At 44.5% G+C, this 429,487-nt stretch overlaps 1 protein-coding gene across 1 annotated transcript; it reads right to left on the bottom strand.

The window, feature by feature from the left end:
* Positions 1–19,510: 19,510 nt before the first annotated feature.
* On the bottom strand, positions 19,511–291,667 carry FAM3B (FAM3 metabolism regulating signaling molecule B). The gene is made up of 8 exons (XM_069202590.1): positions 291,385–291,667; positions 187,013–187,156; positions 131,524–131,647; positions 98,790–98,848; positions 76,187–76,237; positions 68,924–69,011; positions 48,310–48,442; positions 19,511–19,879 (listed from the first exon to the last, which is right to left on the bottom strand). Exons 1-8 carry the CDS (start codon positions 291,410–291,412, stop codon positions 19,790–19,792), a joined length of 717 nt encoding a protein of 238 aa, XP_069058691.1. The 5' UTR covers positions 291,413–291,667; the 3' UTR covers positions 19,511–19,789.
* Between the last annotated feature and the right edge of the window lie 137,820 nt (positions 291,668–429,487).

Raw genomic sequence — 429,487 nt, 5'->3', positions numbered from 1 at the left:
ACTGTTGTAGGTTTACTCCTAGCTGTACGTTTTATATTTTTTGGAGTAAACCTGTCCAGCTTTGATAGTTGTAGGCCTCCAGGAGTACGTCTGGAAAACGTTTGCAGTGTACATTTACAAAAGCAAACGTATATTGCATTACACTTGCATGCTTAAATTTTCTTTCTTTCACTACGACATATTGCAATATATAGAGAAACAGATTATCTTATATCACCACCAACTTCCCTAACCTCCTCTATGTAGAAACAAATTTACTCCAGCCTGACAGCAATAAAAATATCAGAATGTTTTGAGAGAAGGAGGAAGTCCGTTGAAAAGTTAGTGAATTCACACAGTGAAGTGCGTTCTTTTCCTGGGTATTCTTATGCTAGAAAGGGCTCTAGTCTTAATAAAAGAAGTGGGGATACTAAGCAAGCTAAGCAAAATGCAAGCTACGTCACAGGGCAAGCCATTTCGCCACGTGACATCGCACATGGCGTCACAGGAAGTGGCATCATGACCCACATAAAGAGGAAATGAGGAAAATCAAGATTTTGGCACAAACCAATGTTTCAAGTCTTTGTAAATATGTGTTTGGTTCAAAATGCACGGGTGGTTGCACGGGAATGCCCATGCACCACCAATGTAATGCCTACCTGACGCAGGGTAAGGCAAGAAAGTTCTCTTTGCTGCACTGAACCACACAAATCGGGAATTGCATGGCTTTGTAAATCCCAATATAGATTTTGCATTAGTACTGCAACATAAAAATGACCCAACCCAATGCAAAATCTTAGTAAATCTGGGTCTCAGAGTATACTTTTTTTAACTGCTACTAAGAAATGTGGCAGTAAATCTGTACTTAATTGGTTGCAAAGGTTGCATTTTAAAATATCTTATGGGGTTAAGACACCTGTTTCAGAGATCTCTGGCTGCCTAGTACATCTCAGGGACTAACAATAATGGTAAGATAACGGTGGTTACGGCATTTGCTGGAGAGATCTGTATATTGTTTAGTCACAGTTTTGCACACAGGGTTAGTTGTGTAGCATGCACATGCCAGATTTTGATTTTATGTAGATCGGAAAGTGGGTTACTGCTTTTAACACATCGATCTTTTTGTCACATGCACTTCATAAACTGCAATCCTTCTAATATAGCGGAGTGAGCTATGAAGGACTATATGTGACCTCCGCACCTTGTAACTCTCATTGTCTTATGTAACAACCCTGTACACTGATTTACAGGTCTATGATTTATTGTTAATGTATATTTGTGTGCAAGTGATGTAAAGTGGTCTGATACTCTTCAACGGGATGAGAAGCGCTATAAAAGAAATAAAAAAAATAGTGGCATTTAAATTGTTATTTGTGTAAATACTCATACAGACCATAACATCAGACATTCTTACAGTGCATTCATATCTCTTATATACAGGGATTGAGCAAAGTGAAAAACCTGCCTCCAAATTGTACTTTCTTTTAAGTACTTGTAAACAAGCTGTATGCCTTTGTTTCCCTCTGTTGTATTGGAATCTAGGTGTGAGTCCTCAGATAGTTCCCAGACAGGATTGTACTGGAATTAAAGGAGGTTTGATGGCCCTTTAAACTAGGCTTTGTCTTTGGTCCAGCATGCCTATATGCCTGCCTGTTGCTGTCCGAACAGAGAGCAGTTAATGTGCAGGCGCTGCTGAATGTGTTCTGGTGGAAAATTACACTGGGACAAGTTCATCATTTTTCGCTGGAGCGCAAACGTCTTGGCAGGGAGGATGGCATCCACCCTGTGAAAGTGGTGGATAGAGGCCGTCTACCTGAGTGTACCCCTGAACTGTGCCCTGGCTAGAACACCTACATCCTAACCTGGGAAAAAGATTTACTCACATCGAAAAGTACAAAATAATAAGGACCAGATATCTGAAGCTGTTGAATAACGATTTCAAAAATTGTTATTATCAGAATCTCAATCAAAAAAAAACTATTCTTAATGTATCATAGTCACCGTTTTTCAATTTGCAAAACAACAGAATTCATATTCACTTTTTTGTGATTCCTTCCTTGTGATTCAGTAAGTAGAGAATCTCTGTCTGTAAATTTCAAATTGTGAAAGTTGCATTTGGGACCAGCTTGATGACCTCACAATGAGGAAGTGGTTTCACACATGCCCTATAAAGGACAGAGATTCACAGAAGAAGGCAGGATGTGTGAGGCGATTACATTTCTGAGTGTTTGGAGTCATTTGTTTATTTTTGTGGTGAACAGCGGATAATGAGAAGGATTCAGGAGGCTTTAAAAGAAAACTCAAGTTCCATGAGAAAGGGCTTGAGTGTCTCACTGAAGAAGGCGTGGCACATCACAATGAACTAATTGGTAAAAGCTGTGTTCTGGTACTCGATAGCCAGAAAAGAAAAGCCTAGAAGGACATCCAGAACATAATTGGTGCCATAGGAGTGACACAGCATACCATGGGAGAAACAAGAAAGTGCTGGTATGATCTGCAGTCACGATTGAAAGAGAAGGCGACAACCAGACCTGCATAGGCCTGTGGAACAGTTGGGGTCCCTCAAGCCAGCCACTTCCAACAATTATGTAAGAACCCATTCAAAGTCCCTTCAGCCAGGGACTATTGTTGGGCTTTATAAAATTGATTCCTCTGCCCCACCCACAACATTGAAAAGTAAGCCTTTTTCAAAAATAAATTCCTATTGTCTACAATGGTATTTTCACCCCTTTAAATTTCTCCAACAAATAAGCGTCTTCTGAAAAATGCATATTACTACCTAACTAGTGCGTTATGGAAGTTGTAGTCCATAAACGTTACATGAGGCTTAACATTAATTTTTATCATTTTATCAGTTTTCCTTACTAAACATCTATTAATTACAGTGCCAAGATATGTAGAGAGAAATAACCATTTTAATATTTCAAAACCAGTAAAAAATATTAATCTGATACTCAGTAAACTAAAAAAATGTTTTAAATATCTCTCATATGTCCCATTCAAAGAGATGAGCAATCAGAGCATCACAAAACTGGGATATGGAGGAATATAATCTACTAAAGTATGGAGGAATATAATACTACAACACCCACAACACCTGCGCCACCTAAATGCAGAGCAGAAGCCTCTCCACTGCCTGATTTTCCTGAGGATTCAGAGAAATAAACAGGCGTGCCTAGAAGTCATGTGGGGATGATGTAGCAGAAGATATGGCTGCTAACATTTGTCATAATATAGCTTTAAACTTGACCATATATTCATTTAAGTGTCTTAGTGCCTAGTAGTTTAAATGTAAAGCGGTGCACTGAAAATTCATATTGATGTGCTTGCAATGTAGGTTGGAGAGTTTAAGTCTGGTGGTATTGACATAAAACTTTAAGCTAGCAATTCGTTTTGATATTTTCTGTTTCCTTACAATGTTAACCGTTTGTCTAATAATTATATTAAATTTTAGTGTTTAACTTTTGAATGCCACCTCTGAATATGCAGATATTGTGAGAAGCTGCCCTTTCACTTGCTAACGCAACATTTATTTCAGGCTCTGTTCAAGTAACGTGTTAGTTTATGTTTCATAAATTCCATTCATACCACATATTTGTTTGGGAATCAAGGGCCAGGTGTATGACATTTTCTTTTTGTGACTCACAGTTTGCGATCTGTTTGGGAATCGCAAATTGCGAGTCGCAAAAGAAAATGTACAACAGTTTCAAGCACTCTACGATTCCCAATGGGATAACAAATGACCTACATCATTAATATTTATGAGATAGGTCGCAATTTGCGACCCCATTGGGAATTGCTGCACTCACAACCAACTTCAATCTCCTATTCATGTTTCTGCCTTTGTTTTCATTCCTCTCATTCTTTCTTCCACTTGTCCTATAAACTCCTTTTCTACTGGGGAAAGAATACAGGTCAGATTTTTTCTATATTCATACACTGCACCAAATGTCAGTATAGGCTCGAAAAATCCTCCTACTGTGTCAATGTTTTCAGATTTTGCATTGCTGCTCAAATGCTTCATGATGGGGACAACTGAAAAGTCAATCATAATCAGAATAATAATACTGGAAGAATTCTTGATGATACATGAAGGTCAGCAACAGACTACAGTAACTGCCATATGTAAGGGGGCAAACTATGATACGTTATTCCCTCTGTAACTGATGATAGAATATGTCTGCACATAACAGTTCTTAACCTGCATTGTTAACTACATACTCACACAAGAGCTTTTAATGCACATTTGTTGACAGGTCTCCTCTGGCCCATCTGATTGTAACGCCTTTTGATCCATAGATGACTCTGTCTATGGCGGGTGTTGAGTGAACTGGGGCACTTGTTAATCTAATGTTTTTGGAGCCCAGCAGATGGTCATTGCACAGCTCCTGCTGTGGCTGCACTGTAGCTTCTGCAACCTGATGGGCCACAGAACAAACCATGTCAGCCAGTCCTTTGCAATAATCCAGTACCAGGTCATGTGTAATGCTCACAAGCACATTTGCTGGTACAGCTGATAATATCACTGTGGGTCCCATGATTATCTCATGAGGCAAGAAGCCACTCATTCTGTCTGGAGTACAGTACAAACTCATCAAAACAATGCATCAGGCCATTTCAGTGTGGTGGAAGCACAGACTTTCACCAATCTGGATTTCAATTTCCCATTGATCCGTTCCACCAATTCAGAAGCTTCAGCCTTTTAATTGCCATGTAGTCTTTGTTCAACTTGTAAAGCCGCACACAGTAATCGCAGGACTTCACTATAAAAGTGTGTCCCTCGGCTTGATTCCAGAGAAGTCAGGAATCCAAAATGTGGTGTTAACTCCCCAAGTAATAATTTTGCTACTGTAAGACTGTAATTTTTCCTAGATGGGTAAACATCTACCCACAGAGAGAAACTACACGCAGTAATCAAAATGTACCTCAATCCATTGCACACACCAACTCTATAAAATCATGCTGCATTCTGTTGAACCGTCTTCCTGATCTCCCTATGTGACTTAGTGTAACTGCAGTTCTTTTGCCTACATTCATCTGCTGACAAGTGACACATCTATGACAAAGGGCTTCAGCCATCTTCACAAGATCACACTTCATCCCAGTTATGAGCCAAAGCAATGCAAACGCAATCCCTATTAATGCTCACACATCTGCTGCAAGCAACAACACTGGAACTCCTTCAATCCAAACAAACCATGGGAACAGAATTTTGGGGTTGGATAAAAACATTTCTGCATTGAACTGAAAAGGACTCCTTAACACTGTCCCTAGCTATCTCTCCCCCTGGCATGGGAGTGAACCGTCCTCAGCTACCAGATTTGCTAGAGCATTATTTCCCATACTCGGGTAAATGCTCTGACGAGGTAATAACCTTTTCACCCATCCGGATGTTAAAGATAGGATTCACAGGACTACAAACCAGATCTCAATTTACAGTATGACCAATGTGGACACACACGCACAGCAGCCCTCTGAACATGAGAAGTTGTCCTTCACTAAAGAACATGGAGGAACTATGGACAAATAAAATACAGATGTTGCAAATTCAATACAATAGGAGAAGATGGACCCCTCTCCCATGACAGTGATGTGAAAACTTAAGGATGTTGCAGATGTCCAACATGTGATGTCCCCAGAATGGATGATGGAATCGTTCAGTCCTAAATTGTGAACTGTCCAGCAAATCAAAACATTTTGTGTATTTTAATTTACTGCACCCTGATGAACTTGCAGCACTCTTCGCTTGACCCTGCTTGAGAGCAGTCCTTTTTCCCCTGCTTGAGTTCTTCAAGCATTGTCCCTTGGACACTTTGCCATCCCCCGTCCCTTTGCTGATTCCTTTGCCCTTGGTCACTATTGCTGGTGATTATTGCATGGACTTTTCTTAGGGACTCCTATAGGTATACGACATGCTTGTGTTTTTCTTCCAACCATCTTCTGTGCTGAAGAACGGGTTTAGGATTTTTCCTGACCCTTGGGAAGACTCTTGACATAGTTTTTAAAAACTGTCTTTCTATTTACTTACTTCTTACCAGCCTTAGGTGCATATTTATGGTTTTTGCTGCAAAACTGCGCTAACACAGTTTTGCGGCAAAGTCCATAGTGCCGGCTAGTGCCATTCCTTAGCGGCAGCCAATGCACCATATCTATGGAATAGCGCATGCCGGAATTAAGGATAGACTAGCGTCTAAGAAAAAGATGCTAGCCGGATGGGGATGGCGGTAGGGTAAAAGGCGGTAGTGGGCCAGAAATTACACTTGGCTGGTTAGCAGCAATAAATATGCCGCTAACCAGTCGAGCGTCATTTTCTGACGCACTAGCACCCAAAAATGACTCCTATCTTAGTAAAGACAAGAGTCATGCCAACCACCCCAATGGCCAGCTCAGGGGACCAGTGTCCCCTGGGCAAGGCCATAAGACCCCAATGGCACATTAATAAAAAAATAAAAAGAAAATACTTACCTATACTTACCGAGGATGGGGTCCCCCATCCTATGGTGTCCCTCTGGTGTGGGTGGGGGTTTTACTGGGGCTTTCATCTGTGGGGTGGGCATCTGTGGGCCCATTCCATGGTGCTAGGCCATGGAAATGGGTCCACAGGTACCCTAATGCCTGGTCTGACCCAGGTGTTAAATAATGGCGTTAAGCAGGCGCAGCGCCATTATTTGGGTCCGCCTACTCAGTGCACGTCATTTCTGCGCCGGAGTATAAATAAGGCGGTAGGAGGTTAGCTTCATGTTGTGGATGGGAACGCCTACCTTGCATCTAATTAGCGCAAGGTAGTTTGCCGCATTCAAAACATGACACTAACTGAATAGAGTTGCTCCACGTGTATTCAGTGATCACCAAGTATTGTTGTTACGCTTTTGTGTCACTTGCATTGAGTGTTTAGTGGCTAAAGGCTTGTTCCGCTTAAAGATTAGGTCACCTTATGGTGTATCTTGTATCTCTACAGTTGGTTCTTAAGGATTATGTACATTAACTTGTATATCAGTTTGTAAAAAAAAAAAGCATCCTTGAACATTTATTTCGGACTTGGTTTTCGTTTGTAGCCACATTAGTCATACTTAAATTGAAATGTGGTGTGTAGTTCTGTGAATTTTAACTATCTCTTACCTCCAGATGGGTGAAAAGGCTGTCTCAGAGCATTTACCGGAGTATGAGACGAAATGCTCTAGCACGTACAAGAGCCAGACAAATGCATCCGACCCGTCTTCATCACTGATGCAATGCAAAAAGAAGGCAAGGTTTAGGCATTTCTAAGCCACCAGATGAAGGTGACACTAAAGCTTTTCCTGGTGTCTTGGAAGCACCTATGTTGTCTGCAGTGGAGAAACAGTTAGTGCCCATACATAAAAGCATTGGACATGTTGTTCCAGAAATGCCAAAACATTAACTAGGCTGTTACCAACAAATGCACAGTAATGTAGCAGGATAATATCAATCATAGAAGCGGTCTCCATCAGTTTATGTGCCAATTAGATGGATTAACTAGGTCTGTTCATCGTCTCACATACGCAATAGCATCATTATCAAGGTGCACGACGAACATGCACATGGTGATGCATCACTGCAGTGGGGATGTAGCACCTGGCCTAGTTGAAGTCACCAGTGCTTTAGAAAACATTCAAAATTCCAACATCTCTGCAACTGGGGAATCAGGTGATGAGGCTGCAATCCTCTGTCGCAGTCACAGGCGAAGTGCAGCTACAGGTGTCTCCCAGACTGATAATGTTGAGCACAGAGAAAGGGAAAGTGCAGTGAAAGGCAGAAAGAAGCAGTAACAACTTGTGGCAGCAATTACTGATCATATTAATTACATTTAAAACACTTTGTAATGTCGAGAATGATGTACTTGATTTTGTGCTTGATGTGCATTTGATTTTGTTTGAATTAAAAAAAATAAACCCCTGAAACAAAGGTGATAAAATAGTATTAAGTATTGCTGTCGTTTCTGCAAACTTTAATGAAATACGTACATTAAAAATAATTTCTTAGGATATTAGTGCACTGTTTTCTGCCTCCTCCTGCCCTTGAGCCATCCTGACAGTGACGCTGTTTTATTGGCGGGTCATTTTCATCAGTCTGGGTTGGACAAGATGTTGGGTGTTCTACTTAATGTGGCGATGTTGTGCAATATAACACATTGGTACTATTTTTCAGCTTGTGTCTGGTCTATATTGGAGTGCCCTACAGCTTTGAGTTGTGTACTTCCTGTGAATCTGCCCACTGTAACTGTAATTATTTTCGTGGAACTGCAACTTGAATATTTAATCAATGAGCATTTAAAAAAAAATTCTAACAATTAACTTACTCCTAGATGGAGGCCCTATTTAAATGTGTGGCCCATCAATGCAGCAAATGGCATGAGGATTTTGAGCTATCTGAGAAGAAAATTAAGGCCCTGATTTATACTTTTTGACGCAAACCTGCATTAGCCCAGGTTTACGTCAAAAATTTACCGCTGGCTAGCACCATTCCTGGACGCCAGCCAGGCATATTTAAGGAGTGACGCTAGCTGGCAGTAAGGCCAGTTAGCGTCAAAATAATGATGCTAACCGGGTGGGAGAGGCGTAGGGGAAACAGGAGGTTGTGCATCGAAGAATGGAGCTAGTCATGTTAGAGTCAGAAAAATTACTCTAACCTGACTAGCGTCATTTTTTGACGCACAACCCTCATGGACATGACTACTGTCTTAGTAAAGATAGAAGTCATGTCCCCCTGTCTAATGGCCATGCTCAGAGGACTTATGCCCCCTGGGCATGGCCATTTGGCACAGTGCCATGTAGGGCCCCCCATGGTCCCAAGTTAGGCCCCCCATGACACTTTAAAAAAAAAAAAAAAAACTTACCTGGGATGGGTTCTCCCCATCCTTAGGTGTCCTCCAGGTGCGGGTAGGGGCGAGTGGGGGTGTCCCAGGGGGCAGGGAAGGGCACCTGTGGGCTGCTTCTATGGTCTCTGACCATGGAAAGGACCCCCCGGTCTCCTAACCTCTGCCCTGACCCAGGCGTTAAATAATGGTGTTAAGCGAGTTAGCGTCATTATTAAAGGCCCTCCTCCTCCCTTGATTTTTGCACGGGAGGATAAATAAGGCGCTAAGGCCTTTTTTGCCCGGGAACGCCAACCTTGCATCTCAGTGATTCAAGGTAGGTTTGCACTGTAAAAAAATGACGTTAACTCCAATATTTTGACGCTAGTCGGGTCTAGCGTCAAAACATAAATATGGAGTTAAGTTTGCGCTGGATTTGCGTTAAAAAAAATACGCGAATCTGGGGCAAACAGAGTATAAATATGCCACCAATTTTGTTAACTGCAATTCATGTGCTGTTGTAGGAAATTTAATATATTAATTGCTTTTTGATGGTGTTGCATCCAGAAATTCTCTAAAAAAGTGTGAGTGCACTTTGCGAAACCTCACCGGCTGCAGCTGTCTCACACACTGGTAGCTCCCAGACATTAACAAGTTCAGCGCTTTGCTCTAGCTGAAGCTTAATTTCGGCTATTAAATCTAATATAGTTGCAGTGCACTACTTAGTATGTATTTGTCAAAGATTTCGTCTTCTGTCTGGTCAAAAAGAGTTACTCTAACTCTTAATCTGTGCTCCTGTCTCCTCCTCCATCTCTGCAAACCGGCCAGTATCCTCACCATCACATACAGAGCAGCCATTGTGGAAAACTCATATATATTTTGGGACTGGGTACAGAGATTGTACCCGTTTCAAGTTTGTGGTACAACGCACATGCAAAATGAGCATTCTATGACTAGTCTTAGTTTGTGAATGCTTAGTACAGTCAAGTAGCGATTCAATAAAGGGAAATCGCAAAACGCGTTACCAAATTTGAATTCACAATTTCACTGATTCAGTAAATATTTGATTGTGTAAGTGAATGCCTTTAGTACATAGCAAAAGGCCCTTTCGGCATTCGCAAATGATGCGATTTACCAAATCAGACTGTTTGCAAATGCTTTCATATATCTGGACCTAGATCTTTATAAAAGTCTAAAACTACTTTTTGTGAAACACAAATGTGATTTTAGAGTGGTAAAAGAGACATTTTGAACATGTAAGTTAAATATCCTCATACAAGTAGATGTGTGAATCATGCCCAAAGTGTCTGTGAGCTCCAGGTAGACAATATTGATCAGAAAAGCCTCCTTCAGTGGAAATAAACGGTGGGGGTCAAATAAAACCTGCTGTAGCAGTGTGTTGAGTGTTTTGCATTCTCACAGTGTGGCAGAATTGAAAAAGCAAGACATAAAAGATACCAAATGTGCAAATGCAATACTAAATGAAGCTGCACAAATTGAAGCTGAGAAAGCAGTTGACTAGGCCTGTATAATTTTATTACTTTTTCAATTTTTTGTTTTGTTTTTTTGAGCCACAGGTAATCGTGCTTTACGCAAAGACAGACCTTGGCCCGGCACTCATGCAGCCTCAGCCCACATTCATGCTTTATTCACAAAAAGTTTCATACTTTATTGGATACCATGATCCATTCTATGTCAGTTGTGTAAACTCATGCAAGATTGGTAAACTCTTAAGGGCAAATTTACAAAAAATTCATACAACACATTGCAGTGAGCAAAGTTGCTGTGCTGGGTTGTGTGAAAGGGAGATTACTGAATAGTGCTATGTCTACTAGGATATGGTGCTGTTTCTCTCTCTGTTCTGCTGCATTTTAGGTGGTCTTGTGCCAAAGCACAAACCCACTGCAGCATGGTGCAAGGATGTGTGGGTGATGTCAAGCATAGGTTTTGAGCTTTAAGGGGACTCTGCCAAACACAATTATATGTTTAGAATGGTTAAAAAGTTTGCTAACTTTATATGTGTGCTGTACAATACAGCACACATGCAAACTTAGAAAAGTTCTGAGAAGAAACTTTTCTCACACATTGCTTGAGGAGGCACAATTTTTTGATGGATATTCTGGTCGCTTTTTTAAGTAGCCAGAGATGGTTGCATGGGAATAGCCATGTGGAACCACCTTGATGCAAAGTATTCCAAAGTAGTGCAAAGAACTACTTGGGGATTCTTTGGGACTACCGTATTGCACTCAAAAGTAAATCCCAAAATCAACACTTTACATTGGATTTGTGTCACAAAAGTGAATTTGGCCTATAATTCATCCCTAACACATATGGTGCATGCATATTGATTTTTAGTCCACAAACAGCCTTTAATATAGCCGCTTCTGGTAAATGTTTTCTAAATAATAGAAAACAAGCCATCCCTTCAATTCATCTCATATTAATCCGAAACTCTTACTTGCACCTCTTCTGGGCACACACGTTTTCTATATTGTTTCGCTTTATTATTTTGCTGAACCATTCTGAACACTGACGGATGCACTTTGATTTCCAATGAAATGTAATTACAGATATTGCCATTGCCAAGGAACAAAGACTAATAGCCCTTTGAAGCTCAGGGAGTTTTGGGGCCATATGGATGAACACATTTTCCCATAGACACAAAATGGGTAAAACCCTTTGATAAATCTGACCCTTTGTCCATAATATATGAAAGGCCGAAAAGTGCTAACATTGGATCACACACAATAGAAACCTGGAATTTTAAATCTATATATGCAAAGATTTCTTCTTTTTAAGAAAAGTGCAGCGCTACTTTAGTTGCACCCGTTAGCTCCTCCCTGCCACCACCATGTGTGCTCTGTATTTAAAATACGGCGCACCATGACGCAGGGTAGGGGCAATAGCATCAAAATTGATGTACTGTTCAGGGACACTAACCCTGAACAGTAGTACATAGGGGCCCATTGTAACCAATGGTGTGCCCCCTTTCAATGCCTGCTCTGAGCCGGTGTTAAAAGTAGCTGCTAAAAATGGCGCAAAGAAACTTTTTAGATTTCTTGGCACCTTTTTTTTTTAGCTCCCCCTAACGGGGGAACACCCCCTTCGCATACATTATGCCTGGCGCATGCATAATGTGGTGCAAAGGGTTTCAAAGTGGCGCAATGCATGCATTGAAATTTGACCTTGCAATTTTTGAACCCTGATGCCAAATTAGCATAATTTTTATTTTATTTTTTAAACGAGGCTAATGTGGTGCTAGAGCTTCTTATATCTGGGTCTTATTTCTTATACTTGTTTGTACCATTTTCACCAGCTCAACTCTTGAGCATTTTCTAAACAGCATCAATGTAGCTCGCTTGCCGCATGGATGGACTTATGATCAATATGTTGGACATGGGATATTATTTTAGTAAGCAAAGCCCTGTCTCTGTTTTGGGAGTGTCTCCTCCATTGCAGGCCAATGTTTCCATTTTGTTTCAGTGACCAAATCACTTTTTTTAAACAACGCCATGGTTCTGAAAATGTGTTAGATCTCCATGGGAAAATAGCCTCTGACCTGTTAAAGAAACCACATCCTGACATCTAGGTTCAGCACTAAGAAATGGGACAGAGAAATGTTTAAAGAATTGCCCTTTTAAAGAAACACATCAGTGTCTACATCCACCTTTTTTTTTGGACATTTAGCCATTTGCAACATATTTTCCCCTGGCACATCTGATAACATAAGCAACGGCAACTTTTAAAAATAATAGGTTAAAAAAATAATTGTATCATACTTTAAATCAAAAATGTATAATTCAAAACAAAAACAACTATACTTTAATATAATTGCAAGAAAAATAAACATTTTAAAACATCAACATTAATTTTTTTAATCAAAATATGGAAAAATATTAACAGCAGTTATAATTATAAACATTACAAATTAAACTGTACACAATTCCAATAACAATATAAAAATAATTTACTAATAATAAAATGATTATAAAAATTAAATATTTTTTTTTACAATAAACTAACCTTTAAACCTAAATCAAAAATATATACTTAAACAGTTTTCAAAGAAATCAGATTTAAAATATGAAACTTTGAGTGGTCAAACTCACAACTCCTACTCCAACCTGCCCAGCAATAGGGAAAGTGTTAGTCTTTGGAGTGGTTCTATTTACTATTCTCACTACAACATAAACAACAGTTTGGAAAATGATGGACTTAGGAGCGGTTGAATTTATCATTCCCATATCAACGTAAGCAAAAGTAGGGAACATGTTGGACTTTGGAGAGGATAGACTTACTATTTCCCAATGCAATGTAAGCAGCAATAGAGAAATTGCTGAACAGTGGAGCAGTTAGGTTTAATATTCCCACTTCAACATATGTAACAATTGGTAAGTGTTGGGCTTTGGAAAGCTCAGATTTACTTTTGCCAGTCTTAAATTAATATAAAATGAAATACTTATACATAAAATTAAAACACGGGGTCAGATTTACTTTTCCACTCCAACATAAGCAACAATAGTGAAAATGCTGGACTTTGCTGGGGTTAGATTCACTGTTCACTCTGTAAAGAAAGTGCTGGACTTCAGAAGGGTCAGCTTTACTATTCCCACTCCAAACTGAGCAACAGTAGGGAATGTGATGGATTTTGGAGAGGACAGATTGTCTATTCTGTGGGAATATGGTAAACTTTTAAAATCTCAAATTTACTTTTCCCAATCCTAAATTAATCCAAAATGAGATACATATACATAAAATTAAGAAACAAAGTATAAGACCACAAACATATACAAAATAATGTTTTTAAGATTACATAAACGAAATAATTTAGGGGCTTATTTACAAGCCCAGGGTGCTGCTGGTGCATCACTTTTTGTGATGCACCGATGGCGCACATTGCATACCCAAATCTACAAGGCCACGCAAAGCCACTTTGATTGTCCTTTCCTGGCCTTGTAGATATGGTGTAGGACAATGCTGTGCAAGTCTCTACATTGCCTTACATTGCATCCGGGAGGCGTACCATTGGCACTGTGGTGGGTGTTCCCACGCAACACCCATGGGTATTGACACACTCCCAGATTAACAAGAATCTGTAAACCTGGGAGAGGGCCAAAACCGCCAAAGGGTGAAGCAGCGAGGAGAAATATATTTATTTCTCCCCCATTGTTTCCTCTTTCCAAATGTGCTGCATTCTGCAGTACACATAGAAAGAGGAAAACGCCTCTCTGTATTGATTTTGTGCAGGAAGGTCTTCCTAAAACAATCCTGCTGACCACGCACGTACCCTTGCACCATGGTGCAAGGTTGCCTGCGTTGGAGCTAGGCGGCAATCTGTGCACCAGCACAGGGGGAAAGGACAGATATGCACTGTGTCTTGTAAATACGGTGCATTTCTGCTGTTTCCCTGTGGCACAGGGCTGGCCAACAAGGTCACTTGCTGAGCTGCCCTGCACAAAGAGGCTTTTCAATATGCCCCGAAACACCCAAATGTAATGGAAAAGTAAACATAAAATTATAATTAAATATTATATGAATTAAAAATTAAAAACATAAAATTGAACAAACTCCCCACTGTATAACCCTAAGTTTTCAACTAATTAATTTAATAATAGAAACGAAAATCACAATGCACACTATTTAAGAAAAAAACACTAAAATGATTTGATTAAATAATTACCAAAATCAATTATCTAATCAACCAGTTAAAATAAAAAGAGGTCATATTTTAAAATAATGTATTAGGTAATTAAAACACATGATACATAATTTTCAAACTAGCAAATTCAACTTATAAAAAAATATAAGCAATTTAGACATAAATATAAAAAAAAACTCCCCACCATCTTCCTCCACAAACCGAAGAGTCCACTAAAAAAGTTGAGGGAATTTTTTTTTTAAAAACGTAACATATGGCACTGCTCCGTCCCCTCTCGCTTTTGGGGTGGAGTCCTGGGGAGGTTAGAAGAAGTAATGGGCTGGAGTGTCCCAGGGGACCCTAAATTAGTGCTCTTACATATCGCAAATGATATTGGAGGCACACAATATGAAAGGGCAGTCGTGTGGCTGGGTCTTGTAATTGCTAAGGTAGATATTGCAAAGGCATGGAAGGAGGTGGCTGTCCCCTCGGTAGAAGGTTGGGCAAAAGGCATGGATTTCTGTATGGGGCTGGAACAACGCATTTACAAGGCACAGGAGTGTCCAAAAAGTATTACAAAATATCGAATGGTTTGGCTGAGGAATGAGGAATACATCTAAAGCCATGACCAGACAGGCCATGGGTGACAGAAAATCTAATGGGGATCCATGGGGGCATTAGATAATAATAGAGGCACTAGATGCCAGGGAGGTGGGGTAGAAGGGAACTGGGACTTGGACAAGATGACTATCATATTTCATGTTTCCGGGATATGCAATGCTGTAACACTGACTAGTACTGCTGCTATGCCTACTGTCATATGTTCTGAATGCAAGGGCCCATGCTGACCCAATGTTCTTAAAGAAAATTCAATAAAGAGTTAATATTGTAAAAAAACGTAATATATTACCAAACCACTAAAACTAATTAAAAATAATTAACACATGCTGAACATTAAAATAGTACATACGTATAACACAAAAGCTAATTAAAATCAACAGAGATTTGAAAAAGTATTTACAACTATTTAAAAAAAAGAATAACCGACTTAAAAATTATAGTTGTGTGATCAGTATTCTGTCTGAAGATATTTTTTGACATCAAAATATTTTTGACACAATGTTTGGCTTTTTCTGTGGGTGAAGCTTTTAATGAAGATACTTGCAAACTACTTTACTTTCAAAATGTTAATTATGATTTTGGATAAAGTTGTAAGCAGTATTACTGCCTCCACAATCTTATTAAAACGAGTGTCTATAAAATCTAGATGTATTAAGAGTTAAACGTACCTACACAGGGGTAGCATACAATAAATATTATTGCCGGAAGCAAATTATACTATACTGTATCAGAATTCAGCAGGCTTGGAAATGGAGACAAGAAGCCATAACACAGCCAGAAGCTCAGCATCTCATTCTCATTTGGATAGTGTCACCCTCCTTGGACTCATTCTTGTCTTCTAGATAAGTGAGATGCTTTCCATGGACCTCAATGGGATTGTCCACTCTTAAAACCTCCCTCGCCCTTCAACATTTTATCTTACTCCTTTGGATTACCTTTCACAGCTACTCAATAGCATGCTCCAATGATTCTAAAGTAATAAAAGGTGTGATATGTTCTGTAAGCAGTCTTTGTTTTCTCCTTTCTGGAATGTGCTTACAAAGATGTGCCTTACCACTACATAGAAACTGTACAACCTGCACCTTTAAGGCACCACTGCAGATTATCTTGCACTTGTGAAATGAAATGGTATGGCAGGTATATTAATATAGTGGTTTTAATCCCAAAACAGGTGTTGAAGCACTTTGTAAATAAGTAACATGCTTCGCTATGTGGCCTCACAACATCAGCAACTTTGTGGTCCTTGTGGTTATAACATTATTTCATGCAGATTTAGGCGGATTTGGATGTTGCAATTTATCTTGCATTGCAAATTATATGGTGTGCATCACACCAAGAGTGATTTCATTAAGCATAAGGAAAACCAGAGTTGTCACTCTGTTTGTCAAACAAATTATCAGGCCATGTGTCGTCCAATCTTAGCTATAGACATGGCAGATTTTCATTTGGTTGTTACAAGCTGTAGTGTAGACTTAGATATCCTTAACAGGCCAACATTACTGAAGAGGGTAGAAGTGCAATCGTTTGAGGTTATTGAGTTTGCAGTTGTTACTTGGAGTACTGCCTTGTTTTAATAGCATGTTATCTCTGATGAAGTCTCAGAGCCCATTAGCAGTCAGGAAGTATGCTAATTCTGGGGAGAGTGCTTGTTTGGAAGATTGCTAAGTTACAGTATGGAATATGTGGGAAGTGTTTTGGTGTCATGAGTGAGTGACCAGAGTGGTGCTATTGTCTTGGGATGCTGCGTCCAGGCATGTAGTAGCAGTACAAGTACTGAAAAACAATGCATGTACTTTACCTAATTTTTTATGGTCTCTATTTGAGGGGTCCCTGTGGGACCCACCCGGGTGTGATAAAAGAGCAGCCCTCGGCATGTTCCTGGATAAGGCAGGCAATTGCCCAGGTTCTCCAATTGCCATAAGAGAACCCGTCGGCATAATGTATACACCAGCCTTGGTAGGTGATCTTAGTATACAAAGCTGAAGCGGTGATGCGTATCTGGCAGGGCTGCACAGGAGAGACGCAGCCAGAAGTAATGATTTGTAATCACTACACAGGAGACAGAGAAATGACCCAAAGGAGTGCACCAGTTACTGGGAGTCAGAAGAAATACTCTAGAGAGTTCACCTAGGGAGCAGCGAAGGGTAACGCGTGGCTGCGCAATGGCAGCAAGAAGTCCTGATAAGTCTGGTTTAGGAGTGCCAAAGTTTACCAGCGGGCACAGACTAATGAAATGCTGCTATGGTAGACCTTTAGACTCCACTCGGAAGTGATTGGGGGGAAATCCACAGGCGAATAATAGTCATGTATTATATATTAGCAACAGTTGGAGTTACCCTATGCAGTCAATTTACGTAGTTCTGGTAAAATGGGTTAGTTAATGTTCTAGGGACAAACCTGGATGGCCTGGAGGGGATCACCCCTTACTTACACTGGGTGTAGCATATACCTATAAATAATGCAGGAATTAATGGATGTCCGTAGGCAACAGACTGTAGTTATTGGGACCCAAGCTGCCAAACCTCAGACTCCACCCATTTCAGCTATAAATCCACACTGTGAATGCGGTTGTGGTAAAACGCTCAATTGAACAGGATGATATCCTCTTTTCGATTCACTCATCAATTTTTGCAACATGTCTGTAATTTTAGCCAAAGGCCTGCCAACTCTCCGAGAAAAAACAAGGATCCCTTCTCTTCCCTAGCTTACATTTGAAGCGTGTGGGTCTTATTGTACTTATCACACAAGGACACTGTCATTTGAAAGTCTATGTGGAATGGTCGACTTTTGCAAATGTGTGTGATGTACCTGTTTGCTTGGACAACACATGACTGACGCTTAAGGTCCTCGCCAGAAATCATCTACCAACACAGGACCCAGAGGAACACAGGAGGCAGATCATTGAGGTACCATAAATGCTAGGTAACCCATATCATGTTCAGAAAAGGATAGACTAATGACCTCGAATAAGCATTTCATCAATGATGTAACCTTTTAAAGGACTTTCTAGATAATCTGATATGTCTCACTACTACGTGCAATAAAGTGGCACTTAAAGTGTCATTCATAAAGCATTGAAATATCACGCACAAGTACCCTGAAAACGTGGCAGCTATGTAGGTGAGCTGGCCAGGTGCGTACTGAAGCCCAAACCAGTTTCTTCACTGCCAGGGGTCAGTGCTCTCCGATAAATCATTCAGTGTGTGTGTTTATACATTTACCGTTGGCAAAGGAACTAGACATGGTGTTAGCACTGTCACAGTCTGTGTAGCCAGTGATGCATTATTGTGTCTGTGCCAGGGGATCCTGAGCAATGGAGCTGATGATGCCTCTGTTTCTTCCTGGGGCTTGAAAGATACTCTACCATCTGTGTCTGTGCAAAGGGATAATTAGCAATGGGTTTGATACCAGGACAGTCAAAGCTAGAGGTATGCAGAGGTACTTTACTGTGTATGTACCACTGGATTTTGTGCACTGGTCTGGTGCATCCACAGTTGCAGCATCCATATGAAAAAGTACTTCTCACTGTCTGTTCTAGGGGCTCCTCAGTACTGGACTGTAAAAGCCGGAGGTATGCAGCAGTACTTTACTGCGACTCTGGGCAATGATCTGGTGCGCCCAATGACACAGACTGCATATGGAAGAAGTAGCTTACTGTGCTTGTTCAAGGGACACAAGTATTTCTGAGCACAGGGTCTGATGCACCCTCTATCACAGACTATGTATGAAGAAGTACTGTGCTATGCCTCTGCCATTTGTTCCAGTGTGCTAGACCTGGTGCAAGTACTTTCCCAGCAATGCTTCACTGGCTATTCATCAAATAAAGGGCTGAATTTAAAGTTTTTTGACTCGTACACAAACTTTGTAGAGCATCGCTTGGAACTGTCTTTCCAGCTTACTCATCCAACGCTCTCCAACCAGACACCTAAGGGTGGTCTTCCAGAACTAGCTTACACAGCTCCCATTAAGGTTACATTGGCCTTCTCCATCGTCAAGACTCTTCCCTTTGAAACTCCCTGCATCTGTACAATGTTGCCAACATCAGATACTTCTGAAATCAATGAAGACTCGCCTTTTCCTCCAGGAGTTGGCTCCCGATTCACCTCTACCCTTTCCTAGAAGCGCCTGCTCCTGAATGGTTTTTCCAGCTATCAACTCCAACCCACAAAGCTTTGTAATGATCTTTAGTTGTATGAGTTTTTATAAAAAGCTTCAGATACATTTAACTTGCACACCCTTGCCATCCTTCTTCAGCCCATGTACCTTCCACTCCACAGCCATGGCACTTAGTACCTGGTCCTTTGGTCACTGTGCCATACCTTTTCCAACTCTCTTTCTGTGTCACCTTTTCTGTGTTGTGTTGTGACAAGGAAACTTTACACCACTGCGGGCACTTTGTGCCACTTTTTTGTGTTAATAAACCGTGAAATAACCTTTTTACTATACGAACGCCAAAACGATTACCTTTACCAAAACATGTTTTATTTTCTAAGCAGTTAATTTACAAGCAACCAAAGCAGGCATCAGTCCAGACCCGGGGTTTGTTCCCTTCTTTGCATAATGGCCCCAAATAATAAAATTGCAGTAAATAGTACCAAACGTGATTAAAATATTTACATATTTCTTGAATAAGTAATCATTAGTATTATATTACATCTTGGTGAACATTTTAACCGTGCCAGGGGATTCATGATAAAACAAACAAATACATCTTCGAGAAGCTTTCACTTTGAACAATTTTATTTTAAATCTTTCGGTAAGCAGCCTTCTATTTGGATCTCTGCTGGCCATCCGTCGTAGCGATTCTTGTTGTTATCCGAGTGATTGATCTGCAAACAAGAGCAACACAACAGTCGTGAAACAAAAACACACACACCTTCCCATGCAACAGCGCATGCGTAACTCACCCAAGGCATTAGGCTTGAGAGAGCGTATTTTGATATTACATATTATAGACGTGAAATGCTTATGTCTAACAATGCTGTATTAATAAACATTCATTAAAAGCGTATTCATAAATATGGAAAATCGTTCATGTATAAACTAATGTCAACTATAAGAAATAATCGTTTATAGTTTGCCTAACTGAGCACATTAAAACGTATAAAACTGCATTCATTATTACTCGTATGTCTTAAGTTAGCATGAGCCAAGCAAAAGCTGTGTAGCTCTCATATTAAAGGCGTATTTTTCCTGTCTCTTCAGTGTGCGGACTTGCAAACGACCATGACTTAGCTATTGTTCTTTCTGTATTAGTTTGAAACATGGGGACATTTTCCCATCCGCATGCTACCATCTTTTAGTATAAAATGATTGTGCTTCGAAACAGTTGTAGATACTTCCAAGGACAATGAGACGAGGGAAAGAGAACTTTTAACCCGAGACGTGTGCCAAGATGATGAAGTAACCCCGGATATGCCACCTACGGAAAGCCGATTATGAAGACCAATCAGAAGACAGGACAATATCGAGAGATGACAAATGCATTACTTAATGTATAATTTGATAGGTTAACAATGATGGGGTGTATTGACTAACCAATAGAATTTTGGGGGAATGAAACACGAGAAAGGGATAAAAAAAAACATGACACAGGAAATAATCGTCCATTAGGTAGGGAATTATATCAATTACATCCCAAAACTCTGTCACACTATTCTGTGATTTGAGACTTAGACAAACCATCCTTGCCCATATTACTGCCCCTTACACTCCTCTCCTTATGAGGAGAGTGTCACTTGCCTCTAACTTAGATAGACTGACGGCGATCTAACTGATGTCCTGAAGACAAAGACTGATCCTGAATGCTGACTTAATCAGAGGAGGGTAATTATATAATTGCTAATGAAAATTCATTTTGCCTTTCTTTCTAGGTACCAACTGCTGTATGTTTTATTAGAGACCTTAGCTAGAAGTTTTCCAAATTGGTGTTCAAAATTGTTTTGCATGACGCCCAACATGCTAATGCTAATTAGAGGTTAGACGAGGTATTCATTCTGACTGACAAACTGACGTGACTGACATGGTGCTATGCTGAACTAGTATCTTAGAAAGTTCGATGTGTTATAATCTGCCTATACCTATCTGATTGTCAATGCTATTGATCTTTGCATTATCGAAAGCTTATTGTGGTTGTCATCTTGTAATCGTGCTTATATGCTTTTTGACTTTGAGATTAATGCCTTTGCTACTAGATTGTAATCAATAGGGAATAAAACTCATAAAACTTCATTAAGGTGTGGTTATTCATGACTGAAAGGTCATGGTTGCGCCGAATGTTTATTAATGTCTATAGTAAGAGATATTTTGGTGTTAAACGTTGATAATGTTATTGACATATTGATTGATGTTTTGATCAGTTATCTCGTCCTACGGTGTCTCACCACTGGGCCCAAAGATTCATTGGCCTAAAACGAGTCCTAATGTGTATAAATTGACATAGACGGACGCGTTAACAGTTCTGGTAGCAGAGTACGGTTTGGCCCTTGGGGGCCCTAGGACGGAGTTTTCACTGTTCAATTGTTTTCTTGTGATAATGCAAATTGGAAAGATGATGAGTTGCTAGATCTGCCATGGGCTTTCCCGGGATCTCGGAGCCTGCCTAAATGAGTTGGGAATGTTCTCGGCGCCATAGTATGTGTGGTTAGGGTCCTTTGCGCTTATTAAATCTTATGCACTTTTGCAGGTGATTGTGAATATTTGAGTGTGATTAGGCCAAATTAAGTGTTGTTTAGAAGGAGTGGGCATACTCCACAGCATGAGAGTAGGGAAGTCGGCGTACTTCATGTGAATGCAGCGCTTGTTGCTCAAAATTATCCATGTGGTTGGTTGTTGTATACGGGCCTATTGAGGTCTAAGACTCCGGAGTATGATGTTAAAATGGTTTATGTTGTAATCTGTGCGGTTTAATAGGTCAATCGGGCGTGGTTGACAGGTCGAGTTTCGAGTTATGATGCATGTGTGTAACCTTCGATGGAGATTTGACAAGTTCTAAAGTGCACTAGAAGGAGTCATTGACAAGTCGAGAGTAGGATTTGCAGGTCGAATTCTACTTGCGTATGAGGGAACTGAGAAGGAGAGAGTAGCGGCCGAGGCTTCAAGTGAAATCTCTGTAAAGTTCTGAAGCGAATGTGTTACCCTTCCTGTAGTGAACCGACAGATTTATGTTGTCATTTAAGTGCTAGCAATATTTTGCATTAGTTTTGTATGAGTTGTAAGGAGTTAGTGAGTTGTGGACAAGCCGCAACACTTTGTCAGCTGCAGAGTGTGTGAGTGTGACGTCAGTGGTGCTGCGCTGGGATAGGTCAGATGTCGAGAGGGGTCGCGCACGGATTGGCTGCCGTCCGTGAGAGGCAATAGATTGAGCAAAGGGTAGGTGAAGAGTGTCCTGGGAACTAAACCGTTTTCTGAGTAAATATAAAATAAAATGAATTTTGTTAAGGCATTCAAAAGCGCATTGAAAGGAGATGCGTATATCGTTGCAACTGATGGGGAACCTACACCACCTGAGGGTACACCAGCTTACACGGTTATGGAGGAAAAGGGTGTTGCACCGTGTTTATGGATAAAACAATGGCGCAAACTAACAGAGAAAGAAGGGTGTCTAGCGTTTCCTGAACATGGAACGTTTAATCAAAAGGTGTTAGAAAATCTGAGGTGGATGTTAAGTACACAGCAACCACCTCCTCGTCCAGCATAATATGAGGCTTTGGCAATTTGGGAACTGATGGCTCTTAAACATAGACAAGAAAGATTTCACAGGAGATTGACAAGAGCAGAAAAATCCTATGCAGAGGCTAGATGGGATATTGAGAACAAAATGTGGAGACGAGGAATAGTGGATGGGTTGAAGCTGTTTCCGGCAATAACCCAGAGAGAGGAAACACAGGGAAAGAAAGCTTCTAGCAAAACTGACAAAGAACCAGACAAACACAAAGAAAATAAAAGATCTTGGGAAGAAGAGGACGACTCAGATGATGAGGCGTTTATGGATAGACTGTTACATGATCGTCCGCCACCTTACGCGGTGAACAACAGTGCTCCAAGTACTAGCTTGGATCCTGGGAACCAGACGAAAGAGAAGGGTGTTACTGATACAGTACAGACTAGCGATACAGCTTTGATACAGAATGGTGTCAGTGTACCCACTGCTCCAGACCCGCCGATACAGTTACAGCCTCCACCACAGATAAAAAGAATTTATCCCGATGTTCCAGTGCTTGAGACTACTACGAACTTGGTGGTGCAGCCAGACCCGATATATACAAAGCCAAGGTTAATGCAGATTGAGTCAACTCCGCAGTTGGTTTCACAACCGCCAAAACTGATACCTGGGTATAACCCAGTAGCGGGTCCTTTAAAAGAACCTGCACCAGGATTATTAGATCAGACCTATGGTGTTGAAGCTCCAAGAAGCTTGGGAGCAGGCCAGACATCTGCCGCTATATCACTACCCATTACAGTTGGTCCCCCGGTGCCGTTATATGCACAGGAGAAAACAAGGGTGTGTGAACAGGGAATCCTAACACATGAAACGATAAGAGGAGGGCCTATTATAACTCCACAAATAATGACACAGAGAGGACAGGCTTGTGAACAATCAAGACCCTTAATGGACCTTAGTCCAATAGGGGCACCTCTTGAGGCAATGCGACAAGCAGGGTTGGGAGTCCTGACTCCCCAAACTATGAGTACAAATACCTCATATACTCCAATGATACATGCAGGGAACATTTCACTGCAGGGTTTTACAGTACAACAGTTAAATGAGTGGTTAGAGAAAACTTGCACATCACAAAGGGCTGCAACAGCTGCAATCGATCCTGAGAAAGAGAAACACGATGAATACCTAAATCTAGTACGACTAGGAGCAGAAGCTGCTGAATTGGTGGATGGAACAATAGAATAAATAGGTTGGAGTCTTACACTGAGGCAGAGTTAAGGTACTTATGCCCTAAAATCACCAAAGAGGTAGGCAAAGTACACCAGAAATTAACGAATTTGGCAGACAAATACAATATTGACATTGGAAACACAAAACATTTGAAACGGAGTTACAGATTAGATTTTGACTCAAAAGATTTTGAGCACATGAGATCTGCAGGCATGAAGACACATTTGAAAGAGCTGCTGCAAAGCGCACACATTTGGGGAGCACTAGAGAAATGGGAAGGCCGATGGATGAAGAAAAGAGATAAGGGGAAAAGAGATAGTCCAGTATCTAATGAAACAACAGTCACACCAAATTTAGAGACAGTGAAAATCCTACCTATGAGAGAAACAGCTGGTGGTGTTTTGGTGCATGTGCCTTGGTCCAGGGGAGACATTTTGTCCTTTACGAATGATTATCCCAGGTTAAGAGAAAAACCGATCGAGTGGTATCAACAGACAGATAGATTCGTGAAGCTTGCGAAGTGTCTCTGGGAAGACTTAAATACCTTGTTTGAGATTATTGTTCCGCCAGACTTGTGGCTTGAATGCAAGAGAGGGGTAGATTGGCCCACAAGGGAACCGGCAAGGGATAAAGTGACTGGAGCGCCTTCTGAAGAGGTGATGAAATATTATCATAAAGTAATTGAGTTTTTGAAACAAAAGGTGTCGCCGAAGGTGACTGATTGGCAGAAAATTGACCGGACCTCTCAAGAGGTTAAAGAGTCAATACATGCATATTATGAAAGATTGTTGAAGGCATTCAAACATTACAGTGGTACTGAAACAATTGAGCCGAAGGACATGAATCATCTTGTGTTCAGATTTGTCGAAGGGCTGAGACCGGAGGTCAGCCAAATGATTAAAAATCATTTGATTTGTTGGCAAGCTAAACCGATTGACGAAGTATTACAGTACGCAAAATACTGTAGTGACGAAATTGAGTTAAAGCAGAAAAAGTTGAAGGAGAAGGTGATGGTGATGCAGATAAGAGCTGCACAGGCTGGAATACAGGGAAATGGTGTTCAGCAAATGATACAGCAACAACCGCAATTGAATGGTGTGTTTCAGGCACAGCCGAGAGGTAGAGGTCGAGGGTTTGTGAACCGTGGTACGGACATGAATAATGTTGTTGTTCAAGGTGATGGTCAAGGAGTGAAAAAGATGTCACCATGCCATGCGTGCGGGGGCGTGGGACATTGGAAACGGGATTGTCCAAATATAATGCAGGATGGTACAGTTCAGCAGAGTATAAATGCCGGTACATTGCAAAATTCACGAGGTTCAAGAATGAGACACCCGAATCAGAACTGTCAAATAATTTGGTGCAAATGTCAGGGGTGCAACCTATGCAGCAAATGCAAATGCCGCGTTTCCAAACAGTGTCAGTACAACCGATGCAACAGCAGATCCCTATGGTGCCTAGACAGCAAATGCAGTTACCCCTAGCTCCGATGGGACAGCAACAGGTGATGCTTCCTCAACAGGTCACAGGTCAAGTAACAAATCAAAACAACACTGTACAACAATTCCCATTAAGAGGTGAAAATGAGATGAATGGGGACTGGTCAGATGATAGCTCAGACAGTGAAGAGTGCAGACTCGCCGCATCCTTAGAGGTAGACCAGAGAGGCCCATATGTGGAGGGAAAAGTAATGGGCTACAAAGTCTCATTTTTAGTTGATACAGGAGCTACACGCTCTACTGTTCGCAGTGCAGAGGTACCAAGATTACCTCTCTCAGGGCGCACCATACGAGTGGTTGGTGTGGCTAATCAGTACCTGACTAATCCAATCACTGACCCAGTGCAGGTTGAAATCGGAAATTTCCAGGGCCTGCATAGATTTGTTGTATGCGATTCAAGTCCAGTATCCTTGTTAGGAAGAGACTTATTGTGCAAAACCAAATGTTCAATTACCTGTTCCGATGGTGGAATAGAGGTTCAGACAAACAGTGATGACGAGGCAGATGAGAGTCAGCTTATGGAAGAAGGAGGAGAGATGAATGAAGATTACCCTCTGATTACCCTTTTCCCAGTGTTCACCTTGATCGATCTACCTGCTGATCTGCAAGGATCGGTGATAGAGAAAGTGTGGGATTTGACTGGAAAGGAGGTTGGATTAATAAAGGGAGTAAAACCAATCAAGGTGCAGATAAAGCCGAATGCAGTGTTCCCGCAAGTGTCACAATATCACATGACTCAGGATGTCCTTATTAAAGTGACACAGATAATTGCAGATTTTCTCAGACAGGGAGTTTTGAAAGAAGTCCTGAGTAGTCCGTGTAACTCTCCAATTATGGGTTTGAGAAAGCCCTGTGGGAAAGTTCGAATTGTGTAGGATTTGAGAAAAATAAACGAAATCGTGGTAAAATGCTGCCCTGTGGTTCCCAACCCAGCAGTAATAATGTACCAGGTTCCTTGTGATGCTGAGTGGTTTACCGTAGTAGACCTATCACAAGCGTTTTTCTCGATTCCACTTCACGAAGACAGCCAGTTTTTGTTCAGTTTCAAATTCCTGGATAAGGTATACAGTTGGTGCAGAATTCCCCAGGGGTTTTCTGAGTCACCATCCATCTTCAACCAGATATTGAAGAAGGATTTGGAACCTCTTGTGCTACCTTACAATTCGACTCTTGTGCAGTACATTGATGATTTGTTGATTGCATCCAAAACCAAAGACAGCTGCAAATATGATACCATTGCTTTATTGAATCATTTAGGGAAAAACGGACATAAGGTATCACCTAAAAAGCTGCAGTACTGCCAAAAAGAAGTAAAATATTTGGGGCATCTGATTGAAAAAGGGTCTCGAAGAATATCAAAAGAGAGAATAACAGTTGTTTTACAAATGAATCCCCCAACAACAAAGAGAGATGTCATAATGTTCTTGGGAATGGTGGGCTACTGTCGCCAGTGGATACCCAACTTCTCGATCATTTCAAAACCATTAACAAAACTGACAGGAAAGGAAGTTAAGGATGAACCATACAAAATCACATTGACAAAAGAAGAGCTTGAGTCATTTCTGGAGCTGAAAGAGTGCATGTGCAGAGCTCCAGCATTAGGAATGCCTGATTATGAGAAACCATTCTTGTTGTTCTGTCATGAACGTGATGCTTGTTCTTTGTCTGTTTTAACACAGGTCCATGGAGATGCAAATCGCCCAGTAGCATATTTTTCAGCTACTTTGGACCCTGTCGCAGCAGCCTTACCGGGTTGTTTGCGAGCAGTCGCAGCAGTTGGTCAAAGCCTTTCACAATGCGAGGGCATAGTGATGGGATACCCCCTAACAGTATTGGTTCCACATTCTGTTGAAATTCTGCTGACACGAACTAAGACACAACACATGACAAATGCCCGACTTACCAAATATGAGACAATTATTCTGGGGTCACCAAATGTCACATTGAAAAGATGCACTGTACTGAACCCGGCAACTCTACTTCCCATTGAGAATACAGAAATAAAAGATGGGGAAGAGTTTGATCATGATTGTCTGGAGGTAACTCAGCTCAGTACCAAACCTCGCTCAGATATAAAAGATACCCAGTTAAAGGAAAACGATTACATTATGTTCGTTGATGGGTCCTGTCTAAGAGATTCATCAGGAACCTTGAGAGCTGGTTATGCAGTATGTACCATATCCGGTATAGTCGAAGCCTCCTGGCTCGAGAAAGTGTTTTCTGCACAAGTGGCAGAATTGATAGCTCTCACAAAAGCCTGCCATGCTGCTGTAAATCTAAAGGTCACAATCTATACAGACAGCAGATACGGACTTGGAATTGTACATGATTTTGGTCAACTCTGGTCACAAAGAGGGTTCATAACATCCTCTGGTTCACCAGTGAAAAATGGAGAACAGATAAGAGATTTGTTACATGCGATTCAGTTACCTTTTGAAATTGCTGTGGTGAAATGCAGTGCTCACACCAGATCACAAGATTTTGTGTCAATGGGGAATGGTTATGCAGACCAAGTTGCCAGATTTTGTGCATTGAACTGTATATCTTTTAAAGAGCAATGGGAACTGTTACCACAACCTGAGAATGACACAGCCTTAAGTCTAGCATTACAAGTGGTTGATACTTTAGACGAATTAAAGACACTACAAAGCCACGTTGGTAAGGAAGAAAAACGTTCATGGCAGAAAATGCAGTGTGTACAGAGAGCAGACGATATTTGGGTATCAGGAGAGGGAAAACTAGTGTTGCCAAACAGTCTTCTGTCACAATTTGCCCGATTGTATCATGGGCAGGCACATTTGGGAAGAGATGCCATGATCAGATCATTTAAGATTGATTGGTTCAATCCAAAATTCAGACATGCCGCAGAAATTACTTGCCACAGGTGCGTCATTTGTCAACAGATGAACGCTGGAAAAGGAACTGTGGTAACTTTGAGCCACATTGGGAGAGCTGGTGGTCCATTTAATAAGATACAAATGTATTTCATTGAAATGCCTGTTTGCGGAGGTCTGAGATACGTGTTGGTGATTGTGTGTGTTTTCAGCCATTGGATTGAGGCATATCCCACACGTAGGAATGACAGTCTTACAGTTGCAAAACTATTACTCAGAGAATTAATACCCAGGTTAGGGTTTCCGGTTTCTATAGAATCAGATAGGGGAAGACATTTCGACAATGAGGTGATTAAACTTCTGTGTGCCGCACTCAACATTGAACAAAAGCTGCATTGTAGCTATCGCCCTGAAGCTTCAGGACTAGTCGAGCAGATGAATGGTACTTTGAAATCAAGAATAGCAAAAATGTGTGCAGCAACAAACATGAAATGGCCAGATGCATTACCTCTAGTGCTGATGTCTATGAGAAACACGCCAGATAAGAAAACAGGATTGTCCCCACATGAAATCCTCATGGGCAGAGCAATGAGGTTACCGGCAGTACCTGCAAATGCACTAGTGAATATTACAGATGATATGGTGTTGGATTACTGCAAAAGTTTGGCTGACGTGATTCGCTCTTTCTCTCACCAGGTGGAAGCTAACATGTTACCACCAATTGGCGAACCAGGACACTCTCTGCAAGCTGGAGATTGGGTGGTTGTCAAGAAGCACGTAAGAAAATCGTGTCTTGAGCCGCGTTGGAAAGGGCCATATCAAGTGATATTGACGACCACCACTGCTGTGAAGTGTGCCGGGGTTCCCAACTGGATACATGCCAGTCATACAAAAAGGGTAGCGTGTCCTGTTGAAGAGGAACTTGAAAATTCCGGTGCAGCAACTTCAAGAGGAGAAGTCTCAGAGTCAGAGATCAGTCAAGAAGGATCTGAGACTACAGGAGAGCCCGCTGAGAACAGCCGTGTCCCTCAAACTATCAGTGAGATCGAGAGAGGTGACGAAGTGCCAATCTCCGTGAAGGCAGCAGGAGAACAAAGTCAAGGAGAGGTTCTCCCAGAAGCAGACGAATACAATTCAGAATCTGAATACAGTATCGAACAAGGAGAGAGAGACGAAGAAGTGGCAAATTCAAATCAGAACGAATCAAGATCTGCCGAAAGAGTTCCAAGCCTATTAGGAGAAAACACCATATTATCAGAGGAGGGTGCTGTCCAAGGTACTGAAGGAAAGTGCCAAAGTAAGACGAACAAAGGTGACAATTGGCCAGACAAATCACACTTTACAATAAGAGAAATAGCAAATGAAACAATAATAGAGGAATGCAATACCTCAAGAGCAGACGATCTGAGTGAAGGAGAACAGCAAGGTGAACGAAGAACAAAAAGAAAAAGAATAGCAAACAGAAGATATACCGGTCCTGAATGGGCATACGCTACAACATCTGAATGGCAATAAGAATTCTTAGCATTCTGTTTTGATCGAGAAGTACCAGGACAGTACTACGGTACCTGAAGAAAATATAACAAGAAAACTGAAGATAAAAACATCGAAAATTGTGAAAGCTGAAAAATAATAAACAAGAATCTTAGAGAAGAGATAAAACTACCGGAAAGTGACATTAAAACTGGATTTGACTTATAGAAACCTGATTACGACAAGCTGCTAACCTGAATTGACAAAAAAAAGGGTCCTGGAGTGAGTGAAGACGCTGTAAATTACGCGGAAAGAGTTTGCTACTCAGAGTTGATTGTAAATCTGCTATTTGATTCTATACAAACATGGCTTATAGTAACAAAGGGAGTAAAGTGTGTGGTTGGTTAGGACTTATGATAGGTGCTGTATGTGCAATAATGATTGTGGGAGTGATTGTAGGAATGCCATGGAAAGAGAGTGAAACTACTAATGCAACTTCAAAACCTGAGACTACTACTACAACTAATAAACTATCACCATGGGAGAAATTTGAGCAAGACACAAAACACCTGCATGAGGGAACTAATCCAAAAGGGGAGCTTTCTACTAATGTTTTCTATCGCCTACTAAATGAGTATGTGGAAACTATGAATGCGAAAGACTGTTATGTGTGCACTAAAATTCCTTCATCTGTGCAGGAGGGAGTTACTTATCATAGCCTCCCTCTTACATATGGGATCAGTTGTAGCTTGCTACTAACAAGATTTTATGATCAAGAGCATGTGCAATATTTTTATTCAAATTTAGACGTTGTGTTTTCTTTTGTGCCTGTTATTGAATTCTTAAATAAGTTAGCTAAAGAGCATGATATAAAATTAGTTAGAGGATTCTTTGAGCCAACACTAACATTTGGAACTGCTTATGCACATCGCAATAATTTAACATGCTTACTGTCTCCTGTAGAGAAAAGCTTTTTAAATCACACAGATGATAGACGCAAAGCATTAAAGGAAAGATTAGAAAAAGGTTTAGAAAAACGCACTTATGCAAATGATTATGCTTATACTGAAATTAAAACACAAGGCAAGTTAGCTTTAGATGCATTACACGTAGGTAGACTCTGTATATATAGACCAAAATCTGATCAAGATAATTTGTTTGTGGGAACGAGTGAATGTAGGCATGTGTTTTTGTTTCAGAGTAAATGGACCTTTATGTTAAATGGACAAGACCCAGCGATTCCTGGAATCTATTACATCTGTGGGTTAAATGCATATTACCGTCTCCCTAAGGGATGGTATGGGACATGTTATTTGGGAATAATATTCCCAAAGATTTACCAGATTGATGACTTAAAACAACTACCTAAAACGTCTGAATTACAACATACCAGACAAAAACGAGAATCAGTGGCGGCTGTCATTGGTGACATATTTGGAGCTATAATCCCTTCAGTGGGGGTTATTCTAAATTCTATGAAAATTCAAAAGTTGTCTACTATTGTGGACAACATGCTGACAAATTTTACAGGAGCTATACTTCTGATGGATACTGAACTTGCTGCAGAAAGAGCTATGACTCTTCAAAACCGGCTTGCTTTAGACATTCTTTTAGCAAAGAGTGGAGGTGTGTGCAAAATGCTTAATGAGCGACATTGTTGCTCGTATATACCTGATAATAGTAAGAAAATTAGAAGCATGCTTACTAACCTGACTAGAGATAGTACAGATTTGAAGGATCTAAAAGAACTTGGTGTTTGGGAGAAATTTGGAAAGGGAATTGCCCGAGTGGGAAGCTGGTTTACCAACATTTGGAATGGGGTACTTGCAAAAATTATGATGGGATTATTAATTGTTCTGATCTGTTTACTGGGATTTTGGGGAGCATGCAAAATTAATGATAAAGTGAAGAGAAATTTGGCTAATAGAACAAAAAGAAACGAAGAAAGTGAAAGAGAGAAAATGTTTAATGAAATATGGGAAAGCTCACATAAAGGAAAAGATGTTGAAATGCGCATTATGCGTAAAGTGAAAAATTAAGACCTGGAAGATTTGTGATGACGAGCGTCATCAGAGGAGGGACTGAGAGAGCGTATTTTGATATTACATATTATAGACGTGAAATGCTTATGTCTAACAATGCTGTATTAATAAACATTCATTAAAAGCGTATTCATAAATATGGAAAATCGTTCATGTATAAACTAATGTCAACTATAAGAAATAATCGTTTATAGTTTGCCTAACTGAGCACATTAAAACGTATAAAACTGCATTCATTAGAACTCGTATGTCTTAAGTTAGCATGAGACAAGCAAAAGCTGTGTAGCTCTCATATTAAAGGCGTATTTTTCCTGTCTCTTCAGTGTGCGGACTTGCAAACGACCATGACTTAGCTATTGTTCTTTCTGTATTAGTTTGAAACATGGGGACATTTTCCCATCCGCATGCTAGCATCTTTTAGTATAAAATGATTGTGCTTCGAAACAGTTGTAGATACTTCCAAGGACAATGAGACGAGGGAAAGAGAACTTTTAACCCGAGACGTGTGCCAAGATGATGAAGTAACCCCGGATATGCCACCTACGGAAAGCCAATTATGAAGACCAATCAGAAGACAGGACAATATCGAGAGATGACAAATGCAATACTTAATGTATAATTTGATAGGTTAACAATGATGGGGTGTATTGACTAACCAATAGAATTTTGGGGGAATGAAACACGAGAAAGGGATAAAAAAAAAACATGACACAGGAAATAATCGTCCATTAGGTAGGGAATGATATCAATTACATCCCGAAACTCTGTCACACTATTCTGTGATTTGAGACTTAGACAAACCATCCTTGCCCATATTGCTGCCCCTTACACTCCTCTCCTTATGAGGAGAGTGTCTCTTGCCTCTAACTTAGATAGACTGACGGCGATCTAACTGATGTCCTGAAGACGAAGACTGATCCTGAATGCTGACTTAATCAGAGGAGGGTAATTATATAATTGCTAATGAAAATTCATTTTGCCTTTCTTTCTAGGTACCAACTGCTGTATGTTTTATTAGAGACCTTAGCTAGAAGTTTTCCAAATTGGTGTTCAAAATTGTTTTGCATGACGCCCAACATGCTAATGCTAATTAGAGGTTAGACGAGGTATTCATTCTGACTGACAAACTGACGTGACTGACATGGTGCTATGCTGAACTAGTATCTTAGAAAGTTCGATGTGTTATAATCCGCCTATACCTATCTGATTGTCAATGCTATTGATCTTTGCATTATCGAAAGCTTATTGTGGTTGTCATCTTGTAATCGTGCTTATATGCTTTTTGACTTTGAGATTAATGCCTTTGCTACTAGATTGTAATCAATAGGGAATAAAACTCATAAAACTTCATTAAGGTGTGGTTATTCATGACTGAAAGGTCATGGTTGCGCCGAATGTTTATTAATGTCTATAGTAAGAGATATTTTGGTGTTAAACGTTGATAATGTTATTGACATATTGATTGATGTTTTGATCAGTTATCTCGTCCTACGGTGTCTCACCACTGGGCCCAAAGATTCATTGGCCTAAAACGAGTCCTAATATGTATAAATTGACATAGACGGACGCGTTAACAGGCTGAAGTCTGCGCCAGGCAGGAAGAACCAAAGCTACTATCGAGGGTTGGCAATCGTGTTCGGTTCGGAAAACTACTATGAACTAAAATATGTTTGCCTGCCCGTGCGCATTTTATAATACAATTACATTAATTTGAAAGAGTTTACAACTGCTAAACTTAAATCTCAGGACAATATTACGTCAGCTTTAAGACGCATAGCGACTCTGGCTATTTGTTGTCTTGTTTTTCAGATGTATGCGCGCCTTTCTCCTGACAGGTGGCTGTGTGTTTCCTGTCGTCAGGACACTAGGACTCTGCAGTGGAGTCCACCCAGGTCGTCCCCGGACAGGACACTGAACACCACTTCCGGCCCCAGGCTCTGGACAGGAAGTATGAGGAAGAAACGGGGCATTCAAAAGAAGCATAAATCGGGGACAGCACAGGTGGAGATGAGCTTCGAAAGAAATATGACAAGAATAGTTTCATTTAAGTTATCTTATGCCTGTGACCTGTTTATCCTGTGCCCACAGACACAACTGGCGCCAAACATAGGCAGCCTGCCGGCAGAGAAGTGGGCATAGCCTGCGACAGGAGAGCCTGGCAGCATCGCTGTGGGGGTTGCTCGGACCACGCAATGAAGGGTGAGGTGGAGAGAGCCAAAAGTCAATATGATCCAAGCCGAAAGCCAACCTGAGTGGGCAGCGAACAATCCTTAGGAGGGCTCCCGAGAGCGTTGGCTGCTGGAGAACAGGGACTGCACACCAGCCAACAAAGAGCCTTGAGGTCTTTTCGGTGCAGGGTAGCGGGATGAGACGCAATCTAAGAAAGGCTGCTGAAGTGAAGTTGTGGGCGAGACAGGTGCAGGCTGCAGGTACTAGCATCAACTGGAGAAAGTCTGCTGCTGCAATGGCAAGGTCAAGGAAAGTATGCAGGCTCCAAGGAAACCTCACACAGCATTATTTGGCATTGTGGCCATCTTAACAAGCACTCGCAAAGCTAACAGGCCTGGCCTACATGATACCTATGGGCTTTGCCAATATCTTTAGTTAATGGTGTGGGGTACAGGAGAGTGGAATTGAAAAGAGTAGCATGAAGTGACAGAGAGTAGAGTGCAACAGAGTGGCGTTGAACAGAGTGGAGTGGCATAGAGCAGAGTGGCATAGAGTGACATGCAAAATGGTGCTGTGCAGTACAGTGGCAGTGTGGAGTGGCATAGCGTGGCATTGTATGTAGGCAAGTGGCGTGCTGTAGAGCAGTGTAGAATAGAGTGTCACAGCATGGTGTGGAGTGCAGTGGAGTATCGTAGAATGAAGTGGCATAGAGTGGTACTGTATGGAGTGGCGAAGATTAGAGTGAGTAGAGCAGAGTGGCGTAAAATGGATGGCAAAATAGAGTTGACTTGTGTAGAGTGGTATAGAGTGGCACAGAGTTGAGTGGCATAGAGTAGAGTGGCAGAGTAGAGTAGGGTGGAGTAGCATGGAGTGGTGTACAGTGGCAAAAATTGGAGTGGCATAGAATGGGGCAGCACAGAGAGGGGTGGAGTGATGTAGAGTGACGCAGAGTAGCGTAGCAAAGACTACAGTGAAATAAAGTGGCATAGAGTGCTGTAGAGTGGAATTGTGTGGAGTGAAGTGGTGTCGAGTAGCGAGGAGTGATGGGGCATAGAATGGAGTGGAGTTGCATAGAGTGTCGTATAGTAGATTGCGATGGAATAGAGAGGAGTGGCGTAGAGTGGGGCAGAGTAGAGTAGCATTAGAGTGGCACTGAATGGAGTGGTGTAGAGTGGCACACAGCAAACTGGCACAGACTGGTGTAGAGTTGCATAGATTGTCGTGGAGTGACGCATAGTGGAGTGGTACTGTGTAGAGTGGAGTGAAAGAGCACAGCGGCATAGCACACAATGACGTAGACTAGTGTAGCATGAGTGGTGTATAGTGGAGTGGCGTATAGGAGACTAGCAGAGTAGAATGGTTGGTGTAAGTCAGTAAAGACAGCAGCTAGAGTGAAAGCAACATAAATAAGAACCTGTGTGCCGGTCTTAAAAGTAGGAAAGCATATTGCACATCCAGGAACAATACCAAAATGCTTATAAAATAAAATAAATAGTGAGTTGAAAACAGAAGAGGAGGAGCACATGTACTTAGTCCATCCTCCAGAATGGAGCTAACCCAAGAAAGGAAAGGAAGCCTATGGGAGCTAAGCAATCGAAAGATTGTAAATGAGAGTGACAACGAAAAAAACTGATGTAATACTGAGGGCAAGTTGTAAGCCCAATGAATTGTAAACAATACATCTCACAGCACATGTGCTATGTAGGAGAAACCTAAAAACCAGACACCAGACCAGTGTGGCTGCACGTCCAAACACCTAACACAAAAGGGTGAGGGCCTGGGGCTAAAAAGCCTAAGTAAGGACATCTAACAACAAATATTGTGGATAAAGGTCAGGCTTAGTAGATGTCAATAAATCTATCAGGATGCTATACTGAAATCGGCGCTCTTCTGAACAAAGTATTAAAAAAAAGGGGCTTCTGTTTCTATATTTTTTCCAGTTGAGGAAGAACGCAACTGATTAGTATAGGATCTGGGGTTTTTTCACCGGTTATTAACCCCTTCTGTGCTCACCTCTGTACAAGACCACCTAATCCCCCAGCTGTTTACAGTAGAGGGATTTCCCTTGATTAAAAAAAAAGCCTCAGGAGCAGGGAAAGAGCTTTTCCAGCATCCCAGGCTGTTTTTATTTTTCACTGAAATGAAGATCAGCACGCATGGTGCGCCAACGTAATTTCAGTGAAAATGAAAGAGAAATTACCCAGAATGAGCCGATCAGCTCATTTCACTTTAACTACCTCATCACTCAGGAGGCTATGTCAGCGCCCACGCCCCCACCCCGAGCACTGAGGAAAATGGGAGGGGTATCATTGGAAAGGGGAGAATCTCCCCTCTCCAATGGTACCCCTCCCTAGTGGATCCCTGCTTGGGGATCATTGCAGGCAGGTGATCCCCAAGCAGGGATCCACCCACTAGACATCAGGGAGGGGGGATGGCCCCTTGGGAAAAGCCCACTACTCACCAGGGATTTTCTTTATTTATCTAGGGGTGGGGGCTGCCCAGAATGGGCACTGCAATGCCCCCACCCCTCCCAAACAAAAAACAAACCTAAAAAATGCCAGCACCGTCTTTCAGGCCCCTTCCCCAGGAGGACAGAAATCCCACTAGGCACCAGGGATTATTTTTTTTTGGTAGTGTAGGGGTTGCATAGAATGGGCATGGCAATGTCCCCAGTCCTTATCCAAAATAGACAGTCTTTCTGCCCCCCCCCCCAACCTGGGGCAGATGGGGATTATTGCCCCCCCCCCAATCTGCCCGAAAGGGCAAGCAGAAAGGCTACTAGACACCAGGGAAGCAATTTTTTTTGTTTTTTTTGTTAAATAGAGGGGTGAGGGCTGCCTGCCACCATGGGCATGGTTATGCCCTCCACCCCAACTGAAGGGGACAACAGTCTTTCTGACCCCCTCCGGACTAAAGCATAGCATGCAAATGGCAAGCAAGAGGACATATGACTCTTTTGGGTTTTGATTTTACATATTGGCCAAGAAAACTTTGCTAACTCCCAATATTGTTCCACTTGTAATGGTGAGCGGGCACACTTTTTGGACTTGGGAAAGCTGCCACCAGGAAAAAACAACCAGACCCAGACACTTCTGAAAACTAAACATCTGGGGGAGTCCAGGGTGGTATACTTCACATGCACCCCACACAATTTTCTTACCCACAATGCCCTACACACTTACAACTTTGCCTGAAATAAATCCTGCATTTTGCCTACATTTCTGTGATTGAAACTTCAGGAATCTACAAAATTCCTAGCACCCAGCACTGCCCCATCAGTACTGATAAACACTGCCCCATTTGTGTGGGTGCCCAAAGCAGAGTCAGCTTAAAAAAAGTATGACAAAAAACTGCTCTTTTGCACCCGCTTTGGCCCCCCCTCGATTTCTACACGTTTTTTGTGCTTTCCCTGTCTGAGCCACTTGGCCCACTTACACAAGTGGGGAAGCGCGTCAAGAGGTGTGTCCAGGGGCAGGAGCCCTTTAAATTTCAACAGCGCTCCCGCCGTCGCGGGAAGCGCGTCAAGAGGTGTGTCCAGGGGCAGGAGCCCTTTAAATTTCAACAGCGCTCCCGCCGTCGCGGGAAGCGCGTCAAGAGGTGTGTCCAGGGGCAGGAGCCCTTTAAATTTCAACAGCGCTCCCGCCGTCGCGGGAAGCGCGTCAAGAGGTGTGTCCAGGGGCAGGAGCCCGGGCCAAGGGCGGGCCCGTCCTTGCCCGTCATTGCCAGGAAGAGGCAGGGCAGGGCCACCCCCCTAACTTTCACATCAAGTCACTCGGCTTAGGTAGCTCATAAGTAGCTGGCCGCCTGAAGGTACTGTGCCAAAAAGGTCCTTCTTATAGAGGGTCTTAGGACGGTAGCCACCCTCTCCCAGCAAAGTGCTTTTCTTATTATTACCTGCTAGATTTGAAGTGGGTCCGGGCCGGGTCGCTGTCTCTCTACTGTATTACAAGAAATTTACTTGTAATTCTGAGTGTTAAACCTTTACTTAAATACCTGTCATATTCATTGTCAGTATTTATCATTTAGGCTTACCCCACTATACCTACTTCTACTCTTGTCCATAAATACATATTTGTCCTCGGGTTTCATTAGAGCCGAAGTATCATATAGGTGGCTCAAAGCATGGGAAAACGTAAGGCATCAGAACCCCCAAGGGGAAAAGAGAAATCTACAAAAAAACTCAGGAATGCGGGCGAGAATTGCACCTTAGACGAAATTGATGATCTTATTGAGGAGGTAGAGTCATTATTATGTAGTAGGGCCACTGTCCGGGAGGGACCTGATAAAAAGATTACCTCTTACTACACAAAGAAAGTTGAACTAAAGGAAGATTTAGTGATAGACACTATTAGTCACCTAGAGGGGGAGGAATCACCCGATATTAGGTCTGGTAGCCCTAAGGATGCTACAACTCGATCCAGACATCCATGCTCCATAGATAGTACTAGGAAGAAGGGCCACATACAGGAGTGTGAAGTTGTTTGTTCTAATAAATATGCAGTCTTGGCAGAACTTGATAGTAATAAAGAACAGAATACACAAGAGGGAGAATTGCTGAACGAGTTATACCCAACTATTCCAATTGTACAGGTACTTAGAGAGAGGATCTCTCCATGCAACTTAGAACCAGTGAACCCCCCCAAAACATAAAACAAGAACTATAGCAGACCTCTATGACCTACTCTCTGGATTAATACAGGAAGTTAAGGACCTGAAATTTGAAGTAAAAACCCTATCAGATATTGTGGAAAAGGGGGGGGGTAGGGGTACCCACAAACCTCAGTGCGAAAAGGAGACCCCTCCTATATCACTTCAGCCACAAGGTAGACCCACAAGTTCCCATAATTTGACTACTAACCCCAACCCTACCCCAGCTATAGCCAAGATCTTTCAGCAACCGCAGGGATATACGAGAGGGGCAAACAGGGGAAATACTGGCCCACGCAATTACCCTAGAAGTAATGCTAGTGATCTATGCCAAAAAATAGGGAATCCACGTAGAGAATCCTGTTTGGTAAAAGGGCCCCAAAAGGGGAATGTGGAGCTTACCCAGATCACCCATCCCCAAGCATCTCATGATCGCAACTATTATACTACATGGAATCGGTATTCTGTGGGGGATAGGTTTCCCATTAGGACCAATGTTGTATATCTATTAAATGTCCCAAAATTGGCCATAGATAGTAGTGAAGACGAAGATTCCTTAAAGAATAAGCTTACACATTGGATTAGGACCAAAAGACACTGTCTATCCATTATTCATTCAGATATTAAGAGGGCAGAAAGAATCTCAGGGGGGATGGGGCAACATGATGTTATTGCATTAACACTTAAGGATGGAAGCTTATCCAGAGGCCTGATCGACATGGAACAGAGAACCGCTGCCCCCACGATCAATGCCATGAGGTTCAGTTCGGAACCTTACATTACCAAATCCCTAATCCCGAGGCCTAAGTATAATGGCATGGAGGGACTGCAAAATATAAACTCCGATTCCAATCTTGGAAGAGTAGATTGACTACTCCAGATTGATCAGGCACAAGTGGGACTAATTGGGGACCCAATAGTAGGTGAGCCCCTCATAGGGTTTGATCCTCATGCAACAGGGGCAGGGAATATAGTGGAGTCTCTGCCCCGTAGGAAAGATTCGACAGCATATTTGAACCCTACTTCTAATGCTATCACCTCAATCGGGAGAGGTCCTATCACTATGATCTCCTGGAATGTAGCAGGCTTAAAAAATAAGCTTACAGACCCGGAAAGGCAGGACTATATTCATCAATATCATGTTTGTCTCTTTCAAGAAACTTGGCTTAAAGACCCACCGTATAAGCTAGGATATAAAACCTACTTTATTAGTGCAATTTCAACTGCCAGAGGGAGACCGTCGGGGGGACTGGTTGTCTGGGTGAAAATCTCACTAAATGTTGAGATACGTATGCAAGACTCAGAGTCAGATGACATTTTATGGTTGGTAATGGGGGGAAAAAATAAGATAATATCCCACATATTCAATGTATATATAAGACCTAGAAGGACAAACTTGGAGTCGCCTGAAATAACTTTATTAGACGATCTGCTTAAAATGATCCCAGGAGGAGAGACAATTATGATAGGGGGTGACCTTAACTGTAATTATGAACCCATAACTGGATTTGAACATCTAGCAGAAGAAGAGGATAGAGCCAGAGCAATTCCTTATTTAACAATAGAAAAAACTGTCCCAGGCACAGTGGCTGCATTGCAACTTATGGGCCTTACATTAAAACATGGACTAAGGGCATGTAATGGTAGAGTGGGTGAAGGAGGCCTTAATTTGGATACCTTCCAGAGAGGCAACTCTACCTCGAAAATAGATTATATTTTACATAGTATAAGTACATGGGGAAGATTAGTGACTTTTAAAATAGATAAAAGAAGGGAAAGTGACCACTTTCCGTTAATAATTGAACTTAGCGCCCACCTCCTAGATTTGGATTTGGAATATGCAGAACATAATAAGGTGGAGTTACAACCCTCCCTCAGTAACAACAGACGGGATATAAAATGGCCTGCAATAATAGGCAATCTGGAGACTATGACAAATATTTACCATACATATTCTAATCTCCTAGAGCCTTATGTTGAAAATGAACTTGCTGATATCCCCATCACGGCCATCCACCAATCAATGAGCATTGCATTAAGACCCTTCCTGACCAAACAGCCACGGTACAAGCCCAAAAAGGAGAAGGTGCAGATCACCCCAAGCAGCCCATGGTACACTATTAAATGTAGGGAGAGGAAAAAAGAGCTGATAGAGGCTCTAAAGCAAAAGAACCAATTGGCCATACAACAGGCAAGGGCCAGCTACAAGAAAACACTGGCAACTGCCCAAAGCAACTGGGAGGATCAAAAATGGCAAGATCTCCTGGAAGCAGCAAAAACCAGTGACGCTAGGAACTTCTGGAAAATAGTTACCCATGGTAGTAAAGAGGGGATAATTTCTACTGATCATCATATAGATCCCAATACATGGGTTAACCATTTTACACACCTTTATTCTGACCCCCCCAGCCTTGATCTCTATCCCTCAAGACATATAACACTAGCTACTCAGGGCATCTTACCCGAGTTACAATTTAGCCTCGAGGAGACGGTGAACGCCATTGAAGCAATCAAGCTGGGGAAAGCCCCCGGTTTGGACAAAATCCCGGGGGACTTGTTCAAACATAGTTTAGAAATTTGGGCACCCTATCTAAATCTTTTAAGTAACGCTATAGCAAGGGGAGGTCTTGTCCCCGAGACATGGAAAGGGGCAGAAATAATCCCAGTCTTCAAAAAAGGTTCCAGGGATGAACCAGGGAATTATAGACCAATTAGCCTCTTAGATGTCACGCAAAAAGTATACGCTAGACAGCTGCTGAATAGGATTAACAGCTGGATAGATGGAAACAGCATACTGACCATATACCAAGCCGGCTTTAGACACCAGACGAGCACAGTCGATCAGGCCTTTAGGCTATCGACGATAATGTGGAAATATACTAGACTAACGAAAGGCCATCTCTATATCGCATTTGGGGATCTACGCGCAGCCTTTGATCTAGTGCCAAGGGACTCCTTATGGGCTGCGTTAGGGAAACAGGGTATGCCAGGGAACCTCTTGAGCCAGCTAGAGAGACTACACGAGAATACATTTGCAAAGGTTCGGTGGGGGCCAAAGGGAGAGTTGACAGACCCAATACCTATTAAGAGGGGGGTGAGACAGGGTTGTGTGCTTGCCCCAACCCTCTTCTCATTATACATTAATGATCTGGTTCACTTTCTGAAACAAAGCAACCATGACTCACCAAGATTGAACGGTGATCCTGTCCCCGCCCTCCTCTTTGCAGATGATACTATCCTATTATCTCAAACTCCCATGGGCTTGCAAACTCTATTAGATAAATTTAGCGATTACTGCAGCCTGAAGGGATTAGAAATTAACACAAGCAAGACCAAATACCTGACTGTTAACCCTCATAAAGCACTCAAGAGAAACATTCGGATTAGAGGGCAGGCATTGGAACGAGTAACAAATTTAAATTATCTAGGGATACTCCTTGATGCCAAATTGTCATGGACACCGCATGTTAATAAAGCTGCTATTTCCTTAGCGCATAGTTCCATGGCAATTAGCAAAAATTACAAATGCTCAAGGTCTAGTATTGTTTCACCAGTATTTGAGATTTATAGGTGCAAAGCACAGGTTGCTGCTCTATATGGTGCTGAACTCTGGGGATTCATAAATCTAACCCCATTGGTTACCCTGGAAAATAATTTTATGAGGGGGGTACTCGGTCTCCCTCCATCTACTCCACTGATTCCTTTAACCTATGATATTAACATGAAACAAATAGGTAAATTGGCAGCCTTGAGGCCCTTGCTTTACTGGTGTAGACTTTGGTCTACCCCTGAATTAATCCATTATAGGCAAGCGCTAATTGAGATTATAGACTTGGACAAGGCAATTTCCCTCCCGTGGCTCCATTATATAAAACAATGCTTTTACACTCTTGGCCTAAAATTTTACTGGGAAGAACCATACACATTAACAAAACAATCTAAGATTCAACTAAAACAAGTATTTTGGGACTTTACCCTAAACAGCCCTCTCTACAGCAAGGATCTAGGTAGACTCACTTTAAGTTTCCTGGATATGAAACCATTACCGTATGCTGAGGAATGGATAGATACTATCCAACCTAGACAAGCAAAAGTTTTATTTATGAAGCTTCGATATGGGACTCTCCAGGTTAAGGCTTTTACTTCTAAATGGGGCCCCTTCAATGGGAGAACACAAGAGGTGATCTGTGGGCTGTGCAATATGGAGACTCCTGAAACGACGGACCATGTCCTTTTAAACTGCAATGCCTATGATAAACCAAGGAGGAAATGGCTTCGACCTATCTGCAGGATCGTTGGAATCAGGAACTATAATGAAGCAGCAAGATTCTTGAGATCTAGTACGATACCATATGTTGTTTTTGGTTTAAGCCGGTTCTTACTAGCAATTTCATTTATTAGAGACAAGGCGGGCCTAAGGCTCTAGGTTTCAGTTATTCAGTTATTTATTCACTTTATTTAAATAGTCCTCCCCTACCAAAGCAAAATAAGTGCCTGATGGCACTGGAGGCAAATTCTAAGGGTTTTATAAAAATGTAATATTGTAATTGATTCTTATTTATAGCTTTTAAGATTAATATTCCCTTTTATCCAGACAGTTGGTTTTTAGTAGCTAAATGATTGTTAATTGCTGATGGAATAATGTGTCTTTTGTAATACTTGATTGTTTGCCCTTTATGGCTTTCAGCCGAATATAGGCATGTATGGGAAAAGAAATCGTTGAGCATTAGGGATTCCCACTCAGCTCTTAAAAACTAGTAAAACAAGACCACATGCGATGGTGGAAAGCACATTGCCAAGATTCTTAGAGGCACTTTGGTATGCTAAGGACAAATGTCCTACAAAAGAAGCACGAAATTCTATTCTTACAATGGTCATTATTTGTGCTTACTTATAGTCCTAGAGTCCAAGTGAACTTTCTTGCCAGTACACAGCCATAGCTATTAACAGCCAGATATCAATCCCATTTGCTCTGTGCACACAGATTCTATTTATGACCACTCTATAATATTCTTGGTGATTTGTAAAGTGATGTGTACTGTGCATTGTTATAATGTTTTAATCGATCAATTACTTATTCTTTTTCTTTTATCTAACTGTACTGTGTGACCCAGGGGGAGTCCTGGATTTTATTTTTTCTTATATTCTTATGATGGGTCTGGTTTTACTGTTTTTACCAAACTGCTTTTGTTTTCTTTTAGAAATGTATGAATTGTGTTGGCATGCTTTTATGGTATTGTTTTACCGAAATAAAGCTGAATTGAAAGAAAGGTATCATTTTTATCAGGAGACTGCGGGGAACGCTGGGTAGAAGGAAATGTGTGTCTCCCCTCAGATTCCAGAACTTTCCATCACAGAAATGTGAGGTAAATGTGTTTTTAAGACAAAAGTTTAGGTTTGTACGGGATCCTGGGTAAGACAACCTGGTGATAGCCACACTAGTCACCCCATGCTGGATTCCCCTGGGTGTCTAGTTTTAAATTTTTTTAGAAGTTTCCTAGGTTTCCCTAGGTGTCAACTGAAGTAGGGCGCAAGAATCACAGCTACACACTTTGCAAAAGACAGGTCAGTTTGTGTGGAAAAATTTGAGGTATCCAGGTTGCATTTTGGGCCATTTCCTGTCGCAGGCACTAGGCCTACACATAGAAGTAAGGTACCATTTTCATCAGAAGACTAAGGAGAATGCTCGGTGGAAGGAAGTTTGTGACTCTGTGCAGATTCCAGAACTTTCCATCACAGAAATGTGAGGAGAATGTATTTTTTGTCAAAGTTTGAGGTTTGCAAGGGACTCTGGGTAAAAAACCTAGTGAGAGCCACACAGGTCACCCCACCCTGGATTCCCCTAGGTGACGAGTTTTCCCAAATGTATAGGGTTGCTATGTTTCCCTTTGTGCCAGCTGAGGTAGGGCCCAAAAACCACAGCAATCCCACCTTGGAAAAAACGGGTCAGTTTTGCATGGAAAATTAGATGTATCCATGTTGTGTTTTGGGCAGTATCCTGAGCCGGGCACTAGGCCTACCCACACAAGTGAGGAACCAATTTTTTCTGGAGACCTAAGGGAGCACAGAGTAGTAGAACAAGTTTTATTACCAATAGTCTTTCTCTGCTTTTGCGCATTCTAAATATAAGACAGTGTGTAATAAAGATGTCATTTTGAGAAATGCCCTCTAATTAATATGGGTAACCCCAAATTCAGCGATGTGCAAATAACTACTGCTAAACTCCGTATCTTTTGCCTGTTTGGAAACACATAGGTTAGCTGTGAAGATGGTGATTTTAGCACTGTAAACCCTTCATGCAAGCCATTGGCAGGGCACAAACTAGATGCTTTCACCTGCAGCTCTTTTTTCAATTGTTCCCAAAAAACCCAAAGTTTACCTGTATTTTAACTAATTTCTTGGTCCCCTCCATGGGAATCCAAAAACCCAGGGTAACTTTAGAATCCCTGGATGTTGGAAAAAAGGACGCAAATTTGGTGTGGATACCTTATGTGGGCAAACAATTATGGGAGCTTAAGTGCAAACTACCCCAAATATAAAAAAAAAGTCTCAGCACAAAATGCCTAGCAGCGAAGGCGTTAAAAGTCGCTGTGGTGGCGTACAAATCACATGATATATAAAATGAGCCAAAGGGGCAGATTTATACTTTTTGACGCAAACCTGCGTCAGCGCAAGTTTGTGTCAACAAGTATAGCGCAGGCTAGTGCTATTCCATGATGCCTAATGTGCGCCATATTAATGTGATGGCGCTAGCCGGCACTAAGGCCCCGTTAGCATCCTTGTAAAGGATGCTAACGGGGCCAGGGAGGTGTAGGGGGAACTGGGGCTTGTGCGCCAAATTATGGCGCTACACTGTTTAGAGGCAAAAGAAATTGCCTCTAAGCAGTGTAGCGCCATTTTCTGGTGCACAACCCCCATGGACTATGGCTCCTGTCTTTGTAAAGACAGGAGCCATGCCCACTGCCCCAATGGCCATGCCCAGGGGATGAATGTCCTCTGGGCATGACCACTGGGGCCAGCATAGTGCAGGGGGCCCCACGTCAGGCCCCCCAAGCAGTGTTGGAAGAAAAAAATAGAAATACTCACCAAGACTTACCTGGGATGGGTCCCCCATCCTTAGGTGACCTCCTGGTAAAAGTGGGGGTGTCCCTGGGGACAGGGAAGGGCACCTGTGGGCAATTTCCATGGTCTCTGACCATGGAAATCTGCCTACAGGTCCCCCTACGTCTGCCCAGACCCAGGCGTTAAATATTGGTGCAAAGCAAGCATAGCGCCATTATTTAAGGCCCTCATCCCCCTGTGCTGGATTTTAGCATGGGGGGATAAACATGGCGCAAAGGCCTTATCGTCCTTAGCTGAACGGGAACACCTACCTTGCCTCTCATTGATGCAAGGTAGGTTTTCCCCTCCAGAAAACTATGTGAACTCCATTACTTTGGCGCTAGACGTGTCTAGCGCCAAACTATAAATACAGAATTAGGTTTGCGCTGAATTAGCGTGAAAAGAAAGGACGCTAATTTAGCGCAAACCAAGTATAAATATGGGGCAAAGTATCAATATAAGAGAGGGGTCATTGGTTTGTAGACACTGACAGATGCGTATGGCAAATGTTTCTTTGCACTTAACATTTCACACTAAATCACATGTCCAACATTGAGTGTGGATCACAGTATTCAGAATACAGTGCAGAAGTATTTAAGGAGGAAAGGGAGGATGTTAGGACTGCTTTGCACCTTTGAAAGTAAAATGTGCATGGAAAGTCTGCCTCTGGAGATAGGGAAATATGCTGTATAAAGGCCCGAAGATAGAAGCATGTTTGAGAAGGTAAATAGTTATCTCTTTGGACTTTCTCAGGTCCAAACATGACATGCTGCTCAAGTCCAGTGCTTTTCTTTGAATTCTGGGACTTCAAGTCTTGATTAGAACATTGTAAAACAGGACTACCAGTCCCAGAACTCAAAGGAAAATAACCAGGACTGGAGAAGCACATTACACTTCGACCTGGAAACGTAGCAGCTATGAATGTTCTCGATGTCGGGTGGAATGTTGCAATAATGCAGAACTCTTGATGCCAAGCAAAGTTTTTGTGGCAGGATTAGTGGTTAATGTAGTTTCTCTAACTGGTTTGAACTTGAAGATCTCAACCATGGGAAAGTGGTCCCTGTGGTTTGGCCATAATTGGTAGGGAGTCTACGAACTGGTTATAAATAAAACATTGACAACGTTGGATTTAGATCTGCTTTCATATCAGGATCTGAATGTCTAAGGGGCTTGGATATGGGCCAAACAAAGGATAAAAGTAAGTGTATATGAGCCTATGCTTTTAGGACTGTGTAACAAAGAGCTCTAGTGTTCACTAAGTGGTGTCCTGATTGATAGGTCTGTTCCCTATGCATGAGACATTTACATGTATAGCTATCCCACATGAGAGATCGTCCAATGAACGTGCATAGTGTACATCTTTGTACCCGCACTCCTGCAAAGGTAGTAATATATATGAAAACTCTATGGGTAGGAGTGAGGCATCTGAATGTCTATACTTTGTATCCCTAGTTTATTTTTGTTTTAGGTGGTGCAGTATTTATAGTTATTTACACACACACACACACACAAGTGGTGAGGTGGCTCAGGCGAGTTCTCATGAGACTAAGCATCTGTTTCTGGAACAGGAATAACAAGCTGTGATTGGCCCACATGAGCTCTCATGAAAGGGAAGCAGCCATTTGTAAGTCAGATGTGCGCTGCTTAGTTTGATAAAGTGAACTGCTCAGGAAGATGAATCAGCAGCTCCTTTCTGCAAAAGGACCCAACAATTTCTAAAAGAGCCCTGTCTCCTCTTTCCCTACTTCAATGTCTAAATCTCTCATTCCCATTTCAGGAATGTCAACAATACACTTCCACTGTCTGGGAAAACAAACCACACTGACATCTTGTGGACAGGAACAGGCCAGGGGTCTCCAAAATATTACCCACACTGCCTCCGTTTTATCGTTCTCTCATACACAATGCATACAGGGCACACACACACTTGGCATGTTAGAACTGTGATCTGGGCTTGAGTACAGTAGCAGAGTTCCACAAGTGGGCCAGTAGACCTCCAATTCAGTGACCCAGATAAGGAGGTTTGATTCACAAAATATGGTAGGCTGCCACCACAGCTGTACATGCTAAACCTATGACAGAGATTGGAATCTACTGTCAGACAAATGCAGACACACTTGGTGTGCCCATCCTGGGGTCACAGGACAGGCCTATGCATTTGCACACACACTAGATTAGAAAGAGGCTGGAGACAAAATCAAAATCTAGGGATTAAGATACTTGCACATTAGCACGAGAATACAATTGTATACCATGCAGGGGACATTCCTGTCACAGCAGCTTGGGTGGAATGCAGCTGTGTCTTTGGGTTCCCATGCATGACTGCAGGCTCAAGAAAAAATACACCATGCATTCCTCTCAATTGGGAAGTGACTGGCTTTGAATCAAGAAGCTGCCCTCCTGCTCCAGCCCCTGCTTCCCGCGGGGATTTCAGGGTACTTAAACCAACATTCTCTTGGAAACTTGGGGGAGGAGGCAATAATTATCACTTACGCCCAAGTAAGAAGACAGAATCAAGTATTACGAAGCACAGAAGAACCAGTGTGCATGCATTAAAGTCCCATATGTATCACCAAAGTGAGTGGATCCAGTGTCTCTTACCTTTTCTTTCTGAAGGTCATTTGGAAATGTCACGCCTTTGATACTGATGCACACCCAACTTGACCTGAAGCGTATGTTGCGTATCTCTTTACAACCAAGCCCCTCTATTGTCTTTTTTGCATCCTCAGTCAATCTAGGTACAAAGACACAAGAATTTCATGGGTTTTCATTGTGCTGTATAGATTCACCCAGGCATCTGAAAACTGTTACATTATCGTGCAATGACTATGCGCCATGGACCAATATTACACCAACTCACAGATATCAATAAGTGTTCTGTCATTTGCAAGATCTGTAGCATCTTCTTGTTTTAGTCTAAGTCACTCAGGCTTATAATTATTTTAGAATTTTAAAACCATGACCACGTAACTAAAATAGTATTTATTAACAAAATGCAGTTCTCAGTGCTTCCAAAATAATATCAGATCTGTAAAACAATCTTATTCTGTTAAAAGGCGACCAGCAAGGTTTTGTATTTTTTCAACATCCGAGATATGGAGAATGGAGGTGAAGAATTTTTTTGTATTTCAGAAAGTCTCTGACATTGTTGCTACAGTACACTTCCACCTCCCAAATGTTAAGGTGATTTGAAAAGCCATTGGACGTGGCATTATTCAGAAGATCGAATAGAAAATCATGATGGTGGGAATTGCCTCAACTGCAGATTCTTCTCAAGAGCTTGGCGACACTTGCTGAGGGTGGAGGGTGGCGTCTTAATTAGAAAAGCGACTGATGATAAAATTGAGACAAAGCGTGAGGTCATTACTTACAAAAAAAAGTGCAGTGTATTAATTGAACTGACGATAAAAAATGAATACACGTAGGGGAGGGAACATGGTGGAACATAAACTGCAAGATGTGCAAAAGATGTGAAGAAGTGCAAAAGATACCTTCACCAGAAAGACAAGCCAGCTTTCGGTGGGGGTCATAGCTTCATATAAAAGCTATTTCTTTTATTGTACAAAAAGAATGCTAAAGATGCAGACAAGGCTTGTTTGTGAGAATCCAAATGAAAAAAAAATGTTTTCAATGTCTAAATTGTTTTATTTTACGAACCAAGAGGGAGGTTTTTTTGCAGACAGTTAGAGCCTCATTTACGACGCCCTCACAGCACACTGCGTCTCTGGAGCATCATTTGGCCAGGCTGCCAATTGCGTGCTGGCACTGAGGAAAGTACAGTGATGTGTCGTAGTGCTGTAAATACAATGCATCCCTGCACTTTCCTAAAGGCACAGCTCGGTACTGCGAGATGGCTTGCGGTGCCAGCCTGCAGCATTATTTTGTAAATATGCCCCTCAGTTTCTCCAGACTCCAGATCTAAGGGCCTCATTTACAAAGCCCGTGGTACAGGGCGGCACAGTGAGTGCCTTACTGTGCTGCCCTGTGCCACTGGGAAACATTTGCAGCTAATACCCATGGAACGCCCCTTTCATGCAGAGTAATGCGTGAAAGGGGGACATATTTACAAGACCATGAAAAGCCACGCAAGGTGGCTTTGTGTGGCCTTGTAAACATGGACCGGCACACTGCGCCACGGAGTGTCAAAAAGAGTGAGGCTCCGGTGGAACTAGGGGTTCGTAGATATGCCCCTGAATTTTAAAGAGACACTTATAGAGTCTGCTTAATTTACATTTGAAGGAAGCGAGGCCAACACAGATCCAGAACTGGTCTCAATTCCGGTTAGTTCCAGCACAGCTCCTTTCACTTGTGCGTTGGTTAACGATAGACTGATGCAACAGAAGAAATTAACAGTTGGGGGTTCCCACTTCGGGGATCAGTGGAACCACCCTGGCCGACTTTAGAATTGCAGCCATGTGTGGAACAAGATGGCAGCGGTCTGACACTGACCTCCTCCCACCCCAATAACGCAAATCAGAAGAAAGGGAGGGGGCACACAAATCTTTCAAATGAACCGGCACCTGAAGGAAGTCCAGGCTTGGACTAAAGTGTTAGTGTGGTGGAGGAGGGACTCCACAAACTAGAGCCTGACTGCTTCTCTTGCTGTGTGACGTTGCTTGCACCTTGGAGGTGAGTACAGGAAAATACCTGCTTACATGGATAAGGAAACCTAGCCCTGACACAGTCATTTCCATTTACTTATATCCTCAAAAAACTGACACTGTAATCCAAAAGAGACAAGAGCAACTTCTCACACCTAAAACGCAGCTCACCAAGAAAGTTCACAAGAAAGAATTGAAGCAAGCGCTGCCACTAGGCAACATGGCAGCATAATTCTTCAACAGGTCGATCTCGAGCTATCAGTAGCTTGCAGGCTACCACTGAGTAGCTCGCAGATGATAATTACCTGTCTGCAGGCTTGAGACCATGCAGCTGCCTACTTGATAAAGTAGTGTGAAACACTGGGCTGGTTTCAGTGAGGGTCAAAAGCGGATTGTGCAAGATGATTAAGCTTGGTCTCTTCTGAAAAATTAATTATTTACTCCCTTCTCTCCTTTCTTTCTTGCCTCTCCTTCCTTATCTTTCCCATTTCATTGCTCTTAGGTCCTTTTCTTTTTTCACAATTTGTTTTTATAACATCTATCGCTCTCTTTCTTCATACCTTTTCACACTTCTTTCCCTCCTTTGTTGTCCACTCTTTCGTAATCTTTCTTTCATTCTATTTTCTTGTCTTTATTTTACTCTTGCTATTTTTTCAACTTTTTTCTGTTTATTTCTACCTCTACTTCTTCACTTTTCTTCCAGTTTCCTCTTTGTTGTTTGTCGCTTACCTATTTCATGTTTCTCCTATTTCATTCTCTTTATTTCTGCACCTTTTCCTATGTTTTTCTTTTTCTATATTTTTTAACCTTTCTTTCTCTCTTTTCTCTCAATCATTCTTTCCTTTGCCTTTTTCATTCTTTCATTTTCCTCCTTTATCCATTTACTTTTCCTTCTTCTCTTCTTTTCCCATTTCTCTGTCTACTTCCTTTCTTTTGTCCTCTGCCTTTCTTTCTCTGCTTTTTTTCTCCTCTTTCATTCATTCCTTTCTGTTCCTGCCATTCTCTCCCTTCTTTATTTTTCTAATACTTCTTTTGTTGATCTGTCTTTGTGTTCCTCTCCTTTCATTCATTTCTTGCACTGTTTCTTTTTTCTTCCTTTCTTTTTCTTCTTAAGTTGTTTCATTCTTCCTTTTATTTCTTTTGCTCATTTCTCTGTTTATTTTTCCCTCATTCCTCTCTTTTCTTTTGTTCTTTCTTTCTCTGTTGATCTCTACTCCTGTCCTTATCTTGCATTTTTTCTCTTGTGCCGGTATTTATTTTCTTTCTCTGTCTCTCTCTCTCTCTCTCTCTCTCGGACATTCTTTCATCCTCTTGTTTTTCTATTTTCTTCTCTTAATTCTCTGTCTCTCTTTCTCCATGTCTCTTTCTCCTGTTTGGTGTCTCAGGAACCCCATTTGTTAACTTTTGCAATAAGGCTCCTGTGCCATTAGTGTTTTACGCTCTCTTTAAATTATTTGACCTCTGCGTACATTTATTATATCCCTAGATTAGGCAGTAGCTCACAGCGGGTTTCAATGATCAGAAGTCCCCCTCACTATAGGAAAGGTTGGAGACTCCTGTTCTAATCATTGAATGTGGACCACCAAGCATAGTTATGGAGGAGCAAAGGGAAAGACAGAGAGAGGAATAAACTAAATGAAACATTTTGAGTAATGTCTAATTGCGTCCCTTTTTAAACTGGAGGCTGAAACAGAAATTGTGAAAAATGAACAAAAGCCCCTCTCTGTGTGAAAAGGAATTGAAATCACAGGTAAAACCTGGTTGTGAAATTATGTGGCAGCACCGATGCGGACTTCCACACTGAAGTAAACAAATTCAGATGTAAACACTTCGGGTGGACTTGTTGAATGGAAGGCAGATAGCAATAATCCTAATAACAGAGGCAAGGAATTCAGATAATACCTGGAGGGGAATGAGAGTACACATTTCCAGGTAAGAATTAAGCTATGCACATCAGGAGACAACACCTGCAGAAAATAAAGACCTGATGTAGAAGGGACTCGCGGCTTCCCAGTGAGCCTGACAAAGAAACAAAAGGGAGACGTCATTGTCTTTTCCCAACCACAAGTAGTGCTGAATTCCTACAATTCTTACAATGTGGGCTTAGATGTGGGCGTGTTTAATGTGCGAGGTGAAAGGGCAAGAGACTGAAGTCTAGAGCCTGAGCAGGGCATACAAGTTAAACATGCACTCTACACGCTTTCTGCTTTCAGATTCCTGCTTCAGTATTTAGGGCCGGGTATTGGGAGGCTAGCTGTACCTGCCCCAACATCTGTCCAGTACCAGCAGATGAGGAGCTAAAGCATAACTGAGCAAGAGTCAGAAAGACAGACTGAGGGAGAATGAGTGAGAGAGGGAATGTAAGTGAATAAGTATGTGTGTGAGTGAAAGTGAGATATGCTGAGTGATTGAGAATAAGATAGTGACTGAGAGTGAATGTAATAGTGAATGAGAAAAACGGAGACTGAGAGTGACAATCAGTGAGGGTAAAAATAAGTGAAAGTGACCAAGCATGAATGAGTGAAATGAGGGTGATGAAGATGAAGTATGTGGAGAGAGAGAAGAAGAGAGAGAGATAGAGAGAGAGAGAATGTGTGTGTGTTTTTTTGTGCTTGCAAGTTTGCTGATGTCCTGGCTTATGAAAGCATCCATGACAAATTAAAAATATTTATTAGAGATTTTTTTTTTTTTTTTTACATAGGAGGCACCCATGGTACCATACTGGCACTAGCACATTATAGATAATCATGGGCATATGGGATACCTGTGGCAAATTTCTGCTGCTGGCATACTAGATGTAATTCTTAGCAAGATGCTGCCATTGACACCCCAAGGGTAATTATTGGCATAAATTGCATCTATGGCAAAAAGCTGATACTAGTACACTAGATGCAATTTTTGTCACATGAACACCTGTGGCAAAATGTTCCTGCTGGTACACTGCCGGTCTTGCTTGGCAATAAGAAGGACCACAAAGTCACATGTGGGAAGGTTAGGTAATCATGACAAAATGCTGATCCTCACATACTAGAGGTAATGTTTTATATATGGGCCACTCATGAATGTAACAATGTCAACATTTTGCACTTGAATGCAATTCTTGACATAAAGGGGCACTCAAGCAAATGGGAGACATCCATGACGGAAATGTTTGCCCTGACACAATGGAGGTAATTATTTACATAAGGTCCACCGCACTGCACACTTTGAAAAAAGTGGGGTCAGCGCCAGGGGAGCATCAGGTGCCATTGGCTTTGCACTTCACTAAAGTACTTGAATATATTTAACAGGTGACCCCTTGACTGTTTATGGCTTTGGGAACATTTGTGTTAACATTTACTAAGCACTATCTGACCCAATTTTCTTCCACATTATTCTTGTGGGGAAGAAGGGATCCCTCCTGAATATTTCTAGAAGTCAGGCTTCCTCACTGGAATTCCATGCAAGTATTAACCCCCCCACCACCACTTTTGAAGACCACCGGTACCACTGCAACCACCAGAAAGAATGGCTAGTCGTGTGTAAGGGTAAAAAACAGGGTGCACAACAACCATTTCACTAAACTTACAAAAAACTTAGTTATTTCCCACTGATATGTGGCAGCATTATGTAAAGGAACACAGCCTGAAGGAGTGATGTGTAACACCTGAAGTATAGATTTTTGGCACAGAGACAAAGCTCTGGTTATGTCAAAGAGTAAGGCTTTAGATATATATATATATATATATATATATATATACACAGGAATGTGTTCTGTCGGTAGAGTGGTTGAGCATCTCTTTTTCACTCTTTTAACCTTGACCAAGACCCTTCATTGATCAATAAATTGTAGGTTTTTTGGAGGATTCTTGAGCCAATGTTATCCTTTTTTTTTCTCTCTCCTGCTCCTTCCTTGCATGTAGGTTTAAACTCATCCCTACATTATTTAAACCACGGCATGGATTATCAGTAAAGATGACCGGCAAAGACCCCTTGTACTGGGCCCGTAAGACACTGCAGCATCAGTCTGACGAGGAGCAAGCCTATGTTGAAGCATGACATCCATTGGATGTGTGAGGGTATTTGCTTCTAGACATAGAAGTGCCTGGTGGATTCCATTATCTTTTGTGGAACGGTGAATTCTTATGTATTGGATCATTATTAGGGAGGCTGTACATGGGACCATTAATCTCCCTGTCCCTCTTTAAGATTGTTTAGATAAACATAATCATTTCAGAAAGACATTTTCTAGCAATACAAGCAGGTGTGAAGTAAAATAATTTTGTGGAGGCATTTGGACCACCCACTTCATTTAATATTAAAGAAAGAACAGCAAAAGCTAAGGAAGCAGGGCAGAATTTCATGATGGAATATTTGTCTTTAATGCTCAATGTGAACCTATCACAGTGGTTCCCAACCTTTTGACTTCTGTGGACCCCCCACTTTATCATTACTGGAACCTGGGGACTCCCACTGAATCATTACTGGTATCCGGGGACCCCCCACTGAGTCATTAAGTGAAAGCTGGAGACCTAATCTGTTAATATTATTTAATGTTCGAAGCAGTCGCGGATCCCCTGAGGAGGCTTCGCAGACACCCAGTGGTCTGCGGACAACAGACTGGGAACCACTGGCCTATCACTTAGCTCTATTAGTCAATTATCCAAGGGCTGGGTGTTAATTGGACCTAGTGAGTGAATTTCAGTGGCACAGTTTCCCCAAATCGTGTAAATACCAAAATTAATAGAAAGTGGTACAACCAGACTTTTCAGAACAATGGCAACTAGCGCCACAATTGGGACATCGAACCATAAAGAAGAGCTGGTTGTAACTACAAGAGTTGTGACAGATGCTGTGATGAAGCTAGGTCATAACCCACCCTTCACATGGTCCTCACATTCTGCCATGAAATTAGAATGACAGCACTACAAACCAGAGCGCAGAGTTTAGGTCAAGTGATGGGAGGATCAGCACCCTGAAATTTGAGTTGTGATTCCTGTCCTTGAGCATTGAGAGGATTATCTACCTGGATAACCACCCTCAAGTGCAGAAGAATAGAATGTGTTAACGGTAGGAATCTATCCATCATTTGGAAACCTATCAAAGTTTTTTACTTGGACCACTCCCTGCCTCTTTTTTTACCTCCACTGAGGAGATTGGTTTAGACCAGACACTAATATCTGGGACATGGAAAATATTTTACATGTAAAAAAAAAAAGTAAAAATAACAATGGTTTGTTCCCCCTTGAGCCTGGTCTGTCCATGGGTTTCTAAAATTGTTGTTGCAATGATCTCTGAGGTGCATGTGACTCCCAAAACCAAGATGTTATTGACACAGAATTCCATGATTAAGGAGGCTCCAGTGGCCAGAGAACAGTCCTCAAAAATAATTTCGGTAACATTCCACCAGGAAAACTGGGGACATATTTATAATGTAACTGTGTCATTCTTACACCACGCAAAGGGGTACAAGGGTGACACAACTAATAAGTTAGATTTATGAAGCCATCCACCTTGCTGGCTCTGAGTGGCCTCATAAATCTAGAGTAATGCAAAACAGCACAAATTGCTGCATTGCGTTACCCTGCCCCAGGGAGGCGTTCCATGGGTGGTATCATTGGGAATGAGACAAGGCACAACACATGGATTTTGGCACATTCCCAGATTTATTTGTGGTAGACCTGGGAATGCTTCAAAATGCCACGCCTCCCCATTTGTGGCTTAACAAGGAGAAATATCTTTATTTCTCCTTGTTTTACCCCTTCAATATGTGTTGCATTTTGCAGCACACATAGAAAGAGGAAAATCCCTCAGAAGATTCTTTTTGTACAGGAGGGTGTCCTTTTCTGCACAAAAACAATCCTGCATACAACTCCGGCACCCTTGCAACATGATAGAAGAGTGCCTGCGGTGGCGATAGGCAGGCAAAAGTGCACCAGCGCTAGGAAAGGACAGGAATGTGCCGTATAATAGTAACTACGGCACATTCCTGCTCTTTCCCTTTCACATAGCACAGCAAGTTGACTTGCTGCACTGCGCGAAAGAATGATAAATCTGTCTGTATTTTTGTACAGAGCAGGATAGCAGAATGGATTTCAGGGAGCGCAGTCGCTTAAACATGCAGGTTACACTTGAAATTTGGGAGACTGATAACAGCACAAAATTAATCAGGCCCTTAACTTGGCTGGACAATTCAGACTCTGTGCTTTGCTCTTCTCCTCCTTGCTGTGATATATTTTTTGAATTGATGTTTCCCAGTAGTGAATTGACACCAACTCTTTTCAAAACAAACTATAGCCTTTTTTCAGCAGATCCAGGGGTGGCAGACCTTTTTTACTGTAGTGTGGCGCCAGTAAAATCTGATAACATGCATCTGACAGGTGCAAACTCTATGTTTCTTACATGTTTAGGAAAAGTCCCAAAGTGTGTGAGAACTTCCAACAATGGGAAGTTGCAAATTCTGAGCAATGTCAGAAACCATGCAGTTTTCTCATGCAACCAATGCTAGAGAACTATTACCGCTACAAAACAAGTTTATCCTTTCTGTACTGTAGAGCATCCTACAGATGGATGAGTGATTTAACAAAGCGAGCCATTTATGCCACAGAAGTATTTTTCCTTATTTAAACTGCTGTTACTTATTTAAAGTACATGCCCTTCTCTTTCCTCAGCTTTTACTGAAGAGAGTGTTTCTGGGCTCTTGCCCTTATGACCCAAAATGTCCCCATCCCGCCTCTTCACCCGGTTTTATCATCATGTTCCAGTGCACAATGTAGCGGCCAACTTGAAAATGTGAATACTTTGTTTTCAGTATTTTATGAGCCTCCATGATGTGTCATCACACTTCATTACTTAATAAAGTGGCCACTTTAAAAAGTATGAAAAGGAAAAAGTGATTTATCTTTGATAATGATCTTTCTGGCGGATGCTTTACCTAACTGCAAATTCCTCACATCACAAATCTTTCCCAGACACCAGACTTGATCCAGAAAACTTTGCAGTTGTTCTCTTGTGATGGTGGTTGGTGCAATGGCTCCCAGACACCACGCCAGATGTGATTTTACAGAACCATCGATGGGCCACCTAGCGCTCTTAACATCAGTTTTCAGGTTTTTATTTTCACCCCCACCCTTGGAGGTGGAGACAAGCATGATGAAGTTAAAGCAATGCAGTGCACAACTCTCTACTGCTATCATCTCAAGGGCACCGCTCAAAATGAATCAACAGCTAGAGTACCCACCAGAAAGATCGAAGCCAAAAATAACTTTTGCTTCTGATCCAGACTTCTACCTGAGGAAGTCTCACCTCATGAAATAAACAGAGTGGAAGTCCATTAGCATAGCAAGTGTGCAAAACCATTCATGCCAGGGTCCTGGGGGGCAAGGATAACATCTTGAATGGCACAACAACACATCTGAGAAACAGGCAGTAACACAATAATAGCAAACAAGCATGGCAGAACCAAACTTGAGGGATATACAGTGTAAATCTCTGGGGACTAACTGATAACCGTAACACAGGAGTCATCACAGGCATGAAGAACACGCTGAGGCATAAGCACCCAATAACTCAAAATCAACCATTCTGACAAACAACCATATTTGAGATAGCACAAGCCAACCAAGGAAAACAGGCACACAGACAACAAAGCTAGGAGGTGGTAGGGGCAAGAAAAAAAAACACTAAACAATAACACCAGTTCCAGATATGAAGAACACGGGAAGAGTGCCTTGCCGTACCAAAAGAGACAGCAATCCCCTGTTATAGTGTGCTAGCCAGTCAAATACAGAAGGAAATCCTCATCCTAACCAAGTGAGGGAAATATTAGGCAAAAAGTAACAGATGAAACCTACGTAATTGTCAGGAAAAACATGCAAAGGACTGGAGCAAACAACACTGCCGAGGCTGGTAGAACAAGTGACATTACTACACTCTATAAAGATAGAGTCTACATGAACTGCACTACCAACCACCCTTCAGCAGCTATAACAAAACAAACCCCATCTAAGATACACATCCAAGGTATTTGATTTTTAATATTCTTATATTTATGTCTGCAGACGTGGTGAAAGGAAAATACATTAAACCCGAAATAGCTGCAACCCTCAAAATAGTAGAAAATGAATAGAACTGCAAAGAGGGCCAAGAAAAGCCAAGCCAATAGGAGGAGATAGGATGTGAGGAAAGCTAGTGCACCAAAGGTAATCATGGATGACCAAAAGGGCATCCGAACCCATACCATCCATCTGCCCACTATACTGTATAGCCCAAACACTCTACATCATCCAGATCTAGCACCCCAGTATGGAACAGTATAAGAAGCATCCACAAATTTCAAAGTTAGGCCTCAGATATAGACCAATTGGAAGGAACCAGCTTATGTACAGAATCTTGTGCCAGCCCAAACTGGAAGGACTCATGGCATGGATTCTCCTCAAACCTGGTCACTGTATCCAAAACATTAGGAACAGAGTCAACGAAAAATACCACAGAAAACACCAGAACAGAACCACTTCTAAACAATATGAATGGCCACATAAGCACTAGACTGGTTAAAGCTGTGAAATGGGAGGGGAGCCCCAATAGTGAGGTCCACAAGCCGCGCGGAAAACAACAGGCCCCACCAGCACCAATGACCACAGAAGGGAAGTGCTGAAGACAACACATAGTGGGGTCCATACTATACTCTTAAGGTGGCCACCAGATTGCTTTACCAAAATGAATCACAATGTTTTCTCTATTTTTATGATGGTCAGTCACCAGTATTAGCTTTACTATGGCAGCCACATTTTGAAGGAATCTGGTATGAGCAAAGCCAACAGCAGCAACTGTAAAGCACTTGCAAAACTGGCTTTGCCAATGACTTTTGTCATTGGTGGTATCTCTGTTATTTGGACTTGAATATAGACCAGCAAGATGTATTAGCCCTTGTCTGATCTCTACATTTGAAGTGCCCAGAGTACAAGCTAATGGGAAATACATGTATATCCATTGGACTCCTTGGTTCCAACTACTGGGAGTTAAAGAAACGTTTATGGACCCGTAATTCACAACTACTTCCTAAGTCTTCAATTCTTGCGATTACTATATCCATGCCACTCATGCTAACACAAAGGACAAGCAATTATGGGAAACCAAGCAGGTGAGATTTTATGGCATGAACGGGTTAATATAGTCCTATCAATGAACAGACCACTGACTGCCGCGATCCCGTACTGCAGGGGGGTCCCCCTTGGCTGGCGGACCTGTGGCAGAAGAACTCCGAGGTCGGTGCCTTGCGCGTCTCTAGCACTGGTCAAGAGGTGGGAGTGGCTCGCAGGGCCCAGATGGGGGCGAGGGCACCAAGAATGCCCCAACAAACGGCAGGGCATGAAGGAGGCGAGCAAGGACCGCAGGTGAGCACGGCATACCAGCCTACTGGCAGCACCAGGCGACGTGCACAGCACCAGCGCAGCGAAGAGGGCAAGAAAATGAAGTAGGATACCCACCACAGCGCTATGGCGATGCGAGCCGGTACAGCAGATGACAACGCCTCAAGGGAGGGGGCAGGAGATCTGGCGCAGATGAGGAATAGACAGCGCACAACTACAGGGCAGCAGGGAGGAGCCCCCCACAACAGTACAGGAGTAGGAGTGGAGGCACCTCGGTGCAACACTGGACACCACAGTGCTACACCTGAGCAAGAGCCATGGCCAAGAGACCTACCCAGATGAATCTGAATGAAGGTGTGATACCATCGGGGAACTGAAGAAAAATAGCGCCGTGAGGTGAGAGGACGGCCGAGGCGATGGGGTGAGGTGTGGAAAGCCGGAACCCCTATCAACTCTCGGCAAACTGAGCCGCCCCGAGGGTCCTACAGCGACCCTGGAGAAAAGGGACACAGGTGAGCACAGCGATTTTGTAGCTTTTTAGCAGCGAACCCTACAGAACGAGGTTAGGACACGTTAAAGCGGCTGCCACCTTAACACACCCAACCCAGTAGACACAGGGGACGCCTGCCCTACAGATCGGACAGCCCACAGTAGTAAGAAACCACACAGGGACCTCCTGGGAGGGCACAGGTCTGCAACATAACGAAAAGAAATGCGCCTGGTCACAGGGAGTACCCGGGGAGGAACCTACTCCCCAACTTATCACCAAAACGGTAAAGCCCTCAAAAAGAGAGACTGCGAAATGGGGGGGGGGGGGGGCCTTGCGGCCCAGGCCAACCAAGGGAGTGGCGGACCCACTCCCCACAGTGGAGTTGAAACCTACCACGCCAACACTACAGGACATACTCCAGGCCATTGCAGCCTCACGAACAGCACTGAAGGTTAAAATAGATACGCTGAGTATAGATCTAGGCCTCCTTCATGACGACCACAAAAGATTAGCAGAGAGAGTCACCATAACGGAAAAGGACTTAGCAGAAGCGGTTCCTGCCTTGGCCCTTACAGATGGCTGTTTGAATGCCATGGAAACCCGCCTAAAAGCACTGGAAAATAGAGCGGAAGGTGCTGAGAACAGAGCAAGGCGTAATAACATTATGATAATATGACTTCCCAAAAAAACTGAAGGATCTGATTTGGTGGGGTACCTGGAAGAATGGCTTAAAACAGTGGTAGCCCAGAAGGCCTCTCTTCCTTCTTCGCACTAGAAAGAGCTCACAGAGCACCTACTAAAACACTCCCTTGGGGGGCTCCCCCAAGACGGGTGATGGCATGACTTCTTCATTTCAGAGACCACATATTACATCAGGCACGACTATCTGAAGTTTGCAAACAGTAAAATATCAATATTCCCTGATTTCTCCCGCGATGTCCAATGGCTTCATTCACTTCTGTGATACACAGGCTCAGAGAACCCTTACTCTATGTTGTTTCCGGCTAGGCTCCGAGTGGTCACCCAGAAAGGGGCAGAATTCTTCAACACACCGCCAGAAGTGCGGGCCTCGCTAGAGTCGCGACCGGACCCTGGCCAGAGTGCCACTTCGCAACACTGAAAGAGAAAACGCCAACCCAGATCTCGTAGGAGACAACCATCATACCAGATTGACCCACCCATGCCAGAAGAAGTGCAAGAGGAACAACAGAGGGTGGTGGTGGCAGTTGCATTGATGGGCAGACATCAGGGAACACAATGCCCCTGAGCCAACAGAGGGGGGAAGAACAGACAGACTCTGAAAGCGAGACCACGACCTCAACCCAATTGAGTGTGGTTCTGCCAGTGGTCACCCGAGGGACAGCAGATGGGCTCATATAGAAGGGAGACAGAACATTGCAATAAAGCTCAATTGGAAACTCCAACTGCCAATCCGTTGGTGGGCCATGGATGGACAGTGAGAAAAGTGATGCATCCTTCCCTACTACTATCAACACCAATGCCTCTACCACGTGATTTTGGAAACCTTTCACATAGCAGACAAAGAGATGAGGGGTGAGAAGCGGGCTGAGGGAATCCCGGAGCGCCCTGATACTGGACCACAAAACCACCACCCCAGTACACACCGTGGCCTGAATGTAAGAGGCTATGAACATTATTTAAGTTTGGTTATTTGACTGTTTGGGCCAAAGCACTATAGTTATTGCCCTGGGGAAGGGAAGTTGGGGAGAATGTTAGTTGATTACAGATCAATCCACTTTGCGTTGCCTAGATATAGAATATAATCGGGTAGATGTGAGTAGGGCACCCGTAGGATGGGGTGAGGGGCCTAGACGCCAGTCACTGGGTTCTCCGATACATTGTTAATGGATATCACACTAAATATCAAATTCCTCACATGGAATGTTAGGGGGATACGATCCATAACTAAGCATCATAAGGTATTTTAATTCCTTAATTGACACATCTAGATGCCGTTGAGGGCCATGCCCTCTAAAAGCGATGGAGGGGCCAGGTATATTATACCACCTCCTCTACCTTCGCCATAGGGACCTTGATATGGGTCAAACATGGGGTACAATACCAGCACAGGGCGACTATCAGAGACCCACTGGGCCGATATTCCATAATTATTGGAAAGCTAGATGGGAGGGTGGTAGTACTGGGCAGCCTCTACGGCCCCAATACGGACCGGGGGGATTTCTAGCATCTGTTTCTGAACGGCTGGCTGCACACTTAACAGGCCCAGTATTGCTGGGGGGAGACTTCAATTGTATAGCAGACACGACATTAGATAGGTCACAGCCCCCTTTGCCCTCGTCACCGATCACTAGGACGGCCCAAGCGTACCGCGCCTGGCAACAGAATTGGGGCCTGGTAGACTCCTGGCGCATCCAACACACAGATCAAAGAGACTATTCCTTTCTCACACCATTGTATGATCTGCATGTGAGACTAGATACTTTCCTATGTACAACAGAGATACATGAGCTGACACACCTGAGTGAATACCTAACCCAGACAATCTCAGACCATAATCCATTGCTCCTTAAGCTTGGATGGTCTCGGACACGGGCACCGATCCCCACAGAATCCCAATGGCAGCTCCAGCCAACTTTACTAGAGGACGAGGCCTTTAAGCATACTATTGGTACGGCAATAGATGCTTACTTTGAGACTAATGAGGGCTCAACAGCTTCAAAACTGATACAATGGGACACGTTCAAGGTACTCATTAGAGGGAACTGTCTCTCAGCAGCTGCTGGTGAGCGGCGGGCGCTGCTTCTGGATATAGCGAAAGCTGAGCAGGAACTGGGAGCGCTCGAGCAGGGACGCCCCAACGCCCCAGAAATACACGCAGCACTCCTAACTGCGCCTTGCGGCAACAGCGGTTGCAATAGATAGGTTGCGCTGTTTTGTCTATAAGGCCTATCTAGCACATACTCACGTGTACGGGGATCCCGCAAGTTCTCTACTGGCATGGTTAGCGAATCCACGAATAGAGGGTCTGTTATAGTTGAACTAACACATCCTATGGGGCACAGCATATACTCCCAGGCTACAATTAATTGTGAATTTCATAAATACTATGCTGACCTCTACACGAGCAAGGTCCACCCAACTGAGAGTGAGATCCGCACCTTCTTATCACACCTCACACTCCCTACTATATCGGAGCAGGAGGCAGCAGAACTGGGGGCATAGATCACCATCGCAGAGGTGAAGGCTGCCATACCCAGTATGGCGCGTAATAAAACATTGGGTCCAGATGGACTCTTGATAGTTTTTTATGTGGCATACATCTCAAAGCTGGGCCCACAACTGGTCACCATCTACGAAGAGGCTAGGGTATGTCGAACTCTTCCTGCATCTGCCCGAAAAGGCCTGATCATTCCTTTGCTGAAACCGAGGAAACCCCCCACGGACGTAGCTTCCTACTGTCCCCTATCAATGATATCAGTTGATTATAAGATATTGAGTAAAATTCTAGCGATGCCCCTCATTCGACACATGCTGTACCTGATACATATGGACCAGACTGGGTTTCTACCAGGGCGTCAGACAGTGATGAACACAAAGCGCCTCTTTTCTGTGCTTCATAGTGATGCTTATGATACGCCAAGGGCGATATTTGCAATTGATTTTGAAAAGGCTTTCGATAGCCTAGAATAGCAATACCTATATGAGGGGCTTCGCAAATTCAGGCTGGGGGACCAGTTCATCGCATGGACGAGAACTTTATACTGACCCGACGGCCAGGGTTCGCACAGGCAGCACTATCTCAGTTAGCTACCGGGTGGCGAGGGGGACTAGGGAAAGGCTGCCCTCTCTCCCCCCTGCTTTTTGCATTGGCAATAGAACCGCTAGCTTGCATGGCCAGGATGGGAAATGCCTACGAGGGTATAGCAGTAGCCGGGCAGACTCACTACATTGCTCCATACGTTGACGACCTCCTTCTCTTCTTGAAAGATGCAGGAGATGCGTTACAGAGAGCTTGTAACTTATTAGAACGATTTGAAGATATATCTGGGCTTAGAGTGAATTGGCAAAAATACAGTTTATTTCCTACAACGGAAGGAAGGACTGCTCCCCAGGCCTTAGGGACCTACAATGGGAGTTGAGATGTCTGCCATACCTAGGAGTTCAAATCTCCCACAGCGACCGGGACTTGCTTGAAGGCAATGTGGCATGCGCTCTGCGAGGACTTCGCGGGACTATGGCCTTCTGGGCCACCCTGCCACTATCAGTGGTAGGTCCGGTGGCACTTCTGAAGATGCTACCCCGTCTCTTGTACAATTTTCACGACTCTCCCGGAATGGATCCAGAGAACCATCATCAAAGAAATGAACTCCATGGTCACCGGACTTCTGTGGAGGGCAGGCAGGCAGCGCTTGGGGCTCACGGTACTACAGCGACCACTTGAAGAGGGAGGAATGGCGACCCCTGATTTCAGAGCTTATTATTTAGCAGGCCAATTACAGTGGCTGACCAGATAGACAGCAAGTCGTACAATGCCAGATCGTGAGATTACCCCATTCACACCAGACCTGCACTCGCTGACTAGGGTTGTCCTTCATCTCCCCACCTGCCTCTAGGTCCAATGAGTTAAAAGTAATACACAAATGTTGGCAGCGGCATCTCCACAGAGCACGACCTGCCGCACCCTATGCACCTGAAATACCACTGAGGTGCCTGCTGACACTGCCGCATGGAGGGGACGGGAAGAGACTCTGGAGATGGGAGGCAGTAGGAGCAAGCACCATGGGCACCCTATACGAAGCAGACTCCCTGCTACCCTTCAAGGACTTCCGCATTAGGTATCGGATCCCTGCGGGGCACTTCCTGCTCTACAGGGCAATCACTGAGGCGATTGTCAGACACTGGCAGGTAGGAAGGACAGATCCACCCACATCAGTGGTGACTTAATAATTGGCGAGTGCCACGGGGACTCATAAGGCCGTGACCTGCCTTTATAGAAAAATTAGGTCCACACTATGCCAGCCACTGACAACCCTTAAGCAGAAGTGGGAAGCAGATTTAGGATCCCCTATTACAGACGCCGACTGGGAGGACATCTTAGCTCGGACTCCGCAAGCCTCTAGGAAAGCCCGATTCAAACTGATCAATATATATGTTTTGCACAGAGCATACCTGACCCCAGGCAGGATCAGGAGACACTAGACACTAGAGGCTAGATGTCCGAGATGAGGAGAGGAAGAGGCTGAATTCATCCACATGTTCTGGTACTGCCCAAAAATACGAGTGTACTGGTGATTGATCACACAACATTTAACAGACACGATTGAGCGGGAACTACCTAATGATCCAAGACGTTGCCTGCTAGAGGGCTATCATCGGCAAACCAAATACAAAATCACCAACTAGTTCCAAGATCTGGCCCTGGTTTTAGCTAAACAAGAAATTACATTGACATGGAAGGCGACACTGGGCCCCCGAGAAAGTACACGAAGGAGAGAGGTCCTGAAGTGGGCCAAGGCAGAAGAAGTAATGAGACACCAGAAAGCACAGAGAGGCCAGGGGCCAATAGAGAGGGCACAGACGTGGAGCACCCTGGTTTGTGACTGTTAACACCTGGGGAAGAGACCACCAGCAGACATAGCACCCCACCTGAGCGCCCTGAGTTGACACTCACAGCGGGGGTCCAGTGATGACTCCCAAAGCAGACTAATAGAAGAACAGCCATCCCCGGGGAGATTGGAGCAGATAGACGGTAGGCAAAGATTTCCACCACACAGAACAACACTAGGGACCTGAAAACAACGACACATCGAATCAGCTAGGCACACAAGGGGACGAGGAGTTTGATCCCTTAAAGGGGAGCTCCACCATAATGAGATGCCGACTGATTCTTCTGCTACACTACATAAGGCTTTGCCAGTAGGTTTCAACAGTAGATACTTATGCATGTGATTCTACCCAATCATGCTGAATGTTGAATGTATTGCACCAATGGTCACCGATTAATGGGAACGGGGTATCAAAAGCATCTAGCATGATATGTCATTGCCGAATTGAGGAGCCCCTACATAAGGTTTGCACTGTTTGTTTTGTATTGTAAAACCAATAAAATAAGTTTAAAAAAAACTAACAATATGCCAAATTCTAGGCCTCATGGAACTTTGTCCAGACATCTGCCTGTAGTTCTGACACCTCCATTGCACACTGTCCACAGTGGGATCCTTTATGTGTCAAATTTTAGTGTGGGTGGATACTCTGGAGAGTGGTAGTTATCCATATGGGCTGTTACATAAAGGGTGGGTGGGTGGGTCTTGTGACATTCCCACTTACCAGGTGTGAACATGAAGGCATCTATTCAGAAAGGTAATTTGACATTTGAGGAAATCTACGTGTGCAGGTTTACTCTTATACTTTACAGTAAATGTATTACTTTAGGCTGTTCACCATTTCTAGTGTAAATTACCTAGAGTGTAGGTTTACATGTCTCGACCCACCTGAAGCAATGGGTGGAGCCTAATTTATGAGTGTAAAGATACTACCTGTAACTTTCCCACACAAACATAGGCAGAGATATCCGGAATTGTGGTGGAGAGCTCCTTACGCTAATGTATGGGAAAAAGTTTAAAAGTTTACCAAAGTTTTTTAAAGAATTGTAAAAATAGTTTTACATAAATACGTTAATGTCAAATATTTATTTTAAATGTAAAACAAAATCAACAAAACGATGCAGCATTATTAACTTAAAATCTGAATTAAATGTTTAACTATTTTGAATATATTAAGCTAAATATTTTTTTTCAAAACATTTAAATTAAAACAAAATTTCACATAAAGTATATAACTTATTGTATATATAATTTAATAAACATTATTAAACTATATTACATTAAATTATTAAATCATCTTAAATATATTATTACATTGTGAATTTAAATTCATTTTGTTTTTATTAGCATATTTATTAGAAACTACTAATACTATTTTTTAACATTAAATTAAATGTATTTATATCTTTAAAAAGGTAAATTAAGTTTATTCAATTTGACATTAATTCTTAGAAGCCTTTATATTAAGTCTCTGCCTCCATTATGGGAGAGTGTTGCAGAATCAGTGGTTGGCAATGTGTGATGCTTGATTTACTCCATCTCTGAGATGAAGTACATTTACTACTGTTTTAGTCCTTTTTGCCTGTAGTAACAAAAGACGTGCAGTTTATGAAAAGCAATGGTATAACTGTTTTGTGGGTGTGTGCATGTCCCTCCCTAAGTCAATCTTAAAGCTTTTCTAAACCCCTCCTTACTCCGTAAACCCTCATATTTAGTAGTAAGTATTCTCAATTTTCCAGCTACTCCATTCACCCCTCCCACATTTACTACTAAATCAGATACCTATGTGTGAGGTGATCTCTGCACATAAAAGATACGAGAGGCATAGACCTCCGTATGTACGCTACTGAATAGCATTTTGTAGTACATTAGCAGTAGTATTGTAGTACTGCTAATGACCCACAGAATTCCATTCGTGAAGAGGCCACTGGATACAATATGCTGCTGAAGGGGTACTGTTCTTGAGTCTCTCTCCCTAACCCCTGGTGAATATCACTGCCTGAAGCTGGATGAAGACCAATCTTTTGTAGGTAGTAGGTGGTGCTGTGCATATATGATGACTGTAAAATGATACTGGATTATACGGTTAAGGTTCTATTAGATTTTCTGGACCAAGATATGGATTTCCTGATGTTGAGATTCTGATATTGTCTGTCGTTGTTTGTCCTGAAGTGATGATGCTTACGTGAGACCTTGCCTGGAGCTTTATTGAGAGCATTATTGTCTGCAAAGATCCACTTTTTCTTTGTCCTCCTGTTCCTTTTGACTTGCCATGTACTTTGCTTCTTTTCCATGGCACTCCATGAGTCCATTTCGAGAAGGAAATTATGTCCTCTGGATATCAAGCTAAAGTACTTCATTTTAAGGCTTACATAATGCAAACAGCCAAGATTTTACAAGTTTAAAGTGTAGAATAGTTGTTCAACTCTATGCTGTGCAAATCGTAATCTGCAGAAAGAGTTCTGTAGTTGAGCAGCATACTTACCGTTGACAGCAGAGAAGGACATTGCATCATCATCAATGGTTTGAGATATTGTACTCTGGATTGAAGCAGGATAGCTTACATTGACAGCTGAGGAAGTGGGTGAAACATAGCCCGCAACCCATCCAGGAATTCATTAGAGCATACATGCATATCACTTGCAGAAATGGTGAGAAGTACCAAGGCCAGAGTCCCTTTGGAGACATAAACTGACATCACCTCTAACCTGCAAATAATAGTCAGGAGGGCAAAGAGTATCTGTAGTGTGAATGTATGGAGACATGTACAGGAACAGCAAGGGAACATGGATAAGTTTAACATAGATAAAAGTCTTGAACATGCAGAAATGTATTGTGATGGAAGACAGCGAGACTGAACCAGGCTATGGACCACAGGTGAAGCACCCCGCAAGTGGTATACACTACAAGGAGGCTCTCAAACACAGCACCAAGAGGCAGTAGAAGAGGTGAAAAATACTCTTCTAAATAAAAAATCATAAAACAAAGCAAAACGTACTCTTAATAACGCAGACCCTTCTTGGTCTTCATCCTCATCATTCCTTATTCAGGACTATTGGTTCAAACTGCTTGTTTTAGTTTATTTAATGTTTTCAGCCTACACTAGTTACTTCATAAAGTAGTATCTTCATGTCACCCCCTTCAAATTAACAACAATGCTACTGTTTTCCGTAACTATCAAATTCTTACCTGCTTGCCCCATCATCATAGGTGGATATTAGCAGAATGGATCCTTGGGGAGCATTGTTAATGAATGTCACCATTGGTCCTGCAAAGTCTGTCAATACAAATCAGAGAGACACTTTACTCACCTACATTCTCTCACAACACTTGTCTTCACAGGCCTCTCACTCATACAGTACAAGCAAATGTGACCATGTTTAATGGGTTGGCCTGGGAGTTTGTGAATGTATTTTAATTACCTCAAATTGTCTATTTTCTAAGTTAAGATGAATAAAATCATTAATATGTCTATCAGAATGACTCCCTTAGATCCGAGTCAGTTTCCAAAATCTATGTAAAACTTACAGGTTTGCAGTCATTTTATTTTACACTGAATCAGGATAATATATTAAGCTTTTCTTTGGTGTCTCACTGTGTACCACCAGCCCACTGATTTGGTCACAGTTTTGACAAAAACATATAAACAAATTATACATGTCTCTTACAAGAGGACACAATCCTCTTCTGCACAGTCAAAACTAAGAAGAGCTTAGCAAACATATGTCTTTAACCTTCCCACATTGTCTGCAGATGTGTTATGTTTATCTTCCTTGATATTTCCTACTCTGGATCATGGCAGGCATCACAGAGAATGTTCTAATCGTATTTTAGGCTCTGTAACAACAGCAGGCCTCATACAGCATTTTAATTTTTATGATTTCTGTGGTAGTGGGAAGGCTCTCCTTACACAGTGTTTGTTACTCAATTTTACGCTCTGCAAGGAGTACCCAAGCTTATTAAGCATGTCGCTTGAGCCCCCACTTGAGTTCTTTATTTTTGTTCTTTTTAAAACTCTTTGGGGAGGACCAGCGCTTGCGCAGTTGAAGGAAGGTGACAGCTGTTACCCGTTGGCATTGGTCTCCTCCATCCAATAGTTGTGAAGGTGGAAGGAGCAGAACAAATGAGTGACAGCTAGCCCACATCCTGATTTAATTGGGAGATTCCCAGGCATAAGGTTCCAAGCATCCCAGTAACTGCAAGAGGTCAGGATGTTGTCTTTTTGGCCTCGCCGAGCCACCAGAATGCCCACCCATCAGGAGATAACAGCCCACTGAATACTTAATGAGCGTTTTTATCAAGTGTACAATGACCCATCAGGCATTTTGGGCAGCAATATGGGAGAGGAGGAGTGTTGAGGCTTTGGGAGTGAGTTGGGGTGTGAGGACTGAAAGGAATTAAGTGCACCCTCTCAGTCACTGGACAAGGATGGGGTGATTGGAAGGCACTTGCCCAAGTAGTAGGGAGACTCACATTGTGGGCCTACAACATGGGAATGTCTATTAAAAGTTCAAAGACCTCTTAACTGCTATTGGCTCGCTCATAAATGGTGACTTTTGATCCTGCACCAATGACCAGATTTAAGAACCAGATTAGTCGATTGTCAAAGCATGTTCTAAAAAATACTGAAGGCCATGTAACTCTAAGGTAAACATGCATCAAATGGAGGATAAGACACATAAGATGGTGAGAAATTCCCCTATTTGTCAGAAAAAGTATATAAACCAGGGCAAAGTGAGGCAAGAAGGGACAGGGACAATTGAGCTAAGAAGACAAGCTACTGTAAAGAACACAAGTAGAATAGCACTTTGGAGTGATGAGAGACAGACTGAGGTAGAATAAGTAAGGCTGCAATCTGAAGTAAAGTCCTAAATAAGGGCGCGATTCACACAACTATCTTCGAGAAGTAGATGTGACTTCCTCCTAAAACTCAACAGAAAACCATAAATAAAGGCATGCCATTTCAGAAACATACATTTGTATATTGGAACAGACAGCACTGGGAAGGAAACCCAAACACTAAGCCAGAACAAGGGAGGTAATGAGGTGGCTGCAATTACATGTGGAAAGTAGTAGTTGGTATTGTTCTTTAATTATATATTACAGACTTAAGGACTCCTGTGAATTACAGACTAAAAGAATCATTCCTTCACGAGGAGTCTTTTGAAATATATATGAAGGCCTCATAAATCTCCAGGAATATAAAAAGGAAAGGGCAGTGAACCTGTCCACATCTGCTGTGTGTGATTAGCTTCCAACATGGATGTGATCACAGCCAGGTATTCACAAACACCCAGAGAAAAATCCTGGCTCAAATCCCCTTTTTAACAGACCTGATACTGATAATCACTTATCATAAAAACGGTATAAGTTATCAATAAAACAGACCTAAAATTATCTTGTTCCCACCTATTATAGTTATCACATTTTTCTCCTCTAGGTAGTCCCCTTTTAAAGTTACACATGTTAATGGTTAAGCAGAAATAGATTGCCTACTTGTTTAATGTCACTCTTCCTTGCATGCAATAATCAAGTAGGCTTCAATATATTCACAGTATTTATTTGAGCTTCGTTCTCTGTTCCAAAATAATTATTGGTGAGTTGTGAACAAGGTTTCATGACAACTACATTTCTTGTTTATTACTTTTGGCAAAGAACATAATTTCACAGACTGAAAATAAGTGAAAGCGCACCAGGCCACTTTCTGCTAATTGCTTATTCTAAAAGATTCAGCAAACCTGATAATGTTATATAAGTTAACAACACAGTGTTGAGAACTAGAAAGGAACTTTGAGCCAGGGGACAGGACACACCATGCACAACCACTTCACCTACTTTTGCTGAAGGCTAACAAGAGGCACATTCAAGCCTTTATTCGCTGAGGGACTATTAGTCTTCTCTCAAGCAGATACGAGGATTGTAGACTACACAATTTTATTGAACAATAACTTCACTATTTGAAACATTATTTTAAACTGGTATGAGATTGTGAACCAACTCTGAAATTTAAATTAGGCTTTTTCTGATGCAGAGTTTAGCTTGGTAAGTCATATTTATGAGGGTGGGATTGATGTACAGCTAAAACAGCCACAATGCTAGTATATTGCTTTGTGACTCCTTAGTTACAAGTCCCCTGCTGCTGAGAGAAAGACAGAGAGAGAGAGAGAGAGAGAGAGAGAGAGAGAGAGAGAGAGAGAGAGAGAGAAAGTTGATGAGTGCCTGGTTGGTGTGAATGGTCGTTTGGTTTGAGTGGGCTGAGCAGCAAAGATGCTGTGCCTGATGGGGCGTTACCTGTAACTAAGCTGAATAAACCTACATCATATAACCTACAGAGGATCCATCTTTAATTACAACACTTGTGATGACTGGAGAAAGAATCTACGCTTGGAAGGAAACTGAACAGAAACTGAACCTGCAGGAGAAACTAAAAGGAAGATTAAGAGAAAAGGAAATTTAAGCCTTAAGTGAAGAAAAACGCACTGGAAGCTCCACCAGTGTCTTTCTCATCAGACAGCCTGCAGTTAACAGATGTCTTGGGCATTTGATTGGCTTAATTTTAAAAGTGAATGCTGATTTATTGTGACTTTGGTGTCAACATGGTTAGAGTTGGCATATACCGCATTTCATCGCTTTGGCAAGACATGCCAGTGGGGTGTGAACTGCCAGCGCAGATTAACAAAGAATGCAGCATTTCTGATGTGAAGTTAACTGGCATCAGTCACTTGAGGAACTAAAGTGCAGCTTTATTGGCATTCATTGTGAGTATGAACCAGCACTGAACCAGCATTTTATAAACCATCACAGTGACGGTGTGCTTTGGGAGGGTTTAACCCCATTACGGTGAGAGTGCAGGCTGTTGTGTGAGGGTTATTTTTCAAGAAATGCACTTAACCGACATGTGTAATTAAGCTGCCCGCTATGGAAATGAGTAGGACTTACCTACATTGAGGCTCGAGCTGCATGTAACGACCGCTGTGCGTGAGGGCCAGCTTCTACTTAAGGTATACTCGCACTACAGACCGCACAACAGAGGTCATGCAGCATCTGGGAGCAATTGCCTATCGAAACCTGTGCGTGCAAGACACGCTCAATTTACCTTGGAAAATGGCGTGACACATCTGCGGCCATCTTCCTCAATTGGGATGTTTTCAATGTGCTACTATGGCCTATAAGGTGTACTATCACAAAGCACCGATCATCCGTTCATCAAGGTCAGAGGCAGCGGCTACTGTCTAGTCACTTTTCCATGAGAAAGGAGTACTGGGTGATGGGCACACCTTGGGACTTTGTGTCTATTATCATTTATTAGCAGCAAACTTAACAGTGAGGAATTTCTTACTAAAAACAAAATTGACATTTGTTTTCAACGAACTAGCAAATATACAGCTGACTGTCCAGTGTAAGCTACTCGATCAAAGAGTACAAACTTGTGTGCGAACTGTCCACCGAAAGGTGATGCATACATTGAAAATTTCTAAGTGTTCCTTAGACGCTAAAAGTGTCCAAGTGTTAAAGAGTGGAGAGAGCTTTCGGGTGAGAGGTCACTCACCGGAGACATCTTGGGGGTTATTACAACTTTGGAGGAGGTGTTAATCCGTCCCAAAAGTGACGGATATACCACCAGCCGTATTACGAGTCCATTATATCCTATGGAACTCGTAATACAGCTGGTGGTATATCTGTAACTTTACAGTCACTTTTGGGACGGATTAACACCTCCTCCAAAGTTGTAATAACCCCCTAAGTGTTAATGCTGGACATAATTCTGTGCCATCTATAGTGTGTTTATAATGTCATGGCAGTTTATTTCTGTGTGCTGTTCTTAATTTGCTGCTGTGTTTTAATTTTCTCCGTAAGTGTATTTTGTTTAATTCAAGCCTGGATTAACTGCATGTGTATATTTTTAGAATCCTCAGTATGTTAGTGTAAGGTTGGCCATACTGATTTTACTGTCTGAGAGTATGTTTATCTATGCTATGCTTAATTTGCTGCCTAAGTGGATTTGATGCAGTGTAAATTGTTAGATGCACAATATTTGTCGGAATGTTTTAATTTGAATTAACGTTGCGTTCCAGAGTCAAGTACCCTAGTTGTGCGTTGCAGGGTCATGTACCCTAATGTTGCGTTGCAGGGTAGTGTACCCTAATTTTGCATTGCAGGGCCGTGTACCCTAGTGTTGCAGGGTTGTGTACCCTAGTGTTGGGTTACAGGGTTGAGTACCCAAATGTTGCACTGCAGGTTTGAGTTTCCTAGTATTGCGTTGCAGGGTTGTGTACCCTAGTGTTGCATTGCAGGTTGAGTACCCTAATGTTGCATTGCAGGGCCGTGTACCCTAGTGTTGCAGGGTTGTGTACCCTAGTGTTGGGTTGCAGGGTTGAGTACCCAAATGTTGCACTGCAGGTTTGAGTATCCTAATATTGCGTTGCAGGGTTATGTACCTTAGTGTTGCATTGCAGGTTGAGTGCCCTAATGTTGCGTTGCATGGTTGTGTACCCTAATCTTGTGTTTCAGGGTTTAGTACAGTAGTGTTGCAGGGTTGTGTACCCTAGTGTTGCACTGCAGGGCTGTGTACCCTAATGTTGCGTTGCAGGGTTGAGTACCCTAGTGTGTGTTGCAGGGTCGTGTACCCTACTGTTGCTTTGCAGGGTCGCATTTATAGTATCTTGCAGAAGAGGATGAGTGTGGTGTTGTGTTGATAAATATGTTGCACCTCCTTGTTGCATTGTAAGTCCGCGTACCCTAGTGTTGTGTTGCAGGATTGAGTACCCGAATGTTGCATTGCAGGGCTGTGTACCCTAGTGTTGCAGGGCTGAGTACCCTCATGTGGCGTTGCAGGGTTTTACACCCTAGAGTTGCATTGCAGGGTTCAGTACTCTAGTGTGCGTTGCAGGGTCATGTACCCTAGTGTTGCGTTGCAGGGTTGAGTACCCATATGTTGAATTTATAGTGTGTGCAAAAGGAGGTGAGCGTAATTGAATTGCATTATGTGATTATTACTTTATCTGATATTTTAGGACTGTTTATCATTTATTTCCATGTTAAGTCCATTTATTTACTGATTTGTTCAGTTTGAATCTCTACTATCATCTATTGGTCCTTATGTTAAAGGACGATGTTACTTCCATTATTTGTTTTCTCTAAGGAGAGATGTGTTGTGATTTGAATTGTTGCCCTGCATTCTCTCCTTAATTACCAGTTCCCTGCTGTTCAGCCACTGTCTGTGTGAGATCACAAATGTTGATGAGTGCCTGGTTGGTGTGACTGGCCAGATGGTGATAGTGGGCTGAGCAGCAAGGATGCTGCACCTGGTGGCACATTGCCTGTAACTAAACTGAATAAACCTACATCATATAACCTACAGAAGATCCATCTTTAATTACAACACATTGTTTGTTGTTCACATTGCGGTTTGTTTGTATCTTAGTTGCAATTCATAGCGCATACAGTAGGACAGGATTTTAATTTTATAATAAATCTTTAAAATGTATCTCTTGTTTAGTCTTGTTCTTGAGTGTGCCTTTCTATCATGAAAGACTTTGGATTCAACCAATCATCCCTGTGATACTGCACAGAATTTATCATCCCTGAAACGCGTCTCACTCAAGTACTGCTCAGTGGGTTGCAATTTGGTGTAGTCCCATTGGATTTCTGATTTGAGTTTGGCACATTGAAAGATGTCCTTAGTGCAAAGGGGTCAAGAAAACTTAAGTTCCTGGCCTGAATTCTAGAAAACACATCACACTGAATTAAGCCATTTACAGTAAAGAACACCCATAAAAATTATATTTTAAATTGGGCAAATGTAGTTCATCTGAAGATGTAATTTATGTAGATGACAAACCCACTTCACAAACTATGTGTGGTGTGTGCTTTTTATTTTCTGCCTAGACACATATATTTAGTGCACAGTATCAGAAAGGTTAACTGTTGTGGGCAAGTTATTGTTTCTATTTTCACATTGCTTATTTCTTTATTACTTCATGCAAAGTATTACATGATATATACTGTGGATGTGCTGAAGTCAATTTCGGTTTCAAGTGCCATTAACTGACACTTACAAGATATGGGAAAATATTATCTCAATATAAAGGTTTAACTGATGTGCATGCTTATTTAGTGAAAGTAAGTTTTAAGTACAATGTGTATCAGTGTAGAACCTTAACATTATTTGTGTTAGTTTGTGAGTATTGATTTCAGTGAAACCAATCATTTAGAAATGAAGAATTGTATTTTATGTGCCATAACAATTTTGTAGTGTTGTTGATATTGGATCTCGTTTGCACAACAATGTAATTAAATATGAATAATCAAAAGGATACAAGTAAAAATGGAAGCTATCCAGGTGACTTGAATCATGCTCTTGTACACTGACAAACTGCTAAAGAACAAACAAATGAGTATTGTAAATACTTTTGAACACAGGATGTGATATTTATTATGCAAGAAATTTACCTCCATCATACATGTCAAAAACCTTAGTATCTACTGCCTTTCCTGTAGCATCTGAAAGAAAGAAAATCAAATGTGATTGTCAAAACTCTTTATATCAAGCAGCTGCACATAAAGTGAAATTAAATGTTTACAAACATGCATTCGTTGCTTACAGTTGGCCTGATGGGTTAAAGACGTGAAGTAAAAAGAGAATTACAACAGAATTGAAACAACAAATAGAAATAGAAAACAATGATGCAAAAGATGGTGTAAAAAGGACCTCGAGAAGGTCAGCATGGAAGGCGGTTTATGGGTGCAGTCTAATAAAATGGCGAAAACAACATGATATAAGGGGACAATAGTTAGGCTGAGGGTAAATTAGTTAGTGATAGGTTAGGAGATAATGTAATGGATTAATGTACAAGTTTCAAATGTAGTAGTAATATTTGGCTTTTTAACCTCTACATTTTTGTATTTTCCCCAGATATACATATTAGTTTCTACTTTTTTGAAAATGACTAGCTGTCATTCTATTTTGGTAAAGGCAATCAACTCAAAGTATGGCTAAAACAGCAAGATCTCTGTAGCTGTAGCTTCTTGCAGAGTCAAAGTTATGTCTGGGATTGTTAACAGGCCAATTATACCCTATTTTGTCTGTTTGCATCTATTTGTTATTAATTCTCTTTTTTTTCTCCCACATTTAAAGCGATGTATCTTTTCTCATTTGTATGCTAATGGCATATAACACAAAAACTCGTTCACCCCAACTTGTAAATCATATTTACTATGCAAGTATATCACCATCTCTATTTTTAAATCGCATTTTTAACAGAGGCTTCCAGATACCAACTTTCATCAGATAATAAATCCACAGTTTAAAGTTTCCAACTGTTTCAAAACAACACCTTGATCATAAAGATATAATATCACTTCATAGAAATATGTACACTAACTTGTCATGGAAAAACACTATGGGCCAGATTTACAAGAAACTGGAGCAGTGAGGTGCTGCGCCAAAATCAGCAGCGCCACGCTGCGCCAGTTTTGAAATGCAGGGCTACGCCGTATTTACAAGAATACGGCGCAGCCCTGCGTTTCCCCCTGAGCCGGCGCCAAATAAGCTGCCTACGCCAATGCAGGCATCCTTGCACCAAAGTGCAAGGGTGTCTGCGTTGAGGGAAGTGATTGTTTATGTGTAGGAAGGTACTGCTTCCTGCACATAAAATCATTCACAGAATTTTGCTTCTTCTATGTATGTTGCAGAATGCTGCACACATGGAAAAAGCTAAAAACATAGAGCAATACAAATACTCCTCCTCGATTTGCCATGCTAACGTCACCCTTGGGTGGCGTTAGTTTTTGGTACTGCCACAGATTTACAATTTCTCTGGGGCAGCGGCAAAAGCAATGGAACACCCACTGCACGCACCTCTAATGCAGGAAACTGCAGAGGGGCCCATATTTACAAGGAGGCGTAAAGCCACAGTGGCGTTACACCTCCTTTTAAATATGGAGAAGTGTTTAGCGCCACCGCAGCCTCGCAAAAAGTGACGCTACTGCGGCAATAGGGCCTTGTAAATCTGTCCTTATTTCTTTATACAAATGAGGCTGGTCCAATAGCTCAGTGAGTTAGAAACTTGGTGATGGCATCTTTGCTCAGCCCATCGATTACAAGTTCCATTCTCAACAGGGCCAGCCTACCCTTTCAACATTTTCAGATTGATGAACATAAACATAACATGCTTATTTGTAAAGGTGTGGGACATCTGGAGCTGAATAACAGATGTTTATTTTCACCCAATTATGTGGCACTCAGTTAGCGGCTTTGGAAGAATGAACGGCTGAGTGCACAGCTTGGAATTTGACCCTGTGACGAGGAAATCAAACACAGATTCTTGGAATAGAAGCAGGCCTGCAATACTAGTAACAGTTACATAACCACAGTAATGTGCAGGTTGAATCATTAGTTTACATATTAGAAAGAGTACTCTCTGTACGAAGTACAAGGAATTTTGCAAGTTGCTGTTGAGTTCTGTAATAATATATAGGAAAAAGGCGGAAGGCTGAGTTACTCTATAAGGTAACAGAAATCTGAGGAGACTTGCATTATACTTTTAACTTATGTCATATGCTATTTTATTCATTATAACAAGTGGTAACACCATTACTCTTCCATCAAAAAGCCAAACCCTTAGCTGCTAAGGCTCTTCCTGCCTCAGTGCTGAGCCCTGATATTTTGGGCACTTTGTGCTTAAGCCTTCATTATTTTTTCCACAAAAGGTATCCAGACCATATTTGTGTCTTTGTCCCCCATCCCCATTTTGGTAAATATACAGGAGTAGCAAACAGCAAAAACATAGCAAAATTGTGTTGTTTGTTGGCACAAAGGGAAATAGTGCTGTGGAAATAAGCATGTTTTTTTCCTAGAAATAGCCTTTCAGAGGGCTAGAGGGCAAGCAGGGGCTACTGGGCCCTACCATAAGAGTAGAGGCCTTTTATTCCTGATGTCCCAGGAACCGACCTTCTATGGGTCCTGTGCAACTGGGCCAAGTACCCCTTCAGCACTTGACTCGAAGGCATTCTGGAGCAAGCAGTCCAAGGCTCCCCTTAGGGTGAACACTGGCTCACAACTCAAAATACATAGCAACAATCACATTCTGTCTAGCTAAATACTCACTTTTATAAAAAAATAAATAAAAAAAAAAGAGAACTATTTTATTTTACCGCTAACAACACAATTGAAAATATGACATTTGACAAAGAACTACACAGTTCACCTGAGGTCAGGGCTCTAGTGTTTTGTAGGCAGTCCCCAGTGTCTCACTTCCTCCGCATTCCAGTGATCATGGTTACTCCCATTACAGTTTAGGCAACATGCAGCGTAAGCCCCACTATTAGTCCAAATCTCAAAAGTCCACTCCAACTCTGTATCAAAGTCAAAAGTATTCCAACCCCCACCAAGCATGCAAGTTCCGACAGACAGGCCCGAACTCAATCTCACCCACACCTGCAGCAACTGAACGTCTGGAGTTCCTGAGCGCTCTTCCCCTGTGGACACCGGAGCATCAACAGCTGGGTCAGGTGTGTTCACTGGGCAAAGCCCAGGCAGGCTGCACTCAACGATCCCAGAGTGCCTCACTTGCTGTTTTACTCCTGCAGCGACTGGAGGTTTTTTGTAATTCCTCCTAAGAAGGGTAAGTTTTCAGTCTGTCCCACAGTGGGGGGTGGGAGTTCCTCAGGCTGATCCCTCGTCCTGAGATAGGTGCACATGGGTTCCCATGTCTGCCTCACTGCTCCAGCAACGTGCCTGTTTAGGTCAGACTCCTTGCGCATCCTGGTGACCCCTCCTGGCATACGGTGTCACCGTATCTTCACTATACACTGGTACTGACTCGATCAGCACAATCAATCAATCAATCAAAGGATTTATAAAGCGCACTACTCACCTATTAGGGTCTCAACGCATTGGGGGGGGAGCTACTGGTTGAAAAGCCATGTCTTGAGGCGGTTCCTGAATGTCAGGTAGTTCTGGGTCTGGCGAAGGAGGAGCGGTAGGGAGTTCTAGGTCTTGGCGGCTAAGTGAGAAAAGGATCTTCCTCCGGCGGTGTTGCAGTGGATGGGGGGTACGGAGGCGAGGGCGAGGCTGGCAAAGCGAAGATAGCGGGTGGGGGTGTGGAAGGTGAGTCTGTTGTTGAGATAGGCTGGGCCTGTGTTGTGGAGGGCTTTGTGTGCGTGGGTGAGGAGTTTGAAGGTGATCCTCTGTGATACTGGTAGCCAGTGCAGGTCTCTGAGGTGGGGGGAGATGTGATTGCGGTGTGGGACGTCAAGAATGAGGTGGGCAGATGTGTTCTTGATTCTTTGCAGCTTCGTTTGGAGTTTGGCCGTAGTTCCTGCATATAGAGCATTTCCGTAGTCCAGTCGGCTGCTGACCAGGACGTGGGTGACAGTTTTCCTGGTTTTGACGGGAATCCACATGAAGATCTTGCGGAGCATGCAGAGAGTGTTGTAGCAGGAAGAGGAGATGGCGTTGACCTGCTGAGTCATGCTGAGTGTGGAGTCTAGGATGAATCCCAGGTTGCATGTGTGGGTGCGGTTCCTAGGGAGGTGGGCCACCAGGAGTCGTTCCATGCTGAGGGGTTGGTGCCAAAGATGAGGATCTCTGTCTTGTCTGTGTTTAGCTTGAGGCGGCTTGATTCCATCCAGCTGGCGATGGCGTGGAGTCCGTTGTGGAGGTTGTTCTTTGCAGTTGTAGGGTCATTCGTGAGGGAGAGGATCAGCTGGGTGTCGTCTGCATAGGATACTATGTTGATGTGGTGGGTTTGTGCGATGTTGGCGAGCGGGGCCATGTAGACGTTGAAGAGCGTAGGGCTGAGAGACGATCCCTGGGGGACGCCACAGATGATCTTGGAGGCTTCTGACAGGAACGGTGGAAGGCGGACTCTCTAGGTTCTGCTGGCGAGAAATGACGAGATCCAGTCAAGAGCCTTGTCACGGATTCCGGCGTTGTGGAGGCGTGTGCAGAGAGTGTAATGACATACAGTGTCGAAGACTGCAGAGAGGTCCAGGAGATTGAGTGCTTCTGTTTCCCCTTCGTCGAGCATGGTCCTAATGTCGTCTGTGGCAGAAATGAGTGCGGTCTAAGTGCTGTGATTTTTGCGGAATCCGGACTGGGAGGTGTCGAGTGCCTTGCTGTCTTCCAGGAACCGGGATAATTGCCCGTTCACGATTTTTTCAATTACCTTAGCTGGGAAGGGGAGGAGGGAGATCGGCTAGTAGTTCTTGGGGTCGTCTGGGTCTGCCTTGGGCTTCTTCAGCAGGGCGGTGACTTCTGCGTGTTTCCAGCTTTCTGGGAAGGTGGCTGACTCGAAGGAGCTATTGATGGTGTTGCAGAGGTGGGGAACGATGATGTTGCTTGCTTTATTGAAGATATGGTGTGGGCAGGGGTCCGATGGTGAACTGGAGTGGATGGAGGCCATGGTGTTGGCAGTGTCCTCTTTGTTGACGAGGGTCCAGGTGTGGAGGTAGGTGTTGCTCGGGGCATTGGGTTCGTGGGTGTCTGTAATCAGCTGGTGGGTCTGGGGTTTGAAGCTGTTGTGGATTTCTTCTATCTTTCAACGGAAATGGGTTGCAAGGGAGTTGGAGAACTCCTGTGATGGCGGGGGTTCGCTGGAGCAGGTCCTGGGGGCGGAGAGCTCTTTGATGATGCCGAAGAGCTCTTTACTGTTGTGAGTGTTTGTGTCAATGCGGTTTTTCAAGTGGGTCCTTTTGGTGGTGCGGATCAGCTGGTAATGTTTGCATATGGCATCCTTGAGTGTGATGTGGTTGGAGTTGGTAGGTTTGAGGCGCCATGTTTTCTCCATTCTGCGACATAACCGTTTGGAATCCAGTAGGTCTGGGGCGAACCAGCTGGCCTGACCTGGTTATGTGGAGGGTGTTAGGGTTTTTTTTTTTTGTGGTGCGAGGGTGTCAGCGCAGTCTTCTATCCAGCGATGGAGGTTGGTGGCGGCTGTGTTGGGGTCCGGGGTCCAGGGTCCCAGGGGGTGGGGCCTGGGCGAGGCTGGAGATCAGTTGTTCCATTGAAATTTTGCTCCAGTTGCATTGGGGGGTTGTGTGCGGTGGTGGTGAGTGACTGGTTTCTGGTAGGAGAAGTGGATGCAGCGGTGGTCTGTCCAGCTGATTTCAGTGGTGTGGTTGAAGGAGACGTGGCTGCTGGCTGAGAAGATGGGGTCGAGTGTGTGGCCTGCAGAGTGGGTGGCCGAGGTGACGAGTTGTTTGAGGCCGAGGTTTGTGAGGTTGTCCAGCAGGTTGGTGGTGTTGGTGTCGGTGTTGTTTTCTAGGTGGATCGCCGAGGAGGATATAGCCCGCAGAGTCGAGGGCGTTGGCACTGACAATGTCGGCGATGCCGTCACAGAATTGGGATCGGGGGCCCTGGGGTCTGTAGATCAGAGTTCCTTTGAGGGTGGTGTTGGCGTTGATGTGGATGTTGAAGTGGAAGTGCTCGGCGAGGTTAAGAGTGTCGTGGGTGCTGCTTGAGACTTTGATGGTGCTTTTGTGGACTATGGCGATTCCTCCTCCTGGTTTGTTGGTGCGGTGTCTTCTGGTGATTTTGTAGCCTTCAGGGATGGTTATGGCTATGTCGGGTTCTGAGGCCGAGTTTGTCCAGGTTTCTGTGAGGAAGGCGATGTCTGGTGAGGTTGAGGTCAGTAGGTCCCAGAGTTCAATTGCGAGTTTGTGGATGGATCGGGTGTTGAGTAGGATGCAGCTGAGGTGGTTGTCAGTGGTTCTGTCGTGGTGCTTTACGGTACAGGCGAAGCGGGCGGCTTGGCAGGAGAAGGGTCCCTTGGTGTTCTTTGGGGAGGACTGAAAGCAGGTGGAGAGGCGTCCTGTATTGAGGGCGTGGAGGTCACTGGCAGTATAACGGCATACGGAGGTGCGGGAGCCTTGCGGGCCAGGGGGAGTGGGGCTGGGTGCGGTCCAGGCACGGACGGGCGCAGACAGGCTTGCCCCTGGCACACCTCTGGCACGCCCGCTATTAGGAAGGGGAGGTGGGAGGGAGGAGCAGCTGGGAGGCGGGAGGGACGAGCGAATGGGGGCATGAGGGGGGCGGGGCCGCAGGAACGCAGCAGCGGGAAGGGAGAGAGGCTGAAACGGCTCGGGGGAGCCAAGAAACGGATCGCAAGGGCAGGGAGCGCACAAGGGGCAAAATGGCCCAGAAAACAAGGCAAACAGTGGAAAATAGGCACAATAAAAGAATTAAGGCACAATGAAAGCAATAAGGCACAATAAAAGAAACAAGGCACAATGAAAAATGGACAGAGAAAGGAAGCACAGGTCTTGGAGCGCTTACCAGAGCAGCCCACTAGACACCAGGGATGAGGCACAGATGGGTGCCTGCGGGTTGTGGAGGGCCTCAAACACGCGACAGCAACGTGGGCGGGGTCGGAGACACAGGCACAACCTGGTGGAGCTGCGCGCGTGGGGAGTGAGCTCTAGACCCTAAAAGCGGGTGACCTCTGCCACCCTGTTGAGACCTCAGCTGGTGTACCAGCAGCCTTGCCTTTTCTCCTTCTGCACCCCTATTTTAAGACATGCCTGTGGCCTGCAGCTTGCTACCCTCCTTTTCAAACTATGGCTAGTGTGCTGTCCCCTCCATCCTATTCAAATTGTCTGTTGTATGCCAGTCCAGCTGCCCAATGCCACCATTTCGTCTGTACGTGGTCCCACGGCAGCGCCTGGTAGTGGACGTGCCTGACTGCCGGCAATGCCTGCCCCCGGGGATCTCTGCAGGGACTGTGAAGTGACTGACTGCCGGTCAGCACGTGTGAGTGTCCACATTGTGGGCCAGCTCCTCTGTTACTGGTAAATTATTGATAGGCGCTGCACAGAGGCCTCGCTGCGCTGAGGCAGTGTGCTGAAGGTGAGGCCACGGGCGGTGTAAGGTTACACTTCCTGTGTAACCCGTTCGCCTCATTTGTTGAGATGTCTCAAAGGGGTGGAGCAGAGACCCCTCTGCCTGCAGCCGGGAGCTCACTTCAGTGACGTGCAAGTGGCTGCAGGCGAGCCCAGCGCTCTCGCGAACTCACCCCTGATCCTTGACACAGCAGATGCCTGCACGGCAACCCTTCTTGGCACACACATTTCCCTGTAAAATAGCATCCCAATTATGTGGTAGGCTTACTGCCTTCACACAACAAGGCCTTAAACATGACTTGGAGAGATCAAATTTCTGGCATGAAAATCAATCCTTTTTTACGACGTGTGGTGTGGAAGTTGGGCCAAGCCTGCCCATCATACAGAGAAACTTACCAATTTGAACCATTTCCGAAAACTAGACACTGAGGGAAGTCCATGGTGCTGTGACACGCACCGACTCTATGTTTTCGTATGCTCAATACCCTTCATACCCCAAACTTCGGGTAAAATCACACATGTTCCTCATTTCTGTAGGGAACGATTTGGAATTTGTCGGAAGCCACAAAACTCCTACCATTCAGCATTCCATCTCACACTTATCCCAATAAAAATGACCCCACCCCTGTGTGACAGCATCTGCCACCTGCAACACGAAAGGCTTATAAAATCATATTCTGGCAAGAAAAACAAGCTTTTTTGGTGAAGAGTGTAGCTGCTGAATTTGGAAGTGGGCTAGGCTACCACCCAGGGAAACTCACCAAACCAAGACATTTCTGAAAACTGAACACTAAGGGAAGACTGTGGTGGTGGGACTTTTGTGGATCCTACAATATTTTCTAAAGCACGATGCCCTCCAAACCTCAAAGATCAGCTGAAACCATGCACTTCACTCACAGTACTGTAAAGGAAAGTTCCAGAATCTTTGAGAATCCACAAAGTTCTTACCACTCAGCATTTCTACTATTTCTCCTTATAAAAGCTGTAATCCATTTGTATGTCTGGACCAAGCACCAGCAACACAAAATAACCAATAGTGTATGTGGAAAGATCAAATTTGTCACAAAGAAAAATAACCCTTTTTGGTGATGTGGGTAGCTGTAGGCTATTTGTACCTAGACTCAGGTGCCACCCTGGGAAACCTACAAAACACAGTTCTCAAAGGGAGCCACCCAAGGGAGCCCAGGGATGATGTGACATTCATGCAAGACTCGCATGGTCCCTAATTTCATCCGTTTCTACTGTGTGGCTAGGCTGTGACACACAAGTGGGATACTATTTTTATGAGAATGCTGGGTGGTAGGACTTGTGTGGATATCTGCAGATTCCAGACATTTCCCCTACAGAAATGTAAGGACAGGTTCATGGGGCTGTATTATGCCTCCTGGCACAGATGAACAGTGAAAGCAGAGTCCACTGTTGCCACATTTTACTGTCACTTTTGATAGGTTTTGATTTGCTGGGACATCAGTGCCCACAGCATGCTGCACATCACAGAAAACCAAAACAAATTACTCTCAGGATATGATGGAAGCACTTCCCTTGCAAACTCTCCTCTGCCTTCTTGGATTGGGAAGTCATCATTCTGCAGAATAGAAGCAGGTACTGTGACTGAAAGATGAAAACCCATTTCCTAGCACATCTACTATTGTCTGGACCACATTATGGGCGTCATCATTCTCCTTGTTCACACTGCTGGTTTCTTTTAACTGAGATCCCCTTAAAACCTTGACATTGTGCATAAATGCAACAACTATTTCTTTTCCTTGATGCCTGTGTGAATGTTGCCTTGAACCATTCCCATTTTATAGTGCCACACACCTGCCTGTTTTAAAATAATGTTAGCAGGGTGTCCACAATTATTTCTTATCGGGGTAAATTCTCTTTTTCTTCTCCAATTTCAAATGTTATCTGAATATATAGGAGGTTGCCTCTCTCATCCTGTTTGACTTGCCATAAGATGTCAATACAGTATCTTACACAGTCCTCATTTCTGGTATGTGTGAAACAAGTACCTGGAAGAAAGCTTTAGGCTGGATCTTTTCATTCTAGAAGTATGATCGCTAGCAGTTTCAATCTTCTTTTAAATGTCTAGTATGCGGAATGCATCAGGGCATCAGCCTTAAACCCTATACTAGTTAATCTATATGTAATACCATTAGTTATGCTACTTAGGTCTTTTGGGTTAGCATTTATGACATGTTGATGACACTCAAATATGTATAGGAATGTGAGATCACCCTCAAACAAAACTGTTTAACATTTACAATTTCGGTGGTGGCGAGTGGTATGGTCTGAAGCTAAATTTGGACATAACTAAGATTCTCGCCATTAGTGGATCTCTGTCCTTTCAAACCATCAGCTTGTGGTCCTCTGGCATCATCCCATGTTCTCAGCCTGGTTCTAATTTTCGTAATCTGTGTTTACCTTTCCAGACATGAGTGGAACTGTGTTCCACAAATTCCACAACTTGGTATTTAGTGTCCAGGCCACTGGCCATAATAGCTAAAGCCAGGCTTTGTTTTTGCAAGCTCTTGCTATATATCTGGAGCAGCTTTTTTTTTTTTGGGAGATTACATACTGAAATGTCTAAATTTACATGGACATTTATGGCTCTGAGATTAGCAAGGTAAAAAGCTGAGAAGACCTCAAATTCATAGGAGATGGGCTTAGTGTGATTTGAGACAGTATTATTTGCAGTCTAGCTGACAATAATGAGACTCCTTCTTAGCAAACAGGTCTGTTTTGTTTTTATATTGATTTTTAGATATTAAAATTTTCAAAAGGTATGTTTTAAAATAAGATTAGACTGGATTAAATACTAGAAAGAAATGTGTAAATATTTTCGGATTCTTAAACACTTGTACTTTACATCCTTGCTGAATTCAGACATACACACTATGCAGAATTAACATCATGGAAGATCTGACTTCATTTGGAGAGGACTTAAGTTTTTGCAAGACCTGTGTTAGCACAATAAACTCATTTCAATAATGGAACCGAGAACTAGAGGTATAAATGGACTATCCTGGCTGAGATGGTTGCAGTGGCAAAAGATAAGACATGGTTAGTGTTGACCGGGAAGGGTTCCTTTCTGAAGCTGGAAATTCAGCGGTGCAGGAACACTGAGAAGTATTAGTTAGATTTCTCTTAGAACACAAGTACATAGTTCAAAACCTATACATTTTCTATGTAAAGCAATTAAACATGCTGAATTAAAAAACAAATCCCTACTTTGTTTTTGGTTGTATTTCCCTCCTGATAGGAACTCAAAAATGACTGGTTATCCAAGGAGGTGCTATAGATATTCTAACTCTAGCCTTGTTTGGGCACATGATCGTTACCTTTATTATCTCACTAGTGTAAGGCAATTAAGACCTAAAGGGCCTGATTACGACCTTGCAGGTGGAATACTCCGTCAAAAATGTTTTTTTACAAGTTCCATAGGATATACTGTGACAAAGTATCCCATCCGCCAAGGTCGTAATCAGGTCCTAAGTCACATGATTGACAGGAATTGAGAGGGTAAGCACTCCTTTAATTTATTTGGTTTACAGAATGATTAGTGTTCCTTCCAGCACGTTCTACTATAGCCTAATAGCCAGCATGAAAATTAGGAGAAAGTGAACTTCAGATGAACTTCCATTCTTCTCTCTATAGAAACAAGAGGTGTTTAATATGATGCAACTAGATCCTCAGATCCCGGAAAAGTCTCGGAATCATCTCATTACTGAAAATTGGAGGAGGTTTTGGGGACCAATTAAAAGGAAATTTCAGGAAATAAACTGGTTGTGGCAAAACATAACAACCACTCCCAATTAATTAATAATCAAGTATGGTAATTATTGTTTTTTAAGAACTTAAATATAAAGGATACTATTTATTTACCCTCAGTATACATCTGGCGATAAGTGTGTGTGACGCAAAGATTATTGGGTGGCTGAAAAATGACTGCAATATGTCCTCTGTTAAAAAAGCTCCCTTATTAGTAGAAACCTTCTGTATTGGGATCATCTGGAAGAAACACTGACTTGAGTTGTATTTTTTTAAATAGGACTTCTGCTTTCCTCAAATTGCCAAGATTACTGCCATCAGTTCTTTTACTTTAAAATTCTTAAGATGATGTTCCCTCATCTTCCTAAAGAGAATCAATTTATGGTTATGCTATCAAAGATACCTACCTTGATTGTGGCAACATCATATTCACTATCTTACCTACTGCTAAACCTCCAATTATTTCATAATGTTGGTAGACATTTGCTGCTAAGCCTTCATCGATGTTCTTCTCTAACATACCATTTGTACAATTGTACAGCTGGTAGATGGAAAGTTCTTCTGTTTTTAGGACCATATGTATACGCCACAAATATTTATATTGTAGCAGGCATGAATTAATCCGGAACTCCAGCGCCCTGTTTCATCCCATCTGCACTTTTCACTCTTCCACTACTATGGTCTTTTAAAGTTCCTAATGTTCATAAAGCCCATACAGGCATTTCATTATTTGATTACGAAAGCTTGCCATTCTTTCCACCTAACTATCGAGGCTATGGCTTATCGTATTTTCTATTGAAAATTGTTGGAGAACTAGTTGTTTAGTAAAGTTGTTATTTTTTTATGTTACACCAGTTTCACCTAAGCTTTACAACAGGTATCTGCAGGCACTATAAAGCTCCAAAATAGAATAAGTAAAAATAAATTATTTAAGGCCTGTCAGCCTTAGGGTTGTCTTCCCTCAAACCTTCTGGCCTTATCCCTCCATAAATTTCTGATCTCGTTTTGTTGGCCTTAGGATTCCATGCTCACTCCTTAAAGCATGGTAACAGTGGCTTATCCTGAATTGGCATTTTTGTTTGTGCATAACTCCCTAATAAAGTGGTACTGCATGTACCTATGGCCTGTAAATGAAATGCTACTAGTGGGCAGGTGGCACTAGTTGTGCCACATACTTAAGTAGCCTTGCAATGTGTCTTAGATCGCCTATTGCAGCCTGTATGTGCAGTTTCAAGCTGCTGTTTCAACCTGGCAAAATAAACCTTTTGCTAGGCCTAAACATTCTTCTTTAATATGTCTAAATCACCCTGGGGCAGGCCGTAAACAGTCTACAGAGCAGATTTCAATGTGTTTAAAAAGCAGGACAGGTACTTTTAAGTTTTACATGTCCTGGTAGTGAAAAACTGTCTAATTCATTTTTCACTACTGCAAGGCCTGCCTTTCCCAAAGATAACATTGAAGTTACTGTATTACATGTAATAAGGTTATCTTCCAAATGGGAATAGGTAGCAGTCGATGTTTGGTTTCTTTGGAAGTGTAATGAAAAATCCTCTTTCACTCTAAAATTGGAAGGTGAATTACAATTTAAAAAAATGCCACTTTTAGAACGTTGGTGCGTTCCCACCTTAGCCCCCCGTGCCTGCAGCCTGTTTCTTGGTCACACAATTGGATTTAGTTGGTCTTTGTGTATTCCTCCCGGAAAGTCACACACAATAAAGAGCTTAAATGTGCCTGGATGAGCCATCACTGAAAGGATGTAGGGGTGGAGCTGGGCATAGCCATGTTTAGACCTGAATAGGCTGTGTTCTGTCTCCACACAAAGGATTGCATACCCACTGTAGTTAGACTGAAGCCATGGAAGGGGGGGCAGGAGACGTGAGCACTCCAAAGATACATCTCTAGAAGCTTTTCCCACTTCAAAGGAGCCATTAAGTATAAATATTGGATTTCAGACACCAACTCTTCAGTACACTTCTGGACCTGTGAAAGACTCTGCCAGGATGACTGACTTCTATACTGCTGAAAGGACTGCTACTCCCTTGGACTGCTGCTTTGAAGGACTGCTGCCCTGCTGTGCTGACCTGTTGTACTTTTGCCTAGGTGAGAAGAACTGGAACCAGCAACCTATATCCAGGACCACCAGAGTGACTCTAAAGGCTAGTCTACTGTAACCAGCACTTGGTCTCTGCAACTGTGAGTCCTAACCGTGCCAAGTGGTGCCACCACAGTCCTGGACATTTGGAGGTTGGCCTGAAGGTGCTCTGCCAACCCATCAATGAACCCAGAAGAACCAAAGCATCTCCTATGCAGCGTGGGGCAACCCGAGCAGAACTGATGCATCCCCTCTGCTACGTGTACTATCCTGGTGCAAGGACTTCATATCACCCTCGCAGCTTCATTACAACTGGCACTGCACGATGCATCTTTGACACTGTCCCTCGCATCGCAAGCCCCTCTTCCACCACAGCTTCCATGATAATGCAAGATTCCCCGCATTTCAAGCCCGCAGCTTCTTTGAAACCAGCTGGTGCGCGGTGCGCCCTCAACGCAGGTCTTTGCATAAAAAATCCCCTTGTCAACTGCCTCCTCAATGATGCAGGACCTCACATTGCAGCCTTGCAGCTCCCTGAAACCAACGATGCATGATGCATCTCTGACATGGACTTTGCACTGCCTCGTCTAAGTGAGGCATCCTCGATGTGGGGCCTCATAATTGTTTGCAACCAGCATTTAAGGTACTGTTGTTCAGCGGGCCTGACTAGGTCCATGTAGCTGACCCACGCTCCCTTGGGGTCTGCCTAAACTTTCAATTTTGGCCCAGTATGACTCGGCTAGATAACCATAGTTGGTGTTTTGTACTTTTTCACACCATTTTCACTGAAATATTTAAAATGTCATTTCTTTGGTTCTACTAGCTGGTTGCTTGTCTTTTTTTGAATTGTTTCATTTATTAAAGCTTACTCTATTGCTCTAACTTTGTCTGGGAAGTCTCTTATGTCATGGTTTCACTTTGTTGCTGTTTGAAGTTATGGATAACTACTTTGCACATTGCCTCTAAGTTAAACCTGGCAGCTCTCTGCCAACCTACCATAAGGTTGGGCAAAGGTTAATTTGGGGTTGCTTGTGACTTCACCCTGACAAGGAATACGTTTGCTGCTTGAGTAGGGCTTCACCCCCTCAACCAGTAGTCTAATGCCTTACAAATTGCTTCTGTTTTGTCTACACGGTTTGTATCACATTTTGGATTAAACTGTGCAACCCTGGGAGTCCTGGCAAGAATGACAAATTCTCTCCTTATTTACATGCTTTCAAACTGGGCTCAAACAAGTCTGCATCAGTAATAAGGCCACGTTTCATTAAAATCAGAGTTTGTAGCATGCTTTCCCTCAAACCAAAAATAGCTACCAGGGTATTAAGACCAACACTTCTCATTCCACAGAATACAAAATAGCCGTAACATAGTATGAATTTTGGGAAAGAGCACTTTTAAAACAGTAATTCTAATGACGTCCTTAGAACTTAAACATTTTTGTTTTTGATTTTCATTTTGGGGTTTTCATGAAAGTCATACCATGTGATTTGTTTGATACCAATCTCCATAGACGGACCAGTGGAAGTTCTTACTGACATTCTTTACCAACTCTCATTATCTACATCTTTGAGAAATGTACTTCAAAATAACTTTATTTTAAGATTATCAGCATGTGTTAGTATATTGACTTGGTTGTGCCTCATTCTACCCAATGAGTGAAATAATTAACAAAACACCACTTTCCTCTGCTTCACTTCATGAAATGTATGTATTCTACAAATTACAACTGAAATAGGCAGTGTATATGCACCAGACGATAAAGGTTACAAATAAAGAGATATTTTTCATGTTTTACCAAAGTAGGGTGGATTTCCCTTCTAGTAAAATTCTAGATCCATCTCCAGTTCCACTTGTCGCCTTAAACAAAGTACATTACTTCCATTTGCTCTACCACCCTGAGCCATAAGACCTACCCCAAACCCCCACCAGCCCTAAAAACAACCAACCCCCACCCCCAAAAATAAAACAACCCCGCCCCTAAAAACAAAATGACCCCCAAGCCCAAAAACCAAACTACCCCAATGCCCCACCCCCAAAAACCAAACTACCCCAATCCTCCCAAGCACCATCCAAAAACACTAACTATACGACCCCCCAAACCCCAAAAACTCTTACTACCCCGATCCCAACCCCCAAAACCTAAACTATCCCGATCTCCCACCCCCAAAACCTAAATTACCCCGATCCCCCACGCCCAGAAACCAAAGTACCCCAATTCCCCCCACCCCCAGAAACCATACTACTCCAACCCCCAACCCCAAAAAACCAAACCACCCCGACCCACACCTAAAAAAAACCCAAATTATTCTGATCCCCCACCCCCAAAAACAAAAGTACCCCGACTCCCCTACCCCCAAAACAAAACTATCCCGACCATCCTGCCCCGCCCCTAAAAAGAGAACTGCCCCGATCCCCACACCCTGCCCCTAAAAAAAGACAAACTACCCCGACCCCCCCCCACCCCAAGCCCTTAATCCACCCCACCCCTAAAAACTACCCCCCAACCCTGCCCCAGCCCCACTTGCCTAACACAAGCTTGGTTCCACTCGCATTAACGACGACGTTGGTTGTTCCAAAGTCGTCGTTCCGGATGTTCCCCTGTATAATTGTCTGACACTTAGGGCCTGATTTAGACTTTTTGTGCTGCATTTGCGTCATTTTTTAACGCAAAAGAGGCACAAACTTACAAAATTAAATTATATTTTGTACGTTTGCGCCGCTTTTGCATAAAAAAATTACGCAAATGCGGCGCTAAAAACGTATAAATCAGGCCCTTAATTTTATGTAAATGGCATGCTTCTAAAGATGGTCAAATGTTTTGATTGCTCATCCAAAACCATGTAATAGTACGCATTTTCGAATTCTGAAGTTATAAATACTGATGGTTGTCCAAGGAGGTCACCGCCTAATGTTGAAGGGAGTAACGTTTACAAAATATTAGCATTCAAGCTTCTGAAACAAATGAAAAAAATCAGTTTAACACTGGTCTAGTGCATAACAGTGGAGACCCGAACGCCTCCATATAGTCCCGCTTGTAAAAGTTACCTGGGTGCCCCATCATCCTTCTAACTTTGTTCTGCTAACTCAAAGCCACACTCATTACTTTATGGTGAATCAAACAGCATCAGCTTTGCATGCCATATTATGTTCAAATCCATTCCAAATCTCTAAACAAAATGTTATTCCCCCGTTGATTTACTCCTTCAAAGTCTCTCTTCAAAGTCTCTTCTGAATCACGCTTCAAACAATTAAATGGAGTGATCCTCATGGAGGAAACTTAATTTGAAATAACGTCTGATGCATCTATCTTACTATAGGTAAAACCCTTTGTGCTACCTATGCTTTTCAACCACTCTTTCTTCTCATAACTTTTAACTTGTTCCATATGAAGAACTCATGACTCATGTCAATAGTAAGGCTATATGATACGTAGGGCCAGATGTACGAAAGCATTTTACCCATTCTGTGTCTATGGCAAAAAGCTTTAGTACATATGGCCCTTAGTGTGCATCTCTGGTACCTGCAACACAGCTCTGGACCACAACTTGTCACAAAAATCATTGGAAACAATGGTATGCCTTGCCCTGAGTCAATCATATCAGCTAAGCCGCATGCCTGAAAAATAAGGGGGTACTGCGGAGTGTGTGGGCAGCGACAGTGCGATGTCCATCGGACGTGCTTGATTCTGACCTGGGCCTACAAGTGCTTCGACGAGCGGACCAAGTATTTTCCATTCGGCCACCACATCTCCAGCCATCGCACGAGTCCTGCCCACATGCTCGGCAGTCATCCCTTCACTTTCAGGCATGCAACCACCATTCCCACTGCCACCTCCTTTTTCAGCCTGGAATCCCTTGTATTCTTTTTCAATACTTTATTTACTGGTTTCTGGGCCCATTTCCTGTCACCATCTGCTCTGGGCCTTTGAGTCCCCCTCCAAGGTGAGCCTACTTACCCGGCATTCTTCTTCCTCACTTGACTCCACCTTGTATACAATCTTATTCACTTTGCCTTTCTGTTTTCTAGTTAGTGTGATTTGCACACGCCTTCGAGGGAGTACGAGGTTGCAAACCATTAGCTGATATTTAAATGTGCCTCGTTTTTTCTCTTTAGCCACTTTAAATACTTCTGTTTAAATGTCATGTCTTCATTTTTATTGTTTCAGGTTTTCCTCGGGTTCCCCTATCCTCTCAAGTCCCGATGATGATCCCGAGACTCTCACAGGGAGCGAAAAGTCATTGACTTTAAACACTGCCCTTACGTACTCTGTGTTCTTGTTCTATTGAGACACACTGATCACGATTCATCACTTGTGTGTATTAATTATAAAAAGCACAGAGCACGTTTCAACACTGAGCACCGTCGGTGTTCTGATTGCTTCTTTAATTTTTTGTTCTTTGGGTAAAATATAATTTGGATATAATATTATGTATTGATTTTTTTAATTACCGACAACGGCCATCTAGGAAAAAATGCACGGCCCAGGTTTATAGTGATGTCTGGGTTCCTCTTGTACATTTCGAACTACTTCAGCTTGCCAAATGTTTTAATGTTAATAAGCCTTTTGCCTCTAACCTTTATGTGCAGCATAAAGTTAAGAGATGACTCAGTTGCCTCAAAGTTCTCATCCAATGGCCCAATTTAGCTGAACAATTACACTCTAAAATTACTGCTACGACACAATGAATGGACATTTTACATTTCTCCCATCAGGAACTTGCCAGAAGGCTCCTCAATGGTACAGTGGGGCGCCTCAATGCACTTACTACTTTTCCCCTGCTAAACCCAACTGTGGATACTCAGTGTGGCAGCTACGTGTGTGAAATGCAACTTTTCAGCTCTGCAGAAGAAAGACTCATTCAAGCGATCAATCTGAGTTGTTATAACGGTGCTAATCACCCGGCAGGGTATCGAGGTGCTAGTAGGTCCCGGGGGAGCTCAGTATTAACAGCCAGGTCTTGTGTGCGCTTCAGATGATCCAGAGCTCTGTGGGGAGGCTTCCAGGTTTTTGCTGCGAGGTAAAAGAAGGAGCATCCCCCGCTCCTGCTACAGTGAATGTGAGGAATGTGGGCAACTGCCGAGCGCAATCTTCTTGATGGTTGGTGGAAGCTCTGGCAGTGGTTAATGTAGGTGGGCCCTTGGTTGTGTAGAGCCTTGAGAGTGTGGGTCAGCATCCTGAATTGGCATCTCTTCTGTACAAGGAGCCAGTGGAGTTGTCAGAGGTGGGGTGTGATGTGGGTTCGTCGGGGAAGGTCGAGGACAAGTCTTGCTGCAGCTTTTTGTATGGTTTGAATTTTAATTCCTATTACTCTCTACAGCACTCATACAACTCCAGATGCTCTTTGCTTCAAAAAAGAATGCGCACCAGTATGTTGTAATATAACTGGCCAGTTGCAAAACTGAAGAAATGGCTGCTTCATTAATGAAATGCATAATTCTTGCATTCCATATTCCATTCAGCTCCACCCTCAGTGGGTGCCACATTAATGGCACATGCAGACATTATGTTCCACCAGAAAGCTGCTGCAGCTTATTACAGCCAATCTTGCCAACATGGAAGATAGGTAGACTCATGAGGAAGTGGTGCTCTATGTACAGTTTCAATGTGGAGTTCGGCATCTTAAGTCATATTGTTACCCTTGTTGCATTGGTGAATGACAACACACTGACACCTGAGAGCCAGAATCTATGGTACCTCCTCTGACCAGATCTTCAAAGAGCCTACAAGTGATAACAAGCATCTGCAATGCAACATATCTTGCGTTTGCTCGCGTTACAGCTATTAAAGTTGTAAGCTCCTAACCGGACTTTTCTTGCCACATAAACTAATAATGAAAAGTAAAATTATTTCACATGTGCGAGCCGATGGTCGCCATGAGCGTAAAGGAGACACAGAAAAGGAAACAGAAGTTCGCTCGCACTGAAACATATTGGCAAAAGTACAATTATCCATGTTACTGGAAAAAGTGCAATTATCCATGTAACCAGCAAAAGTGCAATTATCCATGTAACAGGGTCGATGTCATGCAAAGCGCGGAACTTCTGCCTAGCGAGATCACGCTGCACAGGAAATGAAAAGATAAAGTAGTCCAGAAACCAGCTGAAAACACAGAGCCTCGTATGTTTTCAGTAGTTTACCGGTGCGCTCGAGGGGGGCCTAACACCAGAAAAGGCATGACGTATGCATGCCTTTCACAAATGGAATCAATCTTTTTTTAAAAGCCAAGCCCACGAACTAATGAAAGTGACGGGCGTGACATGGGCATCGTTAGAAGCCCACAGAGATATTACACCATGGTCCAGCGCGCTTGCGCGTGCTTGACCCTAAAAAGAAAAAAAAGAAAGGAGATCACAGGGATTGAATTCCTTAGACTCTGAAACATTCAAAGACTCAGTCATAATTGAGCCTAGCAATGATTGCTTCAGGAGGCTCTTGAAACCTGAGCTGTTCAGACTTGCTATCGGACGAATACCACAGACATCATGGAAAGCAATTTAGTGATGTCACACAGATGGATCCCAACTCACATCCATCGGGATTCTCCTTTCCCAGGACCGTTTTACCTCACTATTCTTAACTGAGCACTGTGAAATAGAACTGTATACAAACAGAACTAAATAGACAAACAAAAAGAAGGGTTTCTGTAGAGTAGAGCTGGATAAGTGAGCACAGACAGTTGTATATTACCAGTGAATCAGCAAACAGACACTCCATATTTAAACAAAAGGTAAAAACATGTATTTATAGATTTGCACTCAGGATGGATTGGTGGTCTCCTTTTAGACATGGATACATTTGGATCAAACCTGGAAAAAGGAAATATCCATACAGAGAAGATGATGTGCTTTACATTTTTTTGTGATTCTCCTGTTAGTGAGGAATACTTACTGAACACATTTTTCTGATGAAATCAGTTATTTCTGGTCATTGGGATGCAGGGTGTGACAGTTGGTTTTCTCCCTCCTTCTCACTTACATCAGGGCTAGTTTGTTTGCAATGGCATATATTAGTTAGTCAAGCACCATGGCTTTTGATTGACAGTGAAAGGAAGAGCCTTCTGGCATAGTTTTGCATAGATTGGTCTGATGCATTTTCTGAAGAACTCAAGGGGTGGTACGTTTTGCCTGTGTGTTTCCATTTGGTTGTGAAAGGAAGAGCTCTAATAAACGATACCTGGAAGTTCTCTCTCTGGTAACAAAAGAAGTTCTGAGGGTTGAAGACATCATCAAAAGCAGAAATGAAGGAGCTTACCTCTAGTCTACTTTGAAATCTGTGGTTATGATTGACTTGGCAGAGTCACACTACAAATCCTCCCAGAAAAATGGGAATGCAAAGAAAGGTCACATGGTTTTTATAATATGACCAGATAAGACTTTGTTGGTTTGTTTTGGAAAATTTCCAATAAAAAAAAAACTTCAAAGGAGAGAAGCTGATCTATAATAACTTGTGATGTGATGATTTTCCAGTTCTAATTGCATTTATAATATATACACTTTAGTTATATTAGGCCTGCCTCCAACCAGTCCATGTAGCTCAAAGACACCTTCAAAATAGCTCCTGCCTTGAGTTTATTTTGAAATAAGCCAAGGGTCAGATTTTTCTTTTAAAGTTCAGGGAAGGCTGTGTTTATTTTACAATATTATTTTCAGGCTGCAGATGGCAGGGCCTGATAATGAGCAGTGCTAGAGTCAGATTTATGACTGGGGGCACAGAGTTAAAGAACTGAAGCTCTGAGGTATTTATATCTTAAATAAAAGTTCTTGTCTACTAGTGTGAGAACAAAATGATGTTTCTGAACCTTTTAAATTGAAGAAAATTTAAATGAAGTGTTAAATGAATGATTAAGTTAGCTCTTCATTTTAACTTGTTCCCATTTCAAAGTGTCACCTTTACAAATAGCAGGCATCTTGCTCCAAGTGGCCAGTAGACATTGTGCCATATTTATAGCTGAAAAATACAGTCATATTTTTAAATGGGAGAAATGTAAAGTAAAGAAAAATATGTATATGAAACATTGAGTGAATTATGTCTTAATATTTTGTGAAGCATGTTTCTTCACTCTAAATTCCTCCCATTTAAATAAATGGCCATAATTTGTTGCTATAAATATGGCACCACATCTATGAAAATCTGGGAGCAAGATGCCTGCTGTTTGTAAATGTGACACTTTGAAATGGGAGAAAATGAAAATGACTTTTATGGAATCCATATAAACATAAAGTTACCTCTTCAGTTTAAATTTCTCCCATTTCAAAGTATTGCATTTACACACAGCAGGCAACTTGCTCCCAGTGGCTGGTAGGCATAGCGTCATATTCATAACTGAAAAATACAAACATTTTTTTTAAGTGGGAGCAATTTAAAGTGCTGAAAAATGTTTCTTTTTATAAAATGTTTGCAGAACATTATTAGGCACTTTAGATTTATCCCATTAAAAAAAAAAATGTTGTATGTTTGTGTTATACATGTAATGGTTTTACATATGGGGAAAGATCTGTCCTGTGCCATAAGTACATATAAAGCAGGAACTCTTTCCCCATACACATATACCCCATTCATACACACACAAGACCACACACTCACTGGCACACATGGCAGCCTTGTCATAGTGCCCATAGTCAAAAAGTATTTTGTTCAAACCATAGTTTCTGGCAGTAAGGACATTAGACTTAAAGTCAGTGAAGCTGTGCGTGGTGTTGGCTGGTGAAACTCCGTGAGTGCCTTGTACTTCCGCAGCTCACAATAATTTTCATTTATCAGAAGTAGCTCTCACTACAGAAAAGGTTGGAAACTCTGTAGCAGCACTGATGCCTAAAAGTATGTACCTAAATTCTGCTTGTAGCAGCCTAAATATTACAAGCATAAAATAACAGCATAAAATAAATAATGGATAAACTCAGCAGGTAATGTTTTTTGCTGTAATAAAATTACATTACATTAGAGGGTAAATCATTGCATGTCCATTAAAAAGACAAAAAATGCATCATGTTATTAGTAAATAAATTGGCTAATTTATTAGATTGAGCAGCTGTTTCTTTTCCTCTCCACATATGGGTCACTCATCCTACTGCTCTTTTGTTTTACATCTTGCCTGTGCCTCCTATCAAGCTGGTCATGGTCTTTCAATAGTTAGGTGGCAAAAGCACATCCTTCAATTCCTGGAGGAAAGGCTAAATGTGAATTTCAGTCCAGTATGGACACCTCTTTCTCCAAAGCCCTAATGCGGAAATTCAACCAGCGGATTTTTCTCTGGATTTAGCATATCATCCAGAAACTGGAGTAAACTCTTAATCAGACTCCAATTTTTCTCAAAAAAGCCCTCTAACAAAGTGTAACTCTTAACTTACAGTTAACAATGGCGATGTTCATTCCTCTTCCAACGTTGCTCTTCTTTTCCCCCACTAATCTGAAATGGAAATAAAAGGACACATGTTCAGAAAATTACAAATCATTGTTTGCTATCACTTATTGAGTAACAGTGATCATTTTTGTGTTGTATCTAACAATATGTTTTGATTTTTGAAATATGGCACCAATCCTGTGTAGTGGAGTTCGATGGCACACAGCATCCACTGCAAGACACTGTTAAAGATGGAGCGGCTGGTCAATTATTTGCCTTAGATGCAATTACAAATACCTTATGCCAAAAGCAAACTGCTTTGGCATTATGTGATTTGTACCAGATGCAGCTTCACTCTTTTAATTGTAGTTTCTCCTACCTACAGTGCCTCACTATTGTGGAAAAGAGTGGGATCCATCTGGTTTGTAATGGGCCTGTATCACCACGAAAGGTGGGTGAAATCGTGCACTTGCTTTCAGCAAAATTCAATAAAAACACACAAAATGAAGGTAAAATTATGCTTTTATGGCGAAAAGTGGTTTGCCAGTATCTTGCATGGCTTTTTTTTTTTTTGCGAGCACGCACTTCCGTAAGAAAATAAAAAGTATTGCAATATAGTGGGAGAACACTGGTTTGAGCAGAAAATGTATTTTGGAAAGATTCATTTAGTTCGTTTGACGCAAAACTTGCGAACTACACACATTTCACTAACAATTTTACTTTTTTTAAGGCCCAAACGCCACAGAGGACGAGTGCACCACATGTATTCTCATACATGGTCTAATGTGCTTCAAAAGTCAGAGTTGCTGAACCATTTTACAAGACAAATGCGTCAGGTGTGAGAGAGAGGGGCTCACTTCCATGGGACTTTGCACAAGTGAACCACGAGCTCTGACAAAAAATTCACCGAAACGATATTGTTAAATCAAAAGAACTTTTTCAGTCCGCAGTATGTGGATTTTCTTTTTTTACCAGGGATCAGACTATGCTTGCGATCATGTCGAAAAGAAATGGGTAGAACTGGTGGTATCTCAAAGCAGCTTAGGCAACTACAAGAATACCATCCCTTATGCGAATGGCAGGCAGCTCATCCCACAGATACTGTGATTGGTATCCAGCAGCTAATCAGAATGGTCCAAATACAGGTCCCTATTCTCATTCATCACCCTTTCGTCGAATCAGAACTGATCTTTGTTTTAGTGCCATTCTGGGGGCGTACTAGCAGACAATTAGAATAGTAGGTAGCATGCACCTCCCGGAGCGCATTTTGCAGTCTAGGGATGCAAATCCTAATTTTGTGTACCTCTAAGTCTTGGATTGGGTTTTGGTAGTTTTTCACAATGAATACCATCACAAAGGCAGGCAAAAAATAGAAGGATTTTGCCAATTTCACATTTCCACAAAATATTTTTGCTCACTAAAAGGAGTTAGTACCTCCTTTGTAACAGCAAGGGCCATATTATAGAACACTCTAAGAGACAACGCATTTCTGTATTGCAATTTGCACCAAGTGACTTAAAAAAATGAATCTCATACCGAATATCCAGTACAAACTGCAATTTTTGGACCGCCCGTTCCATGCAATAGCAATTTTTCACAGGAGACTGCTACTAGCACAAATGTTTTTTTCTAATCATGGAAATGATGGTGCAAGTAAGCGACCTAGCTCCTAAACTGCACTAGGTAAATTAAGAGCACAATAATGTCACAAAATATGTTCAGTTTATGTACTAGCACCCTAAACAGGAATATAATGAAAGAGTGCAAAAACTAAAGATTTCAAGAGAGTAAACAAGTAAACGTTAGTACTAAAGGGAAACGGAGAGCAAAATCTTATAAAAATGCACACACAGTGTTATATGCAACAGAGCATCTGGGATAACATATCCGGCCGAAAATTCAACTAAGTCCACGGTTGTCTCAAGTATGTTGGAACTGCAGACAAGATGTATTATTTTTAACCCCGCCATCCCACTCCACCCACCCGACCCCAAACCTTGTTTTCCACGCCATGAAGCCACACTGATCCCATCCTTCCCTCTCAGTGGCGCCATTTACCCCCCAGTTTTGCAGCTTCAGGGGGTTGTTACTGACAAGCCCCGCCGTAAAAATTATTTAAAGACTTGTTCTCCCTGCACGTCTGCAGACAACAGCTCAAATAACTTGGAACAATTATTGAACTAAGGAAAGTGAAAGAGAAATGATGAAAATAGGAAAAAATACAGAAACACAGAGCGAGGTAGGCAAGTATAATGGACGAACATGAGTAAAAAGGTGATAAAGAAAAACTAAGGAGGAGACAAAAGAAAAAGCAGTAGAGAGAAAGTGGTGAAAAAGGGTAAAAGTAAGAAATTGGGAGGGAATGAATGAATTAAAGGCGGAAATGAGAACTATAAAAGGCCAGAGGTAAGGCTGAAAGGATGGGTGAAATGATGGTGATGGGTGGATGTATTTGTCACGTAGGTTCTCATTATCGTAATGAGATTACTGGATTCGGGCGGCAGAATCACTTGTACTGCAGGGGACTGAGTCTGATCCCACACCATGTAACACCTGTCGGCCTGATCCGGCTTTGTTCCGGCTAACTAGCAGTGCCTCATCTCCACCCAAGAGCAGAGATGATTGGGGCAACAGGGCGCATGACATACATGACTCCTCAGGGGAATCATGGTCACTCAGATCTCATACGTTTCTTCAAGGACAATCGGAGGCAGAGTAAAATTCAATAAGGTTTTATTGAAGTAACTGCATCTTAGATAATAAAGCATGTATTGCAATAACTAGGACGATGAAGCACAATAAGATTAAAATTGTGACAAGGAGAGTAAAACACAAGAATAACACTACCATACTGTCACTAAGGTTTGTAGGGATAGTTCCTACCTAAGATATGTTAGAGCACAGCATGTTAAGCTCTAATTCTGCCTTTCAGGTCCCCCCTGGAAAGACAGCATCCGTTACACCAGAGCAAGAGGCCTGTAGTCTACATAAGCCGCTGTAGCGAAGCAATCAGCAATCGGCATACAGTCGTGGTCATCTGGCTGGAATCTCCCTCTAATATACATGGGTCAAATTAGTGTTTTTATAATAAAACATCTGATGTTCAAAGAAAGGATCCCCACGTAACAGTGTGTATGTTTCTGTGAACACTGGAGACAAATCGTACCACTTTACCCGGCAACCTATCTTACTGTAGCCTTGAGAAAAGCAGAGAGTGAAAGAAATGTCTTGTTTAAGAATGCAGTGCTGACCTAGGCGAACAACAGCTAGATAGATAAAATAAAACAAGACTGCAAATGTGACTAATGTTAAAATGATATAACAAAGCTAAAATAAAACATATCTAGGTCAAAGTGCACAGTGGCAGGCCTAGCTTGCTAAAATAACATGTATAAAACTATAGCTAAAAATGGCTACACAACAGATTCATTGCTTGCTTGATAGAAATATGGATAGATGGAAGTAAGGCTCTGTAAAAGGAACTCTTTGGATGGACTCAGCTTTTAAGTTTTGCTCCCTTTGAATCTATGGTTCAAAGTTGGGTATATTTTAGTTTTCTGGCTACACACGTTTCCTCACCTCCCTGCCACTTCCTGCCTGGCTTGCCAAGCCACACACAGACACACATACACATACACATTATGAACCCCTCCTTCCTACCTTCAGAAATAATTCCTTTAACTAGAGAGACGAGGATCAACAGAAAATGTAAAAAAAAAAAAGGGGGGAAACCTCACTCTAGTCAACCTCACACTAGATGGTGTCAGTTACTCATGGACCAAATAATAACAGTCTCTACAATGTAGGAACAGACATAGGGAACTCAAACCCTCTAGCACACATACACAGCCACATGACCATCATGTGGGCTCAGAGGAAAATTGTGAGGCACCCATTCTCCCTTTGGAGCACCCATGTGCCGCGCAAGGCTCTGGAGAGCATGTACTATGGCCATTGCTCTTTTCCCCAGTATGCTGCAATAGGTTCTAATTTTTTCCTTCCCTGAACTCATCAATCATTCATGCGGACTGTGGGGCCTAAAGACAGACATCTCAGAGAATTTATCTGAGGGCAAAGGGGCCTCGAAATCACATCCACCTCTGAGACTGTGTCTACTGCTCTCAGTATCTGAGCTTTGTGGGAAAATGTGGTGGTGGTGGTGGCTGTGTAGAGTTAGGCCTTTATGCAAGTCTGCTTCAGAGGGAGATGTCTACTCACCTTCCCCTTTTAAAGGTTTCTGCCATTCTCCATTAGCCAGGTTCTTTAACCCTCATCTGTCTGAGCTGTGAGCGAAAATGTGCACTGTGTGAGTGACCCAGGATAGTGTGGCACCTCTGCGCATGTTTGCTTAGGTGCATCAGGGAATACATTTTGGCTGCCCTATTTGTGTATGGCAATGAAATGTAGGTGGGCTTAGTGCTAGGTTGTCCAAGGTAGTGTGCTCCTTTACGTGTCCCCCCTCCAGTCGCTTACTGCAGAGGGTTACAGCATCCTGTGGGTCAGACTTCTGCTCTGTAGTCTATCTGGGGATTGCTCACATTACTTTCAGCTCTACGGCTTCCTCCTGTCTGATCTGCCTCAAAATATTTAGCCTACTATCGGGGCCCCAACACTTAACTTCACCTGACACTCCCATGGGCTGATCATCTAGTGGCCATGCATACTTTCACTGGAGGAGCCCCCTAAAATTCAAACATAGCACAGCAGCTGACTAGTTAGCTCTGTGGATAACAGATACAAACTGGCCTCTGTACCAGTTCACTATTCCAGGATCTCTCACTGACCAAAAAAAGAGGTGCACACAAGTACAGCTGGCAGTTACTGTGTTCCAAGGCCAGAGACTGCTGACTGCTTTCCTCCCACCTGGCTGGAGCCTGGAACAAGATTCCTACTGGAAGCGTGGCCGGGCTGCCTGGAACAGAAGTTCTCTCCTGGTAGGAGAAATGCTGGGTGCACCACACCATAGAGAGTAGACCATGCCTGGAAGGAGTTCACCATCCCAGCTAACTAAGGACCTTTGAGAGCTGAGGAAGTGAATGCACCAACTATCATATGCACTGTTTAGCACTTACAGTGTCTTTTGTGAGCGCCCTTTTGCCCTGACTCCACCCCACCTGAGACTTACAGAAACTCCTTGTTATTTTTTGACATACTGATTGTCCTTAAGGTAGCCAGGTGAGGCTTTGCTAATCTCATCTCCACAAAACATATGTAAATATTTTGCACAATTGAGGTGACATCAATGGTTGAAGGTGAAACTTGTAGAGATGTAAATGTTATTCTCACTGGCACCTCCAGGGGTGCAGGGATCCTGGTGTATAGACACAGGGACCACAAAGAGTTCCCTAATGTGCTCTCTGAGGTACCCAACACCACACACTACTTCCCTTTATAACTCAACCTTTTTGTCTTTGAATCAACAATTCCAAATCTGGTTGACCTCATCTGGCCATTTTCACAAGGTGGGCCTTGTTTGGGATTAAGAGGCTCCAATGTTGTGTAGATGAGCCCGGTAAACTATCATAAGACTTCAAGTGGTGCACGGTCTCCACATTTAGCAAAACCTACTGGTACAGTTCCACTGAAGTAACTGTGACCCTCCAGCGTGGCCACTAAGTGTATCTGAGAAGAACTGAGTGTGTATAGGCGTATTTGATTGTCAAGGTCTGCAGATCCAAGTTTAGGGTGGTGGATCTGGTACAACTGAGCACCAGAGAAATATCTTTGCCATCAACAAAACTTGAACAGAACTACAGTATTTAGCGCCAAGGTACTACACAGCCACCGGGAATCAGATCATTGGCTAGAATGGGGCTACAAAAATCTGAATTTTTGTTCTCTTCATTTATTTGAAGCATGTTGTTTCCTGTCTAATAAAGTACTTTCCTTTTTATCAACAGTTAGGCGCATTTATGTATTAGGGGTATTTCAGTGTTTTACTGTATTTTCACTTACTCCACCTCTTTGAAAAGCTTCGGACTGCTCTGTTCTGCCACCCAGAGAGAGTGCAGTGCTAGAGAGAATTACCTGTTTATTTAGTCCAAAATTAGGGTGGTCTGGGAAATTACTCAATGTATTTAAACTGGGGTCTAGTAACCACTGATTTCCACCTTCACCCTGAACCGGGTCTCACAGAATCAGAAATGCAGAAACTCACATACAGACTAGTGACAGGACTCTTACTAACTCACAACTACTCCAAATCATACACACAACCCAATTTAGCAGAAGATTGCAAGGCCAACACCCCCATTTGTGTCACATTAGTTTAGTACTATCCTCAACAAATAAAGGAAACTAACACCCCCAACACAGGACAGGGAGAAGTCCACAAGCCAAAAAAAGCCTAGGGACCTTGCTCTACCACACACACCACCAGCTGTGGACAATAACCAACATCATAAAAGCAGCAGATGCTGGTGTACACAAAACCACACAACTAAGTGCTCACGACTGTTCAATGGGTTTGTGTGATAATTGCAATACAATACACTCATCAGCAAACTACTATTGTTATCTGTGCACTGAAAGGCTTATAGAAAGAGTGCAAGATGCCACAGTCTATGGGCAAATATAACAGAATGGGATCCGCTGGGGTACACTTGTACATCAATTGTTTGAAAAACTTGCATCAACCAGTGATAAACATATGCATTATTAAAATGCCCTGGAAATACCAGTCCCAGCTAGCTAGCGGCCTTGCATGAAGGCAGGGTGATCCATTACACAAAATGCAACCGAAGAGTGCTCGGGTAACTTTTGTAAGTATGCATGTGAAAATGTACCCCGGTCTGTTCAAAGATGCCACAAGTCACCGAGGAGTTCAAGCCGACAGAAAGGCACAAGCTCGAAGACCGTGCCTTAATGGGAGCAATGGATCTCTCTGGTACCGGAGTGCGGCTAGGGGGCTCAGCCTCAGTGGGGTCTTCTGCTACCTCAGAAGCTGAAATTATGGTGTGTTTGTGTATGTGTGGCCATCCGATAATGTGGAGAGGCTGCTGAGAGTGTGGGGCCGCTCTGTGGTCTTGCATTGTGGTGAGGGGGCTGGGTGACAGCACACAGCTCTCCTTGGTCCAAGACTGCTGCACAGCACCTGAGATGGTATTTACAGCTTCATCATGGTCAGAAGCTGTGGTGATCCCCTTCCCCTGCGGTCATTAAAGGGACAGCATAAGGAAAGCACTGTGCGGCCACATCACTTCCCGCTTGCAATTAAGGTATGCCATTTGCATAATGACGCCATTTTTTTGTTAAATTAAAGGTGGGTTCTGATGTCAGAACACACCCGTAATAAAAATGTAATCTACCAGACCTAGCAGGGAGACATTACAAGGAGTTTAAATTTAATTACAGTCAATGGGACAGCCACAGACAGAACCAAACTTTAGAATACACCTTCACATAGGGCTCATGGACCAATGGTAAAAAACATCATCTTCAAGTAACTTAAGCACCAATTTTTTAAATGCACATACAGTGCTTCATATTTTTGGTATATATTATGAAATTTTAACAAATCAATGTTTATGCAGTTATTCAGAGTTGAGGTACTTTTCGCTCTTTAAGAAGTCTCTACATGTACGTTTTGATGCCTTTTTGTGATAGTTTGAACATTGCAGCTTGCAGAATATTTTGTTTTTTAGCCACACCTTTGACCTCACCCCTACGCTCACTCAGCCCGCCTCCACTGGTTGCAGCATGACACGTCCCAAACTGTTTTAATGCACTTCGACCCCTGGATGCGAGCCAAATGATGGCTCTGCTTCGCGAAGTATGCGTCATGTTGACCGGTTAAGCCTCACCCAGTGCTTTAAATGGAAAAATAGAAGTGCAGGTACTCTGTGCCAGAGAGTACCGGCCCATTTAAAGCACTGGCCTCACCAGTCAGTCCTATTTAGGTTCCACTTTTACTCTTGGCATTACCAGACATGCATGCTATCTAGGACAAACTGTACCCATTTGCAGGTCTCCTCAAGAGTAGGTCATAATGGTAAACTGATAATCTTGTTAATTTGCCGTTTTGCATGATTTTAGCATTAAAGGAAAGCACCTTTGATGAAGCAGAAAATGAAGGTTTTGATTTATTAACGCATAAACGTAGTGTGTAATAATCATGTGTGACATTAACCGAACTAATAAAGATTGTACGGGGACAAAATGTGCCCCCAGAGTAGTTTGCCAGCATTTATACGCGTGCTTTATATAACGTGGTGTATTAGAATTGCACTAATCCGACATAATCATAAACGTGTGCTACGATTTGCTTGTTTGAAATGCTTTAGCTTAGCATTACTTTAGCGGAGGCTTTGGCCTAGTGGCCTGGTCTCACGGTTTAGATACTCGTATTTTTCCAATGTGCTATTAAACGTGTATTTCTGCTTGAAGCTGTACTTTTCCACAGAAACTGTTCACATGCTTATCTTAAAGTTTCGTGCCAGCATGGCATATTTTCTCCTTACTTCAAGGTCGACTTGCAGGTGCGGACAATGGAGGCTCTGAAAGTGAGCTAATTGATAGACAATGTTGCAACTTGCGTACCCATCTCCAAGGATAATGTATGCTTAAGTAAAAGCTTGAGAACTGTCGTTTTTGATTGGACAATTTGAAGCTAACCTATGAACCCTCCAATGGAGACCCTACTGGATTCGAACTGTTGTCTATAAAACCCAGGTGCACGAGAAGAAAGTAGCCATTACCAGCTCGATACCCGCCATTTTGCAGACTTCGTAGCTATTATGGCCCACTTTGCTGCGACGCCATTTTTGAGAGACTTTTGATGCTTTCTCTAAGAAAGAGAGAGAGACTTTAATGATTCTTGCCCTAGAGACTTTAACTTTGAAATGCCCTTTGCATGAAGTAGTAGTCTTACTTTGCCGCCGTGAGGCAATTGCCCCGTCCACCCTTGCCCTTTTGTCCCGTTCCATGCTGAACGAAACGGTACCAATGCTGATCGAGAAACGGTACCTGTGAGACGAAGACTTCCTTGTATGCTGATCGTAATTGGTAAATATGAAAGGAAATTGTACAAATGCATTGTGTTTCTTTTAGGTAACCAACTGCTGATTTTGATAAGATCCCTAGTTAGGAGTTTTCTAAATTTATGTTGCTAAATTGTTTTTGCATGAAGTCCCACATGCCGATGCTAATTTGAGGTTAGATGAGGATTCCATATGTCGCACGATGCAATTTGAGATCTTGTTATGCTGACTAAATGTATGCAATTAGCTCATTACAGATTATAGTATTAGTGCTTTGCATTGCCATTATCGAATGTCTTGTGATTCAAATGCTACATAGATTACACTTGTTTCGACGTTATGGACAGCTATTAATGTTCATTTATGTTTATCATTTGGTGTTGAGACACATCTATATCGTGCTAGCTTTGTTAATATAGGGAAATAAATTCACTAACTTTGCAATAAACTGGTGTGGTTATTCCTGACTGAAAGGTCCGGGTTCGCCGAAATGTATTCTGGACTAATTGTTAAGTGTTATGTTGATCAAGGTATTGCTTATGTACGTTATTGATTATTGATTTGATGCGACTGATCGATTAAGAGTACAGAGAGCTCCCACTTAGTCAAAAGATCCATCGGCCTAAAGAGCGTCCGAACACAGGTAAATTACTACTACGGTTCGCTCTATCAGTAGATGGTAGCAGAGGACGGTTACGTCTTTTGGGACCCTGTACTATTAGAGTACATGGTGTCGAATTAACGGTTACGCATTTTGAGGCCTCACTCGAGAAGCTGAATTAGATTTTTTTGGATAAAACTGTTGACAGAATGATGATGGGCTAGGTCCACCGCGACTTTCCCGGGATCTCGGAGCTTGCGAATGGAGAGAACGGAGGTGTGGAAACAGCGTTGGCGGTACTAGTGATGGTATGAGTGAAGTTAGGGTTTTGCGCTTGCACAGCTTATTGCAGCAGGGTGTGTGAAAAGGTTGCGAGGATTTTTTTTCTTTAAAGGATAGCGGAGGTGCGACTCCGGGTGTAGAAGTAGAGAAGTCGTCGAACTTCATAGAGATAGCGGAGGTGCGGCTCCGAGTGTGAGAGTAGGGAAGTCGTCGAACTTCATGTGCGTGTGGCGCTTTGTGCATAAAAAGGTCCACGTGGTTGTTGTTGTTGAGACGGGCCCTGCGAGGTCAAGAGACTCCGGAGTATGTTGATCCATGTTGTGGTCTGGGCGGTTTAGTAGGTTGATCGGGCGTGGTCAACGAGTTGGTACGTGTGTTAGGGAGTGAAAGAAACTTCGACTTCGGGCTTTGACAAGATTCTAAGTGCACTAGAACAGATCATTGACAAGTTGAGAGTAGGTCTGCAGGTCAGATTTGCTTTCGAACGTGGGGACTGAGAAAGACGGAATAGCGGCCGAGGCTAGTGAAAGGTCCCTAAGGTCCTGAAGCGACTGTGTTACCCTTCCTGTAGTAAACCGACAGATCTGTTTTATTTTTTGGTAGCTCGCAATATATGCAAGAAATTGTTACGAAAAGAGGTGAGTGAAGGAAGACTAGCCGCGAGGCTTTGTCAGCCGCAGGGTGTGTGAGTGTGACGTCACTAGGAGCCGCGCTGGGATAGGTTGTTGGATAGAAGGGTCGCGCACGGATTGGACGCAGTCCGTGGGGCTCATTTGGAAGGGGAAAGGCAAGCGAAGAGTATTCCGGGAATTAAAGTCACCTATTGATTACAAACTTTGTGGAATAAAAGTGACCTATTGATTATAAACTTTGTGAAATAAAAGACGAGAAAATGAAATTCCTTAAAGCATTTAGGAGTGCGATGAAGGGGGAGTCTTACATTAAAGCGAGCGTAGGAGAGGAGACGCCGCCTGAAGGTACACCAGCTTACATTGTAATGGAGGAAAAAGGGGTAGCTCCGTGTCTTTGGCTAAAGCAATGGCACAAACTGACAGAGAAACATGGGAGCGTAGCGTTCCCGATACATGGGACATTCAACATAAGGATCCTAGAGAATTTGAGATTCACGATGTATGACATGAAGGTGCCTCCGAGGCCAGCCCAGTTTGAGGCTCTAGCAATTTGGGAATTAATGGCTAGACAGCAACAGAAAAATAAGTTTGAAACAAGGATGAGGAAGGTAGAAAAGACACTAGCGGATGCTAGGTGGGATAATGCGCAGAAGGTGTGGAGGTCAGATGTATTGCAGGGGATAAAATTGTTTCCCGCAATTACTAAGGAAGAAGAGGAGACAGGTAAGAAAGCTACCTGCAAGACAGACAGGAAGTGTTCCAAGGATAGAGAGGACGAGGAAAAATTGAGAAGAGAAGAGGAGTTAGAGGATGAGGAGTTAATATTGCAATTGCTGAACGACCGTCCACCACCTTATGCGGAGAATGGACAAGGTCCAAGTACCAGTTCTGCCCCTCCGGCATCGGTACAGAACAGTGAAACCCAGAGTTCAGGAGCGTCATCGGGATCTAAAGACCCGAGTTTACTGTTTACCCCGCAGATACCGCAGGTTAGGAGAATATATCCAGATGTGCCCATGCTGAAACCAGCAGAAAATTATCAACCGCAGATGCCAGGGTACTACAACAGTGACAATAGTGGAGGAATGGTTCTAGAACAAACCGTAAGGGGAGTACAGAATGGTCACAATCCAACAATGACACAGGCTGAATCAACTCAGTTTATGATGCCTCAAAAGCAGATGCAGGGAGGAAACGCACATGCTCAAATGACGGGGAGTCAGATGGGCATGCCGGCAATGATGACCCATAGTATGGGGATGAACATGCCCCAGAACATGGGAAATGGACAGAACCCAGACGCGATATCACTACCCGTTACTGTAGGTCCACCGGTACCTTTGTACAGTCAGCCTAACTTAGGTATGAGCAGTCAGGGATCAATGCTGCAGAATGGGACAGAGAGGAGGTGCATAGAAAACACTCCAGGGATAACTCCTATAGCGGCTCAGCCAAATGGATCTGGATCCTTGATGGAGTTTAGTCCCATATGTGCTCAGTCTACACTGGTGAGGTCGAGTCCCCCACTGATAATACCTTTAACATCGAATACTGAAAAGTTGCTGCAACCATCAATGGCAGTTGATGTGAATGCTACACTGATGGGGGTAAATGCGCAACAGCTGACACAGTGGTTCAACAGTTTGAATTCCACCCAAAGTTCAGACAGTGGGAAAGGAGAAGATTACTTGAATAGGATGAGGCTGAACATGGAAGCACAAGAATTGGTGGAAGGGAATATGGGTGTGAATAGGTTAGAGTCCTACACGGAAGAGGAGCGGAGATACCTATGTCCAAAGATCACGAAAGAAGTGAACAAGGTACATAAAAGTTTGCAGGAAGTAGCGGACAGAAACGGGATTGACATAGGCAAGACGAAACACTTGAGCAGGAGCTATAGGTTGGATTTTGGGACCACAGATTTTGAACACATGAGGTCAGCAGGTATGAAGGCACACCTTAGGGAATTGTTGCAGAGTGCCCAAGTGTGGAGGTGCTTAGACAAGTGGGAAAGCAGGTGGGTAAAGAGGAAGGATAAGAGGAGGGACAGTGCTACAGAGCATAATGAGAAAAGACCACAAAGCAGCGAGACAGTAACCATGTTACCAATGAGGGAGACAGCAGGGGGAAAATTAATACATGTACCATGGCACAGAAGCGACATTCAGTCATTCACGGATGATTTTCCCAAACTGAGAGAGAAGCCGATTGAGTGGTACCAACAGACTGATAGGTTTGTGAAGCTTGCAAAATGCCTCTGGGAAGACCTGAATACTCTCTTTGAGATTGTGGTTCCGGCAGATTTGTGGGAGGATTGTAAAAGAGCTGTAGGTTGGCCGACAAGTGAACCAGAAAGAGACAGGGAGACGGGTGCACCATCACCTATGGTGATGAGCTTGTACTATAAGGTGATTGAGCATTTGAAGACGAAGGTTGCCGCGAAAAATGTGGATTGGCAGAAGATTGATCGAACTGCCCAAGAGGCCAAAGAATCGATTCATAGTCACTATGAGAGGTTGTTGAAGGTGTTTAAGAACTACAGTGGCACGGAAACAATTGAGGCGAAGGAAATGCTTCATTTTGGGTTTAGATTTGTGGAAGGGTTGAGACCAGAGATAAGTCAAATGATAAAGTCACATTTGATTTGTTGGCAGTCTAAACCGATTGACGAGGTCTTGACTTATGCGAAATACTGTAGCGACGAAATTGAGGTGAAACAGAAGAAGCTGAAAGAGAAGGTGATGATGATGCAACTTAAAGCAGCTCAGACAGGTCTGCAAGGTTTGCAAGGGATGCAAGGGTTCCAACAGCAGGTACCGCAACAGCAGCCGCAGTTGCAGGGAAACATGTCGTTTCAGCCACAGGCGAGAGGCAGAGGCAGAGGAGGTTTTGTGAATAATGGTCCGGATTTAAACACTGTTGTGACGGGTGTGCAGGCAATGAAGAAGGTGATGCCGTGTCACGTGTGCGGAATTGTAGGTCATTGGAAACGCGAGTGTCCGATGGTGGTGCAGGAAGGTGCAGGTGCAGGTGTAGGTGTTGGTCAGCAAAACAATGATGTCAATGCACTTCAGACAATGAGGGGACCGAAAATGAGAGGTCCAAACCCAAATTTTCAGACCATAAATCAGTTGCAGGGATTGCAACCTATGCAGCCGCAGCAGATGCAGATGCCCCGTATGCAGATGATGCAAATGCAGCCGATGCAACAGCAGTTACCCATGGTACCTAATCAGCAAATGCAAATACCTTTGGCACCAATGAGTCAGCAGCAAGTGATGGTTCCTCCACAGGTCTCGGGTCAGGTAATGAGTACAAATGGCACCGTACAACAGTTCCCATTACACAGTGAGAGTGGAATAAACAATGTATGGGAGAGTGAAAGCTCAGAAGAAGAAGAAGATTGTGTGCTTGCAGCATCCTTAGAAGTTGATCAAAAGGGTCCGTACGTAGAGGGAAGAGTAATGGGTCATCGTGTTTCATTCTTGGTGGACACAGGAGCCACACGTTCAACTGTTAAGAGTAGTGAAGTACCGAATTTGCCACTCTCAGGGAGGACAGTTCAAGTGGTGGGAGTAGCAAACAGACACCTGACGAACCCAATAACAGATCCGGTACCAGTCAGCATCGGTAACTATCAAGGGGTGCATCAGTTTGTGATATGTGACTCAAGCCCAATAGCACTGTTAGGGAGAGACCTATTGTGCAAATTGGGATGTTCGATCATGTGTTCAAACGAAGGAATAACGATACAGACGAGCAGTGATGGGGAAGAAGAGGATAGTGTAGAGGGGGATGAAATGGAAACGGTCGATGAAGAGTATCCTCTGATTTGCCTTTTCCCGATGATAACTGAAGAAGATATTCCAGCCGAATTACGGGAAACAGTCGGAAAAGAGGTGTGGGACATGACAGGGAAAGAGGTGGGATTGATGAAAGGAGTGGAACCAGTGAAAGTGACTGTAAAGCCCAATGCAATCTTTCCCCAGACCCCACAATACCACATGCCACAAGATACCCTCATGAAAGTTGCCCAACTCATTGACGAATTTGTGAAACAGGGGGTACTGAAAGAAGTGTTAAGCAGTCCATGTAATTCACCAATAATGGGACTAATAAAACCAAGTGGAAAGGTCCGACTTGTGCAAGACTTGAGGAAAATAAATGACATCATAGTCAAATGCTGCCCAGTAGTGCCGAACCCAGCTGTGATAATGTTTCAAATTCCTTGCGATGCCGAATGGTTCTCGGTCATCGATTTGTCACAAGCATTCTTTTCTGTGCCTCTTCATGAGGACAGCCAATTTCTCTTTTGTTTCAAATTCCCAGACAGAGTGTACAGTTGGTGTCGAATTCCTCAAGGGTTTTCTGAGTCACCGTCAATATTCAATCAGATTCTAAAGAAAGACTTGGAAGAATTAGAATTGCCATTCGAGTCAACCCTGGTACAGTACATTGACGATTTACTGGTTGCATCAAAGACAGAAAGTGGCTGTACAGCCGATACCATTGCTCTGTTAAACCATTTGGGAAGGAATGGACACAAGGTGTCTCCTGCCAAATTGCAGTTCTGTCAGGAGAAAGTGAAATACTTGGGTCACCAGATAGAGAAGGGGTCACGGAGAATAATGAAGGAAAGAATAACGAGTGTACTTCAAATGAGTCCGCCCAAGACGAGGAAGGAGGTGAGGAAGTTCTTGGGAATGGTGGGCTACTGTCGACAGTGGATTCCCAACTTCTCGACTCTAGCGAAGCCTTTACTGAAACTGACCCAGAAGGATGCTTTGGATCAAATTGAGCTGAAAGGAGATGAGATGGATGCTTTTGTTGAACTGAAAGAATGCATGTGCAGGGCTCCAGCTTTAGGTATGCCTGATTACACAAAGCCTTTCACATTGTTTTGCCATGAACGAGATGCATGTTCTTTGTCTGTCTTGACTCAAGCCCATGGTGGCGTAAACAGACCAGTAGCATATTTTTCAGCTACTTTGGATCCGGTCGCAGCAGCACTCCCAGGGTGTTTGCGCGCCGTAGCAGCAGTTGGTATCGGCCTCACTCAGAGTGAAGGAATAGTGATGGGACACCCAGTAACAGTCATGGTCCCTCACTCAGTTGAGATACTTTTGACCCGAACCCGAACGCAGCACATTACTGGAGCTAGACTCACAAGGTATGAAACGATAATTCTGGGCTCACCGAATGTGCAGCTGAAAAGGTGCACTACGTTGAATCCAGCTACCTTGCTTCCTGGAGAAAATGTCGAAATCGAGAACGCTGAAGACGTCGAGCATGACTGCCTTCAGGTGACTGAATTTTGCACAAAACCCCGACCGGACATCAAGGATACTAAGCTTGATGAAAATGACCAAATTCTTTTTGTTGATGGTTCATGTCTAAGAGACGGGATGGGGATTTTGAAAGCAGGATACGCTGTATGCACTATAACAGGGGTCTTGGAAGCGGGATGGCTCCAAGGAGTCTATTCTGCACAAGTAGCAGAACTTGTAGCCCTCACCAGAGCATGTCAACTGTCTGCATTGATGAAAGTCACCATTTACACTGATAGCCAATATGGGTTTGGGATTGTGCACGACTTTGGACACCTATGGTCACAGAGAGGTTTCCTGACTTCTTCAGGATCCCCAGTGAAAAACGGGGAAAGAATAAGGGAATTGTTACATGCCATTCAAGTGCCAGCTGAAGTTGCAGTGGTAAAGTGTAGTGCTCATACGAAAGGACAGGACTATGTTTCTCTGGGAAATGCATATGCGGATCAAGTCGCAAGATTTTGTGCCCTGAACTGCATATTACTCAGAGATGAATGGAATTCAATAAGTGAGCCAGAACTCGAACCAGCTGAAGCATTTGCCTTGAAGGTCGTAGATACAATAGAGGAACTAAAAGCACTACAGAATAATGTCAGAGAAGATGAAAGAGATTCCTGGATTAAATCACAATGTATAAAGAGACAAGACGAGTTATGGGTTTCACATGAGGGAAAATTTGTTTTGCCAAATAGTCTCTTATCACAGCTTGCGCGGTTCTATCATGGGCAAGCTCACCTAGGGAGAGATGCCATGATAAGATTGTTCAAAACTGATTGGTTTAACCCCAGATTTCGTCAAGCTGCAGAAGCAGTTTGCCATCGATGTGTCACTTGCCAGCAGATGAACCCAGGAAAGGGAACAGTTGTGAACGCGAGTCACATTGGTAGGGCAAGCGGTCCCTTTAGTCGTATGCAGATGGACTTCATTGAGATGCCTGTGCATGGAGGTCTGAAATATGTGTTGGTGATTGTGTGCATTTTTAGTCACTGGATTGAGGCATACCCCACACGTAGAAATGACAGCCTTACAGTTGCCAAGCTATTGTTGAGAGAGTTAATACCACGTTTCGGATTCCCGATCTCTTTAGAATCAGATAGGGGAAGTCACTTCAACAACGAGGTGATAAAGTTACTCTGCGAAGCGCTGAACATTGAGCAAAAGCTGCATTGTAGCTATCGCCCTGAAGCATCAGGACTGGTGGAGCAGATGAATGGTACACTGAAATCAAGAATGGCGAAAATATGTGCATCGACGAATTTGAAATGGCCTGACGCATTGCCCTTAGTGCTAATGTCAATGAGAAACACTCCTGATAGAAAAACTGGATTGTCTCCGCACGAAATTCTCATGGGCAGGGCTATGAGACTTCCTGCAGTTCCCGCAAATGCGCTTTTGAATATTACAGATGATATGGTGTTAGACTACTGCAAAGGTCTAGCTGACGTGGTTCGCTCTTTCTCTCACCAGGTGGAAGCGACCACCTTGCCACCGATCCAAGGTCCAGGACACGCACTGAAAGCAGGTGACTGGGTCGTGGTAAAGAAGCACGTGAGAAAGTCGTGTCTGGAACCCCGTTGGAAAGGCCCTTTCCAAGTGATCCTGACGACAACTACCGCTGTGAAGTGTGCGGGGGTTCCCAACTTGATTCACGCCAGTCACACAAAGAAGGTGTTGTGTCCCACAGATGAGGAAGTTGAAGCGCTGAAATTGCCAGTGCCTGATAAAACAGTGCCGAGTGCTGAGACAGAACAAAAGCGAACTGAAAACGGACAGGCAGAAGCAGGAGAGAGAGAGATATTATTGGAGAACGAAGAGTCCGACTCACTTGGGGAAGACCAAGGAGAAAGTTCAGACAGCGATGAAGAAGCTGAAGGTCACAGAGAACCTGAAGCAGCTGAGGGTAGCAAAAAGCCTGAAGCAGCTGAGGGTAGCAAAAAGCCTGAAGCAGCTGAGGGTAGCAAAAAGCCTGAAGCAGCCGAAAGCGATACAGAGCCTGACGAAAGTAACGGTGACGAAGGGCTCGAAAAGGGTGAAAAAGCAGGAGAACCTGATCAGAAGGGGGCTTTCCCAGAAACAGACGATACAGAAAAAGAAAAAGAGAACGTGATCGGTTCCCCTGAAGGAAGGGACAAGGCAGAGCAGAACGAAAAAGTTCAAACCTCTACAGAAAAGGTCGCAGGTCCATCAAATGGACATGGTGCAAAGAGGAGACTAAGTATATCACCAGTAAAACAAAGGTCCGGAGAAGGTTTGAACGACGGAGAAAGGCCAAAAGTAAAAGTGAAAAGAAAAGAAGTGTCTGTCGTGGTACCAACCTCGAGTGAAGAAAAAGACTTGACAAAAGAGGAAAGTACCAGCGAAGCAGAATCGAAAAGAGAAGCAAAATTGAAAAGGAAAAGGATACCGAACAGAAGGTATTCCGGTCCAGAATGGGCATATGCAGTCAATGACGATTTGACTGACGAGTTTGTATCTCTAAGCATCGAGAACGAAGAAGAGGAAGAGATACCGATAGGAAAGAAAAGTTTTATGGACAGTGTTGATTGAAGGGGTGATAAATGACATTGCTTGCTACAATCTAACGTGAAATAAACAACCAGCTGGGACATTGCTAAACCGGATGAGACATTTGCAGAACTGATAAAGACTGAGTTATTGCCGAATTGAGACAAATGCTGCTAACCGATAAGTGACTTGGCCTTTTGAAGAAGACGGTGTGAACATTGCGCTCGCTCAGCTTTGTAGCTGAATTGCTAAATAGTTTCATTTATAAGTGCTTCTAGCTCTCTGATTCTATACAGATCATGACGCAAAGCAATAGAAAGAAATATTGTAAATATGTGTGTATAGGCTTGGTAGTTACGTGTGTACTAATAATAATGGCAATTGTGCTTGGAATGCATGGAAAGGGTGAGAGTGAGAATATTGAGGCTTCTACCTTTGTTCCTGTTACTGTCACTGAACTAACCCCATTGAAAAGACTGGCATTGGATGAGAGACTCTTGCATGATAGGAAAGAGCTTTCATATAACGTTTTCTATCGCTTGCTAACAGAATATGTTGAGACAATGGATGCGAAAGATTGCTATGTGTGTACCCAGATACCGACATCAGTGAAGGAAGGGGTGACATATCACCACATGCCTCTTACATACGGGATTACATGTAGTATAGTAATGTCTAGGTTTTATGGTCAAACTAACATACAGTATTTTTACTCAAATTATGATGTTACTTTTGCTTATGTTCCTATAATAGCGCAGCTAAGCCAGACGGCTAAAGATTGGGATGCTAAAATTATGAGGGAATTTTTCGAGCCAATGCTACCTTTTGAAACGGCTCACGCTCATAGGGAAAATCTTACTTGCTCACTCTCTGCAGTAGAAATTAGCTTTTTAGATCGCACAGATGATAGAAGAGCTCAAATGAAGGCGAAATTAGAAAAGGAGTTACATAAGAGGACTTCAGTAGATAATTATGATTTTGCTGCAATAAAGACACAAGGGAAAATTGCTTTAGATGCTTGGCATGTAGGGAAATTTTGTATATATCGAGGTGAATCGTATTATGACAACATTTTTGTAGGAGCAAGTGAGTGTAAACATACGTTTATCTTTAAGGCCAAATGGACATTCATGATGGACGGACTTGACCCTGTCATTCCAGGGGTATATTACATTTGTGGGTATAATGCCTATTATCGTCTTCCAAAGGGATGGTGGGGAAGATGTTATTTGGGTATAGTGTTCCCAAAGGTTTATCAACTGGATGACCTATCGATGATTCAAAAGACATCTGGATCCCATTGTATCCAGAAAAGAGAGACCGCAGCTGCTGTGGTAGGTGATATATTTGGAGCCATGATTCCTTCATTGGGAGTTGTGCTGAATTCCATCAAAATAAGAAAGTTGTCTACTATAGTGGATAACATGTTGACAAAGTTTTCAGGTGCTATAATCCTGATAGATGCTTTACTTGCAGCGGAAAGAGCTATGACTCTTCAAAATAGGCTTGCTTTAGACATTCTTTTAGCAAAGGATGGTGGTGTTTGCAAAATGCTTGGTGCAAGACACTGTTGTACTTATATACCCGACAATAGTGTGAAAATTAAAACTATGCTTGCTAATCTAACAAAAGAAAGTGCAGATTTGAAGGAACTGAAAGAACCAGGAGTGTGGGAGAAGGTTGGAAAAGGACTTGCTTCAGTGGGACATTGGATTGGGGGAATTTGGAATGGAATATTGTTGAAAATAATAGAGGGAATATTAATAGTGATAATTTGTGTATTTGGAATTTGGGGAATAAAAAGGGGAATAACAATGATTATGGAAAGAATTAAAAGAAGAAAGGAGGAGAAAATTATGAAAAGAATGGCAGAAGAATACAAAGCACAAACTAGGGGAACTAAAAGGAAAAGGGAACTGACAGAATTTTAATGGAATAAAATTTGTGGGCTTAATTTGAGTGATGACAAGTAGTCATCAGAGGAGGGATTGATGAAGCAGAAAATGAAGGTTTTGATTTATTAACGCATAAACGTAGTGTGTAATAATCATGTGTGACATTAACCGAACTAATAAAGATTGTACGGGGACAAAATGTGCCCCCAGAGTAGTTTGCCAGCATTTATACGCGTGCTTTATATAACGTGGTGTATTAGAATTGCACTAATCCGACATAATCATAAACGTGTGCTACGATTTGCTTGTTTGAAATGCTTTAGCTTAGCATTACTTTAGCGGAGGCTTTGGCCTAGTCTCACGGTTTAGATACTCGTATTTTTCCAATGTGCTATTAAACGTGTATTTCTGCTTGAAGCTGTACTTTTCCACAGAAACTGTTCACATGCTTATCTTAAAGTTTCGTGCCAGCATGGCATATTTTCTCCTTACTTCAAGGTCGACTTGCAGGTGCGGACAATGGAGGCTCTGAAAGTGAGCTAATTGATAGACAATGTTGCAACTTGCGTACCCATCTCCAAGGATAATGTATGCTTAAGTAAAAGCTTGAGAACTGTCGTTTTTGATTGGACAATTTGAAGCTAACCTATGAACCCTCCAATGGAGACCCTACTGGATTCGAACTGTTGTCTATAAAACCCAGGTGCACGAGAAGAAAGTAGCCATTACCAGCTCGATACCCGCCATTTTGCAGACTTCGTAGCTATTATGGCCCACTTTGCTGCGACGCCATTTTTGAGAGACTTTTGATGCTTTCTCTAAGAGAGAGAGAGAGACTTTAATGATTCTTGCCCTAGAGACTTTAACTTTGAAATGCCCTTTGCATGAAGTAGTAGTCTTACTTTGCCGCCGTGAGGCAATTGCCCCGTCCACCCTTGCCCTTTTGTCCCGTTCCATGCTGAACGAAACGGTACCAATGCTGATCGAGAAACGGTACCTGTGAGACGAAGACTTCCTTGTATGCTGATCGTAATTGTTAAATATGAAAGGAAATTGTACAATTGCATTGTGTTTCTTTTAGGTAACCAACTGCTGATTTTGATAAGATCCCTAGTTAGGAGTTTTCTAAATTTATGTTGCTAAATTGTTTTTGCATGAAGTCCCACATGCCGATGCTAATTTGAGGTTAGATGAGGATTCCTTTTGTTGCACGATGCAATTTGAGATCTTGTTATGCTGACTAAATGTATGCAATTAGCTCATTACAGATTATAGTATTAGTGATTTGCATTGCCATTATCGAATGTGTTGTGATTCAAATGCTACATAGATTACACTTGTTTCGACGTTATGGACAGCTATTAATGTTCATTTATGTTTATCATTTGGTGTTGAGACACATCTATATCGTGCTAGCTTTGTTAATATAGGGAAATAAATTCACTAACTTTGCAATAAACTGGTGTGGTTATTCCTGACTGAAAGGTCAGGGTTCGCCGAAATGTATTCTGGACTAATTGTTAAGTGTTATGTTGATCAAGGTATTGCTTATGTACGTTATTGATTATTGATTTGATGCGACTGATCGATTAAGAGTACAGAGAGCTCCCACTTAGTCAAAAGATCCATCGGCCTAAAGAGCGTCCGAACACAGGTAAATTACTACTACGGTTCGCTCTATCACCTTACAAATGTTTCATATCGCACATCTCTGTTAAGTATTTACCAACAATATATTTCTCTACAACTGATCCATTGCCCTTATCACCACTCATGACATATGTATAACCAGCCTGTGTAAAGGGCCATGTGTGCAATATGCAACAGTGCTCTGCTAGGCACTTAACTTACCATTGCTATGTAAAGTGCCTTGCTAACCTCTAAAGCTAAGTCTGCACTATGCAAATGTCCCCAATAGAATAACTGATAAAAAAAAATGACAATGCACCATGTGTAGTTCACATTGCCCTCCTGGAAAACCAAAAACATGATTTATGAACAAATAATCCAGTTCTGAGAGCACCGGCATAAAATCATCTCCCTGCATTTTAACAAACCCAATGCAGAAAAACGCAAAGTAATCAAATATGCCACTCGGTAGCAGCACTGCGCTACAAATCCTGTATGCCTTGGTTGCATTTACCAAATTGAATTCATTCCGAGGCTGATTACGAGTTGCATTGTATTTGAGGTACAGAAAGTACGGTAACTCTGCCCCAGTACCTTTCACTTGCAAGTGAAACGCGGGAAATGAGCTTGGTTGCTGACAAAGTCTAATGCGATTATCCATCTGAACTAGTTAAAAAACATCAGGCCAGGTTATCCCACGCCTCACAAAATCAGGTGTGGTAGGACACATCCAACTAGAATCTGGCGGAGAGGAATTTCATGAGGGGATTCCTCTCCGCCCGACTCATTATCAGTCCCTTGGTCTGCAGACAACAGTTAAAGAGAAAGAGAAGCCCACAAACCACAAAATAGATGGAATTAATATTCAAAAACTTGACGGCAAAGTTAAAATATCTACTCCGTTTATTAAATGTATTTGAACCTCGGAGATGATAGATGTGCAACAGAAGCCCTGAATTAAGTTATTCTGCCACATATATGGATGCTAAATATATGTCTGTATTGGTGGCATGACCAAAGTACACAGATTTGCCTCAAGATGTCCTCGTGCAACAAGTTATGAGACTCCGTGAACACGAATACCCAGGAAACCGCAGTACGCCTCACTCTTTACTGCTCCAAATCAAAAACAGTTCACGTGTGTGGTTCATATTTTAACATGCATATTATGTGCTCACAAGCATAGCTACCTGAGACACTGACGCAGTGTCTGCTCCAGCTTTAGATTTCTGTGCGAGCTCCAACCTATCAGGATCATATTTTGGCAACCAGCCAGCTTCTGAGAACCAGCGCGGAATCTCTTGTTTGTGTCTTTTTATTACTCACTGTCAAGGGTTGTTTTTTTCTTTGAAACTGCTAGTATGAATTTGTAATATTTTACATTATTGTATTGAATAATGACTACATTTAAACCCGTCTTAGTCTTGAACATTTCAGCACCTGCAAAGCTGCTTTATGGCTTGTGGCGCTATATATAGTAATAAAAACGGTATATCAAAAGGTTAAATGGTCAACGTAGAATAAAGAACACCAGCAAAATATGTGACACACTTTAGAACATTTGAAAAGAGTATTTTTTTTCACCAAAACGTCCTAAAAAATATGATGCCATCCTCTCTTAATGTATCATTTTTTCTGTCCAGCAACTTCGCTTCACTCCTCTCCTTGCGGATTGTAATAAAATTTGCAATTTATTGTAAAGTATATTTTGCACGCACAACCTGCTAAACGGGCAATGAACATACTAGTGTAATTCCAGGCGGGCTAAAGGCGTCCTGTACTGCTACTGGCTTATACTAGATTTCCACCTAGGACTTTCTTGCTTTAAATTGTCGTCTTGTTTGCTCAAAGAATTTCTACTTCTCCTTGTTGAGTTTACGGTAAGTCTTATCCAGGACCATTGGAATTACGTGGTTCAGCTGCACTGTTTTCCGCATAATTATGGATTTGCAGCGCTTCCCAGATAGTGCAATAGCTGCTGCACAAGTTGTAGATTTTGACAAAAAAAATCTTGTTTGCAATTCAAACGGAGAAACAATTTAGTAGAAATACTGGCACGTGTTGCCGAGCAATAGCAAGTCCTTTGCAAATGTTAACTGGTCACCTTGTAGCGGCTGATGGGTGTATCTAGGTGGTAAACTGATACTAATAACTGAAAGCTTTACCCAGACAGTGTTCAGATATCTATACGTGACTACAAATTGAAGTAATATTGCCACAAAATGTGCCGAAGTAGGCCATATACATTGCCTTTTCTTGCTAAATCTTTTGGTAACCCTGCTGCATAATTTGGTTCTCTCCTTGCATACAGTGCTTAATTTAAGCTGGTGGTTTCGGGTGGGGGCACCAGCACTTACCTTTTGAGGGCCCGCACTTATTTTTCTGCCTCAAGCATTTACTGCCACCAAAAGACACATATGGGAAAGATGAAAAAGAAGAAAGAGAAAGACGAAAAAGCGTCACAGAGGGAGAAAGCAGAAAACTGCAAGAGTGAGTTGAAGGGGCCGAGTGCCTGTAAATTGATTAAAGAGGCCAGAGACGGATATAGGATTACGTTGCCTCAGTATCCTGTGCTGGAACATTTAATTGCAGCAGCCGCGTGTTTCAGAGGAGAGCGTTGGGCACTTATACGTTATTATTTAAACATTAAGCACTATCCACACACGAAGTAAAGGGATAGTTTTTTCTTTCCGTTTCAGTGACATCCGTGGTGAGGGCTTCTATGAGTGTTATCATTTTCAACACCTCACTCCCTAAAACACCATTTCACTATTTCCCTTCAACACCTGTCAAAATAACTACTCTGTGGTACGTGGGTAATCATACCATCTACCTATTACAAGTACATTATGACTTAAAGCACTTAAAATAATGCAGAGGGATATCCATCAAGTTTTTGGCGGAGCAAGGTCTTTCTGTACTATCGATCTGTGTAAAATATGCATGCCCCATACCACTGCAACTAAAATACTGCCAACGTGATCTGTGGCAGTACAAAGAACTAGAATATGTCCTCCTAAGTTTTCAATGATCATAAAGAGATAAGCTTTGGCAAAGTCAATGAATCTGGCTTTTAAACACAGTCATCCACAAATGCTGATACATGCCTTGTGTGCACAAATGCTGTTTATTACATTAACTACTGGCCTAATCCTGGAAACAAGTAGCAAAACAGATGACTTTTTGTATTGAGTGTCTGTAGGCGCTACAGCGGTGGTTTCCAACCTTTTGATCTCTGTGGACCCCCACTTTATCATTACTGGAACCCGGGACCCCACAGAATCATTATTGGAATATGAGGATCCCCCCACTGAGTCATTACTGAAAGCTGGGGACCTAATCTGTTATTATTATTTAATATGCTAAGCAGTCGGGGACCCCCTCTGGAGGCTTCATGGACCCCAGGGGTCCCAGGACCACAGGTTGGGAACCACTGCGCTACAGCATTGAAAGTGATCAGCAGTGATGTGTTGTGTGTATCTTTCAGATGTAGAACAGTCACTCTGGGGGGCAGAGCCAAAGCCCACTGTAGGTACATTTTAAACAACTGTTAACAAAAGCTCATGCTCACAGATGCGCAGTTAGACCAGAATTAATCACGTGTAAAATACAACTAATGTGCGTTTCCCTCATAGTTATCTAAGCAGTGGCATGATAAAACAAACGCGGTGGCTGCTACTTATCGGGAATACAAAAAATGGTGTCAAAATAAACACAGTTAGCTTTGCTCGTGGCTCCCTTGCTCGTATTATCAAATATTTTGGTGGGATAGCGAGGCCAGATTACCCCAGGTCCCAAGGACACTAGGTTTCCATTGATAGGTTTCACATTTACGAACCATTCCTCTCATTCCCGTTCACCCAGTTGGTTCAACAGAAGTGAAATACGATTACAGCTGCCAGACTAAACTAGCTTGTTCAATGGAGCCTGGACTGCAAACATGGCGTCCTGCTGACATCACGTGACCTGGCCTCAAGGTGCAAGGTTGGACTGAACAGTCATCGCAGATGTCTGACTATCGGTCTAAAGGTGAGACAAAGGATCTATTGATAGAGATGCTGCCTTCTTCAGGTTACAGGTGCAGCCTTGGCAAACAAGGCATTCCTGTTCACAGGTGTGTTAGCAAACCCTCCACTTCTCTCTCTACTGCATGTGTAAAGAGCCAGTACTAACATCCTGCAATGCAAGCAAGGCCACAGCACGTAGCTGGGGAATGTTTATCAGTGTTCTGTGTAGGCTTCCTAGACCTGCGTGACGCTTACATATTTTACATAAATGAGTAACTAGTATGGATTTTACAGGAGATAGGGCGGTGCAACAGGTTTAAAATCCTGAAGGAGAAAAGTCTAATCTGATATAATAGTGGCTGCAACTCCACATTGGTGTTTTCGGTCTAGCGAGTGAGCACTAGGTGTAGCGTGTGACTAGATGTGCGTGATGGACAATGTTGTATCTGAATCGCGCCCAGACGACTTTCAAAGAAGTGTCTGGCTTGCGTTGGCTTTGGTTTAGTGGGCCCCTGTCCCCATTTGCACAAACAATGCGATGAATTGGTATTTCTGTTGTTTAGTGACTTACACATCACTGTTTTTGTGCTACATGAAAGCAACCGAGGGAGTATGACTTTATGCATTCCTGGGGGAGCAGTCCCTGCCATCCAGCAATGCTTCACGCACTGCCTCTTCTCTGATAGGCTGAATACTGTGTAAGAGGTAGGGGGTTTGGCTGGAGCGAGGAACTAGTGTACAGACCTCGAGGGCGGGATAATCTTAAATATTTGTGTTTGTGTGGGACATTTGCTTGTATTGCTTCTCCATACAGGGGTCACCTGGTCCTTTAAACATTTAAGTGGAGGTCAAATCTCCCTCCCTCAGGCCTCCTGGCTGAACGAGGTGACACAACATGTTAAGAGTCATATAGGCGTTGGTTAACACTACAGATGAAAGAGCACATCTGCAGGCATCAGCCTGCTACAAGTGAGCCCAGACCTTTTGTTAATCTTTCTAGCCAACCCTCAGACCCAATCAGAAGGAAGTACCAGGTATGGGAACTCTTACTCTAAAAATACTAAGCAGTCGGGCCATGAGCATCTTCTAGCTTTCGGCATGTGACCCCAGAGCATTGTTTTGGTGAGAAATCTATGCCTGGTATTAAGAGATGCCTTAGACAAGCGTTCTGAGAAACTGGCATGCGCAAATGTCTACGCCCACATGCCACGCCCAGGACCACACAACTAGGTGAAAGCTGCAGCCCCTTTTTCTTCAAGGCAATGCGGCTGCCCCATCTGAGGGGAGACAGAACCATGTTGCAGATGACTGAGACCCAAAGGACAGAGTAAATTGAACGGCAGGCCCTGGATCCAGAAGCATCTGCAGCCCTGAGGTGCTGGACCCAAACGTGAAGAAGCAGAAGCATTAGAGGACTGAGTATGGACAAAATAAATCAAAAGATTGCACCCAGTGGTGAGCTTGGACATCCTCCGTGACCTGCCTACAGCCAGGCAACGTGTGCATGGAGGTCGTCCCATGTAATGTGGCATAACTTAATCTTGTGGGCCTGGTAAAACTGAACTCTCTGAAGCACAGAAGCAAACACTCAACAACCCAAGCTTCCAGAGTTATCACACTTCCAAATGTTTGTCATTCAAAGCCCATGCAGGATGCCCTGTCATCCACTGTGCATGCCACCTTGTCCAGTGAGTTCTATGGAAGCCTCACACAAAAGAACATCAAAGCCAAACTGGCTCTTTTGGAGATGCAAGCAAGAAAGGGAAGTTTGTAAACATTTGTAAATGGCAACTGTTGGTTCTTATTAATTTCTCGCCACCCTGAACTGACTGGTTAAAGGAGCCACTAGTTACCCGGACTGTGTCCTCAACCCACGTCACCAACACAAGAACCAAGGTACCACAATACAGCAAACATCACAACAATACAGCATACTGAGTTGTTTGGTCAGCACTATTTTTTAACAAACAGCCATGTGTTCAGCGGTTTGGGGTTCTTGTTAATTGCTGGGTCACAGACTTTGGGTTGGATGTGGCTGTTTCAGTTTTGACATGGACCTATCTAATCAGCTTGTCTGGGCCATGGATACTAAGAGAGAAAGCAAGTGGTAAACCGTCCAAGAACCGAAGGGACCTGGAGATCATCAAAGTCTGGGCAGTGCCTCCCACAAGATGATCTGCCCCCTAGACTCTAGTGTAAAAGTGATGACAGCACGTTAGTGAACTAATACTACAAAACTGTTTGATGTTGTATCTAATGAGCACAATACACAGGGACATTTAGTTATCTTTGTTGTTCATCATTTAAATGACCATGCTCTTTCCTAATGTGAATAAAGACATGTTTATTGTATGATGTACAGGACTGTCTAACCACTGCACATTACTGTGCATGATTAAGGTACAATACTGTATCTACATCTGAACCCCACTTCTGCTTCCTGGAGTAAGCCTTGACTGCTTGGCTAAGGTACCAGTGGAGCGTCAAACGGAGGACTTGGTCAATCCAGTTAGAGTAAGTAACACTACCGTGGGTACTTCCGAGTAATCTGTAGCTACCCTGGGGCCAGGAGTAAATGCCTCGCATTTCGAGTGGAGTCATCCAACCAGAGGCACGAGGAACAATAACCGTATGTATAATGCATTAAACGGCATGGATCTTTGCAGTATTACCGACTGTGGCTTCTGATATAGGCAACCTTAGACTCATAGGCCCAAGCTGCTGCGAAATGTTCAGAAGGCTAGGGACAATATTTATCACTTTTCGAAGGGCTGAAAGATTAGTAATGATTGTAGCACATTACCTGGCGCGATCTATCCCCACTCACTCCTTCCACCCTGGTGTTAGAACTCCGGGACAGATGTACGAAAAATCCACTTTGTGATTTCCTAATTGCAAATCTTTGCGATTCGCAATTAGGAAATCGCAAACTGTGATGGACTACAGTGTGTTTAACACTATTTGTGATTCTCAAATGGGTCGCAAAGGACCGGCCTCATTTATATTCATGAGGCAGGTCGCAATTTGTGAATGGCCAGCACTCAAAGTCACACATCTGTGACTGCTTTTTGAATAAAGCAGTTTTTTTGTAATGCATTACAAAAAGAAAACTAAAAAGTTTTCTTTTCATTTTTTAAGAGTAGGCAGTGGTCAGTAGGACCACTGCCTGCTCTCAAAAAATGTTTTAACCCACATTCACAAAGGGGGTCCCTTGGGGAGCTCTTCCCGTTTGCAAATGGGTTTCCGCCTCCTCTAGTGAGTCAGTAAAATACAAATGTTTTGCCACGCATTCTGGTCTCAAAACATTCCTACATACCAGTACTATTCGGTATTAGGAAGCAACACCCTAAACAAGCCTCTTCATATTCGCAAAAAAAAAAAAGCAATTCGGTAACAAGTTACTGAGTCACAGTTTGCCTTTTGTACATGGGCAAATTCATCGTACCGGTCGCAAATGGACCGATGGGCTGTTTGCGACCAGTAAAATACCTTGTAAATCTGGCCCTCCATCTGAGAGGCTGAGCCTGTAGTTACAGACTGCATTCTCTAGAAGTTTACTTGTTTTAATTTGACCCATTTTTCCCGTTTTCAAAGCGGACTTGAGTGGTGTGCATGACTGTAACTGACTTAATTTAGTGTATTCATTTATAGCTGAAATTAATCGTATGAATCAAAAACAATTATTTTTGTTCACACTCCTTTACTGCAGGCAATCCTAAACTATTAAAAAAAAGGCACATCCCATTCTTAAAAGCCCATCACATTGGCCTGTGTCAAGCCTCATTAGTGTTTCAGTGACTCCTACTCTGTGTCTGATGAAATGGATAAATATCCCTTTGACTAGACATTTGGCTGCAATCGTTTTACATATGTTCTAGAGTGATCTACTCGGATCTGTCGAAGTAAATTTCCTGATGGGTGAAGTGGGAACCTACCCTTAGAGATGTGGTATCACCAGGGTCTCACTCAGAAGCAGAACTGAAGTGCCAAGTGCTACTTCATGTGCACTGTAGGTGAAGCACTGCCTAGATCCAGTCCCTTTTATTGACTGGCAGCAGGGAAAGTACACAGCACAAGTGTGATGGGCCTAGTGGTCAATACCAGATAGGCTCTTTAGCCTTGACAAGGAGGCTGGAGCACTTAGAGCTCTACCATCAGTTCACTTCCAATCAAGTTGCTGTCTCAGGCCTTGTAGTCAAACATACCGTGTGACCGACAGTCCGGGATGGAACTGACAGCCATGACATATTCCAGAGCCCACTGTCACCCACACTTTGTATGAATCCAGAGCCTCAGTTCTTGGAGTCTGGGATGCAGTATATTGATCTTACCTGATTTAATGCATGCCATCATTGGCTCGGCGCACAGGGTTGGCTGTAGAGGGGCAGAGGAGATTGTGACAGGGCCAGGCATTGGCTTGGTAAGTATCTTTGCTGACGGAAGGGTTATCGTGTGAGTGTGTACATATATGTTGTGTGTGGGTTTCAAGTGTGCTTCGAATGTGTGTGTGCCTATGCATATGTGTGTCCACAGGTAATACAGGAAGCGTGAAAAACTCACAGAGAGAGAGGAGGAGATTAAATATTACCCTGGTTTCTATACTCAGGAACAGAGCCCTCTGAGAAAAGGCCAAGACCAGGTCATAAAATCATTCTGCCAGCACCTATCAATACAGAGCTGTCTTTATATTGTCGCTGAAACGTGTGATGAATGTAAACTTTTTTTTTTTAAATCTAGAATATTTACCCTAAACAGAATGTGTGTTACCTATATATGAGGTAAAATGAGCAAGATTGTGGGTCTCTATTTTTAGATATTTACACAAAAATGACTTTCTGCATGTGTGTTAAAAGCCGCCACCATCACGTGCTTGAAACAGGAAAATCTTTGAAACTACAGAATTATAGCTGGACTATATACACACCATGATCTTGTTACCATTCTAGCAACCAGAGGTAACTACTAAAGTTGGGCTAGTGTTGTATGTGAAGGTTCCTTTATATTCCACAGCTAATTAATCTGCAAGTTGTGGCCAAGGTGGCACTTAACATGTTTACCCTTATATGGTAGCTGTCTGGACACTTAGACATTTCGGTACTTAGTGGTACAGCCATATATCTTTTGTGTAGAGCCAGAGTTTGGGGACAGGGATCTTGGTAATTTTTTCACCTAGAGGGATGCAGAAATTCAACAGTTGTTGGGAAACCATGTCCTCAAGTGCTACGAAGGATGCATGTATTTTGAACAGAAAAAGGATTTACACATGAAGCTGCCCGGTCTACATGCGGACAGACGGGGAAGCATTACATCGAGGAGATCATTGAGGAGGATGGGAGTTTCACCATGAGTGACAGATTTACAGTACATTTCAATTTTGCTGAAAGCTTTCTCTCCTGCAATGAGTCAGGACGCCTTGAAGTGCAAAGTGGTGGCTGAATGACGAGTTGTGTGCAACTATTGCAATTTTTGGTAAAGTTGGTAACATAGCTCAGATAACTCATGGGTTAATTGTGGAGGTCAAAATATAACTTGAAGGTCACAAGATCAATTCTAAGCATGTCTAATGAAAATGTTATCCTTTTGAGGTTCATACACAAGTAACATTGATTTGAATAGCTGTAATCCCGGTTACTACCGAGATTGAGACTTGGGTGCTCTTTAAGCACCCAATTAGTGTTATGGTTATAAGAAATTATTCTTTGGAAGTGCCTGGAGATGATTATTGTTTTTGATTAAAGGTCAGCTATGGCCAGTCATAACTTTGCACGGTTTAGGTTTGCTTACAATGAATTGATTCAAATTAAGTCTGATGAGACTGGTCCATTTCATGCGGCAAAAATAGTGCATCAATTATGCATGCTCTGCTGTTCCCACGTGGGCACTTAACCTGCTAGAGCCTCTCTTTGATTTTTGCACTCTTTCTCTGTGCATTCAATCGTGCTATGTTATTTTTGCAAAATTGATGCACAGATCAAAATTTGTATTTGCAGTTCACTTCTTCCAATATTATTTTCATCTCTATATTTTGATTTTTTTTTAACCATGACCCTTGGACAATTACTGGCATCTGCCTAGTGCTTGTCTCTTTGGCCTCATTTATGCAATAAATAGTAACCACACACATGGAGCCGATCATGCTTCTCTTTTTACTAAGTTTAATTCAATTTCTGTCCCAGTGGTGGATACTTTTAGACCATCCTACTAACTAATTCCTGGTCATGACTTGGACCAATGTTTCCATCCCATCAGATATCACATTAGCTTCATCCGCAGCCACACCTTTTTCCTTATAACTGCAGGTTCAAATATATTACAATTTTGTACAAATTTGAGTTCAAACTTTGTAAAACATATTAACAAAGGTGAATGCTGTTACAGAGAAAGATCCACACCAAACTATTAAAAGGCCTCCAGATCATCTATAACTCCTAATAGGCGATATCGACCTCTTGAATTTGACAAAAAGGGTAATTTTTGTGAATTCCATTTTAGCACTGTAGTGCCCATCCTTCCATATGTCCTTTGAGATTGGCATGCTTATTTCTGCCTAGTACCATCAGGAGCCGCTCTTTTTAGTTTCCACCTTCTAATAGTTAGCAAGTTAGCTTCAGATGCCTCAGTGGAATGTTGTGCTGTTCAAGAGCAAATGAGGTCAGATACAATTAATCTGAAACACAATGGTCATTGCAAATAGATGGATGTTGGATATCGAAGGGGTCGGAGACAAGACTTTCGGAATTATTGGGATTACACACAGTTTTGGACGTTTTCATTACTAGCATTTTTCAATGAGAGAAGAACTAAAGAAAGAAATCCCTGTCACATGTGTATCACCCTTCTGCATAATATCAGACAAAGTTATTGACATGTATGCCTTGTACTCACAATTCATCTTCAAAACAGATTTTCGGGAAGCTGTCCTTCCCGCCACCACTGAGCAGCCGATATGCATAGGTATTAGGTGGGCACGCTACCCAGTGGTCGCACTTCTGCCTCTTTGGTGGTGGAGCTAGGGTCAAGAGAAGAACAGGACGGTTACCAAACTGTGCATTGTTAATTATACAGAAAAACATCCCACATAGAAGATAGTCGTAAGAAGGCCCCGATGATTCAATGCCGACATTCTTTAGTTATAGTTTTGTTGCACTAATTCTTTATTGGTTCTAATTAGAAACCAGGTTAGGAAAAACAAGAACAATTGCAAACAGAAGGGCAGAATACATGTATGGTCTGGATGCTTGAATAACATTATCCACACATTTCCACCCACCACTAATGTTATACGACATTAACGCAACCACCAGAATGTGCAACATCAAAAAAGGGGTGGGAGCTGGATCATGAGGGGAGCGGGAAATGCTAACCCGATGACATGCGTATTAGTAATTGGTTAATGGAGAGGGCTGTATGCTTAGCGCAAGCCTGACAGTAGGTGATAGGAGCCAGATTATTAGCAGTAATCATGAAGGGCCTTATCGTTGCAGTTAGCGGGTGATTCATCCCTACAGTGCTGAGAAGAGAGGTAATGTATAGCACCTGTCCAGCCATATATGATTACGTCAGTCTAGGAGGAGCACAGTACAATAAGAAGAGCCAGCACATATCAGCCTCCACATGTGGGAACAAATCACCCTAAGCTGGGCCAGTGTATTATTTCTGCAGATAAGACCCTCTTAACTGTTCCTGCTCGTTGGCCAGAGTAAAGGGCCCAATATCAAATTCTGCAATCTTATAAATGCTTCTCCCCTTGTAAGTAATGCTGGCTAACTCTATAAGCCATTCAATGTTTGGTAGACAAGGTTGGGTGCTTTCAATGGCAGAGGATGCACAATTTTGCTGCTGCTAATGATACGGCCATCCATCTAGGGGTGAGGGCATTCAGATTCAGTGGCGTCATGCATCAACGCAGGGTGTATCGATGGGGTAAATGGAATGTTGTCTACCTGTAAACTTTCCCTCCACACAGTCTGCCAGCAGGGTTGTATTTTAGCACAGCTCCATGAGATAGGTGTAATATTGCACTGATGCAAATTGCACCTCGACCAAAAGTCTATGGAGCATTGAAGGAAATGAATTGAAGAAACTTAGACCTTGTCATTTGTCTCTGATATGTCTGCAGCCTCAGCCTCAGTATATTCTTTATGGAGAAGGACCTCCTATCTAATTCTAGTGGATAACTACTGGTTTAGAATGTAGTGAGCTGATGATCAAAACAATCCGTAGACTTTGCCCAGCAATGTGGTTAAATACTGCACAATCAGTGAACTTTGAAGATTGAAAGGAGGAGGCCCTAATTGCCGTCCAATTGTCTACAGTGCCAATGTTGGTGTCTAACAGACCAAATTCCCTCCATATTTCTTGATAATCTTTGCGTTCACCAGTGGGTACCCGTTGATCAGCACTCTCAATTCTTGCTCCTGCCCAATCCCATTTCTCCTCAGGTTTTTTATATTAATAACGATTAGTCCTGCATTCCTCCAAAAACAGACAAAATGTGGATAAAGAGTCAATACATGGAAGTATGTGACATCATGTCCACATATTTACCATGCAGTCTATAACGGTGTAAGTATTCAGCTCAGATCGCAGGGAGCATCTGTAAACCGGTAGTAAGAGTTCAGGCCACATGGGCAAGGAACGAGGGTGGACTGTAAGGAATGAGTAGAAGTCTGTACCAGAGTCGATGGAGGTCCTGATAAAGGGTCCCAAGGAGACAGACAGTGCTGAGAAGGAACCTCCCAGTGGTAAACTGAATGGAGGCACCTGCGTTTCCATGGGTCCTTGACAGCACGCCAGAGGGAACCGGGAGAACAATGAATATTTGCAACATGGTGTCTTTGAAGGTCATGATCTGCTGTGGGGTTGATGATGGTCCAGGGCACACCAGCACAAACTAAGGAATCGGGTCAGTGACCACCGATTATAACGAGTAAGACTTAAATCTTGGTGCCCTTGTGCTCCTTGGAGTCATGGGACGGTGTTGAGTCCTGCTTCACTTTTTCATTCTTGCATCTGTACTTATTTGAAGACTTTGACAAGAAGCGGAATGGGCATGGGAGTGGCCCATTGGCCAGGACGAAGTCCGGTTAGCTGACATCGACCAGGAGAGGGATTTCCACAAAGGCTGCAACTTCTACTCGTGCTCAGCAACATACAACTTCGCCTGCTGGTCTCAAATCGCCTTGGATGCATGAGGGTAGCACTTTTGAAAAGGCTTAGAGTTACGTTCCGAGCACATGCACCGAAGACGCACCTTGTGCGGGTCTGAGCTGTGTTTGAATCCTGTTGTTTTCGGTAGGTACATTCTTCACCAGCAAGCTGTGAAAAGATTGGAAGTCACTGGAAAATCTCACACATTTTGGATGGAAGCTCTGGATCTGTGTCAGAAGGCAGGAAACAAATTGAAATTAGGTCAGCACGTGGGGGTAGTGGCTATACGTGGCTCTGCTACTTTAGTTAAAGTGCGATACAAAGCCAACAGGGAACCACACAAGTAACCTAATGACATTTAAAAGCACTGCTACGAAAACCTCTTGATCCTTCTTGCACTTGGGTATATTCTAAGGTGAGGAATCTTGGGTTGGAAGTACCTATCAGAAGCATGCAAACACTAGCATTCACAATTACTGATTGCATGTGTTAGCACACCAAAACCATACTCACGGACAGAAATGAAAAGTGTTGACATAGCAGTGATGTCAGCATAGAACAGAAAGATGCGCAACTCTGTGCAAAAATGGCGGACATTGGTCGAGCTATCATACATGCAGACATTTTAGAAGAAGAAAGTATTTTCCCAGTCGCCCACTGAATTCTATTGAGGCCTGCATTGAGTCTATTGTCATGTATGGGGCTTGAAAGCGTGCTACTGTAGGATTTGATATCAGAAAAGCAAATACATGTTTTTTTTTTCCCCTTACCTGTCAGGAGCATGGAGAAACCACTATGGCACGCAGTGAGTTTGTGACAAAAATGCTGTGCACTGGCCTGCAGGAGCAGGTTACTGGCAGTGAATTCTACAAGTCTCACTAGACCAGTCACTGTCTGATGAAGCCTATCGGGGAATCGGGTTTTTGAATTGAGGAGCAGGGAGGCGGGAGACTCGCTTTAAAATCGGTAGTCTCCCATCTGAATTGGGAAGGTTGGCATGCATTAGCTATAGACATAAAAATATTTAAAAAACAATAAAAACTATACGTTTTCATACAGAGAACTTAGTAGAAAGATGTACCTTGTCATTTCAATTCTTCCTTGTTTACTGCAAGTGTAATTTTGAAGGATCTTCACTATATACATCAAATAGTATGGTACTACAGTTTGTGGTGTAGATTTGTTAGGTGCCACCAGTGTGACAGGCTAAAGGTCTTAGAGGTAGTATGTTCCAGGTAACCCGAATAAGAAAGATTGCGATAAATGGAAAAGACTTGAGCCTTCAGCCAGGAGCCAAAAACAAATCCAGATTCAAATCGGCCTCGGGTAAAACAGTAGAGTAGTGGTTCCCAACCTGTGGTCCGGGGACCCCTAGGGGTCCGCGAAGCCTCCTCAGGGGGTCCGCGACTGCTTAGAAAATGAAATAATATTAACAGATTAGGTCCCAGCAGTCAGTGTGGGGGGTCCTCGGATTCTAATAATGATTCAATGGGGGTCCCTGGGTCCCAGTAATGATAAAGTGGGGGTCCACAGAAGTCAAAAGGTTGGGAACCACTGCAGTAGAACATTAAAATCAACGAGCTGCTCATTTCATGGCATCTCTGCTATCTCAGCTGAGTCCAATGTATTTAATCAAATTAGTATAGGTAAGTGAAAGGTAACCCATGTGAATACACATTTCTACATGTAAAAATGTGTAATAATTAGACACATGTACCACTAAGAATTGTAAAGACACCCTGTCTTCCTGAGGTTAGGTCGAGATGAGAGGAAAATGAATACAACTGAAGGATAATGGTTATCGGCAAAAGGCACACCATTGTTTTAACTCATGGAGGACCACAAATGTTTCCAAAAGTCATAATTACACCACAACTTTGCATTAAACTCCTCTGCTCAGAAACACCAAAAATAAAAGTTTCAGTTCCTGGAAACTCAAGAGTTGTTTTGGTGGAAAGATCAGATGGTGGGTTTTGTGGTGGGAAATCTCTGTAAGGTTTCTGAACGAGACAAAAGCTTCTTAAGCAAAAGAATAAACAAAATATCAGTAAAATAAGATTTTCTGAGGTTCTTTAGCAATTGCCCTGGAATATAACTGAGGGGACTGCTACTCTACTTGAGGAAGTTAATCTCTTCACCTAGAGGGCTATAAGGGTCCCTCACCTAGTCATGCCACAGACATATAGGTGCAAGCTAAGGGTGTGGCAGATGTTACCTCAGGAGACTTTGGCATTTAGTGGCCCCTGCAATAGAGCACTGGCACCTGCTTTATATCCCCACAGCCAGCTCCTGCAAGAAGGATCATCCTCTGGATCCCTAGCTGTTCAACATTATTGCGATAGGAGCTAGGCTAAGCCGCAGTACCGAGAAGTGCAGAGGAAAGTATTGGCAGACAAGCAATACAGAGACAGCAGGAGCACCACGGGCAGAGGGGAGTGTGGGACATAGGACTAGTATAGAAATGGTAGTGGGGCTTAAGCACCGTAGCTGGAGGTCAGCAGGGCTAGGAGTTGAAGATACGGGAGAGACAAACCTGGGTTAGCACATATGAATAGAAGGAGGGCGGGGTTTATGACCCAGTACTGAGAGGGGAGTGACACTCAGGAGTAGTGCAGAAAAATGCACTTGACAGGAGTTCAGGGGCAGAGGGAGGGAGAAACAAGCATAGATGCAGTGCACAGAGACATGGGGGCAGTACAGTGAATCGCTGGAGAGTGGAGCATGGTTTACACACTTCCACCGTGAGACTTTGAGCTTACTAAGACATACTGTATGATCTGATCTCCAGCATTTTTCATTAACATGATCCTTTCCTGAAGATCACTGCAACAGGTAGGCAATGGGGAGAAGAGATGTTTTTGGGCAGCATTGGTAGGGATAGTGGTTCCTCCAGGTTGCTACCTGGAGATTATATAGATGGTATTTATAGAAAAGACACAGAATAGAATAAAAACTGCTTCCACTTTTAGGCAGAACACTAAAAGAGTAGGTGTCAGCATAGACCTGACATTTAAACCGAGTCAAGACACTAAATATCTAATAATTTCTGTTTACAAAAAAGGAACTGCAAAACCCTGTGCAGTGTCGGAACACGTATTCTGAATATATAATGGCACCTATATATTTTTGCTCTTTCCAAACGCCAATGTGTAACTTTATTAATGTTTCACGTTTATATGTAAACATTTATATCTCTGAAAAGATGTGATGATAATGTTAAATCACTTGGTATAATAGAATTAATAAAACCTCGCAAAATAAAACCCAGATTGAGCCTGATGTGAGTTATTTTGTGAAGAGAGTCAAAAGAATGTTCAAAAGACGGCTCTCACAAACTAGATGTTGTGGACATTTCTGCAGGAGGGACACATAATTGTTACAAATCTTGACTCCACCAAGTGTGAAGTAGGAATCACCAGGGACCAATGCATACTCAAGAGAGAATTGGGAATGCCAACCTGTTTCAACTGGTCTGCAAATATGCCTGTAATGTTTCCAATAACACTGGACAGAGGCCATTATGCAAAGCATGTTAAATTGTGAAGTGGATAATGTCTGTATCCTCATTACCAGTGGCACATTGCAGCCATGACAGTGTAAACATCCACAATTTGCCATAGCTCTGTCTGTATTGTTGACTGCATTTGCCGAGGAAACATACTCATGAAGCTGCCTCGTAGCAAGGTGTTAAAAATCAAAGGATAAAGGCATATCCTATCAGGAGTCGTCACGATGATGGCCACCCTGCTGAAATGTTCAGGAGAGGAGCTTCTCATAGGAATTCATTACCACTAGATTACGCATCCAGAGTGGTTAGAAAAAGGTAACGCTTAAGGTCTTGTAAAAAGTACTTTCTGAAAGGGATACACAAAGCACCACTGAAAATGTAGACATTTTATACCACCATCCAAAAATGGTATAAAGTGGACGGGCCACTGAATAAACAATATCATATAACTCAATTAAATGGTGATTTAAAGTATTTGTTAGAATACTTATACAAATATGAAGTCATAATTCTCGGCAAGCAACAAAGGTGCCATCCGTTGGCTGTTGGCGGGGGGGGTGCAATATTTGGCCCATAGAAACATCCAATGTATTACTTTACCTAGGCCACCAGTCAATATATAATATGAGGGATTTACACTTACACATCAGGTTAGGTTAAACAAATTAAACAATTCATGGGGGTAGCAAGAATGAAAATGGAGAAAATATAGTAAAACAGGCAAAATAAGTCACAGCTTTGGTAGTGCAGTAAGATTATTGATGGTGTTTGATCATCCTGTTAAAATCTATAAGCAAATATTGCTTTTCCAGCAACAATTAAGAAAGCTATTTGCTAAAAGCACTGCCAGCGCAGTATTGTATCTTCCACTGAGTAGGAGCAGCATGTTCAGATACCTGCTAAGGCATCCAGGTGTGGCACCTACAACAGTGAGGTCAGATTGCTTTCTACTGTTTTTGCTAACTAACCATGAAGGGACAGCTTTAATAGCACCCTTAACTGTGCCTCCTTATGCGGAAAGAAACTATACTGTGCACCTATTTGTGTATTAGAGAACCCATCCGAAGCCTACACTACACAGACCAATATTAGTAAAATAGCATCAAAGCTCTCAGAAGTTACATACATCTTGTGTAGAGAAAGAAACATATAGATATTCCATGCATTTTTTTATTTTATTCATTTTCTTGTGATTTTCACATGATCAACAAGTGTTCCAACAGCACAGTATTGGAGAGAACATGGTGGCCGGCTAGGAGCAGGCTGCAGAGAGCTGCAGAGTTGTACGCCTCAGGGGGAATGTGCTGTGTCGGGGGAACATTGAGATGATGGTGTGGAAACCCGGGGAAGTATGTGGTGATGAAGACGGACTGTCTCAACACCTGCTTGTCTCAACATCTTTCTCTCTTTTAAGCTTACCTCCCAGTACTTACTCCGGGCTGTGGCTTCTTTTACAAAAAGGAGACAAGCAGGGGAAACAGTACGAATCAGAGCGCTGGTCAAGAACCGTGCTGGGCCTTAGACATGGAAGGAATGTGGTGGCAAGGATCTCCTTCTGGGGCGGGGGGCAACAGCACAGACAGCGGTGGCTGGGAGGAGCGTGGAAGATGAGGCGCACCATGAAAGGCGGTCTGGGAAGCCAGGACATTCAGTCTTGGTGGATATACCTACAGAACTGCGTAGGGAGAAGGAGAGAGACATAGCTACAGGGGAGGGGTAAGGAGATGTAGGGGCAGAAGCTGGTGGGAGCTGTCAGTAGGAGGAAGGAGGGGAGGCTGTGGGGTCGATTAAGCAGAAAAGGAGCTCAGATTATGGGTTGAGAAGCAAGACCAAAGAGGAACATAAGGGTCATAAAAAGGCTCCATCCAAGCAGTCTTTCTCCGGCCCTGGGAACAGCAGTTGCAAGTTGGTAGTAAACCCTGGGGAGGAGGACGTGGGTCAAGACCATCCAGCTGTAGGTGTATACAGTGGCTATAAGGTGGGGAAGGTGAGCAGCTGAATGAGTTAAATAGAAGACTGAGGATTATCCCAACATTACGGACATATTTTAAGGTCCTACCTTAATCATTGACTAAGTGAGGAAGACCTCTACGGATAGACCACAGGAGGCACAAAGGTCTGCATAGGTCAGGATAGATCTAGGAGTGCAGCAGGCAGTGATCAGCCCCAATAGATATCAGGTGTTGGAGGCACTGGGTGATGGAGTGGATGGTGGGGTTGGCAGGAGTGGTAGAGGCGAGTCTATGCAGCAGGGCCTAGCAGGTAGATTTTTGACTGAAGGGCTGAATGAGTCCCACCATGACAAATCCAAGACTTCCCCTCGTGAGAGAGCGGAGGTGGTAGATTCAGTGAGAACAAGGCTAGCGGCAACACCCAAAGAGGAGAGAAAGGGGCAGGCGCAAGGCCTGAAAGGGGATCTTTCGCAAAGGTCTACTGAGGACATGTTGTGATCCCTGCCTACGAAAGTTAAGAGTGGCTTCGAGATTTTCAACATAAATCAAAAAAGTTAAGAGGTTTGTGTGAAAACCTAGGGAAGATTTTGGATGATCTAGCAAATAGGACAGCCATTCTGGAGGAAACAGTGGAGAATCTAAAAAAGACAGTGAAAGCAAACAAGGAGGAGATCTGCCAGTTGAAGGTGTGTGAAGAGGGGAGCTTGGCAAAATTAGAAACTCTGGAAATCCAGCACAGGAGAAACAACTTGAGAACTCGAAAGTTCCCTGAAGCGATAGAGGGTGAAGACTTGAAGGCTTTGGTGGTACGACTGATTATGGTAGGGGCTCAAGTTGAGGAACCAGAGGAGGTTTTGTGAGTGATATCCAAAGAGTTCATCATGACCCCTTGAGGACAACCCCTAACAGAAACAAACAAAGGAATTTCTTGGTTAACTTCCAGATATATTCTATTGAAGAGTGCATTATTACAGTATTTAAGGGATACCCAAGTAAACGTACTCATCCCACAGGAAATGCCTATAACTAAGTTAGAATGTATGAATGTGTTTAAGTCTCTAAGATGGGTACAACAAGTTGTGTGCAAGAGTCAAGATGTGGGAACAAAAGGAGTGGCTATTGTACTCAAGAAGCATCAAAATCTCTCACCTGAGCAGTGGGTGGTAGATAAGGCCGGGAGGTGGGTAATTTTGAAACTGGAGGCATACGATTCTGCGAATAACCTAGCAGTATACTATTGGCCCCATATTGTTGAGACGGGGCCACGGACAGATATGTTTCAACATCTGTTGCAGCTCTCCTCCTATAATTTTGCATGGGGGCTTTTTATGTGGTCCTGAATTATGGGCTGGATAGATCATCTGGTAGTAAGGCAAGACTAAACTAGAAAATGAGATCGCAGGTAAAATCCATGATGAAGCAGTTAGGACTATATGATGTGTAGAGAGAAAAGATGAGGTTGTGTTTTTTTAGTAATAAAAGAATACATGTATCAGTCTAGGATTAATTACTTTCTGGTTGATCAGGGGTTAAAGGACTCTGTTCATGATGTGGTGCATGTGGGAGCCCACTTGTCAGATCATTGTGCAGTGAGTTTGGTGAGTACATTAGTGGGGAAATGGGAGCAGCGTAGGTGGATGTTGGATCGGACACTGTTAGTAGACAAGAAGGTGATAACAGAATTTTGAACAGAAGCGTTTTTTCGTATTAACCTAAATTCGGCCTCTCAGGGATGGTGTGGGACTCTTTTAAAGCATTCCTAAGGGGCAGATTTATCAGGCTGGCTGCTTTCAAAAGAAGTATTTATAAGGAGGAGATTAATAGTTTGGAATCACAGGTACAGGAGGTTGAGGAGAAGATATTGAGGTTTGGTCCTGTTTTTAAGGAGCTAGATCATCTGAGGGCTCTTCAGGTGGCAAAGGACAAGCTTGCAGGTGTGATTGAGGGAAGGGTTACAAAGAGATGCGAGGTAAACGAAGTAGCTCATTTTGAGTACAAGGAAAATTGTGGGAAGCTGCTTGCATGGAAAACAAAGTTAGACTTAGCTAGAAATACAATAGGTGAGCTCTGTTGCAAGGGAACTGGGGCTATCAGAAGGACTAGTAGAGTGATTGAAGATACCATCATTAGTTTCTTTTAGGAATTATACTCGGATGATTTGGAGGTGACGGGAGGGATGGTGAAGAGTTGGATCAAGGATCTAGAGTTAGGCGCATTCAGGGATGAGGAGAATGTAGCACTGAATGGATATCTTGAGAGGTCTGAAGTGGAACATGCTATCAATTCTAACAAAGTGGGCAAAGCACCAGGGCCTGATGGACTGAGGTTGGAAGTATATTAAGTCTTGGGTGATAGAATAATACCAGTCATGACTAAGCTTTTGGAGCTATATTGGAGTCAGGTGCTATGTTACCCCCATCCTGGAATGAGGCCATCATTTTCTTACTATTAAAGCCAAGGAAGAGCCCAAAGAGCTGTGATTCCTATAGAACAATATTGCTTCTAAACTGTGATTATAGGATTTTTACAAAAATACTGTCTGATAGACTGAGCGGGGTGGTCAGAGGACTCCTGCATGACAATCAAGAAGGGTAGCCTAAGGGCAGGCACACGCATGAGTTGACGCAGGGGTTGATTGACTCTATTGATTTAGCCACAACATGTGAGGCTCTACTGGCAGCGGTTATGTTGGACACCACTAAGGCATTTGATAGAGTCAACTGGACATATCTACATACGGTGTTTGAAGTTTTCAACTTTGGGGAGAAATTTTGTCAGGTGCTACAAAAGATATGTCAGAATCCTTGTGCTAGTGATTTGGTGAATGGTTCTCTAACCCCTCCCTTTAAGATAGAAAGGGGTGCCCACTATTGCCACGGTTGTTTGATTTGTATATACAGCACCTTGCATGTAGGATCAGAATGGAGCAGAGCACAGCACCTTTGGGTGTAATGGTTGGCAAAGGAAAGTTGCCCTCTATGCTGATGACCTGATGGTATATACGTCTGACCTAAGTAGCGCACTGCCGGCACTGAAAAAGTTAACAGCAGAATTTGGAAGGGGGGCAGGATAGTCAGTTAATAGCGAGAAGACCAAAGTTATGGTCTAGAATATGCCAAGGGAGGGTGGGAAAATTAAACGCGAAATGAAGTACTTGAGTGTTACTACTACCCAGGATATGAATAAGACCGCGGAAACCAGTTTTGTAAAGGTTATGAGGGACCCCTGTAAACTAATGAGAAGTTGGGAACACTTGCCACTCACTGTTTTAGGAAGGGTCAACCTGGTTAAGATGTGTATCTTGCCTAAATTCACTTTTATCTTTAATTCAGTGCCACTGATATTTAGGAAAGAATGGCTGAGTGAATTACAGGATAAGATAAATAGCTTTATCTGGGCTGCAAAGGGGGCAAGTATTGCCAGGAAGAAGTTGAGATGGAAAAAGGAGAATGGTGGGCTGGCACTGCAGATCTTCATTCTATGCTTGGACTTTCGTTTTAAAAAATGGCAAATGTTTGTTGAGCTGCCGGGAGGAGTCAGGGTGGGGCTTTATACAGAGCTACGATAAAAAAAATATCCAGGAAGGGGATTATGGTTTCCTATTCAAATTTGGCTACCCTAAAAATTTTTTAAAGGTGATGTTTAAGATGCTGCAAAACCTGCCAGAGTTATGGTATCAAGTTAGGAAGACTACTGATCTCACATATTATTGCAGGTATGCACCAGTGTGGGATTCTCCTGGTTCCCCGGAGGGATGATTTTTCAATCCCCCTTAGGGATCCGGGTTTTAAGGAGTGAGGTCAATGGTGCTACAAAGGGGAATTATTGTCGTGGGAGGATTTTAATGTGGAGGCAGGTGGTGTAGTGTCTAAGTTTAAATATCTCCAAATTGTTTTGTGCAGAGTCTGAATGAGAAGGTTGGGGGCTCAAATGAGTTAAAAGGGATATTATATCAGAACGTTCCAACGAAGAAGGAAGTCACAAGATGTTACTGGTTCATGGTAGATCTTTTGGATGAAGACTTCCTGTTACCAGATGAACTGTGGGGAGAATGCTTTCCGGGGATGCAGATAAGAGACCTGTGGCAAGTACCTACTACTTTGTTGCAAACTACAGTTAAACCGGCCCTTTTTAAGGAGAAACCACTTGTTTTCCATTCACAGGGCTGACTCTAGAAAGTTTACTGAAAATGAACCCAGCAGTTTTGTCAGTTGGAAGAAATGTGAGTTGGGTGATGCGAATGATTTGCACATGTTTGTGGAATGTCCAGCTATCAGCACATTTTTGGGAGGAAGTACATACTGCAATTGGTGAGATATTCTCTATAAAATTTCAGGTAAGCCCCTCTCTTGTTATTTTTGGACAAGTAGAAGTGCAGAAGTGTGGCACAATGGTTAGAGCAGAAGACCCTGATGCAGAGATCTGGCCCGGGACCAGGGCTCAATTCCCACCTCAGCGGCTCTTGGGCTCAATTCCCTTGGACCAGATAATTCTCACCTCGGTGCCTAATCTAATTAATGGGTCCCACTCTCTAACTCTGAGCAATAGCTTGATTAATCTCCACAACGGCCCTCACAGCACTTGGACGCCTGGCTTCACCCTGGGGCTGGAGGGGTTCCACAGAGGTATGTGTACAGCGCCTTGAGACCTTACCGGGTGAGTAGTGTGCTATACAAGTGAGAAGTTTACAGTTTTCACAAGATCAAGTCAAGTTAAACAATGATCAGGCTAAACTACTCTTCTATATGATTTTACTACCCCGGGGGGAGCTATGCCGACGATGGCTTAGGAATCTCCTGCCTGTGTACCTGGCCTAGAAAATATACAATTTGAATCTGGATGCAAGGATGTAGAAAACAGAAGGTATAAGTCCTGGCTTCCTCTAACAAAGTGGCTGGAAAAATAGTTTTGGGAGTGGATGAGGAATCACTCAGAGGAAATATCAAAAGGGAGAATATTTAAATATGCATTGTCCTGTGATTACACTAAGCACCTTTGATGATCTGTCATTGGTTGCAAGGCCAGGTATACTCCAGACAGGAACTTGTTTCCACGGTTTGAGATACAAGACAAAGGGTGTTTCTGGATAAAATTTAAAAAAATCTTGAAGGGAGTTCCAGGAGGTGAATGAGGACAATAGAAAAAAGTGTTCGGACTGTCAAATATTCCCATCTCTCAATGCCTGTAAGTCCCTGCTGTGCTTGCAAACATCCACCGTGCATGCGCACTGACAGACCTGTGTTTTACTTTCAACACTTGCAGATAGGATTGACACATGGCCAGTATTTTACTGGCTTTGTAGGCATTTTCATGCCAGGACAACTAAAAAGAATCAGGAAAATCATAACGATCTAGTACTCCCAACCTTTGAAACAGAAACTTAAAGCTAAAAATACAAGATAAACATTCATCAAAGTATTCTAGATTTGTTTAAGGTATCCTTGAATTATATCAAAGCAAAAAGAGGTGGAGGATTTTACAAATAACATTAATTAAGTAGCACTTCCTGGCCCTTCTGGAACATTCAAACGTAGAAATGGCCAGTGCTAATTTTGCTTCTGCAGAGCAGAACAAGGCACCCACCCGAAAATACTCGTGTTAGAAAAGTAAAATTATCTTGTCCTTGGATATTTTATAATCTTTCAATGGCTTTCTTTCAATTTTCGGGGAACCACAGAAACATGACTGCTTGCGGGAGGTAATGAGAGATGGAGATGCTCCAAAGGTTAGAACACCATAGGCCATACCGCATAAAGTGAGCACTGGAAGTGCTTCCTGGAGACAAGCCTGTGCCACTGTTTTAGTCTGACTGGTGTTCTAAATAGTTGAAGAGCTTGAGCAGTGCTATTTTACGATCATACACTGAGGTAAATGCCGGCCTGTCAAAGAAACTTTCAAGGGATGTGCTGTTTTTGTTTGGAAATATTGCAGCATGTGTTGATGGATGTGCTGTTTTTGTTTGGAAATATTGCAGCATGTGTTGATGTATCTAAAACAATTAACAGAGCCAGAGCATACCACAAGACCACGTGCTAAGTAAAATATAAGAGGGTACAACAAACAGTCAAAACAGAATGCACCACATCAGCCACAGTATGACACAATAAACAGTGGCGGCTGGTGAGGTTTGTGAGTGGTTTGGCTGGGCTTGGCAGCGGGGGGGGTGGGCGTGCACATTTTTTCGGGAGGTTAGTAGCAATTTTAAATATGTATTAAATATGTATTGGTTCAAAGAAGAAATACACCTTGCTCCAAGATGTATGGGTTTACCCATTTATATATAAAATATATTATCTTACACCCATGCCCCCATCACAAAATCTTACTAGTAGTCGTAGATAAGTCAACATGTGCCAACATACACAAACATTGTTATATCATCATTTATCAATCATAAATGAGCCAACATTCAGACAACTTTGATGAAAATGTAAGTGCACCTTTATAGCATTTGCATCACTGCAGATTGCGATTGGACTCAGATTCTGCTAAACAAACACACTTGATCAACATGAAGTGGTGCCACCTTTATATAATTCTTTGAACTATGAACCTTTTTTACTTTGGAAATGAGCCATCAAGTTTGATGTAACACGTCATGGGTAGATCTAAAGCTATTTACTGGTGTCAAATAATCTACTAGGCTCTTCAGTGGAAAAGGATATTAAGCCATACCGATTCAGTAAGGAAGTCCAGCATTAAAGCAAGAAATAGTATCAACAAATTCATTCATTATCAGTCCATGTGGTACTCATAGCCCTAGATATGGTGAAAATAAAAAACTATGTCCAGGATTCTACAGGCTTCTAACAGCACAGCAAACATTACAGTTTATGATTTTGCAATTCGGAAAAGAGCAAACAACTAATGCTTCATCAGCCGGATAGCCATCAGAAAATCCCTTCTCCTAAAAAAAACCTTGCTGTACAGCTAAAGTTTGCAAACCACGACTATAATACCCTCAGGAAAGATGAGAGCAATAAATAGAATCCTGTAGCTTCTTACAAGACTGGTTGTTGGTCAGTATGCACCATCTTTACGTATGTCATGGAAGGTACATTGTCAGTCTTCTGGCGGTGGTTTGTAAGTTTGTACAAAGCTTACCAGTGTTTAGGTTATTTACATAACTGGGCCATATTTGCTGTTGAACTTTAAAAAAAAAAGAAACAGTGAGAGGTATATTATCTAATACCCTGAACAACACCAAGCTTGTGTGGCTTTGTATGGATAAGCAAGTCTGAATTCCTCTCAGGCAATGCACAATACTGAAACATACATTTAATACATGGTGCACTTTCTTGCATGCAAGGTACCTACAGTATTTCTAAATGTTACTTACAATACAAACTAAACCAAAACTGTATTCCCTTGGAAGAATATTTTACAACCCTCTGTGCATTGCCATGGTTTCTATTTATACAGAAAGCTTGCACAACGTTATTTAATGTGAGCAAACTTTTCAATAGTTCCTTTGTTGAATTCTGGAATCTGATTTATTAGTTCCTTTTCCATTGATAGCATGGCTAATGCATTTAGTCAAGCTTGAGTCATTGTGTCTCTTAAAAATGTTTTTTATTCTCTTCAGGATAGAAAAACATCTTTCAGCTTCAGATGTTGTCATGACAACTCTCAATATCTTTAGAGTCTCAGAAAATGATTTCTGTAGGTTATTTTGACATACAATATATGTAAAGACATGGCACCCCCTGTAGCCTGATGAAAATCCTTTCCTCCATACAGGATTGATAGCTCAGTGCGTAGTCTTGACTTTGTTAGCATTGGATATGCTTCCACTGTTTTATTGAGAGCTGCACTAGGAAAATATTTGCCATGTTTTTGAAACAGCTCACTATGTAGTAGTGTTGCACTGACAAGATGACTTGTAAATGCAAAGCGCTCCCTGGCATGCACCACAATAATGTCACATACTTCTTTTCCCTCCTGTATCAAGGTACTTATCTGCAATTTGCGATTCGTAAATTGAGAATCATGTGACAATTCAGAGTCCAAATTGTCAATGGATTCCTGTACCTTGTTGATGCTTATCACAAAGTCTGAAGTGGCCCTTTGTACAAATAAAGTATCAATGTCTCGCTTTTGCAACTGATTGTATAAAATATTGACATGAGGCATTATGCTGTGGAACATAAAAAGAAAAAAAAGAAACTCGGTGTCTTCCAGAGTTCTGGTAAAGACCTTTGCTTCACATACAGAAGTGGAATGTAGTGTTTTGTGTAATAGATTTTATGCATTCTACAAGGTCATCTCTGTGTTCGTGAATTATATTGATAGCTCAAATGTTAAAGTTCCATCGAGTTGCAGACCCTCTTGGTATTCTTCTTGCCACTATCTGTTCAAGAACTTCAGTCCGTTTTGGAGAACTGGAAAAAAATGCAGTAATGCCACCCAGCTCTTTAAAGAAAATTCTGACTCTGGATATTTTCGATGCAGCCTGTTCCATTATTAGATTTAGTTGGTGGGCGTAGCAGTGGACAGTGTGCATTAGGGTATATATCTCAGATTCTTTTTTTAACCCCACCAGAGGCACAACGCATGACACTAGCGCAATCATAGCTCTGAGCAATTAACTTCTCTTTACCACTCTGCTCTGGTAATATAAGGTTAAGTTCATTAAGAATAGCTTCTGAAATTGTATCAGCAGATGAATCTTTCAGATACGAGAAGCAATAAAATCTTTCTACCACCTTGGAATTGCTATTAATGTAGCAAAAAACAAGTACTGACTGTGTCTTGGTATAGACATCAGTTGTATCATTGGCCTGAATAGCCACGTAATCGGTGATTCTTAATTGCTGTACAATGGTTTCTCTTGTTACCTCCAGCATGCAGTCCAGCAACTCATTCTGGATTGTCTTAGAAGTGCCTTTAAACACAGTTGCACTTTTCAAGTGTGCTTCCATTGCACTGTCTATACTGGACACAAAATCAACAAGCCCTCTGAAGACACCTGGATTTAGTGACTCTTCTGTTTCATCATGGCCTTGCAATGCCAATTCAAAGGCTCCACAAAATTTCACACAGTCAATCAATTTTGATAATGTATAATGGTTCTTATCAACCTCCTCATTATGTTTGATTACTCCCTTGCGGTAGGCTTCATTTAGCTGGAGTGCAATATTTGACTTTCCAAACAAAGATAACTTTAATACATTGGTCAAGTGGGATTCACTAGAGTTGTGTCTCTATTTTTTCTGCCAGATGCTTTGGATCAGTAACTCCTGTTCTAGTCCAGCTAACTTCACCCCCAAAGAGCAAGCAGGGGAATCAGAACAAGGCATTCTTAGAAGAACTGGCAGTAAGCCACTCCATTTTATCAAACCATGTTCGTGTAAACCTGCGTGTGTAACCTTGCCTGCGGTCTTTTACAGACTGCTTAAATGTGTATGTCGTGTTTCTCTGGTCCTAGTGCTTTAACACGAAGTTTGTCTTCGGGTGTCATTCCCAGAAATGGTTTTGTCAGTAAACTGTGAACTGTGTTCATTTTTGCAAACAATTAAATGAACAAGACAGAGAAAGGCTAAACTAGATTACAGATTCTTCCTCCACTTGCAACTGCACTTCAAGTTACTTTTTAGCAACAGGTGATGAACTTTCTGCTGATTTAGTAAATCATGCCTCCTGATAAAGTATCTGCTGAGTTCCTGAGGAATCTGGAGACAACCTTCTGCTGGGTTCCTCTCTTGTTCCCATTGACAAGCTATCTGCTGATCTCCTTCCTGGTACTTGTCAAACTATCTGCTGATTTTCTCTGGTGCCTGGAGAAAATGTTTCTGCTGGTTTCCTTTCTGCTGCCTGAGGTTTAGCTATCTGCTGACCTCCTCCCCTGGTGCCTGTGAATAATTGAAATATGTTATAAGCTTTGAGACTATGGACCATCGGATACACATCAGAAACCACTGAACAGCTTGAATATGTTAAAAGCTTTTCATTCTGCATTTTTCAGCAACATCAAGGAACTGTGGGTAAGAATGATGCAAAGCAACGAGGCACTGGATTTAAGGTACTGTGTTCAGCAGGTGGGTTACTGAAGCTGTCCCGCGTTCCGTCATGGTCGGCCTGAGCTTGTGACTTTGACCCAAGAGCTTTTCTTGACATCATCAAACACCCTCTCTCACCTGCATCCAGTCAGAAGGGGGACGAAGGCTGAGGACTGACTGAGGTCAGAGATTAACTCCGTGCATCAACGTTCTGCAGGCTGTCAGTGACTAATTTTTGGGGACAGTTCTGAAACATCTCATTTGTTTCAGTCCTCAAAAGCAGACACACTTTTGCATAGTGTAATCACACTAGTTTTTTTGGTTTTCAATTTCAGCACGATTGCCAGTGTTTAATATGTGCTTGTTGCTTCTCGTGCACCAGCACTTATTTTTGAGGGCCAGGGCATATTCTTCTGTCTCAAGCATTTGCTGTGAGCAAAAGGCACATATGGGAAAGACGGAGGAAGGTGAAAACGAAAAAGCATCTCAAAGGGAGAAAGTAGAAAGCTGCTAGAGTGAGCTGAAGGGGCAGGGAGTGACTTTACATGGATTGAAGAGGCACACTGTGGCTTCAGGATTACGCCGCCTCAGTATTCCATGTTTGCACGTTTAATTGCAGCATCCGCGTGTTCAAGAGGAGGGCTTTGGGAACCAGCACATTTTTGTTTACAACTTAAGCACTGGTGATCGTGCTGGGTTTTGCATGGCACGATTGCGCTCGTTGTCTTTTCTTTCAATTTATGTGGCAAGAAAAGTCAGGTTACGAGTTTACAACGCTAATAGCTCTAACTCGATAAAATGCGAGACCTGTTGCATTGCAAACGCTTGTTGCCACCTTTTGTTGATAGTGCTGATGGTCTCATATTTTGTCAAAACACTTTGCGCATTTATTTCTGATGCTGTGACACTTTCTATTTACGTGTGCCGCACTCTTGTTTATTTTAATTTAAGCTGACGTTTGCTGTTTACAAAATTAGCTGAGACAGAAACAATCACAAAATGTTCGCCATTAGAGCTGCTCCAGTAACTCTAGTAAGAGAGGGATAGCTGTTCTCAGCAGTGCCTAAACAGTCCTGGCTCCCCTGACTGCAGAGGTGTGTTTCCTTGATTTGGGCGAATCCTTCCTCAGTGCACTAGTGTATCCATTCAAAATTGGTTGGCGTGTGCTTAACGGCTGAGCAAGAAAAGGCCGCTTGTGGAGCTCAGACCCCCCATTGCCTGGTAAAATGCAGCTTCTAGTGCCTGATAATAGTGCAACCAGCTGCCTGTAAGTGAGCCAGGGAGGGTGGTATGGCACCACTGTTTACTGGACAAGATATATTTACCTGGAGTTGAGGCATGTGGCACCACTGCATTAATACATGCGCATGTGGATATCTCACTCACTGCACCCTTCTGTCATTATCTGGTGGTATGGGCCTAAGACGCACCTCACCCTCTGTTATTATATTAGTGTATATGGAAATATTCCACAATGCAGCCCTCTATTGATAGATATGCTCGAGACCTAACAGACAAGGCATTCTTCTACATTATATGCGTTTCCTTCTAATGTTGTATGTACACATAGATCAAAGACACACAGCATGACTCTTTGAGAGGGACAGAGAAATAGAGAGAGATAATGTGTATGTGTGTGTGTGTGTGTGTGTGTGTGTGTGTGGTGTGTGTGTGTGGTGTGTGTGTGTGTACCAAGCACACAGCCAGGACACAGGCCGGCTCATGGTTTTACAAGTGAGTAGCTGCAGTGTAAACATGCACACCGTTGTTTTCCCAGTGGTTTCTCTGTTGAACTATACCGAGCACGTCTTTCGCTGTTAATCATTACACCTGCATAAAGCCTGAGCAAATACAAACTGATTCTGTTATATCTATGTAACCGAGCAGCTCACTGCTGTTCGAGCCTGCAGGATTTGTCTGGGTTGTGAAATATGTATTACTTTTGATTTTTCCATCCAGCTTCTAGAAAAGTACTGGAAAGAGGCAAGATGGAAGAACTAAGTAATAAAGATGCAATATATTTTTCGGAAAATGATGGGCAAGGTGACAATGCATGACCAAGCGTCTTAATCTTTCTATAATACAACCATCTCTTTATCTATTTTATCTGCGAAAACGGTCCTAAAACGTATTTTGCCACCTGTTTTGTTAGCAGAGTAAATCTCATCAATGGGGATGGAAAGTGAACACAAACTTATTTATTTCAGAATCTCCAAATTTGTAGTAAAGTAGGTAAAATTGCGCTGTATAATATGCAGTTTGGTCCAGTTCATAATGTGCTCTGGAGGATAAATCCCTCCAGTCCCGTAAGGAGGACAGCTTTGCTCTCTTTGCTTGCTCATTCAATTCGATATTTCCACCCGTCCACTTTTAAAATTCATCATCCCAACCGTGTCTGCCCCTGTCAAAAAAAACGAAATATCCTGGGAAATATCTGAAGAAACACGAGAACTCATATCTATTCTTCCCACACAGAACCTAATTCAGAGTGTTGTGGTAATAATCCACATAGTTCTGTCCTAATGCAATGTTTATATGTTTTTGGTACTGCCGGTTATGATAGAGCGGTCCGTACTAATAATTTTACCTGTATTTGGACGCTCTTTAGGCCGATGAATCTTTTGACTAAGTGGAACTCTCCGTACTCTATATCGATCAATTTCCTTAAATCAATAATCAATAACGAACATAAGCAATGCCTTGATCAACATAACACTTAACAATTAATCCAGAATACATTTCGGCAAACCCTGACCTTTCAGTCAGGAATAACCACACCAGTATATTCAAAGTTAGTGAATTTATTTCCCTATATTAACAAAGCTAGCACGATATAGATGTGTCTCAACACCAAATGATAAACATAAATGAACATTAATAGCTGTCCATAGCGGCGAAACAGGTGCAATCTATGTAGCATTTGAATCACAAGGCATTCGATAATAGCAATGCAAATCACTAATACGATAATCTGTAATGAACTAATGGCATACATTTAGTCAGCATAACAAGGTCTCAAATTGCATCGTGCAACAAAAGGAATCCTCATCTAACCCAAATTAGCATCGGCATGTGGGACTTCATGCAAAAACAATTTAGCAACATTAATTTAGAAAAAACTCCTAGCTAGGGATCTTATCAAAATCAGCAGTTGGTTACCTAAAAGAAACACAATGCAATTGTACAATTTCCTTTCATATTTACCAATTACGATCAGCATACAAGGAAGTCTTCGTCTCACAGGTACCGTTTCTCGATCTGCATGGGTACCGTTTTGATCGGCACGGGACGGGGCTAAGAGGCAGGGGTGGACAGGGCAATTGCCTCACGGCGGCAAAGTAAAACTACTACTTCATGCAAAGGGACAGTTCAAAGTTAAAGTCTCTAGGGCCAGAATCATTAAAGTCTCTTCCTCTCGATTAGAGGAAGCATCAAAGTCTCTTTCAAAATGGCGTCGCAGCAAAGTGGGCCATAATAGCTACGAAGTCTACAAAATGGCGGGTATCGAGCTGGTAATGGCCGTAATGGCTGTAATGGCTACCTTCTTCTCGTGCACCTGGTTTTTATAGACAACAGTTCAAATCCAGTAGGGTCTTCCATTGGAGGGTTCATAGGTTAGCTTCAAATTGTCCAATCAAAAACGACAGTTCTCAAGCTTTTACTTAAGCATACATTATCCTTGGAGATGGGTACGCAAGTTGCAACATTTTATACCAATTAGCTCACTTTCAGAGCCTCCATTGTCCGCACCTGCAGATCGACCTTGGAGTAAAGAGAAAATATGCCAGGCTGGCACGAAACCTTAAGATAAGCATGTGAACGATCTCAGTGGAAAAGTACAGCTTCAAGCAAAATACACGTTTAACAGCACATTGGAAAAATACGAGCATCTAAACCGTGAGACCAGGCAACTAGGCCAAAGCCTCCGCTAAAGTTATGCTAAGCTAAAACATTTCAAGCAAGCAAATCGTAGCACACGTTTATGATTATGTCGGATTAGTGCAATTCTAATACATCATGTTATATAAAGCACGCTTATAAATGTTGGCAAACTACTCTGAGGGCACATTTTGTCCCCGTACAATCTTTATTAGTTCGGTTAAAGACACACATGATTATTTCACACTACGTTTACGCGTTAATACATGTAAAACCTTCATTTTCTGCTTCATCAATCCCTCCTCTGATGACTACTTGTCATCACACCAAACCATGCCCACAAATTTTATTCCATTAAAATTCTGTCAGTTCCCTTTTCCTTTTAATTCCCCTAGTTTTCGCTTTGTATTCTTCTGCCATTCTTTTCATAATTTTCTCTTCTTTTCTTCTCTTAATTCTTTCCATAATCATTATTATTCCCCTTTTTATTCCCCAAATTCCAAATATGCAAATTATAACTATTAAAATTCCCTCTATTATTTTTAGTAATATTCCATTCCAAATTCCCCCAATCCAATGTCCCACTGAAGCAAGTCCTTTTCCAACCTTCTCCCACACTCCTGGTTCTTTCAATTCCTTCAAATCTGCACTTTCTTTTGTTAGATTAGCAAGCATAGTTTTAATTTTCACACTATTGTCTGGAATATAAGTACAACAGTGGCGCGCACCAAGCATTTTGCAAACACCGCCATCCTTTGCTAAAAGAATGTCTAAAGCAAGCCTGTTTTGAAGAGTCATAGCTCTTTCTGCTGCAAGTTCAACATCTATCAGGATTATAGCACCTGAAAACTTTGTCAACATGTTATCCACTATAGTAGACAACTTTCTTATTTTGATGGAATTCAGCACAACTCCCAGTGAAGGAATCATGGCTCCAAATATATCTCCTACCACAGCAGCTGCGGTCTCTCTTTTCAGGATACGATGGGATCCAGATGTCTTTTGAATCATCGATAGGTATAGGTCATCCAGTTGATAAACCTTTGGGAACACTATACCCAAATAACATCTCCCCCACCATCCCTTTGGAAGACGATAATAGGCATTATACCCACAAATGTATTATACACCTGGAATGACAGGGTCAAGTCCGTTCATCATGAATGTCCATTTGGCCTTAAAGATAAACGTATGTTTACACTCACTCGCTCCTACAAAAATGTTGTCATAATAAGATTCACCTCGATATATACAAAATTTCCCTACATGCCAAGCATCTAAAGCTATTCTCCCTTGTGTCTTTATTGCGGCAAAATCATAATTATCTACTGAAGTCCTCTTATGTAGCTCTTTTTCTAATTTCGCCTTCATTTGTGCCCTTCTATCATCTGTGCGATCTAAAAAGCTTATTTCTACTGCAGAGAGCAAGCAGGTGAGATTTTCCCTATGAGCGTGAGCCGTTTCAAAAGGTTGCATTGGCTCGAAAAATTCCCTCATAATTTTAGCATCCCAATCCTTAGCAATCTGACTTAGCTGCGCTATTATAGGAACATATGCAAAAGTAACATCATAATTTGAGTAAAAATACTGTATGTTAGTTTGACCATAAAACCTAGACATTACTATACTACATGTAATCCCGTATGTAAGAGGCATGTGGTGATAAGTCACCCCTTCCTTTACTGATGTCGGTATCTGTGTACACACGTAACAATCCTTCGCATCCATAGTCTCAACATATTCTGTTAGCAAGCGATAGAAAACGTTATACGAAAGCTCTTTCTTATCGTGCAAGAGTCTCTCATCCAATGCTAGTCTTTTCAATGCGGTTAGTTCGGTGACAGTAACAGGAGCAAGAGTAGAAGCATCAATTCTCTCATTCTCAGTCTTACCATGTATTCCAAGCACAATTGCCATTATTATTATTAGTACACATGCAATTACCAAGCCTACACACTCATATTTACAATATTTCTTTCTACTGTTTTGCGTCATGATCTGTATAGAATCAGAGAGCTAGAAGCACCTATAAAGAAACTATTTAGCAATTTAGTTACAAAGCTGAACGAGCACAATGTTCACACCGTCTTCTTCAGGAGGCCAGTCACTTATCGGTTAGCAGCATTTGTCTCAATTCGGCAATAACTCAGTCTTTATCGGTTTAGCAAATGTCTCATCCGGTTTAGCAATATGTCTCAGCTGGTTGTTTGTATCACGTTAGGTTGTAGCAAGCAATATCATTTATTACCCTTTCAATCGACAGAGTCCATAAAACTTTTCTTTTCTATTGGTATCTCTTCCTCTTCTTCGTTCTCGATGCTTAGAGATACAAACTCGTCAGTCCAATCGTCATTGACTACATATGCCCATTCAGGACCGGAATATCTCCTGTTTGGTATCCTTTTCCTTTTCAATTTTGCTTCTCTTTTCGATTCTGACCACGTCAGCCAGACCCTTGCAGTAGTCTAACACCATATCATCTGTAATATTCAAAAGCGCGTTTGCGGGAACTGCAGGAAGTCTCATAGCCCTGCCCATGAGTATTTCATGCGGGGACAGTCCAGTCTTTCTATCAGGGGTGTTTCTCATTGACATTAGCACCAAGGGCAATGCGTCAGGCCATTTCAAATTTGTCGATGCACATATTTTCGCCATTCTTGATTTCAATGTACCATTCATCTGCTCCACCAGTCCTGAGGCTTCAGGGCGATAGCTACAATGCAGCTTTTGCTCAATGTTCAGCGCTTCGCAGAGTAACTTTATCACCTCGTTATTGAAGTGACTTCCCCTATCTGATTCTAACGAGATCGGGAATCCGAAACGTGGTATCAACTCCCTCAACAATAGCTTTGCAACTGTAAGGCTGTCATTTCTACCTGTGGGGTATGCCTCAATCCAGTGACTAAAAATGCACACAATCACCAACACACATTTCAGACCTCCATGCACAGGCATCTCAATGAAGTCCATCTGCATACGACTAAAAGGCCCGCTTGCCCTACCAATGTGGCTCGCGTTCACAACCGTTCCCTTTCCTGGGTTCATCTGCTGGCAAGTGACACATCGATGGCAAACTGCTTCTGCAGCTTGACTAAATCTGGGGTTAAACCAATCAGTTTTGAACAATCTTATCATGGCATCTCTCCCTAGGTGAGCTTGCCCATGATAGAACCGCGCAAGCTGTGATAAGAGACTGTTTGGCACAACAAATTTTCCCTCATTTGAAACCCATAACTCATCTGGTCTTTTTATACATTGTGATTTAAACCAGGAATCTCTTTCATCCTCCCTGACGTTATTCTGTAATGCTTTTAATTCATCTATTGTATCTACGACCTTCAAGGCAAATGCTTCAGCTGGTTCTAGTTCTGGCTCACTTCTTGAATTCCATTCATCTCTGAGTAATATACAGTTCAAGGCACAAAATCTTGCGACTTGATCCGCATATGCATTTCCCAGAGAAACATAGTCCTGTCCTTTCGTATGAGCACTACACTTTACCACTGCAACTTCGGCTGGCACTTGAATGGCGTGTAACAATTCCCTTATCCTCTCCCCGTTCTTCACTGGGGATCCTGAAGAAGTCAGGAAACCTCTCTGTGACCATAGTTGTCCAAAGTCATGCACAATCCCAAACCCGTACTGACTATCAGTGTAAATGGTGACTTTCATCAATGCAGACAGTTGACATGCTCTGGTAAGGGCTACAAGTTCTGCTACTTGTGCAGAATAGACTCCTTGAAGCCATCCCGCTTCCAGGACACCTGTTACAGTACATACAGCATATCCTGCTTTCAAAATCCCCATCCCGTCTCTTAGACATGAACCATCAACAAAAAGAATTTGGTCATTTTCATCAAGCTTAGTATCCTTAATGTCCGGTCGAGGTTTTGTGCAAAATTCAGTCACCTGAAGGCAGTCATGCTCGACGTCTTCAGCGCTCTCAATTTCAGCATTTTCTCCAGGGAGCAAGGTTGCTGGATTCAACGTAGTGCACCTTTTCAGCTGCACATTCGGTGAGCCCAGAATTATCGTCTCATACCTTGTGAGTCTTGCTCCGGTCATGTGTTGCGTTCGGGAGCGGGTCAAAAGTATCTCAACTGAGTGAGGGACCATGACTGTTACTGGGTGTCCCATCACTATTCCTTCACTCTGAGTGAGGCTGATACCAACTGCTGCTACGGCGCGCAAACACCCTGGGAGTGCTGCTGCGACCGGATCCAAAGTAGCTGAAAAATACGCTACTGGTCTGTTTACGCCACCATGGGCTTGAGTCAAGACAGACAAAGAACATGCATCACGTTCGTGGCAAAACAATGTGAAAGGCTTTGTGTAGTCAGGCATACCTAAAGCTGGAGCCCTGCACATGCACTCTTTCAATTCAACAAAAGCATCCATCTCATCTCCTTTCAGTTCAATTTGATCCAAGGCATCCTTCTGGGTCAGTTTCAGTAAAGGCTTTGCTAGAGTCGAGAAGTTGGGAATCCACTGGCGACAGTAGCCCACCACTCCCAAAAACTTCCTCACCTCCCTCCTTGTCTTTGGTGGACTCATTTGAAGTACACTTGTTATTCTTTCCTTCATTATTCTCCGTGACCCTTTCTCTATCTGGTGACCCAAGTATTTCACTTTCTTCTGACAGAACTGCAATTTGGAAGGAGACACCTTATGTCCATTCCTTCCCAAATGGTTCAACAGAGCAATGGTATCGGCTGTGCAGCCACTCTCTGTCTTTGATGCAATCAATAAGTCATCAATGTACTGTACTAGAGTTGACTCGAATGGCAATTCTAATGCTTCCAAGTCTTTCTTTAGAATCTGATTGAAGATTGACGGTGACTCAGAAAACCCTTGGGGAATTCAACACCAAGTGTACACTCTGTCTAGGAATTTGAAACAAAAGAGGAATTGGCTGTCCTCATGAAGAGGCACCGAGAAGAACGCTTGTGACAAATCGATGACTGAGAACCATTCGGCATCGCAAGGGACTTGAAACATTATCACAGCTGGATTCGGTACTACAGGGCAGCATTTGACTATGATGTCATTTATTTTCCTCAAGTCCTGCACAAGTCGGACCTTTCCACTTGGCTTTATTAGTCCCATTATTGGTGAATTACATGGACTGCTTAACACTTCTTTCAGTACTCCCTGTTTTACAAATTCGTCAATAAGTTGAGCAACTTTCATGAGGGTGTCTTGTGGCATGTGGTATTGTGGGGTCTGGGGAAAGATTGCATTGGGCTTTACAGTCACTTTCACTGGTTCCACTCCTTTCATCAATCCCACCTCTTTCCCCGTCATATCCCACACTTCCTTTCCGACTGTCTCCCGTAATTCAGCTGGAATATCTTCTTCTGTTATCATCGGGAAAAGACAAATCAGAGGATACTCTTCATCTACAGTTTCCATCTCATCCCCCTCTACACTGTCCTCTTCTTCCCCATCACTGCTCGTCTGTATTGTTATTCCTTCGTTCGAACACATGATCGAACAACCCAATTTGCACAATAGGTCTCTCCCCAACAGTGCTATCGGGCTTGAGTCACATACCACAAACTGATGTACCCCTTGATAGTTACCGATGCTGACTGGTACCGGATCTGTTATTGGGTTCGTCAGATGTCTGTTTGCTACTCCCACCACTTGAACTGTCCTCCCTGAGAGTGGCAAATTTGGTGCTTCACTGCTCTTAACAGTTGAACGTGTGGCTCCCGTGTCAACCAAGAACGAGACACGATGACCCATTACTCTTCCCTCCACGTACGGACCCTTTTGATCAACTTCCAAGGATGCTGCAAGCACACAATCTCCTTCTTCTTCTGAGCTTTCACTCTCCCATACATTGTTTATTCCACTCTCACTGTGTAGTGGGAACTGTTGTACGGTGCCATTTGTACTCATTACCTGACCCGAGACCTGTGGAGGAACCATCACTTGCTGCTGACTCATTGGTGCCAAAGGTATTTGCATTTGCTGATTAGGTACCATGGGTAACTGCTGTTGCATTGGCTGCATTTGCGTCATCTGCATACGAGGCATCTGCATCTGCTGCGGCTGCATAGGTTGTAATCCCTGCAATTGATTTACGGTCTGAAAATTTGGGTTTGGACCTCTCATTTTCGGTCCCCTCATTGTCTGAAATGCATTGACATCATTGTTTAGCTGACCAACACCTGCACCTGCACCTGCACCTTCCTGCATCACCATCGGGCACTCGCGTTTCCAATGACCGACAATTCCGCATACGTGACACGGCATCACCTTCTTCATTGCCTGCACACCAGTCACAACAGTGTTCAAATCCGGACCATTATTCACAAAACCTCCTCTGCCTCTGCCTCTAGCCTGTGGCTGAAACGCCATGTTTCCTTGCAACTGCGGCTGCGGTTGCGGTACCTGCTGTTGGAACCCTTGCGTCCCTTGCAAACCCTGCAGACCTGTCTGAGCTGCTTTAAGCTGCATCATCATCACTTTCTCTTTCAACTTTTTCTGTTTCACTTCAATTTCGTCGCTACAGTATTTCGCATAATTCAACACCTCGTCAATCGGTTTCGACTGCCAACAAATCAAATGCGACTTTATCATCTGACTTATCTCTGGTCTCAGCCCTTCCACAAATCTAAACACAAAATGAAGCATGTCCTTCGCCTCTATTGTTTCCGTGCCACTGTAGTTCTTGAATGCCTTCAACAACCTCTCATAGTAACTATGAATCGACTCTTTTGCCTCTTGGGCGGTTCGATCGATCTTCTGCCAATCCACATTTTTCGCGGCTACCTTCATCTTCAAATGCTCAATCACCTTATAGTACAGGCTCATCACCATAGGTGATGGTGCACCCGTCTCCCTGTCTCTCTCTGGTTCACTTGTCGGCCAACCTACAGCTCTTTTGCAATCCTCCCACAAATCTGCCGGAACCACAATCTCAAAGAGGGTGTTCAGGTCTTCCCAGAGACATTTTGCAAGCTTCACAAACCTGTCAGTCTGCTGATACCATTCAATGGGTTTCTCTCTCAGTTTGGGAAAATCATCCGTAAAAGACTGAATGTCGCTTCTGTGCCATGGTACATGTATTAATTTTCCCCCTGCTGTCTCCCTCATTGGTAACATAGTTACTGTATCACTACTCTGTGGTCTTTTCTCGTTGTGCTCTGTAGCGCTGTCCCTCCTCTTTTCCTTTCTCTTTACCCACCTGCTCTCCCACTTGTCTAAGCACCTCCACACTTGTGCACTCTGTAGCAGTTCTCTAAGGTGCGCCTTCATGCCTGCTGACCTCATGTGTTCAAAATCTGTGGCCCCAAAATCCAACCTGTAGCTTCTGCTCAAGTGTTTTGTCTTGTCTATGTCAACCCCGTTTTTATCGGCTATTTCCTGCAAGCTCTTATGTACCTTGTTCACTTCCTTCGTAATCTTTGGACATAGGTACCTCAGTTCTTCTTCCGAGTAGGACTCTAACCTATTCACACCCATAGTCCCTTCCACCAATTCTTGTGCTTCCATGTTCAGCCTCATCCTGTTCATATAATCTTCTCCCTTCCCACTGTCTGAGCTTTGTGTGGAATTCAAACTGTTGAACCACTGCGTCAGCTGTTGCGCATTCACCCCCATCAGTGTAGCGTTCACATCGACTGCCATTGATGGTTGCGGCAACTTTTCAGTGTTCGATGTTAGAGGTATTATCAGTGGGGGGCTCGACCTCACCAGTGTTGACTGAGCACATATGGGACTAAACTCCATCAAGGATCCAGATCCAGTTGGCTGAGCCGCTATCGGAGTTATCCCTGGAGTGTTTTCTATGCACCTTCTTTCTGTCCCATTCTGCAGCATTGATCCCTGACCGCTCATACCTAAGTTAGGCTGACTGTACAGAGGTACCGGTGGACCTACAGTAATGGGTAGTGATATCGCATCTGGGTTTTGTCCATTTCCCACGTTCTGAGGCATGTTCATTCCCACACCATGGGTCATCATTGCCGGCATACCCATCTGACTCCCCGTCATTTGAGCATGTGCATTTCCCCCCTGCATCTGTTTTTGAGGCATCAAAAACTGGGTTGATTCGGCTTGTGCCAATGTCTGGTTGTGACCATTCTGTACTCCCCTTACGGTTTGTTCTAGAATCATTCCTGCACCGTTGTCACTGCTGTAGTACCCTGGCATCTGCGGCTGATAATTTTCTGCTGGTTTCAACATGGGCACATCTGGATATATTCTCCTAACCTGCGGTATCTGCGGGGTGAACGGTAAACTCGGGTCCTTAGATCCCGATGATGCTCCTGAACTCTGAGTTTCACTGTTCTGTACCGGTGCCGGAGGGGCAGAACTGGTACTTGGACCTTGTCCACTCTCGGCATAAGGTGGTGGACGGTCGTTCAGCAATTGCATTATTAACTCCTCATCCTCTAACTCCTCTTCTCTTCTCAACTTTTCCTCTTCCTCTCTATCCTTGGAACACCTCCTGTTTGTCTTACAGGTAGCTTTCTTACCTGTCTCCCCTTCTTCCTTAGTAATTGCGGGAAACCATTTTATCCCCTGCAATACATCTGACCTCCACACCTTCTGTGCATTATCCCACCTAGCGTCCGCTAGTGTCTTTTCTACCTTTCTCATTCTGGTCTCGAACTTCTTTTGCTGTTGCTGTCTAGCCATTAGTTCCCAAATTGCTAGAGCCTCAAACTGGGCTGGCCTTGGAGGCACCTTCATGTCGTACATCGTGAATCTCAAATTCTCTAGAATCCTTATATTGAATATCGGGAACGCTACGCTCCCATGTTTCTCTGTCAGTTTGTGCCATTGCTTTAGCCAAAGACACGGAGCTACCCCCTTCTCTTCCATTACAATGTAAGCTGGTGTGCCTTCGGGCGGCGTTTCCTCTCCTACGCTCGCTTTAATGTAAGACTCCCCCTTCATCGCACTCCTAAATGCTTTAAAGAATTTCATTTTCTCGTCCTTTTATTTCACAAAGTTTGTAATCAATAGGTGACTTTAATTCCCGGAATACTCTTCGCTTGCCTTTCCCCTTCCAATCGAGCCCCACGGACTGCGTCCAATCCGTGCGCGACCCTTCTCTACAACCAACCTATCCCAGCGCGGCTCCTAGTGACGTCACACTCACACACACTGCGGCTGACAAAGCCTCGCGGCTAGTCCTCCTTCATTCAGCTCCTCTCGTAACAACTTCTGGCATGTATCGCGAGCTACCAAAAATAAAACAGATCTGTCGGTTTACTACAGGAAGGGTAACACAATCGCTTCAGGACCTTAGGGACTTTTCACTAGCCTCGGCAGTTATTCCGTCTTTCTCGGTCCCCACGTTTGCAAGCAAATCTGACCCGCAGACCTACTCTCAACTTGTCAATGATCTGTTCTAGTGCACTTAGAATCTTGTCAAAGCCCGAAGTCGAAGTTTCTTTCACTCCCTCACACACGTACCGACTCGTTGACCACGCCCGATCAACCTACTAAACCGCCCAGACCACAACATAAAACAACATACTCCGGAGTCTCTTGACCTCGCAGGGCCCGTCTCAACAACAACAACCACGTGGACCTTTTTATGCACGAAGCGCCACACGCACATGAAGTTCGACGACTTCCCTACTCTCACACTCGGAGTCGCACCTCCGCTATTTCTATTAAGTTCGACGACTCCACTACTCCTACACTCGGAGTCGCACCTCCGCTATCCTCTAAAAAGAAGAAAAAAAAAAATTCCTCGCAACCTTCTCACACAATCTGCGGCAATAAGCTGTGCAAGCGCAAAACCCTAACTTCACTCATACCATCACTAGTACCGCCAACACCGAATCCACACCTCCATTCTCTCCATTCGCAAGCTCCGAGATCCCGGGAAAGTCGTGGTGGACTTAGCCCATCATCATCCTGTCAATCTGTTTTACCCAAGAAAAATCTAATTCAACTTCTCGAGTGGGGTCTCAAAATGCGTAACCGTTAATTCAACACCATGTACTTTAAGAGTACAGGGTCCCAAAAGACGAAACCATCCTCTGCTACCATCTACTGATAGAGCGGTCCGTACTAATAATTTTACCTGTATTTGGACGCTCTTTAGGCCGATGAATCTTTGCTTCATCAGTTACTGCTGAGTTTTATTTATAAACTAGGTCGTAGATACATTTATAATATCGTCACGGTCTTAGAGATCACCCCGGCACAGCTGGAAAGATGGACTGAAGCCGTTTTTCGATGCAAAATATCGTTAGAAAATTGCAAGGGTGGAGTTCTGAAAATACTCTTCAACTGCAGCATTACGGGGGACTTCTTTAGTCAGTACTGCAGTTGGGCCTGTTGAGGCAAGATTAAGGAACAATGACTAGGCAAAAAAAATCGCCAGATAACCGGGAGAGTCAAGTAGATAAACAGCTGTTTTGTGCTCCCATTTTGAGTCAAACTTGCTCACGTGCCTCACTGCATGTGCATGTTCAGGCGCTTCACGGAGTAACGCCAAATGCACCAGAAAATGGTTTTCTAGCTCATACACAGTCAGCTGCTCTGGGCGTAAGGGTAGTTTTCTGGAAGTGCTTGGACTCGTGCACATTTGTATGTCCATTCACATGTGCAAGATTTGTTGTGAAATATTTTTTGGGGTTCTGAATAAAATAAGCTTACACAAATACGGCATAAAACCACAGTAGCATAAACAAACTAAAACATCACCGCCACAACAAAATGGTGCTCGGCACATGCGCACTAACGTTTTTGTCACAAATTACCTCTTCTGGTATCCAACTGTAATAATGCAGTGATCGAAGGTGTTCAGAGCAAGTACTACTTTAATTTACCACAAAGGACATAGAAAAGCGCCAGTCAAAAATAATTTGTGATCCAGCCCCATGTGCCATTCAAGACGACCAGATTTGTCTCCTAGACTGACTGTGCCAGTGGTCCAGGCTAGGTCAGTTGGTGATATTTTGGTTCTTTTTATCACTTCCGTGTGTTGTGCCTTGTCTCACTCCCGATGATACCGCCATCTTGCGCACTTTGATTAATAGCACCATATTCTCCTGCTTGTGACCGTGTAATTTAGGCATAATATTTGCATAGCGACCCTTGGCTAAGGCACTCTTTGATGCAGGCATGTGGTGCGTAAGCTTTGAAATGACAGTGTTAATCTGTCATTAGCATGGAACTGGACTACGATAAGAGAAGCTGAAAGACGTGTAGGAAGATAAAAATAAATGGGTTGTGATTAATGTTGCCAAATTAATCTTGTATTCAGTGATGCCCCAATCGTCTCCGTTAAAATTCATTAATGTACTTGCATATTATTGCTCTGACGTGCAACCTGGAAACCAGTTGAGGAATGTCGGGTGGTTATCCCAAATAGCCCTTGATATCAGGTCCGGGCCATTTTAATTTCTGTATAAACAGACGTTTTCTCTGTAATACGGTAACTATCAAACACCCCATAATTATCCTGCCATGTTAAGCCTGCCAAAAGATGCCAGCATAAAAATGTGCTGAGCTAAAATATGCGCAGAATTTGGTGCAAAATATAACGTTTCTCCACATGTAGGGCCATATGTACAAACACTTTTTCCCATAGACACAGAATGGGTAAAAAGCTTTGCTACATCTGGCCGGTAATTCCTTATTTTCCAGGGGAAAACGCAGAATTGGATGTATTTATCGCACCGTGGGGTATCGATATTTATCAGGTGCAGTAAATATTGCTACCTCTACCCCTACCTCGTAATCGGGGGCGTGGGCTCTAGTTCAGAGTTCAGGGGCTTTCCTAGGTATCATCATTCTGAATTGTGCAATCATTGTTTCTGATTTCATCTGACACATTTTGCCAGGAAGTAGCTGGCAAACTTTATCGCTGAAACAAAATACCTGGAATAAAGGCAAAACAAGTATATTTATCTGTCATAAGTATCATATTTGCTCCTTATGTATCGTTTGGAAAAGAGAACTCAAAATCGGCATTTAATGCACACAGTGAATATCCTGCCCTGTGACTCTTGAGTTATCAGGTAAGTACCCTCAGCCAGTGTTTTCTTGGTGCAGTAATTACCGTCAATTACGAGTTTCCACCCTGGGAATGAAGCATAATATGCAACTGTGTCTTTTACCATACCACGATCTGCAGGGTTTTCCTCTTTTTCAGGTATTCTCGCCCCCAGTATATTTCTCCTGATTCTTTTGGGCAAAATATGGGCTATGAAAACTGGTCATTCCGATCCCTGCCCCAAAGTGGTTGCTCATTCCCCAGTGACTCTTTTCAGCATGCGCAAATAAAATCATTCTCCTCGCTCCTGGAGGCATCAGTGGCTCTGATGTTCATGTGTGCACACCACATTCATGAGCTAAAAATGGACACAAAAGTCACATTTTGTGCTTCATGCACCAGGATCCTGGTATACGATCTATTGATACAGCCATCTTTTTAAGTGGCCTCAAAAGAGCAGACGAGGCACTGAAATACCCCAAAGAAGTCGCATTTCTGTGCTGCCTCTTGAGAGTTGACGGGCGGCGGGCATAGAAATACCTTGTAAATATTCGACAGCAGGTTAATTTGTATTCCAGATTTATTCTTGTCATACTTTTCAAATATTATTCTCTGGTGTCTCAAATACCTCATAGGCAAAAACCTAGAACTGGAATTAGAATAGCAAGTTATTATGCCCTCGAATTTGTGCTATATTTCTATGCTTCCCTATCGCTTTCTAGAGAAAACACAAAATTATGGCACTTTTGTCAGTCAACAGTAACAGGTATATTTCTGTGACTCCACTTGAAAGCAGAATGAAGCCACATAAGATAAAAAAAAAACAAGCCATTGAACAGCAGGTGCCCTAAAGTTAGCCCTAAAGTTATGTTTTGCAGCAATATTTTTATAACGCCCCTCTGCTTTGGGAGGCAATGAAATACAGAAGGGTCACTGGTTGAAACACCAGCACGACAGAGCGATCTTCCTGCACAAAAACAATCCTGCCTACAACGCAGACACCCTTCACCATGGTACAAGGGTGCTTGCGTTGGTGCTAGGCAGCCACAACGGTGCCAGCGCAGTGGAAGAGGACAGGAATCTGCCATACTGCATAGACACAGTGCATTCCTGCCCTTTCTCTTCGACGCAGGGCAGGGCAGCATGGTGACTTGCTGTGCTGGCCAGCGTTAAAAGACCAGAAATAGGAGCCTGAGTGCATTACTGTATTAGACCAATCATATATCTCCTTATTCTATACCATTAGTGACCAACAACTCAATAGAGAATTTGGAGATCACACAATGACATTTTGCAAAATCCGGCCAACACAGAGCTCATTAAAAAGCTATATTTCAGTTTACATGGGACAATGAAAAGTCATGCTCCTCCCCCCTAATCTTATGATCCATTGAAACAGTAGCCTTAGTGGGAACGTGATTAAAAAATGTCTACTAGGAACAAATGTGTTATAATGAAACTGGAAAGATGTACAGTACAACAGAGCATGGTAGATTAGACCCAGTGTGATGACACACTTACTGAACACTCTCAAAAACCTCAAATATTTATACAATAAAATCCTTAGTATTAAGACTGGGTAAGATATGGGTATGAGACCAAAAATGAAAATCAAAGATTTTCATACACTGAAGTTCAGGACATACTGAAAATATTTAAACAATACCGCAATGCCTTGTACATTCATCATTCATCCATACCTAAGGCTGCATGCAAAGCAGACGTAAACATCTTCAAACCTCCAGACGCTGTGGCTATTGAAGATGTTTTCAGAGCTATCAAGCCCTAAAAATTGATGATCTTACCCTTTCCTTCTTAGAAACAAAGATACATTTCTGGCACCACTTATGTCCCTCTTCAGACTCTTTGCCGACACTAATGAGGTCTGAGGCACCACAGCAAAGCAAAAATTGCTATTCACAAAGCAGGGACAACCTACTACTAACTAGAACTACAGACCCGGGAAGCGGGCCGGCTCGGTTTCCATTACTTCTGCATTGATTGCATGCAAGTATCATCTCCAGATTAGGAAGTCACACTCATGCCATTAACCGGCTGCAGTCATTTTCGAGGTTTTCATGTACTGTCAGATTGTGTTTGCATTGACTGCAGCAGCAGAAGGAAATATTCTGTGATGCTGATGGAGAGAATATTATCTTAAGTGAATCTATGAAGGTGAGGATCAGAGAGTCACATAAAGCACGGTTTTTCTCTCATGCACAAAGGCAGTCACGCACACAGAGTGATATATACACACACACACACAGTTACATTAAAACCGTGTTTTGTTGAAACGTAAGTTACCAGACCTGCAGCCCAAAGGTGGGAGCCAAGATTTAGTACAAACATAAAGCTTTCGGTTTCCTTTGTCTAAGGTTTATTAGTCAATTTTTAAACAACTTTGTCTTCATTATGAATGTTTCAATTATCGCATCTCCAAAGCAAAGAGCAAGCCACTGGTTGATCAGCTGTCCAGCATGGTTGTCTACTTATCTCAACAATTTGCATCTTCTGATTTTATCTGAACAAGCAATTTTAATTTAACTCGTTATCAGAATATGCACTTTACCGTGAGTGATTCTGCTGCTGTTAGTTTACTCTGTGTCAGGTCACTTAAATGTGGATTGAGAATGTATGCCAAAGTCTTGGATTGTTCTTCCTTCCTCACAGAGGTTTCCTTAAAGAGTAGACTAGCAAGTGGTAACGCATGTCTATTCAGTCCTGAAACTCAGAGACAATGGTTGCAAAACTCCCCATCACCGGTGATGGTGCTGGATGCAGAGAAGGCCTTTGAAAAAGTCTCTTGCTCTTTTCTGAGATCCGTGGTGCATCAATTCGCACTTGATGCTCTGCCAACACCTAGGGTGCAAGTAAATGGGCTTTTATGAGATACATTTTTGTTACGACAAGTACCTGTCAGAGATGCCCCTTATTACTCCTTCTCAATTGAACGTCCCCTAACTACCATTGGAGATAATCCAATAATTACTTGTATCCAAATCAAGTAATTTATTTACAAGGCTGCAGCCTATGAAGGCGATGTCCGGGTTTTTAGCTTGTGTACTGGCACAGCTGTTCCTGCACTCTTGGTCAGAATTTGATGGCACTTTAAAGCAGTGACGCATTCCTCAAAACTGATTAAACAGACACAGGACCTCATTACGAGTTTGGTGGTTGGACGAGCGGACCGCCAAACCCGCAGGGAGTACGCCACCGCCATACCAATGGTGCCCCCCCTCAAGCATATTACATATTAAACATTGCAGTACACATTCCCACTGGGCTGACCAGCAGAAACAGTGCTACAATATTGGGCTCAGCTCTTTTATGGGAACTGGGGCCAATATTGTAGCACACAGCACCCTCAGAAATGCGGAAGCAAACAGTGCGCATTCCGAGGTTGCTGGGCAGGGGGGATGAGCATGAGCATGAGCATGTAGGAGCTCCCCTGTAGACCCCAGGACTGGCTTTCTGCCAGCCTTTCCATTGTGGGGTGACAGCCATGGAAAGGCAGGCGTAAAGCTGAGTTGTAATCAGCCAGAGGGTGCCACATTCAGCGCCACCCTGGCTGAGTACAACTCAGACCACTGTCTCCCCGTTGGGAACCATGTTCCTGGCGGGGACGGTGGTCTCCTGGTGGCTCTGCCTGCCAGGGTTGTAATGTGGTGGTCGGGTCATGATGAGACCGGCAGCCCTTGGACCGCCAGCCTCGTAATGAGGCCCACAGTCTCTCTCAATACCCTTCACCCTCATTTAGCAGCCCCTACTGCTTAAATACCTGTGTATGTAGTTCTGTAATGATCTCCAAACAACAGTATAACAAAATGAAAAACAAAAACTAAGATTAAAGCCATGTTTGAAACAGTCTTCTAAATTTATAACTGGGTTGGAAAAGTCTGAAACCATACAAATGATGGTTACTCTGGTTATTACCTTTTTATTATGCATGTCACCTATAAGGCACTGATGTTTTCAAATCAGTAAGAACACTTATGACTACTTTCTCTGGACAGTGAAGGAGGTATGAATCTATCAAATTAAGACTCAATAAATAACTAGGTGGTGTTAACTTAGCAAAAATGTATTTATAGGAGAAAAAATATCCGGGTACCCACTCGCCTCTACACTCCAGAATGGCAAGTCATTGAATCCGAGCTTGTATACCCCTCCACTAGTCTCTACCCTCACTACCAAATATCTTAGACCATCTAATTATAAATCCATAATTACAGAAACAATGCAAAGCATTGTTAGATCTTGACAACATTTTTCTAAAAGAACGGCTAACTCAATCTACATTGATTATAGTATAATTCTCGCCTGAAGTTGGATGGCTGTAGGAAATTGGGTTGTTAGTTGTGCAGGATGTGAGGCCAGCACAAGAAATAGGTCCACAATTTCCCCTCACTGGGGCCTAAACTTCAAATTTTAGCACTTGACTCTCTGAAGGATCGAAGCAGAGAAGTCCAATGCCTACTTATGGGAGGTGATTTGGACTAATATTCACCATTCGCTGGCACGCTATAACGCATGGCATGTAAAATGCAGCCATAGAATCACCCCCTAGAGAGTGCTGCACTTTCAAGTGCAAAGGAAAAGCTCCAGCCTTGGGAGTGCTATTAAAAAACAAAGCTGAAAATCCTGGACGGTCATTATTTTGGTGACCCTAGAAATATAAGGTCAGTTTTCCAAACTTAAAGGAAAGGGGGCTGCTGTCCTCCCGCAGCCACATAGCACATTGCTGAGGTGTTTGGAGGTGCCTCTGTCCTCTTGGGAAACCACAGAAGCAAAAAAAGTATGTAAACAAGCACGCCCGCGCAGGGCATTATGGGGTGTTCAAGCCTGGAACAGTAAATATTTGAACAAAGGGTCTCCCACTGTGCTTGGGAGTGGTGGTCTTTTTCTCTTTGTGTTTTTTAAATATTTGTATTGGTGCCCAGTCCCACCTGGGTACGCTACATGCCTCCATCTGTTGGGGGCCTTAGGGAAACCCACCAACAGCTGCCCTAGAAGGCTCCCTGTGCAAGCAGCATCTTCCCTTGCTGCCGCAGGAGCTAGCAGCTCTTCTTCCCTACCCATTCTTGAGGTCAGGGAGTTCTCTTGTGGTGACTGCCATGCTCCCCCAGACATCGACATGGGCAGAGGGGGACAGACCTACAATTGCCCAGGGAGTGCGGCGACGCTCCCCTTTCTTCCTTTACTGTCAGTCCTCAATGTCCAGTCGGATAGGCCAACAGACAAAGAAATCCTGGAACAGGAACTGTTTTATGTACAATTCATTTGTGAAGCCACCCTTGTTAACCCATATGTGTGACATTGCCAGCATGAAAAGCTCCACTGCATCTGGAGTGAAAAATACTATATTACTTGGTCTGCAAAGCATGGGCATATCACTGGATGTTCTTAGAAATGCATTGGTCTGAATACAGATGGTGTTGCAGTGCACCTGGGAAGTAAACCTGGTGCTGTGAAGCAGCTACTGGACAGTCTCCACAGATCAAGGATGGAAAGACTGATCACATTGCAGTTGTGCACTGTGTACCTAATACCGTAGAACTTGCTGTATGTGATGTTAAACAAAAATGCATTCTATTCCAGATTTGAGGAGTTATTCAAAGGATGTTTTAAAATATATTATTATTCCCCTACGCAAAGAAGAGAACTTAAAGAGATATCTGAGAATCTGGAAAAGCAGTTAAAACATTTTAGTGGACTGCAACAAATCAGATAGGTAGCAAGTCAGCACAGGGCAGTAACAGCACTAAAGACCAACTGGGAGTCAACAGTACTTCATATTGAGCATCTTGCTGCTGGCAATGATGAATATTGCACGGAGCCAAAGGACTGCTTCATGACGTGAAGTCAGAGACATTTATTTATTTCTTGCACTTCATGGTAGACTTCACAGAGCTGCTTCAGCAAGTGTCTAAGGCATTTCAACAGAAAGGCAGAATTAGTTCTGAAGTTGCAAGAAGGACTGAAGTACTTCAACAGTAGCTAATATAGCTGAAAACAAAGCCAGGAAAAGCACAACCACAATTTCACTTGCTTTTTAATAATAATAATTTTGTAGGGGTCCCATTACTAACAGTGGCAAAGGCTGCTAGAAAAGACAGCTCTAGTGAAACTAGTGCTAAGGAAGGCCCTGCTGAGTTAATAGAGGGTGCTGTAGGTTTTATAAATGACTAGTTTCTGAAGCACATCACTGGCAAGCTGCACCTTTTGTTTAACATTTTTGATTTTACATTGTGGCCAGACTCTGTTTAAGCGATTAGAGTTTTGGAGATCAAAAGTTTGAGGAGCTTGTTACATACCACAAAAAGGTACTTGCTGATGATGAAATTCATTCTAACCAGGGAGAGTGGCTAGATTTCAAACTGTATGTTTTAAATCAGATGCATAAGCAAATATTCCTCTTTACCCAGTTATTGAAAATTCGTCCAGAAGTTAAACATGTCCTTACAGTTTAAGAAATCATGGTTTCCATCAGTCCAGCAACAGCAATATGTGGATGTGGGTTTAGCAGCATGAACAGATTGAAAAATACGTTTTTGTACTTTCCTCAAAAGTGGCACACTGTCTGCTTAAGTACAAATCCAAGTAGAGGGGTCAGAGGTAGACACTTTTGATCCAACCCCAGCAGTTTTCTATTGGCCTACAGCAAATCCAGGGAAAAGACATATTATGGCCAACAAACCTCACTGACAAAGAAACAGGTTAATGAGTCAGAAGATAGCGACTAGTTTATTGCTATAGTCTCTTTTGGCTCAAGGCAACACCATTTTCCTTAGCAAGTACGTGCCTGCTGCACTGTGTTATTTTACCATGCACCATTTGGTATTTGACTTCTTGATTCAAGGCAGTGTAACTCCCTTCAATCTCAACACCTACTTAAGACTACCCAGAAGATGTTAAAACACATGCTGCCAATCATTTACCACAAATACGGCAACAGAAACTAAAACAGGGATTTGGCAGGACAAACTGATTAAACATTATCTACATTCTGCCTCAAACCTAACATGTCAGCTTTAATGTAAATACACGTTGATAGCTCAAAGTGGATGATTTCAGCCAACCCCTTTCTAAAATTGCCATTTTAAAATTAGTAATGGTAAATCCAACTTTACCATTAAAGAGGATTTATCACTAACATTCCAAATATATGAAACGTGATTCAGCTACTCCTTTCTGATCAGGAATTACAGCTTAAAAGTGTATTAAGGAATTCTCAATGCTAACTTATGAGAGGACTAGGCCTCACAGTTGGGAAAAATACTTTTGGAGTTTTTCCCTACTAGGGCATGTAAAACTTAAAAGTACATGTCCTACCTTCACTTACATAGCACCTTGTCCTAATGGCTTCCAATGGCCTACTTTCGGGGTGATTTATCTGTAATAAAAGGGGAGTTAAAGGCTTGGCAAAGGGTTTAAAATGCCAACTCGAAGGGGCAGTGAAACTGTACACACATGTTCTACAATGGCAGGCCGGAGACATGTTTAAGGGATACTGAAGCAGGAGGCACAATCAGTGCTGCAGGCCCACTAGTAGCATTTATGGTATACCACTTTACAAAGGACGTAAATGTAAATTAAATATGCCAAATGTGTATCCACCAATGTTTCCATGTTTAGGGAAGAATAACATGCACTTACACACTAGTCAGCAGTGGTAAGGTGTTCAAAGTCCTAAGGCCAGCAAAAGGATGCAGCAAAAATGTGAGGCAAACAGCCAAAAAGATTGGGGGAAAGACCCCCTAAGGCTGACCGGTCTAACAGGCCCCCATATCAGAATCAGACCACAGAAATTGTAATTGCTACAGTTCCTTTCCAACACCCAATATTTTTTAAATGGCCACAGGCATGTGACGGGAGAGCTAGTTTCATGGTACTGTATGTGTCATGACATTTGTCCTTTAATTGCTTCTCCTTGATGACTCACTGTAGCCTGAATTACAGGGCAAACTGCCACAGATGTGAAAATCTAGGACACACGTCACATGCATTACAGTTAGGCTTTTTATCTTTCTATTTAAATACATGGGGCAGTGTGGATGCATGGTAGGAAACTTAAAAGAAAAATACTCTATGCAGTGTCAGACCTCATAATGAAGATCTTTCCTACATCTGGGAAATTTAAAAGATTAAACTAAATATTTGTACAGCAGATTAAAATAAAGATTTATACAGCAGGATACATTTGGCTTCTTAAGGATCATTGTTCAGTGAGCAGGACTATTGTGGTACATAAAATGCAACTTCTACAAGAGGTCCAACTACGCAACATTTAAAATGTATCTGCCTGCAAAGGCATGCAAAACATGCTTTAGACTAGTTTGAAGAAGAAGCTCAGCCTGCATGGAATGAAATGTAATTTCATATGCAAATAAAGGGTCAGACAGAAAAAAAGAATAATATATGCCAGGGAACCAAAATAAAACTGACCCTGATTAGTTAATTAAAAGGCCACAAATGTGGCCCAAATTTGCAAACTGAGGCAGTTTTTTGAATTTGTAGAAGACATGCTGTATACGTTTTTTGCAAGGCCTGGAAGACTGCAGGGATTTGAGCTTGCTGCAGGAAATGCTTTTCTTTGAATCAACAGTAAAAAAAACGGCCTAGCAGACCATAAAACAAGCCCTCAAAGAGCCAAAAAATGGGCCTCTCACTGACCTGTCAGAATAGACCATCGGGCAGTGTCTTATTACCCTATTGGCCAGCAGGACCCTGTGCTAATATTACTGTAACATGCTGTACCACACCTCTCCCCTGTTCCTGACTGGAAGACCTGGTGATAAATTTGGAAACATGAATAGATAGATGTTATTGTTTCTTATCTACGTGCCTCAGAAACTAATTTAAATTTTGCAAATTTTTCTGCTTGTTTTTGTAATCCAAAAACCCCCCTCCTTTTTAGATAAGCATGCAACCACGCCCACCGCACGTACCTCACTATCACCCTATAATACAGCCATATAATGAAGCATGACATCCACTGGATGAGTGAGGGCATTTGCTTCTAGATATAGAAGTGCCTAGTGGATTCCATTATCTTGTGTGGACCGGTGTACTCTTATGCATTAGCAAATATTTGTAATGACAGAAATCTCTGCAAAGTCAGGTTCAAGCAAAGAATTCTTAGGGAGATTATCGAAGGGAGAAAGAAGCGGGTGGCAGAACTTACTCACATCTTTGAATACATGACAATTTTAACATCTCTAGTCTGAACAGTGCAAGAAGAGAAATCAGGGGCATCCAAAAGTTACACAGCCTCTGCTACTACTATACTGATTAATCGTTACTCACTTCTTCCACGGAGATTTTGTGCCAGGCATTAAAGGCACTAAAACTGACACATACTTTAATTCAGCATGACCTTGGGTGAGCATTGCTACATTTGGAGGAGAGCAGGTGGAAAGTGTATGTTTGGTATGCGATCTAATAGTGCCTGCTTGAAGATTTCACACCAGGTGCTATAAAGATTACATTATCACGCATGGCGTGGCCTGGGAACATAGCTGCCAGGAAGTAGATCCCCCGGGCTCCCCGCCGGCCAACTCCATCCACACACTGATCCTGTGGAATCCTGACTGAAACGCACCGACATCCATAAGCCTGGAAGAAGCCTTTGATCGATGTTGCTGGACTGTGCTGGGGAGCAGATTGCGGCGAGCAGCCCAAGGCCCGTATTGCGATCCGGCAGCTGCTAAATGGAGGTGGAGCAAGTGACAATCATGTGTGGTGGGTGACGGGGGCCCAGTCCGGGTCTGAAGGGTGGTACTGTCAGCCACAATGTGGCGCATGGGTCCTCCTGCCCCTTGAGGACTCTGGGCGCAGCTGAACTGCCTCACTTCCTCCGCTCCCTTCAGCATATTTGGTGCAACGTTTGGTTTGCATTTGGGGCCCCATAGGCCAACTTCTTTTCTTCTAGGGCACTGGACTTCAGGGACTGGTGCTGGGCCTACACGGATGTGACCTGAGTAGTTGCACACATCATGTGACTAGGCAGAGAACTGCTCTGCGGCCTGGTCGCGGTGCCAGCGTCCTGGATGGGCCCCACCCGCAGAGAGTTTCTGGAGGAGGGGTGCCTGAGGTATCAGATCAGCGGCCTGATCCATGGCTCAGAGGTAAGCCTGGGAGCGCAGCCCCCACCACTTATCATATGGGGGCCCTGATTTTTTTCCCCCAGCTGGCACACAGACTCTTCCCAGCCTACAACTTCCTACATCTGTGAAGGGAAAACACGCCCCAGGTGCATTAAGCAGGACTCATTGGACTTTTTGACAGGGGGGTAGTACTATACCAGCGGCACCAATGAACAGGGGGGTCCCCTGAGGACCCTTTGAACTGAAGCTTTATCCAATACCCACTGAACACCTCCACTTATAGGACTTGGGGGGGCCATGCCCGCTACCCCCACCTCTCCAGACTTAAGGAGGCACAGCGTGGGCTCATCTGTTCACCCTATAGCCTACTCCCCAGGCCTACAGACATAATAAGCAAGCAATATACTAGAGGGACCTCGTTTTGCTGGTAAGGGACCCGGGCTGGGGGGCCATTAGGAAAGCAAGAGTCACATTGCATCTAAACTCTCCCAGACCCTACAACGTTATTCAGACCCCACCACATCACTTACCTGAAAAGGAGACACTGGGCTGGATTACATCATTCCTCTCTAGCCATAGGAAAAGAAAACGGCTCGCTCCCACACCTCCAACACTATCTCTCAATATACCAACCCAGGGCATCCCACCCAGAGGATCACGTGCCAATCCAGGGAATCAGAACATCCACTTGAGGACAAAGCTGAGCTCTCCTGGGCAGAGCTTTTGATGGCCATCCAAGGCTCCCGCTCGGCACTATAACATCAGATAGAGGCCGTATCTACTGATGTGAATTTGCTCCGCATTGACCTATGAAAGATAGCTGTTAAGGTCTCAACAACAGAATCTAACATCACAGAACTCCAGAATGAAGTCAAAGTTCTCTAACAACAAATGGTGCAGATGAAATTGGAAACATCAGAGTTTGGACGGCAGGCTGAGGATGTTGAAGGCTGCTCTCAGCGTAATAACATCAGGGTCCTGGAATTCCCTGAGAAAGTGGAGGGCTTCTCTACCCAAAACTTCCTAGAGAACTGGATAAGGAATGAGTTGAAACCATAGAGCCTATCAGATATATTTGTAGTGGAACAGGCGCATCGAGCATTGGTGCCCCCTGGGGCTCCGTAGAGAGCCATAATTGCTAGACTGCGTCCTCAGAGTAGCCAGGGTGCAGAAGATTCCACAATACGGGGCCAACAGTATTGTTGTATTACCGGACTATACCAGATAATTCCAAGAACAGCGAAAAACGCTCTCAGGCGTCAAAAAGAAGTTGCGCTCTCTACAACTGCGTTATATATTACTGTACCCCGCCAAATTGAAAGTCATTTTCCACGACAAAGCCTACTTCTTCAAATGACCTGAAGAGGTATGGGAATGGCTGTAACACTGGAGTGTAATTGAAGCAACTACTGTAGCCCCCAGTAAGAAACGCTTTTGGGGTACCAGGCCTCACAGGAGTGCCCAGCGGCATCCTATGACGGGGAATAATCCCAACCTTTCCCCCATTGAGTCCCGAAGGATAATCATTGCAGTGGACGGCACTATGCAGCTGGACATAGCCTTCCCTTTGGAGGAAACAATGACAGATAAGGAGCTGTCAGTGCGTGAATCCCTGGGGGACAGTTCCCCCTCCTCCTTCAACAACGCCTTAGACAATGTCAACAGCTGAGGAGGCAGGGGCCAATGAACACTGATCAGACATTTACCTGACGTATACAGCCATGCATGGGGTAGACGGACTCCAGATGTCCATACCTCTGGTTAGGGGTAAAAAAAAACTGCTGTCTCCTACTGTGTATTTTAGGAAGGGAACACAAGACTGCCCTGGTTGAAGGCTGGTGGCCTATGAGGCTGCCACTTGTGAACTCTCATCCCAGGGAGAAACACTAATACCTACACCTCTTATAAAAATGCACTGAAAGGGGAATAGGCAAAGTGGGCAAATATCCAAAGATTTACAAATGAAATGTTTGCATGGCTTATGGATGGTGTGAGGTCAGCCAGGGGGCTTCATTTATATTTTACAGTTTGACTGTCCCCATTGGATAGCCTGGATGGTGGTGCTATTCCTGGTGCACATAGCTGGGGGTCACTTATTAGACAATGTTTGGTCTATATCTGTCCACGGGTGGGTTTTCTGAATTGGGATGGTTTTGTTGGTTCAAATATGATGTTACACAGGGTATGTAGGATTTCACCATCCAAATGTTAATAGAACTGGAATGGCTAGAGGGGAAACACAGAGCTTGAAATGGAATGTGAGGGGACTAAGAACTTATAGAAAGCATTACAGATCCTCTCATTCCTAAGGCGGGACAAAATATATATAGCATCCCTGTAGGAAACACACCTAACAGACACGGCAGCCCAGCGTTGGCCAATAAATGGAGGGGCCAATCTTATTTTTCATCCTACACCTTCTATGCCTGGTAGTCCCCTTCTCCATATTCTGAGGCAGACATAGGAGGGAGATTTGTCCTTGCCGGGGAAAATGGACAGTTCCCCAATGACCTTATTGAACACCTACGCTCCAAACAACGATGATCCTGGGTTTTTCCGCACAGTGTAGGATCTGTTGGTACACGGTACAGGCCATCTCATACATGTTTGGACAGAATCGTAGTCTCAGGGACCCCAAGAATCTAAATATCACCCATCTGGAAAAATACCTTTCTGATCATTCCCCAGCCAGTTGTCAAGTGAAGCTAGGGACAGCGCCGCGCGGACCCCAAGGTTGGCGATTACCAGCAGGCTTATGAGAAGACCCAGATGCCATGGAGGCTATATCCATGGCAGTCTTGGAATATTTAGAGACATGCTGGGGCTCTATGACTTATAGGGCCACAGAGTGGGAAGCTCTGAAAGTTGTGGTTTGGGGGGGGCGCATATATGGGGCTAACTTATGGATTGTGTAATCAACTCCAATCAGAGATCAAAAAAGAGGAGGAGGATCTAGCACACAGCCTGACTACAGGTCACACCCATCAGGAACCATAGACTAGAGAAAGGCACATACAACGCTGAATCAGACATCTGGGATAGGTTGGATAAATTCACTCTGCACCAATACAGACACAGGCTACACAGAGAAGGGGACGAATTAGGCAAACTCCTAGCACGGATACTAAGAAGGGGAATGGCACCTGTGTCTGTGACACATCTACAGGTGCCAGATGGCCGCACAGTCACCTCGAGGGCAGAGATAGCAAGGGTGTTTCAACAGCAACTACAGAGAGTATATACTGCAGATCTGACAATAGGGTCCCAGGAATATGTGGCGATCCTAGAAAGACTGGACATTCTGAGGATCTCCCCTTTAGCAACTGAAGAACTGGAGGCTCCAATAAGCTTAGAGAAATTCCGGACGGCTTTAAAGGACCGTCACGCTACAAAGCTCTGGTTGGGATGGGCTTCATCAGGAGTTTTATCAAGCATACTCAGCCCCTTTTAACTCAGAAACTCCTAAAGGTAATTCTAGAAGGTCAAGACAAGGTAAAAACTTCCTCAGAAAGTGGGAGAAGTCTGCCTGCTGTTAAAACCGGGTGGTCCACAAACAGATCCCTCTGCATACAGACCCATAACCATTATGAATGCAGATATGAAAATACTGTGTAAACTCCAAGCTACTTGCCTGCTCCTTTACATCTCGCACCTGGTACACGAAGACCAATGCAGTTTTATTCCAGGGCGCAATACTAGCATGAATCTCAGACGACTCATGCGTATCCTGCATGAAGTCCGTGAACTTCCGGATCAGAGGGTCCTGCTCTCGGTCGACCCTGAAAAAGCTTTCTACAGCGTAGACTGGGGTTCTTTGCTAGAAGCACCACAGATGGGTTTGTCTCCTATACATTAAACCAACCACAAGTCTTAGGCTGGGAAGTACTCGCTCTGAGGAGTGGACATTGGGTCGAGGCACAAGACCTTGTTTGGGAGGAGTTGCAACATACGGGCATCCAGGGGGCAGCCCAACACATAATTTTGCTTTATGACAATGACAACCTATTTTACCTATCATCGCCACACACATCGATTTCACTCCTGCTGCAGCTTCTGAAGAGGTTTGCGAAATTGTCTGGGCTGCGAATTAATATGGGCAAGTACTTAGTATTCCTGCTTGCTACTCTGGTGGGAACCCCGGATGGACACTTGCCGCCTCTGGGCCTTCACTGGGAGATGCAGTTTCTGTTATCTCGGTGGACACACTCGGTGGACAATCAACTCAATCTAAATATAGACAGAATTGTTACCAGTCTAAGGTCTTCTACAGCTTTCTGGAATACCCTGCCCCTCTCAATGATGGAACGTTTAGCCATTTAAGAAATGGTTCTGCATACCAGATGTCTACGCACATATGCTTACTCCCAGTTAGAATTTTTAAGCAGCTGGACACTATGCTGGTCCACATGGGGGGAAGAAGAAGTATGGTAGCGCGCTCAAAGACATACAAAGATGGAGGCATAGAACCCCGAGCCTTGACCTCTATTATTACACTGCACACTTAAGCATGCAATACGCTGCTGTCCCCAGAGGATAACTGGGAGAGGTGCTTAATAGCAGGAAGTGTTCCTACGGAATGGCTGCTGGAACTCCTAATGGAGGGGGCAGGGATCTCACCCTTGACCCCCTAGATTGTACAAACTAATGCCTCGATTTGGCAACGCTTTGTGCAAAACGTCCTTAAAAGGGCCCCATTCCATATGGACCTCCCAATTTGGATAGTCAAACCACTCCGACAACTCATGAGCAATGTGTCATTTCTGGAATGCGAGTGGAGTGCGGGGTGCTGTGAAACACTTGAAGATATCTATCCCGGCTGTAAATTTATTGCTTCTTCACACATTTGATCTGGGACACACTCTGTGGACATTCAGCTCAATCTGGTGGTACCACCTGGTGGTATTTTCTACACCACGCAGGTCTAGCAGATGTAGCAAAGATTAAACGGCCAACCTTTCCAGATGCCCCGGAGGAATCACATACACTTGGAATCCTTCTATTCTGTGGGACAGGGGAGGACAAGCCCCAAGATCTAGGAAAGCATGGGAGATCGATCTGGGTGTACAGCTGGGAGACATCGAATGGTCCCAAATCAATTCCCTTATCGAATCGGTCTCATGCAATTCCTGTTTTAAATTAATGTACTTCAACTTCCGACACTGGGCATATGTCACCCCCAGGGACCTCAAAAGGATCTCTGGCACACAACCTAACAGCTGTCCAAGCTGCGGGAGGGGTGAAGCAGGTTTCCTACACTTAGCCTGGGAGTGTCGGGAGGTACATCAGTACTGGAAACAAGTAGTTGTAATATTGAATAAAACAGTGGGTGTCCCGGTTGTGCTATCAACAACCACTTTCCTCTTTGGGAATGTTAGGTGCCCAAAAGGTAAAAAGATGGCATATAGATTTTTGCAATAAATGCTACTGCTGGCAAGATGCCCGGTCGCCTTCTCCTAGATGGGAACAGGGGTACCGACTATTCAGGGTTGGAGGAGGGATGCGTCAGAACGGGCACTAGAAGGATAAATTTGCATTAAGTGGAGCAGAAGGGATAAAAAAACGGGTGAAAACCTTGAAACATGAAGAATATTTCGTGAAAATTATCCTTACCCAGGATGGAAAAGACAGGACTCCCATCTCAGATAGTACTTCAGAAGACTCGGATTAGAGAGAGAGAGAGAGATGGGCGGGGTGATGGGGTAGAGTCTGAACGATATCTAGGCCTTGGTGACGTACTTGGCAGGGAGGTTAGCTTACTAGTCTAGGACCACTGGCCCGGAAGGGATACATTTGTTATAATGGTCACATGTTAACCCTCGGTTTTGCTCCACAGGATTCTGAAAGTAGATCTATATGAACACTGAAATTCTGTACAATGCTGTGTGCTTGTGTAATCATTAAATGCACAAATAAAAGTTACAAAAATATTACATTATCGCAGTTTAGGTGAAGAGCACATCTAAAGCAATGTATCAACAATTCATAAATATTACTCTACATTACCTGCATATAGATATAGATATATATATAGATATATATATATATATATATATGTTTTTTTTTATTTGCAAGTCTTATGCACATGGATTAGTACAATATTATCAGCACTAAGCAATAGAATTACTAAGGCATTTGCACTTCTAAAAGATGTTAAGCATATGAAGAGGGGAAAATGCCATTCAGGCCTACACGGAGCACAGGAAATTCAGGCATTTTTGGCTCCTGCAGGCGCAGATCATGTAGTTAGGTCAGACATGAACCAAGCAATGCATACAGGTAAACACAATCCCCAGAAGCTTAGGGTACTGCATACAGTACGGAAAGCAGAGAAAGCAAATCTGGCAAGTAGTACATTTGATAAAACACACCTATAACCCATAGGCGACGCTTCAAATTGCCTGCTCAATTATTGAGTTTCTGGCATTTAGATTGTTCAAATAGCGCAAGCCAGGAAGTGCCTTAAGCATTCAATCAAAGAAAACTTGGCACAGTACAAGTAAGACAACTCCTTCCATGCCTGGGGTGTAATACATATTATGCAAAACAAATTATGCAAAACAAAGGAAGGGACTGAGGAATGTTCCCCATTTAGGTTAAGAACATTCATTAGAAACTGCACCAATTATCTACTAACGAGACTATGAATCACCTACTAAATTAATAAAGTACCATAGAGGCAACGCCAGAAATTGATTTAAGCGTCATTATTTCCAGAAAAAAAAATATTTTTAGCATGTGGGAGAGGCACGGCTATCAAGAACAGGGTACATTTTGCTTGTCATTTATCTCACCACAACAAGGATGCTGGGGATGAGCCAGATTGTTTGGGGTCTGACATAATGCAGCCTGTTTCAGAACATTGTGCCAAGACTTTGCAAAACGATGCATTGTTTGGAGGAGGGTGCATCTAGGCAGGTTGATTAGAGCAGCTTTTAAATTCCACAACAGATGTTGTATTGATTACTACACAGGCCACACAATTTCTGCTGACACCTGAACAACTAAACGTGGGAGCGTTACAGAGAGAGATTAAGGTGGTTTAGTGGGTCAAACAGACATAACATAATATCTATTTTAAGCAAAGTAGTTTGACTAGGCTTTTGTCATTTGGGGCGTTGGAGGCAAAACACATTAACATGTCTTAGTTGGAACACCAGGGAGTGGTAGGAGAGTGTATGGATTAGCTGATCTATTTCCTACTGAAGCAGCTTGTGTATGTGTTCGTGACGCCCAAATAGGATGTGGCATATATGGGGCAGTGAGCAATCACATGCATTATTTTACCATGGCAACAAGCATCTCAAGGAGCTCTCCAAACACCTTTCTAGTGATGGGCACTCCTCTGAACCTGTGGCAAAAGTGGATGAGATTGAGAGATTTTAGTCAATATCTCTGGAACCAGTGTAATCATCAGGTTGAGAAGAACCCAATTTCCCACTGCCTGGAGCATTATTTAATCAACCATGCTTACACTGTCCTGGGACAGTCTGATGATGATAGTGCCTAACAAAACAAGGTGTGTGTTCCTTCTCATTATCACAAAAGAACTAATACACCATGACAAGTCATAACATGCATGTGTAAAGTGCATGTTCAGCCCTTGGGTACCATGCAGCTGGCTAGTCAGCATCAATGGTTCTCATGTTATTGAGCTTGGAAGGATCGGATCTGCTGAGATCCGAATCTATGCCCATGAGGTCAAACACATATCACTGGAGTGGATGCATTAGTCCACTAAACCAAGAGATACAGATATTTCCCCTTAATAAAGCGAAAAATGCTTCCCCTTTTTAGAGCTGCGATTTGGAACTTATGGAAGCATTTCCAGATAGTCCTTATTTTTGAATAATGAACTGTAGAATGGGAGATAATAATGCTTTTTTCCGCAATATTGATGGAATACCCTAAAATATAACCCATATGAAATAATGTTAACGTATGAAAATATCTAAAAAATACAAATATAATTTAATATTAAAGAAATATATGTACACATAAAACATGTATTAATCAGTTATGAAACATTTTAACTTTTTTTGAATGTACAAATTAATGTAAAATTACTTTTTATTAAAATATGATTGTTACTTTTATTGATTCTATACATCACTTTAAATAATTATTAATGGATTATAATTTCTTTTATTGTCAGTAGAAATACATTTTTAATGTGAGCTGCTGAAAAATAATTTTAGTTTATATATTTAAAGATGTTATTCAAAATTTAGTGCATTTTTTGTTCTACCTTTAAAAAAACACTATAGAACACTAATTTACAATAATATTTTATATAAAAATACTTTATTATAAAGTTTAGTAAACTTTTTCAATTTTCCCAATACTTTATCTCCTCCCCAACACTGTAATCTTATGTGGGGATAGTTAAAAAAAAAAAAAAAAGTTTATTTAACTCAAAAAACGAGTAAGAAATATATATATTTTAAATGTCTAACAAAAAAATGCTACAGCAATGTTAAGAGTTTTTTTTAATTAAATCTTTAATTAATTTAAATATAGATTGCAGTCAATGCATCTCCTCAAGTAAGTCGGCAACTTAATTAATCATTTTTATTAAGAAGATTCCTTGCCTTGTTATGTGGCATTTATATAGTGTGAACCTAGCCAAAAGGCGGTAGGTCGCTGTATAGGCTTGCATTGTTTTTTTCTCCTACTTTAGTTTGGTCTTCCAAAATCGTCATATTCTGTGAGCACTCTTCATCTAGAGTGGTGTTAAAGAATGTCGGTCACCAAATGCATGCAGAAACACCATATAAAATACCTAAATAACACAAATGTTTGACACAAGAGCAGCAGTTCTAAACCTGGGGTCTGGTGACCCCTGGGGATCTGCGGCGCCAATTGAGGGGGTCTGCGACTGCTAAGACTATTAGATAATATTAACAGATTAATAAAGTGTATATAAACAAGGAAGGAAAAAGTCAAATTGACCATTTTAAAACGTACCCTAAATGTTAAGGAATTTGAAATTGGAGGCTAATAATTTAATTGGTGCCCTAATATTAATTACTTGAAGCAGTGCACATGGTTCATCAAACATAACATAGTATGGATGCTGAGTAGCCTCAGCTAAATTTAGAAAAGAACCAACCTTTCCATTAAAAAGAACATTTTTTTATTTTTAAATTAGTTGTGAAATAAAGAAACATATTTTGTCAATTGTTTATTTGTGTATGTTATGTGTTTGATGAATGATTGTTTCAGTATTTTTGTGTGACTCAAATCATCGAAGTTGGCGAAGCCCGGGTCCTGAGCTTCCAGTAAGGTCTCAGTGGGTTCCACGGATTCCAGTAATGATTAAGTGGGGGTGCACAGAAGTCAAAAGGTTAAAAAGCACTGCACTAGGGGAACCAGCAATTGTTTAACATAATCCGCAATGTTAGGATCAGCCCATGCTCATGATGCAATCCCTAAAAGCTCATGAGTAGGTAAAGCTGGTGAGTGAGGTCAAAAAGGAGAGCAGGCGAAGTAGCTGGGAGGAAGGGGAAAGGGAAGAGTTGTACCCAACCAAAGACCTGGCAGTGAAGGAGTGCGGCAGGCACTACTAGCCAGTTTGAGGAGTCAGGGAAGAGGAGTATTTTATCAGACTTAACACATGAACCGCAGTTGCTTCAGAGTAATACCGACATATGCCACACACATACCACTTGGGACCAAAAGACTCAGCAACAGCACTACACAGAATGGATAACATGCACCACATGATGCTAAAATGAATTACTTAAATAAACAAACGCAAGGTGATAAAGTCCATGTCCAGTCTTTGCCAGGATGCAAAGCAGGGCTGGGATAGGAGGAGCCAACTGAGGGACAGCAGCAGAAAAAAACACTACCCACATGTCAACATACAGAGACAACTTCAACGTAAACCAATAGTGTAACTCATAAGAGAAGATGGTGAGGATACTGCAGCAACTCCAGCACTGACCAACCTTACAGTGATTTTTGGGGTGTGCTCACTGATTTGCACGTACAGGTTTCCAACTATTGAGCCCTTTTCACCTATCTCTAAAAGTGTTCTGGTAAAACTGCTGCAATTAGCTGAAATGGAAAAAGCCAGGAAGGAGGAAGTGGCCTTAGACAACAAAAGCTGACAATGGACAAAGTATAATGCAAACTGTTCTTTTTAACAATATGTTCCCTAATTTCCTATTTGTCCTCATATTTAAAGCTCTGGCTGTGTTTTTGCCATCACTTGCTCTCACTTTTAAAACCCCTTCAATCTGTTTGTTGTGATGTGTCCCCTATAGTGACATCTTCATAAAACAAGCTTCACAGAAGAATGTGCCATTTCATTTCCATTCAGAAGAAGGATGGTTCACGCTACTCAATAAGGAATGGTATCACAAAGCTCGTAAAATGGTAAGGAAAGTTGAGCAACTAATGCTAAAAAGGGAAAAGTGCACACTAATTGCACACTATCTGCAAGAATCATGTAACATTCTCAGTGAAATAATAACTCTTTTTTCTTATGGATTTGCATTATGTGACCAGAAGTGGCCAGAGGGAAACACGTTTAGTACATTACAAATGTTTTAAATACATAAATAAAGAAACAAACAAATATTTATGCTGCATCCAATATAAATCAGTCAGGTTGAGAATCTCAACAGTATAAGAAATTCCACCATCTGTCCTGGTATGTCCTTATCTGTCTGGCCCCTCCATTTTGTCCTTTGCTGTGGTCTGATCCCTGTTGAACATGCACTGTGTCTGCAGTATGAAATTACATTTCCTTCATTTCCATTGCATCCCAGTGTCTGCGGGCCTGCTTTGATACAATATCCTGAATGTGGATGGCTTGAGAACAGGAGAGTACATGTAAAGACAGGAAGCAGCTGGGAAGCATCATAGTTACCTCATTTGCTGGGAGTAATGTTTACATCTTGTTCTAGTACAAGAAACAACCACAGCAACTTTCTGGTACCGAACTGGGTCACTGTATACCTATCTGGAACATCTGGGCTCATGAAGTGCCTGAGAAGCGTCAATAGAAGTGCTTTGATACACTCAAAGCTTTTCAAAATCAGAAAATGTGTGAATAGAATAATAAAAATCCTCAAAGCAGCTCTTTGATTTTTTATTTAGCAGCAGGAACACCAGTAGTAATGGGGGATATATTTGTGATTACAAAAACTCAGCAACTAAAACTACAATTATAAGCCCTATGTGCATACGTCTTTAGTATCATGTGCTAGTCTATTAAACATCTAGTAAGTCACCCTTAGCATATTATTCCAATAATGGTAATAACAAGCTGATTAGACAAGGAATTCTACATAAAATGTTGTTGCAAGTAAAACAACAATCAAGATCCAAACTCAAAACAAAATTGTTTTATCAAGGCTTGCTCATGCTTTCTTTGGGTACTATATGAATGACGGACCCTAGGCAGCCTGTGTTTTTGGCTGCTTTTGTGTATACCAGTTTATGAACATGGTCATAATGTTAGGCATCCCTAAGGCTGAAGGGGGTAATAAGTTTGGGGTTGTTACAAACAGGGGTCCCCAAAAAGGTGTTGCCTATGGCCCCAGACATACTTAAGATATTGCTGCACCTGCCAATCTCTCAGGAACATCCCTAGTCCCACCGTTGATCCCCAGTGGCAACAGCAGACAATGACTCCCACCCAGCATGTTTTGTAAATCCATGGATTCGGGTTGTCTGAACCAGCATCTAGGACTGGTTCAACTTCATTACTCCAAACAGCACTTAAAAAGTAATTCCAGGTTGTGTGGAAAGAGGGTTGCTTGAGCGCGGCTACAGAGTTGGTGGATATGTTTCCTCACCTTTTACAACGGGTTTTTCTGCAATGCTCTGTAGGTTGTTCATGGCCACTTCAACTGTATTTTCGGGAAGCACCTCAGCAAACAGGTAGCCCAAGTACCATGCGCAACCCGATGCGATAAGCAGACCAGCTGCTTTAAAGAAATCTGTAAATCATCAAATGACAAAAAGTAATGTTTAATCCTTACCCAGTACAGTGGTGCATATATAACAGACCAAAATGGATACTACATCAGCAAATACTATGATATGCAAATTATCTAGTGCATTGTGTTACCTGTCACAATACTGAGTGAATTATGATCACATCTACACTAATATTTACAGTTTCACTCTACGAATTAACCACTAAGTCAATGGAGCACATACCCAACGTGGGCCTGGTTCAGATCCTAACAATGTATAGATTGCCAATTATTAAGTTAATCCACACAAAAACATATAAATAGGAGCACAAACCCAACTATAACTATTTACAATTATCCTGACACATAACCCCAAGTTTAATGTTTGCCATAGATAGCAATATTCAGATCTGGGCACAACCCAATGTCTACTGTCTGTCACGGGAGAGGATGTTTTATGCTATAAGTTAGCTCTCTGAGAAGGCCATTACCTATGAAAGACATGGCCAGAGTGGTAATTTTAATTAGGCAAACTTATAAAACAATATCTCTGAACCTATGTATAGGCTATACCCATTACCAATATGGTAGAGAGGTGTGATTTTGTGCTGTCCCATCCCCTCATTGGGGGTTGTGTCTGTGTGTTATTGCAATGGTGTCCCAGCCTCTCAGATTCAGCTCTAGCGTTTCTTCACTTGAGTAAGAAGAGGAACGGAGAAGGGGTATTAACACCCAGATTATTTACTGTTACTCGCCATTTCTTCGAGACTTCTCTTCCTACTCAACTTGCACAAGCTTCACCTGCAAAACCCTTCTGTAAGTAGGTGTTGATGTTTCACTGTGATAGCATGGGTAAATTCATAGGATAGTTGAGCAAGCAGTTGTACCTTATAGGCTTGAGGAATGGGATTGTCTCTTGAGGGGGCCCATTAGTTTGTGAATGATAAAGGCAACAGAATGAATGTGCTGGGGTAAAGATATATCTCAGCTATGCAAGTCACCCAAAGAGGAGACAATTATATACACATAGATTAATACATACAGGTGTATACGTTACATACAGAACTGATAATAGCTCTAGTTATAATTCAATCCATGAATACATAGAAACTTTTTCGAATTGCTTATAACTTATGTTCCATTTGACAAATTGTGGAGGTTGAAACAGGACCTTTTGGTCCCTTGATGTAAAGAAGGTGAAATACGCCATTTAAAATTATGATTTAAAAAGAGAAAAGTCTCTTCAAGTGATGGACTTTATTTTTTGTGACTTTGCCGTAGTTACGGTCACAACGGCCGCCGTCACTCAATCGGTATTGAGCAAGCCTTTTATGTCAGACATGCAAGTAAACCTTCCGTGTCACACTCACGCTTGGAAACATTAGCGGGCATTTCTCACATGCGTCAACCTGCGTGTGTATCCCAACCACTTTACATTAGCCACCGCATCTGAGCTGCTCACTTTTGGGTTGTTGACTCTGAAGTCTAACTAGTGGAGACTAAAGTGGAGTCTAAAGTGGGGATTAGCTTGCCTGGATTTCCAGATCTCTCTCATCTTCTAAAAATAACCTTCGGGTGCTGTTCCTAGTATTACATCGAAGGGAATAGAAATATAAGTAGGACTACTTCTATTGCAGGAATTGGGCATAGAAGTAGAAAAGACAATCACTCCACAGACCTGGGCTGCAAATTTTCCTGAGCTAAGGAACCTTTTATTTGGAATAAACACTGTAATCAACGATTTGCACACTTAACATACCAAATGATTTAAAACTGTTGTACTGTGCAAATCAGCAGGAATTTGCACCCTTAGAATAACAATAGCCATCAGTGAGTTGCACGCTTACAGAACACATAACAATGGTGTCAAAACAGTTCACTGTGCAATCAGCAGCGATTTGCACACCTGAAAAACAAGAACAGTACAATGGATACATATTTGCTTTAACATCATCATCAATTTGCACGCTTGAAAAACAGTGGTACAATTTTATCTTAACATTAACGTCCAATTCAGTGTCTTCCCTTGTAGCAAATTTTAACCTCTTAACCTCTTCAACAAAATGCAAAATATACCACCTCCGTCCCCTTTTCTGCAAGAACCTGGTGGTCCACCATTAGAGTGGAACTTATGGTTAAGATCTTTTAAAGTATACTTATGTGCACTTGATGCACAAAAGTTCCAGAATGGAAAAATAAGTTTAAGGTACTATTATTTGGGGGTGGAAGGTCAGAACGTGTTTGACCATTTACCCGAATACGAACCCATAGGAGAGGAAGACCTTGATGAGTTTGACACATCTGTTACTCAATTGGGCAAATATTTTTCAAAATGAAAAATTTTGTGGTACACAGGTTTAAATTCCTTTCTAGAGAGCAAAAACCCAATGAAAGCATTGATATATACTTTACTGCTTTGAAGATTCTAGTGGTCAAATGTGAATTTGATAATCTTACATCACAATTGATCAGAGACCAGCTAGTGGTAAGATGTAATTCGAAAAAAAGTATTTTAACGTGCAAGAATCCTTCCTTGGATGAAGCTATAGACATAGCATTGAAGGATCTTGTAAGGAAGCAGAATTGTTAGAAGAATCCATGAGCAAAGTTACAATTTCAGGAGCTGTAGTCAGTAAATCAGTTCCTATTACTCCCTTAGAGAATAGGTGGTTTAGAGGGGCGATTAGGCCTAAAGTGCAATTACAACAGTTACAAAAAGTTAGTTGCTAAGGTGTGGTTCATCAGCACATTTTATCTTTCAAAAACTGTTTGGAACAAGGCTATCAATGTGAGGAATGCAGGAAGATAGGTAATTTTTTCAGGGTGTGTAGGGGGGAGTAGAGTTTGCTGTGTAATCAGTGAAGAGAGAGTGAGAATATTGAGGATGACAAACACAAAAGATTTGAGGAATTATAATTGGGAGTGAGAAGTGAAGGTGCTGAAGGAGCAAAACACATGGCTGATCCTGATTTGGATTCTACTATTGAAGGAAAAGAAATTAAACTTTGTCAGCACAGGTGCTCACATCACAATAGAGTCCCAAGAAAAATTGGATAAATTGTGGCTATATAAAACTTTGTGCTTACCAGATATTTTAACAGTGGCGTTTGAAGGAAGTAGAGTGGATTTAATAGGATATTTTTGGGCTACCATCAAAACTTCAGGAGAATCCATCAAGGGAAAGGTGTTCATAGCAAAAAAGGTATCAATGAGTTGGGATGGGTACATCAGGCTGAGTTTACAAGCTAGCAATAAGACAAGGGTTAGACAAACCTGTTACCATTGAGAGAGAGAAAATTAGGTCAGTGACTGACAAAGAAAATTTCAAGCAGGAAAAACTTTGTAAGGTATTTCAGGAGAAATTGGGCAAAATAAAAGATTTTACATATATTATTAAGGTCAAACAAGGTGTGTCACCAGTAAAGCACAACTTGCAGAGCAATCCTTTAAGGAAAGATATTTCTGACATGCTTAAAGACATATGTGTGCAAGAAACTTTTGAAAAGGTTGAAGCAACACTATGGCTGTCTCTGACAATAAAGAAATCTGGTTAACTCAGAATGTGCGTAAACTTAAGAAGTGTCAATGAAGCCATTCGGTTGGATAACTTTCTATTGCCAAGAACTGAAGACTTAATTACAAAGATAGGCCATTCCAGTTGGTTCACCAAGCCGGCGTAAGAGCTGCATACCATCAGGTAGAACTTGATAAAGATTCGAGACACTTAACAGCCTTTGTTACACTGGAGGGAGTATTCCAATTCTGTAGAATGCAATTTGGCACAGCTTCTGCTGCAGTGTTTTTTCAAAGATTAATGTCAAGTATGCTTATCAATTTTACGCAGGTTGCAGTCTTTCAAGATGATATGTTAATATTTTCAGACAGTGCATGTGAACATGATAAGGCATTGAATGATGTCTTGAGTGTGTTAGAGAAAAGGGGAGTCACACTTAAAAACGTTTAATGCGTTTTTAAGAAAAAAGAGATTGAGTATCTGGGAGATGTTTTTTATGGACAAGGGGTAAGCCCAAATTGAGCTTGGTCAAAAGCATAGTTGAAGCTTCTGCTTTCAAGAACAAGGAGCAATTACTATCCTTTCTAGGATAAGCTTTTAAAAAACTTTGCAAATTTGACCGAATGTTTCAGAGCATTGCTAAAAAAGGGAGTTGAGTTTGCATGGTCTGGAAAATGTGAAAGTACATTTAGGAGAGTTTAAGAGGGAATTATTAACCCATTGTAGAGGGAACGAGGACAATTGTCACAGTAGATGCATGTGAGTATGGACTAGGAGCAGTATTGTCCCAGTCGGAAGGCAAGTATTAAACAACTGTAGGTTTCGCTTCTAGGATACTGTGCCAAGCGGAACGGAAATACTCAGTAATTGTGAAAGAATTACTGGTGTGTGGAGGGAGTGTGGAAAATTCAGATTGCATCTTGGGGAAGACCATTTGAACTACAGACTGATTATCAATCTTTAGTAGATATTTTGTCAGGGAAAAAATGGAAACGTTCAACTGCAAGAATAGCAAGGCTATCGGCTAAATTGCTAGAGTTCTCATTTACAGTGAAATATAGTCCAGGAGGGAAAAATTCTAGAGCTGACTGTCTCTTGCGCCTACCCATTGAAGATTCTGAAGACTATGATTGCAAATCTGAAATAAAAGAGTGTTTTATAGCTCACATAGAGATGAGACTATTTGAAAGAATGAAGAATATTGGGTAAAAGCCAACAATGAGGATTAAATACTGGAAGAAGTAGTTTCATTTCTGAAGTCAGGCTGGCCAAAGGAGAAAAATCTATCTGATAAGTTGCAAATGTTCTGGACAGTATCGAATGAATTATCCGTGGAAGGTGGGAAGTTAGTGAATGGAAACAAACTAGTTCGACCTTTGTGTTTCAGCCAACGGAATATTGAACTAGCACAGTCAGGACACTTAGGATCAACTGTAACCAAGAAAAAAGTAAGAGATTTCTGGTGGCCTAAAATGGATGGTGGGATTGGGGATTTTGTGAGAAATTGTGTCAAATGTAAAGTGGGTGATAAAGTTCTGATAACCGAGGGCACAAATGAGTCAGTCACATTATGTCCTGATAGAGTGCGGCAACGAGTAGATGTGGATTTTTTGGGTCCATATCACATTTTACCTAGTCATCTGAAATATTTTATTGTTGTGATCGATCACCTGTCAAGAAGGGTTGAAGTCGAACCAGCAAGTGAACCTACCACAAGCATTATAACTGATTGTTTTCAAATGGTTTTTGCTAGAGAAGGGATTCCAGGAGAAATCATGACAAATAATGGGGTTCAATTTACGTCTGTGGAAATGATGTCATTCTTAGACAAATGTGCTGTTAAGCACATTAGAACTCCATTACATCATCCCCAAAGTAATGGAAAAGTGGAGTGTATCGACAGAGTTTTAGTTGAGTGTGTGCAATCCATATACAGATGTAAAATGGATGAGAGGAAAGCCATGAGAGAAGCTTGTATGGTCATATCGCACTACTCCACATAACGTCACTGAGAAAACCTCATTTGAATTAATGAGAGGGAGAAAAGCAGCAACAGATCTTTGTCCTCTTTTGATGGTGAAACTGTCCTCAAAGGGAGGAGATGTAGATGATTGGTGGAGGCTTGCTGAAAGGAAATGTGGAAAGATGGGAGTGGAGAAAAGAAAGAAAAAGTGAATAAACTGAAAATAAGAGACTGTGAGCATGTAAAAAAGTACTACTTAGTTGCAAAAGGTTTTTCTAAGTTTAAGGAGGCAGCACAAATAGTTGAAATACGAAAAAATGCAGTGATATTATCAGATGGTACTTGGAGGAGCACATCTCTCATTGCTTTGGACCCGAGTGTAAACAAGGGACATGAAGACAACTGCAGCGAAGTAGATGATGATTTAAGCATAAAAAAGAATGACAATGGTTTAACAAAAAGTTCCCACTGTAAATACACACAAAAAAACAAACAAATCAGAAGATTTTGTCAAAATGCTAAAGCAAACATAGGAGAAATAGGTATATGTGACTGTATTACATTCTCTAAATGTAAAACAAGTGCATCTTACTGCATATTATTCTTACTACTAGGAAAATAGTTCTATAAGTGTTCGGGTTTTTTTGTGTTTAAATAAAGGGGGGTGGGGTTGGGATGCCAAGGTGTTAGGTTAAGGAAGAGTTAGTGTTCCCCCCTGTACTTAAAATGTCTTTGTTAAAAGGGGAATAAGGGGCGATGTTGTAATGGAATGTAAATAGGCCACAGAATTCAGCATGGTCATCAGAGGCTGCATTCCATGTTAGTCACTTATTACTGTGTGCCCAGCCAATATGATGTAACTTCACTCCTGCAATAAAATACATCTTCTCCTTCAAGTCTACAGCATGGTGTTATCGCTACACAACTGTGAACTTAAAAAACATAGTGCTTATAGATATAATCTAAAGTTGTGTGCCAAGTGGTCAAGGGAAACAGAAACGGTATTAAGGGAGTGTGGTGAAAGTTGTATTTTCCCTTCAAAATTTCCTTTGGAAGATGTTTGTAGTGTGTGTAGGAAACCAAAAAAGGCAATAAAAGGGTCGGAGGTGCCGCAAGGAATAGCCTGAGCACAGACTCAGCAGTACCTGCAGGAAGATTTCACTGAAACATTTCACAACCGGTAAATCATACTGAGTTCAAACTACAAAAATCACCAGACTAATTTTGGGGAATTCCCGCAGATTGATACTGGATCCCATTGCCATTTTGTGAACACAGTTTTTTATGTGTTGGTTTAACTAGGTTGCATTATTCAGACTCTGACATGTTTCACTCTGAAGTGGCCAGAGGGCGGAATGTCTGTCGCCATTTGAACCAAGAAATAAGATGATTAAGTATAAAAGCGTACAGTTTAAAATATGCAATTTCAGGCTTCCTTAATGTCACAGACACTTGCCTCCCTTTCAAAGTAACAAGGGCCTCGTTCTATGCTCCAAACTATCTTTGAACTGGAATTTCCCTACAAGGACTCTCTCTTATCTTTCGATGCAAGGGAAGTTCTATAGTCAGATGTGCAAACGTTTGTCTCCATTATGTTTAACAATACAAAAGGATGATGGAGGGAGTGCTGAACAATGCACTCACCCCTAGTCACAGATCTGGGTTTAATCCATTGTTCTTTTGCTCACCATGCCACCCTAGTTTGGACCCAGCCATATGCAAATCAGTCTTGAATGGATTCAAGCTAGCCTGGCTGATGAAGGATGATACCCTGAAACTGGTCCCAGGATGCTTGTTTCTGGTCCAGGGAGGACATGGCCTGGCAGTTCGGGCTGGACTGTTCCCCTGGGGAACAGGGTCAAGACTGATTTGCATATGGCTGGGTCCAAACTGGTGGCATGGTGAGCAAAATAATTGGATTAAACCCAGATCTATGACTGAGGGGTGAATGTTTGATTGGTTCCGCATTCCGTTCATCATTTGTGTTTGTTTCCATTACGTTTAAAACAGTAATTCATAGACATTGTGGGGCGATATCTGTGGAGGCCATTATCTTGTGTTCACAATGCAAGGAGCCTTTGCTTTGTAGGAGAGCCAGAGGTATGTATGTGTACTTATTTTATGCAAACCTAGCTGGGCAGCAACGAATCACTGTATATCAAGGGTGCTTTGGGCAACGTCAGGGTCAGGCAGGGCTTTGTGTAGACGCATTGCATTTTTTAGGTGATACCTACCAGGCAGCTGTCTGGTTGCAAAATAACTATTGTAGGCTTACCAAGAATGTACCCTTTGCTTGCCATTTGGTGGCTTTATTGCAATTGTTATTGGCTTGCTTGTTTCTCATTCATTTGATTGCCTGACGTATTCTTCCACCATTGCTTTTAGGGTACAACTTTTTTTCTTTTTGGTTAAACACTCAATAAAAGTGCATATGTTTTCTACCTCTGTCCCTCGTATGCTTCTTTCCCCACCAAATATCTGGCTACAATGCTTCCTCTTGCTCTCTCCTTCATGTGCTACTCGGTCTTCTCATGTGCCTCTTCCTCCACCCACCACACTCCAAATTATTGCTCTCTCTTTTGTGTTTTCTTCTCCCACTTTGCCCCATGTTGCTCTCTCCCTCGTGTGCTGTTTTTGCCCTCATCTCCACCTGGGCCACTTTTTTTATTTATTTCCCACTTACTGTTGCTTCCCGCCTTACCAAGTCATCTGTACCTCCGTGAGGTCTCTAGTTGGCAGAGATATACACCCTTGTCCAAGTAGGGACCACAATCCTAGTCAGGGTAAGTCATACACAATCCAAATTATCCTGTGCCCACCCTATGGTAGCTTGGAACTGAGCAGTCAGGCTTAACTTAGAAGACAATGTGTTAAGTATTTGTGCAATAAATCATGCAATAACAGTGAAAACACCACAGAAACGCACCACACCGGTTTTGGAATACTATAAGATATTTATCTAAATGATTTAAGGTCAAAACGATCAAGATTTGATAAGTACAAGTTGCAATATCATTTTTGTAATGATAAGGAGAATCTTAAGTCTTTAAAAAGCAACAAGGGTCTCTTGCAAGAACAAAGTACCTGGTATGCGTCATTATTACATGCACGGGGACCGCAGAGGAGGAGATGTGAGGAAAAACGAAGGGTGTGTGTCGGATTTCTGGACAAACACAGATGATGCATCGATTCTTTTCCACGCAGCAAGGATTTTGCATCGAATTCCGGCACACAGGCTTAAATCCTCTTTGCGGTGCAGGGTCTTTTTATGCCCAGGGACGATGTGTGGAAATCCTAGGCATAAGGGACGAAGTCACAGTTGCTGTGTCAATCTGTTAGGCGATGTGGCGGAGTTTCTGTTGCACAGCTGCCGCTGCGTCGATTCCTCTGGCAGGAAGTCGGGCTGCATCGTTCCGGCTCGGCGATGCATCGATACAGTGGGCTGTGCATCGTAGTTCTGGTCGCAACTTTGCCGCTTTGTCAATCTCCACTCGGGGAGTCGAGCTGCATCGTTCCGGTTCGGCGATGCAGTGATTTTCTCACCACTGGACAGGCTGTGCGTCGATTCTGGCAGGCTGTGCATCGATTTTCACTGCACAAGGAGTTTCTTTGCAGAGATAAAGTCTTTTTGGCCGAGACTTCAGGAACAGGAGGCAAGGTCAATCCAAGCCCCTGGAGAGCACTTCTCAGCAGAGCCAGAGGCCAGCAAGGCAGCAGGGCAACAGCAAGGCAGCAGTCCTTCACAGCAAAGCAGTCCAGGTTGAGTTGGTAGGGTCAGGGACCCAGTTTATATACCCAAAAGTGCCTTTGAAATGGGGGAGACTTCAAAGAGTGGTTTTGAAGTGCACACGGTCCCCTTTCAGTACAACCCTGTTTGCCAGGGTCGCAGTAGGAGGATTAGCAGTCCATTGTGTGAGAGCAGGCCACTGTCCTTTGAAATGTAAGTGCCTGGCCCTCCACCCTTCCAGCCCAGGAAGACCCATTCATTATGCAGATGTGTGCAGGTGTGACTGAGCATCCTGTATTTGTGGTTGTCTGGGTGAAATGCACAAGGGAGCTGTCAACCAGCCCAGCCCAGACGTGGATTGGAGACAGGCTGTAAGACACAGAAGGATTTTAAGTGCAGAGAAATGCTCACTTTCTAAAAGTGGCATTTCTAAAATAGTGATATAAAATCCAACCTCACCAGTCAGCAGGATTTTGTATTACCATTATGGCCATTCTAAATATGACCTGTCTACCTCTTTCTGATCAGAACCTACCACTCAAACAGTATATGAGCGTAGCCCTAATGTTAGCCTATGAAAGGTGCAGGCCTCACAGCATTGGAAAACGAATTTAGGAGTTATCCACTACCAGGACATATGAAACACACAGGTATATGTCCCGCCTTTTACCTAGATAGCACCCTGCCCTGTGGGTTATCCAGGGCCTACCTTAGGCGTGACTTATGTGTAGAAAAAGGAGAGTTTCAGGCTTGGCAAGTACTTTTAAATGCCGAGTGGAAGTAGCAGTGAAACTGCACACACAGGCCTTGCAATGGCATGCCTGAGACATGGTTAAACGGCTACTTATGTGGGTGGCACACTCAGTGCTGCAGGCCCACTAGTAGCATTTAACGTACAGGCCCGGACGCATGCAGTTCACTTTACTAGGGACTTACAAATAAATTAAATATGCCAATTGGATATGAGCCAATGTCACCATGTTTTAAGGGAGAGAGCATATGCACTTTAGCACAGGTTAGCAGTGGTAAAGTGCGCAGAGTCCTAAAACCAGCAAAAACAGTGTCAAAAAGTGGAGGGAGGCAGGCAAAAATTTGGGGGTGATGAGCCTAAGGCGGTCAGTCCTAACACTCCACCACTTCTTATTTTTATTTTATGTTTAACAATGTTTTTGGAGGATGCAGCAGCAATTGCTTTCGGCCCTTCTGCTTACCTAAAACGCACTTTAACACTGCTGCAATTTCCTCGCTTTTAATTATCAATCCATCTCAATTGGGAAATAAAATTTGCCCATGCCTTTTTATCTTTTGACCGATGCTTCACAGCATCAGCACATTATTTTGACAATGCTGAACAGCAGCACCAAAAGACAATGGCAACGCTGATAGGCTCCACAAGCTTTGCCAAGGCTTGTTTAAAATATTAGATTGTTGCACAAGTATTAAGACAGGATCACTACGCAGGTCTCCAAGTTTCTGGATCAGGCATTTTGTGACTAGATATCGGTTCTTGCTGCAGTTGTGTAGCCTGCTCATCCAATGATACTATTAAGAGGCAGGCACACAATTCTGTACATTGATTGGCCGCTCGATTTCTTCAGAGTACGCACTCCAGGCGATGCAAATCTTTCCTTGTAAACTTAACTACCTTACATGTATTACCGCTGCTCTGTTATTAAACCCTTGACAACACAATGCCCCAGGAAAGTAGTTTAAACAGCGCTACAGATATGTATATTGGCAGTGATAAAAGTATTTAAAAATATAAAGAATCTTTAATTACTCCACTGCTATGATACCTCTGCTATACCGCTTTTTTGTACAATGAGCATGCAAGTAAAAAAAATATATAAACATAATGTATATATATATTAACTTCAATGAAAAAGCAAAGGTTAAAGTAACGTTATAATTAGGTGAATTTCTCAGTGACAATGTTAACGTTATGGACTAAAAAATTCAGAAATTCACCAGTTGTAGTTTTCCAAGCAACTTTTTATTAATAAATATGAGATGAACAAGGAAGTACAAACAACATGCCCATACCTAGGGTCTCAAGCAGCTAGGTAACCATATAAGCAACACAACACTAAAGGTTAGGATACAAGAAATGTCCATCAAAGAGTGCCCGCAAAAGGTCAATGATCTCCCACCCACAAATACCACACAAAAAGAGCAAATGGCAGGACTCACAACAAAATATTGTTGAATGTGTAGACCATAAAACCCCACTCCCGCCCTTAGTGATCTCTTGTGGGTGAGAAGAGGACACCCACATAGCCTGTGTAACAAAGGCGACGGCACATGTAGTGAGCCAAGCGTGATGACATCAATGGAGAAAAAAAGATAGGGGAAAGAAAAGGAGAGGATATCATTCAGGAGAGAAAATTAGTTATGTCTGTGACGGGCAAGGGTATTCTGTTAGGTGGCAGATATAAAGGCACAGGGTTGCTGGGCCTCGAAGAATGTACATCCGAGGCCCCAATCCTTTGATCTGTCGGCTAGTTGAACCTATGTGGGGAGCAAGCCACAAAGCGGGGGTGGGAAAAGGAGAAAGGGGAACGTACAGTCAAGACTGATTGTGGTGCTGAAAGGAAGACGGGGGTACTTGAACACCATGAGTCACACATCCCGATCTGTGAGATCAGGGAGGTAACGTTATTGCCTTGAGGATGCATCATCCTTTCCCTCTCCAGTAGTTGCAGGTGTAGAAGCTGTATTAGTCCCTCTGAAGAGACGTTCATCGGTCTCGGTCAAATATGCATCCCACACATCTAATGGCGGTGACGCTCCGCTTTCACCAATTATAGTTGGCAGCACTAACTATAATTTGTGGCCCCACCATGCACTGCTTGTGACCTCACCTATAACATCGCTCATGATGTGTTATCTGTGACATCACTGATGAAATCTCTGATCACAGGACAGTGTTTCTTGGTTTGCTATCGCGAGCCTCGTGCGAGATCGTACTTTTTATAATGGAATTTGCATTTACACTGAATATATCCTGTAGTATTTATAATTTATAAAACACTAGAAAAGTAACAGTGTGTTTAGTTTAATGAAGTGCAATGTATTATATAATTGTGGAGAAAACTAAGGGCCAGATGTATGAAAGCATTTTGCATTCCCAAACGGTGCGAATGCCCGTTTGCGAATGCAAAATGCCATTTCAGAATGTATGAAATGCATTCTGAACGCAATATTAAGGAATCGCTAAAATTGCGACTCTCTAAATTAGAAATTCGCAAATAAGGATTCCTTATTTGCGATTTCATAGCACATGTATGAAGCAATTCCTAAATGCGATTTTGGCATTTAGGAATCGCTAATTACCACCAAGTTGAACTTGGTGGTAACCATGTGCAAAATTTAAAAATGCATTTTTAAATTGTACATGTAAAGCACACATGCCCTTTTGGCATGTGTGCACCTTACATGTGCCCCCCAAAAAAATTGGGGTGCAGCAGAGGGGACCTTAGCCCCCCAGCACCCTGGGGTTTTGCATTTCCAAAATTGCGATTTCTGGTTCAGAAATCGCAATTTTGGAAATGCAAAAAAATCGCAGATATGGGCCAACAGGCCCGTAGCTGAGAATGGGGCCGGTATCGCAATTTGCGATTCGGTAATAGCGATTTCTTAAAAATTTATATTTCCGAATCGCAAAGGGCCATGATGATACATCTGGCCCTTGATCACTTAGATTTATGAAAAAATCCCATGTAGTGTATGGAGAGAGACTGAACTCTCTTGTTAGACCTTTCTCTAATATGACAGGTGTATGTACTAGGGAACGGCCATGGACTGGCCTCTTCTGTCAGACCTGCCTTTCAGGTGACAAGTTAGCGCAGTGAGGTGTGTGCATGGACTGGCCTCTCCTTTCAGACATCTCTCTCATATGACGGTTGTGCATAGTAGGATGTGTGGAGAGAGAGACTGGCCTCCCCATTGAGACCTTTCTATTGGATGACAGTTGTGTATAGTATTCTCTATCCAGAGACTGTCCTCCATGCTAACACCCCTCTCTCTCATAATGGGTGTGCATAGTAGGGTGTGGGAAGAAACTGTACTCTACACACAACTCTTTCCAAGACAAGGGGCGTAAATAGTACACTGATAAGCACCATTTACAGAAACACTCCTTCCCACAGTAGCAAACATGCATACACAGTGTATTCATAATTATCTACTCCGTTCTACTTTTCAAGATCCTGCAAGATTCTAGTGAGATTGTAACTTTTTTTCAAAATAAGAATTAACCATCACAGTACTCATCTCTTACACACTTTCTCTCAAAATCAAGGACCACAATATGGCATTCCTACTAGTGGAGTGAATTGAGAACTCATCTATCCCTTTTCACTATTCATGATCCCGCAAAAGTCCTGCGAGATCGTAAAAATTAGTTAAAAACAATGTACATTTATTTTCTTCAAAGTAGTTATCCCTCAGACACCTCATCTCTACACTTCGGGGGACAGCATGCCTTTCTGCTGCCCCCTTATAGAGCTTTTCTATTTCATCTCCACAACGCCTCCAGTTTTCCCCAGTAAACAATTATGGCAGCCATTTTAGTTCTAACATTCCAATAACCAGCCAATCACAGAGCTCGCTCTTAGAAGACTTGCAGGACTCTCTTGCTCTCTCAAGAGTGTAAAGGCTCATGGGAAAAACAGGCCACCATTTTTACATTTGCCCGCTTGTGGGACTCTTGCAAGCCCAACCGTCCAAATACACAATTATTTGTTACCCTTAATTTGTCAAAAACTACTGAAAGGATTTATACTAAATCACAAAAAGCACAATCTGGGGACCAAAATCTATCTTCTTGCTGAATTTGGTGTAATTCCTTTCAGCAACTTTTGTGGTAGCAGTGTCTAACAATATTGAAGGAAAATGCATGAGGATTTTTCAGTTTTGGGGTCCCCTTTTTTCTCAGCTCCTGCTTCACAGATCACCCCAAAACCTTCCAGGAAGGAGCTGAGGTGGAGCCACTTTTTTGGCAAGGTTTGTGAAGATTTATCAAATGGGTATAAAGTTAGTGGTAAGGTTGTATTTAGGGTTTAGGGGTGGGTAGTGGTATAGGGTGTAAGGGTATTTTAGGAGTGGGGCAGGGGTATAGGATGTTATGGTTGTTTTTAGTAGTGGGTAAGTATATAAAGTGGTAAGGGTGTTTTTAGGGGTAAGGGGATCACTCTGAAACTTTCCAGGGAGGAGCTGAGGTGGATCAACTTTTGTTTTGGCAAGTTTTGTGAAGATTCACCAAATGGGGCCAAAGTTATTTGCAAACCAAAAAAGGTTCTGTCTATGGAAAAGCAGACCTAACTATAGCTACCTCCTGGTGATCGCTATAGGAGAGATAGATGCATATATATATATATATATATATATGTATATATATATATATATATATATATATATATATATATATATATACAGGGAGTGCAGAATTATTAGGCAAATGAGTATTTTGACCACATCATCCTCTTTATGCATGTTGTCTTACTCCAAGCTGTATAGGCTCGAAAGCCTACTACCAATTAAGCATATTAGGTGATGTGCATCTCTGTAATGAGAAGGGGTGTGGTCTAATGACATCAACACCCTATATCAGGTGTGCATAATTATTAGGCAACTTCCTTTCCTTTGGCAAAATGGGTCAAAAGAAGGACTTGACAGGCTCAGAAAAGTCAAAAATAGTGAGATATCTTGCAGAGGGATGCAGCACTCTTAAAATTGCAAAGCTTCTGAAGCGTGATCATCGAACAATCAAGCGTTTCATTCAAAATAGTCAACAGGGTCGCAAGAAGCGTGTGGAAAAACCAAGGCGCAAAATAACTGCCCATGAACTGAGAAAAGTCAAGCGTGCAGCTGCCACGATGCCACTTGCCACCAGTTTGGCCATATTTCAGAGCTGCAACATCACTGGAGTGCCCAAAAGCACAAGGTGTGCAATACTCAGAGACATGGCCAAGGTAAGAAAGGCTGAAAGACGACCACCACTGAACAAGACACACAAGCTGAAACGTCAAGACTGGGCCAAGAAATATCTCAAGACTGATTTTTCTAAGGTTTTATGGACTGATGAAATGAGAGTGAGTCTTGATGGGTCAGATGGATGGGCCCGTGGCTGGATTGGTAAAGGGCAGAGAGCTCCAGTCCGACTCAGACGCCAGCAAGGTGGAGGTGGAGTACTGGTTTGGGCTGGTATCATCAAAGATGAGCTTGTGGGGCCTTTTCGGGTTGAGGATGGAGTCAAGCTCAACTCCCAGTCCTACTGCCAGTTCCTGGAAGACACCTTCTTCAAGCAGTGGTACAGGAAGAAGTCTGCATCCTTCAAGAAAAACATGATTTTCATGCAGGACAATGCTTCATCACACGCGTCCAAGTACTCCACAGCGTGGCTGGCAAGAAAGGGTATAAAAGAAGGAAATCTAATGACATGGCCTCCTTGTTCACCTGATCTGAACCCCATTGAGAACCTGTGGTCCATCATCAAATGTGAGATTTACAAGGAGGGAAAACAGTACACCTCTCTGAACAGTGTCTGGGAGGCTGTGGTTGCTGCTGCACGCAATGTTGATGGTGAACAGATCAAAACACTGACAGAATCCATGGATGGCAGGCTTTTGAGTGTCCTTGCAAAGAAAGGTGGCTATATTGGTCACTGATTTGTTTTTGTTTTGTTTTTGAATGTCAGAAATGTATATTTGTGAATGTTGAGATGTTATATTGGTTTCACTGGTAATAATAAATAATTGAAATGGGTATATATATTTTTTTGTTAAGTTGCCTAATAATTATGCACAGTAATAGTCACCTGCACACACAGATATCCCCCTAACATAGCTAAAACTAAAAACAAACTAAAAACTACTTCCAAAAATATTCAGCTTTGATATTAATGAGTTTTTTGGGTTCATTGAGAACATGGTTGTTGTTCAATAATAAAATTAATCCTCAAAAATACAACTTGCCTAATAATTCTGCACTCCCTGTATATATGCACATCATGTATGAATGTTACATTCCATTTAAGAACACTTCAAGCTAGACAAAAGACAGTGTACAATTACAGTGGATGCCTCAGAAGCAATTATATGTATGCATCAATTCAAGCTTGAGCTATGCCTATACTTCTTTGGGTGCTCCTATTAAGAACATAATTACCGGCAACCTGTAACAAGGCCAGGCCGAAACAGACTGAACCAACAGAAATAAAAATATCACGGCAACCTATAATCAGGAATGCCATAGGACATGCCTACACGTTCAGGCAGCTGCCATCAACCCCATAAAACAATCCACAAAATGATGACAGGTCATGCCTCAAAAGCAGAGATCTTCGATTTTCCTTCCACTACTACAAGCGCTGCAAAACATTATAAACTATGACTAATACAACCGGCTTGCATCTTAGATGACTTTAACGTAGTTGTATTTTATTGCATTGCATTATATTGTACTGCAGCATTTCTTTAGCGCTTACTAACCCTATATGTGGCACTGAAGCGCTTGCCTACATGAGTATCATGCTGCACCATGTAGGCTTTGTGATTGGAAGGATGTTTTACTTGTTTTGATCCTACGTGGAAAATGTCCATGCTGTACTTGATGACAACCGAGGTGTGGTTATTGTGTTATGGGAGGCAACGTGTAGCAGGGTGTTGAATGATGCAGTGTAAGAAATAGATGCTTTGAACAGTTCTGCAGGTCCCAATATGGTATTTCATATGATATTGCCTGCTTCGTTGGTTACTGCACTAGCTGGTTACTGTCCAAACTAAGATTTTCAGTATAGTTGTGGTCCTGAGCAGGCATGGTTAGAGGGAGATAGAAGTGGAGAGATCTGTAGGAATGGGCCTTTTTAATATCATCCCTAATTTGAGTGTCTATGTGAGATGTAAACAAGTGGGTCTGATTTATAGATATTGAGGACCTGCAGGGAATGAACTATATTAAAGTCCTCCAAAACTGTCCAGTAATGTGGGACAGATCTCTTCATTTATTCCATGCCTGTTCATTTGGTGATATTCGGTTTTTTGGCTGTACAGTGCTGGTGATGGGCTACCCTCATAGCAGATATCTATTATGTGAATTTAATAGTATGAGTTAAAATTTGTTGCCGACTGTTGCATATTATGGTTTTAGTATTATTGTGGGCCATAACATTTATATATGGAAGTACATAACTATATAATGTTAAAGCAACCCGTACTTTCAGCCTTTTTTTTTTGCTCACATACATAATCAAAGCAGTTTACTGGTTGAGCAGTTTCCTATTCGTGGGTTGTAAGCTGTGGATTGTACTAGAGGGTGTTACTGTTTTCTGGGCTCTGTTGCCTGTCTGCAGGTGGTGCAATTATCTAGGAAATAGCCACGTTTTCAGCTGTCTTTGGAAGTGTACATTTGCTCCTAATAACCCTGTTTTAAACTGGTCCTCCTCTAAGTAGTCCTAAGAAACTGAGCTGGAACAGAATGGACCTTGTATTTCTGGACAGCGAATTTGGTGTATCTTCCAGACTTATAAATGAATTCTGCATGAGAAAAGCACCGCCAATAGTAATTGCATGCCCATGTATTGTACGACTGTATTTGCGTAGATGGTTCTTCTGCCTTTTAGACTCGGGATATATTCTAGGAATTAGGTGGGATAAAGTTGGTGCGGTGGGAGGGATATAGCTGGGGGACGTCCCATCTGTCCATCTTTCAACCTCCCCACAGTGGTATGATGTCGGCATGCACACCTTAGGAATCACGTCACTTCACAACTTGTCCACCAACAAGACACCACATCCCAATATGGTACAGCTGCAAACAAGGTCTCACTGCTGAATCTTTTCAGAGGAGGAACTGGTGATTGAACTAGCAAATCACATAGTAGCATCAATTAATATTAGATTCCCATGTAACTGTTGAAAATCACAAATGAAGCAGTGTCTAAAGATAGGGTTATTCCATCTTGGTTGATCGTCAGGTAGGAGGAGGGTCAGAGCACTCCGGGAAGAGGCCTAGCACCCTTTCCCTTTAGTATTCTGTCCTCAGTTCACCGACTTGCAGAAAATCTTTTCTCACTTAGGGCCTTAAGGTGATTATACCATTGCCATACAATTTGGTCTAACAGGGCGGGTGATTTTTGAACATCAGACTTCAATTCATAAGTGGTTTTACTTACTTAACGTACCACATCTCTTCCTAAGCCAGAAATCCTACTGTGTTTAAATGCTGCATGTAGAATTTACCTCCCATTCTGTTCAATACACTGGCTACACCTTTCCCAGAAAGTTTTCTATTTCAATCTCTCTTAGCACTTGGGTGTTTCTAGGTAAACCCTGTGCACGTGTCTGTTATTCAAAACCAAATCTCAACCACAACTGTCTGACAGTCTTCAGAATAATGTTTATGTATGCCTAAATTCAGTGTACTAATCCGAATAGTTCCACTTGAAACAAACCATCTAAACAAGAGTGATTCAGATGGGCTGGGCGAGTTTCAGATATAAAGTCTGGGTAAGAGCCCTGCTTCGTAGCCACTAGGTAGGAAGTATACTGCAAAGGGTATCCTAATGAATATGCAGACTCAACACACATCAATCAGGGTGAGACCACCAACTGCAGTCAAAAACAAATGTGACTATGAACAAGCAACGACCCAAGAAGAGGAAGAAATAGCAAGGTCAAGTTTTAGAACCACCTCAAAGGAAGAAACCAAACCAACAGATTCATTTGTTTAACCTGAAACTAAACTGGGACGAGCTACCAACTGGCACAACTGCAGAAGGGACACCTTTTTTCCAGCTGTGTTCATAATCAGCAATTGGAGGAATATGTTTATAAAGAGAAAATGAAATTACATGTGCAAGAACCCAAAGAGCTGCTGTTCAAAAGGCAAGGACTGGCTAAATGTATCATCATGACATGGGGCCAGCTTACAATGTTGACAGTGTAAAAGGCTACTTAGCATAGGTCAGTCCAATATTGTGCCGTCATAAAATTCTCAAGTTTGACATTTGAGACAATCTAGTTGCTTAATAACAACATTGGAATGTTGAGAGCTAAGTTGAAGAAATTGAAGTGGCTCAGGGCTAATAACTGCTGGTATAAGTTTTCTGGTATAGCATTCCAATGTTTGTCTTTTTGTTTCTCCTCTTTTAAGTTAGAAAATTCTACCTTCAGTGGGTGAAATGTTCTAACAGACATTTACTCATTACAGGCCCGCACCTGCAGCTCGGGCCTATAACTTGGGTTTAAGGCCTTTAACTACCAGTACAGCCCTGGACAGCAGCCTATAGAGGTATATGTGAACAATGGAATGTTTAGAGGTTCACTGAAGACAATGGAGCAACATGGCCATAAACGCTGGTATAGGCCTGCCACACTCAACATTACAATGTCATAATCAATAACCGCTGCCTCTCTCTTTCCTCTGCCTTTCTGAAATATATGGATTGGACAAGGGAAATGAGAGAAGGAGGGTATGGACCAGGGGACATAATGAGCCTTACCCCTCCCCTCTTCCCACTGCCCTGTGTCACTGGAGCCTTGGATAGAGGGAGAGGAGAATTCTGCTCCACTCCTGCCTGTCAAATGATGACAATCAGTTTGGTACATCCCACAGAGAAAGGAGCTGACTGCTGTCCACTTTTACAGTGTGTGGGTGTGCGTGATAGTAACAGCCAGGCACACACAGTAAAGGATGTGAAACACACTGAAGCCTCTGAGGCATGTCTCACAGGAGGTTTTTGATCAATTACTACGTTCCACGCTTACAATACATAATGTTCTAACAGCCTCATAGCCCACCGTGGAGGGCTATACTGGCCATTAAAATTCCGCTACCATGTTAGAGAGGTCCTCTAACGGTTCAAAATCCAAGCAGACTTCATTCTAAAATGCTTATTTTTCGTAATATTTAATGATGAGGGACTAAGTTAAGAGAATTGGTTTTTTTCTCTTCACTGGGTGACACTTTATTTCAACATAATGTTCACAAAAACACCACGACACAAGCTTGACTTGCCCTTTGGTTTAAAAGCATTTAAGCATCCACAAAAGACCAACAGGAAGATGTGAGATTTTACAAATGGCCACAGCTAAATGAGACTTGAGGATGGATAGAACTCTAGGCTCTTGGCATTAGTGTACAGAAGACCTGGAGCTTATTGTACAAGAGTCAAAAAGTCACAGACATAATTCACTACCCCAATGAGCTTAGTTGGCTATGGGAGCCTACTTTGGCTGCAAATTCACCAAAGACAAGGAGACTGTAGCAGATGGCAGGAGGGATCTATCATGATTCAGCTCAGTTGTCATGACATAAACCACAATACCATCCAATAGCATTGAAACCATACTAGTGCTGAAAGTTTCCATAGCTTTGAAATAAAAACTAGCAGGAGTCACTAAATTATAAAGACGCAAAACAATGTTCGAAAAGAGCCAAAAAATTGTAACATACGGCATGAAATTTGCTCCATCTTTACAAGAAATTTTCTATGGATGAGAGAAAGTGCCCACAGATGAAACAGTGCAATTGACAAAGTACATGTCAATGCAAAGTCATGAATTTGTGTCCAGGACTTATGAAATCACCCTTCAGGGTGCAAGGAAGTAGTCCCATTCACCATGAAAATCAACCTCATGAGAACCAGGGAAATACACTTGATCAGCCAATCATTATCTTAAAATAAATTCCCCATTATGAATACTTAATTTGCCCACATGACCCAAACTACTGCCCCATTTTTGTCCACAAAAAACACAATTTACCCCAAGGGTCGTCAAATTATTATACAACACATCAATTTCACTACACTGAAATTGACACATTGAGGCATAGAGTTGTCCAAAAAAGTAGGTAAATGTGATTGAGGCTACTGATGTGCCTTTTGATTGCACAGTATGGGGTGATGTGATAACATTTTCTTAGGGAGTTACACGTGAAATGGCTCTTTTAACACTTAATAAATTACCAACATGTTGAGTGTAGGAAGCTGGCCTGGTGTGTGGTGGGTACCTATGGTACTTACACCTTATACAACCTTCTGCTTATAAAAGCTACAGGTTGGACCTGGCCCTCTGTATTAAGTTGTGACAAAACTGCCTCGACCCCTACCTCAGAAGCATCTGTCTGAACTACTTGATGTAGTCAGGGCTTCTTAGAATAGGTGCAGAGCACATGGCATTTTTAAGATCTTCAAAAGCCTTTTGACAGTTAGATGTCCACAAAACATTTTTAGGCATCCTTTTTGAGGTGAGGCCATTAAGATGGGCTTCAATGGAGCCATAGTTCTTGATGAATATCCTGCAGTATCCAGTGAGGCCTAAAAAGGCTCTCATCTGAGTCTGAGTAGTAGGGGGAGTCCAATCCAAAATGGTTTGAATCTTCCCCTGCAGTGGCTGAATCTGGCCGCCACCTACCAGGTGGCCCAGATATACAACCTTCCTCTGCCCTATCTGGCACTTAGAGGTCTTGATAGTGAGGCCTGCTTTCTGCAGAGCCTCCAAAACATTCCACAGGCGGACCAGGTGATCCTCCAGGTGGAGCTAAAGACAGATACATCATCAGGATAAGCTGCACTATAGGCTTCCAATCCTTGGAGGACTGTATTCACCAGCCTCTGAAATGTGGCAGGTGCATTTTTCAGCCCAAAGGACATTACTATAAAGTGATAGTGCTCTCCAATGGTTGAAAATGCTGTTTAGGGTTTAGCATCATTTGATAACTTGATCTGCCAATATCCAGCAGTCAAATCAAATGTGCTCAGATACTGGGCAGAGGCCTGTGTACCTATTAGCTCATTCGCCCTAGGGATAGGATGAGAATCTGTTTTTGTTACAGTGTTGAGCCTTATATGGTCAACACAAAACCTAATTTCTCTCTTTCCATTTTGGGAGTGAGGTTTTGGGACTAGAACCACAGGACTAGCCCAGAGGATGTCTGAGTGCTCAATGACTCCCAGGTCTAGCATCTTCTGAACTTCAGATTTGATGCAGTGTCTGATATGGTCAGGTTGCCTGTAAATTTTACTTTTTATTGGCAAGCGGTCTACTGTGTCAATGGTGTGTTCACACCAAGTGGTTTGACCAGGTATCAATGACAACAGTTCTGAGAACTGTCCCAGGAGATTCCTGCAGTATCCTTTTTGTGACTCAGAGAGGCAGTCAGCAATGACTACCCCATTAACTGAGCCATCAGCTGCAGTGTGGGAAGAAATGTGAGGGAGAGGGTCACTCTCTTCTTCCAGTCTCTCATCAGTGGCCATGAGGAGGGTCATGCCAGCCAGGTCATAGTAGGGCTTTAGGTGGTTCACATAAAACACCCTGAGGGGGCTTCTGGGAGTGCCTAGGTCTACCAGGTAGGTAACCTCACCCATTTTCTCCACTATTGTGTGGGGACCACTCCACTTGTCTTGGAGTGCCCTGGCAGCCACAGGCTCTAGGACCCACACTTTCTCTTATGGCTGGAATACAGTCAGTTCAGCCTTCTGGCCATGCCATTGCTTTTGCAGCTGCGGACTGGCCTGAAGGTTTTTAGTGGCCTTCTTCATATTCTTACCCATTCTAGATCTGAGGCCAAGCACATAGTCTACTATGTCTTGCCTGAGAGGCTTGAGAGGTTGCTCCCAGCCTTCTCTTACGAGAGCAAGAGGACACTTAGCAGGGTGACCAAACAGAAGTTCGAATGGGCTGTAGCCCACCCCCTTCTGAGGGACCTCCCTTTTGTCAAAGAGGAGGCATGGTAATAGGACATCCCATCTCCTCCTGAGTTTTTCTGAGAGTCCCATGATCATGCCTTTGAGAGTTTTATTGAACCTCTCTACCAAACCGGGGGTGGTAAGGGGTGGTGAACTTATAAGTAACACCACAATCCTTCCACATGGCTTTCAGGTATGGAGACAAAGTTTGCACCTCTGTCTGACACCACCTCTTTAGGAAAACCCACTCTTGAAAAGATTCCAGGAAGGGCTTTGGCCACTGCAGGAGCTGAAGTGGTCGTAAGAGGAATAGCTTCTGGGTACCTGGTGGCATGGTCCACTACCACCAGGGTAAACCTGTTCTCAGAGGCTGTGGAGGGTCTAGGGGGCAACAATAGCCACCTCAACCTTTCAAAGGGTACTCCAACCACTGGAAGTGGGATTAAGGGGGACTTTGGGGGCCACATGTCTTGCCACTGGCTTGACAGGTGACACAGGAGCGACAAAACTCCTTTGTGTCTTCTGACATATGGGGCCAGTGAAAGTGAGGGACAAGCCTGTCCCAATTTTTGCTTTGCCCAAAGTGACCTGCCAGGGGAGTGTCATGTGCTAGAGTTAACAAACATTCTCTGTACTGCAGAGGGACCACCAACCTCCTGGAGGCACCAGGTTTGGGGTCTCTTCGCTCCGAGTACAAGATTGTCTTCCCAGTACACCTTGTGGGTGCCACTGACATCCCATGCCTCTTGTGTGACAGCTTGCTGTCTCAAGTCCTCCAGCGTGGGACAAATCTTTTGTGCCCTACTGCACTCCTCCCTGGCAGGCCCCCCTGCACCCTGTGTCAGCTTTAAGCTCCTCTGGTGTAGGTTCTGCCAAGGGAGTGGATTCTTCCCCCTCTGGTGTTGAATCCTCACTAGAGGCTGGAGTAGGGGGATATTTTTACCCTTCCTACTCTTACGTTTGGGAAGTTCTTGGGATAGTGTTCCCTGATCTTTCTTCATTTTGGCCTGTGCTCTAGTCGAGGCAATAAAATGCCCTGGGATGCCCAGCACTGCTGCATGGGCTTATAACTCCACTTCAGCCCAAGCTGACGTCTCCAAGCCATTCCCTAGTAGACACTCTACAGGTAGGTGTGTGGACAAAACTTTTTTAGGACCAGTAATTCCCCCCCCCCAGCTGAAATTAACAATGGCCATGGGGTGGCAAACAGTTTTGTTATGAACATCAGTCACTTGGTACTGGTGACTAAGTAGGTGTTGCTCAGGGAACACCAGTTTTTCAGTCACCATAGTGACACTGGCAACTGTGTCCCTGTAGGCCTCAGCCTCAGCACCATTTATCAGAGGATGCTGCCTGTACTTACGCATGTTAAGGGAACAGGCAGCCAGGGTGGCAAAGTCAATGCCCCCATCAGAGACTAACACTGCTTCAGTCGTCTCTCTAACCAACCCAGATCCCACTACAGTCCCTAACGTGAGCCCAGCTACACCCTTAGCCTGACTACTATTAGTAGTCCCACCACTACTGATATTGCTAGGGCCCCTAGGATTAGAAGTGGGGCTGGTAATGGTGGTTGGCTTGGAGCCTTTCTTAGGGCAAGAGCTGCATCCTGGGCTATGGCTTTTGTTTTTTACGACATAGCACCAAGGTTTCTTGAAGCTGGAGGAAGAAGAAGAAGATTTTCCCCAACCCCAGAGAACGTTTGTAGGCCTGATGAAGTTACTTTGGATTTGTCTTTGTCCTCACCCTTCTCCTGGTGCTTACCTGTATCTTTTTTTGTGGTCACCCCCTGTATGAGCTTTTCTGCTCACCCTGGTGCAGACCCATTTTCCTGCCTTCTTCCCAATTCTTGGGGAGAGGTCAGATCAGAGTCCACCAGGTACTGATGCAACAAACCAGACACACAGTTATTCAAAATATGCTCTTTCAAGATTAGGTTGTACAAGCCCTGATAGTCTCCGACTTTGCTTCCATGCAACCAGCCATACACAGCTTTCACAGAACGGTCCACAAAATCTACCCAATCTTGGGAGGACTCTTTCTTGGTCTTCCTGAATGTTATCTTGTATTGCTCAGTGGTTAGACCAAACCTATCTAGAGATCTAGAGGTGCTCTTGCGAACTGAGTAATTGTCTGCATCCTCCTCCCAGACAGTTAGGAGTCTGTCCCTACCCTTGTCAGAAGGGAAGCCACAACATAGCAGCCCACTGCCTTTGGGGGACCCTCTGTATCTTACAGGCCCTCTCCAAAGCAATGAACCACGTGTAGATGTCATCCCCCACCTTATGGGGGGAAGGGGCCTTGTTTAAGTTTCTGGAGTCAAAAGAGTACTCCCTGACCCTAGGCTCTCTGAAACTAAAACTGCTGCCACCATGGGGTGCTAACCCCAAACCCTGCCTCTCTCTCTCCACTGCCAAGGCCTCCCTATCTAGGGCTAGCTGTTGCAGCCTCTTCTTGGCCTCCTCCAGTCTCAGTTGCCTGAGCTTCCTGTCTAGGGAATCCTCACCTGAAGTTGAGAAGTGTGTCCCCTCGGATACTGAGGACACATGAGAGTGGCAGAAGAGGATCTGTCCCTATTCTTAGTCACCCTCTCAACACACCCTCTTGGTACAAAGGGGGGGCTACTTGTATGGCTTCCCCTCCCACTACCAGAAGTGCTCCCAGCTAGGCTGGAGGTTTTACTAGGGGCTCTCTGATCCTGTGAGGAACCCTGCTGACCCTTACCGGTGTCTAGATCCTATCTTTCCAACACTGGGAGGTATGATTCTGCATCCTCCTTCTCCTCCTCCTACTGGCTGCCAGCATTGTCCTGGTCAGCCTGAGCAGGAGGCCTAGGAGCAGACTCTTGTTAGGGTTCCTACCTGTCTTCAGTTTTCTATCTGAGCACAACTCCCTCAACTCCTGGAAAGTGAGCCCCACATATGGTGAGCCCACGGACTAAAAAGTGTTCTCTACTGAAGACATGGTGTGTGGTTAGAGTGGTGTAAGTGTTCCTAACTACTCTAGATTAGTCTCCCTACAGGAGTTTGGAGTAAGGGCTATGCCAAACCCCTAGCTTACCCAAACTTAGACGATGGGATCCCTGATACTAAGTACAGTGTGGACCCTTAATTAGTAAATGGTCTTTCCTGTGGAAAGTACCAAGTGACGGAGTGGTAAGACAATTGCAAGTGTTTATCCCACCACTGAACCACCAATGTGAGAAGCTGGCCTGGTGTGTAGTGGGTACCTATGGTACTTAAACCTTACACCAGGTCCAAGGTCCCCTTTTAGTGAAGTGTAGGCAGTGTCTAGAAGCCAGGCTCTTTATAGAGGTAGTTGTGGATGAGCAGCCAAGGCCTTTCTAGGAAACATGCAAAGCTCATGCAATACCACTTATAGTCACACAGCACTTACACAAATGAAAGAACCACAAAGTGTTACAAAAAATAAAGGTACTTTATTTTAGTGACAAATACTAAATTCTTAGATAGGCAATTCTCTAATAGGAGGTAAGTAAATACACTGTTGTATGTACAGTAGTAATCAGAAATAGGCATAGAAAGCAATGGAAAACAATGAAATGCAATAGGCAATAATGAAGGCCTAGGGGGAGACCAAACCATTTTTACTAAGAAAGTGGACTGCAAAGGTAGGGTCCCCACCCAAGGATGTGAAATTGGTAGTGGGGAGCTAAAATACGAAGAAACCCCAAAGGTAAGAACTGGAGTACCCCCAGTGACCAAGAGGGAAGTTACTGGTTCTACCCAAACCAACCCACAGGACTTCAGAGAAGAATATTGCAAGACCCAGACAAGACTGCAAGAAACCAAAAGGTGGATCCTGGAAGAGGAAGACCTAGAAAAGAAAGGGACCGAGTCCAGTTTCAGTTGGAATGTCTGGTGGTGGCAGGAGCCACTACCCACCCGTCTGTGGATGCAGGAGTTGGTCGACGGGGAGACAAAGATGGGCAGCAGTGCAGCACTGGAGCAGATGAAAAGTTCCTGGATGATGCAGTCAATGTCCCACGTCGGATGAAAGATTGCAGTCAGTATGTGGTGTAGAAAAACCACCAACAAGTCTTAGCAAAGGCAAATGTGGCAGCTGGAGGAAAAGTGGAGCTTTCGGGGACCAGTAAGGTCCAAGGGGGACTCAACCCACTGGGTGACCCTCAGCAGTGCAGAGGGTCCAAAGAAAAGGAGGCAGCCCCCACAGAAGACCCACTGGGTGAGGGCGCAGAGGAGCCCATGCAGCACAACTGAAGAAAGGGTCCCACGCAGCAGGAGATGCAGGCAGAGAGATGTGCGTCGCAGGGAAGAGTGCTGGGGACTGGGGCGAGACAGAGCCTGAAGATCCCTTGGAGGAGATGCCAACAAGCCTTGGTAGGTGCAAGAGATGCGGTGCACAGGGGCATTATCCTGCATGGGAAGGCAAGGGCTTACTTTCACCAAGGATGGAGAGCTGGCAGAGAGGACCATTTCAGACCACCACCCGAGAAGCAGGATCCATGCAGCTCAGGATGAGAGGAGATCCAAGAGATGAGAGAAGTTGGTGCCTGCAGATGCAGTGATGTGACTCCTCCTCTCCAAGGGAGATTCCTTCTTCCTTCTTGTGCAGACTGAAGACTTGCCGCCCTAAGAGGAAGCACCACCAGGGAAATGTTGCCGAAGCTGGAAGGAGCTAGAGAAACAATGTTGTCGGGCGAAGTCATTGCTGGAGCTGTGGATTGTAAGTTCCTGTGAAGTCCAGTTGTGGTTTCAGTGGCCAGAAATAGAAGTAGACATTGCAGAGGAGTCCTTCTGGAATCTTGCAAGTTGAAGTTGAGGACCCACCCAAGAGTGAGATCCTAAATAGCCCTGGAAGGGGGATTGGTCACCGAGCCAGGTGACCACCTAGCAGGAGGAGGCTCTGACGTCACCTGCCTGACCTGGCCACTCAGATGCTCCCAGAGGCCTCTGCCCACCTTGGATCAAGATGACAGAATCGAGGAGCTCTGGGGACCACCCCTGGGGTGGTGAGGACAGGGGAGTGGTCACTCCATTTTCCATTGTTCAGTTTCCTTCCAGAGCAGGGACAGGAGGTTCCCGAACCGGTGCCGACTAGTTTATGCAAGGAGGGCACCAAAGATGCCCTTCAAAGCATACCAGTAACTTGGGGAGGCTACCCCTCCCAAGCCATGTAACACATATTTCCAAAGAGAGAGGGTGTTTGCTCCCTCTCCCAAAGGAAATCCTTTGTTCTGCCTTCCTGGTTTTTAGCTGTTCAAGCAGCAGGAGGGCAGAAACCTGTCGGAGGGGTGGCAGCAGCTTGGGCTGCCCAGAAAACCCCAGAAAGCTGGTAGGAGCAATGTTGGGGGTCCTCTAAAGAGCTCGCAGAGTGCATGGAACCATGCAACCAATACTAGCAACACTATTGGTCAATGGTTCCGACATATTTGATATCAAACGTGCCTAGGTTCAGAGTTACCATTGTGTAGCTGGACACAGGTAGCGACCTATGTCCAATACACCCGTAAAATGGCGTCTCCCCACTCATAAAGTCCAAGAAAATGAAGCTGGAGTTTGTGTGGGCACCTCTGCTCATGCAGGGGTGCCCTTAGACACAGGTACCTGCCCTCTGGGCTAGGAGGGCCTACCATATGGGTGACATAGTGACCTGGTGCAGTGACCTATAGTGGAAAGGGTGCATGCATAATTTCACAGAGGCTGCAAGGGTAGGCCTGCAGAAACACTTTGCATGGGCTCTCCATGGGTGGCATAATATATGCTGTAGTCCATTGGAACCCCTGGTTCCCCACTGCACTGGGTACTATATACCAGGGACTTATAAGGGGCCACCAATATGCCAAATGTGGGGTGTGTGTGGTCCAAGCAACAACATTTTAAAGGGAGAGAGCACAGTCACTGGGGTCCTGGTTAGCAGGATCCCAGTGAACACAGTCAAAACATATTGACAAAAGGCAAAAAGTAGGGGTAACCATGCCAGAAAGAGGGTACTGTCCTACATTGAGCAGCACAATGTCCCTTAGCAGTATAAAACGAATATTGTGTATTGCAAAACTACACAGGCAATAAAGTTACGCCACTAACTTGCTCAAATCATCTATGAAACCGTCTTCACATGAACCATAAAACTGCCACTGGTAACCAATAAAAGTCTCAATGAGTTCTGAAAACACACCCATAACTTTCATACAAATGTTTTATATAATTGTTTTGAAATTTTATATGGTGCTCCTGCACCATGGCCTATTTATGTGCTTAAGCATAAGCTAGAAAAGGATACAAGAGCAGCAAAAAATCAAAACGGAAACAAGTAGAGACTATAGCATTAAGAGGTAGACATCATTTCAGTGAGAAGCATAATTATTAAGGCAGTAGCGATACAAGTTTTTAGTAATTTCCAGAATGAAAAAAAGTTGAGGCAGTCTGTCAATTAACTAGAAAAGAGCTCAGAATGATGACGCCTCACACGAGAATGGCTGCTTAAAAGTTTGAGAAGTGTTGATTGCAAAATTTTGGAACTTTTGCTGCTAAGGCCTCTTTGAACACCTGGAATATTGATAAAATTGACTGGAATGTGAGGTCAGTTTAGAGAGAACAAGAAAGACTTTATAGACAAGGAAGCTGATTTTGACATTATTCCTTGCTTGGACTGGAAGCAGGTGGGATTGGTGTGATGAACTAAATGATTTTGGAGATTTCAGAAGATGAGAACAGCATGAAAAACGACCCTGACTGAGGGGAAGCAAGGACTGAGGAATGCCAACCTAGAAGGCATTGCCAAAATCAAGCTGGGAGATGACAAGCACATGTGGGGGAGTTTTCAACCATCTGGTGAGAGAGAGTCTTAGATCTTTCTCATGTAGTGCAGATGGAGCTGGCCGCGTTGGTCATTATGTTCATGTGTAGCATAAGTGATGGCATGTAAAACCCAGTGAACACGTGTTGCGAGTGATAAAGCAAAGCCACCTCTTTTAGCTTAATCAATTTAGGGCTGGCCACATTTATTACTGTGTTTGTGGGGGATAATAAAGGTACTCACTGTTTTCATTTGGATTAAGCTGCCAAAATGTTCACCTTCCACAACTGGAATTTTGCAATGCACTGATGGAGGAGGGTGTGAACGGTGTTTGATAATGAGTTGTGTCACCTGCTTACTTGTGGATATATCACTTAAACTCAGAAACTTCATAAAAGTGACTCAACACGAACCACAAACTACTTCAACAATATTGATCTTCACCTTTTCCAGGTCATTAAATCTCACACTCTGGGTTCAATGGAGTTTCTAATTTGCAGATTTTGACACATGGAATTTTTGAAAATAAATATCAGTCTGGTGGTCCGAATTAGAGTCGTTTGGGAAGGTAAGGACAATTCCTTAGATTTGAGGGGAAAGTGGTAAACCCAGAGAAAACCCTGCCAGCAGTATTTCTCTACCATTGACTCCCTCGGGGGCTTGAACTGATTTACCACTTCTTCCATAAATGAGGTTGTATTCAGTTCCCATCCGACTCACACATGTCCTGGGGGCAACCCGAGGACTGGGCTCATTCATCCACCACAGAGTAAAATCCAGTCAGGTCTTTTGACCACTCACCACATATGCAAAGATTCTGAATTAAATTAATTGTATGCAAATGTATAGTGGATGCCTGACATGACTTTGCTATTCCGTGGTTCAAAAAGCCCATTCCAGATATCACACCAGGTGCCACTGTCTAGCGCCATGTAAATTCTAAGCACACTGTCTTTTCAACAGCTTAAAATTTTGCTGGGGCTTACTCTGCGATTTTCACTAAAAGACCCACACATGTGAGCTGAGGAGAGCTCAACTACATGACGTCCACATCTGCTTGCAGCACAGCTATCACGTGGCGTTTCTTCAGATGTGGTGTTTCTTTAGGGTTTTGTAGCCCCGTATGGGTTCTGGCACTGACACTGAGCAAATGGTTGCCACGGTTCCAGGCAAATGTTGCATTGACGTCACATCTTTTCTCCAGGCTTGCTTTCGAACCTTAGACAGGACTCCCTTCAGTTTTCTCGACTCTCCCTTCGTAAATGTGGTTCAGCAACCAAGCCGAAGACATGGAGCTGATTAAGGAGATGGGCTCAGACAATGCATAACAAAATTGCTATAAAGTATTTTCTGAATTATTTATTAGACTGTTTTACAAACTCGGGTATATAGAATTACATTCCCTAAGTCACTTCATAAATCAGAAAAATGAATGTTGAGACAAGGTCTGACAGAGAAGGACGGTTCTTACTGGTTAAAGTTGTACTCAATGATGCAATGTGTATGATAGCTACACTATATGCCCCTAACACCAGCCAATCCCAGTTTCTTTTGGAATTTTCGACTATAGTAGGGGGCTTTGTGGAGGGAGAGCCCCTGTTGCCATGGACACTACCCACACCCATAGAACGCTAACAGGTGTCTTTACAAAGACTGTAAACTCTGCTCTTCACGATCTAGGTCTTATTGATGCATGGAGAACTTTACACCCAACACAAAAGACTACACCTTCTTTTCCCACTCCCATAGGTTCTACTCTAGGATTGATCACATCTTCCTCAGTCAACATTTATGTCAGGTCACCATTACAGTGTCTATTCACCCATTTGTGTCTTGGCCCATGCCCCACTGGAGGTCGTCTTCGATTGCAACCTAAATTCCGTAGATGGTACTTTCCTAATGTGCTTACACGCGATTGGCCACTTCGAGACAAACTTCGGAAAACTATCAGAGAATATTTTCAGTTAAATAACCCAAGAGACACTTCCTACTCAGTGGCCTGTGATACCTTTAAGGCAGTCTTATGAGGCAAATGCATCTTGTTAGTAACCTAATAAACCGGCAAAAGACTACGGCGAGACATACACTAGCGGGGGAGCTCGCCACGCAGAGAAGGCCCACAAGATGGCACCCTCCCTTACGTTACAAAGGAAAGTAAACTCCTTAAAAGGCAAACTACAGGCAATCCTCACTAATAGGGCTGAAACTACACTCCTACATCTGAAGAGAACCTCCTATCAACTTGGGAATAAAATAGGCTCCCTACTAGGGAGGCAGCTGCGAATACAACAAGCAAAGGATTACATTGGTCAACTGCGGGACGAAACAGTGTATTATACCACTCAGAGGCTGGGAAAGCCCGATTATTTTGGGACTTCTATAAACACCTTTATAATGCTGACCTCGTAAATGTAGACAAGCAGTTGGCCTTTCTCGAGGAGGTAGCTGCTGAGAGTATCCTTGTAAGCTAACGACACACTAAATAGCCCCCTCACGAGGGAGGAAGTACAGAAAGCTAAGCTTCACATTCCCCTGGTCCAGATGGCTTCAATGCACATTTTTAGAAGACTTTTAGCTCTGAATTAACCCGTCACTTGACTAACCTCTTCAATCATTTGGCGGACTCGCAGATGGTATCCCCTACAATGGGTGAGGCCTTACTTACAGTCTTTCCGAAATGGGGAAAAAACTCCAATCATGTGCCTCTTATAGGCCTATATCCCTTTTTAATTTAGACACAAAATTATATACTAAAATTCTAGCCAACAGACTGGAAGATATTTTGCCCGAGCTGAATCATTCGGACCAGTCCGGATGTATTCAAGGCCGCCAAACCCTTGATAACCTGAGAGGTAAAGTCCACTTAATAGAAAAAGTAACGCAGAAACATATACCTGCAGTCTTGTTGGCGCTTGACACCCAGAAAGCCTTTGACCGAGTGGATTGGTCATTCTTGGAGGCCACCCTACGTTAGTTAGGGTTTAGCAAATGCTTTATCAACATGATAATGAGTAACTATTCTTGTCCCCGCTCTCGGGCGATTCTCAATAGCACAGCCTCTGACTTTTTGAGTTGACGAGGGGGACGAGGCAGAGGTGCTCCCTACCGCCCCTTACTTTTTGCTCTCAGTATACAGCCCCTGGCAGCCAGGATACATGGTAACCCTGATATTCACAGGATTATCTTTGGTGCTGACGAACATAAGGTCTTCCTATTTGAGGACGATGTCCTGCTGGCCCTCACTTCCCCCCAAATCTCATTACTGATTCTCCAGACAGAGCTCCAGGCTTATGAATAAGAGACTGGGCTTCTGTGTCAACCTACAAAAACCTTACCTACTCAATTTGACAATCTCTCTGCTGGAAATGGAGGAATTGGCCTCTACCTCCCCCTTCCAATGGGTTAAAAAGGAGATCACTTATTTAGGCATAAAGCTCACCCCCAGAATCTCCGAATGTTTAAGGCAAATTACCCTCCCTCACTTAGATGTCTACAAATAGATTTCAAGCACTGGGCCCCACTATACCTTACTTGGGTGGGGCGTATCAACGCAGTCAAAATGACAGTGCCTCCACGCATATCATACCTATTTCAATGTCTCCCAATCAAGGTGCTTTTTAAAAGAAATTCGCTCACTGATCACATGCTTCATTTGGCAGGGCTGTAGGGCATGACTCTCGTACAAAATGTTAACCCTTCCAAAAGTTCTGGGGGGGCCTGGCATTGAAATACATCATTAAGTACTACACAACAATGCAATTGCGAGTCATGTCAGAGTGGTCCCTTACGGCCTCGGAGAAACTCTGGTAGCATATGGATCGAGCGATCATGGGCTGCACAATATGGGATATCATTTGGAAACCCAAACAAGATCACACTAGGAAAGCCTATTTAAGCACTCCCAAAGATAATACATTGAAGGTTTGGGATACAGTCACGAAAGCCCATGAGCTGACAACCTTCCCTTCACCACACATATTCATCCATTTTAATGCAGCCTTCCCCCCAGCAAAACATTCGGGACCCTTTGACAAATGTAGGGAGGCTGCTTGAAGCTTTCTGAATTATTTCACGGTGATGACATATGGACGCTTGAGAACTGTTGTCGTGACTTTAATGTACACTCTTCAGAATTTTTCCACTACACTAAAATATTGGGTGCTACAACCACAGGTGCGCATGGCAGCTACTAGAGTGCTGCTCCCCATTGAACAATTTGTTTACGCAGCGGGATGACATGGGGCTGTATTTCAGCTCTCTATGCTATTTTGATGTCCGCTGGAAGTTCACCCTTCCTGTGTAATGTAATGTTTTGAGAACAGACACCGGGATGAACCATAGACAATAGACAATGGTACACACTCTATTGAGATATCACTAGGTTTAACCGTTCCATGGGCTTGAGGGAGGCATATTATAAACTCCTTTATGACTGGTATCTCTACCCAGAAAAACTTAAGAGGATTTTTCCTAACACTTCTAACATCTGCTGGAGGGGGTGTGGAATGCTGGGTGACTTTAGACACATATGGTGGGACTGCCCGACTATACGCCCATGCTGGGAAGAAATACTGTCTCACCTCAAAGACATCTTAGGCTACACCATTCCTGATAGTTCAGACTGGGTCCTGATCGATCTTCGAGACTCCACTTTAAAATGACAGATGCTGGGTGACCGCTTTATCATATGGTTATGACTAGGGGCAGCTAAGATGACTTTGGCAGTAGCATGGAAGAAGACTGATGCCCCATCCATGTCTCAGTGGTATATCTGACTTTGGCAAGCCCTTTTCATAGAACACGGGTAGGAGGCTGTCCTGGTCTGTAGTGGGTACCTAAGGTACTTACACCTCATACCAGGTCCAGTTATCCCTTATTGGTGAAATGTAGGCAGTGTCTAGAAGCCAGGCTCTTTAGGAAAAGCTGTAGCTGAGCAGCCAAGGCTTATCTAGGAGACATGCAAAGCTCATGCAATACCACTGTGGTCACCCAGTACTCACACACGTGAAAGAAAATACTCAGTGTTACAAAAATAAGGGTACTTTATTTTGGTGACACAAATGCCAAAAATACCATAGAGACTATACTCCCTTAGGAGGTAAGTAAAACAAAACATATATACACTAGTATGCAGAAATGTGCATAAAAACAGTTGGAAAACAGTGCAATTAGTGAAAATCACAATAGTTAGAAATGGGCCTAGGGGGAACACAAACCATATACTAAGAAAGTGGAATACGTATGTTGGTTTCCCACCTAGGCAAGTGTAGTGTGTGGAGGGGCGCTGGGAGTATTAGAAAACACAAAAGGTAAGTAATAGAACCCACCCCAGAGCCCAGGAAAGCAGGAGTAAATTACAGTAACTTTCCCAGAACACACTAGAACATGAGAAAGAAGATAATGCAAGAACCAGAAGAGACTGCAAGACACCAACAGTGGATTCCTGGACCTGAAGACATGTGGAAGAAGGGGACCAAGACCAAGAAGTACAAGAGAGTCCAGAGAGAACAGTAGCCCCGGCTAACCAGGATGAAGAATCACCGGTGAAGAACAACAGTCAGTACTGCACCCAAGAAGACTGATGTGGGTTCCTGGTTGGTGCAGATGATGTCCCACGCCTAAGTTTGCAGTCTGGTTTGCGTCGCTGGATTCCACCAACAAGCCCTGGCACACAGAACGCTCACGGTTAGCAGAAAATGGCGCTACCCGGGACCAGGAGACACCTGGTGGACCCTACCAATGAGGGAGAGCAAGAGGGGGCTCTCAGCAACACATATAGCCCTCAGAAGACAAGGCAGTGCACACAGGAGTCCCACAGCATAGGGACAAAGGAGGCCCATGCAGCACTACAACAAGAAATCCCATGCCGCCGGAGAACCACTCAGGAAGCTGTGCGTCACAGGATAGAATGCTGGGGGCCAGAGCTGCATGGTGCACGAAGAACTTCATGGAAGGATGCCAACAAGCCTTGGCAACAGCAAAACACACAGTGCATGGCGGCACTGTCTTGCGTGGGGAGGCAAGCTCTTACCTTCACCAAAGTTGGGTAGTAGGCCATCAGGACCACTTCAGTCCACCACCCGTGATGCTGGATCCCCGCAACTCATCAGGAGAGGGGACCCACGCCACTGGTCGTCGATGCAGAGAGGTGCCTGCTGAAGCAGGGGAGTGACTTCTTCACTCTAAGGGAGATTCCTTCATTCTTCATTCTTCTGGTGCAGGCTGAAGACAGGATGTCCTCTGAAGATGCACGACCTGGAAACAGTTGCAGGTGCTGGCAGGAGCTAAAGATACAATGTTGCAGAATTCGTCTTTGCTTCCTGGAGGGTCCAGATGCAGTTTCTTAGGTGAGCAGGTGAAGTAAAGGATGCATAGGATTCCTGCTGGAGTCTTGTAATCCGAATCAGAAGAGCCACTCAAGAGAGTGACCCTAAATAGCCCTGAAAGGGGGATTGGTCAGCTACACAGGTAAGCACCTATCGGGGAGGGCTCTGATGTCACTTGCTGGCACTGGCCACTGAGATGCTCCCAGAGTTCCATGCCAACTGGGAATCCAAGATGACAAAACCCAGGGACCCTCTGGAGGAGCTCCGAGCACCATCCCTGGGGTGATGATGGACAGGGGAGTGGTCACCCCCCTTTCCTTTGTCTAGTTTTGTGCCACAGCAGGGACTAGGGGTTCCTGAACTGGTGTAGACTGGTCCATCTGTGCCCTTCAAAGCATTTACAGTGGCTTGGGGAAGCTACCCCTCCCAAGCCTGTAACACCTATTTCCAAAGGGAGAGGGTGTAACACCCCTCTCTCAAAGGAAATGCTTTGTTCTGCCTTCCTGGGCTCAAGCTGCTTGAGCAACAGGAGGACAGAAACTGGTCTGAGAGGTGGCAGCAGCTGAGGCTGCCTGGAAAACCTCAGAAGGCTGTAATGGCAGTACAAGGGGTCCTCTAAGGATCCCCCAGAGTGCATGGAATCATACAACCAATGCTTGCAAAAGCATGGGGGTATGATTCCTGCATGTTTGGTACCAAACATTCCTATGTTTGGAGTTACCATTCTGTAGCTGGACATAGGTGGCGACCTATGTCCAGTACACGCGTAAAATGGCGACCCCGCACTAAAGAAGTCTGGTAAAATGGCCCTAGAGGTCGTGGGGGCACCTCTGCTAGTGCAGGGGTGCCCTCACACACGGATACTCTTCACCCTGCCCTCAGGGCTCGAGGGCCTGCTATAGGGGTGACTTATAAGTGACCTGGTGCAGTGTAAATGGCAGTGAAAGGGTGCATGCACCTTTTCACAAAGGCTGCAATGGCAGTCCTGCAGAACCCTTTGCATGGGCTCCCTATGTGTGGCAAAAGGTATGCTGCAGCCCATAGGGATACATGCATATCTGAGGTTTCTACCATTCTACAGTACCTTCAAATATCACCCAGGATTATGGTAATTTTCCTTCTGGGGTTCCCTCTTTACAGACCTTGCAATTGCTTTGGGTGGCTTCCCAACCCATTGTTCAGTGAGGACCTAGCTTGCTAGTTTGAGCTGGACTGTTACCTTTGGAGCAGAACCAAAACTGATTTGCATGTTCCTGGGTCTAATTATAGTGGCATGGTGAGCATAACAATGACTGGTTGGAACGCTACCCTGAGCAAAAGCCAGTGGTTAGACTTACTGCAAGTATTCCTCCCAACACCTTTTCTGAGTTTGTATTAATAATGGCATAAACAGGAATACAAATTCCAGAAACTCAAAGACAAGAACTTAAAGATTGTATGAGCTAGTCCTGCATGAACCTAAGAAACATGAGAGCTCTGTCAAGATAGTTTCCACATCTCTCTACCACCCTGCACAGATAGGTATATATATGTTCCCAGGCCATATACTTCTCTCTTAGAACAGTAAAAGGTTTTAACCATTTTTTCAATTCGGAGTAAATTATGCCTCATTCACTACTGGGGAGGTAAAGGGAAGATTTACAGTCAATCACCCTCCACTTATTTAACAAAACTTGCTGACTGCTGAGGCTTAAGATAGTAATGATTGATATTTAGTTTATTGAGGCTAGGGAAATCCCTGTCCCTTCAGGTGCAAAAGGCAGCTGCTTTCAGAAGGCTTAATGAGACGGGCTCATTTCTCAGAACACCTCTTGGGCTTTTGTTGTTTGCTCACTGCGCTCCACCTGTGCCACCGAGAAACCTGCTACCTAGAAAAAAAGCTGCCACAAAACAGCTTCTATCGGACGCGAAGGGAAAACCCATTCCCGCAAATACTTATAAATCGTACATCAGTCGGTTTCTTGGTTTGGGAAATGTTGGCCGCAGTATATTAACGCTGATTTACAGCATGTTTGTCCTGCTTTTATGAGGGCCAGAAATCACTGAGTCATATCACCTGTACATGCAATAGGGGTCCTAAGGTTGTCATAAATCACGTTATCGTCCATGAGGTTGAAGGCCCATGGGTTTATGGTTAAATTGATACATTTTGTTCATAAATCACTTTGCATATTAACAACCCCATAAATTGTCAATATCTGCCTGTCACATACCCATCAATCAATTAGCCACAAATCACTCTCACGTTTAGTCCTTTGTGTATCTTGCCCCTTGGCATTGGCGTTATTCCTTTTTTATGTAGGAGGGTACTCATTTCTTTTCAGGCTAAACTCGCTACCTTGTTTAGTCCTAGTGTCCAGCTCTCTGGCTGACCCGGGCTGCGGGTGCCGTGTTTTTGTGTCCCTCCCCCGACTGCCTTATCCTGCCGTGAAGCATCCCAAGGTAAGTAACCCTGCCACTCCGCTGTGTTGGGTGTGGCCTTTGTTGTTCTTTATCTCTCCTTTTCCACCATGCCGCCTTTGCGTTACCGCTCAATAGGCGGCTCCCCCGTTTCGGTCTATCTTATTCGCAGCCTGTCATTCCAAAACACCTCTGTCCCTAGGGGAGGCAAGTGTACCCAGTCTACTCCAAAGTATTCTGGTTTCTGTAGTTGATTGGCCCATGTCTGATGCTTTCCCAGCCATTTTGGATGCAAAACCTTTTCACTGACACATTTAGTTTCTTCCTTGACTTGTCTAATGCCCCTGCTGAAACTGCCCCCCTCCTCTTTTGTCTGGGAATGATCTCTGACCATATCAACATGGTGTTGCCCAGACACTGTGCAGCCACCGTGAGGTTTCCCCTAATGCTTTCTAGTAAGCCTCACCTACCAAGTTGGCCTAGGTCGTTGCCCCCCAGGTGTATTATTACCACGTCGAGCCCCATCTGCCGAGTGGCTAGCAGTTCCCCTAGCTTGGCCTGGAGGTGTTCCTATTTCATGCCTGGGAAACCGAACCACTCTATGTTTGTCTGCTGTGGGTGTTGCTCCTTCGTGGGACCTCTCAACTCCCACCAAGCTTGGGCTCTATGTACAAAGGAGTGTCCGATCACCCATGCTGTTCTGTGTTCCGCACCTGTATGTGGAAGGGGACAGTGAGGTTCTTGCTTCTATGCCCCAGGCCTTTTTTGTGCTCCATTTGGGGAGAGGGAGCGGGCAAAGGGAGAGCTGCTATTTCTACTTGGTTGTATGCTGCCTTCTGATGTAGCCTTAATAGGCATTCGAGCTCCACCTCCTAATTGCTTTTATGCCTGCTGCCGACATGCCGTGCTGCTGATGTCACAGTCCCTATCCGGAACGTGAGTGTGCCAAATTCGCTTGCCGTGAGCCCTGCCCTGGTCAGTGCCCTTTTGAGCACTGCCTTGAATTGGAATGTGCTCAAGCATTCCCCATTCTCGTGTTTGAGGAGTGCCCCGTACCCCTCCGGTCTCAGATCTAAGAACTTCTGCACACTTCGGCATACTTTGCAGTCGTCCAGGCATCTGAGCTCCACTATTGCCCCTTTTCCAAGCTGGTCGGTTTTGGATCTCCTTAGTAATAGTTGCATGCGCTTTTGGCCTATGTGTACGTCCTGTCTGTGTATGTATGCGTTTGTGTACCCTGCTTTGGAGGGGGCCACTAGCTCACTTACCCTAAACGCCCCAAAGAATACCAGGGTGAACACTGCTTTGAAGAGCGTGCTTTCGAAATTGCACTGGCATAGGTTATTTAGCACCAGCTGTTTCAGTGTGTTGAATCCGCGACGCTGATCCCTAGAGGGCCCTACTAGCCTGTGCCACCCTTTCATTGCTGCCCTTATGTAATGGGAGTTGGAAGGATCTCTACTTTTTATCAACTTGCTAAAATGCGTCACTGCGGTTAAATGTGCTTACGCCCAAGACTTGGATTTTTTCTGCGAGAAAGCCCATTGTATGAATTTCTCCACTGCTTTTTGCGCCTCGTCGTGGTTCTCAAAGGACCTTAAACCTGTGACCTCTTGCACGGTTCTCACACATGCCGCATAGCGTCTTGCTGTCTTTGGTGCTAGGGCGTGTTCTATTAGTACTGACAAGTCCTCTCGACCAGCCCCCCACAGACTGAGGGGAAATGGTGTCATCTCTCGTTCTGCTTCCATCTGGAATCGAGAGAGTGCATCTGCTTTAGTGTTCATTTTGCCTTGCACGTGCCTCGCCCTAATGTCTAGGTTGCTTGCTTGTTGCTTTTTTACCATGTATCTTAATAACTTTAATACAAATGCGTGCTGGTGGCCAAAGGGTTAAAGTCTTTTTGGCTCCGGAGGGGGTGTGGTCTTGCCCACGCTCTCCTTTCTTCTTTCTCTCCCGCGCATGCCGCTTTTATTGCCTGGGCCATGTGCTGCTCTTATTGGCAGCCCGGGTTAACTTCACAGATTGTGGGAGGGGGCGTGACAATGCTCCTCGCCTGTTTCACTAAGCCGCCGATACCTCCGGTGCTCTCCAATAAGAGCCTTTACGCTGGGCCGGGCCCCTGCTTAAGTGAGCCCCGGCGCCAGTACCTGCTGCTCAAACAGCGGTGTCTGCGATGATCCTCTGCTGCCCCGATGCCTCCTGGGCTTGCAAGTAAGGCTCTCCTCGACGCTCCTCTTCGGTTCTGCCAGTCACTGCTTCGATCGCTGCTCCTCATAGGACACCGGTGTCCGCGACAATCCTCTGCTGCACCAATGCCTCCTGGGCCTGCAAGTAAGCCTCTCCACGATGCTCCTCTACAGTTCTGCTGGGCACTGCTCCTTCCTTCTGTCCTTGTCCTCCTTGCGTCGCTGCCCGGCCGCCCTGATAACGAAGAGGGGTTGCAGGCCGGGCAGCCTCCTTTTAAGCCCCCACCTATGCCCTTGGGGCACAGTGAGGGAAATTCAAATAATACTTCGGCCCCCACTGGGCCAACCAGTTTTACTGCCCCTTTCCGCTTCTGCCCTGTGCCGGAGTCTCGGAAGGGCAGGGGGGTGCAGGGGGTGATTTGATAGGAGGGGATACCACTTCCATGTCCCCCCTTTGTTTGCGTGCCCCATTCAGGCACGCTTTTACTCGAGGGCCTCGGAGGGGTCTCCGCTCCGGCCTCTCGAGCTTCCTTTGGGTGCGGTACTTCGCCCAAAGACAGTGTAGCCAGACCAGCTTTGGCTTCTTCGGCTAGATAAGGAGACCTAGTAGGCGCTGCTGCTGTGGTCTTAATTCATGTGTCATGCTCAGCAAGCCCTAGAGTTTTAGATAATTTGTGCCTGGACTTACTCGTCCTGGGCACAACATTAAAAAGCCTGTTACAGTGTAAAACTAAAACTAAAAAGAACTATTGCTTTCTGTATGCAGTGCATCTTTCGGATGAAGAACTTAATGTGCATACTTCTGTAATGTAAAATGGTTCCTAATGCATTGCAATGTAAGCACACCAAAGGAAGCTGAATAATACACCTGACAGACAATGTGAGGGAAAACAATCCTTTGGGCAAAGCTTCCTTCCTATTTTTATTTGAATTGGCAACAAAAGTACCTGCGTAGAGCTGCGTTACCACGTAAGACTAAAACTGAACATCCCAGAAGGTAGGGTGCTGTTGGCTACAAAGGTCAGACTGGGTGAAGGTGTCATGCATTAATTAAGGCCACTCGAAAACTATGATACACCCTTTTGTAGAGGTGTTAGTACCACATACAAGAAACTACACATGAACTCAAACTAGATTAAGGTTTCCCAGTGACCCCATGCAGTGAGGGACACTGGACTCATTTCAGGTTTTTATTTCCACAAGCAATTCCCCTTTTGAAGAGTGGGAAACTTAACACTACAACTCCCAAAATGCACTGTGGTGCTAAAATGAATGCCCAGGACCGGGGCATGGTGTCACTGATGGCAAGAGTCACCTTAGAATTAGGTTATTTCTTTTGATTTATTTCATAGGCAAACGCTAAACTTTCAACGTACTGCATAAAAGTCTATTTACATAGTCAGTCACACTCACTTTACAGTACTATAGTATAGTACTTTGACCCGAGTTAACTTCCTTTTCTGAAGGACGGGGCGGTAGGAGGATTTAATTGTCATTTGGAGATTGCACAGTACTGTAGTGAAGGAGGGAGGGACTTTTACAGAGGAATGACTAACGCTCGGGACAAAGGACGATACAAGCAGATGCTGGGTGCAACAAGAGATATTATTACATTTGAATTTCAAAACACAGGCACCTGCAAAGTGGCACGATGCCGTATGCCTCATCTTCAACCAGTCCGTCCTGTTTTTCTGGAAACGACACTTTGAGAGCAGGGACTAACAAACATTTGCAAAACCAATATGTCTGGTTTTAACGTGCATGAGAACATAAGGGTGCAATAAGGAGCTTCCCGTTCCTCGAGTACAGCAAAGCCAGGCCTATTGCTTGGTAGTCGTGCTGGTGTGTGGAAGTGGTATTGGTGGTGGTGAAATTGGTATTGTGGTGGTGGCAGTGATGGTAATTGCACCGGTTTAAGACTGCAATGGCACTGTATGTATTGGGACTGGTAATATTGATTGTGGTGCGGCTGTTGCTACTTTTGGTGGTGTATTACTGGTATTGCTGCTATTGGTGGTGCTACTCATGGTGATGCTACAGGTGGTGATGGCACTGGTGATGGTGGTATTCATGTTATTACTGGTGTTACTGATAGTAATGATATTTGGGTTACCTTTAGAGGCTTTGGTATTGGTAGTGATCCTGGTATTGTGGCGATGGCATTGGTGATGGCGCCAGTTGTAGCGTATTGCAAGGTATTGGTGTAGTGGTGGTGGTACTGAGGTGGTAGTGGTGGTATTGTTTGTGGTATTACTGGTATTGGTGATAGTGATTGCATTGATAGTAGTGGTACTGGTAGTATTGAGGTGATGGGGTGGTAAAGGCTGTGGTAGTACTGTTGGTGAGGTATTGATGGTGGTGGTGAGGTATTGGTGATGGTCTTTGTGGTGATACTGGCTTTGGGGGTGCCTGCTAAAGTTAAAAAAAGCTTGCTTTCTGTGTATAAGATTGAGAACTGATGGTGTCAAAAAACTGATGGTTAAGTGTACAAATCAAATATAAAATAGTTACTTGTAAATTGCAGTGCAATGGCTCCTTAGGAAGCAAAAGGCTACAACAATAACCAGTAGGATTAGGTGATCCTCATCCGGCCTGATCTATGATGTAACAGACAAGGTCTTAAGTCAACGGATGAAAGAGGCTGATCAAAGTACACTTTGTGTATATTGTAAGCAATAAAATGTGGCAAACCCAATGATTATTTGATTTGTAGTCTTGGGTCGCCTAAATGAAACCAGTCCACCCACATTCCCAGGTACTAGGTGTGTGGAAGGAAAGACTTGATTGGAGTAAAAGCCTACGCCCTCCTATCAATGTGAAGGGAAAGATGTTCAGTCACAAGAACCCTTTATTAGAAATCATAGTTCTCTACTATTCTGAGGGAAGTGGCTAGATAAGATTGTACTGAATTGGTATTTACATAGCTCTTACTAACCCTGAAGAGGTGCTGAAGTGCTTCACAGGCGTGTAGCGCACGCTGCTCCATGGGATGCCAGTTTTAGTGATTCAGCCAAACCCACACTTAGTCAAGCTGCTTCTAGTCAAAGTCATGCAATTACCCAGGCAGTTTTGGGTACGCCAGCGGCTGATCCACGCCTGCCATTAAGTAAATCCTACGAGTGGGAGGGGCACTAGGAGGTGGTGGTGGTGGTGCTGGTGAAAAGGTGGAGGCGGGAGGAGGCAGGAAAACTGCAAAGGGGGCAACAGCAAAAGCAGACAAAAACCAAAAAGAGAGTAAATAAAAATAAAGGAATAAGGTCAGAACGAAGCAATAAGAAAAAAAATGAAGTGGTGGAGTATGAAAAATGTCCAGAAAACAGGTGGGAGCAGAAGCAAAAAGGATGGGAAAGAGTACAAGAACAGCAAAAAGGCCAGAAAGGCAGCAGGAAGAGGATTAAGAAGAGAGTGGCACAGAAGTAGGAAAAAGAAGAATTCTGCAGAGGAGAGGGCCTGGAATAACGTGGATCCTGGATCTGGCCGAGACCCAACAGTGGTAGGTGGAGAGATGGGCTTGGGTACCTGTTCTCTAGCACCTAGCGTGCAAGAGTTGCTATCTTGAATAGGGTCTAACGTGCCTTTCAAGATGGCAACTTGGGAAATGAATAACTGTCTTACACAGGACTTGTGTGACTTCCAAATGGGTGGTTACTGTGGAGAAAAAGCAGGGAGGCAATTGGTGGGGGTGATATCCCTTCCCTCTTCTCTAAATCAGTGGGCTGGGCATTCTGCATCACAGCCTACAACTGTCAGCACTGTACAGGGGAGATTGAATGAGCAATGCTAGACCAGGAGGTCTAGCATTGCTCAGGGTTGGCAGGGAGGAACGCATTCTGGGACTGAAGGAGACCCCAACAGAGTCAGTGGGTGGTAACTGCCAAAAGTAGGATGTTGTCCACCCTGGCCTCTTTTACGTATTCTAGATATGAGGCTGTACCTTGGATGCTCACAACTGTTACTGAGACTTGTGATGGTTTGTGGGGCTAGAGGCTAGCAGGTATATAAGGACTACGTAGTACTCCTGCTGTGAATCTGATGTCAGTATGGATCCCCACTTGGTGGTGCGTAGGGGGCTCTAGAGGACTGAGCCAACTGGATCTGGCCCTTATTGGGGATTGCTACCAGGCAACCTGGAAAGCAGTGGTACAGATGTACATTGGTGCCAATTTGGTGCTCGCACACAGCAAGAAGTGACTTTGTGGAGCTACATAACATTCAATCAGGGCTATGGAGTATCTACCAGCCATGACTAGCCATGACCAAAGGCAAAGGTGGGTCCCTAATCAGGGAAAACCTAACAAATGTGCCCAGTGTATAGCATCCATTGCCACTGTGCCTCTTGGAGGAAATGGGGTGAGGGGGTTCACTGCAGACTCATCTGAACAGCAGTTGGCATAATTGAGAACCTTTAAGGGCATCATACTATGAGTCATCCAAGATATGTGCTTAGCACTTGAATTTAAGGGAATTTAAGATCAGGGGACTTTGTGTTGATATTGCTTTGCTGTGTCAAGACCTCCTCAACACAGTAGACAGTGCCGCAGAGGCCAAGAGTCATGTTTCAAAATTGGAATATTTGATGAAGGAACTTAAGACCACTATTGCCTGCCTTTTGGGTGCCTTACAGTGAATTGAGGACCCAGACTCCAAGGGACCATCAAGGAGAAACAATTCATGGTTTTTGGGCATCCAGGAGGCATAGAGGGCAGTTGCCTGAAACAGTTCCTAGAAACCTGGTTGAACAAGCTATGGCTAGGTGAGACACTTTCAACCTTCTCCTGGGCACCTCTAAGACTATTGCCCACATCTCCTTTATAAGGATTGCAATATTGTACTAGCTGGAACCCACCAGCAAGAGTTGTTTGAATCCTCACAACAGACTTTCATCATAGACTAAACTAAAGTACTTCAGCAAAAGTCCTTTAAAGGTGTAAAACAGAAGCTAGTGCAGTGACCATTTATATATTAATGCTTCTGTTGTCTGACACTTGAAATTCATCTTTAACTCCTGTTTCAACATCTTGAGGTCTCTAGAGGCGATGTGACGCTGGATGGCGAGCATGAAGAGCTGTACAGCAGGTACAGGATTAAAGGTCCATAATGTAGTGAAGGGTCTCTTGCCACTTTACCCAAAGAAAGGAGACTGTTAAATAGAATACAATGGCTTTCAAGGGGAGGTTCTGATGTTCCCATAGAACCAAAGCACATGAACCCTGAACCAGACTCCCTTGTGCACAGTTTTGAGCATGAGTAGCTACAGATGGAAGTTGATGTTGGGTTGTGTCTGTCTGTTGTGCCCCAGAAGGTATCTCATGTCTTCAGTGACACGTTGACTATAGAAAACTATGGAGATTGTCACCAGAATTGGTTGTCTGATGTAAATACCATCTTGCAAGTGATCTTCTTTACAAAATAAGTCTGGCACAGTCCTATTCATTTTTGGTTGCCAGATATATTGATGTTGGGTTTGTTTTGTTGAGGATGTTGTTTCAAGACTACTCCATGGTTGTTTTTCCTGTTGGAGAAATGGGTTAGAGGTCTTGGGTGATATGAGAGATGCTGCACTGTTGGAAATTTATAGCAGGGTAGGGATGCGATTGTCGATCTAACTGCTAGTTGTTTTATTTTTAGGTCTCACTGCATGACATTGAATGTTGTTGGAATGTTCAATAGTTATTTCACCATGGGTTTGCCACTTGGCAATGCCCAATCTAGAGACTGGAACTGAATAACAAGGAGCCTGCACTCTGTCAGTAAATGTAAACAGACTTAATGGCAAAATTAAACAAGAGCCTCTCCCTAAATTGATCATTCAGCATTGTGCTGACTCACTAATGCTTCAGGAGTCACATTTATTGGTCACTAACTGCACATTCCTTTGAAAGTATAGTTTCATGGGAGACCACTATGTGGGGTTCGCCCTCAGAACACCATTTCACACTCGTAGACTGGCACAAGTTTCATTTTTGCATAAAAAAGCAATGCTTTCAAATGAAGAGCAAGGATACAAATAATTAAATAGAAATTAAATGAAATTAAAAATATGAAACCAAACATTAACATATAAGCATATTCGAAGGCTTGGGAACTACTATTAAGTACCAGTTCTTTTTGTAATAAAATTAGCTTTTTCCACTTAGAAAATTGGAAATATTTTGTTCATGGCTTCCTTATGCACTGAATGCTGTTCCCAGTGACCATTCCATTAGATTTCCAATATCAGGCTTTTTCTTACTGGTCCACTTGTATCTTCCGTGCAGAAAATTTTCTAGGCAATGTGTAGCATCATAATGAAAATGTCACTTACCCAGTGTACATCTGTTCGTGGCATCAGTCGCAGTAGATTCGCATGTTCTGCAATAGCTCGCCATCTGGTGTTGGGCCGGAGTGTTACAAGTTGTTTTTCTTCGAAGAAGTCTTTCGAGTCACGGGACCGAGTGACTCCTCCTTTTGTCTCCATTGCGCATGGGCGTCGACTCCATCTTCGATTGTTTTTCCCCGCAGAGGGTGAGGTAGGAGTTGAATTGTAGTAATAGTGCCCATGCAATGGAGTGACTAAGTATGCACCTATTTAAGGTTGAGATGATACTATATAAATAATTGAAGGTAACTTCCAAACTGTTACAGGCTCCCGGGGAGGCGGGTGGGCACATGCGAATCTACTGCGACTGATGCCACGAACAGATGTACACTGGGTAAGTGACATTTTCAGTTCGATGGCATCTGTCGCTGTAGATACGCATGTTCTGCATAGACTAGTAAGCAGTTATTTCCCCAAAAGCGGTGGATCAGCCTGTAGGAGTGGAAGTAGTGTGAAATAATGTTCTTAATACGGCTTGACCTACTGTGGCTTGTTGTGCGGATAACACGTCTACACAGTAGTGCTTGGTGAATGTGTGAGGCGTAGACCATGTGGCTGCCTTACATATTTCTTGCATTGGGATGTTTCCTAGAAAGGCCATGGTAGCACCTTTCTTTCTGGTTGAGTGTGCCCTTGGTGTAATGGGCAGCTGTCGTTTAGCTTTAAGGTAGCAGATTTGGATGCATTTAACTATCCATCTGGCTATACCTTGTTTTGATATTGGGTTTCCTGCATGAGGTTTTTGAAATGCAATAAATAGTTGTTTAGTCTTTCTGATGTTTTTTGTTCTGTCAATGTAATACATCAATGCTCTTTTGACATCTAATGTATGTAGTGCCCTTTCAGCTACGGTATCTGGCTGTGGGAAGAACACTGGAAGTTCCACTGTTTGATTTAGATGGAACGGTGAAATAACCTTTGGCAAAAATTTAGGATTGGTCCTTAGGACGACTTTATTTTTGTGTAGTTGTATAAAAGGTTCCTGTATTGTAAACGCCTGAATCTCGCTTACTCTTCTTAGGGAAGTAATGGCGATGAGAAATGCCACCTTCCAGGTTAGGAACTGTATGTCGCAGGAGTGCATGGGTTCAAAAGGTGGACCCATAAGTCTAGTTAGGACAACATTTAGGTTCCATGAAGGAACAGGTGGTGTTCTTGGTGGTATAATTCTCCTAAGGCCCTCCATGAATGCTTTAATGACTGGTATCTTATATAGTGAAGTTGAATAGGTAGTTTGCAGGTATGCAGATATTGCTGCAAGGTGTATTTTAATGGAAGAGAAAGCCAGGTTAGATTTTTGTAAGTGAAGCAAGTAACCCACTACATGTTCTGGAGTTGTGTGTAATGGTTGTATTTGATTAATATGGCAGTAGCAAACAAACCTCTTCCATTTACTTGCATAGCAGTGCCTGGTGGATGGCCTTCTAGCTTGTTTTATGACTTCCATACATTCTTGGGTAAGTTGTAAGTGCCCGAATTCTAGGATTTCAGGAGCCAGATTGCTAGATTCAGCGATGCTGGATCTGGGTGTCTGATCTTTTGGTTGTGCTGTGTCAACAGATCTGGCCTGTTGGGCAATTTGATGCAGGGTACTACTGATAGGTCTAGCAGCGTTGTGTACCAGGGTTGCCTTGCCCAAGTTGGTGCTATCAATATGAGTTTGAGTTTGCTTTGACTGAGTTTGTTTACCAGGTAAGGAAGGAGAGGGAGAGGAGGAAAAGCGTAAGCAAATATCCCTGACCAGTTCATCCATAGGGCATTGCCTTGGGATTGTTCGTGTGGGTATCTGGATGCGAAGTTTTGGCATTTTGCGTTCTCCCTTGTCGCAAACAAGTCTATCTGAGGTGTTCCCCAGAGTTTGAAATAAGTGTTCAGAATTTGGGGGTGAATCTCCCATTCGTGGACCTGTTGGTGATCTCGAGAGAGATTGTCTGTGAGTTGATTTTGGATCCCTGGTATAAATTGTGCTATTAGGCGAATTTGGTTGTGAATTGCCCAACGCCAAATCTTTTGTGCTAGCAGGCTTAACTGCGTGGAGTGCGTCCCCCCCTGCTTGTTTAGATAATACATTGTTGTCATGTTGTCTGTTTTGACGAGAATGTATTTGTGAACTATTATTGGTTGGAAAGCTTTTAGTGCTTGAAAAACTGCTAGAAGTTCTAGGTGATTGATATGCAGTTTTGATTGATGTACGTTCCATTGTCCTTGTATGCTGTGTTGATCGAGGTGTGCTCCCCACCCTGTCATGGAAGCATCTGTTGTTATTACGTATTGTGGCACTGGGTCTTGGAAAGGCCGCCCCTTGTTTAAATTTATGTTGTTCCACCACAGAAGCGAGAGGTAAGTTTGGCGGTCTATTAACACCAGATCTAGAAGGTGACCCTGTGCTTGAGACCACTGTGATGCTAGGCATTGTTGTAAGGGCCTCATGTGCAGTCTTGCGTTTGGGACAATGGCTATGCATGAAGACATCATGCCTAGGAGTTGTAATACCATCTTTGCTTGTATCTTTTGTGTTGGATACATGCGTTGTATGATGGTGTTGAAATTTAGAATTCTTTGTGGACTTGGAGTGGCTACTCCCTTTGATGTGTCTATTATGGCTCCTAGGTATTGTTGTACCTTGCGCGGCAGAATGTTGGATTTTGTAAAGTTGACGGTGAACCCGAGTTTGAAGAGGGTTTGTATGATCTGATTTGTGTGATTTGAGCACTCTATGAACGAATGGGCCTTGATTAGCCAGTCGTCCAAATATGGGAACACATGTATTTGCTGCCTTCTTATGTGTGCCGCGACTACCGCTAGGCATTTGGTAAAGACTCTTGGTGCGGTTGTTAATCCGAAAGGCAGTACCTTGAATTGGTAATGTATTCCTTTGAATACAAACCTTAGGTATTTCCTGTGCGATGGGTGTATTGGTATATGGAAATAAGCGTCCTTGAGGTCTAAAGTTGACATGTAGTCGTGTAGTTTTAGCAATGGCAATACTTCTTGTAGTGTGACCATGTGGAAGTGGTCCGATCTGATGAAAGTGTTCACTACTCTGAGGTCTAGGATTGGTCTCAGCGTTTTGTCCTTCTTTGGTATCAGAAAGTACAGTGAGTAAACTCCTGTGTTTAGTTGTGTGTTTGGCACTAATTCGATTGCATTCTTTTGCAATAGTGCCTGCACTTCTATCTCCAGGAGATTGGAATGGTGTGTTGTTAAATTTTGTGCTTTTGGTGGTATGTTTGGAGGGAATTGTAGAAATTCTATGCAATAACCATGCTGGATAATTGCTAGAACCCAAGTGTCTGTAGTGATTTCCTCCCATGCTTTGTAATAATGACCTATTCTTCCCCCCACTGGTGTTGTGTGGAGGGGGTGAGTGACATGTGAGTCACTGTTTAGTAGTAGGGGTTTTGGGGCTTTGAAATCTTCCTCTATTTCTAGGGAATTGCCCTCCTCTATATTGTCCCCGAAAACCTCCTCTATACTGTCCCTGGTAACTGGACGGTGTTGCTTGTGAGGTACTGGCTTGTGTGCTCTGACCCCGAAACCCCCCTCGAAAGGGCGTTTTACGGAATGTGCTGTAATTCCCTCTGCTTTGCGGGGAGTAGAGTGCGCCCATGGCTTTGGCAGTGTCCGTATCTTTTTTGAGTTTCTCAATCGCTGTGTCCACTTCTGGACCGAACAGTTCTTTTTCATTAAAAGGCATATTGAGAACTGCTTGTTGAATCTCTGGTTTAAATCCAGACGTTCGGAGCCATGAATGCCTTCTGATAGTTACAGATGTATTAATTGTCCGTGCAGCTGTATCTGCAGCGTCCATGGAGGAGCGGATCTGGTTGTTGGAAATGGCCTGTCCCTCCTCAACCACTTGTTTTGCCCTATTTTGTAAGTCCTTGGGCAGATGTTCAATGAGATGTTGCATCTCGTCCCAGTGGGCTCTGTCATAGCGCGCAAGTAGTGCCTGGGAGTTCGCGATGCGCCACTGGTTTGCAGCTTGTGCTGCGACTCTTTTACCAGCTGCATCGAACTTGCGGCTTTCTTTATCTGGGGGTGGTGCATCTCCAGATGTGTGAGAGTTGGCCCTCTTCCTAGCTGCTCCTACAACGACAGAGTCTGGTGGCAGCTGTGTAGTGATGAAAGCCGGGTCTGTAGGAGGCGCCTTATACTTTTTTTCCACCCTTGGTGTGATTGCCCTACTTTTGACCGGCTCCTTAAAGATGTCTTTTGCGTGCCGGAGCATACCAGGGAGCATAGGCAGGCTTTGGTACGAGCTGTGGGTGGAGGAGAGTGTGTTGAATAAAAAATCATCCTCGACCTGTTCTGAGTGGAGGCTTACGTTGTGAAATTGTGCTGCTCTAGCCACCACTTGAGAATACGCGGTGCTGTCCTCTGGTGGAGATGGCTTCGTAGGGTATGCCTCCGGACTATTATCTGACACTGGGGCGTCGTATAGGTCCCATGCGTCCTGATCTTGGTCACCCTGGCTCATGGTGGTGTGAGCTGGGGAGAGTGATGGAGTTTGTGCTGGTGAGACGTTAATCACGGGCTGAGGAGAGGGTGGTGGGGTAACTCTTTTCACCACTTTTGGTTGTGGTGTCTGTTCAGTCTGGAACTCCAACCTTCTCTTTCTCCTAATAGGGGGAAGGGTGCTTATTTTTCCTGTCCCCTGCTGTATGAAGATACGCTTTTGCGTATGGTCCACATCAGTTGCTTGTAGCTCTTCCTCAAACCTATGCTTTTGCATTTGGGAGGTTAGCGAGTGCTCTTCTGTATAAGAGCCTGGAGCTGGGTCGCTTGCAGTTTGTTTCGGCATCGAAACCTTGTCTGCGTGTTTTTTCGGCTCCGAGGTGACTTTTTTCTTTTTCGGGGCCGAAACCTCTCGGCGTCGATCTGCTTCGGTGCCGCTGTCTCGGCGTCGAGCCGTGTCCACACCGGCATCTCGGTGTCGAGGCTTGTCTCCAGCACTTTCTCGGTCCCGAGAAGGCTGCGTGCCGGTGTCTCGACCGGAGTCGGACGACCTCGGCACTGTTTGGGCCTTTTTCGGTGCCGACGGTCGGTCACCGAATTTATGGGTGGAGCCATGGCCGGATGGCAGTGGCGTCCCCTGGGCCTTGTAAATGTGTCTTTGTGTGGTTTTCGACGTCTTACTCACGGTTTGTGTATCGTCGAATCCTTCGGAGTCTGAGTCTTGGATCGAGAAGGTACCTTCCTCTTCCTGTTCCTCGAACTCCTGTTGGGCTGTCGGTGCGGACGCCATCTGAAGTCTTCTGGCTCGACGGTCTCGGAGTGTTTTTCGGGACCGGAACGCACGACAGGCCTCGCAGGTGTCTTCGCTGTGCTCAGGTGACAGGCACAGGTTGCAGACCAAGTGTTGGTCTGTGTAGGGGTATTTATTGTGGCATTTGGGGCAGAAACGGAACGGGGTCCGTTCCATCGGCGTTCTTCAGCACGCGGTCGAGCCGACCAGGCCCCGACGGGGGATCGAAAAACTACCCTGAAGGGCACCGGAGCTCTTCGATCTTCGATGCGGTGTGGAATCTAAGTACGCCGATCCCGAACGCAACAATACCGACGAAAATCTTCCGAAATTAGCTAATTTTCCGTTCCGAAACTCGGAGCGACAGGAACACGTCCGAACCCGATGGCGGAAAAAAAACAATCGAAGATGGAGTCGACGCCCATGCGCAATGGAGACAAAAGGAGGAGTCACTCGGTCCCGTGACTCGAAAGACTTCTTCGAAGAAAAACAACTTGTAACACTCCGGCCCAACACCAGATGGCGAGCTATTGCAGAACATGCGTATCTACAGCGACAGATGCCATCGAACGAGCTGATTTCTTCTGTTATTTGTGTGCTGAGCCCTAAATGTTACAAATAAATCTTGTCCTTTTTAAAAAAAAAAGTCTTTGATAACATTTCAACACTCAAAAACTCTCCGGGTTAACAATTCGAGTCCTCAAAGACAATCTTGTGATTGGAGGATTTATCTGACAAACATTTCTTGGATTTGAGTGAATGGATCATATTTACCTTCCTTGTGCCTACAATTATACACCTGAAGTCTGCTGACCATCGCATCATTTGTATTCTGGAGGAATTCACATCTGTCCAACAACTTCACTGATTGTCGACTCCTGACGCTTTTTAAAAAACTGGGGAGCTTTCTTACCAGCCCCGTGGCGCAGGGCAGCGTAGCAAGCGACCTTGCTACTCTGCCCTGCACCACCAGGAGAGAGCAGAAATGCGCCTTATCTACAAGATGTGGTGCATTTCTGGCCTTTTCCCCTGCACTGGCGCACACTGGGCTGCCTGCAGCCGACGCAGGCAACCCTGCACTGTGGCGCAAGGATGCCTGCGTCACAGACAGGATTGTTTCTGTGCAGGAAGGGATACCTTCCTGCACAAAAAGAATCCATGGAGGCTTTTTCCTCTTTCTATGAATGTTGCAGAATGCAACACACTAAGAAATAGTTAAAAGGAAGGCTTGCAGCACTGCCCTGTTCCAAAAACTTGTAAATATGCCCACAAGTTTTCTACCCACTGGTAGTTGGGAGAGGGCAGAATGTTTGTATGTTTCTCTTTCAACCATTGTGGTAAAACACTGAGGTGAGAGTATTTTATGTTTGAGGAAAGAATGATGTATGAAACTGCCTCTGCTAATTTTTCATTTTTTTGGAAAAATAATAAGTAAGAATTAAGAATCTGCTGAAGAAGGCAGGAGTGGAAGTGTCCAAAGAAAAGACTCCAAGGAAGCATCTGTAAAAGTAGGAAATCAGCAATGAAGGCTTTAGTACCCTTGGGCCTGATCCCTGCCATGCGGCCAGTATGAGGAGAAGTCACAGATTGAAGCCTTCAGTCTTTGACACTCTGGAATGGTCATGTACCCCATGTGATTCTGGTTATGAGTCTGCAATTCAGAAAGCCAAGAAAGATCCAGAGGCTTATTTACAAGCCCACTGCTATGCCTATGCGTCATTTCCATGGGCATTGCTGTTGGGTTTCCCATGCAGCACCCTTGGATTTTGGTGGATCCCACATTTACAAGAGCATGTAAACCTGGGGCTGCACCAACACCTTACAGCTCCCTAGGGGAGGCATAATGAGGAGAAAAAATGATTATTTCTCCTCGTTTTTTTCTCTTTCTACGTGTGCTGCATTTTGCCAAACACACATTCGCACAGGGCTCTCTCCAGCCCAGCAACACAGTTCCCGGGCTGGAGAGAGCCTGCACAGGCTCCCAGTCTGCCTTGGAGCGCCCTGGCTGAGAACTCCCAGCCAATCCTGACGCTGCTTTGAGCATCGTCAGGATTGGCCACAGGGCATGCTGGGAGCCTGTGCCTGCAGAAAGAGGCAAGGAGCAGCGCGGTTCTCCAGGCAGCGGAGGTCCAGGTAAGCTTATTTAAATATTTTTTAATTTTATTAATATTTCAACCCCCCCACCCCCTCTAACACCACGAGCCGCGACTTCAACTGGATTACTCCTGGTACACATAAAAAGCCATTTCACGGTTTTTCAGTAAAATGGTACCACCTCTCAGTGAAAATGTAATGCTCCTGCCTTACATCACCTTGTCAGCATATCAGCCATGTGTTTCAGCTTTTTTAATGTTGCAGAGCAAGTGAAAAACACAGCTTAACACTTATTGACCCTTTTAACATTGTGAGATGTTGTTCCAGGCTTTTCACAGTACCAGCTATTGGGGGAGACGTGGCCCAATGGCAAATGGAAAGCAAAAGGTAACCAGACGTTTTTAGAAACGTTCGAGTTCCCATCAATAATATTTCAGTTTTCTTACTGTTCATCTAAAGCCATATCGTACGTTAGTGATCAATTATTTCCGCGGTATTCATGTTAAAATAACAGAAGATTGTTTTGTTTACTGTATATCATTTAAAATGTGATTTGTATGGATTTTTTAAAAATACAGTTGCGCTACAAAGCTGCAATAGAGCAGCAAGAAACTAGATTTTTTGTCTTGGCAACCTTGGATTTTTGCCATCGCTTACAATGAAAATGTGAAACTAAAAGCCCCAGAATGCACTGTGCTGTTGGCTGACAAATTAGGACAACCGTAGCATGGGGCTACCAGGAAGCTGTGTAGACACCCACAGGCCATTGTAGGCTTGGATGGGGAACGTGCAAAGGAGAAGGTCTCAGGGACAGTATGTTTATTAGGTGTGTGGGCTGTGGTGCTTGGAATACATTTCCAAAAAAAACAGGTTAAAGTCTGAATTATTTTAGTATGACTCGTTTCTGGCTCTTTTTTTTAAATGAGGGAAGTGTTCACTAAACGTCAATTAAACATCTAACTAATTTAAGGAATTCATGGGTAGGGTTAAAGGACTAATGAAAGTGAACTATCTTCTCAGATATCTGCACAGCTACCACTTAGATCCAAAGTGTGAGGTGCCCTTAAGTCAGTCAAGGCTTTCTAGCCAACTACACTTTCCGATCTGGGACTTGTGTTATCATTCTTCTCATAAGGAAGGAAACGGAATTCCCAGCATGTGAAGCACTGCTGAATAAAAGAACAAGCACGAAGTAGGCCGGCAGTTGTGGCTTCTTATACTGCAAGGCATTAGTGTGCTGACCTTGCAATTGCTTAGTTTGTAACTGTTGTAAGCTTCTGTTACAAGATAAGTAGTGAATTGCCTGTATATAAAGATGGGGGGTGGTGCTCTTGCTCCTCCAGACTCACAGTTCCCCCTCTCCCTTTACAGTTGAGGGAAACACAGGGTGTCTGAAAGTGAAAATCAGCTGACTCAGCCATCAGAGACAGCTCACCTGACAGGCTGTCCATCACAAGGGCCATCACATCATTAGTGGCTGTCACCTATTTAGTGCGGGACAACTGTCACTAGATTTCCCTGTGTGGGACTACCATCCGAAGCACGGTGGTCCCAAGTAGACATATCAAGCCATGGCCCCTCACGTATAGAGAGAAAATTCACTGTGCATCAGTGCAATTGCTTTTTATTTTAAAGAAACAAATCCCTCTTTGCTTCCTGAAAACAAACAATCTTGCTGTGCTGTGGTGGCTGTGCTGACAAAGAGATCCCCACCTTCCTGGCACAGATCACTAAATTTGGCCACTGTCCTCCACCAGAGAAGTGAAGACCACAGCCTCCTCTGACCAGGCACGCTACACACTGGGATATAAAGACCCCTTTGGTATCTCAGTAAGCTAATGCATCAGTTGTAGACTTTAGAGAGACTCAACAAAAAAAGAAAGTACACAGGTCCAGAATGAAAGGGATAGTAACACAACAAGTAAAGAGAAGTTCCTGAGAGTCTGATCTGGTTGGAACAAGAGCCCTCACTCACCAATTGGTGACATGCTTCATCATCGGGCTTTGCTCCTCGTCAGGCCGGCACTTCAATGCCTGACGGGCCCCTCAAGGGGGTATTTTGCCAGAGATCTTTTGAGTATAGAAATGCCAGTTGGTGAGTTCTAGAATGTGGGATTGGTACAAAAAATATATATGTAAGATTAAAAATAACTAGAGGTCTAGAAAACTCATATTTAATAGGAATCAGACCCCTGTCAGGGTTAAACAGTGGTGTGGGGGTAAAGGATTAGTTATAATGTCTAATCAACCCTCAATCAGAAAAATTATGAAAAATGTTTACCTACAGTCCCTATAATCAGAGTGTGTGTGGAATGCCAGTATAGTGATCCCTATACTGCCTCAAATAAAGGTCAATACGTTTCTTGCATCCAAAGTCAGTAAAGATCAGTGCGATTCGTCAGGACCAAACCTACCTAATCCTCATATTGCATTAAGATTGTTGTGGAGTCATCTCACAGGAACCTAAAAAAAGGAAGGGAAAAACATATAAACCCATATCACAAATAAAGTAGTGTGCACTGTGAAGGGGTAGGGGAATCCGGACCACACTGGTGACTCATCCCCTGTGTGAAGTGTACAACATGGTGAGACAAACACAAACGATACATATAGTCCTCTAAATTTAGAGGAAATATCCTTACCCTCCTTGTATTAAAGGATGGGCCTCATCGGGATAGCAACAGGCATCAGTGGTCCAAGCTAGTCTAAATACCTGGGTGTATATGTAAATGTAAAGAGTTGAAGAAACACCGCAAAAGCTGTTTGTTATAAACACAATGGCACAAACCAGTCAAACAGAGAAGAGGTCAGCATAATAGTTTCTTCCAACTAACACAAGATAACATAATTAGATGTAGTAGAAGAAACCCCTCGTGTCAGTCCTGTGGTTAATAATAATAAATCCCATAAAAGTGTGGGGTCTACCTGATGGTTTTATCCACAATCAACTTAGAAGCTATCATATAAAATTAGTGTAGGAGTTGCGTAGCCCCGTTAATGCCAAAGAAATCGGTCAATCTGGCCATAAGTCATGTGGTTCAATAAAGGGACAGCTCCCACCAAGTGGTAGTATGTTATAGGATAAAACGATATTGAAATAGTAATGCATTGTCAGGACAGCTCCCGCCAAGTGCTAAAAAGGTTGCGGTATTAAGATCGCAAACCGTCTCGTTAGTTGGGAGCGCGTGTATTGCTGCTCCAGTCACTTGCTTATGGAGGGGGAGGAAATGGTGAAAATACCTTACCCCGCTCTGTTGGTCCACACAGCAGGAAACACCTACCCCTGCTCCGTGTTCCCGGAAAGAAAATACAGGAACGCGGAGTTGGTAAATAAAGGGGCCGGTGATTGGACAGAGCTTCGGCATAGAGAGAGAGAACTATTACTTAAAACTGAAATGGCGGCCATCTTAAAGTAGAGTATTGGAAAAATGAAAGTGACATGAGCATGGGAAGACATGCCAGGGATGTGGAATTCCTATCGCCCGACGCCCGGGACATCTTGTTTGGGGTCAAGGGCAACAAGTTTTTATGTTTACTTTGTCCTTGGGACAAGTAGGCCCAACCCTCTGCAGCACAAACCCTTTGGCTGCTTGTTTACAGAGAGTGGAACTCTCTGCAGTCGAGGTAATGTGTTTCCAAAAGATAATGCTGTTCGAACTTGTATTTATGGTTCATTATTTGAAAGCCTTCATTATTAGGGTGAGTGCTGTAAATAAATGTTTTAAGGTCACACTTGACTAATGACGTTGGTTCCAGTGCAAAAAAAAAAACGTGTATACACGTTTGAAAAGTTTAGGCTATGAGGCCAAGTATACTGCTCCCAGAATGCTCTCTGATTAGATGCAAATGAAGTGTCATTTAGTAAAATGTGTTGATGCATGCTAGTATTTCCCAAAAATATTTCTAATCGAAAATCAGTGTAACCATTTTCAAAACGAATATGGGAAGCATGAAAATAAACAAACACTGACAAAGCCAACTGGTCTGACGTATTTTTTATAAGTCTTTTAGTTTCATCAATGAGTGTCTTGTTTTGACATGGCTTTTGTAACACTTTATTGTTGTGGGAGCTACCAGGCCCTCAACATTGTAACAAACACTGGCAAAAACCCCCCCAAAAAGTTTTTGAACTCTAAAAGCACATGTTGCCACCAGTGGCATAACAAAGGCCCCGCAGCCGCCCTCCAGGGGGCCCCTTCAGCACAGCACCTGCCCTGAGTGAGTCTGGAGAGGGGGCTCCTCTATGTTCTTTGCAAAGGGGCACCCTCCAGTTTCTTTACGTCACTGATTGCCACTGTAGTTCCTGACACTGAACAAAACTACTTTGTGTGCCAATATGCTCCTTGTGGAAGAGCAGAATGCGATCACTCACAGTAAAGCCAGCCGAAAGAGAGAGAAATAGAAGTTTGGTAAAAACAAAATGTCTTTGTTAACACCAGACCTAATTAGGGACCAAGACCCACATGTAGGTAGCTTTTTGCATGTCGCAAACAGCGACTTTCGCTGTTTGCGACGTGCAAAAAGCACGTTGCGATGCACAAACCCAGTTTTGCGATTCAGTAACTTGGTTACCGAATCACAAAACGGGTTTGCGACTCGCAAATAAGGAAGGGGTGTTCCCTTCCTAATTGCGACTCACAGTGCAATGTAGGATTGTTTTGTGACCGCGAACGCGGGCGCAAACCAATCGCAGTTTGCACCCATTTCAAATGGGTGCTAACACTTTCGCAAAAGGGAAGGGGTCCCCCTGGGACCCCTTCCCCATTGTGAATGTCACTGTAAAAAAAATTTCAGAGCAGGCAGTGGTCCTGCTGACCACTGCCTGCTCTGAAAAAATGAAACGAAAACGTTTCATTTTTCGTTTTTGTAATGCATCTCGTTTTCCTTTAAGGAAGCAGTCACAGACATGATGGTCTGCTGTCTCCAGCAGGCCACCATCCCTGTGAGGGCCGCTATTCGCAAGGGGGTCGCAAATTGCGACCCACCTCATGATTATTCACTAGGTGGGCATTTGCGACGCCCTTGCGAATCACAGATGGTGTCAGGGACACCATCCTACATTCGGATTTGCGACTTGCAAATTGCGAGTCGCAAATCTGAACCTACCTACATGTGGCCCCAAATTCTTAAAGAAAGTCACAAAAGTGCACCCATGGTATATGTCGTACCCCTTTAAAATATTTGTGAACTGTATTTTAGCATGGGTAAATACGCATGTGTAGATTTGCTCATGTGAAAATCTTTTGAGCATTTGCAAGTTCATTTTCCCTCTGGCCACTTTCTTCCCAACCCTGGAAGAAGTTCTAATTCTGCCATTGTCGGGAGTAAATGTCCAACCTTTCTTATTATGGGAAAATATTAGAGAGAAGCTGGTGAAAATCTTTAAAACATTCAGGTTAGTAGGTTTGCAGACTCAAAGGCATTCCACCCCTGGAACTATTGCTTACTGCTTCCTCCAGGCCTAGGATGCAGATCTGCAGAAAGGTGGCAAAATAAGGAAATTGCTACAGTAGGGATTGAAACTGCAAGTATTCAAGCCCTACTATGGTAGTAGCCCTGGCATAATCAGAGAGGCTATTATCAGAGCTCTTACATAATGAGATTGCTGCCATAATTTGTCGCCACACTACATGGCACCAAAGGGACAAGTAGATCTTTTTACAGGACAAGTAGATTTGAGAAGCAACCTGTCCCCTGGACAAGTAGATATTTTAATAAATTCCACACCCCTGCATGCTCACATAGAAAAAGGACTAAATGGTCCACCACAGGGGGCGGCCATATTGGGGAGGTTTTCCTTACCCTAACTAATGTAGATATTTTCAGAAAAACGTGTTTCTAGTAAAGCGGTCTGAACCAAATTTTACCCTAATACAACTCGGTGTGTACTTAATATATGTAAAAAGAAGAAAATGTAAATTACAATGAAATATATGCCCCGAAAAAAATTAAGTCATCAAGGTATATGAATAATGTGAATAAAAGGCATGAAAATTCTAGAGACCAAATATGTAATGAAACAATGGGAACTCAGCGTTGGGTAAATTCCAGCCAGGGAATATCATCATTCAATCCTGTCCTATGTGTCCCTAGTCTAAATACCCAGCGCTGTTCTTTCTCAAAAAGTCTTCTAGTGTAGTCCTTGTTAATTGTTACACGTTCCAGCACTACCCATCTGAGATCGTCAGGTGTGTGGTGAAACTCGATAAAGTGTTTAGTCAATTTAGTAGCTGATCACTGGCATCTTATAGTGCTGCGATGTTCATTGATCCAAGTCTTAACCATCCTGGTGGTCATCCCAATATAGCGAAGACTGCATGGACAGTTAATCATGTAAATGTAGTTCTTAGAACGGCAGTTCATATGTATCAATAGCTGCCAACGTGTTGTCTCGCCCAGGTCCAATTCCTGGGTGTGCATAGAGAGAGGACAGACTTTAGAGAAACACCATCAAAAGGAGGTCGCTCAAGGAAAGAATATGAGCAAACCCATTGCAGTTTCTACCACGGCTGGTATCTGGTTGCTAGTGTCCCTCTAGACAGGAACATGAGCAACCCCTTATAAGTTTCTGCTATGGCTGGTATCTGGTTGCTACGGTTCCTGGCTAGAGGGGTCCTGGCATTTCAGGTTTGACCCTTCCTACTAGAGAAGAGCAAAGTCTGATTTGATTATGGCTGGTCTATGGAACTGCACAGCGATTGGAAAATGGACAGGTGTTTACGAGTGGCTCAGATTATTTCATGCATTACAAAAACTAGCAATAATCCAAGTGGGCACCATCGGCCATCTGCCAAATTACAGTTTTTTTTTATAGTATAACATCACAAAGCTCCAAAAGTCACTACAAAATCTTTTCTTACTGGATGCAATTGTTGCCTGTGTGCTAAGATCAGTAACCTAACCAACATAAATAAAAAGCTAACAATAAACTTCAATTTAAGGTAGGTCATGCTTAAAATAGCATATGAAATCATACATGCCACCAACAATGGCATCACTGGTGGCTTTCCATGCAAATTCACTATTGAGCTTGTGCAACATCACACAAGAAGCAAATTAGGGAACTATTTCAAGGAAGTCCGCTGGGAGAGAAACAACTTATTTTACAAATACACAGTATCTCCAAGGATAATTAGATTTCGACAGTGGTCCACCAGCCGTAAAACTGTCTTTAATGCATTGAACAATACCTATCACTGGAGAGCAGAATTACAACAGTCGGTACTATCATTTGTGACTTCTGCTGGAATACTGGCATGTTGATACTAGAATGGAAGCCTGGCATCAGCATCTCATATCTGTGATTTATAGTGTGGTATCATCTATCTGGTGAGAATGGTGCTAAAGACAGTCAACCACTTTTAATGTCTTTTATGGCGTGGCATTACTGACTATCTGATGAAGAATATGGATAGAATGGGAAAACATTGCATGGTGATTGGTCCTGAGCCTCTGCTGTCAAGACCAAGTGACCATCAGTTTAAGGAAAAGTCAATTGTTCCATCAAACTCAAACTACACCTTGTGTTAAATGAAACCGTAAAATAAGTGGGCACTTGGCAGTCACAATAACTTCAAGAATCTCGACGCCTGATGTTGTTCATACTGGTAGGAGGCGAGCATACCAGGCCACAAACATTATGGCCTGGTTTGCTAATTTGTATATGCACAATTATACCACATTAAACTTTTTTTTTAAAAGGAAGAAAAACAACATGGACCAACCAGTGTATTGCTTTCAAAGTGTAAAGGTGCATTTCATCTAGACTTTCCAGACGACCTATTCACCTAAATACAGCTTTCTCTGTCCTACACGTTCTTTTGATAAATCATTGTTCTTCGGAGTGTTAGTGAAGCTTGCCAAAGTGAACCAGAACAACAAAGACCAGAAACCACTTATCTGTTTAAAGAAAACAACTGAAACAGAACTGCAATAGCCATTGCACAAGTGTGTTACAAGAGACAGTGTATTGGAATACAGGTGCCACCTAGAATCTCCTTGTCCAGTGTAAGTGAACGTGTTCAGTTTGTAAGGGGCATCAACTAAGAGGGAAGGAAAGAGTAAGTGACTGGATATGTGTGAGGCGTGATACTTCAGTTCTGTGCTTTCCAAACATTCTTCTCCTTTGGACTATGTTTGCCCAGCTGCACCCCGGAACCAACACAATCGGTACCATGAGGTTCTGCAATGTTTGAAAGACTTGTGGCTTTACTGCCCAACCCAAAGCACTGACACAATGTGGAGACAAAGGTGGTGGTAGAGGATAAACTGGTGACATTGGAATCTGCTGACGTGGTGTCCAGCACTTTCAAAATGTCTACGTCCATGTGCGACTGTCTCAACTAGTCCAAGTTTCTTTGCCTTGCATTCTAGTGGTTATAGTCCTGCTTTTATAACGGGGAAAACATCACTACAAGTTCCACAATTCAATGCAAACTATGTCCACCACTGCATGAACTACCCACACACTGATCTGTAAAACTTGAGCACCGGGGTTTAGTAGAGACTTTTAAATTGGATCATAATGCATGTAATTCTGTACGAATTACTTCATATTAGTTTAACCCAAACTGTCCATAGGTGTCACATAAAGATAGGTTGTACAGTGGGGAACCACCTTCCTCACCCCATCACAATGTCCGTGCCAGTGATCTGGCTCCCCTAGACCCGGCACATTGCCCGACTAGTAATAAAATAGGTCCTTGCAAAAAAAAAAAAAAAAACTAGCCCCACGCTGCAGGAGGCTGCTACTAAAATGGGACCACAGGAGCTTTTTTAATGCTGTTGTGATTGATAGGGCTTACCAGACCTGATAGCATTCCAGCATCAGGGCACTAACTGTTTAGAGTCTGTATGCCTCAGGCTTAAGGCTAGAAAACAAATATTTTGAATGCTAATGTTTACAGAGAATGAAAGATCCCCACATACTTTTCAGACATTATTTTTGGAGCTGTGAGTTGACATTAGTCATGCTAACAAAACAGAGAACTTGAAATTGTCCATTCTCCTAAAAGCTACAGGACTACTGCAATGATTATGAGTCGCAAGGCTTCACAAAAATCAGGCTTGGAAGGAAATAAAATATCAACATTACTGTTGGAAATGGCCCTTTTTGCGGTGTTATCCCCAAACTTTTAGCATCTGTCCTCCTGTTTTTGACTGTGTGCTGCATTTTGTTTTTGCTGGTTTTGGGACTCTGGGCATTTTACCACTGCCGACCAGTGCTAAAGTGCAAGTGCTCACTGTCTAAATTGTATTGGTGATTGGTTTATTCATGGTTGGCATATCTGATTTACTAGTAAGTCCCTAGTACGGTGCACTATGTTGCCCGGGGCCTGTAAATCAAATGCTACTAGTGGACCTGCAGACCTGATTGTGCCACCTACTTAAGTAGCCCTGTGAACATATCTCAGACCTGCTACTGCAGTATCTGTGTGTGCGGTTTTAGTCTGCCATGTCGATCTGGCAAGTGCACCCACTTGTCAGGCCCAAGGACCCCTAAAGTAGGCCTAGGGCAGCCCCATGGGCAGGGTGCAGTGTATTTAAAAGGTACGACATATACTGGTGTGCTTTACATGTCCTGATAGTGAAATACTGCTAAACTCGGTTTTCGCTATTGCAGGGCCTAACTCTCCCACTGGGTAACATGGGGATTGCCTTGAAATATCTTGTAAGTGTAATTTCAAACTGAGCGCAGATAGAGATATGGAGTTTGGGGACTCTAAACGCACAACTTCAATATACATCTTTTGGTGAAGTTAGGTTTTGAATTGTAAGTTTGAAAATGCCACTTTTAGAAAGTGGGCATCTTCTTGCTTAACCATCCTGTGCCTCTGCCTGTCTGCTGAATTCATTCACATCTTGGTCAGGATGACAGATGGGCGGTCTGTGCATTAACTCTAGACAGTCACACAACGGGAGCTGAGGTGTGCCCTGCTAATTCTGATGGACCATCAGCAGGATGATGGCTCTTCTTTAGCTGCAGTGGAGGGAGGAGCGGACACACCTGAATAGGGTTGTGCCTGTCCTCAGACAAAGCAGTCTCCAACTCCTGGAGTGTGCCTGGGGCCATGACAGGGAAAGGGCAGAGTCTTGTACACTACAAAGACTGCGCTTTGAAGTTTGCCTACTTCAAAGACAGAAATGGGTATAAGTACTAGACCTCTGTCACCACATAGTTAGAATCGTTCTGGACTGAGGAAAGTCTGCCAGATAGAAGAGCTGAATGCTGGTACTGCCGCTCTGCCTGTTGCTTTGTTGTGCTGGCCTGCTGCTTCTGTCCTCGGAGTAAAAGGGCTGGACTTGGCTTTCTACATCCTGCTTCCAAAGGTTCTCCAAGGGCTTAAACTGAGCTTGCCTCCTGTTAAAAAGTCTTAGGGACATCAAAATCTTCACCTGCCAGAGCCTGGGCTCTTTTGCTGAGAGTCCTGACTTGCCAAGTGGTGCCAAATCCAGTTACCAGACCCTTGGGAGTGGGTTCTGGTGCAACAAGACAGAAACTAGTGCCACTACTTCCAGAACTACTTTGGAACCGGAGACGCTCTCTCACCCCATGCCGCTACCTACACCGGTACTGTGATGTGAAGCTGAGTGCAACTACTGCGACCTCTACATTGCAGGCCCGATGCTGCTGCAGCCTCCGAAGTCCCACCACAGCACGAGTCCAGAGTGCTGTTTCACTGACGTCCATGGCACCCAACTCCACTGCAGCACCTTTGGCCCCGTGGTGTAATCACGAAACTGTGAAGTTGATGCCTCACATCTTGATCTACTGGATTCATTGACCCACCTTGTCGTAAGGAACTGACCCCTTGCCGCATCACCTCCTCTGCAACCGTAAGGAACCAACGCCTCACCTCCCCGGTGGCAGAAAGGAACCAACACTGTACCGGCTCCGACTCCGTGCAACGTCTTTGTTTCCTCATCGTTTTCTGAGGTACTCCGTATCTAACAGCGATCCCTCGAGGATGGTGCCAGGCTGTTAGAGGGGACTCTGTCAAGCCTTTGGTACAGTCCCAGTTGGAGCTATTGTGTTTCTAACTGCTGTACTACATTTCATCTTTGAAAATTTGGATCTTTACTTGTGTATGTTGGAAATTTGTCATTTTGGTCTTGTTTTACTCAGATAAATATTGGCTATTTTTCTAAACTGATGTGGAGTAATTTTGTGGTGTTTTCGCTGTGTTACTATGTGGGTACAAATAGTTTACACATTGACCCTGAGATAAGCCTAACTGGTTGATCCAAGCTACCAAGGGGGTGAGCAGGGGTTATCTTAGTTCTGTGACTCCCTTACCCTGACTAAAGTGAGGGTCCCTACTTGGACAGGGAGCAAACCGCTGCCAAGTAGAGATCCCATTTCTAACAATTATCCTGCCTTCCATGGCATTCTCAGGTAAACATGGATACTTACATGGCCTGGCATAAAATTAGGGACTTCTAGTATGGAGTGTGCTGAGTATGTCTAGTCCACATTAAATTGTCAGACAAGTTTACTCTCAAGTACTCAAACGTTGTCACTGCATCAACTTCCCACCTACTGTCACATTTCCCTTATGTGTACAATGGGGATTCAAAATCATGTATTTTATTATCTGGGAACTGATCACAAGGCCATGTAGGGTACAAAATGAGGAAAATTGGTTTATAAGTATTTGTAGACCCACTGGTGTCCATGAGATCATCTAACTTGAGCATAAGCATCACAGTGGAGGCCTAAAAGGATTTCCAGAAGTTGTTCTGGGGTACCACAGTTCCGCTGTACCTCCTATAGCACAGTCTAAAGTGCTAAATCAAAAGCAGACCCCATAGCAACAAAAGCTATATAAAGATGATCTTCATGGAAATACATTTCCAAACTAGGGTTTAGAAGCAAAAAATCTGAACTATTGTGGTAACCCTGGGTTGAAAGTGTGTTTGGATACGTTTGTTATCCATCCATTTCAACACTTTAAACAACACAAAAGATTTTCTGCATGTTATCCAGCTGGCCTTTGGGTGTATAATTTGGAAGGTTATACTTCACCCCCTTTATATGTATTGGAATAATTTCTGCTCCCTTCCAAGTGTCAGGTGTTTCAGCACCGTCTACTATATAATTTGACAGACAATTTATATAGGGCACCCAAATTGAAGGCTCAGATAGGTATGAATCTTCAGGAATCATATCTGGCCCTCTGCTTTAGCCTTTTTAGTTCATCTCAAGGCCTCTTCTGTATCATGCAAGGAAAATACTGGGTGGTTATTCGGCAGATAGACTTCTGGTGTAGTTATACAGTTACCCAAAGATTCCTTGTCTATTCAAGTTCCATCATCTTTCATAATATAAGGAAGAGCAAAGTGATTTCCCTAGCTAGCCTAAAGGACATGAATTGCAACCCAAATATTACTGTGTTGGGCACCGTGAGCAACGATATACCAAAAGAATTGTGAGTCATCAAACTTCAGGGCCTCAAACATTTCCATTTAGTTTTCATCCTCCTATGATATTTTACTATTCATCAATATTGCTTTGTAGGTTCTCTGTCCCTCAATTATTCTGAGTCTGTTTTGCATTTTTAATGCTGTTAATAAATTCATATGTGCACTCCTACACTGTTTGTTATATCACAGAAATGATTGTCTTTATTATTTGTGAATTAAGTCTTGCAGTCTTTTATTAACAACTCCTTTAGTTGGCTGAATAGGTCTTTTGGGATTGTTAGAATGGGGATAGCTTCTGACACAGCATTCTCATGTGGTTCTAGAGCACCTAAATTAAAGAGTACATTTTGCCGCTGTCATTTCATCATCTACTATTTTTGACCATTCTGTCATTTGTAACAGAAACCTGGACCAATACCGCCTCAGGGCCTGATCTAGTAATGGCCACTGCCCCAGAATAATCTCTACTCAGACTGGATCATCAATACAAGCGAGGAAGGCAATTGGCAATAGTATATTGGAAAAATAGGTCAGCTTCCTTTGTACCATTACATGCTTCAGATTGTGAAGCACTCTCATTTAAGACTGACATTTCAACAAATCAATATTTTAATGGGATACTTCTTTATCGCCTGCGGGGCCAGAAGGCTTCTTTCAAGCAAACTATTTGCTCTATGTTGAAACCATACCTTCATCTGAGCAATGTAACTGTTTTGGGGGACTTCAACTTTCATTTAGAAAGTATTGAAGATAGAAATACAGAGCATTTAATAGACACCATGGCTAGTGTAGGGCTAATTCAGCTAGTTCAAGAATCCACTCATATAGCCGGCCATACTATGGATGGGATTTGTTCCAACAACCCAGCCCTCTCTTTAGCAACCCCCTCCCTTTAGCATGGCTGGACAACAAGGCTGTCATGTTCAACCTTTCATCTACCAATACTTTGCCGCCTAAACAAAACACAAAGGGTACACAAACAACCCGAACTTGACACAGACTCTGACCATTTCCTCTTAATCAGGTGTTAGTGAACACTCTTCCTGAGGTCCTAGAGGACTTAGATGACTCTGATTCTAGGTACACTATTTGGGTGCAGTCTGCTGTGGACAAATTGACACCCCCAAATATATTTAGTAGTATTTGAGATAAACTAACAGCCCCTTAGGTTTCTAAAAAACTTTAACAAAAGCAGATTTGTCGTAAACAGGAACGTAAATGGCTGGAGAAAAAGGATCCCAAAGAAAAACTAAAATATAAACAATTGCTTCTAATATCCAAAAATATGATCCAGGAAGAAAAAAAATAGGTATTTTTCAGAGAAAATGAATTCAACAAAAATTCATCAAGAACTCTTTTTCAAGTAATCAATTCTTTAGTTAAATTAATAATATCAATCCAGTAACTAATAAAAAAATCATTTTGTAACAAGTTATCAGAATATTTTCAAAGCAAAGTAGCAGATGTCTACAATGGATTTGCATCTAATGAAGATTCCAGTCAAGGCATCAAGGAATCTACCCACGCTTCTCCTATCAGTAATACTGTAAGTTCAGTTTCTCCCTTTACACCGGAAGAGGTCAACAATTTAATTGACTCAGTTAAATCTGGGTCACTCATTGATCTGTGTCCCCCAGCAACATTACACATCACCTCAAAGATTGTAGAGCCCCACTTCACAAAGAGTTTCAATGAGATCTTCAAGGTTGGACATTTTCCTAAAACTTGGAAAACGGTGTCCATCTTACCTCTTTAGAAGAAATACATGTTTAATTCTTTGGAAGTCAGAAGTTACCGTCCAATATCCCACGATCCCTTTCTACCCAAAGTAGTGGAGAAAGCAATAATTAGGGAAATCATCTCCTTTTTGGAGAACATGCCCAATTCGGTTTTCAGAAGCAGGCACAGCACTGAGACCGCTTTGATCATGGTCTCGAAAGAAATAAGAATAAGCATTGATCAGGGTGGGGAAGCTACTCTTTTCCTTCTTGACTTATCGGAGGCATTCGTTACGGGCAGTCATAAGGTTTTACTCACCCGCCGATATGACATAGGCATAAGAGGTAGGTGACTGGAAATACTTACATCATTCCTTTTCGATTGAGAGCAGGTAGTGTCATTGAATGGGGTTGTTTCTACTTCCTTCTCATCGCCTTGTGGGGGTTCCACAGGATCATCCTTAAGCCCAATGCTCTTTACTATTTATGTCACACCATTGGCTAGTCTGATCAGATTTTTTGGGTTCCTCCCTAGTGGCATAGGCTGATGATTCACAAATCATTGTATCCATTTCCAGTAACATGCTGGCAACAGCATGGAGATTTCACAAATGTATGGAGGAGGTTTGAAGTTGGATGAAACAAAACAGCTTAAAGTTAAACTCAGTTCAGACGAAGGTCCTTCTTTTTAGTAACAATCCCACATTTTGGACCCCTAGCTGGTGGCCACAAAGTCTGGGGACCCTTCTGATTCCGGACAAAAATGTCAGGAATCTGGTTGCTATATTCAATGACAAAGTGACCTTTGAAGCACAAGTGAATGCACTCACTTCCTCTGCTTTTAACATTTAAAGAACAATTTAAAAATCTTTCCTTGTATTCCCCATGAACTTCAAAAGATTGCGGTCATCACTTTAGTTTTATCAAAAACCGACTATTGCAATGATGTTTATATCAATATGCAACAAAAACTGCTGAGGATGTTGCAGTCACTGCAGAATACAGCCACTTGGCTGTTGTGTAATATTCCAAAGTTTCAGTCAGCCTCCCAGGCTATTCACAACCTTCACTGACTGCCCATAAAGTAGTGCATTAATTTAAGGCCTCATGTAGCATCTATAAAGCCATATATGGTTCTGGACCTGAATATTTTAAAGAAAAAAGTCAATGGTATACGCCCACAAGAAACTACACTCCGTCTCAGCCAAGAATATCATGTTTCTTCAGTACAAGGCGGTAAGATGGTGAGGAATGAGTTTCATAGGCAGCACTGCGAAACTTTGTAATAGCCTCACTTTGCACCTTAAACCTCAAAACACCTTGATTAGATTTAGAAAAGATCTTAAGACTTGTTTTTTTTTTTTTTTTTTTTTTACCACTCAGACCTAGTTCAACCCTTTTACAACTTTCTTTTACACACTGTATAACCCATGACTCCCTAGTACCAAGACGCCTTTGGACATTTGTGCGCTTTATAAAACATTAATACTTAATATTTCTACGATAGTGGGAAGGATTATAGCCTGGAGACTCATTGTTAATCATCCTGAATTCCGCTCCCTGCATGTTTAATTAGAGGTCATTATGACCACCCCTGCTATGCCTAATGATTTCCCCGTCAATCATAAGTCTCTATAGCTTCGAGTATAGGATTATGTAATCGATTTTACTCATCGGAAAACCTCTTTTTAAAAGTATATATATCCCTCCAACGTCTGATTGAGAGCGTGCATTACATGCTCTTATCACCTGCTGACTGTCGAGAATAAGAGTTCCTTCGCCACTCCTTGCATGGTGGCATGCCATTTCCTTTTGTATGGTGATACCAGTTGTGGTTGACCACCTTCATCTTCACTTGCCGGAATCAAAGTATTTAGGAGCAAAATTTCAAGCAAGCTGCTCAGCTATATAAATCCCAAATGCTCAAGGTTGGTCTCTCCAGCTCTCTGTGTATATCGTGCAACGGCTGTGTTGGGAGCACTCTATGGTGCAGAGATCTGGGGATTCAGGAATGCAGCTTCACTGAATGTTACAGATCATGTTTTTAAGATCATTATTCAAGCTTCCACGTAGTACTGTGTTTTTGCTCCTGCACCCTGACTTAGTTATTGATAGTGCTGACCATACTGCAACTCTTAGACTCCGGATAGACTGGGAAAAGATATGGGGAGCGAAGGAAGTGACCCGCTATCGTAGGTCTCTAAAGAGTTGAAGATTTGAGGAAGCTGGATTGAGCTTGTTCTACACCTTGGCTGACTTTTAGTAAGGACTGGCTCTACAGGTTCAAATTAGACAAAGTTATGGAAAAATCAAGGTTAATTACCAGCCAGCCGAAACATAGAATGAAGGAAACATACTGAACTTTAGCTTTCAAGAAAGATACTTCAGCACTGATCGTTTGTTTTCCACCAAAGTTTCTTCTGTGGGCTTGTTGCCTTCTACAGTGTATTAGCACGAGTCCTCAACATGGGGTTTTTGAGGTAGCATATTTTAATCACCGTTTTATGGTATGATGTGGCTTTAGAATTTAATACGCAAACTAGAATTTTAAGAAATGAAAAACTGCTGCATGAGATTTGTATATGTATTTAGTACTATTAATCTGTTTTTTACTGTTGAATTTTATGGGGAAATACCCTGAAATAAACCTGAATGAACTAGCCATCCAGCCAACACAATAACATTGAGACTGTTAAGCTGTTTAAATATTAGGAAACAGAGAGTATGAATATAAGATGTAAAGTGTTGGAGAATTTCTAATACTCATCTTATTCTTTCTGAATGAGCATAGTTCATTGTGGTGAGAAGTGAGAGACATCTACGACTATTATCCTTTTCTCTGAAAAGGGTACACTAAGTATTATTCCTCAAGGGCAGCGTTTCCCAATTGTAGGTCACTACCCGATTTTGGATGGGTCATGGAAGATCAAACAATAAATAAGGATGACTTTAAGTTCTGTATTCATATTGTCACATTTGCTGCACTTCAGATACAGGAGGTCAAATCGCAGACTATGGGCCTGATTATGACCTTGGCAGATGGGATACCCCGTCACAAACGTGACGCATATCCCACCCGCAGTTTACGCTAGGCGGGATATCCGTCACATTTGTGACGGAGTATCTGATCCACCAAGGTCGTAATCAGGCCCTATGTCTTCTGACAAATTGCTGTTTATATTTTTGAACACAGGGGTTGATGTTTACAAATGCCCCTCACTTTGCAGCCAAAGTGAATTAAATGACAATGTTGCTAGGTAGGAGACAGGAAGTGTGAAAGGAAAGGCTGTAGGATGTCGATTTTTGTAACACACAACTAAATGTATGTACCTGTCAATGAACTGTACACATTCGGCAGTTAGGAAAGCAAAAATGAAGTACATTTTTTGTAATCCTTAAGTGTGATGGAAACAAAGATTTTAATAGGATCAAAACAAATCAAGACTCTTTACATGGTGATGCACAAATGATAAATATTCACTGAAACCCGATTACCGCATGTTAGCATAAAAATGTATGTTTGAGCATCTTTGGTGGCCATTTCAATGGAAAATGTGCTGTCTGTAAATGACTGCGCTACCCTATGACGCTTTAGTTACATTAAAAAAACACAACCGCCTCATCTCCATTAAACTTAAACTTAGTTGGGTTGTGACAGTTTGTCTTTCTAAAAATTGGTCCGTGGTTCCAAAATGTTTGGGAAGCACCGCCCTAGTGGCCAAAGATATCAACCCGGGTGTGTTCGCATTCGCCCCCACAGGGTCTCAGAAGTCCATCCAGCTGCAAGGCAGCTCCCCATCCTGCAGCCCACCAGGAAAATGGCAAGTTGGGTCACGACCCCGCACACTATCCTGGGCTCTGCTCAGTGACCCATGTTCAAGAGGCTTCTGCATACATGCCAACATTCTGGAAGGGCAAAGAGGGAGAATTGGAAAAAATATATAATCTGGAGAATGTAATCCCCCCGAGCCCCCTGGCTTCTAGTAAAGCAGAGGCAATTTTAGGCGAGGCACGGCCAATATAAAGTCATTTTAGGCTTCATAGATTGTGAGTCTCCCGCCTGAATCGGGAGTTTTTGGGCAGTTCTGCTGCGAAATAAAGGTTTTCAATAAAGCAGTATTTTGCTTCTTGGGGCAAACTAGGTCCACGAGTCCAAAAAACATTCAGTTTTAGTTTTCTCACATAGCCATTAAACTTTTCATGACTGTAACCAACGTGGAAAGCACCCGTGACAACTGCAGAGGAAAGCAGGTGCTAGAACAGTGTCTTGTTTCTATACCCTAGAGACTCCCACCGAACAACAGTGAGCGGTGAGAGGTTCAGCTGAAGCGCCTGCACGAGTTAATGTGTAAATGCACCCGGATGCACGCGCTGCAGAGAGCACAGAGGCTGAAACGGAGCTCGCTGACACGTGCACTCCGGCTGGAAGAATGAGTACTGTGCGATGTGCCACGCGGCACCGACATCAATCACCTGCTGAACTCTGATGTCGTGTTAACGACTGCGCCTAACCGGCACGTACACAGTGCTTAATTGGTGCTTGTTGTTTCCGGTGCTGAGCACCGGCACTTATTTTTGTGGGCCGGCGCTTAAACTCGTTGTTGTAGCCAATGTATGCCTTCAGTAACTTCATTTTACGGAATCCTTATAGCCAGTCGACCAAAAGAACTCGACACTTACTGTACGTGATGCTTTTTCCAGTGGATGCTCTTCCTAACCGCTGACACCTCATTGTTTGACTCTCGACTGGATCTGGCCATTCAAAGCCGTGCTCCCTCGCATGGGTAGGTGGCGCCATCAGAATCTGCGGGGCCTCGCGCTGCCCCAGAGGTCTGCAGAGCGCCTCATTACGAAGTTTTGCAAAGCTCTGGGAAGAATGTGATTCTCGCCGTTCAAGAAGTTTCACGATGTTAGTGTTTCTGGACATTGCAAGATCATTTTCAGTTCATTCCAGGATAATTTTCAGCCCAACGAAAACCCAGCTAAAACAGAAATGGTGCATTGACAAGGTGCATTTTTGGCTTACCTGGGTGACATTGTACCCAGGATCATACAGGTCCATAGGACAACAAGGCACCAACATAAGTCTGACAAGTGCGTGGGCCGCGGTTTCTTCCTGTTTGGGCCTGGTTTACGGTCTGCCGGTCGATTTTTATTGTTGACTTCCCTGATAATAAAACAAACTCTGCCTACAGCAAGTTCAGATTAATTGTGTCCATCTTGCAAAATACTTACACTGCGAGCCTTTACAAGTTCAAACCTGTCCCAATTTGCAAACATCAGCCACTGCTGTGGCTATCTAATTCACTAATGGCTATCACTTTATTACGGTGCACCGAACTGTTTTCTCGTCCAATCGGACCCAGCTTGTATCTTTTTAACTACAAAGAAAATGAATACAGGCCTTTTCTTTCTTTACAAGTTTAGCTTTTAAGTCGCTCAGTCACAAGAACAATTTCCTCAAAAATGTGGCTAGGAGTAAAACTTCACAACTTTGTGGAGTTGCGAAGGTTTTCACAGAACTTCGCAAGGGTTGTGGGCAAAAGAGTTCAAGACACGGCATAACGCCTCAACTCCCACATCCGCAGTCCTGGGTTTTATTTATAACGGCCTAGTTTTGCGCCGTTTCCTGTAATGGCTGTAGCCTCTTCCGGGTTTTATCAACTCGCTCACATACATCTCTGGCGTGAGCACACAAGCCCCAGCATGCAAATGTCTATGTGTAAAAGTCACTCAAGTGAAAACGATGTATAGAAACCCACACCCGGCTGTTTTGTTTGTTTTAATTTGTTTTTACCGCCAAATCGGCAAAAAGGTTTTTGGAGCGCTTTATATGAGCACCAGATTACAAGGTCGCGTGATTTTTTTTGTTTTAGGCACAGGTAGAAAGATTAAGTGATTTACCCAGATTCACATGTAGGCGAGGCGGGCGCCGGGACTCGAACCTGGTTTCCCAGTGCCAAAATCGGCAGATCCGGCCAGTAAACCGCATCTCCTCCACATGCAGGCAGAGTTTCGGTTACAGGATACACAGGCCCACATCCTCCACAGCTGACACCAAAGTATACAGAACACACTTTCTTCCCTCATTTCCACCAGATCTAATTTGCCTACAGCAAAATAATAAAAATGTTTTTTGTTTTTTTTGCTGCAGCTGCTGTTTTACTCTTAATATGTGCTCCCGTTATTGGCTTTTCACTATGGGAAATAGACTCGATGCGTGAGCGTATAGTGCTTCAACGCCTTGTCTGGAGTGGTAAGCGCTATATCAATGCACACCTACAATACAATACGCTCCGACAGCACATAAAACTGTGCATTTCTATCAAGAAGGAAACACACACCAGGTGACGGCGTGGTTACAGTGCTAGTAACGCTACAAGGCGAGGGTCACTCACTGCCGTGGGCGTCTGGAAAAAGCGGTGTTGTACATTTGGGGATGGAGTTATCTCTCTCACCGCCGAAAACAGAAAATCAGAACTCTTCCTCTTCGGAAAGTCTTCGTAAACTTTGTTGCACGATCTTGTTTCCCATTTCCTGCTTGATTACATGTGCCGGGGCAAGAGTCGGACCGGCCAATGGACAAATTAGGCCGCTCCAATGGACCGGTCTGACAGGTAGGGTGGGGCCAGATTTGTGGCCGTTTGTTGGCCTAATTTATGGCCTGGGGCGGTTTTTACAGGCGATTCCCTTGATATTGCCTGCAGCAAGCACTAACCCACCAGGCTACCATGCCTTGTAAAACACTTATTCGGCGTTCCTTTACAAGTTAAAATTTACCCCAATTTGCAAATATGGGCCATGTTTTATCAATGGAGTTAACAAATGGGGCCACTTATTTTGGTGCCCGGGCCTATCTTCTGTCCCAGTTCGGCCTGAGGCTCACCTACAGAGGTTTAGTGGGTTACAGAGCCTCTCTTATCTCTCAGAATGCAGTGGCGACAGCCTCTCTAGAGACTCTTCGAGCGAAAGGGCATTTACAGGATGTGAATTGAGTGGTGCCAATTGGTGATTCTTGCAGAGTTTCCCTGGTCATGCTGATCAATGATGTCGAAATGACGCTTCCCCTAGGGCCATGTTGGGACGAGAATGACCTCTGAATGGTATACAGACAAATACCTTTACCTGTGAAACAGATCCTGTCATTTTTTTGGCCCAGCCAAATATATTTAAATACAAACTAATTGCTGATGGGTTTATACCTGTACTAAGTATACTATTTACATACGTTATTTTATTTTGTTGCATACATTTATATTTTGAGGATCCAATCGATCACCTATGTGTATAAATGTGCTACTTGAAAAAAATTTCTTTTGTTTCTTTTGTTACAGTTTTGGGTATTCTTTTATGTGTCATCAGCATTTTATGTTTACATGATGGAATTTGATTGATCATTATTTCTCTGATTCTCAAACATCAATAAAGAATTGAGATACAAAAGAAGAACGTGCAGTACATGCATTTTAACCTTATTCAATGTATGGTGGGAGTCTGAGTGCTGAAATCATGGATATTCATTTTGGGGGACCCCTGGTTTAGCACGACACAAAAAGGAGGGTGGATACATCTTCCCCAAATAGTGGAAATGCATTCCTGTGGCTGGACGGCTGAAACCCAAACACTGAAGTGAGGGAGGGTGGAGACAGGATTAAACCTAGAGATTCAATTAGGTCTTTTTAGCAAATGGATGAATGAGTGTATTCTGTTGTCAAAAGTCAGGAGGTTTCTAACCAGGGCCTGACCATTTGTCTTTACCTGACAGCTGCTTCAGGAAGTCCGATGACAACAAGGTGCATAGATCTTCTGCTTCATACTGTCCTTGTGTGGGATATTCCAGACTCGTCAATACTATTACCTTGTGCAAAGACTGTCTGCACACTGCAGCCAGAAAATGACATCTGAAAAGGAACCACCACAGGAATGTTGCTTACACGGTGGAATCACATTCCATGCATGGTAGTACAAAAGTGGGACCTAAGCCACCCCATTTTTTCCATTCCCAAGTTCTTCTTGACAAAGGAAGGCAGTTCTCCGCAAAGTATTCAAGGAGATGCTGTGTCACCATTGCTTATGTCTGCATGCTAACAGGTCTCCCAGAGATCAGGGGACAGCACCTGAAATCTGTGCAACTTGCTGGAGAAGTGTAGGTTGTGCCTAGAGGCTAGATGCTTGCCTGTCTGCCCAGAGAGGGAAAAAGAGTACCTGGCCCTGCAGGAATAGGGATTGTCCTGCAGAAGATGCCTAGTTGTGTTCCTGGCTGGCTTGAGGAACACCCAGAAGCACGATTGTCAATGGACCAAAGCAGGAGGTGACCATGCCTGAGGGTCTCCCAGTGCAGCTCCCATACTAGACTCCATAAAGAAATCAAGCCCGAAAGCAACATTGTTTCATCTGGCACCTCTGCTTTATGTCCAAAGGACTGGTGCTACTGCTGTCCTACATGGAGTTAATTGGTAAGGGCGATGACACCCCCACCAAAGTGGAAGCCCTGTTCTTAGCCCACCTCCGCAGAAGCCGAAGAGGAGGACCTCTCTGAAACCAGCCTGTAGACTGCAGCTGCCAAAGACAAGCTCCCACCTGAAACCTGTGGGTTGCTGCACCTGCTGAAGAGGAGAATCTGTCTGATCCCAGCCCGAAGGTTACGTCTACTGAAAACAAGGGACCTCCGAGCAGGCCTGCTTTGCTGCTCAACCTCTACTAGTCCAAACAAACTGAGCCCTATGTCAGCTTAACGACCGCTTTAGGTACAGATCTGGCAAGTGTACCTGCCAGCACCTCGCATGCCATGTCTCTGTGAGCAGGCAAAACGGGGCTTAAACATGAAAGACTGAAATGATTGTGCAGAGGCAAATCTGTCATAACACTATCTGTTACCAGTGTGGTCACTTTTGGCAAGAACTGTTTAAAATAATCTATGAATAATCCTGCAGTAGTGAAATCACGAATGAACTGCACCTGTGCCAAATCTATGCCCCCACCTGTACTTTTCTATATGCCACTGTACACCCTGAGATATGGTCCTAGAACGATAGGGGGCATCATAGTGGGTGTAACGCTCAACCATGAACTGCAGATGAGATTGCAAGCCTGTAAACAAGCCCCTATTAAACTTTGTAGCATTTTGCTGTGATATTAAGGTACCTTATTTTTCCTAAGGTCAGCACTGGGATATAGACAATATGGACCTCATTATGACCTTGGTGGGCGGCTTCAGCTGGCCTCCAAGATCTGACCGCCGGGCGGCCGCCAATGTGGGCGCACTCCAGCTGCGGTCATTTTGAGATCCCCGCTGGGCGGAAACCTGGTTTCCGCCCGCCGGCCCAGCAGGGATCTCGGCCGCAACACAGGAGCCGGCTCCAAATGGAGCCGGCGGTGTTGAGGCCGTGCGACGGGTGCAGTTGCAACCGTTGCACTTTTCACTGTCTGCTATGTAGAGAGTGAAAAGCTGCACGGGCCATGTCAGGGGGCCCGCGACTCCCCATACCGCCAGCCTTTTCCTGGCGGTTCAAACCACCAGGAAAAGGTTGGCGGTCGGGGACTCGTAATCCCCTGGGCAGCACTGCAAGCAGCGCTGCCCTGGCAGATTATCACGGCCGGGGCAAATGTGGCGGGAAACCGCCGGCCCCGGCGGTGCGACCGCGGCACAACCGCTGCGGTCGTAATGAGCTTGGAAGCAACGCCAGCCTGTTGGCGGTGCTTCTGTCAAAACAGCCCTGGCGGTCTTGGACCGCCAGGCGTGTAATGACCGCCTATGTTATTGTATGGGTTGCCTAACTGTTGAGTATTTGCCCCTCCATTGCTTCCCAGTGAATCCTTTTACTCTTCTCCCTTGCTACCCTGAAAGTCAAGTCCAAAATGGCAGCACATGGCCCAGGTTGCAGAGCTGTAGCAAGGACGAACCCCAGGACAACCTCCCCGCCACCACAAGTACAGCCCAGTAGACTGCTTCTGCCTTGTGACCACCCAGCTGGCTCTCACAGGTCTCATTCTGCCCAGTGGGGGCCAGCAGCAGGTGTTACTGGCGCCATAGGGATTACAAGGTTCAAAGGTGCACTGTGTATCAGGAGTTGTTCAAAAACTCACCTTGATTGCTCCAAAAGGAAAAATGTTCTGGTGGAAAAACACGAAGAACAGCAAAATAATTTGCTTTAATTTCTGCATAATCATCAATTGCCTTGCTATTACCTACTAGCTAGTAATTGGTTATAATTACCCCACCCATAAATTACAGATGCCTGCCATACCTGTGACGCAGAGGTGCAGGCACAGTGGCCTGAATCCAGGGACACTTGTAATCAGTCATTTAATTAAAACATTGCAGTTTGTGCAAAGACAAGGAGGCAAAGTTCATATATTTGAAACATATTTGAAACCTAAGTAGGGTAGGTGCTGTATCTAGTCGATTTTGTTCTTGTGCTGAAACAAGTTTTTCAAATGTGGGTAGGTCAGCCTTCTCCTTGAAGTACTTCAAGGTGAAGTACAGCAATTGAGCAACCACAGGTACAACTCCAACAATCAAGTGTTCCCTTGCTCTACATCACTTCAAACATCACATAATAGAACCTGTTGAGGTCATATAAGAGAACTGCAGATTTGCCCAGGGAGGGCCTACCAAGGCGCTCACGCTTCATGCATGATGAAGAGAGAAATAATGGACTCAAGGCAGGATGCAGCATTGGACCCTGTATCAACAGCAGATATGCGATCAGCTTGTACACCACCTTTGGCACCCGACAAAATATGATTATGGCCATAGGCGGTCCCTGGGCCTGGAAGAGCACAGGCACAGTTCTCCAGGAGGTATATCAAGATTGTTATAACAAAACGCCAGTATTTCAGGCTGGGCTCCAGGTCTGACCGTCTTGCATGCATTTGTAACTGCTAAATACCTCTGAACGAGCGCAAGTGAGACCACAGAGGAATCTTGTTATAAAATTGCATAGTGTGGCCAGCAAACGTCACAGAGCAATATTACCTTTTTCACTTCGACTATCTTAGCCTTGGTCTCCTGTGGCCAGCTAGGTAATGACTAGAATTTTATAGCGCACAGTGCACGGCCCTTTGGCACTGTTACTATCTGACGGCTTTGCTGGAGCATACATGAGGGTCTTGAGGCAAGTATGTCAGTATATAGGAAGCATCAAGGGCCAGAACTGAGTTTCAATCATGCCCCAGTGCACTTGGTGCTCCGGCTAAGAAGGGTAATTTCCACAAAAAGGGATATGACAGAAAAGAGTCATTTTTCTATGGGTGGATAGTGCATTTTTGTAGATGTTCCTTATGGTTAAAGAGATGGGTGCTCTAAGTGAGGGTCAGAAATATGCCTATATTATTTTGCACTGATGTCACTGCATCACAGCACACTAGATTCAAGGAGGTGTATATCTGTGGGGGAGAAGCATGTCTATTTCTAGCTCAATGATGCATTGTGGTTACCTTTGGAGGAGTGACTGAGGATCCCTGCCAATAGATCATCCAGGTGGAGGTAAGGGTATCCAAAAGGAATCAGCACTAATGCGGTTTCAGGACTTGAGAGGGAATAATCACTGTGGAAGTATCATTCAGATGTGCTTAAGCAGGGAACTTAGATTACTTTAATCCAATGATGTACACCTGCAGCTCCTGTCAGCAGTATCTGAGGTCCTAATTATAAATGCTCTGGAGGACTATGGCACAGTTATTGTATTCCATGTGGTTTGAAATTTTCAGGTGAGATTATTATTGCAAACGCCCCTATAACATGCAGATTTTGGTGCTTTTTGCAGAGAAGTTTCATGTTTTAGTTTTTACTGGATCATTTACACCCAGTGCATTGAGGCAGTTTAATCTGCCAAGGTTTACATTGGAAACCTCTGAGCAGTGGATTTTATCACATCCGGTAATTGCAGTTGTTGGTAAACTTCACACTTGTTGGACTTGCTACTACCACACAAACATATGCACATTGCACAACAATGAAGAATAACACAGTTGTGTCAATAAAATAAAAGGTTAATTTCAATTAATCACATTAAGTGTCTCTTAAATGTGCGAGTGAGTAAGATAGCCTAACTTGGCTGTGGCATTATGCATTCCAGAAAGGACAATACAATCATATTAACAACACTGTATAATGTGTATTCAGATGTATTCATGTAAATGTGGTGCACGGAAAACCATATAATCAAAGTGCATGTATAAGTAGAAGGATAGACAAGTTATATTCATTCAATGTGTTGGCATAATGAGATTTTAGTTAAAATTATATATTCATCATTTAAAGTACTTATATGATATACACGCAAAACCATGGATTTGAAATGTGCATTGATGTGTATGTTAAGTTGGCTAGAGTTAAAGCCTGAAATGCTTTCCTGTGTTTAACATTCAATGTGAACAATTTGATTTTGCTGCATATTTCTTTCTTTGCAGGTGCGGCTGCAGGAGTCTTCAGTTAACAAAAAGCTTATTGTTAGTTGCAGATAAGGGGTACAGGAAGACAGGTTGCCAAGGACGAGCAGTGTTAACAAGGAGTTGTGAAGAACTCCCCTCTGGATTCCTGGAGACTGAAGCCGATCCAAAGTCGTCCTGATGCTTGGACTGAGAGATGAAAGTCTAATGAGACATTACCATTCACCCTTGCGTTTAGAACATGGAAAGTTACTACCAGTGATGTCAACTCTCGGAGTATCTATGGGATAACAGTGTTTTGGCCAGTCAGAGATTCAGGACCCCGTTGTATTCGACTAGAGCGGACTCTTAGAGACTTAGAGAGGAACAGACCTCGGTTTCCCTTTGCTTTTCGTGTAGGTGACTTCATGCTACTCATATCTCTCTTTCAGAACTACTACTGACGTTTCTGTTGTGCTGACACCTTTACTTCATTCTCTTTTACCTTAAACTGGGGAATTCTTGGTGTTTCCTATAACCTGTTTGAATGGTTGGGTTTTATAGATTCAATGGTTAGGTGGCAGAATCAAAGCTTGAATTCTGAGCATCAAATATTGTTTCTTATTTCATGTAGTGTTGTTACTGAAGTTTTAGTGTCTCTGATGTTAGTTGTTTTTTTTATCTGACACTTTAACTCACCTTTGTCAATTCTGTACTTGTACAGTATGTTTTTAAGACTTTTTTACATAAGTCTGGCTTTTAACCTATAATAGACCTTTTTGAACTTTGATTTTGCCTCTGAGGTTCTATGTGTGACCACACAGGTTGCATTGTAAATTAATTTGAGTGGCTTAATGTGTCTCTCCTTACCCCACAGAACCTTCAAAAAGATCCATTAGATCTAGAAAACTGGTAAGAGGTTTGTATGCTGGATCAGGAGTGCATAACCTTTCAGAGATACATTTATATTTTAATTGCAGCACTCAAAAAGAATACATTTGTTTTCAGACCATCTGTCTGCCACCCTGTCCCCATGTTGTTGCTTGTACCCGATCCTGCCACTTCCACCCCTTCAGCATCCTGTTTTGCTTGCTTGTCCATCCACTCCTCTACCCTGTTGTTACTTGCCCCGTAAACCTGCACTCCTACCTGTTGTTGCTTGCTCCTTTCAAACCCATGGCTTCTTAGCAGAAAAAAGTGTTAGAACACGGCCAGTGCTGGCCGCATGATAGAGCTTTTTTATGTACCCCACCTTCTACTGTTTTTCGTCCTGTTTGCCAGCCCCTCTCCCCATCATTAATTGTCCCATCCCTCTGAGTCCCTCCCCCTGTTGTTGCTTTCCCCTTCAACCGAATCCCTTCCAACAGAAAAATTGTCTCCTTTGCCCCCGTGTCATAGCACAATGTTTTCCTAACATTTGGCCATTCTGCACAGCAGCTGTGCTGCTGCACAACATGGCTGAAACACACTGCTAACACCAATAGTTTGGGCATAAACAAAAAACTTTGCCAATTCTTGTTTATATGTGTGCAGTTAAGTGGTAAAACGTACTTTGAACGTAACCCTATTGTTGACAGTTTTACTTCACTGTAATTTGTTTGGTATTTTTTCACTGCCATTGAGTAGATGGAGGCCCACTGCACCCAATAGGAGACAGACGAGTGTATGCATATAAGGCGGAATACCTGCTTTTCTCCATGAGATCAGGGAAAGTATTGAGGAGCTAGGAATAGGAGCAGCTTCCATTGTTGAAGCATCTTTGCCTAAATATTACCACACACCAAGAGGACACCAATGACGGAAGAATACGTTCATGACTGGGGTTCTTCATGAACGATGTGTGTGCATCCGTGAGATATATTTTCACACGCATACAGGCATTTAACGTAAGGTGTACAGCTTATTACCAAACTGGAGAGAAGTTGACTGTGTACTACAGGATTAGCAGCCTCATTGAAAACCTGTAATAGGTCTATTAGAGGGGCTCTTTCACATGCCCTCTATGTTTTTATGAATGAGGATACAATTGAGCATTAGTTCCCACGTTCTCCCATTTGCATTTTGAACAAGTGAGGAGAATGGCTTCAAATCAGCTCCAGAATATGGTGGTTGGATGGAGGGAGGTTAATGGCACATATGAAGCACGGACATCCTTGCAGGCAGGACTCCATCATGAGTGTCCTTCTCATTGTGTCCAGTAAGCGCATCTTTAAAGGTATTAAACTCATCCCAGCACCATATCTTGCTCTAGACATAAGCAGGCCTGATGAGAGAATAGGTTGCTGCTTGCAGAGCATGTCCAAGGAAATGTGACTTCAGTGCCTGCTTTCTGCCTAACTGCATTGTTAACCCTACTTTTAGGATGGGCAGCATCAGATGTCCTTGTGGCATGGGTATATCCTAGGACTCAAAAGCTGAGGTCCACTGATGGACTTTCAGCTTCCGACAGGAGTGGAGAGGACAACTGGTTGTAGCTGGGACACATATTATTTGATGACATCTGCTTGGGTTTGGAGACCGATTGTCACATAATTTACCATATATTCTCTTTATAGATTTACAAACCACAGCATGACGGGAAGCAAGAGGCAATGTGGACTTTCTCAGATTTGGACACAAGATTCGTATGATAAAAAAGGCAATCTTAACACTTGCATGAGCCCAAGCGGTGTAGATGGAGGTATAACATTCCCAATTCAAAACCAATTCTTCAAAAGCTTTTAATTTTAACATTGTATTACAGCTAGTTGTATTGTTGGGTTGTGTCTGCAAAACAGCACACTTCCATAGTTTCTCTCCATAACAATTTATAATTTGCCCATGATTCTCTTTGTCAATGTTCAGAATATGACTTGGGGACAGGTGGACATTCTAAGCAGAATAAATGACAAATTGCATCAGTCATGTCCTAAGGATATAAGTATCTTCAAATAAGAGGCAGGTCCCAGACGCTGTAACCTTTCACTTATTGGGAACACATTTGTACCGTAATTTTGAGCCATGATGTATTAATATGTGCTACAGCACCTTAGTGCAAATAACATTAGCAATTGGGGTAAAATTTGATTTTCCTACAGATTATGATCTTGGAGGTAGGTAGAGGGAAAACGTTATCAAATGGGTTTATCATCTGTTTATACTGTGCTCGTATCTACAGCAAAATGTTCTGCGTGGGAAATTCCCTCCTGCAACAAGCTGGTGGTAAGTGCCAGCGCATTATCATGAACATGTGCAACTTGCACCTACCTCCAAATGAAAGCAAGTGCTATAATACAAGCCCTAAAAGGCTTTGGCAAAGCGAATGTCTGGGTTTCTTGTTGAGACGCATAGCATTAGCACCTTAGAGCAAGATGCAGGGGAGGGACCCAGGAGGAGTGGATCGAAAGGGCTATAGTTGTAAAGTAGTCCTTCATAAAAGACAGGCACTCATGAGAAGGCGAAAGGATACACTCAAAACAGTCAATAGCATTAGGTGAGTCTTGAAAACTTCACTGAGGAAAACCAAGGCTTGATTGACAAAGACTCAAGCCAATAACAGAAAGAGGCTGCTGATGGAATGCCAATGGTTCAAAGGGGTTGACTCAAAGCACACAAATGCTATCGCACCCATTTTAGTACTTACTCACGGGTTCAAATTACTGCATTAGTCGTACAGGGAATGCAATAGTTAACATCTGTCAGCATCCCAGAGTGGGCTAGAGAGTCATCAAACATAGTTGTTTTGCTTAAAGGGCAGTGTTTAAGTTGCCCTGACAAGCTTAGTAACACAACCGCAGTTTCGCTTGGCAACGCTGCAGCCTTTAGAGACATTAATTAGTGTAGCAGACAAAGCAATATCTATTTAATAAATCTGGGAATGGCCAGTCACTGTGGCAACACAAACCACACTTCATAGGTCACTTATTCAAACAACTGAAACAGAGGTCTGTGTACAAAATGTCAATGTCTGGTCCATGACCCTGCTCCACAACCGCCCTAAACTTCAGATGCAGGCGGACAGCAGTAGTTACTGTGAAGTATTCTGTCTGAGTGAACAAACTCGCATATGAAAGATTTAGCATGTTTTTGACCCTGTTATGCAGAGGATTGTCTAGAAGGTGGAGTTATCGGGATGATAAGTAGGAAGGTGCCTTGCACACCATTTCTCGGTAGACATAGAGTGCATGAAGGGGGTATTTCCGGAACCCTCTTCAAAGACCTCTATCCACAGTAGTGTGACAGTTCTAAAGAGTTTTAGGGCCCCAGACCAGTCAGGTACCCAAATCATTTCTGAAAATGTAAACTAAATTGTGGACATCTGGTTTGTCTATGGCAAATTTTAATTTGATGACTAGAAAGACCGCATCAGCACCCTGGTATAAAAGAATGGCCTGTAGATGAACAACCAGCCTAATGAATAGCCTCCATTTTATAAGGTGTGGGCAAGCCATTCTTTAAACACATACTCATAGTTTTAAAACACTGAGCAAGCACTTTATGAAGAGTGTTTCCGTCATTGGACAACTTGTAGGGCTTTAGTATCTAGTCAAACCAAATTTAAAGTAAGTGTGTGTCTTATGGCCCGGCTTTGCTGACTTCAAGTTGATAATCAACAATTGCAAACATTTGATTGAGTTACATAGCTTGACAAGAGATCTGGACCTCCTGAACAATAAACACATTACGGTCAATTATGTGAACACAGTTAAAAACTGCAGACATATACTTACTAAAGTAAAACATCTGCCCTACGAACAGCTTAAGAAGAGGGTGTATCTTAGTCTACGGATTATTTTGGCTGCTCCCCCTCTATTGTTTCGGTCACTCTACCAGATCTGTTTGGCTGATCCTCCTGCAGGTTCTATTTCGCCAAGGTAGGATGACAATTACTACCTTCACAGTTGCTATAGGTGATTCTATATTACTTCATGAGACCCCATTTGGTTTACAAAATGTATATATTGATTTTTTTAAAAGCGTCAGTTCGTTCAAACCTTGGTAACTCAACTGAGAAAACAAAAGTTATGTACTTTAGTGAAAATTCCCTTAGATTTAAATAGTATTGCAAAGGGCAGGAAGAGTAGCAGATTGTGCGGTAGTGTGAAGAGTGCCAGCAAGATCACAAGTTGACTCAATGCATGGCCTTTCCTATCACATGGTATGATTTGATGGTAATGCTTGCCTAGTAGCCTGAGTTGCCCTGCAAATCCATGCATCCCTTTTAATTAACAATACCACTCCCGTGCTATTTCGATAATAACACTACGCGTCACTTGGCATAAACATAGAACCCAGAAATACAAAAGAGGCTGGATTTTTTTCTCTTCACGAAGCGTTTACATTCTTTCTGAAGAGCATACCTATCTATGATTAAACAGGACACCCGCCCACACACACCTACCTTTAATATTACTTAATATGTAGAGTGAAGCTGTAGTTATGTGGCATGACTGAGTTGTTTTATGTCCAAGGAAAGAAGATGATGTATGGGGACAAGATGTCTCTCTGATGGATGGACAAGAGTGTGGATGCTGTGAGAATGTGATGAAGCTTTTTGTTGTAAGGCAAGTTGTAGAAGGCTGACAGTACCCTCCTGTAAATTATGTCTTGACTGAGTGTGCTCTAGGTTAAACACAAGAGTCTGGATGGAATTTTGAGGCATTGAAGTTTAGTGCATATATGCATGAGGTTGAGAAATTACCAAATGGATCAGTCAGAACAATGCTTGTGGAGAAGCCACAAAATTAAACTGATGAGGAGCTAAGGCAGAGTATGAAATTTAATAAAAAATCTACTTGTCCATGGGACAGGCAGCTTCATAAATCTACTTGTTCTGTAAAAAACTCTACTTGTCCCTTTGGTGCCATGTACTGCGGCAGTAATCTCATTATATAAGAGCTCTGATATTAGCCTCTCTGATTATGCCAGGGCTAATATTATAGTACAGCCAGAATACTAGGAATTTCCTTATTTTGCCACCTTTCTGCAGATCTACATTTTGGTGCAGAAGTGGCAGTAAGCAATAGTTTCTGGATTAGAATGCCTTTTGAGTCTGTGCAAACCTATTAACTTGCATGTTTTGAGGGTTTTCACCAGCTCTTCTCTAATCTTTTCCCATACTGAGAAAGGTTGGAAATATACTCCTGGCAAGGGCAGAAGTAAAACTTCTTCCAGGGTTGGAAAAAGTGGTTAGAGGGAAAGTGTTATTGTAAACGCTCATCAGATTTTCGCATGAGCATATCTACATAAGCGTATTTGCTTGTGCTAAAATACAGTTCACGTATATTTTCTAGTAGTACTATTTTCTGGTCCACTTCTGTAAATTCTTATGAATTCATGAAATATGTAAGTCTGCACTAATGCAAAGACCTATACTACAAGTGCACTTCTGTGACTTTCTTTAATAATTGGGCCTTTAATTAGGTCTGGCGTTAATCAAGACTTTTTGTATTTATTAAAATTCTCTCTCTCTTGCTCTCTCTCTCTCGCTCTATCCATCTGTCTGCTGGGTTCACTGGGAAGGATAGCAATCTGCTTTTTCACAAGGAGCATATCGGGACACAAAATAGTTTTGTTCAGTGCCACAGATTACTGTCACAATGCGCGCTTCTTGAGACAAAAAATATTTTTGCTTTTTGACAATGTTTTTTATAATGGTGGGGGTCTGACAGTTCCCACAATACAGTTTTACAAAAGCCATGTCAAAACAAGACATGCATTGAGAGAATCAAAAGACTGACCACCAATGTCGGACCTATTGGCTTTGCCAGTGGTTATTTTCATGTTTCCCATAATCTTGTTGAAACTGGTTACACTGTTTTTCCATTATGAATATTGGTTGGAATTACTGGCATGCATCAACACATTTTATTAAATGATGCTTCAAAGAAGTGGTACCTAAAAGTTCACAGTAATTTAGCAATTTTTTGTTTTCCTAATTGCATTTTTTTGTGAACATTTTATGTTGAAAGCGAAGAATCATAAATCTTGGTTTCAAGCTTCTGCAAATATTTGCATCTAATTATAGATCATTCTGGGAGCATTATATATAGCCTGATATTGTTAAACTTTGCAAACATTTGCACACATTATTTTTACTGGAACCACTGTTGGTAACTCAGTCAGAGCTTACAACATTTATTTAGAGTGCTCACCCTAATAATAAAGGCTTTGCAGTAATAAGCCATAAATACAAGTTGGAACAACATTAACATATGGACACCAATATTACCTTAACTGCAGACAGTTCCCTTCCCTGCTCTTTAATGTGGTACTGTAAACTGTCAGCCAAAGGGGATGTGCTGCAGGGGGTTGGGCTTACTTGTTCCAAGGACAAAACAAACATGAAAACCTGTGGTCCTTGATACCAAACAATATGTCCTTGTCGTTGGGCTATAGGAATTCCACACTCCTGCAGACTATGCAACAGGTGTCCAGCTTATGCTGTGTACTGACAGGCCAACTATAATGCTCTGTTGCATTTTTTAGCTGCAACAGAAAACTTTGCTCTACCATGTTCTTTTGCACTGAGAGGAGCTGCAGGGTACTATTTGGGAGCTCCTCTAAATATCTGCCTGAATGCATGGTGACCAGACCGGGCTACCCAGCAAGCTGAGCATCAATGCCATTGTGTTAATGTTCCAAACTGGATGTGTTCGCCACTGAGCGAAGGTACCCACTTGAATGTACGTCAGTGTCTGAAAGTGCTGCACCAATTGGCTTATACTCTTGTCCTTGATGCTCCTGAATGCACTAACACCATGTAACCACCAGTGGTGCAAGTGTGAAGCCGCCACAGTGGAAGACCTTTAGCCTTCCCAAACCACATCCGCACAGGACACTGATCAGCCACCCGCATATTAAGGACTTTGAACTGCTTTACACATTTCAGAAAGTGCACAATATAACCCTAGAGGGTCAATTCAAGGAAGAGTTAAACATCAAGAACAAAGATGCGAGGAGACGTAGCATAGACAATCGCCAAAATAGGACAAATCCAAAGAAAAGTAATTACCCCAACATCATCTTCAGCAATGCGAGTTGCAGATTTAAGAAAAAGTGTCCTAAGCAATCACACTAAACCACTGCTCAAACCAATTTTTCCAAGCAAAAAATGTGAGGAGGAAAAGTGATCTGCCCTTCGACTACTGAGATAACTAATACTTGGACTGTACCTTCTCTAACTTCGAGATACCAAGTAGACTGAAACCTTCCAGATAAATGAGGCTTCAATTGTTCGCAAGGAGAATACAGTCCAAGAATATAATAATATAATTATTCAAGCTGGGTAAGTACAGCTTACCAACTTTACTGTGTGTTTCATCCCTGTGTTTTGACAAAAACAAACAAACGTGTAAATAAATCATCTCACGTATGGAGCTTCCCTTTTGTTGGGGAAACTGCTAAATTTCTATGGTTTTGTGAGGGTAAAACATGAACCCGACTATATTGTCCCTGATACCTTTGTTTTTTTGTGTGAATTTCTAAGTTTTTTTAACATAAAGTAAATTATAAATACTGAACGTTAATACAACCACCACTGGGCAAGGCGGCTGCAGATCCTGGCCCCAGGCAACCACCCTCACGATGCACACAGCCTTTGGCACTATGCGGCAGGATTATGGTGTGTGAGGTCCCCCACCGCACCCCCCCAATTGGGCTTGGGATCTGCGGATCCGCAACTACTGAACAGATTTACACCAAATCAGAAAAAGCACAATCTGCGCACCAAGGCTTAGCTTCCGGACACATTTGGTGTAATTCCATTTAGCAGGTCAGGCTGTAGCCAGGCTTAAAGATTGTAAAATTCCCACAGAAATAGAATGGGGAAAAAGCATTTTGGGTCCCCCCAGCCCCCTTTGACAACTCACCACAATAATTTCCACACAGCAGCTAAAGTGAGCGGCAAACTAGTTTGGAAAATTGTGTGAAGATTCGTCACACAGTGCCAAAGTTATTAGAGGATAGATGTGTATTTCCTCCATTGACTTCTATTGAAACAGAGGCAATTTACGTTTGAATTGGGTCACTCATATATATATTACAGCAATGATCTATGTTCCTAGTGTATTTCAACCCCTAGGTAGACACATGTATACGGTAAACAGGCCAATGAAACATTCAAAAACCCAGACCCTCCATCCTTTGCTCAAATGATATCAGGATCAAGCCACACCGCAGGCCATAAACTAGACATAGGGCCTGATTTATTGTTTGCCGGAGTGGTTACTCCTTCACATACATGACCGACATCCGGTCCGCAGTATTACACGTTCCATAGGCTATACTGGAATTATAATAAGGTGGACAGGATATTCATCGTGTTTGTGATGAGTAACCACTCTGCCAAGCAAACTCTAAATCAGGCCCATCGTCTCTATCTGTAGTAACCCACACTTAAGAGGCCAGAGTCAAACCCGTATCTAGGATGCAAAACTCAGATTGTATTCTTCAGTATTTCCAAATACAACCACATGAAAACAAAACCTTTCCATGTGGCTAACCCTTATTCAGATGACTAAAGAAACTGATAAGTGTTTACATTTTCTCATTTCTCCACATTTACTATCATCAGTGGTTAAAACAAAAGTGGAACCAAAGTATTAACCACAGTAGACCAATCACACCATGCTACAGTCACAAATCCAGGCCATTTAAAAAAAAAAAAAACTTTTCACCTCAAATCTCGAAAACACAGACTAGAGTACCTCCTTCAACTTAAATAAACCCAAAGCAGCCAAGATGAAAGCCAACAAATGGTCTAATTTAGAACAAGTAAATATGAACAGAGTGGGGCAAAAACTAGAATAGTGGTGGGGAAAACGCAAATTAGTAGCACATAAAGAGTGTGATAAAAAGAATAGACTGGAATACCACAGAGAAATTCAGATGGCGACGAAAAAGTGACACACAACGCGAATTATTAAAACAATAAGTCTGTCACCAAACTGGAAGCACTGAAGAGGGCACAAGTCTCCTTAGCCTATCACTGCAAGAAGCTGCACTTATAGCCATGACACCTTAGTTAGGAACTGGACTGACCTGCCAACCATGCAAAGCTTCTTTTCAGCTTTCACCACTGTGAGCCTGAGGAATGGGATTAAAGGTGCTGGCAAACTGAAGCCTTGAATAAACATACTGATGCAGCTGTTACAATAAAGATCAATTGGTCCTATTTGGGCTAGAAGATAATGAAGTTAGCAATGGTTTTTTTTCTGAAGGAAGTCTTGCAAATACGTTATAATTAATGCAATTTTCATTTGGGCAGTCAAATAACCTGGCATCGCATTTAGGATTAGTGTTTTAGCACAATAGAAAGGTGGCATGGGTGTAGTGGACATCCAATAACACTTCTGGGTGAGACAGATCCTCCCCTTGAATGATTGGTTCTTCTCCAACCATGGTGACCCAACTGTGGCAGTGGAGCTCAAGTGCATCGAGCAGTTCGGTCTGCTCTGCCTGCTGTACAGGCTGCACACAGGCTTCACACTCACTCTGACCACTGCAGCAACCCTGGCCTGCTGACACCGCACCATACGGTGGACCAAATGGGATAAGATTGCCACAGCAGAAACACCGCTGGGGGAGGGCTCCTGGTTGGAACATAAAGTCAAGTTAGCTGGCTTTAAAACCTGGGATTTTATCGGCATCTCCAGGTTAGGAAATATTTGAGAGGGGAATTGCATCCACCCCTTCTCATTTCTGGTGGAGATGTATAACATGTATCATACACAATCTTACCACTACTGCAACAGGCATTGGAGGCACACAGAGGCACCGTTCTTAAACTCTCTGCCCATAGTCCTCTAGAGGCACAGGTCACACTATCTGCTATGGGGAGCAAGGATATCTCTAAACTCTATTGCTCACTGATAGCTAACACCACTGACCCTCTGGTGGCACTGCGAGGCAGGTGGGAGTAGGATATTGGCCCAAACGATGAAGCAAGAAAGGCCCTGAGGATGCTGGCGAACTCTACAAGACTTTGCCTTATCCAGCTTAAATATCTACATAGGGTCTACCATAGTTGCTCAAGGCTCAGTAAAATGCAGCAAGGTCTGGATCTCAACTGCTTTAGGTGCAAACTGAACTGGGTGCTTTTTTACCACATAGTGTGGACATGTCCTAATATACAAAGATAATGCATTCAATCCTCCCGGAGGTAGTGAGTAGAATGTTGTAGCGGTTCCAGAATAGCACTTTTGGGGCTCATGGATTAGTGGGGACCACAAGCCATCAGAACCCTGGTGACACACGGACTCTTACTTGCCAAACGCAGCACTCCCCGACACTGGCACTCCGCCAGGGCTCCCCCTCTGCAGCACTCAATAGATGGTATGGACTGGTGCACAACAGTGGAAGAGTATGAAAATATGCGCCATGTGGTAAAATACTCCTCCACAACAGGGGTTCAGGTGATTGTTGATTTTTATGTATGTGCTGTAATGCTGCTTTACGTCTTCAGTTGTCACTTTGTACATGGTTGTGATGCCAGGTTTTGATTTGTTTATGGTTTTCAAAACAATAAACAATGTGGTAAACAAAACACAGGCAGAGATTGATGTGGGTACTGGGAGTGCAGCTCTGGGATGTATTGTGGAGAGAACGCGGAAACCATCCCGATCTGGCTGTGATCAAGAAAACAATGAAACCCTGCTTATTTAAAAACATTTTCCCATTTTTAATGAAGCTCACGAGATTAGCCTACGCCCCACTGGGACAGGACCCTAGCGATTCAAAATACCAAGGGATGTTTATTAACTGGGTAATCAAGAGGTTACCGAGATATTTTCACAGTCACTATTCACTCTCTGGTGAGACTGGAGAGAGAATCTCCAAAACGTGCATCCTCGAAGTGCTGCAAAGTGGCTCCCATCAAAAGACAGTGTTTAAAAAACCAATTGAATAAGTAATTAAAGCTGCCCAATATATCAGCAAACGCTAGATGGGCCAGCACTGTGCTCCCTTGCAACCAACACACCATCACAGGCAATTAGCACAACAATGTGCCACACTACAAGTTAAGCAATCTGCTTAAAGCCAAAATTGATGGGTTTTGTCACTTGAATACATGGCACTAATTAAAATCAAGGCTTCGGGGGAACACCGTGCAATGACTGGATTACACTCATAAGTCAGACGGACTTTTTATTAACAGTGTTAGACATTTAAAGCTCTCCTCAAATGTATTTGGGCTCGATTTATTTCACTGGCTTTTGAATTCCAGTACCTTTATGTTTTGTTCCCTTCTCATTACCCTTCTCATCACCTCATATTTCATGATTTTCCTATTCTTCTTTGATCTTTTTGTCCCTCATTGTTTGTGGATTGTGTCTGTTGTCTAGTATGCAGGTGTGCTCCAGTGGCGATCAGATTTCCACTGTTCTGATACTAGTTTGTCACAGGCTGACCTTAGTGTGTGCTGGTAAGTGAACCTGTACCTTTAATTGACTGTTGCATTATCAGCATCTTGTGCAAGTGTGCTCACAACTCCAGGCTGCACCCATTACCAGGGAAGAAAAAGTGAAGCCCGGCCTTGAGCTGAGTACTGATGCCAACCGTCAACAGTCGCTGGAAAATTGTGCCTTCCCCTCTTTTTCTTATGTTGTTCCTTCCTTTCTTCTGGGACCTGCAGTGATGAATCTTCCAGAGGTCTAGGAGCAGTGTTCCTTGCTGGATTTGTGCTGAATCTCCTCGTCAGATCATTCATGCATTTCTACTTGTCTTGACTTCGTTTTAACCTACTAAATCAAGAACGTCTGGTGAAATAATAAGAGTTTGGAGTTGTGAAACGCAAAAGAAAAATACTGATTTCTAACCTACCTACTACTGCCATTGTTCAGTCCAACTCATTGGGTTTATAAGACGGTAGTTGTCGATTGACCCCGTCAATATGGATGCATTCAACTAGTCCTGCAGCATAGCATTGAGCAGTCTAGCCCAGAATAAGCGAGTCACACGTCACAGAACCACATGAGACTTCTGCATTATAAGCATACAGCCGTTTTTATCTAATCTTAGTCACTAGGAGTTTAGCACCCTGGTGTACAATCTCGTCGTATGTTAAAAGCAACAACTCAAATCACTTGTTAAGGCCTAACACCTGGGGATCAGCTTTGTTTTGCTAACCAGTGAACCTCCAACCTCACTCATGGCCATATGCATGGTGGCAGTGGAACTAGGGGTGCAAGTGTATTGCAGATAACCTTCACGAGGTTCACTTTTAAAATTAGCAATAGAGGCCTTGGTGTGTGGTCTTGGAACATGGCATGATCTTTTTCAAAAACAGACTGTCAGAAGTAAAGGAGGCTTCTGATCTGCTGCTGATAATTCTTTTAACATGGTGGTTACGATTCTCTTTTTAAGACTTAAAAAGGAAGGAAGTTTGCAATCTCACCTTAGAATACAGGAAAGTGTGAAATGAGAAGGCTGCTGTATGCCAATGTTTTAGGACACACAAGTAAAAACATCTACTTGGTTTACAAGCTAACATCTTCAGGTATTTACAAAATATCAGCAACATTCAGAAAGAGTGGGGCTTGTTAGAAGACTGGGGTGGGCGTGACTATTGTCATCTGCTGTAGCAGAATTAAGAGAAGTTACAGCAAAATGATGCATGATTACACAGAATCATGTGAGGTGCGTTACTGTGCCTTTAGAGCTATTTTCTTAGTGCTAAATGCGCCTTTGCATTCACAATGGACTGAGGTATGCATTTTGCACTAAGAAAACAGCAGGCGCTAATGCTCTGTTCCTATGCCTTTGGACAGGCATTTTTGACCCGTAATTACACAAAATCATGCGGTCATATTAAGAGATTTTATGGAATTTTGCGTCACAAGAATTTAGAGTCCCAAGAACAGCATGAAAATTCCAAAATTACTCTGATTATTCCGGCATACTCACATTTTCAACCAAGCTTATATGAGACCACAGTATGTGTGGAGCTAATACCGCACTCCGTGAATATGGCTATACTGCGTTTTTTACCACCTATGGTAATACCTACCAATTCAGAACTGCACTCCTTGGAATGAGGCATAACACTTTGCCTGTTTAAAACTGCAAGACTCAGATTATTACAGAATTTCTCCTTAGAAGTTCTGCTAGGTTTTACTCGACAAAATTAAAGGTGGGGAAATGTGTGGTATTTTTGCACAAGTCCGAGTTCTGATCGAAGTGTAAATTTCAGGACAATAAACCGCACTCCACATTTTACCCTTATATCTATTTTAACATTTGCTTCAAAAAGTACTGCTATACCCCGCACTATACCCCTCATCCACTAAATTCTGATTCATTGTTAAATACATTTGCTCTTCAGGTAGTATTTAGATTTTTCACAACTCTATGTCTTGACTGGGCAGATGTTGCTGCCCAGCACTCCTGTTCTCTGACCTGTTCCAGCACCATAGCTTAGCCGGTAGAGCAGGGTAGGTTGGCATGTCATGGTTTAGGTGTGGCCCTCATAAACAACCCTGGCAACACAGAATAAATACCACCAAGAATCTTTGACCTGGAAAACAAACACTTTCAGAAGAACTTTTTGTTACTTCTAGTACGAAGCAGGGCTCGATAAACCTGTTCCTACGCCAACCCTGTCAAAAAATAAAGTCGAAGAAATTTGAACTGTGCAAGATGATGATAATTATATGGGAGTGCAATGTATGCATTGATAGAGCTGTTCCATATGGAATATTGCAGCGCTTAGCCACTATCTTACAGAGCTGTAGGAAGAAGGCCATCTTGATGGTGCAATGGGTATTTTCTGCTGTAGGAGCTTTAGTGGCCCTACTTGCAAAGGGTATTTTAGGCAGAAAACGAATTTTTACGGCAAAAATAATAACTCATTTATACATGCCTGGAATTCACATAAGGATTGTTGGCAGGTGTATATGTTTTTCCAGCTGGAGATTTCTCTGCTTCAAGTTAAGAGCAATCCGCAATAGTAAATCTCAAGAAATGAGTGGGAAGTGGGTGCTGCAAGGAATGTTAGCTTTGTAAATTTGTGAAAGTTCACAAACATATAGGTTTGTGCGGGATTAACAAACTCTGATTGAACCTCTTGCCACCCTGGAAATGGTCAGAAAGTTCTCCAGTTAACAGCTAGAGCAGTGGTTTCCAAGCTGAGGTCCAGGGCCCCTGGGGGTCCACGACACCTCCTTAGGTGGGTCTGCGACTGCTTAGAAAATTAAATAATATTAACAGATTAAGTCTATAGCTTTTAGTAATAACTCAGTGGGGGTCCCCAGATTCCAATAATGATTCAGTGGGGGTCCCCGGGTTCCAGTAATGATAAAGTGGGGGTCCACAGAAGTCAAAAGTTTGGGAACGACTGTGCTACAGTCAGTAATTGCTATTCTAGGATGAGATGGGCAACTGATCTGCACCATATTTGGTGAGGTGTGAGATAAAAGGCTTTCTCCGAAGGGAAATGTTTTTTTCTCCCGCTAAGGAATTAAAAAAACAAACAGAAAAAAATGTGCAGTTGCTGAGTGAGCTCCATTCCACCCATGCCAAAAGATTTCCAAGAGTACTTCTGGCAATGTTTGTGGACTGGGGAAAAAGTAAACTAAATCCAGGTGCTTATCTAAACCCCTGCCCGTATCTTTTACATTTTTCCCTGGGACAGGCTTATTGTATAGGCAGTAAAGGGGGAAGTCGTCTAGTGAGAATATGAGGTATTTCAACCTGTTCTCATGTGCTTCTCCGTCACTTCAAGGTGTGGAGTGGAAGGCAGGGATGGCGCAAGTGATGAGTGAATGATTAACAAGCCACCTCTTACTTCTTCCAACCGGATACCAAACGGCAGGTGTAATAATAGTGTGTTATTTACACAACTTTTTCATAGTCTGTTTTCAAATGTATGAAGATAAGAAGTTATTGAGAGGAATGGCCGGCAGGATACAGTAAAGACTGGATGGCATGGAGACACCGACAGCCATAAGAAAACACGGGCATGGAGAGTTACAGTGTGAGGATGAGCCCAGTTCACCCTTTCATAGTTTTACTACCACTTTTTGCCTTTCATCAGTGCGTAACATTTCTCACCTGGCGAGGCTGCCCATGTGCCAGTTTTAAGCTTCCACCGAACAGAGGTAGACTCTAGGTATCCAACAATTCCAAGGGACTTTCTGTCTGATGAACAATATGTGAAGGTGGTGGAGGTCACAAGTGGAAGAGGTTGATATACAGCTGTGCTCCCGTACTCCTAGTGTAAGATTTGCCAGCCTCTTCCACCCACCCTTCACTTGTAAATGCAATGTGGTTGTTACAAAATTCAACCTTCTTCCCTACACCTTCAGTATTTGTGCAAATCCAATCTATGCATGAGAAAAGGTGATGCTCCACTCTCAGAGCAGCATCACATCTGTGTCAATTTGTTGTTGCTAAAATTGCCAGGGCTCTTTTTCCGGCTCAGGGAGACTACCTTTGCGTTGTGTATCCTACTTCCTGCTAGACGAGTTGGGCAACTGTCTGGATCTAGAGCGGAACCCACAAACTGCCCCTGGATCAGCAATTCCAGAACAAGGAAAGGCTACAAATGTGCCATCAATCACGAGTGGGTCCCATCATGTGTTTTACACATGCACCCCCAATGGTTGGAGCTGTCCCAGCTCTTCGAAAACCATAACATTCTCAGATTGCATACCTCCTGCTGAGCAACAGCGGCGCCCACAACATAGGAGTGAATGACAGTCCAGGACTGGCTGGTTTTCTGCCTCCCTAGGGGAGGGACAAGTGAAAGTGGAGGAACATTTCCAACAGCATAGAAGAGAACATTCAACCACGACATGATAGAAGTGCAAGTGAGTAGCCAGTGAGCAGTGACTAACTTAAAGAAACACAGTCCTTCCCAGGGGTCCCCCAATCTTCCTAAATTCCTCCTTCCCTGCTGCTGTCCCAACTAGACAATGGTCTAGGAATGAATTCTGTCTGGTGTTCCACGTGTGTATCCGGAGAGCTGGGCTTTATGGGTTCCCGACTAATTCTACTAGCCGCCAATTTTATTAGACCAACCTCCTTCACCTCTGAAGCCTAGAAACCTGTCCCCAAAAAAGCTTAATTAGTTTTGCAACAAGAGGTAGTTCCCTTAGTAATATCAGGAAATGGTGGTTGCCTGGCAGACCTTATCACTTCCCTTCGAAATAGCATGGCCTGGACGTGGAAACTGGTGAATACCCAAGAAGGAGGCATCAGAAAAATAAACCACAATAGGCCAGGTTTGTGCTTATGGGAACTAACCACATCCATTACCCCTGTTCGTTATCCATTAGCTGAGTGGACACCCTTGACTTGATAAATAATGCTCAGGGGCTATCTGTGAATAGGCCTTGTTCTCACTCTCCATTATGACTTTCCCAGTTGGAATCCTACCTGGTCTTTTCCATGGTATTTAAGGGCAGAGGTCTAAGTGAATTGAGCTACTGTGGCCTGAATTGACATAGATCAAGCAAAAGAATATCCTGCTGGCGCATATTTCACTATCTGACTTGAAAAATGAAGCATGTGATTAGTGATTCTGAAACACCCCACTACTAAGAAATGCTCATAAAACCAGATCCATAAACCCTTAATTTGCTCACGAAGAAAAGCAATAAAACACATTTGGCATCATAACTTGTCAATCACAAGCACTAAGCTCTTCATATTTTTCAACAGTGCAACTTACAGCCACTGCTCGGTTGTTTTCTGTTATATTAAATACGAATTCCCTAAAAAAGAAATACTTGTGGATGCACCTTCTGTATTATTTGTGATATCATTAGGTTAAAGTGTATCTGAACCCAAAGTCATAACCATCTCCAGGACTGATCCTCAATCCTCAGCCCTGGCTATCAAGTAAGAATCAGGAAGTCTTCAAGTACCTCTGCTCTGTGCAAGTGCCCATTGCCCGTAACTGCCCAAGGTCTTGGAAACCAGAACTGACACTGGCAACATGTCTGGCCTTGGCAAGCTAGTGAAATGCTTAACTTTTTATTTTTTAATTGCTAGAACAAAAACCAAAAATAAAGGAAAACAAGCGTCATCACCTAAATATGGAGGTCATATTCTTAAAAATTGGATCCCGGGTGAGGCGTGGGCGGGAGTAATGTAGGGTGTTGTGGCTTTTGTGGAACTCTCAATATTTCCCGACCCACAATGCCCTGCGAATCTCAAACTTTGACCAAAGTCATGCATTTTTACGACTTAAACTTCCGGAATCCACAGGGTTCAACACAATTCCTATGACCCACCATTCCCGATAAAAACATTACCCCTCGTGTGGCTGATTTCTTCCTGTCACAGGCACTATGCCCAGTTACATGTGGGGTACCGTTTGGAAGGATTCCCTGGGTGCCTGCTGAGCTAGGGCCCAAAATCCACAGCTACACAATTTGGGGAAAAGGAGTGAATTTTCAGAGGAAAGATGTGATTTTATCTTATTCCATTTCAGGCCCTTTCCTGTTGTGTGCGCTAGGCTCACCCACACAAGTGGTTTACAGTTTACATCAGGGTATGTGTGGGAATGCTGGATGGTAGGAAATGTGTGGCTCCTCACAGATTATGAGCCCAAAACCAGCAGCTACCCACATAGTAAAAAAAAAAAAAAAAAAAACTTAATTTTGCTGGGTGAAATAAGACATCTTCAAAAACAAAATAAGAAACTGAGAGAAATTCCATTTCAGTATACATTCTCCCAAGTAATCTCAATGTTGATAAAGTGTTCTACTGGTGGTCCTAGTAACTATATTAGGTAAATATATCCAGGTGGGTCATTGGTAGCATTAGATATAGGGAGGACAAGCCCTCACCCATCCAAAGTGGGCATGCCACATCATCAGGCAGTGCTCCACATTGGACCGGCGCAGCAATGCCCAACGTGAATGTAGAAGATGGGTAGGCATAGCAATCTGGGCTTCACCACAGGGCAACGGCGTGGGAATAAACAGCTCTCCACGAATCACAAGGGGTCCTTGTTCCAGGAAATGAGGGTAATTTGCAACAACGACTAAACTCCTAAACAAGGAAAGCAAGTCAATGGAACACTAACTTTTGGTTTTCCTCTCTTGACTATTATTCTGGAACAGAGTATGGATACCTAAAAAAGAGAAGATTAAGAAGCTTTTGCAAGGTCCTGACGAATTGCCATAGATCCTTAAGGACTGGGAAGGCAAGAAACATGTTGACCAACTTCTGACCCGTTAATCACCAAGTGAAAATACAAGGAATACTACTGTCCTATATATTCTCCACTTTATTTCCCAAAAATAAATACATTTAAGGCACAGGGGGTTCTATGGTTAATTTTAATTTACACAATTCCTCACCAATGTTCATCAAAACGTTGATGCATCTTGGATGCACATCAACAAACCAATAGCTATCAAAATAAAAATAAAATAATCGCAAAGAGCCCCCTTGAGTGGCCCAGTGGGTATTGAAGCGCCAGCCCAACAAGTAGCACAGCCCGATGATGAAGTATGCCACCTTTGAGAGGGAGATGGTTTCTCTTCCATATAACTAACTCTACCGGCGATCTACCTGGGTCTATTTCCATAATATGGTTAGTGGCATCCCCAGCCGAGGCGCTAGGCCCAGCCACACAAAAGGGGACATCTAGATACACAGAATAGTAAAACATTTACCAATTGGATTTCTCCTCGTTTGTGGCTTCCAAATGTAATCCAGTGTGCAAAAGAAGACACTTTGCAAAATTCCCCCAAATCACAATAGTGTGGAAAACCACAATTTCAGAGGTATACAAATAACCATTGTTTACAAACACAATATCTTGTGTAAATTACAGAAATAAAGGTTTCCTTCAAAGCTATCTTTCATTCTTTATATTTTACCATGTGAATTACTGCAGTCAATACACGATTAAAAATCATTTTAAGGTGCAGCTCAGTTGTTGGCTCTGGATGCCACATCTTTTTGAAGAACCTACAAACCCTATATATCCCCATGATCAGAATGGTCTGTCTGATGTATTAGTATATTACTTTTGTAAACCAGGTTACTGTGACAAGAAGCTACAGATGAAAAATATGTCACAAATGGCTGTCATTTCTACTCATTTTCATAATTGTTTGCATTTCAACAGTTACTTTCTTTGGGAAAACCTTGAAGAATCTACGAAGCTGGCCCCTTGGTGAATTCAGAATTTTGTCTACTTTCCAGAAAGGTATGGCTTTCTGGGCATCACATATGTTTCCACCACAAACTGCAAGTAACCTGAAGCCACAAAAATTAGGAAAATGGGCTACGTCTAAGAAAAATGCAAAAATATTGTTATTTTTTTCATACAGCTTTGCCTGTTCCAGAAAGTTTGGAATATGGTGATTTTGGCACAGCAAACCTTTGGCTGATGGCATTTTTGAACAAAAACAATACACTTTCTTACAAAGCATATCCCCCCTTACAAAAAAACAAAATGTAGCTTTATTTTGGCAATTTTAATGTTCTCTGGTCTCTCCAAGGGAATCTACAAAACCTGGATATCTTTAGAATCCCCAAGATGTTGGAAAAAAGGGATGCAAACTTGGCATGGATAACTTTTGCAGGGAAAAGTTATGAAGGTTTATAAATGGGCTACCCCTACCATCCAAAAAAGAGGCTGAGCACCAGGGAGGAAAACCCTTAACAGTCAAGAGGTTGAAAAGGCAATCAACGTATACATAACCTTCACTGAATAAAATCAGATTCTAGTGCGAACTGCCACTGGAGATAAGAAAGGAGAAAAAATAAAGACCTATTTGCTTCCGAATGTTTTAAAGAGAACAATATTATAGGTAGTCACCTGAACGCCTGCATACCCTTTAAGTTTAGTCATTTATAACAAAATGAAATCAACAACGAAAGTGTATTTACAACATCAAACACGTTGAGGAGAACCTGTAGAAAGTATTCCAGGACTGCAAGTTGGGTGCACCTGCACCATCTCCACAACTTCCTGTAATACCCCGGCTTTTGTGGATGCAGATACTGGCCCACTTCCAGCACTGAAATGGACACAGCTTTTTCCTCATCATCAAGGCCTTCAAGTAGAGTCCCATTGGTTGAGACTGATCGTTCTAATCCCAGAACTTTGAAGTCTGGAGATATTGTACCTGGAAATAACCAATGGACCTCAAACCTGAATCTCTTTTCACCAGATCCAACCGATGAATTGAAGGGGTTCACTGGGTACCCCATGTGTCAGTCTTTAACCACTGCTCACTGAAAATACCAACCAAGTGTTGGGGGGTATGAAGTTTGATGCGCTGGACAGGGATGGCTCTAGGCCAGTGTGACGGGTGCCATCGCACAGAGCGCTGACTTTGGAAGTGCCTTGTTGCAATTATAAGATGGTTTTAAAAGTAACTGCTGTGTTCCTTACCTCCAGAAATTTTCAGGCAACAATAAAAATGTCATGATAACTCCAATGATTAATATTCTTCCTGGAGATAGATGGAGTTTCATCTAGTGGAAGTTTTCACTTATCCTAAGGTAGCACAGATGGTTAAAATGCATGCTGCAAAGAATGTATACCATGCAGATCACAAAGTGCATGTAATGTTAATTTGTTAGTGGGTTATTGCTTTTGTCAGAGAGATCCTTTTGTTATGAGCAGTTTTTAAATTTAAATCCTAGTATAGAACAGTGAGCAGTGAACTGTCATCAAAGAGCTGCATGCAAACTGCAAGGTACAGATTTTAGTGTTGCTATATTGTACCCAGTCTTCATTATCCTAAGGTTGCACAAAGGGTTCATTTGGGTAGAAATCATTTTTAGGGTCGAGCCTGCGTTGCATGCGCTCGCGCATGCGTATCGCAGCGAGACGCTTTAGTTATTAGAAAAGAGCTCAGAGCCCTGTCGACGCCACGTCAGTGGGTTTCATTGGTTCGTGGGCTTGCCTATTAAAATCTGCTTGCTTTCATTAGTCGAAGGCATGCATACATCATGCCTTTTCCAGTGGCTAGCCCTCCTCGAGCGCAGCGACCAAGTACAGAAAACATGCGAGGCTCGCTGTTTTCTGTCGGATCGTGGACTACTTGTTCTCAATTTTCCTAGCGCGATTTCGCTTGGCAGAAGTCGAGCGCTTTACACAGTTAATTTCACTTTTTCGGGTTACGTACATAAAAGCACTTTTGCCGATAGATGAAAAGTCGGGTTAGGAGTTTACAACGCGATCAGCTCTAACATGAGCAAACGCGAGAGAACTCCCAACCATGGTGTTACCTTTTACATTCTGAGTTTGTGCTTCTGCAGACATAGCACTCAAACTATACTGCCTACCAGTATCGATGACATGTGACTGGTACACCTGGTAGTCCTCTGTTTTATGTAACATTTCCTATACACAGATTTATACACGGATGATTGATTGTCTCTGCGTAATGTACGTGTGATGTAAAACGCTCTGGCACCCTACACAGTGCTTTGAACAGACAGGTACTGTCCGGTACTGAGTACCTGCACGTCTTTAATTCCAAAGGGAGAATACATGGGAGAGAACCGGCACTTCGTAGGAGCTAACAGGTAATCTAAAGATGGAGTACCCGCACTTCTATATTTCCATTTAAAGCACTGCATACACTGGTATCCGAGGCGCTATAAGACTAATTAAATACATCTGAGAGAGTGGTCATGGAGACTCAAGAGGCACTGTTAAATGGTGTTAGTGAGGGAATCCGTGGCGAAGGTGGCCATTAGGGGGGCGCCAACAAGCGTTGCACAGAGCGGCACGAGCGCCAAAACAGGCCCTGGAGACACACTAGGCCTGGCCCTGAGGTGGTGGGAGGCTTCAGTACAACCCCTCCCTTACTGACTCCTAAGGCCTGCTCTTCGTTGAGCTGCGTCAAGTGCCCCGGACACCAACCACAGGTGTCCCAAAGTCGATGCACTTTTAACCAACGTTCCTTATTTCCAACCAACGTGACCATTCACGGCTACTATTTTTTTGTGAAGTTCAATAGGGTAAAATAAAATTTTAAAAACTGTATGTTACATTTAGTTTGACTGTTTTCCAAAAAAATCCCTCTTTAATGCCCCTAAACTAGATACTTTTAACTGTAATCTCTTTAGCGGACAAGAATAACAACCAAGTGTTTTTAATTAGCACTTCATACCGCAAGCGTTCTAAGCGCTATAATTAATAAATTAGATTTCCCAATTTACAGACCTATGAGAGAAAGAAGCACTCGGGGTCCTCCCGGGTGTTCGAACTCATAACCTCAGTGTACACACACACACACACACTCCAGTGGATGAAACAAAACTGAACTTAACATGACCTAGCAAGTGTCCACGTTCATAACCCTAAACGGATACACTACAATGAAAAGCCTGCCTAACACTTGCACCCACCAGCCGGCTTCCCTTGTGCAATTACCCAACAGGCTTCAAAAACATAAAGTTTACGCAGCAACCAGGGTTTGGCTAATAATCACGATTTATAAGTGAAGCTCGCGGCGGCGCCAAGGCTGTTTTCAGATACTTACTGCTAGAGAAAAAGCGAAAGCAAATCATGGTTTCCGGTAAGGCGGGCCGCTGCGGGGGTCTCGCTCGTTGTTCGCACTTGTCAGGCCCCCTTTACCGGAGCTCGGTGCACCTCGGGTGCCAGGCAGCCAGGTTTCACCGGAGACAGAGGGGGTAGACGGCGTGCGCCTCAGCCTAGCGCCGGTCCCAGCTGCGCACTTCCTTGTTCCAAGGTGTGTACTCCGCCTCTCCCAGGCGCGCAGCCGGCTCGCACTGTTCTTCGGCTGGAGCCAGGGCCCCGGGGCAGGCCGGTCTCCACCCATGCTCCGGCTGCACACACCCTGCGCGCCGGTGATGCGCTCGCACCCGCTGCAGGCAGGTGACCGCCATCCATAAACCTGCTCGCCCGGTCCTGTCAAACAAAACCCCCGGACTTCCCGGTCAGCGCGTACAAGAAACAAGCACTGTGAATGCTAATACTGCCGGCCGTGACTGGCGCCGGCGACGGTTACTTTTTTAACTGAAAGCATGTGCCTAAAAAGGAGAAAGAGAACACGTTGTCACTTAAACTTGTGGTTGAAATAAATGTGCATTTATTCTTTTATTGGGGCTATAGAGCGTGGTTTATGAAGGGATTATTGTTCTAGCAAAATAGGGACTAGAGACATGGATTAAGATTGGACTAGCCACATTTTGACTACTTCTTCGAAAGAACGGCAGTTGGGTTGTGTGCCTAGAGACAGCCCTATACATGCCAACATTTTAGAACTGGAAAGTGGGAGATTTGGCCGGGGGGTGACCACCTGGTATGCGCAATGCGCATTCTGGAGAGTGACAGTAACAATTCTTAGGATAAATGGCCAAAATTCAGTGCACAATTTCAGGAGAAAAGGTCATTTTTACTGACACTTCCGAGGAGGTTACATGATTGTATATTAGACAGTTGAGAGCAGTACAAGCCGAAATAGATTTATGCCCTTTCTTTGTATTACACATTGGAGTATTGAGCAAACATCACATATGATTGGATGTCAACATATACACTCCAGGGAGAATAGGGTGACCACCTGGCATTGAGGCAAATTCTGGACAGGACTGCAAGAAATTCAGGACAAAGGGTCAAAATTCAGGACAAAAATTCAACAACAAACGTTAATTTTACAGATACATCAAAGAGAGGCCATACCCTATTACTTTATCAGTGAATTTATTTACTATTTTTTTTACATAGCACTATTTACTCACTGTGGTCTTTTTGTGATTGCCTCCTGGTATGCCACATTCAGGTGTTACACTACATCCTTGTTCACTAGTACATTAATGCCCTTCACCACTGTGTCAAGGCCATCACCCCTTCCCAAACCGACCCAGTCTTTCTTGGAGAGAAAGCCTCAGCAACATTTTGATTTTGTCTCTAAACATTTTAAAACCTATGGCAAACATTAAGGTAAGTAACCTTATGCTAGTTTAAACACGTGCAACAAAAACATCTTGCTCCCCTCAACCTCCAAAGGATTTTCAGCCTAAACAAAATGAATGAGTCAGAGCAGATGGTGTGGGCAACAGTCTCACACCTAATGTCAGGATGTGAGGTACCCACAACTTGTCTGTAGTCTCACAGCACTAGAGTGTATGTCCAGGACTCTACATTTATCTCAGAACTGGGAGCCTAGACTACCAACCAAAGATAATAAAAGATGAGGATACAATTTGGATCAGATGGGAGCTAGACAGAGGGTTGTTGCTAAGAACTGGATAAATGAGGAAGAGAAGAACAAGGTGGGACACTTCCCAAAATCAGACAAGATGGGTCCACCAAGAGTATCGGAATGTATTGCGTACCTGAGGAGTTGTCTCTGCAGAAAGGAGAGAAACAGAAGAGGCACTGTCAAGTAGTTGAACAAGCAGCATCTACCCACCCTGGCAAACTGTTCTGGTGCAATGGTCCGCTGTTCGTGCTTCTGAAGGGTTACCAGTGGCCAGACCACTTACAAGGTTGTGCAACGCAATTGCCCACTCTGTCCATGCAACAAAGTATTGGTAAACCCATATATGGATTAATTGATCTATGTCTTCACATCAAGATTCTCTTTGGATTTAACATGGCCAGCCGAACCAGTAAATCCATCAAAATTTATTATGAGATACAGTAGAACACACAACGCCAATAAATGTACAAAGGTAAAGCCGACACGTGCTTTGCCCCCTAATGGTTCGTAAACCTGGGGCTTTCTCCAGGCTGACAAAATACAAAAAACAACTAGAAACATCCATTCTTCTGGACAGAAAAGCAGAAAGGGAAATGACAGAGCCTCTCCCACGTGCTAAAGATAAGAATAGAGATCAAAAACAAAATAAGAGAAAATAGCCTACTATCTCTAAAAGTCATGTGTAGATTATCTTGCTTGGGTAGCACCGCTAACAGTAGAAGAACTGTGTGATGCAGAGAGAAAACAGGTGCTAGCTAGTGAACCAACCATGCAAAAAATAAGAAAGAGAAATAACAAGGAGAAACAGAGAAAGAAGATGTGGATATACTCCAAGATGGTCACGCATTGTTAAAAAGAAGACAGCAAAAAGAGATCTATTACCGTCAGCAAATGTTAAATCATAATAGCAAGGGTGTTAAAAGTAGGTCAAGACATATTAAGTGATCAATAACATTTCCCGTATATTGAGCCACCCGTGTTGAAGAAGATAAAACAAAATAATACCTATTCCAATATTCTTAACCCCTTCGCTGTCAGGCCTTTTACCCCTCAGGTGCCAGGCCTTTTTTTGGCTATTTGGGGCAGGGCGCGCTTAGGCCCTCATAACTTTTTGTCCACATAAGCTACCCACACCAAATTTGCTTCCTTTTTTCCCAACATCCTAGGGATTCTAGAGATATCCAGACTTTGTGGGTTCCCCTGAAGGAGACCAAGGAAGTAGCCAAAATACAGTGAACATTTTTTTTTTTTTTAAATGGGAATAAAGGGCTGCAGAAGAAGGCTTGTGTTTTCTTCCATGAAATTGGCATCAACAAAGGGTTTGCAGTGCTAAAATCACCAGCTTCCCAGCTCTCAGGAACAGGCAGACTTGAATCAGAAAACCCAATTTTGGCATTTTACTGGGACATACCCCATTTTTACGATTTTTTTGTGCTTTCAGCCTCCTTCCACTCAGTGACAGAAATGGGTATAAAACAATGCTGGATCCCAGAAACATAAACATTTCTGACAAGTAGACAACATTCCGAATTCAGCAATGGGTAATTTGTGTGGATCCTACAAGGGTTTCCTACAGAAAATAACAACTGAAAAAACAAATATTGAAATTGAGGTGAAAAAAACAGCAATTTTTCTCTAGGTTTTACTCTGTAACTTCTTCCTGTAATGTCAGATTTTTGAAAGCAATATACTGTTATGTCTGCTGGACTCTTCTGGTTGTGGGGATATATAGGGCTTGTAGGTTCACCAAGAACCCTAGGTACCCAGAGCCAATAAATGAGCTGCACCTTGCAGTGGGATTTCATTCTATACCAAGTATACAGCAATTCATTTGCTGAAATATAAAGAGTGAAAAATAGGTATAAAGAAAACCTTTGAATTTCCAAAATGGGCACAAGATAAGGTGTTGAGGAGCAGTGGTTATTTGCACATCTCTGAATTCTGGGGTGCCCATACTAGCATGTGAATTACAGGGCATTTCTCAAATAGACATCTTTTTTTTATACCCTGCCTTATATTTGGAAGGAAAAAATGTAGAAAAAGACAAGGGGCAATAACACTCGTTTTGCTATTCTATGTTCTTCCAAGTCTCCCGATAAAAATGGCACCTCACTTGTGTGGGTAGGCCTAGTGACCGCAACAGGAAATGCCCCAAAACACAACGTGGACACATCACATTTTCCCAAAGAAAACAGAAGTGTTTTTTGCAAAGTGCCTACCTGTGGATTTTGGCCTCTAGCTCAGCCGGCACCTGGGAAAACCTACCAGACCTGTGCATTTTTGAAAACTAGAGACCTAGGGGAATCTAAGACGGGGGGACTTGTGGGACTCTCACCAGGTTCTGTTACCCAGAATCCTTTGCAAACCTCAAAATTAGGCTAAAAAACACTTTTTCGTCAAATTTCGGGTGACAGAAAGTTCTGGAATCTGAGAGGAGCCACAAATTTCCTTCCACCCAGCGTTCCCCCAAGTCTCTCGATAAAAATGATACCTCACTTGTGTGGGTAGGCCTAGTGCCCGTGACAGGAAATGCCCCAAAACACAACGTGGACACATCACATTTTTCCACAGAAAACAGAGGTGTTTTTTGCAAAGTGCCTACCTGTGGATTTTGGCCTCTAGCTCAGCCGACACCTAGGGAAACCTACCAAACCAGTGCATTTTTTAAAACTAGAGACCTAGGGGAATCCAAGATGGGGTGACTTGTGGGGCTCTCACCAGGTTCTGTTACCCAGAATCATTTGCAAACCTCAAAATGTGGCTAAAAAAACACTTTTTCCTCACATTTCGGTGACAGAAAGTTCTGGAATCTGTGAGGAGCCACAAAGTTTCTTCCACCCAGCGTTCCCTCAAGTCTCCCGATAAAAATCGTACCTCGCTTGTGTGGGTAGGCCTTGTGCTCGCAACAGAAAATGCCCCAAAACACTATCTGGACACATCAAAATTATCAAATAGAAGACTACCTGTTTTTGCGGCAGGGCACCTGCTTTTTGGTGCTGGGCTCAGCAGCCATCTAGGTAAACCTACCAAACCCAGACATTTCTGAAAACTAGACTCCCGCGGGAGTCAAGAGAGATGTGACTTGCGTGGATCCCCCAATGTTTTCTTACACAGAATCCTCAGCAAACCTCAAATGTAGCTAAAAATCACATTTTTCCCACATTTCTGGGTGGGATCACCGCATCAGGACGAATTTCCTATCACCCAATGTTCCCCTCAGTCTCCCGGTAAAAATGATACCTCACTTGTGTAGGTGGGCCAAGTGTTTGTCAAAGGGAAGAGCCAAAAACACGTCGAAATTGAGGGAGAACCAAAGTGGGTCCAAAAGGGCAGTTTGAAAAAAAAAATTTTTAGGCTGATAAGTGCAGCAGAAATTTTATTGGTATAGATGAGACAATGCTGGGTGGTAGGAATTTTGTGAATTCCTGCAGATTGTGGAAGGTTCCATCACAAAAATGTGGGAAAAATGATTGCTTTCCAGCAAAGTTGCAGGTTTGCAGGGCATTGTGGGTAAGGAAATGGTGCGGGGTGCATGTGAAGCACACCACCCTGGAATCAACCAGATGTTTAGTTTCCAGATGTGTGTAGGTCTTGTACATTTTTCTACATGGCAGCGTCCCAAAGTAAAAAAAAAAAAGTGCAGCCCTCACCATTCCAAGTGGGACGATTTTGAGAGTTACCAAGCTCTCATGGCCCAAATGTAAAACAAAAAACAAAAATAATCAAATGTCCTCTTGCTTGCCATGGGATAAGATGTTTTAGTGTGCGGGGGAGAGCTGAAAGACTGTTAGCCCCTTCAGTTCGGGTGGGGGCATAACCAGGCCCATACAGGTTGGTAACCACCACTCCACTATTTTCTTTTATTTTTTTTATTCCCTGGCATCTAGTAGACTTTCTGTCCCCCCGGGGTGTGGATCGGGGGTAAGTGCCCAATCTGCCCACCGGTGGGCAGAACAACTTTGGCCCCATTTATTTGGGGTGGGGGTATGGCCATACCCCAAACCTCTTATTTAAAAAAGAAAAAAATATTCCCTGGTCTCTGGTGGGCTTTCTGCCCCCATGGGGGCAGATGGGCCTTCCAAAAATAGGCCAATCTGCCCCCAAGGGGGCAGTTATGGCCAACAGTAATGTGCCCCCATGGGGAGCGACCCTTTCCCAAGGGGCTGCCCCCCTAAACAAAACACACACATACACACACACCAATCTATGGTGTCTAGAGGTTTCTGCCAGCTTTGGGGGCAGATCGGACTAACAAAAATAGGCCGATCTGGCAGAAATGGCCTAAATACAATTTGCCCCCCAGGGGAGCAACCATTGTCTAAGGGGTCGCACCCCATACATAAAAACATAAAGTAAATAAAAAAAATATATATATCCCTAGAGGTTTCTGTCCCCCCTGGGGGCAGATCCGCCTAATTACATTAGGCAGATCTGCCTCTGGGGGAGCAGAAAATGCCTAAAAATCATTTCCCCCCCCCCCCCGGGGAGCGGCCCTTGCTCAAGGGGCCGCTCCCCTTATGCGCAAGTACGAAAAAAAAAAATCACTGGTGTCTAGTGGTTTCTGCCCACCCTGGGGGCAGAAATGACCTAATAATAATTTGCCCCCCCCCGCCCCGGGAGCGACCCTTGCCTCAGGGGCTGCACCCAAACATAATTTTTTTTTTAAAAAAATAGAAAAAATTATCCCAGGTGTCTAGTGGATTTCTGCCCCCCCGGGGGCAGATCGGCCTAATAATATTAGACCGATCTGCCCCCAGGGGCTGCAGAAATGCCCTAGAAATAATTTGCCCCCTGAGGAGCGTCCCCTGCCCAAGGGGCCACTCCCCTTATTTGAAATGCTAAAAGAAAAAGAATTCCATGGTGTCTAGTGGGCATTTCTGCTGCCCGATTGCATCGCTCAGAGAGACATGAAAGGAGAGGAAAGGCCTTTCCTCTCCTTCCATGCCTCTCTGCCCCCTCCACGTGATCGGAGGAGAAATGCTTTTGCATTTCTCCTTCCATCGGCGCTAGAAGCTGAACTTCCAGCGCCATGGGGGGGAGGCCTCTGATGAGGTCAGCGCGCAAAAAGTGACTTTGTGGTTTGTAACTCACATTTCACTGCTTTCAATTTGCTGGATTTATTTGTTTAGGCTGTCCAGCTTGAGTATGTCCCTTCCCTTGCCCAAACCTTATTTACAGTATTCTTCTGAGTGATCCCTTTCTGTAAACAGCCCTGAAAATCCTGTTCTCATCTAATCACATTTGCTGTGCATTCAAAGAACATAAGAAAATGTCAGGCTTTTTCTTCGGTGGGAGCTTGGTATTTACTTTTCTTTCTCTGACTTCAAAGTGAGAGGATTTATGTAACAATTTATGTGAAAATCTTGCTGGCTACTGGATTAAGAAAGAGTTTTTTTTCTAGCAAACAACATTTAAATGAACTGTGCAAGGATTTCAGAATATATCAGAATTAGGAACACAAATGAAGCACATTCCTGTTAATTCTGACTTGGCTGGAAACAAATACCTTAATATAATTTAAAACAAATCATTACACTAGGTGATATTATTTTCACACACCCTCTGTACACTGTAGAGTTTTATTTAAATAAACTGTATGTCCGTGCAAATGTAATGGTCATTTCAATCAAAAACATGTTGTTTGTAATGGCAGTGTCTTACTACACCATGCATACTCCACTCCACTCTACTCTGCACAAGTCCGCACCACTGCACCTTACTGTGCGCCACTCCACTTTACACCACTCCATACCACTGCACTCTGGGACATTGGACTCTACTCCACTCTGAAACACTCCACTCTATGGCACTTCACAGTAAGGTACTCTACTCTACTCTGTACCACTTTACACCTCTCTACACCACTGCGCTCTGCACTTCTGCACACTACACCACTCCAGTCTACGCCACACAAATCTACTCTGCACAACTCTACTCTATGCCACTCTGAAACACTGCACTCTATGCCAAAACACTCTATGCTAATGTACATTGCTATGTAACACTCAACTCTATGCCCCATCACTCTACAGCAGTACCCTGTATGTCACTCTAATCTACTCTGCACCACTACACTCTACATCACTTTACTCTATTCCATTACACTCTGTGCCACTGCACTGTACCCTGCACATTCCCACTCTATGCCACTGCACTCTACTGCAATGCACTCTATGTCAGTGCACTCTACACATCTGCACTATATGCCACTGCACTCTACTCTGCACCACTGTACTCTATGCCACTGCTCTCTATGCCACTTTACTCCACTATACACCACTGCACTGACACTATACTTTGCAACACTGCACTTTCCGCCTCTGTACTCTACACCACTCTACTCTGTACTATTGCATTTTGAAACAATGCACTCTACGCCACTGCATTCTACAGCATTATACTTTTCTCTGCACTGCACCACTTTACACTACCCTGCTCTGTACCATTCTACGCCACTGCACTCTATGCCACTCAAGTCTACTCTGCACTCTATGCCACTGCACTATGCACCACTCTACACTACTGCATTTGCTGCCACTCTATTGTACACCACTCTACTCCTCTGTACTCTATGCCACTATACAGTGCCTCACACCACTCTATGCCAGTGCACTCTAAACCACTGCACTCTATTTTGCACCTCTGCACTCTATGCCACTGCTCTATATGCCACTCTACACCACAGCACTCTCACACTCTACTCTGCAACTCTGCACTCTACAGCACTATACTCTACTCTGCACTGCACCACTCTATGCTACTGTATTCTGCTCCACTCTATACCACTGCAACTCTATACCACTCAAGTCTACTCTGCACTCTACGCCACTGCGCAAAACACCACTCTACAGCACACTCTGCCACACTATTGTACGCCACTCTATGCCACTCTAGTCTGCACCACTCCACTCTACACCACAGCATTATACTATGCACCAGTCTAATTCATGCCACTATATTCAATGACACTGCATTGTATGTCGCTGAATTATACGTCACTGTATTCAATGCTACTTCACTCTACACCACTTTATTCTGAACACTCTATGTCAATGCATTCTACACCGGTCAACTCTCCTGCATACCACCCCACTATATGCCACTCAATGCAACTCCACAGTATGCCACTTTTAAACATGCCACTCTCTTCCACTCCACAACACTCTGTGCCACTCTTCGCCATTCCACTCTGCAACACTTCACGCCACTCTCCTCTATGTCACTAACATTTAGCCATGCTGAACAGCAGCCACTCTGGTGTATAACATGGCTAAAACACATTGGCAAAACCAGTAACCAGTAACGCGACCGATTGGCTTTGCCAGTGTTTGTTAGTACTATGAGGTGCTGAGGTCCGTAAAATCACTGTGAATGTGTACGTCCTTATTTTGAACATGCATTACACACAGCATACTATAGGCTGCCACAAAATTTGCAAATACATTTAGGATAAATTAAAAAAGCCCTTCTAAAATACACATTCCAATAATATACAGAATATACCTAGTGCAATTATTTTTTATAACTGTCCATTAAAACCACACACTCCCTCATCTTGGAACACCCTTACAGTATGTCTCTAAAAGAAAATACTTTGCCATCAGAAAGCTTCAAGTGAGTCCTTTGATTAAAGACAATACAGGTTTCCAAACCCCTTTGCATTTGCAGATTTACCAGTTGTGCACATTTGCATTTCCTTTGGGAAGGAAACCTCCTGGAAGGAAGGCCTGTTTATCTGCCTGCCCCTCCCTCTCTTGGGGTCAGAGCACAGGAGAGTCCCTGCCTTTCCATAGAGACGAGGAAACTGAACTGTCCTAATTGCATTTGTTCTTTGACTGAAAAGACTACAATTACGGACAAATGCTGTCCGTTAAGCCTTTCATCATGGACAACGGACAAAAGGGCTAAATTACGGGCGGTCTGTGAAAATGACAGACGGGTGGTCACCCTAATGGAGAATTTGACAGCCAACCATGAATGATAGTGCCAGAAGCAGTTCTGTGCTTCTGAACATAGACTTTAAGTTAATAGGCAGAAAACTACTAGAGAGTGTGAAACCAGAGAAAAATTATGGTGAAAAAGGAGGAGAGAAGGATATATGCAGAGGTGGAAAGACAGAAAGTTGGAACAATGAGAGTGAACCATGAGAGAAGAAAGTATGCAAGGGTCACTTAACTGAGAGAAAGCATGGATGATGAAAAGAAAGAGGGTCACAGAAGAAAATGGGTCAGAGAAAGGAGCCGAAAACAGATAGGGAAGCTGCCAAGAGTGACAGAGAAGGTTGAAAGGAGAAAGATGCAGAGGGGGGCATACAAAAGGTGAGGTAGATGGAACAGAGAGAAAGTAAGCATGTAGGGGAAGACGAATGGCAAGGGAGGAGGGAACATACAGAGGAGGGAAAAGAAAGAGATTGTTCGGTGAGTGAGCAGTGGAATTAAGTGAGAGTTCTCTATGTAACAAGCATGCCAGAGGTTTAGATCCCAGTATTATACTTTGCTAGGGGAGCTGAGGAATAGTGCACATGTTGCTGATATATTTGTGCAGAACTTTGCCTGAGGATCCGCACAAAGGTTAAAGTGGACAGTATGTACTGAAAACAACATTCATACTCTTTCTTAGTTTTACCAAAACAGGTACCAAAATTTCTGTTAAAAACAACCACTCCTGAACAGCTAGTATCGATCTTCAGTAGCCTCAGGCTGAAAAGGAAAGAGAGGGTCTTCTGTGGTGTGAAGCAAGAGGAGAGATAGACAGATACAAAATACACTAGCCTTCTCTCCAGGGTGCCTGTTACCTGAAAATATGTAAATTAATTGAAGTCTAAAAGCTGATGGAGAACCTGCATTATACTGTGTGAAGTACACTTGTAGGTCAAGCTTGCTAGATAATTCAAGACCTTACAGGGGGTTACACCCCGCCATTGCTTACCATTGGTTGCCTTTATTGTCAGACTTATTTGCTTGCTTCTATTTCAATGGCTTTCATTATCCCAGCTTGCCAATCTTCATTCTGTCCTTCCCTTGGAGCGTAGCCTGTTTACCATTTCTCTTATTGGCTGGCTTCTATCCTTCCACTGATTATTTTTAGAAATTTTTTATTTCTAGGAGGACCTGCCATAGGGATGACTTATAGTGACCTGGTGCAGTGACCTATGGTGAAAAAGGGTGCATGTACCCTTTCACGTAGGCTGCAATGGCATGCCTGCAGAACATGTTGCATGGGCTCCCCATGGGTGGCATAATACATGCTGCAGCCCATGGGGATCCCCTGGTACCCCAATGCCCTGGGTACCATATACTAGGGACTTACACTGGGGCATCAGTATGCTAAATGTGGGGTGAAAATGGTACAATTACCAAGTAAGAAGGGAGAGAGCAGGGGTCCTGGTTAGCAGGATCCCAGTGAACACAGTAAACACACTAACAAACAGGCAATAAGTGGGGGGTAACCAGGCTAAAAAGAGGCTACTATCCTGCACATTCCAAGGGAGTGTATGTGTTTTTTTTAGCTCTTCCTTCTCACCTCTGTTTGCCCGCCCTAAATGCCCACCTGTGTTGTGTTTCTCTCTTGTATACTTCTTACCATCGCTCTTCGCACCTAGGGCCTATTTACGACCTTGGCAGATGAGATACTCCATCACAAATGTGACAGATATCCCGTCCGCCATATTACAAGTTCCATTATATTCTATGGAACTTGTAAAACAGCAGGTGGGATATCCATCACGTTTGTGACGTAGTATCCCATCCGCCAAGGTTGTAATCAGACCCTTAGGCCCTCATTACAACCCTGGCAGTCGGTGTTAAAGCGGCGGTAAAACCGCCAACAGGCCGGTGGAAAAAACAAAATGGAATCATGACCGTGGCGGAAACCGCCAACATAGACAGCCACTTTAACACTCCCACCACCACGGCGGTACAAACAAACAGCGCGGCGGTCACCACCAACAGACAGGCGGAAGACAATGTACCGCCCACAGTATCATGAGAGGCCAATCCGCCACCTTTTCCGGGGCGGATTCACCGTGAACAAAAACACAGCGGAAACAGGACTTGGAAGGGAAAACACTCACCTCTACACACCCCACAAGGAACCAGGACGCCATGGAGCCAGAACTCTAAATTCTACCTGCCATTGTCTTCCTGCTCCTCTACCAGGAGTACGAACGTCGGCGGCGACGACCACGGTGAGTACTGCACCTACGACACAGGGGAGGGGGGAGGGAAAAGAGAGTGACACACACACGCAGCACGCAAAACCCCCACCCCCACCCTCACCCACTACAACACACACACAAATACATGTTGATACATTACATTTACACCCCCCAAAACCCCCTGGAAGAACGCAAGGACAAAAGGAAATGAGTTGAACAAATGTAATCAATAAAAATCTATGACTCCAAAATATATATACACTATTAACAAATATATTCACCAAGAATTCAAGTCAATGTACTGCACCTACATAGTCCGTGGACCACTGGGCCCAAAATGCATTGGCGAGGCCCACACAAGATACCCGATCCAAACATAGAGAACACTGCAGGGGCATCAGATCGAAATAAAACAGGCACCTCAGGGGGAAGGGAAGGAGGGGCACCTCAGCCGGATGAGTGCACGACGCCAGCTCCACGAGGGGGCACCATGCCCATTGATGTATCATGGGGAGTGCAAAGCCACAGTCTCTCAAGTCTCTCCAGTGGGTGGTTTGCCCACTGCTTTATCCTGAGGAGTGCAAAGCCACAGTCTCTCAAGTCTCTCCAGTGGGTGGGTTGCCCACTGCTTTATCCTGGGGAGTGCAAAGCCACAGCCTCTCAAGTCTCTCCAGTGGGTGGATAACAGTTCTCCACTGGTCCTGGAGGGGGCTTTGTGCCCAGAGTGCCTCATCCTGCCAAGGACTGAGGTAGTGGATGCCTTTCTCCACTGGTTCTGGAGGGGGCTATCTGCCCAGAGTGCTTCATCCTGCCAAGGACTGAGGTAGTGGATGTGACACTCCACTGATGGTGGGCCTACATGGAAGCTGTCCAGGCCCCTGGAACTGACCACCAGCTTCGTACGACTGACCACTGGGGATGGCAGCCATGTCTGCAGTGGTGCCACTGGCACATGATGTGGCGTGGCCGCTGGCGGTGCTTGCGGCGGCCTCAGTAGCGGCAGTGCTTGCGGCTCTCATTGGCCAGCGGTGCTGGTGGTTGGCTCAGTGAGCGTGCTGCTGGCTGCGGTGTCCTGGGCAGCACTGCTGGTGGCGGTGGTGTCCTGGGCAGCGGTGCTGGTGGCGGCGGTGTCCTGGGAAGCAGTGCTGGTGGCAGCGGTGTCCTGGGAAGCGGTGCTGGTGGCGGCGGTGCATGTGGCGGTGCCAGTGGCGGTCTTGTCCGCCGTGCAGGTTGGCGGCGACTTCCCTTTCTTTCTCTGACCCTTCCCCACCTTGGATGGTGGCGCAGCTTTCTTGTCACTCCCAACTGTAGTCCTGGGAGAGCCCTTGGTGGCAGGTGTTTTGCCCTTCTCCCTCCGGGCTGTGGCCAACTTCTTATGTTTCTGGGGGACTGTCCTTGGCCTGGCTCCTTGGCAGACTGGCTGCCCTGCTGCTTGGCACACTCCAGAAGCCGGGTACTGCTGGCACCACTGTTCCCGGTGATGGGGTGGCTCAGGTGCTGGGTTGGGACCTGGAAAAGCGGGCCCTAGGGGACCGAAGGGGTGGGGGAGGTGAAGGGAAGAGGTCAAGGTTTGACAGGAAAAGTTTTTTAGACACACTGGGACGGGTAGATGGAGGGGGTTTGGGAGTGGAGGAAGAGGTAGTGGTTGTAGGAGGTGTTCGTTTGCTGACTTTGGGTGAAGGTGCATGGCCTGGAGGCTGTCATGAGGTGGATGGCTGTTGGGTGGGTGTGTGACTGCGTTTGTGTAGTTTGGGAGGTGGGCTCACAGACACACTGGGAGAGGACACAGGGGATGTGTGAATGGTAGTGGGGGTGGTGAGTGCACGTGAGCGGTGTGTGGTGATGGGCGTGCTGGTGATGGACGTAGTGGCTGAAGATGTAGTACATGCAGGTGTGAGTGGAGACATGACAGGGAGGCAGGAGGGAGACGAGGAGGAGGGGGACACAGTGCAGGCAATGATTGTTGGTATGTGTGCATGGGTATGATGCATGTGTGAGTGCCTGTGGGATGTGTGGTGCTTATGTTTGCCAGAGCTATCCTTGTGTGTTGAGGTGTGTGCATGCTGGTCTGATGGTGTGCTTGGGATAGGCTGAGGTACTGGGGATTGGGGCTGGGTGGAGGAAGTTGGAGGGGGGAGGCTGGACACAGGGACAATGGCTGCCATCAGTGCTGAGGCCAGAGTCTGAAAAGCTCGCTGTTGGGCTTCCTGATTGGAATGAATGCCCTCCAGGTATGCATTCGTCTGTTGCAACTGCCTCTCTTCGCCCTGGATAGCATTCAGAATGGTAGACTGCCCAACAGTGAGGGATCTGAGGAGGTCAATGGCCTCCTCACTGAGGGCAGCAGGGCTGACAGGGGCAGGGGCTGAGGTGCCTGGGGCGAAGGAGATGCCCACCCTCCTGGGTGAGCGGCCACGGTGCACACGCTGAGGGGCTGTTGGGAGGGCGGTACTGGTAGGGGGGGTGGCGGCTGTACCTGTAGATGCGGTGGGCACAGAGGGGCCCGCCATCACAAGGGAGCTCCCATCAGAGGAGGAGTCGCTGTCGCTGGTCTCAGCTCCTGTCCCCGCCGTGGAGCTCCCCTCGCCCTCCGTCCCACTGGTGAATTCGGAGTCCGTAGTCTCGCCCTCCAGGGCCATGTGGGATGCAGCTCCCTCCTGCTCCGGTGGCACTGCTCCTCTGTGTGATGATGCTAATGCACACAAGAACGGGGAGACCACAAAAAGGGGGGGTGAGAAAGTAGAAAGACATGTTCAGTGCATGCAATAGCGCTACCGTTGGCGGACACTAGAGACACAGCAGCCCTCTGCACTACGCCATGCACTTAGAGTTCCCTAATTAATCGCAGGGCCATGGGGTACAAGGCCTATGCCCGATTGCTGCACACATGGAAGTCACAGGAGCCTGACTAGGGGTAGATGGCTCTTAACACTGGTGGGGCGGGGTGCCACATGGCCTGCCTTATGAAGGGACCTTTCCTACAAAATTCGCCCTGGCCTAGGGCTACCCACAGCCCACCTCCCCCACCCAGACACCTCCAATGCGCGCTGAATCAGATGAATGTGACTGTACTGGCCCCCTTGTGGCTGCTGTGATGCCCTCAAGCGCCCATCCAACTCCGGATATGCCACCGCCAGGATCCGGAACATCAGGGGGGTCATGGTGCGACAGGCACCCCTCCCACATTGGGAGGCAAGCCCCAGCTGGGCCTCCGCCGTCTTCTTGCTCCAGCGGCGAATGTCCTCCCATCTTTTACGGCAGTGGGTGCTCCGTCTTGGTGGACCCCCAGGGCCCGGACTTCCTTGGAGATGGCACGCCAAATATCCTTCTTCTGGTGGGCACTGACCTACAGGAATAGTACAGGGGAAAAAGGAGAAGATATAACCGTCCGGACCGTCACAGCCATTGGCCCACGTTCCTACCCTTGCCATGACGCACATACACTCACCGTCGTTTCATGCACGCCTCATTTCACCCCCCCCCTCATCTCCCATCCACAACACCCCAAACAGGCATTGCACATACAGCATGCTCACAGTGTACTCACCCGTTTGTCTGGAGGACCGTAGAGTAGCGTGTACTGGGGGAGGACCCCATCCACTAGTTTGTCCAACTCCTCCGATGTGAAGGCAGGGGCCCTTTCCCCAGACACTTGAGCCATTGTCGCTTCCAGACTGAGGTCACAGCAGCACTTGCAGTGTAGGTCCTCTCCTGTCGAAGATCAGGTATCAAGTGAGTGAACAGTGAGAAAATGGCGGTCACGTCCGCGGCGGTGCGTACCATCACCGCCGGCGTACATCGTCATTGGCTCCTGGGACCCATAGGGTCCAATGTTAACCAATGCAGGATTGCGCCGCGGTCTTCGACCGCCTACCGCGACGGTGTACAACGCCAGTGCTGTTACCTCATGTCCCCTTGTCCCACCTTACAGGTCAGGCAGCTGCCATTTCAGGGGGCCACATGGCATTAATTGTAAATGCGTCACACATATCTAGGCCTTGCATACACACTAAGACAGGCACATAGCGGATTGACAAATGTGTGCAATAAATATTCTATTTAATACCTCAGTGTTGGCTGACTCTGTGCTCGCTGTTCTCGTCCATAGGGCACGTCCGCTGGGGCAGGTGAGGAGATGGCGGCATCCTCCGGTGTACAGACCGCTGGTGGACCTGTCGACAATGGAAGAGCGACATGTAATTGTCACCTACAGACTTGATCGTGCCACAATCCAGGAACTGTGTGCCCAGTTGGAGCCAGACCTGATGTCAGCAATCCGCCATCCCACAGGGATCCCGCCTCTAGTGCAGGTCCTGTCAGTACTCCATTTCCTGGCAAGTGGGTCTTTTCAAACTACAGTGGCCATAGCATCAGGGATGTCCCAGCCTATGTTCTCCAACGTGTTGTCCAGAATGTTGTCTGCCCTGCTGAAACACATGCGCAGCTACATAGTTTTCCCTCAGGTGGTGGATTTGCCTACAGTGAAAGGTGACTTCTGTGCCCTGGGACATATCTCCAACATCATAGGTGCCATTGATGGGACATATGTGGCCTTGGTACCCCCCGCAGAAGTGAACAGGTGTACAGAAACCGGAAGAGTTACCATTCCATGAATGTGCAGATGGTGTGTTTGGCCGACCAGTACTTCTCCCATGTGAACGCCAAGTTTCCTGGCTCGGTGCATGACGCTTACATTCTAAGGAATAGCAGCATCCCTTATGTGATGGGCCAACTCCAGAGGCACAGTGTGTGGCTACTAGGTGAGGACAAGGACCCTATACCATGTGAACAGTTGTCTGGGTTTGTCCCTAAGGGTTAGTGTGTGTCTAACAGCTGTCCCTCGACATTTGCAGGTGACTCTGGCTACCCCAACCTGTCATGGATACTGACCCCAGTGAAGAATCCCAGGACAAGGGCAGAGGAACGCTACAATGAGGCACATGGGCGAACTAGGAGGGTTAGAGAGAGGACCTTCGGCCTCCTGAAGGCCAGGTTCCGGTGCCTCCTCTGCTACTCACCAAAGAAGGTGTGCCAGATCATCATGGCCTGCTGTATGCTGCACAACTTGGCTTTGCGATGACAGGTGCCTTTTCTGCAGGAGGATGGTCCAGATGGAGGTGTTGTGGCAGCTGTGGAGCCTGTGGACAGTGAAGAAGAGGAGGCAGAAGAGGACATAGACAACAGAAACACTGTGATCCATCAATACTTCCAGTGAGACACAGGTAAGAAGACATCACTGCCTCCTACATCTGATACAATTGTTCTACCTCTCATATGTCTGTCACTTTCACCCAGTGTATGGACCCTGATTTGTCACTTTCCCCTTTCGATTTCACAGATGTGGGTCCCACTGTGTGACCTCTGCTGTGTAACCTCATGGACTAGAGCTGTGTGACATAGGTATGTTGACAATAGAATGGACATTGCTATTTCCCTCAGTTATTGCAAATACACATTTGTGAAAGCACAGACTGACTCCAGATTGTTTTGTGATTTAAGGGTGTTTATTTCAGTGGAAATTAGTGAAGGGGGTTTGTTAGAAATGGGGTTTTTGGTTGGCAGTCAGGTTACCCTCTGTCCAAGCAAGAACCCTCACTCTAGTCAGGGTAAGTCACACACAATCCAAAATGAGCCTGTGCCCACCCTCTGGTAGCTTGGCACGAGCAGTCAGGCTTAACTTAGAAGGCAATGTGTAAAGTATTTGTGCAATAAATCATAAAATACCACCATATAGCACCACAGAAATACACCACACAGTGTTTAGAAAAATATATAATATTTATCAGGATAATTGTAGGTCAAAACAAATAAAGTTGCAATGTGAATTTGTAGAGATATCACTGAAAAGTGATATAAAGTGTCTTAAGTCATTAAAAAGCAAACAAAGGGGGTCATTCTAACTCTGGCGGGCGGCGGAGGCTGCCCGCCAGAGTTCCCCCCTCCAGAACACCGCTCCGCGGTCAGGAGACCGCCGCGGTGATTCTGGGTTTCCCACTGGGCTGGCGGGCGAATGGAGCCGGCGGAGTGGAGGATGTGCGACGGGTGCAGTGGCACCCGTCGCGTATTTCAGTGTCTGCAAAGCAGACACTGAAATACAAAGTGGGGCCCTCTTACGGGGGCCCCACGACACCCCGTACCGCCATCCTGTTCCTGGCGGGCGACCCGCCAGGAACAGGATGGCGGTATGGGGTGTCAGAGTCCCCATGGCGGCGCAGCAAGCTGCGCCGCCATGGCGGATTCCCATGGGCAGCGGAAAGTCGGCGGTACACCGCCGGCTTTCCGCTTCTGCCCGCGGCTGTACCGCCGCGGTCAGAATGCCCGGCGGAGCACCGCCAGCCTGTTGGCGGTGCTACCGCCGACCCCGGCCCCGGCGGTCCTTGACCGCCGGGGTCAGAATCACCCCCAAAGTCTCTTTCAAGCACAAAGTACCTGGTTTGGAGTAGAAAATCTCCTCAGAGGGCCGCAGAAGAAGAGATACGTGGAAAAATGGCGTGTGTGTCGATTTCTCCCCAGCACACACGGACTTGCGCTGTTATTTTTCACGCGGGGAAGTCGTGCGTCGTTTTCCGGCGCGCGGACAGTCTCTTTCTGTGGATCGCGGGGATTACCAGATGTCCCGGGTCTGTGCGTGGATTCTTCTGCTTGTTTTCCGGCTGTGCGTCGTTCTGCGGGGCTGTGCGTCGAAGTTTCGCTCTCACGGCAGGCGTTGCGACGATTTCTCCTCTGGAGGTCGGGCGGCGTTGTCCTTGCGAGGCCGTGCGTCGAAGTTCCTGTCGTCCCGATGGCGTCGCATCGATCAGCGTCGGTGTGGGGCGTTTTTCTCGCCGCGGAACAAGCTGTGCGTCGAAAAGTTTGGCGCACGGAGCATCCAAGTGAAAAAGAGAAGTCTTTTTGGTCCTGAGACTTCAGGGAACAGGAGGCAAGCTCTATCCAGGCCCTTGGAGAGCACTTTCACAGCCAGACAAGAGTTCAGCAAGGCAGCAGGTCAACAGCAAGGCAGCAGTCCTTTGTAGAAAGCAGACAGGTGAGTCCTTTGAGCAGCCAGGCAGTTCTTCTTGGCAGGATGTAGTTTCTGGTTCAGGTTTCTTCTCCAGCAAGTGTCTGAGTGAATGCACAAAGAGCTGTCAACCAAGCTCAGCCAGACGTGGATTGTAAGGCACAGAAAGATTTAAGTGCAAAGAAATGCTAACTTTCTAAAAGTGGCATTTCTAGAAGAGTAATATTAAATCCGACTTCACCAGTCAGCAGGATTTTGTATTACCATTCTGGCCATACTAAATATGACCTTCCTGCTCCTTTCAGATCAGCGGCTGCCACTTCAACAATGTATGAGGGCAGCCCCAATGTTAGCCTATAAAGGGAGCAGGCCTCACAGTAGTGTAAAAATGAATTTAGGAGTTTTACACTACCAGAACATATAACTACACGTACATGTCCTGCCTTTTACCTACACAGCACCCTGCTCTAGGGGTTACCTAGGGCACACATTAGAGGTGACCTATATGTAGAAAAAGGGGAGTTCTAGGCTTGGCAAGTACTTTTAAAATGCCGAGTCGAAGTGGCAGTGAAACTGCAAACACAGGCCTTGCAATGGCAAGCCTGAGACAAGGTTAAGGGGACTACTTAAGGGGGTGGCACAACCAGTGCTGCAGGTCCACTAGTAGCATTTAATCTACAGGCCCTAGGCACATAGAGTGCACATTACTAGGGACTTATAAGTGAGTTAAATATTCCAATCAGGTATGATCCAAAGTTACCACGTTTAAAAAGGGAGAGAGCATATGCACTTTAGCACTGGTTAGCAGTGGTAAAATGCGCAGAGTCTAAAAGCCAGCAAAACAGGGTCCAAAAAGTGGAGGGAGGCAGGCAAAAAGTTAGGGGTGACCACCCTAAGGCATGTCAGGTCTAACATGTGTCCAACCCAGCTGAAAGTGGGGAGAGCTACCCGACCTCCTGGGAGCTCTCATCGCTAAGGCGGAAGTATCTGGAGAGACCATCAGCATTGGTGCGGTCAACCCCTGGGCGATGCTCCACCGTAAAGTCCATCCCCTGTAGGGAAATGGACCATCTCAAGAGTTTTGGATTCTCACCCCTCATATGCATGAGCCATCTGAGGGGCCTGTGGTCTGTCTGAAACCGGAAGTGAGTCCCAAACAGGTAGGGTCTAAGCTTCTTCAGTGCCCAGACCACAGCAAATGCTTCTCTCTCAATAGCACTCCACCTTTGTTCCCGTGGTAATAGTCTTCTGCTGATAAAGACTACTGGTTGGTCTGAGCCCTCCTCATTCAGCTGTGCTAGAACAGCCCCTATGCCATGCTCTGAAGCGTCTGTCTGCACAATAAATTCCTGGGAGTAGTCAGGGGCCTTGAGCACGGGGGCCGTGCACATGGCTTCCTTCAGAGAATCAAAGGCTTTCTGACAGGCCTCTGTCCAATTCACCAACCTAGGTTGTTTCTTGGAAGTGAGTTCTGTCAAGGGGGACACAATGGTACCATAGCCCTTGATGAACCTGCAATAGTATCCAGTGAGGCCCAAAAAGGCTCTCACCTCAGTCTGTGTTCTAGGTGGTTGCCAGGCCTTGATAGTTTCAATCTTGGCCTGGAGAGGCTGCACCCTGCCACCACCTACTAGGTGTCCCAAGTACACCACGGAACCCTGCCCAATCTGGCACTTACTAGCCTTGATAGTCAGGCCTGCCTGTTGCAGAGCCTGAAGCACCTCCTTGAGGTGGAGCAGGTGTTCCTCCCAACTGGAACTGTAGACAGCTATGTCGTCCAGGTAAGCTGCACAGAAGGCATCTTTACCAGCTAGGACCCCGTTAACCAACCGTTGGAAGGTAGCGGGGGCATTTTTCAGCCCAAATGGCATCACCCGGAATTGGTAATGGCCATCGGGGGGGAAAAAGCGGATCTTTCCTTAGCCCCCTCAGTCAGGCCAATCTGTCAGTACCCGGAAGTAAGATCGAACGTACTCAGGAACTTGGCAGCGCCTAGCCTGTCAACAAGCTCATCAGCTCGGGGGATGGGGTGAGCATCAGTCCGGGTGACTGAATTGAGACCCCGGTAGTCCACACAGAACCGGAGTTCTGGCTTCGCACCTGGGGCAGTAGCCTTGGGAACCAATACCACAGGGCTGGCCCAGGGACTACTGGATTTCTCAATAACCCCCAAAGTCAACATCTTGGAGACCTCCTCCTTGATGCTGGCCTTCACCTTATCTGACATCCTGTAAATTTTGTTCTTTACAGGGGAACTGTCACCTGTGTCAATGTCATGCACACAGAGGTGGGTTAGTATAGGAGTAAGGGAGAACAGGGGGGAGAACTGCTCTAACAGCTCATAGCAGTCCCCTCTCTGGGTTGGAGTCAGGGTGTCAGAGAGAATGACACCACCTACTGACCCATCCCCTTCTTTGACAGCGAGGAGGTCGGGGAGAGGTTCACTCTCCTCTTCCATGCCCGCATCTGTGACTAGGAGCATACTGACCTCAGACCTCTCAAAGTGAGGTTTGAGCCGGTTGTGATGGAGGACCCTTAGGGGGTGCCTAGGGGTCTTGAGGTCAACTAGGTAAGTGGCCTCCCCTTTACGCTCCTTGATCTCTAAGGGGCCAGTCCAGCAGTCCTGGAGAGCCCTGGGCTCTACTGGCTCCATCACCCAAACTTTGTCTCCAGGTGAGAACTCAACTAGAGTGGCCTTCTGGTCATACCACTCCTTCATCACCTCTTGACTGGCCTCGAGGTTACTCTGGGCCTGCTTCCAGAAGCGTTGGGTTTGTTTGCGGAGGGCCAGCATGTAGCTGACCACATCCTGGGGAGGGGCCTGGGGAGCTTTCTCCCAGCCCTCCTTAACAATGCTTAGGGGTCCCCTGGCAGGGTGACCATAGAGAAGCTCAAAGGGGCTAAACCCCACCCCTTTCTGGGGCACCTCTCTATAAGCAAACAGCAGGCAGGGTAAGAGGACGTCCCACTTACGCCTCATGGCCTCAGTCAGGCCACCAATCATGCCTTTCAGGGTCTGGTTGAATCTCTCAACAAGCCCATTGGTTTGAGGATGATAAGGGGTGGTAAACCGGTAGGTCACCTCACACTCATCCCACAGGATCTTCAAGTATGCAGACATGAAGTTTGTGCCCCTGTCAGACACGACCTCCTTAGGGAATCCCACACTGGTAAATATTCCCAACAGGGCTCTGGTCACCACCTTTGCAGTCACTGTTCTCAGAGGGATTGCCTCTGGATAGCGGGTGGCATGGTCCACCAAAACCAGGATAAACCTGTTGCCCAAGGCAGTTTTGGGGTCCAAGGGACCAACAATGTCGATGCCCACCCTTTCAAAGGGGGTGCCAACGACTGGGAGTGGGAGCAGGGGAGCTTTAAGCCGCTTCCCTGCCTTCCCACTAGCCTGGCAGGTGAGGCAAGCTCTGCAGAAGTTATCTGAGGCTTTCCTCATTCTGGGCCAATGAAAGTGGGTGTCAAGCCTGTTAAAGGTCTTGTCTTGGCCCAGGTGTCCTGCCAGGGGAATGTCGTGAGCCAGGCCTAGTAGGAATTTCCGGTAACACTGGGGGACCACCAGCACACGGTGTGCCCCAGGCCCTGGAATCCTGCGCTCACTGTAAAGGAGATCATTCTCCCAGTAAATATGGTGAGCACTAGAGGTGTCACCTGCTGCGTGGTCTGTGGCCTGCTTCCTCAGACCCTCAAGGGTGGGGCATTCTTTCTGCGCTTTGCAGAATGCTTCCCTGGTTGGCCCCCCTTCTACTTGCCAGCCAGCAAGTTCAGGTAGGTCACCCAAGGCAGCTATGTCCTCCCCGGTTGGCTCAGGGGCCTCCTCCTCCTCAGGGGCCTCGTCTACCACCATGGGAACATTGGAGGAGGGTTTCCCGCGCCCCTGGCCCTCCCTTCTGGCAGCTGTCTGGGCCATCTTTCCAGGCTCCAGACGCCCTTGACTCCCTTCCCGGGCAGCCATGAAGACCCACTCAGGTAACCCTAACATCTCCAGGTGAGATCTGAGCTCTACTTCTTTCCAAGCAGTATGCTCAAGATCATTGCCTAACAGACAATCTACAGGCATGGCAGGACCCACAGCTACTTTCAGAGTACCAGAGACCCCCCCCCCACACACTCAAAGGGAACCAGAGCCACCGGCTCTCACAATTGTCAGCGACTATGACCTGGTGGAATGTATTAGGTACTATCTGCTCTGTTGACACCAGCTGACTCTGGATAGTAGTCATACTGGCTCCTGTGTCACGCAGAGCCTCCACCTTCTGCCCATTAATGGCGATCCACTGCCTGTACTTGGAAGTATTTCGGGGCATGTGGGCTTTGGGCACCATTTCTCTTTCTCCCAGGGACACTAGGGAAATCTCTACCTGCACCCCAAAGCTATCTGGGTCCATCTCCCCCCCAAGCGCTACACTAGGCAACCCAGGTGTCTGTCCAGTAGTGGACGGTGCCCTCTTGGAGCACTGGGGGTCGCCTTTATAGTGACCATACTGGTAACACTCCATGCATTTGGGGTTGGATTTCCCTGACCTATCATATGTCCCTGGCTTTTTCCCAAATCTGGAAAAGGAATGGTTGCCACCCCCTCCCTGGGAATTCTTTGGGGGCCTTTTGAGAGTTTCTTATCTGTAAGTTTATCTCCCCCCTCTTTCTTCTGTTGGGAACCCTGACCACCTTTGTGGGTGTCCCCCCCAGGTACCTTTTTGGACACTCTGGTGCTAACCCAGAGGTCTGCCTCCTCAGCAAGCTTCCTGGGATCAGTCAGCTTACTATCTACCAAGTGCTGGCGCAACTCTGTATAGGTAACATTGAGTATATGCTCTCTCAGAATCAAGTCATATAGCCCTTTATAATTATCTACTTTGTTGCCCCGCACCCATCCATTCAGTGCCTTACTGGAAAAGTCAAAGAAATCTACCCATGTTTGTGTGGTTTGTTTGGTGCTGTCCCTGAACCTCTGACTGTATCCCTCAGGGGTCAGCCCAAACTTGGCAAGTAAAGTGGCTTTCTGAAGTGGGTATGTGTTTTGATCAGGTTGATCCAATGTGAGAAGTGTGTCCCTCCCCAATGGCGGCACATAACCCCACATAGCTACCCCCCATTGCCCCTCAGGAACCTCATGAGCCCTTAGTGCAACTTCATAAGCAGCTAACCATTTATCTATGTCATCTCCCACCACAAAACTGGGCACCACATTTTTGGGTATACGAACCTTCTCTTCAGCAGGTCCTGTCTGTATGCTGCCACCATTATTGCTGGATACAGACTGTCTCGCCTTGATCTCCAGCTCCTTGAGACTCAGTTCATGAGCCAACAATAGTTTATTTTCAGCCAAAGCTCTTTCAGCTTCCACCTGTTTGGCTGCCCTTTCAGCTTCAGCTTGTTTGGCTTCTCTTTCAGCTTCAATCTGTTTGGCTGCTCTTTCAGCCTCAGCTTGCTTGGCTTCTCTCTCTGCCCTTCTTTCCTCCTGTTGAGCCTCAATTTTCAGTTTTGCCATTTGCAATTGGAACTCCCTTTCCTCTCTCCTTTCCTCTGCGGTCAGGCTTTGCACAGAGACACTGCTCCCTGGTCTGTAAGGGGGCACAATTGCAGTGGTAACATCATCCACAGATAGCAACAAATCCTCTGAGGGGCCATTTTCTGGCTCCTCTTCCTCATCATCCTCTTCTAAATGGGCTTCTGCCCAGGCCCTCAGTGCCACTTGAAAGTCATCCTTTTGGAGGCCCCTTGGGTGGGTACCCTCATTGCCCTGCAGAACCCTCTTAGCTGTTTGACCGTATATGAATCCAACAGGATTAGGTCAAAGTCTCCTATTTGAGACCCAGTCAGAGACATGTTGAGTGAGGATTTAGTTTTTGAAAATTGTCAGGAAAAACAAAACGAATTTGCAAAAAGAGATGAAAATCAAGTTGACCTTCAACTGTGGGTAGGTAGTGAAATACTTAGCTTCTGTATGTCACTGCACAAATACAAGTCCTATCCTCTCCGCTGATCACCAATGTTAGAAATGGGGTTTTTGGTTGGCAGTCAGCTTATCCTCTGTCTAAGCAAGAACCCTCACTCTAGTCAGGGTAAGTCACACACAATCCAAAATTAGCCTGTGCCCACCCTCTGGTAGCTTGGCACGAGCAGTCAGGCTTAACTTAGAAGGCAATGTGTAAAGTATTTGTGCAATAAATCATAAAATATCACCATATAGCACCACAAAAATACACCACACAGTGTTTAGAAAAATATATAATATTTATCAGGATAATTGTAGGTCAAAACGAATAAAGTTACAATGTGAATTTGTAGAGATATCACTGAAAAGTGATATAAAGTGTCTTAAGTCTTTAAAAAGCAAACAAAGGGGGTCATTCTGACCCTGGCGGTAGTCTACCGCCAGGGCCAATGACCGCGGGAGCACCACCAACAGGCTGGCGGTGCTCCCATGGGCATTCTGACAGATACGGGAAACCGGCGGTTTCCCGCTGCCCAAGGGAATCCTCCGCCGCCATGGGGATTCCGACCCCCTTACCACCAGCCTGGCTCTGGTGGTTTTGACCGCCAGAACCTGGCTGGCGGTAACGGGTGTCGCGGGGCCCCTGGGGGCCCCACCAAGATTTTCAGTGTCTGCCAAGCAGACACTGAAAATCGCGACGGGTGCAACTGAACCCGTCGCACCCCTTCCACTCCGCTGGCTCCATTCGGAGCCGGCATCCTCATGGAAGGGGGTTTCCCGCTGGGCTGGCGGGCGGCCTTCTGGCGGTCGCCCGCCAGCCCAGCGGGAAACTCAGAATTACCGCGGCGGTCTTTTGACCGCGCGGCGGTATTCTGCCGGCCGGACTTTGGCAGGCGGCCTCCGCCGCCCGTCAAAGTCAGAATGACCCCCAAAGTCTCTTTCAAGCACAAGGTACCTGGTTTGGAGTGGAAAATCTCCTCAGAGGGCCGCAGAAGAAGAGATACGTGGAGAAATGGTGTGTGCGTCGATTTCTCCCCAGCACACACGGACTTGCGTCGCTATTTTTCACGTGGGGAAGTCGTGCGTCGTTTTCTGGTGCACGGACAGTCTCTTTCTGTGGATTGCGGGGATTACCAGATGTCTGGGATCTGTGCGTGGATTCTCCTGCTTGTTTCCGGCTGCGCGTCGTTCTGCGGGGCTGTGCGTCGAAGTTTCGCTCTCACGGCAGGTGTTGCGTCGATTTCTCCTCTGGAGGTCGGGCGGCGTTGTCCTTGCGAGGCTGTGCGTCGAAGTTCCGGTCGTCCCGAAGGCGTTGCGTCGATCAGCGTCGGTGTGCGGCGTTTTTCTTGCCGCGGAACAAGCTGTGTGTCGAAAATGTCGGCGCACGGAGCGTTCAAGGGAAAAAGAGAAGTCTTTTTGGTCCTGAGACTTCAGGGAAGAGGAGGCAAGCTCTATCCAAGCCCTTGGAGAGCACTTTCACAGCCAGACAAGAGTTCAGCAAGGCAGCAGGTCAACAGCAAGGCAGCAGTCCTTTGTAGAAAGCAGACAGGTGAGTCCTTTGAGCAGCCAGGCAGTTCTTCTTGGCAGGATGTAGTTTCTGGTTCAGGTTTCTTCTCCAGAAAGTGTCTGAGTGAATACACAAGGAGCTGTCAACCAAGCCCAGCCAGACGTGGATTGTAAGGCACAGAAACATTTAAGTGCAAAGAAATGCTCACTTTCTAAAAGTGGCATTTCTAGAATAGTAACATTAAATCCGACTTCACCAGTCAGCAGGATTTTGTATTACCATTCTGGCCATACTAAATATGACCTTCCTGCTCCTTTCAGATCAGCAGCTGCCACTTCAACAATGTATGAGGGCAGCCCCAATGTTAGCCTATGAAGGGAGCAGGCCTCACAGTAGTGTAAAAACGAATTTAGGAGTTTTACACTACCAGGACATATAACTACACAGGTACATGTCCTGCCTTTTACCTACACAGCACCCTGCACACGTTAGAGGTGACTTATATGTAGAAAAAGGGGAGTTCTAGGCTTGGCAAGTACTTTTAAATGCCAAGTCGAAGTGGCAGTGAAACTGCACACACAGGCCTTGCAATGGCAAGCCTGAGACAAGGTTAAGGGGGCTACTTAAGTGGGTGGCACAACCAGTACTGCAGGTCCACTAGTAGCATTTAATCTACAGGCCCTAGGCACATAGAGTGCACATTACTAGGGACTTATAAGTAAATTAAATAGTCCAATCAGGTATGATCCAAAGTTACCATGTTTAAAAAGGGAGAGAGCATATGTACTTTAGCACTGGTTAGCAGTGGTAAAGTGCGCAGAGTCTAAAAGCCAGCAAAACAGGGTCCAAAAAGTGGAGGGAGGCAGGCAAACAGTTAGGGGTGACCACCCTAAGGCATGTCAGGTCTAACAGGGTTGAAAATTGGTAAGGGGTGATGGTGGAGGAATGTGCATGGCAGAGTCCAGTCTATTAGTCTCACAGGTTCATTGTCCAAAGGGGCATAGGAAGTGGAGCTGGGGCAGTTTAAGGATGGACAGGGTGACAAAGTAGGACAGAAGGATGACAATCAGGGTGGTCTCATTTCTTGGCGGGGGTCTTGGCATTGTTCTCTGTCTTTGTCCTGGATCTCAGGGACTGCTTGTGGGGTGGTTCTCCATCTGCAGGGGGTGGGGTGCTGGTGTCGTGCTCCTGTGGCGGTGCCTCCTGTCCACTAGCGCCAGCAGAGGTAGTGGGCAGTTCATCATCCAGGCTAGTGTCAGGGGCCCCTTGTTGTGCCACAGTGTCCCTCCTGGTGTTCACGAGTTCCTTCAGCACCCCTACAATGGTTCCCAGGGTGGTATTGATGGATTTGAGCTCCTCTCTGAATCCCTAATACTGTTCCACCTGCAGCCGCTGGGTCTCCTGAAACTTGGCCAGTACCGTTGCCATCGTCTCCTGGGAATGATGGTAGGCTCCCATGATGTTGGAGAGGGCCTCATGGAGAGTAGGTTCCCTGGGCCTGTCCTCCCACTGTCGCACAGCAGCCCTCCCAGTTCCCCTGTGTTCCTGGGCCTCTGTCCCCTGAACTGTGTGCCCACTACCACTTCCCCCAGGTCCCTGCTGTTCTTGGGGTGGTGGGTTAGCCTGGGTTCCCTGTAGTGGTGGACACACTGCTGCTTGATGTGTCCTGGGGACAGAGGTATGGGCCCGCTGGGTGGGTGCTGTGCTGGTGTTTCCAGAGGGGGGAGGCTCTGTTATGGCTTGTGCCAGTGTGAAGGGAACCGACTGTCCTGAGGTCCCAGATGGGCCGGGTTGGTCATCTAGATCCAGTTGGACAGAGCTGCTGTCATCACTGTGGGCCTCTTCTGTGGGTGGAGTGGACATGTCTGGAACCTCCTGTCCGGTGACGCTGGGTAGGGGTCCTGCAGGGGTGTAAAGGCATAATTATTGCATCTGTGTGTGCCATGGTGTGCAATGGGTGTGTGGCCCTGTACCCCAGTGCTTGCATTCCTGTGTAGGACCTTGTGTGCTAATTGTTTAGGGGTGTGTGTGTGTATGTGCAGTGGCCATGCATTGGTGATGGGTGTCCATGCTTTGTTGTTGCATGCAGGGCTTGGTGTTGGGATGTGTGGTTTGTGATAGTGGGACATATGTGAGAAGTTGGAGTGATGGGGGTGAGGGTGAGGGTGGGGGTATGTGATAGCATGCAGGTAGGGTGGGGGATGTAATAATTAAGATTTGACTTACCAGAGTCCATTCCTCCTGCTACTCCTGCGAGGCCCTCAGGATGCAGTATAGCCAAGACCTGCTCCTCCCATGTTGTTAGCTGTGGGGGAGGAGGAGGGTGTCCGCCGCCAGTCCTCTGAACCGCGATGTGGTGTCTTGAGACCACGGAACGCACCTTCCCCCGTAGGTCGTTCCACCTCTTCCTGATGTCATCCCATGTTCTTGGGTGCTGTCCCACTGCGTTGACCCTGTCCACGATTCTGCGCCATAGCTCCATCTTCCTAACTGTGGTGGTGTGCTGCACCTGTGATCCGACTAGCTGTGGCTCTACCCAGATGATTTCCTCCACCATGACCCTGAGCTCCTCCTCAGAAAACCTGGGGTGTCTTTGCGGTGCCATGGGGTGGTGTGGGTGATGTGTGAGGTGGTGTGATGTGTGGGGTGATGTTTAGGGGTGTGTGGTGTTTTGTGCATGGATGTGTATGTGTTATGGTGTTGTGTGCCTCTGTATGCTGATGTTGTCTTTGCTGTGCTGTCTCTCTGGCCTTCGTCAAAATTTTGGTAGCAAGGGTTTGTGGGTGATGTGGGTGGCTGTTTTATATTGTATTGGGTGTGTGGGAGTGGTGTGTGTATGTGTATCAGGTGTGTGTATTAGGAATTGTCCAATGTGGTTGTGTTTTGTAAGTGTGTGTGTATTTTGAGCCCGGCATTGTGTACCGCCAATGAAATACCTCGGTTGAAAGACCGCCGCGTGGATTTGTGGGTCGTGATAGTGTGGGCGTATTCCTGTTGGCGTGATGGTGGAGGTTTTGTTATGCCAGTTTATCACTGACCTTTGGTGTGGCGGACTTGTGTGGGTGTCTAGATTTTAGCGGATTCCGAGCTGTGGGTTGTAATAGCTGTGGCGGAATTCCGCGGCCGCGGCGGTGTGTTGGCGGTCTTCTGCACGGTAGTAAGCGGCATTTACCGCCAATGTTGTAATGAGGGCCTTAGTGTTGTTTTCGTCCTCATGTGCATCTCTGGCCCTGCTTTTGATGCTTTCATATTTGGGTGCTTTTCTCTTTCTTGTTTGCTTTTCCTACCTGTGTTTCATGTTCTTATCTTCTCTTCCCTGTCCTGTAGTGCTGTGTTCTTCACTCCTTGTTTGTTTCCCCCTCAGTTCCCTGTGTTGCTCTTTCCTGTGTGTGATGCTTTCTCTTCCTCACCCCCATTCTCTCCTCTGTTTCGCAAACCTGCAATCCATTTATAAGCACCTTTAAAAATGTGGCCCACATTTGTGGACTGCAACTTTCATGAATGATTCCTTGGTTGGCATCAAGTGATTCATTTTGGGAGGGCTTTTGGTAAATAAAGCCTTTTATAACCTGTAGGTCAGTAACATTGGATAGGACTGACAACTCAATTTCCCACTGCATCCTACCTCCTAGCCTACTGACACCCATCTTCAGGTCCATGAATCTTACTTTGCTCTTGTTCACCCTCATATCCCAGCGTCTTTTCTCTGTTCTTACTTCTTGAAACTCTTGGTCATTCATGGGGATCCCCACTGTCCACTGGCCTACAGGTCCCCAGAGAGTCATGTTCACCTTTAGGTCTGATTTCTATTCACTATGAAGGACCTAAGACAGTGAGGTTCTTGCTCCTCATCAGATGGCCCTGAAACTGCCCACTCTTCCTCAGGACCCATAATTTCATTTCCACTCTCTGGTCTCCTGAGACTCCTGCTCAGAGACATCCCCGAGGATCCTGCTCACACAGAGAACCCAAGAATCCTCTGCTTACTTTCAGGTGTCTTTGCAAGTCTGTTCACTCCCTGGTGTCCTGGAATCCTGTTCAACATTAGCTTCACTTTCATCCTTGTTCACCATTAGGCCCTGTATCTCTTGCTCATTCCTACCTGGAAGCTCCTGCTTACGCTCAGGACAGTGAAGACCATGTTCACCATGAGATTCCCTGATGCTTTTGTTTGCTCCCATCTCTCCCGGTGCTCTACACACACACACAAAGACCCTGAGTTTCCCACTAACCACTACATTTTCAAAGCTCCAGCCGACCCCTAAGCCCAACAGGCTCACTCTTAGGTTCCCAGCTTATCCTGTGCTCAATGTAGGTCTTCAAGACTCCAGCTTTTGCTCAGGCCTCAAAGGCTCCAGCCTCAGTCTCAGTTCCCTGAGGCTCCTGCTAACCCCTAGTTCCAAAAGGCTCCTGCTCACCCTATGTAACTTCAAGTTCTGTAACACCCCTCACTCTAAGATCCATGAACCTTTGCTTCGCCTTGAGTCCCTGAAGCTTCTGCTCAACTGCAGGTCATTAAAACTTGTACTTTCTTTCCTCTCCTTGAAGTTCCTGTGCACACTGCAAGTCACTGAACATCCTGGCCACTTACATGTGCACAAACTGCATGCTGACACTCTTTACTCTAATGCACTACATGATCTCCAGGTTTACTTTTTCTTACTTCTCAGGCGTTGACTGAAATATCACTCCACTGCATGAGAATAACTTCTGCTTATCTCTAAGTGCAGCAGTGCTTCAGGAACTGAGGCTGTTTGTCCTCTCTAAACGGGCTGTGAGATCCCTAGGTTCTGCCATCAGCCCGTTATATTTGGCTGCCTGCAGTTGCAAGTTTTCCAGGACTCCTTTTCAAGTCAGTGGCATCTCAGAGAGTGACCAAGAGAGAGATGGGTCATCATCTCATTTTAAGTTCTGAAGCAAACTTCACAAAACACCTATAATGTACATTTCAGATATACTAGAAAGCAGGCCTCTCACCTATAAATACAACAGGTTTCACAGGACAGAGGAATTTGTTAGTGCACATTTTGGACTCTGACAGAATGAAATGAGGGGCCCCTTAGTCTCCCATATCTCACAGATGTACACTGGCCCTGGGCTGTATGCAGGTCTCCTGAAGGTTTGGGTTTCCCTTGAAGGATTGCCCCCCCTGCACTACAGAGGCTGCAATACCCTTTTTTACACCTGTGCACCAAATACCACCAAATACCACCTTCTGCACAGATTCCCTCACTGTCAACCTCCAATGGTTCCCCTCATCTCTACAGAGACCCTCTCTAATGTGTATTTAATTTCTTTTATAGTGCTAATCATCCCAGTTTAGGGTGTCAAGAACGCCTTACCTCACACATATTATTCAGAGACAATGACTCATATAGGTGTGTAAGTCAGTGTTTAGGAAATGTTACTTAAGACAACAAAGGCTGCAAGTGTAGAAGTCACGTCATCCATACTGGCAGGCACTATATGCAGGGCCACTGGAATTATACAGCAGGACCAAAGTATGCTGCAGGGTTGATTTAATTAGGCAACAAGAAAAGGGAAAATATGCAGCATAAAGCAGCAAGTATTGTGATAGTATTATTACATTATTTTCTCATTTTGACACTTGTTAACACTTTCTGGGCATAGGTTGCACCTCATTAGTGCCACTTTAAAACCCAAATATAGCAATATGTAAAAGAAGGTTGACTGGCCACCCTTCTTTTACATATTGCTATATTTGGGTTTGAGCTAGAAACAATGTTTTATTAGAATCTTCTGATTGTACAGTAAATCATTTATTTTGCGGGAAATCCATAATTATGTGAAAAATGCGGTGGCCACACAATCGCATAATTACAGTGGCCTCGACCATATATTAAGAGTGCTTGCCTGGAGAAATAAAAACTCAGGATTTAAAACATAACATTGTGGTTGGGTTTGACCTTACTAATAAAAATATATTATTATCCAAATGAATTCCTTGATCTGCATGTTACTCTTTGTGCTTTGTAAGACACACGTTATCCTTCTACTCTACTTTATGATGAGTCAAAACTGGAATTAGGTAAAACTCAGATCTCTCCAAGCCATACATTAATCACCAAGAGTTAAATTGAAATTTTTGTTCTGGCCTGAAAATTGCAGGCGCACAAAGAACTCAGAAGTCATTACCTTTAACCCTGTTGGACTATGCTGCATTTGGAAATATCCACCAGCATGGCTTCGCAACAAAAGTAGAATGCTGTACCTAAAATAGGGCCCTTTGTCATTCTGTATGTGACAGTCAGCCGCAGAAAGAATGACAATGGGCAGTCCACAGTTTGTGCGAGGTCGAGGAGGGGCTGCTGCAGCCTATAGAGATCGAAAGAGAAGTCCAAACTGGCCCCAACAGTGAGCGCTTTAAAACTCTTGGGGCTTCTCGAACGGGGACAGCACAGCTAGCTGCAATACCCAAAATTAAGGACAAAAGGCATCCATAAAAATAATGATGATGGACAAAGAATGTGACACCCAAATAACGGATGGTCTGTGAAATTTACGGGTAGGTGGTCACCCTAGGGGAATGTATTTTCCCAACTCACATATTTAACCAGAAGCAATTTTAGGCTTGAGGCAGGTAAAATAAAGCCAGTCTTGGCTTAAAAAAATGAGGACTCTCTTGCCTGAATTGGGTATGTTGGCATGTGTGCAACGGCCAAGCAGTCCATGATTTTGGTGCTAGGCATGAACATAGTGGGCAAGCAGGACAGTGAGGTTTGACTCGCTTATTAAGGAAGGAAGGGCCATCATTGTGAAGTGCACATAGGTCAAAGCACATTGGGGGTCATTACAACATTGGCGGTAAAAGGCGCTTACCGCCGTGCAGAAGACCGCCAATACACAGCGGCGGCGGCGGTATTCTGCCACAGCTATTATGACCCACATCTTGGAATCCGCCAAAATTCAGACACCCACACAACACCGCCACACCAAAGGTCAGTGATAAACTGGCGGAAACAAATCCTCCACCTCTACACCAACAGAAACACGCCCATGCACACTAATCCACGCGGCGGTCTTTCAACCGCGGTATTCCATTGGCGGTACACACTGCCGCGCTCAAAATACACACACATCTCCAAAACACCGCCACATTGGACAATTCCAAATACACACACCTGATACACATACAAACACCACTCCCACACACCCAACACAATATAAAACACACACCTACATCACCCACAAACCCCTACGACAAAAAATTCAGAAAGAAGGCCAGAGAGAGAGCACAGAATAGACAACTCCATCACACAGAGGCACACAACACCATCACCCACACAACATCCACGCACAAAACACCACACACCACTACACTCACCACACTCATCACCACATATACCACCCCACACATCACCTACACCACCCCATGGCACGCCAAAGACACCCCCGCTTCTCCGAGGAGGAGCTCAGGGTCATGGTGGAGGAAATCGTACGGGTAGAGCCACAGCTATTTGGCTCACAGGTACAGCACACATCAATAGCCAGGAAGATGGAGCTATGGCGCAGAATAGTGGACAGGGTCAACGCTGTGGGACAGCACCCAAGAAATAGGGAGGACATCAAGAAGAGGTGGAACGACCTACGGGGGAAGGTGCGTTCAACGGTCTCCAGGCACAACATCGCGGTACAGCGGACTGGCGGCGGACCCCCTCCTCCTCCCCCACAACTAACAACATGGGAGGAGCAAGTCTTGACCATCATGCATCCAGAGGGCCTCGGAGGAGTCTGTGGAGGATGGGACACTGGTAAGTCACATCATAACTATCATATCCCCCACCCTACCTGCATGCTATCACACACCCCCACCCTCACACCCTCCCCTATCACTCCAAATCCTCACTAATCTACCCATAACACAAACCACACATCCCAACACCAACCCCTGCATGACACAACTAAGCATGGACACCCCTCACTAAAGCATGCCCACTGCACATACCCAGAACACCCCCCCATCCATCATCACACAAACCCACACACAGGAATGCTTGCACTGGGGTACACAAACACCTACCCATTGCACACCATTACACACACACCTGCAATAATCATGCTCTTATGCCCCTGCAGGAACACGAAGGACCGTCACCACACCAGAGGGACCAGACAACACCACTCCACCCCCAGAAGAGGCCCACAGTGACGAGAGCAGCTCTGTCCTACTGGATCCTCATGACCAGCCCGGACCATTGTGGGCCTCGGGAAAGTCGGTTCCCCTTGCACAGGCACAGCCCAACACCGACCTTCCACCCTCTGGTAACACCAGCACAGCACCCACCCAGCGGGCCCAAACCTCCCTACCCAGGACAGGTCAATCAGCGGTGTGTCCACCACTACAGGGAACCCAGGCTAACCCGCCACCCCAACAACAACAGGGACCTGGGGGCAGTGGTAGTGGGCACACAGTCCAGGGGACGGAGGCACAGGAACACAGGGGAACTGGGAGGGCTCCTGTGCGACAGGGGGCGGACAGGCCAAGGGAACCCACTCTCCACGAGGCCCTATCCTCCATCATGGGAGCATACCACCACTCCCAGGAGATGATGGCCACGGTCCTGGACAAGTTGCAGGAGACCCTGCGTCTGCAGGACGAACTGTATTTGGGGTTCAGGGAGGAGCTCAGGACCATCAGCTCCGCCCTGGGCACCATCGTAGGGGTGCTGAAGGACATACAGCAGACCTTGAGGGACACCGTGGCACTCCAAGGGGCCCCTGACACTAGCATGGACGATGAAATGCCCACCACCTCCGCCGCCGCTAGTGGACAGGACGCCCCTCCACAGGACCAACACACCAGCACCCCACCCCCTGCAGACGGACAACCACCACGCAAGCGGTCCCTGAGATCCAGGAACAGGACAGAGCAAGATGGCAAGACCCCCGCCAGGAAATGAGACCACCCTGATTGTCATCCCACTGTCCCACTTTGTTACCCTGTCCATACTTAAACTGCCCAAGCTCCACTTCCTATGCCCAGATGGGCAGTGCACCTGTGAGACTAATAAACTGGACTCTGCCATGGACATTCCTCCGCCATCACCCCTCACCATTTTACAAACCCCTCACATTTCAGAGCACTTCAATAAACACCCTTGAAACACAAAACAATCTGGAGTCAGTCTGTGATTTAGAAAATATGTATTATCAATGACTGTGTCATAATGGGTTTACCATTGTAAGGCTAACATACCTATGTCACACATCACAAGCCCTTGAAGGATGCAAGCAGTTGACACGTAGGTAACCACACCTGTGAAACCGTAATGAAAGGGTACAACTCAGTTACCAAATAGTGATTTAAATCGAGAAACAGGACAGAGGTAGACGTGTGAAAGTTAAGGTAATGCTAAAAATGTAAATTTTCTCACCTGTGTCTCACTGGAAATATTGCTGTATGACTGACTCCCTGTTGTCGTTGTCTTCTTCCTCAGCTTCATCCTCATCACTGTCCACAGGCTCCACAGACTCCACAGCTGCTACAACACCGTCATCTGGATCATCCTCCTGCAGAAAAGGCACCTGGCGTCGCAAAGCCAAATTATGGAACATGGAGCAGGCGATGATGATCTCGCACACCTTCTTCGGTGAGTAGAATAGGGATCCACCTGTCATATGGAGGCACCTGAACCTGGCCTTCAGGAGGCCGAAGGTGCGTTCGATCACCCTCCTAGTCCGCCCATGGGCCTCATTGTAGCGTTCCTCTGCCCTGGTCCTGGGATTCCTCACTGGAGTCAATAGCCAGGAAAGGTTGGGGTGACCAGAGTCCCCCAATAGCCATACACGTTGCCTCTGGAGTTGACCCATCATATCAGGGATGCTGCTATTCTGCAGGATGTAGGCATCATGCACTGAGCCAGGGAACATAGCATTTACCTGCGAGATGTACTGGTCTGCCAAACAGACCATCTGGACATTCATTGAATGATAACTCTTCCTGTTCCTGTACACCTGTTCACTCCTGTGGGGGGGGGACCAGAGCTACATGGGTCCCATCAATGGTACCTATGACGTTGGGGATATATCCAAGGGCATAGAAGTCACCTTTCACTGTAGGCAAGTCCTCCACCTCTGGGAAAATGATGTATCTCCTTACGTGTTTCAGCAGGGCAGACAACACTCTGGACAACACGTTGGAAAACATAGGCTGGGACATCCCTGATGCCATGGCCACTGTTGTCTGAAAAGACCCACTTGCAAGGAAATGGAGCACTGACAGCACCTGCACTTCAGGGGGGATTCCAGTCGGATGGCGGATTGGTGACATCAGGTCAGGCTCCAACTGGGTACATAGTTCCTGGATTGTGGCACGGTCAAACCGCTAGGTGACGATGACATGTCTCTCTTCCATTGTCAACAGGTCCACCAGCGGTCGGTACACCAGAGGATTCCGCCACTTCTCATATGTCCCAGCTGACGGTGTCTACGAAGGACAACAGCAAAGAACCAGTCATAATTCCTACAGGTATGTACCCACAGTTACACACAAGACTACACTACTCACAAAACCCTTCCTGTATGTGTGTTGAGTGTAGGCCTAGCTATGTGTGACGCAGAGGTAACTGAAGCCATGTGGGCCCCTGAAATGGCAGCTGCCTGACCTCTAAACTGGGACAATGGGATTGTGGGGTAACTGTGCTGGCGTTGTACACCGTCGCGGTAGGCGGTCGTAGACCGCGGCGCAATTCTGCATTGGTTAACATTGGACCCTATGGGTCCCAGGAGCCAATGAACAGGTGCGCTGGCGGTGATGATGCGCACTGCCGCGGACGTCACTGCCGCGGACGTGACCGCCATTTTCTATCTGTTCAATCACTAGATACCTCACCTTTGACAGGAGAGGACCTACACTGCTAGTGCTGCTGTGACCTCGGTCTGGAAGCGACAATGGCTGCTGCGTCTGGGGAAAGGGCCCCTGCCTTCACTGCACAGGAGTTGGAGAAACTGGTAGACGGGGTCCTCCCCCAGTACACGCTACTCTACGGTCCTCCAGACCAACAGGTTAGTACACAGGGAGCACGTTGTATGGGCTAGGCCTGGGTGGAGAGGGCTGGTTGGAAGAGGGAAGGGGGCAGAGTTCATAGAACAACAATGCATGGGAATGAAAGGGCCACATGGCCAGAGTAGGGAGGGGGCCACTCACAACGACGGTGCAGTTGGTAATAACTGTTCCTCTTCCCTTGTGCATGTCATGTAGGTCAGTGCCCACCAGAAGAGGGACATATGGCGTGCCATCGCCAAGGAGGTCCGGACCCTGGGGGCCCACTGCCGTAAGAGATGGGAGGACATTCGCCGCTGCAGCAAGAAGACGGCGGAGGCTCAGCTGGGGATGGCCTCCCAACGTGGGAGGGGTGCCCGTCGCACCATGACCCCCCTGATGTTCCGGATCCTGGTGGTGGCCTACCCGGAGTTGGATGGGCGCTTGAGGGCATCACAGCAGACACAAGGGGGTGAGTACAACATCATTCTGCTGACTTTGCGTGCAGTGGAGGTGTCTGGGTGGGGGAGGTGGGCTGTGGGTGTCCCTAGGCCAGGGCGAGTTAGGTAGGCAAGGCCCCTCCGTAATGTAGGCCATGTGGCACTCTACCCCACCTCAGCAGAGTGCCAAGTCGAGGTACAGTTGTCCCTGTGGCATACATGTGTGCAGATGTCCACCATTGCCTTGTAGGCCATATCCCAGAAATTGCATGTGCAGAGGGCAGGAGCACGGCGTAATGCAGGGGGCTGCTGCGTCTGTCTTGTCCGCCAACGGTAGCGGTAATCCATGCACTAAAACTCTCTTTCTTCAGTCTTCCCCACTTTTTCTGCTCTCCCTGTCCTTTTGTACATCAGCATCAACAGGCGGAGGTACAGTGGCACCGGAGCACGAGGGAGCTGCATCCCACATGGCCATGGAGGGCCACACCACGGACTCTGAATGCACCAGTGGGACGGAGGGCGAGGGGAGCTTCACTTCGGCCACCGGATCACCAAGCAGCGACACGGACTCGTCCGCCGATGGGAGCTCCCTTGTGGTGGCGGCACCATCTGTGTCCCCCACCTCTACAGGTACAGCCGCCACCTCCCCTACCAGCACCGCCCTCCCAGCAGCCCCTCAGCGTTCGCCCCATGCCCGCTCAACCCAGATGGTGGGCATCACCTTCGCCCAAGGCACCTCAGGCCCTGCCCCAGTCATCCCTGCTGCCCTCAGTGAGGAGGCCATTGACCTCCTCAGGTCACTCACTGTTGGGCAGTCTACCATTGTGAATGCCATCCAGGGTGTAGAACTAGAGTTGCAACACAGTAATGCATTCCTGGAGGGCATTCATTCTGGTCAGGCTGTCCTTCAGCGAACCCTGCAATCTCTGGCCTCAGCACTGATGGCAGCCATTGTCCCTGTGTCTAGCCTCCCCCCTCCAACTTCCTCCACCCAGACCCAATCTCCTGTACCCCAGCCCATCCCAAGCACACCTACAGACCAGCATGCACACAAGTCAACACACCCAAGTAGCTCAAGCAAACATAGCCACCACACACACCACAGGCACTCACGCAAGCCTCACCCACGTACAGACACAGCAACATCCACTGCCTCCACTGTGTCCCCATCCTCCTCTTCTCCCTCCTCCCTCCCAGTCTCGTCTACACACACACCTGCATGCACCACATCTACAGGCACCATGAATCGCACAAGGACACCCAGCACCACACGCCGCTCACCTGCACTCACCACCCCCACTGCCATTTACACGTCCCCTGTGTCCTCTCCCAGTGTCTCTGTGACGCCCCCTCCCAAAGTACACAAACGCCGGCAATCACTCACCCAACATCCATCCACCTCACGACAGCCTCCAGTACCTGCACCTGCACCCAAAACACCTAAAGTGACACCTCCTACAACCACCTCCTCTTCTTCCACTCCCAGACCCCCTCCAGCTACCCATCCCAGTTATCGTCAGAAACTGTCCCTCTGTAACGTTGACCTTTTTGCCCCCACCCCACCAATTCATCAGTCCCGTCGTAGCGCCTGTTCAAGGTTTGTGGAGTGCACCGGCCACCAGGGCAGGCAGTAGGACCGGGAGCCAAGGCACTGGCAGCCCACCCCCTGTAAAAGCTCTGAAATTGGAGAGTGGACGACGGGACCATGTTAAGACTCCTGGTGGGAAAACAACTGACATGGGTTCCAAGGGGATTGGAGAGTCAGCTGTGACTCCACCAAAGGTGGGGAAGGGCCTGAGGAAGTCTGCCCAGCCTGTTGTGAGTGTCACGGCGGAGAAGTGAGCCATCATTTCCGGCGGTCGACACACAACCGCCAGCACCGTCGTCACTGGTCCAGAGACCACCGCCAGAGTCACAGCCCAGGAGGGCCCGAGTATCGTCACTGGTCAGGAGACCACCGCCGGAGTCAGTGCCCAGGAGGGCCCAAGTATCGTCACTGGTCAGGAGACCACCGCCGGAGTCAGTGCCCAGGAGGGCCCAAGTATCGTCATTGGTCAGGAGACCACCGCCGGAGTCACAGCCCAGGAGGGCCCAAGTATCATCTCTGGTCAGGAGACCACCGCCGGAGTCACAGCCCAGGAGGGCCCGAGTACCGTCACTGGTCAGGAGACCACCGCCGGAGTCACAGCCCAGGAGGGCCCAAGTATCGTCACTGGTCCAGAGACCACCGCCGGAGTCACAGCCTAGGAGGGCCCAAGTATCGTCACTGGTCAGGAGACCACCGCCACCACCGGAGTCACAGCCCAGGAGGGCCCGAGTATCGTCACTGGTCAGGAGACCACCGCCAGAGTCACAGCCCAGGAGGGCCCAAGTATCGTCACTGGTCCAGAGACCACCGCCGTAGTCACAGCCCAGGAGGGCCCAAGTATCGTCACTGGTCAGGAGACCACCGCCGGAGTCAGTGCCCAGGAGGGCTTAAGTATCATCACTGGTCAGGAGACCACCGCCGGAGTCACAGCCCAGGAGGGCCCAAGTATCGTCACTGGTCAGGAGACCACCGCCACCGCCGGAGTCAGTGCCCTGGAGGGCCCCGGCTGCCACAGCCCCGCTGGGCAATGATGGAACGTCATGCCACACACCAATGCCCAGTGTAGAGAACGTCATGCCACACACCAATGCCCAGTGTAGAGAACGTCATGCCACACACCAATGTCCGTATCAGAACCGCCATGTCAAAGCACCGCTGAACAGGGCAAAGACCGCCATGGCAAGGCACCGCTGAACAGGGCAAAGACCGCCATGGCAAAGCACCGCTGAACAGGGCAAAGACCGCCATGGCAAAGCACCGCTGAACAGGGCAAAGACCGCCATGGCAAAGCACCGCTGAACAGGGCAAAGACCGCCATGGCAAGGCACCGCTGAACAGGGAAAAGACTGCCATGGCAAAGCACCGCTGAACAGGGCAAAGACCGCCATGGCAAAGCACCGCTGAACAGGGCAAAGACCGCCATGTACAAAGCACCGCTGAACAGGGCAAAGACTGCCATGGCAAAGCACCGCTGAACAGGGCAAAGACCGCCATGGCAAAGCACCGCTGAACAGGGCAAAGACCGCCATGGCAAGGCACCGCTGAACAGGGAAAAGACTGCCATGGCAAAGCACCGCTGAACAGGGCAAAGACCGCCATGGCAAAGCACCGCTGAACAGGGCAAAGACCGCCATGTACAAAGCACCGCTGAACAGGGCAAAGACTGCCATGGCAAAGCACCGCTGAACAGGGCAAAGACCGCCATGGCAAGGCACCGCTGAAGAGTCCAGAGCCGCCATGTCAAGCCACCGCTGAACAGGGCAAAGACCGCCATGGCAAAGCACCGCTGAACAGGGCATAGACCGCCATGGCAAGGCACCGCTGAACAGGGCAAAGACCGCCATGGCAAGGCACCGCTGAACAGGGCAAAGACCGCCATGGCAAAGCACCGCTGAACAGGGCAAAGACCGCCATGGCAAAGCACCGCTGAACAGGGCAAAGACCGCCATGGCAAGGCACCGTTGAACAGGGCAAGCACCGGGTAGGAATGAATGGCCCGCCACATCAGGAATCCTTATCCCATGTGCAGCTGGGACAGTGACAGGACAGGAACTTTCACGGGGAGACTCATCCAGTCTGGGCACCAGTCCCCCCCAGTACAAGTAGAGACCTGCATCTACTTGAGAGACTGTGGCTTTGCACTCCCCAGGATTGAACAGTGGGCAAGCCACCCACTGTAGAGACTTGTGAGACTGTGGCTTTGCACTCCCCAGGATGGCACAGTGGGCAAGCCACCCACTGTAGAGACTTGTGAGACTGTGGCTTTGCATTTCCCAGGATACATCAATGGGCATGGAGCCCCGTCGTGGATCTGGCTTTGCAGTCATCCGGCTGAGGTGCCCCCCCTTCCCGTCCCCCTGAGGTGCCTGTAGTATTTCAATCTGATGCCCCGGCAGTGTTCTCTCCGATTTTGGTCAGGTATCCTTTGTGGGCCTCGTCCATGCATTTTTGGACTGTTGGTGCACGGACATTGTGATTTACATATCTGCACCACTTCTCGTATTGTATATATTTATGACTGATTTTCAAAGATATATCTGAATATTTTTGTATGACATGTATATTGCCACATTACAAGGTTTGACCGAATTTCGCATTGCCTTTTCATTCTTCCGGGGGGGATTGTGGGTTGTTACTGTGATTTTTGTGAATGCATTGTTTTGTATGTTGTAATATGCGAGGGTGGGGGTGGGGGTGTTTGGTGGGTGTCCCCCTAACTTTTGCCTACCCCCTCCCCCGTGTCGTAGGTGCAGTACTCACCGTTGTCTTCAGCGCCTACGTAGCTGTTGCTCGTAGAGGAGCAGAAACACAAGGGCAGGGAGTATTTGGAGTTCCGGCTCCATGGAGTCGTCGTTACTCGTGGTATGTGTTCAGGTGAGCGTTTTCCCATAGCAAAAGCTGTTTCCGCCGTGTTTTTATCCACGGTGAATCCACCCCGGAAAAGGTGGCGGATTGGCGGGTTGTAATACTGTGGGCGGTACATTGTCTTCCGCCTGTCTGTTGGCGGTGACCGCCACACTGCTTGTTTGCACCACCGTGGCGGTCGGTGTGTTAAAGTGGCTGTCTTTGTTTGCGGTTTCCTCCAGGGTCATAATTCCCTTTTTTTGTCCGCCGGACTGTTTGCGGTATTACCACAGCTTTAACACCGTCCGCCAGGGTTGTAATGACCCACATTGTCTTAAAAAGGACTTGTTTCTGGATCTGGAGACAGATGACTACAGATGTGAACACAAGTCGGTGGGTTGACAATCAGGTGCAAAGTCAAATTCATACAATTTGGAGATACTGGAGAAGATGTTCAGCAATACCCAGATAGAGAGTGTTGCAATATTCGGGGCACAAGATGATCATGCAATGGATCACAGATTTTTTAGCATGAAGGGGAAACTGAGCAAACTTTTTCTGGAATTTTTAGAGAAGCAGGAAACAAAGAGCAGCATTGTTGGTTTCGTTTTTTTAATAGTCAGCAATAAGAGGTTTGATGCTCAGATCAGGCAGCTGCCAGGCAGAAGAACAAGCAGAAAACAGTTTACTGAACATTGTCAACTCGGTTTTATCACTATTCAACCTGAGGCAATGATGTTGCATCCAAAAAGTGACATCATGCAGACAATCTTGGAACTTAACTTTGGTCTGATGCAGATTATGAGAGATGGCAGCAATAATTTAGTTACCATTGGGATAAAATACATTTTCAAAGCCATAGCATCCTACTAAGTTGGCCATTAGGCAAGCATAGAGTTTGACCAAGGTAGGACTTGGTGTGGAGCCTTGTTGGTCTCCACACATGATATTTAGTGGTGTTGGCTTTGAATGTTGGAAAAGAGACTTTTTGGACACAGAAAAAGAGGAAAGGACAGAACTTCTGAGACAGATTCCAGAGAAATGGAGACATTCAAGAAGCACTGAATGGTACTGAAGGCCTTAAGAGATCAAATAGGGTCAAGAAACTGGATCAGTCCTGATCCAAGATGTTACAGAGGCTATCGTTTGCAGTCAAGAGAGCTGATTTGGTACTATAGGAGGCTCAAAAACATATTGAGAGGGGGTCAAGAAAATGAGTAGATTTGAGGTAGTTGGTGAGTTGTGTATTGGTAAATTCTCTGTAAGTGTGGTGGGAAATGGCAGAAGCAAGATAGGTCTATAGTTTACAAGGTCAGATGGGCATGCATTGGGTTTCGTTAACAGTGGGGCCACTGACACATGCTCGCAGGCTTTGTGAACCATGGTGGAGTCAAAAGATAGATTAACACGATCTGTGAGAGCAGGACCAAAGAGGTCGAGGCACAAGAGAAGGCTGTGGGGAGTACACAGATTGTGTGGCAATTCTGACCTATTGAAGGAAAGAGTTTTAAGAGTTTCTTACATGTTGATGGGATAAAGCCTCAAAAGAGGCCCCAGAGAGGGTGGCTAATGTGGTTTTTAGAAAATTGAGAGACATGATGGTGGATTGAGAGTTAAAGTTCGATTGGATGACATCATTTTTCTGGTTAAATGCACAGATAATGCAGAACGGAGCACTTCAGTGTGTAATACAGAATTATTGTGCAATTCAAATTATCAGGGGTAATCCTTAACCATTGATGCCTTTAGATCCTTCTGCTGGGAGGGTTGTTGGTATTGGGGCATGATAGGAATGGCCATTAAATAAAAGTGGTCAGAATAGAAGAGAGATAGAATCCAGGAAGGGATATTGTACTAAATCAGAGAAGAGGGGATCAAAAAGGAGGTCCTCTGAGTGTGTGGGGCTCATAATCAATTGGGCATGACCAAGATTATCCATGTCCTGGTGAAGACCGCAACAGTCAGGTTCATTAGGATTATTTTAGTGGGAAGTTTAAATCATCAACAATGGAAAAACTTGCAGTTTTGAGGGCGAAAGGGGCAAGGATGTGGGCACGCTTGGAGCTGAACTCCGCGCATGGTCCTGAGGAATGGCAGATCAGAGGACAGGATGAAATTAATATTTAGATTAAAGATCTTTCATTATGCCAACATTTGGATAGTAAGAAGGAAACCGAACAAGAGAGGAAAGATCAATAAACAATGGCTATTCCCCTGCTAGATCCATCAGTGCAATTTTAATAATATATCAGGTAACCATTGCTAATTGCTGTGGTGTTGTCAGGAAAGGAGTCTGACCTCAGCCAAGACTCAGACATAAAAAGAAGTCAGGATTGTAAGTGGTGATAAAGTCCTATAAATCAATTTGATGAATAGGTGTTGTCCCTGGCCCTTTTTGCAGGGTTATCTCAAATATGTTGCCTTCCTCCTCCTCTTTTTCTGACCTTTTGTTCAGCTTTTAGGACTCTGAGCATTTACCATTGATAATCAGTGCTAAAGTGCATGTGTTCACACATCTAAACATGGTAACATTGGTTCACACCTGTTTGGCATATTTAATTTACTTGTAAGTCCCTTGAAAAGTTGTATACCATATGCCCATGACCTGTAAATTAAAAGCTACTAGTGGGCCTGCAGCACTGATTTTGTCACCCACAGAAGTAGCCTTTCAAACCTATCTCAAGCCATTACAGTACCTGTGTGTGCAGTTTACTGCCACTTTGACTTGGCATTTAAAACTACTTGCCAGGCCTTAAACGCGCCTTTTATTATATATATCACACCAAAGGTAGGTCCTAGGTAGGCCATAGGGCAGGGTGTTATACAGTGGTTCATTTGTAAATAAAAACTTGCTGGTTCCCAAAGCCCTCCTCTTAAACATGCGGCTGCTGCAATTAAATGTGCGAACACGGAATACTCAGGCATCCTGATCCTGAAGCCTTCTCGGGCCTCTTCAATCCATTTAAAGCCACCCCTGCCCCTTCAGCTCACTCGTGCAGCTTTCTGCTTTCTCCCATTGCAACGCTTTTTAATTTTTCTCTTCCTCAGTCTTCCTCTTATGTGTCTTTTGCTCGCAGTAAAAGCTTGAGGCAGAAAAATAAGTGCTGGCCCTCAAAAATAAGTGCCGGTGCTCCGCCCTGGAAACAACAAGCACAAATTAAGTGCTGGTGTTATGTAAGTAAAAGGCAGGACATGTACCTTTTAGGTTTTACATGTCCTTGTAGTGAAAAACAGCATATTTTGGTTTTCACTACTGTGAGGCCTGCTCTTCTCATAGGCTAGTACTGCAAATTCTTTAATATGCTTTTAAGCTGTAATTCCAGATCAGAAAGGAGTAGCTGCATCATGTTTCATATCATTGGAATAATAATGATAAATCCTCTTCACTGGTGATGTTGGATTTATTATTACTATTTTAGAAATGGCCCTTTTAGAAAGTGGGCATTTGTGTGTCTGACATTCTGGCTTCAATACACGGCTGGTCTGGGTGACAGCTACAATTATGCTTTCCCTCCAAACACCCACAACATAGGATACTCAGCTGCATTCATCTTCATACTGATGGGTCTTCCTGGGCAGGGAGGATGGGGAGGGCTCACACTTACACTTCAAAGGGTAGTGGCCTGAGCCCCACAGAAAGGGCTGATAACCCCCAACTGATAGTCTTAAGCCGTGGCTGAAATGGAAAGGGGACCTGTGCACTTCAGAGAGATCCCTTGAAGTCATCCCCCACATCAAAGACACTTTTGGGTATAAGCACTGGGGCTCTGACCCCCTGAGATCAGATCCCTACTGAACTTGGGAAGAACTCTGCTGGGGTAAAGACTGCTGTGCTCCAAGGATTGCCACTGTGCCTGGACTGAATGTTCCAAGGAACTTCTTCTCTGTATTGCTGAGCTGCCCTGCTGACCTCTGCCCTGTTGAGGACAATGGCTGGACCCATCCTGCTGAACCAGTGTATCTCCAAGGGCTTGCCCCCTATACCTCTGCAGTCTCAGGAACATCAAAGACTGCTTGCAGTTCTCCTGGTGCTGCTGGACTCTGCCATTTGTGAGTCTTACTGTTGACTGAGGTGCACCTCTCAGTGCTGGGCCTCAGAAGTGGGTTCTGCAGCTGAATTCTGCAAAAAGTGACACATCGTCTCCAGCGGAGGAGAAATTCTGACGCATTGCTTCTTCAACACCATCGCTGTTCGACGACAGCAGGTTCAGAGCCTGCACAGCTCGACAAAGACGTTCTATGTGTCTCGACGATGACACATTCCTATTCATTTCAATGCAGTGACCCGACTGTGAGGAAAATACTGATCCATCGTGCCCTGGACATCATCCCTTTGCTCCATCAAAGGTACTGTTTCAGCAGACCCTGCGTGGATTCTGTAGCTGGCCTACCCTCCATTGTGGTCGGCCTGAACTTTAGATTGGCACTGATCCCTCGCAACCTCAAGTAACCTATTCGACCACTCGTGACTTCTAAGCACTATTTTACATTTAGGCCCTCATTACAATACTGGCAGTTGGTGATAAAGTGGCGGTAATACCGCCAACAGGCCGGCGGTAACCAAAATGGAATTATGACCACGGCGGAAACCGCACATACAGACAGCCACTTTAACACACCGACCACCACAGTGGAATCACGGTGGTAACCGCCAACAGGCAGGCGGAGGACAATGTACTGCCCACTGTATTAAGACAGTCCAATCCGCCACCTTTTCCGGGGCGGTACCAATGACATCAAAAGCATGGTAGAAACAGAGCTCAGAAGTCAAAGGACTCACCTGTGGAGACTCAAGGAACATCCACAACATCATGGAGCCCAAGCTGCACATATTTCCGATGCTCGTCTACCTTCTGCTGCATTATGAGCAGCAACGCCGGTGAAGATGACCATGGTGAGTACTGCCGCCTAGCACACAAGGGAGTGGAGAGGAAAAAAAGAGTAACACACACAGGCAACACGCAACACCCCCACCCCAACACCATACACACAACCAGAAGCAGCAACATAACATACCTACCCCGTACCCCTCAGGAATAATGCAAGGACAAAACGATTTGAAGAAAGCGAGTGTAATATGATAAAATACTATGAATAAGTGCATCAAAATAGAAACTTATATACATATTTACAAATGGAGGGACACTGCCCAGTCCTCAATGTCCATGGGCCACAGGACCACAACACATGGGCCAAGGCCCCACCTCACTCCTGTAACAACACGGAGAGAACACTGCAGGGGCATCAGGTCGAAAATACACTGGCACCTCAGGGGGACGGGGAATGGGGGGTCACCTCAGCCGGAAGATGGTACAACACCACTGGTCCTGGAGGGGGCTACATGCCCTGTGCGATGTCCTGGGGAGTGTAAGGCCACAGTCTCTCAAGTGGGTGGTTTGCCCACTGCCTCTGGAGGGGCCAAAATGCCCTGTGCTTGGTCCTGGGGTGTGCTAGGCCTCAGTCTCTCAAGTGGGTGGTTTGCCCACTGCTTGGTCCTGAGGAGTGCAAGACCACAGTCTCTCAAGTGGGTGGTCTGCCCACTGCTTGGTCCTGGGGAGTGCAAGCCACAGTCTCTCAAGTGGGTGGTTTGCCCACTGCTTGGTCCTAGGGAGTGCAAGGCCACAGTCTCTCTAGTGGATGGCTTCTCCCACTGGTTCTGGAGGGGGCATTGTGCCCAGTGTGCTTCATCCTGGGAAGGATGGGGTGAGTGGATGGCTTCTTCCACTGGTTCTGGAGGGGGCATTGTGCCCTGTGATGCAGATCTTGGGGAGTGCAAGGTCACAGTCTCTCACCTGGGTGTCAGACCCACAGGATTTGCAGGGGCAAGGACGCACAACAGCCCATGGATGCAGGACTACACACTGTCTGTCGGTGGTGACGGCTCCTCAGTGGGGGCAGTGGCAGTGGCGGTGCTGGTGTCGGGGCTGGCAGTGGTGGGGGGAGGCTCCAGCCCATCCCCTGCAGTCTCTGACAGCTGCCCACTGGGGCTGCTGCTGCTGGCAGTGCTGGCGGCAGTGCTGGTAGCAGTGCTGGCAGTGGTGGGGGGAGACTCCAGCCCTTCCCTTGCAGCCTCGGACGGCTGAACCAACATAATTGGTGGGGGGGGCTCCGAATGAGTCCCAGCACCAGGCCTCCTGTCCTTCCTGCCTGCTGGTGCAGGCCCCTTGCCCCACCTGTCAGCAGCCGGGGATTTCTCCTTGCCCTTCTCTGTCGACGCTGGTGGTGCCTCCTTGCCTTTCCTATACGCTGCTGGTGGTGCTTCCTTGCCCTTCCTAGACATTGCTGGTGCATGCACCCTTTCAGTTTTTCTGCCTGGTGCCCGGGATCCTCTCCCACCTGCAGTAGCTGTTGACCGTCCTGTGGCCATGGACTGGGAGCCTGAGGTGCTTGCCTGGGTTCTGACCACCCTGGCCCGACATAAAGGATGGGGGGGGGGGGGGAGTGGTAGGGAAGAGGTCAAAGGTGGAGAGGAAAAGCTTCTTATGGACATTGGGGCGGGAAGAGGGTGAAGGTTTGGGAGTGGAGGAAGCGGTTGTAGGAGGTGTCTGTCTGCTGATTTTGGGTGCAGGTGCATGGGCTGGATTCTGTTGTAAGGTGGATGGCTGTTGGGTGGCAGAGTGCTTGCATTTGTGTACTTTGGGAGGAGAGGGCACAGACACAGTGGAAGAGGAAACAGGGGACGTGTGCATGGATGTGGGGGTGGTGACTACCAGTGAGGGGCGTGTAGTGATAAGCGTGATGGTAATGGTGGGAGTGAATGAGGATGTAGTGCATGCAGGTGTGAGTGTAGATGCAACTGTGAGGGAGGTGGATGAGGAGGAGGAGGGGGACACAGTGGAGGCAGTGGATGTTAATATGTCTGCATCTGGATGGTGTTTGTGTGAGTGCCTGTGGGATGATGTGTGGCGCTTGTGTTTGCCTGAGCCACTCCTGTGTGTTGTCTTGTGTGCATGCTGGTCTGCCTGTGTGCTTGGGATAGGTTGGAGTTGAGGGGAATGGGACTGGGTAGAGGAAGTTGGAGGGGGGATGCTAGAAACAGGGACAATGGCTGCCACCAGGGAGGAGGGCAGAGCCTGAATTGATCTCTGTTGGGCCACCATGCCAGAGTGAATGCCCTCCAGGAATGCATTTGTTTGTTGTAAATGGGCTGACAGCCCCTGGATGGCATTCACAATGGTTGACTGCCCAACAGAGATGGATCGCAGGAGGACAGTAGCCTCCTCACTCAGGGCAGCAGGGCTAACTGGGGCAGGGCCTGAGGTGCCTGGGGCAAAGGAGATGTCTACCCTCCTGGGTGAGCGGGCACGGGAAACACGCTGAGGGGCTGTTGGGAGTGCAGTGCTGGTATGGGGGGGTCGTGGCTGTACCTGTAGTTGTGGTGGGCACAGAGGTGTCCGCCTCCACCAGGGAGCTTCCATCGGAGGAGGTATCACTGTCGGAACTGTCCCCTTCAGTCTCTGCTGTGGTGCTCCCCTCACCTTCCATCCCACTGGTGCCCTCACCATTGGTGGATTCAGCCTCCTGGGCCCTGTGGGATGCAGCTCCCTCTGTCGCCGGGGCCTCTACTCCTCTGCCAGATGATGCTAATGCACATAAGGACAGGGTGACAAAACAAAAAGGGGGGGGAAGTGACAAAAGATACCCTTGGTCAATGGCGGCAACATCATCACTGTTGGCGTACACGACACACACACTTGGGGAACAGCCCTACGCACTAGGCAATGCACTACCAGTCACAATGCTAGTCACCAGCCCATGGACAGGGATACCTAACGCCAATTGCAGCATACCTGAGACCCACAGACCCCTGCCTTGTAGTAGATGCCTACTACCTTGGTTGGAGAAGGTTTACATTAGACCCTGCCCAACATGGGACCTACCCTGCAATGTCCAGCGTGGCCAAGGGGTACCCACAGGGCCCACCCCCCCCCCACCCAGATACCACCCCACTAGGCATGAGTTGTATATTAGGGCACTGTACTCACCCCTTGTGGCTGCTGTGATGCCCCCAAGCGCCATCTAGCTCCGGATAGGCCACCACCAGTATGCGGGCCATCAGGGGTTCAGGGTTTGACAGGCACCCCTTCCTCGTTGATAGGCCATCTCCAGCTGGGCCGCCGCTGTCTTCCATGCCCAGCGTCTCAGGTCCTCCCACCGTTTCCGACAGTGGGTGCTCCGCCTGCCGTAGACTCCCAGGGTCCGCACGTCCTTGGCGATGGCACGCCATATACCCTTTTTTTAACGGGTGCTGACCTGCAGAGAAATACACATAGGAAAACGTATCAGTCAGACCGTCCTGCCTGTTACACTCATGGCCCACCATAGCCCTCACATCCCCTTACTCACAGACATTGCCCACCATACATGCAGCATGCTGCCCAGGGCCCTTCCACCAACCCCCCCCCACACGAGGCCCTCACACACAGCACTCAATGCATTCATGCCCCATGCATCGTGCTCACAGTGTACTCACCTGATGGTCTGGAGGCCCATACAGCATTCGGTACTGGGGTAGGACCCCATCCACCAGTCTCTCCAACTCTGCAGCGTTGAAGGCGGGGGCCCTTTCCCCAGTGACATGAGCCATGGTCGGTTCCAGACACAGGTCACAGCAGCACTTGCAGTGTAGGTCCTCTCCTGTTGAAGGTCAGGTAGCAAGTGAGTGGACAGATAGAAAATGGCGGTCACGTCAGCGGCGCTGCGTACCGTCACCGCTGGCGTACATCACCACAGGCCACTGTAACCCATAGGGCCCAATGGTATCCAATGAGGAGTTGCACGGCGGTTCTCGACTGCCTCCCACAACGGCGCACAACGTCAGCAGAAATACCTCATTTCCACATGTCCCTCCATACTGGACAGGTGGATGCCATTTCAGGGTGGGGGCAGGCTATGGCACCTAACCGCGTCACAGTACATATAGGCACTATTTGGGCCTATCCAACAATATCCTGATACAGTCACAACATGCAATGCAGTGTAGTGTTTGTAAATATGGAATACAGACCAGGTGCTCACCGTTTTGCCCACTAGATTGCAACCACTGCAGATGAATAGGAGATAGAGACATCCCAGCGTGTACAGGCCTCTGGTGGACTTGGCAACAATGGAGGACAGGCACATTATCCTCACCTATAGACTGGACAGGGCCACAATCATAGAGCTGTCTGCCCAATTGGAGCCTGACCTAATCTCTGCTATTAGTCAGCCCACCGAGATCACCCTCTTGTGCAAGTCCTATCTGTGCTCCATTTCCTGGCAACTGGCTCCTTCCAAGTGACAGTGGGCTTGGCAGCAGGAATGTCTCAGCAAATGTTCTCAATAGTGCTGACCAGAGTGTTGTCTGCCCTGATTAAACACATGCACAGCTACATTGTTTTCCCCCAGATGGAGGATTTGGCCACAGTGAAATCTGATTTCTATTCAATGGGACATATCCCCATCGTTATTGGGGCTATTAATGGGACACATATTGCATTGGTCCCCCCCACTGAGAAATTAACAGGTGTTCAGAAATCGAAAGAGCTTTCACTCCATGAATGTGCAGATAGTGTGCCTGGCGGACCAGTACATCTCCCAGGTCAATGCAAAGTATACTGGATCCGTGCATGATGCCTTTATCCTGAGGAATAGCAGCATCCCATATGTGATGGCTCTACTCCAGAGGCACAGGGTGTGGCTAATACGTGAGCCCTGGTTCCCACCCAGTTGGTATTAGTGTATGGGTATGGTATGGGCCCCAAGGGTTAGTGTGTGGCTAACAGTTGTCCCTCAATATTTTCAGGTGACTCTGGTTACCCCAACCTCTCATTGCTACTGACCCCTGTGAGGAATCCCAGAACAAGGGCAGAGGAACGTTACAATGAGGCACATGGGCTAACAAGAAGAATCATAGAGATGACATTCGGCCTCCTGAAGGCCAGGTTTCGTTGCCTCCATCTAACAGGTGGATCCTTGTACTACTCGCCCAACTTTACTAAAAGATGTATTTTTAAATTGTCAGCTTGGAGACCCCAAACTCCACATGTCCATCTGCTCCCAAAGGGAATGTACACTTTAATCATATTTAAAGGTAGCCCCCATGTTAACCTATGAGAGGGACAGGCCTCGCAACAGTGAAAAACGAATTTAATTTTAAACACACATTAACTCTGTTAGCTGGAAAATATACCTTGGGTGCGTCAAAAAGGGCTTGTGATGCGTCGATATCACTCACGAGCGAGACCTTGCGTCGTTTCTCCTTTAGTCGGGTCGGTGTGCATCGCTTCTTCTATCCACAGGAGAGCGATCTGTTGATCCAGTCAGCACTCTAGGGTCCGAGCAGGCTGCGTTGATTTTAAACGCCAGTGGTGTTTGCGTCGGAAATCCAGCCGCACGATGATCTGAAAACCAAGCAGTGTGGGTTGCGATCTCACCAGCCTCCGTCAGCGATGCTGTGTGGCATTTCTCCAGCCCCGGGTGGCAATCTTTGGGTTGCTTTGCAGGCGAGCGTCGATTTTGAGCCACGAAGCTGACGGTGCGTCAATTTTTCCCAGCCACAGATCGGTGTTGCGTCGATCTTTTCCCCGCACGGCGTTCTGTGTGTGGATTTCTTACTCTTGAGTTGTCAGCTTCTCCTTTCAGGGTCCCAGGAACTGGATGGGCACCACTTGGCAGAGTAGGAGTCTCTTCAGAGACTCCAGGTGCTGGCAGAAAGAAGTCTTTGCTGTCCCTGGGACTTCAAATAACAGGAGGCAAGCTCTAAATCAAGCCCTTAGAGATCTTCACAAGAAGGAAGGCAACACAAAGTCCAGTCTTTGTCCTCTAGCACAGGCAGAAGCAGCAACTGCAGGATAGCTCCACAAAGCACAGTCACAGGCAAGGCATCTCTTCTTCCTCAGCTCTTCAGCTCTTCTCCAGGCAGAGGTTCCTCTTGGTTTCCAGAAGTGTTCTAAAGTCTGTGGTTTTGAGTGCCCTTCTTATACCCATTTTCTCCTTTGAAGTAGGCCTACTTTAAAGCAAAGTCTCTCTTAATTGTGAAATCCTGCCCTGCCCAGGCCAGGCCAGGCCCCAGACACTCACTGGGGGTTGGAGACTGCATTTTGTGAGGGCAGGCACAGCCCTTTCAGGTGTGAGTGACCACTCCTCCCCTCCCTCCCTGCCCAGATGGCTCATCAGGAAATGCAGACACCCCAGCTCTCTTTGTGGCACTGTCTAGTGTGAGGTGCAACCAGCCCAGCTGTCATACTGACCCAGACAGGGAATCCACAAACAGGCAGAGTCACAGAATTGGTATAGCAAGAAAATGCTCACTTTCTAAAAGTGGTATTTTCAAACTCACAATCTTAAAATAAACTTTACTAAAAGATGCATTTTTAAATTGTGAGCTCGGAGACCCCAAACTCCACATGTCCATCCGCTCCCAAGGAGAATCTACACTTTTATCATATTTAAAGGTAGCCCTCATGTTAACCTATGAGAGCTTGCTGATCGGCAACAATGAAAAACAAATTTAGCAATATTTCACTGTCAGGACATATAAAACACATTACTATATGTCCTACCTTATCCATACACTGCACCATGCCCTTGGGCTACCTAGGACCTACCTTAGGGGTGTCTTACATGTAAGAAAAGGAAAGGTTTAGGCCTGGCAAGTGGGTACACTTGCCAAGTCGAATTTACAGTTAAAACTGCACCCACAGACACTGCAGTGGCCTGTCTGAGACATGATTACAGAGCTACTTATGTGGGTGGCACAACCAGTGCTGGAGGCCCACTAGTAGCATTTGATTTTTGGGCCCTTGGCACCTCTAGTGCACTTTACTAGGGACTTACTATTAAATCAAATATGGCAGTCAATGATGAACCAATTACATAAACATTTTGTATATGAGCACTTGCACCTTAGCACTGGTTAGCAGTGGTAAAGTGCCCAGAGTAACAAAAACAGCAAAAACAGAGTCCAGCATACATCAACAACCTGGGAACGGAGGCAAAAGTTAAGGGCGACCACGCCAAGAATGAAAAGTCTAACAGGGGACCTGTGGGGATGTAATTGCAGGCTTATTTTTTCTGCGTGTGACATCTTGGGCAAGGGTGTCTTGCCCTCTATGGTTGTTATTGCCCTGGCAGCTTTGCCTTGTGTGAGTTGTTATTTGGTGGGCTAGGTGTTTCTCTCTAGTGTGCATGCTTTTGTGATGGCTGTCCATGCAGGTCTGTGATGGGGGTCCTTCCATTGGAGTTACATGCAGGGCTTGGTATTGGGAGGGGTGGGTTGTGATGGAGGGGTGTGTGTGAGGTGGTGGACTGATGGGAGTGAGGCTGGGTGTAGGTGATGGTATGCAGGTGGGGGGGGGGTGATAGTAATAGAGAATTGACTTACCAGAGTCCAGTCCTCTTCCTACTCCTGCCAGGCCCTCAGGATGCATGATTGCCAAGACTTGCTCCTCCCATGTTGTTAGTTGTGGGGAGGAGGTGGGGGTCCACCGCCAGTCCTCTGTAAAGCGTGTTGGTGTCTTGCTGCTGTGGAATACACCTTCCCCCATAGGTCGTTCCACCTCTTCCTGATGTCATCCCTTGTTCTGGGGTGTTGTCCCACGGCGTTGACCCTGTGCACAATTCTCCACTATAGCTCCATCTTCCTTGCAATGGATGTCTGCTGCACCTGTGACCCGAATAGCTGTGGCTCTACACGGATGATTTCCTCCACCATGACCCTTAGCTCCTCCTCTGAGAACCTGGGGTGTCGTTGTGGTGCCATGGGTGTAGTGTGAGTGGTGTAGGTGAGAGTGTATGGGGTGATGTGTTGGGGTGTGTGATGTAAGGTGCGTGGATGGTGTATAGGTGGTGGTGGTGTGTGGTTGTGGTCTTGTCTGTGGTCTTGCTATCTCTCTTGTGGCAATTGTTTTTAGTCGTAAAGGGTTGTGGGTAATGTGGGTCTGTGTTTTATAGTGGTGTGGGTGTGGTGTGTGTATCGGTGTCAGGTGTGTGTTACTCAAATTGTCCAATGCAGTGTTGTTTTGTTAGTGTGCATGTATTTTGAGCGCAGCGCTATGTACCGCCAATGGTTTAGTGCCATTGAATGTCCGCCGCAGTGATTTGTGGGTCATAATGCTGTGGGCGTAGTTCTGTTGGTGTAACGGTCTGGGTTTTGCTACCGCCAGTTTATCACTGACCTTTGGGCTGGCGAACTTGTGTGTGTGGCTGTATAGTGACGGATTGCTATGTGTGTGTCATAATATGGGTAGTGGTAATTCGCTGCGGCGCTGGTATGTTGGCAGGCGTCAGCATGGCTGTAAGCGGTACTTACCGCCAATGTCATAATGAGGGCCTTAATCTTCAAAATATCACATCTCGCTTCCACTAATTGGACTTTTGTCATTTCAGTCTTGATTTACTCAGATAAATATTCCATATTTTTCCAAACAGGTGTGGAGTCTTTTTGTGGCGTCGTCATTGAGTCACTGTATTTTAAATGTGTTGCACAACTACTTTATACATTGTCTCTTAAGTTAAGACTTTCTCCTCTGTGTCAAGCTATCAGAAGGTGAGCACAGATTAATTTAGGGTATGTATCTGAATTACCCTGATTAGGATTGTGGTCCCTACGTGGACAGGGTGCATACCCCTGCCAACCAGAGACTCAATTTCTAACATTTGGTAGATAGCAAATATTGATGTGAAAGCAATTTACAATGGACCAATGATTTTGGGAAAGATGCCACCGCAGGCGACATAGACTGGAGTTGTCATTGCAGCTTTAATATTGGGAGTGATAGCAGCTGTAATAACCAAACAAGGAATGAGTTGAGGAAGCAGAGCATGCTATAGATCCGTGATACTCAAAGTACGGCCCGGGGGCCGCATGCAGCCCTTCAGGCCTTTGCATGCGGCCCCCTGGTCAATTGCTGCTTTTTATCAGACTGAGCAATAACTTAAAAAAAAATGTTAACTAAACAGGCGTTTACTTACAGGTTAATTGAAGTTAAAAAAAAGGATATAACTAGGGTGTCCTGCACCCCTTAACGTTAGGAACACTAATTCTTTTAAGACATCTTGCAGCAAAAGGCTAAAAATATGATAAGTCTCTTCAGAATTGAAAAAGTGTATTTTATTAACTTGCGGAACAGTTTCACCTTGGTAAATCAGATTATATCAGTACATGGAAAATGTAGAAGTTTTTTTTGTGTGATTTTTTTAAAACATGAATTTAGAAAGAATCATGCTTTCCCCACCCTGGAAACAATGCCAATAGTGAACTAAGAGGCAAGTCAGTGGTTATGTGGCCCTTTAAGTGGCCTGGTTTTGTGTTATACATGAACAACAATATTGTTTATTAAATCAGACACAGGAGAAAGTTTCATACACTACTCATCCTGAAGTCCTGTGTTTCTAGACCTTTTATATGTGAGAATGGAGGGAAAGTGGAATGAAAAATTGCATAGGCTCACACAGTTTGGTAAAGTGGGGAAGCCGAGATTAATGCCTGGTTTTCTGGTTTGACTTTGTGCACTTCAACCACTAGATGTATATGCTTTACTCCCATAAGCCCACCTTACTTCTAACACACCCCCAACCACGACTACCTGCTCGCTTCAATGCGGCCCTCGGTCACATCACAGACCAAAATGTTGGCCCCCGGGAAAATCTTTGCGAGTACCCATGCTGTAGATGTACCTGCATTGAGGCTGTGAACCTGTCTGGAGGAGTAAGAAAGGACTAGGGCCCAATCGGATGAAGGAGGACTATGGTTCCTGGCACTTGGCATGATCTGGATGCAGATGGGTTCGCTTTTGGAATATATTTGATATACCCACTGCGCGGATGTGCCAGATTCAAGTCTATCATGATAGAGGGAGTGACTTACGTGAGAAGCTGGTGCATAAGAAGGAGTGTGGAGAAGAAAAAGGGTGGGGAATAAAATCAAAGGCGAATTGGAGATAATCTGAATCCTGTGCCGATCAGCAAGCTCTCTTGCCTTTCCTGGCTACTTAGGAAGAAAAAAACAAGACAAATTTAAATAGTAAGGAGCAACAAACCTTGAAAAAATAAAAGCTGTCTCAGCTGCTATGCTCCTAATGCATGGGGAGCTAGGCACCTCCAACCAACTATACAAGGAAAAGAAAACAGTGAGGGGCTCCTAGTCCAAAACTGCTCTAGGCAGAGGAATGAAACAATGGTACAGTGGAGATGTAATGCCAGAGCTATTTTCTTTTGCCAATTAAACAAATAACTATTGCACATTACTTTAAAAGTATATGTGCATTCCACTCGGAAGGAGTTCCTGAAGTGGGAATGGGACCCATTCAGTTTTAATAAATATCACAGGAAAATATGATTCTTAAAGGCTCAAGGGATGGAGTATTAGGGCTTCGAAGTACTGTAACCTGAAGACATGGTTTAAACACACAAGAATGACTCCTGTTGCTTGAGACTCAGGGATATATCAAAGTCTCATCACCTGCTCCTGTGCGTGGCCCATTGGAAGTGGACGCAGGTGCTTGCTCCACTCAAACTGACGCATCTCCTGTCTGCTTGAGGCAAAAATGAAGCATCATTGCTGTTACGGGAGCAGAATCAGTGCATGATACTCGGAACCAGTGCTTCACCTGAAGAACCAGCGCATCGGAACCAATCCATCATGCATCGCCAGCGCTGCAGTGTGGGAAGATCGACACATCCCCTCAACTCCCCTCAACTGTGTGGTGAAACTCAGTGTATCGCCTACAGAACAACCACCTCTGGGCTCATCATCTTTGGAACTGATGCATCGCCGCCACTGCATGAGGAAAATTGATGCATCACCTTTACTGTGAGATTGACACTGATTAATTCCTTGCATCTCGCTGTTGTGACCAGTATGAAGGTACTGTGTTCAGCGGGCCTGTGTTGTGAGAGAACAGGGCTGATTGCAGAGGCCCCCTAACTTTTTGCCCCCATTTTCACTTTTTGCTGGTGTTTTCCTGACTCCTATGGTGCCCTGGGTACTGCTAACCAGTCCCAGGACCTGTGCTCTGTGTAAAATCGGTATGCAAATTAGGCTAATTATAATTGGCTAAGTCAACCTACCTATATCTGAATATACATAAATCCCTAGTATATTGTAGGGCATGTAGTGTTAGGGACCCCAGCATAGGTAGTGCACCCATAGGTGCTCTGCTGAGGTGCCCAGTGTCATTTTAAAGGTAGGCTTGCCTTGCTGGCTGCTTTTAAATTAAAGTTACATGCACATTTGACCTTGGAATTAAAAGTAGTTCCAAAGCCTTAAACTACCTTAATTTTACATAAGTCACCCCTAAGGTGTGCCCTATGTGCCCCTAGGATTGGGTGCCATGTAACTATAAGCAGGGACCTTATAAAAATAATTGTATAAGCCCTGGTGAGGTAAAACAGCCAAATTCGTTTTTCCCTCATTGTAGTAAATGGCCTCCATAGGCTAGAATGGGGAGACTTTTTATTTTAATTTTAAAAGTCCCCTTAAGTAACGGAGACCACAAGTTTGGTATCAAATTAATTGTTATAATAAATCCCACAACTTCCAGTTGTGGGACTTAATATAACTTGTTCAGAAAAGGAGTTTTAAACTTTACCTGAAAAGTTGCCAACTTCAGCCCGCAGTGTTTTTGCTGCTTTACTCTGATTGGCCAGCTTCTGGCAGCCTGGCCAGGCTGCCTTCATGAGGTGTGAAGTGGCCTGGCTCAACACAAAGAGATGTGCCTGGGGGAGGAGATCTTCCCTCAGTAGATGGGGAAGCAGGAAGGGGGGGGGCTGCCAAACTGGTCTTCAAAGGCACGGAAGGACATTTGGAGCAACCCAGTAACACCCTGTCGTGTGTTTAGGATTTTTAGCCACACCAGTGGGTGGGCTCAGCCAGATGTAACCTCCAAAAATCACTTTCAGCCATGATGGATTTTTGAGGAATGTTGCTCTCTGGGATTTATTTTTGCCACACTTCCCAGGAAGTGGTCATCACAGGGGGAAGGACCCTGCACCTGATTGGAGAACCAGGGCCCCCCCCTGTTTTTCACCCAGGAGCAAGGATAAAACTGGCAGACCTGCACCCACACCTCAGTTCCCTACCAGATCCCCATCAGATTCCAACAAGGAAGAACTACAGAAGAAGAAGGACTGCCCTGCTGGACCTCTGGCCTGCACCTGGACACTGCACTCTGGAGGACTGCACCAGCTGCACACTTGGGCTTCACCACAAGAAGGACTTTGCTGGGCTTCAACTGGTTCAAGGAGGGACTCCCTGTTTGCTACAGGTGAAAACTTGCTAACCAGAGTCCCCTGCACCAACTCCTGAAGAAACCAACCAGCTGACCACTGTGCAGTGGCCAAAAGGGAGTTTGCACCAGTTGCATTCTGAGAGTTGTAGTGCGCACCCCAAGGAGCATCTCAGAGCTTCTGGAACCTTGGGGTGAACTGTGGACCTCAAAAGAACCTTAAAAGAACATCTGGAAGAAGATCCAGAAGTTTGGAGAACTTTTGGAAAAAAGCTCCATAGAGGGACCGATCCGCCGCAGCAACTCTAGCCGGCTTGCCTCAACCGTGACCCAGCCTGACTTGCAGGTTCGTCCCTGTGAAGTAAATCTCCAAAAAAAGTGACTTAGTACGAATGTAGGAAGTTGACTGGGACCTCCCAGGCAGTGTATCCAAAGAGGGCTCCCATGACGTCGGATCAAGATTCAGGTTTGCTCCAGTCGAAGGATTTTTACCTCGAAAAAACAACTAAGTCTGAAGGTAAAAATCTCCACCGAGGGCTCCCGCGGAGCGTATCCGAGGAAGAGGTCCAGGAGGTCGGATTGGACTGGCAGGTTCGTACCTCTGAAGACAATCTCCAGAAAAACGACTAAGTCCTAAGGTAAACTTTTGACCAAGGCCTCCCGCGGGCTGTAGCCGAGCCGGGCTCCATCGAGGTCAGCCTTAAACATTGACTTTGCCCTGGTCGAGGTGAGACCAGATGACCAGATTGGCACTTTTTGTTTCTATGTGCTAGAAAGCATTAATTATTTAAAAATTCATATCTCCGGTTCCCCTTATCCGATTCTATTCGTTTTGGTGGCATTGTAAAGCTAAAAATATTTCCTATTTGTATAAATTGATTTTGGATTTTAAACTGTTTCCTATGTTTTATTTAATTACTGTTTTGTGATATTTTAATGCTTTACGCTTTGTCTCCCCAGTTAAGCGTTGTCACTTGTTGCCAAGCTACCAAGGGTTGAGCTAGGTTTAATTTACTGAAACCTATCTGGACCTAAGTGGAGGTTAGTGGCCTATTGCTAAGGTACTTACCTGCCCTTACAAATAACCCATTTTCCAACATGTGTGGCTCCTGTATCCGGCCCGCACTCCATCGTGATCAGCCTGAACTCTTGACTTTGCCCAGGCCCAGCGCAACCAGATAACCCCGATTGGTGCTTATATATTCTAAGCACTACAGAAATTTTTATTCTTTAAAAATTAATTCCTCAACTTCTACTTATTGGATTTTGGTCGTTTTGGTCTTGATTTATTTAAAAAATCATAATCTATGTTTCAAATGTGCTGCTGACTGTTCTTTGCTAAGTCACCAGAGGGTGATCACAGGTTAATTTATGGTGTGTATCTGATTTACCCTGTCTGGGATTGTTATTCCTGTTTGGACAGGGTGCATACCTCTGCTAACCAGAAACTCAATTTCTAACAGTAACATTAACTTCTACCGTGTTTGAGCTACATTTAAATGTGTTTCAATGGTGCAGGAAAAATCCATTTAAAGACATAGGCCCTCATTAAGACATTGGCGGTCAGGTGACCGCCACACTGACAATGGCGGTAGTACCATCACCAGGCTGGCGGTAATGACCGCCAAATTATGACCGTGGCGGTGATCCTTCCCATAGACAGCCAATGTACCACCCCAACCGCCAGTGCGGTATGGCCACTGACCACGTCGGAAGCCACCTACAGGCTGGCGGCAGACAAGGATCCACTCACCATATTATGGCATAGCAGACCGCTAGGATTTCCGGGGCGTTAGCATTGCCACCAAAAGCCTGGCGGAAACACATCATGTAAAAGGAGACACTCACCTCCAGAGACACAGAGGAGTCCGCGGCTGCCATGGAACCCGAACTGGAAGTCTTCCCGATGCTGTCCCACGCAATGGCCGTCCAGGAGCACCAATGCTGACATGGACGACAACGGTGAGTACAGATGCCTAGCACACAAGGGAGGGAGGGGAGAGTGACACACACACACGCATAATACACACCAAACACAAATGCCACACACCCAGAACAATCTGCAGAGTAAATCAACAGCAACATACCCCAGGAGCAAAGAAAGCCAGGACACATACCTGTTGTCCAACCACTGTAATTAGGTGGGAACAGCGACCTCAATTGTTAAAACAGATATATACACATGTACAAAAAGGGCCATTGGCCAGTCCAAAGTTTTTCAAGGTCACAGGGCAACATCCAAGGCCCAACCTGACTCCTGACAGCCTAGGCACTCCTCTGAGCAGGGGCATAATGGAGATTACAGGCAGGCACCTCAGGGGGCAGAGGGGATTGGGGAAATCCCTGGGGGGGTTCCTTGGGCTTGGGTTAGGGAGGGGGCGGGTTCTTGCCCTTCTGGGTAGGGGGCGGGGGAGTGGCCTTGGAACGGGGGCTGGAGTGCCACTTTTGTTCCCCTTAGTGGTGGGGGAAGTCTTAGGGGAAGGAACAGGAGTCCAATGGGAACTGGTGGGACTGGGCTAGGGGGGACTTTCCTCTCATGGGCAGGACGGGGGAGGGGTGAGGAAGATGTCAAGGCGGGAAAGGAAAAGCTTCTTAGGACCAGTCGGGTAGGGTGTGGGAGGAGGAATGGGAGGGGCGGTAGAGGGCGTGGTTGTAGGAGTAGGAGGTGTGCTGGACTTGGGTGCAGGTGCATGGACAGTGTGCATGTGTGAGGTGGATGACTGTTGGGTGTTTGAGTGGGAGCGTTTATGTGTCTTTGGAGGGGGGAGACAGGTGGGGGAGGACAAACAGGATGTGTTGATGTATGTTGTGGTGGTGTCTGCAAGTGAGGTGGGTGTGCTGCATGAGGTGATGATGGTGGTGGTGATGACTGCACATGTGGTGTGTGGTGTGCATGTCTGCATGTCTGCTTTTGTGGTGACTGTAGGCAAGGCTGTACAGGTGGCAGGACCTGGGACTGATGATGCAGGGGATGCAGGTGTGAGTTCGGATGTGGCTGTGAGGGAGGAGGAGGGGGAGACAGTGGAGGCAGTGGCTGTTGTGTGTGCATCTGGTTGTTGGCTGTGTGTGTGCTTGTGGAGTGAAGTGTGGTGCCTGTGTTTGTCTGTGTGAGTCCTGTCTGTTGTTCTGTGTGCATGCTTGTCAGATTGTGTGCGTGGGATGGGTTGGGGAGAGGGCTATGGGACTAGGAACAGGTAGTTGGAGGGAGGACAGAAGAAACAGGGACACTGGCTGCCATCAGAGAGGAGGCCAGAGCCTGAAACGATGTCTGTAGGGCTGCCAAGCCACCATGAATGCCCTCAAGGAAGGCATTGCGTTGCTGCATCTGGGATGCCAGCCCCTCACTATGGTTGACTGCCCTACAGAGATGGATCTCAGGAGGTCAATAGCCTCCTCACTGAGGGCACCAGGGTTGACTGGGGCAGGGCCTGAGGTGCCTGGGGTGAAGGAGACGCCCACCCTCCTGGGTGAGCTGGCACAGGCAACTGGGTGGGGGGCTACTGGAAGGGCGGTGCTGGTAGGGGGGTGGCAGGAGACCTTGTAGCTGGGGTGATACCAGAGGGGTCCGCTACAACCAGGGAGCTTCCATCGGAGGAGGAATCAGAGTCTGTAGTCATTGCTCCAGTCTCCCCCGTGGTGCTCCCCTCACCCTCCAACTCACTGGTCCCCTCGGCATCGGTGGACTCTGCCTCCTGGGTACCGTGGGCTGCAGCTCCCTCACTCGCTGGTGCCCTGGCTCCTTCGACAGATGATGCTAATGCACACATGGACAGGATGACAAAAGGAGAGAGGGTGTGGGGGATGAAAGGGGGCACAGGGTCAATCACAGCACCAACAGCACAGATGGCATACACATCACAATCACTCTCTGGGACTTACATTGGGCATTATGGACCACAGTGACAAACCATTGCCTAAGTACTACAGCAGGAAGGAACCCATACACTACCATCTGCACACCTACTGGGACCAACTAAGCCGTGTCTGGCATGGTATGCTATCTGCCTAGCAATACCAAAAATGCATACCACCCTACATAGCTTAGCAGGACCACACAGGGATGGTGTCTTATCCAGGTGACTGATTGACACCTGATCAGTTCGATATAATTCAATAAGGATGCTCAATGAAGGACAACACGCCAATTATGAACACAATTTAGCTTTACTAGGATTTTAGAAAAATGTATGCATTTGGCACATCAACGAAGTAGAATGAAAACCAGCAATAAAGAGCATCTATTTATATATGAGCAAAGAGTTCATTGACAGATATATGCATTGGTTAATTGTATACGAAACGCATATCTCAATTTCTGCAGCATGCTCACATTAAGTCCTTCAGGAAACAAAATATAAATTAGCAGAATACTTCAGATTATAAACATAGTGCAAGCACAATAATCAATCATATTAGAGCAGCGAAACAAAGGCCTTTCATCCCTGGGTGGAACTTAAGTTTATCCACAAATGCTGGGAAGCCCTCTACCACCTGCTTGGACCTCTCTCCCCCTCGAGGGTCACGGTCTCAGAACAGCACAAACCAAAGAGGCAGCGATGTGGGCTGGGCGATGGCAGCTTACACAACCCCATCTGCGAGTTTCAATCCCCTCACCTGCGCTTCAGTGCTTAAATAACCTGAAGCTTGGATTCTGTCCCTTTCTCGCATCTTCTAGCTATGTTATCAGCACATGTCCCTTGGCTGCTCTGCTGTTCCCTAGCCATTGTTTTCGTCCTTTTCCTGTACTCCCTTTCTCAGGGTTAGAATGACCCTTGTGTCTCTCCTACACTTCCTGCTTCTTACACATGCAGCTACGGATAATTTTATCTATGGAATGTTGGAAAACAAGCTTGAAAACAACATTGTGGACTTTTCCACGTTGTTTCAGGTTTCGGCAGGCATCACGCTCAACTACACTGTTCAAACAAATTAACCCTTCGCGTCACAATGTCTTCGCCACCTTTCCCTACACTGATCACTCCACCCCTTAGATGAGCGCGATGCATGCAAAACAAAATCATTTATTTTGACCTTTCACTAGCTAGGTTGCTACGAATACTTGTCAGCATTATTCTAAGCGCTTGCATTTTACTATAAAGCTGTTTAGTATGTACATATAGTCTACATAGTATAGTCAGTAACATAACACAGACAATCAATAACCAAATTAAAGGATGTAACATTATATTCAGTGTTTTTGTAGCTCCTGGTGCCCATCCCAGGAAAATATCATTCCAGTGGTGCTCAGTTACTTGCTGGATGCGTGAAGCAGTATACATAAGCTGTTTGGCGTCTATGGTAATCTGTATGGCGGTATCCTTGGTGTATTTAGCTGCCATACCAAATTTAGAAAATGTGACTTGTGCGAAGTGCCTGATTGCCTCTAGTCTGGGTAGCTTAATAACAAGCGGGATGTCCCATTCTAACCGTGCTCGCATTTGCATCTGTAATGTGGTTGTGGTGAATTTAGTCGGTCGGTATAGGATGTGAGTACTTATGTCAATAATGCTGGTAATATTGCACATACACATCACTTGCTCTCCGGTGGTTTGTACAAATCCATTAATGAGTGAGGGATAATTGGAAACATAACATGTACTCTCTGTCCCCATCTGATATAAGTTTGTGTCATTAATAGGATAAGGTAACCATTCACATTCTCCTGGTATTGGGTGAAGGCATGGATCTAGCACCCGTCCAGTGTGGGTACATACCCACCCCATGAACCAATCTGCACATCTAGTGGGATCTACAGTGTGATTTGCCTGATCAATCCACTTTTTGTCAGTATGAGGTATCCAACACTCTCTACCTATCACTATGGGGAGTAATATAAAGGGGCACCATATTTCAGGAGGAAAATCACTTCTTGCTATATCAAAAAGAGCATAACACATTTCTCCTTCACAATGAAACTGTATGGGCTTTACCCATATCTCCTCGGGCAAATGCAATTGTTGTCTCCAATATTCACCTTGGAGCTGTCCCCATTCCGCTTTAAAGTCTGCATATTGTTGATTAACAATACTTTGCCATAGTATACATTGGATGCCCTTGGACACCGTTTGTGTGTTTTGAAAGCTTTTTCCAAATTGCTCATAAGTAAAGTTATGCCATTGCCAATCATGATACAACCCTTGTAGGATCTTCCATACTTCTTGTGAATGTGTGGGCCCCCATTGAGAAATTACTTTTATGGCCTCTCATGTACTATACCCTGTAGAGGATAGCTTATTCCTAACGACTTCAATATCAAAATAATTCAGGGCCCCTACCCCTATTCCGGTGGCCCCCACTATCAAGGATCCTAAATCTCTTCTAATGCATAGCTTTGGCAAGGGCCATAACTGTGGTGTCCATATTGCGCATAATGGATTATACTTTGAGACATTCCCCTTAGCAATATTTATCTGTAACACAATACGGTTAATTATGCTTGCATGCAAAGCTTGCTTACATCCTATCCTATATCGAACTATGGAAACGTTGCCTAAGTTGCTAACCATGTGTCTTTCAGCTACATAAAACATGAAGGCTGGTGGTTTGGAATATCGAGCTCCTTTGGTTCCATTGTTCATTGTTACAACCACCATATGTCCTGGTAAAATACTTTGTTTGTCAGAACAATCATAGGGTTTGGACGGATATGCCTGTGCTGGTGTAAAAGGTACAGTTGTGTCACAATATTTACATATCATGTTCAGGGTATAATTCAAAGCCTGTACTGTTGCTGGCGTCCCTTGCAACTCGTTTAGTCCATTAGCATGTCAGATTTGCTGTCTGGTTACCTTCCAGGTCACAGCTTTGGCGGCCATCCACTTGCCTCCAGGTACCCTTACGTTGCAAAGTGAAATCTTTCCCTGGTCATCAGTTACGTTAGCGGCTTGAGGTGCATAAGCGACATGAAGATCCGTAACGACATTCTCTGCTACATTTGGTCGAACCCAAACACCTCTTCCGGTTGTGATTATGACCGCAAACAGGAACCAAGTCATCGACTCAGATGTCATCCTTACGACTGTGGGGTAAGTCTCACTGCAGGTACAAACACAGGTACATTAGAGTTCTTTAAAAGTACAATATACATACTCCCCACCCCTTGACTCAATATCTCTCCTGCCTCTGGCTTTTTCCCTGGATGATGCACCCATACTTTTCTTCCTGTGCTTCCAAATCCTCCCTCACCTCTCTAGGTGTTATCGGGGGCAGATCTTTCTTCAACATGGGGGCTGTACTCTTGTTCACAAATCAATTGTGCAAGTCTGTCATGTGCTTGATATGATACAGCAGCATTTCCTTGGTTCAACAATACTACTTTAACTTCTCCTCTATAATCTGGGTCTATGACTCCCCCAAGTACAGACTGACTGGCTGACAGACTGACTGATGGCTAGGCTGGATCAAGGGGCAATTCTGCTGTATGTTCCGGGTGGTACTCTTACTCCTATTCCTAGGGGAACAGTTTTCACCTGTCCTACAGGTACTTCTCCATCTTCTGGAGCAAACAGGTCCAGTCCTATACTGCCAGAAGTAGCCTGCAAAGGTAATCGAGCTCGAGGGTTCGTTTTCCAGACAATTATTGTATGTGTAGGTTCTCTATCATGCCCTGTCATCCGAATGAAAGGAGTCTGCTGCCCAACTGGTCTATTGTTCAATTCGAATAAGGCTTTGTCTAAATTACTACTCCATCCTTTTAGAGTCTGATGTGCTGATAACTTTTTTTGCTGTTCTTTCAACAATCCGTTATATCTCTCAATCATGCCTGCAGCTTGTGGATAAAAACTAAGGTGTAATATCCACTGAATTCCCTGTTCCTGAGCCCAGTCCTGCACTGCTTTCCCTGAAAAATGTGTGCCCCTATCTGTTTGGATCTCATCAGGTACCCCATAATGTTTTATCAGGTAGTTTAGCCCTCGCAAAGTGGACTTCTGGTCTGCAGACTTACAAGGCATACCCAACATAAGGCCAGAGTAGGTGTCCACCATGGTCAATACGTAGCTTTTTCCTCCTTCTTTTGGTAGTGGCCCGATATAGTCCAATTGCCACACCGTAGCAGCTGCAGTTCCTCTTCTGATATGGCCGCTAGGCTTCTTTTGCAGGGGCATTTGTCTAATCTGGTTGCATGTGGGGCACTCCTTTACTGCTTGTTGCACTTGTTCTTTAGAAACCGGAATTTGTCATTGCTGTGCCCATGCATAAGTGCCATTTTCTCCTAGATGTCCGGATGTTGCATGGGCCCAGTTTGCTAAAGCAGCTTCGGCTTCCTCATTGATGACCACTGTTTGTGTTTTGGACATCTGATCTGCAGTATTGTTGAATAGAGATGCAAGCGAGGTGTCCGATGGGCAATGGGTTTGACATTTTTGCCCTTTCTCCCACATCTCTTCCCATAGCTGCTCGCCTCCCCAGATGGGGTTGTCTTCAATTTTCCATCCATCTTTGCACCAAGTCGGGGCCCAGCTTACTAGTCCTTCGTAAGTGGCCCCGCTGTCAGTGTACACAAATGTTTTCTCTCCGATGAGGGCCTGTTCGATCACTGCTGCTACCCCCATCAGTTCTGCAAGCTGGCTTGATCCATTATCTCCTCCTCTCAGCAACAGCGTTTCTGTAGCAGGCTGGAATGCGACTGTTTGCCATTGTCTTTTTCCTTGATGGTACCCTCTTTTTCCCCTGCCTCTTCCATAGGCTCCACATCACTACATCATCCTGTACTATCATTTTAAGCTCAAACGGGTATCCTTCTGTGATGGGACCTAACGCAAAATAGTTCTGTAATGCATCTTTTGCCCTCTTAAAGGCCTCTTGCTGTACAGGTCCCCATTGGAAAGCGTGCTTTTTTCATGTGACTTGATATAATGGTCTCAGTATTAATCCTAAGTGAGGGATATGTTGTCTCCAGAATCCCATCAAACCAATAAATTGTTGTGCTTCTGCCTTAGTTGTAGGAATCTTTAGCTGCTGTACCGTATCAATCACTTTCTGTGGTATTCTTTTTAATGTCCCTGACCAAATAGCGCCCAGGAATTTCACCTCTTGTGCAGGGCCTTGGACCTTTTTCGGGTTAATAGCCCATCCAGTCTGCTGTAAGTACTCAATTAACCTTTCCAGTGTGTCTGAGACTTGTTCTTTGGTTTCCCCAGTGATCATGATGTCATCAATGTAATGTGCAAGTCGGGTGTTCCCTGCCGAAAGGTTGGCTAAATCTCTGGCTATTAGTCCATGACACAAGGTGGGACTATGTACGTATCCCTGGGGAAACTTTCTGAATGTGAATTGTCTGTTCTGCCAGCTTATTGCAAATTGGTCTTGACTTGCCTCATCAATGTCAATTGAGAAAAAGGCGTTTGCTAAATTAATTACAGCATGCATTCCCCCACATCTTTGCTCAACTGTTCCACTAGCGTGATGATGTCTGGGACTGTGGCTGCCAAGGTTGGAGCCACTTTATTCAGTTGTCGATAGTCAACAGTCATCCGATATGTATCATCTGGTTTCTTTACGGGCCATATAGGAGAGTTAAATGGGCTCACGGTCAGCCTGACCACACCTGCATCTAGCAGCCCTTGAAGGGTTTCTGAAATCTCTTTGTGACCTCCAGGTATGTGGTACTGTTTAATGCACACTGTCTCCTTTGGAGGAGGCACATGTAATGGGCTCCACTTTGCATGCCCAATCAGAACTGTTATAGATTTCTTTATATGTATGCTCCTCACATCAAAAGTAAATGTTCCCCATTGCGTGTCAATAGTTTTGCCTAGTAACAAATCCATGCCAATAATGTATTCTGGTACTTCAGCTATTAATACCTCTGCCGAGAACGGGGGTCCTTTACCAATTGACAATTTGAGTTTAACGGGTTTAGACTCTGTCTCAGCACCCCCGTAACCATTAATGATCACACCTTTTCCTGGCAGCCTCTTAGGGTTCTCATTTATTAGGGTTACTTCCACACCGGTATCGAGCAGTGCCATAACATGTTGTGTTCCTTTTTGCCAATAAATAATAAGAGGTACATATGGCCACCTGTCCCCGGGGCTTACCTCTTGCACTGGTTTGGCCTGACCTTCATAATGAGGGGTCTGGGACTCCCCATCCATCACTGGACAAGTCGGGATATAGAGTTGAGGCAGGCACCTTCCTATTTTTCCCTGACTCAGTTTTTTCTTTCTCAGACTTTTCCATTGGTGGTGCTGAGGGCTGCTTTTCATCGAATGCCTCCTTTTCTTTCTGTTTACGCTGCAATGCTTTCCATTTATTAAGCAGATAAGGGGTAGGCTTCCCATCTATCTCCTCTTACTTCACCCCAGCATTCAAAAAATCTATCCACATCTGCAGTCTGGTCTCTTTTATTGTAGACTCTCCTCCCTTATAGTTATTGTCTTGCCCCACAGCTCTTGCTGATTTTTGCCTGTCAAGCCCTTCCAATTGTGCCATTAATAATACCACATCCCCCACTAGTCTTCCCCCCTAAGTGGGTCCTAGAAGAGCCAACAAGGCACCTTTCATATGTGGAGGGGCATTATTGATCAGTCGTGCCCTGATCCCTGCTGTCACAGGTTCAACGTCAGGCCCTAAAAATTGTTGTGAATACACTGCGTTCTGCATCCCCATTTCTCGGAGTTGTTCATTTGCCTCTGAAATTGTATGCCAAGGGCCCCAACTCTCTTCCACATCTATAGCAGTTGGATACAATTTCTTCACTCCTTCCATCAACCAACCCATTAGAGAGAAAACTTGTTGCCCCTATGCACCACGTAACCATTGCCCTAACATGGCATGTGTAGTTACTGATTCCATTTTTAAAAGTTCAGTTGGTGATAAATATGTACCATCTGCTCCAGTGTCCCACAAGCTCACCAACCATTTAAACAAAGGCTCTGCAGGCATTTGCCTAAACATACAGGTTATCTCCAACAACTCAATCTGTGTATAATCTCTTACTAAATGAGAATTTTGTATTTGCCCACCATTCACTCCCTTTGATTTGTGGGCGAACCTCCATTACACTTCCCCTTCCACCTTCAACTTCACCTACACATCCCTCTCCACTTTCAACTCCACCTAGTTCTGCTACACGTACATCCACCTCATCCTCCCAATTCCGATCATCATCATTATCTGAGACTGTTTCATCCCAAGTATAAGGATCCCAGTTTTCTTTGCGTACCAATGCCCTCACTTGCACAGCTGAGGGTATTTTAGGCTTCTGCCTACTCTTCTGTTTTGCTACTCGTACTGCTAATGCGGTGCACCTTGCCTCCCTTTGATCACCCCGAGTCATTGCACTTTCTATAGTCTCTTTTATAAGTAACTGCCTTTCCTGCAAGGCTGCAACCTCATCCCGCAGCTTTCTTATTTCTGCATCTTGGGTTAATGTTTTCCTGTACACCGTACTGAGCGCAGACAGGAAAAGGCATCCCACTTGCCCTGCTGCTTTCAGCTCCAGCTTCGCCCCTCTTAGTTTCACACTCTCAACTGCATCTTCCACTAAGATAGGAGTGACTTTCTCATCTAGTGCTTCACATAAAACCGGCGCTGCCCACCGGTTCAGGAGTCCTGCCACACCAGAGAACCGGTCAGTTGCTAACCACCCGGGAATGGACCTGGCTTCTGCCCCATGCTGCCTTCTGCTCTCTGCCCCACTTTTCTCATGTCCCAAAAGAGGCATTATTGACTTATACCCCACTTCTGGCACCAAATTGTCTTATCCAGGTGACTGATTGACACCTGATCAGTTCGATATAAGTCAATAAGGACGCTCATTGAAGGACCACACGCCAATTATGAACACAATTTAGCTTTACTAGGATTTTAGAAATATGTCTGCATTTGGCACATCAATGAAGTAGAATGAAAACCAGCAATAAAGAGCATCTATTTATATATGAGCAAAGAGTTCATTGACAGATATATGCATTGGTTAACTGGATACGAAACGCATATCTCAATTACTGCAGCATGCTCACATTAAGACATTCAGGAAACAAAATATAAATGAGCAGAATACTTCAGATTATAAACATAGTGCACGCATAATAATCAATCATAACAGAGCAGAGAAACAAATGCCTTTCATCCCTGGGTGGAACTTAACTTTATCCACAAATGCTGGGAAGCCCTTTACCGCCTGCTTGGACCGCTCTCCCCCTCGAGCGTCACGGTCTCAGAACAGCACAAACCAGGGAGGCAGCGATGTGGGCTTACACAACCCCATCTGCGAGCTTCAATCCCCTCACCCGCGCTTCAGTGCTTAAATAACCTGAAGCTTGGATTCTATCCCTTTCTCGCATCTTTTAGCTATGTTATCAGCACATGTCCCTTGGCTGCTCTGCTGTTCCCTAGCCATTGTTTTTTTTTATCCTTTTCCTGTACTCCCTTTCTCAGGGTTAGAACGACCTTTGTGTCTCACTCCTACACTTCCTGCTTCTTACACATGCAGCTGTGGATAATTTTATCTATGGAATGTTGGAAAACAAGCTTGAAAACGACATTGTGGACTTTTCCACGTTGTTTCATGTTTCGGCAGGCATCACGCTCATCTAAATCACAACTGAGAGTATGGGGTTCTTGTAACGAAGGTGGGTCGGTAGTGTATCAATTGTAACACTAGACCACTCGTGACCCTCAACTAGAGGCGAAATGTGGGTGACCTGTGGTGTGGTGTGTGGTCTGGAAGGGGGATTTCCTTTACGGACTAGGTGGTCTCACACACTATATAGTGTCCATGGTCATATGATGAAGCATGACACTATATAGTGTGTGAGACCACCTAGTCCGAAAAGGAAATCCCCCTTCCAGACCACACACCACACCACAGGTCACTCACATTTCGCCTCTAGTTGAGGGTCACGAGTGTTACAATTGATACACTACCGACCCACCTTCGTTACAAGAACCCCGTACTCTCAGTTGTGATTTAGTATTGTTTTCGGGAGTCGAGTACGGTTGTGTTTTTCCTCTGTCCCCCTTTCTCCCATATACTCTCTCTTAGTGTAATATCACGCTCATCTACACTGTTCAAACTAATTAACCCTTCGCGTCACAATGTCTTCCGCACCTTTCCCTACACTGATCAGATGGCTGAACCGGCATATTGGGGCATCCACTGACTAGAACCTTGCACCCAAACCCCCATGGCAGTTAACATATACAAAATACCACACAGTCTGTTCTTACACCCTTGTGGCTGCCGTGCTGCCCTCAAGCGCCCATCCAACTCAGGATTGGCCACCGCCGGTATGCGGGCCATTAGGGCGGTCAGGCTCCGACGGTCACCCCTCCCTCGTTGGGAGGCCGTCCCCAGGTGGGCCTCCGTGGTCTTCCGGGCCCAGTGTCTCAGGTCCTTCCACCGTTTCCGGCACTGGGTGTTCCACTGGCTATGGACCCCCAGGGGCCGCACGTCCTTGGCGATGGCACACCATAACCCCTTCTTCTGATGGGCGCTGACCTGCAGAGGAAACACAGACTGAAGGACACCATGAACCATACAATCCAGTCTGTCACACAAATGGCTTACATACTGCATTTGCCCCCTCATCAAGCACACACGACCCGTACCTCTGCATTCACATTGCCTGCAGTCATACCCCTCCCAAATGACACACTGCTAGCACACACATACATCTACATGCAGCCATGTCGCATGCAAAGTACTCATGATGTACTCACCTGTTGGTCTGGAGGCCCAGCCAACTGCCCATACAGGGGTAGGGACCCATCCACGTGCTTCTCCAACTCCTCCGATGTGAAGGCTAGGCCCTTTCCCCTGTAGCACGGGCCATGGCAGGTTCAAGACACAGGTCACAGCAGCACACACAGTGGAGTTGTCTTTGAGTAGAAAGTCAGGAATCAAGTGAAGTGGTAGAAAGAAAATGGCGATGTTGATCATGATCAGTTCCTGTACTCAATAGAGCCACATGTTAGCCAATGAGGAGTTGTGTGGCGGTGCAGACCGCCTTTCTCCATGACGCCTAATGCTGGCGGAGTGAGGTAACTTCTGTAGGAAGGTAGCCTCTTTCTAGCCTTTTTACCCCCACTTTTGGCCTGTTTGTGACTATATGTAAGGGTGTTTTTACTGTCTCACTGGGATCCTGCTAGTCAGGGCCCAGTGCTCATAGTGAAAACCCTATGTTGTCAGTATGTTTGATATGTGTCACTGGGATCCTGCTAGCCAGGACCCCATTGCTCATAAGTTTGTGGCCTATATGTGTTCCCTGTGTGGTGCCTAACTGTATCCCTGAGGTTCTGCTAACCAGAACCTCAGTGTTTATGCTCTCTCTGCTTTTAAAATTGTCACTATAGGCTAGTGACTAATTTTACCAATTCTCATTGGCACACTGGAACACCCTTATTATTCCCTTGTGTATGGTAGCCAGGTACCCAGGGTATTGGGGGTCCAGGCGATCCCTAGGGGCTGCAGCATTTCTTTTGCCACCATTAGGGAGCTCAGACAATTCTTACACAGGACTGCCACTGCAGCCTGAGTGAAATAACATCCACGTTATTTCACAGTCATTTTACACTGCACTTAAGTAACTTATATGTCACCTATATGTCTAACCCTCACTTGGTGAAGGTTAGGTACAAAGTTACTTAGTGTGTGGGCACCCTGACACTAGCCAAAGTGCCCTCACATTGTTCAGGGCAAATTCCCCGGACTTTTTGAGTGTGGGGACACCATTACACCTGTGCACTACATATAGGTCTATACCTATATGTAGCGTCACCATGGTAACTCCGAACATGGCCATGTAACATGTCTAGGATCATGGAATTGTCACCCCAATACCATTCTGGTATGACGGGGACAATTCCATGCATCCCTGGGTCTCTAGCACAGAACCCGGGTACTGCCAAACTTGCTTTCCGGGGTCTCCACTGCAGCTACTGCTGCTGCCAACCCCTCAGACAGGTTGCAGCCTGGTCCCAGGAAAGCAGAACAAAGGATTTCCTCTGAGAGAGGGTGTTACACCCTCTCCCTTTGGAAATAGGTGTGAAGTGCTGGGGAGGAGTAGCCTCCCCCAGCCTCTGGAAATGCTTTGATGGGCACAGATGGTGCCCTCTCTGCATAAGCCAGTCTACACCGTTTCAGGGATCCCCCAGCCCTGCTCTGGCGTGAAACTGGACAAAGGAAAGGGGAGTGACCACTCCCCTGACCTGCACCTCCCAGGGGAGGTGCCCAGAGCTCCTCCAGTGTGTCCCAGACCTCTGCCATCTTGGATACAGAGGTGTGAGGGCACAATGGACAGCTCTGAGTGGCCAGTGCCAGCAGGTGACGTCAGAGACCCCTACTGATAGGTGCTTACCTTTCTCAGTAGCCAATCCTCCTCTGTGGGCTATTTAGGGTCTCTCCTGTGGGCTATTCCTCAGATAACGAATGCAAGAGCTCACCAGAGTTCCTCTGCACTTCCCTCTTCGACTTCTGCCAAGGATCGACTGCTGACTGCTCCAGGACGCCTGCAAAACCGCAACAAAGTAGCAAGACAACTACCAGCAACATTGTAGTGCCTCATCCTGCTGGCTTTTTCGACTGTTTCCTGGTGGTGCATGCTCTGAGGGCTGTCTGCCTTCACCCTGCACTGGAAGCGAAGAAGAAATCTCCTGTGGGTCGACGGAATCTTCCCCCTGCAAACGCAGGCACTAAACTTCTGCATCACCGGTCCTCTGGGTCCCCTCTCATCCTGATGAGCGTGGTCCCTGGAACACAGGAGCTGGGTCCAAGTGTCTCCCACAGTCCACTGGCCCTCCTGTCCAAATTTGGTGGAGGTAAGTCCTTGCCTCCCCACGCCAGACAGTAATCCTGTGTACTGTGTGATCTGCAGGTGCTACGGCTTCTGCGCACTTTTCCAAGGATTCCTCTGTGCACAGCCTAGCCTGGGTCCCCAGCACTCCGTCCTGCATTGCCCAACTGACATCGTGGAACCCTCCTTTGTGACTCTGAGTCGACCGCTGTCCTCAGATCTTCTATGTGCCTGTTCCGGTACGTCTGCGGGTGCTGCCTGCTTCTGTGGGGGCTCTCTGAGTTGGTCAGCACCCCCTCTGTCTCCTCCTCCAAGGGGCGATATCCTGGTCCTTCCTGGGCCCAGCAGCAGTCAAAATCCTCAACCTCAACTCTTGCAGCTAGCAAGGCTTGTTTGCAGTATTTCTGCGTGGAAACACTTCTGCAACCTCCAGCATGCCGTGAGACATCTTCTGACCAAAGGAAAAGTTCCTGGCACCTTCTGTTGTTGCAGAATCTTTGGCTTCTTCCACCCGGAGGCACCCCTTTTTCACCTTCATCCGGGGTTTAGTGGGCTCCTGCCCCCCCTTGACACTTGCGTGACTCATGGACTTGGTCCCCTTCCTTTACAGGTCCTCAGGTCCAGGAATCCATCTTCAATGCTTTGGTAGCAGTTGTGGTTCTTGCAGAATCCCCTATCTCGACTATGCTGTCTTTCTGGGGTAGTAGGGTAAATTTACTCCTACTTTTCAGGGTCTTGGGGTGGAGTATTTTAGACACCCTTACTGTTTTCTCACAGTCCCAGCGACCCTCTACAACCTACCATAGGCCTGGGGTCCATTCGTGGTTCGCATTCCACTTTTGGAGTATATGGTTTGTGTTGCCCCTAGGCCCATTTCTACCTATTGCATCCTATTGTTATTCTACACTGTTTGCACTACTTTTCTTACTGTTACTTACCTGCTTTGGGTTTGTGTACATATAATTTGTGTATATTACTTACCTCCTAAGTGAGGGTATCCTCTGAGATACTTTTGGCATATCGTCACTAAAATAAAGTACCTTTATTTTTAGTAACTCTGAGTATTGTGTTTTCTTATGATATTGTGCTATATGATATAAGTGGTATAATAGGAGCTTTGCATGTCTTCTATTTCAGCCTAAGCTGCTCAGCTATAGCTACCTCTAACAGCCTAAGCTGCGAGAAACACCTCTATTCTACTAAGGGATAACTGGACCTGGCACAAGGTGTAAGTACCACAAGGTACCCACTATAAGCCAGGCCAGCCTCCTACAACTTCCACCTGTCACTGCGTACAGGACAGGTGGTTGCCATTTCCTACTGCTAGTACTCATGTTTTGAATTTATATGTGCGTCATTGGTGTTGACTGTACACATCTAGACAATTCTAGCGTCCTACATACATACATGCTCTGTATACTGTGGTGTTGTGTGTCCATAGGTCCTGTTGTCACACCCATTTCACTTTTGGCTCACTTAGATACCAACCACTGCAGAGGAATAGGAGGAGGAGGCAAGCACCCATGTACAGACCCCTTGTAGACTTGGCTACACTGGAGGACCGGCACATCATACTCTCCTATGGTCTGGACAGGGCCACATTCACAGAGCTGTTTGCACAATTGGAGCCTCATCCTATACATGCTATCCGTAGCCCCACTGCAATTCCTCCTCTTGTGCAGGTACTGTCCGTGTTCCATTTCCTGGGAACTGGTTCTTTCCAGGTGACTGTGGACTTGGCTGCAGGAATGTCACAGCCAATGTTCTTGATTGTGTTTGGAAGGGTTTTGGCTGCCTTGCTCAAACACATGAGCAGCTATATCGCATTCCCCCAGGTTGATGATTTGCCCAATGTGAAGGCTGGATTCTATGCAATGGACACATATCATATGTGATTGGGGCCATTGACTGGACCCATATTGCCTTAGTCCCTCCCAGGGCAAATGAGCAGGTGTACAGGAATAGGAAGAGTTTCCACTCTCTCAATGTCCATATTGTGTGCCTTGCTGACCAGTATATCTCCCACATCATTGCCAAGTATCCTGGATCTGTGCTGATGCCTATGTCTTGAGGAATAGCAGCATCCCACAGGTGACGGCATGACTACAGAGGCACAGAGTGTGGCTTGTAGGTGAGCTTGAATCCCCACCCAATGTATGTCAGTGTATGCCTACTGGAGTCATACCGCATGCCATTGTGCATGGCTAATGTGTGTCCCTCACTTCTTCCTAGTGACTCTGGCTAACCAAACCTGTCCTGGCTGTTGACCCCTGTTAGGAATCCAAGAACAGGGGCTGAAAATCAGTACAATGATGCACATGGGTGTACCAGGAGGATTGTGGAATGCACTTTCGGTCTCTTGAAAGCCAGGTTTAGGTGCCTCCATTTAGCAGGTGGATCCCTATGCTACTCCCCCGAGAAGGTCTACCACATTGCGGTGGTCTGATGCATGCTGCACAATTTGGCCCTCAGACGCCATGTACCCTATCTGCAGGCGGAGGGGGGTGACAATGCACCTGTGGCAGCAGTGGACACTGAGGACAGTGAGGAGGAGGATGTGGACAACAGGACACATATCATTCAGCAGTACTTCCAATGACACTCAGGTATGACTGTTGATCCAGACATGTCTCTATCTTAGTACAGTGCTGTGTGGCTGTTGTGTTGTGCCAGTCACTATCTTTGCATCACACCTATGCCTTCCCTTATTGCAGATGTTGGTGTAGTTACAACAGTGTGCTGATTAGATGACTACAGATTGCTGAGACACATTTGTTGGATGGATTCACACATTACAGTACATTTGCAGAGGATAATGCAGTTCAATACATTGCACATCTCTTTCTGCTAAAGCACTGTTGCTCAAGTTGTGTTCAAGGGTGTTTATTTGAATAACAAAATAAAAATGGAAAGTGCAATGGAGTGGGGTAATGCTTGGGAAACCTCCAGTGTAGTTGCCCAGTCTGTTTGTAGCACAGTTCCAGTGTCCATGGGGCCATAGGATGAGGAGCAATGGCAGTCCAAAGTGAACAAGGTGAATCAGTGGAACACAAGGGAGACATTCTGGAGGGGCTCATTTCCTGGCAGAGGTCTTGGCAACTGTCTCTGGTGTCCGTCTGGGTCGCAGTGAACGTTTGCGGGGTGGTTCACCTTCTGCAGGGGTAGGGGTGCTGGTGGCCTGTGAGTCCCATGGCAGGGCCTCCTGTCCACTAGCTGCAGCAGATGTGGAGGGTTGGTCAGTACACTAGCTAGTGGAAGGGGCCCGCTGGTATGTTGTGTACTCACGCATGATGTTTGCCATGTCACCCAGCACCCCTACAATGGAGGCCGTGGTGGTAGTCAAGGCATGCAATTGTTGCATGACCTCCTGGTGGTGTTGTCCCTGCTGCCGCAGGTTTTCCTGCATGATGTTGATCATCTGACCCATCCTGTCCTGGGACTGTTGGCATGCCCCAAGTACATTTGTGAGTGCCTCCTGGCCAGTCGGTTTCTTGGGCCTGGCCTCCCCCCCTGGTGCACAGCTGTCCTCTGACTGTCCCTGGCCCCCTGTGCCTGTGTCCCCTGCATGGTGTGCCCACTCCCACTTACACCAGGACCTTCATCAGCTTGTCTGTGTGGTGTTGACTCGGGTCTCTGTAGAAGTGGGCACACTTCTGATTGACATATCCTGGGGACAGAGGTTTGGGGGCATTGGCTGGCTACTGTGGTGCTTGAGTCTGAGGGGGGTGCTGTGGTGGACTGGCTGTGGGATGTGGTAGCCGACTGACCAGTGGTCCCAGATGGGCCAGGATGTTCATCGAGATCAAGACCTCCAGAGTTGCTGTCATCACTGAGGGCATCTTCTGCTGGGGGACTGGGTTGCCGTGGCCCCTCTTCGCCGCTGACATTGGCAGGGGCACCTGTGGGGATGTAAGTGATTTGTTAGGGTAATTGTCTGTCACACATTTCACATTTCTACCTTTCCCAATGATACTGGTGTTGCCCTCCCACCTTTGGTAGTGTATGGTGATGGATTGTGGGATTGGTAGAGCTACATGCTGTTCATGCATTGCTGGTGGGTGTGCATGTAGAGCTGGGAGGGATGTGCTTGCAGTGGGTATGGCATGCAGGGGTAGACATTTAGGTGTGGTAATTGGGGTGGTGTACTATGTGGGATGGAGTGGGGTGAAGGGAGTCAGGGTGAGGGGGTGACATGGCATGCAGGTATGGGTGGTGGTAAGTTGGTAATGGTGACTCACCAGTGTCCAGTCCTCTGGCTACTACAGTGAGTCCATCAGGATGCAGTATTGCCAAGACTTGCTCCTCCCATGCTGTCAACTGTGGTGGAAGAGGTGGGGGTCCACCGCCAGTCCTCCCGATGGCGAGCTGGTGCCTTGCTGCAATGGAACGCACCTTCTCCCGTAGGTCGTTCCACCTCTTCCAAATGTCGTCCCTTGTGCATGGGTTTTCTCCCACGCCGTTCACACTGTCGACAATCCTCCACCATAGCTCCATCTTCCTGGCAATGGAGATCTGCTGTACCTGTGCTCCAAACAGCTGTGGCTCTACCCTGACTTAAGTCCTCCTCCATCATCCACAACTCATCAGTGAAACGGGGGTGCCTTTGTGGGGGACATGGGTGTTGTGTGTGTTGTGCAGAGGGTGTTGGGTGATGTGGTGGGGTGTGTGGTGTGTGACGGATGAATGGGTAGTTGTGCTGTGTGTTCAGTTATCTCTGGGATTGGACTGGCAATGTGTAGCGATCTTCTTGTGTTTGCAAAGAATTGTGAGTGATGTTGGGGGTCTTTTATAGTGCTGTTGGTGGGTGTGTGGGGTGTGTGTATTTGTGTCAGGTGTGGGTTTTTTGGACTGGCCAATGTTGGCTTGTTTTGGTTTTGGTGGCCATTTTCTCCGTGGTGAAGTGCACCGCCAATGGTTTACCGCCATTGAATTTCTGCTGTGGTCATTCATGGGTCATTATTTGGAGAGCTTTGATTTGCTGGCGTAACCGTGCCAGTTCCGACAGTTTTTGCGTTCACTGGGTCTGGCGGATTTGTGGTTGTGGCTGGTTTCTGTCGGTTTTGTGTGTGCGTCTGTCATAATCTGGCGGGCGGACGTTCGCCTGCGCGGCGGTATGTTGGCGGCTGTCACCATGACGGTATTGATGTTGTGCATGAGGTCCTAGCATGGTCTTAGAACTTGTCATTGCAACTTGAGGTTGCAAATCTGCGTGCTTGAGTCATATAGTGAGGTGGCTAGAAGAGTGTGCTTACGATACAGTGACTAATTCTGTCCTTAAATGTGATGACTCCTGCATTGGATTTATCCAAGTTCTTGCAAGATGAGGTTCTGAACCTCATGCCTTGTTGGATGCTTTGTTTTCTTTTCTTATTTTGTGCAAGCTAGAAAATGAATGAGTGTTTTTTCATGTGTAATTTTTACAGTAGAATAATAATCTGATTGCATGTGAGAGTTTAGTATGTAGGAGGGCTCCAAGGTTATTGACCTTACCAATTTAATTTGATGGAGGCTCCAATTTCCCTTGGCCACTTGACACATAGCTGGATAGTCCACACATGAGATTTTCTCTTTTTTGCATTCATTTTGAAGTGTTGGTTGTTTTTCTGGATTTAGGTGGCTAATAGACAGGGACAGAGGGCACCGTGGTTTAGGGCTGATGATTTCATCAGGTTTAGTGTCATTTGTGCATCCTCAAAGTTGTTGTATTATGAGAGGCGATGATCTTAATTGTGTTGAGAGTGTGCCAAAGTAAGTGTTGAAGACCAGGAATGAAATATGGAAGCCTCTCGGTATATCCACTTCAACATTGAATAGGGATGATTTATAAGGCAGGAAGATGATGATCTGTAGCTTTTCTGAGATGATCACAGATGAGGCAATGCCTAGATTTCCAAGTTTCTTGAGTCTCTGCGGTAAAGTGAGGTATTGGACACTGTCAAAAGTCAGTGAGAGAATGGAACAAATGGCAGAGGAACTGCCATCTTATTCCAAGCCACAGTTTATTTAAAGCATCCCAGATGGTGAATTAGTGCTATGACTGGCGTGGAAGCATGTTTGAAAGACTGAAAAGTGCCCTTGTATTTGGGGAATGGTAATAGTCGTTTGAAAGTTGCCCTCTTAATCAACTTGCCCATGAATCATCCCCTAGCCTTAGACCTCTAGTTAGCCACTAATACATGAACAATTATGTGACAAACTATTTTATAGACACTAGGGAAGAGGCATGGGAGGAGTTTACTTTCATTCCTGCCAACAACATTGTAGAGACAGATAGAAAGGTAGCCTTGGCATTTCCAACTGGGCTGGGATCAGGAGGACAGATTCAATTGCAAGAATTTGCAAGTTGCAAGAAATATTAATCACTGAGAAGGTGTAGAATCATCAATTCTGGTTGAGTGAGGGATAAGGTATTAATTTTATGTTTCGGTTTCAGTAGTCCTTTAGCTTGAAGGTGGATCAGGCGTCAGTGATGGTAAATTGGGAAAGGAACTTCTGATAGTGGAAGTGGGTTTTTGTGGGACGATTGCCGAGCTGGGTGCAGGGAAGTCTCCAACCACTGGCTAGTACACAGCAAAGAATAAGAATAGAACCACACCACCATCTCATCGGAACATTCCTGTTCCTGGGGAGAACATCAAGGAGAAACAAGATTCTATGTGAATGCTGAGGAACAAAAGACTGAAGCACTCCTGGCTCCTGCTTGCGTTCAGGAGCTGGTCAAATGTTTTCCAGATCTTCCAGACCATGGCCCAGGAACAGGCTTTCAAGGCGTTCTGGCACTAAGGACTTTGTCAATGTGTCAACACAAGACAGAAAGGCAGTTGGATTGCAACCGCCCCACAACTCAGTGAGCAGTACTTGAGTGAGACGTATTTCAGGTAACTATCAATTCCATAAAATATCACTGAGATAGTTTGTGGAATCCTGCCGCTCATTCACAATGGAAAGGCACACTCAAGAACCCTAGGAAACAACTGATATGTTTTACAGAACTATTTTGAAATCAAAATCCTATTTTAGTGTACACAATATGATTAGTAACTACGATGAGAACACACAGAATAGTAGCTGCAACATTTGGGCAGCAAAAATATGTTTTAACATATCGGCTGTGTACATTTATACCAAACCCTCTCTTGTTTCTTTGGTTTACTAAGCTAAACTCAGCCAGAAAGGAAAAGCTTGATGCGACTTTAAAGATTCAAACCCACATACCTTCTTTGAGCAATGAGGCTACTGTTCAAGATGATAGCATTGCCCGCTATTCTCATATGGGCTGGCAGGCAGGCTGATAGGCCCAGAAAGCAGAGGCCAAATGTGCCTATCATCGAGCTTCAGCAAAAGTAGGTGATGCAACTCTACAAGGTTTTTCTTGTCTCAGTCTCCTGCCATCAAACTCCTTTCTAGCTCGTCACTCTCTTTTCTCTGTTTACATAACATTAGCTGCTATTTGTTGAATCTTTCAGAATAAATAATTAACAGCCAAAAAAGGCCCTGATGTCATGCATTATCTGAAACCATCTATTGAATAACAACAAATTAGAAATTAAATGAACAGTTTCCATGTAACATTGTTCATAACTCAAGAATAATTATTTAGAACAGAGAATTAAAGTCAGATTAAATACTGTAAATATATTCCAGCACTCTCGAAAATCATTTTCCAATGATGAATTATATGTACAAACGTGCGTTCCATATTTGTCATTTGTAGCTAAATAATCAACATATGTAACCTAAAAACGGGGATGCCTAGATAAGTAAAAACATGATAAATATAATACTGGACCTGCTCTCCAGGAGTCAAGTGGTTGGTCTCCTGTTCCTGCTATTGGGGCACAAAATGCATACCTTTTCCCTGTTCTTAAGAATACCCAGCTCACCACTTGGGACTGAACACTGAGGTAGCCTCGGTTGAAGAAAGACCAGGTGCTCAGAAACCTGCCACAAAAAAAGGTCTGCAGGAAAGACAAGGAATGATTTCCCCTGTATCATGAAACTTTTGGAACTTTATATTTTTGACCTGTGGAGGTCCAGGACCTGGGGCTGAAATGAATCTATAGAGGGTTACTTAAGAGAGGCGAGAATTGCAGGGTGGTCTTATTCAGAGCATTGTCCTACAAACCAGAAGGATTCAGTTGGAGTTGTGATAACACTGCCTGGCCGCATGGAGCTCTTCCTGGCTATAGCATGAAGCTTTGTCCTGCTGCGACTAAATCCAAAGCTAAAGCTTGCTAGTGGGCATGGTGGTGCTCTGCTGCAGGATTTTAAAAACCTGAAAAGCAACGAAGACCCAATCTAAAAACGTTGTGTCACCCGCTTGGTTTTCATGACTCCCTTTATATCGCGGTCAGCCTGAAATCACACCCAGGTTTAGGTCTCTCAGAAGCATTGAACTTTAGTTATTGCTTCGTTATTTCTTGGAGCTTCTTTCCCTTAAACATTTAACAATCTATAATATTGTTTGGTACTTCTTTCTCTTAAAATACATTTCTCTGTGGACCTAGCTACCAGTTTCTTGTACCACAGCTCCCAGGGGTTAAGTAGAGATTTCCCATTCACTTATGCTGGGCCTGGCCCCTTATGCAGGGTATTCCCAGATTGTTGCCTTTCTTTGCTGAACCAGTTTTTGTTAGCTTTTACGACTGTGCACCTTTCCCTCCAAGTCAGAGGCAAAGTGATTGTGCTCTTTTCCTTAAACATTGTGAAATTGGCCTACACCTAATTGGTACATTTAATTTATTGATAAGTCCTTGGTACATGCACCCAGGGCCTGTAAATTAAATCCTACTTGTGGGCTGTAGCACTCATTGTGGTACCCTCTAAAGTATAAAGTAGCCGTGCAAAACCTATCTGAGACCTGCCAATGCAACCTGCAGTCAGTTTTAAACTGCCAAGACACTAGACCATAACTACTAATAGGACAGTGTGCATGATATTTAAAAAGTAGGACTTAACATTTGACATGTTCTGGCTGGGAAAACCTCTGAAAGTCGTGTTTCTCTTTTGTAAGGCTGTCTCTCCTGCAGATTAACAATGGGTTACCTCATTACACTCAATAAATGATAACTTCAGTTGGGAACAGATAGAAAAATGCTTTGCTGCTATTCTGAAAATGCCACTTTTAAAAAGTTGGCATTTTTCTGCTTGAACCAAACGTGCCTTTCTGCCAGGGTCTAGGGTCTAGGGTCTAGGGTCTAGGGTCACATGACTGTGAATGACTCTCCTGTGGAGTTTTTGTATTCATTCAGATAATGGGGACTAAAGGGCCTCTGGTGTGGTGCAGGGTGTTTCTCTCCTAAGCAGGCTGTCTTGGGGGGTGTACTTTACGATCCTGAGCTTCAAAGGGTAGCGTCAGGGCTATACCTGCACCTTCCTCACTTTTAAAGGCTTCCTCTAATGCCACTGACAAGTGCAACTAAAATCTAGGCCTGCCAGTTCTTTGGTGCATTCGGCATTGTGAAGCCCACCCCAGGGAAAGGTAGACAAAAGGCGCATCCCCCACCCACAGGCTAAACCTGGGGATAAAAGTAGCACCTTCAGAACCTCTCATCAGAACACTCCTGTACATGAGGAAAATTTAGAAGGACTGCCTTCCGTCTAAAAAGTCAAGTCTAAAAATGATTGCCTTGAACTCTGGCTGCCCAGAAGTGACTCCAAGGGTAATTTAGCTGACCTCCTGTTGCGTTACAGGGACTCAACAAGCTTCCATAGCCCTCAGTGCAACTGCCCAGCTGACCAGCAACAACAAGACCTGCCTGATCCCTGCTGCTGGCCTCTGCTAAAGTGAGTCCTGGTCCCTAAGTGGTGCCCCCCCAGATCCTGGATCCTTGTCTGGCATCAGAGGGTACACCACCTGCGTTCCAGGGGAAAATACAGGTGTTTTTTGCTCCTCACAACAAAAAACAGAATCTTTGTGTTAGAGAATGAGGACAGCCAACGTGAAACTCTAGCAAGACCTGCACTTCACTCCCAACAGTGACCATCCACAATAGCCACCAATGCAAGGCTCCAGGAAGACCTGCACTTCACTCCAACAGTGACCACCCACAATGACCACCAATGCGAGGCTCCAGGAAGACCTGCACTCCCCACTCCCCACTCCCCGCCCCCCCTAACCTTGACTGTCTGGACTGACTGCCAATGTGAAGTTCCAGCAACAACCAACTCTTTGTGCCAACACAAGTGACCACAACACCTGACCTGCTCCGCATGCCAGCAACAACCTCCTGGCAGCTACTGCTTTTTGGCAGAATTTCATCTGGAAACTTAACAAATGTATAACTCCAGTTGTACCTACTTGAATTGTCCAACTTTGGTGTCATTTTATTCAGTAAAATATTATTTTTGTTTCGAAATTGTTTTGGGATCTTTCTTGTGTTTTCACTTTATTACTGCTTTTGTGCTGCATACATACTTTACACATTGCATCTAAGATAAGCCTGACTGACTTGTGGCAAGATTCCAGAAGGTTAAGCATAAGTTTATTTTGTGACTTTTGTAGTTGACGCTGAAAAGGGCTTTGCATGTAGTCTGAGGGAGGATTCCACTCCTCTCAACCAATATTACAATTTCTTAAACGTAGTACTGTGTTGTGACTTAACTTGAATGTGTTTGGCTGGCTCAGTGTGCCATCTTTAGTAATTGTGTCTTTGTTCCTATAATTGAAGAGGTTTGCTATAATCAATCTCAGGAGAGAACCCAGTAGGTGGAGTGTGGGACCATTGCCTTATGAGCTCATCATTCTTCCATAAAACTTGTATAGTTTTTCAGCCACGACCAGCATGCAAAGGAAGTTTTCTAGGAATTGTTCTGTTAACTTGCCTTTTGACTCCTAAAGAATCTGCCCTATTCGTAGGTTTCTTCATCATGTCTGGCCTTCTGCATCGTCCACGTTTTCCAACATATTAGAGGTTGTCTCAAGATATTTTACAGTAACTTGAAGAGTTTTGATGCTGTGTTCGAGTCACAAAATATAACCCACAGTCTCTGTGTCCCCTGAGACTACATTTGTCAAATCATGCTGCTGCAGCACCATATTGACCCCTAATATTTTAATCTCCAATGCAGATTAGGTGTCCATAATTGTGGCCATTCGTGGGTTTGGACTTTGTGACACCTTGACAAACTGAGGATTGTGGTCACCCAAAGGTTTAGCATATTTATCCAGTTTTCCCTAGTTATGGAGTAGCCCACCTTTACTCTTCAGGCAGCTCAGTGCAGTTCCAATCTCTTGTGAGCCACGTTCAACAATAAATATCAGGGTTCATTTGGCATGGAAATGCTAGATCATTAACACAGTTTTCTCCCTTCATGGACCTTTATCCTGGTTCTTAATTTAGTTCTCTGACACATCTGTATTTTGGATCAGCATGATAATTTCATCAATGCTTCTGGCAATGTCAAAGATGAAAGAACCACCCTATCAAGGGCATCCCCGAAGTCCTTGAAGCAGCAACATTAATGCAGTGGTACCTCAATGGACCTCTGAGTGATCCTTCATAAGGTGAAGCAACGACCTGTGGTTGAGTGGTTTGCTCCCAAGGTACGATTCTTCTTTCGACAGCTCTTTCAATACAATTTTAGAATGAAATTGCAGTAGTATCTAAAAGAGATAACACACATACATTTATCTGGAGATCCTCCATTCCCCTTTTGAAAATCGGCTTAATATTGATTCCTTCCAGGAGTCCAGAAATGACCCTGAAAGGGTGACAAACTGGAATAAGACGACCATTAGTTGTGCACCATTCTGAATTTTGCAATAAGACTTTAGATTTTAGTTTGTGAAGGCCAGCTGCACATTATAGAGTTTCTAAAATTAGGTCGTGATTTATCAAAGACAGACGTTTGAAGTCTAACTTATATAAAGTCCCTTCTTTAACAGCGTTTAAGTCGTTGCCGGGCTCGGCCTGGGACAGAAACAAGCCGCAGCACCAGAATTAAAGTGGCCCAATGAGTGAATTAGACAACTAAAAAAGTGGCCCACGTTTTGCAAATCGGTGCAGTTCTGAACATGCTGTAGAAGTGTTTTGCAGGGTATGAAAGGATGCGTGGCTTCGTGCTTGCTGCAGGCAATGTTTGTTTTAATATCAGGAAAATCAACAGAAACCCAAACAGCCAAAAAAGCAACCCACCATCGACCGGTTAGACCAGCCCGTCGGGCACTGCCTCATTGTCCTCGAGGACAGAGCGACCTCCTATCAACGGAAGGCCTGCTTAGTTACTCTGTTTGTGTGCGACTCTCGCTCCGATTTGCAGAACTCCAAGGGCAGACCCTTAATGGTTAGCTTCGACTTCTCATACCAGAGTCAGCCATAGCCGAAAAAATAGTTTAGTAAGAGTCTTCGCTTTATCAATAATATTGTGAATATTTACTTGCGGATCTATAGTCTGCCACATGGATGTGTGAAGTCAGCCTAGAGATTCTGACCAGGGTATTTTAGCACCAAATAAGTTTAATTAGCCTGTGCATCGACCCCTAGAGAAAACCAAACACCACGTGTGCATTTAAAAGCAAATGTTGCCATTTTTGATGTGCTTTTTACTGTTTTCACGAGATCATAGATGGAAACTGGTATCAAAGAAGAAACAATCTACAAAAAACCTCTTCCCTATATTTGGCAACCTTCAACCTGAGTCACGCCTTGGAGGCATCAATGCTTGTAAGCATTGACTAATACTTAACCTAAACTGGGTTACACGCCTTTGAATTAGATGCATGCTAAAGGACTGATCAACGGAGATTTAAAAACAAACAATAGTAACTCATAACAACTGGGACAGAGATAGAGCGACGGCACAGAATTTGGAAAAGTAGAAAAAATAAAAAGACAAAGTAACCAGCAGGAAAAAGAAATGAAAAAGCGATTCGAAAACTGAAAAACAATAAAAAGAAGCAGACCCTTGAAAAATTCAAGGAAGACTGAAAAGAGCAAGGGATTGAAATAAAACAGCTCAAAAAAGGCTGTGCATGTCACAGGTTAATATATAGGGGCTATACTGCAGTCGATTAATGTACCTGCTGCACATGGTTCGAATCAAAGTGAGAGACGGCACTTCAGAGATCTGCGTGTCTGCGGTTCACGGGTTGCAGGGCCTAATGTACGACCATTACAGAATGCGACTCGCAATTTTGCATTTTATTGCAAGTCGCAATCTGTAATGTACAACAGTGTCTGAGGCATTGTTAGCGATTCCCAAATGGGTTGCAGAGGACCTGCCTCATTAATATATGTGACTCATTTGGGAATGGCCGCACTCACAGGGACGGTGGCCTGCTGGAGCCAGCAGACCACAATGTCTGTGACTGCTTTTTCAATAAAGCAGTTTTAAAAAAAAGTTCAGCCCATTTTCCTTAAAGGAAAATGGGATGCATATCAAAAATTTAAATGAAAAGTTTTCTTTTCATTTTTTTAGAGTAGGCAGTGGTCTGTGGGACCACTGCCTGCTTTAAAAAAAACATTTCTGAAATTGGTGTTAACAGCGATTGTTTTGCAACCGCATTCACGGTCACAAAACAATCATACGTGGGCCTGCGAGTCGCAGTTAAGAAGGGATGCCCTGGGAACACCCCTTCCTAAATATGAGTTGCAATTCAGAGTTCATGAGTCGGTAATGGGGGGCCATATATAAGACCATTACAAATTGCCACTCGAAATTTGCATTTTTTTGCGAGTTGCAATCTGTAATGTACAACAGTGTCTGAGACTCTGTTAGTGATTCCCAAATGGGTCGCAAAGGACCTTCCTCTTTAATATTCATGAGGCAGGTCGCAATTTGAGACCCATTTGGGAATGGCCACACTCACAGGGTTGGTGGCCTGCTGAGGTCAGAAGACCACCACATCTGTGACTGCTTGTTAAATAAAGCAGTTCTTTTTTTAAATGCAGCCCGTTTTCCTTACAGGAAAATTGGGTGCATTTTAAAAATAAAAATGAAATGTTTTCTTTTCATTTTTTCAGAGTTGGCAGTGGTCCGTGGGACCCCCGTCCCATTTGCAAATGGGTTAACACCAATTTGAAACTAGTGTTAACTATGATTGTTTTGCAACTGCATTCATGCTCACAAAACAATCATACATGGGCCGGCAAGTCGCAGTCCCTATTTTGCGAGTCAGTTACAGGATTCCACCTGCAAAATAGGGATGGTACTTTGTACAGGCCATTTTGCGGTTGCAAACAGCAAAATTCACCTTTGGCGACTGCAAAATTGCTTTGTACATCGGGCCCCTAGTCCCTGTCAGAAAGGGCTGCCAAAAAGCACAGAGTGAAGACAGACATCTGTGTGAATCCTGCTGGTCATAGCCTGTTATCTTAATCTGATAGCTCTCTTCCAGCAGCAAGCACTCCAGTTAACAAGAAGACTTAAAAAGCAAGAGAAAACGAAACATAATGCTCTTTATTGCCACAGTTATCACACCTACAACCACCCAAACTCTGCTACTGCATGCCCAGCACCTTCCACTGCTTCTTCCAACCTCCTGAGGCAACCACAGTCGGTCCCATTCCTGTCCTTCTTGCAGGGCTCTTGTGCACAGATCCTACCACTCAAATTACAAAACCTAATGAAACAAAACATCTTCCCACACTGTTTTGTACCTACCCCCCCCCCCCCCCCAAACGCTGACAGTCTTGTAAACCAAAGCCATTCTCCATCCCATAATTCTAAACACTAAAGGCCAAATTTATCAATATTTTGCGTTTTTGTTGTATCCATGCAAGGCAGCGCAAAAACTAGATTCACATTTACCAAGCCACGCAAGGCCACCCTGCGTGGTATGGCAAATCTGGTGTGACACAAGGCAGCACAATTTGCTGCCTTGTGTTACACTGCATGAGGGAGGGCATTACACGGGTGGAGTGTTGGTCTTCCCACGCATCCACCCATGTATTCTGATGCATTCCCAGATTTACCAACACTGGTAGACCTGGAAATGTGTCAGAATTTTACGCCTTCCCACCAGAGGTGCAACAAGAAGAAATATCTTTATTTCTCACTGTTGTTTCCTCTTTGTAAGAGTGCTACATTGGGCAGAAGACTTAGAAAGAGATTAATGCCTCAGACCCATTCCGAATCACAACTAGGAGAGGGCATGAAAGAGGCATTCCTTCCTCATTGTGATTTGCTGTAGTATGCATCAGTGGTTTGTGATCTCAAACTATTAATCAGTTACCAACACCACAATGCGGGTAGTAACTGATTCACAATGAGGACTGGGAGTGATGTAAGCAGCCTTGAGGAGAGTGGGCAATGGTCCAGGGAACTACTGCCAGCTTGCCCCAATGTTTTCCCACGTGAGAAACTGCTTTTAGTGTTTTTTATTTATTTTCTGTTTTTAAATCAACCCCAGTTCTTTTAAGAAACAAGGGCTGGTTTAGAAAAATAAAAAAAAAGTTTCCAGTTTAGGAATGCAAACACAGAGATACATTATTTGCAGGCCAGTGACATAACAAAGGCCCCTGCAGCTGCTGCAGTGGGGGCATGGGGGCTCCAGGCTCCACTGGACCGCTCAGCACAGTACCCAGAAGTGAGAGCTCCTGAGTAAGACCGGAGGTAGGGCCCTCCATGTACTTTGCTGGGGGGGGACCTGAAGATTTGTTACACCATTGTTGCACGTCTCCATTGAAGACCACCATCCCTCTATTTGTAGCCAATTACACAGGGGCACACATAGCAACCTTCCTAATTATTATTCAATAAGCAGGTCATTCCGAGACCTCTTACAGTGGGGGATTTTTTAATGCTATTAGTAGATAGGTCGCATCTCAAAACTGAATACAGATTACAACAAAATTGGTATAAAATTTGCAATCATCATCATCACATTACTTTATTTCGGTAAAAACATACCATAAAAGTGCAATACATAACAATCCAGAACATTTTTATAAAAGGGATACCAATAAAATAAATAACAAATTCTTAAAAGAGAAATGTTAAAAACAAGTTAAAACAATAGTGAAAAAAGGTTATCTTTCTCCATAAATATAAAGCTTAAAGAACATCCAGTCCCAACTATAGCATCACACTAATAAACTTACACTTGAATACATCAAAGTGCACTCTAATACCTGCTTCTAAAAGCTACTGCCAAGACTTGTTTTTTAAAATCGTTAATCTAAAACGCCATATTGATTCAAGACATTTTGCCACAGGGTAAACTATTTGTACGGATGAATCAGATTTAAGTACTCTTTCAGCAAATAAACAATTCCTGAAACCCATTTCTTTACATAGGGGAATAATCCAAAAAGCCCTCTGTTTGGCATATGCACGACATTGAAAAAGAACATGAAGATCAGACTCTTCATTCTTACAACCCATCGGGCATAATTTAGACTTATTGATAGAATTAGGCCATTTATAAGTTAAAGGACAGAGAGGAAGCTACCCTATTCTAAATCTAATGTAAAGAGCACGCGCAAATGGAGAGAGTGCTGCATCCATAAAGGACTCAAACTCATAATGACATTTGAATTGCAAAAAGCTATCAGTCATAGAAAAGGGCGCAACTTCAGCCAATTGTGTAGTTTGAACTTTAAGCCAAAAAGCGTCCTTCAGTGTCTGAGCAGCGTTTTTGGGAATAGAAGAGGGATCCTTCCTATAGGACCCCAAGCCAAGGTGGGATAAGGACCGTTCGACATAGGAACAGCACTTAATCTTGGTGTTGGGGTTAGAGCCCACCAAATTGAGCAGCCCACATCTAAATGGAATGAGAGCATCTGATGACCATAGCCGAATCCAAAACAATAAAGGCCTTAAGGCAGCGATCTGGTTGATAGAAAAAAGATTTAAATCTATCCGAATGGGCAAGGATGGAGTACTTGATGGAACTTTTAACAACATCTTTAAAAACTGATTTTCTGCCCTAGTCAAGTTCTCCAGATTGCAATGGCCCCATAACTCGGCACCATACAAAGCCCCCCCGGCTTGTGCTTTGCATATTTCTAGAGCAGGAGTCAGGGCAAAACTGGGGGATCTGGTTGCGAATCTCGCAATGCCACCCACCCTTTGCTTCAGGCACATTAATGATTTCTGGAGATGGGCCTGCCAATGGTGTGAATCTTCTAAGTTTACACCTAGATAATCAAAAGTGCCCACTCTTTCCAGTGGCGCACCTTCTAGGTAAACAGGTCTCTTCATCTTCTGCTTTTTGTCTCCAAACAGCATGTATTTAGTTTTTGATGAATTAATTTCCAGGCCATGATCTTTGCAGAACTCCACGAACCTTGCAAGCAAACATGAAAAGCCCATGGCTGTTCTGGAGAGTAATAAGGTATCGTCAGCGAATAAAAGACATGGGAACTTCTGCCCTCCCATACTAGGGGCATCACTAGGACAATCCAAAAGGTAGGGAATACATGCGTTGATAAATAGGAGAAACAGAGTAGGCGCCAGTACACGACACTTGCTATTAGATGAAGCAGAGGAATTACTTTGATTCGTGACAGATTTGGTAAACAATTCCTTAAGGGCCACAAAGAGGTCCATGTGAGAGGACATGAATTCCAATGAAGATAATACAAAATGATCGTCAAAACACTGGTGACTGGAGACTAAGGCACACAGTTTATCCCTTAACATGTTAGACTTCTGAAATGAATCCCATCTCACAGCACGCCTATTACTAGACAGCTTCAAGTCTCCATGAGCATTGGAAACAAAAAGAGACGCAGCTCCTGAAAAGAGAGTTCTGTCATAGACAATTTGTAAAGGCGCATGGTCACTTGTATGCCATGGGCCCACCTTCACATACATCTATTATGGAATGCCAAACCCTTAAATCGAACATAACATAATCCAAAGTACTGCTATATGATCCGCTAAAAAAAGTTGGTCTAGCCGGAGTATCTGCTGGGAACCGACCATTACCAAGGCGAAGACCATGTATTACTATAAAATCTATTATCTGCGAGACCCTACTACAAACAGCACAGGCTGCGTTGGAAAAGGGGAAATGTTCCACACTTCATCTTCAGTCTGTGTTGCCTCAATAAAGGCCGAGTCAAATTCAATTTGCCCATTAAGTTCGCCTGCAATGATAATGCGATATTTGGGACGAAAGTCTAATATAAGATTGTGCAGGAAATCTATAGTAGCAGACCGATGATTGGGAGGGCCTGGTCTATTGTAGATATTAATACATAAAACTGGAATACCTGAGTTTGGCAGTATTGCTATTGCCAAAATATCAGGGGAATCTACAAAAATCTCCTTGACTTCACCCACCTCAGTCGTCTTGACCCAGGTGCAAAAACCCCCTATTGCCCTACCTATGGGAGACTGCGTAGCGTTTTTAGTATAAGAACAAAACCCTTGCCTATACACACTTTCCATGGCCCACGTTTCCTGGAACATGCAAATGCAAAAGGTTTCAACATAAGCCCCCCATTCAGAGTCAACTAGTTTGCTTTTGATGCCAGACACATTCCACGACAAGATCATCCCTGTTAAATGTGCAGTGCGACAGATAGGTTCACTAATTGGATCGACTGAAGAATGAGTGTTATTGTGTTCAACATACAGTACAGGGTTAGAATTCACATTAAGGACAGAATGAGAATCCCGTAAAGTATAAACACCTGAACTTGACAAGATTCTTGCATGTGATAAAAACTGTGAATCAGGACTAATGCTAGGGTGACAGAGATTGGAGAAACTTAGTCAATCAATATCTGAAGTGACCCCCTGAGTCTCAGAATCACATGCACCAATGCGTTTACAAACAGGACCCATATCAGTCACAACAGCTAAGCTAGATGTTGGGCCAGTGGAAGCAACATGGCCGGTTGCATCAATTGGTACCTGCATAGACATACTTGATCAAGTGGACAAACTCATGCTTCCAGAAGGAGAGCTGCTGTCACTGAAAAAATATATCAAATTCCTTCCTTGTGTGCTTGCACGCTTCCATTTGCAATAGGCCCTTGACCAGAAGGGGACTTGAAAGGATAAGTTTAATGGTATCCCGCCTGCTGGGTCGACCACATAATCGTTTGGCGGATAAAATATCGGCATGAATAATTGAGCATTCCTCTCTTTTTTATTGAGAATGAGTTCCACTTCTATTAAATTGTTAATCTCTCTAGACACGCAATTGGTATGGGGCTGCGTGACTCTATTAAGTTTAGAAATTTTAGATTTAGTAGGGCCCAAATCAGGACTAGTTCTCACCTTGCGTTTTCCCATTCTGCACAAGAGTCTCCCACCAATGGGGGGCAAATTGAAAGAAGGAAAGCTCAGCGATGTCAAATAACCCCAAACCGTACCTTGGGCCCCAGAGGTGGAGCCCAGCCCGGCCTCAGATGGTGCAGTCGGTCACAGTCGGGCCCGCCCTTAACTAGGGCTCCGAGGCGCGCTCGAACAAATCCGCTTTCAGAGAGTGCAACAGGGGACCTGGAGGGTGGAATAAGCCTGTGCTCCTCAGGCCTCACAAATCTCCAATCCCCAATGCAGAAAACGAAATATAAGAGGTATGGCCCAGCCCAGCCTCTTCCAGGCACAGGACGGGCCTGCCCTTGGCCCGGGCTTTGCCCGGGCGCGCAAATAGATTTAAAGGGGCCTCTGGTCCCACCCCGGCAGTTCCACACAACGCGCGTCCCGCGAGGCAAGCTGGCGTGCGAATAGATTTAAAGGGGCCTCTGGTCCCGCCCCGGCAGCTCCACACAATGCGCGTCCCACGAGGCAAGCGGGCGCGCGAATAGATTTAAAGGGGCCTCTGGTCCCGCCCCGGCAGCTCCACACAACGCGCGTCCTGCAATTAGTCTTTGATTTGACAATATAAAAAAGTTCTTCATGCACTGGAACAGTGCAAGTAATTCATAGAAGTCAAGTGATACACAAAGCAGCCAATAGAATGAGGTAAAAGAGAATTATTCCTCTGGGAGCAGCCAGAGACTACTCTATGTATATTTTAAAGAATTAGTAAAAATAGGTTTTGTATACAGTTGCACTGGCAAGCCAAACATAGAAAAGTGCTATTTTGAGCAACGGTTTAAGTTCAGAAGGTCCTTGATGGCAATACACTGAGTTTTCTGATCTCAAAGTTCTGGCAATGCACTCTTTCTTGGTTGCTAGGATCAGAAAATCATAATCTGCTGATAGTTTATTAAGTGAGAACACTGGAAAAGGAAGGCTGAATTTGTGTATGTGTTGCCTGCAAAAGTATAGAAATCATGCCCACCTTTGCTGCATATCAAAGCAAGTCATAGAAAAATATGTTTTTTCAATATATAAATGAACAGGTGAATGCTCTGTTTTACTGCATTCTTCTCAGCCCCAAGAAACCACTATGTACATGTGCTTAAAAAAATCTATATAGCATTGTATGTTATATTATGCAAATTTGTGAAGTGCCTATCACCTGGAGGAGTATCCTGATGTTAAGCAGGTTTGTCTAGGCACACCTAGGGCCTAGTGGGACTAGTCAAAAAGTCAGGTCTTTAGCTTCTTGCAGAATTCAAGAAGTGAGGAGGAAGCTCTTATGTATCTTATGGAGGCTCTTATGATGGTCATTCTATACATTAGGAGTGATGCCGGAGAAGGCTCAACCACCATTTCTGGATCTCCCTACACATGTGATTTGTAGGAGTCAGGACCTGCAGAGGTGTCTGTAAGGGTTGTGGAAGCTGATGCGATGTTGAAGTATGCTGGGACAGTGTTCTGTAGTGCCTTAAACATGTGGGTGAGGAGTTTGAATTGTGCTTGTTTGTGCAGCTCTTTCAGGAGTGGTATGACATGACTGTACAATTGGAGGATTCTGAATGCTGAGTTCTGAATGGTCTTCAGCTTTCTAGTAAGTTTTTTGTTGATATCGGCATACATGGTGTTCCCATAATCCAGCTTGCTTGTGACCGGGGCATGCTTGATGGTTTTCCTGGGTGCTGATTGGGAACCATTTGAAAATCTTTCCCTGCATCTTCAGGGTATTGAAGCATGAAACGATGATGGCATTGACTTGGGTGGTCATGCAGAGTTTGCAGTCATTGATGATCAAGAGTATCTTGATGTGGGTGATGGAGGTGGGTGTCAGTCCTAACTCTGTTGTCCACCAAGTGGAGTCTGACTGTGATGTGCTCTGCCTGAGGATCAAAATGTTGTTCTTATCAGTGTTTAGCTTCAGACAGTTGGTCTTTCTCGAGTGGGAGATTTCAGTCACGAAGGTTCTGAATCCGGGTACTGGGTGTTTTGTCCTTGAGGGAAACAATGAGTTGTGGGTCATTGGTGTAGGCGAGGACATTGATGTGAGACCAGATGATGCTGCATTGAGGGATTGTGTATGCGTTGAAAAGGTTTGGGCTCAGGGAGGATCCTTGTGGAACTAAGCATATGAGGTTGTGGGTGTCTGAGCAGTATAGTGCCAGGCTAATTGACAGGGTCCTTCCAGTCAGGAAGAAGCAGATCCACCAGAATGCTTGTTTTTGGATTCCGATGTTGTGCTTTAGATGAGGATGGTGTGAGACTGTAAGATGCTACAGAGAGGTCTAGGAGGATGAGGAACGTTGTGACTCCTCTATCCAGAGATATGAAGATGTCATCCCTGGCAGCAATGAGGGAAATATCTATGCTGTGGTTGGGTCTGAAACCAGAGTAAGTGGTGTCAAGAAGTTGAGGGTCATTGAGGTATTCGTTGAGGTGTCTCTTAATGATCTTCTCCAAGACCTTGATCCAGAATGGTAGAAGGGAGATTGGTCCAATGTTGGCAAGCGTTGAAGGGTCTGCAGAAGGTTTCTTCAACAATTAGAGGACAGCTGTGTGTTTACAAACATCTGGGAAGGTCGCAGAAGAGACATTTAGGATGGGTGCAAGCATGGCGCTCATGAGTCAAAGTTCCCTGGAGTAGGTGTGCTGCAGGCAGTGGTGCAATAGGGCTCCTGAGTGGATGGACTTCATGGCAGCAGCTTTTTCTTCTGGGGTGAAGATGGGCAAGTGGTTAGAATTGATTCTTTGAATAAGGTTGGGAGGCTTTTAGTGAGTTCTATCGGGTTAAGTTGCAGGCTGAAGTTGCTCTAAATGGCGGTAATTTTGTTGCTGAAGAATTAAAAGGGATTGTTGCAGAGATCCTGCGAAGGGGTGATCGTGTTGCAGGCCGCCGAAGGCAAGGTAAAACCTTTCACCAAGGCAAAGATTTCTGTGCTTCTGTTGGTGCTGGTATTGATGCAGTCTATCATAGTGGCATGTTTGATGATCAGGATCATTTGGTGGTAGTGTCTTAGGGTGGATTTGGACGCGCTGCTGTCTGCATTGGCCTGGCTTATTCTCCATTTGAGCGCCAGTTGTCTGCAGTGGCATTCCACCAGCATGATTTCCTTCGTATACCAAGTGGCACTGGGTCTGGATCTTATTGTGCTGCTGTGTTTGAGGAGGACCAGGGAGTTGGCCCAGGAGATGATCCAATTGTTGAAATTCTTTATGTGCTTTGGGGAGGATGTTGCTGTGTTTGGGTTGGTGGGTGTTGAGAGAGATTTTCCATTCCTGGTCAATGATGGCATTACAGATTTAGCATGTTCGTCCTTTCTGTTAAGCTTGTGCATCGGACCAGGACGGGAATTATGAACTTGATAAGGGCGTGGCCTCTCAAGGAGACTTTTGGGCTCATCATCTTGGATGTTGGATAAGTTGGTAAGAATAGGGTCCAGGAGGTGCCCATGATGTAGGTAGGTTCCTTTACTTCTTGGGTGAGGCCCAGGCTTCCAAGGTCTTCAATGAGTGTTCTTGGGCTGGGGTCAGTGTGGTCTTCTAGGTGGAAGATCGGGTCTGGAAATTCAGGTCTCAGAGTAGAATGTAACAGCTAGCATCCAGAGAGATTGGTACAACGAAGTCCGTGATGGTGTCAGTGAAGCGCAGGCCTTGGTATAGCCTTCAGCAAGCATGTGTCTGTATGACTTCTGGAAAAATAAAGCAAACAAACCAGGTACAATATGCAGTTATTATACTACTTCTGCAGAAACATCTGGGAGAGTGGCAAACTTTTAAATTTCATCTCCTATTTTAAATCTCTGCAACTCTTGGGCCATACAGGTGTGGACTTCTGCGACAAGTGAGAATGTAAATAACTGCGGTTCTCAAACATTGATAAATGCAGTCAATCTTTCTATTTTTAAATGAATGATGGGAGTTATAATCAAAGTTTAAGATTTTTATTAATCATTAGTTCACAAATCCTTTTAGTCTTTATTTAGTCTATACAATTTAAAGAACATAGCATAAAGCATGTCCCATAGAACTAAACCCTAATCTAATTTTTTTCTAATAACGGAAAATGCATTAAATTGAGTAACCCATAAAGAGCTTTCTCATAAGGCAGCAATAAAAACTCAGCGATAAAGAATTATCTGAGTCAAAGAGTATCATGAAATAAAATGTAAAATAGCGAAAAAGCAACATTTGACATTCTATCTAGCCTCTGAGGCTACACAGTGGCCATGATGGAGAAAATATTCCAGTTAAGGTAATCAGAGAGAGTGTCTCTGCAACAAGCTCCATAGAGCGCGCATGCCATAGAGTGTCTGCTAAGGAGTGTGTACCTGTAGTTTCTCTGGGACAATTTTGATACAAAATAAATGATACAAAAGTTTGAACAATATTGCAGATAAAACATCTTTGCAACCAATCAGAGTTAAGAGACATAGGCCCTCATTTCAACCGCCGGCAGCCGCCAATGCAGCCACACTCCCGCGGGGTCTATTTGGAGATCCCCGCTGGGCCGGCGGGCGGAAACCTGGTTTCCGTCCCCGCCGGCCCCGTGGGGATCTCGGCCGCAACACGGGAGCCGGCTCCAAATGGAGCCGCCGGTGTTGCGGTGGTGCGACGGGTGCAGTTGCACCCGTCGCGCTTTTCACTGTCTGCTGCGCAGACAGTGAAAAGCACCATGGGCCATGGCAGGGTGCCCCTGCACTGCCCATGCCAGTGGCATGGGCTGTGCAGGGGCCCCCAGGGGCCCAGCGACTCCCCCTCCCGCCAGCCTTTTCATGGTGGTTCATACCGCCATGATAAGGCTGGCGGGAGGGGGACTCATAATCCCCTGGGCTGCACTGCGCTGCAAGCAGCGCTGCCCTGGAGGATTAAATCCGCTGGGACCAATGTGGCGGGAAACCGTCGGGTCCAATGTGGCTGGAAACTGTCGGCCCAGGCGGTGCGACCGCGGCGCTTCCGCCGTGGTCATAATGCCTGAGTTTGTACCGCCAGCCTGTTGGCGGTACAAACCCCAAAACAGCCCTGGCGGTCTTTGACCGCCAGGGTTGTAATGAGGGCCATAGTGAGACAGGAATAGTTTCTGTTGAGATGGTAGATTCTAACAAGGAACATTCTAGATCAGTGGTTCCCAACCTTTTGACTTCTGTGGACCCCCACTTTATCATTTCTGGAATCCGGGGACCCCCTCTGAATCATTGCTGGAATCCAGGGACCCCCCCAATGAGTCATTACTGAAAGCTGGGGAACTAATCTGTTAATATTATTTAATTTTCTAAGCAGTCGCGGACCCCCTGAGGAGGCTTTGCGGACCCCCAGGGGTCCCTGGACCACAGGTTGGGAACCACTGTTCTAGATGCACGATACATTTTATTTTATTCAACATCAGTATCAACATTTTGGGATATTTTCCTATGCGCTTCCCTTTCTGAAAAATGGAAACACTTGTGTCAATTTCATGCATACCTCATCTGATCATTTCCTTTCACACACAACTTAACATTATAAGTCTATGTATAAGCAACAAATGTTAACACTAATTAAACAAATTAGGAATTGTAATGCAGGTCAGTTGGTTAAAAAAAACGAGTATAATTTTCTTTGTTTAGGATAGGACGTTTGCATCATGGGAAGATATAGGAAAGAAACATTTCAGGTGAACTATAGCAGTTGGAATTTGCGAGCATTAGCAAGTTAACCAGGCACAGGTCATGCCGGGATTAGAAATGAAAATGCACGTTTAATATGCAGCATTGAGTTATGCCTACAATCCATTCATACAGGTCATTGATTTAAATGCGTTTTCATTTTATTTCTATTGAAATCTCTAGGACATCTACGTGTCCAAAACGATTCAGATCCTGCAAACATCTATTGCACAAGATCCAGAGTTCAGACCTGGCGATTTCCCCCGGATTCATTTCAGCAAGTGGAACCTGACGAAATTTACTGGGAAAAAAAATTCTGATTCTTTGCCAGCTCACTCAGAATCATGGCTATGAGGCTTATCTGTGAAACTGTTTAACTAGCATTTCCTCCAATAAGCCAACGTTGCTATGACGACACAACAGTAGCCTGCACACTTGTTTCTACTTCCAATGAGCCAACATTCTTACGACGACACAATGGTAGCCTGTACAGTGTTTTTTTTACTGTGCCGATGTGAAGCCAACAAAGCCAGGAAGCATTGATCTCTTTAATGGATGGGGTGAGGTATGCAATAGCATAAATGCCAGGATGTGAGGAGAACAGTCTTCATGCATTGCAGTCATGCAATGCACAGTCATGACTGTGGTGTGCCAACCAAACAGGTGTCTTTTGGGATGTTGACCACAGGGGTGGCTTCTATTCTGGGCGGGTGCAACATTTCAGCCTTCATTACACTTTTTGCCTTTGTTGCATTGGAGGTCACAGGGCAGTTTTCCTTATGACCATATGTAGATGGATGGTCAAGTTCGACAATGCCACAGGCTATGGACTGCTGACAATGGGAGGTCTCGTTAACAAAAGGACTTCCGACTGTCTAGACCCAGGCACGTGGTTTTGACAGGATGTATGGGGACATTCATTTGAGACACCCTTTTCAATATGCTTTTTACATGTTTCCTGGACAACCTCATATTATGGTTACCTGATGGGTATCTTTGTTTTGGACACAAAAATACTTTATATCATATATTTCATGTGTTTGGAAATGAACTCACACAAATGACCATAGCCCTGTACTTTTTGCCAAAAAAGGTGACGATGGTAATTGCGCAGAATTCATTGGCCCTTCTCAAACCCAAATAAACAGATGTAAATCATTATCAAAACAGTGATGGATTGGCTCTTCTTGTGGGAACAATACGGGAAAACCTTGAAGAGTAGATGGACTTATCACCAGCAACAGCTCAGTCTACTTTCTGAAATCCTTGCTTTGCTGTGCCAACTTCAAAATAAAGCTATTCTTACTAGAATGCAAAATTAAAATGTGCAGTGTACATCACCGACAGGGGAAACTCATTTAAAATGAGTGTAAGTGTAAATGCAAAGTTATTGATGGGCTTCAAGCAGATATGAACACAGAATTGCAATTGATTAATAAAATGTATCAGTACATGTGAAGGCACACATGACACTTTGCATCATTATACCTTCTAAGCAATTATTAAGGCATATTGTAGTGTCTGTAGTAGATTCTCATATTGTTTCTATTGTAAAGAGAGAAGATATGTAGAGTCTGTAGTAGAGAATGTTCACCGTTCTCTAATGCCTTGCGCTCGGAATTCTGCATGCGCTTGTATGTTGTTAGAGGCATTCGAGAACGGTGTGTGAGAGACGGTTACTGAAGCGGACGGTGCAACTGCACGTCTCCCTTCTACAATGTATCTGGAATAGAATAAAGCAATTTACTAACACTCACTTGGTGTCGGCGGATTCCTACAATTGGCGACGAGCGGTGAATCAACCCATCCACCTTTGTGTCATTAGCGCGACGGGTGTGCCACATATTTGTGAGTTGCCATTCCGGTGCCGCATATTTGTGAGCCGCCATTCCGGTGAGTCAGGGGCTGCGCAGCATTCACACTGCAGCCGCAGATCGTCTGGGAGTGGCGCAGTGGCAGCACTTGGTGGGTGTGCACTGCTACCGGTACTGCCTCTAACTTACACGTCATTCCGTCTCTGCGGCCATTTTAGATTGGTCGGGACGTGCTCACACGTCATCTCAAAGCGGCAGCCATTTTAAATTGGGACAGTTCCTGCTAACAAAGAGGCAACCATTTTAATTTCGGTCTAATCTAGCTGTCATTTGGACCTTTCCTAAAGGTGATAATCCTAGCAGCAATTTTTATTTAGGAATTGGTTTATTAGTGGTTTAAATACATCATTTAATCCATCTATAACCTATTTCTAACAATTATAGAAGTTACCTCTACATAAGTGGACAATAGTAGGGAGACAGTGCAAACACATGGCGGCGAACAACCCTTGGAACTTATCACCTCCTCAATCATTTATTCCTGTTTCTGGTTCACCAATATTAAAAATGGGAGGAATGGAGTGAATATTTCAGAAATTATATCTCTGCCATTGAGGAAGAAGAGGAACTTTCTGCTGAAATAAAGTATAGGATCCTTTTACATTGTTTAGGACCAGGTGGTCTGAAATTTTTCAAACATATTAATAAGAAACCTAGGCAAGCGGGTGATGGCGACCTGTATAAGAATGCGCTTGAAGACTTAGATAACTATTACAGACCTAGAGCTTGCATAGCTGTGGATCGCTATAAGTTTTTTCATCGGAAACAAGGGAAGGAGGAACCAGTAGAGGATTACGTGTCTGCCTTAAAGAATTTAGCAATTAATTGCAGATTTGGTGATTTACATGACGAGCTCATTCGTGACCAGATTGTTATGCAATCGTCAAACTCGAACATTCAAGACAATCTGTGGGCCAAAGGAGAAAGCTCTTTTCAAGAAGTCATTGACATTGTAAAAAGGGCAGAATTGACGGGAAGGTGTGCAAAGGAGGTTTTAAATGAAAATAAAAGGGAGGAGACCATAATTGCAAGAGTGAAAGAAAAAAAACACAGTAAAGAATTTAAAAAGAGAGGCACAGGGAGAACAGGAATTGAACCAAAAAATTATAAGTCAGATGATAAAAAGAAGTGTTACAGATGTGGCAGTTATGACCACTTGGCGAATGAAAAATTGTGTCCGGCAAAGAAACAGAAATGTTTAAAATGGGGAATTGTAGGTCATTTCCAAAAAGTGTGTCAGAGGAAGAGTGGATGTAGCAAAATCTTGGATCTAGAAGACACAAACTCTTCAGAGGATGACGATTTGAGCATGTGTATTTTGTGTGTAAATTCTTCTGACAAAGACACTATTCTATGCACGAAGCAAGAGGAGAGAAATAGAATGAAAAAAACAAGTTGTGAGATTGTGTTGGGAGGAATGACTATGCACATTGTAGTAGATTTGGGGTCTCCGTATACTATTATTAATCAAAATGTGTGGGAAAGGAGTCTCAAACATATTGTGGGTGAAGAGGTATGCTCACCAGACATAACAATCAAGACATTTACTGGTGAAATTATCGAATTGTTAGGTTTCAAGGAATTGAAATTCCAGTATAAGGACAGAGTAATGACCGGAAAATTGTATATTGCAGTCACTGGTCCTTCCGTTTTGGGATGGATTGATCAGAGGAAATTGGGCATAATATTGGACCCCAACAATCCTGAACCAGTATTGTCCATAGAAAAAGGGTTAGGAATTGGTCAACTAGTACTGCAGAGATTCTCCAAAGTATTTACTGGGAAGATTGGAAAAATGAAAGGCTTTATGCACCTTATTCATTTAAAAAAGGATGCTGTGCCACAGGTGCATAAAGTAAGGAACATTCCCATTCCCTTAAAGGAAGATGTTAAACTGCAATTGGAGAAACTGCAAGAAGAGAAAATTATAGAACCCATTGAATCATCAGAGTGGGTGGCCCCATTAGTTGTGGTGAAGAAAGCCAATGGGAGTTTACGATTATGCATTGACCTGAGAGATCTTAACAAGAACATACTAGTTGATCAATTCCCCTTCAAAGTACACAAGAAAGTACGGGGTTCTCTAAAGAGGGCGTCGCGGGTACCAGCGTAGCCCTAGGTTGTACGTGTTCCTATTTGGAAGGGTAATGTCAGTGAAATGTCAGTAAGTAACTGCAGAGTGCATGCGCGGGGAGAGACACCGGGGGGAGTTCCTTTTACGGACTAGGTGGTCTCACACACTATATAGTGTCATGCTTCATCATTTGACCACCTAGACCCACCCAGGTAGGACAGTGCCACCTGGGCGGACTCAACCTCACTGTTAAAGGAACAGGAGGGAGTGCGTAAATAAACTTGTTTCTGGAAAGATCGGGATCCAGCTAATCTAGTGAAAAAATTAAAAACACCTAAGCAGACACCTGTGAGGAGTGACAAATTTAATGGTGGTGTCTGATTGGTGTAGTTAAAACAGGGGTTGGGACACCTCTGTGAGGATAAGGACTCACAGGGTCACCTAACTAATAGCCAACATGTTTCTGCCCTCAGAAGTGAGCCAATAGAGGTCTCGGGGCATTCCTCAGGGCATAGGATCCCTACGTCTCACGTTGGAGGAAATTTACTCTCTGTGAGGGTCAAAGAGTGTGAAGTAAAAGGTCTACCTTACCCAAGGAATTACCTTGAGGCGGCCTATGGGGGATAAACAAACAATTAGAACAATAGTGGCACACGACACTGCAAAAACCAACCAACTACACACGTGTCAAGGGGATGCATTCATGCACATAACACATGTGTTCATAATAGGCAATATTCATGCGTAGAGTGACCAAGTGGGTACATCTAACTATACATGTGGACAGTCCTACCACTGCAGGGAATTACAACTCTTACCCTTTCATAGAGGCTGCTAGCCTCTGGTATCCAGGAGGGGGAGTGTCCCCTTATAGTCAAACACTAAGGAGAGACACAGAAAGAGATGGACACAAAGACAAAGTGAGGAAGGGAAGGGAACAGGTGTAACCAGTACAAATACATGGGAGAACAGGACTAGCGGCGTGGTTCCCACTAGGAACCCACTGTCATTACTAAATAAAAAGATACTGCATAATGAGTAAAGTAGTAACAAGGGATGGCTACAATTAGTAGTCGAAAAACAGATAGAAAGTAAAATTAATAGAGGGAAGGGGGGGAAGAGGAAGAAGAGAAGTCTTATCTGTGCTGCCTGTGATCCATTCAGTCACTCACTACATCAAAGGGGGCGCTCGCCGTGCGCCTATACCGTCCTCTCCTTGGACCGCTTGGAACAAGTGGCTGAAGGAAAACTGTGTTTTTAAGGCTGCTTGATGTTCCAGGCGCACCCTATTAGCGCGGTAATTAGAGATTAGGTGCAGTGAATCACCGCCGCAGGCCTTTTTGGTGCGTTTCTAGCCTCGATGTAGTCGTCGTCATTACGGTCGCCCCAGCTGAGCCGGGGCGCCGGCATGGATGCGTGTGAGTGCTCGGGTGGGGCCTGGGCCGGAAGTCTCCGGCCCGAGCATCACAACCGGAAGCCTCGCGCTCCGTGCAGGGCCGCTGGGAAATGTAGTTCCCAGCGGTCCCGTGGCCCGGTGCGAGGAAGGAAGGAAAGGAAGAAATGAAGGAGAGAAGGAGCCAGGAACAGAGAGGGGGGGGGGAAACAATGCAAAAGCGGGGGACAGAAGAGGGAGGGGGAAGGAGAGGGGAGGAAGGGGGTGACAACCGGGAAGGGAACAGGGGGGCATGGGGGAGGGCAAAAGAGAGTGATGGGGGGGAGAAAAAAGAGAGAAAGGAAAGGAGGAAGGGGAAAAGAAAGAGGAAAATCATAAGAGAGAGAGAAGGTTGGAGAGAGCAAGTAAAAGGAACGTGGGGGGTGAAAAAACAAGGGGGGGTGGGGAGGTAGAGAGAGTGGAACAAAGGAGGGGTGGGACGAGGTATGGGGAAGAGGGGAGAAGAAGGAAACAGCGGGAAGGAAAAGAGGATAGAGAAATTATTATAGTATAATTAATAAAGAGAGAACGAGGAGAAAGACGAAAGAGAGAGATCTAGAGAGCGGAATAAGGGTAGGGTGGTGGTATCAGGGGACGAGGAAGGAGATAATGGTAAAGAAGAAGAAAGGAAAGAGCAAAGGTAAAGAGAGTGCGGGAAGAGGAGACGAGGTAGAGGGTTAGACAAACGGGGTGAGAGAGAAGAGCAGGGGAACAGGGGAGTCGAAGGATTGGAAACAGAAAAGGGGAAGGGGAAGGAAGTAAAACCAGGTGGGGGAAGAGCAAGAGCTAGGGGTCAAGGAAAGAGGGGCGTGGGGGAAAGCAAGGAAGGCACGGGAAGAGGAGGAAGGATTGGAGGACTCATAGATTTGTAAAAGGACTCATTTATTGAGTGTGAACCAGGGGATCTCGTCATTAAGACTGTCGGTGTCCGTGTGTAATCTCCAGACCCAACGTTGTTCGGTCTGGAGCAATCTCTGTGTCATATTACAGGTCGACGGAGGTAATTGCTCTATGACCGTCCAGTTTAAGTCATCTGCAGAATGTTTTTTCAAAAGGAAGTGGTTAGTCAATTTCGTTGCTTCTCGTTTACAACGGATCGTACTCCTATGTTCACAGATTCTCGTGGCGACCTTTCTCGAGGTCATTCCCACGTATTTGAGGTTACAGGGACATCTGATCAAGTAGATCACATTCTTGCTGTTACAGTTGGTTAGGGATTTTTGTACCCATGGGGTCTTGAGGTCTAGGTCTATAGTTGTCGATTTTTGAGTAAAACGACAGACACTACAGTTGCCACATGGGTAGTGTCCTGTTGGTGGTGGAAGACCCCATAGTGTGGTCTGTGTGGTGAGGGAATTGATTTTTTCTTTGGGTCTTGTGTGGACAACCATGTCCCGTATGTTTGCGGCTCTCCTAAAGGCATGTAGTGGCTGCTGAAAAGGTAAACCCCCAGATGTGAGGATTTTCCACTCCTCTTTAATGATTTTCTGAATCTTGTTGGAGAACGGGTTAAAAGTGGTTACACACACTATTTGTTCAGTGTCAGATGTCCTAGCGCGTGGTTGCAATAGTTGGTCCCTGTTATTATTGCGCGCTCTTTTGTATGCTCTCTTCACCAGATATGTAGGATAGTCTTTGGTTTGTAGCTTATTAGCCAGTTTATCAGCGTGTTTACGGTAGTCTGTGAGGGTGGAGCAATTCCGTCGAAGACGTAGAAATTGACCTACAGGGAGGTTCTCCTTCAGGGACCTTGGGTGGAAGCTCTGAAATTGAAGCAGGTTGTTCCGGTCTGTGGGTTTATAATAAACCTCTGTGGCCAGTGCCCCATTGTTTTCATAGATGAGTAAATCAAGAAATGCTAGTCGGTTGTCACCTATGGTCATGGTGAAGTTCAGGAAAGGATTGGCTGCATTCAACCAATTTGCAAAAGTCATAGCCTCCTCTCTAGTTCCTGTCCAGACCAGTAGGATATCATCTATATATCGTTTCCAGAGTTTAATCTGCTGGAGGAACGGGTTGTCATCATGATTGACCACCTGTCTCTCAAAGTGATCGACATAAAGGCATGCCAGGCTAGGTGCGAAAGTGCTGCCCATGGATGTTCCTTGTATTTGCAAGAAAAAGTTATCCTCGAACTTGAAATAGTTCCTCGTGAGAGCCACATGTGCCAGGTCCAGTATGAAGTCAGGGGGCGTGCATGACTCTCCTCTATTGGCTTCCAAGAGATCGCTGATGACCTGCAAAGTGGCCTCCTGGGGAATGTTGGTGTAAAGGGATTCCACATCCAGGGTGATCAACAATTCTCTAGTTTTGTCAAAAGACACAGAGTCTAGTAAAACTAACACATCCGTAGTATCTTTAAGGTAAGTTGGAATTCTTTTAACCAGTGGCTGAAGGAAGAAATCCACGAATTGAGAGAGGGGTTCTAAAACCGAGCCAATACCGGATACTATAGGTCTACCTGGAGGGGGGATTTGCCCTTTATGCACCTTAGGCAGAACATAAAAATAGGGAATCCTAGGGTTAGCCTGTACCAGGAAGTCTGCTTCATGTTGAGTAATCCAGTCATTCTCCATGCCTTTCATCACGAGAAAAGAAATCTCATCTTGAATGTCAGGTGTGGGGTCTCGAGATAAGCGTTTGTAATGATGGGTGTTACCCAATAGACGTTCGCACTCATCTCTATACATTTTTTGTGGAGAAATTACCGTTGCTCCACCTTTGTCTGCTGGTTTGATGATTATCGTAGGGTCAGATGTTAGACCTTTCAGAGCTGAGAGCTCATCCATACTCATGTTATGGTATGTTTTGTTAGTGGTCCCGGTAAGTGCGTTTACCTTTAGGGATACTGATTTCTCAAAGGCCAGGACCTCGGGGGGCATCTGTCCAGTGGTTGGACAGAAAGTGGACTTGGGGCGTAGTCCTGTGTTTCGTTCAGGAGCCTCGAAATGTTTGCCCAAAAAGAAAGTCTTTAAGCTGATTTTACGGAACAGACCTGCTAGTTCAGTTCGGGTTTTAAATAAATCAATTTTAGGCGTGGGAACAAAATTTAGGCCCTTGTTCAGTGCCCTAGTTTCAAGTTCACTGAGAACACGGTTGCTCAGATTGATAATGTTATCGGTTTGATTATCCATCAGGCTAGTTATAGTGTTTTGCTTGTCCCTGGGAGGGGTTCCCCTTACCACATATTAGTGAAATTGATTTAAAAGCAGCCTATCATCAGGTACGGTTACATCCCAGTAATAGGGACTTGACTGCTTTCGTTACACCCTTTGGGTGTTACAGATTTCGGAGAGTACCATTTGGTTTGGCGTCAGCAGCAGCCATATTCCAAAGGTTAATGAGCTCAATCCTTGCAGGAATAGATAATACGATGGTCTTCCAAGATGATATTCTGGTGATGGGGAGGTCAAGGGATGATCATGATCAGACTTTATTAAAAGTATTGAATACGTTGGATGAAAAGGGCTTGACGGCAGAATTTAGTAAATGCAAATTTGCTTGTGACCATGTCAATTACTTGGGGCATGTTGTATCTGCTCAGGGAATTAAACCAAAGGAGGAGTTATTGTCTGCAATAAGCAAGGCACCTAATCCTCACAATAAGGATGAGGTCCGTGCTTTTCTAGGTTTAGTAGAATTCTACTCCAAATTTGTCAATAACTTTTCTACGAAAACATATGATTTAAGGCAATTGCTTAAAGCAAGAAACAAGTTTTTGTGGACAGATGCGTGTCAAAATGCTTTTGACATGTTGAAAAATGATATCTGCAAAGCTCCACCATTGCAAGGCTTTGATTCAAGTCTTAAATGTGTTATTACAACTGATGCTAGTTGCAAGGGAATAGGAGCAGTTCTTACCCAAATTAATAAGGAAGGGTATGAATATACAATTGCCTTTGCCTCACGTTCATTAACTCCTACTGAAGAGAAGTATTCAGTTATTGAGCGTGAGGCACTTGCATGTGTATGGGCACTGGAACACTTTAGACAGTATGTGTGGGGTACTACAGTCATCTTAAGATGTGACCACAAACCACTTGTGAAGGTTTTAACCACAAAGGGATTGTATAAGGCTTCTCCTAGGCTTGCGAGAATGTCTGTACGCTTGTTTGACTACAACTATGTGGTTCAATACTTACCTGGAGTAAAGAATACAGTTGCAGACTTCTTAAGCCGCATGCCCTTGCCATCCAAAGATACTGATGAGTTTCAGAATACTGATGAAGATGGTAAAGAAGACATGTGGGTGGCTATTGTGGAGGAAGGTATATGCAAGGGAATCACGCGAGATGAATGGAATACAGAGCAGAACTTGGATGAGGTGATGAAAGAATTGAGTGTCATGATTACTAAAGGGTGGCCGTTAAAGAAAATGGTTAATAAAAATGTGTTACCTTTTTGGGAAGTAAGGGACGAATTAACCATGGAAGAAGGTCTATTTCTTAGGAATGGAAAGGTAATACCTCCCATCACCTTAAGGGGGAAAATTCTTGAGATTTGCCATGAAGGCCATCTAGGCATCGGTAAAACTAAGAATAAAGTGAAACATTGGTACTGGAGGCCGGGGATAGATAAAGAGGTAGAAATAATGGTGAGAGATTGCCACGTTTGTGATAATGCTGATAAAACACATGTGATGTTAAGACCGCCTTTACATCCCATTCCTTCTCCCAACATGTCATGGGAAATAGTAGGTATTGATGTCATGGGACCTATTGGTGAAGGGGATGAGCAGACCTTCCTATTAGTACTTGTGGATCACTTTTCTAAGTGGCCAGAGGTAGGAATTGTAAGGAAAGCTGATGTAATTAGTATCATCAAATTTATGGATAAAATTTTTGTAAGAGAGGGTTTACCAAAATGTATTGTGTCGGACAATGGGACACAATTCGCGTCTTCTGCTTTCCAAGATTATGTGGGAAGGAATGGAATAAAACATCATACCACTTCAATTTACCATCCTGCAGGTAATGGTTCTGTAGAAAGGTTTAACCGTGTACTTAAAGGAATGATTCAATGGTCTAATTGCAACAATTTGGTTTGGAAAACAGAATTATGGAAAACCCTGTGGGCTTTTAGGATTACTGTTTGTAACAGTACAAATGCAAGTCTGTTTGAACTCATGAGGGGTAGAACTCCCATGTCAAAAGATAATGTTGGTTGGCTCAAAGCTGCCAGAAGGGTAGAATGGTGTCCGGAGGAGGTGAAGACAAATATTGAGAAAGCTCAGTATAAATATAAAAAGTATTATGATGACATCCACAAGTGTAAGGAGTTTAAGTTATGTGTTGGTGATGTTGTGAGAGTCAAGAGCAATAAACACACTATCAAAGGCCAAAGTAAATTTTCTTCCCCCATGAGAGTAATTGCAGTGTACAATAATTCAGCGCGACTCAATGATGGTAAAGTGTGGCATGTATCCGCTTTTTCACTGTGTAAGAGTACCAGAGTTGACTCGGGAATGGAGATTAGTATTCCGAATAGTTATATGTGGAAAGAATGGTTAGAAGGGAAGAATGAGGGGAGAGAAGAACATGATCATCAATGTCAACATAGTGTTGATTCAGGGAGCACTGGTGATCGTCATCTTCCATCAAATGACCTGAGGTCATCTAACAGTTCCAGAGACTCTAGGAGATTGGAGGGAATCCACTGTAGGAGTGGAAGGTGGAGTAGATCTGGTAGGAGAATTGTAAAACCAAAGAAGTTAGATGACTATTATTCATAGTAACGTTCTTCAAGGTGGAGCAGATCTGACAGGAGAATTGTAAGACCAAAGAAGTTAAATGACTATTATTCATAGTAATGTTTTTTAGAAACTGTTTATTGGGATATGATCAACTGTTTTGTTTATAGGAATATATGTTGTTTATTCTCATATTGTTTCTATTGTAAAGAGAGAAGATATGTAGTGTCTGTAGTAGATTCTCATATTGTTTCTATTGTAAAGAGAGAAGATATGTAGTGTCTGTAGTAGAGAATGTTCACCGTTCTCGAATGCCTTGCGCTCGGAACTCTGCATGCTCTTGTATGTTGTTAGAGGCATTCGAGAACGGTGTGTGAGAAACGGTGTACTGCCATTTGATGGAGTTTGTTTTGACCAATGACTTTGTGTTTCACCACTGCGCATATTAGTTGTTCAATGTTCACCAGTAGCACATGGTATGTTTTGTTCAGTTTAACTGCCTATGGGCTTTGACATGATATTATACATTACATTTTGTATTCAGCTCAGCTGTCTATTGGCTTTGACATGATATTATACATTACATTTTGTATTCAGCTCAGCTGTCTGTTGGCTTTGACATGATATTATATATTGCATTTTGTATTCAGCTCAGCTGCCTATTGGCTTTGACATGATATTATACATTGCATTTTATATTCAGCTCAGCTGCCTATGGGCTTTGACATGATATTATACATTGCATTTTGTATTCAGCTTAGATGCCTATTGGCTTTGACATGACACTAGACATTGCATTTGATATTTAGGTTAGCTGCCTATTGCCTTTAACATGACATTGCATTTGATATCTAGGTTAGCTGCCCATTGCCTTTAACGTGGAGTTAGACATTGCAGTTGAGAATCCAAGCTGTATTTTTCCAAGCTGTGTTTTTGCACCAGAGAACCAAGATGTTTTTCTCACAGTAGACTAGACATGATAAGAGAGAGTACATGGGTGTTGTTCTCTCTGCTTGAGCTTGGGAACAGGAGTAGTCTTGGAGACCTGGCCAGTCTCCAAAAGGCTTGCTCAGTTTCCCAGGTCTGAGAGGAGGGGGCACACCTTTGTAACGAATGTAACAGGCTGCAGAGAGTCAGATTCGAATCTGCCGGACCTCGTGCTGGAGCTTGGCGCCAGCTGGCAGCAATCCCGTGTGGGTAGATGAATCTCTCTTTCTTGCGGCTGACAGGGGTCATCAGCTTGCAGACCTTAGAAAGATGAAGCTGTAGATAGTTCCCACACGGTGAAGTATTTGTTTTGCTTTGCATTCAATATCTTATAAATATAACCTGCTGTGTATATTGCAAACTGATATATTTTGTTTGATTAACGCGGACTTGAAAGCTACTAATTCGTCATTCATAAATATTGTGGTTGGGGAAGAATTAACAACAATAAAAGTCTTCTTTGACCTCAGAAGTGCATTTCTGTTGTGTTATGTTAGTGCTTTAGAAACTAGATAAGAGGAAAGCACTACAATTGGTACTAGGAGTGGGGTCGGTCATTAAGAGGTGATTAAGAGGGTGTTGACGAGTTGGTAGATTTCTAAGTGCACACTTTAAAAGTGTAATTGTTTTTTGTTGTTTGGAGAATTACAGAAATTGTTCTGTTTGGAGAATCACAGTAGCACGGCAGACCATGTCTGAGAATACATGTGTTGATGAACTGCCTGATGGTGCTAAGAAAAACTGTGAATTGTTTTCTGTTTGGGGAATTACAGAAGAAAATGCATGTGTAGCTAAAAGGCCTGATAATGTTTTGAGAAATAATTTCCGTTGTATATATGTAGAAAAAGTGTGTTTTGGAAGTAATGATGACAGAAAGGTCTGGATACCTTTATCTGCTTACAGAGAAATGCAGGAGAAATGTAGGAAGTTGGAACATGAAAATAGGAATTTACGTGAGCAAATTAGCCCGACTGAAAGTTATAAAAAGGCTGTTTTTGAAGAATCTTTCTTGTCCCATTCCAGTAATGAGGGGGTTAAGACAGCTCCGAGCTGCTTTGAGTTTTCGTGTGAGCCAGGGTTTTTGGCAGACAAAATGCATTCCTTAACTGATAACAGGGACGAGAGAGACCAGAATGTGATTTACGAGTTACCGTTGCAAAATGCACAAGTAAAACGAAGGATTTTAGAGCAAGACACCCCGAGTTTCATTAGCTTGTTTGATTTTTGGAAAAAGAATAGCCCTCATTTGAGAGAAATCCTAACACTTTTGTATACGGTCACTGTGAAAAATAATATGCAGCTGCGCGCTTGTGATTTGGCAAATGAAATAATGACTTTTGGTTTTTGCGCAGTGCAAGAAGGAAAAACTGATGTACATGTAATTCAAGAACAAGGGAAGAAAATAGTGCCCCTAGCTAGAATCATACAATGGATCTGGTACTTGCAAGACAGGGCTAGAGTACCACAGGTAAAAGAGTTACCAATGAAGTTGAATGCACCATTTGAATTCGTGTCCACTGAAGATAAAAAGCATGTTTGTTTTACTAATGATTCACTGACTGAAATGTTGTTTTCTGGCACAGTAGAAGGAACAGCGCTTTATAATGTGTGTCAGATTTGAAAGCAAGAGCTACGTGAGATGTGTCATTTTTACGCTGATTTTTGGTTCATTGCTAATGTTTTAGCACCTAACTGGTTCAATTACCTTGCAGATGTTAATGAGAAAAATTCAGAGAGAGAAGTGTTCACCCAGAATTCTGCCTTAGTGGGGATGGCTAAGTGGGTGCCCCAGAAATGTGAACAGCTGAGAGAAAAAGCCACTTACAGGTGGGCAGAGATGAGAGAGATGCACATTCCCCTAGATTTGATAAAAACTGTGCAGCACGCACAAAAGCAATCTGTCATGCAAGCAGTCACAGAGCAGTTGGGGAGAGGAAAGTTACCAGGACAGAAATGGCAAATTGATCAGGTTTTAGGGAGAGTGATTGCTGCAAATTACCAAGGAAAAATCGAAATTATGCTGATACCTAGAAAAGAATCTGATTCATTCAAACAAATTGGAGACAGAATGGCCCAAATTGGCAAAAGTGCAGTGAATGGAGGTTTGTTAAAGAAGGAGTCTGCCCCAGCCCTTCTGACAGTGCAAGAAAAGGGAAGCTGTGGCGCAGCAGATAAAAACCTCAGTGCTGATGTGTGGGCTGAAGCCCCAAGTGATCCTCCAGAACCTGCAGAAAATATAACAAAGGGCCCCAAAAACGTCCTGCTGATTATAAAACAGGGAAAGAAAGAGAATGGGTGCAGTTTAAATGAAAAATGTTATTTGCAAGAAAAGTCATACTTGTTTCTTTTGCAGATCCTACCACGTTTCGCCACTGTCCCGGAGTGTGCTGTGTGGTCCCCCTTCCGGTGTGTGCGTGTGGGGTCGGGGAAGGGACCGAACCCCCAACCTGAACCTGGCTGAGTAAAGTGCCAGCACCATGGATCCATTTTGCGCAAACTACGCCTTCAGTTCAAGTTCAACTTGTTTGATTGCATTCTTCCACTGGAACTAAGCTGTGTTTTTTTTTTTTTCCCCTCTCGTATGGAACTCTGACTTTTGCTTACCTTCCAGCAAACCTTTCAGGTGGACCGTGCACCTTTACATGAGCAGAACTCATGCCACATCAAATTGCTAACACTGTTGAATTAGAGACTCATTCAGAGAAAAAAAAATTGCTCAGTCTTTTCTATGTAGATGTATCTGATGTGAAAGGTTATGAAATCAATGTGTTAATCCACTTCTATTGCTTTACAGGGATTGCTTTGATCTGATTTTTTTTTTGTTTTTGTTTGAAACAGGAGATATGTGAAACAAAAATTCATTGGTCAAAGGGCGGAATGTACTGCCATTTGATGGAGTTTGTTTTGACCAATGACTTTGTGTTTCACCACTGCGCATATTAGTTGCTCAATGTTCACCAGTAGCACATGGTATGTTTTGTTCAGTTTAACTGCCTATGGGCTTTGACATGATATTATACATTACATTTTGTATTCAGCTCAGCTGTCTATTGGCTTTGACATGATATTATATATTGCATTTTGTATTCAGCTCAGCTGCCTATTGGCTTTGACATGATATCATACATTGCATTTTATATTCAGCTCAGCTGCCTATGGGCTTTGACATGATATTATACATTGCATTTTGTATTCAGCTTAGATGCCTATTGGCTTTGACATGACACTAGACATTGCATTTGATATTTAGGTTAGCTGCCTATTGCCTTTAACATGACATTGCATTTGATATCTAGGTTAGCTGCCCATTGCCTTTAACGTGGAGTTAGACATTGCAGTTGAGAATCCAAGCTGTATTTTTCCAAGCTGTGTTTTTGCACCAGAGAACCAAGATGTTTTTCTCACAGTAGACTAGACATGATAAGAGAGAGTACATGGGTGTTGTTCTCTCTGCTTGAGCTTGGGAACAGGAGTAGTCTTGGAGACCTGGCCAGTCTCCAAAAGGCTTGCTCAGTTTCCCAGGTCTGAGAGGAGGGGGCACACCTTTGTAACGAATGACACAGGCTGCAGAGAGTCAGATTCGAATCTGCCGGACCTCGTGCTGGAGCTTGGCGCAGGCTGCCAGCAATCCCGTGTGGGTAGATGAATCTCTCTTTCTCGCGGCTGACAGGGGTCATCAGCTTGCAGACCTTAGAAAGATGAAGCTGTAGATAGTTCCCACACGGTGAAGTATTTGTTTTGCTTTGCATTCAATATCTTATAAATATAACCTGCTGTGTATATTGCAAGCTGATATATTTTGTTTGATTAACGCGGACTTGAAAGCTACTAATTCGTCATTCATAAATATTGTGGTTGGGGAAGAATTAACAACAATAAAAGTCTTCTTTGACCTCAGAAGTGCATTTCTGTTGTGTTATGTTAGTGCTTTAGAAACTAGATAAGAGGAAAGCACTACAAACGGTTACTTAAGCGGACGGAGCAACTGCATGTCTCCCTTCTACGATGTATCTGGAATAGAATAAAGCAATTTACTAACACTCACTCGGTGTCGGCGGATTCCTACACATATCTATAAGTGAATTTAGGTTGCCAATACTAACCTGCACATATTCAAAGCTAATTTGCAACAATTGAGATATCTCCAGCAACTGTGTGTGCATTTGACACTTAAAAGGCAAAATCTCTGCAATTTGCAATTAAATCTTTTGAGCAGAGGCAGAATCAAGGACAGGTGCGCCTCTATTTGTAATACAATATTGACCTATTTCTAGTTACGTTAGGGGTAACCCATAGGTACAGTAACACCATAGAGTTTAGATATCCACTTGCATCTTTCTGGATCTATATATTAATGCTGCAAAGGACAAGTGAAATAGACACTTTCTATGTTTACATTTTTCCGGGGAGGGCATGGCTGCAGCACACATTTTCTTAACACACTGACAAGTCCACTTATGGCACTTCAGAATGCAAGAACTGTATTGATGTTGAACCAGCAGAGTCTGGTTGAGGCAACGTGTAGGGAAATGACTTCCTTGGCATGGTTACCCCCTAACATTTTGCCTTTTGTTGAGGCTAGTTATGATTGAAAGTGTGCTGGGACCCTGCTAACCTGGCCCCAGCACCAGTGTTCTTTCCCTTAACTGTACCTCTGTCTCCACAATTGGTACAGCCCTGGCACACAGATAAGTCCTTTGTAAATGGTACCCCTGGTACCAATGGCCCTGTGGCCAGGGAAGGTCTGTAAGGGCTGCAGCATGTATTATCCCACCCTGGGGACCCCTCACTCAGCACATGCACACTGCCTTACAGCTTGTGTGTGCTGGTGGGGAGAAAAAGACTGAGTCGACATGGCACTCTCCTCAGAGTGCCATGCCCACAACCCACTGCCTGTGGCATAGGTAAGTCACCCCTCCAGCAGGCCCTACAGCCCTAAGGTAGGGTGCACTATACCACAGGTGAGGGCATAGTGGCATGAGCACTATGGCCCTACAGTGTCTAAGCCAATTCTCAGACATTGTAAGTGCAGGGTAGCCATAAAGAGTATATGTTCTGGGAGTTTGTCAAACATGAACTCCACAGTTCTATAATGGCTACACTGAATACTAGGGAATTTGGTATCAAACTTCTCAGCACAATAAATCCATACTGATGCCAGTGTGGGATTTATTGGGAAATGCACACAGAGGGCATCTTAGAGATGTCCCCTGTATACCAGTCCAACTACTAGTGCTAGGATATACAGAGCCAAATACCTACACAGTGGGAATGCATGAAGTTTCCAAGTCTGTGAGTTGGCAGCAGCTGGAGCTGCAGTGGAAACCTCAGAGAGCTGCTTTGGCAGTACTGGGGGTCCATGGTGGATCCTCCAGGGTGCATGGTATTGCCCGCCCCCCCCCCAATACCAGATTTGGGTTGGGGGGACAATTTCATGATCTTAGACACTTCAAATGGCCATATTCGGAGTTACCATTGTGAAGCTACAAATATATGTATTGAGATATACGTTGTGCACACTTATAATGGTGTCCCCGCATTCACGAAGTCTGGGGAATTGGTCCTGGACAATGTGGGGGCACCTTTGCTAGTGCAAGGGTGCACTCACACATGGTAACTTTGCATCTAGCCTTCAGTAAATGAAGGTTAGACATAAAGGTGACTTATAAGTTACCTTAGTGCAGTGAAAATGGCTGTAAAATACTGTGTGCACTATTTCACTCAGGCTGCAGTGGCAGTCCTGATGAAAGGTTTGTATCGGTTCCTTATAGGTGGCAAAAGAAATGCTGCAGCCCATAAAGATCTCCTGAAACCCCAATGCCCTGGGTACCTAGGTACCGTATACTAGAGACTTAAGGGGGGTCCAGTGTGCCAATCAGAATTGGAATATGGAGTCACTAAAGTGTAGTGACAAATTTGGTAACTAGAGAGAGCATAAGCACTAGAGTTCTGGTTAGCAGAACTTCAATGACACAGTTAAGCATACTGACAACACACATAGGCCACAAACTATGAGCACTGGGGTCCTGGCTAGCAGGATCCCAGTGAGAAAGGCAAAACACACTGACAAATAGGGTTTTAACCTATGAGCACTGGGGTCCTGGCTAGCAGGATCCCAGTGAAACAATAAAAACACCCTGACAAACACTCACAAACAGGCCAAAAGTGGGAGGTAACCATGCTAGAAAGAGGCTACTTTCTCATGCGGACCCACAATGTGTCAATACCATAACAGGGTTTGCAAAGTCACTCCTGGAGAGCCGGGTCCATGCCAGATTTTTAGCATACAAACATTTAGAAAAATGTAGATTTCTGAATATGCAAAAAAAATGGCATGGACCCGGCTCTCCAGGACTGACTTTGCAGAACCCTGCCATAACCATTACATGATTAATAAAGTCCCAGTGATATCAGGTGAGTGACACAGTTACATATACAGGATAGCCTACACAGATAGGAGTGGAGTGACACCTCAGAGCCACTAATGCAGTTGTCTGGAGCTGCTCATACACAATGCTTAGGGTGATACAGACACTCACATCCATTGTATGGCCAGGATGGAGTCACACATGTGCCTATGACATTAGTGCATCTCAACATTACAGACATGGCGAGGTATGGAAATGGGAGATGTACTTCCACTGACATTGAAGCATGGAGACACATCTACAACATATACTCAGCCAGGGTGCCTCATACTCATTTCCAATTGTTGATACACTTTTAGCATTAACTCCAATGTCACTTTGCCTGCAGTGAGGCACCCAATCCCATGTAAGAACAGTAAAGTGCGAGGATGCAGTCTGTACTGACCCCCTTGTGGCTGCTGTGCTGCCCTCAAACACCCATGCTCCTCAGGGTAGGCCACCCCCAGAATGCGGGCCATTGGTGGGGTCGTGGTCCGACGGGGACCCTTCCCTTGTTGGGAGGACATCCCCAGATGGGTCTCAGTGGTGTTCCAGGCTGAGCACCCCAGGTCCTCCCACCGCTTGCGACAATGGGTGCTCTGCCAGGCATGGATCCCAAGGGTCCACACTTGCTTGGCAACGGCAGGCCAAATCCCCTTCTGATGGGCATTGACCTGCATGGGTGACACAGACAGAAGGAGAAAGTTATGTAGACTGGCACCATACCAACAGCAGTGGACTATAAACAGCAGACCCACCAAATGCCACACATACCCATCCTCACGGTTCACATGCCTAAGCACCATGCCCCCTGCATGCATGTACTCCCTGACCGGAACACGTATGCCATATACCCTCACACACCCTATCACACATTACAATGGCATTGGGCTCACATGTTCCTCTGGTGCCCCACACAACTGTCCAAACAGAGGTAGGACCCCGTTCACCAGCTTCTCCAGATCCTCTTGGGTGAAGGCTGGGGCCCTATTACCTGCAGGACGTGGCATGACGGCTCCCAGAGACAGTACAGCTCAGCTCATGGAGTTCTTGGTTGCATGAGTGTCAGGAGTCAAGTGAGCAAGGCTGCCGAAAATGGCGGTCACGGCCACCACGTACAGGACCGCCGACGGTGATCACCATTGGCTCCAGTATCCCTTAGGCAGCAATGTTACCCAATGAGGAGTTGCACGGCAGTTGCGACCGCCTACTGCCATGACGACAGACGCAAGTGGATTTAGGTCACTTCCATCTGTCCACTGCTGCAGGACAGGCAGCTGACGTTTTATGCTCATATCATGCCTTGATGCATGAAAATAATGTGCCATACACTTTCTTCATGTGAAAGCGGAGTAGGCCTACGTTGTGGCATCATGGTTTGGCTCATACATGTGACATGCATGACACAGTGGCCTTATAATGCTGGTTGTCATATGATGTGCATGTTCAGATATACGTCGGCTCAGAGGCGATGTAACCATATAGGTTTATAGCATGACTACATACGTGGTCAGTGCAGGACAGCTCAGTGTACCACATATGGAACCTGACATGTGATGTATGTCACAAACTATTGATCAGGGACAGCAATGTGCAGCATGGATGGAGTCCATGCCGCTTCAGCATGCCCAATATAGTATGTGTCAGCAGCGTGCAGCATGTCTACAGTGTTAGGTGTGTGCGATAATGATATGTTCTGCTAACATATGTGGAGTCCATATCACATTGTACATTCTCTCCTCTCTATTCTAGATACCCTGTCATGGGGATATTGAGACATGCACCAGTCTACTGCCCGCTAGTTGACCTTGTAACCCTTGGAAGAGAGGCACATCAGTCAGACCTATCGTCTGAATTGTTAGCCCATCATGGATCTATGTACCCAGTTGGAGCCAGATCTATTGCCTGCCATACGTAATCCCTATGCCATCCCTCCCACAGTTCAAGTTCTATCAGTGCTACACTTTCTTGTCACAGGCTTCTTAAAGATTACAGTGGGCTTGGCAGCAGGGATGTCACAGCCCATGCTCAGTCTTGTGTTGAGGGATGTACTTTGTGCTTTATTGAAACACCCGGACAGCTACATCAGATCCCCCCCAATGAGGGGATTTGGCCTATGTGAAGGCACATATCTATGATGTGGGACACATCCCTCATGTGATAGGGGCCACAGTTGGCACCCATGTAGCCTTGTTCCATCCCAGTGCCAGTGAACAGGTGTATAGGAACAGGAAAAACTATCACTCCATCAATGTTCAGGTGGTATGTCTGGCAGGCAAATACATCTCCCAAGTGACAGCCAAGTTTCAAGGATCTGTGCATGACTCCTACATTCTGAGGAAGAGCAAGGTCCCCCACATGATGGCATGACTACAGAGAGAGAGGGCTTGGCTCATTGGTATATATGCATTTGGATGTGTGTCTCTGTTATGGCACCTGTCATCACATCATTCCCTGTGGCTGCACCTGATTTGCAACAGGTCCTACCTCTGTCCACACAGGTGACTCTGGCTATTCACATCTTTCCTGGGTGTTAACACCAGTGAGGTACCCTGCCACTGAAGGGGAACTCAGTTTCAATGAGCCCCACAGCAGGGCAAGACGTGTAATAGAAAGGACATTTGCCTCCTTAAGGCCAGATTCAGGTACCTGCACGTCTCTGGAGGTGCCCTCCTCTACAGTCCCCAAAGGTATGCCAGATCATAGTTGTCTGCTGCATGCTCCACAATCTGGCCCTGAGACGTCAAATACCCTTAACTAGCTGATGATGAGGCGGCAGCTGGATCTGTGGCTGGTGATGCAGAAGGGGAAAGTGATGAGGAGGCAGATGAGGAAGGTGCAACTAACTCTAGGGCAGAGCTTATCAATCAGTAATTCCAGTAACATACAGGTATGCTGTGTGTGTATTTGCATGTGTACTATTTCAACATAGTTTGCTGTCAATGGTCCTCCTGATTTGGTTTCTCAGTGGATGTGTAATGTGTTCCTATCCCTATGTGTTTGTTGTGGGAAGTGCTTGAATGCATGTAAGGTGCTGACTGAAAATGTGTTATCTCTAGGATGTGTACTCTCTGCAAGTTGCAATATTCACATCTCCTATGGACAGCCCTGTATTGTGGTGTGTGTCCTGCATTCTCCTGTTCTCATGCCATTCCAGTGAGTGACTGTGTCCTCTTAATCTTTAGCTCTCCTACCTATTGCTTGAGGCCATTCATGTTCATTAGCCTTTGGTTACTGTTCACAGAGTGGAATTTAGCACATGACATATGCCAGCTATAGTGTTTTGTGATATATTAACTGAGACTGGTGATGTGGAAGTGATATCTGTTGTGCCCTGTTCAGATGGCTCTCTACACTGGTCACGACAACTATGAACTGCATATGTGCTTTTTGTGGCACCATGCCTATTATCCTAATGGTTGTCTCTGTCGTCATCTTTTTTGCAGGCTGGATATTTGGATTTACTCTGGTGTGTGGCTGTGCTAGTGACTCCCTTACATCTCTCCTGGGACATATCTGTTGTACTGTGTCTCCTGCAGAGGATGCCTCCCTCTGCAGTCCATTACATTGCCTGTTGGATTAGGGGGGCCATACCCACATAACATTTTGCAGACCAAACATTTGCATGTGTATAAATAAAGACACAAAAGCAGTAGCTGGGATCTATAGTGTTTTTTGTGCATACAGTGGCAAACAGGTGATGAGTGGGGTCATGGTTAATGAAATCCTCAGAGTAGGTGGCACAGCTTTAGGTGGCACAGGTCCAGTGTCCATGGGCCATTGGAAAATGGAGTAATACAATTGAACAGTCAACAGGGTGTCTCAGTGGCACACAAGGGAGAGTAATCAGGAGAGGGTCACTTCCTGGCAGTGAGTTTGGTCTTGGCATCTGCTCCACGTTTCGGGGGGGGGGGAGGGAGGAAAAGGGGGAGGGGTTCCTCAGCTACAGAGGGAGGGGTGCCTGAGGTCCCCCTGGCAGGGCCTCCATTCAACTAGCACCCGCAGATGTTGAGGGCTCTTGTTAGAAATAGGGTCTGTAGTTGGCAGAGGTATACAACCTTGTCCAAGTAGGGACCACAATCCTAGTCAGGGTAAGTCACACACAATCCAAATTATCCCGTGCCAACCCTCTGGTAAACTTGGCACTGAGCAGTCAGGCTTAACTTAGAAGACAATGTGTAAAGTATTTGTGCAATAAATCATACAGTAACACAGTGAAACCACCACAAAAATATACCACACAGGTTTAGAAAAATAGATAATATTTATCTGAATAAAAAAAGGTCAAAACGACAAAGATCCAATAAACACAATCACTTTTAGAATGTTTAAAAGAGTCTTAATACTTGGAAATAAACAGTTGTCTCTTTGATACACATAGTATCTGGTCTGGGTCAAAATAAATGATACAAGGAGACCACAGAGAAGGAGATGCATGGAAAAAGAAGGTGGTGCGTCGATTTGTCTGACACGGCACAGACGATGCATCATTTCTTTCCACTCTGCAAGGTGTTTGCATCATTTTTTTTGTCACGCAGCCTGGGTTCCTCATTTCGATGTGGAGGACTTTGACGCCCAGGGATGATGCGGGAAAAGATCCTTAACGTGCTGGAAGAAGGCACGGGCTCTGTGTCGATCCAGTAGGTGATGCATCAAATTTTCTGTCGCAAGGCAGGCGCTGCAGCAAATTTCCACTCTGGAATTCAGGCTACTTTGTTCCGGTCGGCTGTGCGGAGATTTCCTGTTCGCGATGCAGGCTTCAGGCAATTCAGGCAGACGGTGTGTCACTTTTCGACGCACAAAGGGTTTCCTGAAGAGATTAAGTCTTTTTGGCACTGAGACTTCAGAAAACAGGAGTATATACCATCAGAGGCCAGCAGGGCAGCAGTCCTTCTCAGCAAAGCAGTCCAGATGACTCCTTTGGGCATTCAGGAAGTTCCTCTTGACAGTGTGCATGTATAGGTCCAGAACTGTCTGAATTGGTAGGGTCGGAGACTCTGGGCCTGATTTATACTTTTTTATAGTCGCATTTGCGTCATTTTTTTACGCAAAACGGCGCACACTTGCAAAATACAATTGTATTTTGTAAGTTTGCAGTTTTTGAGTCAAAAAGTGGCGCAAATGCGGCGCTAAAAAAGTATAAATATGGGCCTCAGTTCATATACCCAAAAATGCCTTTGAAGTGGGGGAAGATTTCAAAGAGTGGTTTTGAAGTGCACAAGTTCCCCTTTCAGTACAGTCCTGTCTGCCACGGTCCCAGTAGGGGGGGTGTGAGGACTGGCCACTAGCCTTTGAAATGTAAGTGACAGGCCCTCCACCTTTCCAGCTCAGGAAGACCCATTCAATAGGCAGATGAGTGCAGGTGTGACTGAGTGTCCTATGTTTGTGGTTGTCTGGGTGAAATGCACAAGGGAGCTGTCAACCAACCCAGCCCAGACGTTGATTGAAGACAGGCTGTAAGGCACAGGTGGTTTTTAAGTGCAGAGAAATGCTCACTTTTCTAAAAGTGTCATTTCTAAAATAGTAATATAAAATCCAACCTCACAAATAAGCAGGATTCTCTATTACCATTCTGGCCATACTAAATATGACCTGGTTACCCCTTTCAGATCAGAGTCTGCCACTCAAAAAGTATGTGAGGGCAGATCTAATGCTAGTATATGAAAGGAGCAGTAGTGGGAAAACAAATTTAGGAGTTTTTCACTACCAGGACATATAAAACACATGTGTACATGTCCTGCCGTTTACCTACATATTACTCTGCCCTATGGGTTACTTAGGGCCTACCTTAGGGGCGAAATATGTAGAATAAGAGTAGTTGAAGGCTTTGCAAGTATTTTTAAATGCCAGGTCGAAGTGGCAGGGAAACTGCATACACAGGCCTTGCAATGGCAGGCCTGAGACAGGGTTAAGGGGCTACTTAGGTGGGTGGTACAATCAGTGCTACAGTCACGCTAGCAGCATTTAATTAACAGGCCCTGGGCACATGTAGTGCACTTTACTAAGGAGTTATAAGTAAATCAAATATGCCAAATGGGGATGAACCAATGTTACCATGTTTAAGGGAGAGAGCATATGCACTTTAGCACTGGTTAGCAGTGGTAAAGTGTGCAGAGTCCTAAAAACAGCAAAAACAGTGTCAGAAAAGTGTAGGGAGGCAGGCAAAACATTGAAGGATGACCACCCTAAGGCTGTCAGGTCTAAGATGTGTTCCCCCCCCCCCACTCCAGCTGAAAGTGGGAAGAGCTACCCAACCCCCTAGGAGCTCTCATCACTAAGGTGGAAGAATCTGGAGAGACCATCAGCATTGGTGTGGTCAGTCCCCGGGCGATGCTCCACTGTACAAAGTCCAACCCCTGTAGGGAAATGGACCACCTCAAGAGTTCAGGATTTTTGCCCCTCATCTGCATGATCCATTTGAAGGTCTATCTGAACCCGGAAGTGAGTCCCAAAGAGGTATGGTCTCTGCTTCGTCAGTGCCCGGAATACAGCAAATGCTTCTCTTTCAATGGCTGTTCCTGTGGTAATAGCCTTCTGCTAATAAAGGTTACTGGTTGGTTTAGGCCCTCCTCATTCAGCTGAGCTAGAACTGTCCCTATGCCATGCTTTGAAGCATCTTTCTGCACGATAAACTTTGTCAGGCCCTGTGCATGGGTGCCGTGCACATGGCTTCCTTTAGGCAGTCAAACCCTTTCTGACAAGCCTCTGTCCAATTCATCAACCTAGGTTGCTTTTTGGAAGTGAGTTATGTTAAGGGGGGCACTATGGTGCCATAACCCTTAATGTACCTATGGTAGTATTCAGTGAGGCCCAGAAAGGCTCTTGCTTCTGTTTGGTTTCTAGGTGGTTGCCAGGCAGTGATTGTCTCAATCTTGGCCTGGAGGGGCTGCACCTTGCCACCACCTGCTAGGTGTCCCAAGTACACCACGAACCCTGCCCAATCTAGCACTTACTTGCCTTGATTGTCAGGCCTGCCTGTTTCAGGGCTTGGAGCACCTCTTGGAGGTGGAGCGGGTGTTTCTCTCAGCTGGAACTATAGACAGCAAAGTCGTCTAGATATGCAATGCAGAACGCATCCTTTTCAGCCAGGACCCCGTTAACCAACCATTGGATGGTAGCAGGGACAGTCTTCAAGCCAAAGGGCATTACCCTGAACTGATAATGTCCCTCGGGTGTTGAAAAGGTAGATCCCTACTTGGCCCCTTCAGTCAAAGCGATCTGCCAGTACTCTGATGTCAAATCAAACGTACTTAGGAATTTGGCAGCACCTAGCCTGTCAACAAGCTCATCAGCTCGGGGGAAAGGGTGAGCATCAGTCTTGGTGACTGAATTGAGACCCCTGTAATCCATGCAGAACCTAAGTTCTGGCTTGGCAGTGGGCGCGGCAGCCTTGCGCACCAGCACCACAGGGCTGGCCCAGGTACTGCTGGATTTCTCAATTACTCCCAGAGCCAGCATCTTGGCAACTTCATCCTTGATACTGGCCTTCACCCTGTCTGACAACATGTAAATGTTATTCTCTGCAAAGGGACTGTCTCCTGTGTCAATGTCATGGAGAAACAAGTGTGGGAGTCCAGGGGTAAGGGAAAAGAGAGAAGAGTACTGGTCTAGTAGCTGGTAGCAGTCCCCTCACTGGTCCAGGGCCAGGGAGTCAGAAAGATTGACACCCTCCACTGACCTGTCACCTTCTTTGGCAGACAGGAGGTCAGGGAGAGGTTCATGCTCCCCCTCCACACCCTCAACTGTCGCCAGAAGCATGTTGACTTCAGTCCTCTCAAAATGAGGCCTTAGTCTATTTACATGGAGCACCCTTAGGGGATTCCTAGGGGATTGGAGGTCCCCCCTATGTTCCTTTATTTCAAATGGGCCAGTCCAGTGGTCCTGGGGAGCCCTAGGCTCCACTGGCTCCTTCACCCAAACTTTGTTGCCAGGCTGAAACTCCACAAGGGTAGCCTTCTGGTCATGCCAGCATTTCATAACCTCTTGACTGGCCTTGAGGTTGCTCTTGGCCTTTTTCCAGAAGTGGTGCATCAAGTTGCGGAGGGCCAGCATGTAGCTGACCACATCCTGAGGGGGTGCCTTGGGATATTTCTCCCACCCCTCTTTCACAATGCTTAAGGGTCCCCTGACAGGGTACCCATAGAGAAGTTCAAAGGGACTGAACCCTTTCCCCTACTGGGGTACCTCGCTGTAAGCAAAGAAAGCAAAGAGAAGGCATGGCAAGAGGACGTCTCACTTATGCCTTATGGCCTCAGGGAGGCCTGTGATCAAGCCCTGAAAGGTCTTGTTGAATCTCTCCACAAGACTATTGGATTGAGGGTGATAGGGCGTGGTGAACTTGTAGATCACACCACACGCATCCCACATGCACTTCATGTATGCAGACAAAGTGTGTGCCTCTGTCATACACAATCTTCTTTGGGAATACCACATGGGTAAAGATCCCCATCAGAGTTCTGGTCACCACTGGTGCAGAGGGATTGCCTCTGGGTAGCGGGTGTCATGGTCCACCAAAACCAGGATAAACCTGTTGCCTAGGGCAGTTTTGGGGTCCAATGGACCAATGATGTTGATGCCCACCCTTTCAAAGGGGGTGCCAATGACGGGGCATGGGATTAGGGGGGCCTTGAGCCCTTTCCCTGTCTTCCCACTGGCATGGCAGGTGGGACAGGACCTACAGAATGCATCTGAGGCCATCCTCATTCGGGGCCAATAAAAGTGGGTGACAAGCCTGGCAAAGGTCTTGTCTTACCCTAAGTGTTCTGCCAGGGGAATGTCATGAGCCAGGCCCAGTAGGAAGGCCCAGTAACACTGGGGGACCACCAGCAGACACGCTGTCTCAGCCTTGGGTACCTTAGGCTCACTGTAAAGAAGATCATTCTCCCAATAGATCAGGTGATCAATAGAGGCTTCCCCTGCTGCTTGGGCTGAGGCCTGTTGCCACAAGCCCTCAAGAGTGGGGCACTCTTTCTGCACCTTGCAGAATTCTTCCCTGGCTGTCCCACCCTCAACTTGCCAGCCAGCAAGCTCAGGTAGGTCAACTAGGGCAGCAATGTCTTCCCCGGTTGGCTCAGAAGCCTCCTCCTCAGCGACCCCATCAACCACTGTGGGAACGTCTGGGACCGGTTTCCAGCACCTCCTTGGCAGCTGTCTGGGCCAATCTTCCAAGCTCCAGACACCCTTGACTCCCTTCCCGGGCAGCCGTGGACCTTGTGGTCCTGCAGACCCACTCAGGCAATCCCAACATCTCTGTTGGACCTGACCCTTTTGATAGGTTCATCCTCTGACTTTTTGCCTCCTTCCTCTTATTTTTTCTGACCTCTTCCTGTTGGCAATAGGACTCTGAGCACTTTATCACTGCTGATCAGTGCTAAAGTGCAGGTGCTCTCCCTTCTAAAGTTGGTATGGTTGGCTTATACCTATTTGGCATATTTAATTTTCCTGTAAGTTTCTTGGTCAGTGGTATCTCTATACCAGGGCCAGTAAATTAAATGCTACTAGTGGGCCTGCAACGCTGCCTGCACCACCCACTGAAGTGGCCTTTTAAACGTGTCACAGGTCTGCTAGCGCAGGGCCTGCATATGCAGTTTTCTGCCACAGGAACCTAGCATCTAAATTTACTTGCCAGGCCCTGAACTCCCCTTTTACTCATGGAAGTCACCCCTACGGTAGGCCCTAACTAGCCCTATGGGTAGGGTGCAATGTATGTAGAAGGCAGAACATGTGCCTGGTTGCGTGGCCTGTCCTGGTAGTGACAAACAGCTATTCTGGTTTCTCACTGCTGTGAGTGATGCCTTCACATAGGATTGCATTGGAAATACTCTGCCTTATATGTAGGGGTTATTGTCTGATTTATGAGGGGTAGCGTAGTCATGTTTGGTATGGTTGTAATGGTAGTAAGAAACGCTGTTTACTGGTGTAAGTGGATTTTTTATTACTATTACAGAAATGCCACTTCTAGAAAGTCAGCGTTTCTCTGTGCTTATGACGCTGGTGTTTTGCAGCTTGACTCCAATCCATGTCTGGCAGAGTGACAGTTGGGCTTGGTGCATACTTTTCAGACAGCCTGTACACAGGGAGGGTGGAGGTGTCACAGAGGTGAATTCGCATACTGAAGTCTTCCTGAGCTGAGAGAAGGGAGAGGTGGGGCACACATGCATTTGTAAAGGCTGTGCCCTAGCCTCACACAACAGGGTCGTTTACCACCAGCTGATGCTGGAGAAGAGCGGGGTCACTCTCAGAACCAGTTGTAACTGGTTGGAACCTCCTCTCCCCTTCCTTTGTGAACACACTGTAAAACTGAGTACAAGTACAGGAGAGTTTTCCCCACAATTTGGAGACACTGGAGACATCTTGGAACCGGACACAGAATGCTGGATGGACTCACCAGGAACCGCCATGGACTGCTGCTGCTGTGTTGATCTGTGACCTGCTTGGTCACTGTAAGGGACTGCCACTTGCTTGCATTCACCTTGTGCTGGCCTGCTGCTGGGCCCTGCCACCCTGTGCTTCTTGAGTACTTTGTCTCCCAGGGGCAGGGTGCTGTGGCCCCTGACCCCTGCAACAATCAGAAGCACATGAGGAGCGCTTCTTCTCCTTTGATTTAATGCCTGGAGGGAGCTCTGCATATGCTGGACCCATCGCTTAGAAAACGCTTTGTTTTTTGCCCCAGCGCTTCAAAATCATTTTGCCAGTTCCTGGAATCAATGCCACAGCCTGGGCGGGCTGATTTTGGCACGCGTGAGTGAAGCACTGGCGCTAGCCCTGGGTCCCCCAGGGCACCATCGATCGACAATAAGGAGCACGCCCACTCCAATCATGCCCCAGGACAAAGTGCACTCTCAGGAGCACCTCTGGGGCACCTACAGGCCAACACTCAAACCTATTCACCAGTGCGGCCCAGCCGGGAGAAGAGACACTCACACACCAGATCGTATGTGGGCGAGTGCTCAGTGATGGCCCCAGGAGGGAGGAAGACCTCATCGGAAGGCTGCCCGGACAGCAGGACGCGGAGGAGGTAAGGGTAGGACCCATCTTCCCCCGGTTGCTGCCACAGGAGCCTGAGGCTCCAGTGATCCTTGGGCACGGTGAAGGGAGGGTGGGATGGAACCCTCATTGGAGGCTCCCCGCACCCCCTATTGTGTTGTGTGCTGGCTTTGGCCCTCCTGTGGAGGGCCAGGTGAGGCCAGGGGGGCCCCTAGATATCGTGGGCCCCAGAAGGAGCCGGTTAGAAAAACCAGAGGGGGTGCATGTCACCCACCTTCTCCCCCAATCAGCGGAGTGGCCCCCAGAGTGAGCGCACAGAGGGCCGGGCCCCCGTTTGTTCTTCTTGGCACTAGGAGTGCCTCTTCATCATAATACAGGTACTTTTAAAGAGACGTACACTTTTCTAAATGGTCCTCATATGGTCGTTATGGATTGATGTGCCATATATGTTGCTGATGTTCCTTGTATGGGCATTTCCAGCTGATGTGTGTTCATGACTTGCCATTTGTTTTATAATGTTCCTAGTATGTGTGTTTATGATATTTTAATGACAAGTGCATTTTTTTCGTAATGTGATTCCGGACTACTGCTTAGGTTGCAGAATAATAAGTAACGTGTGTTATATGTGACTACTGCTGGTTCTGCAGAGTAACTTTTGTGTAACGTTCGGACAACTGCTTGAGTATCAGGATATTTCTGACACGTGTTTGGTCTAATAATTGTGTTGTGTACAATACAGTTTATTTTCATATAACTTAGTGTTGTGTTTCCTTTGTGGTGGAGGATAGTGTGTCACGTGTGTTGTGTGTGTTGTGCAAACGCTTTACACATTGCCTCTGGGATAGACCTGACTGCTAATGCCAAGCTTCCAAGGGGGGGAGCAGGGGTTATCTTGGACATGTAACTCCCTTGCCCTGACCAGAGTGGGTGGGTTCTGCCTGGCTTAGGTGCATACCCCAGTCAACCGGAAACCCCATTTCTAGACCTTAGCTCTACCTCCCTCCAGGTAGTGTGCTCAAGGTCATTGCCTAACAATCTACAGGCATGGCAGGACTCACAGGTACTTTCAGAGTACCAGAGAACCCCCTCACACTCAAAGGGAACCAGAGCTACCAGTAGGTAGCTCTCACGATTGTCAGCAACTATGACTTTGTGGAATGGGTTTGGTAGGACCTGCTCCGCTGACACCAGCTGACCATTGACAGGAGTCAAGCTGGCTCCTCTGTCACGCAGAGCCTCCACCTCCACCTGTTGCACATTAATGGTGATGCACTGCCTATACTTGGAAGTATTAGCAGGCATGTGGGTTTTTGGCACCATTTCTGCATCCCCCAGGGACGCTAGGGTTACCTCTATCTGTTCCCCATAACTAACTGGGACTAACTCTCTTTCCCGAGCGCTACACTAGCAAACCCAGGTGTCTGCACTCCAATGGGGGACTGTGCCCTCTTTGGACATTTGGAGTCACCCTAAGAGTGACCATACTTAGTGCACTCTATGCATTGGGGCACAAACTTCCCTGTCTTACTGTCAAAGAACCCTTTCTTTTTAGCCTAGAACTGGGACTAGTTACCACTATTGAGAATTATTTTGGGGGCATTTTGAGAACTCATTTTTGAGTTTTTCTCCCTCATCTTTCTTCTGTTGAGGAACCTGACCACCTTTGTAGGTGTCCCCCCCGATACAGTTTTGGGCACTCTGGTGCTAGCCCAGAGGTCCACCTCCTCAGTAAGCTTCCTGGGATCAGTCAGCTTACTGCCAACTATGTGCTGGTGCAACTCTGTAACGATACTGAGCATATGCTCTCACAGGATCAATTTATACAAACCCATGTAATCATTTACTTTATTGTCCCGCACCCATCCATTCAGTGCCTTACTGGAAAAATCAATAAAGCCTACCCAGGTTTGGTTGGGGAGCTTGCTACTGTCCCTGAATCTCTGGCAATATTTTTCAGGGGTCAGTCCAAATTTTGCAATCAAAATGGCTTTCATAGGGGCATACTTGTTCAGATCCCCAACCTCTAGTGTAAGAAGTGTGTCTCTCCCAAGTATTGGCAAGTGTTTCCACAATCCCCCCCCCCTCCCTTGCTCTTCAGGAACCTTATGAGCCCTTAGTGCAACTTTGTATTCAGTAAACCACTTATCAATGTCGTCTCCCACCACATAACTTGGCACCACATCCTGGTATACAAACCTTTTTGTCTCCAGCAGGTCCTGTATGTATGCTGCAACCATCACTGCTGGACTTGAGCTCCAGCTCTTTCAGACTCAGTTCATGAGTCAAGACGAGTTTCTTTTCATCCGTGCCCCTTTCAGCCTCAGCTTGTTTGGCTTCTCTTTCAGCCTGTTGGGCTTCTCTCTCAGCTTTTCTCTCCTCTGCCTCCAGAGGTAGTTTACTCACCAGAGTCCAGTCCGCCGGGTATTCCAGACATGCCCTCAGGATGTCCAAGACCATCTCCTCCCACAATGTGAGCTGTGGGGGAGGAAGCCGGGGCCCACCGCCAGTCTTCTGCATGGCAATCTGATGACGTGATGCCATGGAACTCACCTTCCCCCGTATGTCGTTCTACCTCTTACTGATGTCCTCCTTTGTGCGTGGATGGGTGCCCACTGAGTTGACCCTGTTGACTATCCTCTGCCATAACTCCATTTTCCTGGTTTATGGAGGTTTGCTGTACCTGTGCTCCTAAGAGTTGTGGCTCCACCCTGAGGATATCATCGACCATGACCCTCAACTCATCGTCACTGAAGCGTGGGTGATTTTGACGTGACATTATGGTTTTGTTATGGGTGGGTGTTGTGTGTGTAGGGTGCTTGGTGGGGCAGGGGGGTCTTGGTTGTGATTGCTGGTAGATTGTGGTGTTTGTGTGTAGTTGTGATGTGTGTATAGTGTTCGTGCAGTTGTGTGGTGAGTGTGAAGTGTAAATGTGCTTATGGTGTATAGGTGCAGAGTAATGAGATTGTGGCTTCTCTGTGTATGGGGTGGTCTTTTCAGTCACAAGGGATTGTGGGTTGTGTGTGGGTGTGCTACATAGTGCAGTCAGTAAGTGTGCCTGGTGTATGTATGTGTGTCAGGTGTGGGGTATTTGAACTGTCCAATGTGGTGTTCTGTTCTGACAGGAGTGAGTTGTGAACGCCCGTTCGGACCGCTGCAGTGATTAAATGGCCATAATCTGATGGGTGGAAGGTTGTCGGCATGGTGGTGCTGGTGGTGGAACCGCCTCATTCCAGCTCTTTCCGAGTCCTGTCGGTGTCAGATTTTTGGCTGTTTTTTGGTGGTCTTCATAGTATGACTCTTAATACGGCGGTCAGATTACCGCCAACATGGCAGTGTTTTGGCGCCCGCAACCACAGCGGTTTTGCAAAAAGACCACCAAACTCATAATGAGGGCCTTTGTATTGTGTTGAAGGATGGCAGACTGGGATGATAGCTGAAGAGTGGGCACACAATGTGTCAAAGATGTCAATCCAACTCAAGAGGCCAAGTGTAAGAACAGATGAAATGGTGGAGGGGGGGAGGGTAGGCAATAGTGGGAAAGACAAACTAAAGGTAGAGGTAGGATGGTGGTTTGTGGCCAACAGCTCATGCAAGCAATCATGCACTGGATGTCCTAAAACTGGAACTTATTGCACTACAAGACGGTAGCTGCAGTCTATGTGAACTGCTGCTGAAAGGGCAGCCCCACTATAGGTTCAGGTAAAAGTAAAGCAAACCTGCAGAGGGTAGCAGCCATGCAAAGGGATGTTGAAGGTCTTTCAAGCATCAAAGCGTCTTTTTGCAGCAAGCAGGTAGAGGAGCCCAAGATCATTAGTGGTGGGCTTGCTGCAGGCTCAGTCACCTGTACTGAGTTTGTGCACCTACCAGAGGTTTTGGGTGTTCTGGACTTCAAAATGTACTACTTGCCAACTTAATTGCAAGGAGCAGACAGGTAGATGTTATATCTGGAGAAAGTAGACTGTAAGAGATTGGGTTATTAGTTGAAGGCGGCGGGGTAAGTACCTACCTCCAGTAATAATCACAATCTTTGTCAAGAAGAGCCTTTTAAGTCACTGAATAAACCTGAGCTCAATCTATTGGTAGCTTGGCACAGAGGAGATAGGCTTAACTTAGAGACAATCTGCAGAGTAGTTATGCAGCACTAAAACAGTAGTAAAATAGAAATTTAAGACCATAAAGATCCCAAAATGAAATAGACACATGGAGTAAAATTTAATAAACAAACTTACACCAAAAGGACAGAGATCCAATAAGGAGTTATGAATTCTTACGTTTTAAGTAAAAATAGCACCAAGCAGAACAAAATGACAATGATAGTCAATGGTTGCAGTAGAAGAGGAAGTCGGCACAATTAAGACACTGACCACAATGGTATGTGGGCTGGAATCACTAACAAGGTTTGTCCTGGTCAAAGATTTTACCTTCCGTCTTTAGTAGTTTAAGTCCCAATACACCACAAGAGTACATTTTGAAACTCTCTCTCCACACCAATGGCCTCAGGAAAGGCACTTCACGACTAACAGTGTGGCAGGCAGAGGCCAAGAGGAGGGTTCAGTGCAGGTCCAGTGGGTCAGTTGCAGGAAAAGGTCTCTTTTACTGTGTTTTTTTCCTTATCACTTTAACAAGAGGCCAGCCTTGTCACCCTTGGAGTTACTCCTTTGTCCTGAATAGAGCAGGATACGCTCTCCTCAGGTCTCAAATGTTTAGTCCTTTTATGATCTTCTATAGGTTCAGGAATGTTCTGAAGTGGCTGCCTGGATATACCACATTTGTGCCTGGCACAAGTTAGACCCCTTGTGATGCCCTAACCAATGGGGTTAAGGTTCCAGGGGCTTTGGGCATTTTCAAGATGGACACATCTTTCAGCCATGTATGTGTGTGTAATATTGCAGGGTGAACGAATACACTCTTTTGACTCAGAAATGACCAAATAGACTCTTCTTGGCAATTCTAAAGACAGTACTTACTAACTTTCTCAACAGAGAGAAAACACTGCTGACTGCGTGAAAGCTGAATTAATTACTAATAAATTTGCATTGATTAATAGCTACGAACTTACATGAATTATGCTAACAAAAGCTGAGTGTCTTGGAAAGTGTGCCCACTGAAGTGGCCACCATCACATGTACGACATTAATAATTTGCATTAATAGTTTAAATAATTTGCACATGTAGAATAAAGTGTATTAGAAGATCATACTAAAGTATTAATGATATGTACTTGTTTAAATTTTATTAGGCATAGAGTAATTGTGAAGTTATGAGCCTTGTTGACAAAGCCTCATGTTAATTTTCATTGCATAAATAAATGTTCGTAAATGTTTTGTAAAAGCAGAGAATTAACACTTGTTCACGCATTGCTGACCAAATTGATTTGTAACCTTGCAATGTTAAACAAGTTGATGTCCTAAACTTTGTTGTGAGAACTGTCTGCTGAAATATAGTGTGACATGTAAACACAAATGTAGACTTGATGCATGAGAAGCTAATGTTCTCAGGCCTTAACAAAGGCTGCACTGACTGGAGCTATGATTGCAACAAAAAAGTTATCTGACGAAACTGGTGATGGGAACAGGAGAAGAGGAGCCAATCATCGACATATGAAAGACTGTCTAACTACATCATAAATTTGAGAATTAATGTTTATTTGTTCTACTGTGAACACACGGTTTTCTGCCCAATGACGAAGTGGGAAGATGCTTTGTGGATTTTAATGTATCCAGACTACACTTTGCAAAAACGTTCAGTTCTATGACCATTCTCACATTCTGGTGGTTTGAGTCCCGTTCGAGAGACAGAGCAGTTCCTGAAGTCTTCCTTTCTCCTTCCCTAGTCTCATTGCTTAGTTGCAATTATTGACTGCAAATGCTATTAATGCTGTTTTCCATAGTTTGATGTCCTCGCCAAGTTGGTTCAGTTACTTAGAGCCCAACTGTGGCTGAGCCAATCCCCTTCACTTTCCCCTTGCTGACGCTGACCAGACAGATGCCCAACTGACAAAGAAGTCTATGCTTCCCTATCTATACAGGAGAGGTTTAACAACTGCAAATGTCTTTGTTGTAGGTTTTGTCTTTCTTTAAGTACCAACCACTATTTTTGTAGAGCCATATTCAAATGGTTTCCAAATTAACTTTGTCTAAATTACTTTTGCATGAAGCCCAAACATGCCATTCAAATTAGAGAGTTAGTGTGCCATGTGCTAAGCAAGGTTATTAACAAAGGATTGATTTTATTCACTTGTTAAGTCTCGAAGTATGCCATCTCTATTGTACAGATATTATAGTTATTGATCTGTACAGTAACCTTGAATGTTTAATGATAAATGCTTTGATTAGATTAAGATTTTTCTGCTGCTTTGGTCAGCTTGTGTTTGTATATGTTTATCATATGGTTCTGAGATTACTTTATGTGATATTTGCATTGTTAATCTAGGGAAATAAACTTTCAAATTTTACTAAAAAGGTTTGGTTATTCATGGCCACATGGGTCATGGTGTGTTAGAAAATTACTGACTCCTAAAAGGTTGATGTTGACTTATTGAACTTGTCCCAATGCTAGTTAAGGTTATGAGAAATATTTGTACTCATGGTGGAATCACTCTAAGCGTAGTCAAACGGTCCATTGAACCTCTAACGTGTCCCCTTATCAAATAATATAGAAAATCGAATAAGGCCAGATGTACTCACAACTGCACCTCAGCCCTGCACAACCTGCCTCTACCTTTTTTCTCAAAATCCTGTTCACAGAGAGGCTGTTATATACAAATCAGTACAATACTTTAATACACATGATTAACAATTGATCACTTTGCAAGTTTACAGATTAACATGGAAACACTCAAAACCATGTGACCCCATAAACCGGAATTCCTATGTTAAAACATTACTCTCTCTTTATTATACGTTCAACAAGCGTTTATGATCGAGCATTCTTTGACCTATGAATGTGTACGTGCTCTTTTGTGAATGTTATTTATTTGAAGTGTGTGCTGACAGCATTGTGGGCCCGAAACGCCAGAGCGTTTGGAATTTGGCTTCTTCCCTGCACTCATTGTAAATCGTGCACCTGTGTGCTTTGGGCTAATTCAAATATGTGCGCAGTATCTAATCAGTTCGCGATCTGTATGTAGACACAGAATGTGCCAGGGACTTGTGAGCAAATGTCAAAAATACCTGCAGGTTGGTCAGACATAAGTTGGCCTTTAACAGATGACCCTTTTGTGTTTCTTACTCCATTACATCCTTGAATGAACCTTTCACCTCGGAAGTGCCCATGTGGGGGTTTGGCCAAAACTGCTTTTTGATTGTGAACAGAGGTGTAGCCTCTATTGATGCTTGGTGCTGGGCGATATTTTCGCATTTTATATTTGTGGTGAAGTGTTTGTTTTTCACATTTCCTACAACAGGAGTGCACTATGTTAACCATAGTGTTCTCCCACATCCAACACTAAAATAGTTTAAGGCTGTCCCCGTACCCTGACAAACAGAAGTCTGGTAGGACAAAGCAGAGCCTTTAGCAACAAGGCAGTGTATGTACAAATTGTTTTGGCATTCCCTTTCTTTACTTTGAAGTGCGCTCCCAATGTCATACATGAAAACTCCAGGAGATTGTCAAGTAGTTCTTGATATTCCAGCATGATTTGACACTGTGATATTAACAAGAAGCCCACTGTGATGGAGGTCAGTCTGGCTGGAGGGACAAATGAATGGTGATTGCCTGGGTGTTAGCTACATCTGCTGTAACAGGATAAGCCTCCTTGAAGTTAATTAACTCCTTGGTCCCAGACCATTGGCCTATCTGTCACCACCCCACACCCAAGCCTTTTGTCCCTGTGCTGTGAGCCAATTCACACTTCATTTCTGCCCACTGAAATGTTAATTACTGGCTGGCAGAAGGGAGAGAGCAAAGTACAGCTTACACCTCTAGGAAATTAAGGCAGGGCAAAGGTGACTTTCTAAAAGTCATCTTTCCAAAATATTTCTTACATGTTAGACTTCACCACTCAATTCAGCCTATAATAAATCATTCAAAAAGTTCTCAAAATTATTTTTGTAGCCATTTACTGGGTGGTAATAACATGTATTAACCTTAATATCATACCCCAGTGCTTTCCTATCGAACAGCCAACCCTGCTACATTGAAAATAGCTTTGAGGTGCAAGGCCTGCAATTATATTTACATTGTAGTGGATGGCACAATGGGTGCTGAAGTCTACTTGTGACATTTAACTTACTTGCCCCAGTATACCTTGGAACCATGGATTAGAGGCTCATAGGTCAATTAATTGTGACAATTAGGAGAACACCAATTCATATTGAAAGGGGGAGCACAAGGATTTTACCACTGATGTACATGAGTGTAACAGTATTACATCCAGTAAAAATAGGATTCCACAAAAAGGGGAAAAATGTGGGGTGGCCATGCAGAAATGGCAAATTTCCAACAAGGAGTCAGTTGTTGAGCAACAAAAATCTTGCAAATGTGATGTGATTGATGAAAAGAATAGATTGTGATACGCCAATGTCTATTAGTACAAAACAACATTGCTGGGACAGGTGCCTAAACAGGACAAATACCTTGATGACATATGAGCCTAAGTTATCAATACGGTTCACATAGAAACTCAATTAGATGACAGACCACAGGAAAAGCAGCATGGGTGAGAGTCAGAAGTTTGCAAGTGGGAGACTTGTTT

Source organism: Pleurodeles waltl, chromosome 8 (genome assembly GCF_031143425.1).
Source record: "Pleurodeles waltl isolate 20211129_DDA chromosome 8, aPleWal1.hap1.20221129, whole genome shotgun sequence".
In the NCBI taxonomy this organism is placed as follows: domain Eukaryota; kingdom Metazoa; phylum Chordata; class Amphibia; order Caudata; family Salamandridae; genus Pleurodeles; species Pleurodeles waltl.
Note: the sequence above shows the minus strand (reverse complement) of the source record. Positions and strands in the feature narration are given on the sequence as shown.

Coding starts and splice junctions, on each gene's coding strand:
- FAM3B (XM_069202590.1), bottom strand. CDS start 291,412: ATGATTTGCTTTCGCTTTTTCTCTAGCA. Junction 187,157..291,384: donor CTTTCGCTTTTTCTCTAGCA/GTAAGTATCTGA, acceptor GATGATTTACAG/ATTTCTTTAAAGCAGCTGGT. Junction 48,443..68,923: donor TATGATGATGGGGCAAGCAG/GTAAGAATTTGA, acceptor CTTTGTACCTAG/ATTGACTGAGGATGCAAAAA.